We start from the raw sequence: 576,716 nt of genomic DNA, 5'->3' as shown, positions 1-576,716 counted from the left end.
TGAAAAAGTTTACCAAGTGGCATTCATTCCTTTAAGAAGTATTGTAAATTAAGATTTTTTTTTTTGGAATTAAAAGATCAGTTTATTTTGATGCTTTTTGAAGTCCAATCATTTATAGCCCTTACTGTATAGACTTTTTTTCTTCTTTCTTTTTTTTTTATTTAGTAAATATAAATTTCCAAAGTACAGTTTATGGATTACAATGGCTCCCCCCCCCATAACTTCCCTCCCACTCGCACCCCTCCCATCTCCCGTAAATTAAGATTTTTATACTAAATTCTCTAAGCCTGGTGTCCACATGTTTTTAATGATACCAGTACGACCACATGGTACACTCAATGCCTTTGTCTACCATTTTGACTTGTGGACAGAGACTGCATCAGGCAGGGGTCCACAGACTTTGTATAAAGGCCCAGATAGTAAACATGTCCATACAGTGTCTAATATGACTATTCAACAACTCTAGTCTAGTGTGAAAACAGCCCTAGGCAACGGAAATGAGCAGGATGGGGTTCCAACTGGACCTTATCCACAAAAATAGGAGGGAGTCCAAATTTAGTCTTTGAGTGTGTAGTCTTCCAAGCTCCGGCATAAAATCATATAAGAAAGGCTCTAATCTTGGCTAATTCCATTTTTTATTTGTGTGTGCTTCAAAGCTGTCAGATAACAATCTCTATGAAGAAAGGTTAGATTGTATAAACAAACACAGCTGGGCAAATCCTATTAGTGTTATCCCAAATGACTTCAACCACCTTGCCAGTCCTCATTGACTTGCATTCAGCTTAATATCAGCATCCGGGAAATGCTGAGTTAGAAACTTGATCTAAGTGCAGTTTGGGTGTGCCTTGATGCCAGCAGCAACATGCTATTTAAAGCAAGAAAGAGATGGCTTACTAAATCCTTTTACTTCCAACTTGCCAGGCTATGTCTAGGGCCATTTTCTTGTCTGCACAGATAAGGACCAACAGCCACAAAAGGGGCCTTTTCAGTGACCACACAGAACACTGTTAAGCTCTGCTGGTCACTGATTTAATGCCACTAAAAATAATGTTACCATACATTGAACAATTGTAGTCTGTCATTTTCTGTGAAGTAAGATACTCATGTCCCCCTACATTTAAGAGCACTGAAGTTTAGTTTCCTCCGGATCACTCAACTAGCAAGGGGTGGCATTAGTATTCAGCCCCATGTGTCATTGTCATGACCACAAAGCCTGTCTTCTTTCCACTTGGAAACTCCCTCCCCACATCATGCTCTCATAACAATAATAGCATCACCATCGTGAACAACAACAGTGAATATTCAGCATGATGAGGTGGCTGGCACTGTTCTAATTTCTTTTCTTTTCCTTTCTTTTCTTCCTTTCGACAGGCAGAGTGGACAGTGAGAGAGAGAGACAGAGAGAAAGGTCTTCCTTTGCCATTGGTTCACCCTCCAATGGCCGCCGCGGCCGGCGCACTGCGGTCAGTGCACCGCGCTGATCCGATGGCAAGAGCCAGGTACTTCTCCTGGTCTCCCATGGGGTGCAGGGCCCAAGCACCTGGGCCATCCTCCACTGCACTCCCTGGCCACAGCAGAGAGCTGGCCTGGAAGAGGGGCAACCGGGACAGAATCTGGCACCCCGACCGGGACTAGAACCCGGTGTGCCAGCACCGCAAGGCGGAGGATTAGCCTAGTGAGCTGGGGCGCCGGCCCCTAATTTCTTTATAGGTGGAACTCATTTACTCCTCCCAACAGGCCTACACGGTATGTTCTCTTGCCATAGCCATTTTCTGGACTAGGAAACTGAGGCACCGGTGATGATCCAAATAACCAGTGGAAGCAGCCTAGGCAGCGAATGCTTCCTTTTTCCAGTGTCACCAGAAGAGTAAAAACAGCTGAGGGCTAGAGAAGCCGTTAAGTCCCAGCCTGGCTTTGTATTCTAACTGCATCCTTCCTTTGTCCACTCACCCTTTCGTGTCAGTTCGTTTTGTGCTAGTAAATTCTGACCACCCTGCAGTCCTTACTATGCTGTCACAAAAATCTCACATCAAAGGTGTGCATTTGGGAGATTCCTCACATGGACAGCAGCATAGACTAGATGTGTCTCTCTGTCAAAACAAGAGATAAATCATTGACTTCTTTCCGCCTCTCCTTTTCCATTGCTCTGCTGCAAGCTACACAGTGAGGCCATGTGGCATTCCTGAACCAGGTATTTGGGACTTGCAGGGCCAGATGGCACACAGGAGACAGGAAAAAGAGCCAGGCTAAGGGGCTTTAACTACGAATGTGGAGGTACCTTTTCAAAATGTCTTGCTGGTGGATATAGATGTGTTCTTGTTTATGCTATTGTGGAGGTTGATAATGTTAATGGGGATGACATAAAGTTCAGATCTAATCCCTCTCATGAAAGAAACTAAGTGTCCTCTGAGCCCTCTCAATGGGGGATTGAGAGGAGACAGGAGGTACCCACAATTTCTTTCTTCTCGAATTTTCTACTGCTCACTCTTCTCCTTTCACACACTGTGATGGTCTCTCCATGTCTGAGTAAAAGAGCTGCAAAGGTTGGAAATGCCAGATTAACTAAGCCCACTTGTTGTGAACTAACCAAGACTCAGAACAAAGCGATAGCTATAGGTTAAGTATCATCTCCAAGGTCACAATGCCAATGTTAGATAAAATGCTGCTACACAAACAGGTCTTTCAAAATTTTTAAACTTTTTACTTTGAAATCATTTTAGACTTAGAGACATGTTCCCAGATGTAGCCTTCACTCAGTTTCTCCTCATGATGACCTTGTGCAGAGCCACGGTATTCTTACCGAAACCAGTTTCCCACTAATGTCTATGCAGTTAGTAAGTAGTAGAACTGAGGTTTTGGAACACAGAAGTTTCCCCATGAAAACCACATTCATAATCACTATATTATTTTCCTAGGTTTTCTTTGGGCCATGGACTGGACCATAGGTAAGCAAAATATAAATACCTAATTTCTATGCTTTTGAGAATTGAAACCTTTCTTTGTTTTGGTAGCTAGCATTATATTAACTAGCATATGGGCCCTCACTGGATCCATATAGTACAGCACATTAATATAGGGTCATTATACTAGGTTAATCCTATAGGGTAGAGTTACCCCCGTACTCTACTATACTTGACAGAAGAAAGCAACATAATTTAATTTAGGCCTTTTTTTAATGTACTTTCATTTATTTTTGATTATCTTAAGGACTAAGAAACTGCTACAAATATAACTTTATACTTTCTAAAGAACTAGATGTCACAAAGTAAATGGTGGAGAGAGTGGAATAAAGGTTGCGTCTTAGGAAATCATACAATTACAATATTAGACTATCTTAGCATTTCATAGAAATTGGGAATCACTGCTTTAGATTATGACTGATGCCAAGAATTTTTAAAGGCTTTCTACTGTGTATGCCTTTCAAGTCCCATATCAGCACATTGGATGATTAAATTGCAAGTTGAAGTCATTCATCAACAAAATGAAGTTAGAGCTAGGAAATCTGCATGGGAGTCAGTTAGAGCATAGCCTGTGGGATACAATCTAATAAAATGTCAGTGTGGGAGAAGCACCCAGCAGAAGGTCTGCCCAACAGAAAGATCTTGCACAGGTGACTTCTTCATTTCTAGTAGCAAGTTCAGTCAAGGATTTGGAAAACAGCCCAAGGGGCTAAAAAAGAACAGTTATTTAAAAAAAAAAAAAACCAAAAAATCTCTCTGTCTCTATAGGAACACATGAACCTTCACTTTCCAAATAGTTTAGAATATTTCAAGACTCATGTACCTATTCATGTTTTATAAATGACAGTTATGCCATTTTGTTAGCAAAACTACATAATGGTGAAATTTTTCTAAGTACTTATTTGAAAATGCTGGTTCTTTGGTAAATGAGTTTCTTTTGCATGTTTTGATAAAACGTTAACACATATGCAAAAGACACACATTTGTACGTTCATTTTAAGTCTGCTAAGTAGCCAACTACTGATGGCCACTTGTCATCATTGAAAACTTCAATTCTTCGCCAAAAAACAAGGACATTAGCCTTCTAATGAAAGAAAAATAAAATATCTGACTTTTTATAAACTCCTTTGTGTACGTAAAAGTTTAGAAATGTTGATTGAACGTAGCTCATTGCATTTCTATTTTTAACTTTTTCAACACTAAAGAGCCTGCCCTATGCACACGTTGACAGTTTGAAATGCATTGAAGGTTGTGCTGTATCCCAGAAAGGAACACTAGCAGATGTTTCTGGGAACCTGTTTAAATTCAAAAATTCATATGAACAAAGCCTTCGACCACCGGGTGAGAAAGAGTCTTGGACAACCCATTTCATTATACAGTGCAAGACATATGCTGTAGGGGGATAAAAGAATTCACTTTTGCAAATGATAGGAGAAAAAAATTTACAACCACACAGTGAGTATAAAACTGCAGCCCATAGATTCTGGCAAGAAATAGGGGAGAAACATGTTGAAGTAAGCAGTGCCTACGTATGTGCTGTGCCCTCAGATACTTTTGAAATCTGACTGGTGAAAGAGGACATAGGTATGTGAAGAACACACAGAAAACTGTGATAACTCTTTTCAAGGTCACAAGTCTTACTCTCTAACTTGCCAGTAAACTCGTTCAGAACAGGAAATATTCCCAGAGCACCTATTTTTTTTTTAGATTTATAAAGCAATATTTATTAGCGTCAAAGACCTCCAGCCAGAGCAGCGTGGAGAGGGGCTTCCAAGAGAGGAAAAAACCCCCGAAGTGGTCCATGGCAATAAGTTTTTAAGCACAATTTTGATTGACATTCACTTACAAGGTGGGGACAAAAGACCTCATTTACAATCCTTTATCCTATCTGGTTTGCTCATGATAAAACAAAATCCATGCAGAAAGGTGGGATAGGTAATTTTTTAACAATAAACTGTGAGCTCAGGAGGATGGAATGACCACTTCCTTGCTATTCCACAGAGCACCTATGACATGCCAAGCATTGGGAGAAGCACAGGAGACATAAAATCAAAGCAGACAAATTCCTGGCCTTGGTCTATAGATGAGGACAGAACCCCCAAATGAATTATTCTAGTGTAAAGTGAAATGTGCTGTGACAGGAGGCCATCAGAGCACAGGAGAGGGCTTCAGGCCGGATGGAGTCCTGACGCATGTGCTTGTCAGCCAGGCAGAGAGGGGGCTGGTGGAAGACTTGTTTCTGCGCACAAACACGAAGCACGAGCTAGAGCTATTGAGAAGAAGAACATAGAGGAGTTTGAACAAGAATGAAGTCTTTTTTCTTTCACCTGAGTGGCTCTGAAAATGTGGGACCTTCTGTAAAATATTTGTGTTTTCACGCAGAGTTTATCTGGTCCTCTTTCTCAGAACCACAGGCAAAGGGACAATATATATAAAACTGTAAGAGCTCTTACTCTTACAGGGTAAAGAAATTATCTCATTTTCCACATTTTTTCTTCTTCATCAATGATGTAAAGTGTTCTGTCCTGAATTTTCATTTCCTCCTCTCCTCAAATAACATTCTCTGGTGGAGAAAACTTAATTACTTTAGTTAAAGTGATCTTTTAATTTCAGACTCTGAAAACTTTGATATTTATTAGCAGCCCATCTGGTTTTGCTTTCCAATCACTGTTGAAAGAGGCGCTTAATACAATACAAGGGTACTTAAAAGTTTGTGGAAAATTGTATTACAATATGTTTCTTTTGTTGCAAAAATTTTTGAAATCTATACAAAGATTTTTCATAAAACACATTTTCAATAATGTTTTAATAACCCTCATATCATTTGACTTTCAAATCTCTAGAAGGCAGGAAAGTCTTAAAAGTATTGGGAAGAACTTGGTATAAATGAAAATAATTTTTTAAAAGGAGATAGCTAGATAGAAACACATGTATCTTCATCATGGGTAACTTGTGGTCTCAGCTATAGTTTTTTCTCTCTCAAAAAGTGAAAGGGTCTTGAAAAGGCAGGGCAATGTCAGGGCAAGCATTGGAGGTAACGTGAACTCACAGAACTGGTAAGGGTATCTTTTTCTGTAGGTACACATTAGGGCCCAGCAAAGACACAGAAACCACACTGGTAGTTTTAACAGAATTTAATTTACAGAATGCTTACTTAGGTATAAATATTGACTATATCACTGAAAAGTCTAAAAGAGAAAACCCTAATGGATTGTAGAGCTAGCAACCAAGGGAAGGAGCTACCACCCCTAGGAGAACACAGGGAAAAGGTTGAGATTATAAAATTATAGAAGTTTGGGTTAGGAAGGGCCCATGGAGTTAAAACTTTGAGCCTTGAGAAAAGCACACTGCTCAGCAGGTGCCGGTGTCTCAGGGTGGTCATGGAGTGCAATGATGCTCGCTCCGCATCTGTTCAAAAAAGTGCAAAGTGAACTCAGCAACTGCAGGAAGGCCTGGTCACTGCCAGAGTAGGGATGTGAGGCTGCGGTGGTGACAACAGAAACAGGAATGTGATGGGAAGCCCATAGGAAGTAAACAGGAAACACTAAGTCCTTCTCCCATTTGTGGCCTTATGGTCTGCCACTAGTGCACTGTTGGAACAGAACTTAATGGGAATCAGCTGGCAAAGTAGAAATGTGTTTTGCAGAGTTCCAGCCCCAGAGTCACAGAGCAGAGTATAGAAGGGCGGGTTTGTAACTGGGTGAAATTAGTTTAATAACTTGCACTTAAGTGTGCAGAAGTAACTCCATCCACGTTTTGATTTGGTTATGAAATCAAAGTGCTGCCTGAGTAAGAATCCAGAAGCCAACCACTCTGATGGCCATGCTAATTGACTCCACATCATCCAACAGGCCCTAATGATTTGTTGGAGTAAAAACCAATAGCTCTCGCTAGTGATTGGTGTAGAAATGAGTTCCTCATCTTTGATGTGCAACCTAAGAATTTTATACGCCCTTCAGCACATTAATTAAATTGGCCCAGTGACACTATTTTTAATAAGCTACAGCCACTGGCATTAGAACTTTGTGCCAAAGTCCTGACATGCAACAAATTTGGACCCCTGGTATCTGATTCATATCAAAAGCAAAAGCACAAGAATTTTTGAAAACTTTAATGGAGTGAATTGTGATAAAAAAAAAAAAAGCCTGACTAAAATGCTTTGAAAAGGAGCAAGACAAATTCGGCTGTGTTCAGTATTCAATTAACATTATTCTGGGGTTCCTAGTCAGTACATTTAGACAAGAAAAAAACAGTAAGATGGGTGAATATCAGAAATTGTCATGTTTCCAGTTCATATCATTATTCACCTAGAAAAGCCAATTCAATTGATTCAAACCCTAATGGAACATTGGAGTTTCATAAGTTTCATATAATCAACATATACAAATCAATAACTTTCCTTCAAACCAGCCACAAGTGTTAGAAAATATTTCAATTAACAAAAAAATTGAAGAGCTTATTCCCAGCACTATTGGAAATTTTGAAATATTCTACAGAATTAATAAATTCTCCAGGGAAAATATATTATCTGGGGTCCCTAAGAATCTTTTAATTTTATGTTTTTAATTATATTATTATTTGTAAAAATAATGTAACTGCATTCTAGATCATCTGTATCAGAGATTGGTAAATTACAGGCCATGGAACAAATTCTATATGCTGTTACATTTGTAAATAAAGTTTTATTAGAATAGAGTCACACTCATTCACTATACATGTATCATACATGGCTATGTTTGCACTGTCAGAGTTGAGTAGTTGCAGCAGAGACTTTATGGCCCACAAACTGGAAATTAATATATTTTTAATCACTTGTTCTCCATTTTTTTTAAAGATTTATTTATTTGAAAGGTAGAGTGATATATATATATATCTTCCATCTGCTGGTTCACTCCCCAGCTAGCCACAATGGCCAGACCAGTGTTGTTTCAGGCCAAAGCCAGGAGTCCAGAGAGTCATCCGGATTTCCTACATGGGTGGCAAGGGCTTTAGTATGTAGGTCATTTTCTGCTGATTTCCCAGATGCATTAGCAGGGAGCTAGACCAGCTGGGAATAGAACTGATACTCTGATATGGGATGCTGGCCTTGCAGGCAGCAACTTAGCTCACTGTGCCACAACGCTGACTCCTGGAAAGTGTTTATTATCTGGGCCCTTTATAGAAAGTATTTGCTGTCCCTGATCTGTACATCTGATCACATTATAGATGAGTCCAATCTATATATTTTTTAAATTAATTTTTTTTTTTGACAGGCAGAGTGGACAGTGAGAGAGAGAGACAGAGAGAAAGGTCTTCCTTTGCCATTGGTTCACCCTCCAATGGCCGCCATGGCTGGCATGCTGCAGCCGGCGCACCGCGCTGATCTGATGGCAGGAGCCAGGTGCTTCTCCTGGTCTCCCATGGGGTGCAGGGCCCAAGCACTTGGGCCATCCTCCACTGCACTCCCTGGCCACAGCAGAGAGCTGGCCTGGAAGAGGGGCAAACGGGACAGAATCCAGCGCCCCGACTGGGACTAGAACCTGGTGTGCCGGCGCCGCAGGCGGAGGATTAGCCTAGTGAGCCGCGGCGCTGGCCAGAATCCAATCTATATTGATATTTGTGTCTCTAATCACAATGCCTGAAAAGACTATTTAACTCTTAGTATGCTGGCTGATAAGTTGATACGACTACCTCCAGTTTGGAATATTCTTACTTAAAATGAGAACTGTATTCTGATCACACTGTACTCCAATTTAATAGTGAAAGGGTCATAGTTATGTCTTACAGTTATAATTTACATGTATAGCTTTTGTAGAATAAGTTATAATTTACATTTATAAATTTTTGTAGAATAAGACTTGTATAAGTTATTTGGCAAGTTGAATGTGGTTTGACATAATCAAATCAATACCGTAGAAATGAGTAATATGCAACTTCAATTGCCACGTATAAAGATAAATGTACAGAAGAGGACATATGTTAAAAATGATATGTTTTTGTTCAATAATGTCACAGCATGTGTCCATGAAAATGTTTTGCAGTAGAGCTATTAGAGGATCCTGGGGGTGGAAACTTGGATCGTTGCATGGCTCTCTCTAGCACAGGCAGAGCAAACTCAAGGCAAATCATGTCCTAATGATGAACCCCATCATTGCCCTATTAGAAGGCTTGTGAATATCTCAGTGTTTATACTGACCAGCAGCCTTGTTTTCAGTATCTATGACAGTGCATATGCAATGAAGAATTGTTAAGTAAACTTTTTAAAGAACTGTATTTTGATTTTCACTGTTTCTTAATTTGCCTAAAATGGAACATAACTGATGATTACAAACACATTTATTGTGAAATTAATGATGACAAGAACTCAAGTCACAGAGCACCATCCTGAAAATAAAATACTGTTGGTCCTCAGCATGCCACCAAACATCAGAATATGTACTTAAACACTAAAATGTTTCAGCAAATTTATATCATGTATTCACTGAATGTTGTTCATTAAAATTTTTCCAGCAGTTTGAATTTAATTTGTAAGTCTATTTTGAGGGGCCGGCACCGTGGCGTAGCAAGTAAAGCCACCGCCTGCAGTGCTGGCATCCCATATGGGCACTGGTTCAAGTCCCGGATGCTCCACTTCCCATCCAGCTCTCTGCTATAGCCTGGGAAAGCAGAAGATGGCCCAAGTCCTTGGGGCTCTGCACCCATGTGGGAGACCCAGAAGAAGCTTTTGGCTCCTGGCTTTGGATTGGCACAGCTCTGGCCATTGCGGCCAATTGGGGAATTAACCAGCAAATGGAAGATCTCTCTCTCTCTCTCTCTCTCTCTCTGCCTCTCCTTCTCTCTCTGTGTAACTCTGACTTTCAAATAAATAAATATTTTTAAAAAGTGTATTTTGATTTTTATGATTATATAAATACTATATGCATAAGAAGTAAACTTCTATTACAATATAACTGAGCTATAAAACTAGATATAATTTTTATACCGAGGGTACTAATATCATGCCATTATTTGGCAAAAATTAAAGGAATAATAAAACACAGAGGTGGGACTAGTGCTGTGGCATAGTGGGTAAAGCTGCCACCTTCAGCGCCGGCATCCCATATGGGCGGCAGTTCAAGTCCTGGCTGCTCCACTTCCGATCCAGCTCTTTGCTATGACCTGGGAAAGCAGTAGAAGATGGCTCAAGTCCTTGGGCCCCTGCACCTGAGTGGGAGACCCAGAAGAAGCTCCTGGCACTTGGCTTTGGATCAGCTCAGATCTGGCCATTGCAGTCATTTGGGGAGTGAACCAGTGGACAGAGGACCTCTCTCTCCCTCCTTCTCTACCTCTCCTTCTCTCTGTGTGTAACTCTGACTTTCAAATAAATAAATAAATCTTTATATGAAAATCACAGAGGTGACAAAAGTGTAGAAAATCAGGTACCCTCATACTTTGTTGTGAAAGTATAACTGTTTTACTTATGAAAACATAGCAAAAGGAATAAAGAAAATAGAGTAATTATAACAATACCTTATATTTAATTTTTAAACCTAATTATCACTTTGTTTCTGCTTACAAACATAAGAAATGCTGAGGGCTAGGATTTCCAGATTTTGCAAGTAAAATTACAGAATTCCCAGTGAAATTAGAATTTCAGATGAACAGGGAATATTTTTTAAAATATAGATATGCCATGTGAACCATTTGGAACCCACTTGTAATGAACATTTATTCATTGTTTATCTAAAATTCAAATTTAACTGGCCATCCTATATTTATTTGACAACCTTGAAAATACTGAATTATAAGGGCAACTGTATAAAGGAAAGTGAAATGCACCTGCATCCTATCCCTTAAAAACAACTACTTTCAACTATTTGGATGCCCAACTTTGCAAGAAAGTTGGCCCTCCACACTTCAGGTTTTACATCCACAGACTCAATGAATTTCAGCAGAAAAATACTAAAAACAAACAAACCACAAAGCTTTACTTGCTAAACAGTGCATCGTAACAATTATTTATATAGCATCTCCACGGTATTAGGTTTTATAAAGCATCTAGAGATGAAGTATGTGGAAGGACTGTATAGGCTACCTACGAGTACTACATCATTTTGTTTAAGAGACTACAGCTATACATTGTGCTATCCTTGTTGAGGGTTGGTGGTCCTGGAGCCAGTCCCTCATGGACACCAAGGTACTTTATAACAGCCATTCACACAGGGCACTCACTTCACTGCCAGGTAACACTGGCAAGAAGCTATATAATCATTTTTTAAAAGTATGTGTGTTGTGTTGGGGGGGGGTTGCATTTAGCCCTGCAGTTGAGATACTGGTTAACATGTCAGCATCCCATAACAGAATATCTGGATTCAATTTCTGGCTCCAGCTCCTGAACCCAACTTCCCGCCAATGGAGACCCTAGGAGGCATCTGGTGATGGCTCAAATAGTTGGATCCCTGCTACCCATATGGAGACCCAGATGGAGTTCCAGGCTCCTGGTTTCAGCCCATCCCAGCCCAGCCATGAATGTTGCAAGCATTTGAGAAGTGTACCAACAGACGGAAAAACATTCATTCATCCATATTCTCTCTTCTCTCTCTCTCCCCCCACACCTTAAATAAATAAATACATAGATTTGTTTTAATGTGAGGAGTCAGGAAAGCCTGTTTAATGGGCATTGGATAAATTTTAACTGAGGCTAATGCCAAGGAACAATTGAATTAATGTCATAATTTTCAGGTGGGACTGTACTGTTACAACCCATGAATTCTAGAAAAGGGGTTTGAGGAAGGAGTCAGTCACTCCAACTCATGGACCAAATGTGACACACCACTCATTCTTGTAAATAAATTCCTATTGGAGTACAGTCACATCCATTTGTGTATATAGTTGTATACATAGCTGTTTTTGCTCTACAAGGGCAGTGCTGAGTAGTTACAACACAGACCACATAGCCTGCAAAACTTAATATTTATTATCTGACCTGTAATAGATTGATTGTTCCTGCCACCCCCCACCAGAAAAAAGAAAAACACATCTATATTTCCTCTTGCTAACACCTAGAATCTATTAATGTAGACCTTTGGAAAACAGGGGCTTTGCAGATGTAATTAAGAATCTCAAGATAAAATCATACTTAGCTTAGCTGGACAAGCTTTAAGTCCAATGACAAGTGTCCTTATAAGAGACACAAGAGGAGAAGACACAGAAGAAAGCCTAGTAAAGATGGGAAGATGGGAGCATGATTGCGGTGAGCTGACCACAAGCCAAGGAGCTCCTAGAACCACCAGAAGCTAGAAAAGGGAGGATTCTTCCTGAGACCTTCTGAGGGCGTGTGGCTCTACCAACACTGCAATTTCGGACTTATGGTCTCCAGGTCTATTTCTGCCATTTTAAGTCACCAAATGTGTGGTAATTTGTTAATGGCATTCCTGGGAAACTTAATACATTATCCTTTACAGAAAATGTTTGCAGCTTTCTGGTTCAGATAGTTTTTGGTAGAACAGTTTTTAATATATTAATCATAATTTGTAAATAATTCTTTTAAAAAATTTATTTTTTGATAGGCAGAGAGAGAGAGAGAAAACGCAACAGAGACCAAGAGAGATTTCCCATCTGCTGGTTCACTCCCCTAAATGGTTGCAACAGCCAGGTCTGGGTCAGGCTGAAGCCAGGAGCCAGGAGCCAGGAGCCATGAACTTCATCCTGGTGTCCCACATGTGTGGCAGGGGCCAAGGACCTGAACCATCATCTGCTGACTTTCCAGGCACATTATCAGGAAACTGGATAGGAAACGGAATATCAGGTGCTCAAACTGGCAATCCAATAGTGGGATGCCAGTATTCCAAGTGGCATTGTGGTACCACATGCTGGCCCTATTTTCAAACTGTTGTTAAAATCTTTTCCAGTTGACCGTTATCACTGTTTCATTCTCACCAACACACGAACATGCATTCCATGCATGTGCATACTTGTGCACGCATACACACACAGACACCACAGATATCCCCTGTGGGAGGGTAGGACAGAGAGTAGCCCCCATTCATTCCTTTTCCTTGCCTCCAGCCTAGAAAGCAGGTACTATCAAGTTTGACCCCCACATTCAGTAGCCCAATGGGCAACCCAAAGGTACAGAAGGAAAAAGAAAATCCAATGGCTGATTTATTTTTAAAAAAGCTATAGCATATAATATAGTATAACTATCACAACATTATATAATTTGTGTGTGTGTGTGCAGTCTTGGGAAGGTCTGTTTTGCAAAAAAGGGATGCACATTAAAAACAAATCACCCTCTAGCAGCTAAAGCAATGGCTCAAAAAAAAAAAAAAAACCCAAAACTAACTAGGTTATTGTGCCTATGTAATTTTCTTTTAACGACTACTTTGCAGGTAGGGAAAGAATAGAGAGACTGGGGCTTCTAAAAAAGTATTTTCAAGGATTCCATTTAATAGCTGACCATTACAAATAAAGCTGTAGGCAGCTTTAGCCAACATAAAATTATAATGTTAGTAGATAAAAATAGTTACCATACCTACCTTTCTCTCACTGAAAAAATTCAAGTGCCTACAGCTATCCCTTTTAGGGGTTTTGTCACAAAGCACCTAGGCATGGTTTTATCTAGATAACTTCAGGATGCTTGTGGCATCAGTAAAAATTAGGTTGGAGTTGTTAAAGCACACTGGCAGTGAAGTTGATGTTGCTACAGCTGATTTCCCAATTCCTATTTTTTTTCCTAAAAAGAACAAAAGTATCTCCCTTTAAATCTTCCAGCATTCACTGCTGAATGGAATGCACTGACAATGCAGACTCCAAACTCCAGATACCACTGAGCCTCTGTTTTATGGAACTTCAGAGCAGTAAAATTTCCCTTTTGTTTAATTCACAACTTCTTTGAGGTAAAAGAGACAAAGGGAAAAAATCTTGGCTTTAAACCAGGTTGCGGCCATTTGTTAATCTCCAGTTCAGTAAGTGATGGCAACTGGAGGATCATGGATATTTTTCAAATAGTGTTTGGTTCAGCTCAAAGTTCCTATAATGGGGAATTACTGACACCAGACTACATGTTTATTATTATTCAAAACTGGTGAAGACATTCTGCTGTGAGGTCACTCAGAGTATAATCACTGGCTTCAGAGTGCTTTCATTTCCTTGTTTGAAATTTGGCTGATGGATTTACATTTTGTCAAAAATAATGATAGGACTCATGTTTGTCTAACAACCTCATTTGCATGTTCATATTGCTAGAAACCTAGACATTATTTAATAGGCACAAGGCATACAGACTTTATCCTTTAATGTTTTTCTGATGACATGAGTAAGAAATATTCATTGTTGAAAATATGGGAAAAATTTTAAAAAGCCCACAGGCAAAAATAAGCCATCACACAACCCTGAATTTAACATTTAGGTAAATCTACTTCTACTATTTTATGTATAATATAAATATATATTCATGATATGCATGTATTTTATTTTGTACAATGTATTATATATACAAACTTTTCACATTGTATCAGAGATGATGGCACCACCCTGTTTACAGCAACATTGTTCACAATAGCCAAAAATATGAAATCAACAAATATCCATCACCAGATGTATGTTTAAAGAAAATGTGGTGTGTGGCATATTATTCATTTATAAAAATAATTAAATATTATCATTTGTATCAAAATGGTTGGAACTAGAGAGACAAATGTTCTCCCTTATGTGCAGGAGCTAAAATTTTAAAAAATAATGACAAAAGAAATAAAAAAGAAATGTCTGTATGTATCAGTTTTGCCAAGCTGTTTTAAATCTCTGTCAAATAAATTAAGAATTATACTATAATTTTAATGATATGTGACTATTTTAAAATTCGCTTTGTATGAGTGAAGTTGGATATCTTTTTATTTGATTATTGCTTACAGTCCTTGTCTAAATTCCTGCTGAACTAGGGTCTTTTTACTGTTTATTTGTTGAACTCTTTATTTAGTGGAGCATTAACCCTTTTGACTATCATGTAAATTAAAAATATGCATATCAAAAATTTTAAAAATATAAAAAATAAAGTCATATTTTAATGCTGCTGTGTAACCTACCACTTTTCATTTAACACAAAACTGTTTATGTTTTTCATGACAGTGAATATTTTCATCTTTAATTTCTGTGTAATTGTTCATTACAGGACTTTGCTATAATTTCCTTAACCAAGTCCCTATTGTAGAAAATTCAGGTTGCTTCCAATTATAAACAGGATATTCATGGTATTTCTTTAGGAGAAATTTCTAGAAATGGCATTTCTGGGTCAATGGATGTGTACACTTTGAGTTTAACTGAATCCAGGAATCCTTTAAATATTTCTTCTTTTTGCGGCACATTTTTTAAAAAATGGTTTCTTTTTATTGAAGTTTCCAGGACAAGATACAGAACATTGCCAGCTTTCGAAAAGACTCCTTTCTGCCTCCTACAGATCTGTACCTCCTCCCACAAAGGTAACCACTATTCGGGCTTCTATCCCACTTCTATCAATTTGTCTGCTCTTTCACTTCATATAAACAGAATCACACAATGTGGACTCTGCATGGCTATTTGTAATCATCATTATGTCTATGAGACCTATCCATGTTGTGTATGAATTGGTACTTTGTTGTTGATAATTACTGGATGTTAGTAAACTGCAATGTACATCCATTCTCCTGTTGATAGACATTTGAGTTGCTTCCAGTTTGGGATTATTACGAATAAAGTTGCTACTAACATTATTAGGCATTTTCCTGGGCATTTATGCTTATTTCCCTTGGAATTTCTGGGTCATGGCGTAGGCACATATTTAGAAATATGTCTTCTTAAATGAGTGTAGAAAATCGTATGAGGAAAGGAAACAATTGGTTAAGCCCCTGAGCATAGGAATGGATGCTGGCAGGCACCAACGAAAGAGACAGCTGGTCCCAAACACCTCTGTTGTCACAGGGACAAAACACTCATCAAGTTCTAAGGAGCTTGGCCAATAATAGCATCATAAAATACTTCCCAGGCCAATTCTAAGGCTTGCAGTTCCCACTAAAATGTATTTTGGGGGGTAGGGCCAGGAAGAAGAATGTTCAACATGACCAGTAGGCTTGGTAATTTTGGAATGGACTCCCTAGCATAGAAGCTGGGGACTTCTGAATAACTTCGATCCCAAGACAAACTAAGTACACTTTAATATGGCCACAAATTGATATGAAAAAAAAAAGGGCTTGGGGCCGGCGCAGTGGCATAGCAGGTAAAGCCGCCACCTGCAGTGCCAGCAACCCATATGGGCACCAGTTTGAGACCTGGCTGCTCCACTTCCGATCTAGCTCTCTGCTATGGCCTGGGAAAGCAGTAGAAGATGGCCCAAGTCCTTGGGCTCCTGCACCTGCGTGGGAGACCTGGAAGAAGCTCCTGGTTCCTGGCTTCGGATGGGCACAGCTCCGGCCATTGCAGCCATCTGGGGAGTGAACCAGTGAATAAAAGACCTCACTCTCTGCCTCTCCTTCTCTCTATATATAACTCTTTCAAACAAATAAATATATCTTTAAAAAAAAAAAAAGGAGGAAAAAGAAGGGCTCTACAGTAATCTAAGAAACCATCGTTCTTGGAGTCTATAAAGTTTTGGCATAGTGCTATACAAAGTGCTGATTCATGACAAGCTAGGAAGCTTGCATCAGAATGTAAATCAATGCACTGCTCACTTTATAGAGAAAATCTTGATAGTAAAAAAAAAGTTGAATGAATTAAACAATGTGCTTACTGTTGTAGTTGATTTACATTCTGGTGTGAGCTCACTATCTCATCACAGACCAATAACGATTTACTACTAATAGGCAGGCAATCTGCAGACTGGGGATTTTCAATTAACACAATCTAGATTCATATGCTCACTGTGCCATTTACTGGGAGACCTTCCATACCTTTCTTAACCACCTTAAGCCTTGTTGTCTCACTTGTAAAATAGGAATGATAATGGTACCTACACATGGGAACCTGTGAGAACGTTTAATGCATACATGCAAGTACTTGTTATTGATACAGAGTGCATTTCAGGATATGAGCTGCACAAGTTCAAGCACTATTGGCAGTGAAGGAGATCATTTCTCTCAAATCACTATGCATTCACAATACTTTCCTACAGAATATAAACTCTGTGTTCCATGTAAGGCAGTAAGTAGTGCTTTGCCATCTCACTTGAGAAAATATGCCATCGAGTTAGCCTTCTTATCTCTCTACAATGCCTATTTATTTTCATGCTCACCACCACTACCACCACCACCATTGGACTAAGACTTCTCCAAGGGTAAAGACTTGGAATTCTCTTAGTATTTCTTGCATGCCTGGCACACAGTAGAGTTAGCACATTTTTATTGAACATGTGGAATGGCAGATACCTGACATTAACTAGGGACATAAAACTGAACAAGCCTTTATCTACTATAATTGGGCTGACCTTTCCAGATGAATAGGTAATTTCTCTGCATTGTTTGGCCTTCCATGAATTTCAATTGTTGGTATTTGACGATTAATTAGGATATGCTAATGTTAAAATGTAAGCACCACCAAGTGTATGTCAGAGAAAAGACAGATGCACTGTCAGAAGTGGTACATGACATATCCAATTTTCACAAGGTTGCTCAACATTTAGAATCCCCTCCTGCTTCTTTTTCTCTGACCAAGCAGAATTTGACCATCGATTCTGCATTATTTAAAGACAGTATGAAGTTTGTTTGGTAAAGGTTCTTTTCTAAAATATATTCCTCAGTGAAAGTTGATTTAGCCTACCCAACTTATTCACCTCCTCACATTCTCTTGGCCCCTTCTGCCTCGCTGGTCCTTGGTTGAGTGCTTCCAGAAAGACCCACTGCCATCATACTTGTCTCACCTCCTAGCACCTTTCTGTCTCAGGCACAATAGCAGGACTCTGAAAGAGGCTGGTCACACACATGTTGAGCAACTGCATTACTCAAAAGGGTGAGATTCACAGAAGCTCTGACTTTTCTCACAACTTCAGAACTCTATAGGGCCGTATCTTATGGCATGGGGCCGGGTAGTTCTTGCCTTGTGGAACAAGTGTTATGGAAAACCCAACTAATAAATTTCTTTTCCTTTCTCCCCTATCAAGTCTATCCAGTGAACAGTTCAGCTGCAATTTCTTGTGAAGCTGTGTTCAGCTTGATAACACTCAGCACAAAGTCAATAAATGTTTAAAACCTACTCTTTAGACAAAAAACTCTGCTTTGTAGCATTTGCCAATTTTCATGGCATAAATACTTCCATCATGGCCAATTTTAAGCAATCAAGGTGATGTCACTAGATGTGAAATTGGAAGGCTGCACACAATTGGCTCTTGTGTCAACCTTAGCACATCTCTGGTTAACACCTCTCCCTTTTTGCCTTTTCTCATTTCCTACTTCACTTATTTTTTCCCTTCGCTCTTGCTGTCCTGTGATTGTATCCCAAACAGATTATATACGGTCCACAGCATAAAACTCAGACTGTTTTGGGAGAACTTGAGTTAAAATAAGAAGCTTGTGGTTACTATTTCTGTGTATTATATTGTGTAAACCTCAATTCTTTTCTCTTCATTGCAAAACTTTTCAAGTTGAAATAATATGATTTTTTACATTGTTGAAACTTTTTTTGACAATGAGAAACTGTGAACTGAAAGGGATACAATGCATTGCTGAGAAGAATTCACATCAAATGCTAATTTTTAACCCAAAGTCTGTCTTCCTGTTGTTTATAATATTGCTTTATTAAGTAGTTTGTTAATAGAAATATTCCCTTTTTACTTCATGGAATACAAAATTAAATGATTTGGGTTTTTTTTTTAAGTACCAGAGGAAAGTTCCAAAGTATTGAGTGGACTCCAAAGACCCATAAAATTGAAGAAAATTAGAACATGAAATGATTTCTTGAGGAATAAATCCTGTTGATGACCCACCCAGATCTCCTTTACTACAGCGTGCATCCAACTTCCAGCTGCAGTGAATGTTGGCCTCCTATCTTTCAAGTTGCTTTGCTTTCCTGATCATTGTCCTCCAAAGAATGAGTACCTGTCAGGGAGGTTATGCTCAACTCCTAGGGGGAGGCAGATGCCAATGACTGAATCACATGGAAGTACAAATGATCAGCCCTCTTACCCTAACATAAAAACCACTGTGCATTACAAATCATGCTTCAGTGGTCCTCATGGGGTTGGGCTGAAGTTTATTTCCAGCCAAGATCACATCCTTGCTTAGCTTCCTCCTCGAACCCATTCCTTCACTTCCTTTCTCCTGGAAGCACTCAGTCATTAAATGACATTCACAAGAATCCCTGTCTTAATTCTACTCCTAGAAAACCCAACTTAACATCTTCTGTATTTCAAGTTTCTTTTCCTTACAATCTCAGTGCCTATCACAATACAGTCTCTATTAGAGCATACCTATGAGAGTGAAAGATAATTTGATAAGATGTTTGAGCTAAGTTTGATCATTGAAAGCATTCTTATCAGTCTTTAGGCTGGAAACAACAGTGATGTCATTCATCTGTAGAATCTATCAGTGTTTCAAGGACATACAAAAAGATGAATTTATCTTATCTTCACAATAAGTTATATAATCAATTCAGAAGGTGACATCAGGGGCCGGTGCTATGGCACAGCAGGTTAAGCTGTGGCCTACAGTGACTGCATCCCATACGGGTGCCAGTTCATGTCTGGCTGCTTCACTTCTGATCCAACTCCCTGCTAATTTAGCTGGGAAAGCAGCGGAAGATACCCAAGTGCTTGGCTCCCTACCGCCCATGTGGGAGACCCAGAAGAAGCTCATGGCTGCTGGCTTTTGGTCTAGCCCTGGCCTTTGAAGACATCTGGGGAGTGAACCAGTGGATAGAAGACCTCTCTCTCTCTCTCTCTCTCTTTATCTCTCCCTCTCTCTCTCTCTCTCTGCAAGTCTGCCTTTCAAATAAATGTTTTTTAAAAACGAAGAAGAAGGTGACATCAGAATTTGGTATACAGAGAGGTTGAGTGATTTACTCAAAGTCTCTGCTTTAACTGGGTAGTACAAAATTCCTTTGCTATGAGAAATGTGGCTTAAAACTGGCCAAATATGGCCTGTTGGGTTGGTTCTCTGACTTGCTGCTTATCTTTGCCAACTCCTTGCCCTAGTCTTTAATATGGCTACTAGAAAACTTTGAAGTACATATGTTGCTTGCATTAGTGGTACAAATTATATTTCTATTGGACCGGCATCTGTAGAAACACATATAATGTGTAGCCTGTGCATGTAACCTTGAGTTTGGGTGTTTTAGCCTTACGGATTCAGCAAAAGAATCCAAATTGAAGGGTATGACATAATGGCTAACACTAAGAAAGTATTGTCTGCTCAGAGGCTGGAAGGGGAACTGGAATAGTGAAGAGAATGTGTGAATTCAAAGGAAAAGGGCAAATGCTGTCCTTGTCAGTAGCACTTTGGTGGCAAAGTGGGGCTCAGGATCAGAACTATCAGCAGGCAAAGCTGATGCAAAGACAGTGGCAAGGCCAGCAGCCTGAGGTTACAAATTAATAGTGTCAAATAAAAACACATCCAGACACAGTAAGGAGAGACTATTTAAAAGGATTACCACAGTGGGAGCAGGGGAAGGAAGAACTATTTAACAGGAAGAGCAGGGAGGACCTTGTGATCAGGAGGTCTGCTTAGTGTTTCAAGGGTTAGGCAAAAAGGGTTTTTTTTCTTTTATAGGAGGAAATAAAGAAGGCCAGAGAGACTCGGGCATGAGGAAGTGGGATAAACAAGCATGGCATGATGAGACAGTGAATCAGAGGAGGTCACACCCTGAGGCCAGTCGGGGCTGTTGGCTCAGGCTGCGCTGGCCAAAAGTTCTGGGACTTGGAGCAAGGAGAGAAGCCAAGGCAAAGCTTGCTCAACAAGCACTTGTTCCCACTGATCAATGCAGCAAGCAGTAAAGATTTACGCAGTAAAGAAAGGGAATTTGGAAGTTCTACGTCTAGACTTGCCATAGGTAAACAAAAAGACATCCATGGATGTTATCGAAGACATATGGAAAAGGCTACAGGGTTTTTCAAATTCATCCAGTTCCCAGAACCCAAAATGGTGCGGGACTTTCTTGATCTGGTGCTATTTTCCAAGATCACAAGTCAGAGGTTAAGATCAACATTGTCAAGACTTGCACAGAACTGGACTCAGCTGCTTTGTTTTCATGCCCACAATACTGCTTCATCCCCCTCTAACGACTGGTTTCTCTGCCTCCTAGACAGCCAGCTAGGTACAAAACCTCTACTGAGCACATGCCATTTCTCTTCCTTGCCCCTTGTTTGTCTGCTCAGCCTGCAGGTCAAGAGTGGTGTCTTCATCCTCTAGGTTGCTTCTGTCAGTCACTGCTATGGTTGGAATATCTGGCCCCTAAACTCAGGAGTTTAGTACCCAAAGTTCCATGTGAGTGGTAGAAATTTAATTTAATTTAAGAAGGTAGAAATTTAATCCAATCATAGTGTTTACAGGCAGGGTATTGTGGAGATGATTAGATTCAATTATGGTGGAACCCTATGAGTGAATCTTGGTGACTGAACAAGACCATGTAGATATGGACAGACACACACACTCGCTGTCTTTTGCCATGTCATGTCCTGTGCTCCTCGGGATTCTTCCAGCAAGAAGGCAGTCACCAGACACAGAGACAAGGAAGCCCACCCAATTCTGCACTATGAATCTCAGAACCATGAGCCAAAATGAACCTCTTTCCTCTAACAAGTTGACTTGTCCCAGGTATCTTGTTATACTCACAAAAAGTTAACATAGCCATTCTCTTGATCTCTACTAATATGCCCAGGTCCAAGACTTCAGCATCTCACATTCACCTGCTGTAGCAGCTTCCTATTGGGTCTCACTGCCTCCTGCTCTGCTCACTCTCCCCAGCCTACAACAGTTGTCAGAGCACACTTCTCGCAGCTGAATTTCGATCATGCTCTCCTTACATTCAGAAGCCCACAGTAGCTCTCTACTACGCACAGATGAACAAGTGAAACTTCCTACCTCACTACTGAAGACTGTCCACAAGCTGGCCCAATCCTTTCATGTCTCTGGACACCAGCTGCATGTGACTACACATGTATGACTGAAAATGACTTAAACTTTTCCACGAATAAATCATTGCTTCCCTTGTTCAGTTGGCCTGGGATTGCTTCCTATCCTTTCTTTCTCTTTTTTGACCACATAAATCCAATCTTTCCCTTAGGTGTGGTGCCAGAGCTGCCAGCCATTTTTATTGTGCATTACTCTGTACTTCTGTTTGGATTACAATATTTATACATTTTTTCTGTTTGCATAGCATTTTGCTGGTATACGGTGGCCTGCTTGAGTTTCCAATGTAATGATTGCTTTGCTGATGATGCATAAACACATGCATCTCCCTTGTGATCCTCAAGTTCCATGAAAGCAGAAAAGTCCTCAAGTCTTGGTGAGCTGTGCATCCTCTCTGCCACCATCCCTGTCATATGCTAAGGAGTTGAATTAAGTCCTAACAAACACTTTAGAAATACCCTAATTTTATGTCAGTGTTTCTGTGTTACATAATAAGAACCAAACCAACAACAAAAATCACTTTGCTGCAAGCATCCCAACATTTACCGCTGAGCCCTGGGGTAAGGGAAAGCAAATGTAATTCTAATTAAATGTGACTTCCATATGAAATGGAAGGTATGCCCTGGCCATGACTAATTCTTTTTTATCAAAGAGCATATTTTCTAATTCAACATATAAGAAAAACTATTTTTATGGTGATCACGTATTTTTAATTTTTATTGATTTATTTTCATTTTATTTTAAAGGCAGAGAAACAGAGAGAGTGAGAGATAGAGACAAAGAGAGAGCTTCCATCTGCTGGTTTACTCCCCAAATGTCCACAACAGCTAGGGCTAGGCCACGGTAAAGCCAGGACCCAGGAACTCCATCTGGATTTCCCGCACAAGTGTCAGAAATCCAAGTACTTATGCCATCACCTGCTGCATCCCAGGGTTTGTATTAGCAGGAAGGTATTCTAGAAATGGAGTCAGAACTTGAATCTAGACACTCCCGTGTGGGATGTGAGCATCCCAAGGCATCCTAACTGTTGCACCAAATGTTTGCTCCAGGAACATTTTATAGTGTTAATTGAATAGATCTCTCACTTATATAGAACCATCAACCATCTAAAACATTGTATAGTCTTAAGTTACTTACATGTATGTAGTTTTTGAGTTCCATTGAGTAGTTTTTGTAGCCATGTGGGAGAAAATGCTACAATTTCAATCTATACTGTCAAAATGTTTTAGCATTAAAGTAAAGAAAAAAACCCATGTTGAAGTCAGTCTCAGAGCACTGCCCACTTCAGTTTGGAACTTAGATTATGGTTCAGAAAAGGAAGCTGGAGGTTGTGTTGACATAAAGAAAATGTCACTTATGCAATACCTGCATTAGCTGGGTTCTTCTGGGAAGTGACTTGTGCTTGGATTTCAGAAGCGAGTGTCTATCTTTGACGGGAAGTGCACATTTATGTCATGTCACAAAGTCCCTTAACAGTAAGTGACTGAGGATGCCTTCAAGTAATATTTCTAAAAGAAATGCTGCAGAAGAAGGACACAAGCAACATAATAATATCTTAGGGTCAAATACAGACCAAGATAGCAAATGAAGCCAGCCTCACGTACCAAAAAATAGGGGTCCATTTACAGGGTTTAATTTGAAATGTTGATGCTTAGAGATTCATTACTTTGGATCTTACTTATGAGAAATCTAAAAAAAAAAATTGTTATAAAAACAGTAGGAAAGGTGGTTACCAAGGTCAGGGATGAGGTGTGGAACAAAGGGTTCAAAGTCTCAGACAGGAGGAATAAGGGTTTTTTTTTTTTTTTAAGATTTATTTTATTTATTTGAAAGAGTTACAGAGAGAGGTAGAGAGAGAGAGAGAGAGAGAGATCTTCCATCCACTAGTCTTCCATCTGCTAGTTCACTCCCCATATGGCCACAATGGCTGGAGCTGCGCTGATCCAAAGCCAGGAGCCAGGAGCTTCTTCTGGGTCTCCTACGTGGGTGCAGGGGCCCAAGCACTTGGGCCATCCTCTACTGCTTTCCCAGGCCATATCAGAGAGCTGGATCAGAAGAGGAGCAGCTGGGACTAGAACTGGCGCCCATATGGGATGCCGGCACTTCAGGCCGGGGCTTTAACCTGTTGCGCCACAGCACCAGCCCCAGGAGGAATAAGTTTTAGTGTTCTACTGCACAGCATGATGCCCACATATAGTAATAGTGTAGTTACATTTCAAAATTGCTAAAATAGGATTTTTCAAAAAGATTTATTTTATTTATTTGAAAGGCAGAGTTAGAAAGAGAGAGAGAGAGAGAGAGAGAGAAAGAGAGAATGGTCTTCCACCTGCTGGTTCACTCCCCAGCTGGCTGCAATGACCAAGGCTGGGAGAGGCCCAAGCCAGGAGCCAGGAGCTTCTTCTGGGTCTCCCACCTGGGTGCAGGTTGGGCCATGTTTGGCGGCTTTCCCAGGTGCATTAGCAAGGAGCTGGATCGGAAGTGGAACAGCCAGGACTCGAATCAGTGCCCATATAGGATGCTGGCACTGCAAACAGTGGCTTTACCCACTACACCACAACACTGGCCCCTAAAACAGATTTTTAACATTCTCACCACTAAAAAAACTAATAAAATGGTGATGAGCTTGATATATTAATTAGCAAGATTGAATTTTTCTACAACGTATACCTACATCAAAACATCACATTATATCCTATAAATACACATAATTATTACTTGTCAATTAAACTAAATAAAAAGTTTAAAATAATAAAATTTTGAAAAGAATTCTTTCATGACTTTGGAGCATACCTTCAGTCTTTTTCTTCATATGCAACTATTATATTTAGTAATAACAATTTGGTAGCTGCCATTTTATTATTTTTTGTTTGTTTCTCAAAGCAATGGTTCTTAGCCCTCGCCTGTACAGTAGAATCCCTGAAGACTTTGAAAAACATGGAGGATGCATCATGAGGAGTCATGGTTTGGACCAGCGTTTCTCATCTTGTTTGAACGTTGGAACCCCTTAAGGAGGTTTTATAAATTGTCATGTGTAGGCCACACTCAGACCAATGAATGCTATCAGAATCCCTAGGGCAGGAGCTCCAGTATTTTTTAAAGATTCCCTTATTTATATATTTGAAAGGCATAGCAAGAGAGAGGGAGAGGGAGTGAAGGGAAGTGAGGAAGAGGGAGTGGTGGGGGGAGAAGAGAGGGAGAGGGAGTGGGGAAGAAGGAGAGGTGAGGGGGAGAGGGAGAGAGGGAGAGAGAGAGGAAGGGAGGTAGGGAGAGAGGGTGGAAGAAGAGAGAGAGAGACTCTTCCATTCACTGGTTCACTCCCCAAATGATGGCAAAAGTTGTTGCTGGGCCAAGCTGAAGTCAGGTGGAGTGAGGAACTCCATCCTTGTCTGCCTTGTGGGTGACAGGGTCCCAAGTATTTGGACCATCACTTTTGCCTCCCAGGATGTGCATTAATAGGAAGCTGGATCAGAAGTGGGACAGACAGGACTTGAACTTACACTCCAATATGGGATGGGGCATCACAAGCAGTGGCTTAATCCACTATGACACCAATTGCAGTTCTGATATTTTAAAGAGTTCCCAGGTGATTTCAGTTGGTGTCTGAAATTGAGAACTTTGCCCCTGACTTATGCAATACACATCAGTCTTCCTTAAGTCTCCCAGGTGATTGTAAACATATACCTATTATTGAAAATTATATATCCAGAACACAAACTTCACTTGGTGCCATTTTTGGCTGTGATTGTGCCTAGCGGGTGTCATACTTGGATCCATTTGCTTCTTTTCCTTTTGAGCTAGGGTAGTCCATCATTAGTTCTACTGCCTTAGGGTCCAGGAAGACTTTAAGGAGAGGGGGTAGGGAATGTGCAGGAAAGGCAGGTATGACTCAGGAGGGGTATGGTAGCAACTAGTTAGTTGATGCTGCTTCTTGGTGGGGAGCAGGGATTCTCATCTGTATCTTGCCTAAAATAACCCTGATGCCCAGGCTGCAGCCAGATCACTTAAGCTAGACACTCTGAGAAGGAGAACTTGGGAATCCTAAAGGATCTCAGGACTCGTATAGTCACAATGGAAAAGCACAATTCAGAGCAGAGCTTCTCAAATGGTGGCTCCTTGATGGGAGCAGCAGCTCCTGGAACCTAGAGAAATGCTGGTTCCTGGTCTTGCTCTCTCAAAACTGTGGAACCAGAAACCGAGGTGTGACTCTCACGATCTGTTTTAACAAGTCCTCTGAGTGATGCCAGTGGGTAATTCTGAGAACCACTGGTTTCAGGATTTCTAGTCACACTTTCTCTGCATTCTTCTTTTCTGTACTCTGGTGTGGAAGTTTGAGTTCGCTCCATGCCTCAGTTTGAGTCACGTGATCATCTGTGGCAAGCTTTCTTATTGCTTTACCTGTGTTATCAACTTCAACCCTACTTACTTCTCTCAACAAGCCTGTGATAGAGGCACACTCACATTCTCTTCTTTAGGAGCAAAAAACCCAAGACTCAGGAAAGATTCTTGAGTGAAGTCTTCTTAATCCTGAGCTTGGGTTTGTCAGTCCCTGTGAGTGTAGGAGGCTGGGAGGCCCAGCGATTGGAGACATCGGACAGGAGCCAAGGCTGCTCATTCAGGGCTGGCTGAGGTGAAGGGCTTCCCTAATGCAGAGGTGAAGAACTATGCAGGCAGCAGGCTTGATGCAGGTGCCAAAGGAACAGGAAGTGGAGGCAGAGTGGGATCAGACCCAACTGTAGCTCACCTGGGGGCAACCACTGTTCCTGGCAGTCTCAGGCTCTGGGGCTTTGAGACCAAGCAAAACAGCACCCTGTGTTCTCTGAGGCAAGCCTGATCTGTCTGGGGAAAAGTGTTTTGAAAACACACCTGCTAGACTGTGGCATGTTCTGGATCAGTGGGCACTGCTGGGTGGTGGTGCTATGCTAGGACCATTTAAAACGGATGTAGAAATGTCTGAGCAGTACTGTTTTTATTTCAGGGCAGGGATTCCCCTGGTTAAAGGAGCCTTAGAAATGCGCTATTAAATTCCTAGTTCCACCTCTGCATTAAAAAAACATCGATGGCACAGTATTTCATGGAGTGGGCCTTCAGCCTAGTGCTTAAGATACCAATTAAGATATCCATATCCTGGGATCAGTGATGTGGCACAGCATCCCATACTGCAGTGCAGGCTGGAGTCCTAGCTCTTCCACTTTTGATCCAGCTTCTTACTAATGCACCTGGAAGGCAGTTAAAGATGGCCAAGTACTTGGACCCCTACTGACCATGTTGGAGACCTGCAAGGAGTTATTGGCTCCTGGCTTCAGCCTAGCCCAGACCTGGCTGGTATGACCATTTCGGGGAGTGAGATCTCTTTCTTTCTCTCTTTCTCTCTCTCTCTCTCTCTCTCTCTCTCTCTCTCTCTCTCTCATAGATAGATAGACAGACAGACAGACAGACAGATCTTTAAAAAATATACCTATATCCCACTTCAGAGTACCTGGGCTCGAAACCCAGCTCCTACTGCAGCTGCTTGCTAACACAAGGGAGGCAGCAGGAATGCTTCACGTGATCGGGTTCCTGCCACTCACATGGGAGATGTGGACCGAGTCCCCAGATCCCAGCTTCAGCATGGCTTAGCCCCAGTGACTACTGCAGCTATTTGAAAAGTGAACTGGCAGATGGATCTCTCTCCATTTTTATCTTTCTCTCACAAATCAAAAAACAAAAAAAAAATTTTTCAAAACCCAGTATTTCTCAGGTTAGGGTTTTTAGGTGTCTGGAGTTCCAACATTGGACTTTTGAGGGATTTAAGTCCTTGATAATAATCTATTAAATATACCTTACTTTTGATGATAATCTTAACGTTAGTTCACACACAGTCTGGTTGGTCAGGTTGATCACTTTTTTTAAAAATAAACCTATCATTTGTTTTGTTTTGTTTTTTTAAATATTTATTTGAGAGGTGGGGGGGGTCTTCCATCTGCTGGTTCACTCCCCAGATGGCCTCAACAGCTGGAGCTGCACCAATCCAAAGCCAGGAGCCAGGAGCTTCTTCCGGGTCTCCCACGCAGGTGCAGGGGCCCAGGGACTTGGGCCATCTTCTACTGCTTTCCCAGGCCATAGCAGAGAGCTGGATCGAAAGTGGAGCAGCTGGGACTTGAACCGGCGCCCATATGGGATGCCGGCACTGCAGGCGGCAGCCTTACCCTCTATGCCACAGCATCAACTCCCCAGTTGATCCCTTTTAAGAAACATGCTGAGCTCTTACTGTTTAGAGTTAATTTTAGTTTTCATTGCAATCCAGTGAGGCAAGTTCTAGTGTTGTCCCCATTTTAAAGATAAGTAAAGTTTGCCCACAAAGCTGAACTACCTGCTTTGATTCATAAAAGGAAGAGGCTATTAGTGACCTAATCTTGCCACTGATTTGGTGTTGACTTCAATGGTTCCAGCCTAGTGAGCCCAAACAGAGACAGACTTAATAATGTACATCATCAATTACACCTGAATAAAGACCGATTGCATCCTAGTGTACAGTATGAACAGATGTCACCAGAGTTCAGAGAGAGATGTGTGGGTTGGAAATTTTAATGAATCCTTAAAAAAAAGTTTTTTCTCCAAGCAGATTTAAGTAAACTGCTGTTCAATGTATTGGATTGCTGGACCTATGGTTACATTGACTGACTTTTGCTTGGCACAGTTGAGTGTCATTGTGCTAACTGCTTCTTTGTCAGAGGATAAAATCTTGTGACTTCATACATTTAAGTGATAGCCACAGAGCATTGGCTTATTGTTTACATCTCAATATACAGATTATGCATATGACTTGTTATTTCTGATTAATGGCTTGTGTCTGGAAATTATGGAAAAGAGCTTATGCCACATGGTAAAGAAATGGCCAGTTTAGTGTTGTAAGCTCCCTTTGAAAGAAATCAGTGTTGTCACTTGGCAACCAAGCTGTGTGCTTAATCAGCTCCTCAGAGCATACCTCTGTGCCCCCAAACATTTTTTTTTCAAAGTGGCGCACTCCATATGCTACTTTCCTCATTAATGAGGAAAGAACTTTGACTTGTGCTCAGCATGATTTGTTTAAGGAATTTTGTTTCAACAATCTTCAGAAGTTACATGGAAAGAAAGGAAAGCCCAACTCAAAATAACTGGACTGTGGAAGTTTACTCCTTATTCATGCTTCAAGTGGCTATTTATTTCAGCAGAAAGAGAAAAAGTAATCTGTTTGTCAATTACATTTATGTTTTTATTTCATCTATTTTTTATATTTGTATACATTTGTTCTTGGTTCTATCAACAGTTCATGCACTGATTAATTAATGAATTCAACAAGTTTCTGTCTTCAGAGAACTTATGTTTATAGAGATGGGAAGCCAGGCAATAAGCAAGAAAATTTGACAAATAAATCTGTCAGGTAAGACTAAAGCAGAGGATGATTAGGTGAGCAACGCTATTCCAAGATCAGGTGATGAAGAAGGTCTCAGGGAAGAGAAAAAAATTTCATAAAGACTTCAATAAACTGAGTCACGGAGCCAAAAAAGACAATATGGGAGAGGAGCATTCCAGAAAGAATAAGAAAAAAATATACTTCAGTGGAAAATTATACATTGTTTGGCACTGTGATTCTCAACTGGGGATGATTTATCTTCCTAGGTGACATTTGCTAATATCTGGAAACATTTCTGGTTGTCACAACTTCAGGGGATAGGGTGCTGTTGGCATCTCATGGGTGGAGGCCAAAGATGCTGCTCAACATTCTACAATGTACAGAACAATCTTAACCCCCATACAGCCAAGAAACATACAGCTCACAATGCCAATAGTGCTGAGGCTGTGGAATCTTGGTTTAAAGCACATTCTGCTGGACTATTCTACGCTAATTCTATGGGGGCTCTGCACATTTCCCGACCTTTGAGTTATTGTACAATTCTGTAAGTTGTAGATAAGTGATAGGAGTGCAAAACAATACTGGTCTGTAGACTTGTAGTAAAGTCTTTCCCTTTGGGGCTCAATTGATTTCCCTCCACCAGTGTAGAGGAGACCAATTTTGCCTCCGTTTGCACATTCATTTTGATATCCTTGTTGTACAAATGTGTTTGCTCTTTGGATTCACCTTTACATTGGCTGTAACATCTTATTGGTCCCTTCATTAATATTAGTGAGTTAAAATGTTTAGCACATGGCCATTTTATATTTGTAAGAGAGTCATGATTTTTACCTGTTTTTGAAAACTGTCCTTTAATGTGTAAGTACAAAAACCCTGAAGTGTAACCTTAGCTTTTTTTTTTTTTTTTGAGAAACAGAGGAAGGAGAGTGTGGAGGAGAGCAAATGAGGGAGAGACTGGTAGGAAATTTAGAGCAATGGCCAGGGCTCAGATAATGAGGGCCTTAAAACCCATTGTGAGGACTCCATTGTTTATGTTATATGTGATGATTCTCAGCTAACAGGCATTTAAAAATGAGGGAAGACCCTTGAAATTTCTATTTTGTAAAGATCTCTTTAGGTCTTTAACAGAGAAAAATACTAGATTAAATTATTATGGTAAATTAGAATATCTTGGGGTAAGAGTTTAATCAGAATCCAATTATGAGGCTACCAAAATGGTCTAGAGAACAGAGAAGAGTGGTTTGGACATAAAAAATACTAATAATCAAGGTGATGAGAATTGTTCATATTTGGGAAGGCAGATTTTGACATTTGCCCTCAGAGGACTTGTTGAAGCTATCCTGACCAATTTGGTCACCCTTGGTCACATGTGAGTATCAAGCACTTGCAATACAACTTATTCAATGTGAGATGCATTACAAATGTAAAATCCACATCAAATTTCAAAGACATGGTAAAGAAAAATAATATAAAAATCTCATTAATGTTATATGGATTATATGTTGAAATAATGATATTTTGGATATTATTAAAATTGAATTCACCTTCTTTTACTTTTTAAACTGTGGCTACTAGACATTTAAAATTATGTATGTATTCACATTATATTTATATTAGACAACACTGTGCTGAAGAATGGCAAGTGGGTGTCTGACCCAAGAAAATGAAATCAGTTATCTCCAAGGTTCTTTAACCTGAGCAAAAAACGTTAAAGATATGCATTTTGTCTTAGCTTTGAATTATGTAACAGTCACTCTTCCACAGTGAAAGAGGGAAGTTAATTGATCTTAGTTTTTATTTAAGGACATAATATAAATAAATCTATATGTAATAAATAGTAGATACTTCAGGACTCTTAAGGGAAGAAATCAGAGGCCAGTACCTGTCTTAGTCTGTTTTCTTTTGCTGTAACAAAATACCTGACGCTGAACATTTTAAAAAGAAAAGAGGTTTCTGAGTATTTAGCTTAGAGTTTTGGAGGTTCTAAGTTCAAGATCAGACAACTCCATTTGTTTGGCATATGGTGAGTGCCCTCTGGCTATCACAACATTGCAATGGCAATGCCATCATCCTTAGAGTGTGTGTGTGAGAGGGAGACCAATCATATGGTGAGACAGAAGCCAGAGAATTTAAGGATTAAGTTTGCTGTTTCTGTAACAATTGCTTTTATAAGCACTAACTGGTGTTCTGCAAAAAAGACATTAAGCACCCTCAGTGACCAAATTACCTCCCAGTAGGCCCCACTTCTTAAAGGTTCCACTACCTTAACATCGCCACATTGAACAGCAAGCATCCGGTACTTGACACTTTAGGGGACAAAACTTAAAACATATCAAAACATGCCTCACATATGTTTTGTGAAGCAGAGGAAAGTTAATTGTACTAGTGCTAGAAATCCTGTGTTCTCGTCCTTCTTAACCATAATACCCTGGTAAACTATTTCACCACTCAGCTCATGCCATCTCTCATACCAGTCTCACAGTATCACTGAAGACTCTCAAAGAAAGGCACTGCATCTAATTCAGCCTTGTCTTTTCCATAGTAGTGCCTTATATAATTAAGTATACATGGCAGTCCTTGTTGAACTGAAGGTTCAAATTGTAGTCCTGTTCTTGGGATAGTAAATTAGTTATCATAAGCCTCAGTTTTCTTCATCTTTCAAATATGGGTAATAGTTGGACATGGCTCACAGGGCAGTTATAAGCCTGAAATTAAATAACTAAGCACTGCATCAATTTCCTGGGGCTACTGTAACAAAGAACTACAAACTAGGATGCTTTCATGAATGGAAATTTATTTTCTCAGTTATGGAGACCAGAAGTCCAAATCAAAGTGTCAGTTGGTCCATGACCCCTTCTGAACCCCACAGGGGAGGAGCCTTCTTTGATTCTTTAGCTTTGAGTTGCCTTATGCATCCCTTGCAATTGTGCCTCTGTCTTCACATGGCTATCTTTCCTCTGTGTTTGTCTGTGTTCAAGTTCTCTTATTTTCATAAGGATACCAGACATATTGGACAAGGACCTACATGTCATATCAGCCTAATTACATCTGCAAAGATCCTATATCGAAATAAGGGCACATTCACAGGTATGGGAGTTAAGACTTCAAGGTATCTTTTTTGGAGTAGGGGACACAATGCAACACATAACAAACACTGTAGAAAACCTGGCATATAATAAATATTCACAGGGAATTGCAAGATGGAAGAATAAGGAGGGAACTTACTGCTCTAGTCTAGAGGAGGATGGTTTAAAAAAAGTAGAGAAAGTGCATTCTTGGGATAGTTAGTTAGGGAGAAAACTGCAGAGGAAACTCTACGCAAATTAGAGGGACACTGTGGATCCAAATGGAGGGTGTGGACACACACAACTCAGGACCCCAGCAGCCAAGAGCCTCAGAACCAGCTTAGGAGAGTGAGGTGAGACCAGACTGCAGCAGCCCAAGGCACTGGTGATAAAGCTGCAGGAAGAGTCCAGTGTGAGTCTGACTTGGAACTCTGTGGGAGACAGTGTACCTGTGAGCCTAGAGGAAAATGGGGAGGGGGCACATTTCTCTTTCCCATACCACCTGGCACTGCATCCTATAACTAGCTGAGAGACGGTGGGCACCATTTTGGACATATGCAATAGCTGTGCCAGCTTGTGACTGCATGCCCAGCACCCAGCTGAGAGCAGACGCCTGAGCCTGGCTGGGAGAACTGACAGGGGCTGGGTGCTCATGACTGCGGGAGCCTTGTGTGCTGGGACTGTGAAAACACTGTGGATGTGTGGGAGGATGCATGGTGTGGCTGGGTCTCTGAGCAGTCACTGTGGGTAGCTCCGCATGCCTGGGGCTCCCCGAGTCCCTGGTGATGGTCATTGCTGCATGATCCATGATCACACTGAGGACTGCACAGATCCTTTGTGTGGTACTTGTGGCAGTGCAGATGAATACTGCTCCTGCTGGGACTAGACCCCAGGCATTGGTCTCCTTGGAGGAGAGGTGACCATGAGCCTACACTAACAGAGCTGATCAAACTTTCCCCTCAGATAAAAAAATAGAGATATACCATACCCAAATTGGGTGATACCTTGGATACGCCCCTAACCCTGGAGCACTGAATAGAGCTCCCTGACCACACCTAGTACATGCCTCTGGGTATCCACTAAAAGAGCAGACACTCTACTAAGCCACAGAGGAATAGTACAAAGATAAAAGCCATAATAGGAAAAAAAAACCCAATAAGTATCTCTACAAATGCCAAATAGTAAGCACAGCAATTCAAATAACAAGAATAAGGAAGACAAGATGACACCCCCAAAGGAACTCAACAATCCTTCAATACTGGAATGTGAAGGTGAAGAAACTAAATAAATGCTGGAAACAGAATTCAATAAATTGATCATAAGATTACTTAGAAGTAATCAGAAGCAAATTCATGAATTAAAGAAATCCATACATGACATGAATGAAAATTTTTCCAATGAAATTGAGATTTTAAAGAGAAAGAGAAATCAAAATGAAATACTGGAAATGAAGAATCCAATACATCAAATAAAAAATGTGGTGGAAATTCTTAACAACAGACTTAGGCAGAAGAAAGAATATCCAAATTAGAAATCAAATCTCTGAAAATTTTACAGTCAGACCCAAAAAAGAAGAAAAAATTAAGAAAACTAAAAAAGAGTATTAGAGATTTATGGTATACTATCAAACAATCCAATACATGGGTCTTATGAGTTCCTAAAGGTATGAAAAGAGAGGATGGATTAGAGGCCTTTTTAGCAAAATAATTACAGAAAGCTTCCCTAATTTAGAGAAAGAAAGAGAGGTACAAGTACAGGAAGCACATAGAACTCCTAATAGACATGGCCAGAGAAGATCTTCACCATGATACATTGTAGTCAGACTCTCCACAGCAAAACATAAAAACATTAAAGTTACAAAACATTAAAGAAAGAAATAGAAGAAAAAAAATAAAAAAAATAAAAAATCTTCCATGTTCCTGGATTGGAAGAATCAATATCATCAAAATGTCCATTCTTCCAAAAGCAATTTATAGATTCAATGTGATCCCAATCAAAATACCAAGGACATTCTTCTCAAATATAGAAAGAATGGTGCTGAAATTCCTATAGAATCATAGGAGACTCCAAATAGCTAAAGCAATCTTACTGGATAAACACAAAGCAGGAGGCTTTACAATACCAGATTTCAAGACATACTACAGGACAGTTATAATCAAAACAGTCTGGTACTGGTACAAAAACAGATGAACAGACCAATGGAATAGAATAGAATAGAAACTCCAGAAATCAAACACACATCTATAACCAACTTATCTTTGGTAAAGAAGATAAAATCAATCCATAGAGCAAGGAAAGTCTCTTTAACAAATGGTGCTGGGAAAACTGGATCTTCACATACAGAAGTACGAAGCAAGACCCCTACCTTACACCTTACACACACACACACAAAAAAAACACTAAAAATGGATTAAAGACAAAAATCTATGACCCGACACCATCAAATTATTAGAGAACATTGGGGAAACCCTGCAACACATTGGCTTAGGCAAAGAATTCTTATAAAAGATCCCAGAGGCACAGGCAATCAAAGCCAAAATTGATAAATGGGATTATATCACATTGAGAAGCTTCTGCAATGCAAAAGAAACACTCAGCAAAGTGAAGAGGCAACTGACAGAATGAGAGAAATTATTTGCAAGTTATGCAACTGATAAAGGATTAATAACAAGAATATATAAAGAGATCAAGAAATTCAACAACAACAAAACAAACAACCCAGTTAAGAGACGGGCAAATGACTTAAACAGACATTTTTCAAAAGAGGAAATCCAAATGGCCAACAGACACATGAAAAAATGCCCAGGATCACCAGCCATCAGGGAAATGCGAATCAAAACCACAATGAGGTTTCACCTCACCCCAGTTAGAATGGCTTTCATACAGAAATTAACAAACAACAAATGCTGGTGAGGATGTGGGGAAAAAGGTACCCTAACCCACTGTTGGTGGGAATGTAAACTCGTATAGCCACTGTGAAAGACAGTATGGAGATACCTCAGAAATCTGAATATAGATCTACAATATGACCCATCCATCCCACTCACTCTTGGGAATTTGCCCAAAGGAAATGAAATCAGCATATGAAAGAGTTATCTGTATCCCCCATGTTTATTGCAGCTCAATTCACAATAGCTGAGGTATAGAATCAACTGAAATGTTCATCAATTGAAGACCGGATGAAGAAATTATGGGATATGTACACCATGGAATACCACACAGTGGGAAAAATGAAATCCTGTCGTTTGCAACAAAATGGATGAAAGTAGAAGACATAATACTTAGTGAAATAAGCCAATCTCAAAAGGACAAATACCATATGTTGTCCCTGATCTGCAGTAACTAATAGAACACCTAAAAGACAATCTATAGAAGTGAAACTGACACTATGAGATGCAATGACTTTTAACAGCCCTTGTGTTGAATATTGAGGAAGTTTTTTTCATACTATTTGTTGAACTCTTTACTTAGTTTAGAGTTAACCTTATGTGTATAAATTAATTGAAAATAGATCTTGGAGCCAGTGCTGTGGTACAGTGGGTTAAAGCCCTGGCCTGAAGCACCAGCATCCCATATGGGCGCTGGGTCTAGTCTGGCTGCTCCTTGTCTGATCAAGCTCTCTGCAGTGGCCTGGGAAGACAGTGGAAGATGGCCCAAATCCTTGGACCCCTGCACCCACATGGGAGACCTGGAAGAAACTCTGGCTCCTGGCTTTGGATCAGCACAGATCCAGCAGTTGCGGTCATCTGAGGAATGAACCAGCCGATGGAAGACCTCTCTCTCTCTGCCTCTGCCTCTCTGTAACTCTGCATTTCAGATAAATAAATGAAACTTAAATAAATAAGACTACCTGGAAGCTTTTCAGAACTGCAACATTGGGGTAGGTGTATATCCTGGAAGTAAAATGCCCATTTTCCACATGGGAGTACCTGGGTTCAATTTCTAACTATATCTCCTGACTCCAACTTCCTTCCAATGCAGAACCTGGGGAACAGCAGTGATGGTTCAAGTACTTGGGTTCCTCCTACCCTTGTGAGAGACCTGGATTGGGTTCCTACTTCCTGGCTCTAGCCTATCCTTGGCCATTGTGGGCATCTGTGGAATGAACCAAAGGAAAGGAGCATTCTTCCCCAGTCTCCCTCTCTCTCTACCTTTCTATCTCCTTCTCAAACTAACCAATAAATAAAATTTTAAGAAGAGAAAGAAATATAACATCTCAGGCCCTACCTCAGATCTACTGAATCAGAAACTGCATTTAAGCAAGAGCTGCAGGTAATTTGTATGCATATTTATATTAGAGAAGCACTGATTTAGAAATTACATTTACATGACTTACAATTGGTTCTGTCAGTCTTCAGCTTTTAAAAATTTATTCATCATTATTTTAGTTTTGGAAAATAATAATATTTGGATATAATGGAAACTTCAAATAAAATAAAAGAAAATAGAAGAACAATTTATACAGTTCTTTTAAAATTTTTTCATTGGCAACGATTGTACATATTCGTGGACGACATTGTGAAATTTCAATACATTCAGAAAACATGGCCTGAAAAACTGGAAAGAGACTTGCCATGTGAGCCAGCATTCCCACTAACTGGATACAGACCCAAAAGATGTGAACACATTGCATCAAAGTAATAGCTGCACCACCATGTTTAGAGCAGCATTGTCCACAACAGCCAAAATATGGAATCAATCAAGGTGTCTAGCATCAGATGAATGGATAAACAAAATGTGCATATATATAAATGAAATATTCAGTTTTAGAGAATAATGAAATCCTATCATTTGCCTCAAAAATGTTAGGAATTTTGTGAAACAAGCCAGACAGAGAAAGACAAATACTACATGCTCTTCCTTACACGGGGGAGCTTAAATTTAAAAATAAATGAATAATTCTGAAAAAAAATGAAATGCTTGTGTGTATTAGTTTTGGTGCAAATGCAGTGTTTGGTCAAACTTTGTTTTAAAGCTTTTCCAAACAAATTGTTAAGAATTACATACCACTATCATTTTAATGATCTGTGACTATATTAAAATTTAGTTTATATGGATGAACTTGAACATCTCTTAATTTGATTATTGCTTACAGCCCTTGCCTATTTTCCTGCTCAACTGTTTGTTGAACTCTTTATTTAGTGGAGCATTAAGCTTTTGACTTTAACATAAATTTAAAATGTTCTCTCAAAAATTTAAAAAAGTAATTTTAACAATTAGGGTAATCAACATTTCCCCTTTTGACATTATTTTATGATTGGAGGCTTGTAGATTTTTTCATATATTTGTTCACACAATATATCCAAAGTTACTGTGAAATATAGTTGCACCACAATGCTAGGTAACACTAAGAACTTATTCCTTTGATTTGACTCTGATTTGGATATTATCAAAATTATCCAAGCTGCCTTTATATTCCCTAACCCCTTCCAGTCTCTAGTAACCACCATTATGTGTTCAGATTGAGTTTTTAAGCTCCCATATATGAGGGACAATTTGTCTTTCTGTGTCTGCCTTATTTCACTTAATGTTATGTCTTCCAGTTCCATCGATTTTGCTGCACATGACAGGATTTAGTTCTTTCTAATGTGGAATAGTATTCCATTGTGTACATATACCACATTTGATTTGGTCATGTGATGATGGATTCCTTGGTTGATTCCATATCTTGGTTATTGTGAATAGTATTATAATAAACATAGGAGATAAAATGATTTCATGTGTTTTGGATATATATCCAGTAGTGGGATTGCTGGATCATTTGACAGCTCTATTTCTAGTTTCTTAAGAAATCTACACACTCTTTTCCATACTGGTTGAATTAATTTACATTCCCAACAAGAGTATATGAGAGTTCCCCTTTTCTCCACATACTCACCAGAATTTGTTACTTTCTATCATTTTGATAATGGCCTTTTGACAAGGATAGAATTTTTAAAAAGCAATCCTAAAATTCATGTGGAACCACAGAAGACCTAGAGCAGTCAAACCATAATGAGCAAAAACAGAAAGAAAGCTGGAGGCATTGCATAAAGGATATTACCACACTATAATATTTAAAAGCATGGTGGCATAGGGTACAAAATAAAGGACCCAGAAATTAATTCAACTGATTTTTGACAAATGTGCCAAACACATAAACTGGAGAAAGTATAGCCTTCTCAGTAAGTGGTGCTTGGCAAAACTTGATAGATATTGAGCAGAAAAATGAAATGAGATACCTATTTCTCATTGTAAACAAAAATCAATTCAAGATGGATCAAAGACCTAAGTATAAGACCAGAAACTGTGAAATTGCTGAAAGAAAATATAGGGGAAACACTCTGAGACACTGGCGTAGGCAATGATTTTTAAGATAGGACCCCCAAAACACAGGCAACATAACACAGGCAGGTAGACAAATGGGATCATATCAAACTCAGAAACTTCTGCACATCAAAGTCCATAATCAATAAAGAGACACCCAAGATTGGAGAAAATATTTACAAGCTACTTATCTAACCAAGGATTAATATCCAGAATATATCAGGAATTAAAAAAAAACCTAGCAACAAAATAACAACCAAACCAGTTAAGAAATAGGCAAAGGACCTGAATACAGTTTTCAAAAGACAACATACAAATGCCCAACAGGGGCTGGTGCTGTGGCGTGCAGGTAAAGCCACAGTCTGCAATGCCCGCATCCCATATGGGTGCTGGTTTGAGACCCAGCTGCTCCACTTCCAATCCAGCTCTCTGCTATGGCCTGGGAAAGCAGTAGAAGATGGCCCAACCCCTTGGGCCCCTGCACCCACATGGGAGACCTGGAAGAAACTCCTGGCTCCTGGCTTCGGATTGGTGCAGCTCCAGCTGTTATGGCCATCTGGGGAGTGAATCATCGGATGGAAGACCTCTCTCTCTCTCTCTCTCTCTCTCTCTCTCTCTGCCTCTGCCTCTCAAATAAATAAAATAAATCTTTAAAAATTGTACTTTAGAGATAGTCCCATCAATACATAAATGCATTCTAATCCTTTGCATGGCTGCCTGATGTTCAGGTATATGTACCATATTTTAATCACTCCCCTTATAATGCATTTGCAGTGACAAAATTTTCTGAAGTTAGCTTTATGGTCACTGGTTTTCTGCATACGGAATAAAGTTCAACACTGTTTTCTAGAGCCTAATTAGTCTAAAACATGCTACCCCAGACATTCTGTAGGATTGAGTTCATCAGGAAATTTTATCATAGAGTCAAATATGGCAGAACTTAACACTTTGGGAACTATAGAAAGATTCTCAATGAGCACAGCTCCACCAGGGTCCTTGGGCTGGGATCTTCCTGTTGCCTCTCCAGGTCCATGCTTCATCTTTCTCTCCTGTACTCTCTGCCATCTGCCTCCCAAGACCATGAGGAGCCATAATAAGAGGATAGAAGTGGGAAGAGGCTGAAATGAGGGTGTTTTTCTTTCCCTGCCTGCCTCACTAACTTTCCAGAAACTCAACGGAAGGTCAGAGGTCCTTCCTAGATGGCTTTTTCTGCCTGAGTCTCTCCTAGATGTCTGTATTCTTAATTTTACCTCATCACTGTAAGTCCAAGAGTGGCAACAGCTGCCCTGCACCAAATGCTGAGCTCTGCTTATTCCTTGTGCTCTGCAGCTTGGTAAATAATCTCTTTGTAAACAGACTTTTCTTAAGTTGTCTTAAATACAGAATTGGTTTTCCTATTGGGTCTTTGATACAATTCCCTTCTCTCTTGCACACCCCAGCTATGGGGGGTGGTGAGTGGACCAGGATTTACCTGCAAGCCATCATTTTGGGACTGCAGTTTGAGGGACACTGGAAAATACTTTACTATCTAGTCCCAAAGACAGTTCCTCTTTTATTTCTGAATCAGTTAGGCTCTTCTGATTGCAAGTGACAGAAAATTCCAACTGGCTTAGAACCAAAAAGGAATTAAGCTGCCACAAGTAAATGAAAAATGCGAGGATCAATTTGGCTTCAGGCTCAGTTAATTGGTAAGGCCAGAGGCACCAGGAGCTGTTACCTCTATATCTCTTTGATCTGTTCTCTAGGTTTGCTTTATGTTCAGTCTTCCATAGAGGGTCAAAATGTAGGCTTTTGATCTATAGCTTCCTGAGTTAAAATCAGCAGGAAATACGAGTCTTCAGAATTCTTGATCTTCATTCTCATTGGCTTAACTTCGTCATTGGCTCAACCCTAAAGTAAGCACAAGAGGACTAGTACATGTAGTGAAAGCTAATACTTACTGAGTACTCAATGTATGTCAGGCATGGTTCTAAGCACTTTTCCAATGTTATGGACATTATTATTTTATCTATTTTACTGAAGAATAAAGAAATATAAAGACTCCCTCAGAGTTATTAAAAGAGACAAACCTGAATTAATTTTGTTCTCAAAATTAAAACTGGTTCATACAGTTCTCCCTTATGACTCAAGTGTTTGGGAGACCCAGAAGAAACTCCTGGCTTTGGATCAGCTCAACTGTGGCCGTTGTGGCCATTTGGAGAATGAACTAGCAGAAGGAAGACTTTTCTGTCCATCTCTCCCTCTCTCTGTCTACAATTCTACCTCTCAACTAAATAATATCTTTAAAAATTTTTTTTGTTCCCCCAAGATAAAAACCATGATACTCTTTGTGTTGTATTCTGCTTAGTTCTCAGTCCCATGTCTACCTCTGGAGCTGGGGTTGAGTTAGCTTTACAGAAACCTCGGTGGAGTAGCAGAGTGGTATGCTATCACTGGCTGAATTCTTGCTCCCAGGTCCAATCCTTGATGCACAGGCTATCTAGAACTGAGGCCAAGAGACAGGGTTCACATTGGGTTCTGGAAAACCACAGAAGGAGCAGTTTTCTGCCAGAGACAGTCCTGCATACTGAGATCCACAAGATTATAGAGGGAAAAGCCCACTGGGAAAGCCAAAGATCAATGGAAACTCCAAATGCAATAGTCAGAAGCAGCAAACAAAATAGGAACTACAGAGTCTCCATCATTCAGTGACTGAGTGGGGACAGCCCACAAATGCCAAGTCTCAAGAGCTGGATTCTCAAACTTTAAAATTCCTCAGGGTTTGGCAATGGGGTAATGTTGCAAGTGTAACCCAGCTACAACTACTTAATTCAAAGAAGAATGGATTTTGTTTAAATGGATACAGGAAAGGCTGAAGACAAATATTGAACTTCAAAGTAGGAGGAATGAGTAATATAGGTGCACAGTTGCTAAGGTAACATTCTCTTAATTGGAAAAAGATGAGCTTTTTTATATGCACACAAGAATCAGCCTCTGACAACACTCCCTCCTACTCCCCAAAAATCTTCTTAATGCAGGGTGCAAGAAAGCTCCATCTTTTGGAGATGAAGACATTCAGCATTAATGTTCCAGGCTTGTGACGGGGGAAGGCTTTCAATTGTAATATCCATGAAAAGTAATGGTGCAGATTAATGTGAATCCATTTTCTCTTCAGACTCCTGGGAGAAGATGTCCCTCCCTCCAAAGAAGCTCTAAACTCTTTCCACTTGTAGTGTGCATATGGACTCTCAACAACACAAGTGTTCAGAGAATTCAGACACAAGTGCACAGCTTAGAAATGCAGAGATATATTGGGCAATTATTTCAAAGATCAATAAGGAGAGACTTAGAACTTTTCAAGGACTAATGCACAGAAAAGAATTCATATTTGCATTTGCCTGGTCTTTATGATATGAGCCCCAACACAGTTCTTACTTGAGAAGGAGAAAGTGACTGACTTTCAACCCACACTGTACGTGCTCTGCAGCAGAGCTTCCTACCTCTACTGTGCTTAGAGTTAGCACGGAAGCTTGAAGAAATGCAAAAGGCTGGGCCCCAATCCAGATCAACTGAAACAGAATCTCTGTGTTTTTACAAACTCTCCAGATGACTCTAATATGATTCTGTTTTAGTTTGTGATGCATATGTGTACTTAGTAAGGTACACAGAATTTGCAATATAGAATTTTGTCCACTAATACACCATGGCTATCAAATTCAGTTAGCACTTTCATTAAGTCCAGGAATCCCTACAGGTATTGGTACTTATGGATATGTGGACTCAGTGTACCCCACAGACTCCTAGTATCTTGGTTTCTATGCCAACATGGTATGCAAAGTGGTGTATGTAGCACCCTCTTTCCCCGAAGAATTTTGCCTTAATGAGGTTCAGTTTGGAACAGGGTGCTACTTGTTTCTGACAGGGATCAAGGTCTTAAAATATTGAAATCCAAGCATGGCCTTTCCTTGGAGGATTAGGGAAAAAATTCTATGTGAAGAAAAAAACGTTTCTGTAGTTAATGTGCTTAGAGTTAGCTTTATACTATTTGAGAATTTAAAAATTAACACCTTATTTCAGAAAAGGGCTCTTGGGATCAAGACTTCTGGTGGGAAGTTTTCTCAGGCAGATGAGATACGAGCACAGTGCACACATTGAGCCTTCCAGAAACTCGGGTGGTCAAAGCCCAGAACGTTGATATTGTAAAATGGGAGAGAAAAGCCGGCGCCGCAGCTCACTAGGCTAATCCTCCACCTGTGGTGCAGGCACCCCGGGTTCCAGTCCCGGTCAGGGCACCGGATTCTGTCCCGGTTGCTCCTCTTCCAGGCCAGCTCTCTGCTGTGGCCTGGGAGTGCAGTGGAGGATGGCCCAGGTCCTTGGGCCCTGCACCCCATGGGAGACCGGGAGGAGCACCTGGCTCCTGGCTTCAGATCAGCGCGGTGCGCCGGCAGCAGTGCGATGGCCGCAGCAGCCATTGAAGGGTGAACCAATGGAAAAAAGGAAGACCTTTCTCTCTGTCTCTCTCTCTCTCTCACTGTCCACTCTGCCTGTCAAAAAAAAAAAATGGGAGAGAAAGAAAAAGGCTTTTCAGATAAGGAAGCTGAATGGAGTAAATAATGAGCAGAATAGTAAACAAGAAACTTCTTGACTTGTATTCATGCATTTGTACTTATATCTCTCTCACTTTTTCTTTTTTACTTGCTCTTCAAATAGAAGTTACTATGGTTCTGTATCAATATATATTATTTTTTTCTAAGGAGTTATATGTTTCTAGAAAAGGAAACTTAAAAGGCTGTCTCATGTGCTGACTGATTCTGTTGCTGTCATGGGAAAAAAGTGGCTTAGTCATAGCTAAAGGAGATTGACATGTATGCGAAAGGCAGAATGCATGATGTAGTGCTATGGATATCACCAGTCCTCCAGTCCAGCATCACTGTTGTACCCACAAGGAAACCAAGTCAGAGAGACTTTAAGCACACAGTTTCTAAGTACACAGCAAGAGTGTTGGGAGTTTTAACCAAGTATGAAGTCAGAGGGATCACAGTCCGCACAAGACTGTCCTCATTTCTGCCACCGATTACAAATTCAGGGGGTTCCCAAACCCACTATCAGGTTCAATAATTTGCCTAGAAGTGTTCACTGAACTCATCAAAAGCTGCTATACACATATGGTTTATTGCAGAGAAAGGCTATAAATTGCAATCAGCCAAGGGAGAAAGTGCACAGAGCAGAGATCAGAAAATGAATCAAGTACAGAGCTGCTCTGTCCTCTCACATGTAAGCATGGACAGCATTACTTCCCCAGTAGTCAGACAGTGTGATAATATGCATACAGTGTTACCAGCCAAGATTTGGGGTCCAGAGTTTTTACTATGGCTCGATCACATGACTGACCTTATTTTTTTTTTTAAGATGTATTTATTTATTTGAAAGGCAGAGTTACAGAGAGGCAGAGGCAGATGGTTGCAACAGCCGGAGCTGTGCCAATCTGAAGCCAGGAGCCAGGAGCTTCTTCCAGATCTCCCACACGGGTGCAGGGGCCCAAAGACTTGGGCCATCTTCCACTGCTTTCCCAGGCCATTGCAGAGAGCTGGCTTGGAAGTGGAGCAGCCAGGACTCAAACTGCTGTCCATATGGGATGCCAGCACCACAAGCAGCGGCTTTACCTGCTACACCACAGCACCGGCCCCTGACGTTATTTTTTAACCCCAACGAGAGGTATGTCTGATACCATGTGTCCCAAAGCTCCCATCATAAATCATATTATTAGACTGCCTAAGGACCAAGATTCTGAAGTAAACAAAGATATTCCTATTAGGTATGACATTCCAGTGGCCTACAGAACACCTCCCTTTACCTGAGGGCAAAGGCCAGATCTTTCTGAGGTTAATTTTTCACCACATACGGGGTCATAACCAAGTGTTTTGAACTACTTTAATTCACAGGTATGCAAATCACAAATATTAACACTCTGACATATTGTTTAGGAAGTGTGATGCCTGCAGTTAAAACTCTTGGAGCCATCTGGTACCATTTGGTGCACTGGTTAAGACGTTCACATCGTATATTGGAGTACCTGTGTATGGGTCCTGGCTCCATTCCTGATTCCAACTTTCTGCAATGTGCAACTTGGGAGGCAGCAGGTGATGGCTCAAGTAGTTGAGTTCCTGCCACCCACATAAGAGACCCAGATTGAGTTCTGGGCTGCTGGCTTTGGCCTGGCCCAGCCCTCTCTGTTGCAAGCATTCATGGAGTGAATCAGCAGATGGAAGATCTCTCCATCTATCTGTCTCTGTTTCTCTCAGGCTTGCAAATAAAATGAACACAAATAAGTAAAAAAATTAATCTTGTTTATGCTTTATTACTCAATCTTGAGTTACATCATTCAGTTCTGTGAGCTGTACTCTGTTACCTCTGATTCATACAATGAAGCAATGATGGAGAGTTTCGGTAACTCGGCAGAGATTCATAAGTATTGACAAAGCTAAATTCTAACCTTTATTGGACAGACTCCAAGTCTTTTCTTTTAAATACAGGACTTCATGCCTTCTATGCTTGCTTTGAATGAAATAATTCAAGCCAATATGATGGCATAGAAGTAGATTTTAAAAACTAAATAACTCATCTGCACCTAAATAATTATAGTTATATAATTAAAATGGCTTATCAGCTCTTAGATGGGAAGAGGATGGCTGGCCACCAACTACTTTTACCTGGGATAACATAGAAAACCATTAGGCTTTGAAATATCTGCCTTGCAGAGATAGGTGAGGAAAGTATAAAGGTGAAGAAATTCCTCCTCTTTCCTAAGCTGTTAGCATTGAGTCTTAATCATTACAAAGAAGTTGGAATTTAATCTGTCTTGGGTGGTAGACATAGTAGGCATTTGTCTCCATTTGGAAAATTTCAATATTGTAATTTTCACCCACCAAACCTCTACAAGAAGATTATGGGAATTAATAATGTGATTTGAAAGAGCTTCCAGCTATTGCTCAGAAAGGTGAGGACTAAGAATAAAATGTTCACAGAGAAACTGGTAAATATGTATGTTGCTCAAAGGTGAATTTGTTCCACTAATTCGTCGGCTGGTAGAATTATTTTGTTAGAGTGTCCCTTTGAATGTCATCTGAATAATACATGATTTTGGTACTTTTTTGTCTGCACAGTGTCTTCCATTGCTTGAATCTAAGAGTTCTAAAGGAATCAGATGTTTTCCATTTCTAGAAAAGAAATTGTGTGAAAAGGCAGGCTAGCAAGTTAAGGGTCCATAAGAATAGATCAGAAATGAAGAAAGCTCATATTTTATTTAAGTGCTACTTATGGGGATGTTAGAAATGCTATTTGAACTTAACACTGACTCCTCATACCAGGACATTCTCTTTTCCAGAAAGAACAATTCACACTAAATCTACACTGTCTTTTAATACCCATAACCTAAGTTAACAGGCTATTCCTGAATAATGAATATGATTCTGCTTTTTTTAAAAAAAAAAAAAAAAAAGATTTTTATTTGGGGCCAGTGCTTTGGCTCAGAGGGTTAAAGCCCCAGCCTGCAGTGCCGGCATCCCATATGAGCACTGGTTTGAGTCCCGGCTACTCCATTACCGATCCAGCTCTCTGCTATGGCCTGGGAAAGCAGTTAGAAGAAGGTCCAAGTCCTTGGGCCCTGCACCCTTGTGTGAAGACCAAGAGGAAGCTCCTGGCTCCTGGCTTCGGATCAGTTCAACTATGACCATTGCAGTCAACTGGGGAGTGAATCAGCGGATGGATGCACGCTCTCTCTCTCTCTCTCTCTCTCTACCTCTCTCCGTAACTCTGTCTCTAAAGATTTTTATTTATTTATTTGAGAGGCAGAGTTACAGACAGTGAGAGGGAGAGATAGAAAGGTCTTCCATCTGCTGGTTCACTCCCCAAATGGCTGCAATGGTTGGAGCTGGGCCAATCTGAAGCCAGGAGCCAGGAGCTTCTTCTGGGTCTCCCACGTGGGTGCAGGGGCCCAAGCACTTGGGCCATTTTACACTGCTTTCCCAGGCCATAAGCAGAGAGTTGGATCAGAGGAGGAGCAGCCAGGATTAGAACCGGCACCCATATGGGATGCCGGCACTGCAGGCAGAGGGTTAATCTAGTCCACCACAGCATCAGCCCCATGACCCTGTTTTAACATAAAAGAATGCAAGCCTAGATTTTGCTGTGATTTGAAACTGGTAGAAATGTGCTATCTACTGGGATGGGTGTTTGGCACAGTGGTTGAGTCACCACTTTTGATGCCAGCATCCCATATCAGAGTGCCTGATTCAAGTCTCAGTTCCGCCACTTCTGAGTTAGCTTCCTGCTCATCTGCTCCTTGGCTCAAGTGCATGGGTCCTTGCCATCCAAGTGGGAGAGCCTGATTGAGTTCCTGGCTCCTAGCTTCAACTTGGACAGCTCTAGTTGTGGGCATTTGGGGAGTGAAACAGCAGATGGAATCTGTCTCTCAAATAACTAACTAAATACATTTGCTTTGTTAAAATGATATATATTCAGATAGTGATGATTTGTCCATAAGTAGCATCATTTTAGAAAGATCTCAAAAGGAAATTGAGTATATATGTGAAAAAAATAAACTAGCTTAGATAGGAGTATTAGTTTATGTCCTTTTCTGTTTTCTTCAGCCATCCTAATTCTGTGAGTCTATCTCATGTATATGCCAGCAAAAATATGAAAAGGCATATGTAAAAGATTATTCATTACAGCTCTATTTATAATAGCAAAAGATTAGAAACACCTAAATGTCTATCATTAGGAGAATGGTTGAATAAACTAGGGTACACCCACACAACAGAGAACAGTGCAGCTGTGAAAAGCAATGTAAAATTCTCTAAATACTGCTTTGGGATGATTGCCAGGATTTATTAACAAGTGGGGGAAAAAGCAAGGTGTAAATAGTATATATTATTCAACTAAGCAACTCAGAAAATATGAATGCAATATCCACACACGTTTATAATGTGAAAAACTAAAAGTGGTTAAACAAAAATGTGTAAAAGGAGGAAAAGAAGGGACAAGAGAAGGAAAAGAATGGAAGGGGCAGACATAGGAGCTAGACTTCTATAATTAAGCTTTGCTTTGTCTATTTGATAGAAGTGCTGACTTAAAATGATGGTTGTGAGATTTACTTTGGGGGTGAGAATGATGTTCTAAAATTAGCTAATGAGAAATTAGTGTCACTAAGCTGAAACCAAGGTATTGGCGGAGCCACACTCCCTGTGGAGGCTCTAGGGCAGAATCTGCCTAATCGCTTCTTTCAGCTTCTAGGACTGTCTACCTTGACTCATGGCCTCCTTCCTCCATCTTCAAATTTCTCTCCATGGTTCCCTTGTCACATGGCTCTCTGTGTCAACTCTCTCTCTGCCTCCCTTTGATAAAAACACTTGTTCTTGCATGTAGGGCCCATCGGGAGAGCCCAGGATAGTCTCCCCATCTCAATATTTAACTTAATCACATCTGTAAAGACTTTGTAATGTTTACAAATTTCAGGAATTCGGACCTAGTATCCTTGGGGGGTCATTGTTCAGCATACTACACACACCCTTATTAGGATCTTCCCCATCAAGACCAAGGATCCTGAGTTCTTCTGACAGCTTCCGTTGGAGCTGGGCAATTCAGAGTTGACTAAGTCCTCTCCATCTGTCCTCATTTCCAGCATATACATCACAAGCATATAGAGCATCGGAAGAAAAGAAAGGAAGGAAAAGGTCACTGTTACTTTCCATTCAGGAGAATGGAGTCCTCATCCCTCTCCAAACAGCTCTTCCTGTACAGAGGTTGCCTTACAAAGTTGAGAGAATAAGCAAACCCAACAGGAATCCAAAAGCAGGAAAAATGGGACTTGAGAACTCCCTTCTTCCCTTCTGGTAACACTTCCCCTATGCTGATGCTGACTCATCGCCCCCTCCTTGGCACTTAGTGCTTGATTGAAATGCCATTCAGATGGGCAAAGGAGGTTTCCTAAGGCTTGTCCTAGGCATGATTTTCAGGAGTTTCAGGATATGGGAAGGAGGGTGCTGTGCTGGGAAATGTGCATTTCAGTTCCAAATGCACCGGCCAAAATAAATCTAGCTGTCTGAAGCCTCCTTATATTTAGTAAAAATCAATAGACTGACGTGTCCATACCGTATTTCCTCATGAGCAAGCTTTCAAGTTTCCTGTGGGCCTTTCCCCAGGCTCTCTATCAGAACTTGCATTTTCCTTTTGAATGCACCACTCCACTGGAAGTCCAGTCATGCAGGAGAGTGTTACATCACTCAGTTAACCTCAATGCTATAGACACAGACCATACCTCTAATTCTAAGGCCTCCTCTTTCACCTTTTCTAGTCAATCCTCTCCTCTTCAAGTTTAAAATAAAAATGCCAACATGGATTTTTTTTCCTTTTCGATGATTAAGAAATGCTATCATACTATTTGGGAGATATGTGCAAAGATGGTATGAGGATATCACAGAACTGTATTAAAGGAGTGTTAGGTATTTGTATATCCTACCCTAGGATTTTCCAAAAACAAAGCCTGATAAAAAGGCTTATGTGCAGAGTGTACTTGAAACCCATCTTCATCCAATTTGGCTGCTGTGACAAATTGCCCTAGCCTAGGCAGTTTATAAACAGTGCAGATTTACTACTCATGGTTCTGGTGGTTGGACATCTGCAGTTAGGGTGCCAGCATGGCTGGGTTCTGATGACAGTCCTCTCCTGGGTTATCAATGGTAGACTTCTCTGTGTCCTCACACGGCAGAAGTGCAGTGCTTCCTCTTGGGACTCAGGCCCTAACACCATTCATGAATGCTCTGCTCTCATGACTCAACCACCTCCCAAAGGCTCCACTAGGAAGTACCATCGCACTGGCAGTTAGGAGTTCAACACATGAATTTGAGAGACACACAAACATTCAGAACATAGCAAGACCCGATCTAAGGACATAGAAGGGAAAGAGTGACTGCTCTAAGTCAGAAGGGGGTAAATCAGGGGGAAAATGTCACTGTGAATTAGGTGTTATTGAGTCAGCTCCTATAACAGGCTACTTGTACTTGATTACCCAGGACCCTGCCAGGAGCCTCAACAGAGGCATCTTGGAACTGTATTCCCAGGACACAAAACAGGAGCCTTTATTCTTCTACTGGCAACCCCACTGGCCAAAGGGGTTCTTCCTGCACATACTTCCTCACTGTATTTGTGTGGGGGCCAAGTAAGTCTGAATAGTTCCTGCTGTGCTGTCACAGAAGCCTAACTCAGTAACAGGTATGGCATGTGGCAAAGCCTTGCAGACATGGACCAAATAGTGTGCTAACCTTCCCTGGGATACTTCCTCACAGAAAGCAAGCTGCTCTCCAAACCTAGATCTATCCCTTCTTTGCAAAACCATTTTTGTTAACTCGTGAGGATTCCCTTAGAAATTTACATCTTAGAAACTTTCCATAGTTATCAAAGAATAACCCATAATATAAAAATATACCATTTGTCCCTATGCCAATATTCTATATAACCTTTATAAAGAAATATTTTATATGAATTAATAAATTCATTATTAGTTTACATTAGTCAGCATCTTTGGACATACCAGTGAAGGGAACATAATTCAAATGATCTAAGGGAAGGAATATAAAAGGAAAACTTTGGTGGTTTGCAAACAACTGAGAAGCCTTTGGGTGAAACTGACTTCAGGCTCAGCTACATCTAGGGTCTCAAATGATGTCACCAGGTCTCCCTCCTTTTCTCTCCCTTCTGTCTATCAATTTTTCCCCATATCTTGACTATCTTTATGCCTGCTGATGTCACTTTCTGTTTCAACAAATAGATGGGAAAGATGGCTAATGGTAGCCCAAGTCTTTGAACATGATAGTTTGTGATTCAATGTCTCCTATAAGTATCGATTTGAACCTTAGCCTAATCATTCTAACAGCAAGTTTGGCATCTGGTGAGAGCCCATTCCTCATAAACAATGCCTTTTCACTGTGTCCTCTTCATATGATGAAAGCAATAAGGCAGCTCTCTGAGGTCTCTTATAAAAGATTTTATGATCCCGGCCGGCGTCACGGCTCACTAGGCTAATCCTCCACCTGCGGCGCCGGCACCCGGGGTTCTAGTCCCGGTTGGGGCACCGGATTCTGTCCCGGTTGCTCCTCTTCCAGTGCAGCTCTTTGCTGTGGCTCCAGAAGGCAGTGGAGGATGGCCCAAATGTTTGGGCCCTGCACCTGCATGGGAGACCAGGAGGAAGCACCTTGCTCCTGGCTTCGGATCAGCGTGGCGCACCAGCCATAGCAGCCATTTTGGGGGTGAACCAATGGAAGGAAGACCTTTCTCTATGTCTCTCTCTCTCTCACTGTCTAACTGCCTGTCAAAAAAAAAAAAAAAGATTTTATGATCCCTGTCATGAGGGCAGAGGCCTCATGTACAAATCACCTCCCAAAGGCCCTGCCTCTTAAAACCACCATATTGGTGATTAGGATTCAGCAGCTGAATTTTGGGGAGACACAAACATTCAGGCCATAGCACAAGGCCTAAGCCAAATGCTAACTATTGTGGCCCAAATGATATTCTGGGTTGTCAGTGCCATCAGAATCATATGGGCTAAGAGAGAGGCAGATCCCAATAAAAAGAGATGTTTCAGGCATATAAAAGCAATGATATGCAATGCTTCCTCTTAAGTAAAGATTCCAGTAATGTCTTCCCTTTCAAGCAACAAAACTTCATATTTTTACTTTTTATAAAATCCTTTATAAATATATAAAATATTTTATCAGTTTTGAATGTCTGTTTTTTAATTTTATTTTTATTCCTTCTTCACTCTTCCTGACCTGCAACATTCATTTCTTTTGTCCCTAAGATAACTCATATTAACTTAATATATATATAATTGCCCCTATTTTCTTCATATTTATATAATGTATATCTGTATGTGCACACACAGATGTATGTGTGATTTATAAATGAGAATAAACTTTGCCCCCTAGGGAACATCTGGCAATGTCCGTAGATATCTTTGGTTTTCACAACTTGGGAGTTGTCACCAGCATTCGGAGGTTAGAGATGCTGCTAAATATCCTACTCTGAACAAGGACAGACTCCCACAACAAAGAATGATCTGGTTCCAAATGTCAACACATCAATAATAGTACAAAGGTTAAGAAACCCTGGATGTTGTGTGTGTGTTGTGTAAGTTTGTGTGTTTTGTCATTGTTTATAAAAATGAGATCCTTTTAAACCTACGTTTCCACATTTTGTCCCTCTCACTCAATAATGTTATTAAAATAACTCAAAATCAACTGGTATACCAAGAATTAACCTCGCAGGATGGTCACTTAATAATGTGGATATACAGAGTGCCTGATTTAAGACACAGCTACTCCACTTCTGCTCCAGCTTCCTATTAATGAGTACCCTAGGGGCAGCAGTTGATCCCTGCCACCCACAGGGAGATCTGGACTGACTTCTGGGCTACTGACTTAAGCCTGGCCAGCTGTCACTGTTGTAGGCATTTGGGGAGTGAATCAGTAGATGGAAGATCTGTCTGTGTGTCTCTGAAAATAAATAAATAAATAAATATGTTTTAAAAAGAAAAAAATAATGTGGATATAACCTAATGCATTTACCTATTCACCTGATGATGGATATTTACTTTGTTTTCTGTTTTTGGAGGTTTTTTTTTTTTTCCACCACTATTGCCTTGTCTTAATTTGGGGATCCCTGAAGCAAACCCTGAAAAAGGGTTTAATATCTTACTTTGAAAGTGAAGGGAGCACCAGTAGGGAAGTGGAAAATTGAGACAGGGAAGGAAAGACAGTCCAGGAAGGGTGCATTATCCAGACTGCCAGCACTGTGGACAATGGTAACTTATTCCTGTTGGGAAGCCCTGACAGAAAATGGTGAGAGAGCTGGGGTATTTATACCAATTCTCAACAGTGATTGGTTTGGACAGAGTTTTTATCCACTCTTTTTTAGATTGCTTTTCCTTTTCTGACAACTTTTAAGAGTGCTTTGTGTATTATTTATATTCATCTACTGCCTGTTCTGCCTGTTTGTTATGCTACAGATATTTTCCCAAGTTTATTGTTTATCTATCAAAACTTTGTTAAAATATTTTGTTTGTAATGCAGAAGAGGTTTTTATACAACATTCTTGGGATGACTATATTTGGATGAAGCAAAAGTGTCAAGGCCTACTTTTATGTACCACTAAGAATGAAAAACCACTGCCAATTAAATAAATGCAATGCTTTCTCATGAATTCAAATTTTAGTTTATACTTGTAGAAGGAACTTTTTCTGATCTTTAATATTGACAGTATAACTTTGTGACACATTGAAGAACATGGTTTTGTTAGCATTCCTCTCTTGACTCATTCTCCTAGTTTTCCTTTATTAAGTTATATATAGCTGGAAGTTTACTGTCAGTTTCTGTTCAGAGTCAGCAGGAAGTTTCTGTCACATTGATATTAGGTTCCTTAACGATAGTGCTGCATGAATTGGTCACAGTGACCTCGTGTACCTTTGAAATGTCTTTCATCTTTTCTAAGAAACCTGGCACTTTCTCCAGTCTCTGTTACAGGGCTTGCTATTGCTAGTCAATATTTTCCCACATAACTGAGCTGAAAATGTGATACAGTTTCATTCACTTGTATTTTCCTTTCTCATCCCATGTAGCCTTTGGTTGTTGCTCTGCATAAAGGTGGGGAATTGGTGGTTATTCCTCTCGTGATGATGACCATTTGTTTCTATTAACAAAGTCATATCCTTATACTGTTCCTGCGCCTTAGTAAGTGTTTGCTAAATGAACTAAAGGAATGACCTCTGTGCTTTATTTCATTTGTTTAAAGTTCTCTCCTTCAAAGATACTTTCAAAGTGTTTATTTTTAACTTTTCTCCTTCTATCCTCACAAATTTTTTTTTATTATAAAGGCTTTATCAAAATACAATTAAGGGGTGGGAGGGCAGGAGTGGGGGAAAGAACCACTATATTCCTAAAGCTATACCTATGAAATTTGTATTCATTAAATAAAAGCTTTCTTTAAAAAATACAATTCAGATGACTTACAATTCACCCAGATAATATGTACAATCCAGGAGTTTTTAGTGTATTCACTGAGTTGTTCATCCTTCATTATAATCAATTTTAGAACATTTTCATCACCCTCAAAAGAAACCCCCTGCCAATTCACAGTCACTTCCTAGTTTCTCTAATTCCCAGCCCCACACAACAACTAATTTACTTTCCATCACCCTATATTTGCTTTTCTGGACATTTCACACAAATGGACTCACACAGAATGTGCCTTTTGGTAATTGATTTCTTTCACTTAGCATGTTTTTAGGATTCATTAATATTATAGCAAGTGCTAGTATTCCATTATTTTTTATCATCAAATAGTATTTCCTTGTACAGACATACCACATTTTATTCTTGAATTCATCAAGTAATTGTCACTTGGGTTGGTCCCAATCTTGGGCTATTATGCATAATGTAATGTACTAGTTTCTGTATGGGTGTGCATTTTCATTTCTCTTGAGTAAATACCTAGCAGTAGAACTGTTGAATCATATGGTAAATCTATATTTAACTATTTAAAGAACTGGAATCCCACAAAACATTTAAGGCAATAATTTTACAGAAGGAAGCAGAATGAGGAGTGAGACAAAGCGAAGATGTTCAGGAGCTATTAGTATTAATATTTAAAAAGATATCTGATGAACTCTGAAGAACTCATCCCTTAAATAAGGACTGAGCAACTGCCACAGACTGAGTGCTGATCTAGATGCCAGGGCTACTGCAATAGAGGATGAGCAACAGCTAAGTTAGGAAATAAATAAACATTGATTTCAACTAGTGGAGAATGCCAAGAAGTAAATAAAATAAGATGGCACAACAAGGGGAGGGCAGCAGAGGGTAACATAAGGTAAAACAGTCAGGGAAGCATTTTCAAAGAAAGTCTCTTGAGGCTCAGACATGAATGCTAACAAGGTGCCCCCATTGTACTTTTGCAAAACATTTGTACTAACTCTTTGGAATAATCCATGTTCATTTGAGAGATTTGGGGGAAGAATAAAAGATGACCAGTGGTATATCATTTCCTGCTGCTCTCTGAATGGAAAACATTGAATTATAGTGGCTCACTAGGCTAATCCTCTGCCTGCGGTGCCGGTACCCCAGGTTCCAGTGCCGGTTGGGGCACCGGATTCTGTCCTGGTTGCTCCTCTTCCAGTCCAGCTCTCTGTTGTGGCCCGGGAGTGCAGTGGAGGATGGCCCAGGTCTTTGGGCCCTGCACCTACATGGGAGACCAGGAGGAAGCACCTGGCTCCTGGCTTCGGATTGGCGTAACACGTGGGCTGTAACAGCCATTTGGAGGGTGAACCAATGGAAGGAAGACCTTTCTCTCTCTCTCTCTCTCTCTCTCTCTCTCTAACTCTGCCTGCCAAAAAAAAATTTTTTGGAAAGTAGAATTGCCCTTTTATGCATTTTTCCTCTTTTTTTTCTAGGAGCACCAGTCATTACAGTTGTGCATGTGAGCTATCATGTCTCTCTCTTTATAATAAAGTAAATTTCATGATTAAGGAATCTTCTATGTTCTTCTTACTGTTTATATATCCATGATCTATGATTGACATTCTTGGGTATGTTTTTGGGAAAATTTCCAGCAACATATAGCATATACTATAGTAGTCATAAATCTAAGAAACTAAAATATGATGTATTATCAGCATTCAATTTAGTCTAAGAATATGGACCAAAGGGCCAAAGCAATTTGAGTGTTTATTAGCAAAGAAAAGATAATCTTTGTTCTGGGTAGCTGTGGAAAAATTAGTCAGGCTTTTCCATTGCACAAAACACACCATGGTTTGGTTCAAGCTGCAGCTTCCCTGAAGTGTGAAGTTGAATTTAGACGTGGAATTGCCTGAAGGTAAGACAATAAACTGAAAAGCAGCTGTGATTCTATTTTGGTCTGTCTCATTACTAGCCTATTTCCATCTTTTTCTCATTGTCACTACTCTCTTTTTTCTGGAATTCACCCCTACAAAGACTATTTGGGGAAGCTTTTGTTGGACAACACAATTCATTCATTCTTTCAGCAAATATTCATTGAGCATCCTAAAACTGCCTTACTTCCTACATGGAGCTTACATTATAGGGGTGGAGGAAGAAAATATATAAGTAAATATTATAGTTTTTAAAAGGTATAAAGCATATAAAGAAAAACAAAAAAGAGTTGGGTAGTAATAAAGAAACTGAGGAGGTAGGGCAAAATTTACATTGGCTGTAAAAGGTGTACACAGCACTGTTGGTTGCCCTACAAAGGCCATCCTACTCGCTTCTTTGTTTAAAGAACCCTGGCCTTCCTCCAATTCAAGTGTCCATATGTTTTAGTGAAAAACTTTGCCCATCTCTACCCTTGGGTGTAGATCTTGATTAATTTGAGCCAGTTGTGGTGGTTTGATCCCTCTTGACAGTGACTGGTTTAGGGCTGGGACAGGGAGGCAATCCTGACAAATGAGATTCAATGAAAAGTTTGCTGGATTTCAGGCATAGAAAGCCAAGACAATGTGTCAAAAAAAAAAATGTCCTACATGAAGGATCTCTGTGAGACCCCAGTGGAAAGAAGGGGCCATCAAAGGAGGACATACTTTTCTCTTAAGGTAGGAGAGAACTTCCACTTTGCTTTTGGCTTTGTCTAAACACTGACAGAGAATGTGGTCTCAAAAGGCTTCCAGATTCCAGCTTCTGGAGATTTCTAGCAGTGTGAAGGGGAGAAGTCTGAAGGTGGCATACTAAAAAGAGGCAAGAAGCTGGGTCATAGAAGTCCCTCAACTACTTAACTGGCTCATTCTGGAGCCATGCTATCTCTAGACTTCTTATTATGTGAGATAATATATCTTCTCATGTAAATCATCCCCTTATTATTTAAGTTAGCCTACTGCCTGCAGCCCAAGACACTTCACTGAAAGATGATATGTGAATGACAGGAGAGCAATCCAAGTGGAAATGACTTGGTCTTGCTCTCCCAGTTCATTACTATGTCATCTACTTGCAGGAGAATCATAGGATCAAAATGTGGGCATATTTTCTATTTGTAGGACTATAGACTTCCAAGAAAGGGCTTGTTCCTATTTGCCACATGGTAGAATCCTAGGGTCTGGAAGGCTTCCAGACTGGAGTGTTAAATACACTTTCAAGTCTAAGGGTTCTCCTGCTAGTTGTTAACTTTTCAGTGCTTTTGGGATCTAGCTGCTTATAGATGACTAGAAGGATCCTCTCTGTGGTATCAAGCAAGGTCCATGAGTTGAGACCAACTTCATACAATCATGTCTCCATACAGTCATGACAGACTTTGAGAAATCAGCCATCATCCATTAGCTATGGGATGGGCTCCTCTATTTTGTTGCTTTTGTTGTTTGGAATATTAATGGTATCTTTTACATGCAAAAGACCTGAAACCAAATTACTCAGTTGATGCTGACCTTGCACTGACATGAAAACTGGTCTCTTCCATCATTTATCCCAACAAATGTCTCTTTCAAATTCTTGTGTTCACCAAAAAATGACCTAAATGAAAGATCTCCATGAGTGAGATCCCAGTGGAAAGAACGGGCCATCAAAGAAGGAGGTACCTTTCTCTGAAGGGACGAGAGAACTTCCACTTTGATTATGGCCTTGTCTAAATAAGGTCGGAGTTTGTGAATTCAAGAGGCTTCCATAGCCTTGGCAGCTCATGACAAGAGCCTCGGGTGATTACTGACATTATAAATAAGAGTGTCATTTGTTAAATCAAAAACAGGAGTCACTGCGCACTTACTTCCTATGTAGGATCCCTGTCCTTAATGTGTTGTACTATGAGAATTAACAGTAAAAATTGTCTTCAAACAGTACTTTATACCTTGTGTGTCTGTGTGGGTGCAAACTGTTGAAATCTTTACTTAGTACATACTAAGTTGATCTTCCGTATATAAAAATAATTAAAAATGAATTTTAATGAAGAATGGGATGGGAGAAGGAGTAGGAGATAGGATGGTTTGTGGGTAGGAGGGTGGTTATGGGGGGAAAAACCGCTATAATCCAAAAGTTATACTTTCAAAATTTATATTTATTAAATAAAAGTTTTCTAAAAAAATTCTTGTGTCAAAAAAAAGTCAGATACTAGTGTGACTACTTTGAATTAACTTGATTCTGGTTCTAATGTTATACCTTGGAGTAAACTGACAGAATAGTATTTAAAGGATTATGACAACAGTATCAGAAGCAAGTGTCATCCCAAATGCTTGTCAGTAACCCATTTTCCATCTCAGTGACTAGAAGTGTTCTTGTATTCCACAGAGATCACACTATTCTACAGTTCATTCTCTGGGAAGCAGTTACTCTGCAGTCCAGAAAAGGGCCTATAGTGAGAGGGGAGGGCTCAAGTGGAATCACCTGTGATTACAGGAAGGTCATTGCTCATCAGAGTGGATGATTGACAGATAAATAGATAGGTGATATATTCATTCTTTTAGATAAATTTTAGGTGAAATATAATGCATAATATCCCAATGATCTCCTAATTGCAACACTTTCATTATGTTAAGCTACTTTATTAGTTTGAGTTCTCTCCAATAGCATCAAAGACCAGATTTTCATGCAAGAAATTTATCTGAGAGATGAGCCTGGGAAGCATTGTGAGTGAGTAGAAAAGTAGATAAAAGATTTATGAAAAACTTTGAAAGGTTTATTTTATTTCTTTGGTTAATTAGAATGTAAATCGTTTTAGTTTTGACAGATTAAAATATCATCTGCTAATACAGCCTGAATTAACTGCCTAATAAAGAATGGATACAAATAAAAACCAGCAAGCTAAAAAAAAAATAAAAGGAAATGGATAGTGAAAGCCAGTGATGGATGAGTTGATGAATGGAAGATGCCAGTGGCGACTGGGGTTCAGACACACTGGCAATCTTTGTGAGACTTCATGGAACACATCTCAGAATTTTCTGATAGAATGGTGAATCCCTTCCTCCATCAATTAAGAGTTACCCTCAGGGGCACTTTCTTCCTGGCCCATTATGACTACATGCTCCCATGGACAGAGACTAATGTCAGGCAGAAAGAAATTAAAAGTTTCAAGTATAAGGGAATTGTCTGCAGGTGACTCCCAGGGTAGGCCAATGGGATAAGGCCTAGACATTAACAGCACTGGCTATAACCACCAACCTTTCATCAACTCTAATTTCCAGTAGAAGCACTTTTAGGCATTTGGGTACCATTAACCTAGGCACCTAGGCCTTTCTTCCTTTTTCATAGCTATCAAAACCCTAATTTTACCTGGGAAAAGATGGGTCAAGTACAAGGGTGTGGCCTATTCTCTTCCTCAGTGACTTGTGAAAGGTTGAGTATATGACTCAGTTCTGGCCAAAGAATTGGAATGGGAGGCCTGCCAGGGAACTTCTGGGGAGCAGAAGTTAAAATCTGCATGAAGACAAAGACCTTTTGGCTCCTCCCTCCATTTCCTTCTGTGGAAATTGTTTTGGGAGGATGTTATATTTAGAGCCGAGCCAGTATGAACAAAAAAGGTAAGAGACATAGTCCTTGATGACTTCATTACACTGTTGAGCTAATTGTGGACCATCTACTAGTAGACTTTACGTAACAAACAATAAATACCTCTATGTTACCTGGCTTCCCTGTAACTTGCATCTCCCAAAGAAGACATAACAAAGGGAGAAGTGAGTGAATGAATGCTGTTCTACATTGCATATACTGAAACACATGCATTTTTGTTGTATTTTTGTTATTCATTATTATAACCTAAGTATACATCCTATGGGCTGTCCATCAGTATTTATTAAAATGATTGAATAAATGATGAATGTAGATGAACATTCAAAAATCAAATCTAAAATAAACCTTACAGAACATACTTCAGTGATTATTCCATAAAACAATGTATTGTAATGCCTAAGATCAGCAGGTATTCAAAGATGTTGCAAATGCCAAATGCATATTTGATTTGGCTGGCTATATGCTAAATTTAAGAAATGGAATGCAAATAAGCAGAGACTAAAAGCTTTTGCTGGCTCTGACGTAAGGTATTTTGGCAGGGGACAAACTCAGTAGTGAGACTAGAATAAGGAATTCAGTGTAAATTGAAGAGACTGCTCTAAAAATTCAGCTTATACCATCTTTTAATATATCTCAATCACCCTGAAGAATCGATGTGGCATTGTGAAGGAATATGTTGATCTATTACTCCCATTTGAAAATGAAATTCTCCCACATCAGTGCCATGTAAGTACCTCCTAAAGTGGCCAAGCATGCCTCATCATTAGTCCTGCCTTTTTAGTTTCTCAACAAATTGTTTTAGACTAAGATTATTTATTTTTTAAAAAGATTTACTTATCTGTCTGAAAGTCAGAGTTACAGAGAGAGCGGGAGAGCGGGAGAGCGGGAGTGAGGGAGTGAGGGAGCGAGGGGAAGAGAGAGAGATCAATCTTCTATCCACTGCTCACTCCCCAGATGAGAACTACTTTTGCAGGCATCAGAACTAGATGGCCACAATAGCCTGGGCTGGATCAGGCTGAAGCCAGGAGCCCGGAGCTTCATACGGGTCTCCTACATGGGTGGCAGGGGCCAAACACTTTGACCATCTTCCACTACTTTCCCCAGGTCAGCAGCAGGGAGATGGATTGGAAGTAGAACAACCAAGACTTGAATTGGTGCTTATTTGGGATGCTGGTGTCACAGGTGGTGGCTTTGCCTGCTATGCCACAATGCTGGCCCCTAGACTAAAATTTAATGTACGTCATACTTTTATCATGTTTAGTGAAATTTCTGCAAGCTAATATGTATAGATAATAACCATGATTACAGATGGTGTGGGAATAAAGAAAACATGTCAACAGTGATGAAAAAGATTAGTACTCAGCTTGTCGAACTGATTACACCTTTTCTCTTATATGATCACTCTCTCACTCCCATTAACTTACTTCCCATAGATGTTCTTTCTACTTAAAACAAAATAGGGGCCGGCACTGTGGTGTAGTGAGTAAAGCCGCCACCCGCAGTGCCAGCATCCCATATGGGCTCTGGTTTGAGACCCGACTGCTCCACTTCCTATCCAGCTCTCTGTTGTGGCCTGGGAAAGCAGTAAAAGATGGCCCAAGTCCTTGGGCCCCTGCACCCACGTGGGAAACCCAGAAGAAGCTCCGGGCTCCTGGCTTCGGATCGGTGCAGTTCTGGCTATTGTGGTCAATTGTGGAGTGAACCAGTGGATAGAAGACCTTTTCTCTCTCTCTCTCTCTCTCTCTCTCTCTCTCTCTCTCTCTCTGCCTCTCCTTCTCTCTCTGTGTAACTCTGACTTCAAATAAATAAATCTTAAAAAAAATCACTTTTAACCCTATGTATCCAGCCAACAAACTCCAAATCTGAAGCATCTGGGACACCTCAACTGAGGGCTGCTCTTCAGTCTACTGCAGGATATTCAAGAAGTGCTGGGGCATTCTTGTCCTGGGAACATCCCTGAGTGAACTGTGGGCAGGAGTTGTAAGGTAACTATGTACTTCCTAGTGCCTGAGTACAAGAATAACTGAAGTGCATTTTACAGCTTCTCTCAGAAGTCCCCAGCAGCGCTGGACTCCCGCTGATCACACTAACAAGGTACTCAGTACCTGATGAATTACTCCCCACCTTTGCCCTCCCCTTCCTTCCTCTCCTTTTTCTCCTTCACCTTCCCTTCTTTTTCCCTTCCTTGATTACTTTCCTTCTTTCTTACTGTTGCTTTCTGGAATTTCTTCCCAAATAAGCCACTTGGACTCAACCCCTTTCTTGGGATCTGCTATGGAAGGAGACCCCTTAAGACATATCTACTTCTGTTTTGTGACCTTTTATTAGTCTTCAGCTCCACTATGCTATAGTTTGATTAGGATATAACTTCTTTTAAAAAAGACATTTATTTGAAAGGCAGAGTTAGAGAGAATCTTCCATCCACTGGTTCACTCTCCAAATGGCTGAGATGGCTGGAACTGGGCTGATCCAAAGCCAGGAGCCAGGAGCATCTTCTGTGTCTCCCATGTGGGTGGCAGGGGTCCAAGTACTTGGACCATTTTCTGCTGCTTTCCCAGATACATTAGGGAACTAGATTGGAAGTGAAGCATCCGGGACTTGAACTGGTGCCCATATGGGATGTCAACACCACAGACAGCAGCTTTACCTGCTATGCCACAGTGTCAGTCCCTAGGATATAGCTTTCAAACTCCTGTAGACCTCTAAATTCCAAGGTCATAAACAGGTGATAGTAAGAGAGTGGATACTTAATCCAATTATAGTTTAGAAGGTGGGACTAGTGGGAGCTCCTTAGGTCAAGGGGGCATGCTCTCCAAAGGTAGTTCTCATGAGAAGGTTGGTCCCATTTTATCTACTTCCTAGCTCACTATGTGATCCTTCCTCTGTCCCTGCTCCCCCTTGCCATGTGATACTCTGTGCTACTTCAAGACTCTGCTGGCAGGAAAGCCTTCACCAGAGGCTAAACCAATGACGCCTACCTGATTGTGGACTGCGAACTTCCAAAAAAGTAAGTTGGAATAAACCTCCTTCCTTCAAAAGTAGCTTGTCTTAGCTATTTACAATAGTAACAAAACACTGAATAATTCTCATGTGGGTTCTGTTCCATCACATCACAAAAGACCTCCATGCCGAATGCCAAGTGCATTTTCAACCCTTACATGCTTAGTCTCTCCAGTAACATTACATAAATTAATTGATTCCACCTTTGAAGCATGGTTTTGATACCTTGGTACTGTGGGCTTTTTATTTTTATTTTTATTTTTGAGGCAAGAAAGGGTATATTTCTGATCGCCCTCCATGTTGTCCCTTCTTAGGGGTAAGTCATTTACAAAGAAGTCTCATTTGAAAGCTTCTCTCTGGACCCAGACACTAGAGTGTGCTACTTGTTTTCCTATTACCTCTCTGCCTATTCCTTCCTGGTTGGTTTTGTAGGCTCATCTGTTCCTAGCCAAATTAAGTATTAAAGTTCTTCAAGGCTTGATTCTACAACTACTCCTCTTTTCACTTGATTCCCCCACTCCCTCCTCCTCTTTCTGGCTGATTTCATCCACATTTTTTCATTCCCAAAAGGAAATGATTCACACATTTGTATTTTCAGCCCGAACTTTTATTCTGCATTCCAGACATGCATATCTAATTATCTACTTTATGTCTATCCAATATCTTAAAGACATTTCAAACACAACATAAGTCAAAGAAAAGCACAACTTTTCTTCTAAAACCCATAGGGAATATTAATCATATCCATTCATTATTGAAAAACTGAAACCTAGTAGTAATTCCCAATTCATCCCTTTTCTTCATCACCATCTACCAAAATATGTGTCTAACCTATCATTAATGAAATCCTTTTGATTTTACTCATTTCTGAAGCTGTTCATTTCTCTTTCTTGACCATCTCCTAAACCTCTGCAAATATCTCCTAACTGGCTTGCTCAAGTCCTCTCCAGCACTATGTATGTATGGTTCATTCTCAACATTATAGTCATGAAAATATAATTACTTCCAAACATCATGAATGCATGCTTATGTCCACCTTCGTCCCTCTCCCCAGATTTAAAATACTTTAATAGCTCCTTACCACTCATTGAATAAATATAAAATCCTTGCTCTACCCCATAATATCCTGCCCATTTGGCCTCCACCTGTTTCTTCAGCCTTATCTGGTCCTTGACTTCCCCTACATCTCCCTGACCTGGCCACATTTCTTCTGTTCCTTCACTTAAACCCCTTGACGTGGGGCCCTTTTCATTTACTGTTTTCTCAGCCTACAGCACTTCCTTTCCTCTTTCTTTTGTTCCATACCGACTAATTTTTCAGACTGTGATTGAACTCTCGCTTTTTACGTGGCATTTTCATTAGCTTCTCTGCCCAGGCCAAATTCTAAGATAACTCTCATCACTTTACATCTTTCTCTTGAATTACAACTATTACAGTGGAGACCCACAGTTGTTGTTCAATAGTAAATAACTGTATTAAACAAGTGAATGAAGAAAAGCTGGAAGAATCTTATCTCTTGTCATGAGCTAATCAAGATCTCCTGCCCCAAATTCATGTGTTGAAGTTCTAACTCCCAGTGCCTCAGAATATGACTGTGTATTGACATAGGACATTTAAAGACATATTTAAGCTAAAATTGGGTCAATATGATATAGTTAAATATGATTTATAAGAAGAGTAGATTCGGGGAGCTGGCATTGTAGTACAGCAGGTTAAGCTGCCACCTGCAGTACCGACACCCTACGTGAGCACTAGTTCGAGCCCCAGCTGCTCCACTTCTGATCCAGCTCCCTGTTAATGTGCCTGGGGAAGCAGCAGAAGATGGCCCAAGCCCTTGGGCCCCTGCACCCATTGGGAGACCTGGATGAAGCTCCTGACTCCTTGGCTTCAATCTGGCAAGCCCTGGTTGTTGCAGCCATTTAGCGGGGAACCAGTGGATGGAAGTTCTCTGTTTCTCCCTCTCTCTCTCTGTAACTCTGTCTTTCAAAGTAATCAGTTAAATCTTTTTTTAAAGAGTAGGTTCAGACACAGACAATACAAAAGGACGACACAGAGATGAAGACACAAGAGGCAGCCATCTGCAAGCCAAGGAAAGTGGCCTCAGAAGAAACAAAATCTGCCAACACATTGATCTTGGACTTCCGGCCTCCCAAACCATGATAAACTAAATTTCTGTTAAGTCTATGCAACTTTGTCATGGAAGCCCTAGGAAAGGCATTACCTCATTGGGCTGATGCGTATTTTCTTGGAATGCACCCAACACCATCTCATTCCTCAAAACTGTTCTCACAAACTTTGCCAAATACAATTTCTGCCTCTGCCAGGATGTTCCCATCTGCTCTAAATGAAGCAGCATTCATCACTGTCCTGTGTGTTCAGGGTGAAAACAAAGCTTATAAATTGAGGGATAAAATGACCTTGGTGTTCACTATGTGGGTAGGGAATCAATGGTCCTATGAAAGAAGTCTTTTTGGAAGCCTAAGCCAATACTTTTAAGGATTTTGCCTTTGAGCCATTCATGACTCTTTTTTGTTGGAGATATTTACAGTTTCCTTCTCTTTTAAAGTCTAAACAACAGCATTTCCTATAAATCTTGTGACCAAGGATTCTAATATTGCTATCCTATTTATTTTATAATGAATAACAGATGTGATGCTTATAACAGATGTGATGACTGTTAGAGTCTCATGTTTGAAATGGTAAAATGTGTTAAGTAGCACTAGTCAGTAGCAAGAGATTTTGGTGTTTTTTATTTATTTATTTTTAGAAAACATTTTCAAGGATTTTAGAGCATATTTTGGTTTGTTAACTTTTAATGTAATAATATTAATAGAACAAGAATTCTCATTAAATAAGTTATGTCATTTCAGTAAGTAATACTATAAGTGGTTAATAACCTAACTCCAAAGCTAGCCACATTCTCAAATATGATTAATATTCCTCTGTCTACTTCTTAATGCTCCATTAACTAGTGCAAAGTAGGTGGTCCTACTGCCAAAAGCTTTTACCATTAAATGGAAAATACATTTACTCACTTTGTGACTTAATTAAAGCCGTATGGAAGTTAGAGTAGAAGATTCTGACCTAAACATTCTGCTTGAGAGACTCAGAAAACACAGAAACATTACGTGCCCAACAGGGCTCCCATATGCTTTCAGAATATAGAAACAAGCATTTCAGCTTTTCCTCAACTTTCACAATTCACATGTTTGATTGCAGTGAGAATCTAAGGTGTATTTGATTAATAGCAATGGGCGCCAGCGCCGTGGCTCACTAGGCTAATCCTCCGCCTTGCAGCGCCAGCACACCCGGTTCTAGTCCCGGTCGAGGCACCGGATTCTGTCCTGGTGGCCCCTCTTCCAGGCCAGCTCTCTGCTGTGGCCCGGGAGTGCAGTGGAGGATGGCCCAAGTGCTTGGGCCCTGCACCCCATGGGAGACCAGGAGAAGCACCTGGCTCCTGCCTTCGGATCAGCACGATGCGCCGGCCGCGGCAGCCATTGGAGGGTGAACCAACGGCAAAGGAAGACCTTTCTCTCTGTCTCTCTCTCTCTCACTGTCCACTCTGCCTGTCCAAAAAAAAAAAAAAAAAAAAAAAAAAAAAAAAAAAAAAAGCAATGGGCAACACTGAATGCTGAAATTGTTGGAAGAAGGATTCTTCAGTGGGTTTTCTCCTGATTCATAAACCTCTAATATTTTAGAAGTTTGAACGTGTGTTTGGGAGCTGCATATCTGGATAGTTTAGGTGATAGATGGCTATATCCTTAGCCTGAAAGAAATTGCATGCCTGTTCAATTCAACAGCTATGCCAGGCCAGGTACTATGCCCACTCAGGAAATCCAAGGAAACTGAAATTTCATCTAAGTGTCTACCCATAGAAAGGCACACAGGTAGACAACAGGGAGGCCCACACATGAAAGATTGCTTATTTCAGGATTTGCACGAAGAGACATGGCTTAAGCAATGGAATCACTGAGGACCTTTGTTCTCAGCATGTGATTCCTTGCTCTTAACTATTGAACACCTGCTATGGCACAAGTACACACAGACCACTTGAGCTACACCCACACATTGTGATGTAACAGGTCTCTCTGACTATTCCCAAGAAAGCTAAACCCAAGGATTGATGTCCATTCATGGATATCTTTGAAGGCATTTGTTTCTTTTTGTTACTTATTTCCAGAGGCACTACTCCCTCTCTAACATAAAAAATGTAAAACCCACTTCATCTCTTTTCCAAAGCTGAGGAGATCACTTTTCAAACTTGATATATATCAGGTCACCTGTTATCATTTATGCCTTAACCAAACACAGATCACTGGGCTTCAGCCCAGAATTTCTTGATTCAGTATTTTTTGGGTACAACTGAAGAATTTATATTTCTAACAAGTTCCCAGGTAAAGACAGCATTGACCTGGGAAACACAGCTTTAGAAATCCTGGGCTGGACACAGCCAGCCCCAGGTGGACAGAACGCCCATTGTTCTTACATAGATACTACTCCAAGCCCTCTCTGCTCTTCTGCCCTGAAGGTACCTTCCAAGTCTCACAACCCAAAATGCCCTACTCCAGAAACAAAAAGAGAAGTATCATCAAAAGGAGGAGGCCCTCTATTGCTGTTTCATTACAAGCTGAAAAAATTCTCCTTCTATCTTAGTAATAGACAATTTATCAAACACTTAGCATATGCCAAACACAATGCTAGGACCATAAATAATAACAGTTGGGGCCAGTGCCATGGCTCACTTGGTTAATCCTCCGCCTGTGGCACAGGCATCTCATATGGGTGCCGGATTCTAGTCCTGGCTGCCCCTCTTCCAGTCCAGCTCTCTGCTGTGGCCCGGGAGTGCAGTGGAGGATGGCCCAAGTGCTTGGGTGCATGCACCCACATGGGAGACCAGGAGGAAGCACCTGACTCCTGGCTTTGGATCAGCGTAGCTCCGGCCGTAGTAGCCATTTGGGGAGTGAACCAATGGAAGGAAGACATTTCTCTCTCTCTCTCTCTCTCTCTCTCTCTCTCTCTCTAATTCTACCTGTCAAATAAATAATAAATAAATAAATAAATAATAACAGTTAACATATACTGAGTACTTAACCTGTGTGTTAAGCACTGGTCACAGTAATTTAAAGAGATTATTTCATTGGATCCTCACTCTTGCTTTATAGGGGAGGAAACTGAGGTATATAGAGACTCAAAAATGGCCCTGAGCCATGTGACATATAGCTAGTGAACAGCAGTACCAAAACTACAAATTCAAGAAAATTTGAGTTCTTAACCATTAGGATACAGTACCTTTCAACAGACGTCTCTTTATTTTCCTATTTATTTAATATACACAAGAATCCTAAAAAGTAGGCCTTATCAACCCCATCTGTGGATGAGGCAACTAAATATTAGAAGCACTAACAAGTTACCTACAAAGTCAGAGGTAGGGGCTGGCATTGTGATATAGCCATATATACATATATGTAGCCATATATACCTATATACCATTGTGATGTAGCTGGTTAAGTTGCCTCTTAGGATGCCCGCATTCCATATCAGAGTGTCAGTTTGTGTGTCTTGCCTACTGTGCTTCAGATCCAGCTTCCTGTTAATGCACCTGAGAAACAGAAGATGATGGTCCAAGTACTTGGGCCCTTGCCATCCATGTGGGAGACCCAGATGGGGTTCCTGGATTCTGGTTTTGGACTGACTCAGCCCTGGCTGCCATGAGCATTTGGGAACTGAACCAAGAGATAAAAGACCAATCTCCCCCTCTCTCTCTCCCTCTCTCCCTCTCCCACCCTCTCTCTCTCCCCCTTCCCTCTGACAATCAAATAAATAAATTTTTTAAAAATTTAAGATGTAAGGAGTTACTGAGAGCCCAGAGTATAATTTAGAACAAAATCAGGCATATCTCAATCCCCTTCCTTCAGATGGAAGCATTCATTCCTTTAGTTGCTAAAAAAGTTGGTGACTGACAGATTACAGCTGAGTTTCCTCTAGAAGTTGCTATTGGCTAAGGAGAATCATACCATTCAAGGTTTTGCTTCCTTGGGTGGTAGCAGAATATCACCTGGACAATGAATGGTTGACATAAAGGCATGAAAATATAGTCTGGCCACAATTCAGGATATTGCCGAAAGACCACTCAACTTCCAGGGGCCTAGGGTGATGGACCATCCTGATTTTCCAGGGGCTGAGAGGGTTTCCAAGACATGGAACTTTAAAGCATAAAGTTGAGCCAGTCTCATGCCAACAGGAACAAGTGGATCATGCCAAGAGATCCCATTGTCTGTGGCCTAACTTCTGTCCAGCCTGTTTCCTTTCCTTCCCTGACAGGAGTTGGTTCCAAGAGCATGCCATAATAAATTTCTGGTATGCTAACCCCCAACTAGGTGTCTGCTTTTCAGACTTTTTCTAAAACCTGACAGATTTCCTCAAACACTTGTGACATCAGATCTTAAGGGAAATGCTAGAGTACAGTCACCTCGCATCATTATTCCTTTCTCCATACCTGCTTAATGACCCATAGGAAGGATCTGGAAAGATGTTACCAAAGATGATGGACAAAATTAAGCTGACTGGGATCACAGCCAGTGCAATGGTTTTGCTCAGCAGCTCCAGTAGTTCAAATCCATTTGTCAGGGATGCAGCCACAATATTGGAAACAGAGTGGAGTAAGCTGACATTTGCTTTAATGAACACTTCTAATTTTAATTTATGGGAAAATCTGTTCATATTGAAAAGAAATCTTAAAAACTTTCTACCCTAAAGCCTAGTTGTCCTCCTCCTTCCCTCCCTTCCTCCCTCACTTGCTGTCTTGCTTTTGTCAGGGATTTTTGTCAGGGTTTCTGCCTTCACCAGAACTTTTAGCTAATAAAAATGTGTTTGCAGAGCCTGATTCCCTAAAGTCAGATGCAATGTTATTGAATTCTAAATCTTGTATAACATGGGCTATAATCAAGGTGGAGATCCTTACTGAAAAATAATTAGCTGTGGGGATAGAAAGCTCAACAGAAGCATAATAATTAAATTGGCTCCCTGTTTTTATTTTATTGAGAACACTAAGCTATATTGATCTTCTTTCAAACCAGATGCTGATTCGTACATCCCCTTGCAGATCCCCTTGCAGATCTTTTCTGAAGAGCTAATAGTAAAAGGAATAAACTTGAGAATTCTACTCCAGTCCAACAACAGATTTTGGAAAATCCCAACACTTGGAAATTCAAAGTGGTTGGCTTTGAGGTTCTGAACTCCTCCAAGTAGGAGGACTCAAGTAGGAGATTCTGGCTCTGTAACTATCTGGAGGGAAACCCTAAGAATAGAGTTTCAATTTTACTACATGAAAAAGTTCTAGAGACCTGTTACACAACAATGTAAACCTGTACGCTTAAAAAGCATTAAAAGGGTAACTCTAAAATTAAGGGTTTTTTTAAAAAAGATTTATTTAGTTAAAAAGGAGAGCAAGGGAGGGGGAGGGAGAGGGGGAGAGTGAGTGGGGAAGAGAGAGAGAGAGAGAATCTTCCATGCAGTCCTCAAAGTTCAGTTACTACCCAAATTGCCACAATGCCCAGGGCTTGACCAGACCAAAGCCAGGAACACCATTCAGGTCTCCCAAAAGGGGTACCAGCGGCCCGAAGTACTTGGTCCATCCTCCGCTGCTTTCCCAGGTGCATTAGCAGAGAGCTGGATTGAAGTAGAGCAGCCAGGACTTGAACTGGTGCCTATGTGGGATGCTGGCGTCACAGGTGGTGGCTTAACCTGCTGCGTCATGATGCTAGCCCCCAATATGTTTTTTTACCACAAAGAAAAAAATTTTTGTGAAAAGTTTATAAATTAAAAAAAAAAATGATTTCTTCCCAGTTCTAGAGGCTGTGAAGGATCTGATCAAGGTGCTAGAAGAGTCAGTGTGTGGTGAGGGTTTATTGTTTGTTTCTTCTGTGCCCTCACATGGTGGAAGGCGGAAAACAAAATTGAACAAAAAGCTGTAGGTCACCGAGGAATTGTAGGCCAGGCTTGAAGTAGCAAACGACCAACTTACTGATTTTTCTTGCAGCTCAGACCGGATCCTAGCAGGAGTAGAAACCTCTAATTCCTGAATGGCTCCCCACTCCCTCTACATGTTTCTCCTAGATCCACTCTTTTTCTCAACCTCCTGACCTTTGCACCTTCATTCTCAAGCCTGGATCTCAATGGTTCTTGTTCAATTTTCACCCCCAGGACCTCCGTGCCCCTCTGAACCACACTGAAATCTAACTTCCACTCTAGGAAATGACTCTGTTTGGCTATTGTTTACTCTGCACTGGATCTCCTCATCCATGTGGATACTGAACCACAGAGTTACCTTCTAATCTCTTGGCCTTTCAGAAGAGGACTTTCTGCTGGAAATTTCCCCTCCTCACGCTCACGGGTTACACCCACGATTTTTCTCCCACAGCTCCATTTGGACCCTGGTCATGTTGTCATATTTTTACCTTTTCACATTTCTGGTTCCCCAGCCACTACCTGATGGTGCACAATTTGAGGATTCTGGCTTGCATATGTCTGATAGGATAGCTATTTTATTTTTGCTGCTAGGATGGGACTTTTGAAAAATTTATTTGTTTGAGAAACAGAAAGAGGGAGCTCTCATCCATGGGTTCACTACCCAAATGTCTGCAGAAGTTGAGGTTGAGCCAGGCCAAATCTGGGAGCTGGAAATTGAACCCCGTTCTCCTGTCAGTCCTAGGAATCCAATTACTTGAACCATCACTACTGCCTCCCAGGTTCTGCATTAGCAGGAAGCTGGAATCAGAGGCAGAGCCAGGAATTTAATCCAAGTAATCCAATGTGGGATGCGGAGGTCTTAACTGCTAGGTCAGGGGCTGGCTCTGTGGCATGGTGGGTTGTATCACTGCTAGTGACACTGGCATCCCATATGGGTACTGGTTCATGTCCCAGATGCTCCACTTCCCATTCAGCTCCCAGCTAATAACCTGGAAAAAGCAGAAGATGGCCCAATGCTTGGGCCCCTACCACCCACGTAGGAGACCTGAATGAAGTTCCTGTTTCCAGGCTCTGGCCTGGCTCAGCCCTGGGCCACTGTAGCCATTTGGGGAGTGAGCCAGCAAATGGAAGACCCCCCTCTCTCTCTAATTCTGACTTTCAAAACAAATAATTATGGGCCTGTGCTGTGGCATAGTGGGTAAAGCCACCGCCTGCAGTGTTGGCATCCCATATGGGTGCTGGTTCAAGTCCCGGCTGCTCCTCTTCTAATCCAGCCCTCTGCTACGGCCTGGGAAAGCAGAAGGAGATGGCCCAAGTCCTCAGACCCCTGCACCCACGTGGGAGACCCAGAAGAGCTCCTGGCTTTGGATCGATACAGCTCCGGCTGTTGTGGCCAACTGAGGAGTGAACCAGCATATGGAAGACCTCTCTCTCTCTTTCTTCCTCTCCTTCTCTGTGTAACTCTGCCTTTCAAATAAATAAATAATTTTTTTTAAAGATCATAAAAAATAACTTCTAGGTCAAGATTGCTTATTTTTAATCTTGTAGTTTTTGGTAATCTTGGAAAAGGTGACTTGATTCTGAAAAATAATTTGGTTTGAAAAAGAAGATTTTGTTATTGAGCACATATAAATTTTAGAAGCTATTGTTCCAATTTTATATGTCATAAAAATAAAAAGCTGTTAAATGATTTCTATAATGTAATTTTATTGATTTCCTCCAAGATAAAAAGCATAATAGTCTTCCAATATTTGTCTACTATGGAAAATTGGTCCTTTACAAAAATAAAAGCTTTAGTGTAAATAAATGGGCATGAAGTGATTTCTTTTACTGTCAACATGCTTTAGTCAGTCTTTTTATTTATGTCACTCTTACTAAATTTACATCTCAAAAGAAAATAAAACAAATCTATTTTCTGTCACCTTCTTTTAGCTAATTGTTGCAGTGAATGATATCAATTTCAAAGAGCTTTAGAGCTTAGAGTTTCTAAGAATAGAGAATGAACTAGGTAGAGCACAAGATTTGCTGTGTTTTTTCATCAAAGTTATATTTTTATGTGTGAAGTTATAATGTACATATAATGTTCTTACAGATTTATTTAAAACCAGAAGGCTGCCCTGCCATTCCCACCACTTCCAGACAAACCAATTTTTCCTTGTACAGCTGATTTATTTTTATTTAACTATTCTGCCTCTTCAAATAACATGTTTCTCTCAATAATTACTACTTCTTGATATTTTAGCTCATGCATTATTAATTGATTTCTCATTGTGGAAAATGAGCATTTCACATTATCCCTTTTCCTCAATGAGTTTTTTTAAAAAAAGATCTGAAAATCAGTTTTATAGGGAGGAAAGGTGAGGGGAGAGGGAAAGGGAGGGAGAAGGGGAGGGAGGGGGGAGGGGGAGGGAGAACGATCTTCTGTCCACTGGTTCACTCCCCAGATGACCACAACAGCCAAGGCTGGGCCAGGTTGGAGCCAGGAGCCAAGAAGTTTTTCCAGGTCTCCTATGTGGGCAGCAAGGGCCCAAGAACTTGGGCCATCTTCCACTGCTTTTCTCAGGCCTTCAGCAGGAAGCTGGATGGGAAGTGAAGCAACCAGGACTTGAACCAGCACCTATATGAGATGCCAGCACCAGAGGCATTACCCACTATGCCACAACACTGGCCCTCCTCAATATTCTATCTTAATTTAGACCTACATTTATTGTTTACCTTATTATGGCTATGTAAACACTATTCATGTGGAAGCTTGGCGTAAAATATGATCACTTTTCCCTTCACACACTTTTGATTCTCCTGTGATTGATAACTAGCTCATTTTTGCATAGGAATGCTAGTTTTCCGTGGACTTTGCGTGAGACATTGAGCAAGCAGTACACTTTCTGGATCAGTGCTGAGCCGTCTCTCTGCTGCATGGCTGTCATATGAGAGGATGTCTTTACCTTACTGCTGGTTGACTCTCCTGAGGCTCCTGCAGGGATTTCTTCATTGATAAAGCATACCTTGCAGTAGCTTCCTAATAAATCATATGAAATGGTAGATAAGTTTGGAAGACATTATGCCTTCCCAATTTTTTAAGACTTTTTTAAAAAAGATTTACTTATTTATTTGAAAGTCAGAGTTAGAGAGAGAGGAGAGAGAATCAGAGAGAGATCTTAGATCCACTGGTTCGCTCCCCAAATGGCCGGGGCTGAGTCAGGCTGAAGAGGAGCTTCTTCTGTGTCTCCCACGTGGTGCAGGGGCCCAAGCACTTGAACCATCTTCTGCTACTTTCCCAGGCCATTAACAGGGAGTTGGATTGCAAGTAAAGCAGCCAGGACTCGAATCAATGCCCATACGGGACACGGGCACTGCAGACAGTAGGTTAAACCGCTATGCCACAGCACCAGCCCATATGCCTTTCCAATGGACTGGTAATTTTGTTGCATATAGAATTCTTGATTGGGAACACTTTTTTAAAAATTATTCCTTTATTTCAATGGCAGAGAGAGAAAAAGTCATAGGGAGATCTTGCATCCATTGGTTCAGTCCCCAAATGCCTGTAACAGCCAGCTCCAGGCCAGGCCAAAGCCAGGAGCCTAGAACTCAATGTGGGTCTCCCATGTGGGAGACAGGGACACAAGTACTTGGCCCATATCTCCTGCTTCCAAGGATGCATGTGAGAAAGGAGCTGGAATCAGAAGTGGAGTTAGGACTCAAACGCAAGTGCTTTGGTAAGGGATGAGAGCATCTCAAGCAGTGTCTTACCGTACTCCCTGGAAGTAATTTTTAAAGTGTTGTCTGTAATCTTCTGGCTTCCAGTAATGCTGTTGAGAAGCCTGAAATTATTCTAATTTCTAATTAGTCTGCGAGGTGCTCATTCATTCTCTCTCCTGCTCTCCCTCTGTGTCTCTGTTTTTATCATCTGTATTTCTCATTTTTGTATTTAGAATATTTTTTAGACCTTGGATCATAAATTTCTTGGTAATGCATCCCCATGTGAGCTTAACCATTGTCCTATTTGTTCTATGACATGTTTTTTTCCAACCTGGAAATATGTATCTTTTGATTCTGAACATTTTCTTGAATTATGTCACTGATAATTTTGTCTGTTATCACCTCTCCTTTGGAGTTCTTATTAATTGGATTTTGGGCCTATGGAACTGGTCTTTTAATTTTCTTTCCCCTCTTATTTTTCCACCTATTTCTCTATCTTAAAAATTACTTTCTGTTAGAGTTCGTGAAATCCAGCCCCCAATTCAACTCCTGAGGCTTCCATTTACGCTTTTTTAATTTTCAAGACACATGTTTATCTTTAGAACGTTCCTTTCAAAATACTATCTTGCTCTTTTTTCATGCTTGTGATATCTTTTCTAATGATATTAATGACAGACTTTTAAGATGGATTAAAAAAAAAAGATGGATTTTAAATTCTCTTCCTGCACAGTCATTGTAAATTGAAACTTGCTTTTTTTCCTGGTAGATTGCCTTTTTTTTTTTTTTTTGACAGGCAGAGTGGACAGTGAGAGAGAGAGAGACAGAGAGAAAGGTCTTCCTTTGCCATTGGTTCACCCTCCAATGGCCGCTGCGCTGCGGCCGGCGCACCACGCTGATCCGATGGCAGGAGCCAGGAGCTTCTCCTGGTCTCCCATGGGGTGCAGGGCCCAAGCACTTGGGCCATCCTCCACTTCACTCCCTGGCCACAGCAGAGATCTGGCCTGGAAGAGGGGCCACCGGGACAGAATCCGGCGCCCCGACCGGGACTAGAACCCGGTGTGCCGGCGCCGCAAGGCGGAGGATTAGCCTAGTGAGCCACGGTGCCGGCCGGTAGATTGCTTTTGAACTCATCAATATACATTAGAGGCTTTCTTCAGATGACTGCTAATTCCAGTGTCTGGGATTAAAATCTAGTTGGAAATTCTGTCCAATCAGAGTCTCTCATCCCCCAGACCAGATGATTAAATTAGGGATGAGCATATTGTCCCAGGCCCAGTTAATTAGCATACTGCTTGGAGATTGGGAAAACTCCTTCCCAGTCCTTGGATTACTAAACTAGCAGTACACGAGTGTTGACTTTCTGGTGTCACCTTGGCCTACACACGGAGGAAGCTTTCAGGAGATATACTCAGAAATAGTGTAGCAACAATTCAAGCCCTGGATGTGCTTAACTACATCCCTTACCTCTCAACTTCAGCTACTGTACTTCATGTTTATTTGGGGACTCTTTTCTCCTTAAATTATTTTGAGTTGGGTTTCTGTGACTTTTAACTGAAAGGGTTTTTTTTTTGACAGATACAACATATTTCACAAGACTTCTCTGCCTGCCTGAAAATAATGTAATTTATGCCACCTACAAATGCAAAGGTCATCAACTATTCATCACCTCACTTCAGCTTTCCCCTAATGGCTCATATACCCTGTGAGTACCAGTGTGTCATCCAGTGTCCAATATAGCAACAGTGAGAACATTTGATATGGGAACAGACACAAAAATATCTGTAAGTAGCAGTGATAATAAATTCACATTTTCTCTGAGGGGCATTTCCTTTTCCTCCAAGATCATATTCGGTTCCAGGCTAGTTTGTTGGGGAGAAATTGCACCAAAGAGTATTCTCCAATTTCTTATTTTTCCCTCTGATTTCCTCTTGATGGCATATGTATTAATATCCCTTTCTTAGGGTGTTCCTGCATTTGACTTGTTTGTGATAACAGTGTGAACATTTCTTATTCATGATGTTCTTATTTCCCTGATGTAACTGTTCTTGAACATTTTTACATAAGCACTTTAAAACTAATATTTATTACACAATCTCCAGTTACTCTTTAGCAGGTGGGAAATAACTTTGCAATTTGAGAGGCATGTCTATTATAAGCAAAGTATTGTTTAGATTTCTGTAAGATAAATGAAGATTTAGTATGACATAGCAATGCTACTTTTTTTTCTTGAGCCATGTCTGAATGAAAAATATTCCTTAGCTTTTCAGTGCTTCTAAAGATAGCTCTCTCATAAACTTCACTTTCTTATAAAATCAGGTGGCTTTGGAAAGCAGTGGAAAGTCTGTATTACACTGCTATTTCCCTCAGGGGCTAATGCTTTTACTACGTCCACAAAAAGGGCTGTGGGGGTGGGCGTTTGGCTTGGCAATTTTAAGAAACCCATACTCCACACCAGAGTATCTGGGTTTGACTCCCAGTCCTAGAGCAATTCCAGCTTACAGCTAATGCAGACCTGGGGAAGAACAGTGACAGCTCAAGTAGGTGGATTCCTGCCACCAACATGGGAGGCATGGTGAGTTCCCAGCTCCTGGCTCTGTTGTGGACATTTGGAGTGAACCAACAGATGGGAACTCACTCTGTGTCTCTTTCTCTCTGCCTTTCAAATTAGAAAAAAAAAAGGTGGGGGGAGGTGGCTGCAGAATTGGAAATGTTTTGCCTGTCAAAAATACTTTGAGATTTGTGTAATCATTGTATGAGTTTTCTTTTTTTAAACTTTGGGGAATTTGGGTTTATCATATTTAGTAGCGAGTTCCATCATACGTGAGCCTCTAGGCATGCTTATAGATTCTAGAGATTGGAGGAAAAACAAATTTTCATTCTTTGAGGTTCACAAACTACAGTAAGTGTCATAAAAGCAAGAAACAAGCTGTTATCTCATAGCCAAGAATTGCTTATAGTGCCAGAATTTTAAAATAAAGACTGGTGCATCAGCAGAAAGAGGAAGTTTGGAGGCCCCAGAGCGAAGGACCAGGCATCTCTCAAAATCAACTCCTGACTCTTCAACCCTTGGCTTGCCTCCCCGCTTATCTATTTTTTCTATGGGATCCACGACTATATCCCACCTCCTCTTTCAGAGATTCTGGTAAGTACCTCCTTCTACCTGAAAATATCCAGAAGGCGGAACAATAATGCATTTCTTTAAAGCCACACTTTCTTCTTCCTTCAGCTAGTAGAAAGACTGTAATAGAGTAGGACCCATAAACAAGAGTGAAATTCCAGGAACTGAAGAGTCCATGAAGTTTGTTTGTGCAAAAGCAGCATATTCATCTGCATGAATGTCACTGTCCATTTTCCAAAGGCAGAGTGCCTCTGGTTACATGCTCTTAAGGCTGTGACTCTAAGAACACGTTTGCTCTGAAGTGCCAGTGTGGTGGGTAACAAAAGCGACAGCCATGGCGGCAAGAGGCTGCACTTGTAGACTTGTAAAATAGACGGTTAGGTGAGATCATTCTAAGGTCTCTGCACGCTGTAACATTTTACATTGTGCATCAATATGGTTGCGTCAAAGCCAAAATTAACTATTGGGATTGCATCAAATTGAGAAGTTTCTGTACTGCAAAAGAAACAGTCAGGAGAGTGAAGAGACAACCGACAGAATGGGAAAAAATATTTGCAAACTATGCTACAGATAAAGGGTTGATAACAAGAATCTACAAAGAAATCAAGAAACTCCACAAAAACAAAACAAACAACCCACTTAAGAGATGGGCCAAGGACCTCAATAGACATTTTTCAAAAGAGGAAATCCAAATGGCCAACAGACACATGAAAAAATGTTCAGGATCACTAGCAATCAGGGAAATGCAAATCAAAACCACAATGAGGTTTCACCTCACCCAGGTTAGAATGGCTCACATACAGAAATTTACCAACAACAGATGCTGGTGAGGATGTGGGGAAAAGGGGACACTAACCCACTGTTGGTGGGAATACAAACTGGTAAAGCCACTATGGAAGTCAGTCTGGAGATTCCTCAGAAACCTGAATATAATCCTACCATTCAACCCAGCCATCCCACTCCTTGGAATTTACCCAGAGGAATTTAAATTGGCAAACAAAAAAGCGGTCTGCACCTTGATGTTTATTGCAGCTCAATTCACAATAGCTAAGACCTGGAATCAACCTAAATATCCATCAACAGATGACTGGATAAAGAAATTATGGGACATGTACTCCATAGAATACTACACAGCAGTAAAAAAAAAAAAAAAAAAGAAAGAAATTCGTTCATTTGCAACAAAATGGAGGAATCTGGAAAACACCATGCTGAGTGAAATAGACCAGTCCCAAAGGGACAAATATCATATGTTCTCCCTGATCGGTGACAACTAACCGAGCAGCAAAAAGGAAACTTGGTGAAGTGAAATGGACACTGAGAAACGGTGACTTGATCAGCCCTTGCCCTGACTGTTGATGAACAACTTAATACTTTATCCCTTTTAGTACTTTTTTGTTCTACTTAATACTATAGGTTGCACTCTGTAATTAATATACAATTATTCTTAAGTGTTGAAACTTAACTGAAAAGTGATCCCTGTTAAATATAAGAGTGGGAATAAGAGAGGGAGGAGATGTACAGTTTGGCACATGCTCAATTGGACTTGCCCCAAACGGTAGAGCTAGAAACGTGCCAGGGGAACCCAATTCAATCCCATCAAGGTGGCATGTACCAATGCCATCTTACTAGTCAAAGTGATCAATTTCTGTTCACAATTGATCATAATGATAGGACTAAGAGTCAAAGGGATCACATAAACAAGACTAGTGTCTGCTAATATTAACTGATAGAATAAAAAAAGGGAGAGAACGATCCAACATGGGAAGCAGGATACACAGCAGACTCATAGAATGGCAGATGTCCTAAACAGCACTCTGGCCTCAGAATCAGCCCTTAAGGCATTCGGATCTGGCTGAAGAGCCCATGAGAGTATTTCAGGCATGGAAAGCCAAGACATTGTGCAAAAAAAAAAAAAGACCTAAATGAAAGATCTCTGTGAGCGAGATCCCAGTGGAAAGAACAGGTCAAAGAAGGAGGTACCTTTCTCTGAAGGGAGGAGAGAACTTCCACTTTGACTATGACCTTGTCTAAATATGATCTGAGTTGGCAAACTCAAAAGGCCTCCATAGCCTTAGGAACTCATGACAAGAGCCTAGGGTGATTACTGATGCCATAAACAAGAGTGTCAATTGTTAAGTCAACAATAGGAGTCACTGTGCACTTACTCCTCATGTAGGATCTCTGTCCTTAATGTGCTATACATTGAGATTTAATGCTATAACTAGTACTCAAACAGCATTTTACACTTTATGTTTCTGTGTGGGTGCAAACTGTTGAAATCTTTACTTAATATATGCTAAATTGATCTTCTGTATATGAAGATAATTGAAAATGAATCTTGATGTGAATGGAATGGGAGAGGTAGCGGGAGAGGGGAGGGTTGTGGGTGAGAGGGAAGTTATGGGAGGGAAAAAGCCATTGTAATCCGTAAGCTGTACTTTGGAAATTTTTATTCATTAAATAAAAGTTTAAAAAATGGAATAAAAAAATATGGTTGCATCCCCTTGAAAACACTTTCTCTTCTTGTTCATTTCCAAAGTAAAAAAAAAAAAAAAAACCTTATTTTGTGAAAAGACCTTTGTGAAACTCTCACTTTATAGAGTACAATAAATCTATCCCCTTCAATCTCTCCATTATACGTCTTTTTTTCCAGGGATTGTTGGAAGGCTAAATTGACTAAACCCTATAATTCTAAGCTTTCTTTACTTAATATTCTTACATGGGGTTAAGAACTCTGAACAGCTATACAGACATTCTCTCATCTTGTTTTTCCAGGACGACTTTATTCTTGACCTTCAAGAGTTGAAATAACTCAACAATAAAATGCCAAGGATTTTGTAGTAACTCTTTTTCTATTGCACAAATAGTTTTCCTCAGCACAGAGCTTCCATCAGAGGAACTTCCAATGTGACATTGAGCATCCTTACAGATAAGCATTTTTAATTTCTATTGACATATAATTGTCCATACTTATGAGTTGCAGTTTGAAAATCTGATGCATGTATACAACGTATAATGCTCAAAGCAATGCAATTAGCACTTTCAGTTCCTTAAACAGTTCTTTGTGTTTATAGCATTCAAACTCCTCTCTGATTGTCCTTTGTAAAATATATAGTATGTTGCTGTAAACTACAGTCATCCTGCTGTGCTATAGAACACTAGAACTCATTCCTGCTACTTAATTGACTTTCACTTTGGGATGGTGTATGGGGAGATACAAGTTGGACTTACACTTCAATATTATTAGATAAGCTTCTGCCAGACATTTTTTTTTCCTGGAGGTTAAAACTGTTTCAGAACAGGTACTTGGGTGTTATCAATCTCTGAAGTTACTCTTACAACCAGTTTATGGAAAAGAGGAATATAAATATGACTAAATTTATTTTTCCTCCAATCACTAGTTTCAGCCATGTGTTGTCATGTGTTGCTTCCCTGGCAAAGAGTGACCCACTTAACAGATAGCTTGGAAGATTCTATTACCTTCTGGTGGGCTTCAGTTACTTTATAAGCAGCCCAGGTTACATCTCAGGCTTGATTTATAGCTAGCTCATTGCTTCACTACCTTTAAAACCAGGGTCAATGCTTACCACTCAATAGGAGAGAGGTTAGTCAGCTCTGAGACATGTTTTTCCCCCATTCCACTTCCAGAATACACCAAGAGATAGAGGTAGGCCAAGAGTAGGGAAATGGAAAGAGACAATGTAATCATACATAACCTTTATAAGACAGAAGCAGGAGGATCAAGAGAGAGGTGAAGACTATGTGGACAAGAATGCAGAAATGAGATTGATGTGGACAGGAACCAAGGAATGTGGGCAGCCTCTAGAAGCCAGAAGAAGGAATTAATAGATTCTTTCCTGAAACCTCCAGCAGGGTCCATCCCTGCTGTTAACTTGATTTTGTCCCTTAAGACAGTTTCAGACTTCTGACCTCCTAAAACATAATAAATTTTTGCTGGTTGAAACCACTCACTTCATGGTGATTTATTACAGCAGCAATGTGAAATTCATACACTGAGTTCCATTTATTGGGTGTTTCCTGTGTGCCAGGCACTGTGCTAAGTATTGTGAGGTGTTCTGTTTTCTTATGTCTATATTACAATGAGGAAACTTGTGCCTGGTTACACACCTGCTATGTGCAGGGGGTCAGGAATCAAACTCGGGCATCAGGCCCCAGGTTGTTCTCACCATGTTAAGAGTAAGAAATCTGGGGCTGCTGCCTGCGATTCCAACATCCCGTATGGGCTCTGGTTCATATCCCAGCTGTTCCACTCATGATCCAGCTCCCTGCTAACAGCTGGGGAAAGCAGCAGAGGATAGCCCAAGTGCCTGGGCCCCTATCATCCACATGAGAGACCCGGAAGAAACGCATGACTTTGGCCTGGCCCAGTGTTGGCTATTGCAGACATCCGGGGAATGAACCAGCAGATGGTGCATCTCTGTCTCTCTGTAACTTTGACTTTCAAAATAAATAGATTTTTGAAGAAAAAGAGTCAGAAATCTACCATTCTCTGCTAAAAGACATGAGGGTTTCTTGGAGAAAGGACTTAACCTAGGGCTAAAGTAGGGAAAACAAGTTGAGCCTAGAATATCTTGTAGTGCCAGAAAGCAAGGAAGTACTCAAGGGGGAAAGAAAAAAAAAAAGAAAGAATGAGGGCTATGTCAAGGGGATCTAAGATCCAACCAGAATAGTCTCACAATGTCAAAGCTAGAAAAAATTTGAGCAACAAAAGTAAGTATTATTGGATTATAACCCAAAGTAGAAAATATCCATGTATTCATAATTAATATATTTAGAGTCCCCCTCCAGGAGACAGTTTAATCCTCTTCTCACCTCAGTGTACACTAGGTTTAGTGACTCATTTTAACAAATAGAATATGGAAAAACAAAAGTAGTAACTTTATAGTGGAGAAAATCTGGCAAATAACACCTCATCCAAGGTTTCAAAGTTAGTATCACTGGTGACAAGGCACATGGGTATCATGTACCCCCTGATGTAATGAGAATTGTACTTCACCTCTGATTTTTCTTCCTCTAAAATCCATACCTCCAGTATGAACTACGAGAAATATCAGAAAAATCCAAAATGAGGAACATTCTAGATAATACCTGACCAGTAATCTTCAAAGCTATCAAGATCAAGAAAAATCTGCAAAACTGTTACAGATCACAGACTGTAAGATACATGATGACTAAATGCAATGTGATATCCTGGATGGAATCTTAAAACACAGAAAAGGGCACTGGAGGAAAAACTAGTAGAACGCAAAGTCTGGGATTTAGCTGATGGTAAAAAAGTAAAGAGACATAGGCAATCTGAAATAAAATGAAATGTTGGTATAGAAAACTGTATTATTATTTATCTTCCTTCATTACAAGAGCAACAATACATTGATGGAGTAGCACAGCCTTCACTGTCCTCATTGTCTTGCTTGGGCACAGTCCTAAGTAGATTAGATACCACACAATTCAAATGATCTTTATAATTACTCTTAAGAGGTTGCCAGTTTTATCCCCAATTTCTAGAGGGTACTGAGGTACACAGAGGTTAACTGACCTGTGCAAGTTAACATAGTAAGTGGGAGAACCTGACTCTGAGCAGAGGTGATTAGCTCTAAGCCTTACCCTTAACCACTAAGCTAACAGTACCTTAGGTTTTCGGTTTCAGAGAGGCTAAGTGACCGGCTCAAAGTCATAATGTTGCTTGGCTCAGAACTGAGAGTATAACTGAGGCCTCCTGATTCTCAGTCCACTGCTTTTCCCCTATCTCCAGGTACCACAACCTACTCCCTCATTTTTTTTTCCTTTTCTAAAGCACAGTGAAATTCTTGGAATTTCAGAAGCCAATTTGTATTTTTCCCAATGGCCAAAGCAGGAACAATATCAGCAACAAGACATATAAAGTAGTAGAGTTTTAAACCTAAGTATAAAATAGTCATGTGACCATATTAACATAAATGATTGACTGAATAAGTAAATAAAGGAGCAAGGAATTATTTGAATTTCCCTCTACCTGAACTCAAACAGCTATGAAGTCTCAATGCCCTATGTTTGTGGTCCCAGGTTGAAAGCTGAATAAGAAAACCTTTGTCACCAGTTTAGTTTCTCAACAGGATTCTAATCTTGGATTGTTTCAGAGGCTGCTGACAATTCAAACTATCTTTGTTTCGTGGATACCTTCTTGACAGTTCAATTTTTTTTTTTAATTCTTGAAGTTTAACTTTGTTTATACTTACTTTTTACTTACTATCTTTTGGCATTCTGGAGTTTTACTTTAGTATATGTTCTCTGTAGTTGTATAATAGTGGTGACAGCTATTAGTTGCTATTGTCTTCAAATACTTCATTTATAAAAAGGGAATGACACTCAATATTTTTAGCTATGGGGATGCTTTTAAGACTTCATTCAAACCTTGAAACTCTTTCCTAATATGGTATTCAGGTTGAATCAGAAGAAAGGGAGTACTGTGACCATATTTTCTTTAAAAACATGTCACTATCTCAGGGTTTTGTGGGTTTTCCTGGAAACTTTCAGGTTAAAAATGTTTGAGAGGATTCATGCCTGTATTCATTATTCAGTTGCATGATTCAAAAACAATAAAACTGAGGGAAAGCATTTCCAAATTCAGCACCGATTGTAACACACAACATTTGTAAAGGGCGTTTCCACTTCCAAAGTGCTCTGAAGCCCAAGTTTTCTTCCTAGAGTATCACTAAACCCACGGAGGCTGGTAGTACTTATCTGTTTACGGTGAAGAAGATGAGGTTAGAACGAAGTTCACTCGGCTAGTAGTGGGATGAGCTGGGACACCATCCTTTCACGGTACTTTGAATCCTTAAAAAGATTATAATAGGGCAAAATCTTGCCAATATATCACTGATAAGTAGTACAAATTAACTTTTTTCTCCTTAGCTATGACACATCCATCTAAATGGGAATAAAATACATTCAGTAGTTTATTATAATAGAAAATGAGACAAAATTGAGATCAATACTGGCCATTTCTCATGATTTATACCCATGTTTCAGGTAAAAGAAGAAAACAGTCATCATAGCGCAAAAAGCATTCTATAGGATAGTGAGATATGTGATGAAATCTCTCAAGGATATGTTTTAAAGAAAAAAAATGCCAGTACCCTAAAAAATACCTTCTACAAAGTTGGTATTGATAATTATTTTTCAAGAATGATCCAATGTAGTGTGGGTGGAAGGTGTGGATTTTTGGACTCAGACTTCCAACCCCTCCAACTTATTAGTTAGAATGTTTAATTGGGATAAGATCTTTACAAATCTACTGTATTAGAAATGAGAAAAAATATGTCCTTTCTATAATATATTGTCTGGTATTTAATATTATATTTTTGCTTATGTTATTATTAAATGAATGCCTAGCTCCCTACTTTAGAGAATCTACAGATAAATAGCCTTCTTTTCCCTAGAGTTGAAAATGTCAACCTTGAGATTTGTTCTTTCTCCACACTCCCTGTCATCCAACACTTTCAAAATTAATGTACCAAAGAATCACTTGTTTAATGCTCATGAAACCACTTCTTAGGCTATTTACTTGGAAATTAATTCCATGGAGGGGAAAATATCAGGCAACAGGGCAGGAGTAAAATTTCCTCTAAATATGATATCAAGGAGGTGTTACAAGTGTTGAGCCAGAGGTATTTCAGATGAAGAACTACATGCCCCTCAAATAATGACAAAAGCCATTTGAAGCAGAACAGTGGAGACAAGTCCAATTTGTTACACAATCTCAAGATGTACAGGTATGAGTAACACTTCAAACATATTCAGCATCTGCCTTCAGACATGAAAGGAGTTTTAGTCCAGTAACCATGGTTACCTACTCAAATACTCATAAAGTCAGAGATGAGTGAAGAGTCAAGTTAAACCATATATATTCGTAATACAGAGACTGGTAAACTCATGAAATTTCCATTTGCTTTGAAGACTTAGATTTCATTATTATTATTATTTCCAATTATTTCTGTATATCTATTTCACCTCTAGTAGGACTATGCCTTGACCAGGTGAATAATAACATCTTGTCATCTATGATAGCAATGGTTATCACACATAAAGTATACTGACTGGTAGGACAATTGGAGTAATTGGGGTGCAGGGATATAAAAATAAGAAGAGGAAATCAATTAAGCAAAGCACATAAATCTTAAATACAAATTACAGTGTTTATGAGGAGGGTACACAATTATAATTAAGGACAAAAGACCAACTACAGGAATTCCTCAGCATAAATAAGGGAATCCAAAAAGTGGAATTGTGTTACTGCATGGTTAATGAATCATTTGGTGCAAGTTTGTGCAGCTAACTGAATGACCAAGAATTCTAGAATCTGGCTGCGGGATCTAAACCCATTCTTGTCCTTGTCATAGTTTAATATCACCTGGTGAGAGTTGTCTTCTCCAGTCTGAAAAATGCAAACATATAGGGCCCACTCAAGAAGAATTAGATAACCTTAATAGCCATAGATTAAAATTGTAAAATCTTATGTCAGCCTTATTTTTCATTTCTTTATAGTTAGCCCATTGTTGTGGCTTTATTTTTCATCTCCCTCTCTCTAGACAGGCATCCAGGATCATTCTTTAATCTTTTTAGTGGGTGTATTTTTCCCCCTTCTCACAAGCTATTTTTGCATTGTCCACCTCTCAAACAATGCTGTTCCACCAGCAATCTAAGTTTTCAGACCCTTGCTTTTCTACAGATCTATTGCAGCCAGTCAGAACACTCCATCTCTGTAGCCATGGTACTCTTCCTGGGTGAGCACATGACCTATGTCTGACCAACTTCAATGAATCTCAGGACCTTCCTGGGAACTCTGAAACATACTCTCGCTCCTTATGGACTCTGTGGTGTGTAAATGTGAAGCCTGGAACATTTGCCACCATTTTATTTTCCACAAAGGAGAAAGCCTGTCTGGGAAGAATGCTAACTCCAGAAGAAAAGGTTGAGAATAACAAAAAAAAAAAAAATGGAGAGGGAGCCCTGCTCAGTTCACACCTATAGCATGGGAGTTAGGTAAGTCCTCTGTCTCCTCCACAAACTCAGAGATGTTTTTCCTTCAATTTCCAAGAAGAAACAGAAATTATTTATGGAGAACTTAGTTGATGCCCTATCCAGAAATGTACAAGCCAGATTTACAATGGTAACTGTTGAGTGTTAAACTGCACATCTTTTTTCCCCAATTAAGAGAAAGCAATTTTTTTTCCTCCTAACCTTGCCCTTTGCAGGTAGAAGTAATTTAAAGTTCTGGTCTCTTAGCAACCATAGCTGATTCGCATACTTTGTGTGGATAGTAGATGTGCTTTTCTAAAAAGATTTGCAGTTACTATCTAAGCTTCCCAGAGCATGCTTTTAAATGTACTTAAACAGCATACAGTAAGCCATTTTAATAGAGATAAGAGTACTTTCATCTCAGTCGTCATATCCTAGTCTTCACAACCATTAAATCTATTCCAAGTGTCTTGACTGCCCACACTTACCTGGCTGCAACGGTAAAGCACATATTTGCTTGCTTTAATTCAGGGATTTGCATTCTATTCTGGTCTTCTCTGGCACTCACGATGAGACTTTAGTAAACTGTAATTCATTACAAGCCTGTGTTCTTCTAGTCACTATACTTGTAGACACACAAGTACATTCTGCCGAAAGACCTGCTCACTTGCCCAAGATTCAACTTCTAAACTCCCTAACTTAAGAATCACGACCTTTACTGAAAAACCTCTTGTCACAGTCAAGGTTATAAATTACTGTAGTAGCAGAAGCTGTCAAAAGTGGCACAGTAAGGTGTTTGCAGGAAATTTAGTTTTGGCCACGTGTTTGGTTTGGTTTTGCCCCCTTTTCCAGGCCAGAAATACAAATTCATGTAATTACTTTCAGCATACATCAGTGAGAAGAAGGGTCAAAAGTTCTCAAGTTTGATTTTCATGTTTACCCCGTAGGCTCCAACACTTAAGGCCTTTCAAAGTGATTGAATTTGATTTCTTTTATTTTCCTTCAAATAACAAACGTTAGAAGTGCTTGCCCAGTAGTTTAACAAAATTAATAGAACCATCTTAGAGGCAATGCAGAAAAAGCACAAAGAAGTAGAGAGAAAAGTCAAGCAATTTTCAAACAAACTTGAGGATACAACTGAAAGTTGAGAAAATTCCTTAGCGAATCAAGTTCCTCCCAGATGTTAGACTTCTGTGACCAGGCTTTGGGCCTCGCTCAGTCACCTACTTCTCTATTCCTTTTGTCTTTAACTAGAGCATTTTCCACTCCTCCTCCTTGCTGATAATACTAACCAAATAAAAGAAGTGAAACTCTGAGTCCACCTTTGTTCTCTTTTGGACCACCCAGTTTAAATTATGAGCTATCTCCAGCACAGGTCCAGGTATGTTATAGGCATCCATTAAATCTTTATGTCATAGACAAACTCACCTTTCTGAAACTTTAACGTATCATCTGACACAACATACCAATTGATTATAAACATAAACATGTAGTTGGACAAAACAGAATGACAGCTGTCTCCCACCTGTCTCGTCATAATCATAATGCCAACTGACTGTCTACTGGTGACCACTATCCTGGCTTTCATACTACAAAATAAGTATTGAATGTGGTTTGTTGTTGAAATATGCATCAGTGGAATCATACAGGATGCAGCTTAGCTTCTTTAGCTTGGTTGTGTAAGATTTATCTATGCGATTGTACGAAGGGATAGTTCACTCGTCTTGCTGTATAGTATGCTGTGTATAGACCTCCCTCCACTTGTTTATTAGTTCTACAATTGATTTGATCACGTTTGGAGCTTCTACTAATAAAACTATTCACACACTGTTCTAGGGAATGTTTCCTGGTGGATTTAAGCATGCATTTCTGTGAGATACAAGACACCAGAAATGGAATTGCTAGGGAACACACTGAACACATCTTCAGTGTTACTGTCAGATGTTATTCAAAAGTGATTTTACAATGTGTGCTTTCCATCAATAGTGCATGAAAGTTCCTTGTTAATACCTAGCAATTACATATATTTTAAATATTTTTGCCTTTCTGATACACATGTATCAAGTATTTTCATTTTGTCACTCATGGGTATGTAGTCGCATCCTATTTTGTTTCAAATTTCCATCTGCTGATTACCAATGGGATTGAGCAGTTTTCCTTATAATATTTTAATTTCCTCTGTTGGGACGTACATGTTCAGGTGGATTTCCCATTTTTCCCTTACACTGTCTGCCTTTCTCCTATAAATTTGCAAAAAAGTCTTTATATATTCAATAGAAGGTTGATTTTAATCATCTAGTTCACACTCACCAGCAGCTGGGAACAATCATTTCTTCACTTTATGGCCTCAATTCCCTTGGTAATTCATTATGATTGGCTGCCTGTAAAATTGAAAAGGATTAAAGTAATTTGCTAAAATTGATTTAATTTTTAGCATACCTGTTATTTTAATTACTGTGCAGTTCTATTGTCAACGTTTTCTCTCCCTTTTTCATTACTGGTAATAAGTTTACTTAGCAACTATTTTATCGCTTGGAAACCTCTGCCAGTCAGTCCATTTTTACCTTTCCCAAATACAAGTTAAATTATATTTTTTTGTGGAACCCAGTTTATCATATGCATAGTATTAGAAGAGACGGTACTCCAAGTTGATTACCACATAGGAATTCAATAACATTAGTTGTTAGACTCTTTTTAAAAAGATTTATTTATTTATTTGAAAGTCGGAGTTACACAGAGAGAGGAGAGGCAGAGAGAGGGGTCTTCCATCTGATGGTTCACACCCCAACTGACTGCAACAGCTGGAGCTGTGTCGATTCGAAGCCAGGAGCTTCTTCTGGATCTCCCACGTGAGTGCAGGGGCCCAAGGCCTTGGCCATCTTCTACTGCTTTCCCAGGCCATAGTAGAGAGCTGGATCAGAAGTGAAACAGCCGGTCTTGAACCAGCACCCATATGAGAAGTCAGCGCTTCAGGCAAGGGCATTAACCCGCTGCACCACAGCACCAGCCCCATAGACTCTTTCTAAATAGCAACATGACCTCCCCAAGTCCTGATTTCTTAAGTGTAGATAATCAATGTCTTATTAAACTTCCAGAAATCAGAACTTTGATTAACCAGATTTTATTTCATCTAAAATATTACATAACAGTACTTTTGTTAAAAACCTAGGAGAGAGAAATCTTTAGTCTTATAAATTATCTATAAAAATATATTTTAATACTTCAACTATCTTTTATCTTTGCAAGCACACTTCCTACTTTTCCTCCTTTGGAGCCCTATCGAAACCAGAAGCAATTACTTGACAACAGTATTGGTTCTCTAGAGAGCTGAATTTAATAAGGGACCCTGCCTCTTGCAGTTACACAATAAATTACAAGAGGACAGTCATAAATGACAACAACTCATATCTCAGTAAGTTATAAACTTCTTATCATTTTGTATCTCATAAGGCAAAAAATTTGCAGAACTAAATTTTTAAAAAATAGTATTTAGCTGTGGCAGGCAATTATCTCTAAGGATAAAGAAGTCTTAGAAAGGAGGATATTTCTTCTCCTCCCCAGGCCATTTCTGTTTGCTTTAGAACACACCAGGAATCAACAGGAGCCCCACAGACCTGTGTCTTGCTTCAACAGTGTTTTTCTTTTTTTGAAGATTTATTTTATTTATTTAAAGAGTTACAGAGAGAGGTAGAGACAGAGAGAGAGGTCTTCCATCTGCTGGTTCACTCCCCAGATGGCCTCAACGGCCGGAGCTGCGCCAATCCGAAGCCAGGAGCCAGGAGCTTCTTCTGGGTCTCCCAGACGGGCGCAGGGACCCAAGCATTTGGACCATCTTCTACTGCTTTCCCAGGCCACAGCAGGGAGCTGGACAGGAAGAGGAGCAGCCGGGACTCAAACTGATGCCCATGTGGGATGCCGGCACTGCAGGCGGCAGCTTTACTCTCTGCACCACAGAGCCGGCCCCTTCAACAGTGTTCCAACGAAACAGGTCAGGGGGCTCTGCCAGGCTCCCGAGCTCCTCTCCACTTTGAGCCTCCGGGACCACTCGTCAGCCACCTCCTGCTTCCGGGCCCAGGCACAGCAGTTCTGTGGTCATCTCCTCACTGCCGACCAACCGTGACCTCCCAGATTCGTCAGTTATTCCACTGAGGTGGAGGCTGCCGTCAACCAACTGGTCAATTTGCATCTGCGGGCTTCCTACACCTACCTCTGGGCTTCTATTTCAGTAGCAGTGATGCAGCTCTGGAGGGCATGGGCCACGGCCGAGGAGACGCGCTAGGCAGCCAAGCGTCTCTTGAAGACACAAAACAAGCATGGAGGCCACACCGTCTTCCAGGACGTGCAGAAGCCATCTCAAGATGAGCGGCGCAGAACCGTAGATGCCGTGGAAGCCGCTTTGGCCCTGGAGAAGAACCTGAACCAGGCCCTCTTGGATCTTCATGCCTCGGGCTCTGCCCACACAGACCCTCTTCCGTGACTTCCTGGAGAACCACCTCCTGGACGAGGAGGCGAAACTCCTGAAGATGGGCGACCACCTGACCGCACCCGCCGCCTGAGCGGCCCCCAGGCTGCGCTGGGGGAGGATCTCTTCGAAAGGCTCACCCTCGAGCACAACTAGGAGCCTCCAGAGCCCAGCAGTAGTCGTGGGGGCGCCCCGCGTCTCCTGGTGTCGCGGTTTCTGGCCGAGCTCTCCTTCCAGCCACAGGCAGCTTGTTCACAGCCCCGGAACCCTCTCCCAAACCTGGGACCCGAATAGAAATAAAAGGTTTTGCTGCAAAAACAAAAACAAAAAAACACACACGAAAAAGAAACAAAACAAAAAATACAAAACCAAACCAAACCACACCTGGAGCAGAGCATCAAGAACGCCGATTATTGATGCCTCAGTGGCACCATCTGGAACTGTGCTGGAGGAAACACACAAGCTCCAGAACCTCCTTCTTTAACCCTTAGTCCCTAAGTTGCCGTTAGGATAACTTGCAAAACAAAAGTGCTTCAAGCTGTGATAGACGTTGTCAGTCAAGAATCCTTTCATCACAAACGGCCTATGAAAAATCAAAGGTTCAGCATCTTCAACGTAAAGAGCTGTAAGTACTTTAGTAGCTTTTTCTAACTTAATACTTTAGCTCTAAGGCATCAGAATTCTCTTTTTCAGAGAACACATCTTATAATGTATTAAACCATTATGTCCTCAAACAAATTCAGCATGATAAAAAAAAAGGCCTCTTCTAAAAGTATAGAACGTAATGGAATCCAATCATCAACATTTGGAACTGGATGCTAGCAGTACAATCTGTATTTCCACTTGGGGATGGAGTACATGCACTAGAACTCTATTAGGTCCAACTCTAGTGGGACATGGACCATCTCTCACTGAATTAAGACTAAGAAAATATCAATGCTGAATTTAGATTACTATTATTTCTAAGGTTAGATTATTTTTAATCATGAAAAAATATGACTAAATACATTCTGTCAATAACATCCATGAAATACCCAATGAACATGGTAATGGAATATTAAGATTATTTAAGGAGTTTTTGAACAAAAAATAATAAAAATGAAATATTTTGTGGTAAATAAACTCACCTATTCCACTGACTCAAAGTCAGCTTTATTAAAGAGTGGAGAAAGGTTGCCTATAAAGCCTGCCTAGAAATGTGCACATCTTGAAAATTATAAAGGTTGAGCTATTAAAATGTAAACTGAGGCACAATAAAATTGTTTCAAGGAGTGTTTTTGAACAGTGATTCATGCATCAGGCAGCTCCAAACTGGCAGTCTTTTGAGGGTTCCACCAAGGGAATCCAAGAGAAGAGCTTTACCAGGCAAACAAATAGATAAAACAAAGAAAATATTCGATTGTTTATAATGATACAGTTGCTTTATTTGTCTAGCTGGCTAGAAAGTCCCTAGTCATAAAAGCAAGTTTCCTTTTTGTTTAATATAAACATTCAGAAGCAATAAATTTCACTAATATTTGCAAATCACGCAAGGGTAAATTCACTTATGAGGCCTGCTTGGCTTTGTCTGTTCAGTGATTCTTCAAACCTGGTCCCGATTTTAATAGAACACACTCCTAAGAGTCAAATTGCTTGGTTCAAATCCCATTTTCTCTCTCAAAATTGGCCCTCACTGTCTCAACAGAATGAAGAGGAAATATGTGACCTGTATAAATTCAGCCTCAGAGTTCAACCTATGATTGAAATGTGTCACCCCAAAATTTGTGTGTTGAAGTCTAATTGCTGATGTGATAGTATTAAGAGGTAGAGCTGTCAGGAGGTAAGTCTCAAGGACAAGCCCTCTTGAATAGTATCAGTGACCTTATATAAATGAGGTACACAGAAGCTGGCTACACCCTTCCACCATGTGAGGACACAGCAAGAACATGCTGTATATGAGAGAGGCCCTTACCAGACATCAGATCTACTGGCAGCTTCATCTTGGACTCCCCAACCTCTAGAACTGTGAGCCATACATTTCTGTTGTTGTGCCATTACCCAGTCTAAAGTCCGGTATTATATAGCAACAGCTGCAGACTTAGACAGTAGCGAACAGGGAATGCTAGATGATCAACCTTCCACAGCCTGACCAAGATCTTTTTCTTTTTGTTGTGAAAGATGCTGGCTAGCAGTGTGTGTGTGTGTGTGTGTGTGTGTGGTGTGCATTTCAGTATTCAACTCGAAGGCTTCTTAAGATTTACCAGCCTATTCAGTTCATTTCCAATAATTGCTTCTCTTCTTTTCTGGAAAAAGTACACTCCTTTAGCTCTAATAGTCCTGATAATGCAGATGCTCCTTGACTTACAATAAGGTTACATCCTGACAAACTCATTTAAGTTGAAAATGCCATAAGTTAAAAATGCATTGGCTACATCTAACCCACTGAATATCCTTGCTTAGCAATACAGCACACTGGAGAGTGTCAGTTGTTCACTCCCACGATCTCATGGTTGACTAGGAGCTAAAACTTACTGCCATGTCCACTGCCCAGCATCATGATAGAGGATTGGACTGCATATTGCTAGCCTTGGAAAAGGTCAACACTCAAAGTACAGTTTCATATATTCAATGCATATTGCTTCTGCCATCATAAAGTAAAAAAATCTTAAGTTGACCTATTCTAAATTCAGGACTATCTGTAGTCCAGGAAAATTTTGTTTTAAAATACATTGCTAGGCTGGCAAAAAAAAAAAATATTGTCTAAAATATGGTGCTAGGCAGGCACTGTGGTGTAGTGGGTAAGGCTGCCAACTGCAGTGCTGGCATTCCATATGGGCGCTGGTTTGAGTCCCAGCTGCCCCATTTCTGATCCAGCTCTCTGCTATGGCCTGGGAGTGCAGTGGACATAGCCCAACCTCATGGGCCCCTGTACCCACATGAGAGAACCAGAAGAAGCTCCTGGCTTTGGATGGGTGCAGCTCCAGCTGTTGTAGCCATTTGGGGAGTGAAACAGCGGGTGGAAGATTCTCTCTCTCTGCCTCTGCCTCTCTGTAACGATGCCTTTCAAATAAATAAATCTTAAAAAAAAAATCTACAAAGGACAAGGGAAAGTAGGAATTCCAGGAATTATGGAGGCTCCATCTGGCTTTCCACTTGAGAGTAGCTGATGTTCAAGTTGTGTTTTAGAGGTTGTATGGGATCAGGGAAACCAAAAATAAAGCCTAGGGAAGTCCTTAATAAGAGAACCCACCAAAAAACAAGGGCCCTGAAGAGCTTCATTCTCAGGGCAAAGGCGAACAAGAAATAAATCAATAATGCATAGAAAACAGCTTGGAAACATGTCTCCCTCAACATTTTCTCTTGATAGAAGGAGAGGCAACAATTAGGCACCTTGACACCATGGAATAATCACAGCAGAAGATAATGAAGACACTGTAACTACATGTACCATGCTATGTAAATCTCGAACACATAATGCTGATGGAAAATAGAAAGTTACATGAGAACAAATGTGCTATAATTCCATTCATGTAGTGTTCAAAGACACAAGCAGTACTGGATTAACAGCCCATGCTATACCAATATAACCCCATCATGACAGTTAAATCTACAACAACTTGTTCTAAGTTGGGTTGCATTCTGAGGTATTCAGAGTTATGACTTCAATGTGTTTTTGGAGGATATAATTCAATCTATAGTGGCATAGAACTGTCCCTCACAATAAGGGATTATCCCATCTAAAACGTCAGTGGTGCTACTGTTGAAAAACTCAGGAGAGAGGCAGTAAAGAAATTGAGAGATATTTATAAATGACAGTGAATAGAGAAAGCTGAGAGTGGGGAGGGGCAACACAGGACATTTCAAATACCCTGAAATGTTCTACATCTTTAGCTTAATGGCACGTACACAGCTATGCCTTTTGTTATAATATATTGCATGCAATGTTGCCTATACAATTAAATTATGCAAAAGAGTAAAATTCAAAAAGTATAAGGATACGTTTATAAAAACAAAGGAATTGACACGGAAGAAGTTGAGCCTGATGAATTCATTCATACATTTTGGAGTCACATCAGGTTATATTTAAATGTTATTTTATGTCTCAGCTGGTAGTAATGGAGAAAAATAGACAGGTAGTTTGCCGGGTGTGAGCTACCTGCAGGCGTCTTCTTGTAACCATGTGATGAGTTTTCAGGACTACCCAGTTATTGAGATCCCCCGACTGCCAGATTCCTGTGCTATTCAGCCGAGGTTTCATTTCTGACAAAAAAAGGACAAATCACAGACACATACCTAACTGTCACTTGTGATCTCTTGTCCCAGACCCTGAAACGGCACAATACAGTAAATAGGGACAATAGATCTGGAGGCAGACTACTTGAGTTCCATCTTGGCTTTGTACTGGCAGAGTGATCAAGTTAATCTGCTTTTGTTTTTGCCATTGCCAATTGAGGATATTAATATTATTTATGGGGCCAGCGCTGTGGCTCACTAAGCTAATCCTCCGCCTTGCGGCACCGGCACACCGGGTTCTAGTCCCGGTCGGGGCACCGGATTCTGTCCCGGTTGCCCCTCTTCCAGGCCAGCTCTCTGCTGTGGCCTGGGAGGGCAGTGGAGGATGGCCCAAGTCCTTGGGCCCTGCACCCCATGGGAGACCAGGAGAAGCACCTGGCTCCTGGCTTCAGATCAGTGCGGTGCGCTGGCCACAGCAGTCATTGGAGGGTGAACCAACAGAAAAGGAAGACCTTTGTCTCTCTCTCACTATCCACTCTGCCTGTCAAAAAAAATAGTATTTATGAATGGAACTCTTTGAAAATAATTGAGGTAATGTGTGTAAAATTTTGTTAAAATGGTGACATATGTGAAATACTTTATAGATTTAGTCAGCAGCATCACCACCATCATCATCATCCCTTCCTTGTCCCCTTCTTGAATGAGGTTGCTTAGACAGCAGGTGAACTTGTCTTTTCAACCTTTTCATTCTTAAAACCAAGAAAAGAAGCAGACCCAAGGAAACTGCTCCTCTTTTCTCCTTGTTTGGCTCCCAATCTCTCTCCTCTTAAAAGAGAAATTCTCTCAAGCCCCTTAGCAACAGTCTAGCAGCAGAGAGGCATAGAGAAAGGGAAAGGTGAAGTGGAAGAAAATCTCTTCAACTCCTCCAATAAATACCTTGCTCTTCTGGATAGGATGCTGGCACACTGTGTGTCCTTAATGACTCACGATTCCTGTCACATAACCCTGAGGTCTGCTTCTCCATGGAAGGTGCAGTTGCAATAGTTGGGAGGTATATTAATCAGAATACGCCTCATTGTTCTGAAAAAGATCACAAAAGGTAGAATGGCTCACACATATAATAGAAGTGAATTTCTCTACCAAATCAAGTCAAAGAGAGATGTTCCTAATTCACAGGCAGTTCTGCCTCCATCTTGTGGTTCTTCCACCTTCAACAAATGACTTCCAAATTACTGAGATCATTTGCATCAAGGTGACAGAGGAGACAGTGTTTGTAATATCACCTGGGGAGAGTTTATGGACCAGGTCTGTATGTGACACGCATTTCTTCCCAGAGTCCATGGGCTAAAATTCCAGTCACATGACTACAGCTAACAACAAACAAGGCTGGGATAGGTAGGTTAATTAGGAAGATGCTGATAGGATCTGGAGAACAGCTCATATGATAATAAAGAGGGGAGAGGTCACTAAATCATGTGTGTTCTGTGCAAATCACACATTTATCAGAATTACAATGGTAGAAGTAGAACAGAGTTCCTGATTACTTAGAAAATCATTTGCACAGCTTAGCCCAATGCATTTCATATGGAAGAATATCCTGTCCTCCAAAAACTTATTTCACTGCACAATAAAATTGCTGAAGGTTCCTCAAATATAATAATTTATCCAGATGAGCATAATGTGCCATTCTAGGAAAACCCTGGAGCATTTCATGTAGTGACACTACATAAGAAAAATTAGGACTTCAGCTCTGTTTCTAGAGTTTAACTCCTCACCAGAGAGGGGATGTTAATGCTATCAGTGGGGACTGAATAATAGACGTTCGACATTCTTTGGTGCTTGCTACCTCAGCACAGACATCCCATAAAAACATGAGACTCGAAGAAGGGCCAGATGATTGAATCTTATATTGCATCCTGAGCCACAAAAAGATACAGGGGCTTGGGACTTCAAGGGACAGTGGAGAGAAGTTCTGAGAAGTTGAAACAGCAGGAAGTGTATGATGAGTGAAGGTTGTCCACTTCTGCAGGTCAGTCTCAGGTGGCACATCCTCTCCAAGCAGCTGAGCCCCTGAGAAAGATGTCTGTACTAATGGAAGTGTCCTTTATGGATGTAACATCTTTTACACAAGGGAAACTCTTCAGAGCAACTCCTCTGTTTGTGGTTTCTCAAAATAACCAACAGTAATTAATAGGCCAAAGAGAGATTTCAGGGTGGTGTTTCCCAAGTCTCAACATACCTAAATGTTAATACATGCAAAACCAGGAACCAAGTGGGTATTATAACCAGTTAAGGGAGAAATCCAAACAACAGATATATTTACAGGTCAAGAATATTGGCATCAACGTGCAAATAGAGGTTACTGTATAATAACGAATTTGGCTGGCCTTTGTCTGAGCCAGGTCCTGAAGGAGATTCTAAACTCATGGAATTCCCCAGGTGAGAAAAGTGTCTGTTATTTATGGTGGGTGCTTGGGCCACACCTGGGTTTTTGCTAAGGCAGTATCTCAGGATGGCAGCTGATCATGCTGGGAAGACCAACCATGGGATTAGAATTTTGGCCTTTTGAGCCAGTCTGACCTCAAAGAAGGAAAGGGGAGCTGGATGTCAAGTTCAGTCACACAGACGAGGATTCAAGCAATCACACCTATGTTATGACACCTCAGGATAAGTCTGGAGCCCGGGATCCCTGGGCATCCTTGCTGGGGCACACATGGATACACTGGAAAGTTGAAATGCCCCGATTCCAAGGGAAGTCTCTTCAACTTAGCTGGCCCAGATTTACATCCTTTGTCGTAAACCTATGATCATAAGTCTATCACTTTCCCCATTCCAGCAAATTAGCAAACCTGAAGGGGCAATGTGAATCCCTGAATTTGTAGCCAGTTAGTCACAAGTTCAGGAGGCCTGGCCCTTAACCTGTGGGTCTGCACTAACCCCAGGTGCTTTAGCTCAGAGCTGGATTACAATATTATAGTGACAAAACCAACTAACTTTTTCCTCAATGTGGAAAGCAAGTGAATTAAACCTCCACGGGGCACAAGGAATTATTTTGCTCTGTTATCTGCAGCTTACAGAGCTGGAAAATAGCTTTCATAGAATCAGAAGGATAAAAATGGAGAAGGCGATCTACAGAGAGAACAGCTTCCCATTGAGGCAGTGATTTTTCCTCACCTACTTCATATGAAGAAGAAATGGAAACCGAGAAGTCATTAAATCAGTCCCCACCCTGCATCTAGGAGCATCTACCTTAAAACCAGCCCTGGCTGCCCAATAAATGCTGTTCAAGTTCCAAACTGAAATCTTCCGAGAAGACAAACTTCACCTCCACTGGCACCACATCCCAACATCACAAACCTCCCAACTAGGAAATTCTTTTAGATGTATATCTCAGCACAACCCTGTGCACCCTGTGGGCATTAATAATCATGAAATTAGCAAATAAGGAACCAAAGCCCTCCTGCTCAGTCCCTCCGGCTGCTCTGTCCTCTAGATAAAAGATGAGCATCTCATCTGCAAAACAATATTCCTTCATCTCTCTGCCTTTGGGCTTTGATATTTCCCTTTAGGCCTCCCACAGTTTTTCTGCATTGTTTTTCTCATTTTGCTTTGTATGTGAAACCAGAAGTTCCTGCACACAAGACACATCATGGCATCCAAAGTCAGCACCTGCCATGTGACCAAATCTTGTGCTAACTTCACTTACAGGGGATCCAAATACACACACACACACACACACACACACGACACTGGGGCGAAAGTCTCCAGAGTCATGTAAATTAAAAAAAGCAAACAAAAGCTGGCACACGCTCCTCAGAGCAGTGGCTCTCACAGTGTGGCCACTGAGCCTCCAGCTTCAGCTTCTCCTGGGAAAGTAGTACAGCTGCCAATCCTAAGGTCCCACCCCAGACCTACAGAACCAGAAACAGCATGGGTGGAGGTTGGTAGTGGGGTTAATGTTTTTATTTGAGAGGCAAAAAGACAGATCTCCTGTCAGCTCACTTCCCCAAATGCCTGCAACAGCTGGGGCTGGGTTAGGGGGAAGCCAGGAGCCCAGAACTTAATCTGCATGTCCCATGTGGGCGGCAGGGACACAAGCACTGGAGCCATCAGCTGCTGCCTCCCAGGGTGCACGTTAGCAGGAAGCTGGGTTGAAGTGGAGTGTCAGGAACTGAAACCAGGCAGGCATCCCAAGTGGTGCCTTGCTGCTGTGCCACTTGCCATCCCCTGGTGGCAGGCATTTTCACAGGCCTGGTGGGTTCTGATGCATGCCGCAATGTGAGAATTGCTTGTACAGATTTTTAACTTGACTGGAATTTGCAACACAAGTGGTCAAAGCCAGTGTGTGTAATGAAATGCAATTGCTTCTCATCTCTGTCTGCGGCCATGACCCGGATACACAGCACTGCAGCAGAATTTCCTGAACTTCAGGTTGAACTTAACAGAGCCGCTCTGTACCATGATTCAGTCATCTCTTTACCCCAGACAGACTTCTGCTTAGTAGGAAAAGAACCATGTAAAAAAAATGGGAAGTTTAGAAATAACAATGTTCATTCTAATACATTTATATTCCACATTTATATTCCAGCTCCACAAGTGCATATGCACAGAGCTTCCAGTGGGCTCAACTGGACAAAACCACTACAACACCCCCACATGTTGAAATATTTGCTTCCACAACGCTTGGCCCAGGAAAATCCAGGACAACAAGCTTTCAACCCACGTGTTTGCCTGCATCCAGCCATGGTGCAGAAGGCCTCTGCTACACACTGGCCCTTGCTATTAACATCGCACTCCCTTTACTGCTGTGACTCATCTTCTGGCATGTGTCCCTTTCGGCAAGAGGTTGGACTTTTGGTCACAGTGCAAAACATACCATTCTGTTGTGACATTTAAACTTTTTCCCTCTTCCAAATCTCCCTGAGGATTGCTGCTGTGGTGCTGCCCCGTCTCGGACGCTCATCTGGTAACTGCAAGGGCCCGCAGAAAGGGCGTGGGGGCTAGTGTAGCTTGGGAACCACTATTACACTATTACAGAATCTGGAAATGAATGCAGGCAGATTTCCTCAAAAGGAGGCCGTGTAATTATGCACATCTGAGGCAGATGACAGTTGGCAGTTGGCACACTACTTTGGAAGTGTGATCACAAGCACCAGCCCCTCAGGAGAAGAGGTAGAGGCAGTTAGTACTTGAATTAGCTTATCTTTCATTTGCATTTGATGTTGGCCCACCAGGAGATAGCTACTGTCTTGAAGGAGAGTCATTTTCCCTTCAGCACATCTGTAGACTTGGCACGTCCATGAACTCTGCAAGGTTCACACAGGAGACGCTCTGATGCACTCCAGGGGTCTGAGCTGTGATCTGGATTTGGAGCATGGTATTCTCAGTAATGATGCACCTACATTCACCACTGTGCTTGAAATATGACACCATGTTGCAGCAAGTCCTCAGTTTAAACATAAAGACACACTCAACCAGCCTACTTTTTACCTTGTTCACTACTTTTGTTAAGATAGTTTGGCACAAAAGTCAATTTCACATCACTGCATAAAATATCACTTGGGCCAGTGGTTCAAGCTTACCTGAACATTAGAAACACTGGAGATTCTTAAAAACCCCAAAGCCCATGTTGGGACTCAGAAAAATGACACCCCAAGATGTGCCACTTAGGACTTCAAACAGCACCTGAGGAGCAGCAATGCAGAGGACTTTTTCTGAAGTTCCCCTATTTACCTTAAAGAGCAGATCCTCCAAAAGATATTCAATAGTTGTGTATCCCCAGATGTTTCAACAACCAAGGGAGACTGATGTACATAAGACGATGACTATGGGCCAGCACTGTGGCATAGCAGATAAAGCTGCCGCCTCCAGCGCCAGCATCCCTTATGGGCACCAGTTCGAGTCCTGGCTGCTCCACTTCCAATCCAGCTCTCTGCTATGGCCCAGGAAAGCAGCAGCAGATGGCCCAAGTCCTTGGGCCCCTGCTTCCACATGGGAGACCCGGAAGAAACTCCTGGCTCCGGATTGGCGCAAATCTGGCCATTACAACCAACTGGGGAGTGAACCAGCGGATGGAAGACCTCTCTCTGCCTCTCCTTCTCTGTGTAACTCTGATTTTCAAACAAATGAATAAAAAAAAAAAGACTAGTGTTGATACCATGCCCAAAGCCCAAATGAATTTTGTCCCAGGCTATTGTCTGGTTTTTGTACCTATTTCCTGTTTTGTTTTGTTTTTTTAATCACTCTTCTACATAGTTTACATCTCTCACTGCCCTCTCCACTGTGAAAAGGGACGTATAAACTTCTAAGTCTCACTGGATTATAGGGTATTCACTTTCCTATGATTCCTCCATATACTTAATAAACATGTATGCCCTGTTTGTGGATCTGTCTATTGTCATTTTTCAAATTCAAATGTCATACCTCAACAGGGATACAGGGAGGGTTCTCTCACCGCCTACACTCAAGTTGCACTCCAGATCGATTATATCAGAGTGCTTGGGGGCAGGGCAGCAGACTCTAGTATTTTTAAAAGATCTCCAGGAGATTCTCATGTATAACAAAACTTGAGACTCACTGGCTTGGGCAATTACATGGCAACTGGATTGGAGGTTGGGGAGGGTTTGTGGGCTCAGGGTAGGCAAATCCATTTGTAAAGGAAAGGAGACATTGTGGTGTGCAGTGGTAATAAAGCTAAGTAAGAAAGGTTGCATAGCTTTGCAACTACAGTCATACACTGCAAAATGACTTGGTCTATGAAGGGCAGCACATACAACAGTGATCCAGTTCTATGTAGGTACACTTTAAAATCATAAAAACAAAACCACTCATGGACACATTTTTCAGAACATATCCCCATCACTAAGCATCACATGACTGTCAATGAAATAGTTTTTTTTTTAAAGATATTTGAAAGGCAGAGTTACAGAGAGAGGAGAGGCAGAGAGAGAGAGGCAGAGAGAGAGAGAGAGAGAGGTCTTCCATCCGCTGGTTCACTCCCCAGATGGCCGCAACACCTGGAGCTGCGCCGATCTAGAGCCAGGAGCTTCTTCCAGGTCTCCCACGTGGGTGCAGGGGCCCAAGGATTAGGGCCATCTTCTACTGCTTTCCCAGGCCATAGCAGAGAGCTGGATCAGAAGTGGAGCAGCTGGGACTAGAACTGGTGCCCGTATGGGATGCCGGCACTTCAGGCCGGGGGTTAACCCGCTGCGCCACAGTGCCGGCCCCCTGTCAATGAAATAGTTAGGGAAACTAAAGAGATCCAACAGGAAGCTCCCTACTCTCCAATCCAGAAAGTATTCCATTAAAGCTTCAGTCTGGGAGCCCGCTAAACATCAATGAGCAAGAACAGTGCTGATATGTGGAAGTAAATGTGGGATGAATGCCTAAACTCCTGTGGCTTTCCATCTTGACTGCATGTTAGACACACCCAAAACCTGGCCACACCTCAGAACAATTCAATCGGAATCCTTGCCCGTCATGCAGAAGATACTGAAAAACTCTTCCAGCTAAGTCCAGCTTGCAGGTGTTAGGACTCTGTATTAGCTTTTCATTACTTTAACTAGAATACCTGAGAGGAGCAACTTAGGAAGGTGGTTTTTTTTGGCTAACAATTGGAGGTTCATGATCCAAGATTGGGGGACTCCATTAGCCTAGCAAATGTGGAGCAGGTGCAGAGGAAGGGTCCCATGGCAAGTGAGGAAGCAGAGACGCACAGAGAGTACACTGTTTCTACCCTCTGTGTGGTCTCTCCTTACAATGCTACTGTGATTTGATCACGGGGTCCCTCCCTGGCAACACTTTCCCTTCAGACACTGTAACAGGATGAAGCCTCCACCCTTATGAGTTAAGGCTAATCCATTAACTATTACCATAAGACTGTCAAAGACTTACAAATAGTCATATACTGCATGACATTTTGGCCCATGGCAGCACATACAACAGTGATCCTAGTCTGGGTAAGTGTACTTGATGATGTTCATACCATGACAAAATCACCTAAGGACACATTTCTCAGGGCATATTCTCATCAGATGTCTACATGAGTTTGGGAAAACACTATTCAAAACAGGCTCAAACAACACTCCAAAATAAAGGCCACAAAAGCAGTTTCTCTCTGACCTCCTGGTTCCTGTTCCCCCGTTTCTCCCCAAGGCAAGCCATAGAAACTAGACTCTCACTTCCCCAAGGTGGGCCATGTGAAGTCCAGCCTTTCCCTGCATTTCTGTCTTGGGGCTGGCCGTGAAGGAATGCGCTTACCTTCCCTGTCTGAGAGCTCCTAAGAAGCCCAAGACCAGCTCAGAGACAGGAAGGAAGGCTGCCAAGAAGAAAATGGCCAGGCCTTGTCGCATTTCCCTGAGCAGCTTAATTAGCATTAGACCGTACCCTTTTCGTCCAATCTTCACTGAACCTAAGCACAAAAACAGATCATTTGGGGCCAGCGCTGTGGCACAGAGGGTTAAGCCCTGGCCTGCAGTGCCAGCATCCCCTATGGGCACTGCTTCAGGTCCTGGCTGCTACACTTGTGATCCAGCTCCCTGCTAAAGGCCTAGGAAATCAGTGGAAGATGGCCCAAGTCCTTGGGCCTCTGAACCACATGGGAAACCCAGCCATTGTGGCCATCTGGGGAGTGAACCAGCTACTGGAAGATCTCTGTCTTTCCTTCTCTCTGTGTAACTCTGCCTTTCAAATAAGTAAATCTTGGGGCCGGTGCCATGGCTCACTTGGTTAATCCTCCATCTGCGGTGCCGTCATCCCATATGGGCGCCGGGTTCTAGTCCTGGTCACTCCTCTTCCAGTCCAGCTCTTTGCTGTGTGTCTCAGGAAGGCAGTGGAGGATGGCCCAAGTGCTTGGGCCCCTGCACCCACGTGGGAGACCAGGAGGAAGCTCCTGGCTTCAGATCAGCCCAGCACCTGCCGTAGCAGCCATTTGGGGGGTGAACTAACGGAAGGAAGACCTTTCTGTCTCTCTAACTCTGTCAAACAATAAAAGTAAATCTTTAAAATAAACTTGCTGTACCTTTCTCTTGTTAACCTCCCTTTTAGCATAGAGGTGTGTCACCTACAGGAGCCCAAAGAGGGCTTACACATAGCTTTCATTAATTCCGAAGGAATGACCCCAAAGTCTCACCGGAAGGCATTTACTTACGGCAGCGACTGAGGGGGAGGGTGGCCAGTTGGTCAGTAACCCACATCATCAGCTGAGCGGGCACAACGTTAAATAGCCTGGCAGTAAATAGGCACAATCTATTGCTGCTCAAAACAGCTGGCCGGTGTGTTCCCCAGTGCTCAAGCCACAGCTGTGTTGGGCTTACACCGCTTTCCCCACCAGATCCTACTCTAGATGTTTACCCTGGGTGTGATATAGGAATGGGGTGCCATACGATGTCACCGTGTGCTTACTAATAAATTCCCAATATTAATAAGCTTGTGTGGGTTCTTGCCTAATACTCAGAGAAGAATTCTGAATACTGGCATAAATGAACGAGGCAGCATGATATGTTTTAAGCTTTTTATTCAGTGAGAGAAGTGCATAGGAGAGTGAGGGCCCTGTCTTAAAGAGAAATCTGGATTCATACTGAGTACCAGGAGCCATATCGTGGAGGAGCATGCAGGCCAGGAGGCATGGGGCACATGGCCTGAACGCCATACGCCCTGGAGGTGCAGGGCAGCAAGGACCATCCAGCAAAAGGCCAAGGAAGAGAGAATGGGCACACTGTGTCCCAGGCTTTTAATCCACTTCCAAAGGGGTGTGGTTAATTAACCTGATTGGCTGGTGGGCACACAGGTGTGGCCAGCTAGGGGCATGAGGTCACACAGGGGCGTGGTGAAGGCATGGTCTTCAGCTCACAAACCTGATCAATTTTTTTTTTTTTTGACAGGCAGAGTGGACAGTGAGAGAGAGAGAGAGAAAGGTCTTCCTTTGCCGTTGGTCCACCCTCCAATGGCCGCCACGGCTGGCGCGCTGCGGCCGGCGCACTGCGCTGATCCAATGGCAGGAGCCAGGTACTTCTCCTGGTCTCCCATGGGGTGCAGGGCCCAAGGACTTGGGCCATCCTCCACTGCACTCCCTGGCCACAGCAGAGAGCTGGCCTGGAAGAGGGGCAACCAGGACAGAATCTGGTGCCCCGACCGGGACTAGAACCCAGTGTGCCAGTGCCGCAAGGCGGAGGATTAGCCTAGTGAGCCGCGGCGCCGGCAAACCTGATCAATTTTTTCCTGTATGCCTGCCTATAGCAGGTGGACGGGGTGGGAGTGGGGGTGGGAGAGAGGTGTTCCTGAGGCCACCCTCAGGGCATGGGGGAAGGGCAGTGTCGGAGGCAGCCCTACAAGGTCCTTCATGACCCTTTATAATAGAAAGAATTCCCTCCCTTTTTCACCCCTACATGGGCAAGGTTGAGAGCCAGTGGCCTGAAACTATGATCCCCAAATTTGGCTGCATTTGAACTCCATGGGGAGATTTTTTTTTGACAAGTAGAGTTGTAGACAGTGAGAGAGAGAGAGAGAGAGATCCTCCTTCCATTGGTTCACTCCCCAAATGGTCAGCACGGCCGGCACTGTGCCAACCCGAAGCCAGGATCCAGGTGCCCCTTCCCAGTCTCCCATGCGGGTGCAGGGGCCCAAGCACCTGGGCCATCCTCCACTGCCCTCCCCTGGGGAGATTTAAAAATGAAATTCCTGATGCCCATGCCACACCTGCACTGATGAAAGAATCCCCAGGGCGGGACCCAGGTATCAGTGCGCTACCAGCTCATTAGGTTATCCAGTGTGCAGACAAATCCAAATACTGATAGTCTTGACAGGTGGAAAGGGAAGTTAATGGGGAAAAGAAAGCAAGCACAGTAAAGCATCACTGATAATCTCATCCACCTGGTCAATTTGCTGAACTTTGTTCTTTCCAGTGAAGAGAAATAGCTAGTTCTCTGGCTCCACGTTATGCTGGGACATAGAGCATCCTGAGAACAAGCTACATTCATTCTCTGATTTGGAGATTGAGTGTGAAGACAACCCTCACTGAAAAAGCCCCACATCAGCATTTTCCTCACTTGCCTTCAGGCTCTATTTTGTAAATTTCTATTAAGCTGGTGGGTTTTTTTTTCCCCTGAAAGAATTGCTCTTAACCTTGGCTGCATGTTAAAATCACAAGAAGAGATTTCAAGTTCTCACTGTCCAGTCCACATTCCAGAACATTTAAGTCAGAATACGGATTGGGGGTGGGGGGAGTGGGGGAGCGGTTTGAATGGTGTGGGACCCGATGATGTTAGTGTTACGGGTGGAACAACGGTGGGGAAAATATTATTACCTCGGCTCTTTGTCTCATATGGAATAATTTCCAAGCAGACAACCAGAGAGATTTAAAATCAAGATTTATTAGAGTCAGAGATGTCCAGCCAGTGTGGCATGGAAGGGGGCTTCCAAGAGAGGAAAAAAGCCGAAGGGGCTGCTGGTACGGAGTTGTTGTTTTTTAAGAATTTGCAATTTATTTTTTTCTTCTTTTTCTATTTTAACTTTAATAAATTTCCAAAGTACAGCTTATGGATTACAATGGCTTCGCCCCCCCCCATAACTTCCCTCCCACCCGCAACCCTCCCATCTCCCACTCCCTCTCCCCTTCCATTCACATCAAGATTCATTTTCAATTCTCTTTATATACAGAAGATCAATTCAGTATATTAAGTAAAGATTTCTTCAGTTTGCCCCCACACAGAACACAAAGTGTAAAGTACTGTTTGAGTATGAGTTATAGCATTAATTCACATTGAACAACACATTAAGGACAGAGATCCTACATGGGGAGTTAGTGCACAGTGAATCCAGTTGTTGACTTAACAATTGACACTCTAGTTTATGGCGTCAGTAATCACCCTAGGCTCTTGTCATGAGTTGCCAAGGCAATGGAAGCCTTTTGAGTTTGCCAACTCCGATCTTATTTAGACAGGGTCATAGTCAAAGTGGAAGTTCTCTCCTCCCTTCAGAGAAATGTACCTCCTTCTTTGCTGGCCAGTTCTTTCCACTGGGATTTCACTAGCAGAGATCTTTCATTTAGGGTGGTGGTTTTGTTTTGTTTTGTTTTGTTTTGTTTTTTGCCAGAGTGTCTTGGCTTTCCATGCCTAAAATACTCTCATGGGCTCTTCAGCCAGATCCGAATGCCTTAAGGGCTGATTCTGAGGCCAGAGTGCTGTTTAAGACATCTGCCATTCTATGAGTCTGCTGTGTATCCCGCTTCCCATGTTGAATTGTTCTCTCCCTTTTTTTATTCTATCAGTTAGTATTAGCAGACACTAGTCTTGTTTATGTGATCCCTTTGACTCTTAGTCCTATCATTATGATCAATTGTGAACTGAAACTGATCACTTAGAGTAGTGAGATGGCATTGGTACATGCCACCTTGATGGGATTGAATTGAAATGCTCAATCGGACTTGCCCCAAACGGAAGAGTTAGAAACAGGCCAGGGGATTCCAATTCAATCCCATCAAGGTATGGAGTTTTTAAGCACAATTTTGGGGAAGAAAAATTTACCAGTTTGACATTCAGTTACAAGGCAGGAACAAACCCATCAAAAGACCTGATTTGCAGTCCTTTATGTGGGCTGGCTTGCTCCTAATAAAACAAAGAGCCATTAGAAGGATGGGATACCTAATTTACTTTACAATAAACTGGGAGCTCAGAAGGAATTGCCACTCCCTTGTTATTCTCCTAATAAGATTGGAAGCTTTCAAGGTGAGGGCAGGAGGTTTTGATCTTGCTAAAGCAAGAAAGCAAGCACTCTGCACCCCAAATTTCCATGGGGACGACCCTGACTGCCTATTAACCCATCTGACTCCTCACATTAGTACTTCCTTAACATGAAGTTTGTAGTAATTGTAGGTTCACTGCAGTAGTTTTAGTTTGCATTTCCCCAGTGGCTAATGGCATTGAACATCTTTTCATGTGCTTATTTACCATTTCTTTTTTTTTATTTTTAACTTTATTTAATGAATATAAATTTCCAAAGTACAGCTTATGGATTACAATTCTATATAACTGTTCCTGTCTTTTGCCCATGGTTTGCAGTTGAGTTGGAGAGTTCTCCAGTGAACAGCCACTCCCCTCCGTCCCAGATGAAGTAACCTTTGTCCTACTTAGTGAGTTAATTCTTAGAAGTAACCTTTGCCCCACTTAGAGTGCTAGTTCCTAGAAAGAGCCCTAGGCACCAGCTGTCACTTGAGATGTGGTTCGCAGCAGGAACCCCGCCTCGAGGCTTTGCGATAACTCCTAGTTGCAGAGCACCTTCTGGCGAGCAGCAGATATCCCACCCTAAAGTCTTAAAGTGACTCCTGCGATAGCCAGAAAAATTTTCCCGCCACTAACCCCCTCATTTAAATCCTCCAATCCGTGTGTGAATCGTGTGTGTATCATTTAAACCCTCCAATTAGCGTGTAAATTGTGTATTAAGTAAATTGTGTGGTTTTTCCCTTTAAAAATGCTCGTTAACAACTGTTCGGGGCTTCTTCTATGGATGGCTTTGTGCTGTCGAGAGGCCCGTCTGCGCAGACGTTGAATAAATCCTCTTGCGTGTTGCATCTACTGGTTTGGAATCTGAGTCTTTGGGGTGCGCATCTCGACATGTTGGGGTCCTGGGTCAGGAACCCAACACCAGATCTTCACAATACTTTATCAGATACAGGGTTTTCAAATATGTTCTCCCAGGCTATAGTTTGCCCTTTCTTCTCCAGATGGGCTTCCACAGAGCAAAAGTTTTTTTTTTTTTTTAATTGTGAAGATGTCCCACTTTTCAATTCTTCCTTTTATAGATTATACTTTGGTATAAAGTCTAAGACATTGCTGCCTAGCCTAGATCCTGGAGATCTTCTATGTTTTCCTCTGAAAGTTTTGTGGTTTTCACACTTTCCATTTGAATCCATCCATTTCAAGTTGACTTTTGTACAGATGAGAAGTTAGGGCTAATGCCTGTTTTTTCTGCCCATGTATGTGCATGCATCAGTATTATTTAGAAGCTCCCCAAGCAGCCTGTGTCCTGGTGACCGTAGGGCACATCTGTCAGAAATCCAAACTCTAAGGTCTAAGGTGAGCACAAGATAAGATTAACAATACAATTAAAAGAAAGTGACAAAAATGTGTGCTTTCACACCAGCACTGACCAATAGATATTTAAAGCAATTTTTCTACTAGCTTAATTTAAAAACCAAAAATAGGTGAAATTAATGGAAATAATATAATCATTCAACCCAGTGTCGCTCCCCCTCTTCGTGGAGGAACGACACAGGACCCTGCACTGTTCTTTTGTCTGCTCGGCCCTTCCCGGGTTGGCTGCCGATCCTTCCACCTCTGTGGAAGGGCGGTTCCCCCTGGCCACTTTCCCCACTTCCGCGGGGGAGCGGCACACCGCCGGCCGGCTCTCTCGGGGGCTGCTCAGGTGTTCCTCCAGGTGTTCCTCTTAGATGTTCCTGGTGCATGTTGTCTCTCTCCTCCTTTATAGTCCTCTTCCACCAATCCCAACTCTGCTACCCACATGCTGAGTACGCTGCTCTCCTCCAATCAGGATCAGCTCCTGCTGTTTATTGGTCGAACTGGAGGCAGCTGTGTAAAAGTTGTTTACTCCTCTCCCAGCGCCATATTGTGGGAGAGCAGATGCATAGAATAAGTCTTAATTCCAGTAACTTAGTCTAGTCCGAGTTGCTCCCCACACCCAGTACCTCCAAAGTATTGTTACAAGTTGTAAACGCTGTAAAAATTGAGATATTTTGTGTCATTTCTGGACTGCCTACTAAATCCAGCACCACATACTTTAAAACATAATAGCACATCTCAGTTTGGACTCAGCATTTCTGAGTCTTCAATAGCCACATATGAATAGTGCCTACTGAATCAGACACTGCAGTTTTAGACAAAGACAACAGTGTTTTTCATACCCATTTTTGCATGTTTGCTGACTGAATATTAGTTTTCTACACAATTTCTACCTAGCACAAATGTATGGCTACTCACTTCAAATAGCACAAGGTTGTATTCAGAAAAGCTTGCTTTGCTTACAGCAGGATGAAACAATTCTTTTATAGACAAATGCATGCATGGTGGAATGTACTGCTATAAATATTAATGTTGGGCTGACAGTGATGGGCCCGCAGCCTTGGAGCCATGATGTCCTCCCCCCATGCTTTGATTTTTATCTTATTTTCCCTCAACTAAAGTTATTAAATTCACATGAGTTTGCACAGTGTTCTAAATTCATGACAGCCTTGTTTATAGATGGAACTGGGCTGTAGTGAGCCTGGGACACGGTAAATCCTACATGTCATCATTTAAACTGTCTCAGGAACAAACAGCTGAGCAGGACTGGTTTCCATTTCACAAATGAAAGCGTGCTTCTTTAAATAAATGTACCCTTAGCCATACGGCATGAACTAGAACAGAGTTTCTCAGTCTTGGCATTACTGACACTTGGGATGTCTTTTATATTTTTATTCTTGGTTATAGGGCCTGTGCTGTGCATTTGTAGGATGGTAGCAGCAACTCTGGTCCCCAGTGTCCATCATCCAGCCCTAGGTACGACACCAAAAATGTCTTCAGTAACAGCTGTTAGGCCTAGAAGTTAAGACACCTGTATCCTGCATAGAATTGCCTGGGTTCCATCCCCAGCACCAGCTCCTGATCCCAGCTGATTCCTGCTAATGTGCACCCTGGGAGGCAGCAGTGAGAGCTCAAGCACTTGGATCCCTACCACTCATGTGGGAGACCTGGGTTGAGTTTCCAGCTCCAGCTTTGGCCCAGCTCACCCTTGGCTTGGGAAGCATTTGGGGGCTGAAGCAACACATGAAAGATTTCTGTCTCTGTGTCTTCTTTCAAATAAATTAATTTTAAAAATGTCTCCAGGGTTGGGAATTTGGCGCAGCAGCATAAGTCACAGCTTGGGATGCCCATGTCCCTTATCAGAGTGCCTGGGTTCAGTCCTGGCTACTCCACCTCTGATCCAGCTTGCTGCTAATACGCACCCTAGTGGGTAGCAGATTATGACCCAAGTACTTGCCTGTGTTCCACTCATAGGAGACCTGGATAGAATTCCTGGTTCCTGGCTTTGAGCTGGCCCAGCCTTGACTGTTATGAGTATTTGGGGAGCAAATTAACAAATGGAAGATGTCTGTCTCTGTCTGTCTGTCTGTCTTTCTCTCTCTGGTGTACTGCCTTTCAAGTAGATGAAAATAAAAAATATTAAGAAAATAAAAAAATCATATACTTCTTTTAAAAAATTTCTCCACACATTGTCAAGTGTCCCCATAGCATTAAAATCGTCAACAGTTGAGAATCACTGGAGTACAATGAAATGAGTTTTTGATGTATGATTTTTTTCCTCTTTTTTTGACTAATCTTGAAATTTTACATGATTAACAGCAACCCTTTGGTGTTATGAAATGTATTATCCAAATTGTTTTCCATTTGGGGGTAAAATTACATTTTCAAAAAGTCCAATAGGAGCCTTTAATCAGTGAGAAAATGACAACCCTAGCTTCAAACCATGGTGCTATGTACTCCTTGATACAGATTCTTATCTAATCTTTGATGTAAGATTTATTTTCTGGAACCAAAATTTATTTTGTGCTTGATGAGTTCCTGCTCATCCTGAAAGGTCAGCTCTAATTTCCATTCATTTGTGAAGGCTCTGCTAATTTCCCAAATGACACCTTTGTCAAAAGTCTCTTTGCTTTTTGCCAAAGCCCTTCTAAAAGCATCTATTCATTATTATCATTGTGGGGAGCAATTCGGACTATACTGTTACTGGAATTAAGATTTATTCTATGCATCTGCTCTCCCACAATATGGCGCTGGGAGAGAAGTAAACAGCTTCTACCCAGCTGCCTCTCACCAACTTGACAAGCTGCAGGAGCTGCTCCTGATTGGAGGAGAGCGGCGTGCTCGGCGTGTGGGCAGCCGAGTTGGGATTGGTGGAGAGGACTATATAGGAGGAGAGAGACGGCATGGTGGTGTGGGTTGGTTGGAGAGTGCGTTGGAGAGTTCGCGGGGAAGTTCGTTACTTCGTTCTTTCTCATTTCTCTCTACTCATTCTTGCTTTGGGAGTTTGCTGTTTACTTATTCTTACTTTACTATAGAAAGGACTTGTAAAAAAAGGGGAACAACAAGCGCCCGGTCCGGTGCGGCTCCTCCGCGTGCGGAGGAGCAGCAAGTGGTGCCGTGACTCGGATAGGAAACCTAGGAGGGAAAGACCGGGAAGAAGTGGGAAATTACTGGAGAGAGAGACTAGCAAAGAGCCTAGGGGAAGGCCGGACGGAAAGAGTGCCGGTGAAAAGCTAGTCAGAACCTAGGAAAAAAGCCGCGGGGGAAGAAAATTAGAAGCTAGGAAGGAGGTATTAACTGGGAACGTCTGGGAGACTCAGTCTTCCATTACGCTCACTGCTCCAACATGTCACAGACGGTACAGACAATGGAGTTCTTTGGCTACTCTTTGCCCACTGGCTACCTCTTCCTCCTCCTGGGCACCATCCTCTCTTTCTCCCTAAAGATCATCTATGGGCTAAATATGGTTTCTCTCTCTCTCTCTTCCTACTCCCCACCTCATCGCAGCTTTTCCTCTAAGCAAGGGAAACGAGGGGGGAGGAAAATTCATGCATTCGTAAGAGCAATCGTAGAGACGTCCCCCTGGTTTCCACAGCAGTGGAGGCAGGTGGGACGGAAAATGCGCGAGGCTGGGGAACCGATAGAAGTGCTGAAGCTGTGGCAACTCGTTGATCAGGTGCTTCAGAACCCCACGGAAGGGATCGAGTTGTTGCTTAATGAGGGGAGTGAAATGCAGGAAGAATTATGGCAGGGCAGCCAGGCGAGCAACTATTGTAACGAACAAGTGAGAAGAAAATCAAAGAAGGATTTAGAGAGCCAGGAAGCTTATGGGGGGAAGAAGGAAGCTGAGGAGGGAACCTCGCCCCCGAGAGAGATGCCTGGCCATACAAGGCTGGCAAATTCAACCATAAAGGATGAATCACCACCCCGGTATCGCCCATTGGTACTACCAAAGTTTCCTCCTGTAAAGAAAAGCCCCTTTTTTCCCCATGAGATTGAAGAAGAGTGGGAGGAAGAAGGAGTGATGGAGGGAGTAGGTATGCAGGAGGAGCTAGAAAGGCCAAGAACCGAAAACAAGCAAAGGGGAGCTGTTTATAGAAAACCTGCTTGGGAGCAGTACCAGGAACCAGGCCAGGTGTTTCCTGTAATTCAGGATCCACAGGGAAACAGGGGATGGACGCCTCTTGACCATAAATTACTTAAAGAGTTGCAGCAATCAGTACAATTGTATGGGCCCCATGCAAGTTACACTCAGGCAATCCTTGATAACATCGGGCAGCAAGGCCTAATACCTGAGGATTGGAGAAACTTAGTAAAGGCGGTATTAGGCGGGGGTGACTTCCTCTTGTGGCTAGCTGCCTATAAAGAATTTGCGCGAGAATATTCAAAGCAGAACTATCAAACAGGGAATCAAGCATGGGATGAGGAAATGTTAAATGGAGAAGGGCGATTTGCCTGTCCCGATGAGCAGGCCCGATTACCAACAGCTGTCCTCTTACAGGTGAGAGAGATAGCAAGAAGAGCCTGGAAGGTGATACCCAGAAAAGGAGAAGTAAGACACAGCCTAACTAAGATAGTACAGGGCCCTACCGAACCTTACGCTGATTTCGTGAACCGATTAATGGAAGCAGCAGGAAACATTTTCGAAACCGTGGAAGAAGCAATGCCCTTAGTCAAAAGATTGGCGTATGAGCAGGCCAATAAAACATGTCGGGAAGCTCTTAGACCATGGCAGCATAAGGACATCCCTACCTTTTTGAAAATCTGTAGGGATGTCATGGATGATGTAGTTTCTGGATCACATGCTGCAGTAGCAGTAACCCGACAATTTAGACAGAACATGAGGGGACGTATATGCTTTAGATGTGGTCGAGAAGGGCATCTAATGAGGGAATGTAGGGCCAGATTTCCAGCCCGAGATCGGCAGGGCATAGAGAACTCGAGAAGACCAGGCCTTTGCCCACGCTGTAGAAGAGGAAATCATTGGGTCAGTGAATGTTACTTTAAAATAAACAGCGCAGGCAATCCCCAGAGGATGCCAAATGAGCCGGGCCCCATAAGAAGATCAGGTGTATATGGTCAACAGCAAAAAAACGGAATGTGGGCCCCTGCACCCCGGGGCCAAAACAATCGGTGGGTGCCACGGTCCCAAAACCAAATATTTACCGCGCAGAGTTACGAGCCACCGAATATTCGGTACTGACACCTCAAATGGGGCCACAAGCCATAGAGGTGAGGGCAGAAGCAATTTCAGCGGAGCATAACGGACTTGGAATAATCGTAGGAAAAGAAACAAATGCTTTGAGAGGCCTAATGGTCATCACCGGAGTCATTCAGTTACCTTTTGATAAGCTAAAAGTGCTAATACAATCTACAAAGGGTATTATTCAAATCAAACCAGAAGAACCTGTGGCTCAAATACTGATCATGATTGGAGCGCAGGACGTTCATGGACCCCAAGGGGAGAAATTTGCAGCCTTGTCCCTATCTCTAGCAGATCGACCTCTGTGGACCTTAACCATTAGAGGAAAGTCGATTCAGGGCCTGCTAGACACAGGTGCGGATGTAAGTATAATTTCGGAAAATGATTGGCCGAAGTCATGGCCCCTTCAGCCAGGAGATAATACTTTAGTAGGCCTAGGTGCGGCCATGACACCATCAAGGAGTGCTCAGGTGCTTCATTGGCAGGATCAAGAAGGGAACAAGGGAAATGTGCAACCTTATGTTAGTGCACTCCCCATCACATTATGGGGAAGAGACATTTTAGAACAATTGGGACTGACGTTAACAAATGAGGATCAATTGGAGAGTTCTACAGGACGGCGTATTATGTATAAAAAGGGATATCAGGAGAGAGGATTAGGCTCCAGAGAAGGCAGAAGGGACCTAGCCCAGCCCATAGGCGATTTTAAAAGACAGGACACGGGTTTTTCGTGGGGGCCACTGAGATGCAGCCGCTGCCATTGTCATGGCTGGACAACAAGCCAAAGTGGATACCACAGTGGCCCCTTACCCAGGAAAAGTTGGCTGCGGTAAATGATATAGTATCACAACAATTAGAGGCAGGCCATTTGCAACCATCAACCTCCCCATGGAATACGCCAATATTCGTGATAAAGAAAAAATCAGGGAAATACCGGTTGTTGCATGATTTACGGGCTGTTAATCAGCAGATGCAACCCATGGGGGCATTGCAACCCGGACTCCCGGTTCCTACTATGATCCCAAAGCATTGGCCACTAATAGTACTCGATCTGAAGGACTGCTTTTTTAGCATACCTCTACATGAACAAGACACTCAGAGGTTTGCTTTCACCGTACCTTCCATTAATCATCAAGGTCCCGACAAAAGATATGAATGGAAGGTGCTTCCCCAAGGAATGACTAACAGTCCTGCCATATGCCAGCTATATGTTGACCAGGCAGTAGAGCCGGTTCGACAACAGTGCCCAAAAGTACAAATTTTACACTACATGGATGACCTGTTAATAACGGCTGAAAGTGAAAGTCACCTAATGGAAGCATATAAGCTGCTGCTATTATATTTGGAAAAAGTTGGGTTACAAGTAGCGCCAGAGAAAATACAAAAAGGGGAAGTAGTACAGTACTTAGGACTTAAAGTAACTTCTGAAAAGGTAACCCCATTAGAATTTGAAATTGCAATAGATGGGTTACAGACCCTTAATGACTTCCAAAAATTATGTGGCAATTTAAATTGGTTGAGGCCCTATTGTAAATTAACTACCGAAGATATGATGCCATTATTCAATATTTTAGAAGGAGATGCCCAGCTTGATTCCCCTCGTAGATTGACAATAGAAGCCCGCTTGGCGTTACAGAAAATTGAAAAACAAATTAAAGCAATGCAGATGGAAAGATGTGATCCACAACAAGCCCTAGAAATATTAATTTTTATGGAACAGCTGTATCCCTTCGCAGTCATTTGGCAAGGAGGACCCTTGTTGTTTGTATACCCACATTCACATGCACCGCGTGTACTATACACCCAAGGCATTGCGGTGGCCGATTTAATATTAACAGCAATAAAAAAGGCGACAGAAATGGCGGGGAAGACTCCAAAGCGATGTGTAGTTCCCTTTGCTCAAGAGGCAGTAGAAGCCTTTACAAGGGAATGCTGGCAATGGGCATACATAGTTCTCATTCTACAAATAGAGATTGACAATCACTACCCTCGCCATCCATTTGTTAACTTCTGCACACAGGTTTCAATAAAACGGGTGCAGAAGGTGCGAAGGGATCCAATTCAAGGGGCAGTTACCGTATTTACGGATGGAGCTAAAGGCGGAACAGGAGCAGCTATATTTAACAATCAACGATATTTTGTTTTAACAGCATCCCCTTCTCCACAACATGCAGAATTAGCTATTATCGCAACAGTATTACGCAGAGAGAGCGCACCCATGAATATTTTGTCTGATAGTGCATATGTGGTGAATGCAGTTCAGATGCTCGCTACACAGTGCCTTATTCTTAAATCCTCCTCAGTCTATTCTTATCTAAGTGAAATTCAGGGGTTATTAAATCAAAGAGAGCATGCTATTTACATAGGCCACATAAGAGCTCATTCTAATTTACCTGGCCCACTTACTCGAGGAAACATGATGGCAGATCACTATTCAAGATTCTTGCTTGCATGCACCGCTTTGGAACAAGCTAAAGAATATCACTCTAAATGGCATGTTAACACCCACACTTTAAGTTTTAAATTTAATATTCCCCGCAAGCAAGCAGAAGATATCATTAGATCCTGTGAAAAGTGCGTTGTTACCATAGTTCCAAAGATTCCTGCGGGAGCCAATCCCCGTGGCCTTAAACCAGGACATATCTGGCAGATGGACGTTACACATATCCCCTCTTTTGGGCGACAAAGCTGTGTTCACGTCACTGTAGATACATACTCAGGTGTAATTATGGCCACAGCCATGAATAAAGAAGGAGTACAACAAGTAATCCAACACTGCTTGCAGGCTTTTGCAGCCTGGGGAGTTCCTCATGTGATCAAAACGGATAACGGCCCAGCGTATACATCAAAGCGTTTTGCTGCATTTTTGAAAGAATTCGGAATCTCCCATATTACCGGTATTCCATACAATCCACAGGGGCAAGCTGTGGTAGAACGCGCTCACTTATATTTAAAAAATTTAATAATTAAACAAAAAGGGGGAATAGGGGAAATGGCCACATCCAACAAGGACGTCTTGGCCCTAGCTCTTTATACAATTAATTTTTTGAACAAGAAAAAGAACGGTAAAACACCTGCAGAAATGCATACTCAATCAGCTGATAAGGAATCAATACAGTGGGTAATGTGGAAGGATTTACAGGACAACCAATGGAAAGGCCCGTTCCCCTTACTCAGAAGAGTACGAGGCGCCGTTTGTTTTTTTCCACAGGGTGCGGCACAACCAATATGGACCCCTGAGAGAAGAATTCGGTTGATAAACCTGCCAGCAGAAGATCTAGAAGAAGAAAACTCCATTTGAGGAAGAAAACAATGAATAACCAATCCCTGGGATCTTTGGAATACGGGACATTTTTCAACAAACTCTGAAGTAGCACGACAAACAAGAGTCAATAGCGTGAAGATCACACTGAACTTTACACAGGCGCGTATCAACGCCAAAAAATAAAAAGAAAGGGGGATCTGTGGGGAGCAATTCGGACTATACTGTTACTGGAATTAAGATTTATTCTATGCATCTGCTCTCCCACAATATGGCGCTGGGAGAGAAGTAAACAGCTTCTACCCAGCTGCCTCTCACCAACTTGACAAGCTGCAGGAGCTGCTCCTGATTGGAGGAGAGCGGCGTGCTCGGCGTGTGGGCAGCCGAGTTGGGATTGGTGGAGAGGACTATATAGGAGGAGAGAGACGGCATGGTGGTGTGGGTTGGTTGGAGAGTGCGTTGGAGAGTTCGCGGGGAAGTTCGTTACTTCGTTCTTTCTCATTTCTCTCTACTCATTCTTGCTTTGGGAGTTTGCTGTTTACTTATTCTTACTTTACTATAGAAAGGACTTGTAAAAAAAGGGGAACAACAAGCGCCCGGTCCGGTGCGGCTCCTCCGCGTGCGGAGGAGCAGCAATCATCATCCCTGCGTAGTGAATGAATGAATGATCACAAGTGACATTACAGATAGAAGCTGGGGGTTGAGGCATAGTGAGCTTTGATTAAACCAAGAAGGATGTTTCTTACATGCAGGACAATGGGCAGAGCAAAAGTACCCTGTTAAGTGAAGGCATGCTTGGAACATGGCCAGTGAAGCTCTCCAAAAGGTTTAAAAATTAACAGAGACTTGACAATGTCCATAATGAGAGCCAAAATACCAAAGTAGTTACAAAAAAATGGTCATTGGTGTGGCTCATACCCTTAAGTAAAGTGGAATCAGTGTGACAAAGTCATCTGATTCTGTGAAGAATGACTTTTAAGATGGATGAAATGACACAGTGAATATCCTTCTCAGTCAATAAGTTGTGCATAGAAAGTTACCATGTTGATGCTGAAATATTCATTTATAGGAAACATGACACAACTGTCACTGGATTGAAATTTAATACTTTTGTTTTATTTCACTGCACATCAGGGAGGTGTATACACTTGGGGGTCTGGCTAAGCTAAAATCTTTGGAAGAACCATAAATCAATTAGTTTCTAACTTGCAATAAAGACTAAAATCCCAAACAAGCCAAACTGTGCTTTCCTGGATACCAAGATCAAACTCAGTCTGACTTTAAGAAGGAATATTCAAGTCAGTAATTCTCCAACATCAAGGCACTTAAGAATTTTAAACTCTAAGGAGCTTCCTGATTCAGGAGGCTTGGGTGGGGCTTAAGAACCAGTACTGCCACTAAGCCCAAGATGATTCTGCTATGGGTAGGCCAGTGACCACTCTTGGAGAGGTAACCCAAAGGTTCTCAACTAGGGGTAGGTAGAGATGGGGTGGAGGGCAACATTTGGTGGGTCCAGAGATTTTGGTTGTGACAAATGGAGAAGGGAGTGCTATTGGCTTCTAGGAGGCAGAGGCCAGGAATGTGGCTAGATACTCTGCAATGCTCAGAACAGTCTCCTGCAGTTGAGGAACCCTGAACTAACCGATGAGTTCTGAACTTTAGTTACATACTGGAATTACCCAGAAGGCTTAAAAAGTTCTAAATCTAAGATGTAAGCCTTGCCGAAGAGCAAAACAGATCCAAGTTTTATAATTTAATGCACCTTGAACTTGTTTACCAAGAATGCTCAGGTGGCTGGAGATCATGATAGCGACCCCAACACAACTTTGTGACTAGGGCTCATAGCTCGTTGTCAGGGGCTGCTCATGGAACGAATACATGGTTTTGCAGTTACTAGTTCCACATCAGATTTACAAATCCCTGAGAGGCAAATATGGGGAGAAAGAAGAAGAGCAAATATGTTGGTGACCAGCTTTTAGTGTGGGGCAAATCTGTAAACAACAACCAACTGCCCGTTCTATGAGGGACACTGTAGTGAGGTACTGCAGGAAGATGTTGGGAGAAACAAGGGTGGGTAAGACCCGGGTTTCAAAGATACAGAACTGACTTCAGTTTCCACGTGGGGCTTCTTGTGAGCAATCTAAGCACACCAACCCTAGCTTTTACTTTCCTATTCCATTTTCAATCTCAACTTGCAAGAGAGGAAGCATGGGAAAGAGCATAGCTTTAGCCGTTCTGCTCACTACTTTTATGACCTTGGTTCTGTGTACCTCAGTTTCCTCATCTGTACAGGGGGAACAATAATAGTACCTGTTGTGTAGGTTTGTGATGGTTAAGTGAGATAATACAATTACATGCCACTTACCAACAAGGATAGTTGAGAAGTTATAGTTGAGGGATTTTGTCATTGTGTGCACATTATAGTATACTGGCACAGATTAAGAAGGCTACCATGTCACTAGGGGATATAATCTTATGGGACCACCACTGTATATGTGTCTCATCATTGAACAAACAGTCGTTATGTAGTTCATCACTGTATATAAAGTGCTTAGAATGGTGTGTGGCACATAGTGAGCATTAAAAAGTACTGGTTTTTGCTATCATATCACACCAATTGGAATGCTTGTTGTGGAATGTAAGCTATATAACCAGCATTTTAGCAAATCAGCAATATAAATGCATCGCATTCCTTACAAAGAAGCAGTAGCAGTAGCAGGCGAGGGAAGATTGCAAGGACTTCATCTACAAGAATGTTAGGGGTGTATGTTGGGTTCAAGTCAACTGTTCACATTCAGAAAATAGCCTAGTTGCCCATGAGGCTGTTTACTAACAAATAGCCAGCCAAGCCAGCCGAAATGAAGAAAAAGGAGCAGATCATTGGATGAAACCCAGATGAGATTAAATGACTTCTAGCAGCTATGCAAATACAAATAAGCAACAACGGATAAATCACCTCCTGTTCTCATTCAGCAAAACTTGTTAGAGCCTGTTTACATGTGTTTGAAGAATTATCTTCCAAGAGGCTTGAACAGCAACTTCAAGTCCAACAAGAGAAGACTTTTAATTTAGTCCTGTTAGAGATGGTTGCCAGAAGGGTCAGTGGAGAAGTTTCTGTTAGGGGAACATCTCAGCATTGCTTTCAAATTAGTGCTAACACATGTTCTAAATATGAGCCTGGAAAACCGAGACACAAGCTGTCAGAAAAGAGGACGAGATGGGGAAAGAGTCATGAGACTCTCCTGCAGAAAAATAATCACATTGTGCTTCTTCTTTCGCTCTGCCACAAAGAAACCAAGGGTGTCCGGAGGAAGAGGGAAGAATCTTTGACCTAAAGAAAAAGACCAGAAGGTACTTATCAAATCTACTTGTGTAAGCATGTGAGCTTGGGACTTTTCTGTTTGTGGCTAAGATGGAAAGAAGCAACTCATCAGCTGAGAAGACCCAAAGATGACAGAGGGATGCAGGGGAGAGGGATGTGGGGGAGAAGGATGCGGGGGAGGAGAGGGAGAGGGGAGATGTTTTGGTCTTAAACTGGATTAAAGTCCTGAGTTTCCCTAAATCTTTAGATCAGGGCTTCTCAACGTCAGCACTGCCAACATCTGAGGCTGGGGAAGTCGGTGTTGTTGCGGGGCTGTCCTGGGCTTTGTAGGGTCCTTAGCAGTTTCCTGATCTTTACCCACTAGGTAGCACCTTCCTCCCCAATTGTGACAATCGAAACTGTCCCCAGACACTGCCCCTTGATTGAGAACCACTACCCTGTTTCCCACATTATCAGTAGAGAAAAGCAATTTTTAAAGAATTTCCAATCTACTGTGAACTGTCAAAACACACAAAAAATATTCAAAAAAAATACAGTAACAAATTAAAGGACATAAAAGAAACCCATTTTTAAATGATCAGATTCAATTGAAATGAAATTATAAAGTTGACAAAAACTTTCCAAACATTCTCAATTTCTATACTTTGTGGACAAGTTAATGAACAGCAGATTGGCCCAGTGCTCAGTAGCATTAATATTCCTTAAGGAGAGAAAAAATGCATTAAATTAAGTTATAGCATAGTAAGATATTGTTTTTAAGTCTTTATATTTTTTACATCTTGCTCGGCTTGAAATAAAGTTTGTATTTATCAGAAAGGGATAACTCTTTTCTGCTGGTTCCCTCCCCAAATGCCCACAACAGCCAGTCCTGCGCCAAGTTGAAGCCCAGAGCCAGGAACTCAATACAAGTTGACTATGTGGGTGACAAGAACCCAACTAGTTGAGCCATCCCCACTACCTCCCAGGGTCTGCGTTAGCGAGGAACTGAAGTCAAGGGTGCAGCTAGGAATCAAACCCAGGTACTCTGATATAAATATAGGCACTTTAACCTGTTGTTTTAACCAGTAGGCCAAACACCTGATCCATATAACTTTTTGCCACCTTTAAATTATATTACTTAAGTTAGCTTTAGTGTTTTTGTTGGCAACCTCATTAAGCTTTAAAAGGAGTAAATGGATTTGAAAAAATAATAATTGATAGCTGTTTTCTCCTGAGAAGCTGGCTATAAAGACTCCAGGTGAGACTATATTTGGTTTGCAGACAGTACATCATTTTCTTGATTTATTGACTGATTAACTCAACACATATTTGTTCAGCAATCCATTGTGTAAAAGGCATTGGGCTGGCCTCTAGGCATCCAAAGTTCAGTGAAGGAAAAATTCTACCTACAAGGAAGGATAGTGCCATCCAGAAAATTTCCCTGGGGGAAGTAGTGCCGCAGCTGAGATCCAACAAATGAGTAACAGTCTAGGCCATGAGGTTGAGGAGGTTGAGGGCATTTCAGGCAGGACATGTCGTGTAGGAGATGATCAACAAATTAACCCGCTCTTTTCCCTGGGGAACTGAAAGTAAATATATAATTAGGTAAAGCTGAGCGCAAGGGGAGGCGGCAGGAGAGGAGGCTGTAGAAGTACTGCGGGGCCAAATCAGGTCTTACCAACCCCTGCTGTGCCAGCTGCTGTGGTTTGAATGTGCTTTGTTCCATCTGCAACTTGCATTGAAACTTGATTGACACTGTGGCAGTGTTGCAAGGTCTCTAACAGCTGATTAGGTCATTGAAAGAGCGGTACCACGTCGCAGCTCACTAGGCTAATCCTCCGCCTTGCGGCGCTGGTACACTGGGTTCTAGTCCTGGTTGGGGCGCCGGATTCTGTCCTGGTTGCCCCTCTTCCAGGCCAGCTCTCTGCTGTGGCCAGGGAGTGCAGTGGAGGATGGCCCAAGTGCTTGGGCCCTGCACCCCATGGGAGACCAGGAGAAGTACCTGGCTCCTGCCATCGGATCAGCGCGGTGCGCCGGCCGCGGCGGCCATTGGAGGGTGAACCAATGGCAAAGGAAGACCTTTCTCTCTGTCTCCCTCTCTTACTGTCCACTCTGCCTGTCAAAAAATTAAAAAATAAAAAGAAAAGAAAGAGCGGTATACTTTTCTCAGGGGACTGGAGTAGTTAGCATGAGAGCAGCTTGTTGAAAAGCAAGGCTGCTTCTCACGTTTCCACTCTTCAGCACACTCCTGCTTTCCCTTCTGCTTTCCACCATGTTTTTTTAAAAGATATTTTATTTATATATTTGACAGGTAGAGTTACAGACAGTGAGAGAAACAGAGAGAAAGGTCTTCCATCCGATGGCTCACTCCCCAAATGGCTGCATCAGCCTGAGCTACGCCAATCCAAAGCCAGGAGCCAGGTGTCTCCTCCTGGTCTCCCATGCGGGTGCGGGGGCCCAAGCACTTGGGCCATCCTCCACTGCCTTCCCGGGCCACAGCAGAGAGCTGGACTGGAAAAGGAGCAACTGGGACTAGAACCCGGTGCCTATATGGGATGCCAGCGCAGCAGGTGGAGGATTAACCTAGTGGCCATGGCGCCGGCCCCCCTCCACCATGTTTTAACACAGCACAAAGTCCATGCTAGACGTAGTGGGCCAATCTTGGATTTCTAGCCTCCCAGACCATAAACTCAATATACTTCTTTCCTTAATAAATGACCCAGTCTCAGCTGGTCTAAGAGTGGACTACAACACCAGACAGGTATGGTGCCTAAGAATCAGCTGCATTGGCATCGCCTGGGAAGCTCCTGGAAGTGCAGACTCTCAGGTCCCAAGAGATCCATACGCTCAGTAGAGACTGAGAAGCACTGCTCTAAGACATACGAAGGCTAAATTCTTTTTAATCAATTTTTAATGCTTAAGAGTTTTTTAATTTGAAAGGCAGAGAGAGAGAGAGAAAGAGCGAGCGAGTGCTCCCTTCTGTTGGTGCATTCCTCAAATGTCTGCAATGGCTGAGGCTGGGCCAGGGCCAAAACCAGGAGCTACCAACTCTACCATGTGGGTGGGAGGAACCCAGTTACTTGAGCCATCACCTGCTGCATCCCACAGTGTGCAGTGTGCATTAGCAGGAAGTTGAAGCCAGGAGCCAGGACAGGAAACCAGGTACTCCAATACAAGATGCAGGCACTTTTTTTTTAAACCTGACCTTTCTGATTGATTAGGTATCTATTGCTATTTCTTATTCAGTCTTTGATGTTGGAACTGTAATTTTTTTAGGTTTAAAGTTTTTGTTTTTGTTTTTTTTTTTTTTTTTTTTTTTTTTGACAGGCAGAGTGCACAGTGAGAGAGAGAGAGAGAGAAAGGTCTTCCTTTTCCGTTGGTTCACCCCACAATGGCCGCTGCGGCCGGCGCACCGCGCTCATCTGAAGCCAGGAGCCAGGTGCTTCTCCTGGTCTCCCATGGGGTGCAGGGCCCAAGCACTTGGGCCATCCTCCACTGCACTCCCGGGACACAGCAGAGAGCTGGACTAGAAGAGAAGCAACCGGGACAGAATCCGGCATCCCGACTGGAACTAGAACCCGGGGTGCCGGTGCCGCAGGCGGAGGATTAGCCTAGTGAGCCATGGCGCCGGCCTTAATGGGAATTTTATTCCTAGGTTGTGGTAGCCATCCTGGTTATGTTGGCCTGGACTTGTTTTACTATGGACTTAAGCCGCAGGACAGCTTCCTTTACCCCTTCTTTGCTTTCGTTTTGTTGTTGTTTTAAATGATTTTTTTTAAAGATTTATTTTATTTATTTGAAAGACAGAGTTACAGAGAGAGGTAGAGCCAGAGAGAGAGAGAGAGAGAGAGAGAGAGGTCTTGCATTCCACTGGTTCACTCCCCAAATGACCACAATGGCTAGAACTGAGCTGATCCAAAGCCAGGAGCCAGGAGTGTCTTGTGGGTCTCCCACGTGGGTGCAGGAGCCCAAGGACTTGGGCCATCTTATACTGCTTTCCTAGGCCATAGCAGAGAGCTGGATTAGAAGTGGAGCAGCCAGGATGTGAACCGGCACCCATATGGGATGCCAGCACTGCAGGCTGGGACTTTAACCCACTGCACCACAGCGCCGGCCCCTTGTTGTTGTTGTTAATTGCAGCTGAAAGCATTCCTGTGACTAGAACAGAATGACAAATTATTAATATATCAGAATTATATTTGTACATACACAAAATCCAAAACAATGCATGCTTAAATAAAATTTATTGTACCCTCACATACAGAAAAATCCGTGATACGCAGTCTAGGCTAGAGTGGCAGTTCACACAAAACCCAGGAACTCAGTTTTGTGTCTTTCCATTCTCAGTGCGTGACTTCTGTTCTCACTGGCTGGGATCATTGCTGCAACTCGGGTCAATATTCCACTTCCTATTTTTAAGGGAGATTTTCTTGAAACATCATCCCATACTTACATGTTACTGATTGAGACTTATTAAATATTTATACCTTGTTGTGAAAGAAGTTAGGTACACTGCATGTATTTTTCTGGGCTGCCATGTACCAAGCTAAAAATCAGAAGTGTGTGGAAGCAAGAGGGAGCAAATGGATACTTGGTATTCATATCACTCTGGAAGACTCTGGTACAATGAGGTTTGCATTTCAGGACTATTATTCTCACTACAATGTGGAGAACATGTTGCAGAGAGACAGAGAGAGTAATGCAAGTAGATTGACCAACAGGAAGCAGTGGGATAATCTAAGGCCAGCATTGGCAAACTATAGGTAGTAAAATAAATCTGGTCCACCACTTGTTTTTGTAAATAAAATTTTATTGCAACATCATCAGGTCTATATACTTGCATATTATCTGTGGCTGCTTTCACTAGACAATAGCAGATTTAATAGCTGCAACAGAGACCATGTGGCCTGCAAAGTCTACCACATTTACTCTCTGGTCCTTTACAGAAAACCTTTGGCAGCCCTTGCTCTAAACGAACAGCAAGCAATATTAGAGAAAATGGACACTTTCAAGTGACACTGAAGAGGTAAGAAGGATAAGTGCTGCTGGGAATTAGAAACGGAGGGAGCTCTGGGTGGAGTTGCCAGAAAACTCCTGAGATCCTAAGCAGTGCCCAGATCACTGTCCAGCAAATCAAGATTCCATGGAAATGTTCTTAACGAGACTTCAGATTCACCATTATTTATAGTTCATTAACTAAACAAGAAAATATAACTCAGGTTTTGGTATCTTGGATTTGACGAATGATAAATGAAAGATGGGGTGGGTATTTGGCCTAGCAGTTAAGACACTGGTTAAGGTGCACATGCCCCACATCAGAGTGCCTGGGTTCAATTCCTGGCTCTGGATACTAATGCCAGCTTCTTGCTAATGCACACTCTGGGAGGCAGTGGTGATGGCTTAAGTATTTGGGTCCCTGACACCCACATAGGAGACCTGGGTTGAGTTCCTGGCTCCTCATTTCTGCCTGACCATCCCCTGGTCTTTTTTTTTTTTTTTTTTACAGGCAGAGTGGACAGGGAGAGAGAGAGACAGAGAGAAAGGTCTTCCTTTTGCCATTGGTTCACCCTCCAATGGCCGCCACGGCTGGTGCGCTGCGGCCGGTGCACCGCGCTGATCCGAAGCCAGGAGCCAGGTACTTCTCCTGGTCTCCCATGGGGTGCAGGGCCCAAGCACTTGGGCCATCCTCCACTGCACTCCCTGGCCACAGCAGAGAGCTGGCCTGGAAGAGGGGCAACCAGGACAGAATCCGGTGCCTCGACCGGGACTAGAACCCGGTGTGCTGGCGCCGCAAGGCGGAGGATTAGCCTATTGAGCCACAGCGCCAGCCCATCCCCTGGTCTTTATAAGTATTTGGGGAGTGAACCAGAGATGAGAGTTCTCTTTCTACCTCTTGAAGAAATTAAAAAACAATGTAAGAGTACCAGTGTCCATTGGAGAAAGGAAGAGGAGAAATATGGAAAAATGAAGCATCTTCAACATGTGAGATACTATGCTAGAAATGCATTTACCTTGATTGTACTCAGTGACAATTCTTTTTAATCTTGTTTTGTGATGTTGGTTAAAAGTATTTTTAGGGGCTGGTGCCATGGCACAGTGGGTTTATCCTCTACCTGCGGCACCAGCATCCCATATGGGCACCGGTTCCAGTCCCGGCTGCTCTCTTCCAATCCAACTCTCTGCTATGGCCTGGGAAGGCAGTAGAAGATGGCCTGAACCCTTGGGCCCCTGCACCTACGTGGGAGACCTGGAAGAAGCTCCTGGCTCCTGGTTTTGGGTCAGCGCAGTTCTAGCTGTTGCAGCCATTTCAGAGTGACCAGCAGAAGGAAGACCTTTCTGTCACTCCCTCTCACTGTCTGTAACTCTACCTCTCAAATAAATAAATAAAATCTTTAAAAAAAGTATGTTTAAATATTAAAGAAAAAAATACATAAAACATGTCACAACTTGCTTTTATTTTATGTTTTTACGAAAATTTCTAATTATAAAAAAGCATAAGTGTATTATAAACTCACTAAAAATGAGAAAAGAGGGTCAGGTTTCTGGTATAGCAATTTAGACCACATTTGGGATGCCTGTATCCCGTATTGGCGTGTCTGGGCTCAAGTCCCGGTTCCACTCCCAATTCTAGCTTCCTGCTAATACACACCCTGAGAGATGGCAGGTGATTGCTTAAATAATTGGGTCTTCCACCCACGTGGGAGTCCTGGATTGAGTCTCCAGTTTCTGGATTTGGGGAATGAACCAGTGGATGTAAGATCCCTCTCTCTCTCTCTCTCTGCCTCAATAATAAATAAAAATAGAAAAAATTTAAATGATAAAAGAAAAATGGACAAATGTTCTCTACCGTCAGATGCAATTTCTGTTATTTCAAAGTATTTTCTTTCTCTTTCCTCTGGAAAGATTACACATTTTCTTTTAAACTATACTTTCCAAATTGTTTATACTGTTTTCTTCACTTATCACAATATTGTTTGGCCATCATGTGATTTTTGCATCATTTTCAGGGCAGAACTATTCTGGGAATTCATATAGGAGGTGCTTGGATTTGCAGAGGCGCGTATGAATTCACAGGCCCTATATTTCCTAATGGGAGATATACATTTACTATTCTGAGGGCCCCACCAGCTGCACAAAAGACTTTTTGAGCCAAGAAACTCTTTCCCAGTGCAGCCTAGAACATATCTCCTTTGGGGACAGAGAATCTAATCTTTTCATTGGCAGTGAAACCGGAGAAGGTTACTGCTTTCATTCAGTGGCTATTTGTAAAACCTATTTGTGGATGCAAAGTTGCCCTTTTATACTCACCTTCTGAGAGTGGCAGGCAGGGCTCCTGCGCCCCAGAAAACAGCTCTTCTTTCCCCATCGGCCCTGTAGCACCATTTCTTTGGAACTAATCATCATCTGGAAGCCTTGCCCTTCTCTCAGATCTTGTGGGTGCTTGGAAGCTAGCGCTGTATTAAGGAGTCCTTTCTTGGTAGAAATCAAGCAATCGGTCATAGGAGAAAAGTTGGAAGAAATGGTTTATCTAAAGGTGCTAAACATGAAATGGAGTAGTATTATAGATGCTGCAAAGCAAAATCCAAGTGAAACACAAATGCACTCAAATGAAACACAGCCATTTCATAAGGGTGCCTGCTAGATGAGAGTGTGGGCAGTAGTCTGTTTCCAAGGATTGTCTTGTGGGCAGCATGTAAACATTACCTATTCAGGTGCAAAAAAAGTTTTAAAAGCCATCTGTTTGATATGTACTCTGGAGAGCCTCTGAATGTGGAATAATCCCTTCCTAGAGTAAGCTTGTTTTTGCTTATGGGTTTTGAAAATTAAACCAATCCACTAATTTGCAATGGAGCACTAAAATATCCGAATTCATTTTGCAAAGCTGAATGTCAAGGTGGTTTTGGAAATAAGAATAAACATGGGGCCATTTATTACTAGTTCTCGCGCCAAGTAGAGGTCAGGGCACACCCTGCATTTCTTTACTGTGCTTAGATGAATCTGCACAGTGGTGTACTCCCACCAGTGTGCAAGGGGGTTAATTGTTTGTTTTCAAGACAGGGCAAGGTGTGTTATGAATCCATTGTGTTCCAAGCCACTTGCTATAGGACAGATTTGCAGCTTCATTCATTCATTCACCAAACACATATTGATGTTCTGCCCTGTTTCAGATACTACCTTTACAGGATGAGTTTTGTAAGAGCTAGCTGAGCGATTTCTACTCAGTCTTTCCAGATATTTGTCTCTCCTGACCTTCGCTGTCTGAAGAACCATCCTCTAAACAGCGCACCTCATCAATTAGCTCCTGGCAGGATACATATTGAAGAGGAAAGAAAGGGTTAACAGCTGATCAGTATCCCCACCTTTCCCACACACCAGGGCAAAATGACCTGGTCCCCTCTCTTTGTGGATTTGCTTATGAACTTCCTGATGAGCAGTCCTAATCTGTGGAATGCTTTGGCTAGGGTATATCAGATCTGACTTACAGTAAATACACCAGGAATCTCTGGCTTTGGGGGGTGAGGGCATGTTCAGTTGAAAAAATATCATACTTTTAATTATGAGAGTACAAAATGAAGATGTTTCATGACAAAACATACACCGTAAGTGATGCATCTCTCTTCCTTGCCCCTTGCAACACTTAGGCTAAATCTGGGCAGCAATTCTCTGAGGACAGAATCTGCACATTAGTCCTTTTTTAAAAAAAATTTATTCATTTATTTGAAAGTTAGAATTACAGAGAGAGAGAAGGAGAGGCAGAGAAAAGTTGAGAGGTCGAGAGGTTGAGAGGTCGAGGTGTCTTCCATCTCCCGGTTCACACCCCAATTGGCCGCAACTGCCAGAGCTGCGCTGATCCAAAGACAGGAGCCAGGAGCTTCCTCCAGGTCTCCCACATGGGTGCAGGGGCCCAAGCACTTGGGCCATCTTCTACTGCTTTCCCAGGCCACAACAGAGAGCTAGATGGGAAGTGGAACAGCAGGGACTTGAACCGGCACCCATATGGGATGCCGGCACTGCAGGCGGTGGCTTTACCCACTATGCCACAGCACCGGCCCTGCATTAGTCTTCTTTTTGACATTCAATAAATATTAATTCGTTTTAAAGAATATACATGCATAACACAGCCGAATGACTATCCAGGATTTGGCTAGCAAAATCCACAACAGTTCATAACAAATGGCTTCTAACCACAGCTGTTGGAGTGAAGCACATGCTTAATAGTTGAATAAAATGAGAAGGCCCTTACAAAAAGAGACTTTGAAGAAAAGGTGGGAGTTGTTTCCACGGAGGTTTTTCAAACTTGAGCACGTGTATGAACCACTTGGGGATCTGGGGCTCCTGGCAACTCGAGATTCTCATTCAACAGCTCTGAGTGAGTGCTCAGATTGGCCTTTTCTCACATTTCAAAGCCTTGTTACTGGCAGTGTGATACAGTGGCAACAACATGACTTAGGTGCTTGAGAAACGCAGATTCCAGAGGCCAGCACTGTGGCGTAGCGGGCGCCTGCAGTGCCAGTATCCCATATGGGCACCAGTCCTAGTCCCGGCTGCTCCACTTCCAATCCAGCTCTCTGCTGTGACCTGGGAAAGCAGTAGAAGATGACCCAAGTCCTTGGGCCCCTGCACCCACATGGGAGACCAGGAAGAAGCGCCTGGCTTCGGTTTGGTCCAGCTCTGCTCCTGGCTTTGGACTGGATTAGCTTCCGATGTTGCAGCCATTTGGGGAGTGAACCAGTGGATGGCTCTCTCTCTCTCTCTCTCTCTCTCTCTCTCTCTCCTCTCTGCTTCTGCTTCTCTGTAAACTTGCCTTTCAAATAAATAAATAAATCTTTAAAAAAAAAAGAAGTCCCAGCCCCTCTTAATCAGACTCTGGCTCCTCTTTCAATGATTCCTTGGGCATTTGGCCTAGTGATTAAGACACAGGCTGGAGCACCTGTATCCCTTATTCCAACTACCTGGGTTTGAAACTTGTCTCTGGCTCCTACTTCAGTTTCCTGCTAACATAGATTCTTGGAGGCAGTGGTAATGGCTCAAGTAATTAAGGTCCTGCCACCCACATGGGTGACCTGGACTGAGTTACCAGCTCTCAGCTTCTGCCTTAACCCAGCCCTGGCCACTGTGGGCATTTGAGGAGTGAACCAACAGATGGGAGCTCTCTTTGTTTCTCTCTCTCTCTTTCTCCCTACACACACACACACACACAGATAAATCCATTTTTAAAAAAATAAGATTCCTTCTAACACCCTCTTTGAAAAGGTCCAAGGACTCTTTATTGATTTCTCTCGAAGGTTACCTGGCCTTGCTTAAAAAGTGATATTTTCTTTGATGCTTCTATATCTCCATCGTAATTGATTGGCTTTTGCAAGCTTATTGCTAAGGGGCAACAAAGCAGATTTTCAGCCCTCATACTTTACTGAAACCATAAAATTTTGAACTTTCAGTCCATTTGATTCAAGCCATGTTTGTTTAGGGACTGCCTGGCAAACAGTCTAATGCTATTATGCATGCCGTTTACTGGAGGGCTGGAAAATACAATATTGAATAATGAGTCCCGTGGGCAAGAAAAGGAAGGAGGAAATTTCACCTATAATTGAGTCAAAGAACATTAGATTCAATAGGTAGCAGAAAGAAGCGCCTGGGGTAACTAAAGTGTATTTATTTAGAGCAAGCTCACAGAGTGACCTTTCCCCCCTCCCTGCACCTTTAATAAAAATGTATATTGATTTTAAGCCATGAAACAGAGGGTTAATAGATACAATTAGCTAAAGATCAGTGCCAGAACCACTGAAATTCAAAGATGTTAGTGAAGAAGAAGACAGACAGGAATGAGGTACTCAGCAAAGTTTCTGTCTTCAGAGAAAGATCAGGATGGACAAGAAGACTCAGAAAGGAAAAGCCATTACCAAACAAGGGCAGGCTGCGTTGAAAGGATTATATACAGGTAATCCAAGTCTACTGATAATCGAGAAATACCATTAACTTTCAACCTGTACTATCTGCACACTTACAGTTAGCATCTATAATGAAGTCCCCCAAACTAGCATTCTCATAATGCCCCTGACGTCTACTTGGATTTGCCTGGAGTGAATGAAAGCTTGGGTGTGTTTCCTGCAGGTAATGACAGCCAGGAGCTAGGGCCCCAAGCTGCGTGTGTGTTGGCTGAAGTCCTGTTGAGCAGTGAGCAGAGAGCAATAATGGCTGGCTTTCCTGATGAACGTCCATTTTGGTGAGCTTCAAACATGTTTCACATATTTAGGAAATTCACAGAATGACAACAGACAAAAATTGGTGCACATATGGATGAGAAGGAAGAGAGCCAGGCATGTGCAATCGAGCTTTGCGCTATCCAGGGCTGCAGGGGGAGTGGGCTGGGGGGATAGAATTCAGAAATGCAAATCCACAGAAAGGTCTTCAAGATTACATGTGATTTTTAGTTAAAATAGATACACTGTCACATCCAACTAGGATTTTTTTTTAAGTTCAGGATTTACTTGGAAAGCGAGAGAAATACACAGGTACATGAGGGCTTTATTAAGGGAAAGTGGGTTAGAAAGAGTAAACCAGGAGTTCCATACTGGCCTGTTCCAGGGAGCAGCCTAGAGGCTTCAAGTGAGAGAGGGCATGCGGGCGGGAGGGCGGCAAGAGGGCAGGCAAGCAAAGTATGGCGGAAGAGCGGGCACAAGGAGCGGGAAAAAGGCCATCTGACTAGTTTTACAAATGGAATTGAGAAAACAATATAAAGACCTATCCTGCTTTTCAGCGGTGAATCTCCTCTCCTGTAATTAAAAGTGCGGACAGGGGCCAAGAACTTGGGCCATCTTCTGTTGCCTTCCATGTGTATTAGTAGGGAGCTGGAAAGGAAGTGGAGCAGCTGGGACCCAAACCAGCGCTCCTATGTAGGATCACAGCATCGTGAGCCATGACTTAATCCACCGTCCCACAACGCCAGCCCCTAGAGTTTTATCTTTGAGCACTACCTTCAGCTGTGATATCCATTGCTGGTATTGCCTGGGTTTACAGGCATACAGGGATCTTTGAACCCTGTTAAAACCCACCAACACAGTGTTTTCCCAAGCGTGTTCTCAGTTCCAGAATACACTGTTTGAAAACAGAATTCCTTGTGTCAAAGGACAAGATTATAATAATTTATTTCAGTGGTCTTAATTGGCTTTGTTTTCAATTCTAGAACCGAACAACACTCATTCCATGAAAGAGAGCCCAACACAGGAGCTTGCTTCAAAAAATGTCCTCCTATAATTTTAATTTAGCACATGGTTTTATAAACTTGGGAAATACTTAACAATAATCTTAGAGATTTGTCATACACATTAGTACACTAAAGATCCTGAGAAACTCTATGGGGGTGGAATTTAATTTTGTTTACTGCAGTGTTTCTGAGAATTATGTGACAATGGAAACCTTTTGGCTCAGTGTAAACTTTGGAATGGGTGTTCTAAGGGATCTACTTGAGGAAATGCGGGCCTAGAGAGTTAGAAAATAGCACCTGAGAAACTGCTCTAGTATGCTATCAATGGGGCCATAGTTGTTGGTCCCTGCCGTGTTGTGAGTAGGGTAAGAAGAGCCCGGGAAAGAGCTATTCTCATTCAAGGTTTGGGTAAACCCCGTGCTGTCCTCTGTAGCGAGTGCCTGATGAAAGACAGGTCTATTGTGAGTGTTAGAGAGACAGTGGCCCTACTGACCTGTAATTCCCATTTGGGCTGCAGACCACTTAGTCCAGGTTCTCTGAGAACAGCAAACCATCTTTTGTACTTGCTTTTTTATCCTACTAGCCCCGAATTGCATGCATGGTAGTGGATTGGTGAACATGGAGGCTAAGCTAAGAATGATAACGAAGAAAGCCAGCAGATGTCCTAAACAACACTCTGGCCTCAGAATCAGCCCTTAAGGCATTCAGATCTGGCTAAAAAGCCCATGAGAGTATTTCAGGCATGGAAAGCCAAGTCACTCTGGAAAAAAAAATTACCTAAATGAAAGATCTCTGTGAGTGAGATCCCAGTGGAAAGAACTGGCCAGCAAAGAAGGAGGTACCTTTCTGTGAAAGGAGGAGAGAACTTCCACTTTGACTATGACCTTGTCTAAATAAGATCTGAGTTGGTGAACTCAAGAGGCTTCCGTAGCCTTGGCAGCTCATGACAAGAGCCTCGGGTGATTACTGACACCATAAATAAGAGTGTCAATTGTTAAGTCAACAACAGGAGTCATTGTACACTTACTCCCCATGTAGGATCTCTGTCCTTAATGTGTTGTACAATGTGAATTAATGCTATAACTAGTACTCAAACAGTACTTTATACTTTGTGTGTCTGTGTGGGTGCAAACTGTTGAAATATTTACTTAATATATACTAAATTTATCTTCTGCATATAAAGATAATTGAAAATGAATCTTGATGAAGAATGGGATGGGAGAAGGAGTGAGAGATGGGATGGTTGCAGGTGGGAGGGAAGTTATGGGGAGAAAAAGCTGCTATAATCCAAATGTTGTACTTTGGAAATTTATATTTATTAAATAAAAGTTAAAAAAAGAAAGCAAGCATACAACTTGATAGTTTACCTTTTAAATTCCAGGGATTTTTTTCCTTCGTCAGTTAGGCTCTAGCCATATGGCAAGTATTAAGCTATGTGCTGGGGACTCAATGGTGTGCTCCATCCCTCTCCTTATATAGTTCTTAGAGTTCAATGCGAAAAGAGGTGTTAACAAAAATGGTACAAATATTTAGATTCAGACTGTAATGAATATTATGAAGAAACATGGTAGTATTATTTGTGCATCTAATATAAGGACATCACCCCACACATCCTCTGGACGAGGGCTACCTTCTCTGAGCTGATGATGAGTTGAAAGCTTCCATGAAGGTTGAGGATGGGAGGCTGGATGGAGCAGAATTTAGACAGAGAACAAGACTGAGCCATAAAAATAGGGAGGGTGGGGGTTACAATCCTGGATGGTAGGAACGCACCTGATTACTCAGGGTCCTGAAGGGCAAGTTAGGAGACATAATCGTGGGCTAAAAACCATGAAAAGCTCTTGAGGGTTTTAATCAGAGGAATACTATGATCAGATGTGCAGTTGCAATGAGTCCTGAGTGTTTCTGAATCATTTTGGAGGAAGATGCTCAAAGACCACCGGAGACTGTTAAAGGAGTCCATGTGAGAGGGGCTTTGGTTTGAAGTAGGAGGTGGCAGTGGAGAGAGGGAGAAAGAGAGCATCGGTGAAGAGATGGCTTCTATGGTGTGCAGGAAGAAGGCAGATTTCTAGCAGGGTAAATGGATGCAGGGTGGTGTCATCCATTGAGAGGGAGACTGGAAGAAATGGTTAAGGGGAAGAGTGTGAGCTGGTTTTGACATTCTGTGATGGCCACCTGGAACTGTTGATAGTGGATCCAGAGTAGGAGTTCTGGGTTAGGCAAGGACAAGAGTTAGTAGTTTATTGATGATAACTGCAGCCATGGGTATGCAGGAATTCACCTAACATTGATCATCTTGGTGGAAGATGATCAGCCAGACGAGGAAACAAGGGTGCCGGTGAGAAAAGCAGAAGTTTGTGGTTTCAGAAACCTAGTGGTTGATATAACCAAATGCTGCTGCAAGAGTTCCCTTGAATTGGGCTGAAGTGGGTCCACTGGATGAAGCAACAAGGGTGTCATTCCTGGACCTTAACGTGTGCACTTTGCTAGAGTGAAGGGAATAGATACTTGAATGAGGTGAGAGACAAGGAGAGGGGTGTAAGCAGAGATGTGTTGTGGATACTTTCTAGGGGTTTGTCTAAGAGGAAGGTCAGATTTCAGTCTGATTTTGACTCTGTGTGAGCAACTACACTTATACTTGGCCCTCAATAGGGTCTGTTCAACTTGATGCACATAGCATAGGAAATAAGAATGCCTTTGATTCGTTCTCAATTCCCTTGTGCGTTGTAAACCAAAAGAACCTTGCTGATAGTAATTTTAAAGATACACTACATATATTTTTTGTACTGCATGACCCCTCTCTCCTGTAAAAATAATAAAAAGTAAAGCCAAACACTTCATCTGGTAATAAAATGAAGGTTTAGACTCATCAAGATTGGGTTTCTGTGTCCATCTCTCTTTTGGCCCTTCCTTTGTGAATTTCAGACTCAATTCTGCTCAAAGCACTGACTTTAGAATATAACTCCTTGGTAAGACACCTCCACCAGTTCCAGAGCAGTAAGGAAGGTTTGCTTTGCTTTTCGCTCAATCTCCTCTTTTTTTTTTTTTTTTTTTGACAGGCAGAGTGGACAGTGAGAGAGAGAGACAGAGAGAAAGATTTTCCTTTGCCGTTGGTTCACCCTCCAATGGCCGCCGTGCTGCGGCCGCCGCACCGCGCTGATCCAATGGCAGGAGCCAGGTGCTTCTCCTGGTCTCCCATGGGGTGCAGGGCCCAAGTACTTGGGCCATCCTCCACTGCCTTCCCGGGCCACAGCAGAGAGCTGGCCTGGAAAAGGGGCAACCAGGACAGAATCCGGTGCCCCGACCGGGACTAGAACCCGGGGTGCTGGCACTGCAAGGCAGAGGATTAGCCTAGTGAGCCGCGGCGCCAGCCTCAATCTCCTCTTAACTTTCCTTTTTAGCAACTTATCAATTCAGCCACATTAAAAAATTAAATTTGGCTAGGCTGAATCATACTATTGTTATTTCCCTTATAATAATAACCCTTTTACTCTCCACCTCCACTAAAAGGAAGTAGCTGAAGTCACAGACTTAGAACATTGGAGAAGTACCAAAACCACATTTCTGACATTTAGTTTATGACTGAGAAGAGTTATTTGGTATTTGACATCCGTTACTCAACCACATTTGCATGGTAGTGGGTGAAAGCAGTTCAGAGCAGATTTAGCTGCAAATATTAAGTTCCACTGAACAAATCTGTATAGTGGAATTAGGGGAAGGGCTTGATGTAAAAAATGTAGATGCATATTGGATTGAGAAGGACAAATGACTCACTTCTTAGTTTACTATAGTTCCAGATTCAGCAAGGAAAATGGACAGGTGTAAGATTAGAAATTTTGAGAGTTTTTTGCAGTCAGAAACTTATTACAAACTGTGGGGAGCAGCCGGACTAGACTGAGTTACTGGAATTAAGACTTATTCTATGCATCTGCTCTCCCACAATATGGCGCTGGGAGAGAAGTAAACAGCTTCCGCACAGCTGCCTCCAGTTCAACTAATAAACTGTAGGACTTGCTCCTGATTGGAGGAGAGCAGCGTACTCGGCGTGTGGGCAGCCGAGTTAGGATTGGCGGAGGAGGACTATAAAGGAGGAGAGAGACGGCATGCACCAGGAACATCTATGGGGAACATCTAAGGGAACCCGTGCAGCCCCCGAGAAAGCCGGCCGGCGGTGTGCCGCTCCCCTGCGGAAGTGGGGAATGCGGCCGGGGGAACTGCCCTTCCACGGAGGTGGAAGGGATAGTAGCCAACCCGGGAAGAACCAGCAGCAAACCCGGGGAGGGCCGAGCAGACGAAAGAACAGCGCAGGGTCCTGTGTCGTTCCTCCACGAAGAGGGGGAGCGACATAATGGTGCCGTGACTCGGATAGGAAACCTAGGACGGATATGAAACTTAGGAGGGAAGAAATGACTCGGATAGGAAACCTAGCTTGGATAGGAAACCTAGGACGGAGATGAAACTTAGGAGGGAAGAAACGGGAAGAATTGGGAAAATACCGGAGAGAGAGACTAGCAAACAGCCTAGGGAAAAGCCGGACGAAAAGGGTGCCGGAAGAAGCTATTGAAAGCCTAGGCATAGACTCAGATACGGACTACGGGGGGAAGCTGGGAGGAATCTCTAAGGTTGAAAGCGAAAGTGAAAGCTAGAACAAACAGACTCGGACGCGGACTGTGGGGAGAGGCCAGGAGAAATGAGGGAGGAGTATTGTTGGAGGAAAGCTTGGGGAAACATACCGGGTAGAGAAAAATGTTAGGGAAATTGAAGCCGCGGGGGGCAGGCCGAGGCGGATACGAAAGCCACTTTGGGATTCTCAAGTTAGCCCGGGAATAGGGGGCGAAAAGTTGAAACTAGAAGCTGAAACGTGAGCCTGGTTGGGATCCGTCTGATTAGCCCGGGGAGCAAAGGACGGGAAGCCAAACCGTGGGGCGGAGACGTACGCTGGGTTGAATTCGCCAGGCTAGCCCGGGGAACTTAGATTGAATGCTAGTGGCGGACACGTAAGCTACGCTGTGTTACTCGCGGAAGCCGCCGCGTGCAGAGAGCACGGGGCGTGAATAGATAGGGAACGCTGGCGTAGGCCGTGGTTCAGACGCGAAAGGGTTAAGCGTGGAGACCGCGGAGCGCGCGAAGCCAAGCCGCGCAAAGCCGGGAAGCTGCGCAGATGAGAGAGGCGCGCGGGCTGAAGCGGCGCAGAGCCGGGAACCCGCCGGCGGGGCGAGGTGCCGGAAAGCCGCAGGGATAAGAGAAACAGAAGTTTAGAAGTAAAGTGAGAAAAATAGGAATGCTGGAAGATAGAAGTAAAATGGGAGAAATAGGAATGCCCGGAGATAGAGAAATAGAGAAATAAAAAGGCCTCCCTACAACACTGCAATGTGAGAGCTTGGATTCGGTCTGCCTAATCAAGTGAGGCGATGAGCACCTGCGGACAGCTAGCAGCTTATGCGCCGCAGGTCACCGAAGACAGGCACGAATTAACATCAGTAAGGCTTCCCCACAATACAATGAGAAAGCTTGGATTCGGTCTGCCTAATTAAGGCAGTAAGCGCCAGCAAGCAGCTCGACCAGAGTATGAGCTGCAGGTCACCGAAGATAGGCACGAACCAACACTAATAAGTCTCCCCCACAATACGGCAATGAGAAGGCTTGGATTCGGTTTGCCTGATAGGTTTTGTAAGCACCTGCAGGCAGTTCTAGCAGAGCAGAGCATGCGCTGCAGGGCACCGAACACAGGCACGCATCAGCGCCTAAAAACCTCCTCACAATGGCGAAGAGAGGACCCGGATTCGGTTTTCCTGATTGATAGGACTTGTAAGAGCCTGTGGCAACTCTAGCAAGTAGAGCAGAGTGTGTGCCGCGGGACACCGAAGACAGGCGCGTATCAACGCCAAAAATAAAAAGAAAGGGGGATCTGTGGGGAGCAGCCGGACTAGACTGAGTTACTGGAATTAAGACTTATTCTATGCATCTGCTCTCCCACAATATGGCGCTGGGAGAGAAGTAAACAGCTTCCGCACAGCTGCCTCCAGTTCAACTAATAAACTGTAGGACTTGCTCCTGATTGGAGGAGAGCAGCGTACTCGGCGTGTGGGCAGCCGAGTTAGGATTGGCGGAGGAGGACTATAAAGGAGGAGAGAGACGGCATGCACCAGGAACATCTATGGGGAACATCTAAGGGAACCCGTGCAGCCCCCGAGAAAGCCGGCCGGCGGTGTGCCGCTCCCCTGCGGAAGTGGGGAATGCGGCCAGGGGGAACTGCCCTTCCACGGAGGTGGAAGGGATAGTAGCCAACCCGGGAAGAACCAGCAGCAAACCCGGGGAGGGCCGAGCAGACGAAAGAACAGCGCAGGGTCCTGTGTCGTTCCTCCACGAAGAGGGGGAGCGACAACAAACATACATATATATATACACACACATCCATATTTGACTTCCAAAAAGTATTCAAGGTTTTAAAAATGAATCCATGAGATTTTTACAGGTACACACAGCTTCAGAATTACCTGAAAATGTGCAGGGAACTTTCTGAAGCAGAATTCAAGGGACTGGAATTTGATTCAAAGTAAATTGGACAGTATAAAGGCTGCAAATCATGATGTAAGTCTCTATAAGAATAGGATGCTTTCCTTTTTTTTTTTTTAAAGTTTTAATCATTTCATTGCTACCTTCAAAGAGCATAGTTAGTCTAAGACCATTCACTTACATTAAATAAAGTGAATGAATTATTCTGAAAGAAGAGGGAAAGTTAAAAAAAGCCAGCTTTTTCACTAGAGCTTCATTTATAAAAGCACACAATTACTGGAAGTGCTCTTTGTCCTAGTGAATTCATTGCAAGACTCTTATGTCTATTTTATGACTGAGTAAAAGTGAAAAGTAGTGAGTACATACTTTTCTTTAACAATTTCTTTTTTTGGTAAAAGTTGAATACTTTTATGAATGGAAGTTGTGAGACTAGAGAGAGCCAAGTAGGATAGAGATCTGTTGTCCCCATGCCTGTCACTTGGTGCCTAATGTGAAAGCTCTAGCCTATTGCCTTTGAGGTGTGGAACATCTGTGAGCTCAAAGCTGTCAATCAGACTGGGTAAGCTGAGTTCACTGTTCTTGGTCTCCATTTCCTAGGGACTGACCTGGACGAGTTGGTAGGTCCCATCCCTTGTATAACCTTTCTCCTTGAGTGTGGGCACGCAGTTTATATATATGATGGGGACCACAGAACAAAGACCTGGGAGAAGTGGCTAGGGTCTGAGAGCAGTCCCTCTTGCCAGTAAGAAATCAACATGATGAGTCCTACAGCCATGAGGAAATGAATTCTGCCAAGAAGTTGAAGGTAGGTCTTTCTCCAGGGAGGGTGCAGTCAGACTTGTGAGACCCTGAGCAGAGAAGCCGGGCATACTGCACCAGACTTAACCCACAGAAACTCTGAGATAATACATTGGTGTTGTTTTAAGTTGCTAAGTTGGCAGAAGTTTGTTATACGGCAATAGAAAATGAGTAGACTCACATATGCACCTGACTTGTAAGGGTCATGGTATAATGATTTTGAGACTACTAGTGGCAAAATACCCTACTATATGCCCTTCTACAGAGTAGTCTTGAAGGTTGATGGTGCACATCAAAATACGCCATCCTGTAGCAGGTCAAGCCACTGACTGCAGCACCAGCTTCCCATATGGGTGCCGGTTTGAGTCCCGGCTGCTCCACTTCTGATCCAGCTCTCTGCTATGGCCTGGGAAAGCAGTAGAAGATGGCCCAAGTCCTTGGGCCCCTGAACCCATGTGGAAGACCTGGAAGAAGCTCCTGGCTCCTAGTTTCGGATCGGCTCAGATTTGGCTGTTGCAGCCATTTGGAGAGTGAACCAGTGGATGAAAGACCTCTCTCTCTCTCTCTCTCTCTCTCTGCCTCTGCTTCTCTGTAACTCTTTAAATAAATAAGTAAATAAATAAATCTTTAAAGTGGCTGTTCTGTCACTTCTCCTCCTGTAGTATTATCTTCATTCTCTTTTCTTCCTATCCTGTCAAACTTACCCATTCAACAGTTGAATGTATAACTCAGACAGACAGCTCTGTGTAGTTATAACCAACAAGCACTTGTATGTGGGAGACTAGTTCAACTTGGCTCTGAAACTGATTAGTCATGTGCCCTTGGGAAAGAGAATTAATTCTTGAACCTTTGGCTTCCTCATCTGAAATAAACAAGATCTTATGTATTCCCAGAATTCTCGGGACAAAGGAGCATGGAAAAACTGCTCAAGTTTCAAGGACCACTCAAACTCTCCCTCTACAGACTTGAAAATGTGCATATTCCTTGTCCCTGTGGGTCAGGGAGATATTCCTCTGTATTGTTGTCTGCTAAACCTGTTGTCGTCAAATATATTAAGTTGTGCAAGAAATTAGTTTTACTCTTCATGGCAGGGGACATGAATGGGGCAGGGAAGGTATGAGAGACTTTTTGGACATCACAGGGAGGTAATTTTTAAAATGTTTATTCATTTTCTATTTGAAAGGCAGAGTGAGCAGAAGCGGGAGAAGGACAGGGAGAGGGAGAAGGAGAGATTGAGAGATTGCTTGATTCTCCATCCACTGGTTCACAGCCCCAATGCCTACAATAGCCCCAGCTGGGCCAGACCAAAGCCAGGAACCAGAAACTCCTCCATCTGGGTCTCCCATGTGGGTGACAGGGACCCAAGTACTTAAGCCATTATCTGCGACCTCCCAGGGTGTATTAACAGGAAGCTGGGTTGGAAGTGGAGGAACCACTTGAACTAGCACTCCGATATGGGATGTGGGAATCCACTGAACCACAACGCCTGCCCCAGGGAGGTAATTTTTATTCAATATAAGGACAACTCCAAGATGCAGATGTGACAGATCCAGTGTGATAATTTTATTAAAGTGCTAAGAAGGCAAGGATAGGAATACAAAGTAAGGCAAAGTTTGGAGAGTGCCTGCCACTTGGTTTGGAATGAGGTGGGCTATTCTGGGAAATAAGTCAAGTGTGACAGTTCTAGGAGGCTCGGCTGGAAGGCTGTGGAGGTGGCAGCAGCAAAACCAGGCTGCACTCCATGGACGCCATCCCTGTGCGGTCTCCTGCCATTCACACTAATCAGCCCGTGGCAGGTTAACTTTCCCAAGTGGCAGACAGGGGCCCTGCCCTCAGCACCCTCATTCCTAACTGCCATCGACTTGGCTGGCATGGGTGGAAAGATTTCCAATCTGTCCCTTAGAGCCAGGAAGAGAACGGGAGCCCTAAGCTTCTGGCGGCTCCCATTTGGGTTTTGAAACCTGGAGCTGGTGGTGAACATTTAGGGAAGAGAGAGCTGAAGTCTCCTGGTAAAACCATCAACCCATTCCTAGCTGGAGATTTACCCAGTGTCCTTTTAAGGTTTGATTTCCTCGGTTACTTTTGAAGCTCCTACTATGTCATTCTCCGTAACTCAGGGGCACACTTGCTAGGAAATCATGTCCTTTGGGAGAGGAGACCAGGCCCCCCCAGGCCCAGGCTGCTATGGCATTCCCTGATAGGCTAACTTGCAGCTCCATGTTGATTTATCCATGCTTTGGACTCTTCACCCACCTGATTTCCCATCTCTGCCTCTTAAGTATCGAAGAGGAAGCAGTCCTATTCATGGAATTTTTAGGGAGGTTGCTGCCTTTTTGGAGGCTGTGTCTTCCAGTGGGGAGAGGACCAGATATCAGCAACCAGAGGGCCTCTTCTGTCACCATCCTGGGCTGATTTGTGGCTCCTCCCATTGTCCCCCATGCCTTGGGCCAGGCCTACATGCCAGATTTCAGGAATGGTCAGTGTCACACTGTCATCTTTAGTGTGCCCAGTAGCCAGGCAGAACTTCTCGATAGCTGCTTCCTGAGTGCTCCCCGGAGGCAGGAAGGTGTGTGGATGCTAGGACTGGGACAATTCAGTAATGAGCCCCAAGCCCTGACAGTGACTCTGCTGCTAAGTTAGGGGAAACAGAGAACCGCACTGAAGAGCAGCCAGACCCAGCATGGGGACGACGACACACTACAGGACACTCGCCTGACATCTGACTGCATGGTTAGAAACCTGCAGAGCTGTCCTTATGAAAATGCAAAGCAGATCCAGAAGGAACTACTATGGTCTGATTGTCTTTAAGAAGTTTTATCAATTAGAGACCAGAAGTTTTTTCCTGATGATGTTTATTTCATAAATGTAATTATTTTTCTAAAACATATTAAAATAGAAAACATGTTCTTTTGATCAATTTATACAAAGAAAATACCAATATAGTAATAAAAATACTGAAAATATATGAAAAGCACCAGAACATTAGAGAAATTACACTGGCAACAATTCTAGGAATATATTTTTTTTGTAATTGTACAATAAAGTGCTAATAAATCCAGTCAAAATTAGTGGCAAGATATAAAAACAGTTATGGTGTTATGAAATTTGAGGCCAGGTTTACCAGCATCGCATTTTTAGACTACTTGCAGATCAAGCTAATGATATTTCATTAATGTTTTCATGGAAAAATCTATCAATATCCATTCCCAAGTGAAAACTAAAAACTAAATTCAAAAGCCAGTCCTTGGTAATATGGTCATGAACAGGTAATGGCATGATTAAAAATAAAACTGATTCAAGTAGCAAAAATAATCATGCATGTGTGATTAAATCAAATCAAATGAAGACAGTATAAAATCAAACGTAAATGTGTATGATTAATCAAGACAAGTACAAAAGTTTAGATGCTTTTGATTTGGTAGTTAATTTTCAGTAATTCTGCTTAGTCACATTTAACAGATGCACAAATGTCAACAGGATATGTTATTAAATAAATTCAACTGACCCGACTCAAGCAAAGGATAGTTCAGCAAGCCAACATAATTTTCATAGAAACATTAAAGGGACACCGTTAAGACAATACATTTCCAATCTTGGCTAATTCTGTCCTCATTTACTTATTTGCTGAGGAACAAAAACACACACAAATACTTTAGGATTAGATTATATTAAGGCCAAAAATCTACCATGTAAGGGAAGCCACTGTGTGTACACACAGGGCTATACTGTGCACGGCACTTAGGGTGGACTGTAGTCCGTTTCACATCTGGGGGTGGCAAACTGAAACAGAAAAGCCCAAATTAAGACCGGGTATCACACCAGTGTCCTTTTAAGGGTTTATTTCCTCGGTTACTTTCGAAGCTCCTACTGTATCATTCTCCAAAACTCAGTTTGGGAATCCACTTCTTCAGGATCCAAACCAACAACACTGCACCTCAGAACAAAGAACAACAAATCTCCAAGACGTGGCTCCATCGAGACTCAAAATTTATTTTACAGGCATACTATTTTTCTTTCATATAAAGTAGATGTACATGTGACTGAAGTAGGTCGTATTAATGAGAAAAGAAGCGAACTTCCTTAGCCTCTGCTCCTGCAAGGTGTGTCTTTTTAGGAATTTACGAACCGTACTGGACGGGTATTACTGTGCCAAAGGCAGAGTAGCCGGCAACTTCATTTGCCCTGGTCTGACGGTTTTTCAGTCGATCACGAGTTTTACTTTTCATCCTCTAAATGGAGAGCTGACACTTGAGCGTCTGTGTTTTTTTGTTTTTTTCCTTTTGTGGGGTTCCTTCTCATGGCTGATATTAACAAGGAACATTTTGAAAGGCAAATTAATCATACTTACTTAGCATCTCAAAATCCATTTTTTTCACAAAGTTTTATCTAATGCCTTTCCTTTAGAAATGACAGTGAAAATGCAGTTCGTGTTCCCAGAGAGGCTCCTGTGCTCTGGAATGAGGGTGAAGATCAGGCCTTTAGAATTAATTAGGCAAAAGGTTCAGTGTCCAGCCACAGTGGACAACAGGCAGCTGCATAGAAATGACTGGAAAGGGAGGCAGCTCGAGGAGACTTTCCTTCTGGGTATTACTAACAGAATCGGAAGAAAAAACCAACCACACTTAGTTTTCCAAATTCTAACAGAATGCGAGTGTTCCTAAAAAAGCCTGAGATGAATAAAAGGCAGGCCGTCATGGAACACTGAGAAATAAAGGCTAAGGTGGTTTGGCATTAAATAGGTTTACATTCCAAAAGAATATTGACTATCGTTGGGAAGTAATTCTCAAAATTACAAAGTCATGATTACATAAATTACTCTGTATGTCTTCTTCTTCAATATACACGTTCTTCTATATACATAGTATAGAAAAGCTAGTAAGTCGGCTCAGCTAGAATAATTCTGTCATAAAAATGCGGACTACATATTTTGGCTGCAACAAAGCATGTTACTTCCACTTTCCCATTTTGCTAATGTATTTACAGGAGAAGACTTAAGCTTCAAAAGTGTTCAAATCAAAAGGAAAAAATAAGTTATATTTAAACTACTAATTTACACAATGCATACGCCTTTACTTACTTTCCCAACTATCACAGTCTCTAATCATTTCTTCAGCATCTCTTTATTCGAGCAGTTTATTTTCAAGAGATGTAAGTGTTACACCCCTCTACGTGCTGCGTATTTCCTTTGAGGAAGCACAGATGTGCAAGATTTTTTAGTAGCTTGGTGGAGAAGTTTTGGGTCTGTTACTTTTTCCAACTAATGGTTGAAGGAGCCATGTTGCCGACCAGGCACCACTTCTTTAACTCAACAGTGAATAGAAGAAAGAGACGACAACAGCAAGCAAGAGCAGGGTTAAAGAAAGCAGTAGCTGCTGGAACCAGATACATCGCTGAACTTGGTCTTCAAGCTTCCTATTGCTTTCTAGTAAACGATTGAGCTGAAGAGGCAAAAAGGGATGAAAGATCTGCATCAATAAAATGGTCATTAATCATGGGAATGACAAACAGGAATATTCGAAATCCACACATACAAGGGATGGGGCTCGCCTACTCTGAAAGGCTGCGAGCTAGATGTGCAATGAGGTGTGAGATTTGCTCAGTGGATGGATTGGCCTCTGCTTATTCTCATTGTGAAAGGTCTCATTTTCAAGTTGAGACAGGAGCAGAGCAATCACTTCCTGGAGATGCACAAGCCCCGAGCTAGCAGCAGCTATTCAGAAAGCGAGCCTTCCTGCCCTTCAAATTGTAATGTACTACTTGGTACTTTTGGTCTCAAAAGCCAATTCTTGGCTACTCCCCCAAACACCTGTATTTTGCTATTGGTCCCTACCCAAATTAAAATGGCCAGAGCATTTAAAAGGTTAGTAGGTCTCCAAAAGTAACTCACCACATATCACTTCTGATTTGGTGTCTTTTTACAAAGAAGAGAGCATCTCCGGTGTGTCTCTACTGATGGTTTCTCCTTAGGTCAGCGGGTGAGAATGGGTTTCTAAGGTTGCTTACCTTTTTACAACTAACATGTTATAGTTAGGAAGAAAGTACACTTACTTGCAGATATATATCTTCACCGGTTTTATCTGACATGTTAAAAGCGTTGTCTTTTAACGTAAGAGTGTTTGGTTTACTGCTCTCAACAGTATGGCATCTTAACCTACAAAAATCCAAAGACATTAACTCTTTAAAAGTTTCAATGAATTTTCTTTTTTAAAACACTTTATTTTATTTATTTGAAAGAGAGAGAGAGAGAGAGATTGAGAGAGATCTTCTATCTACTGGTTCACTCCTCAAATGGCTGCAAAGCCAGGGATAGGTCAAGCCAAAGCCAGGAGCCAGGAGCCAGGAGCTTCATCCTGGTCTCCCACATGGGTGCAGAGGCCCAAGGACTTGCGCCATTTTCTATTGCTTTCCCAGGTGCATTGGCAGGGAGCTGGATTGGAAGTGGAGCAGCACGGACTCGAACTGGTGCCTGTAAGGGATGCCGGCACTGCACGTGGCAGCTTAACCCTCTATACCACAAAGTGGGCCCCTCCATAAATTTTATTTCTTTTTTTAATATTTATTTATTTATTTGAAAGAGTTACACAGAGAGAGGAGAGGCAGAGAGAGAGAGGTCTTCCATCTGCTAGTTCACTCCCCAATTGGCCGCAACAGCCGGAGCTGTGCCGATCCGAAGCCAGGAGCCAGGACCTTCCTCCAAGTCTCCCTCACAGGTACAGGGGCCCAAGGACTCGGGTCATCTTGTACTGCTTTCCCAGGCCATAGCAGAAAGCTGGATTGGAAATGGAGCAGCAGGGTCTCGAACCGGCGCCCATATGGGATGCTGGCGCTTCAGGCCTGGGCGTTAAACTGCTGCGCCACAGCGCCAGCCCCCATTAATTTTCTTATAAGAGTAAAATAGAAACTGAAAAGAGTTAAATGCAGAAGTCTGTGTCACAGAGGTGAAAGCCCTCATCCCTCTATCCTGCTTTGCCTTCGGCAGCAGCTTAGTGGATATTTATCATGCAGCTGCTTTTTCCGTGTAAAAAGGACAGAAGAGGTCACCGAGGCTAATCAATAACCCACAGGATTCCCCAGGAAGATTTTCTTACAAGGAATTCCGCAGAATTCATGCAAATATCTCATGACTGGAAGGCAACCACACTTTCTAGATGGGAGACAGCAGAACTCCCTAGGCCTCCCTGCCGCTTTCCTAACTGTTAGGAACTGGGAAGACGGACAACAGTGTAACACTTACTCAAAAGCCCCCAGAACCCTCATTTGGAGGAACCATTTCATAAGAGTTTCAAATTAATCTCCAACACCTTTTATATCGGTGTCTTAGCCTTTCAAAGTATTCCCGTCACCATGCCTTTGATCAGAGAAGCACAAGGAAGAACAATAGGCCCTCCTGTAGAATGAACTGGAAAATGGGAACATGTAGACACCGATGTAAATCAAGTGGAACACTCTGAGCCTGACCTCTGTCTGCTTTACCTCCTCCTTCCCACTAAGGCTGACACCCCCACCCCTCCTTTTGGTTCCAACCCTTCCAGCCTTCTCAGGAATGGAACTGCCAGTGGCCTCTCTCTCTTATGTTTGGCCTCTCCTCCGATGGACCTAGCTCTGGGCTTTTAAACAGTGCTCACTTCTTGCCCATTACAGACCCCCAAACAATACCTTCATTAATGCCACATTCCTTCTTCCAAATGTTACCTCAGCCCCTGTTTGACCAGCCACGCCTCCAGCATGGTCTCCCCGCTTCCAGTTCCTTACTATCTGACCCCTCTCTCCAACGTGGCTCCTGGTTGCCTGAAAGTGCTCTCTGTTCGCACATCAATAATGTCACCACCAAGGGCACTGCCCACATATCATGCTCCTGGACCAGCATTGGCAGCACTTGGTACCACTGGTTACTTCTTCCCTCGTAAAGTATTCTTCTAGGGGTAGGTGCTGTGGTGTAGCAGTTAAAGCCACTGACTATGGTGCTGGCATCCCATATGTGTGCCAGTTCGAGGCCAGACTGCTCCACTTCTGATCCAGCTCCCTGCTAATGCTCCTGGGAAAGCAGTGGAAGATGGCCCAAGTGCTTGGGCCCCTGCACCCACGTGGGAGACCCAGAGGAAGCTCCTGGTCCAGCTCCAGCAATTGCAGCCATTTGGAGAGTGAACCAGTGGATGAAAGCTAGCATTCTCTCTCTCTCTCACTCTCTCTCTCTCTCTCTCTCTCTCTCTCTAATTCTGGGCTCTGTTATGACTGCCACAAAATTCTCCCAGCTAGGTCTAACTTTTCCCCTCTGGCTGTGACAACTGAAATAACACCTGTCTCCCTGGGCCCTTGCTTGCTCACTTCCACTTTATTAAGCACATAGCTGACTGGGTGACCTTGAAAAAGGCACATCAGATCGGGTGTCAGTTTATGATGGAGGTGAACTCCTCCTCTGACCTCGCCTGCCTCTCCAGCTTGCTTTCTTATTATGGATCTTCTCATTTTTTGTTCCAGCCACACTTATTTTCTTTTAACCCCTTTTTTCATTCCATTCAGCCATGACAACTAGGTTTTCCAGTTTGTCATGTCTTAAGAGGGTTTTTAAAATCCCTCTCCCTCTCCCTCCCTCTAAAGGTGGGCTTCATGACTGCATGAGTGGATGAAACTAAAACATCTGGCACCATGGAGCCCACACCCACCACTACTCCAGTGTGACATCCTCAGCAGCGCTCGTGCCTGCACCTGCCAACTATTCCCTACACGGCCCCAGAAGGGTCCTTTGCAAAATAAGCTGTGTCATCGTGTGGCTGTGCTCTGCCCAGACACATGGTTTCTGCCCTTGAACTCGGCAGTCCTCACTGTGGCAATGCTCTGGGGGCCTGCTATCTTTGTCCCCATCTCCTGCCGCCCTCTTCCTTTACTGAAGTCAAGCAACACTAACTTCCTTGCTGTGCCTCATACAGTTTCAGAACACTCCTTTGTTGCTTGCTCTTCCTTCTGGTGGAAGGTTCTTTGTCCAATTATCTATGGGGCCCCTTTCTCAGTTCCTTGAGGTCCTGCTGAAGTGTTGTCAGAGGGGCCATCCTTAACTGGTGTGTGAGCCAGGGCTTCTCACCTCAACACTCCTGACATTCGCGCCTGGAATGCGCCGTCCCGTGCACTGCAGCTTCAGTGGCATCCTTGGGCTCCCGTGCCCTGCCACACTACCCCACCCCCTCGTTGTGACAACCAAAAATGTCTCTAGACGTTGACAAATGTCCAATGGGGAACAAAACTGGGAATGCTTTAATTCTTTCTTTTCTCTATGCCTTTTCAAAACCTCTGTCACAACTGACACGCTCACATGCACACACACATATATACGTACACACTCACAGCTTTTCCCCCTCTTATGTCAGGCATATTTTTGTGTGACTGCAGCTTTTCTCTAAGAAGACATCACAGATGTCTTTCCAAGTCAGAACAAACAGACTTACCGTGCCTTTCTGAGCGGCTATGGGGTCCTCTGTAGCATGGACACTGCGTAATGTATCTCACTGTTGCTTCACCAGTGGCCATTTCGGTTGTTACTTTCCAACCTTTCACACTTACAAACAATGCTGGCACTAATGTGACAGCACAGAGGGTGACTGTTCCTACCAGGGGAGTTGCTTAGATGGAGATCTGTGTGTGCGCTCTGGACAGATCCAGACTCGTGCGCAGGCCTGCCAGCGAGCCTCTCTATTAGCGCTCTCCATTAGCAGCTCTGGGCCATTCCTCTGGGTGTCCCTAGAGCCTTGCAGAGTTCCCGGCCCACACGGAATGCTTTGGTGCCTGCCAGACGCGGGAGGGGAGCGATGCCGCCTAGCTCACGGAGGCACGTTTTCGTTCTGTGCGTAAACGCTTACCTGTGCTCCATCACTTTGTTTCTGGGAACTTGTTTCCAGAACTGCGTCAATTCTGCTGGCCCTGTGCCAGATGACTGTTCCATTTCTGCGGCCATGATCAGAAAACGGTCTTGGGCAGAGACTATGAAACCTGCATTTCAAAAAGATAACTCAGCGCCCAAACAGGAAGCTTTACAAGGAGCTGAATATGTGGCCTGAGGCGTTATAGAATACAACATAAAGAAAAAAGAAGAAAATGGAACTACCTTAAAAAAGAAAAAAGAAATTCTAATAAGGAGAATTCTTGCTTTTCTGAAATTCAATTTTAATTCTTGTCCATTTAAACAATGTTATTCTATAAAAATAATTATATTTTAATGCTGGAAAAGGGCTTCGGGGTAGGGCCGGCGCCGCGGCTCACCAGGTTCTAGTCCGGATCAGGACGCTGGATTCTGTCCCGGTTGCCCCTCTTCCAGGCCAGCTCTCTGCTGTGGCCAGGGAGTGCAGTGGAGGATGGCCCAAGTACTTGGGCCCTGCACCCATGGGAGACCAGGAGAAGCACCTGGCTCCTGGCTCCTGCCATCGGATCAGCGCGGTGCGCCGGCCGTGGCGGCCATTGGAGGGTGAACCAATGGCAAAGGAAGACCTTTCTCTCTGTCTCTCTCTCTCACTGTCCACTCTGCCTGTCAAAAAAAAAAAAAAAAAAAAAAGGGCTTCGGGGACCCTTTTGATCTTCTCATTTTACATGTGAGACAAGGATGCCTAGAGTGAGGTGAGGAGACTTGCTGATATCTTTTGTTCTCTAGTTTCTAGCTGGTAGCTCCGCATGCTGGCACCCAACTCCAAGCTCCGCCCCTACCACACCTGCTGTGGCCCCCAGCTGACAACTCACCCCCATGGGGAGATACAATTATATCCACCGATGCACCAGGGTCACAGCTGCTGTTGCTTGGCTTGACTCTGTATTTTTCCGGAGCAGTTGTTCTCACCTGTTTATAAATACAGTTAGTCACATCACAACCTTCATTTTTTCAGGGGCGAAGTGGTTTAAGAACGACTTGGAAAAAAACCCCGGAAGTTAATAATGAATGATCAGAGTCTGCAGAGCAGCTTTGGTGGTTATGCACACAATGCATATTTTTCCTCCCAAGGGGATAAAAGCATCTTGACCTATATCTAAGTCACTTAGCCTTCCTCTTCAATAAAAATATTAATCCATGCGTTAAATATTTGTTTAATGGCCTGAATTTAGTGATGCAAATTCACAAAACAATGCCCATTAGAGCACATTACACAAGTGCTCAGAAAATCAAAGCAGTAGATAATCGGAGCCTATCCAGCACCTCCTAGCAGCTGCATCGAAGTCAAACGGAGGATTTACGCTGTACAGTTCAGGGCAGTGCTGGACGCAGTCCTGCTCAGGATCAGGTTAGCATTCCATATTAATTACCCTCCAGAATACTCTGCTTTGGATTTTATAGTTTTACCTTCCACTGTTATTACAAATTAAATTATTCATATAACAAAGAGTGGTTATTCTAGGGTTTTTATTTCTAGAAAATTCTAAATCCTAGCACTGGTTTGGATATTAGCCCATTACTGCACTTTTAAGGTTGTGACACATGGGGCAGGCATGGGTACGGCGGTGAACATGCTGCTTGAGATGCCTGCATCCTACAGCGGAGCACTCTGCTTCTGACTCTAGCTTCATGCTGCTGTGCAGCCGGTGATGGCTCAAGTACCTGAGGCCCTGCCACACTTGTGGGAGACCCAATTGAGTTTGTGGCTCCCAGCTTTGGCCTGACCCTGCTCTGGCTGTTGTGGGCATTTGGGGAGTGAACAAGCATTTGGAGGATCTGTGTCTGTCTCTCTGCCTTTCAAATAAAAATAAATAAATAAATAAAAATTTAAAAGAAAAGGTTGAGATATAGATCCCAGGGAAAATTTTAGATAAGTTATACTGCTCGGTTACAAGTATAAGGTAGGGGGCCAGCGTCGTGGCATCGTAGGTAAAGCTGCTGCCTATGACGCTGGCATCCCATACGGGTGCTGGTTCCTGTTCTTGCTGCGCCACTTCTAATCCAGCTCGCTGCTAATGGCCAGGGAAAGCAGCTAAAAATGGCCTAAGTACTTGGCCTCCTGCTACTCATGTGGGAGACCTTGAAGATGCTCCTGGTTCCTAGCTTCAGCCTAGCGCAGCCCCAGCCATTGCGGCCATCTGAAGAGTGAACCAGTGGATAGAAGATCTCTCTCTCTCTTTCTCTCTCTCTCGGTCTCTGCCTCTCTCTCTGTAAGTCTTTCAAATAAATAAATAAATCTTTAAAAAAGTAGAAGGTAGTACAACATGCCAAAAAATATAAATGACAACACCGTGCAAGTTCAAAGTTATCTGTCTTTCAATTAGAATATGCCTAGAATCACTTCCTATGTTATATTTCCACAATTTGTTTATTACATCTTTCAGATATTTACCTTAAAGGCCACTATATTTTTAGTTACATTTGTCAACACTATTAAAGTTTTCTTCTCTCCAGATTCTGTACTTCCAAAATACAGTTCTTCAGCTGGGCTACATGGTGACAAAAACACAAAGAATTTATATTACTCAGAATAAATGACAATCTAATTGCTAACTTTAAGAAAAATATTTGGTTAATATTTTATGCTCATTTGGATAAAGAGATTTTACTAAAAGGACTACAAACAATTATCGAATATGATTTTATATTTTAATCTTACTGATTCAATATCTGTTATTTAAGAAGTCCTCTGGTTTTCCCTAATATCAGAAGCATAATAAAGAAGAATAGAAATCAGAATTAGGAAGATTCTGTATCAACCCTATAATCAATGCAATTTTAAGATGCATTTATTTCAACTCTTGGGAAGGTTATGGATTATAATCAATGCAAAGAAGGTATCACTACTTCAAGTTTACCTAATTGCAGAAAGACTAGAATGGGGCATATCTAACAGAGAAGACTATAACTTATAAAGAAAGATCATTAGGGATACATGTAAGTAACAGGACAATTTCTTATTACACAATGGCTTTCCTTAGTAATAGAGGAGAAAAGTAAACACGGAAATCAATTTGGGGTGGGAACTTATCAAACAGTAAAAACAGTAAGCCTCAGACTTCAAAGTTTACTGTCATGCGCCAATGTAATGCTCAAGACCTAAAATAGAAATGAAGAGACTCAAGCCAAGTTTATAATTATGTTAGCCAAACTGTATCATGTGCCTCAAAAATGAGCATTTCTGTTGCGCATAAAAAGGTGAATGACTGAGCTAAGGTGAGTCTTCAGATAGCCCTTGCTGCTTAGATGCACCTTTAAATGGATCCGTTGTTACCAGGAATATCTGCCCATCAGGGACATTCCTTCGTGTAGAGAACACCTATTTTGAGGAAGCGTTCTCCCAGAAAGGCTGTGGCCAGCTCTGGACAAGATGGAAAATGAGCACAGTTGCTGGCTTCCTGTTAGAGTTCCCTCTTAAGGCCAGGGAAGTGATGGATCTCTGAATTGCTCTCAGTAAGCAGCACGGAATCACAGCTGTGACCATGCCAAGGGGACAGGCGCTGGCGGGCAGAGCCAAAGCGCAGCCTTGGACGCTGTCCTGCCGCAGCCCGGCTTCTCCCACGCCTTTCTTCCTGTCCCACCTGGACACTTCGAGGCTAGGGCCTACACTTCTCACAGGCGTCCTGGGAACACAAAATGTGGAATTTTCCCAGTATAAGGGAAAATGGAAACAAACTCTAAAGGGGAAAAATGGCAAAATAAAACCATGAGAAACAAAATACATGTGCCTCTCATACATGTGCCCCCCCGTCACACACACACGCACACACACACGCACACACGCACACACTGAAGTTGTGGAGATAAATCTAAATATAACAGTAATAAAATTATATATAACCAAACTGATCTTGTTAACCAGAGTACCCGAGATTAGAGTTTTTGAATGTCTGGTTGTATGAGGGATCTTCAGAAAGTCCACAAAATATGCACATTATGAGAAAACTATGCATGGATTTCAACAAATTTTTTGCATTCAAACCACTTTATCTTTTAATTCGATTTTCTATAGACTTTCTGAAGTACTCCTGTATTGTTCAAAAAAGACATGTCTAAAGCACAGTTACACAGGAAAGTTGCAAGTAAAGGGGCACAAAATTGCTACATTAGATCAGCATTGAAGTGGGCTGGTGCAGTAGTATCAACTTAAGGCTAAACAGATTTCCCAAGCAAAAGCATCAGTGGTGGGAAAGATGTCTTTAAATAATGATAAAAAAGTCATATTTGGGGTTAAATAACCTGGCAAAATAGACATGCGCTGAAGTTGGGCTTTAGTCAAAAACCTATTTTCCCAAGTTCACCTTTGGCTTTTAGAAGGTCAAATCAACAAAGACCAATTTCAGTGGCATTTCTGACACACCTAAACTTGTGCAAGTATCAGTAATATGAGAAAAGAATGTAATGGTGATTCAGATGACTAGAAATTTATGAATATTCATTTTTATTAACTGACACACAAAGAAGGTCCTTAAAGGCTCAGTGGAATAACTAAGAAAAAGGTGGCTAAGAATATCACTATGGGAACCATGGCAACACTTCAGATCACCTTAAATTTTGTTATCTCCATAGTTTCAAGAATAGTATAGAAGTTTTCTAAATTTTGCAGCTCCCTTAAGATGATCAAGATCTGTCCTAAATCTGTAGCTAACAAAATTAAAGAGTACCTGATATGTAGTAAGGGCCCTTTAAACACACTCAAGGGTTTCTTGAAAGATTTTATCTTTGAATCGCCTTTTTCATTTTCTTCTACTTTGGAAGTAGGTTCGGATGGGTTAAGCTAAAGACACAGGAAAGAAAATGAAGAGGGAAAAGACACTGAAAATTTATTATTACCCTGACATTTGGGCATGTTATTAGGCAAAAAAGTAAACATTATTTTGAGTCAATCCAAATTATACTTTTTAATTAGGTTTACTAGGTCTAAGAGACACATGTAAGCTATATTAACAGGACCCTTAACATATAGTTGAGTGCCTGCTACAAACAGATCACTGCAGAAAATGTAACATGATTCTTTCCTTAAGTGTTTAAATTTGTTCTAAATTATAACATCATATCTGTCTTCTATCATTCATCCCTGATTACTTGTGAAAAGAGTGCCAACTAAGTGCTCTTTAAACAAAATGAGATAGAGAAACTATATCAAGGTAGGTTCACATTCATCACATTCATAAAATATTTTTCTCTTAGGCAATTAAAATATTTTATAAATTGGGGCTAGAGCATAGCCTTTGCCTCCAGTTACCTTCTTTAGCAGAGCTGTTTGTTCTTCATTAGGAACGGTTTCCAGGGTTTCTTTGCCGTCACTTTCTATATCCTCTTTACTTGAAGTTTCGTCCTCACTGGTAATGGGCCCATTCTCACACAGTGGCGTCTGGAAGTCATCATCTACTAACGGTGGGTAGCTGTACTTGAAAGGATCCTAAAAGAAAAGAATGGATCAGGCTCTCGAGAAACGGCTAGTGGATTTGAAATTCATTACTTTGAAAACTGATTGAATTAGGTAGTGCAATTTCAAATATAGGAAGCATTATGTCAAGCTAGAAAGGGAAAGAAAGGAAGAGGTGTGGGACATTTGGCTATCTAGCTATGAAGACTCCATTAGCTCTTTAGCTCTCTCCTCACACCAAAACAAATGGTGGATAGATAAAAGCTTTAAATGTATGCATGCATGAGTAGGTGTGTGATTAGAAAATATTCAAGCTCCAGAACAAAACTAAATAGGATTGAAAACAAAACAAAATAAAAAGACACACTAAAACCCAAGAAAGGAAGGCCCTTTTACACAAGGCAGAAACTCCAGAAGGAGATAAATGTCGATAAGAACTGAGCACGCGACAACAAAGCAATTCCCAATGGCCCCAAGCAAGCGAAACCCAATCAACCAATCAATGAAGCAGGAACCGAAAAGCCCTCTGAAAACAAAACACATTAAGTAAGCTTTTTGTTTACAAAAGGTCACAACTGGAAAAATATGTATCACACAGGTAAGAAATGAAAGACAGCCTTTGTTAACATATACAAAGCAGCAAGCAACAGTGTGCCGACCCACCAGAACAAGGGGGAGGGAAGGATACAGAGCTCACAGAAACCCAACCAAGGCTGCCTCTGGAAGCTGCTCCAGATCTCTTACAACAAAACACACGCCAAGTGCAAACCACAGTACAATCTTCTTCACCTGAGAATGGCAAAGACAGCCAACGTGAGAGTAGGTGGTGTTGGCAAGCCATGGTTCCAGTGTTCTCACACTGGAGGGAAGTGGGCCCAATCTCTTTAGAGGCACGTGGCAACAGACATCTAAATGAGAAACCGTATATACCCACTGGTCCAGTTATTTTACTTCTCGAAGCTTATCCTTTGGGGGATATTTGCTGTGGCCCTGGACCAAGAGTTATTTGCAAGGATCTTCCCTGCAGCGATCTTTCTAAGGGCAACAGAGTACAAAACCAGCACAGCCCAGAGGGTCCTTTGTGAAGTAAATCACCCTCTCCACATGCAAAAGAAAACAGCAGTTTTACTGAATGCATTTTAAGACACAACAATTTTTATGGGCAAATTATTATAAATGACAAGTCAAATAAATTGTTATTTTAACTAACTGTCATAGCTGACCTGGGCCACACACTTGGTCTCTCTGGTTAATATGTGAAATACAAAGCCTCAGAAGAGGACAGCAGTAAACTTCAAATTAAAAATACTGCTTCAAGGCTTTTCTAATCAAAGAAAACAGAGGACATTCCAAAGCTGTCATCTTGCTTCTCTCAGAATAGAATTTTGCCAGGAAGTATAAAAGCAGACCGTACAAATTAAGTATATTAAGAAATATTGTCGACTCAAAGCATACCAAATCCATATGTTTCACAGTTTCTATACTTAACATGTTTTAAGTGAAAAAGACTTGAACAGCGAACAACTGGAAACAGATTAAAGATATATCAAAAGGAAAGTCAACAGCTTATGGTTCATTTCTAGACAATGGAATACTATGCAGCCACAAACAATCAAGTTTGCCATATACTGACTTGGAATGATCTCAAAGAAAAAAGGTCCCAGAATGACACCAGAGTGTATAAATATACTAGCTGTTTAGAAGACACGAGTGTGAGGAAGAATTATACATGCTTTTTTGCTTATCTATGCAATACATATCTCCTGGAATTAATACAAAGAAATCCAAGTGGGAAGGGGACCAGGAGTAGGGGACAGGACTGGGAGACATTTGACTGAAGACTTGTTTCTGCATACTCTCCTGAGTACTCCTTAGTTGATAACCACACGAACATACCACTTAGGAAAAGAAACATTTAGCAACTTCAACATGTAAATAAAAAACCCCTGCACATTGCTTGTAGCTACTCTTGGGTATCGAGCATCTTCCTTTTGCCATGGGAAAAGAACACAGCCTAACTGGCCATTGTCCAGATTTCAGGTAGTATACTTACAGTTCCACCCATGTGGGGAGGCAGGTATTCTACACTGACATAATCCTGGACTTCATTTTTACTTGTGAACTTCAACAAACTCACAGCTTCTGGACCAAGCCAAGTTTTCACAATTTTGAAAGCAGCTGAAGAAAAAAACAGTCACTTCATTATAATTCTTTTCATATTTTCTTAATTTATTGTATGTGCTAGCCCAGGTCTTCTGGAATCAGTCTGGCCTATATCTACTAACACTTATCTTTGCGTGGCCAAATAGTTAATTAAGATTCTCTAATTCTTGCAAGCATTTACAGTAACTGTAAATGACTGACCCTTATGGGTTTCCAGTGTTCCACAAAGATTTAGGAAGATTAAATTATTCTGATGTTCATTAATGAACTTGTAAGGGTTTTGGCCTCTGAACACATCTATCAATGACCTCAACCACTTTTAGGCTCTGAATCAAAGTGCAGTGTGATTCAGGGAATAAATAACTGCATAGTAGGATGAAGAGTTATTTCCTTTATGGCTCTGATAAATCCACAATCCTAAAGGCCTTTTCAACGGGGTCCGGAAGAGAAGGAAGCAGCCCTCCTTGTTATGGGTGTGAGCTGGACCCAGACTTCCTTCCTAATCCGAATCTTCTCTGGCTCTCTCTCAGGCGCTGCGGTTTACACACTGGGGGGAACTTAGGGAGTCAACAAGAAAGAACTATCAAACCCAGCTGCTTGGGACTCTCAATCTTCTGTCATGTCATTTCTCATTCACACTTAATTTTTGAAACTTGACTTATATTGTGACATCCTGATCACATATTAAAGAAATTAAAAGAGGAAAATGGAATTATATTTGCAAGTGCCATTGGCAAAAAACACAGGAAATAAGAATAGCATGCTAAATAGTAGTTCAGAAAATCACATTTTCACTTTGGCTAACTATGATTTCAGTTTTTTCACATAACATCTGAATTTTCATAACCGCTAAGTAACTTGACATGTTTGGAGCTATACTCCTTGAGTTAAATTAAGTGCTAAAGCTAATTTTTTGTAACAACTTTATTGAAATATAATTTACATACCATAAAAATATACCCTTTTAAGATTACCATTTGTTTTTAGTATATTCACAGGGTTGTACAATCATTACCACTACGTAATCTTTCAACATCTTCATCACACCAAAGAGTCCTCACAGTTCTTGGCAACTACTCATCTATTTTTTTGAAAGATTTATTTATTTATTTGAAAGTTAGAGTTACATGGAAAAGGAGAGGCAGTCCACCCACTGATTCATTCCCCAATCGGCAGCAAAGGCCGGAGCTGCGCTGATCCAAAGCCAGGAGCCAGGAGCTTCCTCCAGGTCTCCCGGGTGGGTGCAGGGGCCCAAGGACTTGGGCCATCCTCCACTGCTTTCCCAGGCCATAGCAAAGAGGGGGATCAGAAGTGCAGCAGCCGGGACTCAAACTGGCACCCATTTGGGATGCCAGCACTGCAGGCGGCAGCTTTACTTGCTATACCACAGTGCCGGCCCCTCATATATTTTCTATCTTCATGGATTTGCTGCTTTTGGAGATTGTGTATATATATATATATATATATATAATCACAGAATCACAGAATATGTGGCTTTTTATACTGGCTTTGTTTACTTAGCATGTTTTCAAGTCTCATCCAAGATGGAACAGGTATTGGCACTTAGTTCTTGTTTATAGATACACAGTATTTATTTATCCATTTATCAACTGATGAACCTTTGAAGTGTTTCCACCTTTTCGATGATGAGTAATGCTGGTATAAACATCTGTGTGCAAGTTTTTGTGAAGACATGTTTTCACTTTGCAGGTATCTGAAGAAGTGGGGTTTATGGATCATTCCTGGTTTGACTTTTTGCAGAACTGCCCAGTTGTTTTGCATGGTGGCCACACCACTTTACAGTCTCACCAGCAGTGTACTGAGGATTCCAATTTCTCTATATCCTCACCAATATTTGTTATTGTCTCACTTTGACTTTCATTTCTCTAATGCCTGATGATGTTGAGTATCTTTTTATTTGCTTAGTGCCCATTTGTATATCTTCTTTAGAAAAATGTCTACAAATCTTTAATCCACTTTTTAATCAGGCCATATGTCTTTAGTGAATTGTAAATTATATATTCTAGCTATGTCTCTTATCAGATGTATGATTTGTAAGTCATTTCTTCTGCTTCGATGACTATCTTTTCACCTCTTGGTGGTGCACTCGGAAGCATAAAAGTTCTTAACTTTAAGGGTCCAACGTCATTCCTTTCGATGCAGATTCTCAGTTTGCCAGCATAACTTATGAAAAAGATTTCTTTTTTTTCTACTGGATTATTTTGGAATTGTCAAAAAAAGAAAATTAACTGATCACAAATGTTGAGCTCATCTCTGGACTCTGGTCTGTCTCATGGAGCTACATTATACCCACACTACAAGGTCTTGACTACAGTAGCTTGGTCATAAACTGAAATCAGGAAGTAAAAGTCTTCCAATTTTTTAAGACCATTTTGACTACTCTGGGCCTCTTGAATTTTCATATAAATTTAGGACCAGATTGTTGATTTTTGCCCCCCACCCCAAAAAAGTGGCTGAGCTTTTGATAGCAACTGCATTAGGATATCAATTTGGGAAGTGCTGCCATCTTTGTAAAACATTTAAAAGATTTTTTTTTTTTTGGAAAGAGAGGGAGAGGAAGAGAGAGAGAGAGAGAGAGGTTGATTGATTTCATCTTTGGTTCACTCCCCAAATGCCCGCAACAGCCATGGCTGGGCCTGTGCAAAGCCAGGAGCCAGAAACTCAATCTGGGCCTTAAGTCTTTTAATCTGTTACTGCAGATGGCTGGAACAGAGGTTCTCGTGCCCCATAAGAAAGGAATTTCAGACTGAGACCAAAATAGGCAGTAAGCAAACTAGTAGTGTTTAATGTAAAGTATGCACCTGGCAGGCCAGGTGGGCAACTCAGTAAAGACCCGAGGGCACAGTCTGCATTCAGACTGGAGTGTTTATGGGTATGGGCCCATCATTCCTCCTCTCCTGTACCTCTTCTTCTGGGATACTGCTGAGTGAAGGGCTTTCTGGGTGTGGACTTTGAGAAATTCCTCCCAGGGCTTTATCAGCACAGTGTTACAGAACTGAACGCTCACCCCTGGCAGCAGGCTGCAGAGACTCACCCACAAAATTATAGGACAGGGCATGCTTTCATGTTCCTTGCCTCATTCAACCATGTGAACTTCTCATTATTTTCCTTCCCCTCCCCCCAGCTCTCCCCAGACTGATGTCTACCTTTTTACTTTGCAAATCCATGAACGTGAGGTATTTGTTACATAGTGCTGCGGGGATGTGTTCCCTAGTTTTTATTCCAAGTCTTTGCTCCCAGCATGAGATAAGAATTCAAAGCAGAGGTATAAGTAAGGTGCACAAATGTGAACAGGATTTATTTCAAGTGAGGGTGTGCATACACATTTGGGTGAGGAGAGATACTCATCATGAGAGGGCCAGCATAAAAGAGAGCTGCCCACAAGGAGAGAGAGCCAGAGAAGGCAAGAGAAAGAAGGCCAAAATGGGCCATTCCCTTGTCCAATGGTCCCCTTTAGGGGGTGGGGTGGTGCCCTAATTGAATATACAAATGGGGTGGAGTTTGGGAGTTCAGTGTGTGAAGTCTTCTGGGAGCTTCATGGTGTCTCTATGTGGAGCTCAGCTTACATGTGTTCGTCATGCTGTGTGCTCTTTCATGGTGTAGGGGATACTCAGGTGCGTTGTGGGAAAATGGGTGTACTGGATTGGCACGTAAGGGAGTGGAGTTAAAGTGCAGGGCTGTGAGACAGAAACTGTGGGAAAATATTCCAGTTTATTTCTTCCCCTAATTTCCTGCCTATTCTGCATTAGCATTAGGTCTTTGAATGTTCTGGACTGGGGTTTTGTAGTTTGCATTACACATGTCTTGAACTCTTATTAATTTTATTTTGAAATTATTTTATGCTTTTGATGCTGATATAAATGAAGTTCTTTAAAAGTACATTTTTGGATTATTCATTGCTAGTGTATTGGAATAGAACTGATTTTGTGTTTTGACTTTGTATCCTACAATCTTGCTGAACTTGGTTCTAATACATAACTTGGTGAATTTCTTAAAATTTTCTATAGGATTATGTCATCTGCAAATAGAGACAGTGTTATCTCTTCCTTTCCAGTCTGAGTCTGTTTTGTTTCTTTCTTGCCTAACTGTCCTGGATAGACCATCTAGTATAATGTTGCATAGAAATGGGGAGAGCAGACAGTCGTGTCTTGTTCCTGATCTTAGTGGGGGAAGCATCCATTTTCTCACTGCTAAGTATGATGCTGGCTGTGGGTTTTCAGAGATGTCCATCATCAGGCTGAGCAAGTCCTCTTTTGTGTACCGAAGAATTCCCCTTATCCAAAGAAGTAAGGTCTTCTGCTTCTGGGAGGTGATCTTTATGCCTGATAGGATTGTTTTTGTTTGCCTGGGGACCTTGGGTCACATAGGAAGAATATGATTGAGGGTGGGAGCATGCCATGGCTGAAAAGTCTACCTGGGATTTAGGGTGGGGCTTTGAATCAGAGATCTCACTCAGCCTCTGGAGGGACCACAGACAGATCCACCATGTGGGCAATCAATCATGCCTATGTAATTAAATACATTAAAAGAAACCTGGACACTGAGGCTTGAGTGAAGTTCCCTGGTTGAGAATACTTGATGTGTACTGCCACATATGGATGCTGGTGAAGTAAAATGCTCTGCATCGGGCCCCTCCCTGGACTCGGAGCCACGTTTCATATTCCACGGCTGATTCTAATCTGAATCGTAATCATGGGTATAAAAGCTTTCAGAAAGTTCAAGGAGTACCTTCAGTTCATGTCAGAGTTGACTGTGGTCTTGTGTTGCTTCAACTCTTTGCTGCTGACTTTGTAGACTGCTTTTATATCATGAAAGGGCACCGGATTTTGTCAAGTGTTTTTTCTCTGTCTATTCAGAGGATCATGTAGTTTCCCCCCACTTTAGTTCTATTAATATGGTGGATTATATTGCTTGATTTTCACAGGTTGAACCAGCTTTGCATTCCTGAGATAAATCTCACTTGGTCATAGTGTATAATGCTTGTTAAATGCTATTGGATCCAGTCTGCTAGTATTTTATTGAGGACTGGTGTGTTTATGTTCCTAAGGGATATGGTCTGTAATTTTCTTTCTCTATGATGCCTGATATTAGGGTTATACTTGCCTCATAAAGAGAGGTGGAAAGTATTTCTTCTTTTTCACTTTTTAGAAGTTTGCAAAGGATTGGTGTTGATTCTTCTTAAATGTTTCACAGAATTTACCAGTGAGGCCTCATGGGCATGGGCTTTTTTTGTGGGAAGTTCTTTCATTACTAGTTCAAGTTCCTTTGTTATCCTTCTACTCTGATTTTTCTTGGGTCAGCTTTGGCAATATGTGTGCTTCTGAGAATTTGTTCATTTCACCTAGGTTATCTAATTTCTTGACATACAGGTAGTCTTAGTATTGGCTTATAATCCTTTCTTATTTCTGCAAGGTCAGTGGTGATGTCCCCTCTTTCAGCCCACATTTTAATAATTTAGTTGTACTTTTGGCATTATTCATCATTTAATCTGTATTTTTCTCTGAATTCCACACAGGGCATGCACCATACAAGCATTGTTATCATAAGATACCTTTTCAATGGCTTTGAAAAATATATATCATGACTGTCAAAAAGGTCATGGGACTGCAGTGACCTAGTGTTAATTTCAGATTTGTCCCACTTTCTTCCTCAATGCCCAAAGCCCATGAGGAAACCCAGCCAAGGCCTGCCTTCTCTGACATACTCTATCTATTGGATAACAGACTGAAGCAGGTGGCTATGGTTTTATCTGAATAGCTGAGTACCTTGAGGCTGTTTTTGAAGAAGCCTGGCGGCTCTCGCTGAGCCTGGGAATGGACTGTTAGCCCAGTATGCTTAGGAACAGCTTTGAAGTGTTCCAGCTCCAGCCTCTTAGGAGTGTACACCAAGTACAATCAAAACATTTTTAAAATCAATTGCAGAAATATGGTTAAGCTGGCAAAGAAAGAAAGGAAGTCAGACATTTTGTTTCAGGAAGACATAAATAAAATACTCACCATTCATTATCCAAGGCATATCAAAGATGACTATTTTTGCTGAAAGAAGAAAAAAAATTCATTGAATGTGACTTAGTACCTCGACAGTACCATCACTTATCCCTGGCCTAGAAAAACTGGTCACCTGAATGTCAGTAGTAAGTGAGGCTGCTGAGTTTTAGTTCAGTGACGTGTGAGTGGTGCAGGAACTGGAGCAACATCTCACCCGAGGGAGAGGCCCACCCAAGAGCATGGCTTGTGGAAAATCAGTAATGCACTCGCGCTGTCCTTTGGCAAACAGCCTGTTCTGTTCACCTACTACTTTTGTTATTTGTAGAAAGGTACAAAAGAAAATAGTGCAGTGGCTAAGTGGAGACTTTGGCTGCAGCATGTCACATCAGTGCTGAAGGCCACTGAACCATAAAAACACTTCTACGTCTAATCTCTCGTTTCAACTGTAATTTTCCAGATTATATTGTCAAAACGAGTCTCACAGTTACCCATATCCCTTTTAATAAATCCTATGTTTTAAGAAACAAAAATAGTTCTACTTTTCTCAATATTATGAGCTCCAGGAAGCCAATAATTCCAAAGCATACAGAAGTTGTATTTGCACACTGAGTTGGATATATTAAAAAGCTCTATTAACAACTGTGAGAAAGAACCACGAAACCACAAAGGGGATTGTTGCTATCAATTCACTCTTCTATTCAAGCTGAATCAAAATGTAACTTTGTAGGACAAGTAAAGTACAAATGAGGAATAAGGATCTGCTAAGGGGTTCCGTGACGCTTGTGATGCTTAATACGCTAGTCTTCTTCTGGGGAGTGTGAAAAGGTCTGGACTCAAGATTTTAAGATACAATAGCTATATTTCATGACCGATTTGGAAGCACAATCAATTAAAGGTGCCACAAAAGTCAGTGTCTGCAAAAACTACATTATGCAGGCAGACATATATATTATCTCTAGTTTATTGAAATGAATAGCATTCATCTTTATATAATCCATGAATTTATTAATAATTCTCCCCAAAGAATCTTAGATACATTTAATAAAGTAATGATATTCATACTATTCCTGAGTGGCTCTTCACAAATTCCTTTAGATAGTTCAATAAAAAGTAGATATTTTCTTTTGATTTTGTTCCTAAGAGAAACGAGCTAATAAAATGGGGTGGTGATTCCCTAGTGACGGCTAAGTGGCACTACTCTGCAAGATTTAATGATTCATGGCACATGGCAGATACAGCAAGAATTCCTAAGGAACAGAGATCCTAGAGGTTCCAACCTGGACACTGCTGGGCATTCTTTACCGAAAGATATTCATAAATGCTCCTTCGGCACAGATGGAAGTATGGGCTTAGGTGGCACTGCCATCATGCGAAATTTCTATCTGCTCCTTACTCCACTTTAACAGTAACAGGAAAGCAGGCCAAAAGATGATGTGAGGATTTGGTGCTTTCGTGTCCCCTGCATCGTGAGTTCCAGAAGACTCTAATGGTGATTTTCGCCAGGAGTATGCCCAGGAAGATCCATGACTTTCTACTTTCTGATGTCCCTGCTGCTTTTCTTCTGTCTTCACTTCTGTCCTACTGGGCTGAAGTATATTCGACTATTTACGTGGGTTGGCCTCTTGTTTTCCCTAGGGGGAACCTATCATATGAATCCAACAAATAAAAACTGAGTACACTGGAAAAGATTTAGGAGTTTGTCATTCAGGTAATGAATGGAAGAGTCAGAAGTAAAAACAAACTCAGGCGCGCTAGTCAAGGATTCTGTTAATGGCAACTTTTAATAGCAATTCGTGTACTTTGTGTATCAATAGTGCTTATATGGTTACATGCAAAAAGTTCAATATGATAAATATTGTTTTCAATGAATTTATAAAGTGAAAGATTAGTAAAAATAAGATCATCTTGGAAATAAATGTGTATTTTAAGTATGTGTGTGCATTCACGTTTCATAGGAGGTCATATATATAGTTGAGAGTTTAAACTCTTAAAACTCACTGTAAAGGACAACAACTACTTATGAGAATTTTTCCTCCTTACCTATCAGGATATGCACCCATTCATCTAAGAACACATTTAAAAACTCTTCATCAGAAAACAAAGTTTCAGGTATGAAAGTCTATAATAAAATGCTTCACAATTCTCAGATATTGTCTACAATTTCAATATATTATATTTTTTATAAAGGAGTGAGTTACTTACAGAGGTATTTAGGGTAATAAACCTTAAAGCAGTTGATGATAAAGCGTACAAAGTCCATGTCCTAAAATAAAGATTAAATCTTTAAGACTGTCCACATTAGAGAACTTTAAATTGTACATTTCTAAAGGTGACATATTAAATACAAATAATATAATAAGTAAATTCTTTTAAAAATAAGCTGAATATAAATGCCTATATTCCCAAGGATTAAGGCTTTTAGGTCATTAAGCTTTTTATAATCACTGGCCTTATAACTGAGTTAAAGGAATCAGATGCTTCGTGATGCTTTAAAATTATACACATCACCTCAAACTAGTTACATCCTTAAGCTGCTAGGCCAACAGGGCATACAGTGAATCTAAAAGCAATCCTCACAGAGAAATTCTAGAAATCTTTTCAACAGCTACAGAATTATTGAAACAAACATGGAGCATATAACCTATTTGTATATAAATTCTGGCATTGTATTTGCTTTTAAAGTTAATTTTTATACCTTATAACAACTTCAAAAATATATTTTCTGAATTAACAACAGCTACTATGATCACATGGGCCTGCTGTATCTACTTTACTTTCAGTTTCTTTCCTTTTATTTAGGGACCTAGAATCAGTGTTTTAGTTTCTACTCAAGTATTGTTCATTGTCTCCAATTTCTTGGAGACTTTATTAATATAGCTGACTGGCTGGTTCTATGGCTTTGAGCACAACAACAGGAAATTAGGTCACTAGGGGTATTATTCATATTTCATTCCATGTTATTTCATGGCACTGGCTGATTCACTAATTCTAAACAGCCATCTTATAAAGTCTGTTTAAAGCTATATGGAAGGTACAACCAAGTAAACTTAAATGCAGCACAATTACTGAAAGGCCAGTTGTCCTAGAGAGCAGAGTCTAAAGTCATCCCTGATGTGAGTTGCAGCATCTTTAATTGCAGTAAACAGAAAGTAGGTGTCCTTAATTATCTTAAGTATTGATTATGGGATAAATCCTAGTATATAATAAAATCTTTATAGCTAATCATTATATTCACTGTACCTAGAGCTTCATAATTTGTAGGTAAGCAAAGGTCAAAGCAAATGGCTACAAAGAACCAGTTATTCAAGCTGATTCGATAGGACATCACTGCTCTATGTTTATTAATGGGTACTACTCAAAATAGCTCCATGAAACCCTGTGCCCTGCATACTATGAGGATGTTTTTGAGGATATTATTTGTCTTGTAAAATGTCTTTCATAAGAGGACCTCTGAAAAACTTTTATTTCTAGCATAAGTCTTTAGGAACAGATACACTTCTCCTAAGGCACAAGTTTTTCAAGTAAAGATCCTGAATAATTTTAAGTGAGTCCATTTTTTTCACATAGTCAGCAAAAAGCTTTGTCAAATTGGTGGTCCACTTCTATTGATTTCCTTATGTAGTGCTTTGTAATTCTGTATACATCTTTATAAACTGACTTAATCCTTTGTGAATCATGAGAGGGTCATGTATAAAAATAAATTATCCAATGAGATTTGAGTATTGTAAAACATTAATCATGACTGAAATACTTAGTAATGCAAAGAGATCTCATTTACAAATTAAAGATGATGAGATGTAATATGGGGAGCCTGAAACAAATCAGGCAGCTCAAGTCAATTCCCTGCCCTTGTATTTGACAACAGAAAACATCAACCTCTATTTTCATGATTCTGAGTTAATAATTAGGAAACAATCTTACACAAAGAATAACAGAATCATGATTTTTTTTTACAGAATGTTTATTTAGGCAATTTGATTTTGATTATAACATTTTACTCTACTTTAAAACCCACTGACATGGAAACTAGGTTGGAAAAATTCAGGGCAATGTATTGAAAAAAATCTGTTGTTTTTCACTGCAAAAAACTTGTTAACAGTCCTTTCTAGCCTGTTACTTTGCTTAAGTATAAATTTTCTTTTTCTGGAGTATGTATCACCATATTATAATCATATCTTTTTTTTTCGTTTAAAAATTATCCTCCAATATCATTACAAATACTTTAAAAACACCATTTACACAGGCACGCACACACCATCAGTTAGTGATGGTACATTTACACAGGCACGCACACACCATCAGTTAGTGCATCATAATTCACCATCTCACGGTGCTGAGCATTTACATTTTTTCCCTAATTCCCACTACTTTAAACAACACTCTGAAAAAACATTTTGGAGCACAATGCCTTTTCTGTACTTGGGATTATTACTTGAGAATAGACTTCCAGAAGTAGCTGCTAGGCAAAGAGCATTACTACAAATATTTTAAGGTTTTAACACGCTTTGCCCAACAGATTTAAAAAAAAAAAAATTTCGTTCAATAGTGCCCTGGGTGGGTCTGTGAAGGCCACTTCATGGCTACCAGAATGAGCCACAGTTTAAACCTTGAGAAGCAACAATAAATGTGGCGACTGATCCTCACTGCTGCTGAAGGGTTGCTTGTTACCATGAAGGTCACAAAGGCCCAAAGGCCCAAATGAAAGGCAGGTAGGTTTTATCTATTTTTTCAGCTTGATATAATCAGAAGAAAACTGGTTTTCAAAGATAACCAAAACAAGCAAATAGAAAACCAATCCAAAGAAGGAAGCAAAAATCTCCACCGAAATCACAAAGTGTCGTATATGGAAAACTCACATGAACATCTTGTCACTGGAAACCACAGCAAGAACATGACATCAGAGATATCATACATGCCTGAGCTTCATATGCACTGTTTGCATTCTGTGTGCCAGGCACAGCGGCAGGGACATGGGACATTAGTGATGACTGCCAAGTTCATTGTTTCCATACTCCACAGCGCTCTGCCTAACTCCATGACCTCTCTCTTTTTCCTGAGTTAGCAGACAAGGAATATTTCTAGGAAATACACTGTATCAATGCCAAACACTGAAGCAAATTTAATTCTCTGAAAGCCCTAGTCCACGTCTGGCTTCACTCATAATACAAGAGGGAAAACAATAAATCCCAAATGTCAGTTCATTAGCTCAATTTTATAGCAATATTTGGTTGGCAAGGAAGACAGGAGGAGAGGGAAGAAGCCATTATAAGCAATGATTTTTGAATGAACAAAAATGCTTACTATGCTATTTAGTCCAGTATCTGAGAGGTCAAACATCACGGTTATAGGTTTCCCATTTTCTCTTTTAGCGTAACGTTCCAACCAGAATGCTATGAGCTTCTTTTTGTCCAAAATGGTTTTCTGGTCTTTTATATGATACTTCACTCTGATCCAGACTTAAAGCAGAAAGATAAAAATAAGATCCATGGAATTATAATATTACTCATAATCATATATGAAAGTGTGTGTGTATACACATGTATACCTCTTTTCCCTTGACATGTTTATTCATTTATAATTTATTCTGTTTTTTAGATTAAAGACATCTCTTCCTTCTTTGAAATGAGCAATAGTTATAGTTGGGAAGCCCAAATTACACAGTAGCAGATAAACTATGCTTCTTTCCCTTAGGAAGTAAACAAAGTTCACTTGCAAGTAAGGGGAAAAAGAAAATGCAAGAGAACAAACAAACCTAAAAGTGCTCCTCATTGTGCTTAACTAAAAATCAAGCCACTGGTTCTGTACAGCACCTCGGAGTACAGCACCGGAGTAGACACCCAGGGGCAGGGCAGGCATAGGCAGGTGCCATGACTGTGGGGAGGCAGGGGGAGGGCATGGCAAATTGCTCAGGTGATGGAGTGAAGACATGAAGTGAAGAGTGGTGAGAGAAGCTAAATGCAGACACAGGGGCTGGGGCTGAAGGACGCTGAAGAAAATGCTAGGGTGTTCTGCTTGTCTGTCCTGGGCAACAGCACAGAGTGAAGAGTGGGAGGGCACAGGAGGAAAGCCAGCTGTCTATGACCTGGGAAGAGACTGTGGTGAGGGTGCAGACGTTGAATGTCCCTCATCAGAAATGCCTGGGACCAGAAATGCTTTAGATTTTGGACTTTTTTTAGATTTGGGAATATCTGCATACACATAATGAATTTCATAGACAGCTTATACACATGGCCTGAAGGTAATTTATATAGTATTTTTAGCATACCTGCATTCTGACCATGATGTGTGAACATGAAGTCAGGTGTACAGATTTGGGATTTTAGATTTTTCTGATTAGGATGCTTACCCTGTAGTGGTTAGTGGCTGAACTGAGGAAGCAGCTGGCAACACTGGAATGGGGTCTGATTAAAGCCATATAAGGGGGCTGGCACTGTGGCACAGTAGGTTAAAGCCCTGCTCTGCAGTGCCAGCATCCCATATGGGCACCGGTTCAAGTCCTGGCTGCTTCACTTCCGATCTAGCTCCCTGTTAATGAGCCTGGGAAAGCAGTGGAGGATGGCTAAAGCCCTTGGGTCCCTGCACCCATGTAGGAGACCCAGAGGAAGCTCCTAGCTTCTAGCTTTGGGTCAGCTCAGCTCTGGCTGTTGTGGCCATTTGGGGCGTGAACCAGCCGATGGAAGATCTCTCTCCCTACCTCTCTTTTTAACTCGTTCAAATAACTAAAATAAATCTTCAAAAAAAAAAAAGCTATATCAGAGGAAGAGCCAGTGAGTGGGCCTGAGTTGGGACTACAGAAAGAGAGCAAATGGTGGGATGCGGACATTAGTTGGGTGTTGTACTGAAGGTGGCTGACAAATGGTGAGGTGGTACCAGTCGGTAGGTAGCTGGGTAAGTGCACGAGGCCTGGGGATGGTGTGGGGTCATCACTCTGTTGGAAGAGGTAGCTAGAGCTATCAGGGGCTTGGAATCATTCAAGGAGATTGTATCAGTTGGAAAACAAAAGAGGCCAACAAAGGAATGAAGCCTGGGAAACACACATTCTTTAAATGGGCAAAGAACAAAAATGAGAAAAAAAGATTAAGACGAGGAGGCAGCAATATGAGGACAATGCCAAGAGAATATTATTAAAATGCAATACAGGCCACATGCCACGCAGAAGGCAAGCAAGGCGAGTGCAGGACGTCTGTTCAGCAGGAGTGTGGATATGCTTGCCAAGGCCCACCCTCGGTACAAACCAAGCTGAGTTTGCAGCACATGGGAGACAAACACGAGGGAGTCAGCTGAACAGAGATGTCTGTTACTGCTCCCCCCGTTACTGTGCACAGTTCAGAAACAGCTAAGGGGAGCAGATTACAGGAGGCTTGAAAGGAAAAAGCCCACGGAGCAACCTTTAGTGACTGTCCAAGAGATTCTCTATAGAAATACTGAGTTGAATTATAATATTACAATCAGATTAGAAAGATAATGACTGAATTCAATTATCTTGGCCGTGTTACAGGATGCAGCATTCGCTTTTTCTGCCTACTTTATTATAAATACTTGACAACACACCATGAAGATGGCTCTAACCCCAATTGCAAGAGACTCAAATGTTTGCCCATATAGAAAAGTTCCGCGGACTATTCAGTTGAAATAGACACCTTCCTCTCAAAGTCTTGAAAAGCAGGCACATAAATTCGATATACTTACACAATTTGTTACCTTCTTTGTCATAGCCATGGAGATAAATACCACCAATTTCCAGTAACCATCTGGGAATGGAGGATTCAGTAAGATCTATAAGGTGATAAAACTTTGATCACAGACTATAATTTAGGGACCCCAAATTAAAACTCACAATGTAAAGGTAGTACTATGTAGTAGTTCTGGTATTTAAAAAGATATACCCTGTTTACATTTCTGGAAAGAATCTCTGGCAATAAAAAATGCGGTTTCCTACTAAGGAAGCAAACTACATAATGACACCAAGGTGAGAGAGAGAGAGAAACTCCATTTCCCTTGACATGTCAGCCATTAATCATATGGACACAGTTCTACACTCTGTTATTCATGTAATGGATCTGAACAAATATTACCACTATGAGACAACTTCAAGAGAACATGCCAGTCAATATCCAAACTATAACCTCAGATTTAGTGAAAACAAATCACTTTAGTTTCTGAAACCAAATGGTATTTTTCTATATAGTTTGCTATCCAGTAGACTCTCATACAGTTTTTAACCTGGGGACAGGTGGAAAAAATACTTGACAAAAAAATGCAAGAAGAACAAAGGGCCTGTCCAGGCTCTGGTGGGGCCTAGGACCAATACAGCAAAGCAGTGAATTCCAAGGCTTTTGTTTCATTTACCAGGGATTCTCTAAGAACTTTCAAAGATGTTATCTTTCTCCACTATTTATTACATCTCTGCTGTCTGCCACCAGAAACTTGCAATTCTATGTAGGAAAACAAGTATTATTGGGTTTAAAAGTTTTCTCTGTACTTAAGTGATTTAAAAATACCAGATTGACATGCCTTTGTCTCGTAAGTTCATCACTGTCAGTGGAAATTACCTATGGTGTTGTTTGCAATCCCATGTTTCCTTAGGTACTGCCCTACTCGTGGATTTCTTCTAGAAGTATCAAGAATGAGGAGACTATCTGCTCTAGAATTGTTTGTTGACTGTTTTGTATTAAGTCTTAAGACTCAGTTACTCCAACAGTTTGTCATCTCCAAGGCCAGGGAACCTTCCTTTATACCTAACGGAAGTCAGTAGTTAAACCAGTTTCTTGTTACATTCTTAGCTGGAGATAGACACCAGGTAACAAACTCCTCCGTGAAGAGTTCTTCAGACACTTGAAGACCATTGTAAAACTCCAAGATTAAAAACTCCCATTTGGGGGGAAAATTTCAAACTAGTAGTAGACCTAGAAATTAAGGGAGAAGTCTGTCACAGGCACCTTTGGGGACAGGCTGGCTTTTCTGGGACCCTCGATTCATTCAGCAAATCACTATGGAACATCTATCGGGACAAGGGACAAAAGACAGACAAAGACACCGGCACATAAGAAAACAGCATCTCCTTATTTCTGGTGTAGTAGTGAAGATGTTGTCTTGTTATGGTGTAATGGCACTGAACGAAACACAGAGCAGGACGCTCTGCTGAGAGGGAAGGATCTGAGTGTGATTCTACTCCCTGCTGATCTCGTTCCCTTAAGAATGTTCCCACTTATAAGACTTATCCATAAGCTATTCCTTTGAAGTATTATTGGTCTCTATGAATCTATGCAAACACACAAGCGGGTAAGCAGAAAACAATGCCCTTTAGGGCATTTAATGTAACCTGTCAAGGTTACATTAAACCACTTACCGTTGACACAGATTTCCTTCCTCCATTGAAAACTCTCATCAAGCATCTTCAGTGTTTCCTCTACAACATTATGTCTCCAAGACAAGTAGCTTTCAACCCAGTTATCATCTTGCTGTAGCCTTTCAACATCACGTGGGTCATATTTATCTGACTTTTCTAGGGAAAAAGCAGTTATAAATATCCAAGTCAGATAGATTGTGCAGTGAAAAATAACAAAAACTAATGCTAACAAAGAAAAGACCAGGAAGAGAGCTTAGCTATTGGAGGACAGACACAGGGATGTCACTCAGAAGAAAATGCAATGTAAAGGATTGATGTAATTTATTTTTTTTAAGATTTTATTTATTTATTTGAGAGGTAGAGTTACAGAGAGAGGGAAAAACAGAGAGAAAGGTCTTCCATCTGCTGGTTCTCTCTTCAAATGGCTGCAACAGCTGGAACTGGGCTGATCCGAAGCCAGGAGCCAGGAGCTTCTTCTGGGTCTCCCACGCGGGTGCAGGGGCCCAAGCACTTGGGCCATCTCCCACTGCTTTCCCAGGCCACAGCAGAGAGCTGGATTGGAAGTGGAGCAGCTGGGACATGAACTGGTACCCATAAGGGATGCCTGCACTGCAGGCAGAGGCTTAACCTTCTATGCCACAGCACCAACCCAGTATATTGGTAGAATTTCTAAATGTGAGAATAAAGTTATCTAAAGGTTGTAGGTTTATTTTAAGTAAGATACTGTAGATGTAAAAATATTAGACCACAGTAACATTATTTGGCACAATCCACTCTAAAACTATAAACCAACATCTGGGAAGATCAATGATGCTATGTAAACTTGAATTCTTAATCTAGTCAATGGAAAATGAAGGAATTTTATATATATAGAAGTAACTAAAATTATACCTAATAAACATGTTTGACAAGTGTCATTAAAATATAAACTAAATATAAAATGGAAAGCCAACCACCTTTGTAACTTATGTCAGACTCTGCAGCCAACATTTCCAGTAATTTATTGGAACAAACAATAACAATGATTTTTCAGCATCCAATCAAGCACATGCTATATTGCTACTAACCTCTACACCACACAGCCTTCTTTCTGTAGTGTTCTCACTACTCTTCTGTAGCTGAACTCTGCACATCCAAATCCAAATTCTATGGTTTTGCAAGACTCCTTCCAAATCCTTCCGCTTCCATAAAATTTTCCATGTCCAGATACAGTGACTTCCTTTCTGTGGACAGCTATGGGACTTACACTAAGCTTTGCTCCAGGCTCTTACCACTCTTTTATCTTGAAGTAGAGTTACTGGCATGCATGCCACGGTTCCCAAGAGACAACAAATAGAGTCTATATATCCTAAGAATACCCCAAATCAAAGGACAGCAGTGGCAACAAAGAGGACTTCAGTAAACATTTGCAACGGAATTCATCCTTTCTCATTTTTTTTCCCTCAGTTAGCCATACCCTCTCAAGGATCCAAGCAAAACACTTGGGAAAATTCCCTGGCGCCTTCATTTCCTTTTCTTTTGTGTGTCATTAGTTGCCAAGTTTTATAGATTCTATCTCCTCTCCTTCTGCACTGCCTTGTTTCAGGTCCTCAGAGATAATAGCTGAAAGGGCAGGGAAGTATCAAGTGCACTCAGGGAACTATCTTCCTTAAGTCTCAATTTCGTTATCTTTAAGCTGTTTTATACACTTACAGTGCTGTGTGAAGATCAGATGAAAAAGTATATATGAAAGCACTTAGAAATTTAAAGCACAATAAAATATAAGACGAGACCATAAATCATGCCTTTGTAGTGTTACCCTGGATATGGCTTTTAATATGTAGGCTTTATTTTTCTAAACTATATCATGAATGGTTCTGTAGAAGGTAAAGCTTAGAAGAATGTGTGTTTTTTTTTGCTCTGCTATTTGAAAATTCATCAGTATTCAAAGCATAATTTTTAAATTGTAAATGGCACCTACAAGCATGAATTAGACACATAAAAGCTCTCATTGTTTGCTATTGAGATGGCCCCCTGGAGAATCACTATCCAGGTGGGGCACTGGACCAACAAGGTGTTTGCCCTGAAACTACAGACTGACTTCATCCATTTTCAAGAACATTTCTGCGAAGCACCAGCGTTTGCAAAAAGCAGTTTATTTACCATTCTTTCACATAAAAATGGTGGTCTATGAAAAGGGACTAATTCAGTTAGCAACTCAAACATTCTTAGCATGCTGAAGTGTGTCATGTGTACTTCCTCACTTTGTCACACATGACATTACAAGGACATGTACTCGGCTGGCGCCGTGGCTCACTTGGTTAATCCTCCGCCTGTGGCGCTGGCATCCCATATGGGCACTGGGTTCTAGTCTCGGTTGTTCCTCTTCCAGTCCTGCTCTCTGCTGTGGCCCGGGAGGGCAGTGGAGGATGGCCTAAGTGCTTGGGCCCCTGAACCCATGTGGGAGACCAGGAGGAAGCACCTGGCTCCTGGCTTCGGATCAGCACAGCACCGGCCGTGGCAGCCATTTGGGGGGTGAACCAACGGAAGGAAGACCTTTCTCTCTGTCTCTCTCTCTCATTGTCTATAACTCTACCTGTCAAATAATTTTTTTAAAAAAGGACATGTACTCAAAGGTCAAGGGTTAATACAACTGTCTACTTCACTAGAGATTTATTAAAATAAAATTGGCTTTTTTGTTGTTTACTGAGAATGCTAACAGTGAAGACCTTGAACTGGGCCATGGAGCCAGCAGCTTTACCCACAGTGCTTCCAGGGAGTCAGTGCAAATGTCAACATAGTGAAAAAGGTAAATGGTATTTAGAATTATTTGACCTTACAGGCTTCTGAAAGTGTCCTGAGCACTCCCTAGGGTCCCTAGACTACACTCTGAATACCATTTACTTGAAACAATATTTGGCAAGTAGTTAAAAACTCAGTAAATATGAGCCATGAGAAGAATAAAACATTATTGTTGTTATCATTACTACTACCATTGCTAGTACTACCACTAGGGATAGTATAAATAAGACAGTGTTCTATTAATAAGAGATTTAAAGCCCACTTGTCTTTGATAGTTTTCAGGGATGCAGATCTTTGAAATCACAAATTTCCATTTATATTAAAGTGATAAATTATTATAAATAGATGCATATTTGCATATGAAGTGCTGGTTGTTAAACATTTAATCCTAGAAAAACAAATGGAATCAGAGGGGGAAAAAGAAAAGAGAAGGGGAAGATTGGAAAGGTGTTAGGTGAGAGAGGCAGGAGAAAAGTGGAGGCAAGATGGACAGAGGACCAGGAGGCTGAGGCAACAGGGGAAGGAGGATAGACAGAATGAGACAGAGAGATGAGGAAAGGCAGGCAGAGAAGAGAGAAAATAAAATGAGCATTCAAGGTAAGAAAAACAGGACCTGGGACCACAAGGCCAAGGATGATAATTAACTGTGCTTATGACAACATAATTTGCTACTTCCAAACACAGCTCTCGGAAAACAGTTCTCAGATGATTTTGAGTTTCCCGAAAACCAGTCCTTTGGTAAATCCAGACGTGCTGTGGTTTGAATGTGTGCCTCTAAAATTCCGGGGATGTCAGTGTGATAGTATTAAGAGGTGGGGCCTCTTATAGCTGACTACACTATAAGAGCTGCTCCTTTAGTAATAATATGAAAACCCTTATAAAAGAGCTTCGCATGCTAGCTAACTTGTCCTTCCACCTCTGCCACGTAAGGACACAGCAAGAAGATAATCACCACATACCATTTTTTTGGTGGGGAGGGGGGAAGGGGACACCAAAATAAACTTATTTTTGAGTTTCATTTTCCCATGAACTTTCTGAAGTACCCTTGTATAATGAGACTGCGCATGTCACTCTGGGTCTTGTTTTCTTCTCTGTCCAATGGAAATAAGGACTACCTGTGCAGAGTCTTGAGATCAAGAACACTGCAAATTACAATCACTACACAAATGACTTTCTATAAATATTAGAATGTTAACCATGAGGGGCCAGCATTGTGGTGCGGCAGCTTAATTTTCTGTCTTGACCCCAGCAACCCAGACATTCCGTATGAGTCCTGGCTGCTCCACCTCCGATCCAGCTCCCTGCTAATGTGCTTGGGAAATCAATGGGAAGTGGTCCAAGTGCTTGGGGCCTTGCCACCCACGTGGAAGACCCAGATAAAGTTCTTAGCTTTGTTCAGCATGCCCCAGCCCTGGCTATTGTGGCCATTTGTGGAGTGAATCAGTGGATGGGACATCTCTCTCTGTAACTCTGTGTTTCAAACATGAATGGAAGACTATATTCTAACTTACCTATTAAGTAAATTAAGTAGTTAAGAGAATCTTGAAAGTACGCTACGGTTGAAAACACAAAAGTATTCTGATAACGAGAACCAGAGAACATTTATTAACTGGGGAATCATAATGTCTCAAAGCTGCAAACACCGCTCCAGATCATTATCGTGGTGTAAAACAACTTAGGATTTCTCATTTCTCCACGACTCTGAACATGAACCCACTGCAAAGTCCTGGTATGGCCTTGGAAGAGCATTTGTATTGGACAAACTACTTCATTACTTGGCCTGTGCAAATGTTAATAAGGGAAGGGATGAGGCCAAAGTAACAAAATATTCCCTCAAGAGCATGCTCTGCTCGTTGGTCACAACCTCCCCTGAATCTCTGCTTGCCTGTGAAGCTACCTGTGAGACTGACACGTGAGGAATCTTCTATGAGGGGATGAAGCCAGGGGCCCACAGCAGCAATTTCAGAGTCACCACAAGGCATCGCGGAGACCCCAGTCCTGGAGTGTCTCGTTCTGGATGGGATCCAAGACTCGGCATTTGTAACCAGTTTCTATGTGATGCTGGTACTGCTACTCTAGGGACTATCACTTGAGAATCAGTGGAATACTTCAGGGGTTAGAAAACTTTTTCTGTAGAGGGCCACATGGTAGACATCTGAGTATCTTAGCCCTTGAGGGCCTGGTGCGTCCTCTGTTGCTGATTCTTTGTGTGTGCATGCATGTGCGCCTGAAACAACCCTTTACAAGTATCAAACACGTTTTCAGCTCTAGGGCCACACACAAATAACACTGTTGATCTCTGCTCTGTGGGATAGAGGGGAGTGTTTCGTGCTTCAGCAGCTATCCTTCAAGAGCTGGATTGCTTAGCAGACTTGAGCAAGAACAGCTAAGCTTTCAATACCATTCTGCAGGCCTGCATTGGTCACTGGCCAGTTATGCAGAGTAAGTCAAGAACCTCAGTCGTCCATTCTGGACTCTGCCACCTGACTGGGTCATGGGCACACTACCCACAATCTTTTGCTTGGCTCTTCTTGGTCAAACGGAAGATTTTGAGGCCAGTTTCATCAAAAGACATATGCTAATAGTGTTCTTGAGAAAGTAGTAATCATTTTGAGCAAACAGCTCAATGGCAAGGCCCTATAAGACGTGGAGGGGGGTGCATAAGGAGAAGTGGGACCACTGTCTCCTCCACTAAGCTCCATGAGGTCAGGGACTTTGAAATTTCACCTTCCTCTAACCCCACACACCCACACACACATACACACACACTCTACCTAGACACAGTACATGCACACTAAATCTCTGTTACTGAATGATTAACCCCGTATGAGTCTGTCTCTCAGTAGACCTGGAGTTTCCTGAGGGCCCAGAACTTCCATCATGGATTGTTTGTATTTTTCCTCTCATTATGAAAAGTTAAAAATATACAGAGCAGAGGGCCGGCGCTGCGGCTCACTAGGCTAATCCTCTGCCTTGCGGTGCCGGCACACCGGGTTCTAGTCCCGGTCGGAGCGCCGGATTCTGTCCCGGTTGCCCCTCTTCCAGGCCAGCTCTCTGCTGTGGCCAGGGAGTGCAGTGGAGGATGGCCCAAGTGCTTGGGCCCTGCACCCCATGGGAGACCAGGAGAAGCACCTGGCTCCTGCCATCGGATCAGTGTGGTGCGCCGGCCGCGGCAGCCATTGGAGGGTGAACCAACGGCAAAGGAAGACCTTTCTCTCTGTCTCTCTCTCTCACTGCCCACTCTGCCTGTCAAATATATATATATATATATAAAGACAAGAGTTTTTATAGATCAAGCTGAAGTTTCTCTTCATCCTCCCATAACAGTCTTGGATCATAAGATTATTAGGCACTTTAGGGATTTCTGTGTTGCCCGTATTAGCCTATGACAAGACATGTTTTCCTGTCACATTGGTAACTAAGTTATCTGATACAGATTTATAGGAACAGCAGTAAAGATCATTGTCTTTTTCCTGACTTTGAGAATTACTCTAAAATTTCACAATGAGGATATTTACTTTAGGCTTTTCGGAAGATAGCTTTAAAGATTTTGAAATTTCCATTGTATTATCCTCTTTAACCTATGGGTTATTTAGCAGAAGAATTACAAATATTGCCAGAAAGTTGTTAATCCATGGGTTATTTAGAGGTGTGTTATTTTAGTTCCCAAACATTTGATTTTTTACATTAGTTTTATATCTATTTATTGTGACTTGTAATATAGTTGTTAAATGGTGTGAGAAGATGGTCCGTACGATCTAGTTTCTTTGAAATTTTCTTAGACTTCCTTTATGAGTTATTATGTGGTCAGTGCTTGCAAAAGCTCTAAAAGTACAAATACATATTGTCTACATGTTGGGTAGGAAAGTCTCCCCCCGCATCATGTTTGCTCATTGTGGTTTTAACATCCTCCCAAATCTTAAGGATTTCTTGCATGCTTGTTCTGTGTATTTTTGAAAGAGGCCTGCTGTTAAAATTATTTAACATGTTTGTGGATTTCTTGAGCTTCCTTTCTAACTCTGGGAGCTACTGCTTTAGGTATTTAAGTCTATATTGTTAGGTAGTTTTTTTTATGTTATTAGTTCTTAATTACTATACCTATTAAGGGTTCCTTTTTTGGCCTAAATAATATTTTGTCTAATGAAAGTACTGCCAACACAGGATTACTTTTGGTTAATATTGTTTTGTATACCTATTTCCAACCTTTCTATCTTAATTTATTTCAGAGTAGTCTCCTGTAGGCTACATGCCATTATGATTTCTAAAATCTATTCTGACAGTTAATAATGTATAAATCTTTGTATATTTGTAGTCACTACTGGTAAAGCTGGGATTATTTTTGTTGTCTTCCTCTGTGTTTTCTAATTCTTTCTTTTTTCTTTCTTTCTTGCTTCTTGGTATTAGAGATTGCTTTTTCATCATTTCTCATTTCTCTACTAGTTGGGAAATTAAACATTTTATTTCTATCAATTGGTTATCTTTATTTTAAATTTTCACATTTCAAACAACAAAATCGTGGGGGCCAGTGTCATGGTGCTGTGGGTTAGACTGCTACTTGCAAGGCCGGCATCCTATATGTGATGTCCTGTCCAGTTTGAGTTCTGCTTCTCTGTTTTTTTGATCCAGCTGCCTGCTAATGTGCCTGAGAGGCATCAGATGATGGCCCAAATACCTCGGTCCGTGCCACCCACATGGGAGACCTAGATGAAGCTCAGAACTCTTGGCTTTGGCCTGGACCAGCCCTGGCCCTTGCAGCCCTTTGGGAAGTGGGTCAGCAGATGGAAGATCTGTTTCTATCTGCCTGTCCAGCCCCCAGCTCCCCCACACCCACTGCCCTACATTTCAAATAAATTAACAAAGAAATTTTATTTTTTATTTTTTTATTTGACAGGTAGAATTAGACAGTGAGAGAGAGACAGAGAAAGGTCTTCCTTCCATTGGTTCACCCCTCAAATGACTGCTACAGCCGGCACTGCACTGATCCAAAGCCAGGAGCCAGGTGCTTCCTCCTGGTCTCCCAATGCGGGTGCAGGGCCCAAGCACTTGGGCCATCCTCCACTGCCTTCCCAGGCCACAGCAGAGAGCTGGACTGGAAGAGGAGCAACCGGGTCTAGAACCCAGTGCCCATGTGGGATACTGGCTCCATAGGCAGAGGATTAACCAAGTGAGCCACGGTGCCGGCCCCAACAAATAAATTAAAAAAAAAAAACAATAAAATCTAAAAAGTAATGTCTATTTTCACTCTGGACAAGTACATGTAATATTTTCCTTTCACTTCCTCCATTCTTATTTACTACTATCAACATTTATTTTTCTCTTTATTAATTTGCTCACCTGTTTCTTTGCTCTTCATTGCTTCCTGTGTCCCTCTTCTTCCTTCTGCATTCTATTTGGTATAGGCTTTTCCCTAAATCAGCAAGGGACTGCCAACTGAAACACTTTAACCTTTACTTTAATATATATTGTAAGTGGGCTGTTACTTCCCTGAGCGCTTTCAGAATACCACTTCATTGTTGCTTGGCATCACTATTACACGAGAAACCAAGTATTAGTATCATTTTTGGTCCTTTGTGGACACTCTGCAATTTCTCTCTGTTTGCAAGGCTTTCTCTTTGTCCTTCATGTTTTCATGATATATTTATGAGATTCATTTCTTTTTCCTTATCATGCTCAGATTGCTATGCTTCTTTAATTTTATGATTTGACGCGTTTTCTCAGTTTTGCCACGTTTTAATAGTAGGATTTTTAAGGGATGATTATTTTAGGTCTCATCAGCAACATCAAACAGGTACTGAGTACTCCGCAGGCTACAGAGCGCTGCCAAGCACCTAGGGAAGTGTGTGTGACATGCAGGAAACATGGTTCTTGCTCCTTGAAGAGCTTACAGTTTGGGGATTTGACAAAAGGAATTCCTTAAGGCAAATTCTTCATCCTCTAGCCCTACTTTGGACTGAATTACTTGAGAATCTGGAAATTAATCCAATCAAGATGAGAGACAAGACTAAATTTGGTTGAGAATTCTTTCTGGCTCATATAGTTTTTATTAATATCCAATTAATAAACAGAACTGACCTAACGGACAACTGAAAGTAAAGACTAGCTCTTGAAGTGCAAAGGCTAAAACACCTTAATTGTGATTACTTATTTCAAAAAGCAAACATATCGGCATGACTAGGGTTATTACACTAGTTTAAAAATAGGCCAAGTACTGAAATTGCATTCCCTTATGCATTGTTCATTAAAATAGTGAATATTAAAAAACACGGGTTCTACATCTAACCCACCGAGAGCCCATCACAAATTTTAATGTTCTGTGTATCAAATATCTACCTCATGTGTACTATGAAAATTTTATTTGTGCCCCATTAAGTCAAAAGTAATGTAAATAGTCAAATTATAATAAGCTAATGACCTGCATATTCCCATATGGATGAATTCCAATATATCTAAGTAGGAAATAAATGGCAATCCTATCTACCTATGTTAAAAAAATAGAATATCTTTCCAGATTTTGCATACTCATCACTATAAGAAGAGCTGTGCAGGTTTTAAGGTTTCACAATCAGTTGTCAGAAAAATAGTAGCTGTTCCCGCAATATCTTGTTAGCATCTGACTCAACTATTTTTAGATTACATGATTTGGAAGACATTGTGAACCATCTAAAAATCTGTAATTCTGAGATGGTTCCAATGTTAACCCTAGAATCATTATCAGAAAGAATAACAACATGATACAGAAGAACAGCTAATCAACATGATTAAAAGTATGCTCACTTTCAGAAAAATAATCTGGTCATCTGGAAAAACGCACATCTACAGCCTGGGGAACACTCCCACACGGGATACTGATCTGGCCAAGGCACACTATTTCTAAGCAAGAAAATGATCAGATCAGGGTGAATGTAGGCAACCCCAAAGGAGCAGCCTATCTTTTCCAGACACACCTTCTTAGGCAGCATAACTGGTCCATTTTCTCTTAAAGTATCTGATACTATTCTACCCACCTCAACCCAAAGTTTGAAGTTAACTCAAACCAAAAGAGCATACTGGAGCAAAAGTGAACAGATATGTATGTAAACTCTAGCACATTCTTATTGCTGTATTAAGTTTGAAGATGAGCAAATCTACCCACAGCAGTATTTTTCCAGGAAGCAGGGTAGGAGTAGTGCTAACTTAGAAAACAACTATGAATTGCACAATAGAAAAGTAAAAATATGTTTTAAAATCTACAATAAACCTGTATCCAAAGGAGTCTTTTACATCAATGATGTGCTAGACTCTGAATTCTGTGGTACAGCTTGCAATGGACTCCCTCTGGCCTGCTGGCACAAGTACAGCTTGCTTTCTGCCTTCTGATGGGTGAATATGCTACACAGAGCTGTGATGGTTTCTAACAAGTGGCAAAATTCACAGAAGTTCCAGGTTATTCATGTCAGGATTGTTCCTTGTGCAAAGTTTGATATGGACGAAGATAAAGTGGTTTCTTGGTTAATAATTGCAATTTCTTTCTTTTAAAGTCAGTGGGTTTCTTGTATAGCTCTATTACAATTGGCCCAGGCTTAATTTCATCCATATCCATGAAAGCAAAACACTTGGTGCTGGTAAACCATTTTTTAGGCTTGCATTGTTTGAATTCAAAGAAGACAGCTGCACCTTTGGTTAATTTTTCAACATGCTTCTGGAGCTCAACGTCCACATTAAAGTGAACATATGTATCTTCTGTTTGTGAAGCCACGGGAGTATGCTGCACAGGAGTTAACTCCATGCCATTCGGATCTTTCACACTAACTGTAACACAGGGATCGATGCACTGCCCAGCATCTTTCAGACCTCTCTTCTCAATCCTGAGTGTGGGTAATGTCATCCCTGGGTCTGAGGGCAACCTCGGGAATACGGTACCAGGAACTCTGGCAGGAGAAGAATCAGGAGACCCTGTTCCAGCACCACCCTCTTCTTCAAATTCCAAACTCTCGTCTTTACCAAGTGCTGAAATTCTTCTTAATGCGACAGGCTGAACATCAAACGGGAACTCTTTACTATATGTAAGAATATTCTTTAGGATCGGTTCTAGCTTCTTCAGGGCCTCCAGTTTAAATTCTTCTTGGGACTGTGTGGACTGTAAAGCTGCACTTCGCAATTCCAAGCATGTTGCAATTTTGCCTATGGTTTTATTTGGTTCTTTAGTAAATTTGAAATTATTGTGTGGAGCTTGGGCTTCTTTGTGTAGATGTCTTGCTAACATCTGATACTCATCTATCACCTCCAGCAGCTGGCCCCAAGAGTCGAAGTCACCGCCTCTCCTAAAACCAGTGCCCCAGTGCTGCAGCAGACTCGGGGTCACCTCTGACATGGCTGGGACCCAGCCCTAGAAAGGCCTGGCTTTAGGTGCCATCCTCCCCTCGGCCTGGCCCTGAAATTAACAGGGCCAGGAGGAACCATTACCACCACCACCGCCACCCAAGCCCATTTGCGCAATTTGATGCTTTTTTATAAACTCTGGGTAACTGTCAACTATTATCTCCTTTAGTAATATGGTCTCTGTTTTTCCCTCCTGGAAGTTGTATTAAATGTATATGGGGTTTCTCATGTCTTTTACTTTCTATTATATATATTTACCCAGTTTTTTCTCCAGTGACGTGAGTATAGAGTTAAGTACCTGTACAAAACTTTTTTTTAAATTTTACTTTATTATTTTTTTTGACAGGCAGAGTGGACAATGAGAGAGACAGGTCTTCCTTTTCTGTTGGTTCACCCTGCAATGGCCACTGTGGCTGGCGCACCGCGCTGATCTGAAGCCAGAAGCCAGGTGCTTCTCCTGGTCTCCCACGGGGTGCAGGGCCCAAGCACTTGGGCCATCCTTCACTGCACTCCCGGGCCACAGCAGAGAGCTGGCCTGGAAGAGGGGCAACCGGGACAGAATCTGGCGCCCCGACCGGGACTAGAACAGGGGTGCAGGCGCCGCAGGTGGAGGATTAGCCTATTGAGCCGCGGCACCGGCCCTGTACAAAATTTAAAAGTTGTCTATGAATATCTTATGTCAGTTGTGAGTATATAGCAGTTTCAGGGGGAAAGTGCCTACAAATAATAGGCCAACCGTGAAGTACAATGTAATAAACATTAAAAAAAAAAGTGCTGTGGTATTGCCAGTTAAGCGGCTGCCTGCAGTGCCAGCATCCCATGTGGGTGCTGGTTCAAGTCCCAGCTGCTCCACTTCCAATACAGCTCTCTGCTATGGTCTGGGAAAGTAGTAGTAGATGGCCCAAGTCCCTGGGTCCCTGCACCCACATGGGATACCTGGAAGAAGCTCCTGGCTTCTGGCTTTGAATTGGCACAGCCCCGGCCATTGCAGCCAATTGGGGAGTGAACCAGTGGCTGGAAGACCCCTCTCTCTCTCTCTCTCTCTCTCTGCCTCTCCTTCTCTCTCTGTGTAACTCTTTCAAATAAATAAATAAATTTTTAAAAAACTTCAAAAAGTTGGTGGAAAACACATCATTTTTTAATCCCATTCTCCATGAACTTTGTTGAAGCTTCCTTACATAAACCCAATCTCTACAGTCAACATAAATTCAGCTGAAAATAGCTTTGACAAAATGTAGCAAATTTTTGGTCCTCTTTGCAAAAGCAGTTATAGAGCTATGATCTATTCAATCTCTCAGAGATATTGGTATCCTAGAAATGATAACAGTATTCTTGTAACAGACTTGCAACAGTGAGTTGCCTCTCACTAAACATTCAGAATGAGGATACAGGAAGAATAAGTATCAGTAGCTTAAAGTGATAAGTTATAATAAACAGCAAACAAAGACTATTTGCCACGCACTGAAAAACAGTTATTGCTAAGAATAAAGATTCAAAAATAAACAAGTCTAGTGGAGGTGTTTGGCCTAGCTGTGAAGACACCTGTGTCCCACACTGGTGTGCCTGCTTTATTTCCAGGCCCTGGCTCCTGACCCCAGCTTCTTGTTGGTGCACACTCTGGGAGGCAGAGGGGATGGCTCATGTGATTGGGTTCTTGCCCCCAATCCAGGGAGACCTGGACTGAGTTCCTGGCTTCTGGACATCTGGGGAGTACAGCAGTGGATGGAAGCCCTTGCCCAAGCTCTCTCTCTCTCTCCCTCCCCTCTCTATCTCTCTATGTATGTGATCTCACCACAAAATGTTAAGTAATATCAGATAAAAGCAAAAACTTCTACACTCTTATTAAGTTTTAATTGACAAATAAAACCTGTACACCTCCATGGAGTGAATGATATTTTTGCATTGTGGAATGGCTAAATCAAGCCAATTAACATTTACATTGGGTGATATTAGTTAACATTTTGTGGTGAGATCACTTAACTCTCTTAGCTATTTTCAAGTAATATAAAATATTACTAACTACAGTTACCATGTTGTACAATAGATCTCTTGAATTTATTATTCTTAGCTAGATGAAATTTTGGACCCTTTGACCAATATCTCCCCAGTCTCCCCTCTCCCTTCAGCCCCAGGCAAACACCATTCTACCCTGCTTCCATGAGTTTGACTAGTTTAGATTCCTCACATAAGTGGTATCACACAATGTTTGTCCTTCTGTGTCTGGTTTATTTCAGTTAGCACAACGTCCTCCAGGTTCATCTGTGTTGTTGCAAATGACAGGATTTCCTTCTTGTTAAAAGGCTGAATAGTATTCTATTGTGTATTTATGGCACATTATCTTTATCCATTCATCTAATAACTCTTTTAAGATCTTTCTATTTTATTCCCATCATGACCTCTTTAAAAAGGTTAACCTTGAGAATGTTAAAGATGGAGCAGAATTTTAAAAAAATCCAAGTGTCTGCCAATCTTTTAAAGGCTTTCTCCTTTGGGGACAATAACAATTCATTAGTTATGAAGACTAATTTGTGATCACCCACCACATGCTACCCAAAAGAGAGCTAGGTATTACAGATGCAGATAAGTGAAACAGGAGCTGTTCCCTTGTGGGGGGTTTCATAATCTAGACATTCATGCAAATTACCAAACTGTACAGTTACAATTTACATGTCATTTTCCTTCTACTCTTTTTTCCGGAGAGCACAGCTGATAAGGAGAATACCTGTTCTCTGTGCCGGTACTACAGGGTCCCTTTTATTCACTGCTCATCTAGTCCTTGAGCGTTTCCTTTCCTATCATCTACACTACTACACCTCTCTGGTTCTCCTACTTCTATAGCCATATTGTCTCCTTCGGCCTAACAAAATGAAACATTCCTCAAAGTTAACTGCCTAACAAACGAAACACCAAGGACAAAATAAAGACATTTTCACAACTAAGAAAGTTTGTCACCAATAGAGCTCGCCACGGGAAATCTAAACGTTATATTTGAGATGAAGCGATAATGATTCTAGATACAAGATCTGAAACTCCAGAGGGAATGGCAAAGAAAAATATTACTAAATATATGCTAAGTAAACAGACAATGATATAGAAAATAACAGTAATAAATTGGTAGTGTGGTGAGGATGAATTTGTGGAATCAAGTTAAACAATGAATGTATCTTCTAGGGAATAGGAAAGAGGAAACAAGTCTACGTTTATCAAGTTTATGTAATCTTGATGTTAATATTGCACAAGAAAAATACAAAAAAGGAAAATTATAGGCTCATTCAAGAATACAGATGCAAACTTCTTAAACAAATGGAGTCTGGCAATTTACTTTTAAAAACCTGATCAGTATATTCTACTTTATAAACAGGTTAAAGGAGAAAAACCAAATGAAACTTTTATCAGATATAATAAATGTACATACAGATGAAGAAACTGCATATAGTAAAATTCAACTACTAATCATGATGGAAACAAAATCATAAGGGAAAAACTCCACAAATCAGCAAACTAGGAATAGAAGGAAACTTTTTCAATTTGAAAAAAGACATCTAGAAAGTTCATACTTAATGATGACATGTTCAGAACTCTCTTTCTATGATCTATTCAACAATATTCAAAAGGTTCCAATTGGTGTATATGGTAAAAATACCAAAAATATACAAATTAAAAAGTTTGAAAGAAAACAGTGTTTCACAGTGATTTTATAATTTACATAGAAATGCCAAACTAATATAGTGATAAATTATTAGAATTAATGAGTAATAAGATATCTGAATTCAATATTATTATACAAATATTGCATATTTTCCATAAATCAATAAACACATTTTAGACAATAAATTTTAAGATATAATCTTTACATAACAATGTAAAACTAAAACATGACCAACACTTGGGAATAAATACAACAAAAGAAGGGTTAATTATTGTAGACAAAGTATAAATCTTTCAACAAGAAAGACTGTAGCAGATACACACATACACAAACACATAAATATACCAGGTTCTTGGATAGGAAGACTGACTCTGATATCAACTTTCTTATTTTTAGATTTAAAAAAAATTATTTGAAAGGCAGAGTTACAGAGAGAGAAGTCAGAGAGACAGACATACAGACATACAGACAGATATATCAATCTTCCATCTGCTGGTTCACTCCCCAGATGGCTACAATGGCTGGGGCTGGGCCAGGCAGAAGCTAGGTCCCATGGGTGCAGTGGCCCATATACTTGGGCTATCCTCTGCTGCTTTCTCAGGCCATTAGCAGGGAGTTAGATTGGAAGTGGAGCAGCTGGAACTCCAACAAGCGCCTACATGGGATGCTGACATCATAGGCAGAGGGTTAACCTGCTACACCACAACACCGGCCCCTGATGTCAACTTTCCTAAAACTGATTTCATGATTTTAACACAATTCCACTCAAAATCCTAACCAAAAAGATTCTTTGTAGAAATATGTTATATTGTTTCTAAAATTTAAATGAAGAACAGGGAGGCCAACAAGAGTGTGAAGAGTGATTTTCATAGAAGCAGAAACCAAATGGCCTATAAAAATACGAAACAAGGTACTCAAACTCACTGTTACTCAAAGAAATGTAAATTCAATCCAAAATGAGATATCCCAGAACCCCAATAAGATGAACAAAAAATATTCCTTCCCAAAATCCTGTAGTGCCAAATTTTAGGATGTGCGAAAACAAGGATACACAAATACTGCTGGTTAAAATGAAAACTGGTACAATCACTTTAGGAAACAGTTCAGAATTAACTAGTCCAGGGAACATATGTCTGTTCTACAACGTCCCCGTTTCACTGTTGGGTACAAACACTAGAGCAGAAGTTCTCAAAATTTTTGGTCTCAGGACCCCTGAAAAGCTTTTCCATTACATGGATTATACTTATTGATAGTTAATGTATTAGGTATTAAAATTGAGAAAGAATTTAAGCATAACACACAAGTACACATTCTATCAGCTGTCAAAGCAATGACATCACCACCTGCCATGTAGCCCCTGGAAAACCTTGCTGGATGCTTGTGAGAGAAATGAGAGAAAAAGGATAATGATGCTTAGTATTCTTATGAAAATACTTTGACCTCTCAAACTCCTTGAAATGATTCTTAAAAATACTGCCCTAGAGAAATTCTTGCATGTGGGTACCAGACATTGTAAGAGTTCACAATAGCACTGTATGTGATACAGAAACCTAGATACAACCTCAGTTGGTACATTCATTCTATGAACTACAATACAGCCATATAAAGAATGGATTACACTTATTATACAAGTACTTGATAATATGAATGAATTTTGAGCAATATCATTAAATCATAGACAAATATATTCAGCTTTTATATGAAGCTCAGACAGAAGCAAAACCCAGGAAAGCACTGGTGGAGAGTCCATCATATGTGGAAAAACTAATGAAAACCAAGAGGATGAGTAACGCCAAATGCAGAAGCTACTGGCCCCCGAATGACAAGGATGGGGGAACGCAGGAGGCTTTTAGGGGACTGACAGGTTCTTGTGTCTTGGTTGAGTCAACAGTACATGAGTGTTTACTTTATTCGTGTTTTATATAGTCTGCACATAAAAAATTAGAAAACAATACGCCAAACCAAACGAAAATTAAAAGACTAGAGAAAGTCTTTGGGTGAGAAAAAATTACTTAATGGTAAGTTAGAAACCACGAAGGAATGAGTAAAAGTGATATAAACAAGAAAAGCCCATAGCAGTATCTAAAAAGCCAAACTAATGAAAAAAAAAAAGCTTCAATTACAAATGGACGTGGAGCTATGAGAAGTTTATCCTTATTAGCACTCAAATGTAAACTAAAACAAAGGACTGCCAATTAAGGAATGATGAAAGTAAATATGGATAAGGGGAGACTAACTCTCTTATAGGCTGGTTGGAAGGAATGTTACTGCAACATCTATGGAAGAACTTTAGCACATATTATTACACATCTTAAAATCAGTCACACTATTGAAACCAATAATTCAATTTCTACACATGAATCTTGAGGAAATAATCTTAAGTGCTGCACAAAAAATTGTAGTAACAAAAAACTAGAATAAATCTAGATATCTAAAAAGGGACTATCCTAAGAAAAAGGATAAGAAAGTTTTTATTTAGTAATCAATTATTAAATGGTAATATACAATCTTGCTTACTTCATAAACACGGGAAATAAGTCATGGCAATAAAAAGTGCAACACAGTTACATACAGAGGTGCTTTATCTTTGCTTTCTTAAACGTACAGAAAAAAACTGAAAAAAATGTATTCCCTCTCAGAGCTATCTCTGAATGGCCACGTAATGGGGGTTGGGGGAAGAGGGTTTCTTCAGACCTTTTTGGCAACCAACCACATTCATTTAAAGGAATGCATATGCTTGTAAAGTCAGACAATCTAAAACAACAGAAGTCACAGGCCTCACTGGCTCCCTGTATTCACTTAAGTACAAATACATCCCTCTGGTGTGCAAGGCTCTCTATGCTATATCGCCATTGACTTCAGGCAAATATCCTTCCCGCCTTACTGCGTACTAATGTGGACTTCCTACCGCGTCCCAACATGCTCCGTGGCCTCTCACCGCAGTGCCTTAGCTGAGAGTGCTTTTGATTAGCCTGGATCAACTCCTCTGACTGGCCAAGGTCTACCACCTCCTCAGGTGCATGGAAAAAGCTATGAAGCGCTTTCTAACTTTGTGCTAACCCAGTCACCCCTAACCACTTGAGAAATGGCATTTCTCACTGTCTTTAATTCTTGCGGAAAATATTTAAACATTCTTAATATTCCTTAACATAATTCGCCTTCATTTTAAGAATTCTCTCAGTTTTAATGCCTCTACTAGATTGTAGCAGTTTGGGGAAGGGCTCTATTTTTTTCTTTTTTCAATTCTTTTTCTTCCTCCTGACACACTGCTTCCCAGAATTAATTGTGTGAGTGCTTGAGGAACTGAACAAATTATTGCCCTAAGAGATTAGTCTTAGACACAAGGAGGAGGAAGGAAAAATGGGAAATGGTTCTCATTTGAGACTCAGCATGGTACTTCTCACAGAAGCGAGAAAAGAAATTACACCACGATGGACTTATTGTGTATTTTACTTTTATTCTCGCTAAAAATCTATCATTGATAACTTAATTTTTATGGAGGCAGAAATGCGCCTAGAATTCCCAAGAATCTCCTTCCAAGACAGTTTCTGGAAGTAGTTACTGCTTGAAGTGATAATCTTGCAGATAATATTCTCCTTTGGGAAAAACATCATGTTTGCTTAAGTCTGCCATAAGCCTCTTATGAAACTACACATTGTTAATGACAAGAGAAGAAGCGAAAGACAGAGGAAGATGGGAAGTAGATGTTTTAAAAACATGAGCTAATTTCTAAAGAGCAAACTTAAATATAGGAAAAAAAAATCTTTTTACCTCTCCAACTGTACCTTTATCTGATGCAACAGTTCAACTGGACAAGTGTGATAAAATCTTTAAAGGTTTCTATATGCCTTTCCCATGCAAGTCTTTCCATTACTATTTATTCTGCTGTGCACATAAGCTACACACATGTGTTCACACCTACCTATGTGCACATTTCAGGACAAATATACTTACTGCCACATAGCACTTGAATTAGAAATAATGCTTGTCTTTTGGCCGGTGCCGCGGCTCACTAGGCTAATCCTCCACCTGCAGCGCCAGCACCCCAGGTTCTAGTCCCGGTTGGGGTGCCAGATTCTGTCCCGGTTGCTCCTCTTGCAGTCCAGCTCTCTGCTGTGGCACAGGAGGGCAGTGGAGGATGGCCTAAGGGCTTGGGCCCTGCACCAGCATGAAGACCAGGAGGAAGCGCCAGGCTCCTGGCTTTGGATCGGCACAGCGCCAGCCGTGGCAGCCATTTGGGGGGTGAACCAACGGAAGAAAGACCTTTCTCTCTGTCTCTCTCTCTAACTCTGCCTGTCAAAAAAAAGAAAAATAATGCTTGTTTTTTGGAACATACTGTGTGGGCTGTTCTTTGCCAGATTTTGGTTGAGGGGGATAGCCACTTAGGACTGTTCTTTATACAACATTGGTCTAAGCTTCTTGCATATCTGTTGAAGTACTGCTATATTCATTGACTACATACTGGGAACTGTGCTAGGTTTACAGAGGTGACTAAGATGCACAAGGCCTCTGCCCTCAATTTCTACAGGTTGCCACAGAACCTATATACATGTACTGGAGGAAACAAAAAATAAACAAGTCAACAAGATAATTACAGGTTATGGTTAAGAATTATAAAGCAAAGGCAATAAACAGGGAAGGTATCTAATAATCAGGGAAGGCCTTTCAGATATACTTAAACGTTGAAAAGAAAAAAAAAGATCTAGCCATGCACACTAACTGGGAAAAAGCCTTCTAGGCAGAGAGAAGTGGAAAGTTCCCAAGATGGAAACAGACTCATTCTGTTTGTAGAACACAAATGAGGCAGTGTGGCTAGTCATGGTTTTCAAATTATGGGTCATGTTTTCAATTGTGATGTCAATTTTGTGGGTCATTGCATTTTCTAAAAGGAAGTTAAACAGAAAAAAAACATCAGAGTCACGAGGTTTCAGAATAAGTATTCTTTAATGAGTTTGGGCCTCACTTAGGTGAGTGTGTGCACGTGTGTACTGGGTAGCAATGTAAAATATGTTTCTTATTGTGGGTGGTAGTCTAATCTGTACTAAGGATAATAGAAACTGACAAGAATGGAGGGGTGAGCAAGAGCCAGACCATGTTTGGCCTTCACATCATAGATGACCACGGAGAACTGGGATTTTTTTTTTCCTAAATGTAGTCAGAAGGGACTGAAGGGGGTCAAGATGGGGAGCAATGTGATCTAATGTGACAACTGGTGTTGCCAAAAGATTAATCCAGTGAAATTCAGAAGGCCTGAGCACTAGCTCTGGCCTAGCTACTAATACCAGGGCTTTTGAGCCAATCACTTAATCTCTGTAGACTTCACTGTCTTCATTTTAAAAATGAGAAAGTGATACAAGATGACCTTGAAGATCTTGTCTATCGCTACGTTTCTGACTATATTTTGTGTCCTCTCTTGGGCACAAGTAAACGACTTTTGGTGTCACTAGTTCATTAGGTCTAGTTCTGGGTTGCCTCTCAAAATGCTTATAAATCAGGTAGCTCAAGAGTTACATTTCTATAGAAACAGTGTTAGATTTCTGTCTTTACTTGAACCAGTGATGTTATTAGAAATGAGATCTCTAGGCTAAAAGTGAAGCAAGTGCTTTTGCAACTCTCTGGTGCAAAGTTTGGGGTGTGAAGAACATTGGCAAGGAGGTATGAAAAGATTTACTGACCAGTATATTTGGAACAGATTTCCTTATTTGTTCTAGGTCATCAACTGATGTATAATCTAGGACAGTTTAAAATTACAAGGATCCTCTGCCAAGCACTAAAGTCAAGATGTGGAAGTTTAAGCTCCTTTTACAATAACCAAAATGACTATGGAGACAAAAATACTCATTGAAAGCCAGTTACATGAAGCTGCTACTAAACAGTTTCTTTAATGCACATGATTTTGTTATTTGCATTTCACATATATGGAAATGGGTTCAGACCAGACAAGCAAGCTATTTAGTGCCAGGGTCAGGATTAGAATGGATCTTAAGATAGGCAACATATAGATCTCTTTTTAATTCCATATTTATGTATATAACTCCATGTTATATTTAATTCCGTATTTATATATAATTCCATATTATATTTACTCTGCACGTTTTAAACAATGACTGTACGAGTATTAAATCATCAGCTAAGTACTCGACAACTCAGTGTCTGTGTCATGCAGACACAGAATGTTCAAGTAGTATATCAATTCTGAATTCACAGGTACTTCACGAGGTAGATTGTGAGATAAAAAGAACTTGTTCCAGGCCCTATTCCTTGGGTAGCAGGTCGGGTTGTCCAAAGTGGAATCAGTCAAGAAAACGCAAAAAATCTGCACACCCAATTTAAGTACTCATCAAGTATTAAGTATTCATCAGTAGTTTTATGGCAGCTTCCACATTCATTTTGCCCAGTGTTGCTGGTGAAAGGGCAGCAGAAGAACCTTTTGTTGTGGCCCTAAGAAGTATCCTACAAGTTCCGTAAACAGGAGGAGATGCGAAAAAGTCACCGATTTCCAACCTACATGAACTCCATAAAGGAAGCATCGCATCAGAAGAACCACCTGTCCACTTGGGGTGATGGAAAGGGCAGGCTACGGAGAGGAAAGCCTTTGAAATACGTAGAGCATCATTGCCCTGAGGAACGAAAGGGACCCTAACAGCTCCCACAGAGATGCCCACAGCTATCCTAGCAAAGTTGGGGATGCTCACCGCACACCTTCCTCGACCGGAGAGTGCAATACCCACCTGTCACATACTCAGCTTCGAACCTCCGTCGGGTCTCGGAGATGAGCTTGGCTTTAATCTGCGCGTGATTCTGCATGGGAGACACGACGGGACCTTAGATAAGACTCGTCCCTCCCCCCAGCCCCCGCCCCAGCTTACCCTCAACCCAGCCCACCTGCACCTGGCGCACGGGCCCCCGGGCCTCAGAAGTGGCTTCTGGGCCCAGGTTGGCCAGCGGCTGTGCACTCGGCTCCTCACCTCGGCCATGGTCGCAGTCATGGATGTGATTGCAGTTGCTGTCGCCGTCGTCACTCCCACCGCCGCCGCCCCAGTATCTCATCACCCGCCAGTCTGTCCCGGAGGTAGAGAGAGAAGGGCGGGAGGGGGAGGCGGTCGCGTGACACCTGAAAGCGGACGGAAGTGCCGCCGCGCCACCCAATCCGATGCGGCCGCTTGGGTCTGGTGGCGGGACCTGGCCCTCAGCGTGTGTCCCATTCGTTTCTCGTTGGGGACCCGCCCCACAACGTACCCCGCACTGCGGTCCCGCCCCCGCCAGCCGCGAGGTCGCCAGCGCTTCCCGAGGAGCTCCGCCCTGTGGCTTTCACAACACTCTCCCGAGGCCCCGCCTCCCGAGCCTCCCTTGGCAACCATCGCCTGACAATCTCGGTATGCTCCACCCCCTCGACTTTCCACGCAGTCTCAGAGCTGGCGTCCCAGTACGTGGCGAGCTGGCGGGAGCTTTGGAGCGGCGGGTCGCTGCATCCGCGTTGGGTGTCGGGAACGTGGCGGCTGGGCGGAGGTAAGGCCAGGCCGGCGCGTCTTTTCCCCCTGGTAGTTGGTGCAGGGGGCTGCGGTGCTGGGTTTGGTCCCCTGTCCCCTCTTTGCGAGAGAGCAGGAAGGAAGATGCATCCTGGGGCCTGGGTCTTTCAGTGCAATAAGTGGATTTTTTAAGTCCTTGGGATAGTCAAGAAATCGTTTCGCTTGACACTTTCTTCATCCTTGCAAATATCTTTGAAAGCTTAAAGTATAACTATATAAACTATATAGCTATATATAAACTATATAAAGTTTAAAAATGGGAAGTGTCTTTTCAGTTTATTGCTCGAATCCTGGTGGGGGGGCACTTCTGTGCCCCCCAGAGGACCTTGGCAAAGTTATACAAAAATATCCACAGAGCACCAAGGCTGAGAAACATTTAGCTTAATACACTATCGTAATAAATCTTATGCTCTTCCGTTAGAAAATAAGAATGGAAGGGAAAACGTTGTACTTACAATGTTGCCCCTTTTAAAAGGAAGGATGATGAAAACTGACATGGTAAGAACAGGCTCCCCGGGAGAATTAAGCCACCACCTGCCACGCCTGCATCCCGTATGGGTGCGGGTCAGAGTCCTGGCCTCTCCACTTCTAATCCAGCTCCCTGCTAATTCACCTGGAAAAGTAGTGGAGGATGGCTCAAGTATCTGGGCCCCTGCCACCCACGTGCGAGACCTGGATGGAGCTCCAGGCCCTGTTTCTCCAACACTCTCGTTATCTCTGCCTTTCAAATTAGAGAATAAAAAAAAAACTCCCATATTTCCCTTAGCTGTAGTCAGCCATGATAGCATGACAATTTAGTGACTTGTGCCCCATACATTTTATGTTTACATTTTTATGGGAAAAATTGTTTATTGAATACAGTCATAAGAACATTTCAGATATAACTTAAATCTGTCTCTGACTCCATCCCCCTACCTTGATGTTCATCCTCTTGTCCAGAATCAATACTTGTACATAATTTGGCATGAACTCTTTACAGTTTTGCTTTTGTTATCTTTCAGCAGATTGCCAGAGTCTGAATCCTGGTGTAACACTTCTCATCTGTAGACCTATGAGAAGATCTTGAAACTGTCTACCTCAGTTTCCCTGTCTGTAAAATGGGCTAATAATAGTGCCTAGGGCATAAGGATGTCAAGAGGAATAAATGAATTTAACTCATTGGCTTAGAGCAATACCTGATACTATTCCCAGAGACGGCACCCAGGGATTGTAGCTATTGGAGGTAAATAGAAAACATATAATGCTCTTTTGTACTTTTTAGTTTATATAAGCTACTGCATTATACATTTCTCTTCAATTTAATTTTTCATCTATTTTATTTTTGAAATCTAGTCATCACGATATACATAGATTTGATTCATGTCTTTTAACTATTCTGTGGTATTCCTTCCATGTTTATTTATTCCCCTATTGGTGGTCATTTAAGTTTCAACTTTTTCTTTTCTATTGCACATAATAGCATAGTGAATATTCTAGAACAATGCCCTTGAGTATATGTAGGAGTCTCTGGTTTCATGTCTAGAAATGAAACTATTGGATATATGCATTTTGGTTTACTATCAAATATCCTACAAAATCATGTCTCTTTTTAATTAAGTGATCATAATTGTCTCCTAATTGTTTGCTATTTCCAGTCTCACCTCACTCACACATTAAAGCACTGTTTGAGATTCTGTATAATTCAAAAGAACAATTTTGTAATTTCTTTTTTTGAAAGCTTTCAGTGGTTTATACTTGCTAATAGGAGAAAGTTAGAAGTCTTTCAGTATGGCAAAGCCTTCTTGAACATAATGTTTCCCAGTTCTCCAATTTAGCAGGTTACCATGCCCCCACGCCCACTGACAGTTTAGTCTGCTATATAGTGTTGGTTAAGTGAGATCAGTTCTGGGTAGTTCCCAACAAATAACTTTTACTTATGTAAGAAGTGTTTTAACTGTAGACTTTTTTTGTAGCCCAGTTTATTTCCTTAGATTGGCAGTGTCATATATGTTAGAAAAAGAGCATCTATCGGTACTTTGTTCACAAGGTTATTTTCAGTATTAAGTGCGATTTTAGGTCAGGTGGCTTACTTCTTTTTTTTTCCCCCAGAGATACTTTCTCTTGGTCACAATTGATATGATTTCTTCCAGATAATTTTGTATTTCATCTGCAAATTTTATAGTACTCTTCTAGAGTCTTCCTGAACCACACTGAGAGTTTATTTAAAGAGTTTTGGAATTTGTAGTGCCCAAATGAATTCATTAGCATTTAAAGGGAATACCATGTTTACTGGGGAAGAGGGTCAGTAGAGAAGAATGGATAAGGGTGATAGTATATTGTCAACCTACTGTTTTTACATTAGAATATATTTTTTCTAGTATACATCTATATATGTTGCAGTTTGACATCAAAGAACTGGAAAAACTAAAATAACATCGTATTTTATACATAAGGTGCTTCCAAATCTCCCCTTCCCTGCCATAGTTGAACCAGGAGATAAAAACTCATTTGAGTTAGCTGTTTGCTTCTGCAGCCACTGGTGTAATGGTACTAAGTAAAACATCAGATAGCTCAGAGGCTGGCTTAAGAAACCTGGTGCCCTGATAATTAGGGTTGCTTATATTGGATCATGAATCATAAATTGAACCTTAGTTTGGCTTGTTTCCAGATAGTCTTTTTTTTTTTTTTGACAGGCAGAGTTAGAGAGAAAGAAAGGTCTTCTTCCATTGGTTCACCCCCCAAATGGCCATTACGGCTGGTGCTGCGCCTATCCGAAGCCAGGAGCCAGGAGCTTCCTCCTGATCTCCCACGCGGGTGCAGGTGCCCAAGCACTTGGGCCATCCTCCACTGCCTTCCCAGGCCACAGCAGAGAGCTGGGCTGGAAGAGGAGCACCCAGAACTAGAACCCAGTGCCCATATGGGATGCCGTGCTGCAGGCAGAGGATTAACCAAGTGAGCCATGGTGCTGGCCCCTAGTCTTTCTATCTTAAAAATGAGTGCTACTTAGAGCAGGCATTTGGCTCATTTGTTAAGTTGCCAATTGGGACACCTACATCCCGTGTCTGGATTCCTGGTTCCAGTTTGGTCTGTTCTGCTCTGGTCCAGCTTCCTGTGTAGGTGCATCCTGGGAGGCTACAGATGATGGTTCAAATACTCAGGTTGCTGCTACCCACAAGGGATACCAGGATTGAATTCTGGGCTCTTGGCTTCCATTTGGCCCAGACCTGGCTGTTGTGGATGTTTGGGGAGTGAACCAGAGGATGGGAGATCTCTCTGTCTTTCTGTCTCTCTGTATTTCATTTAAAATGAAAATATATAAATAAAAATTTTAAAAGACTAAATAAATGCCACTTATTTCATAGGCATGCAGGTTTTATGAACATGTACCCAGGACTTTTAAAGTAGATGTTTCAGTGAGAGCACTTATGATCTACTCTCTTAGCAATTAAACCACAATAAAGCTAGAAAATTTTTAAATTTAATTCATTTTAACAATAGAGACCAAACACATTAAAGTCAAAGAGAAAACTAGATTATTGCATCAGTAGAAAATATATCAAGTATACACATATATGTAAATTGAATAAGCCTGGAGATTAAAAAAAGTCTGGGAAAACATCTTCATAACTAAATAATATATTAAGTGCATCTAATTTTAAACTCTAAATGTAGTGTGTTCAAAATAACTTGTGTTGAAATGTGCATGTTTTGCAATGATATTTAAAAACCCAAAATAATAATTTTTCACTTAATAGTCCTTTATGTTTTTAGACCTGTTTGAGTCTAAGTCCATGAGAATAACTTTCCTTTCTGCCTAGGGAGCACTATAAAAGTAGGCTGAGCGAGAATTATGTAATGAGGTTTTGAGTGCCACGCTAAACTATGTAGCAGTGGTTCATAACCATTTTTTCTCTGCCCCTTTTGTGTGTTCACAACAGTGCTTAGCTTCTTTCTATACAGGATCACCGGTCTCTTGAGAAAGGCAGGGAGCATGCCAGGCTTTGAGTTAAGGGACAGTGACAGGTCTACATGTGTGTTTTTTAGAACAGTAAGTAAGGTAGCATAAATACATTCATAAATTGGAGAGAGGGACCAGAATGAGGAGATTAATTATGAGGTTTTTACCTCAGCTTCAGTGAGATAGTAAGGCCTGAACTATAGTAGTGGCAGCCAGCCAGAGTTGGAATATAGAGGTTCTGGACTTGGGGAACTTGGTGATGCTGTGAAAAGATCTGATGACCACTGCACATTATATGCATGTATTGAAATATCACACTATACCTCCTAAATGTGTATAATTATTATATATCAGTTAACAACTATCAAACAAGAACAGTGGAAGTGTCTAATCTTCCTAAGGCCTGACTGTTTGATAGATTCTCCTTAATCGTTTCACATGCAAGGGATTGGGTGGTGAACCAGAACATTGTGCCAATTAAACATTAGTTGTGACATTTCATATTAAAATAATAGAATCCTTGCTCAGTTATTTTTGGTTGTTTTCAATACTAAGAAATCTAAGAACCTGTCATACATTTTAAGGTAACATAATTAATATGTTTGTTTTCTTTAAATGATAGTTTCACAAGTGAAAGCCACACCTTTGAGTTACCTACTTATCTTTACAGATGAACTGAAACTACTTTGTGATTTTATTGTCCCGGATCTTAGCATTTATTCATTGCCCAACTGCAAGCTAGTAAGAGAGTGCCTTGTCCTAATTTTGCACTATGGTATTATATCTTCAGTTACTTCAGGTATTGGTCATGGAATTTCTCAGTAATATCACTTCAGTTCTCCAAACAAATGCCATAGGATCTAGTTTCAGTTATCTCTTGCTGGGTAACAAGTTACAGGCAGCCCTTGGGGCAGGTTCTACAGCTTTGAGTTCTGCATGCTGGGACGCTTATCAACTGTTGATGGGAAGTCTTTAAGAAACATTGCACCTGTACTTAGCATGTACACTCTGTGTGGGGAGGGGTCATTGTTCCTTGAAAAATACAATATAACAACCGTTTCCATAGCATTTAATTCTGTCAGGTCTTGTACTAATCCAGAGAGATGATTCCAAGTGTATGGGAGGATGTGCGTAGGTGACAGTTGTCCATCAGCATGTGTGGGAGATTGGTCCAAGACTCTTCTTAGATACCAACATCTGTACATGCTCAAGTCCATCATATAAAATAGTGTCCACATATATCTTCCTCTGTCCTTTGAATCACCTCTAGCCTACTTGTAATGCTTGATGCAATGTAAATGCTATGTAGATAGTTGTACTGTATCATTTATAGTGAGAAGTCTGTACATGTTGAGCACAGATGCATTCCTTTCCCTGAATATTTTCAGTGATTGGTTGAATCTATGGATATGAAATCCACAGATGAGGAGGACCAACCGTATATGGGAATGCTATGCCATTTTATGTAAGAGACTTGATTGTGAATTTTCTGGTTTTGGTATTTGTATGGGGTCCTGGAACCAATCCTCCACAAATACTGCGGGACAGCTGCACTCCAGAATTTAGTAGCTCATAACAAGACAAATTTATTATCTCACAATATCTGAGGGTCAGGTGTTTGGTAACAGCTTGGCTTGTGCTTCTGGCTCAGGGTCTCCCTGGAGGTGTCCTTACCTGATGGCTTGACTGGAGCTGGAGGATCTGATCCAAGAAGAAGGCTCACTCGTAACACCATTGGCACAAGGCCTCGATCCTTTGCTGGTTGTTCCTAGGAAGCCATAATTCCTTGTTGTGTGTGCCTCTCCACGAGGCTGCCTCAGTGTCTTAATGGTATGGCACATGGCTTCCACCACTGCAACTGGTCCAAGAAAGCGGTGAAAGGGGAAGTCACAAAACTCTTTATGATCCAGTCTGGGAAGTTGCACAGTGTCATTTCTGTCACCTTCTTTTGGCTGGAAGTGAGTCACAATGGCCAGGTCTCATACAAAGGGAGAGGAATTATGTACTACTTCTTGTTGGAAAGAGTATTGAAGAATTTATGAACATACTTTAAAACCATAACAAGTGATGCATTTGGGGGCCGGCGCCGCGGCTCACTAGGCTAATCCTCCACCTGTGGCGCCGGCACCCCGGGTTCTAGTCCCAGTCGGGGCACCAGATTCTGTCCCGGTTGCTCCTCTTCCAGGCCAGCTCTCTGCTGTGGCCCGGGAGTGCAGCGGAGGATGGCCCAAGTGCTTGGGCCCTGCACCCCATGGGAGACCAGGAGAAGCACCTGGCTCCTGCCTTTGGATCAGCGCGGTGCGCCAGCCACAGCGGCCATTGGAGGGTGAACCAATGGCAAAGGAAGACCTTTCTCTCTCTCGCTCTCTCACTGTCCACTCTGCCTGTCAAAAAAACAAACAAACAAACAAAAAAAACCACAAGTGATGTATTTGGAAATTAAGCAATAAGATATGACTTTTCCAACTGGAAAGTAGATGTTGACCAATCTAATGTGCTTTTAAGTAGAATTGCCTCTGTAAATCAAAATCATTGCTATAAAATACAGGCTACATTAAGCTGCATTTGTAGATTATGTTTCACGATGATACTTTTTTCTAATTGGACCATATTGTTCTATTTCTATAATGAATGAAAACAACTTGAGCTTTGGGAATTTGCTTTTCATTCAGAGGAAAACAAGCCCGCTTACTTGTAAATATCCTCATTTTTAATTATTTCTGAAACAGTTGGATTTCCTGGTTTACAAAATGCTCCTCTAGTAGACGAAAAGAGTATGCATTAGGGCAATTTATATTGGAGGGGGACATCTCAGCATTCACAGATCACTAGGTCACAAGTATTCTGTTTCTAAGGTTAGATACTCTATGAACCAGAATTGGCTGTGATGATCAGTACATTGATTGCAGCTGGCATTTATTGAGTAAAGTCTCCCCTTATCTGTGGATGATACATTCCCATATCCCCAGTGGTTGCCTAAAACCTTTGATAGTTCCAATCCTATATATCCTGTAGTTTTTCCTATGTGCCCTAAGGCAGGGCAACACTATACTAGGGTTAATCTGTCCTTCCATGCTTTATGCCCTGGTGCCTCCTTTGTATCACTATTCTTGTGCTTTGGGGCCATTAAGTAAAGTAAGGATTACTTGAACACAAGCATTACAGTACCCTCATGATAAGACTATTGGGCTATAGCATACAGTGTGGATATGCTGGACAAAGGGGACGTTCATGTCCTGGGTGGGACAAAGCAGGACAGTAGGAGGTTTCTTCACAAATGGCATGCAACTGAAATCTTGTGAATTATTTCTGGAATTTTTCATTAAATAGTTTTGGATTGTGATTGACCATGTAACTGAAACTGTAGAAAGCAAAACTGCAGGGTGTGTGGGTGGGGGGGAGCAGAGGGATAGGGATGGCTATTGTACTTCCTGTGTGACAGGCTTTATTTCAAATGCTTGGTGTGATTTAATCTCAGTAGCTTGTGAGATAAGTGCTGTTACACCTCATTATATAAATGTGGATGTGAGGCACAAAGGAATGATGGAATGTGCCCGAATCAAACATCGAGTAAAAGGCAGACTCAGTTCTGCTTGGCATATGGTAGTTCTTCAAACACCACTGAAGGAGTGACTCAGTATTTTTTTTTTTAATTTAGAACATGTTCTTTTGTTCTTTATTCTGTTATATGAATTCTCTCAAGTTGCCTTTCTTACGTGATTGATAATGAAACTGTAGGTTAGTGTTGTAACCTTGAAAAAATTGCTTACCTTTGTTAAAATAATATTTTCTTGTTGAAAAATGGGATCATATGGTATTCATTTTAAGAGAATAATCATTAGCATTAGATGAGATAATATTGTACCTGGTATATAATAAGCACGAATGATTGATAGCTTTGGTTTAATTATGTTTATTATAAGAAGTTGTATTAATCTTCATTCCACCCTACCCCATGCTTTGAGTAAGAATAGTGACTCGCCCCTTCGAAAATGAATAAAAGGCCTGGAACACGGTGGACCTGGTCTTTTTGCTCCTTTGCCTTGATTGCCTTCTGTTGCCCTTGTTGCCCTTGGCCTTTGGGCTGCCCGCTCTCTCCACCTTCACTTCGCTACCTCTGCTAAGCTTATTGTAGCTGCTCATAACCAAACGCTTGCTGCACGTGGCTCCTGGCCTACTCTCTGCTTGGTGTGGCCTCAACTTAATTTCTGGACATCCCTTTCTCCCTTAGATAGAGCCCTCACTCTCCTATGCATTTCTCTTACTGAATAAAATCCTTAAAACTTAAAAAAAAAGATAGTGACTTCCTTAGTCATAAAATGCATTTTTTTCTAAAGTAAGATTTATTTCTATTATTCCTAAGGATTTTTTTTCCTTTTTTAAAATTTGTATGTATCTCATAAAGGAACATAGTAATTGTAGGTATCTCATTAGGAACATAGTAATTCTTCCCACCATACCTGCCCTCTCATCCCCCCTTCCTCCTCCCTCTCCTGTTTACTCTGAGAAAGAAAAAGAAACAGAAATAAAGAAAAAAAGAAAGAATAGAATAAAAACAACTAAGAGAGCTGTTCCTCAACAGTCTAGACAAGGGCTGTTCTATGTTATTGCTTCCTCAAGGTGATTTCATTCCCCCCTCCTTTTGCCTTCCTTCCTCCCCTTCTTTCCTTTTAGAAACTTAATTGTCTTTAAAGAAGAACCCAAGGATGGTACATCTTTTGTGAGCTCCTAGACATAACTCTGACTTATGAGCCATAATAATATCCTCCATTTAATATACTAAAAGGAACTGATTCTTGAGAACAAGTTTTACTATTAAGTTTCATGGTACAACTCCTTGGAGACAGAGGTCCTGCATGGGAAGTTAGTGCACGGTGACTCTTGTTTATTTAACAAATAACACTCTTATGTATGATGTCAGTGATCACCCAAGGCTCTTGGCATGAGCTGCCTTGTCTGTGGAAGCCTTTTGAATCCACCAGCTTGACAAGGCCATAAGCAAGGTGGAAGTTCTTTCCTCCCTTAGAGAAAAGTACATCCTTCTTTGGTGGCCACTTCTTTCCACCGGGGTCCTTTATGTAGGACATTTTTTTTTCAGAGTGTCTTGGCTTTCCATGCCTGAAATGCTCCCCCTTGGCTTTCCAGCCAGACCAGAATGCCTTAAGGACTGATTCTGAGGTTGGAATATTACTTAAAGTGATTGTCATTCTATGAGTCTCTAGTATGAACTGCTTCCTGAGGAATTTTTTAAGCCTTGTTATAGCATCTCCTGTTTTGGTTTCTGGGTTTTATTTTTGTCATAAGGTTGGAACAAGCTCCTGTCTCTGGAAGTGCCTGGGCTTTGGGAGCAGCCTAATTCAACAGTCACCATATTTGGGGAGAGACTGAGCTCCTAGACAAGTAAACCAGTGACTAACTGAATTGCCATTCTAAAGGGATGAAAGCAGAGGGTGCAGAACCAGATTAGAGTTGGTAGATTTGAAGCAGAGAAAAGTAGAACACTTAAGAAATTCCCTGAGCCAGAAAGAATCCTCAAAGTCATTTTAAAGAGCTGCTGAAGCTTTAAATGAATACATGCTCATGAGACGTTAGCTTTTTTGATATTGGCTATTTGCATTTTTAGCAAACTTTTAGAATAAGGAGATGTATAGAAAAAATATTTGGGTTATCTTTTTTTCTGAAGAGTGATGGCACAGTAGTTAAAAAAGCTTACAATTTTTTAAAATAAAATTGTAGTTACTTATGTGATATTTCTGTAACAGAAACATGTGTTTTCTTTTGAACTCTGCTTACCTCATGGCAGTTCTTCTCATTTGTTTTTTAGGTTTCATAGCATCAACTGGAATCAATTTGCATTTCAAAATTGGATCAGCACAAAGAGTAGATATTGTGGAATGACTAGCAAACAAGCAATGTCATCTGATGACCAAGAAAGGCTCTTGTGTTACAACGGGGAAGTCCTTGTTTTTCAGTTGTGTAAGGGAAATTTTGCAGATAAAGGACCTGTAAAAACACCCATATTACAAGTCCGAAGAATGGTTTTTGACACAGGAACAAGAACATTTGTTCAGAAGTCCATTGGAATATTCAGATTAAAGAAAGAAAAAAACTCTCATTTTAAAATCACATGTTGCAACTGTGTATCTGATTTCAGAACTGGAATCAACCTCCCTTACATTGTGTTACAAAGCAATAAAAATAGTAATATTATCCAATACTTGCTACTATTTCTTCACAGTACTAATAAATTTGAAAAGCGTTTGAGTTTTAAAGTAGACCATGAGTTGAAGGACAGCATAAGGGTCCTTAATGGCCCTTTAGTTTTATGGCAGTGTGTCAGCACATTATTCATTATTTCTTCCAAAACTGGCAATATTGTTAGTGTGTCAGACACCTTCTCCTCTGTTATATGGGCAGGGGAGATTGGAAATCTAGGTACTGTTTTATTAGGAGTAAAGAAACGCTGTTTTTCTGAGGAAGGATCCCAGAAGCCTTCAGAACCAGATTATGCAATTTGGAATACCAAGTTTTGTTTATATGCACTTGAAAGTAAGGAAATACTAAGTGAAGCATATATTATCCCTGCTGCATATAGCGGTGTGACTTGTGTGCATGTCTGCGCGACCGAAATCGTCAACAACCAGATAAGAATATCTCTGCTTGCCCTTACTCAAAAAAATCAGCTGATTTCATTCCAAAACGGGACTCCTAAAAGGGTATGCCAGCTTCCATTTGGCGATCCCTGTGCAGTTCAACTTATGGATTCAGGTGAAGAAAACCTCTTTTTCATTGTATCATTTAGGTCCAATGATGCTTGTGCTGTTTGGAAAAAGAACTTTCAGGTACAGTACTTACTCTCGTAATTAGACCATTCCTGGGCATCGTGGAATTCATCCTAGAGTCTTACCTAAGTCAACTTTTAGTGCTGTCTTTAAAATCATGTTGTATATTATTATACTGTTCTTTTTTCTTAATATTATCTGAATGCTACTTGATATTGAGGTTTTGTTTTTTGCCTTGCCATTTTGAGTCATAACCCTTTCAGTTGTTTAGAAATGTATAAATATATAACTGATTTTATCTTTTAATATGACTTTCTGGTTTGTATTAATGTGATAATAATTAAATGCATATTTTCACTTACATTAGTATTACTAGTATTTTGACATCTTACTCCTTTCTAGAAAACTCAAATCAGTTTTTCAACTTTTGGAAAGTTGATAATTGTCTACTTTAAATTTAACTTTCTCTAATTAATTTCTGAAAATTAAACATGCAGATTTCTTTGAAATGTCACTCTCCCTTTAGAGACAAATAACTATTTTCTAGTACAAGTAGCATTACTTTTTATAAAAACTTGCTGAGAGACTTTTGTTATAATTTAAAGCTCAGAGCTGAGCTTTGACAAAGCCATTCACATAATCTTTTCTTCGACTTTAAGGCTTAGAAATTGCTTTAAAGTACTCACTGGTATTCAGTGTTCAGTAACAGGTAAAAAAAAAGGCATAGGAAATGAACAGGAAATTAGAGGTTTATAACTATGGGTGTCTCCACCCATAGTATTTCTCTAACTCTTGTTTTGTTTTGTTTTAGTAATATTGCATCCTCCTGGTTTAAGATGTACATCAGCTCATTGAGTTAAGTGATGGGCAGTGTTTCTACATCAAGACAAATTCTTACTAGTCAGGAGTGTCTTTTCTAAAATTAGTACAGTATACAACTTGTTAAGATTTTGTGATATTTAAGAAAAAATAGACGCTGCCTTATCTTGTGTGCCCTAACTAGAAGCTCAACTACAGTTTTTTATCATTTTATCACCTTGCTCTGGAGTATTGATAGATGTTTTAGAAAGTTCAAACTGCCTTTTAAAATGTGAATCATTATTCTGTGTATGGGGAAATGCCACACTTGAATTAGGCTTTATCTGGCTTTGCTTTATAAACTCCATTTCTGTTAATAGGGATTATATTCAATCTCTGTAATCCATATTCAACTTCTATAATACATAGAGAACTTAAATTCTCCAAAGCAAACTAACTTGAAAGCTTTCCTATCTTCTTTTTGAAAGCAATCTTTTAAGAGCACATTGTGCTTTATTTGGAGCTTATATGGAAAATAACATTTTCTGTCTTTTTCTACTTTCTTTTCCTTTCAGGAAATGGTAGGAGGGAAACATCTGATATACGCTATAATCCTTATCAGGGTTAGAGTAATGGAAAGAACACAACCTGGGTTTGAATCCCAGCTGAGCCACTTACTGGTGTTACCTTAAGGAATGTGTTTAATTTTTGTGAACTTATTTTTTTCTGTGAATTTGGGATCATCCTGCCTCTAAGAGGGGAGAAAATAAATCCAATGACATTGTAAAGTGTCTTGCACAGTGCTTAATACACAGAAGGAGTTCAGTAAGTCTAGCGGTTTTTATGTTAGACAAGGGCTAGGGCTGTCACCAATTACTTGCACTTACCCAAGGATGTCACTTGAATAAGGAAAAACAGTCCCTTGAATAAGGAAAAACATTCCCTTGAATAAGGAAAAACATTCCGTTGCACCCCATTCATTGAATGGACTAGAGTCCTCACTCACTGCTTTGAAGTGGGTCCCCTGCTTGGACATTGTAAAGCTCTGTCACGCTGAAGTCACCCGAAGCATAGACTGCATCCGTCCCCATGGATGGGTCTGTAACTGCTGCCTCTCTGACTTGAATTTGTGTTTTAGGGTTCTCTGTCTACAGTGGAGCACAAATGCGTGCAGTCCCTACTAAATCACTCCCTGAGCCACCCCTTCGGGGATTCCGCACCGTCCTGCTGTTCTCACATACCGTGTTTTGAAAACTGGTCACACGCTGACATCTGCAAGCGCTTGAAAATGGCCTCTACCCTGGCAACCCTGGGCATTTGGCAACTCCTGCCTCTATGTTGGTGTTACATTTATGCCCACTTACTTAAAAAGGATGTGACTTAGAGGAAAATAGCCAAGTACTTGGAAAACAGGGATGCAGGCTAAGAGCTGGAAATCAAGGGAAGAGGCAATAATCATGTCAGACATCCTTGGGTAAAGGAACTAACTGCATCTGAGCAATGACACTTTGTTGAGCAATTAAAGCAAAAAAAGGAAATACGGTAGGTTCCAAATGAATGGAATGTAGTACAAGAGAGTATTTTTTTCTAGCATTGAGTTCTGAAAGGAATTTATTGTTTGTAGTATTATTAAGAGGTTTTAGTAAACAAAATAAATACTGTGTTAATAAATAAAATGCTGGGGCTGATGTTTTGGTGTAGAGGGTAAAGCCACCAGCTGTGATGCCAGTATCCCACATGGGCATCAGTTTGACTCCCAGCTGCTCCACTTCTGATCCAGCTCCTGGCTAATGCCCTGGGAAGAGAAAGCAGTGGAAGAGGGCCCAAGTGTTTGGGTCCTTGCCACCCACATGGGAGGACCTGGAAGAAGCTCCTGGCACCTGGCTTCTGCCTGGCCCAGCCCTGGCCATTGTGGCCACCTGGGGAGTGAACCAATGGATGGGAGATCTCTCTCTCTCTCTCTCTCTGTGTGTGTGTAACTCTGACTTTCAAATAAATAAATAAGTCTTAATAATAATAATAATAAGTTGCTGTCTTTGGTAGCAGTTTTGCCCCAAAACAGAAAGCAGCAGAAGCAGTCTTCCTTCGGGGTGGCTCTCATTCATCCATCTGCCCTTTGACCACCTCCTTCCAAGAAGGAATTAGCTTACAAAGATAGGAGAAATACAGACAAGCATAAATTAGAGTAAGTAATGAAAATCAGGGTTGGTGTGTTTCCAGATCAGCCCTTCATAAAAGCCTCAGGTATAATGTTTAATCCATCCTTAGGACTTGAAATAAAACTGGCCTAGAGGAATGCATGACTAGCTTTTAGGCCTGCTCTCTTGCATAGAAGTTGTCTCTGCAAGTTCTGACAGTGTGTGTAGCAGGCATTTCAAAAGTAAGATCATTGCCAGGTATACCTGAAGCATAGATGTTGGTGTGTTGTTGATAGAGGTTGATCTGCTCTAGAACTGTTATCTAATGCAGTAGCCACTAGTCACATGTGGTTATTCAGCATCTGAAATGTGGGTAATCTGAATTAAAATGTGCTATAAATGTCAAAAGTACACACCAAACTTCAAAGTCTCAGTAAAGATTAAAGGTCAAATATCTCAATATGTATTGATTACATTGAAATGAAATAATGTTGGCCAGCACCGCGGCTCAATAGGCTAATCCTCCGCCTGCGGCGCCGGCACCCCGGGTTCTAGTCCTGGTCGGGGCGCCGGATTCTGTGCCGGTTGCCCCTCTTCCAGGCCAGCTCTGCTGTGGCCCAGGGAGTGCAGTGGAGGATGGCCCAAGTGCTTGGGCCCTGCACCTGCATGGGAGACCAGGAGAAGCACCTGGCTCCTGCCTTTGGATCAGCATGGTGCGCCGGCCGCAGCGGCCATTGGAGGGTGAACCAACGGCAAAGGAAGACCTTTCTCTCTGTCTCTCTCTCTCACTGTCCACTCTGCCTGTCAAAAAAAAAAATGAAGTAATGTCTTAGATATATTGGGTTAAATATATTAAAAATCACCATTTCAACTAGAGAATTTAAAATTATAAATATGCCTGGCATTTATGGCTTGACTGTTTCTATTGGGTAGCACAGTTCGAGAGCTATAGATTGAGACTGCGTCTGCACAGCTGTGGTGTTTGCATGCCTATCGCATTCTTATTGCTAATATCTCTTCCCATAGTTCATTAGACGGCATGATACTTGTGTGTGGGGTGGGGGAGGGGAGCTAGGGAGCTGATGGGTCTACTAACAAGCCGCCTCCCTGTACAAGAGAAGAATCACAGCTTGAGAAATTAGCTTTATAGGGGCACAAGTGATCATTGGTTACGTACATCACATTACAGCCTCACTTCAGTTGTAAAACCAATCATATTTTGTTAATATTAACTGCTGAACTAAGTGTAATTGCTCAACTTCTGGCCACCCTCATGAATCATCTACATGATGTGTCTGTGCTATTGGGGTTCTGAGCAGAGATTTAGCTTTTTTGGCCTTAGGAAGGAGGGGATCAGATCTCCACGGTGGTATTTTTCCAGGACATCAGTCTGGAGGCTTTGCACTTTATGTACCTTTAAGACGTTGTCTTTTAAACTTTGGGTCTCAAGCATCTTATATAGACCAGATTATTCCATTAAGCTAGGATACTTCTAGGTGTTCCACCTTGTGAGCCCCTGATAGTAGCTGTATCCCCTCTGCCCCCATGAGGGTTTATGGTATTAAGTTCATTTTGGTTTTGAAAAGCCCTCAAAGTGCCTACCTGTACCTTCCGTTTGCCTAGTGCTACTGAATTCCTCAGGTAATTGGTCTGATCATAAATGCATATTCATTAAGGTTCATGGGAATGAGGGTCATCCTTAAATTATCTGTGCTAGAGGAAGACTCTTCACTAGAGTTTTACTCATGATAAATGTTAGAATTTCCAAAAGATTTAGTCATGAGAAGTGTTAGAATTTATAAATAAATTATAGTCAAATTTTAATGTAGAAATCAGGAATGTGAGCATCCCTGGGCAAACCTTAATAAAATATTAAATCTAAGTACATTGCTATTTGTAAAGCTATTATAACTCCTTATGTTTTCTGATCTCCCAGTTCCTTAGTTTAGTATATACAATATCATTTTCATTACTCATTTGTAAGACTGAGGATTCAGTATAACTACAAGAAACAGACTTGTTAGTTTGTCTCATATCTGATTCTCTTTAATTTGCTATTCCTCCTTTAATGTACTCTTTTCAGGTTGCTGCTAAGTGGGAAAAAGTTAATTCAGTACTGATAGATGATTTTGTTGGAACTGGAACTGATCAAGTGTTGGTACTTTTTAAGAACTCCTTGAACTCAGATTGCCTGACTTCATTTAAACTAACAGATCTTGGCAGCATAAACTATTCAGTAAGTTCTGTTTACTTACTGTATGTTACTTGAAGAAGCACTTTAGAAAATGCAAGTGCTTGCACTTTTGATACAATATTTAAATGCTTGTGATTTCTTATGTAAACTTTGGGGTTTTAAAAAACATAGATTGGATCTTTATATATGTATATATATATCTAATTTCAACAAATGTTAATACAATTTGACCATGCTTTTGATATAAATTCGAAATATAGTATCCTGTGGTTGTTAAAGAATATTATAACTGTATTGTTGCTTCTGAAAATTGCATTTTATACAAATAAACATGATAATATTGGATTAATTAAAGAATAAAATGAAGGGAAACTGCTTTATTCAAAGAAGTAACAGTTCAAAATATCTTGAGATCTTGGGCATAAGGAAAAATACACTCCTGAAGTTTCTGATCTATATAAAAATCTCAGTGAGCTTGACACTTTATAAAGCAGCATACAAATGTTAGGTCGTAATAGTAGTAATCATGATGATTTTTTTCTAGTTACAAGGTGATGATGGGAAAATATATGTTACCTTTTATTTTGTTGCTACTGTTTTTATAATTTGTTTTTAAAATAATGCTGTGTAACGTGGGAAAGGGCTCCTTGACTGGATAGACTTTAATTGCATTTTGCTAATCTTAGGAATTTTCAATTTATTTCCGTTATTGTGTTTTTTTTTTAAATTTATTAGAGTGAACCATTGGATTTCAATGAAGATGATTTATTTGAAGACATACAAGATAATCGTCACTTGGTGATTCCTCCTCTTCAAGGAAGAGTGAAAGTTAGTATCTATGTTTACTTTTCGCATTTGCTTTTTGATTACTGCTTTTCTAAATGAAGTAAAGCACATTGAAAGAAAGGTTCTTAAAGTATAAGCAACTCAGTGCTTAGGGGGAAAATGGCATTTCAAAGGATCTTTACCTTTTGGCACCTTTGTAAAAACTCTTATGGCGTTACTTACAAACGTGTTAGCTAAAACTGATAACCCTTTGCTAGTAAGCCTGTGCAGATTAAGTGAGCTTCTTGAGAGAACATATAAGAAGCTCACTTTTGGAAGTGCGTTTTTCTGGTCTATAGGATCATTGTACCATAATGTTTCTTTTAGCGGGGCAGTGAGTATGATAACTCATGACACATTCCAAACCTGAACAGTTTACCTTTAAGTCTTCCATAAAAAGCTTCCTGAAGTTTTTTTTTCCCTCAAATATATCAAGGTAATGCATATTTCCTGTAAAATACTAAAACTATACAAAGAAATATTAAGAACAAAGTAGCGTTATTACCTGTAGTTGAACTGCCAAAAAATTGCCAATTTTTTTTTGACAGGCAGAGTTAGTGAGAGAGAGAGAGAGAGAGAGAGAGAGAAAGAAAGGTCTTCCTTCCATTGGTTCACCCCCCAAATGGCCGCCATGGCCAGCGCTCAGGGCTGATCTGAAGCCAGGAGCCAGGAGCTTCCTCCTGATCTCCCATGCGGGTGCAGGGCCCAAGCACTTGGGCCATCCTCCATTGCCTCACCAGGCCACAGCAGAGAGCTGGATTGGAAGAGGAGCAACCGGGACAGAATCCGGTGCCCCAACCAGGACTAGAACCCTGTGTGCCGGTGCCGCAGGCGGAGGATTAGCCAAGTGAGCCATGGCGCCAGCCCAAAAATTACTAATTTTAATACTTTGTAATGATATTCTTATAGGTATTTATAAATATATGCAAATTTACATAGAAATGTGATTATAGGATACATACTGTATTGTAACATGCCTTTTTAGTTTATAAAGATTTTCAAATATATAGAAATGTGCCAGAAATACAGTGCTTATATCTGTATTCCTGACATAGCTGCAACTATTGTTACTTTTAAAAATCATATTTTTAAAATTTTTTCAAAAATGTTTATTTATTTATTTGAAAGAGTTACAGAAAGAGAAGGAAAGACAGAGAGAGAGAGAGATCTTCCATCCACTGGTTCAGTCCTCAAATGGCCACAATGGTCTGGACTGAGCCAGGCTGGAGCCAGGAGCCAGGAGCTTTTTCTGGGTCTCCCAGGTTGATGAGAGGGCCCAAGTGTTTGGGCCATCTTCTGCTGCTTTCCCAGGTGCATTAACAGGGAGTGGGATGGTAAGTGGAGGAGCTGGGACTTGAACCGATGCCTGTATAGGATGCCAGCACTGCAGACAGTGGCTTAACAATGCCAGCCCCTTAAAAATCATATTTACCTTATCTATTTGTGTTTGTATGTGTGTACATTTCTGTAGAAGCATTTGAAAATTGCAAGTGTTATTATGCTTTACTCCTAGTGCATCGCAGCAGAAATCTCCTGAAACGGAGATTACATAATAGGAGACTACTTCATCTCCTGTGTAACCACAATGCCATTGTTGTAGTTAGAAAATTAATAATGATTCATTAATCTTAGTATCTAGTCCATATTCAAATGTATTTGTCACAAATGGTTTTTGCAGTTCCTTTTTTTTTTCCAGGATCCAACCAAAGATTTCACTTCCTTTGGATTATCACTCATTGGTCTTTTAATGTAGTATAATGCCCCTTCCTTTTTTTTTTTTTTTTTTTTTAGATAACACTAATGAGGAGGCCAGGCAAGTTGTCCCTCTTGGATTTGTCTGTTCACTTGTGGGGTCATTTAATCTCTTGCTCTATCCCTGGGGTTTACCAACTTTTTCTGGAAAGGGCCAGGTATTAAGTATTTGTACTTTGTAGGACCTTTAAAAGTTAATTTGCAACTGTTTCAGTTATTAAAGTGAATTCATTAATGCTTGTGTAACACATACCAGATACGAATATGAACAATAGATAAATAAAACATAATGGACAGAGAACAATAGAGAAAAAGATGGATAGCAGGATTCTTCATAAAGTTTATGGAAAAATAGAGTCAAAAGATAAGTTTATTTTGTTGCAAAAAAGTTTTTGAGGTTTATTTATTTGAAAGACCAAGTGATGAGAGAGAGAGAGAAAGAGAGATGGCGAAAGAGATTGTCGATCTACTGGTTTACTCCTCAAATGAACACAATGGATGGGGCTGGGCCAGGCTGAAAGCAGGAGACTAGAACTCCACCCAGGGCTCCCATGTGGGTGGCAGGGACCCAAGTACTTTGGCCATCATTTGCTGCCTTCTCAGCTAGATGGGAAGTAGAGCAACCAGGACTCAAACTGGCACTCTAATACGGGATGCAGGCATCACAAATGGTGGCTTAACCTGCTATGCCACAATGCTAGCCCTGTTGAAAAAGTTTTTTAGTTCGTATATATAAGGAGTCTTTAAGAGGTTCATGGAAATGCACATTATAAAAAAGGTATACATGGGTTTCAAATGTGTTTGACCAAAGTAGATTTCTCTTAATTCCATTTTCAGTGAGCTTTTTGAAAATGACATTATATTAAAAACTTCTGGGGCCGGCGCCGTGGCACACTTGGTTAATCCTCCGCCTATGGTGCCGGCATCCCATATGGGTGCCGGGTTCTAGTCCCAGTTGCTCCTCTTCCAGTCCAGCTCTCTGCTGTGGCCGGGAGGGCAGTGGAGGATGGCCCAAGTGCTTGGGCCCCTGCACCCGCTTGGGAGACCTGGAGGAAGCACCTAGCTCCTGGCTTCGGATCGGGACAGCGCCGGCCGTTGCAGCCATTTAGGGAGTGAACCATTGGATGGAAGACCTTTCTCTCTGTTTCTCTCTCTCACTGTCTGTAACTCTACCTGTCAAATAAATAAATAAATAAATAAATCTTTAAAAACAAAACAAAACAAAACTTCTATACCCTGAATAAAAAGACAAATTGTGGAAAAAGATACTATAACACATGACAGAGGATTAATGCCGTTTATATAAATGTGCATTCTTTTATAATATAGTTGAATACATATAATAGTCCAGACTTCTCAAAGGAAAACTTATTATAATTATTAAAATGTGAATTGTATATGTCTTTTTGCTCTTGTACATCCAGTTCTAGAAATCTGTTTTAAGGATGCACATGTTTTTACCAGAATATTTATGTAGCGCTTATAAACAACAGTGTTGGTCAGACTCCAAATACTCATCGTTAGGAGTATGGTAAATAAATTATGATATACCTAAATCATGGAGTACTATCCAGGTGTCAAAAAGAATAAGGTTTATCTTTATAGTGATTTAGAAATGCCAAAATAGTTTAATTTATGAAAACATGACTTTGTGAAAGGTTTAATTTATGAAGCAGGACCAACCCTCTTGATTAAAAATGCAATGATAGGTTAAATATTTTCTGAAAATCTTCTTAGAAGCTTCAGAAACCAGACAATATAAGAGTAACTTATCAAGCCAAATTTTCAAGGCAGGAACCCAGAGAAATAAGCACAAGACCAATGCCCTAGGAGTGTGGACAAGAACCTACAGCCATGTGCCCCAGGCACTTGGCAGAAATGACATAAAGTCCTCCCTGGAAACACACATTTATCTTGGGTCACATATAAATCTCAAAGTTTCATTCTGTCGCCCACAGAATGACTAAGCACAGAAAGAAGGCATCGTGAGTAATTCTTCACAGAAAATAATCACACTGCACTTTTGTCAACTAAAAACATGCAATTTAAAAAACTTAACAGATGACTTCAGTGGTTATCTCAGAGATGAAAGAGATGCAGAATAAATTAGTGAGCTGGAATATGTTAAAAATTATCAAAAAGGTAACACAAAGAAGGAAAATCTGAAAGGTTTTAAAGAACATAAAGGGAAGGCAGGAAGAATGGAGATGGAAACTGAGAGGTGAGCGTCTGCGTTGTTTTATGCGTTACCTGTTGGCGGTAACTCTCAATGTGGAGAATCAAGTGCTCCAGGGCCTTTTGGAGGCTAACAAGTCTACCTTCATCCATTGTATTTGTTTTGTTATTATTATTTATTTTTTTTAAAAAAAGATTTCTTTCTTTATTTGAAAGAGTCACAAAGAGAGAGAAGGTGAGGCAAAGAAAGAGAGAAAGGTCTTCCATCCGCTGGTTCACTCCCCAAATAGCCCCAACGGCCAGAGCTGTGCTGATCCAAAGCCGGGAGCCAGGAGCTTCTTCCAGGTCTCCCACGCGGGTGCAGGGGCCCAAGGACTTGGGCCATCTTCACTGCTTTCCCAGGCCATAGCAGAGAGCTGGATTGGAAGTGGAGCAGCTGGGACTTGAACTGGTGCCCATATGAGATGCTGGCACTGCAGGCAGCAGCTTTACCTACTACACCACAACTCTGGCCCCTATTTTTATTTTTTTAAAGGTTTATTTATTTGTTTGAAAGGCGGAGACAGAGAGGCACAGAGAGAGAGAGAGAGGGGTCTTTAATCCGATGATTCACTCTCCAGGTGGCCGCAATGGCCAGAGCTACACTGATCTGTGGCCAGGAGCCAGGAATTTCTTCCAGGTCTCCCACAGGGGTGCAGGGGCTGGAGGACTTGGGCCATCTTCTACTGCTTTCCCAGACCATAGCAAGAGAGCTGGATCGGAAGTGGAGCAGCCTGGACTCAAACCAGCGCCCATATGGGATGGCAGCACTGCAGGCAGCCCTGTTTATCATTTTTTAAAGACTTATCTGTTTATGTTAAAGGCAGAGTTAATAGAGAGAGGGAGAGATGGAGAGATCTTTTCTCTGCTGGTTCACTCACCATGTGGTCCCAACGGCCACACAGGAATGAAATTGACATTTTGAGATTCAATGATTATTTACAGTCTTTCTCTTGACTTGAGGAACAGTGTTTTTTTTTTTTTTTTTTCTTCTTACTGTTTGTTGAGCTCTTAGTACAGGGTTAATCTTAGGAGTATAAAAAACTGAAAATCTTTGTAAAAATTAAGAGTGGGAATAGGAGAGGTAGGAGGAGGAAGGGAGGGAAGGGAGAGTAGAAAGTATCACTGTGTTCCTAAATCTGTATATATGAAGTACATGAAGATTGTTTACCTTAAATTACATTTTTTTAAATTTATTTTTAAGGAATGCAAATTTCATAAGTACAACTTTAGGAATGTAGTTACTCTTCCCACCATACCCACCCTCCCACCCCTACTCCCACCCCTACTCCCACCCTCCTCCTCCTTCCTCTCTCCTTGCCAGCCTCATTCTCCATTAGGATTCATTTTCAATTCACTTTGTACACAGAAGACCAACTCTTTACTAAGTAAAGATTTCAACAATTTGCACACACACGCACAAAACTGAGAACTAGTTTTATGGTTAACTTTCATAATACAGCTCATTGAGGGCAGAGGTCCTGCATGGTGAGTTAGTGCACAGTGACTCGTGTTGTTAATTTAACAATTAACACTCTTATGTACGATGTCAGTGACCACCTGAGGCTCTTGACATGCGCTGTCTAGGCTGTGGAAGCCTTTTGAAATTTTTAGAAACAAAGGGCAGGTAGCTTTGCCTCCAGGGCCACAGGGCAGCTCCTGCTGTGCTACATTTTCACCTGGATGTGGATAGGAGGCTCTTGGCTTCGTCATTCATCTGGAAGCTGTTTTTTTGGGTCATACACTCTTCTCTGTGTATGACAGAGATCACAATAAAGAAGCACAATGCAAGCGTGGATGTCAGGCCATGTTCCCGTATTTGATTTCGGGTGGGTGGGCTTTTTGTTGGTGGGGAGGAGAGACAAACCATTCCTTAACTGGTACCTGGAACAGTTCTGAAAAGGTAACCAGTCACAATCTATTGGGTATGTAAATAGGATTGGGTACCTAAAAAGTGAAGGTGAGATACATTTTTGTATTTCACTCTTTTGTCTTGGAGTGGGAGGTGTGCTGAGGAGAGGAGGGAGAGAGAACACTGATCATTTCTGAGGGGACATTTTCAATCTGCCCATGTAGTCCTTTTTTTCACGCCTTTCCCCTCCTGCAGCTCAGATGTGGCTGTTTGTCTCTGATTGGGTGTCTCTCCTCCTCCTTGAGTCACAAATTACTGAGCAAATGAGAGGTGGCATGTGAATGATGGGGAGTCCACAGAACTAAGTCAGCGTAAGTTTTAAAATATTAGCTAGACATTTTCCATACTTTGTATGATGAAGATAAAGAATTCCATCTTTACCCTTCAACTTCAGTTCATGAAACAAAGAAAAAGAATTCACTTGCCTTAAAATTTAGTTTCAATAAAAGGAATTCAAAAAAGAGGTACATTTTGTTTTTTAAACACAGAAAAACATGTTTTATTAAAAGATAGATTAATACTTCAATAGCCTCAGATATCCATCTGAAATGAAAAAAATTATCAGTTCAATGAAGCAACTCTTTAAATTTTCAGTAGCAAAAAACATTCCATGAATGTTTCATCCTTAGTGCTGAGGTCTGTTTACATGATATAATAAAGGGAATGTATTGCTCTATGCCCAGTTCAGAGCCAAAATACCATTTTTTTTTTCAGTTTTCAGTAGTGTGTATCCTACTGCTGAGTTTATCAGCACAAAAAAATGTATGATAGTTTTTGGGGGGTCATTGTTTGTTACCTTTAAATTTTTTATAAAAGGTAACACAAACAGGATTTCAAGCTATCAAAAGTATTCATTTTTATTCATGATAATGTCTTATGTTAGTGTTTCATTAAGAAAGAGGTTTTTTTTGTATTGGGGGGAGGTATGAGAGTGTTTGCAGCCCTTGATTTTTATCCACAGTTTTATTCATCCATAATTTTTATTCAGTTACTTAATGACTTAGTAGTGGAAGGGATCCTAATTTGCAGGTAGGCAAACCTACCTGCCCTTTGTTTCTAAAAATTTCTAAATATTCTCTGTTTCATATATAATCTCTGTATTGCTGTTATTTGTATTTTCTTTTGGAAAAATTACATTTTTCTAATTAGAGATTTAAAATCTATGAAATAAAACAGTTTTACCTTAATAAGTATTTTCTACTTTTCTATAAGAAAATGAATTGATAAGCACATTTGGAGAAAGTTCTTCCTAAATTAATGGTACGTCTGGTTTCTTTTGAAATTGTATCTCTGGCAACTAAAATTTTTCTTTCTTCTTTATAGGTTGGATTAGCTTATATTCAGGAATTACAGAAGCAGCTCTTGCTGAAGGAAAAAATTATTTCACAATCGTTCAAAGCGTTAATGAATGTGTTTCAAGACAGAGATGATAATACACCAGTTACAGAGGAGGTAAAGTTATCACGTGACCATGTCGTCATGTTATGGATTGAAAATCTGCAAGGGCCAACGCGGTGTAGTGGGTTGAGCTGCTGCCTGTGATACTGGCGCCCTATAGGGGCACTGATTCGAGTCCCGGCTGCTCCACTTCCAATCCAGCTCCCTGCTAATGTGCCTGGGAAAGCAGCAAAAGATGGCCCAAGTACTTGGGCCCCTGCACCCACATGGGTGACCTGAAAGAAGGTTGGAGCTCCTGGCTTCATTGTGGCATGGCCCTGGCTGTTGTGGCCATCTGGGGAGTGAAACAGCAGATGAAAGATCTCTCTTGAATTCTTTGTCTCTCTGTAACTCTGCCTTTCAAATAAATAAAAACAAATCTTTTTTTTTTAAAGAAAATTCGAAAGGTATTGAGTTACTTAAATTGTAATGTATCAGAAAGTGCTGCTCAGTGGATCCAGAAGAAAAGTGGCAGGGATTGTATTGGTGGACCTTTATAGCATGGAAAAATATTTGACAAGTCAATATTTTATAAGTTTGCATATAATTTGATAAGGTATTAAGCCTCAGTTAATTAAATTAAATCTCAGTTATCAGGAACATAACTTTTTTATTTGTATGGTTTGTATATTTTCTGACTTTTTAAATAGAATATGTTGAACATTATTTAAACTTGTATTGGTGATGACACAGTTTTATCATTAGTATAGTAATTGTTCTTTTAGTCTGTTGCATTATTCATTTCTAAGAATATTTATCCCTCTAGTAGATGTTTCTAAAGTGCTATTACTTTCATCTATCTGCTTCTTAGAATTTGGCTCTCTTTTTCTTTGTGGCCGATTATCATAAGAACCTCTTCAGGTACCTTCCAGTTACTTATGCCAGTACAGTAATGCGGAGAGGTGGCAAAAATTGTTCACACTTTACAAAAAAAGTAGTATATATGCACATTAATTCCATGTAGGAAAAGACGCAGCATAGAAAAATTATAAATAAGTGAAGGAAAGCTGGGCATAGAGAAAATTAGTGTTAGATTTTATTCCCTCAAGTCATGTTAGTGCCTAGCTCTGACTTCCTTCTGGATTGACCATTGTTGTCTATGCCTTGTATCTGTATTTCAGTCTGAGCAGTGTGAGAGTTTTGGCCCAAGTTATCATCCTGTTTCTGTAAAAAAAAAAAAAAATATTGTATTTCTGTATTACTATTTGAATTTCCTGGGAAACCTCATTAAGATGATTAAAATTAAGTGTCCTCTGGCGTGCATTTTGCCCAACTGTTAAGATGCCTGCTGGGACACCTGTGCTTGAGTGCCTGCGTTTGGTACATAGCTCTGGTTCTCAACTCTAGCTTCTCACTAATGTGCACCCTGAGAGGCAGCAGGAATGGCTCAGTTAGTTGGGTTCCTCCCACCTGTATGGAAGGCCTGGATTGCGTTCCCAGTTCCTGGCTTCAGCCTGGCTTAATCCCAACATTTTCAGGCATTTAAGGAGAGAGCCACCTCTGTCTCTCCCTGTCAAAAAAAATTAAGTCTCTCCATTTCCCTTCCCCAGTTCATCTCAATAATTTTGCCAGTATTAGAAACAAGAAGGAATGTTTAGAAATTAATCCATTGAAACCACTATTTTGCAAGATCCCAGTTTTCTCTCATTTATATTGTTAACTTTAAAGGCAAACCTAGCAGACCATAAACATTTCCTGAAGTTTGAGATGAATAGCCACCTCAGATGTCACAGCCACTGGCAAAAGTGGCAGATTCCTAGGAACATGTTAGTCTGGTATTGTGTAAATTGTTCACGTATATCTTTTCAGTAATTAGTATATAGAGAGTGGAGTATAAAGACTGAGATAGATAGAGCATGGGCTTTGGACTGAGTTGCTTCAGTTCAGGTGCCAGCTTTATGACCTTGGGCAAGTTTAACTCAACCTCCCTGTGTTTCATTTTTCTCATTTCTAAGATCTGTATAATAATATTACTGACCTACAGTCCTAGGATTAGTGTGAGAGTTACTACTGCATCTCCTGCTGCTATTTCTGTTGTTCTTATAAATGCATATGGTGTAGAAATGAGTGAGTATGGCCTGAATTTTAAGTTTTAGGCATGGACATCTAGCCTAGTGATTAAGACACTGGTTAAGGCCGGCGCCGCGGCTCACTAGGCTAATCCTCCGCCTTGTGGCGCCGGCACACCGGGTTCTAGTCCTGGTCAGGGTGCCGGATTCTGTCCCCATTGCCCCTCTTCCAGGCCAGCTCTGTGCTGTGGCCAGGGAGTGCAGTGGAGGATGGCCCAAGTCCTTGGGCCCTGCACCCCATGGGAGACCAGGAGAAGTACCTGGCTCCTGCCATTGGATCAGCGCGGTGCGCGGGCCGCAGCTCACCAGCCATGGCGGCCATTGGAAGGTGAACCAACGGAAAGGAAGACCTTTCTCTCTGTCTCTCTCTCACTGTCCACTCTGCCTGTCAAAAAAAAAAAAAAAAGACACTGGTTAAGGTGCCGTTGTGCCATATCAGAGTGCCTCTACTTGGTGCCTGGCTCCATCTCCTTTCTCCAGCTTCCTGCTAATGTGGACCTTGAGAATCAGCAGGTGGTGGCTCAACTAATTGCATTCCTACCACTCACATGGGAGACATGGATGGCGTTCCAGGCTCCTAACTCTGGCCCTGGTCCAGCCTCATCTGTTGATGGGCATGTTGGGAGTGAAACAATGAATGGGAGCTTATTTTCCTTTCCTGTCAAATACATAAAAATAAATATTGCAAAAAAGCAGGATTAAAATTTTTGCAATGGCCTATAAGCAGCCTAGGGATAATTTAATTAGTTTCAGTTGCACAAAAGTTTACAGTATAGTCTTGATACAAGTCATTGATAAATAAACAGATTGGTCACTGTGGTTAGATTATTTTTCAAAATGGATGCCGAGTTTATATCACTGCTGGCTCTGTGTTAGACACTCCACCATTTGAAAATGTTTATGAAGTTTGGCCAAAAGCTGAGTTACATGATTTTTTTGGTTTTGCTGTTTTCTACATTTTTTATACTCAGTTTAAACATTCTTTTCTGTAAGGCTAATCTTGTCCCTCTTTGGGGTGAAGAAGAAAACTGTGTCCCTACCTTGGATATGAAGTTATCAGACAGTTTTCAAGGTTCAGAACAGCTAGTCGAGGAAATATGGTACCGTGTAATGGATGATAACTTGGTTGTTGGAGTGAAGGTCACACCTTCCTTGAAGGCGTAAGTAAATCTAACATCACAACACTATTTTAATTTTCTAGGACAGTGCTGGCCCATAGACCTCACCACAAGCCATGTGTTTAGACGTTAGGTAATAATATGAAGAGGATGAGGTTTACAAAGTCAAGATGCTCTAGTCTCAGGGTAGAGATAAGCAGAACACAGAACTTTCCAATCTGAACATTTGGAAGTATAAGGAACATTTAGTGACTTGGCTAAAGGGGAGAGGTGGAAATTCAGTTAAATGATAAAGTGTCTCTCTCTGATAATGGAAGATTCTCTTTGGGGCTATAGAAATCATGGATAGGAAAGTAATGTCGGTGTTATCTGTAGCCAGTCAAAGAGCTTTTCAGCCAAACAGGAAAAATACTCTCATCAGTATTACAGCAACTACATCTGAACCACAAATGTGCAGAGAGAAACCAGGTAGTGCCTAGTACTAGAGAGACAGACAATGTAACACAGTAAGGAATCCATGCTATCTAGTGCTTTTGAGACATTAATTTATTCTTTAATTTCACTGCATTTCTAAGCTGTTTTGTGCTGGTCAATCATGGGTTTTTCTTCTTTAGTGGGGTGAGTTACATTAATGGGTTTTCTATTATAAAAGCAGTTGCATTCCCAGGGTAAATCCAAATTCATTACATCATGTTGGTACACTGCTGGGCTGGGTTTGCTTAAGTTTGATCAGGCATATTTACATATCTTCTTTTACTTTTTACTCTCTGATATATTTTACATTTGAATGATATTTCCTAGGAAGGGAGAGAATAAGAATTATTTGTTGTTTATTATTATAAACAAATTATTGTTTGTTTATTTGTATGCCATTTAGTCATCCAAATGGTTTTGGAAAAACCTAGCTTTTAGACTAAACCAAACTCTGGATTTTTTTACAGGTCCTTGAATGATGTGACTGTATCTCTGCTAATGGATCAAGCCTATAGTTCCAGCTTTCGGCCTATTAAGTGTCAGAATAAGGTGATTAAGTTGAGTACAGAGTCTTGCGCAGCACCACACTTGATACCATACCAAATAGGATCAGATGCAAAAAGGGTCAAGTTGACTCTTTATAGTCAGCAAGAAGAAAAATCTGTTTCTGAAAAACCACCTAAGAAAGACAGTATACAGCTGGTTACTGCTGTCACATCTCTTTCACCACTTTTAGCATTCCATAAATTTTGTTGTATTGTGGTGCTACAAATTAGGGGAAGAAAAAATGGTAACTACCCTGAAGATCGTTATATTCCATGCGGCAGAGTTTTCTTGAGTCTAGAAGATCTTTTGAGTGGAAAATACTTGATTACACTTCCAAAGAAGAAACCTATAGGTAATTCTTGTTTGTCCTTTTTCATATTCTTAATTAAATCACAAAATGTTCAGGACTCTGTATATTTGAAAATGGACAGGGTTTCATGGTACAGCTTTTGACATGCTTTTCTTGTAGAACACATGGAAGATCTTTTTGCACTTCTTACAACATTGCACAAGTCTTGTTTTCAAATCACATCACCCAACTATGTCCTGAATGCTGTGAAGGTGTGGCTCTTAGAACACATGCATTGTGAAGTAATCAAAGAATTTCCAGAAATGTGCTTTTGTAAAAGGCCAGGAAGTTTCTATGGGACACTCTTCAGCTGGAAACAAAAGTCACCATTTGAAGGGATTTTAATTGTCTACTCCAGGTAATGCCCATCAAATCCAGTGAAGTTAGTGCGTATGAGTGTGGTGAGTGCATGGTCCAACAGTGATCCCCACTGTGCTATCTGCGACATGTCAGAGTCAGAGCAGGGAACAGACAGGTATGGCTTCATTTAGAAACTGAAGGTCTCTATTTTAATCTTAGGGTTGTTTTTGGCTTCTTTTTTTTTTAAAGGACCTACTTAGGATTTCTCTTTACCTTTCCTCGACGGTGATGTTCTAAAAACTGTTATACTCATCTTACTACTTAGCCAAAAGATTAAATGCTCCCAAATTTGTATATATTAAATGCCTGAAGTTTGTATTCCTTAAATAAAAAAATTAAATCGGAAACCTGATTAATATTCTCTAACTTGGTATAGGATATGCATATTTGATTACTATAGTCTGAAATCTGTCAGTGATCAATGCATTATTGGTTCTATTCATTAATACTATTTATAAGTGAATATTACTGCAGTATGTTGAATGTGACTGCTTTGTGCTGTTCTGCTCTTTATAATATTATGTTTGGTTTTTTTTTTTTTTTATTCCAGGAATCAAACAGTTTTGTTCCAGTGCCTTCATGATCTCATCCAAGTTCTCCCTGTAAACAGTTTCTTCAGAAATTTAAAATCAGAACATGAGGATTTCCTAATTAGTCATTTGGCATTAAGTTTGGAGGAGGAACTGGTTACCCTTGATTCTCTTTCTTCTATCTTAACTAAGGTCGAAAGCAACTTTTTGCAGAGGTGTGAAGAGAGCAAAAGAGGAAAGAGTAGTACTGTAGCTGATTCATCAGACAGAGAGGAAGATATCCATTTGTATAGCAAAGAACTTCAGAGAGAAAAGAAAATATTGAGAAAACATAGAAAAGTGAGCGGTGCCTTTTACAGAGAAATTATTTTCAAAGTAGTTGAGAGGCAGTTGAAATCAGACGTCATAGCACAGAAACTGACCCATTTATAAGTTTTAAATTGGTCATATTCTAAAATAGGTTTTTCACTGCCTTAAAGTTTTGGTTCCAGTTGTTATATAAGTCCTTTGCAAAAATAAAGATTCAGTCTTATTGTAGTATAATCTTAGTTTTGATGATGTATAAAGTCGTATGTATTAGCAGCAGTTCTCAACTGGGGCTATTTGGCTATGTTGAAGACATTTTGTGGTTTGTCAGAGGTTGTGGGGTCAGGGAGAGATGAGATGAGGGTTGCTAGAGGCAGCTAGTGGGTAAAGAAAGCCAGGAACGCTGCTAATATCCTGTGATTTCTAGGATACTCCCCCACCCCCAACAAAATGATCTGGCCCAAAATGTCAGTAATGCAAAGGCTGAGAAATGCTGTCTCACACTTACTACTTAAGGAGGACAGAAATGATAGAACAGAATCTGGTGTAAAGTCTTTAAAGCGCTTCATCCTCTTCTTGTCCTCTGCTGAATAAAATCTAACATACAGAAGTCAATTTCAAATGGATAAATTCTGCCAGGTTGTCAGGATTTATAAGTTTCTGTAAATATTAAACTCCCCTGTGTCGCTCCCCCTCTTCGTGGAGGAGCGACACTAAACCCTGCGCTGTTCTTTCGTCTGCTCGGCCCTCCCCGGGTTTGCTGCTGGTTCTTCCCGGGTTGGCTACTATCCCTTCCACCTCCGTGGAAGGGCAGTTCCCCCTGGCCACATTCCCCACTTCCGCAGGGGAGCGGCACACTGCCGGCCGGCTCTTCTCGGGGGCTGCACAGGTGTTCCTTCAGCTCGATGTTCCCCTTAGATGTTCCTCGTGCATGCCGTCTCTCTCCTCCTTTATAGTCCTCTTCCACCAATCCCAACTCTGCTACCCACACGCCGAGTACACTGCTCTCCTCCAATCAGGAGCAGGTCCCACAGTTTATTGGTTGAACTGGAGGCAGCTGTGTAGAAGCTGTTTCCCTTCTCAGCGCCATATTGTGGGAAAGCAGATGCATAGAATAAGTCTTAATTCCAGTAACTTAGTCTAGTCCGAGTTGCTCCCAGTTGCTCCCCACAGATCCCCCTTTCTTTTTATTTTTGGCGTTGATACGTGCCTGTCTTCGGTGCCCCGCAGCACACACTCTGCTCTGCTTGCTAGAGTTGCCCACAGGTTCTTACAAGTCCTATCAATCAGGCAAACCAAATCCGGGTCCTCTCTTCGCCATGTTGTGAGGAGGTTTTTAGGTGCTGATGCGTGCCTGTGTTCGGTGCCCTGCAGCGCATGCTCTGCTCTGCTAGAACTGCCTGCAGGTGCTTACAAAACCTAGCAATCAGGCAAACCGAACCCAAGCCTTCTCATTGCCGTATTGTGGGGAGACTTATTGGTGTTAATTCGTGCCTGTCTTCGGTGACCTGCAGCGCATAAGCTGCTAGCCGCCCGCAGGTGCTTATCGTCCTAATCAGGCAGACCGAATCCAAGCTCTCTCATTGCCATGTTGTGGGGAGGCCTTTCTCTATTTCTCTATCTCCGGGCATTCCTATCTCTCCTATTTTACTTCTATCTACCAGCATTCCTATTTCTCTCATTTTACTTCTAAAACTTCTGTTTCTCTTATCCCTGCGGCTTCCCGGCGCCCGCCCCGAGGCTGCTTCTCGGCGGCTTCCCAGCTCTGAGCCACTTCAGCCCGCGCCGGTGCCCGCCCTGCAGTGGGCTCCCGGCTCTGCGCGGCTTGGCTTCGTGGGCTCCGCGGTCTCCACGCCCTTCGCGTCCACACCACGGCCTCGCGCCAGCCCCGCGTTCCCTATCTATTCACGCCCCGTGCTCTCTCTGCACGCGGCGGCTTCCGCGAGTCACACAGCGTAGCTTACGTCTCAGCCACTAGTATTCAATCCAAGTTCCCCGGACTAACCTGGCGAATTCCAACCTGGCGGCCCACGTCTCTGGTTCCAGATCTTCGCCTCTTGCTCCCTGGGGTGACTTGAAGAATTCCAAGGTGGCTTATGTCTCCGCCTCGGCCTGCACTCGCGGCTTCATCCTCCCTAACATTTTTCTCTACCCGGTATGTTTCCCTAAGTTTTCTTCCAACAATATTCCTCCCTCATTTCTCCTGGCTTCTCCCCACAGTCCGTATCCGAGTCTAAGTTTCTTCTAGGTTTCACTTTCACTTTCAACCTGCAGTCCGTATCTAAGTCTAAGTTTCTTCTTGCTTTCACTTTAAATCCTAACTTCTTTCCCACAGTCCATATCCGAGTCCAAGCCTCCTCCAGGTTTCACTTTCGCTTTCAATCTCCTAGCTTCCCCGCCATAGTCCGCATCCAAGTCTATGAAAGCTTTCACTTTCGCTTTCAATCCTAACTTCTTTCCCACAGTCCATATCCGAGTCTATGCCTAGGCTTTCAATAGCTTCTTCCGGCACCTAGGCTCTTTGCTAGTCTCTCTCTCCGATATTTTCCACTTCTTCCCGTTTCTTCCCTCCTAAGTTTCCTATCTGTCCTAGGTTTCCTAATCCGAGTCAGGTTTCCTATCCGAGTCAGGTTTCCTATCCGAGCTAGGTTTCCTAATCCGAGTCACGGCACCATTATGTCGCTCCCCCTCTTCGTGGAGGAGCAACACAGGACCCTGCCTAGGCTTCATATCCGAGTCACGGCACCATTATGTCGCTCCCCCTCTTCGTGGAGGAGCGACACTAAACCCTGCGCTGTTCTTTCGTCTGCTCGGCCCTCCCCGGGTTTGCTGCTGGTTCTTCCCGGGTTGGCTACTATCCCTTCCACCTCCGTGGAAGGGCAGTTCCCCCTGGCCACATTCCCCACTTCCGCAGGGGAGCGGCACACTGCCGGCCGGCTCTTCTCGGGGGCTGCACAGGTGTTCCTTCAGCTCGATGTTCCCCTTAGATGTTCCTCGTGCATGCCGTCTCTCTCCTCCTTTATAGTCCTCTTCCACCAATCCCAACTCTGCTACCCACACGCCGAGTACACTGCTCTCCTCCAATCAGGAGCAGGTCCCACAGTTTATTGGTTGAACTGGAGGCAGCTGTGTAGAAGCTGTTTCCCTTCTCAGCGCCATATTGTGGGAAAGCAGATGCATAGAATAAGTCTTAATTCCAGTAACTTAGTCTAGTCCGAGTTGCTCCCAGTTGCTCCCCACACCCTGAAAACTTCAATGGCAGCATATCTGGGTGAGACTCTGAAAATGAAAGTTTTCAAAGCCGTTGTTAATTTAACATTTATTAGAAAGATGCTCTGAAATTGTGTAAGTGTATATAGGAATGTAGGATGTTAAGGCGTATTTCTGAAAAGCGTATCTCTTTCAGAAGGTTGAGTATACCTCACAGGCCACTATTTTTAAAACATTGAAAAATGCTTTTAAGCCATCTGAAATTCTAACTCTAGGCAAAGCTGAAATATAAAATTCTAACTAAAATAACTTAAAGAATATAGTGCTCCTTAGGGACTGAGACATTTAAAAATAAGTGAAAATGTACTTCAGTTATGAAGGGATTTATAAGGCAGCCTGTGAGAGACATTTCAAAGGGGTAAAATTTCAACCTAGTCTATTTTTTTTAGAAAAATATGAATTCTGGACTGACAGTGTCAAGAGAGAGAAAAAGACACAAAAGGATATGGGCCCAAAGATGCTCTTGATCCTTTGTGCTCTAGAATCCTTAAGTGAGGTGGATGCTTCTATCCCGGTTAAAAGAAAGAAAGATGATCCCAGAACGTGGCATTTATGCTGGCGGCTATGAAGTACTGATTTCTCTCTTGCCTTAGACGTGTTTTTACTTAATGAACTGATCATGCAAATGATTGCTAGAGATTATTGCTTATTAGTTTCGTGTCTTGATTTTTATGATTGTCCATATAATGCACTGCCCTTTTTCTGCTAAGCCATTGCACAGTGAGGTAGAACTCTACAGCTTGCTTTCTGTGTAATGTTGATGGAAACTATTTCAGACTTTTTGCAAATGGGAATGGAATAAATTCACGATTAATTTTAAAAATCTGTACTATGTATTATGTGCTCTCTTTTGAAATTGTCTCTGACGTGTTCTGAAAGAGCAAGCTAGTATAAAATACATAGGAGATAAACTGTAAAATGAAAGTTGTCAGAAAACAAAACAGGATGAGATTGTAATTGTTTAGGGAACTTAGGATACTAAAATTAACATTTTTATTTATGAATATAAAGTTATTTATCTATATATGCCAGATAACTTCTTTATGGTGAATTTTGTATACTAGTATATTTTCCTACTTATTATACTAGAAAAACCACAGTTTGGGACGATGATACTCTTGCCACTTTGATAATTCACTTTTCTGTCTGCACCTTCCAGCATTTTCTTTCGACCATCTCTCTGCTCACGAATCTAAGGCTCCCATCAAAAACCCAGATCCACACTGCTGAGTGAAAAATGAGTTTTGTTTTGGAAAAGAGACTCCACAGTTTTTAGACAATTAATTAGGTTAGCCCCTGCCCCCTTAACTAAAGAATATGTTAGGGACTGGTGTGTGGCACAGTGGGTAAAAGCCAGTGCCTGGGGTGCTGGCGTCCCATATGGGCACTAGTATGTATTCAAGCTGCTCTGCTTCCGATCCAACTCCCTGCTAATGGCCAGGGAAAGCTGCAGAAGATGCCTAAGTGCTTGGGGCCCTCCCTGCACCCACGTGGGAGACCCAGAAGAAGCACCTGGCTCCTGGCTTCAGCCTGGCTCAGCTCCGGCTGTTGCAGCCATTTAGGGAGTGAACCAGCGGATGGAAGCTCGCTCACTCTGTCTCACCACCTCTCTCTGTAACTCTTTCAAGTAAACAAATAAATCTTCAAAAAAATAAAAAATAAAAAAAGAAGACGACGAAAGAAAGAAAACTGCCTTAAAAAAAAAAGTACGTTAGCCAGCTTAGCTGTGACAGTATTCAGTTCAGTGGTCAGATTAAGTAAGGAGCAAGAATTGTTAACATTGATTGTCAATTATATGCTAAACAGTAAGCTTAAAACATATACATACATTCTTATGCATAGTCATCGGATATATGGTTCGGATGTAATTATTAGTGTTGTCCTCAGCATGGGAAACAAAACCAAGAGGATACGTGAAAACACCTGGATCCTGTACCCTGTTGCAAATTATTTCAAAAGTAGCAGACCTTTTAAGAATTCTAATAGTGCACAAGTGAATCTTCTATTTTTCTCATAACATCTCTTTTTATGATACATGTGCAGAAATCGCTATTTGGTTGTTTTCCTCATCTCAGGAAGGGAAAAATGTAATTAACTTACATCTCCACCTGCTCTCCCTAATAAGAACACAACATTTCAACTGTCTGGGCTGGAAACCTGCAGAAAGCTTTCTTTTTCATCTTAGGTTCTTTTGGTTTTGCCTAAAACTTGGACAATAACAGGTAGTAAAGGAATCCTTTTCTTCTTTCTTCTAAACTGTGCAAACATTGCTTCCATTCTATGAATTTGAGAGTCAAAGCTCTTTCTTGGCTGACCCTGGCTGACAAACTAGGCTTTTACTGCTGAAGACAGTGTGGTACAATGGGAAGAATGCTGAATGTAAATAGGATGCTTATTTGCGCTCTTCCGGGTTCTGTTTTCTCTTTGGGGGTTGTCTGTGTCTGTTACTTGCATTGCTTGCTGCCTTTATACAATAACCAGACCTACACAATCCTACTGTGATGAGTATCCTTAGAATGTGAATGGTCCAGTCACTTTCTGTGACTTTTAGTAATCTTGGCTTGCCTTTCTGCACAGGAGAGGACTTTGAGCTAGGCACAGGAGACTGGGTACCTACCAAGTGTCCACTGCTCAGAGTTTGCTGTGCTGTGCTTGTGAGCAGCCCTGCTGGACAAAATACCTGTGTGTTTAACCATGGCTCAACATCACAGCCTTGGGTTCAGTTAGGAAGTTTCTGTAGCATCCTTCACTTCATTTACAATTTTCCATTTCTCTACAGCTACTGCCACTTATTCCAAAGTATAAGGACTGTCCTGGGCAGTAAAGCATGCTCTTAGTAATTGTTCAAAACCTGGGGCGCTAGATACCACATCTGTCAGGAGTGAGAGCAAAGTGTGTTGCACTCTGTCGGTTGCCCCTTCCACATGTCTTCACTCCCTTTTTCATACCAGAACTCTCATTTTGTTCAGGAAACTTCTTTTCTCACAGTTCATGTGACTGAGATAGACCTCCATCCCCGCTTCCAGAGGTTAGTCTTGGATAATGGAACGCAGTCAGGGCAAGACATTTTTCTGGCAGCTATTACTGGTCTGGGACGGGTGCTAGATCTAAATGGGGCCTAATCAGGCTGATGAGAGGCTTGGTGCTTTCTTGAGAAAGAGATGTTCTACATGTCCTTCTCTAAGTAGGTGGTTCTAATTTAAAATTTTGAGAGTGTCTTATAATCACAAGGAAATTGAGCCTTACAATGAATTTGATGCTGTGGATGGCAAAAATTTTTGTTGCGTTCCTGAATCAAACCTAAATCCTAGCTTTTTCTTGGACTGCCGATTACTTCAGGAAAAAAAAATCCTTGTAACACAAATCAAGATTTCTATTACTTGCAGCTGAAATTGTCTGCAGCTACCAGAAATGGGGAAAGGCATTCCAGAGAACAGAGCACATGCAGCACCTGAACAGAAACAGTCCAGTGCAGCAACAGGGACTCTGTACCTCTGGAAGAGTAATGAAGAACCATCCACGTCCCCCTACATGCAGCTTTGTTTCTTTATGGGAGGTGGCTTGGAAAGATTTTAGTTTTATTTTTTTAAGTTACAGTTCAAATTAGTACATACTTGATAGCAGTATGAATGTGGAATAAAAGCTTTAATTTTTAAAAATGCTTTGTCTTCTGGGACTGGCTTTGTGGCAGAGTGGGTAAAGCCACTTCCCATGATGCCAGCATCCCATATGGCACCAGCTCATGTCTTGGCTGTTCCGCTTCTGATCCAACTGCCTGCTAATGGCCTGGGAAACCAGTGGAAGATAGTTCAAGTGCTTGTGCCCCTGTACCTACGTGGGAGACCTAGAAGAAGCTGCTGTCTCCTGGCTTTGGCCCGGCCCAGCCCTGGCCCATGTGGCTATCTGGGGAGTGAAGCAGTACATGGATGATCTCTCTGTCTCTCTCTCCTTCTCTATCTATGTAACTCTTTCAAATTAAATAAAAAACCTTAATGACAACAACAAAAAGACTTTGTTTTCTTTTTTTCTCTTCCCCAACCCAGCTTTCCTCTGGCATTGTACTAGGCCAGTTGTTTTATTATACTTTCTCCATTGGGATAGAAGTATATATCAGTATTTACCTTGCTTCTTGATATTTCCTATTTTAGAATAAGAATTATAAATGAATATAAATTATAAAATTAAAAATTATAAAATTTGACAGGACTATATCTAATGTCTACTGCATTCTTAGATATCATATTGTCAGCTATATCTTCTCCAGTTGGAAGAAAAAAGCTTTATCAATTTTTATTGTTCTAGTAGTTTCTGGGCTAGAAAAAACTATGGGAATACTTTGGAAATAGAGTAGTTTTGCTATATCAAAACAAATGCATACTGTTATTAATTTAAAGCATGTAGCCTTTTCAAAGATAACAGCTTTGTGCTGGAACATAAGTGATTGCCTTTATAAAAAATGCCTTATTTATTTATGTATTTGAAAGTCAGAGTTAACACAGAGAGAGAAGAGGAGGAGGCAGAGAGAGAGAGAGGTCTTCCATCTGGTGGTTAACTCTCCAATTGGCTGCAACGGCTGGAGCTGAGTAGATCCGAAGCCAGGAGCCTGGAGCTTCCTCCAGGTCTCCCACACAGGTGCAGGAGCCCAAGGACTTGGGCCATCTTCTACTGCTTTCAGGCCATAGCAGAGAGCTGAATCAGAAGTGGAGCAGCTGGGACTTGAACCAGCGCCCATATGGGATGCTGGCACTGCAGGCAGTGGCTTTACCCACTATGCTACAGTGCCGGCCCCAGTGATTGTCTTTTTAAAAAACTTTTTTTATTAATATAAAGAGAACAGATTTCATGCATTCCTCAGGTACAGGTCCAAGAAGACAACCACACTTTCCTCACTCCCATTCTCTCTCTCTCAACCCCCTCCCTCCCTCCCTCCCTTATCTTCATCAGTTTTGCAAAGACATCATTTTAATCTACTCTACATTCACAGGCTTAATTCACCATTAATCATAATATTCAACAGGTAAAAAGGAGACCACAGTTTCACAGAAGTATAAACAAGGATTAAAAATGGCAATCATGGGGCCAGCGCTGTGGCGCAGTTGGTTAACCCTCTGCCTGCAGTGCCGGCATCCCATGTGGGCCCTGGTTCTGGTCCTGGCAGTTCCTCCTCCAAGCTGGCTCTCTGCTGTGGGAAAGCGCTGGAGGGTGGCCCAACTGTTTGGGCCCCTGCACCTGAATGGGAGACCTGGAAGGAGCTCCTAGCTCCTGGCTTTGGATTGGCCCAGCCCGGCTGTTGCGGCCAATCAGGGAATCCACCAGCGGATGGAAGACTTCTCTGTCCCTATCACTGTAACTCTACCTCTCAAATAAATACATAAAATCTTTAAAAAAAAAGTCATATCCCAAAATATCCATTTAATTCCTATACATATTAACTGCCACATAGCAGAGAAAAGATACAATATTTGTCTTTTAGAAACTGGCTTATTTCACTAAGCATACTGATTAAGAATTTCTTTTTTTTTTCCCCGGAAACCTTTTATTTAAGGTATACAAACTTCATGCATTTCATATATACAACTTTAGGAACATAGTGATTCTTCCCACCTACACTTCCACCCTTCTTCCTCCTCCTCTCCTATTCCCATTCTTCTTTTTCACTAAGATCTATTTTCAATTAACTTTATACACATAAGATTATACTAAGTAAAGGGTTCAACAAGCAGTATGAAAAAAAAAAAAAACTATTCCTCAACAGTTGAGACAAGGGCTATTCAAAGTCATTGCTTCTCAAAGTGACAATTTCACTTCTATAGTTCATCTTTTAGGTGCTTTATTGGTCATCACAGATCAGGGAGAACATATGGTATTTGTCCTTTTGGGACTGGCTTATTTCACTAAGTATGATGTTTTCCAGTTGCATCTATTTTGTTGTAAATAATAGGATTTCATTTTTTATTGCTGTGTAGTATTCCATAGTGTACATATCCCATAATTTCCTTATCCAGTCTTTGGTTGACGGGCATTTAGGTTGATTCTGTGACTTAGCTATTGTGAATTGAGCTGCAATAAACATGTGGATGCAGATAACTTTTTTATTTACTGATTTCATTTCCCTTGGGTAAATTCCCAGGAGTGGGAAGGCTGGCTCATATGGTTGGTCTATATTCAGATTTCTGAGGTATCTCCATATTATCTTCTACAGTGGCTGGACCACTTCACATTTCCACCAAGAGTGGATTAGGATACTTTTTTCCCCACAGCCTCACCAGCATTTGTTGTTTGTTGATTTCTGAATGAAAGCCATCATAGCTGGGGTGAGAAGAAACCTCATTGTGGTTTTGATTTTCATTTCCCTGATGGCTAGTGATCCTGAACATTTTTTTATGTATCTGTTGGCCATTTGGATTTCCTCTTTTGAAAAATGTCTGTTTAAGTCCTTTGCCCATCTCCTAACTGGGTTGTTTGTTTTGTTGTTGTAGAGTTTCTTGATCTCTTTATATATTCTGGTTATGAATCCTTTATCAGTTGCATAGTTTGCAAATAATTTTTTTCATTCTGTGGGTTGCCTCTTCACTTTCCTCACTGTTTCCTTTGCAGCACAGAAACTTCTAAATTTGATGTAATCCCATTTGTTAATTTTGGCTTTGACTGCCTGTGCCTCTTGGGTCTTTTCCAAGAACTCTTTGCCTATGCCAAAGTCTTACAGGGTTTCCCCAATGTTTTCTAATAATTTGATGGTGTTGGGATGTAGCTTTAGGTCTTTAATTCATTTTTAGTGGATTTTTCTGTAAGGTGTAAGGTAGAGGTCTTGCTTCATACTTCTGCACGTGGAAGTCCAGTTTTCCCAGCACCATTTGTTGAAGAGATGATCCTTGCTCCAGGGATTGGTTTTAGCTGCTTGGTCAAATGCAAGTTGGTAGCAGATGCTTGGATTGACTTCTGGCATTTCTACTCCATTGGCCTATCCATCTGTTTTTGTACCAGTACAAGGTTGCTTTGATTATAACTGCCCTGTAGTAAGTCTTGAGGTCTGGTATTGTGATGCCTCCAGCTTTTTTTATTGTTTAAGATTGCATTAGCTATTCAGTGTTTCTTGTGTTTCCATTATGAATTTCAGCATCATTTTTTCTATATCTGAGAAGAATTTTGTTAGTATTTTGATTGGGATTGCATTGAATCTATAAATTGCTTTCGGTAGTATGGACATTTTGAAGATGTTGATTCTTCCAATCCACAGACATGGAAGATTTTTCCACTTTTTAATCTGTTCTTATTTCTTTCTTTAATGTTTTATAATTTTCATCATAGAGATCTTTGACATCCTTGTTAAATTTATTCCAAGATATTTAAAAGTTTTGGAGCTCTTGTGAATGGGATTAATCTTAGAAGGTCTTTCTAAGCTATGGCATTATCTGTTGATTTTATACCCTGCTACTTTACTAAACTCTTCTACGAGTTCCAATATAGTCTCTTGATGGATTCTTTTGGGTTCTCTATTTATATCCTTATTTGTATCCCTTTGATTTCTTTTTCTTGCCAGATGGCTCTGGCTAAAACTTCCATAACTATATTAAATAGCAATGGTGAGCATGGGCATCCTTCTCTGGTTCCATCTCCTTCCTCCCCTCCCTGCTATAGCAGCCAGTGGTGGGAGGGCTAATGCCATTTTTGGACACAGGCAGGTAGCAGCTGCCCCAGCTCATGCTCATGCTGTTCTCACTGTTTGTACTTCTCTCCAAGCTTACTTTTTAATTTACGGTGTTACAGAAGCCTCTGACCCTTCAAAATCAGGTCAGATGCCCACTGGTATGTTTTGTATGCACTATACTACTTATTTCCAGTAATCATAATTAATAGCTAACAATAGGCCGGTGCCACGGCTCACTAAGCTAATTCTCTGCCTGCGGTGCCGGCACCCTGGGTTCTAGTCCTGGTCGGGGCGCCAGATTCTGTCCCCATTGCTCCTCTTCCAGTCCAGCTCTCTGCTGTGGCCCGGGAAGGCAGTGGAGGATGGCCCAAGTACTTGGGCCCTGCACCGCATGGGAGACTAGGAGGAGGCACCTGGCTCCTGGCTTTGGATCATCACAGTGCACCGGCCATAGTGGCCATTTTGGGGGTGAACCAATGGAAGGAAGACCTTTCTCTCTGTCTCTCACTGTCTAACTCTGCCTGTCAAAAAAAAATAGCTAACAATAATTAATAACTAATTATAGGCAGGTACATATGGAAATCATTGACTCCAAAATGTAAAACTCATTAATCTAATTTCCTTATGCCTTGATCATTGTATTCCATCTAATACGGTACTTGGCACATAGTAGGTGCTCAACTAATGTCAGTATCTTTTTAAGACAAAATATCAATGAAATGTAGTTTTTGAGACAGTAAAGAGCCAATATGGATGTGTGTGGGAGGAGTGTAGAGCAGACAGGGCAGGGTGGTTTCCAAATGACATGAAGGAGTCTCTTCATTCTGCAGTCAGTGCTTCCAGACATTGTGATCACATGAGTGAGTATAATTTTAAATATTTGGGGAAACCAACAGGATTGTAAGGGGTAAAGTACATTTTTGGAATGAGGACATTGTGGGGTGGACTAGGTGAAAGATGCTAAAATAAAGATGAAGGTGTTTACTGCACAGATATTTGAGATGTGTAGTCAGCTGGACTCAATTTACTTATGATAACACAATACTAATGATTACACAGTTACAGATGGGGTTATCACAATCCGTGGAGTTGAACACGTGTATATGTGTGTGCCTAGGCTTGTCCTAGATCTGAACTGGAATTGAGAGTAGGCCTGGCTATCTGTATTTTTAAAAGCTACAAGTATGATTCTGATGCTCACCACTATTTAAAAACCATGGATAGATGGTCAGCAGAAAGAGAGGGAGAAGTCAAGGAGGACTCCCAGGTTTCTAATTCGGATTAATGATATAGAGGATTTCAGAAAAAGAATGGTTTGAACTCCTTCAATCAATCTATCCCATTTTGTAAAAAGTTTTCATTAAATGGGCTGAACTCAAGGAGCGCAATCTTTCTTTACCCTCAAATAGTAATTCTGGCTCATCCTGTAAGTTCTTTGGCACTTGTAGGTACTGAAGAGCACCCTTATCTTCAGGTATTAAAAAGGTCAATACAATCTACCATCTTCAAAATGATATTAAAGGGGCTGCTGTGGTAGCCTAGCAGGTTAGGCCACCAGTTGCAATGCTGTCATCCCATATGGATATGGGTTCGGATCCCGATTGCTCCACTTCCAATCCAACTCCCTGCTAATGTGCCTGGGAAACCAGTGGAAGATGGCCCTAGTGCTTGGGTCCCTGAACCCATGTGGGAGACCTGGAAGAAGCTCCTGGCCCCTGGCTTTGGCTGGTCCAGCCCTGGCCATTGTGGCCATTTGGGGAGTGAACCAGTGGATGGAAGAACTCTCTCTGTGTCTCTCCCTCTGTCTCCCTATAACCCTACCTCTCAAATAAATAAATCTTTAAAAAAATTATATACTAGTAAAGGATTCCTTCCCTTAAAAGATTCTTAAAAAAGTAGTAATACATACTGTATTCTTGGAAAGGAAGTGTAAATGTCACGAACATGTTATCAGTGTTCTCTGTTACTTTGTAAATTTAACCCAACCCCAATAAAAATACCCATATGGTTTCTAACGAAGAAGTCATGCCTATTCTTTTTTAAAATATGTATTTTATATTTATTTGAAAGGCAGAGTTACAGAGACAGAATCTTCCATCTGCTGTTTACTCCCCAAATGGCTGCAATGGCCAGGGCTGGGCCAGGCTGAAGCCAGGAGCCTGGGTCTTCTTTCAGGTCTCCCACGTGAGTGTAGGGGCCCAAGCACTTGGACCATCTTATGCTGCTTTCCGAGGTGCATTGGCAGGGAGCTGGATCAGAAGTACAGCAGCCAAGACTTGAACTAGTGCCCATATGGGATGCCAGCATCACAGGCAGAGGCTTAACCTGGTATGCTACAACGCTGGCCCCCTATTCTAAAATTCCTTTAGAAAATCCTGCAAACCAGAAAACTATGGAAACTGAACAAGAAAGGCATGGGGGAAATGGAGATCCACCCTACTAGATATTAAGATGCATAGTAAAATACAGATAAGTAAGAGTTTGTTTCTAGTGCACAGACACACCACAGTAGAAAAGTTCAGAAATAGGACCAAGTGCACATGAGAATGTAGTACGTGATAACGATGCCATTCCACTTCAGTGAGGAAGAGATGCTCTTGGGAAAGCCAAGTGGCCATCTGTGGGAGGAAAGAAGGAACATGCCTGCCGATAGGGTCTAATTCGAAATAGATCAAAGATTCAACTATAGAAAATGAAAAGGTAGTAGGTGAAAACAAAGGATAGTTTCCTCACTAACTTAGAGTGAGGAATGTTGGTTAATCCATGTCACAGAATCCAAGCCCATTAAGTTCAGTCTCATTAAAATTAAGCTAAAACAGTTTCACTTTTAGTAAAACCCGATCTTTTAGGGATGAAAGTAACATAAGGAAGAAGATCTATACTGAAAAGGCATTTGTGACTCATTTCTCAGATTAAGGGCTAATCTCTATAATACCAAGAAAATGTCTTGAAAATGATGATAGAATCAATACAAATAGGTAACAAAAGGACATGCAAATGAGTATTTACATGTGCAATTTAATATAAGTGAAATGCAAATTAAAAATGCATTGAAGAAATAATTTCAGTTTAAAGTGAAATAAAATAGATTACAACAGGCCTACTCTCCCACTAGACAAAAATGGATACATTACTAAAATAATTTTAAAGGCATCCAAGTGCTGTGGAAAGAAGGACTATGTGACCTAAAATTACAGAAAAAAGGGAAATGTTCTGAAACAACTAGATAATTGCCAGCTTTTGGTTTCTCTGGGGAAAGGCTGTGGATCAGTCTTGGTCTGAGAAAAGTACTTTTACTGGGGATAGAAATCAGTGCCCTCTGAAATACTGAGGGGCCCAAATACACAATTGCACCTTGGAACATTTTCAGAGTTCTGTGGCTTCCCAAGAAACGTCAGAGCTAGCCCCCATACTTCTAAAGGGCAGGTTGAAATCTCTCTAAGTAGTACAGTGCTGCCAGCGAGGAGGTATACTGGAAACACAGGGCTGATTTCCCCTTTAAGACATTTGCCAAGATTTTGCAGCTGAATGAAGTAGAGGGCTCAGAGCTAAGCTGAAAACTTCTGGATCTAGGAGCAGGAACATACTAGAAGTACATCAAGTCTTATTAAACTTTCGGCCGGCGCCGCGGCTCACTAGGCTAATCCTCCGCCTTGCGGCGCCGGCACACCGGGTTCTAGTCCCGGTCGGGGCGCCGGATTCTGTCCCGGTTGCCCCTCTTCCAGGCCAGCTCTCTGCTGTGGCCAGGGAGTGCAGTGGAGGATGGCCCAAGTGCTTGGGCCCTGCACCCCTTGGGAGACCAGGAGAAGCACCTGGCTCCTGCCATCAGATCAGCGCGCTGCGCCGGCCACGACAGCCATTGGAGGGTGGACCAACGGCAAAGGAAGACCTTTCTCTCTGTCTCTCTCTCTCTCTCACTGTCCACTCTGCCTGTCAAAAAATAAATAAATAAACTTGCAATGTTTACCCAATCAAGCACAGTTTCTGATTTGATTGAGTTCTTCTCACCCTTATTGCCCAATGAAGTTAAAGGGCAGTGCTCTCTGTGGAAGATAAAATCACCTGGAACATCCATGGTTCTTCTATACATGCTGACTGTCTCACTATGATGTAATTCCTAGGCAAGACACGCAAAGAGGAAAGATTGAATGATAACAAATGAATAATATAGCTGGAGAGCCACAGATGTCACAGATATTGAACTTAGCAGATAATTCTAACATATTTTAAATGTATTGTTTCAGATGTTATTTCAATAATATATCCAAAAGAGAAGACAATGACAGAAGTGAAAGGACGGAAATTTTAGAACAACTGGAGTCTTTAAACAATAACCAAGTAGAAAATTTATACTGAAAACTGCAATATCTGAAATTAAAACTCAGAGAATGAATTTATCGACTGATGGGACACAGCAGAATGTAGAATTAGTGAACTGGGACATAGGTCAGTATACTCAAACCCAGGCGAATGTTTCACGTGGTAGTTAAGACACCACTTTGGATGTCTGCTTCCCATGTTGGAGTGTCTGGGTCTGACTCCAGATCTGCTTCCAATTCCAGATTTCTGCTTATGTACACTCTGTGAGGCAACAGAGGATGGCTTGAGGAGTTGGGTCCTGGCCACCCATATGGGAGATGCAGATGGAATACCTGGCTTGTGACTTCACCCTGGCCCAGCCCTAGCTGTTGCAGTCATTTGGGGAAAGAACCATTGGATGGAAGATCTCTGTCTCCTTATCTTTATCTCTTTGCCTTTCAAATAAATTAAAAATTATTAGGGCTGGCACTGTGGCGCAGTAGGTTAATTCTCCACCTGCAGTGTCGGCATCCCATATGGGCACCAGTTCTAGTCCCGGCTGCTCCTCTTCCAATCCAGCTCTCTGCTGTGGCATGGGAAGGCAGTGGAAGATGGCCTAAGTGCTTGGGCTCCTGCACCTGTTTGGAAGGCCAGAGGAAGCTCCTGGCTCCTGGCTTTGGATGGGTGAAGCTCTGGCCATTGTGGCCATTTGGGGAGTGAACCAGCGGATGTAAGATCTTTCTCTCTGTCTCTCCTTCTCACTGTCTGTAACTCTGACTCTCAAATAAATTTTAAAAAATCTTTAAAAAATTAATTTAAAAAATTTAAATACTCAAAGCTGAGAAAAGGAAAAAAGTTGAACAACAGTTAGCACAGACACATGCAACATACTCAAATTATTTAACATTCATGTATTTGAAATCCCAGAGGAAGGGGAAGAAGACAATGAAGCAAAAGCATTATTTAAAGAGGTAGTAGCTGAAATTTTATTTAAAAATGATGAAAGGCATCAGCCTAAAGATTCAAGTTAAAAAAAAAATCCCAATCAGGAAAAAAAGAAAAAAGTACAAGGTGGGCATTTGGCCTAGTTGTCTAGTGGTTAAGATGTGGCTTAAGACACCTGTGTTCCAAGTTAGAGCCCTTGATTCAGGTCCTGACTCTGGCTTCTGATAGCAGCTTCCTGCTGGCACAGGCCCTCGAAAGCAGGAGGTGAAGGTTAAAGTAGTTGGGTTCCTGCTACCCTTATGGAGACCTGGATTGAGTTCCTAGCTCCTGGCTTCAACCTGACCTGGTCCTAGCTAATGCAGGCTTTGGGAGAGTGAACCAACAGATGGGAGTCCCCCCTCTGCATCTCTCCCCCTCTTAAATAAAAAATGTAAAAAGTAGGAAACTATATTTGTGCACATCATGGAAAAATGATAAAGTCCTTGAGAATATTCTAAAAGTGTGTGGAGAAAAAATGCATTACCTTCAAAGGAGCAGCAATGAGTGTCATGGACTGGTGATGTCTTCTTGTTTTCACAGCTGATTTTGTTAGGAACAATTGAAACCAGAACACAATGGCATTACATCATTAAGTTGCTTAATAAAGATGAAAGCCTAAACTTATATCTAGCAAAATCTGCTTCAAAAATGAAGGTGAGATAAAGACATTTTCAGGCAAAGACAGAATTTCTTTCCAGCTTATGAAAAGGATTTCATCAGACAGGAGAAAATGATGCTGGATGAAACACAGAAATGCAGGAAGGCAGGAAGGATGTATGCTATAAAGGGCATAAGTATAAAATAATAATTCCTATACAAAATAATTGCAATGTCTTGATGTTATTTATGCAGTAAAATGCCTAACAGCACTCAAAGAATTCAGGAGGATAAATGGATTTGAAGTCATTAGGTTCTAGAAATTTCACAAAAATGATGAAATAATAATTTAGGGTGTAATAGGCCAAAAATGCATGTTGTAATTCACAAATTTAAAAGTTAATGGAGGCCGGCGCTGCGGCTCACTAGGCTAATCCTCCGCCTTGCGGTGCCGGCACACCGGGTTCTAGTCCCGGTCGGGGCACCGGATTCTGTCCCGGTTGCCCCTCTTCCAGGCCAGCTCTCTGCTGTGGCCAGGGAGTGCAGTGGAGGATGGCCCAAGTGCTTGGGCCCTGCACCCCATGGGAGACCAGGAGAAGCACCTGGCTCCTGCCATCAGATCAGCGTGGTGCGCCGGCTGCGGCGGCCATTGGAGGGTGAACCAACGGCAAAGGAAGACCTTACTCTCTGTCTCTCTCTCTCACTGTCCACTCTGCCTGTCAATAAAATAAAATAAAATAAAAAAGTTAATGGAAGCCTCTTGCCTAGCACTCGTAGGCACTTACTCAAAATAAATGAAACTATATATATCCACAGAAAGACTCATTCATGGTAGCTTTCTTTATAATACTCTGTGAAGGAAACAATCCAGAAGTCCTTCAATATAGTCACCAAATTTGACATTACATCCCTAGATTACTATGGATTACTACTCAGAAATAAAAAGGACTGATGATAGAGGTTAATCTCATAAACATAATGTGTGATAAAAATCATAAAAGTAAATAATTATGATTGTATTATATAAGGTTCTAGAACAAGGTATTTCATTAGGGGAGGTATTAACTGGAAAGGGATATGGAAATGCTAGGATGATAGACTGTTCTATATCTTGATTGGGGCAGTAGCTTATAAGTGTATAATTTGTCAAAAGTCACCAAACTATCTTTAAAATCTGTGCATTTTATGTAAATATGCCTTGAAATTTTGACAAACTACCAATAAAAGGGAAAAAGGAGCAAAAGGAAAGAGGGAGTACAAACGAGGTGGGCCAAACAGCAAGCACCTAGGGAGATGGTAGGTGTGAGTATGACTGTGTCAGGATTACATTAAATGTAAAGGGACTGAATATTGCACATGAAAGAACTAAGTTGGTTAGCGTTGCTGAGACAGTTCTTATTTTAGATATGTCTGTGCTGCATACATGAGACACACTTCAAATAGTAAGATGCGGATAGAAGAGTAGTAGGGTAGACAAAAGCATGGCAACATTCACCCGGAGGAAGTTAGCACAGTGATATTAATCTGAGGACAGTCATTTTTCAGGGCACGTGCTGTCTAGAAGCTACGGAACTTACTCAGATACAAACCCAACACCAAATATAACATAATCCCCCATTTTCACAATCAAAGTGGTTCAGATTAATGAGCAAGAATTCTTTTTGGGTAAAAAGAGCAGTGGTTTTTTTTTTTTTTTCAGCATCACTGGAAAGAAGTAGTCTGGAAACATAGCTGATGGGAATTTTCGAGCACTTTTGGAAGCAGAAAAAAATTATTGACTTGAACCACACAGCTGGTTTCAGTAGGGCTCATGTGTATCACCAGCAATAAGTAGCAAGTATTATGCTAAAGTTTGCCATTTTGCAAACTCTGCATGGAATGATTCACCTTGTGAGTTTAATTCTTTCAATGAACCACGTATGCTATCCTTATGCAGTAAAGAAAGCAAACAGCCTGTGCTCAAATCCGGGACCGCCACTTACCTAGTTGGGAACATCAGGTGCTAGTTGCTGAATTTACCTCTGTTGTTCTCAGTTTCTGCCAGGGGCTCAGCTGAGCCGGAGGGAGCTGAGCGGTCAGGTGTCAGAGCAGCTGATTAAGACAAGCCAAAATGAAAGCCCTCAACAGAGGCTCAGGCAGACTACCACAGCAGGCGTGGGGGCGATCTCACTGCTGCCTAGGGAGCCCCAAACAAAAGGCTCCTGCAGTTTTCCGGACCCAGTGGGCACCGGGAGGTAGGTGGAGAGATAGTGGAAAAACACCAAGTCAGAGGGCACGAGAAGGTCTCCAGGGCTCCCCCCTCCTCCCGAGAGAAAGAGGCCTCCGAAAGAGAGTGCTTGGGCTGGAAATAAGTGCCGGTGGGTGTAAGAGCAGGGCTGCTGGGGAGGCCTTCAATCCCTGCCTGCCTCTGCCTTCAGAGACTGCAGTGTGTTGGCCACGTGCTGTCTGGGTATGGGGCGGGGGAGGCAGCTTTACGTCCCCCTCTGTGGCCCACTCTGGGTAAGTTTTTCTAATTGCCTGTGGTTGGGCCTGAAAAGCCCCACATAGGTGGGATTTGGGCTAGGGCCAGCGGCTCCTCAGTTTCTTCAACTGTAAATGAGGAACATGGATGCGGTAACACATAAAATATTTAGGAAAATTCCTGGCACATAATAACCCCCCATTTGTTGCATTCACGTGATGGAATATTCTGCAATTCTTAACATAATGTTCACACACATGTAATTCACAGATATAATATTTTCCTCATCGATTGGCACAAATGCAAACATTCTTTGCCAATCCCTCTGCCTCCCAAGACCTAGGAAGGGGGGCACTCATGCTTCACAGGTGGGAGTGCATGTGGCTGTGTCCCTTAAAGCAAGTCATTGGCAAATCTTCCCAGGATTGCAAACATATAAACGCTTTCACAAAGAAATCCTGCTTCTGGGACATTCTCTTAAAATATATTTGCAAATAAGTATGTGTGTGTACGTACATATATACAAAGTTGGTTACCCTGCCACTGTTTGTAATGGCAAAAAATGAAAAGAGCTGCATGAAACTGGTTAAACAAATTGCAAATATTCATTGATTAGCATTGTAAAAACGGGTGCTCTGTACCCACTGATGGGGAGAGATCGCAGCACACTTAGACCAGTGAAGCAGGCCACAGAACACTGTATGGTCAATTACCTTTTTCATGAGAAAGTGAAAAAAAATTATGAGTATACTTCTTATGCACTTACATTTGCTTATATTTGGAGGTATACCTAAGAAACTTGCAGGCTACATAATGACCCCCAAGGATTTATCCACTTTCTAATTTCCAGAACCTGTGAGTTTTATGTTCGATGGCAAAATATGTGATTAAATTGAGGAGAGTCTCCTGACCGAAGGGCGTGGCCTCTAAGTGCTACCACAGGTATCCTCATAAGGGAGGCAGAGAGAGATCACAGACACAGAGAAGGGAAGCCTTGTGACCACGAGGCAGAGAATGGACAGAGGCCTCTGCTGCAGCCTTTGGAGCCCACGTGGCCTTGCTGGCCTCTTCATCTCAGTGCCAGGATACTGAGTTCTGACTTCTGGTCTCCAGAAATCTGAGAGAATGAATTTCTGCTGTCGGAAGCTACCCATTTGTGGTAATTGTTATAGCAGCCATGGGAAACTAACCAGAAGAGTTAGGGGCGATTGAAACCCAGAGATGGGAGCAGGACTTCTCACTGATGATCTTTTTATAGTGTTTACACTTTTGGACGAGATGAATACTTTACATCTAAAAAGGTTAAGCTGTTTTTAAAAAGTAATCATTCAATTTCAGAATTCCCCCTTCTTCCCAGCCCAGGCTTGGTCCCAATTCTCACTCTGTTGCACCTGGCTGACTCTTAAAGCAGACTGGAGGCAAAGGGCAATCCCTCTTGATTGGCCCTGGCGCAACCCAGCTCCAGGTGCTCTCTCCGGGAGGCTTTGTCTGAACTTCCCGGACATGGACATCCTTGTGGAGGCCTTGGCGTTGTTGCGGTCCGTGAGCCGGGTCAGTGATGCCCTCATGACTCCCCTTTAACGACTCCCGTCAGGCATCACAGCCTTGCGCAAGGCCTTTGAAAGACTGCCTTTCCCAGCATCCACCGGGCCACAGAGAAAGCTGCCACCCCCGCCCCCGCCCCGCCGTGCCTGCGGGTCTTCAAAGTTGGCGCCCACTGTTTCCTCCTCTCCCAGCTGTCCCATCCGTCCACAGGCAATCTAGCACTAGTTCTGGTGCTCCTTGAAGGTCTGGGCTAGCCTCAGAACCCTCTTTGCGCTACTCCGGGGCACTGGGCAAGCCTGCGCTTCCGTACAGCTCGCCAAGCGCCAGCTGCAGGGTGAGCTGTCCTTCTGCGCTCCGGGTCGGCCTCAGCTCCGGGGCTGGACAGGACTTCTGCAGCAGTGAGAAAAGCCCATTGGAAACTGCAGCAAACTAGAAGGAAGCAGAGTCACGATCAGTTTAAATAAGCGGCTTACATGTCATAAATTCTACAAAATGTTTTGGGCTGTGTCATGGCATGTGTCGTATTTGCCAGCTGTATGACTGAGAGTTAATGTGTTAGTTGGAGGGCAGCATTTGCTGAACAGATATCTGAAAATATAATTAAAACATGAAATTAGACTCTTCTTTTCCTGGCTTAACTGGCTTTTAGCAAGCTTACACTCTCAGCAGGGGTCTTCACTTTTCATATAATTTTTCTCTCTCTTTTTGTAATTGAAGCACATAACCTATTACTGAACTGTGATACAATCATAGTGTATTTCAACTAAATTTATATGGCAGTTTCTTAACTAAAAATAATGTTAGCCAGTATAGGCATTATGGAATTTTGAGAATCAAAACTGTTTATGATAAAATTATCTTAATTTTCTCTATCTGCTTTTATCTCTGTAATGAGAAAATTGTAATGCATCAAACTCATTATAACACATCTAGTAATGTAATGAAGAGAATATTTTTAATGATTTAAAATTTTTTTAAATTAATTTTTAACAGATTCAATATGGTTTATAGATACAATTCTAAGAATATAATGGTATTTCCTCCCTTTCTCCCTCCCTCCCCCTCCCTCTCACTCTGCTTCTTTCTCCCTTTCTTTTTTTTTTATCTTTTTAGATTACATATTTAAGTTTACATTTTAGCAAAAATGCTTACTACTTCACCAAATAAGCTTAACAAGTAAAAAGCAAGAAACCCTAGTTCAGTGTGAATATAGGCAATGACTAAAAACAATAATTGAATGGAAAAATTACCATTTCACCCATATACAGTAAATTTTAAAGATCATTAGTACTATAGTAGTATAGCATTCTTAACCATTCATTTGACAAAGGTATTAAGCAAAGTTTCACAAAACTATATTTGCAGCAGTCCTGATACACACAGGCATTTCTTTTCTCTCTCTCTCTCTCTCTCTCTTAATTTGAACTCCCACCTATAAGGGAGAACATGTGGTATTTGTGTTGATTTGTCTGACTTTTTTCACTCAATGTGATGTCCTCTGATCGCATCCATTTTGTGGCAAATGTTTTTTTTTTTTTTTGAGGAATAATACTGCATTGTGTATATACACCACATTTTCTTCATCCATTCATCTACTCATCTGACAATGGACACCTTGGCTGATTCCAAATTTTGGAGATTGTGAACAGTGCTGCTATAAACATGGTGATGCAGGTATCTCTTTGGTACGATGTGTTCATGTCTTTTGGGTATATACCCAGCAGTGGGATTGCTGGATCGTGGGGAAACTCTATTTCTAGTTTTTTGAGAAGTCTCCGTGGTGTTTTCCACAGCAGCTGCACTAACCTACATTCCTACCAACAGTGTATAAGTGTTCCCCTTTGCCGTCTCCTCGGCAGCATTTATTACTCTCTGTTTTAGATTTTAGCTGTTCTGACAGGGGTCAGATGATATCTCATTGTGGTTTTTGATTTACATTTCCCTGGTAGGTTAGTGATGTTGAGCTGTTTTTCATATATTTGTTGGCCATTTGTAGTTCTTTTAAGAACTGTCTAGTGAGGCCCTTTGCCCATTTCTTAACTGGATTGTTTTTTTTTCTTGTTGAGTTTTTTAAGTTGCTGATATATTCGGGATATTAATCCTTTGTCAGATGGTAGCTTGCATATATTTTTCCCATTCTGTTGGATGTCTCTTCACTCTATTGATCATTTCCTTTGCTGTGCAAAGGCTTCTATGATACAGTCTAATTTGTTTGGTTTTGCTTTTGTTGTCTGTGCTTTGAGGGTCTTGTCCAAGAAGTTGTCCCCTATGCCAGTGTCTTAAAGTGTTTCTCCTACGTTTTATTCCAGCAACTTCGGAGATCCAGGTGTTAAATTTAGGTCTTTGATCCATCTTGAGTTGCTTTTTGTGTATGGTGAGAGTTATCTAATTTCATTCATTTAGAAATACATATATCCAGTTTTGCCAGCACCATTTGTTGAAGATATTATCCTTACTCCACTATATAGTCTGAGCACTTTGGACAAAAATCAGTTGGCTTTATGTATGTGGATTAATTTCTGGGTTCTGTATTCTGTTCCACTGATCTATGTCTCAGTTTTTAAGCCAGTACCATGCTGTTTTAATTACTATAGTTTTGCTGTATGCTTTGAAGTCAGGTATTGTGATGCCTCCAGCTTGATTTTTGTTTGTTTCTTTTTTATAAATATTTAAAAAAATTATTTGAAAGGCAGAGTTACAGAGAGGGAGGGAGAGACAGGGGCAGGGAAGGGGGTGGTGGGAATCTTCCATCTGCTGGTTTACTCCTCAAAAAGAAGCCAGGAGCTTCTTCCAGTTCTCCCACGTGGGTACAGGGGCCTAAGCATTTAGGCTGTGTTCTGATTTTGCAAGCACAAATTATCATGGAATGGGATCAGAAGTGGAGCAGTTGGTCTCGAACTGGTTCCCATATGAGATGCCAGCGTCTCAGGTGGCGGCTAAACCCACTGTGCCACAATGCTGGCTCCTCCAGGTTGATTTTTCTTGCTCAGGATTGCTTTGGCTATTGTGAGTGAAGAGAATATTTTAGGCCCTCTGAATATAAACCTAAAGTCTTTGGTCAATATTGGTTTTGGAAAATGTTCATATTCTCATCTTTTTGGACTCAATGTCTTTGTGTTAAAGTTTTTCAAAGGGAATTATATAGCTAAGAAGGAAAGAATGTATACAAAAAAGCATTTAAAAATACTTTAAAATTTGAAACCATGTTGGATTCGCTTCCAAAGAATTACAAACATATAATACAGAGAATTTCTGTATATAATCCTCTGACTTGTTTTACACAAGGAAGTGACATGATCTGATGTGTGTTTGGAAAGAGTACCCTGGCTGCTCTTTGAAGAGTGTGTTGGAGTGAAGCAATGCCAAGCAGGTAGCCTTTGGAAGCTGCCGCAGTAATCCAGGTGAAAGATGTGTCCCGAACAAGATAGTGGCAAGGCTAATGAATGGAGTTGAGAAACGTTTTGACATCCCAAGTGGCAGAATGCTGTGGTTGCTTGTGTAATAAGTAGATTGCCTGGGAAGGCAAATACTGAATAGAGCGCCCTAGGCTTGATGTGGCCTTGAAACACATCTGCATAGCACTGAGCTCCTGTGGTTATATGATTTTCCCTATAAAATGCATGTCGATGAGAGAATATAGGAAAAACTCAAATATAAAACCGAAACAATCAAACAAGACCCGGATCCCTCAGAAATCCTCAGCTGGGGACATGTCCACATCCCATCTGTGGATATCCTGCAGTCCCGTCGGATTTTCCATCCTGCTGCCTCGCCAGCCCTAAGCTCCCCTCCCTTTCTCCAACCCACCTCCATGTTGAGTCTTCATTCCTCACCTTTTATTTACTGCAGTAAGCTGCTCATTGGCTTCTCTGACGGGTTTTTGTTTTATAAAGATGTATTTATTTGAAAGGCAAAGTTTTATATATATATATAGAGAGAGAGAGAGAGAGGGCGAGACCAAGACAAAGAGAGGTCTTCCATCTGCTGGTTCACTCTCCAAATGGCCCCAATGGCCAGAGCTGAGCTTATCCAAAGCCAGGAGCCAGGAGCTTCTTCTGGGTCTCCCACATGGGTGCAGGGGCCCAAGGACTCGGGCCATCTTCTACTGCTTTCCCAGGCCGTAGCAGGGAGCTGGATCAGAAGAGGAGCAGCTGAGACTCAAACTGGCACCTATATGGGATATCAGCCCTGCAGGTGGCAACCTTACCTGCTACACCACAGCACTGACCCCCGACTGATGTTTTGTTTTCTCTATTCTGCTGAAATTAATCTCCCTAGAAACCTCTTTTCATCTTGATACCTTCCATTGACTATTCAGTAGTATAGAGCAGCTCCATTTTATGGACTATCCCATATGCAGCCTTCCTGCAGTTAGTCTAGCTGCACCCTTCCAAGCCCCTTATGCCACTTGGAAACCCTATTTCCTACCCTTGAAACCCACCTTCTACACCTGAGCTGCCTAACACATAGCCACTAGCCACATCTGTACTGAAGTCATAAAATTTATCCAGTGGGCCTGGGGAACTGAATTTATAATTAATTTTAATTAATTAGTATTTAAGGCTGGCATTGTGACATAGTGGGTAAAGCTGCTGCCTGTGACAATGGCATCCCATATGGACGACAGCTTGTGTTCTGGCTGCTTCACTTCTGATCTACCTCCCTACTAATGCAGCTGGGAAAAGCAGCAGCAGATGGCCCAAGTGCTTGGCTCCTGCCTCCCACATGGGAGACCTGAAAGAAGCTCCTGGCTCCTAGCTTTGGCCTGGCCCAACCCTGGCAGCTGCAGCCACCTGGGGAGTGGGGAGTAAACCAGTGGATGGAAGACCTCTCTTTTGTCTTCACCCGCTCTGTAACTCGGGCTTTCAAATAAATAAATAAATCTTAAAAAGCAGGAGTCGGTATTTGAATTTTAAAACTGAAGAAATTCGTCAATGTGAATATAAATATTAATGGAATATAATTGTTTGGTACTAGTGTCACTTTCCAGAAAATTTTTAAATTGTTTGAACAACTTGGGTATGTGAATACACTCTTTGAGTTATAAATTTTATGATATCTAAGTGCAGATCAAGTGTTCCAGATGAAAATCTAGCATCCAAATTGAGATATGCTTAAGTGTGAAATATACATTAGATTTAAAAGACTTCAGTAAATGTAAAATAATGTAAAAATCTGAACAATTTTTCTATGTTGATTATATGTTAAAATAATATTTGGAGGCACCGGCGCATGGCATAGTGGGTAAAGCTGCTGCCTGCAGTGCCAGCATCCTATATGGGCACCAGTTCTAGTCCCAGCTGCTCCACTTCCGATCCAGCTCTCTGCTGTGGCCTGGGAAAGCAGTAGAAGATGGCCCAAGTCCTTGTGGGAGACCTGGAAGAGGCTCCTGGCTGCTGGCTTTGGATCAGCTCAGCTCTTGCTGTTGTGGTCATTTGGGGAGTGAACCAGTGGATGGAAGACCTTTCTCTCTCTCTCTCTGGCTCTTTCTCTCTCCGTAACTCTTTCATATAAATAAAAACAAATCTTTAAAAAAATAATATTTAGGGGGCTGGCACTGTGGCGTAGTATGTTAAGCCTTCACCTCCAGCACCAGCATCCCATATGAGTACCGTTCAAGTCCCGGCTGCTCCACTTCCAATCCAGCTCTCTGCTAAAGACCTGGGAAAGCAGTGGAAGATGGCCCAAGTGCTTGGGCCCCTGCACCCATAAGGGAGACCCAGAAGAACCTCATTGTGACCATTTTACGGAGTGAACCAGTGGATGGAAGACCTCTCTCTCTGTAATTCTGCCTTTCCAATAAACAAGTAAATCTTTAAAAAAAATTTAGATATATTGGATCATTTAATATATCTTATTAAAATGAATTTCATCTGTTGCTTTTTGCTTTTTTACTGGGGCTACTAGAAAATTTTAGATTATGGCTGGCGCCATGGCTCACTTGGCTAATCTTCCACCTGCGGCGCCAGCACCCCAGGTTCTAGTCCTGGTCGGGGCGCTGGATTCTGTCCCGGTTGCTCCTCTTCCAGTCCAGCTCTCTGCTGTGGCCAGGGAGTGCAGTGGAGGATGGCCCAAGTGCTTGGGCCCTGCACCCCATGGGAGACCAGGAGGAAGCACCTGGCTCCTGGCTTTGGATCTGCATAGCACTGGTCATGGCGGCCATTAGGGGAGTGAATCAACGGAAGGAAGACCTTTCTCTCCGTCTCTCTCTCACTGTTTATAACTTTGTCTCTCTGTCTCTCTCTGTCACTGTCTAACTCTGCCTGGAAAAAAAATTTCAGATTATGCATATGGCATGTGATGGAACAAGAACACTAGCCTCAGCCATCTTAGTTACTTGCCTGAAAGTAAATCAGGTTCCCTGATGGACTCCATTATCTGCATTCTTTCGGGAGACCAGTTCAGGCCCACACCTTGTCCTCTTCCCCACCCCACCCTCTGCATTCTTTTCTAGGTTTGAAAGCCCTCGAGAAACCTGTATAAACTAACTTAGCTCCCCTCACTGTCCCCCTCCACTAGCCCACCCTAAAGTGTATAAGACCCAGCCTGCTGGAAGGCTGTGCCTTCTGCCACGTGTTCGGTCTGTGAGCACACCAGCAGTTGGCCACTTCTGTGAATTTATTTTCTCTTGAGTAGATTTGTTTTGGCTGCGAGTTTTTATCCTGTCTCCCTCTTCAGCTCCCCTTTCCTTACAGTGTGCATTTCATTTCTTTCAGGCAATACTATCGTAGCTGGGCCCTTTTCCTTATTCCCTCATCCCTCCAACTTAGTATCTGCAGGCAAAGGGTCAATTTTTTAATACTTCCTGCAAACCCTCTCCATCTTGATCACAAATAATTCATACTTGTTAAGTCACCACTTTGGATGAATTATTTGGAAAATATGACTCAGGCTTTTACCATTTCTTAGTGCTTTTTAATATTCTTTACATCTGGAGACTTCTTGCTTTCCTTTCTGAATCTGTCGCTCCCCGTCTTCGTGGAGGAGCAACACAGGAACCTGCGCTGTTCTTTCGTCTGCTCGGCCCTCCCCGGGTTTGCTGCTGGTTCTTCCCGGGTTGGCTACTATCCCTTCCACCTCCGTGGAAGGGCAGTTCCCCCTGGCCGCATTCCCCACTTCCGCAGGGGAGCGGCACACCGCCGGCCGGGTCTCTCGGGGGCTGCACGGGTGTTCCTTCAGCTAGATGTTCCCCATAGATGTTCCTGGTGCATGCCGTCTCTCTCCTCCTTTATAGTCCTCCTCCGCCAATCCCAACTCGGCTGCCCACACGCCGAGTACGCTGCTCTCCAATCAGGAGCAAGTCCTACAGTTAATTGGTTGAACTGGAGGCAGCTGTGCGGAAGCTGTTTACTTCTCTCCCAGCGCCATATTGTGGGAGAGCAGATGCATAGAATAAGTCTTAATTCCAGTAACTTAGTCTAGTCCGGTTGCTCCCCACAGAATCGTATATATGCTTCTGAGTTCAGTCAGGTGACCTGCCTCTTCCTGCCCCTCTGCCTTCCTTGATCACCTGTCTTGAATTGCTGTTTCCTGTATCTCAACTCCTATCTGTCACCTACAGGGCAAGATCCACTATCACATTTTGCTTCTCATTGCTCTGACTTCTTTTTTAAGTTTTTATTTATTTACTTGAAAGTCAGAGTTACAGAAAAAGAGAGGGCCAGAGAGATCTTCCATCTACTGGTTCACTCTTCAAATGGCCACAATGGCCAGAATGAGGCCAGGCCAAAGCCAGGAGCTTCCTCCAGGACTTCCAAGTGTGTGCAGGGGTCCAAGCACTTCGGCCTTCCTACTCTGCTGTCCCAGGTGCATTGGGAGGGAGCTGGATTGGAAGTAGAGCAGCCAGGATCTGAACTGGTGCCCATATGGGATGGCAGTGTCGCAAACTGAGGCCTAATCTGCTACGCCATAATGCTGGCACCCCTGCTCTGACTTCTTATGTGTAAGTCTTACTCTCTTTTATAAAAACTTAAGTCATTTGAATCAAATATCATGCTTTCTACTGCCTTTGACACACTTATTGGTTTATTAGCCTTCTGTTATTACAGTGAAATACTGAGACACGCAACTAATGAAGGAAAGAATGGTTTATTCTAGCTCGTGGTTTTGGAGCTTTATAGTCCAAGGTCAGGCAGTTGCATTGCCTTGGCCTCTGTGAATGAGGATTTTTCTGGTCAGAATCCTGGAGCCACGCAGAACATCACATGGCAAGAAGGAGCAAGTATGACTGTGTGTCATACTTACAAGCCACCAGGATTCAATCATGGGGCCCCAATCCTAATGACCAAATAACCCCCCAAACACGCCACCTTCTGACAACATAATTGGATTAAGTATCTAGCCTCTTTGAACCATTACCTTGTGACTTTTGGGTTTAAAGTCCACTATGAGTTCAGGAACCAAGTCAGGTTCAAACTTGTGCACATTCACAAATCACAAATATATATATATATATATTTATAACATACACACATATATTTATGTATAATATATATTTATACACATTATATATATATAAATATATGTATATACTTATATTTGGTGGGGGGCAACACAAAGACTCAAAAAGGACCAGTTGGTTAATAACTCAATCTAAGAAATTTCCAAATAGTTGATTTTCAGAATATTTTTTAGAATATTTATGTATTTATTTGAAATGCAGAGTGACACAGAGAAAGGAAGATCTTCTATCTGCTGGTTCACTCCCCAAATGGCTGCAATGGCCAAGGCTGGGCCAGGCCAGAGCCAGGAGCCAGGAGCTTCCTCTGGGTCCACCACATTGAGCACAGGAGCCCAATGCACTTGGGCCATCTTCCACCGCTTTCCCAGGCACTTCAGCAGGGAGCTGGATTGGAAGCAGAGCAGCTGAGACTAGAACTGGCTCACACATGGGATGCCAGCACCACAGGCAGTGGCTTTATCTGCTAAGCCACAATACCAGCCCCTGATTTGCCAAATATTTAATTTGGCAATCTTAATGAATTTAAAATATGTATTTATATTTGTGAAGAAGTGTAGTAGTAGAAAAAGCAATTGCCATGGGTTCAGCAGACTTAGGCTTTTCTACCAATTCTGCCTGTCACACCTTTCTGTGGCTGACTTTCTTCATCCCTAAGGTACATTCCAAATCACATATTTAAAGGTCTTCAATTGAAATATTTCTCAAATGCCTTACACACTACCCTGAATGATTTAAAAATAGAGCATGATGAGCAGAAATTAGCATTTTTTAAAATGTCAGAGTCATTATTAGGAATGTCAATTGTTGTGCACTGACAGTGTAATGTAGCTATGGGGTTATTGTCATGTGTATACCTGCTTACTCTCCCAAGCACTTAGTTTTTAGTTTTGATTAATGTCTGCCCTTTAATTTCCAATTTCAATGTCAGAATGTCACTTGTCACTTCTCAATGCTGACACTGGTCCTACCCGTATGAACGCCTTCCTTGTCCCTCTCCCACCTCGTTTAGGACTTCTTAACCACTGGTGCTGGGGGGGGGGGCTGCTAATGATACGCTTGGTGCAGGACTGAGGAAGACCTCATTCAGAAACCATGTTTATCACTTTTGGGCGGTTTATAGTGAGAAACACATTCCTGTTTTCATGCAGGGCTTCTGCAAGCCTTTTTTTCACTTATCAGTTTCCAGCCTCTTTCCAGATGGCTGACATTCCCAGATCAGTCATGCATGGGTAACAGCGAGCATAATATTAAAAATTGTCAACTGATAAAGTGAGAAACACTCCCAGGGATATACAAAGAGAGAACAGAAAGTTCACAACTGCCCCCTGAGTATGTAGAAACTAGGTGTATATAATAGGAGCAATTTCCCCAAGTAGAGAAAAGAATGACTTCTTTAATGTCTCATTTAATTATTTTAAAAAAATTTTTAGGCGCCAGCACTGTGGTGTAGCCGGTTAAGCCACGGCCTGCAGTGCTGGCAACCCATATGGGCACTGGTTTGAGTCCTGGCTGCTCCACTTCCAATCCAGCTCTCTGCTATGGCCTGGGAAAGCAGTGGAAAATGGCCCAAGTCTTTGGGCCCCTGTACCCACTTGGGAGACCCAGATGGAATTCCAGGCTCTTGACTTTAGCCCAGCCCAGCCTAGGCCATTGCAGCCATTTGGGGAGTGAACCATTGGATGGAAGACCTCTCTCTTTCTGTCTCTGTCTCTCTCTCTGCTTCTCTGTAACTCTGCCTTTCAAATAAAAAATAAATATTTCAAATTTTTTTTATTTATTCAAAAGTCTGCCACCTGTAATATCAGCGTCCCATACCTTAGTGCCAGTTCGAGTTCCAGTGCTCTGTTTGTGATCCAGTTCCCTGGGAGCTCACCTGGGAAAGCAACAGAAGATGGCCCAAGCGCTTGGGCCCCTGCCACCCACGTGGGTATCCTGGATCACAGTTATAGGCACCTAGCTGAAGCCTGGCCCAGCCCTGGCTATAGTGGCCCTTTGGGGAGTGAACTAACAGATCAAAGATCTGTTTCTCTCTCTATTTTCTTCTATCTAAGTCATTCTGTCTTTCAAATAAAAATAAAATAAATCTGCTTTAAAAAAGAAATAATTTTGTGCTACACCGCTGAGAACTTTGGAGCTATTGCTCTAACATATCCTAATTTATCCTGACTAATCTGTGGAAGTTAATCAGCAACTACTCTGGAATTCCTGAACCCCATAGCTGTTGGCATGTTGCTTCTGCTTTGGGAATCAGAATGTATTATTTCACATACATATTCATCCACACCACTTCCTTAAATTCTGGTTAGCATAGAGGTCCTAGAGAGATGTTAGCCTCCATAAAACTCCAGTGACTCTGCCCAAGTACCAAATGTTCTCACATAAAGTTGTTGGGCTATGTGTAAAGGAATTTTTTTTTAGGCTTTGGAAGTACACTTTATGTCTGAAATGATTTCTGTCGGCATTAAAATATGTCCTGAATTGTGACATCCCAAGCTTGATGACTTTTACCTTCCTATTATATAAGTTCTATTATGTAAGATATAGTGGAAATTTGATTTAGCTTCCTGAATTTCTAGATTAGAAATTGTGAAAATTCTAGGGCAATGAGAATCAACATCCCTCCTTCTCCACAAACATCTCTCTCTTTCTGCCTAATTTAAATCAAAACCATTTTGTTATCTCCATGACCTTTGGAAACAGTATATACTTTGTTTTGTAAATTAAGGAACTGGAGAATAAAGACCAGTCTTTTCTCTTTAAGTTGTCATTAGTGATCTGACCTAGTTACCTTCTGGCTCGGATATGATCTGATTTTACCAACGTCCTTCAGTGGGACTTGGCAGCTGCATGAGCTCATGAGTCAATGAGAGGATGAAGCTGGCTTGAGTGGTTGAGGTGGACCGTGGTGCATTCTCTGACATAAGGGAATAAGGAAGTGGGAGCAGTTTTGAATGGAGTGGAGATTACAGATTCAATTATGCCCATTGTTGCTTTGAGGTGCCAATGTGGCACCCTTTGGGAAGATGTCAAGTAGGCTGTTGTAGACTCTCATACCCTGGCACCCATGGATTTAACACACTTGGTTTTGAATGTTCACAGACGTGGATCAAGAGTTTAGAAACTGGTGTTTTTAAGAGTAAATCATGCCTTATGATCATTAGGTAAATTGAAAGTATATCTCTGTAAAAATTAAGAGGGAATGGGAGAGGGAGGAGGGAGAAGGGTTGGAGCTAGGTGGGAGGGAGGGAAGTATCACTATGTTCTTAAATCTGTACATATGAAATACACGAAACTAGTATATCTTAAATACAATGTTAAAGTATTAAAAAAGAGAAAGTCATTAACCTGAGTGAGACTCACACATCTACTTTTTTGGGGATTAGAAGAATTCAGGAATAATGGGCACAGGGACAGCCGGAAACAGTCACAGTGGTGACTAGCAGAGTGACAAGGGGGAGAAAATGAATATAATTGAAGTATATAGAGTTTGAGGGACAGAGGTGACATACAGGGGACAGATCCAAAACCATCAGAAGCTCGGGACTGGAGCTTGGGTGTTGTCAGGACTGGAGGTATACATTAGGGAAACTTCAGTCTAATTCCTTTTGCCATACTGCAGCCTTTAATATCTCAATTCTATTAAGTGGCATGGAGTAAAGAATTAGGACCAGCATGTGGAGTTTGCCACGTTTTGTACAAGGCACTCCATCAAAACTGGCAGGAGCAGGTTACTCTTTAACGATCTGTGAAGGAATGGATGGAGGTGAGTGATGAATTTAGAAGACAGCATGAAATCCGTAGTAGCAGCAGTAGAAGATGCCCTAAGTCCTTGGTGGAGACCAGGCATTGCATTTGAGGCCAGAAGATGTGCTACATTTTTACCCTGATATTTTAATTTCTCTGATTTTTAATTTTACTGATATCTATGTGATACCCCCCACCAAAAAAATGTTCCAGGAATTTCTTCTCCTCCCAAACACTCCTGCACTGCCCCACCTCCAAGACACATATATTCAGAATTATTATTAGGTACTTCCCCTTAGAAAATCCTTTGAAATGTAATTTATTCATTGGTGAAGAAACACATGGTGATCATGAAAAATATCAAGCAGCAAAAGGAATACCTGGGGGCATTTTTTTCTGTGACACTAGATTAAACTGGAGACTTGTGCCGCCATAACATTTTCTGTGATCAAGTTTGTGGTTGAAACCCAAGTAGCATCTCTGCTTCACCCCAGCACTACCAAACGTGCCTATGGGTAATTTGCAGAAAGATAATAAAACCCCGGAGTGCTTTGTACACCTTGCCCCTGGGCATAAGATTTGCTCCCTTTCGGAAAGCTTGAGCCTGAACTGTTCATAACCCAGTCTGTTTTGTGTATACATATCAGTCAGGTTCTTGGAGTTAGAGACAAATCCACGAGATCAAGACCATAGCATTGTGGGGCTGGCTCTTCTCCACCCATGCAAACATCCTGGCTCTCAAAATGAAGCTTGCTTGTCATGGGCTGGAGTGAGAAGAACTTATCAAAGTCTTTACAATATGTAACATCTGAAGATAACAAACATGTGCCCTAATTCTTCCAGGAATTCTTATATCTAGTGCATTTGGACGCTTTCCTCTTTCTGAAACCATTGCCTGATGACTTTAAAGGAGAGGATTGATGGGCTGAAAGCAGGCTTGGGTTCTTTGTACTTTGTACTTCGGCTTAGAAAACAAAAATTGGATGCCAGATCCAATTGTCTAACATCCTAAATTCACCATTTCTTCCAGGTACACTACTCCAACTTGGCCCAGATTATAGTCGTCTCTCCTCATGTTGCTTCTCCTCCCACATTCCTGATCACCAGCCACCCGCTCACCTACTTATTTAAGAAGCATGGGAGTTATTTGAGATTTTTGTTTCTTCACAACTTTGTCCATCCTCTTGATTTTATCTCATCAGAATCTCTTATTTCCACTCCTTCCTTTGCTTTCCACCCACTTTAATTAGGTCCTTAGCATGCCTCACTGATCTGTGATAACAGCATCCAACTGAACTTTCCTGCCTCCAAACAGCATATCGTTTCTGCTCCCAGCAATTCACTCAGCTATCTTTACAAAATAACCCTTCTGTATTGCAAAGCCAATTAGTTTGCTGCAGTTTTAGAGCCCTCAGTGGTTTCCTGTGACTTACAGGATAATGTCTGAACTCTTTCATATGACCCCCAAGGCTTTCCCTCTATGGCCTGCTCTCTGCCTTCCCTCCTTACCCATGGTCCATCACTCTGCTGTGTGACCCAATGTGTCAGCTGCACCATTTGAGGCCATGCCACCCTATAATCACCCAAGTTCTGTGGACTTGCTTTTCATTTCATGTACCCTGCATATTTGTACTTTTCCTGCCTGGGAGTGCCCATCCTCCCCCTTGTCTGGCAAACTTCTGGTTATCTTTTAAGAACATCTTATCTCTGGTAGCAGCCTGCCCTGTTTTCCTTAACTCCACCCTCACCGAAGCAATTACAACATTGCCTTAAATGATGTTATCTTAAATGTCTTTGCAGTCAGACTTGGAGTACCTTAAGGAGAAACCAAGATCCATTTATCTTTGATTTCTGCCACCTAAACTTGCCATAACAAAGGAAAACAGATAATTTATGTGGCCACAGTCCCAAGGCTTCAAGGAAATCGGCGTGTTCTTAAAGGCCACTAGGCCACAGAGCTCTTCTTATTGTCTGTTTGCTCTTTGTGTGTGTGTGTGTGTGTGTGTGTGTGTGTGTTTAGGGACTGGAGTCATTGAAATGCATTTGTTTCTAGTAGATGTCCATGCTGTTGGCCTGAGGACAAACAAGAATTAGAAAGATGGTTGTTAACTGTGCAAGGGGTTAGTGCTCATTTTTAAACTGAAGGGAATTTGGAGATCATGATTATGCTTCAGAATTATGTTTTCCAAACTTTTAAAAGCATGACCCCCAGAAGGATATACAGTTTTGCCATGACCCAGTATACACACACACACACACACACACACACGTGGAGAACAAGGTTCATATAATACTTTACTATATGGCTGGCATTCTGGTATTTTCTGTTCACTTTATCCTGTTCTTTTTTTTTAATTTTTGATTGATTCTGATTACAACCAATTAAATGATTTCACAACTCATCAATGAATAATGATATATAATTTGAGGAATCTTGCTACCTAAGCTGCCTCTCTTTCACTCAGGTCCATGGTTATGTTTGTGGGAAGGAGTTGGGTATTGTTGGTGGAATCAGTATCAGACTGAAATGAAATTCCTTGCATTTTAAAGAGCCAAAATAAATGTGCAATGTAGCCCAAACCTGACTCTTTCAAGAGTTGGAAAAAGTTGTCTGATTAACGGAGTATCAACTCAGAGACTAGAACTGCTGATGACTGTTCTGTCCCAAGTACTTAGATACCAGAATTTTGAGATCCTCCTGTCCATTGCCTTCACAATTTGCTAACACTTCCAGTAGCCACACCCAGGGTCAGTCTAATCAACTTGGTACTTTGGCTTTGGTAGTTTCCATGGCTGTGCTTGTTCACTGACAATTAGCAGCTCAGCATGTAAACAAAGCCCATGCAGAATTTAAATCCCTTACTAATGAGCAGTGATGTTTGTCAAAAGAATATTGTTTATTCCCTTGGATTTCATAGGCAGAAATATTGTCTGGTATTTTTGCAGTCATGCAAGAGAGGCAGTAAAGAAATTTAGAGATCAAGGAAAATGAATACAGGCCAAAATGGTAAATACTTCAATATATGTAAATATATGTAAATGATAAATACTTCAATACTTCAATATATGTCTAAGCGAAGTTTTAAAACAATTTAATTAATTTATTCTGGTTTTTTTAAAAAGCTTTCTTTCTTTCTTTCTTTCTTTTTCTTTCTTTCTTTGAAAGTTAGAGTTACAGAGAGAGAGAGGAAGAGAAAGAAGTCTTCCATCTGCTGGTTCATTCCGCAAGTAGCCACAAAGGCCAAGGCCAAAGCCAGGAGCTTCATCTGGGTCTCTCAAGTGGGTGGCAGGGGCCCAAACATTTGGGCCATCATCCACTGCTTTTTCCAGGCCATTAGCAAGGAGATTAGAAGTGGGGCAGCCGGGACTCGAACCAGTGCCTATATGGGATGCTGGCGTTCCAGGTAGCAGCTCTACCCACTATGCCATAGTGCCAGCTCCTATCTGATGTTTATTAAATTAAAATTTTTATCTGCTTTCCCCCGGCAGCTGTAAAATATATGCATAGTTTCAACACAAGGAAATTTCGACTAGTCAATATCTATTTTTTGTACCTCCTATATTAGTTTCCTACTACTGCTGTGAAATAGTGCCGTAAATTGTGTGGCTTAAATTGATATAAATTTATTCTGTTGTATTTTTGGAACCTAGAGGTCTGAAATTAAAGTATCAGCAAAGCCTTGTGCTCTCCGAGAGCTCTAAGGAAGGCTTTTTCCTTTCTCTTCCTAACTTGTGTTGGTTGTTGGCAATCTTGCCTTCCCTTGGCTTGTAAATGAGTAAGTCTAATCTCTACCTCTGTGTTCCATGACATTCACTTATCTGTCTATCTCAGTCCAGGTTCACAGTGTTTCTGCAGATATAAATTCACAGGAGTTTGTTAGATTTCCACGGGCTTTCTCGTGTTACAGCTGCGTCACTGCAGGCGTCTCCACCGATCCTTCCTGGAGAGCCTCTTGGGTATTACTAGCTGCTGCCAAGATGCTTGATTGCATCCAGGAGTCATGTGCCTGATTTCTTTAACGAATGGTTGTCCCTTCAGTCTTGGTCTTTTCCTCAGAATGTATTTTCTCATATTTTGTCTGAATGACAAAGTTATCAAGTGCTAGTTCATTCTTATGCAACAATTCTTTCCTCCATTTATCTCTTTCCTCTAGCATTTCATCATAACCAGCAAGGAGAAACAAAGCCACACCTTCCACATTTAGCTTGGAAATTTCTCCAGCTAGATATGTAAGTTCATCACTTAGAAGTTCTACTTTCCACAAAGCGCTAGAACACAATTCAGCTAAGTTCTACCACTTTAAACAATGATTGCCTTTCCTTCAGTGTCCAACAGCATTTTCCTTATTTCTGTGGCCTCAGCACTTTTAATTTTTCATATTTTTACTAGTATCCTGTTCATGATTATATATAGAAAGTTACTTTAAAAAGTTCATGGAAATTGCATAATATGAAAAACCTATGGGGCTGGCTCTGTGGCATAGAGGGTTAAGCCCCTTCTGGTTCAGTCTTGGCTGCTCCCCTTCTGATCCAGCTCCCTGCTAATGTGCCTGGGAAGGCAGTAGAGGATGGTCCAAGTGCTTGGGCCTCTGTACCACGTGGGAGACCCAGAAGAAGCCTCTGGCTCCTAGCTTCTGCCTGGCTCAGCCCTGGTTGTTGTGGCCATTTAGGGAGTGAATCAGTGGATAGAAGATCTCTCTCTCATTCTCTCTCTTCCTCCCTCCCTCCCCTTCTCTCTCTCTATCTCTGCCTTTCAAATATATATATATATATACACACACACACATGTATCTTTTTTATTTTATTTTTTTAAAAATTTTTGACAGGCAGAGTGGACAGTGAGAGAGCGAGAGACAGAGAGAAAGGTCTTCCTTTGCCGTTGGTTCACCCTCTAATGGCCGCCGCGGCCGGCGCGCTGCAGCCGGTGTATCGCGCTGATCCGAAGGCAGGAGCCAGGTGCTTTTCCTGGTCTCCCATGCGGGTGCAGGGCCCAAGCACCTGGGCCATCCTCCACTGCACTCCCGGGCCATAGCAGAGAGCTGGCCTGGAAGAGGGGCAACCGGGACAGAATCCGGTGCCCTGACCGGGACTAGAACCCGGGGTGCTGGTGCCGCAAGGCGGAGGATTAGCCTCGTGAGCCACGGTGCCGGCCCACACATATATCTTTAAAAGAAGTTTTTTTTTTTTAAAGAAAAACCTAACCATGGCTTTCAATTTTTTTGCACCTAAATAAACTTTTTAATTTAACCGTTTATTTTATATATTTCATTTATTTGAGAAACAAAGAAGAGAGAGAGAGAGAGAGAGGGAGAAAGAGAGAAACAGAGGGGAAAAAAAATCTCTTGTCAGCTGGCTCCTTCCCCAAATACCTGCAACAGCTGGAACTGGGCCAGGCCAAAACCAGGAGCCATGAACTCAATCTGGCTCTCCCACATGGGTGGCAGGGACCCAGTTACTAGAGCCATCACCTACTGCCTCTCAGGATACATATTAGGAAGCTAGAATGAGGAGCAGATCTGAGAGTCAGCCCAGGCACTTTGAAATGGGACGCCCAAGCAGAGTCATAACTGCTAGGCCAAATATATGCCCTAAACTTATCTTTTAATTCCATTTTTTGGGGCAGACTTTCTGACATACACTTCTATATTCTGAGTTGATAGAAGATTTCTCTACTATACTCCTTATTCCCATCTGAGCCCTCACCAGAGTCACCTGGAGAATTTATATTTGTACCAACCATCTCATCAAGAAAATTTAAGCTTTTCTTATCGAACTCCTTAAAATTCTTCCAGCCACTACTCATTACTGACTCCAAAGACACTCCCGTATTTTTAGATATTTGTTGTAATAACACTTCATTTCTCAGCATCAAAATCTGTATCAGGGTTCTCTAGAGAAATAGAACAAATTGGATACGTACAAACCTGTATGTATATCCATATCCATATATATGTATATATATATATGTCCATATATATACATTTTTTATTTTTTATTTTTTTAAACTTTTATTTAACAAATATAAATTTCCAAAGTACAGCTTATGGATTACATTGGCTTTTCACCCCCATATACATTTATTTTTAAGAATTGACTCATGTGTTTGTGGGATCTGACAAGTCCAAAATTTGTAGGGCAGACTGTCGGACTAGACACTCAGACAGGAGTTGTTACACTCTTGAAGCAGAATACCTTCTTCTTTAGGAAACCCCAGTTTTTGCTCTTAAGATCTTTGACTGAGGCCCAAACATTATTGAGCGTAATCTTCTTTCCTTGAAGTCAAATGATTGTAGATGTAAATCACATGTATAGAATATGTTCATAGCAACATGTAAATTGGTTTTTGATTAAATAACTGATTACTGAAGCCTAGCCAAGTTGAAAATTAAATTAACCATCACATCCCCAAAGTCAAACTTGGGCACATTCTATCATGAATTTTCAATAAATATCTGATCCTTTATATAAGGTCAAAATATTTCTCACTTGCAGTCTTGTTTATAAGTTTTAGGCTTTAAGCTTAGCTAGAAGACTTTTGTATTTGTTTTATATCCTTGTTTTGCACCACATATGATTTTTTAAAAGATATTTATTTATATGAGAGGTAGAGTTACAGAGAGTAAGAGAGAGAGAGAGAGAGAGAGAGAGAGAGAGAGAAAGGTCTTCCTTCCATTGATTCACTCCCCAGATGGCTGCAACGGCTGGAGCTGCACTGATCCAAAGCCAGGAGCCAGGTGCTTCTTCCTGTTTCCCATGCTGGTGCAGGGTTCCCAAGCACTTCAGCCATCCTCTACTGCTTTCCCAGGCCATAGCAGAGAGCTGGATTGGAAAAGAGGCAGCCGGACTAGAACCGGTGCCCATATGGGATGCTGGCTAACCTGCGCCATGGCATCGGCCCCACATAGGATTTTAAAAATGCAAGGTGTGTACTGCCCTGCTGCGCTACAATGGCTGGGGATACTGGCAGTGTCTGAGGGCAAGCCATGGGCAACTTGAGCAACTTGCATCTTAAGAGAAAATCAAAGCAGGTGCCAATGGTGCTGTTGTCTAGACCAATGCTATTGAAGAGAAGACAGATGAAGAAGAGAAAGAGGACAGAGCTGCCCAGTCCTTGCTCAACGAGTTTTTTTTCCCAACTTTTATTTAATAAATATAAATTTCCAAAGTACAACTTTTGGATTATAGTGGCTTCCTCCCCCCCCATAACCTCCTTCCTACCTGTAACCATCCCATCTCCCACTCCCTCTCCCATCCCATTCTTCATCATGATTCATTTTCAATTATCTTTATATACAGAAGATCAACTTAGTATATACTAAGTAAAGATTTCAACAGACTGCACCCACACAGACACACAAAGTGTGAAGTACTGTTTGAGTAGTAGTTTTACTGTTAATTCGCATAGTGCAATGCATTAAGGACAGAGATCCTACATGGGGAGCAGGTGCACATTGACTCCCGTTGTTGAGCTCAACGAGTTTATCAGAAGCAGCCTTGTTGATAACACAAACTGAGTGGAAGTCCTGCAGCAGGATCCCAACTCTGCCTTCTACTCACTGAAGTCTTCTGAAGAGCTCTCTGGCTGAAATGCCAACTTTTCCATGGAGTCTTTCCATGGGTTTCAACCATCCATCCAAGATACAAGAGAACGCTTTGCTTATGATGTTCGCTGAATCCCCCACAGAACTTAATGGCTCAGTTTCATTCTGGTGCTAATAAAACAGCTGCCTTTGTGTTGGCCATGCTTAGCCTGCAAACAGATAACCCTGATGTCTGTGCCTCTCCCCAACATATGAATTTGCTCTTCAAACAGGAAAAATGATTGAGCAGATGGGCAGATTTTACTCTGAAGTAAAGCTAGCTTATGCTGTTCGAGACAATAAATTGGAAAGAAGTCAGAAAAATCAGTGAGCTAATTGTCATTGGCAGTATGGAGAGTGTCCTGGACTGGTGCTCCAAGCTCAAGTTCATTGACTATAAGAAGATCAAGGTGTTTGTACTGGATGAGGCTGATTTGATGATAACCACTCAGGGCCACGAGGATCAGAGCATCCAAATGCAGAGGATGTTGCCCAGAAAATACCAGATGATGCTTTTCTCTGGCAATTACAAAGACTCTTTGTGGAAGTTGGACCAGAAAGTGGCCCCAGACCCAAATATTATCAAGGTGAAGCTCAAGGAGGATACTTTGGACACCATCAGGCGGTATTACATCCTGTGCAACAACAGAGGTGAGAAATCCAGGCCTTGTGCAACTTGTGTGGGGCCAGCACCATCACTCAGGCCGTGAACTTCTGACATACCTGAAAAACAGCCAACTGATTGACTGCAGAGATCTTGAAAGAAGGCCACCAGGAGGCTCTGCTGAGTGGCAAAATGATGGTGCATCAGAGGGTGGCAGTGACTGCGCGCTTCTGAGAGGGCATAGACAAGGATTTGGTGACCACCAATGCTTGTGCTCACGGGATTGATGTTGAACAAATATCTGTCATCAAAAGGCTTCCATAGCCTAGGCAACTCACATCAAGAGCCTCGGGTGGTCACTAATGTCATACAAAAGAGTGTCAATTGTTAAATTAACAACAGGACTCACTGTGCACTAACTTCCCATGCAGGACCTCTGTCCTCAGTGAGTTGTATTATGAGAGTTAACTGTGATACTTGTTCTCAAACAGCTTGTGTGTGTGTGTAAATTGTTGAAATCTTTACTTAGTATAGAGTTGGTCTTCTGTATACAAAGTTAATTGAAAACAAATCCTAATGGAGAATGAGGCTGGCAAGGAGAGAGGGAGGAGGAGGAGGAGTGGGGGTAGGAGGGTGGGTGTGGTGGGAAGAATAACTATATTCCTAAAGTTGTACATATGAAATTTGTATTCCTTAAAAATAAATTAAAAAAAAATGTGTGTTATTATGAACTTTGATCTTGTGGGTAAGGATGGGAATGCAGACAACTAGACCTACCTGCACCAGCTCGGGCGCACCGGCTCTATGGCAAGAGGGGCCTGGCTGTGAACATGGTTGACAGCGAGCGCAGCATGAACATCCTGAACAGAATTCAGGAGCATTTTCATAAGAAGATAGATAGACTGGGCACAAAGGATTTGGACATGATTGAGAAAACTGTCAACTGAGACTACCCCACCTGTCACTGGTGCCCGCCCTTGGCACTGGAACTGCCTGGGATGGAAGATCTTTCACAGCCCAGACTCGACAGTCACCAGGAATACAAAAGCATGCATAAAGAGATACTGTCTAACTCATTTAAACATACGTCTGGACTCGAGAAAAATTAGTGCAAATGATGGCGGTGGTAGAAAAAGATGTTTATACAACTTTGGAAGATTAGATGTGAATACACAGAAATTTACCATTTGAAAAACACAAAGTATACAATATTCTTTTGGGTATGGTGCCTCTATGTAAAACATACTACTTTTTTGCATGAAGCAATGGATTTTGAATTTTTAAAATTTCAATAGTGAAATTGAGTTTTTCATCAGAGGAACTTTTCACAGCCACTTGTATGATATGGTACAAAATTAGGGCTGGGAAAGTGCCAATCATGGGGCTTTATGCTTCCTCATGAAGGGCTTAGCGTAGTCAGAGACAAGAGTGGCTGCGTAGTTGCATGAGATCATGAAGCCTTGGCTAGCCGGCAGAATCATCCAAGGAGCTTTGAAAAATCCCATACCAAGTAAATCAGAAGATCCAGGGCTGGTAGCCAGGTATCAGTATCTTTTAAAGCTCCCTAGATGTAGTGGTTTTAAAATATCCACAAATTCACTGATATTCCTTTAAGACGTAGAACTTAATCTCCACCTACACCCTCCTTGAGAATGAGCCGGACTTTGTGACTTATTTCTAACTGGAGGAAATGATGGCAGTGACTTCCAAAATGAGGCCAAAAAATACATTGGGGCTTTCTCCTGGCTTTTCCTTTTAAATCGCATGCTTTCCAGGAAACCAGGCACATTGCCATTGCAGGCAATCAGGTAGCCACAGGGACAGGCCTGCTTTGTGACGACCTGAGGCCTCCTGCCAATAGCCAGCAAGGAACTGGGGCCTTTGTGATAGTTAATGTTTGAAAGATTTATTTTATTTATTTGAAAGTCAGAGTTAAAGAGGAGGAGAGACAGAAAGAGCACGCGTATGCACGAGAGCAAGAGATGCTCCATCCACAGGCTCACTCTAACGGCCACGACATCCAGGGCTGGGCCAGGCTGAAGTCAGCAGCTAAGAGCTTTATCTGGGTCTCCCACGTGAGTTCAGGGGGGCAAGCATTTGGACCATCTTCTGCTGCCTTCTTAGGCGCATCAGCAGGGGCTGGATTAGAAGTGGAGCAGCTGGGACCCAAACCAGCGCCAATATAGGGTGCCAGTTTTGCAGGCGGTGCCTTTTCCCAGGATGCCATAATGCAGATCCCATGATAGTTAGGTTTATGTTAACTTGATTGGCCAGACATTTGGTCAAACAATATCCTAGGTATGTCTCTCAGGGTGTTTCCAGATGAGATGACTATTTGACCCAGTAGACTGAATAAAGAATATTGTCCTCCCTAATGGGGCTGGGCCTCATCCAGTCAACTGAGGACCTGAATAGAGCAGCAAGGCTGAGCAAGAGGAAACTCCTTCCTGACCACTTGAGCTGAGCTGTTCATCTTTTTCTCCCTTAGGACTTGAAGTGAAACGGGCCCCTCTGGGATCATGAGCCTGCCAGCTTTTGGACTGGAACTCATACCACCAGTTCTCTCAATTCTCAGATCTTTGGACTGGGACTGGAACTATACCATTAGCTTTCCGAGGTCTCTATCTTGCTGACCGCAGATCTTGGAACATTTTAGCCTCTGTAAACTGTATGAATCACTTTAAAATTTGAAAGGGCAGGCAGAGTTAGAAAGAGAGAGAGAAAGAGATTACTGCCATACTAGGTAGTTCCAGTGTGTAGCCAAGCTTAAGGAGCACTGCCTTAGTCTTCTGTCAATAAAAATTAGGAAATTTTTCCATATTAGGGGCTGAGAAGGACGTTGAGCTCTTGTATGCTAAGGCACCTGTTGAATATCTAGCTGAAGCAATGGTTCTGTAGTACTAACTCTTCGTTCCTCCTCAGTGCTTTTCCGTTTCATGTCCATGTCCGTCAAACCCTCCTTTGGTGAACTACGTACCTGGCCCATGTTGCATTGATCTCCTTTTCAGGTCCAGTAATTCTGTTCTCTCACATTTAGGGTATAGACATCTTTATGTTAAAGCTTTACTTAATATATGCTAAATCCATCTTCTGTATATAAAGAGAATTGAAAATGAATCTTGATGTGAATGGAAGGGGAGAGGAAGTGGGAGAAGGGAGGGTTGCAGGTGGGAGGGAAGTTATGGGGGGAAAAGCCATTGTAATCCATAAGCTGTACTTTGGAAATTTATATTCATTAAATAAAAGTTAAAAAAAAAAACTAAAAAGAAAAAAGATGGCATGTAAAAAAAAACAATATTGTTCTAAACTTTTCTGCTTGTTTGAACATTTCTCCTTGATTTTCAGAAGACAATTCCACGAGAAAAATAATACAAGCCACTAGACACAAATCCCCTCAGTTTTCTTGTCATCAAACCGCATTTGTGTGTAGTCTTCCAGTTCCTCTGGCTGTTATTCTCGAAGCCTCATGTCCCCTTTTCCCAAACTGCTCTTTCTACCTTTGCTCTGCATCACATTTTCTCCCCTCTTCCCAAGGGCTAGTCTACATCTTCACTCTTTTGATTTCTTCTCATTGAAACTCCTCAGAGTTTAAGAGTTACTTCCCTCTCTCCCTGAACTGTAGTTCTCTAGCAAGCAAGCAAAGTGTTTTGCTGGTGAAAGTGCATTGAATATGTGAGATAATGCATTAATTTTGGAAGTACTGCCACATTTAATGGAGTATAAGTTATACTTCTTAGGGGTGTTAGTGTGTGTGTGTATCCCCAAATTTGTATTTCATGTTGTTGAAAGTGAAAACTAAGATGAATATTAGTCTCTTCTCCAGAAATTTAGTAGAAAAAAATAAACAAATGTGTTAGATTTAACACAGAGCTATATCTGCCTGGTACTCAACTACCACTTTGGCTACCTAATGGCCACTTGACAGCATTTAAAGCGTTAGATTGAAATTGAGAAACTGGAGATCCAAGATGCACTTTCCCTTAGTGCTACCTAGGTGTTCTTGACTTCTACTTGTTTGGTAAAATCAGAAAGACACTCTCTTAGTCCATTTTCTTTGGCTATAGCAAAATACCTGAGGCTGGGTGATGTATAAAGAAAAGACGTTTAGTTCACAGTTTGGGGGGCTGAAAGTCTGTGAGTTCAGCTTCAGGTGAGGGCCTCGTGGCAGATGACATTTCAGTGGTGGGAGATCATGGGAGATCAAGTGGTGAGGTAGGAAGTGAGAGGGATTCGGTGACCCAACTCTTTTATGACAACTCATTCTCTCCAGAACTAATCAGGGTCCCATGTGAACTGTTACTCTTCTGAAGGTGGCACCCCCCACCCCAATAATCCCACAACCTTCCACTAGATCCTGGCTCTTTAAAGTTCCAACACCACATTGAGGAACAAGCTTCTAGCACATGAATCTTTAGGGAACACACTCAAACCCTATTCAAACCATAGCAGGCACATTCACTCAAGCAACCTAATGAAGATTTCCCCAGGGAGCCAAGTAACAAATATTATCAGATGGGCGAATCACTGTAGCAGTGTGGCTACCATCTCTCTCAGTCACACCCTTTATTACCTTGCTGTTTTGGAATGTAAGCTATAAACAAACTACCTGATTTTTTTCCATGGCACCTGTATTGTGCATGTTTTTTTGGATGAGCTCACCCACTGCAGAGACTGTATGAATTAGAATAGGTCAGCAAGACACAATGGAAAAAGCGTGGTTTTCCGCTTTTAGGGAGAGTTAGTGGAATCCTGGCTCTGCTGCTTACTCGCAGTGTGGCTTTGGGAAAGTACTTGGTCTCCCAGAATCTCAGTGTCCTCATCAATAAAAATGATGTACAGCTCAGAGTTGCCAAGGATACTAAATGAGATAATTTTGCAAAACATTTTTTATGGTGGCAGTTTCATCACCTTCCATATTGACAGCTTACTTCCAAATATGTGTAGCCCCACTTTTCTCTGAGATCCAAACTTGTGATTCCGACTGCCTGTCTTCAACACAGTGACTCAACTCATTATCGTCTCTTTCATCCTTCCTTCTCTGGTGTTCTGTAGTTTAATTAACAGCAACATCACACAGTCACCTAACCTACAGATTTGTGTGTCATTTTTCATCTTTCATCTTTCTACCTAGGATCTGTCAGCAAACTCTGTTGGTTCTGCATCTAAAATACTTTAAAAATCTAGTCCCACTTCTGCCTTGGCTGTGGCTGTCCTTGACTCTGAAACATGGACCATCGCTTAGCTCTATGTAGCATGTCACTTATCTGCTTACATACAAGAGCCTGCAAGGAAAACTCACACTTAGTGGGGCATGGCAAAGCCTCTGTGCTCTGGCCTCCAGTGCTAGTTTTGCAACCTCATTCCCCATAACTAACTGCTCTCTTGTCTCCTGCCTTTCCATATTCCCCAGTCCATTTCCTTCTTCAACTCAAATATGGGTTCTTCCAGAAAGCCCTTTCTGACTCCGGCCTCACTCAAACACACGATACTGTTCCTTCCTCTATAGTTACAAAGCACGTCTTTATATAGGTCTCCTTAGAAAAAGGAGAAGCGCATTTCACCTCACGTGGCTCCAGTGTTCAACACAAGGTAGGAATTTTCACTGTCATCCTTGCTCCCCTTTCCCTCTTAACTCAGAATCTGATTTCTGCTTGGTGAATGAATAGCTTCATACAGTACAGAATTAGAGATTAATTGAAAGTCTTTATGAAGCAAAAAATAAATTTATAAGTTTGTAAAATTTTTATCTATGTTGGTAGCAGCCTTATTGAGGTATAATTTATATGCCATTCATTTCTCCCAGCAAAAGATGCACAATTCACTGGTTTTAAATATACAAGCGTCCTTCAAAAAGTTCATGGAAAATGTAAGTTTATTTTGGTGCCAAAAATTTTTTTTAAAGATTTCATTTATTTGAGAGGTAGAGTTACAGACAGAGGGAGAAACAGAGTGAGGTCTTCTGTCCATTGGCTCACTCCCCAATGGCTGCAACGGTCCGAGCTGCACCAATCCGAAGCCAGGAGCCAGGTGCTTCCTCCTGGTCTCCCATGTGGGTGCAGGGGCCCAAGGACTTAGGCCATCTTCTACTGCTTTCCCAGGCCACAGCAGAGAGCTGGATCGGAAGAGGAGCAGCGGGGACTAGAACTGGCGCCCATATGGGCTGTCGGCGCCGCAGGTGGAGGATTGACCCACTGTGCCATAGCGCCAGCCCCGGTGCAAAAATTTTCGAAATCCACACAGTTTTTCATAAATCTCATTTTCTGTGAACTTCTGGAAGACCTCTCATAGTCACAAACGTGCAGCTTTTGCTATGATAATTTTTTAGGACATTTTCATTGCCTGTACCTTTTAGCTATCACCCCTAAACAACCACTAATCTAATTTCTGTCTCTCTATATGTCTATTCTGGACATTTCATATGAATGGAACCATATAAGCACACCTGTTCTGTCATGAGTGGCTTCTTTCACTTAGGATGATATTTTCATGATTCATCCATATTATAGCATGTATCAGTATTTCATTCTTTTTATTTTAACTCTGAAAATTTATTTGAGAGGCAAATACACCCACCCTTTCAATCTGCAAATGCCTAAAACAAGGAGCCAAGAACTCAATCCGGGTTTCCCACATGGGTGACAGGGACCCAACTACTTGAGCCATCACTTGCTGCCTCCAAGGGAACATACTAGCAGGAAGCTGGTATGGAAAACAAAACCAGGACTCAAACCTCAGCACTCTGGATGGGATGCAGGTATCCCAAGCAGTGGCTTAACCTTAACAGCCAGGCCAAATGCCTGTCCCTAAGTTTATTTTTAATTGACACATAAGAGTTGTATATATTTATAGGATACCATATGATGCTTCAGTGCATCTTCATTCATTTCTATTGCTCAATATATTCTATATATTTAATCCAGTTTTTAAACACTTCTAAAATTTTTATGAATCAATGAGAAATGTCATATGTTAGGAAGCATATATTGATTTCTCTCTCTTTAAAAATTCAGTTGCTTAGCTTATTGAGATACAGATGGATTCCAATAGGTAAACAGAAAAAGATGAATTGATTAAATTGTGTCCCACTAAAACACCAGTGCTATTTATAATTCATCTGGAGTGTGCAATTAGTCTCAAATTCCTAGATTCTTTTGTTTGGTATTGTATTTTGTATGAGAATTATAGAAACTATAAATTCAGAACATAAGGAGAATATACTAAAGTAATAAATATACGATCTCCTCCAAAGAATGATAATAATCTCTCTAGTGTGAAATGAAACTAATACTTCAATTGGCTTTTACTTGGGAAATTTTGTGAAAAGGGATAAAAATTGTCTTATAATGTATTTTAGAATGTATTTAGTAATGAGAATATGTGTTAGAGAAAGGACATCATTTTACATTCTTATCCAAAAACATAGATTAAAAACTATGTTTCTAAGTGGCACATTTCCTTTTCTAATTTATAGTTTTATAAGTAGAAATATTGTTATTTCAAAATGTCCAGGTAACTTTCAACCTATTTTTGTGTTTTTAAGTCTTGACGAATTATAACTGCTTTTTAAATGAGACATCATATTGCATTATTGAATTCAGTATATTGAATTTTTAAAAATGGTGCATTGATTTTGAAACCCAGCCCCTGATTTCAGTTGGACAACAGAGTTGAATGTCTATATTCATTCCAGAAAATTGCTTCACTCCGGGGAGGGACAGGTCAGCCAGGCAGGGTTGGAGAGGCAGGTTCTAATCAAAGGAGGGCATGAGAAGGGCTCCCGTAGAGAGACTTGCTCTTTCCTCAGATCAGACTTACTCAGTGTCTTGAAAAGAATCCTCTCACTAATTTGTACACATATTTCTTTTGAGATTGATGCTTTTGGAAGGAAAGTACAGAATGACAATGTCTGTGAACAGTGCTTTTAGCAAGATCTTCCTGACCCAGTTAAAGAACCACATTTCAGGCAAGAATCCATGCTCCCAATTTCCTTGGCAGTTCTATGATAAATTTCTAGTGAATTCATTATAACTTTTAAAGCCTTTTGTAATATAAAAAATTATGGTTATAAATGTGAGATTTTAAAGTGTAACACAGTTGTCATCCATCTTTTTGTTTTGTCACGGTCACTCTAAAAGGAATGGAGGTGGTTCTGGAAATTGGGCTGCTAAAATGTGTCTTTCAAAGGTGTGAGAATTGTAATTGATTAAAAAAAAAGGGACATGGAATCTCAATGGCTGCCTTAGAAAGGAAGGATATATTAACAGCTGAGAGGAGAGTTTAACGTTGCTTCAAATACAATGGGCATATAAAAGAAAGCTTGTGATATTTTAGGTTATAGTTCTAGTCATTGCATGTCACTTGCCCTTTCTTGAGGGGTTGCTGAGAAACAGCAGGCTCATCTCTCAGCCCAGCATGTCGACTGTCTAGGGACTCTGGAGTAGATGTCTCTTGTGCCCATGTCACCTCCCTTGCCTACTTCCAATTTCAGCCACGGCTCTGTTGCGCAGTTCCTCGAGTGTTCAGATTCTCCAAAAACAGTGCTTGTGTCAGGTTGCTGGGTTTGTTCCAACAAAGTCCCACACACTGAGTGACTTCCTCAGCAGACATTTATCGTCTCACAGTTCTGGAAGCCAGAGACTCGAGCTCAAGTGTCAGCAGGCTCCATTCCCTCTGAAGGTGGGGCAGGAGGGTCTGTTCTGTCCTCTCCTCTGACTTCTGCCTTTCCATGGATTGTGGTGGTGTAAGTGCAGTCTTCACATGGTGTTCTTGCCTGCATGTAACTGTGTCCACATTGTCCTCTTTTTATAAGGATACCTGTCAGGTTTGGAGCCACTTAATGACCTCATTTTAACTTGATTACCTCCATAAAGACACTATCTTCAAATAAAGGTCGCATTCTGGGGTACTAGAGATTAGGATTTCAGCCCAGGAAGTTTGAGGGGAACATAATTCAGCCTATAACAGAGTAACACCTGAACTCACACCTTGCTTTTTGTTTCATGGTGTTCTCAAAGCTGGTGCTGTGAAGCCAGTTGGGCTCAGAAGATGAGGTTGGTGACACCTTTGGTGACTACTCTCAATCAACCAACCCTCCATCAGTTGGGGACACATGGGGAAATGTACTAGCCTCTTCTTTGGTTGGGCAATTCTGGGATGTGTTCTGCTGTTCTCGTAAGTCCTGGTGGAAATGGGTCCTAATTGCTCTTATAGCAACCCCACTAACCAGCCTGACATTGGCTCCCTCCTGTCCTTTTCCCCTTAGTACATCTTGGGGTTCCCCAGTCAAAGTACCAGCATTCTGCTGGGATTATCTCTTTGTCTCAGACTCTGATTTGAGACACTCCAAACAATCTACTTTTGTTATCTTTAGTAGAAAAACTAAGTGATTCCCCCATAAGGTTGTGTCTCAGTTCAAGTTATACATGATAGTTCCTGTGGTTATGATAACAAATGTGAAAACATATATTTCTCTAGTCTCCATAAGCTTAGCCTGCCTTGTCAATATGATTAGAGTAGACATAAAATATACTGTATCGCTGAAAATACCTTTGTAAGCCTACTCCCATTTTGACAGGTGAGTAGACTGAAGCTCAGAGAATATAATTGATAGTTTAAGAAGTTAGAAACAGAGACAGAACTAGAACTTTGATTTTATGATATCTATATTAGCATGTTCCCCATTCCACCTTTAATTCTAGTTGCCAGAAATGCTTCATTTGTTAATAGGTTGAGTTCCTTTCAGAGGATGTTTTAAAAGCTTTTAAGGTAATGGAATATAAATGTCTTAAGGACAGGGACACCTCCTATTTGTCACATTTTTCATATAATGGATGCTAAATAGATATAGTGTTAACTCTATAATGGCAGAGATTTTTATCTCGTTTATTCTCTGGTGTATCCCAGAAACCCAGAATAGTGCCTGGCACATAGTAGGCATCAAATAAACAATTGTTGAATGAAAAATGAATGCTTACCTTTGTATAAGACAGGAAATAATTGTTTCTGTCTCTTATGAGTCCTATTAGAGGGCCACCTAAAATCTACTCATAGCACAATTCTATACATCAAAGGATGTTGTAGATTGTTTACATACATGTGTGATCTAATATAGTCCTCATGGTATTCCTACAAGCAAAGGAAACTGAAGGTTAGAAGGATTTAGCAACTATTCCAGTATCATACATCTAATGATTGACCCAGTTCTCCCCAGTATGTTGCCTCTGATTAGCATAGCATATGTAACTGCATGTAAATGCTATAGACAGTGAGGGCACAAGGAGCTCTAATCACCACCTATATGGTGAGCAACCATCTTGGAAACATTAACTAAAAAGTGAAGATCTCAATCTAAGCTATTTTCAAACACCATGTGATGGAGCGTGATGATTCATATAAAACCAGAAAGGTAACTCTTATTCTCCTCTATTGGATTATTGTAAATCTGTTGGGAGTGAATCTTATTTAAATGAGTTGCTTTCATTGTCATAATTCCTTATGTTATTAAATGAGTATTAATTGTTGGCTTTCTTCATCCAACTTATTATTTCTGAGAAAATAGCTGAACAATGGCAAGCAAATGAAATGTTGTCTTTGTGAAAATGTTGGCTCCCTTTGACAGCCTGAGACAATGTATCCCAGAGGTAACTCAAGGACTCCAGAGTCCACTCTGTGGCTTTGACAAGTTTCGTACTCATTCTACATTCCAGATTTGACATCTAAAAGATGGAATCAAAAAAGTGCTTAGCTCAGAGTGTTGTAGTAGTAAATGAACTAATTAAAATAGTGCTTTGCACAGGACCTTTCTCTAAATGTAGATACTCAATAAAGTATCACCACCACCTCTACATCCACAATTGTATTGAAGGTAAGTCTTTTATTATGACACAGAACTGTTACTTGCTGTAAGAAAGATCGGCTCTGCTGGGAGAGGGGTGGTTTTCTGGGTCTGCAGATGCAACATAGCAGGTGAGCCCTTCTTATGTGATTGGGGCCACACCATCCCCTATAGCTGTGCTGACCAGTAGGGTAGCCACCGGTCACAGGTAGCTTGAAATCCCAATGTGGCTGATGCAACTGAGGAACTGGATTTTTAATTTTATTTACTTTTCATGTATTTCAGTTGAAACGTAAATGGCCATGTGTGGCTAGTGGCAACCAAGTTGACAGCACTCCGTGCTTTGTCAATGCTGAGGCTGGGATTTTGCACACATTTGCCAGCTGATGCCCTGTTAGACTCTGCCTGTGGGGGCACTTGAGGCAGATATCAAGATTGACAGGAGGAAAAGGGACTTGCGCCTTTCTGTGCATCTCTCTTCCTGTCAATCAGTGTCACTACAGCAATGGTTCTATACCGTGACATTGGCAGTTGGTTCCAGAAATTGCCAAATGCCCAGAAAGAGTTTCGTTGTACCCTTTACAACAGGAGTGGGGAATGTCTGACCTGCTGGCCATATAAGGCCCATAAAATCATTCACTCTGGCCCTGCCAAGGCAACTACAAGGCGGCACTCAAAATTTAGTAAATCTGTAGCAGGCTAATTTTTAAGCTGATTATGTTGTATGGTCCACGAATGATGTTATAAATATTCAAATGGCCCTTGGCGGAGATATTTTTCCCCACCCCTGCTTTCGAGATACCAGAACCAACTGGGCAATACCCCTTCCTTGGAGGTCTGAGCCCTAATTCCACAGGGTTTTTCTTTCCACATCTTCAGGTTCCTACAACCCTAACCCCTTCTGCAGCCGTGGGATGCTGCTTCCATTTCCTCTGTCTTCAGCTTTCTGGCAACAAACAGCTCAGTCAATTCTGTGTATCAGTTCTCCATATCTGTTAAAATATTTCACTGGTTGCTGTCCTTGTTGGACTACAATATAGGCTTCCTGGAATGTCAGTCTATGTGGGGCACATTCCTGCTGCCAGAATGAAATGTGGCTCTTGCCACTGTGGCCACCCAGGACTTCTATGTGATACAGACTGGGCAGAGATCTCCATTCCTCTCTACCAATTCTTTTCTTTTTAATTAAAAAATGTCAAAATATTTTATTTATTTGAGAGAGATAGAGAAAGAGAAAGAAAGAGAGAAAGAGAGAGAAAGAGAGAGAGAAAGAGAGAGAGAGAGAAGAGTTTCCATTCAGTGGTTCACTCCCTAAATGGCCACAACAATCAGGTCTGGGCCAGGGCAAAGCCAGGAGTCAGGAACTCAATCCAGGGACCCTACTTGAACTCAACTACTTGAGCCATTCCAGCTATCCCCCAGGGTCAACATTAGCAAGAAGCTGGGATTGGGAATGGAGTCAGGACTCAGAGCCAGGCACTCAGATATAGGTTAGGGACATCCTCATTGCTGGGTCCAACGCCTGCTTCTCTACCACTTTACTGCCAACTCTTAGCTGTATTTTTACAAGTTTACTTTTATTTACTAGAGAAAGAGAGATCCATCTTCCATCTGCTTGTTTACTCCCCAATTCCCCCAAAAACCGGGGCTGGGCCAGGCCAAATTCAGAAGCCAAAAATTCCATGTTTGTCCCATGTTGGCAGAAGGGATACAACTATTTGAGCCACTGTCTGCTGCCTTCCAGGGTGCACCTCAGCAGGAAACTACATTGGAGGTCAAGGTGGGACTTTAACCGGGCACTATGATATGGGATGCAGGCATCCTAAGTGAAGGCTTAACCTGCTATAAGACAATGCCTGCCCATTAACTGTACCTTTTAACTAAAACATTTTAAGTTTTATTTTAATCTTACATCTCTCAACTTCTGTTTCTATTGTCTTTTTCATTGGAGCTCAGTTAAAAATCTTAATTTTTCATTTCTTTAAATTGTTTTTTTTTTTTTTTTGACAGGCAGAATGGACAGTGAGAGAGAGACAGAGAGAAAGGTCTTCCTTTGCCGTTGGTTCACCCTCCAATGGCCACCGTGGCCAGCGCACCGCGCTGATCCGATGGCAGGAGCCAGGAGCCAGGTGCTTCTCCTGGTCTCCCATGAGGTGCAGGGCCCAAGCACTTGGGCCATCCTCCACTGCATTCCCTGGCCACAGCAGAGAGCTGGCCTGGAAGAGGGGCAACCGGGACAGAATCTGGCACCCTGACCGGGACTAGAACCCGGTGTGCCGGCACCGCAAGGCGGAGGATTAGCCTAGTGAGCCGCAGCGCCAGCTAAATTGGGTTTTTAATTATTGTTATTTTTGTCTTTTGGTTCTCTCCTATTTTATTCTGTTTCCTCATTTAAAGTCTATCTGTTAATTTTTCCTTTCTGTTATTTGCCTCGGGTTCATTAAAAGAACTTTAAAAGTAACTTTCTTTTAATTTATAGATTTATCTTCTATATTTCAATTGCCAAATAATAATTATGTTTATATGGGGTTCAATATGATGTTTTGATCCATGTCCACATAATGAAAAGATTAAATGAAGCTAATTAATTAATTAAATGAAGCTAAGCATGTCTATCACCTTACCTACTTGTTCTTTTTGTGTGGTAACATTTAAAATCTGTTTTAGCAATTGGGAAGTACATAATACAGTGGCTATGATCATGATGCTGGGCAATAGGTCACTGAATCTTAATTCTTTCTGTGTAACTGATGTTTTGTGCCCTTTGACCAACATCTTTCCCTTCCCCACCTCCCAGCTCCCAGCCCCTGATAACCATCTCTCTACTTTCTGTTGTTACGAGGTCAACTTTTTAAGATACTACATGAAAGTAAGATGATGCAGTACTTTCTGGGACAGGCTTCTTACACTTACATTTGCTTCTTTCTCTGTGTTGCATAGATGTTTAAATGACACATTTTCATAAAGATGGCCAGAAATGAGTCAGTCTCAAAGGGCACTGCTGAGAGGAGACTACAAACGCTAAGGAGAATGGAGGTTTTCTTCCCTCTTACATTCTCACATTTGCTTCCTTTGCTTCCCACAATGTGCCCCCAGCCTAAGTGAAGCTTGTTCTTCAAAAAAAATCACCACATAGTGACTGAGACCCTACAAAAGTTCAAAGTCCTAATCTTAGTGTTTCCTTTGGCCCATTTTCTTCACTGGGACCCTTTTGTGTGTGATATTTCATATAATTTGAATTACTGAGCTCTAAATCCATGATTTATGAAATATATTGGATTCTAGACAAATGCTTCTAGCCTCATGTCACTGATCTGGAGTACTTGCACTAGGAGGTAGCAGTCAGGATGAGGCTGACCCCTTGGTGTTCTCAGGTGGAGTGAGCTTTCAAAACCAGTGGAGACCTGCTATAAACTGCGTGGCTGCCTCCTGGATAGTTTTACCCCACTACGCTTCCTGTCTGCTAATTATGTGGCTCTTCTTCTTCATTTTCGTATCAGTACCATGGGAAGTTTTCTTTTAGGTACATTTTCCTCAGCTTCCTCCCTTGTCACAAAGGCAAAAGAGAGACTGAGCAGAAGAGTCATTAATACAAATGGTTTATTGTCTTTTGGGGAAGCTCTTTAATATGCCAGCTTCCATTCTTGGCAATGGAAGAGACAAGAAGGCCTCGACCCCAGTCCTTTTTATTTTATCAATTTTATCAATTAAATCAATTTCATAAGTACAACTTTAGGAATATAGTTATTCTTCCCACCATTCCCACCCTCCCACCCACACTCACATCCCTCCTCCTCCTCCCTTTACCCTTCATGGTCCCATTCTCCATTAAGATACATTTTCAATTAATTTTGTACACAGACCAACTCTATACTAAGTAAAGATTTCAACAATTTGCACATACACATATACACAAAACTATTTGAGAACTAGTTTTTTGAGTATTTTATTTAATGAACATAAGTTTCCAAAGTACAGCTTATGGATTACAATAGCTTCCCCCCATAACTTCCCTCCCACCCACAACACTCCCCTCTCCCACTCCCTCTCCCCTTCCATTCACATCAAGATTAATTTTCAATTATCTTTATATACAGAAGATCAATTTAGCATATATTAAGTAAAGATTTCCACAGTTTACATCCACATAGAAACACAAAGTGAAAAATACTATTTGAGTACTAGTTATAGCATTAATTAAACACCTAAGAGTAACTGTGTATTTTTTTTTGACAGGCAGAGTGGACAGAGAGAGAGAGACAGAGAGAAAGGTCTTCCTTTGCCGTTGGTTCACCCTCCAATGGCTGCCGCGGCCAGCGCACTGCGCTGATCCGATGGCAGGAGCCAGGTGCTTTTCCTGATCTCCCATGGGGTGCAGGGCCCAAGTACTTGGGCCATTCTCCACTGCATTCCCTGGCCACAGCGGAGAGCTGGCCTGGAAGAGGGGCAACCGGGACAGAATCTGGCGCCCCAACCAGGACTAGAACCCGGTGTGCCGGTGCTGCAAGGCATAATTGTGTATTAATTACAGATTTCAACCAATCGTTTTGAGTAGAACATAAAAAATACTAAAATAGTAAAGTATTAAGTTGAGAACTAGTTTTACAGTTAACTCTCATAACACAACTCATTGAGGTCAGAGGTCCTGCATAGGGAGTTAGTGCACAGTGACTCCTGTTGTTAATTTAACAATTAACACTCTTATGTACTTACTCAGTGACCACCCAAGGTTCTTGACATGAGCTGCCTAGGCTATGGATGCCTTTTGTATCCACAAACTCTGTCAGTATTTAGACAAGATCATAAGCAAAGTGGAGGTTCTCTCTTCCCTTTAGAGAAAAGTACATCTTTTTTTTCATGGCCACTTCTTTCTGCTGGGGTCTCACTCACAGAGATCCTTCATGTAGAAGATTTTTTGCCAAAGTATCTTGGTTTTCCATGCCTGAAATGCTCTCACTGGCTTTTCAGCCAGATCAGGAACCTTAAGGGCTATTTCTGAGGTCAGAGTGCTACTCAAAGTGATTGTAATTCTATGAGTTTGCTGTGTAGACTGCTTCACATATTGGAACATTCTCTCCTTTTTAATTCTATCTATTATTATCAGATACCTGATCCTATTTATTTGATCACTAAATACTTAATCCTATATATATGTTCACTTTAACACTTAATATGATCACTTTAACACTTAACTTGACAATTTTACTACCCAGGTTAATGGGATTTGGGGTCCCATGACAAAGTTTTTAAACTTTAGCTCTAGATGTTAGTCCATACGAATGTATGCAGTACTATACAGCTTTACAGTTATAAATTTCCTCCTCTCTCTTTTATTACCACTATATTTTTTACTAAGATCCATTCTCAATTGACTTTATACATATATTATTAACTATGTTAAATAAAGAGTTCAAAAAATAGCATAAAAAAACAAAAAAACTGTTCTTCAACAGTCAAGATAATAGCAGCTCAAGTCATACCTTCTCAAAGTGTCAATTTCACTTCTACAAATTTTGTTTTAGGTGCTCTATTAGTTCTCACAGATCAAGAAGAACATATGGTATTTGTCCTTTTAAGACTGACTTATTTCACTAAGTATGATGTTTTCCAGATTCATCCATTTTTTGCAAATGACTGGATATGATTTTTTAACAGTGGTTAAAAAATTAATTTTTTTTAATTTCATAGTATACATATACCACAATTTCTTTATCCAGTCTTTCACTGACAGGAATTTATGTTGATTCCATGTCTTAGCTATTGTGAATTGAGCTGCAATAAACATGGGGGAGCAGATAATTCTTTTATTTACTGATTTCATTTCCCTTGGGTAAATTCCCAGGAGTGGGAAGGCTGGCTCATATGGTAGGTCTATATTCAGATTTTTGAGGTATCTCCATGCTGTCTTCCATAGTGGCTTTACCAGTTTATGTTCCCACCAACAGTGGATTAGGATACTTTTTTCCCCACAGCCTCACCAGCATTTGTTGTTTGTTGATTTCTGTATGAAAGCCATCATAACTGGGGTGAGAAGAAACCTCATTGTGGTTTTGATTTGCATTTCCCTGATGGCTAGTGATCCTGAACATTTTTTCATGTGTCTTTTGGCCATTTAGGTTTCCTCTTTTGAAAAATATCTATTTAAGTTCTTTGCCCATCTCTTAACTGGGTTGTTTGTTTTGTTGTTGTAGAGTTTCTTGATCTCTTTATATATTCTGGTCATTCATCCTTTATCAGTTGCATAGTTTGCAGATAATTTCTCCCATTCTGTTGGTTGCCTCTTCACTTTCCTGAGTGTTTATTTTGCAGCACAGAAACTTCTAAATTTGATGTAATCCCATTTGTTAATTTTGGCTTTGACTGCCTGTGCCTCTGGGGTCTTTTCCAAGCACTCTTTGCTTGTGCCAATGTCTTGCAGGGTTTCCCCAACATCCTCTAATAATTTGATGGTGTCAGGTCATAGATTTAGATCTTTAATCCATTTTTAGTAGATTTTTATGTGAAGTTTAAGATAGGGGTCTTGTTTCATACTTCTGCATGTGGAGATCCAGTTTTCCCAGCACCATTTGTTGAAGAGACTGTCCTTGCTCCAGGGATTAGTTTTAGCTCCTTGGTCAACTATAAGTTGGTTGTAGATGGTGTGGTTTATTTCTGGCATTTCTATTCTGTTCCATTGGTCTATCCATCTGTTTTTGTACCAGTACCAGGCTGTTTTGATTATAATTGCCTTGTAGTATGTCTTTTTTTTTATCTTTTATTTAATGAATATAAATTTCCAAAGTACGACTCATGGGTTACAATGGCTTCCCCCCCCCATACCGTCCCTCCCACCCACAACCCTCCCCTTTCCCACTCCCTCTCCCCTTCCATTCACATCAAGATTCATTTTCGATTATCTTAATATACAGAAGATCAGCTTAGTATACCTTAAGTAAGGATTTCAACAGTTTGCTCCTACACAGAAACATAAAGTGAAAAATAATAGATGATTTTTTTAAAATGATGATGAAATCAGATCAGACCTATTGTCATGTTTAATCCCAGTGAGAGTCAAGTTGGGAATTGATAATTTCTTTTTTTTTTTTTTTTACAGAAGATCAGTTTAGTGTACATTAAGTAAAGATTTCAATCGTTTGCACCCCCATAGAAACACAAAGTGAAATATACTGTTTGAGTACTCGTTATAGCATTAAGCCTCAGTGTACAGCACATTAAGGACAGAGATCCTACATGAGGAGTAAGTGCACAGTGACTCCTGTTGTTGACTTTACCAATTGACACTCCTGTCTATGGCATCAGTAATCTCCCTATGCACCAGTCATGAGTTTCCAAGGCTATGGAAGCCCCTTGAGTTCTCCGACTCTTATCTTGTTTGGACACGGTCATAGTCAAAGTGGAGGTTCTCTCCTCCCTTCAGAGAAAGGCACCTCCCTCTTTGAAGACCTATTCTTTCCACTGGGATCTCACTCACAGAGATCTTTTTGCCAGAGTGTCTTGGCTTTCCATGCCTGAAATACTCTCATGGGCTTTTCAGCCAGATCCGAGTGCCTTTAGGGCTGATTCTGAGGCCAGAGTGCTATTTAGGACATCCGCCATTCTATGAGTCTGCTGAGTATCTCACTTCCCATGTTGGATCACTCTCCCCTTTATTTATTCTATCGGTTAGTGTTAGCAGATACTAGACTTGTTTATGTGCTTCCTTTGACTCTTAGTCCTTTCATTATGATCAATTGTGAACTGAAATTGATCACTTGGAATAGTGAGATGGCATTGGCACATGCCACCTTGATGGGATTGAATTGGAATCCCCTGGTATGTTTCCAACTCTACCAATTGGGGCAAGTCAGCCCGAGCATGCCCCAAATTATACATCTCTTCCCTCTCTTATTCCCACTCTTATGTTTAACAGGGATCACATTTCAGTTAATTTTCAACACTTAAGAATAACTGTGTGATAATTACAGAATTAAACCAGTCATATTAAGTAGAACAGACAAAAAAAAATACTATGAGGGATAATGTATTAAGTTGTCCATTAGCAGTCAGGGCTATGCTGATCAAGTCACCATTTCTCATAGTGTCCATTTCACTTCAGGAGGTTTCCTTTTTGGTGTTCAGTCAGTTGTCACCGATCAGGGAGAACATATGGTATTTGTCCCTTTGGGACTGGCTTACTTCACTCAGCATGATGTGTTCCAGATTCCTCCATTTTGTTGCAAATGACTGGATTTCGTTGTTTCTTACTGCGGTATAGTATTCTAAAGAGTACATATCCCATAATTTCTTTATCCAGTCTACTGTTGATGGGCATTTAGGTTGGTTCCAGGTCTTGGCTATTGTGAATTGAGCTGCAATAAACATTAGGGTGCAGACCGCTTTTTTGTTTGTCAATTTAAACTCCTTTGGGTAAATTCCAAGGAGTGGGATGGCTGGATCGAACGGTAGGGTTATATTCAGGTTTCTGAGGAATCTCCAGACTGATTTCCATAGTGGCTTGACCAGTTTGCATTCCCACCAACAGTGGGTTAGTGTCCCTTTTTCCCCACATCCTCGCCAGCATCTGTTGTTGGTAGATTTCTGCATGTGAGCCATTCTAACCGGGGTGAGGTGAAACCTCATTGTGGTTTTGATTTGCATTTCCCTGATTGCTAGTGACCTTGAACATTTTTTCATGTGCCTGTTGGCCATTTGGATTTCCTCTTTTGAAAAATGTCTATTGAAGTCCTTGGCCCATCTCTTAAGTGGGTTGTTGGTTTTGTTTTTGTGGAGTTTCTTGATCTCTTTGTAGATTCTGGTTATTAACCCTTTATCTGTTGCATAGTTTGCAAATATTTTTTCCCATTCTGTCGGTTGTCTCTTCACTCTCCTGACTGTTTCTTTTGCAGTACAGAAACTTCTCAATTTGATGCAATCCCAATAGTTGATTTTGGCTTTGACTGTCTGTGCCTTCCGGGTCTTTTCCAAGAAGTCCTTGCCTGTGCCAATATCTTGAAGGGTTTCTCCAATGTTCTCTAATAACTTAATGGTGTCAGGACGTAGATTTAGGTCTTTAATCCACGTTGAGTGGATTTTTGTGTAAGGTGTAAGGTAGGGGGTCTTGCTTCATGCTTCTGCACGTGGAAATCCAGTTTTCCCAGCACCATTTATTGAATAGACTGTCCTTGCTCCAGGAATTAGTTTTAGATCCTTGATCAAATATAAGTTGGCTGTAGATGTTTGGATTGATTTCTGGTGTTTCAATTCTGTTCCATTGGTCTATCCATCTGTTTCTGTACCAGTACCATGCTGTTTTGATTACAACTGCCCTGTAGTATGTCCTGAAATCTGGTATTGTGATGCCTCCAGCTTTGTTTTTGTTGTACAAGATTGCTTTAGCTATTCGAGGTCTCTTGTGCCTCCATATGAATTTCAGCATCATTTTTTCTAGATCTGCGAAGAATGTCTTTGGTATCTTGATTGGTATTGCATTGAATCTATAAATTGCTTTTGGGAGAATGGACATTTTGATGATGTTGATTCTTCCAATCCATGAGCATGGAAGATTTTTCCATTTTTTGGTATCCTCTTCTATTTCTTTCTTTAAGGTTTTGTAATTTTCATCGTAGAGATCTTTAACGTCCTTGGTTAAGTTTATTCCAAGGTATTTGATTGTTTTTGTAGCTATTGTGAATGGGATTGATCTTAGCAGTTCTTTCTCAGTCATGGCATTGCTTGTGTATACAAAGGCTGTTGATTTTTGTGCATTGATTTTATATCCTGCCATTTTGCCAAACTCTTCTATGAGTTCCAATAGTCTCTTAGTAGAGTTCTTTGGATCCTCTAAGTACAGAATCATATCGTCTGCAAAGAGGGATAGTTTGACTTCTTCCTTCTTGATTTGTATTCTTTTGATTTCTTTTTCTTGTCTGATGGCTCTGGCTAAAACTTCCAGAACTATGTTAAATAGCAGTGGTGAGAGTGGGCATCCCTGCCTGGTGCCAGATTTCAGTGGAAATGCTTCCAACTTTTCCCCATTCAATAGGATGCTGGCTGTGGGTTTTTTATAAATTGCTTTGATTATATTGAGGAATGTTCCTTCTATACCCAATTTGCTTAGAGTTTTCATCATGAAAGGGTGTTGAATTTTATCAAATGCTTTCTCTGCATCAATTGAGATAACCATATGGTTTTTCTTCTGCAGTCTGTTAATGTGGTGAATCACATTGATTGATTTGCGAATGTTGAACCATCCCTGCATACCAGGGATGAATCCCACTTGGTCTGGGTGGATGATTTTCCTGATGTGTTGTTGCATTCTATTGGCGAGAATTTTATTGAGGATTTTTGCATCTATGTTCATCAGGGATATTGGTCTGTAATTTTCTTTCAGTGCTGCATCTTTCTCTGGCTTAGGGATTAAGGTGATGCTGGCTTCATAGAAAGAATTTGGGAGGATTCCCTCTTTTTCGATTGTTATGAATAGTTTGAGAAGAAATGGGATTAGTTCTTCTTTAAATGTCTGGTAGAATTCAGCAGTGAATCCATCTGGTCCTGGGCTTTTCTTTGTTGGGAGGGCCTTTATCACTGTTTCAATTTCTGTTTCAGTTATGGGTCTATTTAGGTTTTCGATGTCTTCATGGTTCAATTTTGGTAGATTGCATGTGTCCAGGAATCTATCCATTTCTGATAGGTTTTCCTGTTTGCTGGCATACAGGTCCTTGTAGTAATTTCTGATGATTCTTTTTATTTCTGTGGTGTCTGTTGTTACGTTTCCTTTTTCATCTCTGATTTTATTGATTTGGGTCTTTTCTTTTTTTTAGTTAGTTGGGCCAATGGGGTGTCAATTTTGTTTATTTTTTCAAAAAAACAGCTTCTCGCTTGGCTGATTTTTTGTAATTTTTTTTGGATTCAATCCTGTTAATTTCTTCTCTGGTTTTAATTATTTCTCTTCTCCTACTAGATTTGGGTCTGGTTTGCTGCAGTTTTTCTAGGTCCTTGAGGTGCGCTGAAAGCTCATTTATTTGGTACCTTTCCAATTTCTTGATATAGGCACCTATTGCTATAAATTTGCCTCTCAATACTGCTTTTGCTGTATCCCATAAGTTTTGATATGTTGTGTTGTTGTCTTCATTTACTTCCAGAAAGTTTTTGATTTCTCTTTTGATTTCTTGAATGACCCAGTGTTCATTCAGGAGCATGTTGTTCAGTCTCCATGTGTTTGCATACTTTCTGGGGTTTCCTGAGTTGCTAATTTCCAGCTTCATCCCGCTGTGGTCTGAGAAGCTGCATGGTATGATTCTAATTCTTTTAAATTTGCTGAGACTTGCTTTATGGCCTAGTATGTGATCAATCCTAGAGAAGGTTCCATGCGCTGCTGAGAAGAATGTGAAGTCTGTAGATGTAGGGTTGAAAGTTCTGTAGATATCTGTTAGATCCATTTGGGCAATAGTGTCAATTAAATCTGCTGTTTCCTTGTTGATCTTCTGTCCGGATGATCTGTCTATTTCTGAGAGTGGAGTATTGAAGTCCCCCAGTACTATTGTATTGGAATCTAAATCTCCCTTTAAGTCCCTTAACATATCTTTTAAATAGACCGGTGCCCTGTAATTAGGTGCATATACATTTATAATAGTTACATCTTCCTGTTGAATTGAACCCTTAATCATTATATAGTGTCCCTCTTTGTCTCTCTTAACAGTTTTTGTATTAAAGTTTATTTTGTCTGATATTAATATGGCTACACCTGCTTTTTTTTGGTTTCTGTTGGCATGGAATATCTTTTTCCAACCTTTCATTTTCAGTCTGCATGCCTCTTTGTTAGAGAGATGTGTTTCTTGTAGGCAACAAATAGTTGGGTTGTGTTCTGTGAGCCAGTCAGCCAAACGGTGTCTTTTAAGTGAAGAATTCAGACCATTAATGTTCAATGTGACTATTGATACGTAGTGACTTTGCCCTGCCATTTTCCCGGAAATATTTTCTAGTATATGCTTTGAGCTTCCCATGCTCTTTTACTGGTAGGTGTTCTTCCTTTCCCTTCTTTCATATTGATGGCCGTGTTTCTGTGTTTCTGAGTGTAGCACATCTTTAAGTATCTTTTGCAGGGCCGGACGAGTGGCCACAAAGTCTTTCAATTTCTGTTTGCTATGAAAGGTCTTTATTTCACCTTCATTCACAAATGAGAGCTTGGCAGGATATAATATTCTGGGCTGGCAATTTTTCTCTCTTAGCACCTGTGCTATGTCTCGCCATTCCCTCCTAGCTTGTAGGGTTTCTGATGAGAAGTCAGCTGTGAGTCTGACTGGAGATCCTCTGAGAGTAATCTGACGTTTCTCTCTTGCACATTTTAGGATCTTTTCTTTATGTTTCACTGTGGTAAGTTTAATTACCACGTGTCGTGGTGAGGATCTCTTTTGGTCATGTTTATTGGGGGTTCTATGAGCTTCCTGTACTAGGATATCTCTGTCCTCCAAACCTGGAAAGTTCTCTGCTAGTATCTCACTAAAAAGGCCTTCCAATCCTTTCTCTCTCTCCATGCCTTCAGGAACTCCTAGAACTCGAATGTTGGTTTTTTTAATAGTATCCTGTAGATTCCCAACAATATTTTTTAGGTTTCTAATTTCCTCTTCTTTTCTTTGGTTTGACTGTATGTTTTCCTGTGCTCTATCTTCTAAGTCCGATATTCTCTCTTCTGCTTCACCCATTCTGTTTTTAAGGCTTTCTAATGTGTTTGTCATTTGATCTATTGAGCTCTTCATTTCATTTTGATTTCTCTTCACTATTACACTTTCCTGTTCTTCTAGTTTCTGAGTTTCATTTTGACTCTTCCTTAAAATTTCATTTTCACGAGAGAGATTTTCAATCTTGTCCATTAAGGATTTCTGTAGTTCAAGGATTTGCTTTTGAAAACTTCTAAATGTTCTTAACATAAATTTTTTGAAATCCGTATCTTGCATTTCTTCTATCTCATCATCTTCATACTCTTGGCTTGGGGTGTTTTGCTTATTTGGAGGCATCATAGTGTCATCGTTGATCTTGCTCCCTCTATTTCTGTGTTTGTTACTCGGCATAGTTAATTCTTCTTGCGTCACTGTGCGTTTTTTTTTTTTTTTTCTGTGTCCGTGTTAAGTGGACTGCCTGCTGTTGGAGGAGCCTTGGAGGCTTGAGATGGGTGCGGCCTGAGAGCTCTGCCTGGTTCTTCCTGGTTAAGGGTGTGCAAAGGTGACACCCTCAGGTTATGCGTGGTAAATCTCTCTCTTTTTATTTATTTATTTATTTTATTTATTCAGGGGGTAAGTAACACCGCAGGGCAGGGCTGTGCAGCATTGATGGTATTTAGCTTCCAGTCTTTGGCTCCTCTGGACTCCCACTGGGTTGCCTAGGCTACTGAATTGTAGTGACTCAGTTCCTTAACTCTCCCCCATTGATATGTAAATCCAAAGAGGAGGCCTGCTCTTTGTCTCTTGGGAATTCTTCAAGTCTTGCAGCCTTGTAACCTTTGCAAGGTTAGGGGGAAGAGAAACCCCAAAGCTTTTTTTTTTCCTTCTTTCCGGTAGTGAGTTTGCTGCACTTTCTGGCCCCCCTCTAGATTCTGACCCCCATTTCCCCACCAATGTCTCGGGTTATTGAGCTCACCTCCCCTTCCAGCGCCGATGTGTGGACTCGGAGCCCTGAGCGTCCCAAGTCTCCCTGCTGTTGTCTGTGTGGCATGCACTCCCCTTGGAGCACTGGCGCGCAGACCCTGGGGCTTCTGCGGCTCGGTCCCGCGACTTGGCTTCCGCGCGGTGGGCGACCTTGTTCTCCCAGTAGGTCCTCCAATTCACGGCTGCTCCATCCAGAAGGGTTTCCCCTGCAATTTTTTTTTTTTTTTTGGTTCTATTTTCTGCGGCTACCGTAACTCCCCTTTTATTAAACTAAATTTTCCCGGACTATCGGTGCGCGCCCTCACTATTCCGCCATCTTGGCTCCCTCTCGTAGTATGTCTTAAAATCTGGTATTGTGATGCCTCTGCCTTTGATCTTGTTGTATATGATTACTTTAGCTATTTGAGGTCTCCTGTGTTTTCATATGAATTTCAGTATCATTTTTTTTCTATATCTGAGAAGAATGTCTTTGGTATTTTGATTGGTGTTGTACTGAATCTACAAATTGCTTTCAGAAGAATGGACATTTTGATGATATTGATTCTTCCAGTATATGAACATAGAAGATTTTTCCATTTTTTGTATCTTCTTCTATTTCTTTCTTTACTGTTTTGTAATTTTTATTGTAGAGTCCTTTGAAATCCTTGGATAAATTTATTCCAAGGTTTTTGAATTTTTTTGTAGCTATTGTGAATGGGATTGATATTAGAAGCTCAATCTCAGCCTTAGCATTGTTATTATATACAAAGGCTGCTGATTTTTGTATGATTATTTTATATTCTGCTACTTTACTAAACTCTTCTATGAGTTCCAAAAATCTCTTGGTGGAGTCTTTTGGATTCCTTATATATAGAATCGTGTCATCTGCAAATAGGGATAGTTTGACTTCCTCCTTCCCAATTTGTATGCCTTTGATTCTTTTTAGACCTAATGGCTCTGGCTAAAACTTCCAGGACTATTTTGAATAGCAATATTGAGAGTAGGCATTGCTGTCTGGTATTGGATCTCAGTGGGAATGCTTCCAACTTTTCTCCATTCAATAGGATGCTGGATGTGGGTTTGTCATAAATTGCCTTGATTGTGTTGAGGGATGTTCCTTCTATACCCAGTTTGCTTAGAGTTTTCATCATGAAAGGGTGTTGTATTTTGTCAAATGTTTTCTCTGCATCTATTGAGATAATCATGGTTTTTGTTTTTTAGTTTGTTAATGTGATGTATCACATTGATTGATTTGCAAATGTTGAACCATCCCTGTATACCAGGGATAAATCCTACTTTGTCTGGGTGGATGATCTTTCTGATGTGTGGTTGGATTTGATTGGCCTGAATTTTGTTGAGGGTTTTTGCATCTGTGTTCATCAGGGAAATTGGTTTGAATAAATTCAGAAGAATTGGAGTTAGTTCTTTAAATGTCTGGTAGAATTCAGCAGTGAAGCCATCTAGTCCTGGGCTTTTCTTTGTTGGGAGGGTCTTTATTACTGATTCAATTTCTGTCTTGAACATGAGTCTGTTTAGGTTTTCTATGTCTTCATGGCTCAATTTAGGTAGATTGCATGTTTCTAGGAATCTATCCATTTCTTCTAGGTTTCCCAGTTTGTTGGCACACAACTCTTTGTAGTAATTTCTAATGATTCTTTTTATTTCTGTGGTGTCTGTTATTACGCTTCCTTTTTCATCTCAAATTTTAATAATTTGAATCTTTTCCTTTTTATGGTTAGTCGGGCCAATGCTATATCAATTTTGTTTATTTTTTTCAAAAAACAGCTCTTCATTATGCTGATCTTTTGGATTTTTGTTTCAATTTTTTTGATTTCTTTTCTAATTTTAATTATTTTTTTCTCCTAATTGTTTTGGGCTTGGTTTGTTGTTGTTTTTCTAGAACCTTGAGATTCATTGATAGCTCATTTATTTGGTGCCTTTCCAATTTCTAGATGTAGGTACCAATTGCTATAAACTTTCCTGTTAACACTGCTTTTGCTGTATCCCATAAGTTTTGATATGTTGTGTTGTCATCTTCATTTGTTTCCAGAAATTTTTTGATTTCTCTTTTGATTTCTTCTGTGACCCACTGTTCATTCAAGAGCATGTTGTTCAATCTCCATGTGTTTGCATATGCTCTAGAGATTCCCGAGTTGCTGATTTCTAGCTTCATTCCATTGTGGTCTGAGAAGATGCATAGTATGATTTCGATTTTTTTTTCAGACCTATTGTCATGTTTAATCCCAGTGAGAGTCAAGTTGGGAATTGATAATTTCTTCTCTTTTTTTTTTTTACAGAAGATCAGTTTAGTATACATTAAGTAAAGATTGCAACAGTTTGCACCCCCATAGAAACACAAAGTGAAATATACTGTTTGAGTACTCATTATAGCATTAAGTCTCAATGTACAGCACATTAAGGACAGAGATCCTACATGAGGAGTAAGTGCACAGTGACTTCTGTTGTTGACTTTACAAATTGACACTCCTGTTTATGCCATCAGTAATCACCCTATGCACCAGTCATGAGTTTCCAAGGCTATGGAAGCCTTTTGAGTTCACCGTCTCTTACCTTGTTTAGACAAGGTCATAGTCAAAGTGGAGGTTCTCTCCTCCCTTCAGAGAAAGGTACCTCCTTCTTTGAAGACCTGTTCTTTCCACTGGGATCTCACTCACAGAGATCTTTCATTTAGGATTTTTTTTTTTTGCCAGAGGGTCTTGGCTTTCCATGCCTGAAATACTCTCATGGGCTTTTCAGCCAGATCAGAATGCCTTTAGGGATGATTCTGAGGCCAGAGTGCTATTTAGGACATCTGCCATTCTATGAGTCTGCTGAGTATCTCGCTTCCCATGTTGGATCACTCTCCCCTTTATTTATTCTATCAGTTAGTATTAGCAGCTACTAGACTTGTTTATGTGCTTCCTTTGACTCTTAGTCCTTTCATTATGATCAATTGTGAACTGAAATTGATCACTTGGACTAGTGAGATGGCATTGGTACATGCCACCTTGATGGGATTAAATTGGAGTCCCCTGGTATGTTTCTAACTCTACCATTTGGGGCAAGTCAGCTTGAGCATGTCCCAAATTGTACATCTCTTCCCTCTCTTATTCCTACTCTTATGTTTAACAGGGATCACATTTCAGTTAAATTTCAACACTTAAGAATAACTGTGTATTAATTACAGAATTAAACCAGTCATATTAAGTAGAACAGATAAAAAAAACTACTAAGAGGGATAATGTATTAAGTTGTTCATTAACAGTCAGGGCTATGCTGATCAAGTCACCATTTCTCATAGTGTCCATTTCACTTCAACAGGTTTCCTTTTTGGTGTTCAGTCAGTTGTCACCGATCAAGGAGAACATATGGTATTTGTCACTTTGGGACTGGCTTACTTCACTCAGCATGATGTGTTCCAGATTCCTCCATGTTGTTGCAAATGACTGGATTTCATGGTTTCTTACTGCGGTATAGTATTCTAAACAGTACATATCCCATAATTTCTTTATCCAGTCTACCGTTGATGGGCACTTAGGTTGGTTCCAGGTCTTGGCTATTGTGAATTGAGCTGCAATAAACATTAGGGTGCAGACCGCTTTTTTGTTTGCCAATTTAAATTCCTTTGGGTAAATTCCAAGGAGTGGGATGGCTGGGTCGAATGGTAGGGTTATCTTCATATTTCTGAGGAATCTCCAGACTGACTTCCACAGTGGCTTGACCAGCTTGCATTCCCACCAACAGTGGGTTAGTATCCCTTTTTCCCCACATCCTCGCCAGCATCTGTTGTTGGTAGATTTCTGCATGTGAGCCATTCTAACCGGGGTGAGGTGAAACCTCATTGTGGTTTTGATTTGCATTTCCCTGATTGCTAATGACCTTGAACATTTTTTCATGTGCCTGTTGGCCATTTGGATTTCCTCTTTTGAAAAATGTCTATTGAGGTCCTTGGCCCATCTCTTAAATAGGCTGTTGGTTTTGTTTTTGTGGAGTTTCTTGATCTCTTTGTAGATTCTGGTTATTAACCCTTTATCTGTTGCGTAGTTTGCAAATATTTTTTCCCATTCTGTCGGTTGTCTCTTCACTCTCCTGACTGTTTCTTTTGCAGTACAGAAACTTCTCAATTTGATGCAATCCCAATAGTTGATTTTGGTTTTGACTGCCTGTGCCTCCCGGGTCTTTTCCAGAAATTCTTTGCCTGTGCCAATATCTTGAAGGGTTTCTCCAATGTTCTCTAGTAACTTGATGGTGTCAGGTCGTAGATTTAGGTCTTTAATCCATGTTGAGTGGATTTTTGTGTAAGGTGTAAGGTAGGGGTCTTGCTTCATGCTTCTGCACGTGGAAATCCAATTTTCCCAGCACCTTTTATTGAATAGACTGTCCTTGCTCCATGAATTAGTTTTAGATCCTTGATCAAATATAAGTTGGCTGTAGATGTTTGGGTTGATTTCTGGTGTTTCAATTCTGTTCCATTGGTCTTTCCATCTGTTTCTGTACCAGTACCATGCTGTTTTGATTACAACTGCCCTGTAGTATGTCCTGAAATCTGGTATTGTGATGCCTCCAGCTTTGTTTTTGTTGTGCAAGATTGCTTTAACTATTCGAGGTCTCTTGTGCCTCCATATAAATTTCAGCACCATTTTTTCCAGATCTGAGAAGAAGGTCTTCGGTATCTTGATTGGTATTGCATTCAATTTATAAATTGCTTTTGGGAGAATGGACATTTTGATGACATTGATTCTTCCAATCCATGAGCATGGAAGATTTTTCCATTTTTGGTATCCTCTTCTATTTCTTTCTTTAAGGTTTTGTAATTTTCATCGTAGAGATCTTTAACATTCTTGGTTAAGTTTATTCCAAGGTATTTGATTGTTTTTGTAGCTATTGTGAATGGGATTGGTCTTAGAAGTTCTTCCTCAGCCATGGCATTGTCTGTGTATACAAAGGCTGTTGATTTTTGTGCATTGATTTTATACCCTGCTACTTTGCCAAAATCTTCTATGAGTTCCAACAGTATGTTAGTAGAGTTCTTTGCATGGTATGATTTCGATTTTTTTGAATTTGCTGAGACTTGCTTTCTGACCCAGAATGTGGTCAATCCTAGAGAAAATTCCATGTACTGGTGAGAAGAATGTGTATTCTGCAACTGTAGGGTGAAAAGTTCTGTAGATATCTGTTAAGTCCCTTTGGTGTATAGTGTCGATTAAATCTGTTTTCTTGCTGATTTTCTGTCTGGATGATCTGTCCATTGCTGAAAGTGGGGTATTGTTGTCCCCCATTATTATTTTATTGGAGTCTATGTCTTCCTTTAGATCCCTTAACATTTCTTTTAAATATCCACATACCCTGTAATTAGGTGCATATATACTTATAATATTAAAATAATAAATATATAAATAATAATATAAAAATTATAAAATAATATAATTGATTCCTTAATCATTACATAGTGCCCTTCTTTGTCTCTTTTAACAGTTTTTGTGTTAACGTCTATTTTGTCTGACATTAGGATGGATAGCTACACCAGCTCTTGTTTGGTTTCTGTTCGCATAGACTTTGTTCATCCTTTCACTTACCATCTGCATGCATCTTTGTTGGTGAGATGTGTTTCTTTTAGGCAGCAAGTGATGGGCTTTATTTTTTAATCCATTCAGCCAGTCTGTATCTTCTAACTTGAGAGTTGAGGCAGTTTACATTCAAGGTGACTATTGATAAGATTCAAGGTGACTATTGATAAGTAATGACTCTGCCCTGACATTTTTTCATGAATATTCCTATTTTTAACTTTGATTTCCTTTTAACTTTTACTGGGAGATTTTCTTCCTTTACCTTCTTTTGTAGTGATGTCATGTTTCTGTGTTTCTGTGTGCAACACATCTTTAAGCATCTTTTGTAGGGCTGGATGGGTGGTGACAAATTCTTTCAATTTCTATTTGTCATGGAAGGCCTTTATTTTACATTCATTCACAAATGTGAGCTTTTCAGGGTATTGTATTCTGGGTTGACAGTTTTTTTCTCTTAAGACTTGCAGTATATCTCACCATTCTCAGCTAGCCTGTAGGATTTCTTATGAGAAGTCCACTGTGAATCCAATTGGAGATCTCTGAGAGTAATTTGGCATTTCTCTCTTGTGCATTGTAGCATCTTTTCTTTATGTTTTACCGTGGTGAGTTTGATTACAGTGTGTCGTGGTGAAGATCTTTTCTGGTCATGTCTATTAGGAGCTCTATGTGCTTCCTATAGTTGGATGTCACTTTCTTTCTCCAAATTAGGGAAGTTTTCTGTTATTATTTCACTGTACTTTTTCCACTTTTTAAAAGCTATCTTCTCCTATCTATAGCAGTAAGCTCCCCACCTACTCCATCAGTTTGGAAGCTCTTCCCCAGTTCTTTTATAAGGTGCCAACAATGTCAAAATTCCCACTTGGGGATTAAGAAAACCCCTCTCAGCATATGCAAGGGGTTGGGGCAAGGCTCTTTTCAACTTTTTGCTTTCATCTTTGTGATAAATGCTGCTGTGCATAATCCAGCTTTTCCTTCAGTACCACAGCTCCCATGCCCCCATCTCCTCCTGAATCCTTCTTTGATAACTGCCCTTGGCTGAAGAGGGCTAACTCACTCTGCACACCATAGCCTTTTCCCAGAACTTCTTGACTAGCTGATGCCGGGGAATAGGCCACTTCTTTTGACTAATTGATTTATTGATATAAAGGGCTATCCATTTGCCTCAAGACAGGACAATTTAAGAGGCCATCTGAGTTTCAGAAAGTTCCACTGTGGATTCAGTTGATGCTATTGTTATGAGTACAGTACAATGAACTTCCTCAGAGCTTTCAGGTATTCCCAAGAGCACTCTTACAGCTACGAGGACTGATGCCTAAAGCATGCATGCTCTAAAATGGGATCACCCAGCAGCTTGCTGGCAATCAGGATCCTTTTGCTGAGAGGAGGTGAAGGTCAGACAGCCTCTGGCACACTGTAACACTGTAATTGTTAAGCAACTGCAATGGGATGCTTTTATTTCCTGTAGCCAACCAGGAAACAAAGAAGGGTCACATTGCAGCATAAGTGCCAGGGAAATGTTGGTGTTCCAAGGGAGAAATGGAACTATACCCTAAATTTGCTTCAGAATTTAGCCAACATATACTGCTAGGATCTAAAGGTGGACTATGCCATTGAAGTTTAAGGGTGCTAGATCAAGGGTGCTAGATCAAGGGGAAGGGAACAAAAAGCTGGATTAAAGAGAGTGCATTGATGTAGGAGCACTCTGCTGTGATGTAGGATCTAACACCCTTGGCAGGGATCAAGGTAACCATGCTGGCACACAATTAGATTGGCTCTTGGACACCTGGAGGAAACAATGACTTGTACCAAGTCAAATAAAACTTGCAGAACTGCCATAGCAGATAGTTTAAGAAGGGGTCAAAAATTTCAGAATGGACACTCTAGTCTGGATATGCTGTGTATGGCTAGAAAACCCACCAGATAATTATAGTCTTAATTCCCAGAACCTACAGATAGATTATCTGCCATGGCAAAATGGGCTTCATATATGTGATTTCATTAAGGGTTTTGAGATGGAGAGATTATTCTGGATTATCGGGGTGGATATATCATCACAAGAGACTTAATAAGAGGGAGGCAAGAAGGGGAAGATGTGAGGATGGAAGCAGAAGTCCAAGTGCTATAACTGCTGGATTTGAAGGTGGGAAGGGGCATGATCTGAGGATGGCAGGTGGCCTCTCAGAAGCTGGAACAGGCAAGGGGATGAATTCACTCCTCAAGCCTCTATCAAGAAAGGCAGCCCTACTGGCTTCTTAATTTTAGCCCAGGGACACCTACTTCAGACATCTGACCTCCAGAAATGTGAGAGAATATAAGAGAATATGTTTGCTTTGTTTTTAAAGGCCACTAAGTTTGTGGTAATTTATTACAGCAACAACAGGAAGCTAGTAGCAATATGAGTACAGATATGCATTGCTAACATGTCACATCTGCATCCCTCAGCATTTGTAGCCACTGAATTCATGGTGACAAGGACAAGAATATAACCGATTCAGAATATCTTTTCCTGTAGTCATGTGCAAGCATTTCCATATTGAGATATGTGTTGTTGTTATTCTTCCTTTATATATATTCTTCCTTATCAGCTCAACATCCATTCCCACAAATACTCCTCTGAGTTTTGTTTTCATAATTTAACAAATCCTGACAGATTTGCTGTTGTCTAAGCCTTTTCTTCTCCAGTTTGATTCCACCCTGGAGCTCCTTCCAGGACTTGCTACAACCTAATTACAGTTATTGACCGAGTGACAATAACTGGTGGGGTATGAATGAGTCACTTTGTTCTGCAAGACTGAACACTGAGGCCAGGAAGTAACATTGCTAAGCAAGGAGAGGGAACAGCTCTGCGGGCCCAGGGAGTTCACTGGGAAGTACTTCACAGGAGATTGGGGATTTAGAGAACTCCTCTGAGCGTTCCGGAGATTTGCATGCAAGCTTCTGGGATTGTGCTCTTGCCAGGTGACTGTCTTAGCTCACATCAGTGTCCTAGCAGGACTGTGAATTCAACTGATACTGTAATTTAGCAAGAAAACTTGAATTTGATCAGACTCAAAGGCTAAATTAGATTTTTGGCTATTTCATTCCTGCTGCTATAAGAGATAAAATAGTTTTTAAAGCATGATTATAGAAAAATCTTTGATTTTAATCTGTGCCTTGAGCTGAAAGTTTGGGCATATGAGCTTTTTGTTCTCCATGCTTGAAGTTTTGCTCTGTCATCAAGAGCAGCTATCCAACATAATTAGCTGTTTCAACCCTGCCTGGCTGGAACTGCTGGGTTTCTTTATCAGATAAGGTTTGGTGTATTTTCCTTTCTTTCTTCTCAGAGTAGGTTTACAAACTAGCAGCATGGGCATCCCCTAGGAGCCTGTTAGAGATACAGCAACTTAGGCTCCATTCTAGACCTGTTGAATCAGAATCTGCATTTTAACAAGATCCCCAGGTGGTCTGTATGCACATTAATATCTGAGAAGCATATGCCATACTATCCCAGCCAGGTAACGTGGTTGCATTCTGAGTTTGCTTCTCAGCATCTCCTGGCTCTATCTTACGCATTGTGGCCTTCAATTTGAGGCTTCAAGTGTAGGCCCTAGCCTCAGCATACTCTGCATTTTCTCAGATGTAGGCCTAGGATGCAAGAACACAGTCTTCTCTCCAGGATGTCCTCAGAAGGGGCTAATTGCCTCTCAATAATTCCCTTCTGGGTCACAGATGATTTCTGAACCAAACACTATGGCCAGAGTAATGAGACATGCTGACTGTGGTCAGAGGCTCCCAAGAAGGGGTGAGATCCACTTAGAGACACTCAAAACCCATACAGGATTAGCTGATGGCATGTCTCAGAGCTTGATGGGTATCACTTTATCAGAATGTTAAGAAATCTGGGATGGGGCTGGCGCTGTAGCGCAGCGGGTTAACGCCCTGGCCTGAAGCACTGGCATCCCATATGGGCGCCGGTTCTAGTCCTGGCTGCTCCTCTTCCGATCCAGCTCTCTGCTATGGCCTGGGAAAGCAGTAGAAGATGGCCCAAGTCCTTGGGCCCCTGCACCCATGTGGGAGACCCGGAGGAAGCTCCTGGCTCCTGGCTTCAGATGGGCACAGCTCCGGCCGTTGCGGCCAACTGGGGAGTGAACCATCAGGTGGAAGACCTCTCTCTCTCTTTCTCTCTCTCTGCCTCTCCTCTCTCTGTGTAACTCTGACTTTCAAATAAATCAATAAATCTTTAAAAAAATTAAATTTGGGATGACAAAACAGCAGTTGTGTACTCTGTATCTCCCCTCTGAGTTTATATGATGGTTCCCTGTGAGTGTGAGTTCTCTTTCCTGGTGGATTCTGCCCCACCTTTGAATATCCCACTGTCCAACTCAATTTCAGACAGGGAAATGTCAATCTCTTTTGAGTGAAGGATTGGGGCTGCAGCTGGTATTATCTTATTGCCTTTTCTCCCAGAAAGTATTGTCAGGATTCATCCTGTGTCACATGAACAGTGTGCTCCTTGCTGTTGGTGATTTCATCACACTGCTACTGATTCACCTGCACTTAAGAACTGCTCAGGAACATTCTACATTGTTCTACTTAGACCTGTGGTTTTAAGTTGATTTTAGGGGTTTGTTTTCAACACACAACCAACATTCCTTTCCTGGTATGTGACCAGTTGGATAAGGCTCCTAGGGTGTTGTGTTCCTTCTGGGGTTTTAACTTTCTAGCCAGAGAGTGACACCTTCTTTTTAGAATATTGGCCACTTCACAGTTGTGATTTTAGGTTCCCAGAGAAATGGAGTCTCACAGAAAATAATGAGGATTACCATTGGTGGCATGCATTTATTATTCCCTATGCCACCTCCCTTTGGCCCACCTGTGATGGCTGATACTGCGCTGGTGGAAAGTTCCCAGGCTGACCAGTAGTATCCTCTTCCCTGTCCTGTCTCAGGGAATTTGCCAAAGCTTAGGGAGCTTTCATGGCCCACAGGCAGGATAACCTGAAGTGAAGGGACTGTAACCATGTAACCAGTAGATAATACAACCCTGGCCTCTCACCTTCAGAGGGACATTTCTGGGGCATGTTTTACCAGATTCCCAGGGAACCCCCAGTGAGATACTGCCCAACTGCCCTCAGCAACCAACTCAGTAACACAGTACAGTCTTTGTTATTTCTGTCTCTCTCTCTCTGTCTCTCCTTCACTCCTACTCCAAGATGCTAATTCCCAAGTAAATTACATGCACTCAACCTCTTGCCTTGCTTCTGCCTTGGGAAAGGCCAAAATTTGAACATTAGGTTCTTGGGTCAAATCCAGCTCACTATCTTTTTTTTTATATGGTATAGTTGTGAACCAAGATTGGTATTTACAATTTTTAATGATTAAAAAAAAAGGAATATTCTAACACATGAGAATTATATGAAAATCATGAATTTTTGCTGAGACACAGCCATATCCATTAATTTCTGTTTTATCTATGGCCACTTGTATACTGTCATTCAGGGTTGAGTAATTGCAACAGAAACCTGCAAAGTCTGAAACAATTACTATCTGGCACTTTATTTAGTTCATGGTTTTGGAGGGCCAAACCCCAAGGTCCAGCAGCCCCACTGGTTTGGCTTCCAATGAGGGCAATGGATGGTGAGAGAGGCTGAGCCCAACTCAGGCTTTTATAACAATCTTCTCTTATGTGAATTATCTTTCAAGGGCATGCCCCCAGTGATCAATGCACCTCTCCACTAGTTCCTGCCTCCTAAACACTACAACTGGATTAATTTTCCATCCTCTTAGTATCATCAACTTAGGAATTTGGGGTTTAAAGTCCTGCTTAACTTCAGGAGCCAAATCACATTAAACGCATAGCAGTTCTTTATAGTGAAAGTTTACTGATGTGTGTTTAAGCCATAAATGTTAAATTTGTAATATTATGAAGTATACGTTTCAGTGTTACATCAAAATGATTTCTTCCAGACATTTAAAAAGTTTGAAAGAATCTTCATTTGACTAAGCTGCTTTTTAGACCTCAAATTAAGATTGTCTGTTGTGGAAACCCTCTTTTGTTATGAGTACAGAAAGTAGAGTTCAAAAACTAGTAAACTATTTTTATATTTAACTTTATATTTACTTTTAAATAACCTATTTAGCATGTGACAACTTGTAAGACATTTAACAATAAACAAACACAAATGACTTTACTTTTCTGAGATACCAAGTAGTTCTCATGTTTCATGTTAGCAAATTAGTTTGTTAAGGAGACAAATGTTTCATTGTGTAAAATAAGTGGTCCCAGGCCTCAGGAAAACAAGCCTCCTTTTTATGGTTGGCCATAAACGTGGGTCAAAATCATTTAATCTAGTCATGTATTTCTGGAGCAGGGAGCCACTTTGTACACAGAAAGTAATCAACACCTAAGAATTTTTCATTTTCTTTTATTACATTTTTCTGTACTTGCAAGTTCCCCATTACTTAGTAATGCACTTGGAAAATGTCCAATACATTACATTTAGTATCAACAGGGTTTATTAGTGTATCTGATTGTATTTCACGTAGAATGTTCTCTATTACTGAAAAACCATCAGTGATTTTCCATTGCTCATAAGATAAATCCAGATACCTTAGTTAGGCTCATCCTGGGTGTAGCCCATCTCTCTGACCTTATGGCCCATTGTCAACTGGTCCCCACTTCCCTCTCCATTTTCTTGAGCCATCTACACCCATTATCTTACCCTTTTGTGCTGCTAAAATAAAATGCTTGAGACTGGGCAACTTATAAAGCACAGAGATTTATTTTCTTCAAGTTCTGGAGGCTCAGAAGTCAAGGAGTGGCACTACCGTTTGCTGTATGGTGAGAGCCCTCTTGCTGTGTTCTTACATGGTGGAAGGCAGAAGGGCAAAAGACAGAATGCTGCCTGCAGCATCTTTTGTAAGGGGCGTGTAATAGCTTTTCTTGACAATAACAAGTTTCCGACAGAAGCTACTTATGAAGGAAGAGGGTTTCTTTTGGCTTGTGGTTTTGGAGGTTCACCACCTACTAGTGGTCTGGTTTGGTCTGAGGAGGGCAATGGATGGTGGAATGTGTGCAGAGGGAGTATCACGTGGTGGGCCAGGAAGCAAAGATATGGAGCATACTATTCCATGTGGTCTCTCCTTATAAACCCACTATAATCCGGTCATGGGCTCCACCCTAATACAATCAAAGCGTTCCCTACGGCCCCAGCTTCAGAGTTCATAATTGAATTAAGTTTCTACTGTCTCAGCATTATTAACATAAAAGCTTGAGTTTTAAACTTCTATGTGAACTGGAGAGCCAAATCATGTTCAAACTGTAGGAGGCCTTAATCCCATTAATGAGAGGAGACCTCTTGACCTAATGACTTCTTAAAGAGCCCACCTCTTAATACTATACCACTGACAACACCTGAATTTTGTACAGTACATATTCAACCATAGCACCCATCAAAGTACAGTTAAATATTCTCTTACCCTGAGAAATGGCCCCCAGCCTACGTGCCCTCCAGATCATCTCCTTGTATACATTTGTTGGGTTCCCCAGGAGCACCGTCAGAGACAAGGATTTGCGTGCGCGTGATGTCTTTCTGAGAGCAAATGCTCTCAGGAGCAAGTAGTGCGGGAATAATAGAAGGACAGAAGGATGTGATTGCAGGGGATGTCCCACAGGATCACTTCAACCCGCTCCTGCAGGGGAATTCTGGACTACAAATTACTCCTCAGTGTTTGTTTTGCCTGGAGGTACAGGAGCTGAACTTATGCTTTCAAAGGCCTGAATTATTGGCTATAGGCTATGCAGGTTCTGGTAGATTTCCAGGCACCATGTGTTTTAAATGCATGAGGCAAGGTGACTTTAGGCCCCTAAGGGCATCTCTAAAGAAAGATACATAATACAGGCCTCACAAACAGAGGCACACTGAAGCCAGGGAAGGGCACACAGAAAGAGGTAAGAAGAATCTCCATTTCTTTTCTTTTCTTTTCTTTTCTTTTCTTTTCTTTTTTTTCTTTCTTTTTTTTTTTTTTTTTTGGACAGGCAGAGTGGACAGTGAGAGAGAGAGACAGAGAGAAAGGTCTTCCTTTGCCGTTGGTTCACCACCCACCCCAATGGCCTCTGCGGCCGGCGCACCGCGCTGATCTGAAGGCAGGAGCCAGGTACTTATCCTGGTCTCCCATGGGGTGCAGGGCCCAAGGACCTGAGCCATCCTCCATTGCACTCCCGGGCCACAGCAGAGAGCTGGCCTGGAAGAGAAGCGACCGGGACAGAATCCGGCGCCCCGACCGGGACTAGAACCCGGGGTGCTGTTGCCGCAGGTGGAGGATTAGCCTAGTGAGCCACGGCGCTGGCCAAGAATCTCCATTTCTATGAAATCATGCCTTCTAGTATGTTTGCTGTGTGTCCTGCGCCACTTATCACCTTTAAATATCGTTGGGAGGGAAGAACTCTGGGAGTGAATCCTGGCTCACTGTGCACTTGAGGAATCCTGATCGTGTGATTCAAGTTCTCTTAGTCTCAGATTGTGCTTCTTTGAATGAATGAATCAGGGGATTACTTGGCAAATTAAAGCAGTTGCCTAGGAAGCAAGCACACAATAGGTCTTCCACATACGTTGCATCTGAAATTGCCCCATTTTGCCTGTCTCTGGCAATCTCTTGCTCTTCTGCCTATAATCTATGATTAGCTTCTATTATATGAGACAGTTTTAGCTTCTCTAGTTTGTACAGTTCAACACCATTGAGAAATCATGTATCATGCTATAGTTGGGATAAGCCAGACTTCTCAATCTTAGCACTAGTAGCATTTTGGATTGGAGCATCCTTTGCCATAGGTAGTTGTCTTATGTACTGTAGGATATTTGGTAGCATCCCTGGCCTCTGCCTACTACATCCTCCCTCAAGTTGTGGCAACCAAAAATGCTTCCAGAAATTAGAAAAAAAAATGTATCCTAAGAAGCAAAATCAACCCTGGTTGAGAACCATTGCATTAAAGAAATCCCTAAGAGTTGTGTAGACTTGATTTCAATCTTGGAAATCATGTAGGTGGGTCAATAGCAGCATCTTTTAAATGCTGAAAATATTTTCTCCTTTCTCTCTTTAAATAATAAAATTGTTCTTGTATGGCAGGTTTTTTTCTTCATTTTTCTTTTGTTTTGCTTTGTTTTTGACATTAGAGAGGGTGGACAGGAGAAACTTTATGTATTCTAAATGCCAGAATTTGAGGAGACATGTTGTGAGCAGCATGGGGCTCTTGGAGATCCAGGCAACTCTCCTGTCTCTTAGCCCAAGTCTCCAAAGGAGCCAGGATTCAAATTCAGACTGCCTTGTTTAATGCAGTGTTTGGGATACAGCCATTGAAAGATGATGGTGTTGGGTAATAATCATTTCCTACCTAACATTTTGTTGGAGATGGGAGGAATGCAATGCATGTTACTGGGTAGGGCAGGATGTGCCAATCTGTTTTTTATAAGGAAAGATCGGCAGTGTTTTGTGACTACGATTCTGATGAGGGACAGTTAAGAGTGCACATTTCCATGCAAAATGTTGTCTGGTAATCTTACCTTTACATGACCTACTGATTCCGATTCCAATTAGTCTCAGCCATTCTTGTCAAAAGGAAAGCCAGAGTAATTGAAGTCATCAAATTACTCTAATTGAGACTTTATACTAATACAGTAATTATTTCAGCTGAGTTTTCAATACTGAATATTTATATTTCTATTAGGAGCAGAAAGAATAGAAAAAATATTGAGTAATGCAAATCGTAGTCTCAGGAATCTGAGCTGATAGAGAGACATTACTTACTCACTGTAGAAAAAATGATTTCTTTCTTCAAGCTCTCCTGAAGTGATGATAGGTCACTGCCAACTGAGAGACAGCTCTCAGCAGGTGCCCTAATGGGCAGGCCCCTGGGAAAAACCGGCTTATTTACAGGACCAGACCTTCATTTAAGAGAGGCTTTTGAATCTTTAGGAGTTGGATTTGTTAACCTTTAAGTATGTCAGCACTGTAATGATTGGTTTTATTTTTGTAAGCCTGCTTTTAGGCCCAGCAATGCCCGGCAAGGCTCTGGAAACAACTGATTCTTATGTATGGTAAACCAGGGATGCCTGTGGTGGTCAGAAGATGGGGCTGGTGGTCAGAAGATGGGGCCGATGGGGCCCCATTGTTCCCCTGTAGGCACCTTCCAGTGACTCTGAACCCCCTCACTCCAGTCCCCAGTACTTCTCCCTCTACTTTCTCTTTCTACGCCTTCCCCCAGCTTCCTCCCCATGACTGTCCACAAGCCCAGAATCCTTCCATGGTCAGAGAGGTGCATCAATGAGCTACGTAGCCCTCCCTGTTACTAATATTTGTCAGCACACAGCTTTAATATGATGTTTTCATGTGAACCAATATTTTAGTTTGGTTAAGTGTTTCTCCAACTTTGTTTGAGCAGCCACACTTTTCCCTCAAACAAAAACAGCTAAGTAGCCCCAGGATGTGAAGCAGACATGTGTCCTTTTGCTACAGAAGAAGTGGGGCTAGGGGCCTCAGGTCTATCATAGCCAGTCTCCATAGCCCCTTTCTCATCTCAGGCCCCCATAGCCTTGGACACTCCAGTAAACCTTCATATGCACGATTTTATGTTCTCCAGTTTCAGTTACTTGCAGCCAACCATGGGAAATTGCAGAAGTAAGCATGTCCCAAGTTTGGAATTGTGCACTGTTCTGAGTTGTATGATGAAATCTTAGGCTACCATTCTCCATCTTACTCGGGGTGTGCATCAGCCCTTTGCCCAGTTTGTCCATGCTACGTGTACTACTTGCTCATTAGTTGCTCCAGTAGCCATCTTGGTTATCAGGTCAATTGTCACAGTATCACAGTGCTTGTGTTCCAGTCACCCTTTTCTTACTCATAATAGCCCCAAAGCACAAAAGTAGTGATGCTTCTCGTTCAGATATGCCAAAGAGAGGCCATGAAGAGAGTTTCCTTTATGTGAAGAGGTGGAAGTTCTCAATCAGGAAAGAAAGATCATATGCCAAGTTTGCAAAGATCTACAGTACAAGATATATATATATATATAGATATAGTCACGTTCACCTGGTTTTATTGTTATAACTTTTCTATTTTGTTATTACTATGTTTAATCTCTTATTATGTCTAATCTACATATTAAACTTTATCATAGATATGTATGCATAGGAAAAAACGTGGTAAGGATAGGGTTTGTTACCATGCATAGTTTCAGGCATCCACTGGAGGTCTTGGAATGCATCTCTGGTAGGTAAGGAGGATTCATTGTATTTGCAGATTGCTGATTTAGTACAACTTCATGATTCGCACACAGGTTCTAAGTCTCATTGCGCATTTCGGTCAGAGGCTGCATTTGAACTGGCCAAATGCTCTTTCCACCAAGCCGTCCCAGCCACCCTGGCTGCATGTCCAGCAGGCGTTTATGGCAACCTGAAGCAGGTAGGCGTTTTGCCTAGGATCAGTGACCCAAACCAGTCTAAACTGCTTGCTCGAACATTGCTGATGGCCTGAAAAGTGCTCTGAAAATATGACATCCGAGCTAACGATGTGTAGCTTCTCCGCGGAAACCTCTTCATTTCTACTTTTCCTGCACCTGGAAGGCCCTTCCCACCTCGGCACACCCCCCCCCCCCAGTGGGTTCAGGAGCTATGTGGGCACATAAAACATGCCCACCACAAATCACGCATTTGATTCCTGTGCCGATGACCCTTGTCAGGCCTGCTGGGCAGGGCCTCGGACTCTTCCTAGGGAATTTGAGAGCATTCGCAACCTGCCCGCCGGGCACTGCTGTTCTTGCTTCAGGATCTGGTGTCTGAGATGCCCTGCAAGGCAGCTGCTTGGGTCTGAGTGCCTGACAGAGTTTTCACGAATGCGGCCAGAAATCCTCCGTAAGCTCCAGACATTCCCAAAGAGGATGCTGGCTGAGGAGACAACTTTTAACAACTAACTCCACCCAGTACTCCAGCCCCAGTTCTCTGCTCATTACAACCAGGTGACTGGATCAAGCTTACTGTTTAGGATTTTTTAAAATTCTGTTTTGTTTTGTCTTGGGATGTGCCTTAATTATTGGGACAAACAAACAAACAAGCAAAAGATGTTTCAGGCAGGGCCAACCTGCTGGAACTACAGATGTGCCCGGACCGTCTCACTTCTCCTTGGTGATCCAGTGCGAGTGCAGCTGCAGGCTCCATAACTCCTGTGGACAGGGATTCCCAGAGCCTTGTATTGGGCTACAGCTTGGGCTCTTTTCCAGCCCACTGTGCTGGTCTGGAATAGCTAGCCTCCTTTCCTCGCCACTTCCCCGCAGCACCAGGAGTGCTGGCTGTCCTTTCAACACTGTGGCCGACTCGTCTAGTTCTTCTGAATGGTCCTGTCCCACACTGCCTGGCCAAACATGGATTGTGTTGAAAGATGAGAAGAGATGGGCAGGGGAAGGAGTGGTAAATAAGAGAATCTCCAAGGGCTCATCCTGTGTTCCCCGTCCCCTCCCTGCTTCAGTGGAAGCCTGAAACTGTGGATAGTACCAAACTCTATACATACTCTGTTTTTCCTATATGCACATGCGCAAATGCCATGCCTTTCATATCTTGACTAAGTACTTGTCATACATTGTGGTCCAGATTTTGTAGTTTGAGATGTGACAGCAAAGCCTTCTTCACAATTTCACAGATAGAAAATTTGTTCTTACCATAGACCTTAGCTACCTCAGCATATGATAGTTCTTTCCTTACTAAATCTAGAACTTTCACTGTTTCACTTAGAGGAAGCATTTTTTTTAGGCTTTTCTTTGGTGTATCTGAATTGCTGATATCACCACTCTTGTGCTTTGGGACCATTATGAAGTAAAATAAGGAACACATGAACACAAGCACCACAGTACTGCAACCGGCAATCTGGTTATTAACATGGCTACTGAGTGACTAATTGGCGGGATGCATACACAGCATGGATATGCTGGACAAAGGCACAATTCATATCCTGAGCAAGACAGAGCATGGCAGCTCGAGATTTCAGCAATGCTGCTCAGCACAGCGTGCGATTTAGAACTTGTGTGTTATTTCTGGAATTTTTCATTTTACTATTTGGGGACCGAAAGTTGACTGCAGGTGACTGCAACTGCAGAAAACGAAACTGCAGAGGAGAGGCTACTAAAATAGAGGACGGAAGTTGGCAAGTACAGAGAAGGATCTCCCCAAATGAAAAAGAAATAAAAAGTCAGAATTATGGTCCCAAAATAAAATTACTGGGTTAGAGAAAGGGAAATAACAGAGTGGAAATAGAAGCAGGCACCAAAAGGAAGTATTCTTATTTGCAAGCAATAAAGACATATAGCCAGGGTTTTCAGAATCTTACCATTAGCTATCTGAGAAGGGATAGGAAAGAAAATATGCATTAGAACACTTGTACTTTTCCTTCCATAAATCATAGGAAAATATTTCCTACTCCCTGGTAATAAAGAAATTGACCCATTTCTCTCCCTTTAGTACTTTTAAAATTTCAAAGTTTTACCTTGAAATTATTCATCTATTTGGAGTTGATTTTAGTGCACACTGTTTAGTATGTAGCCAACTTCCTCTTTTTCCAGAGGGCCGAGTTGCTCATGTCATTTTTCAGAAAGCCCACCTTTATCCACCAGAACTGAAGGCCTCTTTTATCGTATGCTATATCCCCATATGTATTTCTACCCTACATTTCTGGACTGTTAAGTTACATTGGCATTTCTATCTCTGTACCAGATCCATATTTTTAAAATTATTGTGCCATTATAAATATGTTTTAATATATAGTAACACTTATCATTCTTCATTGCTTTTATTATTTTTCAGGCTTTTTGCCTAGCTATTCTTCTCTATTTTTCTCATTTAACTTTGAAATTATCTTGCTTAGATCCAGAAACAAAGTATTGGCAATATTGGTCTCTCATTAAATTTATAAAGCATAATCTAAATTTTAATGGCTTCTTAATATTTTTTTCATAGTGATAAACTCTTATATCTGATCATTATGCTATTTTTGGACATTTAATTTGTGGGCATTTATTGTTTTGCCAGATTTTTTTTGCCTTACTTCTTTTGGGTAATGGCTCCTTTCTCAATCTAATTATATGACTTGAGTAGAGGATGTGACATACAGAACCTTACCGTGTTCTGGTGGTTGGTTCAATAGAGTGATATGTTGGTTCAACAGAAAGACTCTTTTCTTGGGACCACTATGAACTGGAAACCTCTTTGAGTACAGAGATGGGAATTTGTGAGCTGAGTTGTAAGCAAGGATGGTTCCATTTCATGGAGAACACAGCAGAAAAGAAAAAGCTGCCACCTAAAGGGTGCCCTGGTGACCTACTTTGGCCATGTCTAACTAGAATTCCACTCTTACTCATTATGAGAGCTGAATAAGTTCATTTTTGCTTTAATTGGAAGAGTGCTGAGCGATGTAAATGATCTTTTTGGCTCTTTCTCTCCCTCGCTCTATGCCTTTGCTTAGATGTAAGAATCTTATGGAGCACTGAGTGTCCCCTACAATATGATCACAGCCTTCTGACCTGTCTCTCTCCCTCCCTTTCCTCCCTGCACCCTGCACATCAGCCATACTGCTTTATAAGTACTACTTTTCCTTCCTTGCCTCTAAAAGCTTTCCTAAAACTCCCAGGCCCTCCCACTTCTGACTTTTATAGCATTGTTATGATACCTCACAATTCACTGGAGCCCTCACAGACCCTTGCCATCGCAAACTCGAGAGATTTGTTCAGATTTTCTTCTAAGCCACATTTTTTTAGGCAATGCATGTATGCATACTAGTGCAACTCTTCATTCATCATTAAAGATTTAGATTTCACTCAATCACTATTTTTCACAAACACGCTTTTTGAACCTCTTTGCAAATTAAGGTATGCAGTACTAGATTAAAGAAAAATGAAGGTGCATCAACAAAAACACATATGGCCAGCTAGTTTCATGCATTAGCTTAATGATGTGTACTTTAGCTAGCTCCCTGTCTTGTGGCAACTGTTTTTCCAATGTTTGTCTTAAGAAGTTGCCCATTATTAGAATCATACAAAGCTTAGTTAATTCACTTTTATTTTTTTGAAGATTTATTTATTTGAAAGGCAGAGTTACAGAGAGAGGAAGAGACAGAGAGATTGAGAGAGAAGAAAGAAAAAGATCTTTCATCTACTGATCTACTCCCCAAATGGCTGAAATGGCTGGGACTGGCCCAGACTAAGCAGTAGCCTAGAACTCCATCTGGGCCTCCCATGTGGGTGGTGGAGACCCAATCATGTGGGCCATCTTCTGCTTTCCCAGGAGCATCAGCAGGGAGCTGGATTAGAAGTGGAGCAGCCGGGACTCAAACTGGATGCTCATGTGGGATGGTGGCATTGCAGGCGGTGGCTTAGCCCATGACACCACAATTCCAGCCCCTTCTTTGTTTTTTTTTTTTTTTTTCAAGTTTCATTTAATATTAACTCAAAATGTTATATTTTTTGAGGGAAGAACACACATTTCATTCATCCTCCCTGTCACTTTCAAGCGCTTAGTAATTTATTTAAAAACTGAATGAATTTCTTTTTTAAAAAAAGATTTATTTTATGTATTTGAAAAACAGAGTTACAGAGAGAGGTAGAGACAGAGAGAGAGGTCTTCCATCTGCTGGTTCACTCCCCAGATGGCCGCAATGGCCAGAGCTGAACCGATCCAAAGCCACGAGCCAGGAGCTTCTTCCAGGTCTCCCACATGGGTAGAGGGGCCCAAGGACTTGGGCCATCTTCTACTGCTTTCCCAGGCCACACCAGAGAGCTGGATCAGAAGAGGAGCAGCCGGGACTAGAACCGGCGCCCATATAGGATGCCGGCACTTCAGGCCAGGGCTTTAATCCGTCGCACCAGAGTGCCAGCCTCTGGATGAATTTCTTATACACCTTAGTTTTTCTCAAAACACCTGGCACAGTGAAACACTTCAATAAAAAGTTGTTGAATGAATACATAAATCGACAACTCTATGAATGAACGTAGAAGGAACATATTAAAGAGTGTAGAATGGATCAATGAGCTAAATGCTTTCCAAGCAGAAATTTCCAGAGCACTAGAGAATCACAAGTCTGAGTTGTCTGTAGAACAAACAGTTCACTTCTATTTCTCTTGAGTGGGGTTTTCAACATTGGCACGCATGACATTTTGGGCCGGATAAATCTTTGATGCAGGGCTGTCTTGTTTGTCATAGAAAGCTCGGCGATATCCCTGGTGTAGTCCCACTAGAGGCAGTAGCACCTGCCTCCAGTTGCGACCAAAAACAGTGGTTCAAGATGCTGTCAGTGGTCCCCTGGGAGGCCAAAAGAGCCCCCGAGTTCAGAGTCCCTGCTCTTGAGAGCCTTTGAGTCCCCATTTCCTGTCTTCTCTCCAGCTATGTGTTTAATGGCGTGTAAATCATTTTTAAACGTCTTTCTGTTCCTCCAGAGGCAGAGCGGACGCTGCCCGGTGTCTCGGTTGTGTAATGTGCGATTGCCGCTTCCGTCTTTGCTTGAGGAACTGCAGGACTTTCTTTTACAACAGACGTCACTCGCCTGTCAGCAGCATTTGCAGGCTGAATCAAGCTGTCAGGCCTTGTTATTTTGAAGCTGCTGTTGCCAGCTTCAGTAAGCAAGAACAATCAAAAATGCCTTTTGACTTCCCTACCAAGAAGTCCTGTTTGACAGATCGAATTCAATCAAATTGATATGGAGGCATTTCATTAATAAATGATGCGATATCTGCTTACTCTTCAGCTAGACAAGGGAGTTTGTTTCTTAAATGATGGAGGCCACTCTTGATTGCATCTCAAAGAGACAGGCTGGCTGGTCCAGATAGCGGCTAGACCCTTACTTACGCTGCTAGTTCTCTCTCACTGCGTCTTAGGGTTTGGATGTGGTTCGTCTCTCGGGATTCCTGTGTTGGAAGCTTGGGCCCCAGTGAGGGAAGTTAAGAAGAGGTGGAATCTTTCCAAGATGGGGTCCAGTTCAACACGGTCAAGTCACTGGAGGTGCTGCCCTCAACAGGGTTGAGCTGGTTATGTTGGGCCCTGGATAGTTCTCCACAGAAACTTGCTAATAAAAGATCAAGACTGGCCCCTGCGCAGTCTCTCTGGCTTCCTGGGTTCAAGGCCTTGCAGCATCATGATGTCATCTGCACTGCGCCCTCATTGTCACTGATCACACACTGGTGCCGTCCTCTTGCACTTCACACAACTGTGAGCTCAGCAAGGCTATTTTCCTTATGTGTTACCCAGCCTCAGATCTTTTGCTGTGCAAGTCACTCCTAGAAACGCATGGCTTTAAATAACGGGTAGATTTTATCTCAGTTTCTAGGGGACAGGAATTCTGTAGTACCTTCTTTTTTTAAGATTTATTTATTTGAATTTACAGTGCATCAGATCTGTTGCTAATTTTGTCTGTAGATAGTCTAGCTTCAGCTGTTTATCGTGATGCTGCATTTTCGTTTATAAATATGTTTGTGGGAAAAAAAGAGTATAACCATAGGTTTTGAACAAATTTCCTTATGTTTTTCATACAAAAATCATAAATATCTGTATGCTATTGAAATTTAACTTTGTATGATGCTTAAACCACTATTTGGGGAAATAATAAAATAAGACATTACCATGTATGAAAGAAATTTTAAAAAATACAAAATATTTTCTGATTAGCATCTAGCTTATAATAAATTTTCAAAAAAGCTGAAGGCAAAAATTGCTTCATCAGGATGCACTGAGAACCACATAGTTACGTCCTGCTTTTTGTATACACTGAGACGCTCACATGCTTCCCCTTAGAACAGGCAATGTGCTATGCATAACATAGTTGTACATTATCTTTGCGGTTGCTTTGAGTTTTATTTTTTATTATTTAAAATTGTAGCTATAAAATTTTTCAGTATAGTACAGTACAGATACTGTGAGGCACGTGCTAAAGTGAATAAGCGAGTTTTCATGCTGACCCACTCAATGCTATTCAGAAATCAATTGGCTTAGCACTTTCTCATATCCTTAGGTGCATTTAGATTGTCAGAGTTAACCTTCTGCGTTTAAAAAAAAAAAAACTAAAAAGTAAAATACATGTATATACTTTAAAAAAATAATAAGGTTTCCCTCAGGGGAAAACAGCAGCTACATGCTTCTTTCCTATACTACTGTAGCAAAGCAAGGCATTGATGAGAGGGCATGCAAATTGTGCTTCACTTTACAGTGTTTATCAGAGCACTTAATACAATGTAAGGCTGGTATTTATTTGAAGCTGTACAGTATGACTTAATTCACATCCGTTGGAATAGAAAATATATTCTGTTGAGTATTTAAGAGGCTGTACATGTTTTCTTTTGTGTTTGGATTCTTTGTACTTTTTCATGTTCAGTACATCAATAAACAAAGTTGAAGGGAAAAAAAGATTTATTTATTTGTTTGAAAGTCAGAATTGCTGAGAGAGAGGAAACTAGCGAGTGAGATTTTCTATCAGCTGGTTCACTGCCCACGTAGCTCCAAAGGCCAGGCCTGACCAGTCAGAAGCCAGGAGTTAGGAGCTCCTTCTGGATCTCCCACATAGGTGGCAGGAGCCCAGGCTCCTGGGCCATCTTTTGCTTTTCCCGGGCCACAAACCCATATGGGATGCCTGGATCACAGGTGGTGGCTTTAACTGCTGTGCCACAATGCCGGCCCACACCTTCTGTTTTTTCTTTTTAAAGATTTAATTATTTGAAAGGCAAAGTGAGAGAAATGGAGGGGGGTGGAGAGAGAGAGAGAGGGAGAGGGAGAGGGAGAGGGAGAGGGAGAGGGAGAGGGAGACGGAGAGGGAGAGGGAGACGGAGAGGGAGAGGGAGAGGGAGAGAGAGAGGGTTCACTTTGCGAATGTCTGCAATTGCCAGGTTTGGGCCAGGTGAAAGGAGGAGACAGGAACTCCATCTGGGTCTCCCATGTCGATGGAGGAGCCCAAGGACTTGGACCATCTGCTGCTGCTTTCCCAGGCACATTAGCAGGAAGCTGGGTCAGAAGTGGAGCAGGATGAGGGCAGGGATCTCATTGGCGCAGTGGCAAGGAACTGAATCTGACGAAAAGGTACAACCTGTGAGATGTGAAGAGCGGACCCTGAGGCTCTCAGTACTGGGGACACCTTATCATCGCCTCGGGAGAGACCCTGAAATGGAGGGCTTAGCTAATCTGTGCCTGGACTGGGACGCATAGAAACTGTGAGAGAACTAGTATGTGTTACTTCAAGCTGCTAGATCTGTGGTAATTTGTTACACGACTATAGTAGCTCATCCACCCTACCATCTTTTGTACTACATTGGGCTGCTAGGCCACCCTGGGGGAGTATTGTTAAATCTTACCCTTTCACATGCCCTCCATTAAAACTTGTGTGCTTTCATAATGTGCCTGAAAGGATATATAAAGCCAATTTGCAAAGCTTGATCCAACAAGTAGTTGTAATTAAATGTGGAGAAGTGTTAGGAGAACAACAGGGGGCTTTGAGCACACAGCGTGCTGAGCTGAAAATCTGAGGACTCGGGAAGGGGCTCTGGAGGAAGCAGTATTCAAAGCGGGGAGGACAGGAGTTAACGAGGCAAAGTGAGATGCAGAGAGTACAAGGCACAGTATTTTCCTCCTTTTTTGAAAGCTTTTATTTAATGAATATAAAGTTCATAGGTACAGCTTTTGGAATATAGCAGTTCTTCTCCCCATACCTGCCCTCCCACCCCAACTCCCGCCCCACCTCCTACTCCCTCTCCTATCCCATTCTTCATTAAGATTCATTTTTTTGACAGGCAGAGTTAGACAGTGAGAGAGAGAGAGAGAGAGAGAAAGACAGAGAGAAAGGTCTTCCTTCCGTTGCTTCACCCCCCAAATGGCTGCTATGGTGCGCTGTGCTGATCCGAAGCCAGGAGCCAGGTGCTTCCTCCTGCTCTCCCACAAGGGTGCAGGGCCCAAGCACTTAGGCCATCCTCCACTGCCCTCCCGGGCCACAGCAGAGAGCTGGCCTGGAAGAGGAGCAACCGGGACAGACCCCAGCACCCCAACTGGGACTAGACCCCGGGGGATTAGCCTAGTGAGCTGCAACGCCAGCCAAGATTCGTTTTTAATTATCTTTATATACAGAAGACCAACTCTATACTAAGTAATGATTTCCACAATTAGCACCCACACAAACACTCAAAGTATAGAGTACTGTTTGAAGACAAGTGTTACTGTTAATTCTCATAGTACAACACATTAAGGACAGAGGTCCTACATAGGGAGCAAGTGCACAGTGACTCCTGTTGTTGATTTTACAATTGACACTCTTACTTATGATGTCAGTAATCACCTGAGGTTCTTGTCATGAGCTGCCAAGGCTATGGAAGCCTCTTGAGTTTGCCAGCTCCGATCTTATTTAGACAAGGCCATAATCAAAGTGGAAGTTCTCTCCTCCCTTAAGAGAAAGGTACCTCCTTCTTTGATGGCCCCTTCTTTCCACTGGGATCTCACTCACAGAGATCCTTCATGGAGGTCATTTTTTGCCACAGTGTCTTGGCTTTCCATGCCTGAAATGCTCTCATGGGCTTTTTAGCCAGATCCAAATGCCTTAAGGGATGATTTTGAGGCCACAGTGGTGTTTAGGGTGTTTGTCATTCTATGAGTCTGCTGTGTGGCCTGCTTCCCATGTTCAATCATTCTCTCCTTTTTAATTCTATCTAATCCTATGTTCTCTTTGTGAGATTCATTCATATTTTTACATATAGTTCCAATTACTCTTGTCTCATGGCTGTATTGTATTCCCTTTAAAGAATATACAACATTTCTTTTTTTTACATATATACAATTTTTATTAATTTGGTAAGTTGGTAAGTTTTTTTGTTTTTAACTTTTATTTAATGAATATAAATTTCCAAAGTACAGCTATGGATTACAATGGCTTCCCCCCCATAACTTCCCTCCCACCCACAACCCTCCCCTTTCCCTCTCCCTCCCCCCTTCCATTCACATCAAGATTCATTTTCAATTCTCTTTATATACAGAAGATCAGTTTAGCATATATTAAGTAAAGATTTCAACAGTTTGCACCCACATAGAAACACAAAGTGAAAAATACTGTTTGAGTACTAGTTATAGCATTAAATCACAATGTACAGCACATTAAGGACAGAGATCCTACAAGAGGAGTAAGTGCACAGTGACTCCTGTTGTTGACTTCACAAACTGACACCCTTGTTTATGGCATCAGTAATCACCCTAGGCTCTTGTCATGAGTCGCCAAGGCTATGGAAGCCCCCTGAGTTCACCAACTCTGATCATATTTAGACAAGGCCATGGTCAAAGTGGAAGTTCTCTCCTCCCTTCAGAGAAAGGTACCTCCTTCTTTGATGACCTGTTCTTTTCACTGGGATCTCACTTGCGGAGATCTTTCATACAACATTTCTTTGTGGTGTTGTGGCTGATCTGGGTTGTTTCCATTTGGGACTATTCTACATAATGCTTCTATGAACATCTTGTGCATGACATTATTGAACAACAAACTACATTGAGTAGATACCTAGGAGTTAGATCAGAGGATAACGGCACTGGATTTTTGAAATTGCGGAGAGGGCTAGCTAACATAGCTTATGGAGATCTAAGCAGTCTAGTACCAGCCTGCGTTTTCAAGCCAAGTTCAAATCACACTTGGAAGTACAAATGTTCAGAGGAAAGGGTGACCTAAACAGAGATCAGAAAGGTAGATCAGTAATAGATTGCTCATTGCTCATCAAGACACATTAGAACTTCGACTATATCCTGAAGAGCCATTAAGGGGTTAAAGTAAGTGAAATGAAAGACCAAAATTCATTTAAAATATATCATCTGGTTACATTTTGGAGAACAAACTGAAAAGAGGCAAGCCAGGTACAGGGAGACAAATTGAGACTGAACCACAAAATGCTTTGTTTTTTTAAGGATTTATTGAGTCTGATGTTGATGCTCTTTTCTGAAGTAAGAGATCTTACTTTGCATCATTGTATTTTGCTGAATCAGCCAGAGGATCTAGCCACCTTTTTTCATGGATGAAACCTGAAGGTTGTTGGAGGTGTTGGTTTTCTTTCGTTGGCTACCACGAACGCTGCTGACAGTTGGACACTCAGCAAAAGCCACTGTAAACAGAAGTGGAAAGGCATGAGGGCCACTGTCCAAACGGGGGTCCTAGGCCGCAGTTATGTTGTTAGCTATGCAGAGAAGCCTGATTCTGCCACTTTAGACTCTTGCTTGGGGAAGTAGGGCCTTGTCTGTTCTCTCTTACTAGACACATCCTGCCCCATATGAAACTATGAAACTCATGGGCTGAATGAAGCCACTTCCCTTGGGTCAAAAGAGGAAATTGTTGTTTAGTACTCTAGACAGTTCACGCTTTCCTCAGATGTCACAATCATACTGCTAATGCATTTGCTATATATCCTCCTCCAGTTTTCGTATGTTCAAGGATTAGGACTCCTCTCAGACCTGTTCTAGATGTGTTAATCAATTTGGGCTATACTACCATCAATTTCTACCAGCACTGTGTCCCCAGTTCCTTGTAATCTCTCACCCCACACCCAATTATGAGCTGCTGTCCATTCTCTAAAGACATAGCCCATGTCCTGTTTTATCTAAAGCTAGGTAAAATGTCAGTAATAGAACTCATGAACTCTTTGAGAACTGTGTAAAAAGTGGATGTTATCGAGCTGCTTAAATTAAAGGAAACTTTTATTTTATGTATTTGAGAGAGTGAAGGAGTGAGAGAGTGGGAAAGACAGACACAGAGAAATCTCCTGTCTGCTGGTTCACTCCTCAGATGGCTGCAACAGCTAGTGCTGGGCCAGGCTGAAACTAGGAGCCAGAACTTAAACTAGGTCTCCCATGTGGGTGGCAGGGATCAAACCATTTGAGCCATCACCTGTTGCCTCTCAGGGCATACGTTAGTAGGAAGCTGGATTGGGAGGAGAGCCAGAACTTCAAACCCACACACTGTGATATGGGCTGTGGGCGTCCCAAGTGGTGTCTTCACTGCTGGGTCAAACGCCTACCCTGGGGGCTGGCATTGTGTTGCAGCAGGTTAAGCTGCTGCCTGTGCCGCATATATCCCATAACGCACTGGCTCGTATCTGAGCTGCTCCACTTCCAATCCACCTGCCTACTAATATACCGTGGAAAGCGGTAGAAGATGGCCCAAGTGCTCGGACTCCTGTACCCCTGTGGGAGACCTAGATAGATTCCAGGCTCCTGCTTTCTGCCTGTGGAGAATGATCTCTCTCTGTACCTCGCCCACCCTCCCCACAACTCTGTATTTCAAATAAATAAATAAATCTTTTACAAAAAGCCTGCCCCTTGCTGCTTGGATTTTTATTTACTCTCTGATTCTAAACATAGTTTGAGACACTAAGAAGACAAAAGGTTTTCCTTACCTCGATTTTTGTTTTTCCTTCCCCTTCTGTCTTTTTTCAGTATCCCACGCCTTTTCTTATTTTCCCCTTTTCCTTTAGTTCGTGGAGAGCCATGGATACTGTTCTTTCGATGAAATGCCATGTTTTTGACTTATAGCTGTTATAAGTCAAATGGGATCTACCAGTTAACAGTGACTGAGCTTTACTGAAGTTGCGATGAGACACGGCCTTGACTTTATACTTGAGTGGCGGTGATGTCACAGAGGAGCCACACCTCAGATGTAAACTCATAGCCCACTGTGAGCTAGTGTATACCCATATAAGGCCATGGCAATGTCACCTTTGCTGTGTCCCCGATTAGCCCTATACAGTTAGTTCTGAGAATTCATAAAAATCCTTTACATTCCTAAGGAAAGACATTCTGTCGCCATAGTAACATCATAGTAACTCACACCTCTGAACAGGATGTAAAGCTTCCTGATCTTCCACTGATCACTCTCTGAAAGAGAGTGGCTAACTTTTCTTGTCTGTCACAAATGTAACCCTGGAAACCCCATTTCCCAAATCAGCTGTTTCCTTTGCTCAGAGAGACTAACTGAGCAGTGAAATTCTTCCTTCCTTAAGTCAGGCTTCTGATTTCAGAATGTTGGTAAGAGTCTTATACTTGGTTAGTTTTCCTTTAGCTCTTGAATATCTGCTTATGCCAGTATTACAGAGTTCAATCAGCTATGATATGTGAAGCTAAATTTGATACTTAAGCATAAATGGAGGTATGTTGATCCTATACACATGATGCTAAATCTTATAGTTATTGAGCATAAAGGAAGGTATGTTTTTAGATAGTCACAGGTTAAGAGAGGTATTTAATTTTTCACTCTTTCTGTTCCAGTAGTTTTTATTTTAGGCTAGAAAAGTTGTTTTTGAATTCATGGTCCTTGGGCTTAGTTCAGCCTTATAAATGTGCTCTTTACAATATTTAAGCCAGGGTGGGCATTTAGCATAGTGGTTAAAACACTGCTTAGGGGGCCAGCGCTGTGGCATAGCAGGTAAAGCTGCTGCCTGCAGTGCCGGCATCCCATATGGGCGCCGCTTCGAGTCCCGGCTGCTCCACTTCCCATCCAGCTCACTGCTATGGCCTGGGAAAGCAGAAGATGGCTCAAGTCCTTGGGCCCCTGCACCCATGTAGGAGACCCAGAGGAAGCTCCTGGATCCTGGCTTCAGATCGGCACAGCTCCAGCCATTGCGGCCAATTGGGGAGTGAACCAGCGGATGGAAGACCTCTCTCTCTCTCTCTCTCTCTCTGTCTCTCTGCCTCTCTCTCTGCCTCTCCTCTCTGTGTGTAACTCTGATTTTCAAATAAATAAATTTAAAAAAAAAAAACACTGCTCAGGATGCCTGCAGCCCAAACTGGAGTGTCTAGGTGCAAATCCTGGCCTGGTTCCCCGTCCCGGCTTAATGTGGATGTACACCTGTGGCATCTGCCGCAGGGGATGGCTCAGGTACTTAGGTCTCCATCACCCACGTCAGGGATCTGGATTGAGTGCCCAGGTCTTAGCTGTTGTGGACATTTGAGGAGTGAATCAACAGATGACATTCATTCTCTCTCTCTGTCTCTCTCTCCCTCTTATCTTTCAAATAAAATAAAAATAAATAAGTAAATAAAAACACTTAAGCCAATATTTAGAATCCTGGAAGTTTTACATTTAATACTTTTTTGTTAAAGATTTATTTACTTATTTGAAAATCAGAATTATGCAGAGAGAAGGAGAGGCAGAGAGAGAGAGAGAGGTCTTCCATTCTCTGGTTCACTCTCCAGTTGGCTGCAACAGCCAGAGCTGTGCCGATCCAAAGCCAGGAGCCAGCAGCTTCCTCTGGGTCTCCCACATGGCTGCAGGGGCACAAGGACTTGTGCCATCTTCCACTGCTTTCCCAGGCCATAGCAGAGAGCTGGATGGGAAGTGGCACAGCTGGGACTCGAGCCAGCGCCCATATGGGATGCCGGCACTGCAGGCAGCAGCTTCACCTACTACGCCACAGTGCCGGCCACCACATTTAATTCTAGATTTCTTTGTTTTCTCAATGAAATGGTGAATCTGGTATCTCAGTGTCTCCACTGCCACCTTTAAGGAGGGCTTAGGCTCTCTGTTACCTCAATCTCAGAATTTCTTAGCATTGCTTCAACAGGGAGACAGGTCGTCAGTATCTCTTTATCATCATTCTTTGCTCTCCTTGATGTTTTTCTTATAAAAGGGACCTCTTAGTCTGCACACAATTCTCGGTCATTGAGTTGTTTGCGTTAATTGGATTATAGTGTTAGAGAGTGTGCATTAGAGTGCATTTACAAGCTCTTAAAATTGACCCCTTTTGACCGATAAAAAATAGCAGGGTGACAAATTTTTTCCCTATTAGCTTGCTTTATAAGCCCTTTTTCCTCACTGGTATGACATCTTAACTTCAGATTCTTTCATGGATGTAATTCTAAGTGTCCATGCCTCCATTTTTGGAGTCTTTGTCTTTTTTCCTCATTTCTTTTATTAATAGTATATTCTTTCTTTAAAAATTCCACGGCTTTTAGCTGTTGTGCAGATTGCGAAACTGGTGAGAGAGAGAGAAGAGAGAGGAGAAGCATGGGAAAAAAGAATTGTGAATCAACTGTGACAAAATGTTAAAAATTGGGAAGTCTAGGTTAAGCTCTTCGGCAGTTCTTTTAATATTATAACTTTTTATCTTTAAAAATTAGTAAAAAGGAAAAAATATGACAACAGGAAATAAAAAATTAACTGATATAGTTTTTCTGTAGATTGTTGAACAATATTATCTTAATATATTTGTTTTAGATAAAAGCCAAGATATTCATTTATGTACACATCAGGATGGGAGTTTAGGATTGAAATGAGAAATGGAAATGCTGGAATCATGCTCATTTCATGGCAACTACATGTGAAGAGAAACAGAAGCCCTTTAAGTTATGGATGGGAAGCAGAAAATCTGGATTTTTGTCTTATTTCTCACACAACTATCTTTATGTCTTAGCAAGTTGTTCAGTTCTTGTGGCCTCGGAAGGCAATCTCTTAAGGTTCCTACTGTTGCTAACATTTATAAAAATCACTTATAAAATGAAAGCAAATGTGTTGATCGGTGGTTTCTGGGGTTGTAATCTTACGGACCCTTTGCTGTTAGACGCCCACATGGTGTGTATTTCTAGCATTTGGAAGCACAGTGGGGATAGGTTTGATTTACTGTGTAGCTGCCCCATGGAAGTCAGGCTATGATGGTGATTGTCGCTCCCCCTCTTCGTGGAGGAACGACACAGGACCCTGCGCTGTTCTTTTGTCTGCTCGGCCCTCCCCGGGTTTGCTGCTGGTTCTTCCCGGGTTGGCTACCGACCCTTCCACCTCCGTGGAAGGGCGGCTCCCCCTGCCACTTTCCCCACTTCCGCGGGGGAGCGGCACACCACCGGCCGGCTCTCTCGGGGGCTGCTCAGGTGTTCCTTCAGATAGATGTTCCTGGTGCATGTTGTCTCTCTCCTCCTTTATAGTCCTCTTCCACCAATCCCAACTCTGCTACCCACACGCCGAGTATGCTGCTCTCCTCCAATCAGGAGCAGCTCCTGCAGCTTGTCAAGTTGGTGAGAGGCAGCTGCGTAGAAGCTCCTCTCCCAGCGCCATATTGTGGGAGAGCAGATGCATAGAATAAGTCTTAATTCCAGTAACAGTCTAGTCCGAGTTTCTCCCCACAGTGATAGTGGCAGAGAATGAGTTTTCATGATCACGAGGTTGGAAACCTTACTGGTGATAAAGATGGGATTTAAGGGTTGAGATTTTTTTTAAACTTTTATTTAATAAATATAAACTTCCAAAGCATAGCTTTTGGATTACAGTGGCTTCCCCCCCATCACTTCCCTCCCACCCGCAACCCTCCCCTCTCCCACTCCCTCCCCCCTTCTATTCACATTCATTTTCAATTCTCTTTATGTACAGAAGATCAATTTAGTATATATTAAGTAAAGATTTCAACAATTTACACCCACACAGAAACACAAAGTGTAAAGTACTGTTTCAGCACTAGTCGTAGCATTAATTCACGTTGAATAACACATTAAGGACAGATCCTACATGAGGGGTAAGTGCACAGTGACTCCTGTTGTTGACTTAACAATTTGACACTCTTGTTTATGGCATCAGTAATCACCCTAGGCTCTTGTCATGAGTTTCCAAGGCTATGGAAGCCTTTTGAGTTCGCCAACTCCAATCTTATTTAGACAAGGTCATAGTCAAAGTGGAAGTTCTCTCTTCCCTTCAGAGAAACGTATCTCTTTCTTTGTTGGCCCATTCTTTCCACTTTGATCTCACACGCAGAGATCTTTCATTTACGTCTTTTTTTTTTTTTTTTCCGCCAGAATGTCTTGGATTTCCATGCCTAAAATACTCTCATGGACTCTTCAGCCAGATCCGAATGCCTTAAGGGCTGATTCTGAGGCCAGAGTGCTGTTTAGGATATCTGCCATTCTATGAGTCTGCTCTGGATCCCGCTTCCCATGTTGGATTGTTCTCTCCTTTTTAATTCTATCAGTTAGTATTAGCAGACACTAGTCTTGATTATGTGATCTCTCTGATTCTTAGTCCTATCATTATGATCAATTGTGAACTGAAATTGATCACTTGGACTAGTAAGATGGCATTGGTACATGGCACCTTGATGGGATTGAATTGGAATCCCCTGGCACGTTGTTAACTCTACCGTTTGGGGCAAGTCTGATTGAGCATGTCCCAAATTGTACATCTCCTCCTTCTCTTATTCCCACTCTTACATTTAACAGGGATCACTTTTCCTCCCTCCAACACACACACACACACACACACACACACACCACCGTAGTTCCTCCAGCCTACCAAAATGACAAAAAGAATCACAATGACAGAAATGACAGGTTGGCATATGGAAAAGAACGATACATTATAATCTGGAAGACATGTAGTAGATTGCCCATAGGGAAGATGTGTATTTTTAGCAGCACTAAAACAACCCAAATAAGAATAACAGGGTCACTATGAAAAATTGTACTGGACCCTTTAGTAACTGCCAGGGATTTGGGGCACGCAGCAGAAATGGCACAACTTTGAAAAGTGGTAGATATCTCAGACTCTTGGTACCCTTCTTCTGCATTCTCACCACCTCCTTTCTCTGTGACTTACATTCATGTTCCTTCTGCTCCTTTCACCCTTTTACCCCTTCCAAGGCCGGTGGAACTTGGTGGCAGGATTTAAGCACTTTGGGGCTCTCTCAGGGGGAAGGACACTATTTTAAAAGCTTTTTTGTTGATGTCAGTGTGTAGCTTAATGAATTTTCACAAACCGAATTCACTCTGTAGTCAGCACCCCATCCACAAAGAGAATGTTATCGGCATCCAACACCATTTTCATGTTTCTTTCCATTCAATAGTTCTCATCATGGTGCTTGCTAACAGTACAGATTGATTTTGTCTGTTAGGAGCTTTAAGTAAGTGGATTCATGAAGTAGGTATTCTATTGTGTCTTCTCTGAGTATGCGCTTGTGGGGTTCTTCCACTTTGATGTGCAGAGCTGCAGTTTTGTTCATTGCCATTGCTGTGGAGTATCGTGTAAGATGGACCACAATGTATGTATCCATTCTACTCTTGGAGGGCATATTTATAGTTTCTGCATTTTAGCTAATTTTTTTTGACAGGCAGAGTATACAGTGAGAGAGACAGAGAAAAAGGTCTTCCTTTGCCGTTGGTTCACCCTCCAATGGCCGCCACAGCCGGCGCACCGCGCTGATCTGAAGGCAGGAGCCAGGAGCCAGGTGCTTCTCCTGGTCTCCCATGGGGTGCAGGGCCCAAGCACTTGGGCTATCCTCCACTGCACTCCCTGGCCACAGCAGAGAGCTGGCCTGGAAGAGGGGCAACTGGGGCAGAATCCGGCACCCTGACCGGGACCAGAACCCGGTGTGCTGGCACCGCAGGTGAAAGATTAGCCTAGTGAGCCGCGGCACCGGCCCTGCTTTTTAGCTATTATGAACAGTGTGGTTCTAAACATCCTGGCATTTAACTTTTAAACATACGTGTGCATTAGGTGTCTACCTGAGTGGAGTTTCTAGGCCACAGAAGATACACGTGTTCAACCTGAGTAGATGCTGTGAAGGCAGTTTTAGAAGTGCCTTTTAGGGGGCAAATAGCTGCCGTGTCGTCACAGTGACCTTATCACTGGGCGTGTGCTCTGCTGAATACTCTGAGCTCTGGAAGGATTCCATAGATGATGCAAGGCCCCTCCTTGTTTGCGCTGGGGCAGAGATCAGAACAGAGCCTGGTTTGACTCCAAAGCTGCTGCTGCTGCTTTTTTTTTTTTTTTTTTTTTTTTTTTTTTTTTTTTTTTTTTTTTTTTTAATAACACTGTCCCATTTAGCTTCTGAGCTCTGATTTAGAACCATGTAGGGCTACTTCCATATGATCTAAGGGTAAATGTCAGTGACTTTCCAACAAAGCTGTCTGCTTTATTTGTAATGTTTCCGGCTATAAAAACTTTTCAGGTGTGTACTGCCTCAAGATGCTAGCAAAAGGAAACTGTACAAAATGGTAGAGAACTGTGCCGTTTCCAGCTGAGGCAGAGATGGCTACCTGCCCCCTAAGATTGTAGGCTCCTGTTTCACGGTGCTGAGTTGTTCCTGCTAACCCAGGAACTGCATTTCTTATCCCCTAGATACCTAGTAAGACACATAACAAGTTTCCACCACAGGGATGTGAGTGAAATGATGTGCATCATCTTCAGTCATAAGTAGCTGAAAGCAGGTGCTGTTTTCTTCTGCCTGCATTTTCCTACACAGCAGACAGGTGCGCAGGGTTTGGCAGTAGCCTATGAGCCCATGGTGATGATGGAGCCATCGAGGGAGCCTGGGTTCCCAGTCACTGCTTGGGCGGGAGGAGAGCTCCTGGCAGTCAGGTACTTTGAGTGACTGCCAAGCTTCGATTGTGTGAAGCCTCTCGTCTGGGGACTTCGCTGTGAAAGCAGCTAGCATGGCCATGATCATCTCATTGCTGATTTCCCTCGGCTTCCTCCCTGGCTGCACCCTTCAAGACTTGCTTCCTAGCCTCTCTCGCTTGGTCAGGATCTCTGGAATTAAATGCCCCACCTCACAGGCCCTTGATTTGATATCTCTGTGAGTCATCTCCAGCCTCATTAGTTATTGCATGTGCTGCGACAATTGTGATGCAATTTTATGTAATTTAGCCTTTGAACCTCTTTGTTCTTTGTGAAGAGAGCCATTACAGAGTGAAAAGTGGCCTTTTCCTGGCTACAGTGGAAAGCTTAGGAAACCTCTCTTTAAACTTAGCCCATCCTTTGGATAGCCCTTTCACACTTTTTAAACTTCAACCCTCAGAGAAGCTTTGTGACCCAAGGGAGGCAGGGTTATTATCTCCATTGAACAGCTGAAGAAGCTGGAGTACAGAAGAGGTTCCGTCATGCTGGACTGGAATCCAGACTTGTGGATGCAATCTACTGTCCTTTTAACTCCTCTCTGATGCACCGATGTCTGTGTCAGGAGTCAGCGAATTATCCCAGACACCACCCAGCCAGTTATGAGAGATGGTTAACGTTTGCGATTCTTTTTTTTAAAAGATTTGTTTGAAAGGCAGAGTTACAGAGAGGCAGAGGCAGAGAGAGATAGAGGGAGAGCTGTCTTCCATCCGCTGGTTCACTCCCCAGTTGGCCACAACAGCCGGAGCTGTGCTGATCCGCAGCCAGGAGCCAGGAGCTTCTTCTGGGTCTCCCATGTGGGTGCAGGTGCCCAAGCACTTGGGCCATCTTCCACTGCTTTCCCAGGCCATAGCAGAGAGCTGGAATGGATGTGGAGCAGCCGGGACTTGCACTGGTGCCCATAGGGGATGCCGGCACTGCAGGTGGCGGCTTTACCTGCTAAGTCACAGCGCCGGCCCCTACATTTGGGATTCTTTAGTCTAGATCTAAAGAATCAGTAATTTATAGAAATCAATAACTTTTCAGTAGTTTCTTTGACATTGGCTTTTTGTGGGCAAAATGTTATATACCAGTTCCCAAAGCTTTTTTTAAAATTTTTTAAATTAAAAAAAAAATTTTTTTTTTGATGGGCAGAGTGGACAGTTAGAGAGAGAGAGAGAGAGAGACAGAGAGACAGAGAAAGGTCTTCCTTTGCTGTTGGTTCACCCTCCAACGGCCGCCGCGGCCAGCGCTCTGCAGCCAGGAGCCAGGTGCTTCTCCTGGTCTCCCATGCGGGTGCAGGGCCCAAGCACTTGAGCCATCCTCCACTGCACCCCCTGGCCACAGCAGAGAGCTGGCCTGGAAGAGGGGCAACCGGGACAGAATCCGGCACCCCAACTGGGACTAGAACCCGGTGTGCCGGCGCCACAAGGCGGAGGATTAGCCTAGTGAGCCGCGGCGCTGGCCCAGTTCCCAAAGCTTTATTCCCTGTTGCGGGGCTGTGATGCACAGCTGTGGAGATTAAATACTACATAACCATATCTGACAGCCCATATGGACATATAATGGAAGATCCAAATCCCACAAGGTCAAGGTGAAAGTTCCTGTACATTCTAAGCAGAAGTCTGAGTCCTACATCTACAGTTTAAGCCTTTCTTCTTTCTGCTCTAAGAATGTGAAACTCACAAGTCTCTGAAATTTTGGTGCCTGTCATCTCTTCCTCCCCATCCATTTACCTTTTTTTTTTTTTAAAAAAAAGATTCATTTATTTATTGGAAAGTCAGAGTTACACAGAGAGAGGAGAGGCAGAGAGAGAGAAAGATCTTCCATCCACTGGTTTACTCCTCAAATGGCTGCAATAGCGAGGGCTGGTCCACGCCAAAACCAGGAGCCAGGAGCTTCATCTGGATCTCTGATATGGGTGGCAGGGGCACCTCAAATTGGATCGTCTTCTGCTGCTTTCCCCAGGCCATTAGCAGGGAGCTGGATCAGAAATGGAGCAGCCAGGACTCAAACCACTGCCATATGGGATGCTGGCGTTGCAGGCCACTACTTTACATGCTATACCACAATGCCAACTCCTCCAATTACTTTTTTTTAATTTATATGACAGATAGAGTTAGATAGTGAGGGAGAGAGACAGAGAGAAAGGTCTTCCTTCCATTGGTTCACCCCCAAAATGGCCGCCATGGCCGGAGCTGCTCCGATATGCAGCCAGGAGCCAGGAGCTTCTTCCTGGTCTTCCACACGGGTGCAGGGCCCAAGCACTTGGGCCATCCTCCACTGCCTTTCCGGGCCACAGCAGAGAGCTGGACTGGAAGAGGAGCCATTGGGACTAGAACCCAGCGCGCCCATACGGGATGCTGTTGCTGCAGATGGAGGATTAACCAAGTGAGCCATGGCGCCGGCCCCTTCTAATTACTTTAAATGCAAAAAAGTACTATGTATTAAAAATCAACCAGAAACCCAAAACCAAATAAAACTCAATGTCCATTTGTAAAAAAACTGTCATAGCACCAAGTAAACGCTTAAAACATTAGTTTGTTGACACCAATTAATATGGTTGTTAACAAGCAATAGCTTTGTCTGCAGTCCTTTTGTGGTGCAAGCAACATGCTGGCCACAAATCCCCTCTGTTGACACTTAAAAATACCTATATGTGGGACAGGCATGTGGTGCAGTGGTTACGTTTGTGGCTTTCGGCACCGGTGTTCCATGTTACAGCGCTTGGCTGGAGTCCAGGCTGTCCGCTTCCAGTCCAGGTTCCTGCTATTGTGCACCCTGGGAGGCAGCAGGTGATGGCTCAAGTACTTAGACCTCTGCCGTCCTTGTGAGAGACCTACATTATAAGTCCCGGTTTCCTCATTTCTGCCTGGCCTGGCCCTGGCTGTTACGGGCCGTTGAGAATGGAAGATCTCTATCCATCTGCCTCTCTGTCTCTGTGCCTTTCAAACAAAATGGAAAATAAATAAATAAAAGTTAAAAAAAAATCTATGTGTACTTCTGATTCATCTAAACCTGATTAGTCCTAAATGCCAATTATATTTGGAGTGAAACTGAAATGTTTCCTGTTTTTTTTTTTGTTTAAAAGTTTGTATTGATTTTTTTAAAGCATAAATGTAATTTTAAAAATATAACCCTCATTCTACTGAGAAAAAAAAACCACTTAAGTGAAGTTTGAATATTAAAAACCAGGAGGCAGTCTCCTGGGGAAACATTAACCAAGGCTGCCACATTCTATGTGGTACACCCATGTTACTTTTAGTGTTAATCGTGTTGGTATTGCAAAATGTGATTTATATCTGCGGGCAAGCCCTCTCCAAAGCTCTGCACGCTGGATGTACTCAGACTTCAAGAACATTGCAGAGCCACAGGCTTGCCCTGGAGGGCAGTGTTCAAAAACATCCCCTGATGCTGGAAAGTAAGGGAGAACCAAGCACAGCACCACATCCAATTCTGGACAGTAGGCATCTCCCACAAAGGAGGGAGAGAAGGAGGAGGCAGCAAAACACCTGCAAAGCCCGAGTCAGATGCACCTGCTATTTCCGGGGAAAGGCTGAGAGAGGCCAGGACGAGTGCCTAGTGACCCCTTCCACGTGTAAAGAAATACTTCAGTTGGGGAGTCTTGGCTCCCTCCCCCCGCCCCAAACACCCACAAACTCTGTAATGTAAGTTCCAACACTTCACCGCATGAATTTCACAAACCTTGAAAATCAGGTGCTGCTATCTTTACTGCCGTTACAAATGGGGAAATGGAGAATTTCAGAGATTAAGCAACACATCAAAGGAATAGGAACAGACAGGAAGACAAAGTGATACTTTGAGACTCAAACATAGATATGCCTGATGCTAAAGCCTGAGGTGTTTTTTTTTTTAAGGATTTCTTTATTTATTTGAAAGGCAGAATTACAGAGAGAGACAGACAGACAGACAGACAGAGAGAATATCAATCTTCCATCTGTTGGTGTACTCCTCAAATGGCCAGAATGGCAGGGGCTTGGGCCAGGTTGAAGTCAGGAGCCAGGAACTCCATCAGGGTCTCCCCCATGGGTGACAAGGACAGAAGCATCTGAGCCATCTGCTGCTGCTTTCTCAGGTGCATTAGCAAGGAGTTGGATCAGAAGTGGAGCAGCCAGGCCTTAGGTATGGGATGCCGATGTCATAGGCGGTGGCTTGACCTGCTGTGCCACAATGCCGGCACTAAAGTCTGTGTTTTTAATGACAGAGCAATACTACCTTACCATTTTGGGTTCTCTTCTTAACTCTCAGCTGTAACTGGAAGTGGAATGCTGCTGAAGTTTTAGCTAGTACGATGATGAATTTCAATGGATTTTAACGAGAAATAATTTTTAGCCAAGCTTCTAGGATCTATTTTGCTTCTGTCTTTGTCCAGGATGGACATTCTTCTCCTTTGTTCAAATGATGTTCAGTATTAGATGGAGCTCGGCAGGTTTCAACAAGAATGTTTAATTTCAAAACATTCACGATTACCCAGCAGCATCTCCCTCTGATCTCTGTAGCCAGAATTACGTGCTGAACTCCAAAGCCAACCTTGCCCCCACCCTCACCCCACATGAAAGTTCTTAATGACAACCCACAACTTGGAAGAATCTGAGCCAGGCACGCGACTTCACCCTTTCTTCCCTGCTTTAGTCTCTAGCCTCATTTCTCTCTCCCTTTCCCGAATGACCAGATCCAGCCATTTGAAACCATCCACAGCTCGCATAGTTTCCCTGAGGGAGGATATGGAATGCTGGATTGAATGAATAATTTAGTGGAAACATAACCCTAGACTCAGGGGTCCGCAAAGACCTCAAACACAGTGACACCTTGCCCCTGCCCCCGATAGCACCGAGGGCTCCCTATGCCTTCCTGCTGAGTTGTTTTTAGGGCTGTTTCTTAAAAATCCAGAGTGTCTAGTCGTTAGCATCAAGGCTTCCATTGGGTTTGGAGACAGCCAGAGCCTCCAGGCAAATTTTGGGTGAACTGACTGAAAGGAAAAGTGGCTGGGGAGGGTTTAAGTGAGAGGCCAGTAGATTGAGGCGGCTCCAGCGCTCTGGGTTCCTACACAAGCCACTGAAACAGCCCAGAGCAAATGGCCACCTCCTAGGAAAGGAAGCTTCAGTGTAGCCAATCGGAATCTGCTAACTGATCTCTGTCCAGGGCCTCTTAGGCTGCTATTCCACTTTGACCGATCAAACATTTTCCTTGTCTTGCTTCCGCCAACACCTTATAAAAGTTTTTGCCTTGTTCTCCTTGGGTGGAGCTCAAACTGCTTATGGTTTGGTGCTGCCTGATTCCTGAATGTGTACTCGCAGAAACTCTTTAAAATTGCAATGTGCCTAAGTTTATCTTTGACCAGGAAGGATAGCTAGAACGTTTAAGAGCCTTGTCCTCAATGGGACTAGAGAGGAAAGAATTCCAGTCAGCTTGACTTTGCTGTTAGTCCCGAGGGTTGGGGTCTTCCTGCCCCTGCAGCACCCCCTTCCCTCGGCAGGCAGGATGGTTGGAGTGAGGCCACAGTAGGGGATTTGCAGCCTGGTGGTGCCTTGCCACATCATTAGCAGTTTGTTAAATTGGTTCCCAAAGCCACTGAGAACATTATCTGGTAAGAGAGCACCAGGTGGACACACCTTGGGTGTTACCTAAAGAGATAGCTCCTGGACCCCTCTAACAGGGCATTTTTGCCTGCCTCCTTGTGTGCTGTTCCGATACTTTGCAGTCTGCAGATCCTGACGTGTGAGCCCATTTCAATGACACCAGAGAGCAAAAATGAAAAACGTTTTTTAAAAAGCTCGATTCATCCAAGGCTTCCCTGAGATCAATACAATAATTACATTTTAGACCCTCCAGGTATTAATTTTCTGCTTTCAGAAAAGCAATTCCATCTTCTGAGCATGATCTCTTAGAAATCCTCCTGCCTCTCCTTGGCTGTTTAATTTTTGCCCCGGGGGAGGGAGGGCAAGCCTTTTCTTTTTCACCTTCTTTGCTCCTATAGCCTTTCTCTCTTTTAAATGGGATGTTCACTGATGCTCTAAAAAGATTATGCATGGAGAAAGGGCTGATGGGAAAATATTTTCTATTGACAGCTTGAATAAAGGCTGTATTTCATGCTTTTTGGTCCTATTTGGTTTCATTATTTGATTTAATAAATACTGTGTTTGTTGCCTAAAAATAATATGAATGATCTTTGTTGAGTGTTGCTATGGGCTAGTTGCTCGACCTCAGTTACCTAATTTAGCTAGCACTTGACCTTGGTTACCTAATTTGAATTTCGTTAGAACCCTGTGAGGGGATAGAGATCTGGAGAGAGACAGACCTGCAGAGAAAATGAGCCTATGTGAGGACAGAGGCAGAAGTTGGAGGAATGCAACTGCAAGCCAACAAGCTGAGAAGAGGCAAAGCAGGATTCTTTCTAGAACTTTCAGTGGTAGCCTGGCACTGCCAGCACCTTGATTTCATGCTCCTGGCCCCAGAACTGTAAGAGAATAAATTCCCATTGTTTTAAACCACTCCGTTTGTGGTAATTTGTTACATTAGCCCCCGGAAAAATAATACAAAGCCCTTGAGATTTCATAAGATAGTAGGAGAAGTGGACGAGGAAATGAATAATTAACAAGGATAGGCTCTACAAAGAATACATGTACAAAATGTTATCTAGAAATCTTAGGAGTATAACTGGTGCAGAGGGGAGAGTACTAGCATCTATTCCATCATGATAATTTCTTTTATTGAAGAAGCGATAGACCGTGGTGACTAAGAGCATGGGTCTTGCAGAGAGATGGCCTGCGTTTCAATCTTGGCTGTGACATGAGCCATGTGCCCTTGGCAAATTACTTAACCTCCCTCTGCCCAGTGTCCTCATCCCTGGCATAGTTTTCAGATACCTTTGGTATTCGTGCTTTCATTTAATTCTTAAGACAGCCTCGAAAGGTGGGCAGGTGGGATAAATATCATCATCCTTATTTTGCGAACATTCCCTAGAATCACACAGTTGGTACCTGCAGCAGGACCCGCCCACCTCCGTGACAGTGGACAAGTCCTTTCCCTGTGCTGTGTTTCAGTTTCCTTGTCCACAAAATGATGTTGACGGTGATGGTGTTTATTAGGTACTGGAGTCCTACTCCATGCTAGGCCTGATGGGAAGCCATCATTCTTCCCCATTTTACAGGAGAATAAACTGAAGCTTGAAGAGAACTGGCCCAAGGCTGCCATCCCCATGCTCCCAGTTGATTTGCTGGAACATCCTTGCAAGCAAGTTGGAAACTGTACTGGTGCTGCATGGATGTTAATTCCATATGGCAAAAGTCCTCCTAAGAACTTCCCCCCCCGGTCCTGGTTATGCCAACTTAAACCTTTTCAGCATTTAAACCAGAAAATTGTTCCTTTCTATATTAGGACAAGCTGTGAAAGTAAAAAGCCAAAGAAGTTTGTTCAGACCGTCTCTAGACAAAGTTTTCTCATTTTCAACCAGCCTCTGTGATATTTAGGTGATGGTTTGAAATTGCTGTGGTTACACTAGATCACATAGGAATAGACTCAGTTTATAGGTGAGAGGTCCTGAATGGCTTCATTAGGGAAATAAAATATTAGTAATTAAAGGCAAGTGGAAAGGGAAATGCAAACTAATATGTATTCAGTTACCCATTAAATGGCAGGTACTAATCAATTTAATCCTCAACTACAATTGAATGAGGTGGATATCATCATGTTTTACATTACCTTTAGTTTTGGGGCATTAAAGCATCAACCAAGTACATTTTACAAAAATGAGACAGAGGGAGAATTTGAACTTAGATGTCACTTCACAAACTCTACCTTTACAACCATGCCACCTGCCTTCCAGCATAATGAGTAAATAATCACAGGAAGGAATCCTAACTTAGAGTGGAGAAACTGCCCTTTCCAACTTCTTTCCAATGGATAGAAGTTCATGGAAGATGTTGGAAAGGAATCAGGATGGAATTTAAGGATTTTGGTTCTGAGCCCAAGGTGTGATAACTCTCTGGGCCTCGGCCTCTTTAGGGTATGATATTCATAGTCAGTTGGTAGTATTACACTTGAATTGCATTTGTCTGTCAGAAAAATTACCTGAGACTTGGAATTATGCAAAAAGGATTTATAGGTGCTTTTCAGTCAGTGCTGGTCTTGACATTGTATTATCTGAGCTATTTAACTGTTCTGCAGAGGTAGACATGGACTTGTAGAATTTTGTCCTGTAGAAATGTAAAGAATTTCAGTGCAAAGAATAGTTCACCCCCAAGTTTTCTGTTTCTGACCCTGTTGGACACCAGCTAGTTGTGTATCTAACCTGGGAAACTTATAACAAACACCCTTTTATTCTCAAATGTTCTTTGGACTGATTTAACACTGTATAGTTTTTTCATCAATTGATAAGCAAAACACAATTTTTGACTTGCCTTAAATTTATATATGATGAGGGTCATGCTCTTATCCTTTTGAAAACTATGCTTTAAGAGAATTTAGATAGAAAGTTTCAAGTCTCTAACCTTCTCTGGGATCTCCGCCTCTGCTTCCTCCAGGTGATGCTTGTTGCAGATCATTGAACAGCAAGTTGAGCCTGCTGCCTGGATCTGTGGGCCTCTCAGCAGGGAAAGAAGAGGGGCATTGTACCAGAGGGGTGATCGATCCTGACTGTTAAGGGGCAGTGGAGCTGCCACTACAGAGTGGGGCATAGAGAAATGTGTTTAGAATGCAGGAATGCAGGAGATCTCCTGCAGTGCCTCTTAGAACTTCCACACTGTAGGGGCCCGTGTCTTGTGATAAAAGTCAGTGGGAAATTATAGCGCCTCAGTTCAGGCAGGACTGCTAACGTCCCACACCCTGAAAGATCTGGAGCATTAGGGATTTGTAGAATAAACATTGTAAAATACTAATCTAGTACAAGTCCTCCATTGTTGCATACTTAAGTTTCCACAGCAATTTTTATCTAACTGGGTAGCATTAAGTTCCTTAGTTCCACATCTAAGCCTGCCTTGTATATATTCAATTAACTCTATACCGTATTAACTATTCAAATATCTGTTGAACAATTACTGTATTGATTAAACACCTACTAAGTGCCAGGCACAGATGTAGATCCCAATGAACTAGTTTCTACTTTCTCTCCTGAAGCTGTCGTGTGTGTACGTGTGTGTGACAGAGAGAGCAAGCGAGAGAGGGAGAGAGAGAAATATATAAGAACATCAATTGTCAGAAAGTGAAAAATACTATAAAAATATGACAGAAATGGGAAATAGTATAATGGTTGGAGAGTGCAAACTATATACAAGGTGGTCAGTGATGGCTTCCCTGATACGAAGGTCTGATGTAAATGAGTAAGCCCTTTGTGTATCTAGACAATGTGTTGTCTACAGGCCACATCTGGTCTGCTGCCTGTTTTTGGAAATAAACTTTTACTGGAGCACATCAGCAGCCATTTGCTTATTTGCTGTCTTTGTCTGTTTTTGCATCACGCTAGCAGAGTTGAGTAGTCGCAATAGAGACTGTATGGCCTGCAAAGCCTAAACTATTTCCTATCTGGCCCTTTTCAGAAAAAAGTTAAACAGCTCCTGCTCTAGGGGAAGAGGACAGCGCAACAAGCACAAATACCCAGTGGTAGGAGTGGCCGGGAAGGTGGTCACCTACGAGCCTGGAGGTGGAGGGAACAGGAGGGCATGGTAGGACAGCAGGCAGATCATGTGACCACAGCAAGGCGTCTGGAGAGCCACTGAGAGGTCAAAGCAGAGTGACAGGGTCTGGTTTATGCCTTTAATGGGATTTTGGGCCACGATCCTCCCTTTATCTCTTTTCCCTTCTTCATTATTCTGCCTCTAAATCTTTCTGCTCAAGAATCAGGGGTAGTTTAAGACATGGCTGTGTACTGAATTGGATGAACTCTTGGTTAGTTCTGGTCCTTGTACATGAAGAGTCTCCTTGCCATTGCCTCCATCTTTGTAAGGACCTGCATCAGGACTAAGCAGGCTGTCCATTCCATCAGCAGCCCTGGGCCCTACCATCAGAAAGCCAGTGCCGTGCACATTGCACAAACAGCACTTGAGAGCTTTGCTCTCCTCTTTAAAGAGACATTCACATATTTGTGAATCATTTCTGTCAAAATGAGAAAGTATTCTCCAAAGGCTAGGTCGTATTCTAAAAATAGTAGATGCCCACTGTCATCAGCTTAGGGGAATTAAATTGCTCATTATTTTATTTTATTTTATTTTATTTTATTTTACTTTATTTTATTTTATTTATTTTCCTTTTCCCAGAAACCTTTTATTTAAGGAATATAAACTTCATACGCTTCATAATTATAACTTTAGGAACATGGTGATTCTTCCCATCATACCCACCCTCCCACCCACTTTCCCACCCCTCTTCCTCCTCCCTCTCCTATTCCTAACTCGTACTTTTTAAGATCTATTTTCAATTAACTTTATATACATATGATTAACTCTATGATAAGTAAGGAGCTCAACAAATAGTATGGAAAAAAAAAAAACCTGTTCCTCAACAGTCGAGACAAGGGGTATTCATAGTCGATGCTTCTCAAAGTGTCAATTTCACTTCTGTATATATAATAGAGCACCTTTTATGTGCTCTATTAGTTATAGAGGTCAGGGAGAATATACAGTATTTGTCCTTTTTGGGACTGGCTTATTTCACTAAGTATGATGTTTTCCAGTTTCCTCCATTTTATTGCAAATGACCAGATTTCGTGTGTGTGTGTGTGTGTGTGTGTGTTTACTGTTGTGAATTAATCATTATTTTATTTTTTTTAAAGATCTATATATTATTTACCTGAAAGTCAGAGTTACACACACACACACAGAGAGAGAGAGAAAGAGAGAGAGAGAGAGAAAATGAATTGTCCACGTGCTGGTTCACTCCCCAGATGGCCGCAACGGCCAGAGCTGCGCCAATCCGAAGCCAGGAGCCAGGAGCTTCTTCTTGGTCTCCCATGTGGGTGTCCTTGGGCCTGGGCCATACTCCACTGCCCTCCCAGGCCACAGCAGAGAACCAGATAGGAACTGGAGCAGCCAGGACTTGAACAGGCGCCCACATGGGATGCTGGCACTGCAGGCGGCGGCTTTACCCGCTATGCCACAGTGCTGGCCCCCAAGAATTAATCATTATTTTAAAAATGTATTTGCACCGGAGTAGAATATGCATCTTTTCTTGTATGGAAATGTGTGACAAAACGAATTTGTTTTCCCGTCTTAAAAAAATGGAAATAAACACTTTTTAAATTGAAATTTTTTGGTCTTTTTTTTAACCCTGGTATCTTTTCAGCCATTTGGCCAAATAAGATATTGAGGCTCTTTGAAGATACTCTTCATGCTGTATGTAAAATTTTGAGCTATTTCTCCCACACATTTTCAACAGAAATATTTTGTATACCTCCTGTCCAATTTATTTTTTCTTCCTGAGGATATATCAGCGCTACAATGACTTACTTTCCAAGCTTTTCTGTCCTCAGCTAATAAGGATGTAGGAAAGTGTATGGTCTGAGCAGTTAAGGAACAAATTATGCTGGATGTTCAGTCTCCAATGTGATAGTTGATTTGGGGCATTTAATTCACGGGGCTTTTGTTTATTGACTGATCAAGGGGTGGATACTGACCTTTTGTGGCCTGGTCATCTTGGACAACTGTCAGAATCAAATGCTGTTGTGGACATTAAAACGTGCTGATATTTTGATGTGCTTTATGAGTCTGAAATTTTGGTGTTATCTTTAGTTCTACTTTGTGATCTATGAAAAATGTGTGTGTATTTCTTGAATCATTCAGATTATATTTAAAGGATGAAAAAAAGCCCACCCACACTGGTGAAAAAAGAAAAAAACTAAAGTAGAGGTTGAAAGATGAAAAAAGAATATCTGGCAGACTTAGGATTTGGATTCATCCCACAAATGTGACTTTAGACTTAAACTAGGAAACGCATAAAATCCTAAAAAAGTTCTGAAGAGATTTTTTTTTTTCTTTTTCAGAGCTGTGAATCCTATGACATGGAATTTTGTGCTGTGTTTTGATTGGCACCTTCACATTTGATATTAATGGGGTAAGTGAAATGTAAAATGATATTCATTTAATCTTTATTGGAAATGTTGCTTTCAGGATTTGGCAGTTCTGTGCAGTGGCATAGATGAGGAGCTTAATGCTAATACTGTCTGGAAGGGTTTTTAAAAATCGACAGCCAGTCTGGTTCGTAACATCTGTTCAGGGCCAAGATATTTGAGAATGTCATCAAATATCTTGAGTTATTCTAATATTTTCTTAAAACCAAGTGGTAGGAATTGAAAAATGTTTAAAAGTCCCCCAGTAATCCATCATCTGAAAACTGGTGACAGTAGGTGTTGACCTCGTGTGTTTTCTGGGTTGGGGAGAACTCAGGTAACTTTGTCAACAGACACAGCATATCCTTCACTGAGATAGTAACAATATCCATTAGGCACTCAAGGTTTGGTAGGCCTTGTGTAGAACCCAAGGAAACATAACCACCTTCTTCCAGAAGCTTCCAATCTAATGAAAATGGGTAATAAGTTCTTTTCATTTAGAGCCATGATTTCACTCTTGAGCTATTTTTTCTTCAAATATTATCGAGAAGGTGTCGCTCCCCCTCTTCGTGGAGGAACGACACAGGACCCTGCGCTGTTCTTTTGTCTGCTCGGCCCTCCCCGGGTTTGCTGCTGGTTCTTCCCGGGTTGGCTACCAATCCTTCCACCTCCGTGGAAGGGCGGTTCCCCCTGCCACTTTCCCCACTTCCGCGGGGGAGTGGCACATCGCCGGCCGGCTCTCTCGGGGGCTGCACAGGTGTTCCTTCAGATAGATGTTCCTGGTGCATGTTGTCTCTCTCCTCCTTTATAGTCCTCTTCCACCAATCCCAACTCTGCTACCCACACGCCGAGTACGCTGCTCTCCTCCAATCAGGAGCAGGTCCTACAGTTTATTGGTTGAACTGGAGGCAGCTGTGTAGAAGCTGTTTCCTCCTCTCCCAGCGCCATATTGTGGGAGAGCAGATGCATAAAATAAGTCTTAATTCGAGTAACAGTCTAGTCCCAGTTGCTCCCCACAGAAGGAAATATGTTCCAAAGAAAATTCGTAATAACATTATAGGTTTTCATTGAAGTATATTGTATTCAAAATATTTTCCCTGAGATTTTTGTCTTATTTATGTAACTCAAATGGGTGCACTTATGAGTTATTTCCACTGAATGTGGCCTAGAACTAGAGAAAAGTCAAGAAGCTCTCTTGCCATCAAAGGTGACTTTGTCTATGTCTTGAAGTGAATCTGTTTTCAATTTTCTAATTGAACTAATGGGAACTGTACTTTCCAAGATAAAACATGACCATCTAGCTAAGGATTTTCAACTCAAACTGCCATTTGACCCTCGTGCTATATGCAGCATTAGGGTTTTTCCAAGGATACCTATGCGGTCACATCCATCTTTGAGGGCATCTTATCCTTAATTTTGCTTTTTTGCAGTGAAAGGACAAATATTTCACCTTATTTGTTTGAAAAGGAATGAGCAATGAAATAGAAATATTATTTTAGTAATGATGCAAAAAGCATAACATTAAATTTGCCAAGGCTATACATTATGAAACTTCTTGCCCAGAGGATAACCAATACTACTTGTAATACTAATTTTATTATATCTGGCAATTATTGAGAATTTACTACATGTCACATCATGCTAATGGCTTTACTTGCAGTTTTTCCAGGGAATCTTCTGGGAAAAAAAAATCTATGAAACAAGAGCTATTGAGACATCATGTAACTTACCTAAGATTACATTGTGTTTTTTTTTTGAGTTTATTGATATCACTTTATTAATCAAGGAAAATATTGCATATAAAGGAAATCCTAGAAAATACATAACTGACATATTTGGGGATATAAATTTATAGTAGTTTTCTATTGTTTGCTGAATTTTCAGGGAAAACTGGAGTATTCTAATTGAAGTATATAACCACAGAGCCAGCCTCATAGAAGTTGTGAACCAAATAAGGTTTTTCTTGGGCTTTCCTCCACACTAAGATTACATTGTTGACAGGTGACTGAGCTACTGTCTCCAAAATTCATACCTGTAGCCACTCTCCAATATTCATCTCTATGGAAATTATTCAATATTAAAATAGGTTTAGAAGGCCATAAATATAAACTTGAGTGCACGTCATCCTAAGAATGAAGGATGACTTTGCTCAAGGAAAATCTACAAGAGTTAAGATGAGTTATTTGTACTTCAGTGAGGTTCTCAGAATTTTTCTTTCATCACGGAAATTCTATTCTTAACGCAATCAGGATGGGGAGCTAGAAATTTTGTTTCACCTTAAGATTTTACAGTTCTTCAGTGCTCTTGGAACTTGTCCATGTCTCATTTGAGTACCCATTGTTAGACTTGGCTCACAATGGCTAATAATGCTCCTGTTTCCCTACTTCTACAACTCAAATAAGACATTTTTTTCCTTTTTTGCATGAGTATGCTGTAAATATTAATGACATAATAGCTATAGCAATGCTTTAAGCTTATGAGGAAGAGTAGATACAAAAATTCAAATTATTGTTGTCATACAAAGGATTTATACTTTAGTGGGAAATGGAGACTCTAGAGAAGACGTTGTGGCACACTTAGCTTTATTGAAATTGAACAAATGCTTTTTTTAAAATAACCCCTTTTACAGCACATGTAAAATTTAATTATATCCTTATATTTTTACAGGTTGTCTTTTATCTGAGTAAGCAAAAATACGTATTTTTTTTCTTACTTAAAACATGTAGCCAGGATTCAAACCACGTAGCTCTGGTACCAAAAAGGCAACGGGTTATGAAAATCACAGTACAATTTTAAAATTCTTTAAGTTAGTCAAGGATATTTAAAACGATATTCACTTTGACTGACAGTAGAAATCATGAGTCAGTTGACATTAGGACTAGTAGTTACATCTACAGTGAAAGCAGAAATGGTAAGTTCAAGCTAATTGGAGCTACATCGTTCAGGACACACCATCTCCATAAATACTGTGGCTGAGTGGCTGCAATGGCTGAGTCACGCTTGGGCACTTAAAGTCACACATAAATATAGCCAAAGCGGGAAAGAAAAAGTGCACTAAGTTGAATCTAAAATAAAATGGGCATTTATCTTTAAGAGAGTACACTATCAAATCAATTACACAATACACAATTTAAACCCCAAAATTACATCTAGGAAAGAAAAATAATATTAAAATGCACACCTACATTGACAGTAAAGTAGAAATCTGTTCTTTGACATTGGTGTTCATTTGTTGTTGTTGTTGTTTTCTGGATAGGTAGAAAGAATTTACAACCCACAAAAGGATTTCTTAGGTGAAACGCTAATTACAGACATTGTAAAGAACGTAGCTCAGGAGGCTTGTTTTAAAAACGAGGCAGCATTTTCCTGAAAAAGTTTGGTCCTCGACTCACTATAGACTAGTTGCTATGGTCTGATGGTAGCCATTTTACTGTGTGTGTGTGTGTGTGTGTGTGTGTGTGAAGCTAACTTCTCAGTACCAGAAGTAGTCAAAACCAAACCAAACCAAAAGGCAGACAGCCCTTGAGAACTTGAGCCTGCATGTCATGTCGGATTGATGTGTCATCTGAAGGAAGAATGCTAAAGACTATGGAAGGGAATTAGGTTGAAGTGATTCTGCAATGCCTTGATTCTGTGCACTTTTCTTCATTGCCTGCATAACTTGTCTTTTGTCATGTAGGTGCCAGGGACTCCCTCCCCCATACTCCCCCCTCCCCCCTCCCTTAATCTTCTCCTCTGTCAAGGTGATAGAATGACAATTTCACTGTGTATTTACAAGCACAACACTTAAGCGAGAAGGTCCCAGGGTCTGTAGGGCACATCTATTTCTTGTGGACATCTTCATGCCGAATGATCTTGTATGTGATCCAGTAAAAGATGTTGAAAATGAGGAAGGCCAGTGGGAAGGCAGCTCGGGATATCGTGTCAATCCTTTTTGCCCGGTCTACAAACTTCTTCTTGATGGCATCTGCATCTTTGGGGGGCTGTGGTAGCGGGTTGGCAGGTGTGGCCTTGACGGCTGTTCCATCTTTCACTTGGAGGCAGTGGCCCATCCCATAACCGCTGAAATTGAAACGGCTTTCACGAGTAACATCCTCTTCCTGTGAGAGTCAAGAGAGAGGAAGCACAGATTGGTTGTCAGTCAACTTAGATTGAAGATGCTTAAAATTCTTCAGAAGTAGAAGAATAAATCACAGTTAGCTGGTGGTGTGGGAGGCTTTTGGAGTGGGGAGCTCGCTTTCAAGTTCAACTCAATTATTCATAGAACAGATATAGTTCATTGACTTTTCAGATGGAGAAATTAAGGTTAAGAATAATTACTTTGTGATCATTTTTCATTAATTAACCAACAGAAACACCTACATTATATTCAGTGCAGACTTTCCCCAAATCTAATTTATTAATCCACAGATTAGAATAGATGGTTTTAAAGCCAGTTCTCCAAGTCCCAATATTACATTATGTATCTATGAGGAAGACCATTTGATCATGCATTCATTCAAGAAATATTTACTGAGCCTTTGCCATGTGCCTGGCCCTGAGTTAGAAACTTTGAGTACCATGGGCCAATCGCAGCCCAATTCCTCCATACTCAACACTGGCTTTCATGCAAACTCTGAGATGAATCTTTTAAATGTATACCTGTTTCACCTTCAAAACTCTCATTCACCCCAGTTGTCTAGCAAAGATTCAATATACATTATTTAGTTTGAATATTTACACTATGGCTAATTGTTCCAGTGTCGATTTCTAACATAGATTCCCTTTGTTTAGTTAATCATTTCTATTCTGTATTTAAGCACGTGACATTTTAGCCAATGTCAGTGATATTTTGTTGACTATTTTGACATGAATTAGATACAAAAATTTTAATATTATATTTTTTCCTCACTGTAAAGAACAAATAGCCTTAGAGACAGATGTATGGGATCTGGGTGTATGACTGGGTCAAGGGAAGGGTCAAATGGTGGGGTTGCAAAAGTGGGGTTGAGGGGCCAGCGCTGTGGTGTAGTGAGTAAACCACTGCCTGTACTGTTGGCATCCCATACGGGCGCCGGTCTGAGCCCTGGATGCTCCACTTCCTATCCAGCTCGCTGCTAAAGTGCCTAGGAAAGCACTGGAAGATGGTCCAAGTCCTTGGGCCCCTGCACCCGTGTGGGAGACCTGGAATCGGCTCCTGGCTCCTGGCTTCGGATTGTTGCAGCTCTTGCTGTTGCAGCCTTCTGGGGAGTGAACCAGTGGATGGAAGACCTCTCTTTCTCTTTGCCTCTGCCTCTCTGTATCTCTGCTTTTCAAACAAATAAATGAATCTTTTTTAACAAAAAGAAAAAGAGAGGCTGTTGCTGTGGTACAGCGGGTTAAAGCCCTGGCCTGGGGTGCCGGTATCCTGTATGGGCACCGGTTCTAGTCCCAGCTGCTCCTCTTCCCATCTGGCTCTTTGCTGTGGCCTGGGAAAGCGGTGGAGGATGGCCTGGGGTCCTTGGGCCCCTGCACCCATGTGGGAGACCTGGAGGGGGCTCCTGGCTCCTGGCTTCAGATAGGCACCGCTCCAGCTGTTGCGGCCAATTGGGGAGTGAACCATCGGATGGAAGACCCTCTCTCTCCCTCTCTCTGCCTCTACTCTCTCTGTGTAACTCTGACTTTCAAATAAATAAATAAATCTTTTTAAAAAAAGGAAAAACAATAATAAATTTTAGGCCTTCAGCTTATTAAATAAACACTAAAAAATGTGAGATTGAAATGACCTGCTTAAATAAAAATCTCACTCCAGATAGCCATCAGTTGAATCATGCTACTAGATTACTGCCACCCACAATACTATGCAGCCCCTTTGAGTCACCAGAGATTGTGTTGTATCTTACCGGATAATCACAGTGGTTATGCTTCCCAAAAGATGAGGAAACTTGGTGTTGTCTGTCAGCAGTGTTCACTGCATGTCACTATGCTTTCAACCACATAGAAAAGGCATATTGAAGGACCTTTGGTATAATGTGAATGAGAGCCCAACCATAACCCAAATGGCATGGTGAAGAGGTTACAGATTCTGTGTTGAAATGAGTCTTCTGAGGTTTGTAGGAGATTCTGATAGGTAAGGAAGGCAACAACTATTTCAGTTGATTATGCTTCATTAAGGGTACGATGGGAATGGCAGGGTCTGTGGTTCAAAGAGAAGTACGTGGGCTTCAGAATGCTTAGTTTAGACTGGAGCATATGTGCTCAGCTGCAGCACCTGGAAGGGAGGACACACTGGCTTCCATGTGGCTCTCTCAGCCAGATGGGTACACAGGTGCCACTCTGCTCTAGAGGAGGAACAAGCACCTTGAAAATGAGCTGGAGTTCAATAGAGTCCTTGAGGCCCTTGGTTTATCATTGCCTGCTGTAATACAATACCTTGGGTGAGGCCAACCAGAAACATGACTGAATATGGTATTGTAACCTGACAATGAGTTGGAATTTGAACTGAAGACATAGTAAACATGAATAATTGTCGAACATTCTAGGTTAGCCTTTGTCATGGATATCTCATCTCTAGGATAACCAGGCTGTAAAACAGAAGACTTGTTTACTTGATGTATTACGTTATTTTTTAAAGATTTATTTATTTTAATTTTAAAGGCAGAGAGACAGAGAGGGACACACACACACACACACACACACACATATCTTCCATTCTCTAGTTCACTCCCTAAATGGCCCCCAACAACCAGGTCTGGGTCAGGCTGAATCCAGGAGCCAGAAACTCTATCCTGATCTCCCACATGGGTGGCAGGGGCCCAAGAGCTTGGGACTTCTTTCTCTGCCTTCCTAGGCACATCTTCAGGAAGCTGGTTTGGAAGCACAGCAACTGGGACTCAAACTGGCACTCTGATATGGGATTGCAGCATTGCAGTTGGTGGCTTAATCCACTGGGACACAATGCCAGCCTTGTATTAACAGTTTTTTTTAAAAAAGATTTATTTATTTGAAAGGTAGAGTTACAGAGAGGCAGAGGCAGAGAGTGACAGAGGGAGGTCTTCCATCTGCTGGTTCACTCTCCAGATGGCCACAACGGCCAGAGTTGTGCCAATCTGAAGCCAGGAGCCAGGAGCTTCCTCCAGGTCTCCCCCATGGGTCCAGGGGCCCTAGCACTTGGGCCATCCTCCACTGCTTTCCCAGGCCATAGCAGAGAGCTAGATCAGAAATGGAGCAGCTAGGACTCGAACTGGCGCCAATATAGGATGCTGCCACTGCAGGCGCCAGCCTCACTTGCTATGCCACAGCACTGGCACTGAATAATTTTTACTGGGGCCAGTGCTATGGCATAGTGGGCTAAACCTCTGCCTGCTTCTCTAGCATCCCATATCGGCACTGGCTCTAGTCCTGGCTGCTCCTCTTCTGATCCAGCTCTCTCCTATGGCCTGGGCAAGCAGTGGAGGATGGCCCAAGTGCTTGGGCCCCTGCACCTGCCTGGGAGATCCAGAGGCTGCTCCTGGCTCCTGGCTTTGAATTGGCCCAGCTCCGTCCATTGCAGCCATCTTGGGAGTGAACCAGTGGATGGAAGACCCTTCTCTCTGCCTCCCCCCACTCTGTCTGTAACTCTACCTCTCAAATAAAGTTTTGCACATTTTCTTTTTTATTACATTTTTACATTTACTTTTTAAGATTGAACATTTTTTTACATTTTGCCATATTCTCTTCATATGTAGTTATATCCATACACATACATAGTTATATCTTGAAAACAGGGATATAAGAAGCCATAAAGTGTGGAATTCTTTACAATGATCATAGAGTGAGTAAATAAGGATATATTGTCATGTGGATGGTATAATTCAATGAAAGCAATATTTTAACCAACTACATACCAAATAATATAATATCCACACAATTTTTTATACTGTATAGATTAACCTCTGTGTAGGGAAAACGTGATCTTTGTAAGTCTGGCTTATTTCACTTAGTGTAAAGATATTCAGATATGTCAGTTTTATTGCGAAGGTATTTCATTGTTTATGGCCAAATAATATTCTGCCATTTATATATAACACATTTTCTTTATCCAGTCATCAGCTGATGGGCATTGAGGTTGACTCTTTTTGCTATTTTTTATTGAGCTGCTATAAAAATGGTAATGCAGATATCTTTTTCATATGTTGATTTCACCTCTATTGCATATATTCCCAGAAGAGGGAAAGTTAGGTCATATGGTGGCTCCTTTTTTAGTTTTTTGAGCAATCTGTTTTACATAATGTTTGTATTTAATTCCTAAAAATGGTATATTAAGGCCCCATTTTCACACTATGATGCTGTCATTTATTATTATTGTTGTTATTATTATTATAGTGATTCAAACTGGAGTGAGATAATACCTCACTCTGGTTTTTATTTTCATGTCCCTGATGGTTAGTAATCTGAGCACTTTTCTTCATGTGTTTGTTGGCCGTTTTTTTTTTTTTTTTTTTTTGCAAAATGTCTATTCATATCCTTTGCTCACTTTTTTCCCTCCCCAGAAACTTTTTAATTAAGGAATACAAACTTCATACACTTCATAATTACAACTTTAGGAACATGGTGATTCTTCCCACCATACCCACCCTCCCACTCACTCTCCTACACCTTTTCCTTCTCCCTCTCCTAGTCCTATTCTTATTTTTTACTAAGATCTATTTTCACTTAACTTTATACACACATGATTAACTCTATGTTAAGTAAAAAGTTCAACAAATAGTATGAAAAAAAAATTGTTCCTCAACAGTCGAGACAAGGGCTGTTCAAAGGCATTGCTTCTCAAAGTGTCAATTTCACTTCTATAGATTATCTTTTAAGTGCTCTATTAGTTATCACAGGTTATACACACATTAATAAAAATAGCTTAATGTATCTAGTGCTACCAATACAAGGCATTCATTGTAACCTTTATTTAGCCAATTTATATTATGAAAATGAGGACAAAGCTTTTATAAAAACTATAAAACTACTACTTTATAAAGTCACCCAATATTTTTATATAGGATTATCTCCTGCAAGTTAGCTCAAAGCACTTTGTCTCATTTCTGAACAAAATGTAGTAAGAGATTTTTCATTCCAAAGTTTATTGTCGAGTGTTGAGTCACTGACAAGCAGTGGGCTAGGTGCTGAGACCTAGTTAATGCTGTTGGGCAAGGGCTCTACCTGCATGGAATGTTCTGGATCTGGTGAAAGAGGCTGACCTAAAGGATGCTGGCAAAGAAAAGTCAGCTGGATGTCTGAGTGCGTCCGCAGCTCAACTATATAAACTCAACAGTGGAAACTTAAGTTGGACTAAGATTCAAAAATTAATTCTATTTGCTTTAAAATGTGAATGAGAGATGAATGTTTGGTATCATGTTTGGTTAAGACACCATTTGGGACACTCACATTCTATATGGAAGTTCCTGGCTTCCAATCCTCACTCTCCTGGCTCTGCTTTTGATTCTAGTTCCCTTCCTGCTAATGCAGACCAAGGGAGGCAGCAGGTGGTGGCTCAAGTTGTGTGATCCCCACCACCCATGGGAAAACCTGGACCGAATTGCAGCCTTTTTACTTTGTTCAGTCCAGCCCCAGTGTAGTGGGCATTTGCAGAGTAAATCAGCAGATTGGAGCTCTCTGTGTGTTTTTTTTCTTTCTCTGTTTCTCAAATATATTTTTTAAAAATAAGTAAAATAAAAATTTTTAAAATGTGAAGGATAAACTTTATATATGTAAAAGTTTCAAATAAGTGAAGTTTTTCAAAATGTAGTATAAACAGATATATCCATCATTATAAAATCATGATAACCATCTGAAGACTTATTCAGTACTTGCCAAGAAAAGAAACACACAGGTGACAGGAGGAGGGGAATTGCTTGTCACATGGGGTGTAGGTAGTCTTGGACTTGTCATTCTTGCTAATTGATTCTTAGATCTCAACCAGCATGTGAGTGAAATGGAAATGGCGCCTTTTGGTTTAGTAATGAGAAATCCAGACTGGAATTTGATACTTGGGTCCCAGGCCTAGCTCCAAAGATTATAAGCTGTGTTGACTTTAGGTAAGCTACTTACTATATTTTTCTAACATCTCAGGGACCTCATGTCAAAAATGTCAAGTCTATACTAGAGCTATGGATCTCGGCTTTGGCTTCTGGGGAAGTTTACAAATACAGTTATATATGTCTGCTACCCCTCTCAGCCCTGTCCACAGCAATTCAATTAGAATCTCTAGGGATAAGAATTTAGGATCTGTGTTTTAAAAAATCCAGCATTCTATTGTGAACGGTTGGAAATCAGTGGCTTAAGTGAGTTCTAGAGTCCATCTCTAAAATGCACAACCTGTGCCACACTATCAAGTCTAAAAGTACTTTTCAAATGGAAATAACCCCTTAAAAAACATTTCCCTTATCTTCCTAAACTTACTGTGCAGTTTTCCTTTCCTTATCAATAGAATCTTGCAAATTACTCTTCACCTCTATAAACATTTAGAAACTCGTGATCGAGCATATAGTTCACTGCCTGAGTGAGATAAGATTCTTTTGAATTCTCAAGCCCCTAGAAAAATAGAAAGGGTAGTTAGCTAGGAGCCTGTTGTTAGCATGTTAAGGCCGAGGGAAACCGAAATATACACATCCTTGGTTCTTTTCAGACTGACTCATTCATTTAATTTCTGCACTCTTTCCCCACATACTGTGAATGGACGGCTAAAGAGATTAACTCATTCAATTAACAGAGCTAGACTAGAAAGATGCCCGGATAGAATATCATTATGTTTTGCATTGTCATGCAAACGTGGGTTCTTAATAAACATTTGCTGAATAATGAACACAGTAGAATTTTAAGAGGTTTTTTCCTTATGCTTGAAAATATGCATTCATTCAACAGGATTTGAGTTAGGCTTCTGAGTATAGTTACAGCTAATTAAATCCATTCTTTAAACTTCACCACCACAAAAATAAATCTGTTGTAGATAAAAATTATTCATTTAATTTTAATACGCAAGAGATATGAGTTCTAGTTTAAGGGTCTTCTTATTTACCATTATGACTCATCCAATGCCTTTTAAATATAGAACTTTAAATTATCCACATCAAAGGATATGGTTTTGATTCAGAAAACATAACTGCAACCAATTTGAGGTTTTTTGTGTGCTATAATGAATGACTAATTGCCTTGCCTCTCTAGCAGGTTCAGAATAAAATGTCATGGTAATATGGCTACATTCCTATATGAGAGCAAAATGGAGATGAGCTTGAGTCATGGATAAGCTGAAGCTAAAAGAAAGAACAATCTGTGGGCACAGCTTAGTTGATTGAGCATATTCACAAGGAGAGTCAGCTTCTCCCATAAGGAAAGAATTTTACACATATATTCTCTATTTATTTTAGCAAGTTAATTATATCTGCAGGTCCACTATCTCAAGTAACTGAATAGTAAACACCTCTAGCTGACTCTGTTTTGCTTATTCACTGGTTAGTTAAATTCCCACAGAAAAGAAGTCACCCGGTCCCAAGTTTCAATACATGTGATTTCTATACCCCATTTTGATAACATATCCTTAAATCCTGTCTGCTGTCTGAAGCTCTGCCATGCCACTACGTAATTATTTATATTAGGCATCACTTTTACTTATAAACTTGATACCCTTATCTTATATCTGGAATAACTCTTGTTATTGATGTGAAATTGGATCTAAAGTTCACCAGAATTGCACTGTAGTGAATTATAAGCAAATGCTTTTGATATGATTATAAGAACAGTGCTTATAAAATAAAAGATTTTAGTGCACTCTGTATTTCTGATTTTTCTCCTTCTGCCTCAGGGAGGAGGACTCCTAAACACTGGGGGTAGGGGAAAATTCTTTCCATTGCATCTCTCACCTAGATTCTTTGATTGGACTGTGTCCCTTCTTTTGGAACAAGAAACTGCTCAGTTGGAACTTAAGGTTGTAGTGAACTTCAATCAATGCAAGGGCATAATGGAGTCTCTAGCACTCCTTAGGAAACAGAGAGAGTGCAAACCCAGTGGGTTTTGAATGAAAAAGTCCCCCAGGCAAATGATGGTTAGATGATGCTGAATTGTAGATGTGGAGATTTCTACTACCTGGATGTGGGGAAGAGGAATGGCTTTGAGAAACTCTCCTTAATTCTTTGGGCTTCAATTTCCTCCTCCCTGTCATAGGGACTCAGGAATAGATGGGAATAATAAGTAGATATCATTTATTGATTATGAATGATGGACCATGCACTGAAACTACAGTCAGTCCTGTCAGCAAACCAATCCTGCAAGTCATGTATTTCTTGGGGCAACAAAGGCCAAGAGAAGTCTTGTGGCTTCCCAAAATTATATTGCCAATAAATGTTGAAGCTGAGACTCAAATCCAGGTCTGTCTAATTCCAAAAACTCTAAAAAACTCTGATTTGTGTGAATTTTTCCCCCAAACTCTAAATCGTTTCCATTCAAGATTATGGATGAAGAGTCTGCCTGAGATTTGAAGAATGAAGTTGAAACAGAGTAAAACAAATATAGCCCTTGTTGCTTAATGACATGTGGTGAATGAATTAAAACTGTCATAGTGTAATTTTTGGCAGATTGTGAAAGGCAATTTTTCCACCAGAAAATCATATCAACAGATTATCTCTTTTTAATGCAGGGTATTGTTGTCATAGTTTGGAAGAAAATTCTGGGATTCATTTCTTGAGTATTTGCATTTATCCCTGTTTTAAACAAATGAGCCTATTGTGTGTCAGGGATGTGGTGAAGCTACAGCAGAGACTAGGAAAACAAAAGTGTGCTTTTTTGTTTCTATTCTAACGGGGAAAACAGTAACTAGTACAAAAATTATAGGCCAGCGCTGCGGCTCACTAGGCTAATCCTCCGCCTTGCGGCGCCGGCACACTGGGTTCTAGTCCCGGTTGGGATGCCGGATTCTGTCCCGGTTGCCCCTCTTCCAGGCCAGCTCTCTGCTGTGGCCTGGGAGTGCAGTGGAGGATGTCCCAAGTGCTTGGGCCCTGCACCCCATGGGAGACCAGGAGAAGCACCTGGCTCCTGCCATCAGATTAGCGTGGTGTGCCAGCCGTGGCGGCCATCCGAGAGTGAACCAACGGCAAAGGAAGACCTTTCTCTCTGTCTCTCTCTCTCACTGTCCACTCTGCCTGTCAAAAAATAAAAAAAATAAAAATAAATTATATATACACATTACCCTTAACACACACACACACACACACACAGGAACAGAGTTCGAAGAAAAGCAGTGCAAGTAAGGGACTTAGGAAGAGTAACAAGTTTGAGTGTTCCACAGCACAGTTGAGTGACTATAGTTTACAATAATGGATTATATACAATGTATAAAACTGAAAGAGAGGTTGATAGGCTTCAAACTTAAAAAAAATGAAAAGGCTAGTTGATTTGATCAGTTTACCTTGTGTATATGTGTTGAAATATTGCACTGTGCCCCACAACAATGGACAATTAGTACATGCTAATACAAAATTAAAAACAAAAATGATTAATGGGTGTTTTAGATTGAGTGGTCTGAAAAGGCCCAATTCAATGCCAGGCACTCATTACACCATGCAGTGGACCTCTGGTGGATAGCAAAATAGACCAAATTCTTGCCCTCAAGCATTTGTAAACTTGAAGACAAACATTAATAAAATATTACATGTATCAATAATTACCAACTATAATAAGAGCTCTGGTGGAAAATTTTAGTGTGGTCTAATGTGGCAGATATGCATTTACCCTGAAGGAAGTGATATTTAATTAGAGATCTGGAAAATGAGAAGCATTAAATAGGTGAAGGCAGGATTGGGAGATGTCTAAGATTGGAAGGTTTGCTGGACTTGAGGTGCAATAGAATGGTACCTGGAATGCTGTGGCAAAGTGGGGTGAGGAGAGGTTTCAGAAATCACCCAGGGCTGAAATCATAAACCTTGGTGCCCATTTCGAGCTCTATTTTAATAACTATGAAAAGTCACTGTAAGCTGTTAATGGAGATTGCATGACTTAGGTTAGTATGTCAAAATAAATCACTTTTTTACAATGTGGATAAAAGCAGATATGGATCCAGGAAGATTAGCTACAAAGCTACAGGAGTGGTCAAGATGAATTATGAGAATGATCTGGATGGCGGGGGTGGGGTGGTGTAGATAGAGAGCAACTGCCAACTTCAGACACAGAAAGACAATCACGGCTGGCGCCGTGGCTCAATAGACTAATCCTCCACCTGCGGCGCCGGCACACTGGGTTCTAGTCCCGGTCGGGGCGCTGGATTCTGTCCCGGTTGCCCCTCTTCCAGGCCAGCTCTCTGCTGTGGCCCGGGAGTGCAGTGGAGGATGGCCCAGGTCCTTGGGCCCTGCACCCCATGGGAGACCAGGAGAAGCACCTGGCTCCTGGCTTTGGATCAGTGCGATGCGCTGGCTGCAGCGCGCCAGTGGCGGCGGCCATTGGAGGCTGAACCAATGGAAAAAGGAAGACCTTTCTCTCTGTCTCTCTCTCTCACTGTCCACTCTGCCTGTCAAAAAATAAAAAATAAAAATAAAATAAAAAAAAAGGACAATCACTAGGTCTCAGAGGCAGATTGGAAGTTGTCAAGGTTAACACAGCTTAAACAGCTCGAGGTATTGTAGTGCCATTCAGTGAGAGAGAAGACATCAAAAGAGGATCATATTAGGTTGGGAGAAGATAAAGTTGTGATGAAAGTTGCCTTGAGATATTCAAATGGAGACATGGGGTAGATGATTGCATGGGCAGTCTTAAACTCAGAGGTGAGAGCTCTGCTGGAGGTAATAGACTTCATTATAGGTTTAACTTATAACTGACACTCAACTGTTTGCAAGACATGAAAATACTGAGGGTGACTTATGCTAAAAATCACTGGTTAGCTAAGTTAATTAAAATTCTTCCTTTAACTACTTCTCAAGTTCTTCCCAGACATAGTAATGCAAGTTTTGGATTTAGGCTAAATCCTTGTTTTGCTACTGAAGATAAAATGAAATAGTATCATTCTGTAGTCCAGTGGGATATAGTCAAACAAGCTTCCTGGGATAGCTATAGTTAGGGTCTTCTGGTGAGATCCACACTTACCTTGACACCTTCTGCACGGCTCAGCTTCAGGGATGGGCATACTATGGAACTGCACGGGACCCAGTGCCTAGAAGGATCCTGTGCTTGGTTTAATGCTAACCTGTAGCTACATTTAAATTCACATCGAAAGAGGACCCTCGTTTTAATTTTACTCTGGGTCCCACAAATTATAACACCATTCCTGCCTTCTGCTACGGTGGAATTGATCTCATTGGCCCACTGTTTCCATTACCAGGCTTCGTTTCTCATTTCTCTGCTGGCTCCTCCCAAGCTCCTGGGTATGACATTTAAGAACCCCCATGTCCTATGCTGTACCTCCTTCTATCATGATTCATGACCCTCGACTTTGTTCAACTGTTTTCCTCTGCATAGTTCTCTTTTCACCTGGTGCGCTCCTTCATGACCTCCAGACACAACTCTTGATATCTACCCATTCAGATTGCCTTCTCCTAAGCCCTGATCCTGGGTCCTGACTTTCTGTTTAGCTCTTGTAGCAACTAGTCTGTGTCTCCACAAAAGAACCTATACATGATAGTAAAATAATATCTTTACATGTCAGCCTCTTTCAGTAGCCTTCAAATGAAGAGGTCCAGTCTCACATATCTTGATATCCTCAGTACCTAGAACAACACTCAGTAGAACCATTCTACCTTGAATACATATAAAGTAAATGCTTATTAAATAAATTATGGAAAAGTCCTTTGTAATCTGAAAAATCATCTCCTTGCTTATTTATTCTGTAGCTTATTTTGACATACTGGATTTATATAACACTAGGGCATACCTAAACTCAACGATGTCACTCAAAAACTGAGGTATTCGTGATCTATATTTGAAACAGTGCTCATTATTAGTTTTTGGCTCCAGTGTTGAGCTGGTGAAAATCCAGCTACTGTGAAAATTAGATCTACCCTATCAACGATCTGAGAAGAAAATGCATATTTCTTTACAAAGAAAGTTAATGGAATAGAGAAACACTCCAGAACATGAAGAAATGTTTTTTCTGCTTTTGCATCTATTTACAAATCAAAATAATAGACATATGGGTAATTGAAAAATCACTGTGCATGAGGAACCTTCAAAACGTTTGTGGAAAATGTAATTAAAAGGTAAATGGACTTTGGTGCAGAAACACTAATTTAATGATAAGGATTGAATGTGCCCCTTTGAGAATTATTGAGCACCTGTTGCTAGCATCACATGAGCAGATGCCATGTGAATCATGTGTATTAGAATACAATTTTTTATGGACGTTTTGAAGTACCATGATATTGGATATATGCAAATATTTTACCAAATAAATTAGACCTTATCAGTTATTACCGATAGTAAAAGACTAGAGAGTATTTGCCTAGCATTATACTATTTGAGCTCATATGTCATTCATTTGGGTTTGGCAAAGAAAGTAAAATCCCTGTAAATCTGTGGCTATTAGCAAATGTCAGTTTTAAGCTTAGAAATTCTGATTAATGGACTTTCAAATAAATAAACCTTTTAAAAATTCTAATTAATGGACCATTCTCTCCACAGATTTCTTAAGCAAATGAATACCTGCATTGTGATGCTGTGTACCATTTAGCTATCATTACATAAAATCTCCTTCATTGCCTCCATTACATCTATTGTCTCTACAGGCCTCTGCATCAAAAAAATGTCAGCAGGACCCCTTATTCATGACAATCTCACCCCTAATAACAGGGGGTGTGGGGACCCATGAGCCAGCCATGGGCCCACATGCTAAGGCTTAGCTTGCTGACCGTTTGCAATAGCTGCTGCTGTGTGGATGTTTATGGTTTCTGTTGAGCTGTGATACCGGGACCGTTTCATAACCCCAGGCTAGAGTCAAAACAACTATGGCCTTGGGGCTTCCTGTACTTCTTTTCCCACTGACCAAGGCTGAGAAAACACCAGGTGGAAGCTTGTTGTTAGCACCCGAGTCGCCTGCTACGTGACCAGGAGCTTGACTGGATGAAGGCGCGTGATCACCTTTATGGTTGGACAAGGAGCGCGTGGACTGTGCGTGATCAGGCACCCGATTGGAGCACCGCCGCATGGACTGTAGCATGGACTGAGCTTGCTTACATGCTTCAGCAATGTATACTATATAAGCCGTTCTTGTTGTAGTAACGGGAGCTTCCCCTTTCTTTCGGAGCTCCCCTTGCTCAAGGGTTTCTCTTTCTATCCTGTTCAAATAAAAGTCTACTGAAGACTGATCAGCTGGGAGCAGTGTCGTTCCTTTGTGGGCAAGGGAGCGACAAGGGGGGTGAAATGTATGGACAGAGGAGGACAAACAAAATTCAGCAGAAGTTTAGAACTGATGTTGCTACAGCCTACCAAAGGCAGGTGTGGGGACACAGGGGCTGGGTTAGACAAAGATTCCTATATACGCACCAAAACCCATTGTTTGTCTCTTCTTCCATTGGAGGATCTCCCTTTAGCTTAACTGCCGCACTGTTGACATTTGGGGCCCAATAATGATTTGTTGTCAGGAACTGTGCCCTGCATTTCAGGATGTTTAGCAGCATCCTGACCTCTGCCCATTAGATGCAGTAACACTGCTCTCCCCTGAGTTGGAACAGCCCAGTGTGTCTCCAGACAATGCTAACTGCCTCCTGGAGGAGCAATGTCGGCCTTACTTGAGAACCCCTGTTTCAGCTGGTCACAAATATGCACCTGGAGAGATTGCATTTTCTGGCCTTCTCTCTACCTAGGCAGGACTAGAATTTTTTAGACTTCATTGGCCGTAGAATCTCTGCTGTCTATGTCTGTTCAGCATATATTTTTAATCTAATTTCCTATGGTGAAATATATACGTCCCTCTAATTTGGACCACACCTTACCAACAACACTATATTTTTAATGGACTGGAAGTAATTGGTTACAATAATCATTTGGCTTTCTGCTCAAAATCTATAAAGCAGAAATGTTTTCACTTAACATTAGCTGTAGTCTTAGTGAGTGGTTTAGAAATCGATAACATGGTTGTGATGTTTTGATTTCTCAAGAGGGAAGCTATGCCTGGCATATGGAAATTCTTTCCTAGTAGTTTCTGTCAATTCAGAGCTAGAGTGCTCAAAAGACACACTCAATTCTAAGAAGCATGAAGGTGAACATGTTCCATCTGGAATATGAACTGTTCAATTATTTAACATCATTTGCCATCTGTTCAAGGTGAAAACAGTGAAGAATATTGAGAGTAGAGGGGACAGGTGATTAGGGGATGAGCCCACTGCTAGACCAAAACAGTAATAAGCAACAGCATCAATGACAAATCATACCCAGCATTTGCTTGCTCTTTAACTTGGAAGATCCTGGCTGCCTGGAACTTGTGAGATTTGGAAGGTGGAAGGAAAGCCGAGGCCATTATTTTGGGGAATTTGTGGGGGGTGTCAAATGAAGCTGCTTTGTGAGACATTGTGGCATTTCAGACCTTTCAGGGAGCACCTACTGTACCATCCACTTCGGTGGCTTCTCAGATTTCCCTGTGACATCTGCTTTTCCACAAAGAGCTCATGTTAAAGTCCCACATTCATATAAACCCAAATTTCTCTATTGCATCCCTTTCTTTGGTAGTATTGTAGTGGTTCTGTTTTCCTGACTAAACCCAATTCAGGTTTACTGGTACTCCAGACTTTTAATTACAAAATGCAATTTGAATGCAAGTTACAGTAGTTTAATTAAGATTCATTAGCATCAAGCACTGAAAAGAAATGAGGATAAAGAAGAGAGTTCTGTCTTCAAGTCAGTGTGGGATTTGGGTGGGGGGTTAGAAGTAGACCACTGGTTCTCAGCTGGGACATTTCTTAATGTCTCTAGATGTTTATGGCTGTTGCAAGTTGGGAGAAAGCTTTCTAACTGGCATTTAGTGGGTGGAGGCTAGGATAGTGCTAAATCGCATGCAATGCATGGGACAATGCCTACCACAAAGCATGAATTATGTAGCCTCAAATGTCAATAGTACTGGGTTAGGAAGCCCAGATATAGATAAGTGATTATAATATAATGTGATAACTATTATGGTAAAGGAATGCACAGATTACCAGATAAAGGAAAGTTAGATGGCATTCTTTCTATAATAATACCATGGAATGCACTGCCCATGGAAGGATATACACAAACATTATGGGTATGTTGCAGAAAAGTGGCCCATATAAAGGCATTTTGTTAACAGAGCCTGCTATTTAGTACCAACTGCAGATCAGCGCAAATGCACTGTCTGTGTCATTTGGCCAGATGTTAATGTCTTTTAATCATCTTGCATCTTGATCAGGGAGGATTTGTTACCCAGACAGAAAACCATCCAAAGTAGCTTAAATAAATGGGGAATGTCTTTAAGAAATTAAGATAATTGTAAGAAAATTTCCTGAGCCTCCAAGCATAGGGAAGCAATCTCTGTACAGGTGGGAAGCCTGGGTTCTACAGGTAGAATTCCTGGGTTTTCAAATCTTGGCCCTGCCACTAACCAGTGTGAGAGCTGGATAAGGCCCTCAAACCTCTCTGTGCTTCAGTCTCCTCTGCAGTCAAAGTGAGACAATGACATCTTTCTTACAGGATTTTTGAGAGCATTTGGTGATGAAACAGAGATGAAGGACTTATAATGGTGCCAGGCATACGGTGTGTGCTCAGTAAATTTTAGGATGATGGTGTTAGTGATAATGGGATAAGCAGGGCTAACCAGCTAGAAACTCCAATGAGCAAGTCAGGGAATGAGATTATGCTTAATCTCTCAGAGCTGTCATTCCTTCCTATTTCTGCTTTTTTCCGACCAAATTCCTTTACTTATACATGATCCAACCAGGCCACACCAACTTTGACCTATAGGAACTGTTCAAATCAAGTCATTACCATCCTCTAATTAGAGTATCAGAACCTCTTCACTTAAATTATTGAAAGAGGGACTCATATATCCTGCTGTCTACTGACTGTTGTCTCCGGGTCACTGGATAGGAAAGGGGGTAGGGTCATGAAGTATAAACAGGACAGATCAAGAATAGGGTAAAGGGCAATGGAATTCTTCCAGGGTAGTGAATGTTCCTGAAAACACACCACATAGAAATCATTGTAAGAACAAGAAAGGCTGACCTGTAGAAGAGATGAGTTGGGCCCTTAAGACAGGTGTTTTTCATAAAAGTAAAGGGTTCTTAGGTATTCAGACTGGTATTTGTGCTAACAGATCCAAGGGAGTTAATACGAATAATTGGTTGACATTAGAGGAAGACAGAATTCAACTCCATATGAGGATGAACTCTTAACCACTCCATGACTGATCCTGCAATATTCCACCTTGGAAGGGAGTGAAACCCTGATTTCTGGAAATTGACAAGCATTCAACCATTTGTTGGCAATGTTGGATGGGTTAGGAGACTAGGTGACCACTTGTGGGTATTTCTGCTGTATTTTTATAATTTTGAAGACTAATACAGAATATATAAAATTAACAAAAAACCAAAATAGTATCATGTGACTTCACATTGTGTAAAGAATTAGGCAGCAAATGGATATGTTTTAAAGGCCAACAAATTATATTTGTGGAGGCCTAGCTTTTTGGTATCCTGTTTTGATTGCCTAGAGGCTCCAAACAATAATATCAACATTCCACAGAGCCACTTCTTTCCTTCTATCTTCCTTCCAGTTGCTGGAAGAACCCCAGAGGGAGGGTAGTCAATGTTGCTGGCAGTCAGTTTGGTGAGTTGCTTGTTTCTGCAGGGGCTCAAAAACTCAAGAACTCAAGAACTCAGAACTCAATCAATAGGATGAGATCTATAGTTGGGTTTGCTCTTGGTGCCTTCCTATCAAGCTGGAAAAGACAGGTTAAATCCATGGGGAAATCATCCAAGTGCGGCTTGGAGAAGTGTGAGGATGTTTCAAGCAGGGGGCAGTGAGGCAAAGTCTTGAGGCAAGACACGTCTCGGGCCATCACTTCATTTCTTTGCACACCTGCAGAGCAAACATGCTTCTCCAGGTGAAAAACTGCAAACCTCTGTTCTCTGGCCCATCTTATTTTCTTCTGAATTTGCGTGGTCCTGGTAAGCTAGCCAATCTCTAATGGTTCTGTTTTTAAATCAGCAGTTACTGAAGCAGGTAAATGCTGTAAACCATCAGGAGGCACTTTCCTATTGCTTCTCCCAAGGATACTCGAAGGAGTGGAGTGAACCAGAAACGAAATGTATGCTGCATTATTCTGGCTTATTTAGTTTTGCAGGTCCTCTGTGCCCTAGCTCTGTTCTACCTTCCCCGTCACCATTTGTTTGTTCATTAGCACTTCAGCTATAGCTCCTCGTCTGCAACTCTTGAAAAAAAAAAAAGGAAAGGAAAATGGAATATAAAGGGGGAAATAAAGGGTTTGTTTGTGTTTTTGGTGGAGTATCTGCAGTGCATTTCTAAGCAGAGAGGGACTTCTAGCTGCTTCATTACTATGGTTACCAAATTTAAGATTTCAGACAGAAAACCTGCCTGCAGGCCCAGAGGAGAGATTGATTGCAGTAAACACAGAAGACAGAGATTGATCATCATGGCGAAAGTAACAGCAGTGAGTGTTGATCTAATTGTTGGCCAACTGAGTCTCTAGTTAAGAAGGCGCACAGGAAGGTGTGTTACTCAGTACTTGGGTATTTGCCTCCCTTTTCTTTTCAAAGATGTCAGCGCAATAATTATAGTCAGAGGCAAAGAGGAAACCTGATGTGGATCTAAGAAGACAGGCTTTCAAAGAAAACTGACTTAACTCCTGGGTTGGTGTCTCTTCCATTTTCCCCTAGCTGTGTGCCTTGTAATGTGGCAAATGTTGCATCCAGTTGAGCAAGACACAGCTTTGACACTGAAGATGCAGGTCATTGAGTGACACTGGGTCACAGGCATCTGAGTCCTCAGGGATGTGTGATTGGGGTCTGGTAAGACAAGAGCGAGGGGCTTAGAGAGTTGTAGTGAGGTGCAATATTCAGAACAAGCTGCACCTGCTGGCACTGCCCTTGTAGCAAGCAAAGACCTCTACTACTGCATCTGTGACTGCGTTTGAGAAGGCGTGAGTGTGAGAAACTCAGGTGAACTTGCTTACCTGATCTACCCTGAAAGCACTGGCATTCAGACTTTCTTGCTGTGAAAAACTATGTGATCTCACTTATATGTGCAACTAAAATAATCAAACTCACAGAAGCAGAAAGTATAATGGTGGCTTCCAGGGGCTAGCAGGAAGGAGGAAAAGGAAGCTCTTGGTCAAAGGGTACAAAGTTTCAGTTATGCAGAATGAATGAGCTGGGCAGTTGCAGTGCACAGCATGGTGGGGACTCTGGTCAATGCTGGATTAGGCACCTGACATTTGAGTGAGGGGAGATCTGAAGTGTTACCACAAAAAAGAGAAAATGGCAGCTATGTGAGGGGATGGATTTGTTCATTAGTTTTGGTGCTTTTTTTTTTTTTTTTGACAGGCAGAGCGGACAGTGAGAGAGAGAGAGAGAAAGGTCTTCCTTTTGCTGTTGGTTCACCCTCCAATGGCTGCCGCACCGCGCGGATCCGATGGCAGGAGCCAGGTGCTTCTCCTGGTCTCCCAGGGGTGCAGGGCCCAAAGACTTGGGCCATCCTCCACTGTACTCCCTGGCCACAGCAGAAAGCTGGCCTGGAAGAGGGGCAACCAGGACAGAATCTGGCACCCCGACCGGGACTAGAACCCGGTGTGCTGGCACCACAAGGCGGAGGATTAGCCTAGTGAGCCACAGCGCTGGCGCTGGTGCTTATTTCTTAATACATAAAGCCAATTATACACCTTCAATGTATACAATTTTAATTGCAGGGTATATCAACAAAGCTAGAAAGAACACACGTAAAATACACACATACAACCAAAAAAAATCTTCTTTGCTGTGACTCAAAGTAGGGAACATATTTTCCATTATGAGCCAGGACACACACATACAACATACTCCCACACACATTAATATAGCTAATAGAAACAAAAGCTTCAGAGTAAGATTTGTCTCCAAAGCAGGATACACTCTGATAAAAATTTTTCTATTCTTTGTTCTAAGTTGTATTTTTTCCTAAAACGCTAGTGGTGAGCCACTGAGCTGACTTCATGACCGTGAAGTCAATGACACGCCAGTTTGAAAAGTACTGTATTAAATGGTCTTGATTGTTTTGCTTCGCCGTCACTATTCATTCGTCAAATACAAGCCTGTGCATCAGCCACATGTGATATGAATGCTGTGGTCATGGGGAGGTTTAAAAGGGAAGCTTCCAAATGCATGGCGGAGTGCAGCTGAAGGGTGAAGAGTCAAATGTTCTCTTAAACTCATCGCAACCGTGACCTCTCCTGCTGGAGACGGCAGTGGGATTTCACGAGGAGGGCACAGGCCTGCCCACTACAGGCGAGGCGTTGTGCTGGGCCTGAGACTTTCTATGGTTCCTGGACTCTGTGTACACAGCTTTGGATTGCTTTTGGTGGTAAGGTCACAGTAAGTGCTTGCACCTCTAAAAGGACTTCTCGGGAAAGGGAAACCTCTGTTAGAAGATCTGTGTTCCAGGTTTCTGCATTCCCTTTTCTGCTTACGCATTAACTCAGTGCTAGGCCTCAGGGTGAAAACAGCTCTGCTGGCAGAGCTGCGAAGGCCTTTAGATTCAGGCCCTCATGGACTGTCTCACTGAGGGACAGGGCGGCTAAAGCATAGGCATGGCATGATACCCTTTTCTCACGGACAAGTTGCCTTTCACAATCTGCCACAAAAGGCATTTGGGAGTCAATCAGCTGATGCAAGGTTCCCGTGCTCTCGCTGTCTCTCTCTGCCTTCCAAATAAATACTTTAAAGTTGTAGAGGCTCAGAGTAGAGATTAGAGAATGTTCTATGGCTCCCCAACTCATGCAGACGTTTAAGCCCCAAAGTTGCAAGCTAATGGGGCTACAGAGAGTGGAGGCCTGATCCAATGACAGTGATTGGGCAGGGGTCCTAGGTCACTGGGGGCTTGCCCTCGGCAGGCGGCTCACATGAGAGGTTCATTATATAAGCTGAGTTCAGCCCCCCTGTCTCTCCCTGCTTCCTGGCTCACCACGACCTACTTCCCCTGCATGCAGCCCACCTTCCCCTGTCCTCATCAGACGTCAGACTCATGGGGCCACCCAGCCTTGCACTGTGAACCTCCAAAAACCGTGAGCTGCTTCTTTCTTCATGAGTAGCTTCTCTCAGGTATTTTATCAGTGCGGAAAAGCTGACTAATACACCCTGGCTCCAAACCACCCAGCAAATACAGCACCTGTCAGGCTTTGGCTTCAGCCAGCTGGACTCCTGGCCTTAAGCTCATCTTGCTTTGCCAGACTTCTGTCCCATATTCTTATTTGTGCGTTTTGAGAAGAAAAGGTACATATTTGTAAGAGGACAAGAATTCAATAGCAGAATTGTTCTAGAAAAGGGTGCTTATAATGATACATGTTGACAGTTTATTTGGCTGGGTGAAGAGGTCTGGCTTTATGACAGGGTTTTTTACAAGCTGCTGGGTTTTTTTCTCATTAATCTACCCTAAAAGAAAGTGTGAGAGAGCATTTGGTGATTCTGTGATGAATTAAGACATCTGAGCTCTGGCAGCCAGGAACTGGCTGCGCAACATGCAGCAAGTCTTAGAGCCTCCATATGGAGATATCATTACCAAACCACCAGAATTTGAAGCATTCTGTGCTTTCGGAATAAAGCGGTGTGAGTTCGGTCTCATAAATGAGGATGAAGTTGCTGATGTGAGCACAGATTCTGTCGCAGGGCGTTTCAGATGGTCTCCTCCTGGTGCAGGTGGACAATGAGCCAAGAGCACCCTGTTAGTTGCAGGCAAAGGTTTTCATGGGGTGCATTGTGGCTCCCAAAACCAGAATGATAATCCTAGGCTACTAGTAGTTGTTAAGAGTACTCCTCTTAAGAAAAACAAAACAAGCAGCATAGGATTCAATCCTGTATGATTGAAATCTTTCACAATCAAGCAAGAAGCCATAGTAATATATTTAACATCTCTTATCAAACAAAAATGATTTTATTGAGAGCTTGGGGGTGTTTTTCCACATCTTGACAATGTGTGTATTGTGATGTGCATGCATTGTGCAAATGGACTGTTCGCACAGTGTTCTTGAGCAGAACTTCTCGGGCTCTACTGTGCTTGCAACTCCCGGGGCTGCTGTAGTCCTGCACATTCTGACTGGGCAGGACTGGGTAGGGCCCAGGAGGCTGCATTCCTTACAGGCTCCAGCTGATGGCGATGCTGCCCGTCAGCAGCTAACATCTGCAGAAACAAGGCTGTGGAGTGCTAATTCCCAAACTTGGCTGCATGTTGCCATCACCTGCGGAGCCTTCCAAAACCAAGTTGCCTGGTTTCTCCTCTCCAAGACTTGATTGAATGGTCCAGGGTAGGGTCTGGCATTAGGATTTAAAAAAATAAAAACAAAAAACAAAAACCTCCCAGGTTTCTCTAATGTATATCTAGGACTGAGACCCCCTGCTCTAGTGGGTTACTTTGTTTCTAGGAAATATCAGAGCTCATTTCTGGCATGACTTCTGTTACTCTTGACTAAATCCAGCAGCAGAAGGTAGAATAAAATTAAGTGGAAACATTCAATCACTTAACCTCAATGTTTACATCCATCTCAACATCGTGACAGGCAATTAAGTCATATACCCAACAAAATGTATGCCCCTGTTACCAGTGCAAAGAATCATATTTTGGATCTCTCATTTGCTATCTGGTGTGAATAACAGAACTTTCTATAGAGTAACAAACCTCAGTTACAAAAAAGGAAATTCCTAATTAAATGGCTTTTCTGGTTACGCTGTCTTTTGGGTTATCCTAGCTCTAATTAATTATCTCAGCCAGGAGTAACTTCATTCAGGTTGCATTCATGGAACTAAATTCCCCCTGTCTGCCCAACCTCCGTCCTATGTCTGCACAGAATGTCTCTGTCTCTTTGATTGGAATTTCAACCGGGGCGTATTCGGGGCAGATTCTCTGCTGCCCGTGCCTTCCTTTGCACTGCAGGAGTTTAACAGTGTCCCTGGCCTCTCTCTACTCACTGGATAGATGTCAGTAGCACACACAGAGACCCCGGCCCCTGCCCCAAGGTGTGAGAACTAAAAATGCCTCCAGGTATTGCCAAATGCCCCCCAGTGCTGGGGAAAAATAGCCCCAGGTTGAGAACCATTGCTTGGATCAGAGACCTCCCGTGTCATTGACTGCCTCTTTCATCTGTCCAGAGCCTGCTGCTCTAAGTGAGAGGTACATCAGTCAGATAGGATGAGGCCATTTTCTGATGAGCACTGAAAATGGCCTTAGGAACTAGGTTTTCATTGCCTACTTAAGTATGTAGTCTCTATGTATCCACAAGAACAAGATGAGTTAACATTCCAAAACTAAATGACCTTCACAAAAGTTGCTTCCTTCCTGAGAATATCCCCTCCTCGTGAGCTGAAAGTACTTTCTCTCTCTAGGAATCGTCACAGCTCCAACAATAATTCTACTACCGTTCTTCACGCTATCTATCCACTTTAGAAATTTTCCTATTGAATTTGTCTCTTATTGACCTCCCAGATGAGTTTTCTGATCCTCACTCCCCCGGATCTAATACAGAACTCCGTACAAAGCAAGCATTCAAAAAACATTTGTTGAACAAATGTATGCTAGGGTGATCCAGCGGGTCAGAGCAAAGGCTAAGAAGACGGGGCTGTTTCCTTACATGCGCTCTCGCACAGAGCCGGGATCACTTATTTTCTAAGCGGTTATCCTTGCGTCTGGTGCTACTTTATCAGTCTGGTGGGAAATAACTCCAGTTTCATTTGAGCATTTCATCCCCAGATGAGCTTGTTACAAAGAAGGATAGTACTGATAGAAGACAAGTCAGTGTTGTGGTTAGGGAAAGCCACATCTCTCTAATGCAATGTCAGGGAATCACCAGAATTTGCTCTCATTCAGTTTGACTTTTTTTTTTTTTTTGTAAAAATCCAGTTATGTTGAAATAACTACAGTTCAAGACATCATGAAGACTCTCACACCAATGAACAAGCAGGAAGTAATAGAGGGTTCAAGACAATAAAAGGCTACCGTGATCGCCTCTATAAGAGCAGTAGAACTGAAGGTACAGGCTGCATTTCAGGGATATAAAACAAAGCAAATATATTAGGACATCTGTTCAGCTGTTTGGGCAATCCAGTAGCATGGAAATATTTTAGCAACGACAACTGTAGGATATAGATAGAATGTAATTAATTGTCTGCAGTTTAGAGAAGCCATTGTTCTGCCTTAAGGGATGCCACTCGTTGCTCTCAGAGTCGTATCCTTCTGTTTCCACACGTTGGGCACGAAAGGTACTCCAGGATGTGTCCGATATTTGATGAGGAAGCAGAGGATGGGGTACAATGGACTGTGATTCTCATCAGACCCCTGACCCACAAGGTGCTGCCCATTAGCTTGCTTTTGTTTCCTCCAAAGGAACCTTGAGACAAATAATTGCAAGACTTTTATTTGGGAGGCAATATCAGATGTGCGGTGAGGGGGCAGAGATGTAGGACAGGGAAAGTAGAAAAATCAAAAGCTGTGTGAAACATCTGTGGGTTGCCACCTGTGACAAATGAAGCTCAGGCCTCAGAGAGACTCAGAGTTGACCTACAAAGGGATGAGGAAGCTGAGTGTGTGTTTGGCCACTGCTACCTAGCTCTCATTGGTTGAGGGCCACTCCTGAAGCATTCACCTCGTGCTACTTCTGGTGTACCTTGCATATGTATTTGAGCATGCCACAGTGGCCAATGCACAGTCTGAGCTGCGAGAAACTTTTGCTGGTTGTGGCAGGCAGGAAATTGGTGGTCAAAGATGGCCCTGTCCGAATCCCTGGAGCTTGTGAATGTGTTATCTTGCAGGGCAAAGAGGGTTTGCAGATGTGATTGAGGAACTGGAGATGAGGAGAGAGCCCTGGGTTTGCTGATGTAATCGTATGTGTCTTAAAAATGGGGCGCTTCTCTCACCTGTGCTCAAGAGTAGACGTGACTATGGAAGAAGGGTCAGAGAGATGGAGAACTGAGATCCTGAGCCAAGGACTGTGAGTGGCCTTTAGAAGTTGAAAAAGGCCAGAAGTCAGATTCTGACCTAGATCACTGTTATATAAATGAGCCAAAGATGGCCCTAGGTTATTTATTTCTTCACTACAGGTTGAGACCTATTAGTTCAAAAGCCTGCCAGGTGCCAAAAGCAAATTTGACTTGCCCGATTATTTAAAAAAAGAGATTTGTAGAAATGCAGAGCCTGAGTGCTTTGCATATCCAAGCACTGCTCAATAAAACTGCCTCTGTGGTCATAGCTTTCTCTTGAAGAGCACCCACATCCCTGGAAGCCCCTGACAAGCCAAGCCCTTGTTTTTCGCCCAGGGACACTTGGACTGCTGACCTCCAGAACTGGAGATAATGAAGCTTGTTGTCGCGGGACCACTAAGTTGGTGGTGATTTGTTACAGTCATGACAAGCATTTGTTCCTGTAAATAATGCAAACCACAAAGTCATTTTCATATTTATAGCTTGTTTAAGACAAGCTTTGTGGCCCAGACTTGGAGAGAGAGCCAGTTCCAGCAAAATTATGAAAATTATGAAAAAGCAAACTAAACAGTTCATGATCATCCATGCCTCCAGGGAGGGGCTTTCAGGTCAAGAGTCTGTTTACCCAGAAATGCTGAGGCAGCAGCAGCATTTAAATACACTCGCTCTTTCATTAAAAAAACCTGGCAAACAAGCCAAAAATGTAAATCAAACAATGAAACTGAAAACAACTCCCATTGCCTATGTAGCTTTCTTTTTTCTTGGAAAAATGGGCTATCCTCAAGGTCCTCACTTCTCTACTACCCGCTTCTTCACTGCACCCCCCTGACGTCTTGTCCGTCTGTCTGTCTCTCTATTGAGCCTGCTGCTATTGAGTATGCCAACATCCTCAGAGTCTCTCTAATCCACAGCTACTTCTTAGCTTCTGTATTATTTGAACTCTGCCTCCTTAGACACGGGGGACATTCTTCCTGGATATCTTGCTTTTGCCTTCGGAGTGATCACACATTGCCTGACTTCTCTTTCCCTTTCTAGGAGCTCCTTCATTAGTTCCCTTGTGGACTCCTGCTCGCCTGCCTGCCTCTGCTGTGTTGGTACTCACAGGGCTTTGTCCTCTGCGCCTTCCTGCCCCTGGCAACCCCTTGCCCTTGCCCTCGCATCATTCTGTGTGCTGCTCCTGGGTAATCTCCACCACATTCATAGTTTGAACCTCCACCTGTACCCTGCTGATTCTTCAACATGCCCAGCTAACCCCATTCTCTTTCCTGAGCACTGGCCTGCCTTGTGGAAATCTGTACTCCATACACGTAATTTCAGCTTACCCCACACTGAACTAAATCTGCCTTCCCTGCCCCACCCCACCCCACCCCACCCTAGCCCTTCATCTTCGTCATAGTGCCCCTCTAGACAAAGCCCTGCTCCTTAAAATCATCTTAGACTTCTTCCTCTTGGCATTCCATTTATTCAGTTAACATACGTCCTAATGATGTTGCGTTCTTAGTCTTCTGAAACTCACTCAATTTCTTGCCACTTTCCAAGCCTTCATTGTCCCTGGTCTGGATCACAGCAGGAACCTCCTATTGCTCTCTGCTGTCTCCCTGTGCTGCTCAGTCCTGCTGTGCTGGAAGCCTGCTCCAGAGTATGCAGCTGGATTGATGTCTTTCCACGACACCTCTCCACGCCCTTCGGGGCCCAAGTCCAGCCTTCTCCGCCTGCTGCACAGCCTTTCCTTGCCCAGCGCCTGCTCAGCTCAGCAGCCTCCTGTTCTGCTGTGTCTCAGAGACGTCGGGATTGGCCTGCTGCTTGTCTTCGTTGTTTTTTTTTTTTTTTTCTGGGAGATCTTAAGACAGAGACAGGAGTACAGGTAGTTGATCTGGGAGGTGATCTCAGGAAGTGCCAGTGGAGAATGGAGAAGCGAGGCAGGGAACGGAACGATGTCGCAGGCAGGTTTCACTGCAGGTGACTCAGCTCAATTCCGCTCGGAAGCACTGGGAGCCACAAGCTGCAGAGAATACTTCTCCCCAGTTTTCAACTGTTACTGATGGAGGGCTGTTACTGGGGGCTTGAGTCCTCAGCCTTTCCATCTTGCAAAAACTAATGCTGCTGGGCCTGAGTAAGGCATCCCCCTTCCCCCTAACCAAGGCAGATTGGAATGTGCAGTAGGAAGCCATCAGAGTCTACGGAAATGATGAACGCCACAGAGAGACACGGCCGTTCCAGTGCATTTCCATAGCACTGCAACAGCCTCTCCTAATATGTGTCCTGTACGTTGAAAACACGTCTGCTCATTAGTGCGTCTTTCCTGCACTGAACATCTAAAGGACAGCATCTCCTGGACTTGTGGCTACCTCATAGTAGGTGTTCAGTGCATTTGTACTTGGTATTTGAATGAATGAATAAAATGAGACTGTCTGAAGAGATGAGATTCAGGGCAAGGGGAAGAGAAACTTGTGAAGAGTTCAAAGTTGGAGATAGAAAAATATGACCCAGTAGGGAGGAAGGTAGTACACAATAGAGGGATGATGGGAAATAGCTTGAGATGAAAGGAAGAATTGGAGGGAGGCACCAAAAAGATAGAAGTTTCATCTGCCAGACTGCATCTGCAAAGTGCTCTGCATCTTACAAAAGAGAATCCCATACTGAAATCCCTAATTAATGGTCTGTCACAATACCTAGCAAAATGTAACATGCTTGGAAGAAAACACCTTAAAAACACTTCAGGTCTCTGTCCCTGGCTAACACCACCAGCTTGTCCTTAGTGATATGGGGAATTACAAAATACTGAAATATTTATTCTTGACATATTTCACAATTAAATTTCTAATTTAATTTCTAAATTTCTAATCCATGAAGGTCTATTAAAGCCTCATCTAAAATCCTCGGCTTTTAACATAGAAAAAAACATGCCTTCTGCTCTTCAACACCACACTTGCTAAGGAGGCCATTGTTACCTTAATTAATGATATTAAAAATCCTCTTGAGTACCTTGTACGAACATGTGGTAGAGTGTAGAAAAAATGGTAAATGCCAAGGGAATACACATAGGTTCACTATATTCTTGAAAGGAAAAAAAGCTGTGACTCCATAGGAGTTTCCCTTCTAAGAACAAGGGAAAAGACCTATAGGAATTTCAAGTCTAAAAATGTCTTTTACAAAGTCCCTGGTTTTCTGTTTGTTAATCTTTCAATGGCTAGTTTCCCAATATGGATGGGGTTAATGTCTTTGGCATGACTATGGACACATTAGTAGCAAAGACATGAATAATCATAGCATCACTGTTATTGAAAGACTTCTTGTAGGTTCTCTGGACCATCATTGGGCACGTGGCACTTGTTAAAAAAGCAATGTCATGGGTTCTGTCTTGACCTACTAAATCAAAATCTCCTGGGCTGGGTCTAGGTCTAGGAATCTGTATTGGATCTAGGCACACATGTGCGTTCAAGGTGGAGAAGCACTAGCCCTGAGCAGTAAAGTCAAGGTGTAGTCTGTATGCCAGCACGAGTGTGTGAACTCGCTGTTGTCGTCTCCAAGAGGACAAGTGTGCTCGTAATGGGTTTGTTTCTACTTTGCCTTAAACATCATTGTGTGTGCCTATTGAACCATGCTCATTCATGCATTAATCCTAAAATATATGTGATTAAAAACTTAATTTTTTCCTACCCACATGTGGGTGTCTCCATCTCATAGAATCTGATACTAGTCCAGAACCTGAAATCATCATTTTCCAGATGTGAGCCCCTCCTTACTTCATGTATGAAGCTGTGCATAGCATCATATGGATCTGTTTTCATAGGCTATGAGGTATGTGGGGCCACATAATTTATGCGGACCAGATGAAGCCAGTGGGATGGTACTTTGTCTCATATTCAATTGAGTGTATGTTTGGATAATAAAATTCAAAGACAGGCTGCTGGGCAGGATTTTCTGTTTCTAACCTAAGGGAAAGACAAGTGGCCAACACCCAGTGGGTCTCAGCTATGGATAAATCTTGCAGCAGTTCACACTGATGTTCACAGAACTGAGAAAGCTCTCCTGACTTAGTGGGCAGAAATGTTTGCTGCAAGGGGAGACAGTGATTTGCATGCAAGAAACAGAAAACAAATTAGACTGTTGCATATTGGCGAGTGTATGCTGACAGTTCTAAACTGGTTTTCTCAGTGTGGCACCATCACCAGTTAGTCCACTGAGCTCTGCCCACCAGATGCCAATACCCCATTCCCCTAGGTGAGACAAAGAAACTTGTCTCCAGACAATGCCAGTTGTTCCTTGGTGGGCAATATTGCCCCAGGTTGAGAACCTCTGCTCTAAGTCTTTGGAGAGAAACAAGAAAAGGTGAGAAACTCTAAGTAGTTTTCTGAAAGTTTGATCCTGCTCCAATCATTGTCTAATGGGTTCATCATTTGCTTAGGGTTGCTGGTTGATTAGACTTAATGGTTGTGACAGCTGCATTCCAATGGCCTTTTTTTATTTTAAAAAAGATTTATTTATTTATATGAAAGGCAGAGATACAGAGAGAGAAGGTGGGAGAGAGAGAAAGAGATATCTTCCATCTGCTGGTTCACTCCCCAAATAGCAGCAACAGCCAGGACTGGGCCAGGCCAAAGCCAGGAGTACTTGGGTCATCTTCCACTGCTTTTTCCATGCATATTAGCAGGGAGCAGGATTGGAACTGGAGCAGCCAGGGCGCAAACTGGTGCCCATATGGGATGCCACCACTTCAGGCAGAGTCTTAACCTTCTACACCACAGCACGGGCCCCACAGAGCCTTCTATCAAAGTCAGTTTATACTCTAATTTGGTTTCAAGCATGTTGATTTTTAAGCATTTTGGGGAAATGCCCAGGTACTTAAAACCTCCTAGGTCAGGGGTCAGTGCTGTGGTGTAGCGAGTAAAGCTGCCACCTGTGGTGACAGCATCCCATATTGGTGCTGGTTCGAGTCCCAGCTATTCCTCTTCTGATCCAGCTTTCTGCTGTGGCCTGGGAAAGCAGTGGAGGATGGCCCAAGTCCTTGGGCCCCTGCACCCATGTGGGAGACCCAGAAGAAGCTCTTGGCTCCTGGCTTTGGACCAGCCCAGCTCTGGCTGTTGCAGCCATTTGAGGAGTAAACCAGCAGATGGAAGACCTTTTCCTCTGTCTTGCTGTCTCTCCCTGTCTCTGTAACTCTTCCACTCAAATGAATAAATAAATAAATCTTAAAAAAAAACCCTTCTGGGTCAGTAACCAAAAGCATCAACAGAAGATTGGAAGATAAAATTGAAAGATAAAAAGCTTGCTCTTAATTCTTTCCAATTCTCTTTGTTTAGACACTGCAAGAGTAAAAGCAAGAACTCATGTTTTCATTCCTATAATTATAAAAATAGCTATGCAGGCCACATCTTGCTATACATTCTAATTTCAAGGAGTAAAATTGGAGAGAGTATGTAGGCAGGTTATTGCAATTATTCTAAGGTTTTTAAATTTTGATCTGTACAACATGTACCCCAACAAGTTGAGGAAAAACATAACGATCCAGGTTCTGCTAATACCAATGTGTTGGGAAAAGTTGATAATAAGATGAGCCACGACTAAACATAGAAGTTATTGCATGCCAAGGGCTGTTTTATGAGCTTTACCCTGGGAACTCATTTTAGTTTTACAATCCTGTGAAGTGGATATTGTTGATTCCATTTTAAAGGTGAGGAAAGCATGGCACAGAAAGAGTGATTTATTCCGTTCCCACTAATCTGCCAACCAAGGTTACAGAACTGGTAAGGTACAGAACCCTTATCTGATTGTTAGCAGTACAGCTCCTTCATTTTAGGGAGAGAAAACCACAATTCCAAACGTTCAAGCCATCTCATAGACCAGTCTCTGACAACAGCCTGAGACCATGCATGATAACATGAGACAAAGTAGGCCACGTCGGAATTTGTCTCAGCACAAAAATAGTCACTATGCTGCTTACAAAATACTACACATCCTTCCCCCTTGGTTAAAGTGAATGACTGCTACTTCTTTACCAATTAGTTTTCTCCTCATTCTAGTCTGCTGTCCCATAAGTGAGATTTATTGAGATAACCAATCCTAGAATTCTCCCCACTTTCTGACAGCATATAATCCAGAGTAAGCCTCTGCTTCCTTAGACTTTTTCCTAAAATAAAATCACCCAATTTATAGAGACCATCCTAACCCCCACTCCAGCTCCTCCTCATGTGTATTTCTCCCCATCACAAAGAGTGCTAACCTCAACTTTAAACCGTAGGCTTGTTCCTAGTAGTTTTTGGCTATAGGGTGTTGACACCTGTTTGCCTATAGTACAAAGCTACAAGCAGTAGCTAATTTTCCAGATGATTGAGTCTATTTCAAAAAGATTAATACAATTTAGAACAATGGACTAATTCCAATGAGGTGAAAATTTACAGTAATAAATATAAAATCCCTTAAATTGATGTCTATTCATGTTAATAATAAAAAAGCAAAACCTGAGAAATTAACAAGCTAGCAAGGTCGAAATGAGCAAACGGTGGAAAATGACTACTTAAAGGCCCCCCAGTTAGTACTTTCAAAGGAATCGGAGTCCAGGGAGAGGGGATGCTAGCACTGTTGTGTGCTACATGTTGTTCATGCCTATTGTATCTTTGGGATTTTGTGAGTCATACTTCAAGATGCTCGGTAGCAAACTAGAGAAAGGCTGGCCAACATGGTGAGGGGTGGTCAGCCATATATTAAGGAGTAGGAATAGGTCAGTTTAGCAAAGAAGCTTTGAGAAGACCTGAAATCTCACCATTCTTATGTGTTTAAAGAGGTGTCTGTCTCCTGGAAGAGAGCACAAAGAGTTTTTTTTTTAACCCCATGTAGGAGGAGTGCCGGTCTGACTGGGAGGTTCTGGAACATTGATTGAGTTGTATTTTCTGGAGGTGGAGCCTCAGGGATTTAAATAAGCACTCTGGGGTGACCATTGGCACTGGGGCCTTTGCCAGTGGGGCCTGGGGCCTCCTTGGAATAGGACCACCTAAGGCCCTTGGAATACCAGAGAGGAAATGATGTAGGGTTTCCGGGCCTGCCAAGTAGGGGGCCATGGCTGCTTCTAACTTGTTTTCCTTCTTGGGGCTGTGCACTGGGGGTGGAGGTTAAGGCCTGGAGAGAAATAGCAGTAGTTATCTGTCCTTGTATGTTAATTTCCCTCTGGTGCCTTAATGAGAAGATGACTGGCTTAAGAGACAGATTCAGGTATTTGTAGCTAAAATGTCCTAAATTCTATCTCCTAATACCATTTCAGTTTTATATTTGTCCATAAAACATGCACAACAAATGGTCATAAAGTAAGCTATTATGAAAGGGAACAAATTGGGTACCAGACGTGCTTGTAAGAGTGAGGTTATATCCTTATAGGATCAGGAAATGATCTTTTGAGGAGTTAGCAGTTTAGCTAAGATTTAAAGGACAGGTCAAAGGGCAGGGGAGAGAAAAATCACACACAAAAAAGTGCTGAATTCTCACTTTCCCAAAGTATTGTCATCTGAGACATCGTGATCAAGGCTTAGATTCTCACTTTGTTGTCTCATCAGGTCAAGAGACTCCATATTTTCTTTCTGGGGCAGGGGTGAGCGGTTTAAAAGTCTCAATACTCTTATTATTCACATCATTCCTTTTAAAAGACAGCTTGTGGGTAGGGGCCAGAAAACCATAACCACATTCTCAAGGAGCCACAATTGCTTTAGTCACTGAAAACGAAGAAATCGGGGCTATCCATATAGCTGCAAACATCTGAAATCAGGCACCATGGCAGAAGGTAGGGGTGGTAGAGCCACCTCCAGAAAGAAAGGGAGAGACCAATGCAAGTGAGCCTTTCCAGTTCGTACAGGGAAGTTGTTCCAGCCTCACACGGCGTGAATGTTTCTTACTAGAGCTGAGGGGATGAGGTCAGCTCTAACCAGACAGGCAGGGAGTTTCGGCCTCCGACAGACTGGGGTCAGTCGGCTCCGTCAGCAATCTGGGTGTGATTGTTTCTGAGAAACTCTGCTTAGATAAAATTGAAGGTGGCTGTTTTGTGAAATGTAGAGAAGATAAAGCAAATACACCCTGTTGCAAATTGCCTGGCCCCTCCTTGAAAGTGACCCCATTTCATAACTTGATTGTGCAGCAAACACCAGGTGCTCTTTCCATGCATGTGAATGTAATCTGGGGCTCTCTCAGTAGATACCTCCCTTGAATAAATCTTAATAGCATTGGCTCCTTGGGAAATGATCTGTTTTTGGTTTTTCTTATACCTGCCAGGGAATCAACCTGTATTGTGTTTCGGAGGTCAGTTTCTCAGTGGGAAATTAAAGACACGTTTGTTTTTGTTTTGTTTTGTTTTTGGCCTCCATCAGGAGTATTGAATGTTTTTAAATGACGATTTGTTTTTTAACTCGGGCCATAATCAATGAGGGTCTGTGAAAACTTAATGATCTGTGGCTGGCTGGGCCAGACTAAGAGAAGGTAAAAGGGGCCTCAGGTGCAAAATTGGAGGGGTTGCCGAAAACTCTAGTATTCTTGATAAATAATATTTTATGCAACATTTAAAACATTATTACAAAATATCCATGATGAACAAAATGTCAACATGTTGAATGAAAACAAGATCTGACTCTGTGCTTGTGACTCACCTTGCTTTGCCTCACCCTAATCCCGGCACTGACCCACTGCCATTTGGAAAAATAGATTAGAGAATATTAGAGTGCCTTAGAAATGTTTGTCTCAAGTTTGTGTGTGTGTGTGTATGTGTGTTTTATACTGATACACAGTGTAAGATGTAAAATGTAAACTTTGAGCCATAGGGTACAGTGGTTAAGGTCAAGGACCTCCATGGCCACACTTAACCTGTCTTTGCTTTAGTTTCTTCATCTGTAAATGAGATTTAAGAATGTTACTGTGAGGGCTGGCATTGTGGTATAGCTGGTAAAGCCACTGCCTGTGATGCTGGCATCCCATATGGGTGCCCATTTGTGTCCCAGGTGCTCCACTTCTGAGCCAGCTCCATGCTAATGGCCTGAGAAAAAGCAGTGCAAGATGGCCTGAGTGGATACCTGCCACCCATATGGGCGACCTGGGTGAAGCTCTTGGCTTTGGCTTGACCCAGCACTGGCCATTGTGGACATCTGGGACTGAACAAGCAGATGGAAGATTTCTATCTCACTTGCTCTCCTGCTCTGACTTTCAAATAAGTAAAAAAAAAATTTTTCAATAAAAAAAATGTTACTATCATCACTGGTAGGAAGACCACTTAGTCTAGCCAAACAAGGAAGATCTCAGTAGTATAAATGGCAAATGGACATCACAGTTCGATAATGTTGATGATTGCAAAGTAAAAAAGTACTATCAAACAATAAAGCAGTTATAGATTTATATAACGCAGAACATGGCAAAACCAATCATGAGCCTTCAGGTTCTCAACAGCAAGACTGCTCAGCCTCTACTTTGTGTTTGGTTCATTTCACAGAGCCAATGGCTTTCCACTATCAAGTGGTGGCCTGGTGGCTTCACGCATTTTGAACGCTGTGGCATGGATCAAGGCTGGTACCGCAAGTGGCCAGTGGGGACAGCAGGGTCCCATTACTGCCAGAGACAAAAAGAAGAATCACGAGACCCCAACTTCTTGTGTTCAAGTACATTTCATTTTGTCTAAGCTCCTTATGAGCTGTCCTGGAAAGGGAGGGTTAGTTAGGACATTGCGTCTAGAAAACACTAACCAAAGCAGCCTAGGATAGCTGTTAAAGTGAGAACCCCTTAACTGTATATGCATCCTCCCACATTAGGAAATACACCTTGACGGAAGTCAGATGGTCAATGCAGAGGTCAACCAAGCCCATTTCAGTTTATTTGAATGCCACTAATAATGACTTCGTGAGAAGGACTAATCTGGTACAACTGCTAAATCACATAAGGTATTGGAAAGTGGCTGTAGGATTGCATTACTCACACAGTTGTAGTGAGGATTAAATGAGTTACTCTATGTAAAATGTGTAGACTAGCATGTGACATGTATGAGGGTACTTAAAAAGTTCTTGAAAAATGTAATTAAAAGTTAAATTTATTTTGGTGCCAAAACATTGAAATGCATGTGTAGATTTTTCCCCCACAATACACATTTTTCATGGACTTTTTGAAGCTTTTAATAAATTTTAGTTAGCTCTTGTTACTATTTTTGTTTTTTAACATGGTTTAAGCTGAAAAAATTGAAAGAAAAAGCCACCATTTCTAAGAACAAACAACTGAAAATGTCTCTTGCTCTTTTTTTTTCCCCCAAAATTCAGTTGTCACTGATAATTAAGAAACTTGATTGTAAAAGTCAACCATGATTCATCTTGCTAACCTCAATTTTCACTCTGGTAATTAAACTGTGTTTTGAATAGTCATTTTGAGATGCATAAACTCAAGAACATCTGCATACAAAACATGTAAATTTAAACACATGTATACACACACACATACACATACATTGTGTATATGTTTAGAAAGCAAGATGGTGATTGTAACTGCCAACTGGCATCCCTAAGAAGTTTCCATTGACTCTCAGGTATCCTTGTTCCCCACTGCAATGTCAAACCATCTCTCATTTTTGCATCCTGAAATTCAAAACCTTTGGCACAGCTGAAGTTTACATCATTAGACTTCACCACTGATTTGCCTTATTACTGCTGTTTCTTTCCAGCCCCAAGCCACAGCCTTTACCAGTTGATGCTTTTAGCAGCCATTACCTGCTAGCCCAACACTCTTATGAATGTCACTTTTTTTCAGGGGAAGGGAATGTCTTCAATATCCAAACAGAGGGGCTGGCGCTGTGGCTCAGTTGGTTAATCCTCCGCCTGCGGCGCCGGCTTCCCATATGGGCGCCGGACTCTGTCCCGGTTGCTCCTTTTCCAGTCCAGCTTTCTGCTGTGGTCCGGGAAGGCAGTGGAGGATGGCCCAGGTCCTTGGGCCCTGTACCCACACGGGAGACCAGGAGGAAGCACCTGGCTCCTGGCTTCAGATCAGCGCAGTTGCAGCCGTTGTGGCCATTTGGGGAGTGAACCAACGGAAGGAAGACCTTTCTCTCTGTCTCTCTCTCTCACTGTCTATAACTCTACCTGTCAAAAAAATATCCAAACAAATAATTGATCCCATTCTAGGTCCTCCAGTTTCAGACCTGCCTTTCTGTTAATATTTTCCCCCACCTAAACTAGTCATATTCATAAGATTATAACCTTGTCCTTGTCTCTACTTCCTCTGAAATCTTGATTTTGATTCTCTTGTGTCCTTCTAACCTGCTTATTTCACTATACACTCTTCAGCATTTCATGTTCCCCAGTGAAATGACCAATATCTTCATGAGTTGCTGGTTCATCACTACAACCACCCACTTGCAAGCATCCTTAACTCCACCCTCCTCCAACTCCTCTACTGGCCTTCCACTCACTTTCCTACTCACCTACAAAAATTTCAATTGTATTTAACTCAAGTAGCAGTCATTTCAGTACCTAGACCTGAGTCTGGAAGGTTTATGGGGGAAAACACACATCTGGTGATTGTTCGCACTTGGAATTCAGAGGCGTAGCTCTCCTGTGAATCCCCCCTGCATAGCATTCTGCCTCACCTCTCTCCATGGAGCAGTGCCTTTGTCACTCTCCACAGCTAGTGTTTAATGCTTGTCTCTCCTTCCCCTCACGTGTCACCTGATATCAAGCCTCAGGATTCGTGGCAATGACAGGAGCTACCAGTTAGGGGTGCCCGCATTCACGCTCGTCCAGCCGACTGAAGGACTAGCAGCAACAGTTGTCCTCCCATTCCGTCTGGACAGCGGTGACACATGTGCTTTTGCATCTTCATTGATGAATCGGCAGTCCACTAAGCCATTGGTAAAATGGATGGTGCATCTGTCCCCATGTAAAGCTGACCTTGCCTCTTTGAATGTTATCCTTCCTTGCCTTCTCACCTTTGTTCTTTTTTTTACTTTTTATTTTTATTTGACAGGTAGAGTTATAGACAGCGAGAGAAAGAGACAGAGACAAAGGTCTTCCTTCCATTGGTTCACCCCCCAAATGGCCACCATGGCTGGCGCTGTGCCAATCCAAAGCCAGGAGCCAGGAGCTTCCTCCTGGTCTCCCATGGGGTGCAGGGCCCAAGCACTTGGGCCATCCTCCGCTGCCTTCCCGGGCCACAGCAGAGAGCTGGACTGGATGAGGAGCAACCGGGACAGAACCCAGCGCCTGTATGGGAAGCCGGCGCCACAGGCGAGGATTAACCAAGTGTGCCACGGTGCCGGCCCCTCACCTTGGTTCTTGAAAGTGCCCTCCTTTCACTGTGGCATTAATATCTTCCTTTTTGCTAAAGCATTCCTTTTGTCAAACATTTTATATTTTGGGAAAAAAAATATGCCCACAAATGCACATTTTCATTCACACCATCTTCTATGCTTCTCTGCACAGCAGAGGCAATGCAAATGGCATGAAAAGCCTGCTACCATTTCTTTTCTGCTTCACCCCTCCACACAGGCTTTCTAGACGATGCACTGCCCCGTTCCCAGGGCTTTTTTATTCACATTCTCTCAGTGTGTGCGCTCACCCAGTTTTACAGACCTTATCTGCTTGCTGGCCACTCCCAAATATACATTCCCAGATTTTATCTTTCCCTGTATGATTACCTGCCAACTGTACTATAATGTCTCATCGCATCTAACTTTACAGCATTGAAATAAAACTTGAGTTTCTCCCCAAATCTTCTGTCACAGTAGCCCCCATTTTAATAAAGGCAACGCTACCTATCCAACTGCTTCAGCCAAATATCTGTGGGTCATAATTCTTTTCTTCACCTTCTCACATCAAAGGCATCGGCATGACCTTTTGGTTTTTACCACTGAAGCATAATCACTAGAATGTGAGTTTATTTTGGGATTGCATTCTGTCCATCCTGCTCAGCAATGTGTATTCTGAGGACCTAGGTAGTGCCTGACACATAAAATAGGAAACCAATAAGTGTGGAATGACTGGATCCTGAATCTGGCCATTTCCCTCCATTCTCACGATCAATACCAATGTCTCACACCTACTAGAGGGCACTTCAAAAAGTTCATAGAAAATTTGAATTAAGCATTTTATTTTGCTGCAAAAAATTGAAGTATGTATAGAGTTCTTTCATAAAATGCATTTTCTATGAGCTTTTGGAAGACCCCTTGTATTTCTGCAATATCCTCCTGCTATTGCTACTCTTGATCCCATGGCTATGCACTTAATAGCCTATTTGCTATTTTGAAACTCACCAGCGGATTCCAATCAGTTAAAATAAAATATATTCCCTTATACTGTTCTATACAGTACTATGTGAACCTGAAATTACCCGTTTCTCTAACCTTATTTCCTACTTCTTTCTTATTCTGTACTGGTTTTTCATAGTATGCATTTTTCATGAAATTTCTGAAGACTCCTTGTGTTTCTCTTTCTGTGCAGATTATGTACAGGGAAACATTTTGCAGATGCAGGGCAGGACTCAGTGAGCTCATACACATATAAGCCCCTCAATGAAAGCAATGTTTAACTCACAAGAAATGTTCAATATACATCTGGATATTTGGCAATATTAAGCCAACAGTTTAACATTAAACCAACAAGTTTCATTTATGAAGTTTTTAGGGAACAGCTTTTTAAAAATGTCTCTGATCTGCACATAAAATTTTAACTGCAGTTCTCTAGCGATATGACTGGCAGCAATATTCTTCATATCAAAGGTTATGTTTGTCTCCCAGCGTCTTAAACCGAAAACAGGTGCCAGCCTTCTGGTGTCCTCTATGAGACTGGATTATATGGCAGAACAGTGTTTTCCAAATGGATGCATACCCTGGAATTGCTTGCAGAGCTGCAGAAATACTGATGCCTGCGCCGTATCCTGAGTTTGAGATTTAATTAGTGGGGTGTGGTCAAGGCTTAGTAGTCTTGAGAATCCCCTGGTGCTTCTAATGTGTAGGTAAGTTTGGAAAACATTGAACTGGAGAGCTTGAGTTAGGTATTTCACATCTCAAATCTCTGAATAGTGTAAAGCCTAGATTTTTGCAATAAAGTTTAGGTTGCAACAATAAAATCAACCTCACTGCATTTATCAAGCTGCAGTCTACATGAGTAGAACATTATTTACATAAGGCAGAGCAACTGATGAAAAGTCACATTGGTTATGGGCATACCCCCCCCCCCCAACACACACATTGTCAGTATTCAAAACAACCATGAATTTAACATAACTTTGTCAAATTGAGTATATTTCCCCAATTAAGGTTGCCAGATAAAAAAGGGACAGCTCAGTTAGATTGGAATTTCACATAAATGACCATTTTACAGTATACACATATCCCATACAACATTTGGGTCATACTTATACTAAAAATTGTTATTTATCTGAAATTTTAATTTAACTGCATACCCTGCATTTTATTTGCTAAATCTTACAATTCTGCCTTAAATAAAATTTTTAATGGGCAATAGCACATATTTATGGGCTGCAATGTGACATTTCCATGCGTGTATAAAATGTGTACTGATCAAATCAGGATAATCAACATTTCGCCTTCTTTCACATTACTTTGATTGGAGCCTTGAAACTCCTTTCTCTGCTCATAAAATACATACCTGAGTTTTAAAGGACTAACTTGAACAGTAGTAATTCAATGTAGTCAGACAATGAGGACAAAAATTAACCTTAACTTTTTGCTTGTTGTATGTTCGTTTGTTTTCTGAGTTCCATTGCATGGTTAACCACCTCAAACTCTACATGACTTGTTCTGCACTGAGGGCCAACTGTACCTTATTCTGCCTCTTCTGTCGTCTTCGAAGACGCAGGAACTCCTTATGTTGCCTGGAGACAAAGTTCACTGCTGCATATTCCAGTAAGGCAGCAAACACAAACAGAAGGCACACCGCCATCCAGATGTCAATCGCTTTTACATAGGACACCTGGGCGGGGGGAGAGAGAGAGAGAGAGAGAGAGAGAGAGAGAGAGAGAGAGAGAGGTGATGAAAACGTGCTAGGAACCCAGAGTGCAATGTTGTGAACAGCAGAGTAACCTGATTTCCTTGGTGAAGGATTTTCTGGCCTTTCCTTACGAAAGTGCTTAAGGAAGGCATCAATTCCATTTTGAAGGTTCAGGGCAAGTCAGTGGAAGTCACACACCTCCCTGGCCTGGCCCTTGTCGCATCTCCCTCAGTATAGCCACCTGCTCAAAGACAGTTCTTCCCTGAGGCCAGCTCTGGAGCTAACAAGGCTTCCCTTAGAGCAGATTTTAAGCATCATTACCACAAAAGAGTATGCAAGGTGATACATGTGAAAAACCTTGATGTAACCATTCTGTAAGGTATACACTTATCAGAACATCATTTTATTCACCACAAGTATGTGTAGGGTTTACTTGCCAATTAAAAATTCCCTTAGTGAAATAAGAAAAACAGAACTTTGAGATAAAAAATAGAATGCATACTATTATTAAAACTGATAACTTCTATTTTTTCTTAATATTTACAGCCTAATATAATTAAGGTAATCTTGAAAACTTGGCTGAGAAATAAACTATGTACAGTCACAGGTCCTTCCAAAGCCAATTTGTAATTTCCATCAATTTATTGATCCTAACTGACATGGAAAACTGTTCTAAATATTTTTAAACTCACAATTAAAGAGTATCAAGCCAAACCAAAGTGAGACATCAGGGATTTATCCTTAAGAAGGTATCTGGTTTAAAAGAAAACTTGTATAACTCTTCAGTGTTTATTAAATTTTGTAATTTGACAGGACAAATTCTGAAGACAAATACAAGAATACTTAAAAAGGTTTATGGAAAATGGAATTAAAAGATTATTTAGGTGCATAAAAATCTAAAACCCATGCATATGAGGGGCCTTCAAATTTCATGGCAAATGGTATTACAGAAAATTACGCATGGACTTCAAAAGATATTTTGTACCAGAATAAATTTATCTTGAATTACATTTTCTATGAACTTTTTGAAGTACCCTCATACTTTTCACGTGCAATGGAAAATGCCCTCCCTCTTACTCGATTTACAAAGGTTTTTAAAGTATAACGGGGGAAATAGCTGCACCAAGTTGTGATGTATTAGATTTGACTACAAGAACACTTACCAAGTTAGCAGCTGAAGGTGTCTTAGCCACTTCTAATTTTTAAATACATTGCCCTAGTCTTTAACGTTTAGCGGTAAGTGCTCACTTTAAGCATTTCACATGTATTAATTTTGTAACCCTTGTAAAAGTAGTATTATGCACATTTGCTTTTTTAAAAAATGTATTTTATGTATTTGAAAGGCAGAGTTACAGAGAGAGAGAGAGAGAGGGAGAGAGGGAGGGAGGGAGGAACAGAGAGAGAGAGATGTGGGGGCCCAGGAATGGGAGCCATCCTCTGTTCCCTCCCCAGGTGCAGGATAGGAAGCAGATCAGGCAGGAATTGAACTCGCATCCATATGGGATGCTGGTGCTGCAGACTTCAGCTTAAGCCACTGTGTCACAGTGCCGGCCCCTACTCATTTTCTGAGAGGAACCTGAGGTATACAGGGGTTAAGTTATTACCCAGTGTCACAGAACTAATAAATTACGGACCTGAGACTGGAATTGGAATTGAAACTTGGTCTGATGAGTAGATTTCCTTTCTGAACATACACAAACACACTATTAGGATCATATAATTTGGATTTTGCATTTCCCTTCCATTTTCATAGTGAACACTTCCCATGTCATTTAACTTTCATTTAAATCATAATTTCCAATGCTTGCATAATGGTCCATATCATGATTCATCATTCTACTTTCTAGGACATTTATTTTCTATTTTATTTTTATGACTATTAATTTTGTTGCTACGAATATTCATCTCCCAAAATATTTGACTGTTTCTATTAGGTCAATTTTTCGATTAGTTACAAGGTAAACAATATGAAAAGAGGCTCTTGACTTTGAAAGTTAGCAGCACCAAGGATGTTAAAAGCAGAGACTCTGGAGAGAGATGCCCTGAGTTAGATACAGTGCTCTGCTACTATTTCTAGAATGTTTCTGGGTTTCTTAGCCTCCTTCTGCCTCCATTCCTTACTTGTAAAATAGGAACAATCATAGTACCTATCTCCTAGAGGTTTTCAGTTGATGAAGCTACTTCATACATACATATATATATATATATATATATATATATAAACTTAGAATAGTGTCAAGCACAGAATAAGTGCTATATAAATGTTTGCAATTATTTCGCTACTTAAGGGCATGAAATGGAGAACTTTTGGAAAAGACAAACCAGGAAGATACAAATCATCCACAATCCTAACATATTCTAATTATTAAGATTATCGCCTGTATTAAACTATTGGTCTCACACAATCTGAACTGTTAGTCCCATATATGTTGTGACAAAGTAGTCTGTTACTTCATCATCCCCAGTCCTTTGATTATAAGGGGTCTTTAAAAAGCTCATGAGAAATGCATATTATGATTAAAATATGCATATATTTCAAAATTTTATACCAAAATCTACAATTTAGTTTTATGTTCCACAAAATTTTTGAGGTATCCTCCTCGTATGTCACTACTCCTATGTGGAATGCTTGTTCCCATTCTTTCTGCTTAAAGGATTTTTCAGAATTCTTCAAGACCTGGCCCAGACACCAGCTTTCCTGCGAAGCCTCCTTCGTCTTTCCCTGTTCTCCCATCTGGATTAGGGGCCACTTTCCTTTGTTCTCTCACCAACTGCTGTTGGACTTGTCCATCAGCTGCTCAGATTTTATCCTCAGTCTATAAGCTTGTTATGGTTTTAAAACTCTGTTTACTTGATCTTGAGGGCAGGCCCTGTGCAGTATTAGATTTGGTATCAGCAGCATAGCACCTAGCAAGTAGCGGGTAGGCATTAATTGTGTGGGGTCAACAGAGGAATGGTTGAATGACTGAATGAAAGGAAAAGGGAAGCAAGGAAGGACATATCTAGCTATCTTTACATCTTTCTGTTTTAATTTCAACAATTTTAAGCTATATACTTACTATTAGCCACCCTTGTATATATTTGATACTTGTGAGATTGGGCTATTAGTAAATTTTTATTCTCTCAGTACACTCAGGACTCCTGGAAATTTTTTCTGTCCTTAATAAGTAATAATTTGTCTTATATTTGGTCTTCTGAAGTAATCTTATTCCCCTGTAATAAAAGAACATTACCAGTTACAGAACTCTAACTTACAGATTATTCCGATGGTCTGTAAATGTTTTAAGGCCCAATAATGAGAGGAATTTGTCAATGCCTGAGATATGTCCATACCAGGAGCCAAGTGCAATACAGATGACCATCGTTCCTCCTCTTTCCTGGCATTTACAGCTTTCAGTAATTTGTAAACCTCTTCCCATTCTCCTCCTGGTTGTCAGTAGGCCAAGCATGTATTCTTTTTTAGTTGCTCATAAATGAATTCATTCTGTCTCTTAATCATTTTGCTTAGTCTCCAAGTTTCCTCCAAATCACAGTTGCCTTTTAAGCACTGAAGTACCGACATTAAATGCATTATTCACATAGATTTAAAGGGTGTTATGAGACCCCCGTTACACATGATCTGATGTCCCCCAGTGCTGGTCTCCCAGGATTGACATTCCTTTTCCTTGCTCTTATCCAGCTCTGATGTCCGATTCTTTCCCTTTGGCTGCTAAATCATAGATGTTTTCAGCTCACATCTTCCCTTGTCACATTCTTTTTATCATTCTGGGGCTTACATGACTCCTTCCTGAACTACTTTCCTTCAAACTTGCAGGATAGTTTTCAAAGGTAATTAAGCACTCAAAATGCTGTTATGACTTACTGAATTGATAGTTTTCAGGCATACTTAATTCAGAAAATCTCATGGAGGGTTGACAACATGGAGGAAATTGTGTTAGGTGCCGGTAGGCAGCAGGACAGCAGATACAAAGATGACTACCATGCACATTGATTACTCCCAGGACACTGCAGATTACACTTGAGGGGAGCCTGTTCATAGTGTGGTCCCCAAGGGGTCACTCATTTAGATCAAGGAGCAAGAATTATGGCCCATGGATCCAATCTGGCTCATCTGTTTTATAGGTAAACTTTTATGGAACATGACCATACTTATTTATTTACATATTGTCTATGGCTACTTTTGCGCTACAATGCCAGAGTTGGCTTGTTGTGACTGAAACCAGATGCCCCAGAAAACCTAAATGGCCCTTTGCAGAGAGAAATTCCTAGCCTTTGACCTAAACTGTGATGTTGGCTGATTTTGTCCTGGAGTTGTACATCCTAGTGGTCCTGCTTCAATGCTTAATAAACCACAGTATGGGGTGAGCAATTGGAATACTGCTCTGGATGCCTGTATCCATGTTAAAGTGCCTAAGTTGGTGTCCTGACTCGACTCTTGATTCAGACTTCCATCTAATGCACACTCTCAGAGGCAGCAGGTGGTGGCTCAAGTACCTCTATCCCTGCCATCCATGTGGGATATCTGGCTTGAGTTCTGGGGTCCTGGCTTTGTCATGCCCAGCACAGGTAGTTGTGGGCATTTGAGGAGTAAATCAGCAGGTGGAAAGTCTCAGTCTGTCGCTGTCTCTCAACTAAATACAAACAAATTAGCAAAACTTTAAAAGGAGAAATCATGGTATGGAGAGAGAGAGAGATTCATGTGAACATGTAACTGATACAAGGTCAATGGTTTCATATGCCAAAATAGAGAAACCCCAAATCTGGTGATTAGTATGGAGTTAGTGTTGACAACAGAAATCAAAAAAGGTTTTTCTTTATTCCTAAATGGTGGGGCACTTGATTCAGTGCCTGAGGAAAGCCAGGACTTGGAGTAGAGAAGAAGGTGTAAAAAGCAAAGTCGTGAAATGAGAGAGAACAGTGGGCTCTGAGGATGGTGAGCAAGCCAGTGACTTTGATATGCTGGGTGTCTGGGAGGTGCAGGGGGAAGGGTAGACAGGTCATCTGCACCAATGAAGAAGGCACTGAAGCCCAGACAGACGGGTTTGGAGTTTCAAACTGCTCATAAAGGTACTTATAGCTTTGAAGTGGGGTATAGATGTACAGGTATAAGTCATTTTAAAATTATTGTGATGTTCTTTGTCAAAGCAAGAATCTTCACAAAAGCAGACACTTTCTTTTCTTATAAAGTTTAACTCTTTGCTTTTGAGACTTTTTAAAAGATTTATTTATTTATTTGAAAAGCAGAGCTATAGAGAGAGTCAGAGAGAGAGCGAGAGAGAGAGAGAGTGCTCAATTGATTGATCTTCCATCCCCAGATGGCCCAATGGCCGGAGCTGAGCTGATCTGAAGCCAGGAGCCAGGAGCTTCTTCCAGGTCTCCCACTTGGGTGCAGGGTCCCAAGGACTTGGGCCATCTTCCACTGCTTTCCCAGGCCATAGCAGAGAGCTGGATGGGAAGTGGAGCAGCTGGGAGTCGAACCAGTGCCCATATGGGATGCCGGCACTGCACGCAACCGCTTTACCTGCTACACCACAGTGCTGGTCCCAGCTTTTGAGACTTTTAAAAGGAATTTTGTTTTATTTACTTGAAAGGCAAAGTTGGGGAGAGGGGGAGACTGTGTGATATCTTCCATCTGCTGATTTGCTCTTCTAAAAGACTGCAATGGCTAGGGCTGGGCCAAGCTGAAGCCAGCAGCTCCTTCTGGGTCTCTGAAGCGGATGGCTTGGGCCATCCTTTTCTACTTTTTCCATGCTGTTAGTAGGGAACTGGATTCGAATTGGGGCAGTCAGGACATCAACAGGCACCCATATAGGATGCCTGAGTTGCAGGCAATGACTTAACCCGCTACAACACAGCTCTGCTGCCTGCACACACCTTTTGACACTTTGAATCCTTTTTGGGACATTTACTTTCATTTATTATTTGTGTTTCTTGAACTCTTTCCTCTCCAGTTTTCTATCTTCATATCCTGAAAGAATTAATCTACTCCTATGTCTGTCTCTCTGTGTGGGTGTGTGGGTGGGTGTCCTATAGCAGAGATTGGCCAAGTGCATAATAATTCCATTTCCTGTACCAGTAAACTAGACTTTCTAGTTCAGTTGGGTCCCCAGTGGAATGTGGGCAGAAGGTATACATGCTACATCGGGACCTCTGAAATCTCCCATATGATTTTAGACCTTAACCCTTCTGTAGCCACCTTGATTGTCGCTGCTAAAGATGGCAGTGCCATAAGATCCTTAGAAGACCTACTGGCACCCATACTAGAGTGGAGCTGAATTAAAATGAGAAAGAAACATACTGTATTTAGTGACAGAGATGTCAGAGTTTTGTGCTTCTGCAACTCCCAAGTCCACTCCTCAGCCCTGGCCTCTCAAGTGCATTCCTGGGCCAATTCAAAAATGCCTACAGGTAGTATTTGCAAAATTAAAACTCACTAAATGCTCCCTCCTTCCCATTCTTCCTCTGTGAGTCATTCTTTTCTCTAGCAACCCTGGCTTCACCGATAGTTCTTTCCTTGCTTTCATTTCTAATACTGCATCTGTTGCACAGAGTCAACCTTTATTTCTGCAAAGCACCCTTAATTTTTGTCTTTTCTCTCCATGTCAAAGGTGTCACTACAATGCAGGCCGTTAATACTTACACCTGGTTATTGTAACAATGCCGTAACTGGTCCCCCTGCATTTAGCTTCTCCCTGTGGCACTTAGTCATTTTGCTCATTCAGAACACCAACTTCATTTTGAAACACTTCTGCTTAAGAACTACTGTGGCTGCCTCTTCAGGTTCTGATAGTCAAGATCCCACACACTATGTGTGTGCCCTGGTTATTCAATCTTATTTGACTCTTTCCTAACACAAACTTTGTTCTGTGTTTAAGCAATTCTTCTTACCCCTGAGGAAGTCTAGTTCCACTGATGACTCATTGTCTACACCAGTGGTTCCCAAACGGGGGTGATTTGGCACCACAGGGGACAACTGGCAATGCCTGGAGATATTTTTTGGTAGCCATGACCAGGGGAGGTGCTACTGGCAAATAGCAGTTTGAGATCAGGAATGCTGCTATATATCCTGTTATGCACAGGACAGTACACATAATAAAGAGTTTACCCAGCCAAAATTTCAATAGTTCTGACGTTGAAAAACCCTGAGACAGAGAAAGTAAAACATCCCCCAATCCAGGTATCTGTGTCTAGTCCTGTGTTGCTCCCCAGGATGGACATTCAGCAACATCGGAAGATGGTTTTCAATGTTCCAACTGGAAGCTAGAAAGTTGGTACTGGTTTGTATTGGATATAGGACAGGGACGCTGGTAAATACCCAATGGTAATGTTGTTATAAGGTTGAGAAAGCCTGGCCTATATTCTTCTCTCAGCACAAAACCTTCTCGCAAACTTTCTTCCGCCTGTTTATTTCCAGGTAATTCCTCAGGGAATAGCCAACAGTTCAGCTCCACAGGGATGCTCTCTGTGCTGATCTAGTCCGCAGTCGGGTCACCAGTCTTTAGAATTTGTAAGGCATTTACAGTTAGAATCAGCCACCTCAGTGTTCACTTTGTGCATATGAACTTTGTCGCTCCCCCTCTTCGTGGAGGAACGACACAGGACCCTGCGCTGTTCTTTTGTCTGCTCGGCCCTCCCCGGGTTTGCTGCTGGTTCTTCCCGGGTTGGCTACTGTCCCTTCCACCTCCGTGGAAGGGCGGTTCCCCCTGGCCACTTTCCCCACTTCCGCGGGGGAGCGGCACACCACCGGCCGGCTCTCTCGGGGGCTGCACAGGTGTTCCCTCAGATGTTCCCCTTAGATGTTCCTGGTGCATGTTGTCTCTCTCCTCCTTTATAGTCCTCTTCCACCAATCCCAACTCTGCTACCCACACGCCGAGTACGCTGCTCTCCTCCAATCAGGAGCAGGTCCTACAGTTTATTGGTTGAACTGGAGGCAGCTGTGTAGAAGCTGTTTCTCCCTTCTCAGCGCCATATTGTGGGAGAGCAGATGCATAGAATAAGTCTTAATTCCAGTAACTTAGTCTAGTCCGAGTTGCTCCCAGTTGCTCCCCACAGATCCCCCTTTCTTTTTATTTTTGGCGTTGATATGCACCTGTCTTCGGTGCCCCGCGGCACACACTCTGCTCTGCTTGCTAGAGTTGCCCACAGGTGCTTACAAGTCCTACCAATCAGGCAAACCGAATCCGGGTCCTCTCTTCGCCATGTTGTGAGGAGGTTTTTAGGCGCTGATGCGTGCCTGTGTTCGGTGCCCTGCAGCACATGATCTGCTCTGCTAGAACTGCCTGCAGGTGCTTATCGCCTACTCAGGCAGACCGAATCCAAGCCCTCTCATTGCGGTATTGTGGGGAGACTTATTGATGTTAATTCATGCCTGTCTTCGGTGACCTGCGGCGCATAAGCTGCTAGCTGCCCGCAGGTGCTCACCACCTCCCTAATCAGGCAGACCGAATCCAAGTTCTCTCATTGCCATGTTGAGGGGAGGCCTTATTTTTCTCTATTTCTCTATCTCCGGGCATTCCTATCTCTCCCATTTTACTTCTATCTGCCAGCATTCCTATTTCTCTCATTTTACTTCTAAACTTCCCGTGGCTTCTCTTATCCCCGCGGTTTCCCGGCGCCCGCCCCGAGGCTGCTTCTCGGCACCTTGCCCCGCGGCAGCTTCACGGCTCTGCGCGGCTTCTCGGCTGCGCGCGCGCCCCTTCGCGCCCACACCACGGCCTCGCGCTAGCCCCACATTCCCTATCTATTCACGCCCCGCGCGCTCTCTCTGCATGCGGCGGCTTCCGCGAGTCACACAGCGTAGCTTACGTTTCCGCCACCACCGGTATTCAATCTAAGTTCCCCGGGCTAACCTGGCGAATTCAACCTAGTTTACGCGTCTCCGCCTTATGGTTTGGCTTCCTGTCCTTTGCTCCCCGCGCTAATCTGACGGATTCCAACCTGGCGGCCCACGTCTCTGCCTCTGGTTCCAGATTTTCGCCTTTTGCCCCCCGGGCTGACTTAAAGAATTCCAAACTGGCTTACGTTTCCGCCTCGGCCTGCCCCCCGCGGCTTCAATTTCCCTAACATTTTTCTCTACCCGGTATATTTCCCTAAGTTTTCTTCCAACAATATTCCTCCCTCATTTCTCCTGGCTTCTCCCCACAGTCCGTATCCGAGTCTGTTTGTTCTAGCTTTCACTTTCGCTTTCGACCTTAGAGATTTCTCCCAGCTTCCCCCCGTAGTCCGTATCCGAGTCTATGCCTAGGCTTTCAATAGCTTCTTCCAGCACCTTTTTCGTCCGGCTTTCCCCTAGGCTCTTTGCTAGTCTCTCTCTCCAGTATTTTCCCACTTCTTCCCGTTTCTTCCCTCCTAGGTTTCCTATCCGAGTCACGGCACCATTATGTCGCTCCCCGTCTTCGTGGAGGAACGACACAGGACCCTGCGCTGTTCTTTTGTCTGCTCGGCCCTCCCCGGGTTTGCTGCTGGTTCTTCCCGGGTTGGCTGCCATCCCTTCCACCTCCATGGAAGGGCGGTTCCCCCTGCCACATTCCCCACTTCTGCGGGGGAGCGGCACACCACCGGCCGGCTCTCTCGGGGGCTGCACAGGTGTTCCCTCAGATGTTCCCCTTAGATGTTCCTGGTGCATGCCGTCTCTCTCCTCCTTTATAGTCCTCTTCCACCAATCCCAACTCTGCTACCCACACGCCGAGTACGCTGCTCTCCTCCAATCAGGAGCAGGTCCTACAGTTTATTGGCTGAACTGGAGGCAGCTGCGTAGAAGCTGTTTCCTCCTCTCCCAGTGCCATATTGTGGGAGAGCAGATGCATAGAATAAGTCTTAATTCCAGTAACTTAGTCTAGTCCGAGTTGCTCCCAGTTGCTCCCCACAAACTTTTATTCACCTGACCAAAGTATATGATATTTGGAAGATAAAGACTCAGTAATGTCTTTGTTCCATACCATTGCGAATAAGTCTTTGTGCCTTTATTAAGTACCCAGTAAGTTTGTTGATTAACAAATTTTCCAAGCAGTATATAAATTCAATTTTTTTTTCACAATCACTGTTTTATATTATGAAAGGTTAGCTAGGAAAAAACGGCAACTATAAGGAAGAAAAAGTTAGTTTAGATATTTTAGAGCTGATAGCTGATGATAGCTAGATTTTTTTTTTTTTGCGATTGAAAAAGATTAGTCAAAAACCTCCAGCCAGAGCAGCATGGGGCTTCCAAGAGAGGAAAAAACCCAAAGGGTCTGGGGGTAGTGGGGTTTTCAAGTACAATTTCAAAGGAAAAAAAAAAAAACTTGACAATCAGATTGGCATTCAATTGCCAGGCAGGAACAAAACCCATCAAAAGACCTGACTTACAATTCTCCATCCTGTCTGGCCTGCTCTTGATAAAACAAAAGACCACCCCAAAGTGTGGCATAGATAACTTGTTTTCACCATAAGCTGTGAGCTCAGGAAGAGCGCCCTTGCTATCCTCATGGTAAGTTTGGAGACTCCGAAGGAAGGAGGGCAGCCTATTTGTTCTTGCTAGAGATAACATTTTAGGGGAGGGAGCAAATATTTTATACCCCAAATTCTATTGGGACCACCCTGACTACCTATTAACCCATCTGACTCCTCATATTCCCTCCTTAACAAGAATGTAGCCTAATATCTGTTAGGGGAGACAGGAAAATGATTGCTCTGGGTGCTTCATGCTGAAAAGGGGCATCTTTGGGAAGGGGAGTCAGGACAGATTCCAGCATGAAGTGGCTTCTCCACGGGGATGCAGTGCCAGCTTGCAGAGCCAGATTACTTTTGATTTGTTTTCACTAAGGGAAAGAACACTTATTATTATCATGACTTTACACCTCATGTAGTTTGCAAACGTATCTCAGAAAAGAAGAGCCAATCAAGTGGTTTAAGTTTCCATGTCACTAGATAAATGTTTATCTGTTGTTTGAACGCATGTTAGATAGTGAAATTCAGTTAATTCCTCTGTTATTTTGACATCACGTCTACAGTCCTTAGAGCTTTTCCCGCATTTTTCAAACCAATCTTGACATTTTTTGAAAACTTTGACAAGTTTTCTTGAGTCATTTTTTTTACCATTAATTACATTCTCAGTACAGATTCAAAATGGAAAGTCAAGTAATAAACTTATTTCTTTTAGCATCACAATGTTTTATCTGTGTTCAGATATTATGGTGATTGTGTTGCAAAGCCAGTTACACATGAGTTGGGCTATTTTTTACTTGTATTTATCTGCGGGACAGAAGAATGGGCCATCATTGTTCAAGGGTTACCTGAATATCCTCATAGCTTGGATGCCCTCTCCATTCCCCACGGCAAGCTATTCTCATGTGCCAATTAAATTATAACCACAACCCTACCACTAGGCTAACCTTTGAGAGCTGTGACATTCCTCTAGCAGTCAAGCTAGGAGGATTGCTCATGAACCTGTCCAGAGAGAAGTTTTCTATGGTGGAGAGAAATCACAAATAAGTATGGTCAACCAAGTATTATTTTTTAATGACAAAGAGACGATGGAACCTATAGGACAACCTCAGAATTCTCAGACATTTGTCTTTAAGTGCAATGATCTCTCATAACCTCCTGCTTGAGTCGATGGTTATTCTCAAACCATTGCTGAAGCAGAATAGAAGCTTTTCTTCTTTATAGAACCATTTTATTTTATCTGATTTAGAGGTGGAAAATTTTTAATTAATTAACCTTGATTAGTGCCACTGTTGAAATATCTGTTGGCCGTAGTAGCCTGAGATGTGTTTCCATTACATGGAACAGAAGCCTTTGGTAGCTCTAATCAACTTGTCTCTTATTGACTGCTAGGAGGTGTACCACCACTCTCTTCATCTTCATTTTATAGTGAAGAAAAAAATAAGTGTTTTAAATGCATTGTTGAACTCATGCACAGCTAGTAGTCAATAGCAGCAAGAAAAAAGAATTCTGGTTTCATTTTTCTGTTTTGCCTCTTTTTAAAAAGAGCTTTATTTATATATTTGAAAGTCAGGATTAGAGAGAGGGAGGGAGGGAGGGAGGGAGGTCTTCTGTCCTGTGGTTCACTCCCCAAATGGCTGCCATGGCCAGCGCTGGGCCAGGTGGAAGCCAGGAGCCAGGAGCTACATCCAAGTCTCCCATGTGAGTTGCAGAGAACCAATCACTTGAGCCATCTTCTACTGCTTTTACCAGGCCATCAGCAGGCAGCTGGATTGGTAGTAGAGCAGCCTGTGACACAAACTGGTGCCCATATGGGATGCCGGCATCAGAAGTGGTGGCTTCAACTGCTACAGCAGAACACCAACCCCATTTTTATTTTAAAGATTTATTTATTTATTTGGAAGGCAGAGTTACAGAGAGGCAGAGGCAGAGAGAGAGAGTTCTTCCATCCACTGGTTCACTCCACAGATTGTCGCAATGGCCAGAGCTGTGCCGATCTGAAGCCAGGAGCCAGGAGCTTCTTCCAGGTCTCCCAGGTGGGTGCAGGGGCCTAAGGACTTGGGCCATCTTCTACTGCTTTCCCAGGCCCTAGCAGAGAGCTGGATTGGATATGGGAATACCAGCACTGCAGGTGGTAGCTTTACACGCTATGCCACAGTGCCGGCTCCACCAGCCCGATTTTGTCTTTTATTTACTTTCGTCAGAAAAAAATATAGATAGTCGAATAATCCTGTTATCTAAGATTCATGGTATTGTACAATTTAATCTTCATAGTTTCACTGCCAAGTTGCTATTTTTATTGCCTAATTAAAGAGCTAACACCTGCTGTTTAATGCTGGGAAAATAAGATTTCCTTGGCAGAGAGAGGGAGGATGGCAGCACTGACTACCTTGCCCATTCCAGTGTCAGTATCCCCACTCTGTTTTCTGATATTCATGTTGGATTGGATTCTAGACAGAAGAGTTGAATAAATAGAACTCTCGTGGTGGTGCTGTTTGTAGAAATAGCCATTGGGTGGCAGTGCCTCCCGACTTGGGATCTACAAAAACCAACCCCTTACAAATGGACCTGAAAAACCTTTGGATACCAATTAGTTTGTTGGGCATTGGATGATGCACAGACTTAGTTAGCTGATATAATTTCTAAAGACAAATAAGTTTGTCTCCATTATGGGGGTCGGGAAGCTGTTAAAGATTGTTACCAAAGTTCCCTGTCCATGTGAGTTTTGTGGGTGCAGTGATAACAGAAGCGGAATAACTCCAGAATATGTGAGGAACACCAAGCAACAGCCATTGTTCCCATAGCAACACTCTACAGTAATGCTCCCCGAAATCTTAGCCTTCTGCAAAAGTAGGCATCTAGGGGAGCCAAAATGAGGAAGGGCTTGCCTCTGGAGGAAAGGGAGGAAGCAGGACAAACGGGCAGCTTCTTCCCTGTGCTTAACATCTGCCATATTTCACTACATTTTCAGTGGATGGACAGGAACACTGATTCCTGTTATAATCTACTACCTGTTGACTGCACCTTCATCAGCAAAACAAGTGATGTATATTTTTTCTCTAATGAGGTCAGGAATGAGGAGGGAGTTGGGGTCGCTAGCAAATTACGCTATTGGAAAACCACCTGCAAGTGAAGAAAAATGTCAGTTGGGTTATTTCAGTACTGGAAAGAACCATGGGTTTTTGTGGGATGATGAGACGCCACTTAATAGATAATTTGTATAAACAGTTTGTGTGTGTTGGGGGGTTGAAAATGGAGAAACAATGAAGATGTACAAGAAGGGAAAACAAAGTGAACATCTTTGGAGCCAGGCCAACTTGGATTTGACTCCTACCTGGATAACCAGTTAACTTGGGAAAATGCCTTGACATTTTGGAATGTCAGTTTCTTCATATTGAGATAAGGGCCCAAAGATGATAGTCTCATGGAGTCACTGAAGGATTGAATAAAAAACTTGATGTAAATGTTAACACTCATTTGGCAGGTCGTAGGTGCTCAGTCACACTGGCTTGCGAGGGATGAGTTCCTGAAGATCTTGTGTAATTCAAAACTTGTGTAATTCAAGGCAGGTATCCCCAGAGGAATAACTGTAAACTAGAATCTGTTGTATTTCATGCCCTGTGCATGTATTAACACTTGATTAGCCTTTTTATATTGCCCCATTTTAAAATTCACGTAATGTAAGATCACAAATGGAAACTCATAGTGAGCACCCCTGTTATTGCAGGATCTGAGATGGCCAGTTACAGAAAGCAAACCAAACTAACATTACCACCACCAGCACCAACAGAAGCCTGCAATGGCACAACTCTCTGAGTTGTCTCCATTATCAGGATACAAACACTGAATATGCTCATTAACTTCACCAAGATCATACAGCGCAAGAATGGTGGAGTTGGCATTCACAGGTAATCTGGCGTGACTCCAAATTCTGCTTTTCTGGGTCATTGACCCCTGTGGGAACCTCCCTCTCCCAGAGCGAGTCAGGGGAATTCCTCCCAGGGTGTGCTCTCACCCGATGAGGGCATGTGCTGTGAAGGGGAAGAGAGGAAAAACACCACTGTCAGACCCACAGCCATGGAGACACTGTGAACAGAAATGTTCCAAGAGGCCAGACAGCCACTGTCTTTCACCTCTGCTTTTCTGGACAGCAATTAGTGCTTCACCTTCGTGTGTGCTTTTCCATGTCTTTATCTGAAGCCTACTCCAGGTTCACATTTCATACTGCTGAGGGAAGGGGAGAAGGGAAGTTTAGTTCGGACCTGTTCTTTGGACTAAGCTGAGTGAGACGCTTTGGAGTAGTGAATAGTATTTGGAGCATTGACCAGGGTTTTCTCCTGCTCTCCATCTTGTGTTGCCTAAAGAGGGGACTTGGGGAAAGGAGGAGCATGGAAGAGCTCAGGGGTCTCCACTCTGTGGCCCAGGCTTGGTAGTTTATGATTGCCAAGTCAGTTGTGCCCTCTAGAACGATTTGAGGAGGCTGGATCAGGAAGGCAGCACAGGCCAAACCTCTTGCTTTCTACCATTTCTGAAACTCAGAACCTGATCAGAGTGGGTGGGTGGGCCTGTGTGGACTGAGTACGTGTGAGCTACCCATCAGCGCATGGTAGTCACCGATGGTGTATTCCTGATGTAAGTCAACTTTGAGATGACCAGTGGGGGAGATGTACAGGAAATGAGTGATTTGGGGCTATCAAATAGGGGCAGTCTGAAGAGCCTCATTCAGCCTGCAGTGATAAAACTTTTTTTCTAGAAACACCTAGAATCTTGTGATAACTCTGGGATACAAAGAGCCTCCTCCTGGGGCCAAGCATCCCCACAGTGCACTTGAACCCCCAAGCTGGGAATGAGGACAGGGATTCCTCTGGTAGAGAGCCAAAGAATATTTCACAGATGAGAATATGGCATGAAATATTAATTTCAGTTGCATGGCAGTCAGTGGTAGTCGCGAAGCTTTTGTGCTGAGCCTCTGACCTGTGGCCTGGTTCAGCGTCAACTCTGTAGTTTAATGTAAGATCACGGTGGTGCCGCAGGTTGGCGAGCATGTCTCCATGGGAGTCAAGTTGACAGAAACCTTCCCTTCTTGGCATGGACTCTGGGCTCTCAAGCCTAATGTATTCTAACCTAAAGCTCTTGAAGCTAATCAGCTACCTACTGTTTCATACCATGCAAAGTGAAAGTAAAATGGAAAAATTCCAGGTCCCCACCATGTCCTAGGTTCCATGTGGAGAGGAAAAACAAGAAAAGGAGTTACAGGTCAATCAGAGGCTGGAAATTAATGTAGTACAAAAGCTTCTGGCTGAGCTGGTGATACCGGTTTTTGTTAGCGTAAATTACCAAAGATAATTTCCCAACTGTGCCTGTTTCCTGCAGCTGAGCCACATTTTGATGCAAGTCAGCTCCATGCCTTTTTCCTTACCATAAAACCCACAAATCACCCACTAACAATTAGTTATTTGCAATAGATACTAGCCTGCAGGAGTCTGTTAGTAATTAAAAAGATCCTACAGCCTCTTGAATTAAATGACATAAATAAATGTGTATTCTCTTTGAAGAAATAAAGGCTATGCCATCAGGAGACATTATTATTTTTCAATATGGAAGTGTACAGAATGCTTAAACGATGAATTGTGGGTGTGAGAAGAATTTGGTTGGGCTCATTGAGCACATCCGTTTCTAATACATCAGTTGCACATGTCTGCTTCAGAGAGTTTAGATCAATTGCATTCTCTTGGTAGAAATCAATGCTGAAGGATTGTATAAGCTAAGAGGAGGCGGGGAGGCTGTGATGGAGAGGGCAGTGAGAAGGTGCCACAGATGTAAGTTTTGGCTGTGTCGTTGGTGTACTTTACAACTTGACCATACTCTTTTATGTCAGAGCATCAGGTTCCTCCTTGGGGCTATAAAAGGGTTGGGTTGATCATCTCTAAAGGTTTTGCTATTTTAAGATTCTGTGAAGCCGGCGCCGTGGCTCAATAGGCTAATCCTCCACCTTGCGGCGCCGGCACACCGGGTTCTAGTCCCGGTCGGGGCGCCGGATTCTGTCCCGGTTGCCCCTCTTCCAGGCCAGCTCTCTGCTATGGCCAGGGAGTGCAGTGGAGGATGGCCCAGGTGCTTGGGCCCTGCACCCCATGGGAGACCAGGAAAAGCACCTGGATCCTGGCTCCTGCCATCGGATCAGCGCGGTGCGCCGGCTGCAGCGGCGGCCATTGGAGGGTGAACCAACGGCAAAAGGAAGACCTTTCTCTCTCTGTCTCTCTCTCACTGTCCACTCTGCCTATCAAAAATAAAAAAATAAAAAAAAAAAGATTCTGTGACTCAAGGGAAAGAGAAAGTGGCAAGAGAGGACCAAGTGAACACAAGCATGGTGTGCCACTTGCAAGGTGGTTAGTGTTCTGATTTGCAGCAGTAGCAGCCTTTTGGCTTCCCTATTGTTACTGTTTTCAGTGTCCTCCCACAATGTGTGTTCATTGAGAACCTCTGTGAACTAGGCAGCTCACAGTGGATTCCTGGCTTCGAAACAAATGGTACTGATGAGAGAACATTCACGTGTGTGATACCATTGTGTGCAGCAGATATGCTGATTTGAAGAGTCAAGGAGCATACATACAAACCATCAGCAACTCACCTGAACTCCACAATCTGTTTTTCTGTCTGAGAGATTTCTCTGACAACTTAGTGACTTTCTCAATATGCATGCAAGGAAGCCTGCTCCTGGGGCAGCCCTCAGCCAGGGAGGGATGGGAATCAGTGGATAAACACCTTCCGTTGCTTGTTACTTGCTGGGGAAGGTATGGTGCGAATTCCCCACAGGAACTAGAGGATCTCCAGCATAATGGAACTCTAGTTTTCTTTTGTGGTAACCAACTGAAGAATCCACTTTTGGCATTTCTCTTTTCGCTGTTTATGTGCCACTCGTTTTTCCTTCCTGAAAGCACTTCCTGAACAAACTATCAGATCCAAATACTTGTTGTAGGGTTTGCAGTTGACTAAAAGAAATAACCCAAACCTCACATTAGATTAGGGAAGCTTGACACAAAAATGGTGCCTTCTACATCAGGTGCCATTTAGAATGAGAAAGGCAAAGCCAGCACGTGTCCTCCTGAACATTTCTTTATTGATAAAAGCCCTATATCTGACTAATTTGCACAAGACAATTAAAAACTGAACCTTGGCCCAATTTGAAAAGCAATCTGAAGAAGTAAGTACCAAATCAATTTAATATCTACCATTTCCTTTTTGCTCTGTACATATCTAGGTTTTAAATTTATGAAATGAGAATTACATAACTGTAACAGGAACTAGTATTTTCTGCCTAATGCTATGTGAGAATTATTCAGCATACACCAACCCTTGTGGGGTCAGGAAAACAAGAGCACTTTATCTGCAGAAATAGCACATGAAGTGTCTGTACCACACTAAGTATGAAGCTCCTTAGGAAGAATGAGTCATGTTTATATTTTGAGCCGATAAGAAGGTAGATATTGTGAAGGTACAAATTATCCCTGCTGATAGGGCATGAGTTAAAAATGTTGATGTTAATTTAGCATCACACTGAAAGATCAATGCAGAGTTCGTGTGTGGTAGCCAGTCTCCCAAAATGGGCTGCAGTGATTGCTGACTCCTGGTATTTATGTGTGTCCTTCGATAGTCTGCTTCCCTTGGATGTGAGCTGGGCCTACTGACTTGGCTCTAGCAAATACAATATTGCAAAATCAATGGGATGTTACTTCCACGATTATGTTCCAGGGCAGCTTCCATCTTGCTTGCACTCTTTCTCGATGGCATTCTCTCACTGGCTCTTTTCACGTGCTTGTCTTCGTGGAGAGGGCTACCTGGAAGGAACCTGAGTATGGCATTCAGCCCAAAGCAACGTGAAACTTAATCCTGCCAATAAGCCCAGGAGTGAGCTTGGAAATGCATTTGTTTCTAGTTGACTCTTCACGTGAGACTGCAGCCCCAGTTGACACTTTGATGTCAATCTTTTGAGATACCCTGAGACATAGGTACTAACTAAATTGTGCCCAAGTTTCTGACTGTGAGATAAAAATGTTGTTTAAGCCATTATTTTTTAAAGATTTTATTTATTTATTTGAAAGGCAGAGCAGTAGAGAGGCAGGGTCGGGGGGTCTTCCATCCACTGGTTCATTCCCCAGATGGCCGCAATGGCCAGAGCTGTGCTGATCTGAAGCCAGGAGCCAGGAGCCTGCTCTGGGTCTCCCACATGGGTGCAGGGGCCCAAGGACTTGGGCCATCTTCTGCTTTCCCAGGCCATAGCAGAGAGTTGGATCAGAAGTGGAGCAGCCCAGACTCGAACTGGCACCCTTATGGGATGCTGCCACTGCAGGTGGTGGCTTTACCCACTATACCACAGTGCCAGCCCCAGAGCCGTTATGTCTCGGGGGTAATCTGTTATACAGCAGTAGGTATCTAATATATTATATCTTTGGCAGACCAGAGGAGAGGGAGAAAGATAAGTTACTTACTTTGGGCTTTGTGAATTCAGAATTTGGCAAGATTTGAGGATTTATGTGTATATTTTTTAAGAGGAAAGTTCAGTTTAAAAATAATAAGCAGAGTACCAGAGAGGATAGATAATCAGGGTAGAAAAACATACTCATTTTTAATCTGTCCAAGAAGGTCTATGCTTGAACGTGTATAAAGTAGCTACTCAAAATCAGTTCACCTATACTGGAGTTGAGGGATTAGCGAACTACTACTGCCTATGAGTTAAATTTCCCCTGTTGCCTTGTTTTGTAAATAAAGTTTATTTAGAACAAAGCCACACCCAACCCCTTATATATTCTCTATGGCTCTCTAGTGTACTTACAATGGTAGAGTTGAATAGTTGCAACAGATATATTACAGCCCAGAAAACCTACAATGCTTACCATCTAGCTCGTTACAGGAAAAAAAATTATGAACTCCTGTTCTAATAATACATAATTCAAGCTAACCACTGTACCCAACATAGTCTGAATCAATGTATTTCCTCTATGTTTTGGTCAATGTAGTGAATAAAACTGGGTACTTTATACTTCAAAACATTCTATTGTAAACATGTATTGTGGAATCACTTAAAAACCAGGGTATTTCACAAGATTAATGGGAAAACAGATTTAGAAATTTTGGTATAGAAAAGTTTTGAAATTCTACATATTGAGGGGGTCTTCAAAAAGATCATAGAAATACATACTGGGAAAAAATACATGAATTTCAAAATTTTGTAAAAATTTATTAGAGGGGCCAGCAATATGGGATACTGGGTAAAGCTACCACCTGCAGTGCTGGTATCCCATATGGGTGCTGGTTTGAGTCCGGCTGCTCCTCTTCTGATCCAGCTCTCTGCTGTGGCCTGGGAAAGCAGCAGCAGATGGCCCAAGTCCTTGGGCCCCTGCACCCCTGTGGGAGACCCAAAGAAGCTCCTGGCTTCGGATTGCGCAGCTCTGGCCGTTGCGGCCAATTGGGGAGTGAACCAGTAAATGGAAGATCTCTCTCTCTCTCTCTCTCTCTCTCTGCTTCTCCTTCTCTCTCTCTGTAATTCTGACTTTCAAATAAATAAAATAAAAATCTTTTTTAAAAACTGTATTTGAAAGAGAGCTTGCATCTGCTGGTTCATTCTCCAAATATTTTCAATAGCTAAGGCTGGTCCCAGTCCAGAGGCAGGAGCTGGGAACTCAATCTGGGTCTCCAAGGTGAGCGGCAGGGACCCAAGTACGTGAACCATCATTGCAGTTCCCAAGATGCGTATTAGCAGGAAGCTGGAATTGTGAGCAGAGCCAGCACTTGAACCCAGGCACACTAATATGGGATGTAGGTGTTCCAAGCAGCATTGTAAATGCTGGAGCAAATGCCTACCCCACAACAGTTTTTTTACACCCAAAGTTTTCTTTTAATTCCATTTTTATATGAATCTTTTGAAGTACCCCCATAAATACATTCTCATCGTGACTTCTTGTTGCTGTTGCAGACACAGGTTTAGGATCTCAAAGTGAACTGCACCTATTCAGCAGTCGGTCAAGAAATCATTGCAGACAGTTTCCCTGTGGGAGATGATGAGAGGCACACAGACAGTTAATGATTGTTCTTGCCCTTGGCTCACCTGTTTTCTAGAGGTAAAGAAAGACAAGAAAATAGATGGCAGCCGTGCAATCTGTCATTGCTGGGCTGGGGTGAGAAAACTCGTAAGCACTGGGCATTGGCCTTTGAGGGTTCAAATCCAGCCTTGCCTCATTTTTTTTTTTAAAGATTTATTTTATTTATTTGAAAGACAGAGTTACAGAGAGAGGTAGAAACAGAGAGAGAGGTCTTCCATCTCCTGGGTCACTCCTCAGATGGCCGCAACGGCTGGAGCTGCGCCGATCCGAAGCCAACAGCCAGGAGCTTCCTCTGGGTCTCCCACATGGGTACAGGGGCCCAAGGGGTTGGGCCATCTTCTACTGCTTTCCCAGGCCATAGCAGAGAGCTGGATTGGAAGAGGAACAGCTGGGACTAGAACTGGCGCCCATATGGGATGCCGGCGCTTCAGGCCAGGGCTTTCACCCGCTGTGCCACAGTGCCGGCTCCCAGCCTTGACGCTTTCTAGCTGTACAGTTTGGACAAGATACATAATGATTCTGTACTCCAGATTCCTCAACTGAACGATGGGATTGATAATGCTGTCTACCTCGTAGGCTTGCCCCAAGGATTGAGACATATGTGAAACAACAGGCAGGCTTTCTTATGAACTGGGCCTGGTATGTCAGTGCTCAAATGTTAGCTCTCGTTATCATGGTAGAATTGACCTCTTTTACCTCTGTCCTGCCCTTAGAGCTGACGTCTTGAGTACTAAAAATTAGATTAATAGTGTCATCCTACTTAGGATTTCATTAAAGTTAAGTATTGGAGCAAATCTCATGTGACTTCTTCCTGGGCTGAAGTACTTAAGAACTTTGGGAGTAACTGCTGTATCTTAAAGTGGATGCCATCAGTGAAGGGCTAATTTTTTCCTATTCTTGTTTTTAAATTACCTGTTGACCCCAAACAACTGAGGTTTTTCTTTAAACCCCAAACTATTAATTTTTACAAAACTGGGCAAAATTATTCCTTTGGAAAGTTAGATAAACTATATGAACTCTATATTCTCTCAAATGATATTTAGGGATTCATTTATGCCCTTTCAATTCATAATTGAATTTGATATTTGCAATAAAATCTCATTTGGGTTATGACTCAGGGTGGTAATATTGAAGGCATTCTGTTAATAAGTAACATTATGAAAATACTTGGTATAATTTTGCCCAATTTTCCCTACTGTTATGAAGCACATTGTCATCATGAATAATCAATGTTCTGTATGTTGCATAGGGTACCTTAATCTTTAAATATCTTAATAGTCAACTCATTCTATGTGTGCATATTCTATTGCTATATTGTGCAAACACTCATGTCAGAGAGCTTGAGAGATTTTCCCAGTATGAAACAACCAGTTAAAAGCATATCCAGACCTGGGACTTGATTTTTAGTTCAGTCTTATTTCCACTGTGATACTAATATAATCATTCCCAATTTACCACCCAGAATATTTTTTATTTAATAAAAATGAATATTAAGATAAAAAGGTTTTCAGAATGGGTCATACAACCCTGTTGTATGCTATATGTAAGAAATATATACAAAAAATATTTGGAAAATTTGTGAATGAAAAACATACCAGGGAAATATAAACACAAAAAAGCACGAATGGATACATTAGCATCACATAATTTAGAATTTATGATAAAGATCATAACATGGAAACAAGAGTATATTATGTAAGGAGTCTAATTCTTTGAAGATAATATTTATAAATATCTATTACCAAATAATATACCATACACTTTAATATGTGTGTGTGTCTGTGTATTGCTCATATGAGTTAAAACATGAGGTATATGTTTTTTTCTGTGCCTGGCTTATTTCACTTAGCATAATGGTCTCCAGTTCCATCCATTTTTTTTTTTCAAATGTTAGGATTTCATTCTCTTTATGGATGACTGATATACCACATTTTCTTTATCCATCCATTCATTATTAGACTTCTAGAAAACCAAAAGTTTCCATCAAGAGACTATTAGAACTATGGGGCTGAATTTGTGGTGTAGCGGGTAAAGCTGCTGCCTGTGATGCCAGCATCCCATATGGATGCCGATTCATGTCCTGGCTACTCTACTTCCAATCAGCTCCCTGCTAATGGCCTGGGAAAAGTATAGAAAGATGGCCCAAATGTTTGGGCCCCTGCCACCCACATGGGAGACCCAGATGTAGCTCCTGGCTTTGGTCTGGCCATTGCAGCCACCTGTGGAGTGAACCAGTAGATGGAAGATCTCTCTATATCTATATATCTATAGATATAGATATAGAGTCACTAAATCTCTCTCTCTATATATATAGAATCACTAACTCTGACTTTCAAAACAAGTAATTTTTTTAAAAAGGAGTCTATTAGAACCAGTAAGTGAAGCCAGCAAAATTGCAAGATACAAAATCAGTATTTTTACATACAATGATCTATCTCACTGGGAAAGAAATTTTACACAATAGCTATGAAAAAAAGGCCAACTAAATATTGGAGCATAGCAGGTTAAGCCCCTGCCTATGACACCAGTGTCCTATATGGGCACCAGTTCCAGTCGCGACTGCTCCAATTCTGATCCAGCTCTCTGCTAATGTTTCTGGGAAAGCAGCAGAAGATGGCTCAAGTTCTTGGGCCCCACACCCATAGGCTTAGGTCCCCTGAACCATGTGGGAGACCCAGATGAAGCTCCTGGTTCTTGGCTTAGGCCTGACCCAGCTGGCCACTGTGGCCATTTGGGTAGTAAACCAGTGGATGGAATATTGTTCTCTCTCCTTCTCTCTCTCTAACTCTGCCTTTCAAATAAATAAATTGAAAAAAAAACCTAAATATCTTAGGATAAATTTTACAAAGTATGTGAAAGATTTCTACAATGAAAATTATAAACCAGTAATGAAAGAAATTGAAGAAACAGTAAAGAAATGGAATGATCTCCCATGTTCATGGATTGGAAGAATTAATGTTATCAATTTTTCCATAGTACTCAATGTGAACCCCATCAATCAAAATACCAACAACTTTTTTCATACAATTAGGAAAAACAATCCTAAAATTCATATGGAAACACAAAAGACCCCTAATAGGCAAAGCAATCTTGCACAGTAAAACAAAGCCAGAGGCAACACAATATTAGATTTCAAGACGCACTACAGGGTAGTTGTTTCCAAACAGCATGGTCCTGGCATAAAAATAGACATGTAGACAAATGGAATAGAATAGAAGCCCTAGAAATCATGCATCTACAACCAACTTATTTTTGATAAAGTGTTTGCTAAAAACACTGAAGTAAGGACAATCTCTTCAATAGGTGGTGCTGGAAAATTGGATTTCCACATGTAGAATTTAGAAACAATATCCTTACCTTTCGTCATATACAACAATCAAGTCAAAATGGATTAAAGATATAAATGTAAGGCCTGAAACTGTGAAACTGTATGGGAAAACATAGGGGAAACATTCCAAGACTCTGGGATAGGCAATGTTTTCTGGACAAGACCCAAAAGAAACAGGCAATAAAAGCAAAAATAGAGAAATGGAATTTTTATCAAATTTGAAACTTCTGCACAGCAGAGGAAATGCTCAACACAGTGCAGAGACAGCCAATAAAATGGGAGAAAATGTTTGCAAATGATGTACCTGATAAAGGATTAATATCTGGAATATATAAGGAACTAAAAACATTTCAGCAAAAACAATAGTAAAACTAAGAGTGCTTTATTTAATGGAGCGTTAAGCCTTTGACTATAATGTAAATTAAAAATATATTATCTCGGGGCGGTGCTGTGGCACAGTGGGTTAATGTCCTGGCCTGAAGTGCCAGCATCCCATATGGGCACCGGTTGGAGACCAGGCTGCTCCACATCCGATCCAGCTCTCTGCTATGGCCTGGGAAAGCTGTAGAAGATGGCCCAAATCCTTGGGCCCCTGCACCCACATGGGAGACCCGGAAGAGGCTCCTGGCTCCTGGCTTCGGATCAGCTCAGCTTTGGCTGTTGCAGTCATTTGGGGAGTGAACCAGTGGATGGAAGAACCACCCCCCCCCCACCGCCACACATACCTCTCCTCTCTCTGTGTAACTCTGACTTTCAAATAAATAAATAAATCTTTAAAAAAAAATCATCCACTCTGAAAGTGAGATAATGAACATCAGGGTATCAGTGTGAGATGAATAGCCACATAAAAAGGAAATATGTACTGTAGAATTACTTTAAAAATATTATCTCAAAAATAATAAAATGACAAATATATTAAAAGAGAAATGGGCATAGGATATGAATAGATATTTTTCAAAAGAAGAAATTCAAATGGTCAAGCAACAGTGAAAAATAGTATTTCTAACCATCAGGGAAATACAAATAAAAAAAACACAATGTAGTATCATCTCACTCCAGTTTAGAATTGCTATTATCAGAAAGACAAAAATAGCAAATGCTAATGAGATTGTGGAGAAAAGGGAAGCCTAATACAAATGCTGATGAGGTTGTGGAGTAAAGGGAAGTACAGCCATTATGGAAATTCCTCAAAGAACTAACAATAGATGGATGACATGGCCAAGATATTCTATTTCTGAGGTATATCCTAATGAAATTAAGTCAGAATATGAAAGAGATACCTGCGCTCAGATGTCTGGTTTAGTAGTAATCACAGTGGTAAAGTACAGAATCAATCCAGATATAGTCTAATTCTTTCAGTAATAATTTTCCTAGTGTTTTAGATCTAATAACTATTGGAATATTTGCTTAATCAGATTGCTTCAAATGATAGCTCATTCCCAGGGGTTTATGCCTATGGAAAGAGTTTGGATCAGATGGCCTCCTGGACTCTTCTTCGTTCCTTGATTTGTTTTTACTTACTGATAACAGATTTTTGTGCCACTCACTGTTAAGATGATTTGTGCCATGCCTGAATGCTGCAGATGATCAAAGACTGACTATATTCCCTCCCTGACAGTCATCTGAGGATTTATTATGAATTCAATATTTGCTTTGCATGTTCTCACTAATTCTCCAATGATGATTGGGATTATTTAGAGTAATTTGTGAAGGCTACGTGATAGAATAGCAATTATAGAAATTCAGAGCTGAGACATTTTCCAGATCAACTATAATGGAATTTCCTCCTTTTTCCAAGAAGGAAAGGAAAAGGAGAAGATTGTGTATGGCTGCCTGCTATAAACTGTGCTGATTCCAGGCATTCCCAAAACATAATTAGACATGGAGGTAGAGGGGCTACTGAGGAGATTTATTTTGATTAGCAGGCTCCAACAGCTAAGCCCTAAAAAGATAAGTTGAGTCAGTCACCACTCATTACAAATTAATAAAACCAATATTCAAGATAGATTGGTTAAATCGACTGGAATTTCCATTGCAGAAGGGAAAAAAAAACATGGAAGAAGTTTCTGAACATTGGCACAAGAGCAGTAATATGTGATTAGTGGTGTCTTCAGAGGCAGGATACAGATTAGGAAGTAGAAAATGCTGGTGATGGGTACTGGTCATTTTTCCTGTTGCACTTGGGCTGCTGGTATGCTACTGACACACATCTGAGTACCAACAGAGTTGGCTGCCAGTGTGTGTGGGAACTATATGATTTATTTGGAAGACTGCTCACTTGCTGCCCACCCATAATCCTTAATATTTTTTGTCTGGTGTCTCTCCCTCTTTAAGGCCTTATTCTCTAAGAGAAATGCTGAAGGAGGGAAGAGTTATTCAGCAAATGATTCTGAGGTCTGAGAATCACTATGAAATCTCAGTGAATCTCATAGAATCAAAGAGGTCCATGTGTAAAAGCTATGAGGTCTTCAGGATACAACAGCATAAAAGTATGATCTCTGTTCTAGAGGACATTGAATAGATGGTAACCAAGCAATTATTATACAATGCAAGAATTGGAAAAGCAGCAGAAAGTACAGGTGGTAGAGAAGCAGAGAGGAAAGGAACCCATCTGACTTTAGCATGTAGAAAGTTTGAGGTGTCATAGAGAATCTGTTCAGTAAGCTGAGACTTGTAGTAAGAGCAAATGAAAGATCTAAATAGCATAATTAATGGGGAAGAACTAATTGATATTTTCTCAACTCTAAATAAAGATATCTTCTTTGCAAATACAACAAATTTATTTTTGAGAATAAATGAATTTCTCTACATCCTTGAATCAGAGAAAATATGAACTGAAATTGCAGTGTCTAAAAATAGTAATAAAACAATTTCTATCATAATTTACTAGGCCTACCTAGAGCAGTACGCAGAATAGTATTTACATTTAACACTTGTATCAGTAATCAATAAAATGGAATACAGGTGAAGGAGTTAATAAAGATATAGAATTCGGTAGAAAAAGGGAAATTATTTGTAACACAAAGTGAAAATTAGCTTTTAAAATAAACTGTCTATACAAATGAAGAAAAATACAACTAAGCCAAATGAGAAAGTACATAAAGAAAATTAAAAGACTCATATGTTACTTTGTGTAACTTACACATAGATGTTTGAAAACCTAGATGAAATGGACAGTTTTGTTTAAAGAAAATGTGATTTACTAAAACTGATGCCAGGGGAAAGTGTGACCAGAGGGTTAAGCCTTGCCTGTGACATTAGCATCCCATATGGGCACCAGTTTGGGTCCTGGCTGCTCCACTTCCAGTCCAGCTCCCTGCTAATGCACCCGGGAGAGCAGAGAAGATGGCCCAAGTACTTGGACCCCTGCGCCTATGTGGGAGACACAGATGGAATTCCAGGCTCCTGGCTTCTGCATGATACAACCCCGTATGTACATTATGACCATTTTGGGAGTGAACCAGAAGATGGAGGCTCTGTTTCTGTCTCTTCCTCACTGTCTCTAACCCTGCCTTTCAAATAAATAAATCTAAAAAAAAAAAAAATCCCCAACGCCAGAAAAGATTTTTTTTTTAAGTTAAGTGGACCATTTCCCTAAAAGTAACAAACATTTCTTCAAGGGCTATGTTTTCTAGCATATAACCATGTGATTTTCTTTCTTAGATAAATTAATATGAAGTATTTTACTAATAGATATTCCTATAGTAAATTATTGCACTCTTGAATAGATTCCACTTGGTCATAACTTACTGTTTGTCAGTGTCTTGCTAAATTTCTTGCTACACTGCCTTTTTGCATCCATTTTCCTAAGTGAGACAGCAGATGAGGGTTCAAGTACTTGGCTCCCTGCCACAAATGTGAGAGACCTCGATTGAGTTCTGGGTTCCTGGCCTTGACCTGGCCAAGCTCTGTTGTGGGCATTTGGGGGAGTAAACCAGCGGATGACAAATCTCTCTTCTCTCCCTCTTCCTCTCCATCTCCCTCCCCTTTATAAATAAATTAAAATAAAAATTTTAAAAATAAAGGTGCCTTATATGGGCATTCATGTAAATGTATTAGCCATTTAGAAAATCAACCTTTTCTTTCTTTTTTGTAAATCATGTGCACCTAAACTTCTATAGTTTGAAAGTTTGAAAGTTCATATAAGTTTTGTTTGCTATATCCCATAAGTTTTGATATGTTATATTGTTATCCTCATTTCCAGAAATCTTTTGATTTCCCTTTTGATTTCTTCTATGACCTTGTGGATGATATTGACAAATCTTTTCTGCATTTAAATTGTTATAATAAAGTTATCTACTTCCTGGAATTACTTTTCTCTTGGCTTAGTTTGTTAACTGTAGATTTTTTTTCTCTAATGGATGAATATTTCTGCCTTTAGTATTATTATAATGAAATTCAGTTTGATAATCTGAGTTGTCCAGAAGTTGACAACTTTTTTTTGACTAATATTCTTAAAGCAAGCATAGCAAGAAATCAGTCAATGCATTTATTATCTACTCATGCAACTAAAATGATGGCAAAGACAGCATACTGCCAACTATGAAGATCATATTTGATCCTTTATCATACAGCCTGCTTGAATATGTAAGCTTCCTAAATATCATTAAAATAAATAGAACAATTTGAGATCTCTTTCATACAAAAGGAAAATTTTCTGTTCTCAAAGTGCATAAATTGGTTTCACAAAAGTATGTGCCCATTTGTTCACTCATTCCTGTAGCATCTTTGAACGTCAGTAAAATACAGAGTTAATGTGGTGCCAGGAGCACAATGGATAAGGGCTAGCGATAAAATGATGAATGAGACTGAATCATATCATCAAAGAATTTACAGTTTAAAGACAAAGCTAGAGGCATAAATACTACAGGGCAGTTATAATCAAACAACCTGGTACTGGAACAAAAATAGATATGTAGACCAAGGAAACAGAATAGAAACCCCAGAAATTAATCCACACATCTACAAGCAGCTAATCTTTGACGAATGAGCTAAAATCAATCCTTGGAGAAAGAATACTCTCTTCAATAAATGATGCAGGGAAAATTGGATCTACACATGCAGAAGTATGAAGCAACACCCCTACCTTATAACTTATACAAAAATCAACTCAAAATGGATCAAGGATCTAAATCTGTGACTTGATACCATCAAATTCCTGGAGGAGAACATTGGGGAAACTCTGCAAGTCATTGACATACACAAGGACTACTTGAAAAAGACCCCAGAAGCACAAGTGATAAAAGCTAAAATAGACAAATGGTATTACATCAAGCTTAGAGGCTTTTGCATTGCAAAGGAAAAACTTAACAAAGTCAAGAGGCAACTGACAGAATGGAAGAAAAATACTTGCAAACTATGCAATTGATAAAGGATTAATATCTAGGATCTATGAAGAGCTCAAGAAATTCAACAACAACAAAACAAACAATCCAGTCAAGAAATGGGCAAAGAACTTGAACACACATTTTTCAAAAGAGGAAATTCAAATTGCCAATAGACACATGAAAAAATGCTCAGAGTCATTAGCTGTCAGGGAAATGCAAATCAAAACCACAATGAGGTTCCACCTCACCCCAGTTAGAATGACTCTCCTACAGAAATCAACAAACAACAAATGCTGGAGAAGATGTGGGGAAAAGGTACCCTAATCCACTGTTGGTGGGAGTGTAAACTGGTACAGCCATTGTGGAAGACAGTGTGGAGATACCTCAGAAATCTGAAAATAGACCTACCATATGACTGAGTCATCCTACTCCTGGGAATTTACACAAACAAAATGAACAAAATTGACTTTTGAAATCTGATTATTGTTTACAGCCCTTGTGTATACTCTTGAGGAACAGTGGCTTTTCTGCTTACTACTTGTTGAATTCTTTATGCAGTGGAGAGTTAAGCTTGAGATTATAAACTGAAAGTATGTCATTGTAAAAATTAAAAAATAAGAAAAGGTGAAGGAGGGTGGAGGCATTGGTGGGAGGGGAAGGGTAAGTTGAGAAGTATCATTATACTCTTAAATGTGTATATATGAAATACATGAAATCTGTTCACTTATAGATCTAAAAATTGTTTTAAAGAATTTGCAGTTTATTAAAGAATTTCCAGGAGCTGTATTTCAATCAATACAGTGAAATTTTTATTTCCAGCCAAAACTTTGCATTAACTCTACACTCATATATCCAGTGTTTATTCAATAACTCTATCTTGATGTCTCATAGATGTCTATATTAAACTATTCTACATATAATATTTCTCATGGTCATGTTGGCTGATAATTCCATCATTCTGGTTGCTATGCAAAAAAAATTTTAACCACCTTCATTGAAGTATCATTTATCAAACCACTAAGTCTCCATCTTGAATAAAAATCCCCCATTAAATCCATCTGGAAATCCTATTGGCTCTACTTCAATGTACAGAAATGGACTGTTTCTCATCTCTCAACTCTCAGGTATGGTATTAGTCTCCATCATCTTTTATTTTGATAACTTCAATAGCCTCTTAACTGGCATCTCTGTTCCCTCCCATACTCTCCTAGAGTCTATCATCAACAAGGCAACTGCAATAAGCTTTTTTTTTTTTTTTTTTTTTTTTTTTTTTTTTTTTTTACAGGCAGAGTGGACAGTGAGAGAGAGACAGAGAGAGAAAGGTCTTCCTTTGCCGTTGGTTCACCCTCCAATGGCCGCCGCTGCAGCCGGCGCACCGCGCTGATCCGATGGCAGGAGCCAGGATCCAGGTGCTTTTCCTGGTCTCCCATGGGGTGCAGGGCCCAAGCACCTGGGCCATCCTCCACTGCACTCCCTGGCCATAGCAGAGAGCTGGCCTGGAAGAGGGGCAACCGGGACAGAATCCGGCGCCCCGACCGGGACTAGAACCCGGTGTGCCAGCGCCGCAAGGTGGAGGATTAGCCTATTGAGCCACGGCGCCGGCTCAGCTTTTAAAAACATAGATGATATCAGGTGGCTTTTCTGTTCAAGACCTTTCATGGCCCACGTTTCACTGCACATAAGCTGGAATCTTTCCAATGATCAACAATGGCTTACATTTCCCATCCATCACAGTTACTGTGACCTCATGTACTAATTTTCCTTTCATTTATTATATAAGACACACCATTCTCATTGTTGATTTCCCATTAAAGTTTTTGCACTGACAGCTCATTTTTCCTGGAATGTACTTTCCTAGGTATCTATGTACCTTTCGCCTCACTCCATCAAGTCTTTGTGAAATATTGTCATCTCGGTGACTCCTACCATGACCACACTGTTTAAAATTGTATCCCTCTATTTGTATCCTCAATTTCCTTTACACTCTCAACTCTTTTTCTTCCTCCTCCCCTTATCTCATTCTAAGGCACTATACAATTTCATTATTATATAGATACTGTTTATTTTATGTCTCCCCTTGCTGGGATATAACTTAAGATAAGTATAAGGATCTTTATTTTGTTTTCACTATTAAATCCCAAGAGTACCTGGCAATAGTAGATGCTTCATAAACATTTATTGATGAATTTGTTGACCAAGAAAAGATTTTCCTGAACCCAATTTCAGTCAATAAATATGATACATTGAACATTCAATGGATTTCACAAAATGATCAACTTAACAAATTACTTTAAAACAAATTATAGGTTGACAGCAATTAGTATTAGATGGAATGGCAGGGCTCTTAAGGCTGTGAGGAGCTAGGAATCCAGAAATTATTGATGTCACACTCTCCCACAGGCTCAGAGTCTCTTCTCATCTTGCTCTTGTTCTTTCTCTCTCAGGTTCCCTTCTCTGGAAAGCAGCCCAGCTTGTGCTCTAAGCTGACTCTTTTGTCTGCCTTTCCCCAGGCTCAGGGTCCCCATTTTCTGCCCCAGAACTCTCCAGCTAATTCAGCAGGAAGAAAGTGCAATGAAAAACTGAAAATAATTAACATGTTAATTAGGAATACAAAATTGAAGCCAAGCAATTAAACCTTTGCAGAAAGATTCAATATCTGTTAAATTATTTTATCCAATGTAAGTCATTTTAAATCATATAAACAGATGAGACAAATTCATTCTTGGAAAATTTGTAAATATAGTATTGTAAATGTAAATAATTGAAAAATTATTCTTGGTGAATTGACATTTCTGATGAACTGTTAGAGGTGATTTGAGGGTCTTCTGGTGCAGATGTCAGCAAGTTTTTTTCTGTGAAGCACCATATAGTAGCTTTATTAGGTTTTGTGGGTCATATAGTCTGTCATGACTCTTCAACTCTGCTTTTGTAATACAAAAACAGCCGTAGATGCATGTAAATTAATAAGTGTGATTATATTCCAATAAAACATTATTTACAAAAATAGATTGTAGGCTGGATTTGGTTCATGGGCTATTGTTTGCTAAACCTTCCGTTGAAGACACTGGTACCCTTAAGGGAGGTTGAAGGAATTAGGCAACCTGTTCAACAGTTGGTTTGGCTAAACTCAAGGGCTTTATTTACTCAGAGTGGCTTAAAATTCTAGATCTGTATTCAATTATCCTATCCTATTATGTAGGGGAGTTAACCTTTTCTGTTCCTCAAATTTTCATCTTAAAATAGCAACAGTTTAAACTTATCTCAGAGTGATGATGATAAATTGAGAAAATGTACATCATATGAGCAAAGTATAAGAATATGGATGGCCATTGCTATTGCCTTTTCTCCTAAGAAAGTAATGCCTTTTTGATAGGATTACTGCCTCTGTGATATCAGTTGATTCAGCTTTCCTTCTGTTGGCTATGTAGAACCACCAAGGTGAAAGATACTGAAAACTGAGTGGACTGATTGACACTGCAAAGAACACAAAGCTCCTCTAGGGAAGAAACAACTGGATTTGGAAAGAAAGATGGATGGAGGGAAAGAGGAGGAAACAGCCTGGAGTGAGTACTGGGGAGTGGTTTTTAGAAGTCTGAAAGAACTGGGACTGGATGCAGCTCTAATGCATTGTTTCGTAGGCTCAGGAGGTATGGGCAGTTCATGGAGTGATGGGGAAGGAGGGAGAGAAGGATTCTAAGAACTGCTGGTCTGTGTTTTGGATGCAGTTCTCCTTCCGGAGTTTGAGGGGTAATATAACAAAGACTAAAACTAAGATTTAATTTTCTAGTATAGGATTAGAATAAAACCATTTTATTGCCTGGCCAGGAGGCAGCCTCATTTTATAAGGGTTACATACATACAGCACTAAGCACAGAGCTTGACGCAAAATAAGAACTCAGAATGGTAAGTATGTAGTCTGTATTAAAGTGTTTATACCTGAAGAGAGAAAGCTCAGTAGACAGTAGACTTTTGAACTGAATTTGTAAGACAGGTAATGTTTGCGAGGCAAGTAAGCAATATGACTAGGAGTTCAGACTTTGGAACTAGAAAGGCTGTGGTTTGATGCCTGGTTGAAGTACTTTTTGTATGATCATGGACAAGTTGTAGGGTTTTTGTGACCCAGTTTCCTATGGTAAGTATTATATTAAGGAGGATCAAATTCAGTAACATATATAAGGCACTGGGAAGAGAGATGAAATGGAATCAAGCTTATTTTGTTAATAAATGTTGATATGTATATAATGACCTTCACTGCTGAAGCCAGATGACATGTGAAAAAGAGCAGACCCATTATGAAGACATTAATCACCATCAACCACTATTTATTTGGGGGCTGATTTTTTAACTTTAAGATCTTGCAGTTAAGACCTCTATAACTGGGACACAAATCTGTGAACCACATACGCACCTTGGCAGTGGAACCAAAGAAATGAAACCATGAAATCTGGACAAAAATGGCTCAAGAAACAGGACAGCAACAGAACTCATGCTGTTCAGCTCCTTGGCCAAAACCAGAGAATCAAGTTTGGAATCAGAGCCTTAGCCCAGCAACCAGGATGCCAGGCCCCGAGGGCTGGCTCTTTCCCCCCATCCTAGTTTTCTAAGCAGTAACCAGAACTTTCTTGAGAAAGAGATAAATCAGAGGGAAAGACACACAAGTAGGAGAGTGTGAGAATTGATCTCTTCATCACACAAAAGAGCAGGGGTAAATCTGCCAAACTCAAAGTACTCCCTAGAGCAGTAAATATTATTTCTGTATTCGGGTGCAAAGTCTTGTCCATTCCAAAGTATTGAAAGGTAGATCCAATGATGACACTCTGGTTTTCTGTTACTATTTTGCTGCCCCAAATATTGGATGTTTTAGCCTGCAGGTAATTTATGTTTCCTATAAATGCTCTAAAGCTTTGACAGTTTCTAATCTTAAATAAATCTGTGTGGTCTCTTAAGTCACAGATGAGAGAAATCTCCAGGGAATGCTGCTATGATCGTCCTTGTCCTTTGCTGCTCCTTCACTATCCCTAGCGTGTATCCACTGTAGGCCTTTTATTCTTGCAGTGTGTTTACTTAGAAAGCACTGCCTCTATCCACATGCAGATCTTTGATTTCTCACATCATTCAAGTCTTTGCTCAAATGTCCCCTCCTCAGAGCGGTCTTCTGTGATCACCTAGCTAAATGAGGTCTGCTCACTTGTACCTAACAATCTACCACTCACTCTCTACTGCTGTGCTGTACTATTTTCCCCCTTTGTACTTACTAGTATTTTCTATTCTGCTTTATCTTTTTTTGTTTTCTTGCTATTCATATCTCTTATTATAAGTTCTATGGGGACATGGGTTTTGTCTGTGTATTTACCACTATACCCTTAGTGCCTGAAACAGTACCTGAAACAGAGTAGATGACCATACATATTCATGTGTGTTGTATGAATGAATGAATGACTACTAAAGTTGGAAGTCATTCACATTTGACTGAAAAGGAAATTTACTTAGAGAGGTTCAGTACTATGCCCAAAGTCAGGGAGTCATGGCTTACAGAGCTAGGACATGAATGCTTGTCATCTCTCTTCTACTTTAGTACCAACTGACTGAAAATACTGGGAGGATGTGGAAGGCAGTAATCAAGAAAATGTTTTAGGAGCTGAAAATATAACAAGCTATTGACACATCTTTTGGGACAAAGTCTGGGAGTGGAAGAAATCCAAAAGTGAGGCTGAAGAAGCTGGCTTCAAATCCCTCTACGGACCAGTGGCCACCAAGAGTGAGAGAGTTTGTGCAAGAACCTGAAGTTTGGATTATTCTCCTAAGAATAGCAGACTTCACATGAGAATCTGATCAGTCATTGCCTTTCCAGTTGTATGGCAGGAAGTAAATCAGGATGGCTGAAACAAAATGAAGTAAGGCCTGTTTCAGGTGTCATTGCCCGGAGAACAGGAGGGAGAGAAGGAACTCAATGCTGCGAGGGTAATGGAGAACCCGGGCAGGTAGCCAGCTCTGTGCTTCACAGATGTTCCACACAACCCAGCTGGCTCCTACCTCACCTGGTTAGTTTTTATCTGGCTTCTTTTTATTTACAGAATGAAATGTCAAGATCTGAGATTTGCCCAAGTGAGGTATGACTTCCATCTTTAGAGAATTCCCCATATGTAGGTAGTCTCTGCTCAGCGTAGACATCACACCTGGCTTACTTGTTTCTATCCATACAGCTCTCGCTCTCCTCCATCTTGGAACACCATGAAAATTCAAGGTACTATGTTCTTCAAGCCCAGATATTTCAGGATCCATCCTGCTTAGGGCACTGAGTCTAAATGTAAGTTTTCCAGATGTGGATGCCACTTTCCCGGGATAAAAGTGCATTAGTGATAGAAAACACACCCACATGCTAACCATGTGTGGAAGGAAACAGAGTGAAATCACTGGACACAGAAAGACAAATACTAGGTGCTGTTCCTTACATGTGGGAGCTAAAATTTAAAAAATTAAAGAAATGCTTGTTTGTATCAGTGTTGCTGAAAATATAGTTTTGTGAAATTTTGTTTGATCTTTGTCAAAAAAATGGTTAAGAATGATATGCTACTATAGTTTTAAGTATCGGATTATTTTTAAAATTTATTGTGTATGAGTGAAATTAGTATCTTTTCATTTGATTATTGTTTGCAGTCCTTGCCTATATGCCTGCTGAACTAGGGTCTTTTTCCTTTTACTTGTTGAAGTCTTTATTTAGTGGAGCACTAAGCCATTGACAATAATGTAAATTAAAAATATGTTATCTCAAAAATTAAAGAAAGAGGGGGAGACAGATGGAGAAAGGGAAATATATTTTTAGAATTGTATCTATGAAGTACATTAAATCTGTTCTCTTTATCTTTGTGGGGAGCAGCCCGGACTGGACTGAGTTACTGGAATTAAGACTTATTCTGTGCATCTGCTCTCCCACAATATGGCGCTGGGAGAGAAGTAAACAGCTTCCGCACAGCTGCCTCCAGTTCAACCAATAAACTGTAGGACTTGCTCCTGATTGGAGAGCAGCGTACTCGGCGTGTGGGCAGCCGAGTTAGGATTGGCGGAGGAGGACTATAAAGGAGGAGAGAGACGGCATGCACGGGGAACATCTAAGAGGAACATCTAAGGGGAACACCTGTGCAGCCCCCGAGAGAGCTGGCCGGCGGTGTGCCACTCCCCCGCGGAAGTGGGGAATGTGGCCAGGGGGAACTGCCCTTCCACGGAGGTGGAAGGGACAGCAGCCAACCCGGGAAGAACCAGCAGCAAACCCGGGGAGGGCCGAGCAGACGAAAGAACAGCGCAGGGTCCTGTGTCGTTCCTCCACGAAGACGGGGAGCGACATAATGGTGCCGTGACTCGGATATGAAGCCTAGGCAGGGTTTAGTGTCGTTCCTCCACGAAGAGGGGGAACGACAATCTTAAGTAAATAACTGAAAAAATTAATTTTAAAAAGAAATACGGGGGAAAATAAAAGCAGTGTTCTTCCTCTGCACCAAGGACCCCACATCAGGATGACTCCTCCCTTACTTACATCAAGAAATTCCCAATTCAGTTTCTGCTCAGGCAATCAAAGTTGTGGCTAGATGAGCGCCTTAGGAAGCGTGCTAAGTCAAGTTAGCTAAATAGGTGTTCTAAGTGTCTTCGATTGTGCTGCCATAACAAAATGCTATTGGGTGGCTTCAGCAACAGAAACTTCTTTTCCCCAGTTCTAGAAGCTGGAAGAGTGAGGTTAGGGTACCAGCATTGTCATGTTCTGGCTTGCGCTGGCTACCCTGAATGCAGGTTCACGTGGCAGAGGCAAAGAGCAACCAGGCTTTCTGGTGCCTTTTTTTTCTTTACTTTTTTTAATGTAAAGAGGACAGATTCTATGCATTCCATAGGTACAGTTCCAAAAAGACAAGCACACTTCCCTCAACCCCTACTTCCCTACAATCCTCCCTCTCCCTCTCCACTCTTCATCAGTTTTTGCAAAACCATAATTCTTTTTTCTGGTGTCTTTTCTAATAAGGGCACCAATCCTATCATGAGGGCCCCATCCTCATGGCCTTGTCTCAACATAGTTGCCTCCAGAAGGCCCCGTCTCTAAGTACTATGACATGGGGGGCTAGGGCTTCAGCATAAGCATTTAGTAGGGGGGCATAAACCTTCAGTCACACCAAATTGGTTCTTTGGAGATTTACACTCCCACATCTGATTTTACTGTGGGATTTCTGAATACAATAACATGGAGCTAGGCTATATAGTACCATGTGTGATAATGCAAATATGATATCAAGTATAGTTTTACCTTGAAATCACTCACAACTCATCCTTACCTCTAAAAAGCACTCTATTCATAGGTCTGGCATTAGAAACTATGGAGAAAACTCTTTATGGAACCATTTGAAAGCTTCTGTATGAACGTCATTTATTAGCAAATTCTTCCCAAATGAAACAGTGATACTGCTTGAACAAATGATAAAGGTTTTGGAGTTATTCAAATTTAACTGAAGGGTAAAAACATATTCATATCTATACAAAATCATCTGAGACATAAATGAATACTGTATACTGTGATAGCTGAATTGTTGACACATACCCTCTGGAATATGGAGAGATTCACTAACGTTATTATGGAGACAATAGGCAAAAGATTACAGGGAAAAAATCCCTTTTCCACATTTACCTTTACTTTTCAGCATTGAAATTTACAGGTCATCAAAGAAGGAGGTACCTTTCTCTGAAGGGAGGAGAGAACCTCCACTTTGACTACGACCTTGTCTAAATATGATCAGAGTCGGAGAACTCAAAAGGCTTCCATAGCCTTGGAAACTCATGACTGGAGCATAGGGTGATTACTGATGCCATAAACAAGAGTGTCAATTTGTTAAGTCAACAACAGGAGTCACTGTGCACTTACTCCTCATGTAGGATCTCTGTCCTTAATGTGCTGTACATTGTGATTTAATGCTATAACTAGTACTCAAACAGTATTTTTCACTTTGTGTTTCTATGTGGGTGCAAACTGTTGAAGTCTTTACTTAATATATGCTAAACTGATCTTCTGTATATAAAGAGAATTGAAAATGAATCTTGATGTAAATGGGAGGGGAGAGGGAGAGGGAAAAGGGAGGGTTGTGGGTGGGAGGGACGTTATGGGAGGGAAATCATTGTAATCCATAAGTTGTACTTTGGAAATTTATATTCATTAAATAAAAGTTAAAAAAAGAAATTTATGGAATGATACGTTTCTGATTTTTAGTTAAGCATTATAGCAGAGCCATCCGTTCACTTAGTCAATGATTATATGTGGACATTTATGTAGTCCTTAGAGTTCAACCTTGGGATGCCGCAGTTAAGTGTTCTGTGGCCTTACACATACCAGCAGATGTGAGTCCTTCTGATTTCGTTTTGGAGATGCAAATGAAAGTGAGCATCATGGACCCTTGGGGGCAATGGAGTGACATTGGGGGTAGTGTGATGACAGAGAAGGCAAAGGCAAAGGAATGGGCTATCTTCATCATATTTATAAAAAAAAGCCAATACATTTTCTGTTATAGGTCTTCGCTAAATAGATCACTATTAGAATTCTTCTGAGTACAAACGAGCTGGGATCTGCTCATTAGTTTGAATGCCCAAACTCTGTTAGGGAAGAGAAGTGGTTGGAGGCTTTCTCTAATGAGACAGAAGACTTCCCACAGGTGAAAGGTACAAAGAACATTCTGATGTATTTTCCTTTCCTGCCATATTTACTTGATTAACATGTTACAGAAGAAGAGAAGGGAACAAGGGAACAGGGATTTCGTTTTTTTTTTTTTCTGAATACAGCTTAATTTGCACACCACAAAGAATAATTGATCCTTTTCTTATGTTTGCTATTCTGTTGAGAGTATTGTATGTAGGAAATCAATTTTCTTGTCTCTAGTCGGTTTGCCTACTTAATTAACTCAGTGACTTAATGGAGATAGACATGATTAAAACACAGTTTGAGAAAGCTTTTAAAATTGTCATTTATTATATATAATAATATTTCATCAGGTATTTCCCTGTAGTAATTTAGATTTTGTTTTCCTTACACCGATGTTTTATTAGATTTTGAAGGTGATTAGTGCAGTAGTCCTATGATAATTAGAAACTAAAATATTCTTCTTGTGCTAGAGTGCATGCAACATAATATTATCTGGCCTGAAATATGGCATTTCATATGAAACTGGAACTTGGTGCTTTTGGTTCACCTACGTTTCATGTATTGAGTAATCACTTCATAGTCATCAACTGACTCAAAATAATATTTTTAAGATAAGCTTTTAGGAAATACCCTTTTGTGTCTGTTTAATATTTTTTAGCTCTCTCTTTTTTTAACTTTTATTTAATGAATATAAATTTCCAAAGTACAGCTTATGGATTACAATGGCTTCCCCCCCCATAACTTCCCTCCCACCCACAACCCTCCCCTTTCCCGCTCCCTCTCCCCTTCCATTCACATCAAGATTCATTTTCAATTCTCTTTATATACAGAAGATCAGTTTAGCATATATTAAGTAAAGATTTCAACAGTTTGCTCCCACACAGAAACATAAAGTGTAAAGTACTGTTTGAGTACTAGTTATAGCATTAAATCTCAATGTACAGCACATTAAGGATAGAGATCCTACATGAGGAGTAAGTGCACAGTGACTCCTGTTGTTGACTTAACAAATTGACACTCTTGTTTATGGCATCAGTAATCACCCTATGCTCCAGTCATGAGTTTCCAAGGCTATGGAAGCCTTTTGAGTTCTCCGACTCTGATCATATTTAGACAAGGTCATAGTCAAAGTGGAGGTTCTCTCCTCCCTTCAGAGAAAGGTACCTCCTTCTTTGATGACCTGTTCTTTCCACTGGGATCTCACTCGCGGAGATCTTTCATTTAGGTCATTTTTTTTTCCCCCAGAGTGTCTTGGCTTTCCATGCCTGAAATACTCTCATGGGCTCTTCAGCCAGATCCGCATGCCTTAAGGGCTGATTCTGAGGCTGGAGTGCTGTTTAGGACATCTGCCATTCTATGGGTCTGCTGTGTATCTCGCTTCCCATGTTGGATCGTTCTCTCCCTTTTTTATTCTATCGGTTAGTATTTGCAGACACTAGTCCTGTTTATCTGATCCCTTTGACTCTTTTAGCTCTCTCTTTCTTTAGAGTAAGCAATCAAAATTCATATATTCCCGATGAGAGAAAGGAAAGAAGACTTTGACAGGAATATATATTTGGAATTAGATTAGGCAGACCAGGGAAAACTTAAATATTAGGAGGAAAGATGATATATTGCATCTTGCACTTTATTTTAGGTGCTAGTGTGGGGAGCAGCCCGGACTGGACTGAGTTACTGGAATTAAGACTTATTCTATGCATCTGCTCTCCCACAATATGGCGCTGGGAGAGAAGTAAACAGCTTCTGCACAGCTGCCTCCAGTTCAACCAATAAACTGTAGGACTTGCTCCTGATTGGAGGAGAGCAGCGTACTCGGCGTGTGGGCAGCCGAGTTGGGATTGGCAGAGGAGGACTATAAAGGAGGAGAGAGATGGCATGCACCAGGAACATCTAAGGGGAACATCTAAGGGAACACCTGTGCAGCCCCCAGAGAGCCGGCCGGTGGTGTGCCGCTCCCCTGCGGAAGTGGGGAATGTGGCCAGGGGGAACTGCCCTTCCACGGAGGTGGAAGGGATAGTAGCCAACCCGGGAAGAACCAGCAGCAAACCCGGGGAGGGCCGAGCAGACGAAAGAACAGCGCAGGGTCCTGTGTCGTTCCTCTACGAAGAGGGGGAGCGACAGCTAGCATTGTGGTACCGCAGGTTAAGCCACTGCTTGTAATGTCTTCATCCCGTATCAGAGTGCCAGTTCGAGTTTCAGCTGCTCTGCTTCCAATCCAGTGTCTTGCTACTGTGCTTGGGAAGGCAACAGACAATGGCCCAAGTATTTGGGCCCCTGTTACCCATGTGGGAGAGCTGTATGAAATTCCCGGCTTTGGCTTGGCCCAGTCCTACTTCTTGTGGCCCTTGGGGAGTGAACCAGTGGATGGAGGATCTCCTCCCGTCTATCTCCCTCTGACTCTTTCAAATAAATAAATAAAAATTTTAAAGTATTTTAATCTCTCAGCATTAAAATTATTTAATGTTGCTTAAAAGTTTAAAAAACATTACGAGGTCCTAAACTTATGCTGCTTTTTGTTAGGTGTATTGTATTTGCATTTTCAGAGTATAAAGCAATTATGTACTATGTTTTCTCCTTTATGATCATAATCTGGTTTTAGCTCAACGTGTAAATGTGTATTAAGTGACCAGTCCTTATAAAGTTCATGGTATAGGTGTGGTATTCATTTAACTATTGGGGAATATTTGGGATGTCCTCAAATTTTGAATATTGTGAATACTAATATAAAACTTATGTATGTGTGGACATTATGTTTTAACTTCTCATAGATAAACATCTCAGAATAGGATCATTGTACTGCATGGTATATCTTTAATTTTATAATGTACTGCCGTATTATTTTCGAATGGGCCTTAACATTCTGCATTCCCACCAGAAGTACATGAGAATCCCAGTTGCTTCACATTCTCACCAACATTAGGTATACTTTTTAACTAACCATCGTAGCAACTGTATAGCGGCATCTCTTTGTGATTTTATTTCATATTACTCTAGTAACTAATGCTGTAGAACATCTTATGCCTATTGGTCATTTATATATCATGTTCTGTAAACACTGTTGAAATATTTTGGCCCATCGTTTTACTGAGACGTTTCTCTTGTTATTATGTGTGTCTTGTAAACATTTTCTACCTGTCTATAGCTTGGCTTTTCACTTCTTAAGTGTTGATTTAATTTTAATAAGGTCTATTTTATTAATTTTTTAGTTTGTGTACTTTTTATGATCTGAGAAAACTTTGTCTAACCCAGTGTCTCAAATATTTCCTCTGATATTTTACTCTTGAAGTTTAACAATTTGAGCTGCTCTGTTTAGATCGATGGTTATTCAAGCTTTATTTCAAATATCATTTCCCCTGTGATCGTTCCAGGAAGAGTTCGTTAAACTCTAACACCATCTGAACACTTATCTCAGAATACTTAATTATAATTATTTATTTAAGTAAGCTCATTTTCTCCACTAGACCATGAGCTTTTATGCATAGTGACAAGTCTCATTCACTTATGAGTGCCAAATGCCTGGACCATGCGTAATATATGAGAGACTCTCAATATTTCTTGAATGAATACATAGATAAACAGCTATGCTCCTCTTTAATTTTTATGAAGCACTTTTACACAGCATTTTATTATTAAACTCTCACAAGAAACTCATGAGAAGACATTGTTTTACTTCCATGTGTATTATTTTTAACTTGAATCTATGCATCTCACAATCCCGCAGTTGAAGATAAATGTATCTTGGAAGACTGTTTTGGAGCTAGTATGCTTTTTGACATCTCTTCAAGATGACCCTTAACTCCTGAGTCTCCCTATGACCAAGGTGATCCTTGAATTTGTTCTCCTTCTTCCACCTACATTTTGCTTTGCATTTAATTAGATGCTTTGGACCCTTTTGTGTACTGGCCAACATCTGTTTATGCTTCACCATGTTGGACTCTGTACAGCTAACATGAAGGGGAATGTTGACCTATTTTGCCTGACTTACTCAGGTTTTTGTGGTTTTGAAAACCTGGCCTGAAGGTGGCTGTCAGTGTCTTTTATAACATCCTGGGATACAGATGCCAGGAAGGAAAAGTACAAGCCCAGAGCAAACAGTCACTTCCTGTTTTCAACACAATTAAAGCTCTGAGGTTATCAAAACTGGGTTGCTCCCTCGCCTTCACTAATGAGCCCTCCCCATCTTTGTTAATCCCTCCATTTGGGACTATGTCACCCTCAGTCTTCTCTGTCACATTTCTACGAGCACATGCCGGTTATCCTCTCAAGCTTTCTGGACTGCTCTGAGCCTGAATTTGACTTTCCAAATTAAGTTTACTTTCCCAACTTCTCACAGGGAAGATTCAAATTAATTATTTAGTGATACATGGAAAGGTTGTGTTGAAAAGTACAGCTGGGGGAGCAAGATTTTATGAATTCAAATTCCAGTTCTACCATACCCCATTTCGGAATATGGCAAGTTATTGAGCCTCTCTTTCCTCAGTTTATAAAACTCCAAAATGGGCTCATGAGAGTCCCCACACCACTTCTTGTTTGCTTAAATGAGTTGATCAAATTAAATCACATACGGAAGTCACAACAGTGCCCAGTGTCAAGTAAACAGTCAATACAAATAGTGTTTTATGTGAATTAAGGGAAACCAGAACAGAGCTGTAAAGCACATGACTTCTGACTCTTAAATGTGTAAGTTTTCATCTTATTTCTCTGACTTACCAGCCATGTAATCTAAGTCTGAATAATATGTTGTAGCATTTACAGTCCCTTTACCACACAGGATTGGGTTAAACATTAATGTAATATGTCTAAATCACTTTCAGCATAGGACTTGGTACATAATCAGCATGCAATTGAATTGGGCTGTTTTTATTTCTTAGGTTACTGCATTTCCCTCCCTAACTAGTTCATCATTGTCTTTTGAAGCACTGTCCAACTGTCTACACTTACTCTTGAGGGATGGTTTAATGGTGCATTTTTGAAGTTGACTTGGAAGGCAGAGGAACTGTTTTTGCAAAGACTAAACTTGTGATACTTCTCAACTCACAGAGGATCAATGGAAGTTTTATACAAGGAAGACAGCAAAGCCTAGAAAAAGGCAAACACATGGGCAGTTTTAATTAACCCAACAGATGAGAGTCCTCTAATTATTTTTCAAAGCACATCTATCTCACTCTGTGGGAAAAGCAGTCATCTAATAATGCCCAAAGTCCAGCAAGCCCCAGATGGACTGTTTTACAGGAATGGTGTGTTCTTGTTCTAGTTTTTCCTTTAGGTTAATTACAAAGAGGCAAGAGAATGAATTGCAAGTTGTGTTTTGTCTATGTATCTGTTCAAAGTATTTTGCATTAAAAATGACTGCCATTTGCATACATTTGTGCACAGCATCTAGTTAGGAGCTCAAAGAGGAAAAGAAAAGAAATGGAATTTGCTGTCATTTTTCCATGTTTTCCTCAAGTTTTCTATTGATAAACAATGCCCATCCCCAAGGGAGAGAGGGAAATATAACCCAATATAAATATGAAGAATGTCCAACTGTTGGGAATGGAAATGGGAATAATGAAGGCATCAAGTCACTGTTAATCTTTACTAATACAAGACTAGGAAGAATATATATTAGACACATTGATCTCTAGGTAAAGAAGGTCTATAGATCTAATGAAGGAAATGTATACCCTCCACTCTGCAGTCATTTGCTGTTTATCCAAGTCTATTAATTGAACCATGGGCAGGGCAAACATGCAGCCTCCTGTTCACCTTCACCTGCCTATGCTATTAATATGGATCACAGGAGTCACATCAGTTGCATGAAATCACTATTTCTCATCAATGCCCATATAATGTTGTGCAGGTCACAAATTTATTCATGCCAGCATAAAAATTCTTCTTCACACGAAAATGAAGGCCTAAGTATTATATTTTCAGAGATCAAACCATGAACATTATTTACCATACTCATTAAAGCACCACGATTAGTATTGTAGTTTAGCACTAGAAAGATAGAAGATAAGCAAGTAAGAAATTGCTTTTTGCTGAACTATAAAGTGAAATGCCAATACTAAACTGAATTATGTCCTCTCATTCATTCCTTTCCCTCAAATCAGCATTTAATTTGACTAGCAAGGGTGTTTAAGGATAAGCAAGACTCCAGACCATTAGAACTACTCACTTAGGTAGGAGATAAAATTTATTGCTTTGTAGGACAAGAAGCTGTCTAGATTTTTTAAGGTATACTAATTAAAAACATAAATAAAACCCATCCTCCAAGATCTTACTATCAGCAAGATAAACACTGTACATTAGGTTAATAAAATAAATCGCCCTCATTTGATGCCCTGGGTTTTCCTTTTGAGATTTTAGTTGGAGGGAATGCCATTTCTTTACCTTACTTAAGCTAGCAGGTTATGAAAACTATATTTCCCCCCTAAAGAATTCTCTATTATTTAGAAAGCTTAGTATTGCCTTTGAAAGAGGGGCTCTCCAAATATCTAGATTGTCCCTTCAGTTTATGAAAATCCATGACCCTTAACTGGTACAGTCCTGAAAAAAAAATACTTTATTTCATTATGTCATGCTCACATGACTCTATCTCAACTCTACCTTTCCATCAAGCACAACAAGAGATGTGAGCTTTGCTGCGGAGAGGCTCTGGAAAATACAAGTGCGTCATTTTGAGTGCTGTCATGGGGAAATAACTCTGAAGGAGATATTTCAAAGAATTGGAAGGGCTCTGCTGCTGTCCTCAGAGGAAGGAGATCAGGATTGGTGGCACATCTAGGGAAGCGGAGCTGAATGGTAGTGGCCCACATCAGAGTAGAGGACCTGCTGAGCTGTTCCAAGGAGCTGCAAGAAGTGGAGAGGGGTCTTCCTCTTTCTCAACACATTTGATTTGTTTGCTTATTTATTATGCATCAACAAATCACAGTTGCTATAAACTGAGTTTGATTTGTTAATACAATGTGGAGTGACCAAATCCAAACAACTACCCCATCCTTATTTCAGCCTTGTGTTAAACACACGGAAGACCCATCTTCCCATCCCTTTTGTCTCCCAAGATTTTTGGACCTCATATAATAGTATCCTGTAATCCTGGAAATTATTGGACATATGTTTTTTAAGGATTATTTATTTGAAAGGCAGAGTTACAGAGAGGTAGAAGCAGAAAGAAAGAGATCTTCCTTCTGCTGGTTCACTCCCCAAATGGCCACAATGGCCAGAGCTGGGCAGATCAGAAGCCAGGAACCAGGAGCTTCTTCCAGGTCTCCCAGATGGGTTAAGGGTCCAAGCACTTGGGCCATCTTCTCCTGCTTTCCCAGGCCATAGCAGAGAGCTGGATCAGAAGTGGAGCAGCTGGGACTTGAACTGGCCCCCATATGGGATGCCAGCACTGCAGGCAGCAGCTTTACCTGTTATGCCACGGTGCCAGCCCCTATTGAACATTTTTTTACCAGCATTTCCCACCTAGTACTTTTCCAACACCTCGTGATGCCTGTGCTGCATAGGCTTTAACAATGGATTGTGTGACAAACATAAGATATCAACATGCTCCCATTTTGCTCATGGAGTTGTCAAGGGATTCCTGGACTTTGAGTTTGTCATTACAGTAATAGGGAAGAACTCCATCAGGCAGAGAGGAAAGGAAACCACCCGAAACAAAACAATATTCCAGATATGAATCAAAGTTTAGGAAAAATGATTGTAAACGCAGCACTTCATGAACTTTTTTCCTTACCCCAACAATGTCACAATTACTAGCAAGGTATTCTGTTTCTGATGAGATAACTCCATGATCACCAACAACTAGAGTTAACCCTTGGGTGTTTCTCAGGGCATTTAATATTCCCTATCTAATCACCATTACTCAGCCATTTAAAATAATGGAATGAAAAGAGAACAGGTATATTATCTTTCTATTGCTGTACAACATATTATACAAATTGTGGCTTAAACTGTGTCCATTTTTAGCTCCTTTTTACAGGCTGGAAGTCTGGCACAACATGGCTGAGTGTTCTGTTTAGGGTCCCACAATGCTGAAGTCAAGGTGTCAACAAATTGTGTTCTCATCTGCAGCTTAGAGTCCTCTTTCAAGCTCATTCCTATTATTTGTAGAATTCAGTTAGTTGCAATTATGGGACTGAAGTTTGCTTTTTATCAGGATCTTCTCTCAGTTATTTAATATTCCCTACACTCCTCTTGTGGTCCCCTCCATTAGAATTGCCTTTGTGTTTCAAATTTGTGGTTTCTCTGTAGAAGTGATATCTCATCAGCTCATAGGTTTTAGGGGAAAGGGGCATGGGATCTTGATGGGAAAGGACTTTCTAGAACTTTGCCTGCCATACCAGATCAGTAAGAATCTAAAAAGGGACCTCAGGCCTGTTTTTCCGTTGAGACGAATAATTCTCAAGCATCATTTTCTTAAAATTTGTGTAGTAGGGCCGGCGCCATTGCTCACTAGGCTAATCCTCCGCCTGCGACGCTGGCACACCGGGTTCTAGTCCTGATTGGGCACCGGTTCTGTTCTGGTTGCTCCTCTTCCAGTCCAGCTCTCTGCTGTGGCCCAGGAGGGCAGTGGAGAATGGTCCAAGTGCTTGGGCCCTGCACCCACATGGGAGACCAGGAGGAAGCACCTGGCTCCTGGCTTCAGATTGGCGCAGTGCGCCAGCCGTGGTAGCCATTTGGGGGGTGAACCAACCAAAAGGAAGACCTTTCTCTCTGTCTCTCTCTCTCACTAACTCTGCCTGTCAAAAAAAAATTGTGCAGTAGAAGGTTTAAAAACAAACCTAAGCATAATGAAAATAATTATCTGCTTCATAGACATATAATAGCAAAAAGTCCATGTAGTCATAACTTCATGGATTGTGAAAAAATTGTGACAAATGCAAATCATTGCACATTCTTACAGGAGCATTTATGGGAAACTAATCTTCTGATGTCACTGAGCAATAAGGATGTGATTCCCTCTGTATCTAGTAAGTCAGCAGAGGAAGGACAGGCAGTGAGCATTGTTCTCTGTCCTCATTGCATCTAACGGTCAAGGTACTGGGTGACTGAACGAGCACACCTGGTTGTGTCTTGAAATGCCTCTTTCTTCAAAAAAATTGTTTCTGACATGACACTGGCACATGGAAAGGAGTGGATAGGAAGACTTATTTCTTCCAATATCAGGAAGAGCAGACTCTCATTAGCAGAAGAGCCGCCAGGCACCCAGCCCAGGCAGATGGACTTAATGGGAGAACAGGCCCAGGGCCCCCTGTAAGTTACTGGCAGAGAGGAGATTCTTTTACTTAGGTAATTTCCTCCTCTGTCACGTTAACTTGCTTTCTCTGGATGCCCTTGAATATATATCCTTTATAGGAGTGTACTATAGATTTTACTAAATGATTCTTGTGGAACTCAAGTTCCTGCTATAATATAAAGTACTCCTGTGTTTTGGGCTGCCTGGAAGGGGAGCTATACTTTCTCTCCTAAATCTTTTACTTCCTACTTAGAGCCAGACTGAACAATTTACCAGTCATGAATATGTATAATTTGGCTTGGGTCCTCCTAACTCATACACTAATGGAGCCATTAGGCATATGCTGGGTCCTCAAAGCCAAATGGACCAGAAAGAACATTTACAACAGGCTTTGGTGATCATTTCAGTGGGCATTTTACACAGCCAGTCCTGGCGACTCAGATCCAATCACCCAGTTTTTGTCCGAGTGGTCCAGATCAAAGTGTGAGTGCTCCCCCAGATTGTTGGACAATGCCTTTACTTTCCACTGATGGAAGAGACACACTGAGGGTCAAATCTGGCACTCCAGGGGTGTTATCGATAGCCAATACTTGTGACATAGGTATCACTCTAACAGTTTCATAAGTGGGTACTTCAAAAAGTTCATGGAAGTGCCTGTTACACAAAAACTATGGATTTCAGAATCTTTTTGAACAAAAGTAAGCTTATCTTTTAATTCCGTTTTTCATGATTTTTTGAAGTACTTTAGTTTGGGTTAACTCTGGTGGTCTCCACAACACAACGAAGCTAGTCTTGTCAAGATCCCTTTTCGCAGATGAGATATGGCAGTCATGTAAACAAAACTAACATCATATGGCTTGAACCTAGATGTCTTATCTGAACAACTAAACTATGGGATTTTATGTCATTTCTGATAATATGTACAGGACAGAAATCCTGCCGCATTGAATTCTCTTGAAAAATAGTCCTTTTCAAGTCATTACTTTCAAAAACACCACCAAGATACTGGCATTGTGGTGCAGCAGGTTAAGCTGCTGCCCATGATGCTGGCATCGCATGTGAGCACAGGTTCGAGTCCCAGCCGCTCCACTTTGGCAAAGCACTGGGAAATTTAAGACCCACATTTTTAAAACCACAAACACAAAAATTTAAGGAGAGCAAACACTAAAATTTATATTCATTTACAATGTAAATCTGCATGCTGTGGTTTGTGGTGGATGTTTCTATATTATGAAGATGCAAAGAGAGAGAAACTATGTAATAGTACAGAAGCTGAGTTGAAAAATAGTCTTCCAATTAGAAATACTGATTGTATTACCACATATGTGTAAACTCACGTATGAAATATACTTGTTGTGTGCATCATTGAAAAACTTTTTGCTATAAACATTTTGACATCTGTTGTAACAGTTCTTTTTATCATTACAAGCAGTCTCCACAGAAGTACAAGTTTAAAAAACAAAAGATGTATGAAGGCACTCACATCAAAGGTAAAAAGAGCAAATAAAATAAGCAAGCAAGTGGGGATTTATTTAAATAGGATCCTACTTTGCTTAGGTTTAGACAAATTTTAGTCCTTTTCGTAGGATCTTCAGGCATTAATAAGAATTTTCTTCTGAATGTTTTTACCATGAAGAAATGTTGAACATTTGAGGGAGGAGATATACTTGCCTGATTAGACAGTGCATAGTTCATGCGTTTATAGAAACATCACATGGTACCCCATAAAAAACAGGATTTGGAATTTTGCACAGGCACCATCAATCTCAGAATTGTTAATGATGGACAACATTTTAAAGTAGAAAACATAGGGACACATGGTGCCAGAACTGAAGAGCTGCCTTTGATAACTGTTCCTGGGATACCCTCACTTATACTGAGATAGGGAAGCATTGTCACTAAATAGAGAAAAAACATCAATAATTGCAGTACAGTAGGGAATTTTTTTTTCCTCAGAGTGTTAACCCACTTGATTTAATTAAATATATGATGAGGAATTCCTTGCCCCTAATGGTGATTTCCTCCAATGGGAAATTCTCCATTTTCCTTTAGTTATTCACTTGACACATTAGATAATGAGCATCTACCTGCTTCATACCAAGCTCTATGTTGTGCTAGGTACACGTGGGTTTTTTTTTTTTTAAAGATTTATTTATTTGAAAGCCAGAGTTACACAGAGAAAGAAGGAGAGGCAGAAAGAGAGAGAGAGAGAGAGAGGTAGGTAGGTAGGTAGGTAGGTCTGTCTTCCATCTGCTGGTTCACTCCCCAGTTGGCCACAATGGCCAGAGCTGTGCTGTTCCAAAGCCAGGAGCCAGGAGCTCCTTCTGGGTCTCCCACATGGGTGCAGGGGCCCAAGGGCTTGGGCTATCTTCTACTACTGTCCTAGGCTATGGCAGAGAGCTTGATGGGAAGCGGAGCAGCCGGGGCTGGAACTGGCACCTATATGGGATGCCAGCACTGTAGGAGGTGACTTTACCTGCTACGCCTCAGCGCCCTCCCCTACATGTGGGTTTCTACCCTTCTGGGGTATATGTTTGACAGTGTCATATTTCTCAGTATCAGAGACATAGTTCCCATTAGGTATCTCTTGGGAATAAAAATTTTGGTGAGTCCCTGAGTAATTTTGACAGGAAGTTGAAGGAGAGGGGCAAGGAACTACCTTTTATGGGATCCACCAAGAAAGACTGTACTTTAAAGGTAGCTATTACAACAACTGACTTGGTCAAAGGCATGTACGGCTGACAAGGGATTCAGATCCTAGGAAGTCTGAATGCTGATATTTTATCTACTGCAATAGGCTGTCGCACCTGAAGTTTTAGCATCTATCTATTCACTCTACAAATGTCTATTGAATGCCTACTTTGTGAGAGGCATTATTCTGAGAATGTGATGGTATTCTAATTATTTGAGTACAAGGAATATACATTTCAAATTCCATTAATTTTGTTAGATATTTGATTATTAATATTAGTTAATTTTATTAAAACAGAAATGGACTATAACAGAGGGACTTAGACCATTCTGGAAATTCAGTGTTAGCAAACCTTGTAAGTAGAATGAATAAATGTTATATCTGTTACCTGTATGCTGCTAATTATCAAACAAATACAGGTATTGATGTGAATTACTTGAATTCATACTAGTTTTTTGTGTTTGTGATTATATTTTCAGTAAGTAGATACTAAACATCAAAGTATTTTCATCTGGGAGACATGCCATATTTTGTTACTAAAAGGAAGGCTCTCAAACTCAAAAGGAATGGAAATCATTATATAAAATACCATTTCAGATATTTTATTATTATCATTGGAGGTAAAAAAGAAAGAAGGAACTATTTAAAAGTAAGTGGCTACATGTATATTTGAGTGAGATAGAACATTTGTAAACAATGAAGGGAGATCCAGATCTGTTCACAGAAGATAATATGTGCAGAGTCAAGGAAAAATAGCATGGGAGTGTAAAGTTTCTGTGAAGATATGGCTAAAATAAGGATTACAGATTTTAAAGCTATTTTGTGCCATTTCCTCTCTAACCTAATCTACTTGATCTTCCCAGCGTCCCACTCTCCAAGGACCTTTCAAATACTCCCTTTCATAGTTCTTTAGCCATCAAAGAAACCACATATTAAGCAGCTTTGTTGTACTTTTGCCTACATGCTAAAAATACTAATTCATGAACTCCCTTCCATCTGAGGTGCAGGGTAGCAGAGTTTCAGAGTGGTGAACTAATGGTTAGGAGACCTGGTACTGAGACAACTCTTTTTCTAGCAAACCTAACCTAGGTACCTCTCTGTTACTCATAAAAACTGACAAATAGTATTTTCCAGGCTTATATCCAAAACTTATTTTCATGGATAACGAAATAAAGAGCACAAAAGAGATTTGAGGATTGTAAATATGTAAAACAAGGTATTATTAATAGCCCATTACCCTCAAAGTAGCTCAAACATCATGTGTTTTTCTTGAATATTTTTTTCTTTTTGTGGTTCTTGTTCAGAGTTACATAGAAACGGACATTTATGTACTTCAATATGTGTACTATTATAGATGTATCCCTTATATGAAACCTGTGGGAGCAACTATGCACTGTAATTCAGTTTTTCAAATTTTATTAAGGTGATACTGTAACATATACAATTTATTACATATTACTCCAGGTGGGACTTGGGCATAAACCCATAATCACACATATTAATATTTCTTTGGAAAGTGATATGAATATTTGCAATAAATGGGATGTGTAGAGCCTAAATTAGCCTCTCTTCAGTTCAGAACAGGTTTTCCTGCCAAGTGAGCTATGGAAAACTGGTTTGCAGAGCTTTCGGAATTTCAGAAGCGTGATAAGGGTACAATTTCAAAAGTGCTAAATATTTATGTTTCATATTAGGTCTGCGACTTTCCCCTCAATCCTAGTCACTGTGTGGTCAGTCCAGTACCTTAATGGTGGGTGATGTCCTCCTCCACCACTTCCCAGCCTGGAAGCAGCTCCTTCACTCCCTTCCCCCAGAGTTCCCCACTATCCACAACAGAGGGACTCTGGGCAGCCTGAAGGCAACTGATTTGTCCAGGGCGAACAGGGGACGTAACTGGACTACTTAGGGTCCCGTCATTGGTCCTGCCTCCATCACAGATGATGGAAAACATAGGGAATTCCTGTCCTCAAGTGGACAATGCTTTCCTCTGAGCATTTGGAATTGGGCCAAAATGCAAGATAGCGCAGGTCCTCTCCAGGTGTTTGGAATTACACAACGTGACCATCCCAGCACTGCTACAGCCAAGTTGTCTATCTCATGAGAACGAGACAAGAGTCAGAGAGAGAGAATGAATGAATGAATGAATGAATGTGATTTAAGTTTACTATTCAGAGAAAGAGGACAGAGGATTCCCTTAGTCCTTTTTGGCTTTCTAGTCCATTTTAAATGCCCAAGTACACATCCATTCTTAGTTTCTATGAGACATTCCAGTTGCTATGAAATAGTTATCACTTTCTACAATAAATTTAAATTTTCAAGAATAGTTTCTGATTTATAGAAAGTTCCAAAGATAGTACAGAATTTCCATAGTACCCTCTACCTAGTTTGCCTTTTGTGTTAGCATGTTACCATGATGTGGTACATTTGTCACTTCTATTGAGCTAATATTGATTTCCTACTTTTCCCCCAACTTTTACTGCTGTTCAGGGATCCCATCCAGGATATCACATTATGTTTCTGTAGGGTCCCTTTGACTGAAAATTTCTCAGATTTTCCCTGTTTTAATAACTTGACTATTTTGAGGTATATTGCTCAATTATATCGTAGAATGTTCCTCAGTTGGGAACTGACATTTTTCTTGTGATTAGACTGGGGTTATGGATTTTGGGAAGGAAAACCAGAGTGGAAAATGTTGTACTCATCACATCATACCAAGAGTGTCTACTATCAGCAGGACTCATCCTTGTGGATGTTGGCCCTGATCACCTGGATAAGGTAGTGTTTGTCAGATTTCTCCACTAGGAAGTCACTCTTTTTCTCCCTTTCATATACTGTTAGGAATGGAGTCATCATTATGACTAGCCCACAGCCCACACTTAAGGGATGGAGAGTTATGCATCAATTCATTGAGGGCAGAATATCTATATGAATTATTTGCAATTCTTCTGCATGGGAGATTGGTTTTTCTCCCCAAAGTATTCTTATGTGATCATTGATTTATATCTGTATGGGCGCATGGGTATTTGTTTTATAATATGGATTATAATCCAATACTGCTTCAGGTAGTTTTTTGCTTAAACACTTTCAGATTTTTGTCACTGGGAACTCATTCAGTTAGCTTCTTTGACTTACAAACCCTTATCATGAAGTGTGTGTGTGTGTGTGTGTGTGTTTGACCCAATCAATCTCAGCTGGATCAGGAAAGAGCAGGGCAGTGATTCAATCTGGGCACAAGGCAGAGCATCTCCTTGCTCGCAACTGAAACTGCAGTGCTTGGTTCTCATGACCTATATAAACTCACATAAGAACAAATGAACACTTCTCTGGAGGCCCTTAAAGACCTTGAAATTGCCTTGCTTTCTCATAATTTGAAGTATACATTATATCCATATTATATAATTCATTTTCTTTAGAATGACACAATCTTTGGTCCTAATGTTTCTTTTACCTTATTTGCTTATTTAGTGACATTTACTAACAAAAATATTCCTCTCATAAGTCCCCACCTACATAGTCTCATAGACACACAGGTGTTATATAAACAGGTTCTGCTTATGGATGGTGTCACTATTTGCTCCTAGAAAAATCTTCATTAAATGATTCTGAGTCTTCTATCCACCATATGTGTGTAGTCTGATTCCATTTTTGCCGTCTGTCTTCATTTTCTCTGTGGATATGACAGAGCTGATTTATAATTCTGCAGTTATTTATTTTCATTGCAATTCAGAAGATTCATTTAAATGGTAACCACTTGGTTATTTTTAAACAGCTCAGAAACCATGTATTTCTGAAACACTATACATTTTACTAAATGATTTCTATGGCACTTCTAGTGATTCCAGGAGGATTTCAGAATCTTTATCAACTTTTCTGTCTTCTCAGGTTAAATTTGCCATAGGCAATTTTGTCTGCTGCTACATAATTAATTATAAGGTTTTAACTCATTTCCTATGCTTTAGTATTTATTTTAATATTACACTGATTTTATTTTAACCCATTTAAATTATTTATTCAAACTTTCATGTAAAAATGTATTGAAACATAAAGATTAATTCAGTTAATTAACCTTTGATTAAAAAGTAAGATCCCAGTACTTATCTTTATGGATTTTTTGTCCTTGAAATAGACTGTTGAGAATTACAACTTAAAAGCTATATTTCAAGTGGCTACTAATTATGGCCAAATCTACATTATTGGGGAATTAAAGGAATTAACCCATGCCCAATTGCAAGGTCTCTTACCAAAACCCTTGTTGAAAAACAGAGGCACTGCAAGGAGAGAACGTCCTGCACTCTGTCAGTGTGCTAGGATTTACACCATTTCTGCAAAGCCTCAATATCTATTTGTTAATCCCAAATGGTTTGGGCTAAAGTAGATGGTTCTGTTTATTAACTCTGCAAATACTTTGCTCTGCCACTGGGTTCGGTCTCTATGCTAAGAAACAGTGAGTGTTCAAAGACGAACAGTGTGCACTCACTGCCTGAAAGGCGAAGACTGTCTAGTAGAGGAACAAAAAGAAATGCAGAAACACGCAGAAAATAAGGCAGAATGGGATAAAGAACCAAAGTGGGGAAGCTTAACAGGTCTACAAGAAGAACACATTACTTCTGGCGGGCTTAATCCAAAGGCTTTATATTTCCTTCTTTTTCTGTTTCACTCCTAAGCATAATCAATATTCTAGCCAAACAGAAATACTTATATCTTCCCCCAAAAGTCTTCAGTGCTTACTCATTTCTGTTATTTATTTCAGGTTTTCCCTTGTCATTCCTGCTTATTGCAATTCTATTGAATCTCAATAGATCAGCTCAAATATTGCAGCCTCCATTAAAGCATTCATTGCTTTTTTTTCTAACACAGCAAGTATTAAGACATAAATCTCCCTTCTTTGACATCCAGGTACACTTGTGTTTTTTGGCCATTTTTGTATTTCTATGTTTTTACTTTGGATTCTGTCTATTAGATAAGGGGTTTATTGGAACACAGCCAGGATCATTTGTTTACATGTTGTCTGTGGTTGTCTTTGTGTAACAACTGCAGAGTTGAGTAATTGTGACAGAGACCTTATGGCTTGCAGGTCCAAAATATTTACTATCCAGCCCTTTGCAGAGGATATTTGCTGACCCTTGAACTAGATAATAAATTCCTTACAGTGAAGGAACTCTTTTTTTGACCTACTTAATATCTAATATAGTAGATGCACCTTGAATATTTATTGACTTAATTTGAATCTAAACTGATTAACTGTAATTTAGTCACAGAATCTGTGGGAGAAAAAGGTGAACCTTTAAGAAAAACTGACATGTAAAGAGGAGTGGCTGGATGGGTGATTAGGTCCCCTGCTTCCAATTCAGTACCTACAGTGTTATTTAAAAAAAAAGTTAAGGGACAACTATTTGGCATAGCAGTTAAGACACTGCTTGGGATGCCTACATCCTGTGTCAGAGTGCCTGAGTTTGAGTCCTACCTAACTCTACTCTTGATTCCAACTTCCTGCTGATGTGTACCCTGGGAGACAGTAGGTGATGTGTCAAGTACTTGGGTCCCTGCTGCCCATGTGGTAGACCTGGATTGAGTTCCTGGCTCCTGGCTTCAGCCTGGCCCAGCTCTGGATGTTATGGGCATTTGGGGAGTGAAAACAGCACATGGGGAGCTCTTTCTCTGTATCTCTGCTGGCCTCCCAAATGAAAGAGTAAAAATTTTGAAAAAGAGTTAAGAATAATCATAATTATAAGCCCAAATATACTGAAATATATCACTTTGATACAAATCTCTTGGTGAAACATTTTTAGAGAAACACCAATATTTATACCCATACATACCAATTCTTAATTACTTTAAAACAAGTTGTTCTCAGTCTTAGAGTCCACAGACTATGTATATACCAAATGCAGTCATCTTTTATTAGAACAACTGTATTCTTAGCACTTACAAGCTAATGTGAGTTATGACAATTGTTTCAATTATCTGAGTTGTCATTCAATTTATTTCCATTCCACGTCAAATTTTAAAAATAAATCATGGGGTTCCAAGATGGAGGAATAGCGACAGGGTAGTCTGATTTAGGCAGGGCGAAATTAATATAAAAAAAGTGGAAAGACTGCATTCTTAGGGTAAAGTTGCAGGGAAACTGCAGTGGGAGGTCCTGTGAAAGCAGTAGAAATGGCCCAGACTTGTGTGGGAGGTGCAGATACACAGCAAGGAGCAACAAAACAACAAAGGACCCAGCAGCTTGAATCTGGGGTAAAAAGCACCTGCCCTGGCAAACCAGCTGAGATGAGACGGCACAGGCCCATGCTGCTGTTGATACAGCTGGAGGCAGAGCCTAGTGAGCTGCACCATTTTTGAGTCCGGCTCAGATCCCTCAGGACAATGGGGCTACAGCTCACCTGGAGTGGGGAAAGTGGCGCCTCTCTCTCTCCCCTTCTCCCCCTTCAACAGTGACCTGCAGCCAGCGGTGGGAGGGCTAGCATCATTTTTGGACATAAGGAGTTAGCAGTTTTTGTGCACACACCCAGCAACTATTGGGGTCACCCTTCATCCAGTCAGCAGGGGCAACCACAGTAGTTCAAGAGCAACTTTTAGGGCTGGTCTCCACTGTGCCAGCAGCACCCACCCAGCAACAGGTGGGGAGGGGGGAACCATCCATATGGAAGGGAAGTTACAGCTGTGGGACTCTTCTATGTGCCCAGTACAATTGTGAAGTGAGCTGGGCTGCTGCTAGTGAGTATAGAGCATGCCTATGACCCAGAAATCTTACCAGAGAGAAAAACCCACATTCCTAACTGTCTCTGAATCTGGTTGGGAGGACCAGACTTGATTCAGCAGGCGGGAACACACATGGACAGCGGCTCTAGGAACACCCCAGTCTCCCTGCATACAGGATGGGCTAGCAGGCTAACAGTGGTGAGTCAGAAGAAAGATTATCCAAACTAGAAGACAAATCTCTGGAAATTTTAGTCATATCAAAAAAAAAAAAGAAAAGAAAAATTAGAAAACTTAAAAACAGTGTTGGAGATCTATGGGATACTATCAAATGACCCAAAATATGAGTTTTAGGATTGCCTTAAGGTGTGGAAAGAGAGAAAGGACTAGACGGCCAGCTTAGTAAAATAATTACAGAAAACTTCCCTAATATGGAGAAAGAAAGAAATGTCCAAGTGTAGGAAGCACAGAGAACACCTAACAGACATGACCAGAAAAGATCTTCATCATGACACATTGTAGTCAAACTCTCCACAGTAAAGCATAAAGAAAAACTTCTAAAATACGCACGAAACACCACATTACTTTCAGAGGAACTCCAATTAGACTCACAGCTGACTTCTCATCAGAAACCCTACAGGCTAGATGACAATGGCAAGATATAGTCCAAGTCTTAAGAGAAAAACTGCCGACCCAGAATACTATACCCTGCAAAACTCTCATTTGTGAATGAAAGTTAAATAAAGACCTTCCATAAGAAACAGAATTTGTCACAACTCATCCAGTCTTAGAAAAGATGCTTAAGGAGATGCCACACACAGAAACCCAGAAAGATAGCCATCATAATGAAAGAATGGGAAGATAGAAAATCACCCAGTAAAAATACAAAAGAAATCTAAAGTAAATGACAAGAATATTCATGGAAAAATGGCAGGGCCAAGTAGTTACTTATAAATAGTTACCTTGTATGTAAATGGCCCCAACTCTCCAGTTAAAAGGTACAGACTGGCCAAATGGATTAAAAAAGAAGACCCATCTATTTGCTGCCTACAAGAAACACACCTCATCAACATACACATGGACTGATAGTGAAAGGATGGAAAAATATATCCCATACTAATGGAAAGAAAAAAAAGAGCAGATTTAGCCATCCTAATATCAGACAAAATAGATTCCAACACAAAAACTGTTAAGAGACAGAGAAGGACACTATGTAATGATTAAGGGATCAATACAGCAGGAAGACATGACTATAATAAATGTATATGCACCCAATTACAGGGTGCCTGCATATTTAAAAGAACTGTTAATGGATCTAAAGGGAGACATAGACTCCAATACAATAGTATGGGGAACTTCACCCCACTTTCATCAATGGATAGATCAACCAGACAGAAAATCAACAAAGAAACAACAGAACTAATCAACAACTATGGACCAAATGGGCCTAACTGATATCTACAGAACTTTTCACTCTACAGTAGCAGAATACACATTCTTCTCAGCAGTGCATGTAACCTTCTCTAGGATAGGTCATATACTAGGTCATAAAGCAAGTCTCAGCAACTTCAAAAAAATCAAAATCATAGTATGCACCTTCTCTGATCATAACGGATTGAAGCTTGAAACCAACAACTAAGAAACTCAAAAATATATGCAAACACATGGAGACTGAACAACATGCTCCTAAATGAACAGTGAATCATAGGAGAAATAAAAAAAATTTCTGGAAATGAGTGAAGATGACAATACATCACATCAAAACTTAGGGGACACAGCCAAAGCAGTGTTAAGCAGGAAGTTTGTAGCAATTAGTGCCTACATCAAGAAACTGGAAAGTCATCAAATAAATGAGCTATCAGTGCATCTCAAAGACCTAGAAAAAAAACCCTAAACAAAACCCAAATTAGTAGGAGGAAAGAAAGAATTAAGGAAGTAATAAACAAAATTGACACTCCATTGGCCCAACTAACCAAAAAAAAAAAAAAAGAGGAAGAAGATCCAAATCAATAAAATCAGAGTTGAAAAAGGAAATGCAGTAATTACTGATAACCAAGACAGAGATTGAATCAGTAATAAAGACCCTTCCAAAAAAGAAAAGCTCAGATCCCAATGGCTTCACTGATGAATTCTACAAGGCATTTAAAGAACTAATCTCAATTTTTCTCAAGCTATTCAAAGCAATTGAAAGTGAGGGAATCCTATGGAACTCCTTCTATGAAGCCTGCATTACCTTAATTCCTAAGCCAGAAAAAGATAGAACAGAGAAAGAGAACTATAGACCAATATCCCTGATGAACATAGATGCAAAAATTCTCAACAAAACTTATCAATTCAATCCAACAATATATCAGAAAGATCATTCACCTGGACCATGTAGGATTTATCCCTGATATGCAGGGATGGTTCAACATCTGAAAATCAATAAATGTGATAAATCACATTAACAAACTGATAACCAAAAACCACATCATTATCTCAATAGATGCAGAGACAAAATTTGACAAAATTCAATACCCTTTGTGAGAGAAAACTTAAGCAAACTTGGTATGGAAAGAACATTCTCAACATAAAGCAATTTATAACACACCCACAGCCAGCATCCTACTGAAGGGGGATAAATTGGAGGCATTCCCATTAAGCTGGAACCAGACAAGGATGTCCACTCTCACCATTGTTATTTAATATAATCCTGGAAGTTTTAACCAGAGCCATCAGGCAAGAAAAAGAAATCAAAGGGGTACAAGGAAGAAGTCAAACTATCCCTATTTGCTGATGACATGAGTCTATATATAGGGAACCCAAAAGACTCCATGAAGATATTATTGGACCTAATAAAAGAGTTTGGTAAAGTAGCAGGATATAAAATCAACACACAAAAATCAATAGTCTTTGTATCCACAGAGAATGCCATAGATCAGAAAGAACTTCTAAGATCAATGCCATTTACAAGAGCTACAAAAAATTTTAAATACATTGGAATAAATTTAACCAAGGATGTCAAAGAGTTATATGATGAAAATTACAAAACATTAAAGAAAGAAGTAGAAAAAGACATAAAAAAGGGGGAAAATCTTTCATGTTCATGGATTGGAAGAATCAACATCTGCAAAATGTCAATACTACTGAATGTAGTTTATAGGTTCAGTATGATACCAATCAAAACACCAACAACATTCTTCTCAGATCTAGAAAAAATGATGCTAAAATTCATATGGAAACACAAGAAACCCCGAATAGCTAAAGCATTCTTAAACAACAAAAACAAAGCTGGAGGCATCACAATACCATACACCAAGACATACTACAGGGCATTTGTAATCAAAATAGCCTGGTACTGGCACAAAAACAGATATGTATATTAATGGAGCAAAATAGAAACTCCAGAAATTAATCCACGCATGTATAACCAACTTATCTTTGACAATGGAGCAAAAATCAACCCCTGGAGCCAAGACAGTCTCTTCAACAAATGGTGCTGGGAAAACTGGGTTTCCGCATACAGAAGTATGAAACAAGACCCCTACATTACACAGCTTACAGAAAAATCCACTTAGGGCCGGCGCCGTGGCTCAATAGGCTAATCCTCCGCCTTGCGGCGCCGGCACCCCGGGTTCTAGTCCCGGTTGGGGCGCCGGATTCTGTCCCGGTTGCCCCTCTTCCAGGCCAGCTCTCTGCTATGGCCAGGGAGTGCAGTGGAGGATGGCCCAGGTGCTTGGGCCCTGCACCCCATGGGAGACCAGGAAAAGCACCTGGATCCTGGCTCCTGCCATCGGATCAGCGCGGTGCGCCGGCTGCAGCGGCGGCCATTGGAGGGTGAACCAACGGCAAAGGAAGACCTTTCTCTCTCTGTCTCTCTCTCTCACTGTCCACTCTGCCTGTCAAAAATTAAAAAAAAAAAAAAAAAGAAAAATCCACTTAAAATGGATCAGAAACCTAAATCTATGACCTGATACCATTACATTACTAGAGGATACTAGGGAAACACTACAAGAGATTGGCACAGGAAAAGAATTTTTGGAAAAGACCCCAGAAACACGGGCACTCAAAGCCAAAAATAACAAGTGGGATTACATCAAACTGAGAAGCTTCTGCACTCCAAAAGTAACACTCAGCAAACTCAGCAAAGGTAAGGGGCAACTGATAGAATGGGGGAAAATATTTGCAAACTATGCAACTGATAAAGGATTAACTTCCAGAATCTATAAAGAGCTCGAGAAGCTCAACAACTACAAAATAAACAACCTAGTCAAGAAATGGACAAAGGAACTGAACAGACATTTTTCAAGAGAGGAAATTCAAATGGCTAATAGACAGATGAGAAAACGCTAAGGATCACTAGCTCTCAGGGAAATGCAAATCAAAACCACAATGAGGTTTCACCTCACCCCCATTTCAATGGCTGTCATACAGAAGCTGAGATGTGGAGAGAATGGTTTCCTAATCCACTGTTGGTGGGAATGTAAACTGGTACATCCACTATGAAAGACAGTGTGGAGATATCTCAGAAAGCTGAATATAGACCTATCATATAACCTAGCCATCGCACTCCTGGGAATTTATCCAAAAGAAATGAAATCAGCTTATGAACGAGTGATCTGTACCCCCCATGTTCATTTCAGCTCACTTAATAATAACTAAGATATGGAATCAACCCAGATGCCTGTCAACTGAAGGCTGGATAAAGAAATTATGGTGTATATATACACTATGGAATACTACACAGTGGTAAAAAATGAAATCCCGTCATTTGCAACAAAATGGATGCAACTGGACACCATTATACTTAGTGAAATAAGCCAGTCAGAAAAAGACAAATACCATATGGTCTCTCTGATCTGTGGTAACTAATGGTATACTTAAAAGGTAATCTACAGGAGCAAAACTGACACCTTGAAATACTATGATTTTGAACATCCCTTGTCTTGACTGTCGAGGAACAATGTTTTCTTGTTTGTGTTTTGGTTATGTTTTCTTTTTTTCTTCATACTATTCAGTGAACACTCTACATAGCATAGGGTTAATCTTATGAGTATAAAATTAACTGAAAACTGATCTCTCTAAAAAAATCAGAATGGGAAAGGAAGAGGGAGGAGGAAGAAAGGTGGGAACGTGGGTGGGAGGGAGAGATGGAGGGGTGAAGAATCACCATGTTCCCAGATTTGTATATATTAAATGCATGAAGTTGTATTCCTTAAACAAAATTTAAAAATTGAAAAAAATAAGGATTTAAAACCATAACAGTGACTTCCACATAACGGCAAGATGAAGTAGAAGAGACCATATTTATCCTCTATCCTGAATCAACTAATAAATGTGGATGAAATATGTGACAAAGTTTTCAAGGCATTACACATCAGATAAAAGGGAACACTGATCACTGAAAGATGGGCAACAAATGAGGTTAGTCCTATTGCTCCAATTTACTGTCTTGAAAGAGTTTCTATGTCATGATGCAGGGAGGAGGAACCTAAGCAGAACCCAATCCAATCTTAGAATTGATGAGACATATTTGGGGGTCTGAAAAGTCCACAGATGCTAGAGTTCACAGGGCAGAGTAAGACAGAATTCTGAAAGTCTACAGAGGTTTCCTCTAGAGTAGGAGTGGGTAATCTTTTTTTCTGCCAAGGGCTATTTGGATACTTAGAACATCATTCACGGGCCATACAAAATTATCAACTTAAAAATTAGTCTGCTACAGAATTACTGAATTTTAAATCCCTCTTGCAGTTGCCTTGGCAGGGTCAGATCAAAAGATTTTGTAGGGCAGACATTCCCCACCCCTGCTCTAAAGCATTCAGCAAAGTACCAATGGACGCATGCATGTGAGAAAAGTATCTGAGGCCAGGGGGTGAGCCATCAGAATTAATTAATGGAAACATAGCTTGGAATTCTCATAAAGATTAAAACAATGCATTTTCCCATAAACCAGATTAGAAAGCCTGATTACTCACTGGGCGTTAATAGAGTACTCAGAAGAGTCTTGCATACCTAACAAATCTTAATAGCGAGAAAAAAGGATCAAAATGTTTCCGAGCAACTTAGCTATGTCCCAGAATATCTCAATAATTTTGAAGAAAAAAAATCCAGTCCCAATTAGACAAAATCACAAGGCCTGGAATGTAATAAATCACCAGGCATACAAAGAAGCAGGAACTTAAGACACATAATTAGGCGCCATCTTGGAAGCAGAAACTGTACACTTACTAGGCAACCAACCTGCCAGTCTTGGGCTTCCTAAATTCTAGACCTGTGAGCAATAAATGTCTGGTGTTGAAAAATTAATCAGTCTGTGATATTTTGTTACAGCAATGTAAATGAACCAAGAGAAAATGAAAAAGCAACAACAAAAAAGAACAGAGGCTTAGGGAGCTGTAGAACAATGTCAAGTGGCCTAATATATGAGTATATGTAATTAAATCTCTGAAGAAGATACAGAAATGTATAGAGAAACATTACCTGAAAAACTAATGAATACAATTTTTCCAAATTTGATAAAACCTATAAATTCACAAATTAAGCAGATTGATGAACTACAAGCACAGAAACATTAAGAAAACTACATTGGGGCACATCATAATCAAGTTGGTCAAAACCAGGGATAAAAATAAAATAGTTGAAACAACCAGAAAAAAGACACATTATGTACCAAGTGAAGCTTGCTCTGTAGGGCTTTTATGCTATACTAGGAAGATAAGAGGCTAGCAGATTTTTAAATTGGAGGCAGTGCAAGTGAGAAGACAATGGAGCAACATCTTATTGATAGGAAAAACATGCAAACCCATGATTTTATAGCCAATAAAAATATCTTTCGAAAGCAAATGTGAAATAAAAGGCTTTTCAGCCATATAGAAGCAGAAATATTTCAATTCTGGGAGACTTGAACTGTAAGAAATATCAAAATAATTTCCACTGGTAAAGGAAAAATGATACTAGATGGAATCTATCTACCCAAGGAAAGAAGTGCATTGGAAATGGTAACTACACAAGTGATATACAAGATATTCTTCACATTATTCGAGTCATCTAAAATATAGCTGCTTAGGAAAGAGTAATAAATTGTTAGGTTTATGATATATACTCATAGAAATGTAAAAGATATGAGAACAACTGCAGAAAAGTTGGGTGAGGAAAAGTGGACTTTGCTTTGTAGGGCTCATATATGATGTGGGATATAATATTTGCAAGTAGATGGTTATAAGTTATAGATATGTTTTATAAACCCTAAAGCAAGCACAAAAACAATACCCAAAGAACTGTGGACAACAAGCAAGCAAATGGTACACATGATAGTAAAAACCGAGATATCCCATAAGAGTGTAGGAAAAGATGTAAAAGCTTACACAGAACAGATGGGAGAAATAAAAGTCATATAGAAAAACCTAACCATATGAATAATCATATTGCATATAAACCCCTGGATGGGGTTTTCTGCCAAAGGCTGATGGCCAGAAGCCTATAGATTTATAGTGTCATGAAGGTGGAGAAGCAGTTACAGGTTCCTATTGATATAAACCATGGGCTATGAACTCGCCCATTACTTCTCTAGTTCATATAGGCACTACTCAATTCACTGTGCTCCAACATTAGCGCTGAATGGGGAAGTATTCTCCAGCATATTTTGATACTTTTTGGTATGTGAGCTACAAATCAGTTCTCCTTGTGCTCCCAGTATTTTCCATTTTTCCTCTCCATCTTCCTTCTCTAGTAGTTATAGACACAAGGATGTACTCTAAACACCAATTTCTTTCAACTCTGAGGTGTTGTCCTTGGGTCAAGCCTGTGGGTTCTTATTTTTTCCCTTGAGTTCTCCTCAATAGTTGATGTTCCGTCTCCACCAATACCTTACATACAATCAACTACTGTGTCCTCTTAATTCTACCGGCAAAATTGATCTCAAATCCACCCATTACTCTTCATTCCCATAGCCAATATCAGCCAATATCTTATCTAAAATAAATAAATTTTACTCCACACAGTGGTCAGTGTGGCCCTTTTAAAATGATACATTTGATTATGTTATGTTCTCATGCTGAGAAAAGTCAAACTTCCAAGCAGGGCCTCAGATGCTCTCTGTGACCCGAGTACCTTTGTGTTGTCACTTCCCTTTCTGCCTGGACATTCTAGCTATGCTGTCTTTCTGAAGTTTACTGCCTCCTTCCCATATTGCCTCGTACTCCACACACTAGCTGTTTCTTCCTCTGGGGTCATATCTGCCACATTTTTCTAGGAGCCTCTTATTCAGCCTGCAAGACCCACTCACACTTCACTTTCTCTGAAAACGTCATCTCTGACCCCCGAACAACACCAGTTTCCTTGTTAGTTGAGTGCTCCTGTGGCACTCAGCATCTGTCTCTCAAGTGGGACGTGACCTCTCTCAGGGTTGCAAACATGTCCATTTTATTGACTTCTGGATGCCCAGTGTAAAGCATTGGAGGTGGCTTGAGAATTTCCTTGTAGAATTTCATTATATTCACATCAAAATGGATGCAACCAGAAACCATTATTCTTAGTGACATAAACCACTCTCAAAAACCAAATACCGTATGTTTTCCCTGATCTGTAGTAACTAATAGAATATCAAAAAATTTAATGTATAGGGCTGAAATTGACACTTTGAGATTTGGTGATTGTATACAGCTCTTGTCTCTACTGTTGAGGAACTGTGTTTTTCTTCTTCCTTTACTTAGGATGGGGTTAATCTTATGAGTAGAAAGTAAACTGAAAATAAATCTTTGTAAAAATTAAGAGAGGAAATAAGAGAGGAAGGAGGAGGAAGGTAGGAGCATGGGCAGGAGGGAGGGTAAGGTGGGAAGTTTCACTATGTTCCTAAATCTGTATAAATGAAATACAAGAAATTCATTTGCCTTAGATAAAAAGATAAAAAATTCTAATGATTGTAAGATGCTCCATTATTTTGTACACCACTAAGAAAAGCATTTCTAATTAAATGAATTTGCCCTTAATTTTAAGATGTAACCCAAACTCAGAGGTGTGAAAATATGAACAAATACATCTTAGAATCCAGGATATAATGTAAATATTGAACTAACTGAATAAATGAGCAGTAATCCTTGTCTTCACGTAGTCATGCCAGCAAACCCATCAAGCAATGCTTCAACATGTCCTGATGCTGGAATATCCAGCCATGAATTGATGGCCTGGGCTGTCAAACAAGGAGCTCCCCATGACACTGGAAAGTTTGGAGCGTTGTGCATGTGACCATTACCTAATTTTTGTCTGTGGAGATTATTTTAGTCCAGTCCTATAACTCATGTCCACATTTGCAGATCTTGCTTTCCATGGAGTCCATTAAAAAGCATGCATATAGCCGGCGCCGCGGCTCACTAGGCTAATCCTCCGCCTAGCGGCGCCGGCACACCGGGTTCTAGTCCCGGTCAGGGCGCCGGATTCTGTCCCGGTTGCCCCTCTTCCAGGCCAGCTCTCTGCTGTGGCCCGGGAGTGCAGTGGAGGATGGCCCAAGTGCTTGGGCCCTGCACCCCATGGGAGACCAGGAGAAGCACCTGGCTCCTGGCTCCTGCCACCGGATCAGCGCGGTGCGCCGGCCGCAGCAGCCATTGGAGGGTGAACCAACGGCAAAAGGAAGACCTTTCTCTCTGTCTCTCTCTCTCTGTCCACTCTGCCTGTCAAAAAAAAAAAAATAAATAAATAAAAATTAAAAAAAAGCATGCGTATGGTTGGAGATCAACAAAATATATTGGTAAGAGGAGTGGTTTTCCTTATGAGCCAATTTAAAAATGTTAATTATCTTTTAAGGGCTCTTTTTGTTAAGGTTGCATGGGGCAAGAAACATTATCAGGTGCCAATTTCTACTAAATATCTTGTACCCAGCTTCAGATTCTTTCCAGTGACAGAAGATTGTTAATCACCCTTTCCAGAAGAAAGGGTTGTTCAGGCAATGAGCAGGACACAGCAGTGGAAAGCTAAAGGATGGAACTGTTAGAATTCAGAACTGAATGGAGGATTCACTGTGATTACTCAAACTCGTGAGCCTTCATTTCGTATAGAAGTGATCTCTAGGTTCCTGAATCTTTTCAATCCCAGTAATCAGTCCTTAAAACAAACTGCAGCAGGCATGAAGGACATTTGTTTCAAAGAACAAAGAAATATAAAAGGGAAGATGAGTATAGTAGGAAAAGAAGACTAGGGTTTAGGGTCCAATAGAGTATGAATTCTGACTTAGGCACTCATTAATTGTAAAACCTTTAGACTCAATTTACTTTTCTAGAAAATGAAACTGACAATATCTATCTCATAGGGTCAAGTGGATTGAATGATATATAAAAAACCACAGAAACAAGCCTTGCACCTAGTCAATAAATATGAGCTTTTATTATTTTGTTCTGCAAAAAGAGGAAGCAGAATCTACCTAACATGTGTAAATGTTCTCTATTTCTATTCATTATTGATGTAATCTGTTTTCATTAACCTCTTTATTATTGATATATTGAAAAAGTAAATATTAAGAAGTACTCAGACCACAACTGTATAGTTCAAGGAACCACTGCAAAATGAATACACTTATACAACTACCACACAGGTCAAGAAATAGAACAGGACTTGCCTTCCAAAGCCCAACCTGTTATGATCCCACCCAATCACTACCTTCCTTATTTCCTAAATTTGGTTCTGGTTTGAGAACTCAAGATTAATTTTGCCTACTTTCTTAAACTTTATGAGCATAAAATCATGCAGTGCATATTCTTTACACTTGGTAACTTTTCCTCAACATTAGATTTGAAGATTCAACTTGTGACTGCCATTCCTCCATTTGTATTTCCATCTAATATTTCAATGTATGAATAGGTCTTATTCTATTTAACCATGTTATTGTTGATCATCATTTAATCTGCTTTCCTTCAACCTTATAGTTGCCACTCAATAATAGTGTCTTTTACCTAGTTGGACTAAAAAATGTAAATTACATGTGCTATAAATTTATGAAAATGACGGTTAAAGTATCTGCAACTGATAGAGATGATAAACAGCAACCTGGTTAAGTTAAACTCCTTCAGGGAGGAATGCGTTTGTCAACAAATTGAGAGTGTGTCCTACATGCCTGAGGAGCCATTACAAAGTATTCTCAGTACGAAAGAGCAAGGGCAATCAGGCAAGCACTGCCTCTTCATTAAAATGGCAAACATAGACATCAACAGCATCTAATATGCAGTGAATGCAATATTAATAGCCAAAACAGGAATTTCAGAACCCAGAAAATATTTTCTAGTCGAGCTTTTATCTATACCTAACCTAGTGCAGACAATGTAGGGAAACATAACATTCTTTCTTTGAGAGAATTTGAATTGATTAGTGGTTTGAATCTTGGTTCTTTACTTACAGAAACACAACTGGGCAAATTGCTTAACCTCTTTACGTTTTGGTTTCCCTACCTAAGAATTAATAATATAAAATAGTGCATTCTGTATTTTTGATGACAATCTACACAAAAAGTTTAGCACAGAGAGCTGATAATTGCTAACTGGGAAAGAAGGTGTGACATAATGATTAATCCTACCAACCCAGAGACAGACTGCTTGAGTTCAAATTCCCTCTCTAGTTCGAGGTCTAGCCCTGTAAGATCTTGAGCAAGTTATTTAACTCATTTGTGCCTTGGTATCCTCATCTACAAACTGCCGATAATGATAGTAGCTACTTCTTAGTGTTCAATGAAATTTCAATAAATATATATCCTGGCATGTGGTAAACACAGTGAAAACATTTTCCCTAGACAATGACAACATTTAGAGCCACAGCTCTTAGCCCTGGCTATATGTTAGAATCATCTGGTAAGCTTTACAGGATGCTGAAGCCTGGACCCAATTACCAGATGTTTGATTTAACTTGCTTGGGGTGGTGTCTAGGAAAGCTTTAAAACCTCTTCTGCTAATTCTAATGTGCACTAAAGTTAGAGACCCTTCCTTATCAAGCTAGTTAAGTTCCCACATAATTCTGACTCTGATCACAGAGCATCAGAACCCTGTCCCCTTATAGTACTTTAACAATCACTACTAAGGGCCTCCTCTATGTAAGTTACATGGGTCATGTATAGTGGAACCAAATATGGCCTCTGTGCAAGGAATTTACATTTTGTTAGAGCATGTCCACAGGGGCCTTGATCACAAAGATACAAGTCAAGATGCAATGATATAGATCAGACACAAAGTGCAAGGGAGACAAGGAAGAGAGAGAAGCCATCTTCATTTGGTAGCAATCCATAAGGACTCCATGTAAGAAGTGATATCCACTTCAAGTGGATCTTGATAAGTGGAAAGTACATTGCTATCATCATTCTCAGCTCTCCCATCTCCAACAGGGTTATTGAGTTTAAAGCTTTGTGAGACTATATGAGGTGTGGAAATACTTTGATATTCCAGTTTCCTTAAGGCATAGTCAGTTTTGGAAAGCAACCTGGAGTTCCCCCACCATTTTTGGTGGTGGATGGGAAGTGGTTTGCTTTAGACATATGGTGTGCTTCATTGGCATTTATGGTCTCTCAAATTCTAGAAAAAGTCCACGGAAATTCTTAGGTTCAAATGCATAGCCAGTCTTTAATAGCATTTTAAAATCAGAGGAAAATAAAAACCCACTTTTTTTTTTTTTTTTTTTTTTTTTTTCTAAAGAAAAGGGTGCTAATTGTTGAGCATTTGGGCTCTCATGGACATATATGGGGCTGCACTTTTGGCCTTGAGTTGCTGAAGAGAGCCTGGATGAGGAAACCTCTGAATACCTTTATCAGAATTCAAAGAATAATCCTGCATTCAAACATTGGGAAAGTGAGCAGGGACATCAGACGCTGTGTCAGCACACTGAGAAACCTCCAAATGAGTTGTGACAGTGCTGAGGAAGCAAAGCTGAGATAAAAATAACCTACTTGTATTCTTACCTAAACTAGTATTTTATTATTGCTTCTTTGGTTAGATTACTCTATAAGAAATATCTATCAAAGAAAATTGAATATAGCACTACTTGATACTATCAGACAGAAAAGTGAAACTTTATAAGGATGTTATTATATTAGAATAATATACTGTATGCAGCCAGGAATCGCTGACGTAAAAGAATAGCCAGTTAAGAAACCCTGGCCGCTGGCTAGGTGGATTCCCTTTTATTTGTCCCATATACCGAAGAAAGCTTAGACTGATGATGCTCAAACACTAGACTCCAGAAATGTATATGTTCATTTATTCAATCAACAAGCATATTGAACATATAGTATGGTCTAGGTGCTATTGTAGGGAGCAAGATAAAGATCCTTGCCTTTCTGGAGTTCAGAGTCAAACTCAGGGAAATGGAAAATATACAATAAACATAATACATAATAGAATTTGATATATACTGCAGTGCTACTATACGAGGATTAAGTGGGGAAACTAAAAAAAAAAAAAATTGAATTGCATGAGGGTGTTGATGAAGGTCATGGTACTAGTGGTAATGGCCAGAACAGGTTTCATTGACTAAGCAGGATTTGAATAAAGGTTTGGAGAAGGTGGAGGAGTTAGTGAAGTAATTATCTGGCGGGCAGAAACTTGTGGGTACAGAGAACAGCCATTACAGTGGTCCATAGATAGCATCATGTGCCTAGCCTGTTTGGGTAATTGCAAGGAGCCCAGTGTGCTGAGGTAGTGAGCAAGAGGTTGGGTTAGCGGGAGAGGAGGTGAAGAGGAAATGGGGGACAAATTATGGGTGGTATTACTCATTATGGCAAGGATGATGGCTTCCACTCTGAGATGGTTCGTGAGCTAAGGGATGACTTTTAACAGAGGTGCTAAGCAGGTTTTGTTCTGCCTATTGTTTTGAGAATGCAATGTGGGCAGCAAAGTATACTCAGGGAGATTAGCCAAGGGGTATAACAGTAACCAGATGTGGTAGAAAGAGTTCTAACTCTCCACTCCCAAGGAGCCCACACAAGATTCCCAGTCTCTGGTGGGCACACTCTTGCTAGTTCTTCAGTCAAAATTGATTTAGGAGATGCAATAAAGGGGTTTTACAGATATAATTAAATCCCAAATCGGTTGACCTAAAATACAGTCATTAGGTGGGTCTGATCTGATTAAAGAACTCTTCAAATCTGGATCTAGAGGAGGTCAGAAACTCAAAATAGAAGAATTCCATGAACTATTGCTGACTGGAAGGTGGAGGAGACTGCATATAGAGAAAGTAAGGGCATATGGAAACCTCAGTTTTACAGCTGAGGGAGCAAAATTCTGCTGACAACAAGAATGATCTTGGAAGCAGATTCTGCTCTCCTGAACCCCAGAACTTCCAAAGGACAACAAAGTCCAGCTGATATCTAGATTTCAGTCTTATAGGAGCCTGGGCAAAGAACCCAATTGTACTATGTCAGATTTCTGATTTACAGATCTGTGAGCTAGTAAGTGGGTGTTGTTTCAGGCTGCAAAGTTTGTTCCACAGCAATAGAAAGTTAATACATCTGCTAAGAGCTTCATAATAATTCCCACTGTGCCATAGATGTCTGTATTTATCGTAATTCATATATATAATTCCCTCTAGATAAGTGAGTGCATTACAATGCACATACACAAACATGATTCTGTGAAGAAAGCTCATTAATGAGTTCTCGAATTTGTTCATCATCAGCATCCTGCTGCTTTCTGGGCTATAACAGATGTATCACAAAGAAGTCAGCACTCAACAGTGGCCTAACTGGGGCTTCTGCCTGTGGAAGGCTATAAAGCAACTTCTCTAAAGTATTTGAGTAAGCTGCCTGGAAGAGGTGGGGTTTTAAGGACAGTTTGAAAATTAGGGAGAAAAAGTACCGCTAGACTAAATGTAAAGAGTATTGTTGACTTGATCCATAGAAATCAAAGTTAATATTGGTCATTTCTTCAAACACACAGTGGTTTGATTTTGATTTCTATGGATCAAGTCAACAATACTCTTTACTCTTTACTCTTTATCTGTTTTCATTTAGTTCAAGTGCCCATAATGTCCCTTCTTCCAGGAAGTTCCAGACTGTGCCAAGAATCCTTTTTTGGGCAGCTGTAGCCCCCTGTACCCAATTCCATCACTACCTGTATCGGTTAAATTTTGCTGTGCAACACACCACCCAAAGATTTAATGACTTAAAAGACTATCCCTTTATTTGTTCGTAGTTCAATGGGCCAACTGCTTGAGCTAGGCTCAGCTGGGTTAGATCATCTCTGTTCTGTGTCTTGTGGGCTAGGCTCACTCATGTTTTTGCAGTCCATTGGCAGTTATTATACTCACCTGTCTGGTGGTTAGGTGGCTGTTACCTTGGTGATTGAAATAACTAGGTCATGTGTCTCTCATCAAAAAGCTAGGCTGGCCTTATTCACATAAGGTGGTCACAGGAACCCAAGATATATAAGAGAGAACTAGCTCCAATATGCAAGCACTTTTCAAGTCTCTTCTTAGGTCACATTTGCCATCATCTCATTGCTGAAGGCAGGTTACATTGTCAAAATAAGAGTCAGTGTATGAGGAGGTTTTTAAAACAAGGGTTTGTATACATGGACAGGAATTATTACAGCTATTTTTTAGCAGAGAGGAAAGCAAGATTTATTTAAGTCAGAGACATCCTGGCAGAGTGGCCAGGAGGGAGACTCCAAGAGAGGCAAAGCCTGAAGAGGCTGGTGGTAGTGGGGTTTTTAAGTACAGTTTTGGGGAAAAAACTTGTTACAGCTATTTTTGAAAAAGAAAAATCTACTTGTTGCCCTTATTGAGTTATAATCTATTTTATGTGTTTATCAGTCTTATTAAGGATAGAAGTTCTGTTTCTTCTTGTCTGGATCTTGAGCATAGGATCCAGGGCCACATGCTATATTGCATGCTTGACAGGTGTTCATTTTCCCCAAAATTTCTGGTGTTTATGAGAATTAAAGAGAAATCCTGATCCTCAAAATGCTATGCCCCAGAGACTTATGAGCCTCACCAGGACCTGAGCAGAAGCACAGTCTGGGTAGCTTCTCCAACTGTCAAACCTCATTGCAAAGGTTGCCAACAACATTCTTAAAATGCCAGTTGTGCTCCAACTCTGTCCCAAGAGAATCACACAGGTCATTTCTTTGCATATTTTTATCACACGCTCAATATATATCAATGACTCTTGAATTTGCTATAGCTCGGGAAATGTCATAAGGGAAAGTTTATGGAGTCTCCCATTTATGCAGACATCTGGCCAATGTAAGCAGACCCACAGATCAATTTGCCAAGGCTTGGCTCTTTTAGTTTTCAATCTTTATCCAAGAACTTCATAAAATCCTGATTATGTACCAAACACAATTGTCCCTATCCTTTCTCGTAAATACCAGTCTGACCTAGGAAAGTCATTCCAATTAGCAGAAGATATATCTGAGTCAAGGAGCAATCATCTTTATGTTTTAGAGCTAAAACAGAGAATCCAAACAAATCCTTATTTCAAACCTCTTACAGATTTCAGCCTTCTTGCTCTCATAGTTTCTCTTACTGCAGTCTCATGTTGGAAGCATTCTGTCAGGGAACAAAGCAAGACCAAATGTGGCAGGACTGTAGCCTCTTTTAAATTCCATGCCTGTGGGTTTGGCAGCTGCTTGAAATGGTCCAGTTGGTCTTAGTTGACCAGATGGTTCAAAAGTAAGGGGCAATTTCCTTCTGTAGGAAATAGGGCATCTCAGTTAACAATGGCTAGAGAGAATGCCTCTGGATTCTCTCTCTGAGGAGGAGACAGTTACTGACCTGTCAGAGTCAAATGCATACCTGGGTTATCCCAGCTGTCTCCCACAAATGCTTACTCTCACCTCTAAAGTTTCTGGGCTACAGCCACAAAAGAGGACTCAAGACAAATCATTCAAATACCACAAAACACATGGAATACAGGGAAAGAATCTCTTTTGACCATTCAAGTTTCCTGATGGCTCACAGCCTTCCATTCAATTTATCCAGGTATGTCAGAAAGACAACAATGCACCCTGCCTTTGGCAGAGCTTGGTAGAGATGTTTATTTAAAAAAAAAAAAAAAACAAACATTCCCATAAGCTTCAAATGGGAAGATACCTATGGAACAGATATCATGCTGGTATTTGATTTTTCTGTATTTGGGGAAGGGATTGAATGTTTGGAAACCAAACAAAAAACTAAAAAGCTTTGGTTGTCAGGAAAGCTAAATTAACTTGGAATCAATAAACACTAGTTTCTCACTTGAAATGTGCTTAAACTTCAAGAAGCGTGTTGGAAACCTGCCCAGATGGTCTCCCAGAAAACCTTATTTTATAAGTGTAGCCCAGGTATTACGAATAGGAGGTCCTTATTGCCCGAACTGACCTTTAGCTCCTCCCACTTCACCTACTTAATGTGTCTTGGATTCCGCTCATGCTCTTTCCTTCAGGCTATTGTCCTAACACTGCACTTTCTCTCCCTCCTTCACTTGCTCCTTCCTTCTCCCCTCTCACCTTCCCTCCCTCCTCCTCCCTTCCATTCCTCCCTCCCCTGCTTAATAGGTCTCCTCCTTGCTATGTCCTTAAATTCCACATTGTTGGGGCCAGCATTGTGGCATAGTGGGTTGCCTAGAACACTGGCATTCCATACGGGAGCCAGTTTGAATCCCAGCTGTGGGATACCTGGATGAATCTCCTGGCTCCTGGCTTTGCCCTGGTTGGGCCCTGCCTGTTGCAACCACTTGGGGAGTGAACAAGGGAATAGAAGATTCGCTCTCGCTCTCGCTCTCGCCCTCTCCCCTTCTTCCCTCCCTCTCTCTGTATCTCTGACTTTCAAATAACTAAATCTTTTAAAAATGAACATTGCTTAATAATCACTGTTCTAAATGTCTCTCTTTGACTAACAGATTAAGTCCCTGAGTGTAGGGTCTATTATTTATCTTTGATCCCTAGCACAATGTATGGCACAGAGAAAAGAAATTTCAGTGTTAGTTTAATAAGTGGATGCATGAATGAATTGCCAATTATACTAGGAATTCCACTTGAATATACATATTTTAATGCCACTCATTCATTAACCAACTCTTTACTGAGTACCTACTATGAACCAGGTGTTGTGCTAAGTAATTGGCATGCAAACAGACAACATTGATAAAGTCCTGTCTTTCATAGAGATAAAGTCTAAAATTAAGAATGATTCTAAGAGTATGGAAATGGAATATTCTTGTTGACTCAATTTCCACTACAGCCTACACTAAAGGGATATTCTGCATATATGCATGCATTTTGCAGGACTTTGTAGGAATCAAGATTGTCTAGAAACCATTACACCCAATATTCTACATTATTACAGACAAATAGACATTTGAAAATAATTAGTTTAACAATGGAATTTATGGCTGTTGACATTGCTGGGCCATTTTCCCCAGTCTTATAAAGATATAGAGAAGGTGGTTTATCCCCACTCCTGTAAGAGAAGAGACTGGCCACATGCCATATATTTGCTGAGCTGCTGAAATTTTGACAAATATCTCCCAGATTAGAAAGTAAATAATTTGTTAGGAGATACACCTGTGTGTCCTCAGTAGTTGGGGTTTAGTATGAAAACAAGGGCACCAATTCCTGTTTCTTACCTGGATAAATTCTAAAGGTAGTAAGTTAGCTGGAGTGTCCAAAATGGTAGGTTGAAAGCAGAAGAGTTAGCAGTTGATTAAGTTTCATATCTACCATTTAGCAAGTCAATAAGGCATGTGTTATTAGTGGCCCAAATAAATGGTGTAGAAGATGGTCACATGTAAGTACCTTAAAAAGCGTGTTAACCAAGAGGCCATGCATTTTTTACTGCTTCTTCTTGAGTAAGGGAACTTGTATGGGATATGCCACTAGGAAGGAACAATCAAGAGGAGCTTAAACGACATCCATCAGAATGTACATCATTCATTCATCCAGAAATGACATAGTATGTGAGATGCTCCAAAACTCCAAAGAACTCAGGTTAAACTTCCAAGAAAGCCAGTATTTAGAGGCTTGCCATTAGAGAAGGCACCAGGAGTTAGAACATAATAGTAAGTCACATGTAACTTTCTTCCTCACTCCCCTTCACACTCAGCCTTCAGAAATGCTAAAGTCAACAATGAGAGGGGCAAAAGAAATGGAAATTGAACTGTGAAGGAACAGACAATGTGACATGTGCTGTCCATCTTCAAACAATGATCAGGCCTGAGCTGGGGGCAAGGGCAGAAGAGCAATGGGATTGAGTGTGAGACTGAAGTTTTGTTATATACTAAACAACTTTAAAAATCTGAAAATGGACTGTCAGAAAGTATTTGTCATCAATACTTTAGCTCTCTATTAAATCATAAAATATGTGTTTGCAAATTCTAGGTCTGACTTTATGGCATGTAGTGACTCGAGTGTCTAAAAATCCTTCTAAAAATCCTCCTGAAGTATCCTCCAGGAGCAGGGAAGGTGGAGCCAACTGAAGATGTTTGCAGAAAACAGCAATTGTTTATTCAGATCCTCTGGAGCTCAACCCATTTAATAAACTGCCTACTTATTAAACATGTGTAAATATGTATGCATATATAGTAAACACACATGTATATGACAGTTTGGTTCATTTTATTAGCAGAACTATAACCCAATAATGGGCCATCCAAAGAATATGGTATCTTCTATTCATAAAGTTCTTTATAAGTCTTCTAATATAACTTCATATGCCATGGAGCAGTCTTTTTAACTACATTATGGACAGAAAACAATAACAGAAAAATAACCAGGATGAGTTAGTAGCCTACCATGTACAAAAACTGAGATATAGCCTTGGAATCTCATGACAAGAGCCTAGGGTGATTACTGATGCCATAAACAAGAGTGTCAATTTGTTAAGTCAACAACAGGAGTCCCTGTGCACTTACTCCTCATGTAGGATCTTTGTCCTTAGTGTAGTGTACATTGAGATTTAATGCTATAACTAGTACTCAAACAGTATTTTTCACTTTATGTTTCTGTGTGGGAGCAAACTGTTGAAATCTTTACTTAATGTATGCTAAACTGATCTTCTGTAGATAAAGAGAATCGAAAATGAATCTTGATGTGAATGGAAGGGGAGAGGGAGCGGGAAAGGGGAGGGTTGTGGGTGGGAGGGAAGTTATGGGGGGGGGGAAGCCATTGTAATCCATAAGCTGTACTTTGGAAATTTGTATTCATTAAAAAAAAATAAAAAAAATAAATAAATGAATCTGTATAAGTAGTGATCCATCTCATCTTTTTTTTTAATTTTTGAAAGGGGTAGATAATGTTCTCAGGCTTTGCAATTGATTGAAGTGAAGGCTCCAAGATTTAGATCAAACCCTGACTACACTTCAAAATATCTTCATTCATACATTCTTTAAAATCTATCTGAAAAGCAGAGAGGTGGAGAGAGAGCTTCCCCCATCCCCATTTGTCAATTCACTCCCCAAATACCTGCGATATTTGGCACTGGGCCAGGAAGCCAGGAGCTAGGAACTCAATCCAAGTCTCCCATCTGTGTGACAGGAACTCAGCTACTTGAGATATCAACAATGCCTCCTAGGGTCTGTATTAATAGGAAGCTGGGAATGGCAGCAGAGCCAGGACTCAAATCCAGGTACTCTAATATGGGATATAGACATCTTAGCCTGTAGTCTAAATGCTTGCCCTATATACTCTTATTTTTAATTTCCCTGAGTCTACTTGAGAACTTCAGGAAAGGACATACTGCTTTGGAAAAATTCCATGCCTTTATAGTACATGTCATATTATTTTGTGATTCTTCTGTTTATTAAAATTTATTATTTATCTGTAAAACTTTTACCCAGAGATTCTGCTTGAAGTCTATCTTCTACATGGAGGAACAAAGCTGCTAATTAACTAATTTATTCATTCAATGAGGATTTACTGATAACATAGTTTAAGCCACAAACTGTTTTAGGTGCTAAAGTTAACACAATGAATGAAACAAAGTTCTTGCTTCCATGGAACATAAATTCAATTGAGCATCTTCCTATAGATCTTGCTCATTCAGTCTAATCAGCCTCAGTTCCTTTTTTTCCAGTGCGCATATAAAACATTTTTTAAAACTACATAAATTGATAAATTTTTTTAAAAACTATGATACTAGGTGTGGCATTATGGCACATTTGGGTTAAGACAGCTACAATGATGGATCAATGGAACTCCAGTTTAAGTCCTAGCTCTCCACTTCAAGATCCACTCTCCCTCTCTCCCTCTCCCTCTCTCCTCCCTCTCCCTCTCTCCCTCTCCCTCCCTCTCCCTCTCCCCTCCCCTCTCCCTCTCCCTCTCCCTCTCTCCCTCTCTCTCTCCCTCTCTCCTCTCCCTCTCTCTCTCTCCCTCTCCCTCTTCCCCTCTCCCTCTCCCCTCTCCCTCTCCCTCTCTCCCTCTCTCCCTCTCCCTCTCCCTCTCTCCCTCTCTCCCTCTCTCCCTCTGTCCCTCTCCCTCCCTCTCCCTCTCTCCCTCTCCCCTCTCCCTCTCTCCCTCTCCCTCTCCCTCTCTCCCTCTCCCTCTCCCTCTCTCCCTCTCCCTCTCTCCCTCTCTCCCTCTCTCCCTCTCCCTCTCTCCCTCTCTCCCTCTCTCCCTCTGTCCCTCTCCCTCCCTCTCCCTCTCTCCCTCTCCCCTCTCCCTCCCCTCTCCCTCACCCTCCCCTCTCCCTCTCCCCTCTCCCTCTCCCCTCTCCCTCTCCCTCTCCCTCTCTCCCTCTCCCCCTCTCCCTCCCCCCTCTCCCTCCCCCCTCTCCCTCTCCCCTCTCCCTCTCCCTCTCCCTCTCTCCCTCTCCCCTCTCCCTCTCCCTCTCTCCCTCTCCCTCTCTCCCTCTCTCCCTCTCCCTCTCTCCCTCTCTCCCTCTCTCCCTCTGTCCCTCTCCCTCCCTTTCCCTCTCTCCCTCTCCCCTCTCCCTCCCCTCTCCCTCTCCCTCCCCTCTCCCTCACCCTCCCCTCTCCCTCTCCCCTCTCCCTCTCCCCTCTCCCTCTCCCTCTCTCTCTCTCCCTCTCTCTCTCCCCTCTCTCTCTCCCTCTCTCCCTCTCCCTCTCTCCCTCTCCCTCTCTCCCTCTCTCCCTATCTCCCTCTCCCTCTCTCCCTCTCCCCGTCTCCCCTCTCCCCTCTCCCTCTCTCCCTCTCCCTCTCTCCCTCTCCCTCTCCCTCTCTCCCTCTCTCTCTCCCTCCCCTCTCCCTCTCCCTCTCACTCTCAATAATTCTACAGTTCAAGTAAATAAAATATAAATCTTAAAAATCTGTGATACTGGTATAAGGATATACTAGTGGAATAGAATATAGTTTATAAGTAGATTCATGTAATTAAAAACTATACATATATCTTCTAGAACACATTGAAGCCCACTGTTTACAAATATATTTCTAGTGATCATGCCTATCAAAGTGAAGAAGAAACTCTCAATATTCAAGATGATAAAATGAGTGATTAATACATCATAGACTATTAAGTCATTAAAATTATGTTCATAATAGGTTTTTAATGTCATGGGAAATGGATGATACAAACGGCATAAAAATGTGATCTAAATTTTGTATGTGTGTATTTAAGTGGTTTGCCCACAAATGCACATAGAAAAACACTGGACAGAAATACACCAAATTATTAACACAGTTGTTTACTGGATGGTTAACATTAATAAAGTTTCTGTGTTTTCCATAACAAATATGCCTTACTTTTAAGGACCAGTGAGCATGCATACTTGCTGTGGACCAACTATTCAATCAGCACAATGGAGTTTGTGGTCAAAGATTGCAGTTTATAAATTAAAAGAAGTATTTATATGTACATGTGTGTCCACATATGTGTATGGCCAATTCTTTAGTTTCCACAACTCACTTTTTAGAGCATTTTGGTTTTTCACTGTCATATGAGTCACATCTCCTCACGGTCAGTTGAGAGCCAACCATGTTTACTAATAGCCTAAGAACAGTACATGTAGCAAGATAATCCTGCCAGAGGCAAAAGAACAGCCAATATGAGTACAGAGCTAAGTATAAAATGATTTTTCATTATAACTTCTTTTGGTTTATCTGGGTTCCTGATGGCTACTGACGAGTGATCTTTCTATGTAGAGGCAATTTATTTAGCAATTTTATTTAGTTTTCACCATTGATGCAGAATCATAGTAGCTTCATAGAATGCATAACAAATTTACAAAATTCAAACTCCCTTTTTTGAAAACAAATGGCTACTCCTTTCATAGCAATGTGTGGTTAGAGGCTAAATGTCTTATGTTTTGACATTATCTGCTAACAATTTTTCACCAGTAGTTTAGCTGTCTATGAGATTGTAAAGTATATGTTTGTGCATCCTGAGGTTTATGGCATGGCATGTAATGATGGCAATAACTGATCACTGATGAAAAATAAGTAAATTAACTCATTTTGGAGAGGTACAGAGTAGATTAGAATTTCTATTAAGTAAATTGATCAGTGATTACATTGTTGAAAAAAGCTGTTAATGTTTTTGACATCTGTATTCCAATAGCAGTAAGACACATGCTTATTATACTGCTTATTATTCCAGAAGATTAAACAAGTATCAGAAGCTCTATTCCTCTGTCTCTGAGTGGACAGAACCTAATATTTATCTTTAGGAGCATAAGACTTAATAAGTTGTATTAACTAATTCTGCAGTATCAAGTCCACCTCTGTCACGGCCACAGACCTCTTCCATATGCTATCTTCCAAATATGGGAGATAATGCGGAGCATGATCCAACATTTCTCATCATGTCAAAAACAGCTCAACTGAACATAAACTCAAAGCCAGCAAGGATATGGGATTACATCTCAATTATTTTCTGGAACTGGATTTTGGAGAGACCGCTCAATCAGTTTGAGACTGTGTACACTGAATGCTAAATTGAACTCATGCACTTGGAAAATTGAAGGGAATCCTTCATAAAAATAGCTTATGCAGCTATTATTTTAGATGCTAAAAAATGTGTGTTCCTGAAATCCATTCCACTTTTTTCTGTTAACCTGCTACAATTTCTGGAATTTTTACCAACTTGGATAATTCCATCATTAATTTTCTAGGTAGCAATGTTACTTAAAATGAGAGCATATCAACCTTTAATTAATGCATAGCAAAAATTCATGTATCTGCTTTGCTGCATCTTGATATTATACATTCTTGTATACACCCATTGATATAGCTTTTCTGTACAAATTTTCAGGAACAATTCAAACTTTTATTATCGCAAATGGCTTTATGGAGCACATGAATCACAACAGCCTCTCCAATAAATACTTGACATTATAGCATAAGTTGCACCAGTCTCACTCCAATTCTTGCAAGTTTCTTGGCTCATACTGTGGTCAAAGGCACTTCAGGGCTTCTTAGAATTCACATGCCATGTTTCTGCCTCCATTTATTCCTCCTGTCTCAATCCTGATTTCACTTTCCCCTAACATATTTTGAGTGTTCCCCATTTGCTTGGAGGCCTGATTCTCTCCAACTCAGGTCTTTGTTCTCTTACTACTGTCACATCTCCAACATACCAAAGGACGGCCAACATTTGTGTCCTCACAGAATTATGCAGTACACAATACCTTTGGTGAATTGGTCAGGTCATTTGTTGGTAAGCAAGAAGGTTTCTTACCTTTGGCAGAGATGCCCTGGAACCTGAACTTTGGGTGGTCATTGTTAAGACTGTGGTGATGCCCAGTGCAACCCTGGCAGGGGCTGCATCCATGTTTATCCAAAATGAGACCCAGGATAAAATGACTATCAACAGGCTGGGGATATACATCTGAATCAGATAATATCCCATCTGGCGTTCCAGGTGAAACTTGACCTCAATGCAAGTAAACTTTCCTGAAAGGACAAAAAGATCATTTCAGGTTCAATTTGAATTGGCCTTTCCCATTTCAGCATTCTACTTTATTATCTTTTTTAAAGAGTGTTTTCTATGGGTTGGAAAGATTGCTCACAGTGCTCATCCAATACAACCAATTCAATTATTCTGCAACTCACCCAGTAATAGAAATAATAGCATGAGAATATGTGATCTAAAGAATCAGTGGATCAAAACCATATGACATGGCCAGCTCTGTGGTATAGTGGGTAAAGCTGCCACCTGCAGTGTCGGCATCCCACATGGGCACCGGTTCAAGTCGTGGCTGCCGCACTTCCAATCCATCTCTCTTCTGAGGCCTGGGAAAGCAGAAGATGGCCCAAGCCCTTGGGCCCCTGCACTCATGTGGGAGACTGGGGAGAAGCTCCTGGCTTCAGATCGGTGCAGCTCAGGGTGTTGTGGCCAATTGGGGAGTGAACCAGTGGATGGAAGACCTTTCTCTCTCTTTCTCTGCCCTCATTCTCTCTGTGTAACTCTGACATTCAAATAAATAGATAAATCTTAAAAAATACCATATGACATATTTAAATTTGTAAAATAGGTGCTTGTTTATTTTAGATTGAACTTCAAAATTTATAAGACTGACCTAAACTGACCAGAGGAAAGAAACTTTAAATTTTGTGTGGTCATAATATGTAATATATAGGACACAATTTATAACCCATGGCATACAATATGTAATACATATGTACAACATATACAATGTATTATTTTAGCGAAACCATTCCTTCCTGAGTAGTATAAGGATCTCCTAAATTATATGAATGCCTGTGTACCTATTTTTGTATTATCAATTGCAAGAAAAAGAAACCTTACAGTAGCTATATATTTAGCCATAATAAATTCCTAGCCTTTTGAATAATTGCTTGAGCAATTATAACTTATCTTGTAGTTTCATTTGCCCGTGAACCCATTGAAGTACCCTTGTACTATTAAGAGATAAATGTCCCTGATTCTTCCCATTTCTTTTTTCTTCAGTTGGCTTGGGGTTAGGAACCCCAGAAGGTAATTTGGCTCAGTTCACAGAAATTATAAGAGAGAGTATTGAATTCTGCTTGGTCAGGAAGAACACCTTGGAATCAGGTTTTAGTTACTTCATAGGAAGTCACTGTTGGCTGCCGGAGCAAGTGTTCATGGACCATTGTACTCAGCAGGGGACACAGACTAGTCATTGCACAAACCATCATGTCTTGATTGCCTCTCCATGGTCAGCTTGCATGATATCAAAGCCCAGGACATTTACAGGAAAAGTCGTCAAATTTACTGGGCAGGCATAATCTTCCAGGCAACAACAGATGCCCGTGTGTTGCTGCCACCTCAAATTCTCCCTAGCTCATGTGTCTGTCAGCACTACTGATAATATTTGACTTTAGAGCCAGCTGAATTCCTGCCAGCTGATTTTCATCCAAACTCCTATTACTGTCCAGGACCAGAGAGCACAACAGCTCTATTTCTGAATTCTCAAAGACCCGTGTTATCCCTCTCTTCCACTAAAACAGAGGATGAACATTGACTTGAGGATGCAATGTCAAGAGTGGTTGCCAGGAACAGGCCAGAATTCATATATTTCTTGTACACCTAGGAGATGTACACATTCCTTTGACCATTTGACAACAAATGGTCAGCAACAGAATAGCAAAAGATTCCCAATTCTTTCTCCTTCTATGTTTTGGAGAAATTATCTATTGTGTTCACTGACCTATTCAAGAAGGAGCAGGAATGTTATCAGTTAAGGGGGTTTTGAGCTCCTTTGCTTGGTAAATATGTAGTTGTAAAGATGATTTGGATAAGTATCCTCTGAGCCCCTGTGGGTTTAGCAGCTGGAAGAAAACTTACCGGTGTTGTAGTGCTTTGTGCAGTAGCCAAGTTCCTTCTCTTCTTTCAAAATAAACTGAGGCAGGGTCAACCCTTCAGCAACTTGCACTGGACCATCACTTAACCACTCAAATATCAGGTCATTCATCGTGTACCCAACTGTAATAAAAAAAAAAAAACATAGTGAAAAACTGAGTATATCTTTTCAAGGAAGATTGAAAGTCTAGAATGTAAAGAAACAAACTAGGAACTTGTCTAAACAAACACATGCTCAGTTAATTCAACAGCGTTCTTACTAAGAGTGCTATAATCATCACAGTGACTACATGTCGTGGTAACTAAAGACACTGAAGACATCAGGCTGTTTCTGAGTGATTTTTTTTTCTGTGTAGTGAGAAAATGGAATCCATAAACTATTTTCTTCTGCTTCTTTATTCACTAACTCTACAAGTAAACAAACAAAAAATTCTTTGAAGATTGGCTTTACTTGAAAGAGCTGTGCATGTGGCTATTAAATAAAACAGTCCAACTCATGGTGCAATTGTTAGTATTTCAAATGAAAACCATTCTTTTTTAAAAAGTGAGATTGAATTCCCATTGCAAATTTGGCTCCACTCCTAGGGCCTATAAGTTTTGCGTTCAGTAATCTTATATTAAAATTCTTATGATCAACTTTCAGTGTAGCAAGTAGGTAAGACCATAGGCAGGTAACCTAAAGGGAAGTTGTAGAATATGCAAATCAAGAATATTCATTTTTGCCAGTGTCTTGTTAAATGAGCCCACTTGTCACAACTTTTAATATGAAGTAAAATAGATTCCTTATTATGTCAGGTCATATTATTATATAACTTGAACCATCCAAAGTAAGATAATTATTCGTTTAGTAAACTAAAGTTAGCTGCTAAATCTCCAAACTTCTGCTAACTAGGTCGTTATCTGTTCAGTGATTTTGGCTTCTTTGTCTACTCCAGAAATGGAGGCTACTCTTCTTTTGTGCACCATTTTTCTGTTTTCCCCTTTTGTTTGTGATATTGTTACTCTTAAAATGAGATTGATGAGGACAAAGGATATTATATGAGGTCTTGGAAGGCCAATAACCTCAGAGCATTTCTATTAAGTTTATAGGTTCTTATTCTTGTTTACTGCAAGATGTGACTCACCGGAGCTACTCAGAAATCAATAACAAATCTAATTGGAATCTACTTTTCTCTTTTTTTGACCACATTTTCAATCTCAGGACAAAAAAAGGAAAATACAGAAAACAAGGAATCAGAGGACCCTGAACAAGTGATGATGGTCCAAAAAAGAATGGCTAACCCTATACATTTTGCCACAATTCTGTGTGATTACATCCCTGGCATCTCCAACAAATACTGGAATCTCACCTAACACTCCCTGTTTTGTCTAGTGAGCATGCCCACAGCCACCACAATGATACTCCTCTTCACACTCACTGCAATCCTAGCATAGGGCGGATAGAGACGTAAAGTCAAGAGATGAGGAGAGTAGGTAATATTGGGGTAGAAAAATAAGGTAGTCCCCACCCTTCAAATCCAGTGTTAGTAGTAAGCATATGACCAGTTTGTTAAATTCATTATTTTTAGGTCCTTCAAGGATCAATCATATTGTCTAATTGAAAATTTTTAAGCTTTGGGTGATCCTTAGTTGACAATCATGGCTGCTATTTTACAAAGAATATAAGTTATTGCATCGAAGCAGGTGAGAGAAGACAAAAAAAAGGAGTCATTATGTAAGAAAATGTTTTTCTCAACTTGATTCTCAAAAGAAGGGGCAATAGGAAAAAATGAATACATAAAGCTGATTATAAATCAGAAATTCTCATTTTATCTCTGAAAACTTCTTGAAACAAAGATGTTTCATTATTTTGTTTATTCCTGTAGGAAGTTTCAAGGGCAATCTACAGTGATTTTAAATGATCAGAAAGAAGCCCTGTCACTGCCTCTTTTAAAATAATACTTGATGTTGTCTTTTTACACTTACTGTTTTTCTAAACCAAGAAGTTAAAAGTATTTCCTTGCCCCTGCCTCATTAAATCTCCGAACATCCCTGTGGGTCAGTAGTACTTATTATTCTCTGCATTTTACAAGCACAGTAACTGACAGAGCAAAAAATAAATAAATAAAAATAAAAAGCAATCCTGTCTCTTAACTGAAAAATCACACTTCCTTGGAGGCATCAAAGACTTGTGGCATGTGTCGAAGGTTTCAGCGTCATCAGGGCTAGTGCATAAAAGGGACAAAGTAGATGGCATCTCTCTGCCTTTGTGTATCCGCTGCCTATCTAAGGGATATGCGTCTTATTCTATCTTATTCCATCCCATCTCATGTCCCTTTTCTGGCAGCCTCCTCTAAGTTCCCTGTGTCTTGTTCTCAAAGCAACTATCCTTTCCTGCCAGAATTCCTTGGGGGGGATAGTCTGTTTATATGGGCTTTAGATAGGAAAAAAAGCAGTTTTATGATTAGAGAGTGATTCATTATAAGTGTTAAATGACTAACAATCTTAGTTTTCTCAGGAGTCATTTTCATTTCAAAGAAAAGCATACTAAATCTGGCTTGTTTTTGAGGAAGGGCAAGTAATTTGGCATTTTCCTTTGAAAGGTTTTCTGTGCTTTGTTAATAATGAGCTTCTCATATGAGACACTCACACTTTTGCTTGTCCTTCTATCAGGACACTGGGGGGTTGGTAAATAGGTAGAGAATGAGTCTGACAGGTCTTTTATCTTTAATGACACTAAAAGAAAGAGGTCATTGGTGAAAGCAAACAGGCAATCATTTAAACAGTGGTGACTTACAACTCTCCAGCTGCATTGTACACGTCTGAACATCCATTGGAAAGTTCTTCAAGTCCATGGGACAGGATAAAGTCAAGGTGAGTCTTAACAAAGGAAAAAAATTAAAATCCAGTGTTAAATATATGAAGTCTAATTCTTGAGAAATATTAAGTAAAGTGACATTAATTGAAATAATGCCATCTATGCTCTCAGGACAGTGCTTTCTGTTTTTCAAATGAAAACTGGTCATTAGTAATTGTTAAAATATTGTAGTATTTCACCATAATCCCTTTCTCTCTACTTTCAATTGCCCAGACTTTGACTCTCCCTTTTTCCCTTGTCTACCCACCAAAGGCACTGGTTTCAAGCTTATTCTGGAATGAACAAGACCACTGGAAATGGTGTAAGAAAAATAATGGCATCTTAACTACACTTGATGTCCAAAACACATATGGTTTATACTGTGTCAGAGTTATACTTTGGATAAGTGGGCTTTGCTTCAAGAACCACAAATGACGGGGCTGGCGCTGTGACGTAGTGGATACACTCGCCATCTTCAGTGCGGGTTTCTCATATGGGTGCCGGTTCATGTTCCGGCTGCTCCACTTCTGATCCAGCTCCTTGCTAATGGCCTGAGATAAGCAGCGGAAGATGGCCCAAGTGTTTGCGCCTCTGCTACCCATGTAAGAGACCTGGATGAAGCTCCTGGCCCCTGGCTTCAGCCTGGCCCAACAGTGGCCCTTGCAGCCATCTGAGGAGTGAACCAGCAGATGGAAGGTCTCTTTTGCCTTTTCCCCTCTCTCTGTAACTCTGATTTTCAAATAAATAAATAAATTCTTTTTTAAAAAAAAGAGTAAGTGACATGATGAGCATAAAATTGAGATAATGCTGGGTCTCCTTCCATTGAATGGAAAATGCTTAACTCCACAATCTTTAGTCACTAATCCACGAGGATGAGTTAACAATATATTGTAGCATTCATTCTAGGATTTTAACAATTGCAGATCAAATAGTCCTCGAGCTAGTAAAACCCACAAGAGAGGCTACTCTGTCACCTTTGCCTCTTTCCTGAACGTGTCTGAGCTCCAGCCAACTGTGGCAGGGCCTTAGATAAGGATAGTCATTGAGGCACCCTCTCTTCTTCCTTTTTTACTCTCAAAGGGATGCCGTGCACTTCTTACTCGTCAGTTTTCCTATGCCTCTGAGATTCAAGGAAGGAAGTTAGGATTGAAGATCAGCAGATCTAGCTTCCTCTCCCAGTATTGCCTTAAATTGTCCTTAGTCTTAAATTTGCTAAATATTTGTTTTCTCGTCAATCCTATGAAGAGATAGAATAAGGTTCTTTTTATTTCTATTTGACTGTAATACTAGAATCCCTATTATTCTAATGGTCACTGCTCCAAATTTTATTTATTGTATCTAAATATATATTTTAGATCTGAAGGATGCTCCTATTCCCCTCCCCCCAAACTCTCGCATTGTTAACTAAACTCTGTTTTGCTGTCAGGCTCATTCTTGTTCTCCTGTCCTGTTTCCCTTCTCCTTCCTTCCTCTGCTTCATTTTACATTCTATCCAAGGAAAAACAAAACAAAAAGTTGATGGTGCATTTATTTTAAATAAGGGAAAGGATTGGGATTTGAAGTGAGATTATACAAAGAATTCAGGCTGATAATCTTGAAAAATGCTAAGATACAACAATCATTTTGAAAAACAAGATGTAAAACAGTACAGTGTGATCTCAATTATGTAAAAACATTTTCAATCATGGAAATAAATACACCACTATATTAAGAGTAGATATTTATGGTTGATGGGGTGATGATTCATATTTTGTTTTTCTTCTTCATTCTGTATTATCTGTGTTGATGAGTATAGATTATTTGAAAATGTCCATGGAAACTATTCATCAGCTTTCCCATCTTCATGTAATTAAATGTACTTTTCTTTAGACAATGGCTCAAAGTAAAATTGTAGTTTATTCAGTAATTTTTTGTCATTATAATTGTGTTACTATTAAAATTTTATCATAAATGGGCTGAATGTTACCTTTATTGCTGAATAAATTAGCCAGCTTTGGTGGGCTAATCTGAAAACCCAAAAATACCATGTTTCAAAAGGAAAAAAATGGTTTTGAGTTCCAAGCCTCTAGGTTAACAATAACATTTTATACAGGAAAACGAGTCTTGTAAATTTTATGATCCTTTGATAGATAGAGATATAAACATACAAATAATTTTCTCAGCATGAAGACTTTACTAAGATGTCTTGGAAAATTCTGTTTTATTTTGATCAATAACATGGGCTCTTTAAATAAGAGTGAAAGAACCAAAGTGAAAACCTCTGGCAAAAAAAATGCATCTGACACTATAGTAAGTGGCGAGAAAACCTCAAAAGGACCCATGTGCTTAAAATGGTTATTACCATAATGATAATCTGTTTATTTCTTTCTGTTTTTTAAAGAGGAATATTTTTGTTATACCAAAATGTTTATCTACACCTTGAGTAGTGTATATAATTTTGCAAAGGACCACAAAGTCTGAATTACAAAGAAGCAGCAGTTTTTCTTTGAGATATATCGCACAGCGTGGGAAATACAGTAAATAATAACGGATTGTACATTTCAAACTCGCTGAGAGTAAATTTCAGGTGTTCTCACCACCAAAACCAAGCTAAGAAGCATTTGAGGTGATGGATATGTTAATTAGCTTGATTTAATTATTCCACATTGTATTCATAAATCATAACATCAATTTGTACCCAACAAATATATGTAATTTATCAATTTACAGTTCAAAAAAGTTAAAAGAAATGTTCATCATATGAAAATAATTAGACTGTGTGTGGATGAATTAAGTGAATACCAGTCAAAATCGAGAGCTTTGTAACTTTGAAAGTTTATAGAAATTTTAAAGAAATTATAAAGTAATAGTAGTCTTAACAAATACAGCTTAAAAACATGCAACGTGTTATGTAACTGTGTGTTATTTGCTATAGGAAATTACCCAATGTTAATATTCCTAATCATACCCTTGCTGAATTTGGTTCTTCTGCAAAGTGAACCTTTCACATTTATTCAGTTATTCCTGCTTTTGTGGCAGATCTTAGGATCCTACAAGGATCCAGAATTTTGGGGGTCAGAAGTATTAACAGCATTGAAAATCCAACTGAGAGAAATTCTCCCAAAGCATAAAACTATCCCTGAACCCCGTCTCAGCCAGAAACTCAGTGAATGTTTTCTTTCATCCTTATTTCCTTCATTTTCTTTCTAGCTAGGATTTGTGTTAGAACCCAATGGGTTCCAATAATAAGGAGAGTTAACAGTTGTAATTTGCTAACTCATGTCCTCCACTGAGCAAATGGGAAGGGATGGTAATGATCTACTCCATTTCTGCCTGAGCCATAGAGTGCACCATGTATCTGAAGGCCAAAAATCTAGATTTCGCCTTTATTTTTTCTTTTCCTTTTTCAAAATTGGCAGTATACATTAAATATAATAAATCTACACAAAAATTAAGTTAGAGCACAATGCAATGACTTTTTACATCTCCATCCACTTGTTCAGATTCAAATTTACATTCTTTTCATTATCCTAGAAATAGCCTTGTGCTCTCTTCCCTGTCAAGAAGCCTCAAAAATAACTACCACTCCAATTGTTTTTCAAAGAGCCTCTTTTGGGATTTAACAAACATGAGTTTGGGGGCAAAATGAGCTTGTAGAGATGCAGACATTGCACCAAAAAAGGCTGCTATGTCCAATAGCATATTGAAATGTGACCAATTTTTATCTCCTTTGATCTGGCTTTCCACCTATTTGTGGTGGTACCTCTAGAATTGTGTATTTTAATTGGAAATGGAGTATTCCTCTAAATATGCCTGGAAGCTCAGGCTTCTCACTGACACACTGCCTACAGCATGCCAGATTCGCTCTCCTCTTCCCCACACTATCTGAAATGTTAAGGCCATTGCAGCTGAAGGCGGTGAGCTGAGACTGTTTCTTTTCCTTTTGATTTTTGTTAACTCATTTCCTGAAGCATTATCACTTACTCCCTCCCTGTCAGCTTGGCTGCTGGAGGTGCGTCCAGGGCAGCACTGCTCCTATTTGCACGTGGGAAGGAATCAAGTTCCTGAAAGGCCCCTGTCTCTTTAATGCGAGTAAGAAGGCTGAGCAACCCTTTTGATTTTAGACAAGGACTGAAACAAAGCACAGGCAACATCTCATTTTTCTTGCCCTTTCCTTTAAATACCTGAGAGGTCTAGACATTGTCAGCTGGTTCAGTCTCCTTTACAGTTTTTATACAAAATATTGTAATTTTAATATATTTTTCTGTATATTATTTCCCTCCTTACTACAATGCCATATCCAAGAAAGCTGAGACTCTCTTTTTTTAATCATATAAAACAATGCTTGGCACGGAGTAGGTATTCGGAATTTGTTGAACAAATGAGTAATTCAGCAATGCTAAACTCTGTGGGAGAATATTGGGCTTTTATTCTGTGGTCACAAGATTTAGAGGGTGTAGGATGCCGGTCATCACAGCCCACAGACAGTTGCCAAGTTATAAGACTGCCAAAGAAAGCCAACAAACTTGGCGGATACCCTCAGTAAGCCGAAGGAATGCCAGGAAGCTCAATCTCCCTGTCTTGGAGCCTTAGTCCGATAACTGGGTCCGCAGTGGTAGAAGAATGGGGCTGTCCTCACACTGCTAGAAAAATATAAAGTAGCCATCTAACACTGCAGCATTATTGACAGCAGGCTCCTTGACTCGTGGTTCCTAAAGAACTCAATATTGGAAGTCTATTTCCAGTGAGTTTTTTTTGAGAGAAAAATACCATGTGAAGAGAAAATGAATTTTCAGGTAGCAATGCAAATTCTAATGAGTGATGTGCTTGCCTAAAGCAAAGATTGCCAGCATGCTATTTTTGGGAGATTTGATTCTAATGGTGACAATCCTTTGCCTTGTTTGGAGATGTAGGGCAAGAGGATGTTTCTGTGTTTTTTTCTGGAGAAGTGAGAGAGTCTTAGGGATACCAGTGCTGTGTCTCTGTCAGGGGCCACATTTAGCGCTCTTTCCAGGATACTACAAATGCTTGGTGGCACATGAATCCATCAGAGGGGATAGAACCTATGGGGTTCTTGGAGGATTAATAGTAAGGAAAAATACACTAAAAATAATAAGGAAAAATAGTAAGAAAAATAAAAATTCAAGTGATGATTATGATACTATTAATAACCATAATTCTCTGAATACTTGCTGTGGGTCAAACACTCTCATTATTTTTTCATCATTGCGCACTATCCCATAAAGCAGTTTTGAGACAAATCAAAGCTCACACAGATTAAGCCATGTTCCCAAAGTCACAAAATGACATATGACCCAAACTAGATTTTTCAAAAATTCTTCAAAGTTAGATTTGAACCCAATTTTAACCGACATCAACTCCATTTATTTTTTCCCACTCTATCATGTTTCCTCCATAGGAAAAGAATCTTACCAATTTATCATCCTCTTGTCTGTGAACCCAGCAGAATTGTTCATAGACACCTTAGTGCCTTGTACCTGGTCAGGGATATCCTTTTCATTTGTTTTTCAGACATCCAGAACTCTCATGAAATGTCCCTTTACAAACAATGCCCAGTGTCCCTTAGCAGTCTGGGGACCTGGGTGGTAGACTGAGCTTACACGTAAAGGGTTATTTGATCTTAACTAAATCTCTGGGCCTCCTTCCCCACTCACACCCCATCCTGCTCCACATCGCTATGATTATAAACTGTAAGGAAGATCAGCTTGAAGAATTTCCACTTCAAGGTGGATTTACCCGCTTGAAATATGAAAACTTTAAGGGCAAGAAGTTCCTCTTTAAAGAGGAACAATTCAGACAGATAGGTGAGATATTTATTGCCCCCGTAGTACTTTGTCACCCAGCATCCTAGAACACAATCCATTTTTCCCTGAGAACATGAAGAAGACCTTACAGAACAATGCAGATCTGTTGAATCCTTCCCCCTCAGTCGTACCTTGAAATTTCTGAGCCAGGTGACATTCTAGTGTCAAGAAGATTTGACAGGATGTACCAAGTATGCAACAAGAGTGTCATCTTAACCCACCTAGACCTTAAGTGAAATTAGCCTGGGGGTAAGTTAAAGGCAAGTTAAAAGTGCATCATTAACACAACCCACACAAGGAGAGGGTGAGGGAAGTGTTAGGGAATTAATAGACTAAAATACACTGCTAGGCTAGCTGTCTGATCAAAACATCCTTCAGTGGTGGGTTGCAATCTCTGTGGAGTATAAGCATCTTGGGAAGTTTGGTAGGTGTGCAGATTCTCAAGCCCTCTTGATAAGCAGCCCAGGTGACATTCATGCTATCCTGGAGCACACTTTAAGCAGCAGTGCTTCAGCCTATCCCAAGGGACAGTTTGAGTTACTGTCAATGTGATCAACTAAAAGGAGATGTTTTGAAAGGAAAGCAGATGTGAATATTGAGAAAATGGTCTGCAATTTTTCAGTAGCAATAGCACTGTCTTTGGGAGACACTTTTTTTTTAAAAAAATCTTTTTTTGACAGGCAGAGTGGACAGAGAGAGAGAGAGAGACAGAGAGAAAGGTCTTCCTTTTCCATTGGTTCACTCCCCAACACTTTTTTTTTTTAGTTATTAATTTTTTTTAAACTTTTATTTAATGCATATAATTTTCCAAAGTACGACTTATGGATTACAATGGCTTCCCCCCCATACCGTCCCTCCCACCCACAACCCTCCCCTTTCCCACTCCCTCTCCCCTTCCATTCACATCAAGATTCATTTTCGATTATCTTATTATACAGAAGATCAGCTTAGTATACATTAAGTATGGATTTCAACAGTTTGCTCCCACACAGAAACATAAAGTGAAAAATAATAGATGATTTTTTAAATGATGATGAAATCAGAGCAGACCTATTGTCATGTTTAATCCCAGTGAGAGTCAAGTTGGGAATTGATAATTTTTTTTTTTTTACAGAGGATCAGTTTAGTATGCATTAAGTAAGGATTTCAACAGTTTGCACCCCCATAGAAACACAAGGTGAAATATATTGTTTGAGTACTCGTTATAGCATTAAATCTCAATGCACAGCACATTAAGGACAGAGATCCTACATGAGGAGTAAGTGCACAGTGACTCCTGTTGTTGACTTTACCAATTGACACTCCTGTCTATGGCATCAGTAATCTCCCTATGCTCCAGTCATGAGTTTCCAAGGCTATGGAAGCCCTCTGAGTTCTCCGACTCTTATCTTGTTTAGACAAGGTCATAGTCAAAGTGGAGGTTCTCTCCTCCCTTCAGAGAAAGGTACCTCCTTCTTTGATGACCTGTTCTTTCCACTGGGATCTCACTCGCAGAGATCTTTTGCCAGAGTGTCTTGGCTCCCCAACACTTTTTTTTTAACAGGCAGAGTGGACAGTGAGAGAGAGAGAGAGAGAGAGAAAGGTCTTCCTTTGTCGTTGGTTCACCCTCCAATGGCTGCCGCGGCCGGCGCACTGGCTGCCGCGGCCGGCACACTGTGGCCAGCGCACCGCGCTGCTCCGAAGGCAGGAGCCAGGTGCTTTTCCTGGAATCCCATGGGGTGCAGGACGCAAGTACTTGGGCCATCCTCCACTGCACTCCCTGGCCACAGCAGAGGGCTGGCCTGGAAGAGGGGCAACCGGGACAGAATCCGGCACCCCAACCGGGACTAGAACCCGGTGTGCCGGCCCCGCAAGGCGGAGGATTAGCCTAGTGAGCCGCGGCGCCGGCCTCCCCAACACTTTTTATTCCACCACAGGGCAGGGCAATTAGCTCCAAGCAGGCTGTTAGGTGATCTGACTAGGGGTATTGAGACAAGAAGAGTTACTCACAGGCCTCGATGACAGTAGAGAGGCACACTGATAAAGTCAGGGGAGTAGAGCCAAGAATGTGGCAGGTGTGGCTAGAAGACTGGGAGAGCTGCTAAGACCGATTGGAGGACAGTTTCCAGTTGAGGTGGGGAAGAAGCCAACATCATTGTGTCCATTAACACACACGAATATGCAATGGTCAAAAGTAGGCAGCGTATCAGGTTACTGTCTCTATTCTCTGGAAAATCAGCCTTAAGAAATTTTGAAAGAAATTTGGGGGGCCAGCGCTATGGCGCAACAGGTTAATGCCCTGACCTGAGGTGCCGGCATCCCATATGGGTGCTGGTTCAAGACCCAGCTGCTCCACTTCTGATCCAGCTCTCTGCTATGGCCTGGGAGAGTAGTAGAAGATGGCCCAAGTCCTTGGGCCCCTGCGCCCACATGGGAGACCTGGAAGAAGCTCCTGGCTCCTGGCTTCAGATCAGCACAGATTGGGCTGTTGCAGCCAATTGGGGAGTAAACCATTGAATGGAAGACCTCTCTGCCTCTCCTCTCTCTGTGTAACTCTGACTTTCAAATAAATAAATAAATCTTAAAAAAAAGAAACTAGGAAGGTGGCTGCAGGAAGCAATGGATGAACCTTCAGAAAATATTTGCAAATCTCATGGCACTGGTCATGAAGGAGGACAGAGTGCAGGTGAAGACTAGCTCTAGATCCTTCATAGGATAGTTTGGTGCTAAGCAGGAGTCTACCTAGACTGTAACTTAGTATATCCATTCAGCAATATTTTGGTAAATATTTATTGGGCACCATCCAACAGATGCTTGAAATGGGAGTTTCTTTTTTAAAGATGATCATAGGTTAATTTAAGAATGACATGTATCTCAAATAGTTGTGAGTTGATTCTTCAAATTTTGAAGTTGTTTCCAACTCCACTTAAAGAATCTTTGGATAATGTAAATTACATTAAACCAAGTACAGGGCCTTTAATTATTCCCTTGGGGCCTAGATAGGTATTCTGATTGAGTACCTATCAGGTAACCTGTCATTATAGACTCCGGTCCAAAGAAGATCCTTTGGGTCTGTCGGAGAAGCATGGCTTTCACTATTTATTTAAATCAAAACCCGAGGTACCCACAGAAGGATCTTGATCCATAGAGAACTAAAATAATTGGTCCAAGTTTGGCTAGTCAGGCAAGGAATTAAATTATTTATTTATTTATTTATTTATTTATTTATTTATTTTGATAGGCAGAGTGGACAGTGAGAGAGAGAGACAGGGAGAAAGGTCTTCCTTTGCCGTTGGTTCACCCTCCAATGGCCGCCGCGGCCGGCGTGATGCGGCCGGCACACTGCGCTGATCCGATGGCAGGAGCCAGGTGCTTCTCCTCGTCTCCCATGGGGTGCAGGGCCCAAGTACTTGGGCCATCCTCCACTGCACTCCCTGGCCACAGCAGAGAGCTGGCCTGGAAGAGGGGCAACCGGGACAGAATCTGGCGCCCCGACCGGGACTAGAACCCGGTGTGCCGGCCCCGCAAGGCGGAGGATTAGCCTAGTGAGCCGTGGCGCCGGCCTAAATTTTTAAACTCGTAATTTCTGAATGCTTTGAAATAAAAGGGCCACTTTGAACTCACACACAATATAAAGCATGGGGAGACTCCTGGCCACCAGGTCCATGGGCAGGTGCAATTATGGCTGGCCCGGGAAAGTTTTTCATATAAGCAAAGTTTGTAAGTTGTTAGGAGTTCCAGTCAGATTCCAATATGACCTTGCTTAAACACCTTCCAACTCTTAGCTGCTATATACAACTGACTAATAGACATTTAGCTAAAGTCTCTCATGACTATCAAGATGCAAAACTGGGAAGAGATTATTTTAAGTACTGTCAGTCACTTCTTCCTTTGTGTAAGTGAATTGATAGATTCCCAGAATCTCTACAGATATCCTCAAGAGCACACTTTGATACTAAGATTATCAAAGTTAATGATTAAACTACATAGCAAGAGAATAAGGCTCAGAACAGGGTCAGGGAGCACCAGAAATGCACATTATTTTTTAATATTTTCTGAGGTTGGACCTAAGCCCTTGGTTGATCCTAACCTGTATAGTTAGAATCTTCCTTCTCAGTTAATTTCAAACAAGCCATTATGCTGTGTTTTTTCCTGTTGACCTTGGAATGTGGATAAGATGAGGCAACACTGCATGGTTCATCAGCTGTTCTACTCTCTCCCCTGACTAAAATCCCAGTGACTGACTAGAAAGGTCCATGTTTACCAAACATTATAAAGGCATCATAGAAAATACCCATATGCATTGAGCAATACTAGCCGGGAGGGAAAAAATACAATATCTACTCCCATCTGTGTGTGGTCCCTTCAGAAAATGTGAACACATATGGTTAGCCTGTGTTAATTAAGCCCAAAGATGGATTGGATTCAACTTGGAGAGCAACTGATAAATCTGCAGTGAAAACTTTTCCAAATGCTTTCATATTTCCCGAGTGAAAATGCTTTGAAGATGTTGCATTGGTGAGGGCTAAATTGAATGTCACCAGAAAAAAGAGCTCAAATTATCAAAGATTTAAATAATAAATACTGTTAATGTTTTTGCTTCATTTTAAATTACATAGTCACATCACATCAGTATTATATACACAAACATTTGTGAAGATTAAATGCGTTCAGCCTGCACATTAAAATAATGAGAAGTGAGTTGTCCATTGTCATGTGTTTATTTTATAGTGACATTGAGGTGAAGAAAGAGAGAAAGCAGGATATAGCAATTTCCTTAACATTTTGTCTGAGAGTATCTTACTTTGGCAAAACAAGTGTGAATATCCCTTGTGAACTGCAAATGTGGTTTTGAGAAAACTAAAGTAACTTTGTCCCTATTGATAGCTGAGAGCAAAATCGTGTTACTTGACTGGTATTTTGCTGCATTGTGACTGGTGGAGAGTTGCTGGCCACTGTTTCTGTTGGCAAACCCTGGAGAGAGAACCAAGTGCTGGTCAGCTGAGTGGCACTTGGATAGAACGGGTACTGAATTAGGAAATGTCTGTAGTTGGGGTTAGGGTGGATGGAGAAATCCATCACTCTCCTTTCTCCCCTTATCCCACAGTAGCACAGAGTGATGAAGGTGCTCATTGAACAACTGGTATGATTCTGGAACAGAAAAAGCCTGCAGCTCAAGGAAAGGTTAAACAACTTCTTTATGGTCACTTAGTAAGACTGGATTTGAATCCAACTCTTTTCTTCAGAATGGATATCTGCCCCACTGCTAGAGCATGCTGTCTTTTGTCCCCTGGATCTCTGTTTGCTTTCTATCCGTCATCTGACTGTGCAGCTTTAACAAAATATCCCTACTAAAAGGAAACATGGAATAAAATCTTTGTTTTGTTTTTCTTTGAAAGAACTGATCAATCAGCTGTGATATGGCTTTGCTCTGAGAATGTGTCACACATGGAACTTTACATAATCTATCTATCTATCTATCTATCTATCTATCTACCTACCTACCTATATGTACTTAATTATTTTCATTGACTACCCTGTGATAAATATTGACTATTCTTAAGTACAGATTTTGGTTTGTAGTTTGAAATGCCACAAGCAAAGAGAAGGTTGTTGGAGAGACTCTGATCTTTGCAGAGGAACAAAATTTTCCTATTTGAAAATGGAGTGCATTTCCTTTGAATTATATACCATGAGAATGTACCAAAGTAATTTATGTGCTTCTTAAGAACACAGTGATATTATGCATGTTTACTTTGGGGTTAAGGTCATCCAGGGAACCTTTCAAAAGTGACATGGGGACCAAGCAGAAGAGCAGGCAGATATAAGTTGAACAGGCTCACCAAGACCTGTGATTTTTCTTTGGCTTCCTGATAAGAACATTCAGGTAATGAGAGATAGTATACTAGCCCTTCCACTCTACTGGCTCAAATCTGTCATGTGGTTTCTTTCACCTATGTGTCCAGTCAGTTATTGTCACAGACAATTATCTTTGCATACTTGTCTAAAAAGAATATAAACTTGTAATTTAGGGACATATTATAAAATAATATTTCATGGATGCCGCTGACTGAATCAGAGGGCACTTATGATCTAGTGTGCAGCTAGACAGTTTCTCAGCAGGGAGCTCAGTAGTGAGTCTTTGTCACTGTGTAAACGACATGCAAGTTTTAAGGCCTCTTAAACCACCAGGAGTCCAGTCTTCCTTCCTCCACCCTTGAGTCAAATCCCTCTCCTCAGGAATTGGATATTTAGTTTGGGTGAGAAAGGTACAAATATCCAAAAGTAGTTTGAAACAGGTACCTTTAAATTCACAATCTCCTCTTGCTGACCCCAAGCTCCAAGGGGCGTGATGAACCCATTCTTCTTTCCTCATTCTGGAAAAGTTTGCAGTTTGGGAAGGAGACGAAGGTCGTTTTGAGTTACAGACTTATGGCAGAGCTAGAAGGCACGCATACTTTGTCTAACTAATCTCCTGATTCAAACCCATCTGATAGAGGAAACTGAGACTCAGAATGATGAATTGATGGGACTGTGAGAGGCTGTTCTATGATCCTGGAGGATACACTCAATGATGGAAGGAAGTGTGGGGCTCACATTGCTCTGAGCTGAGCTACCTTCTCGATATTCTTTTCTCTGCACCATCGCCTGAAGAGCAAACCCTGATGGATGTTAACGCAATGGAAAGTTACCTCCAAAGGAGGAAAACCTACTGGTTGCTATTGCTAGTCCAGTCAGGTAAACAGTCAAGGGTAAATGGTTGTGCCTGATGCCATGTATTTCATTGCACAATTCCTTTTGTGTTCTTCAAGCAAGGCTAAGAACCTTAGTCTGGTGTGTTTGAACTAATGTAACAACAGAGCTGTCTAACATTTTATGTGAGTCTGTCATGTATACAACATACTTGCCACACTTTGTTTCTCCTCGTCTCAGCCACACCTTGTTTGAGGGCCCCTCTCTAAAAATACCCTGCTGTACCACTTAGCTCAGCTTCTGCTGAATCCACTAGCATTTATGTATGCCAGCTCCTCCTACCTTTGCTTGCCTCTGAGAAGAATGGAATCATTGTGGTTTCCATGGCATTACCCAGACTTCCCTGAAGACTTGCTGCTTCATTCTGACGTGGGCACGTATGTTACACTCATTAATTACTGTATTAAGTCAAGTCACAAAACTAATGAGGATTTGGACACAGAGTTGGGAAATGAGAATGTAATTTTGCCTGGATTATAGGATAATGATAAACATGGCCCAAATATGTACATAGAGAAGAAATTACAGCCTTTCATAGCTGCTTTCTGATAGAAAATACAGGTTTATATGTTCAATCAAAAGTTAGAGTAAGATAACCAAAGCATCACCAATGATAATATTTAGGCAGGTCTTAGTTCACTGTGCATTTCATTTTCAGCTCTGACATCTAAATAGGATGCTTTCTTTTCCTATGCCATAAAATGATCCTATAACTAAAGTTAGAATCTTTTGAAGTTCCTACATCAGTTCCTACATCCTACATCATAGGCTGAGTCAATAATGGGAGGCCATGTGAGAAAAGCTGGCCTTTTATCTGTGTAGGTAGAGTTGGTCTTTACACAGGATTGTTTGGGGGGCACTGTTGGAAGTATTAGAAATCAGCACTCATCTATCTTAGTGGTGCCTGTAATCTACCATCAGAAGGAAAAGTGCTGTCACTCCCCCAAGAGTTCTCTGTTAAAACTCGTGTACTACTGAGAAGGTGGCACGCTGAATCATCAACACCTGGGGTTGCGAATTGACTCAAAATGTATTAACAAGAAAATCACTTTCAATGCCATAAAGGAATACATTTTAGATCAGATGGATGTTGATGTCGAGGTGAGCAGATGCCTTGGAGAAATGGGATGCCACTATGGAGCAACAATGCCACAGTTATTGGTGATTTGGGGTGTTCTCTGTAGTTGGAGGACGTTGAGTCCCCCAGGCACATGGTCAGTCAAATAAGACACTGGAGGCGAACAATAGTTCCTTAATAACTTCACATGGGAGTATGCACTAAATCTAGGAGTAAGTTGCTAACATTTGGAGGGTCATAGCCACTTTAGTAAAGATAAGGACCTTTTTTTTTTCTAAACAAGCAAAGCATAAAAGAGCTTAAATATCCTGGCATACAAGATACCCAGGCACTTTTTGAGAGGTTCAAAGAACCCTTGGATTTTCACCTAGTCTTCAGGTTAAGAACTGCTACTAAATATAGGATCATACCCAAAGAGTGCGTGTATCAGTTGTGTCCTTTAGGTTTTGAGTTTGTAGGGATCTATTTTTGTCAGTTTACTTAATTTTAGAGGCTAGAACATAATGCACGATGCTTAGATTTCAAGACAATATTAAGAGCCCTAGAACGTATGGCAATGACATCTTGAGTGTCTAGGCATATAACACACTGTTTTCTACTAATGCTCATAACTAAATTATCTATTTTTCAAAGTTGAGCATAGAGGTCCCAAAAAATAGCAAATTCCTGTAAATCATACAGCTAGCATTGGAGCCAGAGACTCATTCCCAAGGGTGTTTAACTCTAAAGCCTGTATCTCCTATAGTATCAGAAGTAACAAGGATAGTGTTCAACACACAGGGTTCAGAGTAGGTGCCCCAAACTGTAAACAAACACTAATTCTGGTGGGGCAGAAGTGTTTAAAGCAAGAAGTAGTAAGGTAAGCCTTCTGTCTTTCAGAAAATTGTGGGAATTTTTTTTTATCATATTAACAGATGGAAGCAAAAGCCACTGATTCAAGCTTCGGCACATGTAATTTAAGTCATATAAAAATCATTTCTTTGCAATGTCACTGGAACTTGTTATCCTTATAAAATCTAAAGACAGAATTCAAAATCTCTTCTGAAGGTCTTTTCAATTATTATATATCAATTGAAAATAAAAATAAAAAATAGAATGAGTTCTCAGCAGGCTGCCTAAAGGCAGGAGGTTAACCTAATGATTTTAGAATCTCTTCAGCCCTTTGATCCCTGGGATAGCAAAAATTTACAAGAAGTAGATATGCTCTGTAAGGTACACAGGCTATATGAAATTATAAATGAGATCTCCCTATTGGATAGAAAATTATTTCATTTTGAATTTAAACAGCTTTGTCAGATATTTATAAAATTTAAGACACTCCACCTTTTCATCTTTATATCTTATGCTCCTAAACACCCTCCTAAAAAGGTTGCTTCCAAAATGATACATCTTTGGAATTGTATTTATTTATGTATTTGACCTAAGTTGGGATAAATGAAGAGGTTATATGGGGTACAAGACAATAGCATTGAAACAGAAGTCCAAAATTTTGATCCTTGTCCTACCTTTCCTAATTATTTGACTCACCTAACTTCTAAAGGAAGCCATTTCATCAGTAGGACAAGGGTGTTGGACTAGATATTTTCAAAGAGACTTCAAATTTTAAAGAAAAATCTTATATTTTTATAAAGTCAGAATTCCCACAAAATTTTCAGAAGCAATAGGATTTAAATGAAGCAAACAAATATCAGCAAGAAGTAACATGGACAAGATGCTTTTCTCCAGTAATGCTCACCTTCTCCTTTTTTTTTTTTTGACAGGCAGAGTGGACAGTGAGAGAGACAGAGAGAAAGGTCTTCCTTTGCCGTTGGTTCACCCTCCAATGGCCGCCGCGGCCGGCACACCGCGCTGATCCGATGGCAGGAGCCAGGTGCTTCTCCTGGTCTCCCAGGGGGTGCAGGGCCCACGGACTTGGGCCATCCTCCACTGCACTCCCTGGCCACAGCAGAGAGCTGGCCTGGAAGGGGGGCAACCGGGACAGAATCCGGTGCCCTGACCGGGACTAGAACCTGGTGTGCTGGCGCCGCAAGGTGGAGGATTAACCTATTGAGCCGGGGTGCCGGCTTCTCCTTTTTTCTTTAATCTTGTCCACCACGAGCCCATTATGTCCTCACATTTACATTAATTTATTATATTGCATATATTGAATCCAGCAAATATTAGCTCTAGTTATTCCTTGGCCTCTAGTTAAACAGTCCTGTAACTCAAACAGGAGTATGGGAGTGAATCCTAAATTCTAACAATACTTGTGTCACACAATTCATTTGCAGAATTAGAGCCACTTCCATTTCCTTGTTTCCTACTTAGTCCAGTTATTTAATTTATCATGCATCCACTTGCCTAATTAGACTGGAACCCTTCCAGGGCAGGGGCCACATGTTATTCAGCTCTGGATCTTTAGGCTCAGCACAGTGACTGGCTCATTGAAAACCCTTCCAGGCCAATAATTAGATTCCTGCAGTTGAAATCTGCCAAGAATGTGTGTTTTCTTAAAGTGACATCTCCACTTCTTCTTCCCCAAGGATTTTTCCTCTGATTTCAGCAAATGCCCACAATGAAGGAATAGTCTAAATCAGCCTGCTGTAGGACAAACCCTGTCCAATCAAAAACAATTGTTAAGACATTCCAGAGCCTGTAATATGCTATCCCCAGGAGCCAGAGTTATAAGAAATGCCTCTGGATCTAGGTCAGAGGAGTGTTCTATCCTTCACAGTTGGGGAATGAGAAGCCCATCGTAGAATAGAAGGAAAACCATAACAACAACCTGCTTTTCTTTCACCAGTGCTTGATGGCTGGGTATTTACCAGAGCAAACGCCACCCAAGGCCCAGAGGATTCGCTGAAGCAGCTGATACCCTGTGCTGCTTTTTATAACTCCTTCCCAGCACCATGCTCTACATATGTCCCATTTCATCAGGTCACATCAACTTAGGTCATGCTCAATTCTGCATCTTGTACCAAACAAATGCTGCACCATGCGGAATGTTCCATGTTTCCTTAAAAATGAAGTAGCATTAGGAAAAGTCCCCTGGTTCTTTTTGTAGACAATGACTTTGCCACCTTTTACAAACGAGCAACCTCTTGCATTTCACAAGACATTGGAGCTGTTGGCCATTAGCACATTGAGAAATTATTCAGATATAAGAGTGATGTAAACAAATGCATATATAGATATACTCAGTGTGGGGAGCAACTCGGACTAGACTGTTACTGGAATTAAGACTTATTCTATGCATCTGCTCTCCCACAATATGGCGCTGGGGGAGAAGAAAACAGCTTCTACACAGCTGCCTCCAGTTCAGTCAATAAACTGTAGGACTTGCTCCTGATTGGAGAGCAGTGTACTCAGCATGTGGGCAGCCGAGTTAGGATTGGCGGAGGAGGAATATAAAGGAGGAGAGAGACGGCATGCACCAGGAACATCTAAGGGGAACATCTAAGAGGAACATCTAGCTGAAGGAACACCTGTGCAGCCCCCGAGAGAGCCGGCCGGCGGTGTGCCGCTCCCCCGCAGAAGTGGGGAATGTGGCCAGGGGGAACCGCCCTTCCACGGAGGTGGAAGGGACAGTAGCCAACCCGGGAAGAACCAGCAGCAAACCCGGGGAGGGCCGAGCAGACGAAAGAACAACGCAGGGTTCAGTGTCGTTCCTCCATGAAGAGGGGGAGCGACAACTCAGAGATGCATACACACAAATTTTAGAGTTGTTAAATGAGGTTGTGATGTTGACGAGTCTACAAATGTGTGAAAATTATTTGCAAGGATTTTCTTTGTAATAAAATTGAGAAAAGGGGAGATAATGCAAAAGACCTTTAAAATGTTAATAGTCACTCAATAAATTAAGTGCCTCTCATATACGGTATACTGTTAGCCCTTTAGAAAATGTTACAAAAGAGGCAAAACCAAGTATCTTGGCCTCGAAGAGTTTACTATTTTAAAAGTGCTGATTTTTTGAAAGCTTTTTAATGCTAGTTTCTTTTTATTTTTATCAACAATTATTGTATTTATTTATGGTGGACAATTACAGCTACTAGACTATATTTTTCTGCTACCTGTTTTTGTAAATAAAATTTTACTGAAATATAGCCACACTCAATTGTTTGCTTATTATCTATAGTTGATTTTGAGCTAAAAGGACAGAGTGGAGTAGATGCCGTAGAGGCAGTTCGGCCAGCAAAATTTCCAATACCCATTGTTGATTATTTCCAGAAAATACTTTCTGACATCTCCATCACTCATTCTCACAAGAATACTCGGAGATAAATCTGGTGTTTCTCATTTTCAGCGAAGGTAACTCAGCATTACAGGTTATGTAACTTAGTGACCAAATTTAGGTTTGATTTTATATTATTCCAAAAATCCATGTTCTTATGCTATACTCACATACAGACATAGCCAAAAATATAAGGCAGGAAAAAGTAAGAGCCTTACAGAGTCACAGAGAAACTGACATTAGAGTTCAGAAAAGGGAGACTATTTTGAGCCTGTTGTGGTAAAGATTTTGGAGAAGACCATGTAAATATAAAAGCAAAAATGGACTTCAGGAATTATTTTTCCCAAGCCCAAGCCAAATTAAAAGGTCAAAGTTGTATGTTTAGTTAGAAGCACAGCTGAGATTAGATTAGAACCAGGTCTCTACTCACCTAGCCCACGGTGTGTATGCTGTCAGTGACCATGCTGAACAATTGATTTTTTTTTTTATGTGTAGTTAGTTACAGAATGGCAGAAGTGTGGGAATGAGAAAAAATGGAAATTTTTACATTATATTCAGTGATGATGGAACTAAAAAGCCTTACTTTCTCTATTGAAGCCACCAAAAACACATTTGTGGAGGCATTTATGCACTATCATCACCTGCCTACTATTCTATCAGACATTTTTATTGTGGAGACTCAGGCTTATGAAATCGTGGGAATTTCTGGCACTGTCCACCAACAGATTCAAATGATAAATAAAAAACCACAAAAGTCAAGTGTTCATATGATTCTGCCCTACAGAATCAGGCAGCTTTTGGCCAACAGAGATATGGTGAAGTGAACAGACACAGCCAATGGAGACTTACCTGATACTGTACAGCACTTTGCCATTTTTTGAAATCCGTAGCAATTTGTTGTCAGTGGTGACATCATGGAAGTTGGCACCCTTCTCATTGGCAAAGAACAAATCTGGTTTCCAAATGGAGTCTAGCATAGATGGGTCCAAGTCCAGGGAGTCATCTGGGTACTCACTGTATGCCAGCCGTGAATCATTCCATTGTTGTCTCAGAAAAATGTTCACTCGATAGTCCTACGGAAAAGTCACCCACAAGAGTCACTTACTGCCCACCTTGGCCTAAGCAGTCCATCTGCATTTCCCTCTCGCCCTTTTCTCTTATTGAATACAGATAGCACTGGGGTCTGGGTAAACCAGGCTGTATAAATATCCGTCAAAATAAACCACTCCTGTTAGGAGTGCAGACAGAGGGAGGAAAGAAACAAAAAAACGTAAGCAAACCAGAGCACCAGTTGGAACCTTTTGTTTAAACTACTCATCTGGGAGGAAGTCATACCAACCCCACCTTCTTTTGCTATGGAAAAGGTAACAATGAGTACACAAGTCAGCTGTGATGGCCTTAGTGTTAAATAAAACGGATTCATTTTCCAAATCGGGTTTGAAATGATCTTTAGTGTCTTTCTGCTTAGATGCTGGGGGCAGAAGGAAACCCACTCTGCAATTTTGGTAGTGAAAATCTTATGAAATGGTGAAATGATAGGGCAATATTTTTTGTATCCATCAGCAAAAACCTTAACATTTTTCACATTGACAAAATAATTCCCTCATAGCTACTTACTTTTGAAATTCTTAAATATTTCATCATTCCTCTGAATGCGTTGTATCTATACTAGCCATATTCATGCTTCCGCCAAACATTTTTTTTCATGTATTCTCAAGCTGAACACTTTCTGACAAAGGTGTTCTCCCTTGTAGAAGCCTCAGGTACAACTCAGGCATTCCCACTTGTTCTGGGAGTTTCCTTCTGGGCTAGTTAATCAGTCTGGGTTAATGACTACTCTCCTAGATACCTCTATTCAAAGGTCTTTAGGTTCACAGAGTGTGTTGCTTCATTTGATAATCTGGACTCTGAGGTTTCAGCCATGTTCTTTAGTCAGGTGAGACTATGGCTTCCGAGTCAATAGTTCTTGATAATTGTTGTTACTTGCAATGATATCTACTCATTTACTCTTATTCTCTTTTTAACTTTTTATCCTCATTTTCTTCATGTCCGCATATTTGGCACCTGGATTTTGGTATTGTTTATCTCACTATAATGATTTGTCCTGGCTTGCCTGAGATTCTCCTCAACCCCAGACAAACAAGGATGGTTGGCCACTCTACCAGGTGCTGTGAAGATGATCTCAGGATGGCCAGCTAGAGTTAATTCTCTCAGGACCAAAAGGAAAAGAATAGCTAAGTTGTAAAGATTCGGATGTATGGAAAAGAGCTTCAATGAATCCCTTTTACCAATTTACTAAACTATTCAAATTCCTGTGACTGTACGAGCAGTCAGAATGATGATCAGGCTCATAGAATATTTTGGAGCTAGAAGTTCTGGTAAAAGTATTCAGTGTTGGAAAAAACAAGGCTAATAATCAAATAGTTACGAACTACTAATTAATCATGGAAACCCAGGTCATCAGGAAAGGCTAGGCTATTAAAAGAATATAATGAGCTTTTCCATTGCATAAACTTCTCCGTGGAAAAACTTGTTTGGGATTATACCAGATCTGCATAGCAAATTCTCAGACTCAAGAGGGTGCCATTTGGGGTCTAGTCTTACTTTCATCCCATCCTCTGTGCTCACTGGACCCCCCCAGGGAATGGGCCCAGGGAACGGTAAAACCTCAAAATTTCCAATCACACAGGTTAGGAATTGTCCAAAGTGACCAGAGGGTTGTAACTAGAAAGAGATTATTATCATTACAGTGTCTCATTGGGAACTGGAGTTACTGGAAACTTTGAAGTGTTGTGTGAATAAAGAATGAGAATTGGCCAGTGCTGCGGCTCACTAGGCTAATCCTCTGCCTGCCCTGGGTTCTAGTCCAGGTCGGGGCGCCAGATTCTGTCCTGGTTGCTCCTCTTCCAGGCCAGCTCTCTGCTGTGCCCAGGAGTGCAGTGGAGGATGGCCCAAGTGCGTGGGCCCTGCACCCTTGTGGCAGACCAGGAGAAGCACCTGGCTCCTGGCTTCCGATCAGCGCAGTGCACCGGCAGCAACACGTTGGCTATAGTGGCCACTTGGGGGTTGAACCAATGGAAAAAAGAAGACCTTTCTCTCTGTCTCTCTCACTGTCTAACTCTGCCTGTCCAAAAAATAAAAAAAAAAGAAAAGAAAAGAAAAAAGAAAATTGTGAGAATCAAAGAAGGGGCTATTAAGCATAGAACAATCCAATTTACATATAAGTATACATTAGGTACATCAAGTGTGAGATTTTCTTAAGGTTTCCTGAGGAGGAATGCAGCTTCTCCAGTGTTTGACACTTATTGTCTTTTCTTTCCCTGGAGTATCCCAGTTATCTTTAACAAAAGTATTTGTGAGGAGCCTGTACGCTTGTTTGAACAGGGCATAGAATAGAACAGAAGAAGATCCTACCCCTCAGCCCATTATGGAGATAGAGAAACTCTAAGTATGGGAGATAATGATGAGTGGAAATGACAGATGAAAAGTCTCTTGGGCCATTGGGAGGCCAGTGAACCTCCCCTTCCTCAAGAATTAATCTTAGAGCAGAAGAGACCATGAGAAACCAGAGAGCATCAGGCAGCAAAATTGCCATTAGGACATCCTTGCAAACCTCCCTTGAGTTAAAGATGCATATTGAAAGACTCTAGAGACTATTACATTAGTATCATACAATAGGAAAACAATGACCTTTAAGAAAAGTATCTCAATATATTCATAGTGTTTTCTCGATTTCTATTTTGAGTATTATATGTAGAAATGATGAAATAGATATTAGAACTTTAAAAAGAGCTTGGAGTCTATCTTATTTCAGTAGAATCATTAAATGTCTAAAAGGTGACCTTAAAGTAAAGTAATTCTGTTGTTTTTAAGCAAAAGTAAGTGTAAAACTTAGAGGAAAATATTTTATACCACAGTTATAGCAAATATATGAAATAAGACCTTTATAGAGATTTTGGTGTTAAGTATTTATACTTTTTAATATATAGTAATTGAAATATATCCACATTTTATTTACAATAATATACACAATTCTAAAATAAAAAGCCACTCTGAGAAATCATTAAGAATAGAAAAGGATATGTAAGGATGAAGAGAAGCAGATAACCAAAAAATAGATATCTGGAGCTGTGGCTGCCTCATGCTTCCAATTCACTATCGTTTTCAATATAGGGTAAAAAATTTGACACATGTGAGTTATCTATTCCTATGCATCATTTCTGTTTATTTACAGGTATATTTATTGTCTCACAATATCCCAAGCCACAAGAGGCTAGTTATATTGTTCTTTAGTCTTTCTTTGCCTTTATTTTTGCTTTTAGATTTAATGAATTATTAAAAGGGAAGTAAATATTGACAAAAATGCTTAAGTACATATTCAGTTTTCTTTTCCACTGCCTTCTTTCTACAGGGATATTTCCTGCTTTCAATAAATGACATATTTCCTTGAACCAAAATTTGTTTCCCTGTTATTGACTATCTGGGTATCAGATTAGGAATTGGAAATATTCAAATTCTATACATACATATATCTTTAATTTTTAAAAGCTACGTTTAAATCATTTAATCTTTATTATATTCTTAGCACAAGTGATTTGATTACCTACATTCTATATTATTATTTCATGGCAAATTGAAAATTTTTCAAGTTTCACTTTTCCTGGTGCTTTCTAATGCTTTGCTTACCCTACAGACTGTTTCCTTAAGTTGAATTATCTTTTTAAAAATTGAATTATCTTGACACTATTCTATTTGCATTAGCATTTGTACACAGAGATTGTCACTCTATCTCCTAATACTCTTATTAAACTATATAATTACTCTTTTATTTTTGTATACATACACTGTTCAATCCAATTATATCACAAAGGTATCAGATACAAGTGTATGCTTCGTTCCCAATACTGTCCATGTGACACTTTTGTTTTACCTCTGGCTATACTGCAGTAAAGTTTTTATAATCTCGAGTCTGTGCTAGCTTTAATGTGGAAAGCTGGCCCTGAGCTTGAAATCATGGGACGGTTTTTTTTTTTTTTAATGCAAAGCTCAGGATTTAACATTACATTGCGAATTTAGAGACCAAGGTTACCTTATATATCAGTTTTTTTAAATGCCAGGCTTATGGTAGATTCCAGATTCTTACATACGTAGTCAGAAGTAAGATCTGGGCTACCTGCTATCCCTGATAAGTGAGCTTCTTCTTACGACTTGCTTATGTAGCCATAGAATGAAAAGCAGAATGAAAAGCCATAGAATGAAAAGATGATCTAACTTCTTAACCAAGTTCCTCAGGAACATGATTTCAGATAGAAGGTAAAGCAGTTCTGCACCCTGTTGCAGTCACCAGTAGAGCATGTGGAAGTTACCTTTTGAGGCAGAGTTTGGGAGAAGCAGAATTATGTTCTCAGAGTGGACACATTTTATATGCTCTCAGCTCCCGTTGCAGCTCAGGAGAGGCTAAGGGTTTACTGCTGTGGCATAGGTAGAATTTCAGCATCCACAGGTCCACATCACACACTATGTCCTCATTTCCTCCCAGGTATCATTTGGAAGCTGGGAAGAGACCATCTCTTCTGCATTTGTGTTGGCCTAGCTTTGGAGAGAGCTGTATGCTCATGGTGTGCACGCCACCCTTGATCTTTACTGACATTGCTAATATTCTCAAACTAGGCCTTTACAACTAGAAAAAGAGGATTGCAAATATACTCCCCTTCCTGTAAATTCTCTTGGCATCAGCAACTAAGGAAAGGGGGAAAGAAAAAGAAAAGGAAATGGTAAACTGACCTTCCAAAAACAGAATATTAGCTATTTCATCATGTATTCCTTACTTGTCTTGTAACCCTTCTGTGACCATACAAAATTTGTTCTACTGAATACTCTTAACATAGGGTCAACTAGGAATGACTACTGAGTTATCCCCTGTCTCTTAATGAAAAACGTATATTTTTGAATGATGCGTATCATCATAATGATCCATAAAAATATTCCTTAGTCTAGCAGAAATATACTCTGCCCTGTGTGTACACATCTTATCCTCACATATCAAAGGAGTAAGATTGCTATTAGCTCTCTGTGAGCTTGAAGCCTGTGGACTGATAGTACCAATGGTAAACCACTGGGATTTCATTAACCATAAGGGGAGCAGATCAGATAGCACCAAAACAGAGTCACACTGAGTTCCTGAAACAGATCACCATTGCCCCTCATCTAGAAACAATTTCCCAAAACTGAAGCTTTCAATAATGCTATCCATATAATGGGATGAGAGTGAGGTATGAGGCGAGAGAGAAAAATAAACATGTTTAGAAAAAACTCAAAATTCGTAGGCATTATTGGGAAAATTCATTCCAGAAAATGTAGAGAAACAAAACTAGTATCCCCAGAAAACAATGTGAGTCAAGGTCCTCAGTGACCTCATCCTTATGTGCAAAAGCTAGGGGTTCTGACTCCAGCTGAAGACAATTGTGGAAAGAATTTGGTTCTATTTATTTTGTTTGACCATTTCATCTAAGTCACTTTTCCTAAAAATATTAGTAAACTTATGGGTGGTAAAATGCTATAGTTTTGGTAAAGGAAGCTTGGGCTATGATGACATGCTGAGTGTGCAATGGACTGAATGGTTTTGTGCTACCTCCACCCTGAATTTCTATGTTGAAACTCCAACCTCCATTGTAGTGAGATTACTGGCATTATAAAAGGGGCCCCTGTGAACTTTCCAACATATGAGATACAAGGAGAAGTCAGCAGTCTTTAACTCAAATAGAATCCTCACCAGAACCAGACCTAGCTGGCATAGGGCACATTTCCAGACATGGGCCTCAAGTGTCTTGAAAGATCAGACCCTTTCTTGGTGGAGCAAGTCTCATGTCCTTACGAGCATTTGAACACTGTCCATTTGAAAATTTTGTGCCTTTGATCTTGGATTGGTAAACTTTAGTCTGTGGGGCAAATTTGGCCGTAGCCTGTTTTTGTAAATAAAGATCTAGTGGAATACAACAGCCACACCCTTTTGTTTCTTATGGTTGCTTTTATGCCAACAAAATCAGAGTAATTGTAATAGAGGCTGTCTGGCTCTCAAAGTCTTAAGTATTTACTTTCTGATTTTTTACAGAAGAAGTTTGCTAATCCCCATCCTTGATTGTCATGGGGATTTCTTCTTTGATGTAAGCATGGTTGAGTTTAAAACTATTTTTGTAGTTTCACATAAAATCCATAGTTGAAGAAAATAAAAAAAATATTTTTCAAAGCCAAAGGAAGTTCATCATTACACCAAAAGCTAAAAAGTCAAAAGAAGCACAAATACACGTCACTTTTCTAACCATGCAGTTCAACCACTCTATGTCACACAGCAGGATAGGCAGGCTGTTGATGTTACCCTTGAGCAACGCTTTCCAAATTTTCTGATAGGAAATGTGACAAAGGATATTTAATAAGCAGCCCATTTATTAAATACCTTCAGTAGCTTTTAAGGACAGAGGAAAACAAGAATATCCATAGCTTCCATTTCATCTTCCTAAACGTTTGGCTTTTTCTTGCATTAATGAACATTGAAAAGGTGTGCATTTACATATTTGATTGAGAGTAAGATGCAATGAGGAGATTTAATCAAAGCAACTCAGGAGTTTAATTAATGCAATCAGCATTAGGTCGTGCAAATATTGTCATTGAATGCCATCGTGTAAAGCTGGTGACAGTGATTTGGGCTATGGGAGGCTTTCCCCTCTCTTATTAAGATAAAATCAAGAGGAAAGAGACAGAAGCTGAATGCCAAGTCAGAGTTGTATTACTCTTTGCATGTTTAGCTTTTCTTGTGAATCTTTCAATAATCCTATCAAAACTATCTTGTTTAGGTAAAATACTTAATGCATTATTTCTGGTCAAATCCCTAAAACCTCATTTCTTGACAATGCTATTTCAGAATAATATTAAAATGAGAAGTGGAGTTGGATTTTGTCTAATTTCTCCAGTGTAAAGGAGTGACAAATTGTAAATGACTTCTAGCATCGAGGAGGCCACAAAATATAGTCATTTATTAAGCATGGTCCTAGTGTCCTAAAGAGGAAATTCATGAAAGCAGGAAACTCTGTCTTTTACTTCTCCATGGCCTCAATGGCATTATGCTCAATTCACTACTTGAGAGTTTTGAGCACATCAGCCACTGTAATACTTAGTTATACAATAATATGGATGTGTACTTTACAGAGACATGCAAATTGGAACCAACCAATTGATTCAGGACTTAAATTGTATTGGGGCTAAGAAAATATTTTACTCAAAAAGCAATCTCCATACTATAGACTACTACTCTGTAGGGTAAAACTAATGATCTCAGTAAGTTGTTTTGCAGTCAACATGACCATGACATTTATAAAGAATATTGGGTGGTTTTATAGTATCTGACATCTTTTTCACATATATGAAAGATGTTTAAACGTAATCTATGATGGGCTTTTAGTTTTATCTATTTCTTTTAAAAAATGCATATGATATAATTGCTATGGACTTGGGACTACTGTCTATTACCAACAAGATTGTGCACACATAGATATGTGTGTGTGTATATACGTGTGGGTGCTATTATAAGTTCAGCTACTTGGTATATATCTTGGTATATATCTTGGTATATATCTTACAAGTATTTAATAGGGAGGTTTAACTATGTTACAACTTCCATTATATGTATAAGATCAGCCATTATAAATATGTCTTCAAGTTTAACATTTATACTTATGAAACATTAGAGATGCATATTATTAAATATCCTTGACTATACATCCTGCTTATTACTGATAATTCTACCAAAAACTAGCCAAACATCAAATGTTTCCAAAATTTCTCTGGCATCATCAATAAAAGACTATTGAATTTTAAGAACTTATCACTTGCTAGTGATTGTCCAAAATTAAAGCATATCAATCATTGCTTTTAGAGGTGAACAGTGTTGGAAATTGGCACTCAGCGAATGTCTCGCAGATACGCTCTGTGATCCCACATCCCATTCCTTCACATGATGGCTTCAATGCTCAGTCCCACTCACCATTGTAGTTTCTGCTATTGACCCAAAGCTGTTGATAAATATGTTGCAGGTAACATTTACAGGAGGCCCTGCAAGTTGAACAATAGAAAGTTTGACAGGTTGTGTTCATGGCATAATTGAGTCACGTTTTTCTCTTGCCAGTGGCATTGTAGCACTTACCATGGTGGTTTCTGTGACTGATCCAAAACTGTTGATAAAAATATTGCAAGTAACGTTTACTGGAGGACCTGCAGAACGCAATAAGAATATTGCAATGGACATTGAAGCAAAAATATATAGCTCCATCAACATCTGTGCAAATGGCTAAAAATGTAAATAAAACTGAAATGATGATGTGATTGCAAAGAAAATTGTACCTAGTGTTATATAATGATAACACTCCCACTAGAATTTTGGACAATGACAGTTAAGCAACGGCAACTTACCCTGAAGTTTTAGATTTGGAAAATATAAGCAGAAGACTGTTTAATGGAATTCATTGCCATATGTTGCTATAAAAATAGCCGTTAGAGTGGGTGGCTTTCTTTGACCTTAGGATAATCAACTTTGTAGGCATCAACTGTTGGGTGTTCTATGGTGATGACATAGGGGCCATAAGGTCAAAATAGAGCTGCATTTTGTTTTATGGGTCAGGAACATCTACTTCCTTTTGTATAACAACTTTTAAAACGGTGGGTTACTTGCTTTCTTTTGACACCTCTGAATTTACTCCATTCCTTCTTCGCATATTCTGAGTCCCAATTCAAAATGATATGCAGAAATACAAACACAAGGAACATTAACTCATTGTAAGTTGTAAACACCAGCAGAAATGCCACTTAATGCCTGTATTGTTGCCTCAGTAACTGTAGTGTAGCGCCAGGGTAATTACACCGAAACGTGCTTTGACCTAAGAGTCCACTCTTCTGGCCAGAAACCAGACACTAGCCTGACTTCTCGTCTTCTCCTGCTCGTCTTCTCCTGTGTTTCATCAAGAGCTAAGTCACTGACAGTTCCCTGCTTCAGGTTTGAATGTGTTGATTACCTTTGCGGTACTTTCCCCTAAGGCTTTCTGAGAGAAGAAAATGCTGAGCCACCTAGTCCTTCCTCCTGTGGAAATTTGTCTCTTGCTGGAGAAAGGCTCAGCAACACCTTAGGGTACTCAGACCCAGTAAGCTAGGCTTGCAGCCTCTCAAACCTGGTAGTAAAAACCTCAGTTGTGGCCGGACTCGAGCACCAGGTTTTATCTCTAAAGGTCCACGTCCGGGTTAGGTTCCTGAAATGAGGACAGAAAGCTTGGAGTAAAATAGCCATGTAAGTCCCCAATTCAGGTCTTTTGGCAAAAGGAGCAAGCAGTTTTGATAAAAAAAAAAGAAAAAAGAAGATGTGGTAACATTTTCTTTTTGAAATGTAATTAGTTTTTCTGTTTTTGATGAAAAATTATTGCATTTATTTTCTCATAAAATTTTTATAGACTTGAAAGGACAGGAAGTGCCATATTACCAAGTGTTTTCCCACTGAATTTTTTGAAACACCCCACCTCTCTTAATTGATCTCTACCCTCTTATATCAGCATCTCCCAAGATGAGTTCTCCGGAGTCACTTCCTACTTGACTTCATTTTGTCTTTACTTTCTGGTTACTCAAAACACAATAAAAACCATTCTTCTCTTTTCTAGCTATATAATTGTATTTTCATTGTGAATCTATTTTTCTGCCAGGGCTGACGTTGTGGCACAGTGGGGTAAGACACTGGTTACTATGCTGGTGCCCCATATCAGAGCAGTGCTTGAGTCTCAGCTGCTTCATTTGTTATCCAGCTTCCTGCTAAAGTACCTTGCAAATCAGCGGAGAATGGCCCAAGTACTTGGGACCCTGATACCCAAATGGGAGACCTGAATGGAGTTCTAGGCTCCTGGCTTCAGTCTGGCCCAGCTCCGGCCGCTGCAGCAATTCAGAAAGTGAACCAGCAGATGGGAGATTCTCTCTCTCTCTCTCTCTTTCTTTCCCCGCCCAAGTCTGTCTGTATTTCAAATAAATAATAAATAAATCTTTAAAAATATGTTTCCTGTTAAGAAATAAATTAGGCAAGGGAGAGGCAAGTCATAACATATTATGTGTATTTGCCTTTTTTTTTCTCTGTTCACCAAGAAACATTTCCTTGTAAATCATCCAATTCAGGGTGGAAAGTTTTCATGAATTCGTATATGCAAGAGAGAGAGAAAATGAATGATGGGGAGGAAGAAACATGAAAAAGAGAAATTTCTTTTTAACAAGAGGGATTTGAGATTTGAAACATTGTATATTATCTGTCTGGCCTACCCAACTAACTTGGAAGCATTAGAGTCTGGGTCCTACCATCATACATATGTTTGTATCCTTTCTGGTAAATGGCAGTGTAAATATATTCTGGGAACTTGAAATATTTTTCAGCTACCATAGATGATAACATTATGCTAAGCACATTAATAGCCATCTAGTTCCATAACCATAAAAGAGATTTTTTTCTTACTTTTCTAGTACATAATTGTGGATGAGAAAAGTAGGGGTTCTGAGAGGTTAAGGAACTTGCTTCATGTCAGGCTACTGGAATTAGAAAAGCTGAGACTCAATGTCTCATTGATGTTTCAAAACCCTAAACTTTCAACCACTTTGCTACCATGCTACTTTACACCTGTTTGTGTGTTTCTTGCTCCTTTACATCTGACCCCATCAATTCTGGGCATTTTGTTTCAAAGTTCTTGCACTTCTATATAAAACCTTGGACAGAAAAACAGTTTTTGAAAGTTCCTTTAATATTTATTTTTGTTTGAGAGGCAGAGATGGGGAGACATGGACTAAAGGAGAGAGGGGAGCACAAGAGAGAGAGAAAAAGAGAGAGAGTGAACATACATCTGCCGGCTCACTCCTCAGATGTGTGAAGTAATCAGGGCTGATCCAGGCTTGAGATGGGAGCTGTGAACCCAAGCCATGTCTACTGCCTGGGCAGCAAGGACTCAGCTACTTGAGCCATCACCTGCTGCCTGGCAGGGTGTGCATTAGCAGGAAGCTGCATCAGAAGCAGAGCTGGGACTCAAACTCAGGCACTCTGATAGGGGATGCTGGTCTCTCAAGCACATCTTGACTACTAGGCCAAATGCCTGCCTGCTCCAGTAAGCTTTTCTTTTTTCTTTTTCTTTTTCTTTTTTTATGAGGAATTAGCACGTACTTGTACTAAGAACTGACACATAATATTAAAACCTCGCTCCTGGCCAATGAGTGTCTTATTTCATTCTTCAATATTTAGGTGCCATCATGGTCCCCATTCTATAGATGAGAAAAAACAAGGCACAAAGGTGGTTGATTAATTTTCCCACAGTCACCGAGTTTGTAAGAGGCAGAAATTGCCATACTTTAAGGACATTTTTCCTAACAGGAATAAAATGCCTGAGGCCAATATCTCACCCTTTCTTGGTTACTGTTTCTATAGAATATTTTTTTCTATCCTTTTGTTGTCAAGCTATTACGTCTTTGGATCTTAAGTGAGTCTCTTGTAGATTGCATATAGTTGGATCAAGGTGTGCTTTATACATTCTTCTTATTTACGTTTTTTGACTGGGAAGTTTAACCCACTTAGAAATAAAGTGATTACTTATAAAGACTTCTGTCATTTTAGTATTTGCTTTATGAATATCTTATAGCATTTTTATAGCTGTTTTGGGACCTAATTTCTTCTATTACTACTCTTTGTGTTTAGTGTGATATTTTTGTGGTGAGTCACTGGAATTCTCATTTCATTTTTTGTATACTTTTCAGATATTTTCCTTATGTTACCACAGGGATTACATTTAATATCCTAAATTTATTACAACCTAGTAAAAAATGATACCAACTTAACTTCAATAAAATATAAAAACCCCATCCAGCTCCATCCTGTCCCCTTTGTATTACTGTTGACACAGATTACATATTTTTGAATGCCCAATAAAACAGGCTAACAATTCTCTTATGCATTTGTATTTTAAAGCATGTAGGAGATACAAAGTGAGTTATAAAACAAAGCTACAGGACATTGCTTTTATATGTTATATTTTCACTGTTAAATATATTTTAGATTTATATTTTATTGGAGCCCTTGATTACTTCATAAGACTTTAATCACTATCTAGCATTTTAAAAAATTTCCACTGGAAGGACTCCCTTTATCATTTCTTGTAGGGTAAGTCTAGGGGTAATGGACTCCTTCAGCTTTTGTTGATCTGCAAATGTCATCATTTCCCATTCATTTGTGAAGGGCAGTTGTGCTGGCTATAAATTAGAGGGTTGGTTTTTCAGCACTTTGCATCATCGTACTGTCTTCACCCCTCAAAATTTCTGCTGAGAAATCAGCTGATAATATTATTGGAGATCCCAGGAATGTAATCAGTTGTCTTTTTCTAGCTGCTTTTAAAGTGTCTACTTTTTGGCTTTCAACAGTTTAATTATAATGTATGTTGGTGTCAATCTTTTTGAGTTTATTCTGCTTAGAATTCATTAGACTTCTTGGATTTGTAGATTCATGCTTGTACCAAATATGGGAAACTCTTTAAATTATTCTATTTAAAAATTATTTCAGGCCTGCGTCACAGCGCACTAGGCTAATCCTCTGCCTGCAGCGCTGGCACTCCGGGTTCTAATCCCGGCTGGGGCACCGGGTTCTAGTTCCAGTTGCTCCTCTTCCAGGCCAGCTCTCTGCTGTGGCCTGGGAAGGCAGTGGAGGATGGCCCAAGTGCTTGGGCCCTGCACCTGCATGGGAGACCAGGAGGAAGTACCTGGCTCCTGGCTTCAGATCGGTGCCATAGTAGCGGCCATTGGAGGGTGAACCAACGGAAAAAAGGAAGACCTTTCTCTCTGTCTCTCTCTCTCACTGTCTCACTTTGACTGTAAAAAAAAAATCATTTCCACCTTTTCTTTATTTTTTCTGGAACTCTCAGAATGTGTATGTTGGTTTGTTGATGTCTCCTTGACATCTTATACTCTGTTCACTTTGCTTCATTCTCTTTCCTTTCTGCTCCTCAGAATTGATACTTTCATTTGTCCTATCTTTTTGTCTTCTGCCTGCTCAAATTTACTACTGAATTCTTCTAGTGGATTTTTTTTTTTGACAGGCAGAGTGGACAGTGAGAGAGAGAGACAGAGAGAAAGGTCTTCCTTTGCCGTTGGTTCACCCTCCAATGGCCGCCGCGGCCGGCGCACTGCAGCAGGCGCACCGCGCTGATCTGATGGCAGGAGCCAGGTGCTTCTCCTGGTCTCCCATGGGGTGCAGGGGCCATCCTCCACTGCACTCCCGGGCCACAGCAGAGAGCTGGCCTGGAAGAGGGGCAACCGGGACAGAATCCGGCGCCCCGACCGGGACTAGAACCCGGTGTGCCAGCGCCGCTAGGCGGAGGATTAGCCTAGTGAGCCGCGGTGCCGGCCGTCTTCTAGTGGATTTTGCATTTCTCCTTCGCATTTCATCTGCAGAATTCCTGTTTGACTTCTTTTTATAATTTTTATCTCTTTATGGGTACTCTCATTTAATTCATATATCATTTTCTTGATTTCTTTCCATTGTTTTTCCTTGGCCTTTAGGTCTTTGAGCATATTTAAGACAGTTTTTTTAAAGTTTTTGTTTAAGTACAATATTTTGTTAAGCACAATATTTCATTTTCCTAGGGGATGATTTTTGTCTATTTATTCTTTTGAATGAGTAATACTTTCCTATTACTTTGTGATTTTTGTTGAAAAATGGACATTTGAAAATTATAATGTGGTAACTTTGAAAGCCATATTATCTCTCTTCCCAAAGTTTGTTGGGTACGCAGATTGTTTAAATCTATAGTAGACCATTTATTTAGTGACTTGCCAAAACTATTTTTGCCAAGACTATAATGTTTCACGTCTCATATGTTTACTAAAGTCTCTCTCCCTCAGTTTGTGCTCAGGTACACAATAACAGAGATTTTCTTGAACACTAGAAAATTGAAAATAAAAACCAGTTGACCAAACAAATAAAACTAAACCACACTTTTCTCGTTTTTTTGCAGAATGGTTCTGTCCTGGAGCATTTCTTCAGCACTTAGCCAGACTTGAAATGAGTCTAGGAATCAGCCCAAGGAGGAAGCTTCCGGTCTGATCATATCTTTTCTGTATACACATCTTGCCTGAGAATGCAGTGGCCTTCTAAGTTTGCCATGTACTTGGCTGATTTTGAATGTCCTCATTTCCTTAGGAAACTCCCTCCAGCTTTTACTTCCAGGCTTTTACGTTGTCTAAAAGACAACATATTGTATGTTAATCTTTTCCCCTGTGGTGTGTAAAGGTTTTTGATTTGGCTTGCAATGTTTTTCATCAGTACCACTTTTTTTTTTTTCATCTGAGGTTTGAAGTTAGGAGAAAACAGTGATAAACACTGTTATGGCATGGATTGTGTCCCCTCTGTCTCCCCCAAATTCATACATCCTAACCTCTAGAACTTAAGAATGTAAACAGCTTTGGATATAAGATCTAGAAAGTAATAAATAAGGTTAAATGATGTCATGAGAGTGAGCCCTAATATTATGTGACTAACATACTTAGAGGAGGAGAAAAGATAGGCCAGTATGTGTGTGCATGGAGAAAGGAACATATGAGGATACAGTCAGAAGGCAGACATCTACAAGCCAAAGGAGACCACAGATGCCGACATCTGGGTTTGGGATTTCTAGCATCCAGAATGGGGAGAAAATGTCTGTTGTTTAGCCTACCCTGTCTGTGATCCATTGTTATGGTAACCCTAGAAAGCAAATACAAGGCTTACATCTGTCCTTCTGGAAGCCTATGGATAGGTTAGTGCTGATACACAAAATAATCTTTCATTAAAGTTTTCTCTTCTCCTAGAACCAGGACCCAGGGCCCCACACTGGGAATGCAGCCTGTTATCTACTCAAAACCAAAATCACTTCCATAACAGGGAGGGCATATAGAAACAGCAGGTAAAAATACCACAAAACCTTCCTGCTATTTTGAAGTTTCCTTTTTCTTGATGCAGTGGTCAAATGGTTACTGTACACTTTTACAGTTTTCCAAGATTCTGGCAAAGTTGATCCTGGCCATTTCTACTTTGCTTTTTGTGTTTCTGTAGGGGGATAAGAACCTGGAGCTTTCTACTTTGCCATTTTGTTGATATCACCTCCTATTAGCTGAAAGTTTTATTTAACCATGTGAATTTTTTTTTTTTTTTGACAGGCAGAGTGGACAGTGAGAGAGAGAGACAGAGAAAAAGGTCTTCCTTTTGCCATTGGTTCACCCTCCAATGGCCGCCGCGGCCGGCGCACTGCAGCCGGCGCACCGCGCTGATCCGATGGCAGGAGCCAGGTGCTTCTTCTGGTCTCCCATGGGGTGCAGGACCCAAGCACCTGGGCCATCCTCCACTGCACTCCCTGGCCACAGCAGAGAGCTGGCCTGGAAGAGGGGCAACCGGGACAGAATCCGGCGCCCCGACCGGGACTAGAACCCAGTGTGCCGGCGCCGCAAGGTGGAGGATTAGCCTAGTGAGCCGCAGCGCTGGCCCTGAAGATATATTTTTAAAGGATGTTCAGTTAGTATAGCAGGAAAACACCAACAGCCAGAATTCTAGTGATTAGCCTAGTGAGCCGCGGCGCCGGCCCTAACCATGTGAATTATGATACTCCTGAAGAAAGTAATTTATGTCATTATTTCTCAAACTTATTTTGACTATTGGTTTTTTGTTTTTTTTTAGATGGACTTTACTTTTTATGGACTAAATTTCAAAGTTAGCAAGCAGTTTTCAAAGCATGGTTTAGAAAATGCTGATCCACATTATTAGTTTATAAACTCAATTAATACATTCTTCCAAGTTCAGTATATGCTGAAGTGAGCACAAAGAATTCATTCTTCTTGTAGCAAATACGTTAGATGATAATAGAACTATGATGAGCACCAATGGCGATCATCACAGGGCTATTGTAAAGTCCTGTGCTCCTGCCAAGGAAGGAATGTCTCATTGGGGGCTGCATAATAGGTACTGAGGATGGAGAGGCAAGAGAAGAGGAGTAAATACTAAGTAAAGATCAGTTTAATGTTTCCCAACTATTTGTCAAAGAACAAATCTGTATAATGATCATCTAGTATAGATTTACAGTTCAGTGATGCAAATGAAAAAAATATACTTGTGTTCAGATTTGACAAATGTGTGAATTCATCCATGAGCTATCTTGGACACTCAGTACCCTAGATGACAAGTTGACAACATTTTTAAGGACCAGATAGTAAATAGTTTAGGCTTTGCTAGACATAGAATCTCTGCCATGACAACTCAGTTTTGCCTCTGCAGTAAAAATGCACTGTAGGCAATATATAAACCTTGAATGTTGCTGTGTTCCAGTAAAACTTTATTTACAAAACAGGTTGTAGGCCAGCTTTAGTCTATGGGTCAAGTTTACTTGGCCTTGCTTTGGAATCAGATTGGGAGGTTGGAGTACAGCAGAAATTTCTGTGGAACTCCATGGGTGTTCCATTACTGAAACTGAGGATTAGCCATGGGCATGGAAGAGCATAGGGACTGTATGTATGACTATATATAATAAATTTGATGCTATGCTCTGTGGCATCAACAAAGTCTGCTTTAGCAGAACAATTGGATAGAAAATGATGTCCCTGGGGCCAGTTGCACCAAATGAGACTACTATGTTTTCACAAGTGTGATGAGGTAGCATAGAAGTGAAACGTGGACAAGGCAGACAATATTGATGACAAATACTTACTGTGTTTGACTCATTCATTTTATTCAATATATTTAATATAATGACTCAGGCTTTACTCATAAAAATGCAGTAAGATCCTTTATTTTACATATTCAGATTGTAGAATTAATATGCATAATTTCTATCATGATAATGAAATTTTATTCATTGTAGGTATATTAAAATAAGCTTATTAAAAGTATATATGTGTATATTTACAGTTATAATGATATATACATATACATGTATTATGTATTGACCAAAGCTTTCTAAGTTAATGACAAATACTATTTTATTAAATTTTTTGATAGATTCTATTTAAAAACAAGCATCAGGAAAGCATAGGGGATCCTATGTAATAAGACAATTAGTCACTGTCGGTTAGTTTTGCCCTCGTTGTTTTCCAACATGTTTAAGATGAAAGACTACTTGAGAGCAGAGGGCATTCTTTGCTTCTAAGATGAAACTGTTATTTTTTTTTCACTTCTGTCAGAAATACACAAGAATGGCATTTTCATCTTGCATGTTAGTTCTTGTAAATAATTGAATGTTTCTTCAAGTACAACAGTTGCTTTAGTGCGGGGCTCCTGGATGGGAATGGGATATTGATATATGTGTTTGCTTTATATTGAAATTAAATTTTCTTTGGTATAAAATTTTTTCTAACAAAAATTTCCTCGCCATTAAGTCAAAAAGAGATAAATGGAGAAAACAAAGCATACAGAATCACAAGCATGTAGCGTTAAGCACCAGAGCCTTGATATCTGAAGACATGTAAGCCCCATTTTTTATAATTGCTTCCTGTGTTGTATGGTGCTTTCATGCCCATGTAGGAGAGAGCTTTGGAGGGTGGGAAGATTGCAAGTGGAGGGAATGGACTGTCATGGTAGTGCTGTTTTCCTGAGGAGGGATTAGAAGCTTCTAATCTGAAAGGATGGTGATTTCTTTTTTTAAATGTTGTGATCTTTATTAGGAATGGCCACATTAGGGTGGGGATTGGGCAAGCATTTAGCTGAGCAGTTAAGATGCCAGATAAGACCTTCTGTTCTCACATCTGAATGTCTGGTTTTGATATCTGGTTCTGGCTCTCCTCTCTAATGCAAGCTTTGGGAGGCAGCAGTGGTGGCTCAAGTAGTTAGGTAAACAGTTTACCTTTGCTTTCTATGTTTCTGTATGGGAACAAGAACCTGGAGCCTTCTACTTTGCCATGTTGTTGATACCACCTCTGATTCTCAAAAAGTTTTATGTAACCTTGTGAATTATGATATTCCTGAAGAAAAAAATCATTTGTATTATTATTTCTCAAACTTCTTTGACCGTAGGTGTTTTGTTTGTTTGGCAGGACTCAACCACATTTTACAGCTTTCTTGCTTCTAGGAGTTACACATAAATATTCTTTATGTCTAAGAAACCCTTGTAACCAGAATGGATTTGCGATTATTGCTACCAGCTTCTTTATTAAAATAGGCTTTCTGAATCTTTATGGTTTTGGCATTTTGGTCCAGATCATCCCTTGTTGTAGGGGTCTTTCTTGAGCACTGGAGGATCTTCAGGGGCACCCCTGTTTTCTACTTATCAGATGCCAGTGGCACCTGACCCCTTACAGCCCCTGTTGTGATAACCAAAAACATTTCTAGCATTACCAAGTGCACCCTTGTTGGGAACCACTAAATTATAAAGATAAGGTAAAAAAGGTAAAAATGATAGGGTAACTGAGATTATTTAACAAGATCATGTTTTATGTTAAAATGAAATGAGCTTCAGATTCTTTTTCTGATTTATCAAACAAATGCTTGTGTTACAGTAGACCATGTATCAGATGCATGGCTTTCTGATGAAAGGCCCTCATGTATTTCAACAGAATGTGTGTGGGGAGCAACTCGGACTAGACTGTTACTGGAATTAAGACTTATTCTATGCATCTGCTCTCCCACAATATGGCCCTGAGAAGGGAGTAACAACTTCTACACAGCTGCCTCTCGCCAACTTGAGTGATGACCTGCAGGAGCTGATCCTGCTCCTGATTGGAGGAGAGCAGCATACTCGGCGTATGGGTAGCAGAGTTGGGATTGGCGGAAGAGGACTATAAAGGAGGAGAGAGACACCATGCACCAGGAACATCTATCTGAAGGAACACCTGAGCAGCCCCCGAGAGAGCCGGCCGGCGGTGTGCCGCTCCCCCGCGGAAGTGGGGAAAGTGGCAGGGGGAACTGCCCTTCCACAGAGGTGGAAGGGTCGGTAGCCAACCCGGGAAGAACCAGCAGCAAACCCGGGGAGGGCTGAGCAGACGAAAGAACAGCGCAGGGTCCTGTGTCGTTCCTCCACGAAGAGGGGGAGCGACAATGTGGATTTTAAAAAATATATAAGCCTCCTTTTTTGTTAAAACAGAGCACTGTTATGGGTCTTATACTCATTTGTTAGGAAATTAAATTTGCATTTATTTGCTGAATTCTTTATATTTCCATGTCATTACTCATTAGAGTTACAAATATTTATTATCAATTATGTGCCTGGTTTATACTTAGTGTTCTACTTGTTATCATTTACACTTAGATGGTGTATTGTGGGGCAAATATAAAAAAAATCAGGCATTAAGGACAAGTCAGAAATGTCTTGCTGAAAAGCCCTTGAGTCATTCTGCAACAAGTATGTGCCCAACCAAGCCTCACTGAGAGGGCATTTTTGCTGAGACTCTTTCTAATACAAGTAAACTACTGGTGGTGGTGGTGGTGTTGCTATTCATTATAGGATCACCTTAAAGTGAGTGTTTATGTTTTGGAAGATTCAGGACACTTTGCTTGTGGTAACCAGGTTCATTTCCTATTTTAAAGATTGCAGAGACTAAATGAAACATTCAGGATAAGAATAATTTTCTAATGTAATCTACATATACTTTTATTTATGCTGTAATAAAATGTCATCATATGGAGAATTGCTGGAAAACATGGGATTCTTGTTGTCTTGGGATTGGAGTAGATAATAAACACCCGTTTAGCTTTAGAAGGCTACTTTAAATGCTAATTTTGGAATTCGTTTTGAAATAAAGAGACCTGAGAATTTCTCCTGAACCCAAATGACATTTCCTTTCATTTTAGGAAGTAACAAAAATAGAATTGAAGATTTTCTCTTGTGTTAGTTGAATCTTCTACTACTGTGCAAAATGAATAGCAAGTTGATCAATTTGTTAGATCCTGAAATATTGAAAGTAGATTTTTTAACATTAAAAATTTTAAGAAGGAATTTTGCTGTGTTTGGATTTATAATAATGAAATTGGTAGCTAGGCTCTACGCATACATACATATAACTTGTTTTCATGCTCAAATATTCCAATCCTTCAAAGTCAAATGATACTCACTCAATGAATTTGATTCTCCCCATCTGAATATTATCTGAGAATTTCCATAGCCCCATATCCCTTATCATGTTGTATTCAAGTCCATTTTTTTTGTTTCTCATCTTTCCTAGTATGCTCCAAACAGGATCTGATTTGCATTTGATTCACTGTTATGAACCCTGGGGCACTCAGTCTAGTACTAAGCACATAGTAGGTATTTAGTAAATACACAATGAGCATTATTGATCAGAATGTAAGCTTTTCGTGTGTAAAGAAGTTTGATTCAGAACCATCCTTAATGCAAGGCATTTTGTCTCCATCAATCTGCTTCCATCCCTTTAGCTTCAACTGATAGTTCATTCAAAACATTTCATTTAAATAAATGGTCTCATCTAAGCCTATGAGATCAGAAGCAATTTTTGTTTGTTATCACCCCAATGCACTCAACAAAGTGAGAAAAGTGTGACAAATATCTGACACTCACCAATGAGAAGTATTGCAATGTGCCTCCTTTGAAACCACTGCTGAGCTTCCCTGTTTGAGGTGAGTCACAGAACTTCTTAACCATTGCTCTCCCTCCTAATAGCATCCCTTCCAGTGCACTGTGTCATAATGGAAAAAAATCATAACCTTCAGGACCAGAAGGACTGGGTTTACGTCTGGGATCTGCTATGTATTATTTGTGTGATTCTATGTAAGCTACTTAATTACTCTGGGATCCAGTCTCCTCATCTATGAAAGAAGAAACCACTTCACCTAACTCTCAAGTTCATTGGGAGCACCAAATGAGATAGTGTGTATGAAATACCAGCTATTTCTTTTCTCTTACCATCTCCTTCCCTATGCATATTAAGTAAAGATCATACTCCTAAACATAGAGATTTCCTCTTTTTTTTTAACAATCATATGTACTTTTGTAAACACATTATTTCTGCCCTCCTTTCATCTTTAGTCATAATGTTAAGAAAAAAAGTTGAGCTTTAAAAGTATAAATAAGCTCTCAAAAAATCTCTCCTTAGTGGAGAAGGATTACATTGTTAAATCTAATAATCAGGAATATGAAGAAAAAATTGTGCCCCAAAGGAAAACTATGCATTGTTTTTTATGGTATACCCTTTAGTGTTATCTGACTGATTTTATGTGAGCTATTTTACAAGTGCAAATTATATACCTTGTGGTAATGCAATGTATCTCTTGCTTATAGACAGGTGAACTCTGTCCTGTTATCCCCTGTAGAGATCCAGGTAGTTTCCTTCCCCAACTGTGGAACAGGCTAGTTTTGCCTCCATCTGCATATTCATTTCAAATTCTTGACCTGTAAAATGTGTCTGTTTGAATTTCCTTTTCAACTGGTTATACCAACTGCCTGATTCCTTCACTATTAATGTGGTAAATAAAATCTTTAACATGTATTAACATTATATCTGTGTGAGAATCATGATTTTAATTTGTTTTTGAAAGTTATATTTTAATGTGAATTTACAAAAAATAAAAGATTATTACCCTTTGGAAATCTTAGGCTCAGAGCCAGGCTTTTGAAACTTGAAGATGTAAATCCGGTTAAAGCCACTGCAGTGCTGGGCTACTCCACACTCTCTATTTAGCTGTCAAAAGGGATCTTAAAGCACCATGTCTGTCAATGAATAGTACCTAAGCTCTCATTTTCCTGCTCTGTTCCTCTGTGGCTCCCACAAATGTGGACTTATTTCCTCCTTAGGCATTCTGCACCATTTCTCTGGGGGTGGGAAGGTCACCACTGTACTGTTAGGAAACAGGTTTTCTATGTCAGCAACAGTTCTAAAAATAAAAGGCAGCATTCCTGATATGTATTCTTCGCTCTAACAACTAGGACAGCCACTTCCCTACTGCGAAGGGAAACCCTGAAATCATGGTGCTTGTTGTCTTAGCAAGTACTCAAATTTGACTGCCAGATTCCGAACATTTAAGTAGCATAGTACTTCCGTGTCTTATGTCATACTGTGCCATATATCTTGGTAATTCAGCTTACTTAAAAAGCATTTGTTCGACTCTTTCTATATATTAGGTGCTCAGTTTCCTTGGGTTCCCCTTGAGTCAAGGATTCAGGTGAAAGCAGCTTCCATAAATGATATGCAAGATAAAATCATGGAAATGAGTCAAGATAAGGGAAGCAGAAAAGAAAAGGTGAGTTCATAGTAAGTTCATTATCCTGGGTTGGCAAATGAAGCTTTAGCCCATGAGTAACTCTGGAAGCCAGTACAGACACTCTTCTGAGCTTTCTGCCCAATGGGAGACGGAGCTGGGATATTTTACATGAATTCCCATTAAGCATTTGATGAGAGAACTCCCGGGGGGCATAATCCATCTTCATTTCTGATCTGCCACAGAGGTGGGCAAAATGAATTGGATCAGAGAAAGCCCTCAAGCACAAAAATGCAGCTGCTGACATCTGGAAGTCAAGTTATGTGTTGATGTGGCAAGGGATTGGGGATATGGCATAAGCACTGATAATGATACTATGTGAGGTCCTTGGAATATAAAAATGCGCCCAATCTTGGCTTTCAATAAACCTGTAATCTGTCATGGCAGAAAAATCTGGATTGGACTAACTACCCTGTACTGTGATAAAAAAAAAAAAAAACAGCATTTTAAGGAAATCTAGCAGAGGAAGAAATAAATTGTGCATGGGGAAAAGGGAAGAGGAGAGGTTCTGCAGATAGTTGATGTATTTGTTAAATGCAGAGGAGAGAGGAGATATGGCTCCATTTTACAGAGACTATATGTCACTAGACAAAGTGTAATTGGTAACTGAAGGCCACATCTGCGTCATTGCTCTTTATTGCATTTCCCCCCACTAATTTGAAGCCCCCCACATTTTGCATTGTTTGTTAGAGGTTTTTGAAGTGATAGAGAAACTGGTCGATGTCTGGATTTTGATTTATATTTCTACCTTCATCTCAGTGCGACAGGGTCTTTGGCACTCAGCTAAATTTAGTTGTCCCTCCAAGAGGAAAGCAGATCTGTGGCCTCCTCTCATTTACCATTAAGTTCACATTGGAAGTGGAGGAAGTCATTCTCCCATCAGACACCATCACTTCCTGGGGGCTCAGGATAATGGGCAGCAACATCGCATTGGGGCCTTGAGAGGGTTATAATTTGAAAATATGAGATTTTGGATGGTTTGCTAAAGAAATAAAATGGGGTGTTTACCCATGAGAACTTCACACTGGAGGCAAGATTCGTTGAAGCTTTGAAAAGGCTCTAGTTTTGTGAATTGTACCATACATAATAAGAAAATCCTTTGTTGAAAAAAGGGCTTATTCCCCAAACCTCAGGTAACAGAGGGGAAAATCTGGCAAAGTCAAAAAGCAAGAATCTTCCTAAGAAAGTCTTTTTTTTTGGAAGTCAGCCTGGTTGATGCACATCTTTCCAAACATGCACCTCCACTTGTGTGTGCTGTACATTTTCAAAGCAGACACTGCTAGCCTGGGTAGGCCACATTAGGAGCAGCAGAGTGGTTGAGTATTTTGCAAACTCTAAAGATTGTGATAATTAGTTTCTAGATCTGGAGAAAGGGAGTTGGTAATGGTAGTACTTACCAGTTTTGTAGTGAATGAATAAGAGCACGTGTGTAACACACTTACCATGTTGCCTCCTACATTGTGAAGCATGATCATCTTTGTAAACCCACCTATAACCCGAGTCCTCCCTCCTCTTCCACATCTTCCTTGTACTTCAGCTATTAGCAACTGCCCTTATTCAGAACTTCTAGTCTCTCTGACATAAGTCTGTACACAATGGCATGATTGTATGATGAGTTGGCTTGTGTTGCTCGGACCTGTTTTATGTGTAATTTATTGTTCAGGAGGATGATACACTGCTAGAGTACAGAGGTTAGCTGTCAGTGCTTCTAGAAGTCCCCAAAGTCCCTGTAAATTATGTGCACCGTAAGTATTTCTCCCAAATATTTCGTGATCCATTTGCACATTGTTATAAAGTCAACTTGACTTGGTGTGTTGGCAGAAAATGCTTCCTCTGCTTAAGAAAAGTCCAAGTGAATTATTTCAGAGAGCAGTCTCATTAGTTCTGAAGAGGGTTAGCCCAGCAAGTGGACTTTAAAACCTTCCTCCTCCTGTTCCATGAGCAAGCTCTGAGCCTTCATATGTGTTGGGAAGTAATAATGAGAATAAAATTGAATAGCTCAGGTCTTGGAGTCTTAGAGTTTTCTTTCACTTTGTCCAAATGATTGAGATTGTTAAAACATTCCCTTGTGATTTTATTGTTGTTAGCTCTTGTTTATACGCCTGTGGAACAGTGGTCTTTCTACTTTTCATTTGTTGAGTATTATGGTTAGTGGTGCATTAAGCCTGTGATTATAGAGTGGATTGAAACTATGCTTTGGCAAAAATTAAAAGAAACAAAAGAGAGAGGAAGGGGATTGAGGGAGGGAGTGGGGGAGGGAGCGTGCAATGATTATTTTCTTAGAATTGTACCTATGAAATACATGAAATCTGTTCTCTTTATATTAACATAATTTTTAAAAAATGAAAACATTCCCAAAGCTCAGACAGTAAAGTCTTCTGGGATGCAAACTACAGGACTAGATAAAATGCCAGATGGAAGAACATGCTTTTGGTATGTCATCATTAGCAATTTCCTGGAGTATGTTTAAATACATCACAAATTAGTGTTGAAAGAAGACGTAAAAAATGATTACAAAATGTCACTAGAGACCGAATCATAAAATGTGTAACTCATGGAGGCAGCAGTCCCTGTATCCCTTCTCCTTTCCTCAGTCACTAACTGACCCCTGAAACTCCACACCTCCCTCACCTGCTAGTTAGTTCAATACATCCCAAGCTGAAAGCTTTTGGGTGATTAGAGAAATCAACTTTGCTCATTAATTTCATTACCAAGTTTTTATGTTGAGTTAATAATGTGCTCAAATCTGAGAATATAAAGTTGAAAAATAAACATCATTAGGCAAAACATTGTAAAGGCCTCCTTATAAGCTCCTAACATGGTTGTGGAATTAAGAAATGGAACCAAGTCTAAATCATGGGCTTGATGTATAGCAACACAAATATTTAAGGCCTTTACTATCCCATTCATGGTAATGAGGGCAGACTCATGCAAGATTTCCTGGGATTAAAAACTGTCGCTCCCCCTCTTCGTGGAGGAACGACACAGGACCCTGCGTTGTTCTTTCGTCTGCTCGGCCCTCCCCGGGTTTGCTGCTGGTTCTTCCTGGGTTGGCTGCCGTCCCTTCCACCTCCGTGGAAGGGCGGTTCCCCCTGCCACATTCCCCACTTCCGCAGGGGAGCGACACACCGCCGGCCGGCTCTCTCGGGGGCTGCACAGGTGTTCCCTCAGATGTTCCCCTTAGATGTTCCTGGTGCATGCCGTCTCTCTCCTCCTTTATAGTCCTCTTCCACCAATCCCAACTCTGCTACCCACACGCCGAGTATGCTGCTCTCCTCCAATCAGGAGCAGGTCCTCCTGTTTATTGGTTGAACTGGAGGCAGCTGTGTAGAAGCTGCTTCTCCCTTCTCAGCGCCATATTGTGGGAGAGCAGATGCATAGAATAAGTCTTAATTCCAGTAACTTAGTCTAGTCCGAGTTGCTCCCCACAGATCCCCCTTTCTTTTTATTTTTTGGCGTTGATACGCGCCTGTCTTTGGTGTCCCGCGGCACACACTCTACTCTGCTTGCTAGAGTTGCCCACAGGTGCTTACAAGCCTACCAATCAGGCAAACTGAATCCAAGCCCTCTCATTGCCGTCTTGTGGGGAGACTTATTGGTGTTGGTTCATGCCTATCTTCGGTGACCTGCAGCTCATACTCTGGTCAAGCTGCCTGCTGGTGCTTATCGCCTTACTAATCAGGCAGACCGAATCCAAGCCTTCTCATTGCGGTATTGTGGGGAGACTTATTGATGTTAATTCGTGCCTGTCTTCGGTGACCTGCGGCGCATAAGCTGCTAGCCGCCCACAGGTGCTCACCACCTCCTTAATCAGGCAGACCGAATCCAAGCTCTCTCATTGCTGTGGTGTGGGGAGGCCTTATTTTTCTCTATTTCTCTATCTCCGGGCATTCCTATTTCTCCTATTTCTTCTTTCTGCCAGCATTCCTATTTCTCTCATTTTACTTCTAAACTTCTGTTTCTCTTATCCCTGCGGCTTCCCGGCGCCCGCCCCGAGGCTGCTTCTCGGCGCCTCACCGCCCCGCGGCGGCTTCCTGGCTTTGCGCCGCTTCAGCCCGTGCTTCTCTCATCTGCACAGCTTCCCAGCGCCCGCCCTGCGGCGGGCTCCCGGCTCTGCACGGCTCGGCTTCGCGCGCACACTCCGCGGTCTCCACGCACTTCGCGCCTGCACCACGGCCTCGTGCCAGCCCCGCGTTCCCTATCTATTCACGCCCCGTGCTCTCTCTGCACGCGGCAGCTTCCGCGAATCACACAGCGTAGCTCACGTTTCTGCCACTGGTATTCAATCCAAGTTCCCCGGACTAACCTGGCGAATTCCAACCTGGCGGCCCACGTCTCTGCCTCTGGTTCCAGATTTTCGCCTTTTGCTCCCCGGGCTGACTTGAAGAATTCCAAGCTGGCTTACGTCTCCGCCTCGGCCTGCACTCGCGGCTTCATCCTCCCTAACATTTTTCTCTACCCGGTATGTTTCCCTAAGTTTTCTTCCAACAATATTCCTCCCTCATTTCTCCTGGCCTCTCCCCACAGTCCGTATCCAAGTCTAAGTTTCTTATAGGTTTCACTTTCACTTTCAACCTGCAGTCCATATCTGAGTCTAAGTTTCTTCTTGCTTTCACTTTAAATCCTAACTTCTTTCCCACAGTCCGTATCCGAGTCTATGCCTAGGCTTTCGATAGCTTCTTACGGCACCTTTTCTGTCCGGCTTTTCCCTAGGCTCTTTGCTAGTCTCTCTCTCCGGTATTTTCCACTTCTTCCCGTTTCTTCCCTCCTAGGTTTCCTATCCGAGTCACGGCACCATTATGTCGCTCCCCCTCTTCGTGGAGGAACGACACAAAACCCTGCCTAGGCTTCATATCCGAGTCACGGCACCATTTGCTGCTCCTCCGCACGCGGAGGAGCCGCACCAGACCGGACGCTTATTGTTCCCTTTTTTTACAAGTCCTTTCTATAGTAAAGTAAGAATAAATAAACAGCAAACTCCCAAAGCAAGAATGAGAGAAATGAGAAAGAACGAAGTAACAAACTTCCCCGCGAACTCTCCAACGCACTCTCCAACCAACCCACACCACCATGCCGTCTCTCTCCTCCTATATAGTCCTCTCCACCAATCCGTGCTCTGCTACCCACACGCCGAGCGCGCCGCTCTCCTCCAATCAGGAGCGGCTCTTGCAGCTTGTCAAGTTGGTGAGAGGCAGCTGGGTAGAAGCTGTTTGCTCCTCTCCCAGAGCCATATTGTGGGAGAGCAGATGTATAGAATAAGTCTTAATTCCAGTAACAGTATAGTCCGAGTTGCTCCCCACAAAAAACTAGTTTTGGCTGGTGCCGCGGTTCACTAGGCTAATCCTCTGCCTTGCAGCACCAGCACACCGGGTTCTAGTCCCAGTCGGGGTGCCGGATTCTGTCCCGGTTGCCCCTCTTCCAGGCCAGCTCTCTGCTGTGGTCAGGGAGTGCAGTAGAGGATGGCCCAAGTACTTGGGCCCTGCACCCCATGGGAGACCAGGAGAAGCACCTGGCTCCTGCCATCGGATCAGCGCGGTGCACCGGCCGCAGCGCGCCGGCCGCGGTGGCCATTGGAGGGTGAACCAACGGCAAAAAGGAAGACCTTTCTCTCTGTCTGTCTCTCTCTCACTGTCCACTATGCCTGTTAAAGTGAAATGAATACTATGAGAAACGGTGACTTGATCAGCCCTCGCCCTGACTATTGATGAACAACTTAATGTTATCCCTCTTAGTATTTTTTTTTGTTTGTTCTACTTAATACTTTTGGTTGAATACTGTAATCAATACACAATTCTTAAGTGCTGAAACTTAACTGAAAAGTGATTGCTGTTAAATATAAAAGTGGGAATAAGAGAGGGAAGAGATGTGCAATTCGGGACATGCTCAAGCTGACTTACCTCAAACGGTAGAGTTAGAAACATACCAGGGGATTCCAATTCAATCCCATCAAAGTGGCATGTACCAATGCCATCTCACTAGTCCCAGTGATCAATTTCTGTTCACAATTGATCGTAATGATAGGACTAAGAACCAAAGGGATCATATAAACAAGAATAGTGTCTGCAAATACTAACTGATAGAATAAAAAAGGGAGAGAACGATCCAACATGGGAAGTGAGATACACAGCAGACCCATAGAATGGCAGATGTCCTAAACAGCACTCTGGCCTCAGAATCAGCCCTCAAGGCATGTGGATCCGGCTGAAAAGCCCATGAGAGTATTTCAGGCATGGAAAGCCAAGACACTCTGGGGGAAAAAAAAACCTAAATGAAAGATCTCCGCGAGTGAGATCCCAGTGGAAAGAACGGGCCATCAAAGAAGGAGATACCTTTCTCTGAAGGGAGGAGAGAACCTCCACTTTGACCATGGCCTTGTCTAAATATGATCAGAGTCCATGAACCCAGGGGGCTTCCAGAGCCTTGGAAGCTCATGACAAGAGCCTAGTTTGATTACTGAGGCCATAAACAAGAGTGTCAATTTGTTAAGTCAACAACAGGAGTCACTGTGCACTTACTCCTCATGTAGGATCTCTGTCCTTAGTGTGCTGTACATTGAGATTTAATGCTATAACTAGTACTCAAACAGTATTTTTCACTTTATGTTTCTGTGTGGGAGCAAACTGTTGAAATCTTTACTTAATGTATGCTAAACTGATCTTCTGTATATAAAGAGAAACGAAAATGAATCTTGATGTGAATGGAAGGGGAGAGGGAGTGGGAAAGGGGAGGGTTGCGGGTGGGAGGGACGTTATGGGGGGGAAGCCATTGTAATCCATAAGCTGTACTTTGGAAATTTATATTCATTAAATAAAAGTTAAAAAAAAAAACTAGTTTTGCATCTGGAACAGTGGGGCCGTGAGCAAGTTCATAAGCTCTGTGCTCTATTTCCTTGTCTATAAGATAGGGATAATAATACCATGCATACTTCTTTATGAGGATATTAGGAGGATTAAATGAGTTAATATGTAAAGTTCTTAATGCTTGACACATAGTGAGGACTCAATATAATCTAACAGAACTACTAATAATTATTCCTAGGGCCCCACAATGCAAATGGTGTGAAATATGTGAATAGGTACAAGGCAGAATGAAAGGCTAACCATGAAGGCAACTTGTAGATAACTGGGAAACTGGACTTTTTAAACTTTCCCTTCTTGTTTTGATCTTCTGGGTCTTATGTGTACATGTTTATGGGATATTATGTGATGCTTCATTATATGCATACATTATGTAATACTGTACAGTTAGGGTAAATATATTTCTCTCTTCAAGAATTTAACATTTCTGTATAGTAAAAAAAAAAAAAACAAACCCTGAATCCTATTTTCTAGGTTTCTTTAAATGAATTAGCATTATCTACAGTCACCCTACTGTGCAATAGAACCCCAGAACCTCTTACTCCTGTCTACCTAGAACCTGGTACCCATCAATCAACCTTTCCCAGACCTTCACTTCTCACCTCCCTCCCTGGCCTCTGGTAACCACCACTGTATTTTTAACTTCAATGAAATTTCCTATTTTTAAAATCTCACATATGGGTGAGATCATGTGATATTTGGCTTTAAAAAATTTATTTATTTACTTGAAAGTCAGATTTACACACAGAGAGAAGGAGAGGCAGACAGAGAGAGAAAGAGAAATAGAGAGAGTCTTCTATCCGCCGATTCACTCCCCAATTAGCTGTTGTGACTGGAGCTGTGCTGATCCAAAGCCAGGAGCCAGGAATGTCTTCCTGGTCTCCCACATGGGTGCAAAGGCCCAAGGACTTGGGCCATCCTCTACTGCTTTCCCAGGCCTCAGCAGAGAGCTGGATGGAAAGTGGAGCAGCTGGGACTTGAACCAGCACCCATATGGGATGCCGGCACTGCAGGCAGTAGCTTTACCCACTACACCACAGTGCCGGCCCTGATGTCTGGCTTTCCATACCTAGCTTATTTCAGTTAACATAATGACATCCAGTTTCATCCATGCTGCAAATGACAGATTTTATACTTTTGGGGCTGAGTAGTACTCCAATTTGCATATGTACCACATTTTCTTTATCTCTTCATTCATGGATTGACACTTATGTTATTTCCATTTCTTTTTAAAATATTTATTTTTTATTTATTTGAAAGACAGAGTTACAGAGAGAGAGGAGGAGAGATAGAGACAGATACAGAGACAGAGACAGAGAGAGAGAGAGAGAGAGAGAGAGATCTTCTATCTGCTGGTTCACTCCCCAAATGGCTGCAATGGCTGGGGCTGGGCCAGGCCAAATCCAGGAGCCCAGAGCTTCTTCCAGGTTCCCCACATGGGTGCAGGGCCCCAAGGACTTGGGCTATTTTCTGATTCTTTCCAGGCTCATTAGTAGGGAGTGGTTTGGGAAGTGGAGCATCCAGGTCTCAAACCGGTATCCATATGGGAAGTTGGTGTCACAGGCTGAGGCTTAACCTGCTTTTCCGTAATGCTGGTTCCCTGTTTCCATTTCTTGGATATGTATAAGATCATGGCATCTGAAAAATTGACAATTTGACTTCTTCCTTTCTGATTTGGATGGTCTTTATTTCTTTGTCTTGCCTAATTTCTCTGTCTAGGACTTCTAATGTTATGTTCAATAAAAATGTGAATGTGGGAATGTTTGTCTTGTTCCAAATCTTAAAAAGAAAGCCTTTAGCTTTTCCCCATTCAATGTGATGTTATCTGTTGGTTTGTTATATATGACCTTTATTCTGTTGAAGTCAGTTCCTTCTGTACTTAATCTGCTCAGAGTATTTATCATGAAGGGATGTTGAATTCTATCAGAAGACTTTTTCTGCATCTCTTGAGATGTTCATAGGATTTTTGTCCTTTGTTCTTTTGGTGTGGTGCATCACATTTATTGTTTTGCCTGTGTTGAACCATCCTCCATCCCTGGGATGAATCCTACTTCATCATGGTAAGTAAGCTTTTTAATGTACTGTTGGATTTAATTTTGCTTGTATATTGTTCAGGATTTTTGCACCTATTTTCAGCAAGGATATTAGCTGGTAGTTTTCTTTTTCACTGTGTCCTTGTCTGGTTTTGTTATCAAGGTAATGCTGGCCTCACAGAAGCAATTTGGAAGAATTTCCTCCTCTTACACTTTTAATATTGTTATTTATTTACTTTAGTTTTATTTAAGTTATACAAATTTCATGTATTAGATATATACAGATTTAGGAACATCTTGACTCCCCCCCACCCTCCCGTCTGCCCATACTCCAACCCTTCCTCCTCCTCCTTCTCACATTCCCACTCATAATTTTTACAAAGATCTATTTTCAGTGTACTCAATGATCATATAGTTAACCCTACACTAAGTAAAAGAGTTCAACAAATAGTATGAAGAGAAATTAAAAAAAAATAACCATTCCTCAATGGAAGAGAGAAGGACTGTAAATAATCATTGAATCTCAAAAGTCTATTTCACTCCAATACATTACATTTCAGGTACTCTATTAGTTACCTCAGATCAGGGAAAACAGATATCAGATCATGATATCTGTCTTTTTGGGACTGGCTTATTTCACGGAATATAATGGTTTCCAGTTGCAACCACCTTGTTGCAAAAGACGGGATTTCATTTTTCTCTTTACAGCTGAGTATTATTCCATAGTGTATATGTACCATAATTTCTTTATCCGGTCAACAGTTGATGGACATCTGGGTTGATTCCATATCTGGGCTATAGCGAATTGTACTGCAGTGAACATGGGGTTACAGGTAACTCTTTCATATGCTGATTTCTTTTGGATTGGTAAATTCCCAGGAGCGGGATGACTCAGTCATATGGTAGGTCTATATTCAGGTTTTTGAGTTATCTCCATAATGTCTTCCACAGTTACTGTATCAGTTTACATTCTCACCAACAGTGGACCAGGTTACCTTCTTACCCACATCCTTGCCAGCATTTGTCATTTGTTGATTTCTGTATGAGTATCATTCTAACTGGAGTGGGATAAAACCTAACTGTGGTTTTGATTTGCGTTTCTCTGATGGCTAGTGATCCTGAACATTTTATCAAGTGTCTATTGGCCATTTGAATTTCCTCTCTGGAAAAATACCTGTTCAAGTCCTTTGCCCCTTTCTTAACTGGATTGTTTGTTTTATTGTTGTTGAATTTCTTGAGCTCTTTATAGATTCTGGATATTAACCCTTTATCAGTTGCATAGTTTGCAAATAGTTTCTCCCATTCTGTTGGTTTCCTCTTCAATTTGCTGAGTGTTTCTTTTGCAGTACAGAAGCTTCTCAATTTGATGTATTCTTATTTGTCAGTTTTGGCTTTGATTGCCTGTGCTTCTGGAGTCTTTTCCAAGAAGTCTTTGTCTATGCCAGTGTCTCACAGAGTTTCCCCAATGTTCTCTAGTAATTTGATGGCATCGGGTCATAGATTTAGGTCTTTGATCCATTTTGAGTGGATTTTTGTATAAAGGTATAAGGTAGGGGTCTTGTTTCATACCTCTGTATGTGGAGATCCAATTTCCCTCACTCCCTCCAGAATCTGGCTCAACCAGTGGACAAGTCTCTTGTATTGTACCTTCAGTATTAATGTACTTTATTCCATGTTTTTCTCATCTTCATTTAAAAAAATTCCCTTCCTTCACACTCTCTAACACAATATCCATTCTCCCTCTTTTTCTTTGGGGCCAATTTTTAAAATGAACAATCTATACACTTACTTTCCCTCACTTTCTAAATCTCATTCACTCTACAACTAGCTCAAACTGAGTTTTATCTCACTACTGAATTTATCTCACTAGTCTAGATAGATTGTCCTTGCTGTAGTAAAAAAATGCCCCACTTCCCGAGTTCAGTGACCTCTTTCCTTGGTTCTTTCAACTCAGTATTCCTGCTTCACTTCGCATGGTTGATTTCCTCTTCCTACGAACTCACCCCTTATGTCAATTGCAGTATTTTTTGCTGGTTCTCCTCCAAATTTTCCAATCACTCCTTCTCTGTTTTCTTTGTTGAGTCATTCTTTCTCTTGTACTCCTTCAGTGTTCATGTTCATGGAAATTCTATCCTTATCCCTCTCTATGAATTCTAAGCATTCTCACTGGGTGATCTTATTTAATACTGTCATTATCTGATGACTCTCATTCCTACATTTCTAGCCCTAGCATCTCTTGTCCAAGATTAACTTTTTAAATTAGTAATTAGGCATATGTATCTGGATTTATGGAAATCACCTCAAATGTAAGATATCCAAAGCTGAACTCATCATCTTATTCTTCCATCATCTTTTTCATTTTATATCCTCTCCCTGAGTTAAAAAAAAATCAATCTCCATTCAGTACTTCAAGTGGAACCATGAATCAAACACTTCTCTTTTTACCTTACCCTTCATAATTTGATGAAATTTAGCTTTAAATTTATCTTCTTAATCTGGCTCCTGCTTTCTAACCCCATTTTCACTTCCAAAGCCCAAAAGTTCACCATCTGTTACTTATGGGTGATTGTAATGGTAACTTATTCCCTTGGCATTCTAGTGTATCCTTTGAACAGCATTTTGAGTTATCTTCTTAGAAACCAATTTTTAAATCATTTTCTACTTGGTGCCTTGCACAGTGCCATATGTTTAATGACTGTTTGTTATGTTTATATGTGAATGAATCCACTGAACATTAAACATTTAAAAATTAAGCTCCTATATAAATAGGAAGTTCACAAAAATCTAGAGCTTCAAAGATAAATGAGATAGGACTTGTATTAGAAAGGGGAACAACTCTGTTAAAAATACATTCAATGAAGTGTTGGAGACCAAGAATGAGTATCCCTGTCATCATTCTCTAATGAGCTCCATTCCCTTCCACCCTATGCTTTATGAATTTGGAAAGGTAGTGTTGGTTTAATTTCTGTCTAACAGCAAAACAACTTTTTCTTCCTGCTAAGTAACAAGAATGGTAAGCAAAATTCTGTCTATTTTCTATTCAAGTATATATGGTAAGAAGGCAAATGAAGGTAACACAGAAGAAGGGAATACATACATTTTAAATGAACCACAAAACATTATCAGGCAAATTGACTGCTCATATCTCAGTTTGCATTAGTACAGAATATGGGGTTATAGATTGGTATTATCAAATTTTTATTCATTTAATAAATGCTGACTGGCTGCCTACCTAGTTTCAAATGTTGAAGGCGTTATGGAGAATGAAATAAACCCAATCCTGGTCTCCTTGAGTCAGTCTACGATGGAAAAAGGCAGCTAATGACAAGATCGACTGCACACTGAGCATGTGGGAGATGATGGGTTGCTGGTGTAAGGGGCTTTCTAGAGGAAATGACATCAAAGCTGAGATCTGAAGGATGAGTAGTGTGTAGGCTGGTAGAAGGAAATGCAGGCGCAAAGTATTACTGGTCATGGAGAGGAGGGTGGTTACTGGAGTGGGTTTGGTGGGTTCTTTTCCTCAGCTTAATATAGAAATAAGAATATGGAAACAATTTTCAAAGAAGTGGAAATTTTATTTTTTGTCTGTTTTGCAAAGCAAAAGTAAAAGCGTGTTATCTGAGAGGAGCCCAGAGGGAGTGCCCAAATGGGACACTGGTTTTCAGCAAGTTGACCAGGCTTTTAAGGTCTTGCTGTTTTCTTATGGGATCCTCCTGTGGGGTTGCCTACTGGAGGGGGGATTCACATAATGTATGCTCATGGCTTGGGGCCCGTGAAGATAGTAGGGGTACCTTGGTAACAGCCCAAATGGGAGTTGCTAAGAGCTAGCTTCCTCTTTGATGGACCCAGCCCTGCTTTCACTAGTTCTGGGTGGAATATTGCAGCTCTCTTGAAGATGTGGTCAAAATCACAGGCTCATACACAGAACAGGATGTTAACAGTGGGGAGAGGTGTGAAGAGGTCTCAGAGCAAACCTCCTTGTCACAGCTTACAGCCTGCATGCTCAAGACATCTTGCTAAAGCCTGAGGGGCCCACAGACACCCAGCCCAACCAGATAGCCTCAAGAAGCACCAGAAGTGAACATTTGAGGAACCGGTGATGAGGTATTGAGGTTGGGATATAGAGCAGGAGGTTGCGGCTAGATATGTGGAATGAAGATGTTGAAGCTGACGATATTGTTCCATCCACATTCCTTGAGTCTCATTTATCATTCTGTGCCTCTTGCCTTGGACTACTTTTGTTAGCATTTGCCAGAAACTGTGCTGTTTCATGGAGGACTATCCGGGGCCCATGGAACTCACATGATCCACATAAGAATAGATAAAAGTGTCTAGGATACTCACCCCTGCCCCTACAGTCACACCCTGAAGGTGATCCTGATCCAATAAATGACACAGTGAGGAGGATGAAAGCCCAGCTCTTGCTTCCTCTCAGGACAACGCTGGTGTGCAGCTGATACTTCGGAGCTCCCCTGAGGGAATATGCAGAACCCACCTCCTGTTGAACTTTATGGAGATGATACCATCGCTTGCTTTCCCCCTTTCCTTATCTGATTTCCTCACTTTCTTATACGTCTCCTCTGATTAGCCATCTTTAATAAATCACTTGTGCTCAGGATCTGCTTCTTGAAACTTCAACCTCAAACAAATGTAATCAAGAACCTACCCAGCCGGCGCCGCGGCTCACTAGGCTAATCCTCCGCCTAGCGGCGCCGGCACACCGGGTTCTAGTCCCGGTCGGGGCGCCGGATTCTGTCCCGGTTGCCCCTCTTCCAGGCCAGCCCTCTGCTGTGGCCAGGGAGTGCAGTGGAGGATGGCCCAGGTGCTTGGGCCCTGCACCCCATGGGAGACCAGGAAAAGCACCTGGCTCCTGGCTCCTGCCATCGGATCAGCGCGGTGCGCCGGCCGCAGCGCGCCGGCCGCGGCGGCCATTGGAGGGTGAACCAACGGCAAAGGAAGACCTTTCTCTCTGTCTCTCTCTCTCACTGTCCACTCTGCCTGTCAAAAATAAATAAAAAAAAAAAAAAAAAAAGAACCTACCCATAAAGACCCTTGTAAGCCAAGTGCAGGTGTCTGCATTTTATCAGAAGGTCCCAGGAGAGTTTCAAAAGTCATGTGAATCCTGGAACATCAAGGATACTAGTATTTTAAGCTATGCACTCCCTTGGGTGACAGCTCAGCCTGCTTTTTCTGTGCATTCAGATGAAGATGTAGCCAATCAGGCACCCAGAGCAGCTGCACTATGGATTTTCTAAAAATAGTGCAGAAGTTTATTTCTGATCTTAGCTTTCCTTTAGTGGATTTATTATCCACTCTATTTCTTTGCCTTCTTTGCACCTGCCACATCACTCCTCGCAAGTCAATAACTTTTTTCAAAGGTGTCATTCTGCAGTGTATATGGCACACTGCATGATGTCGCTGACGGACACTTTTACTTACTACCCTCAAATGCTTCTCTATATCACTGAAGCAGATAATTTATTCTGGCGTTGATTAGAAAAGGTGGACTTTAAGGGGTACTTGCTCACTTGCGATTTCATGTATGCACAGTTTATTGTGGCACATATTGTTAGCACACAGCTCCAAGTTCTTGTGTAATAATTGTGTCTTTCAATTTATGGGGGGGATTAGAGGGGCTTCACACTGAAGGAATAACCCAATCAGGGAAGGGGGTGGCGCTATGAAAGATCTTTCACCCGGGGCCTTTTGTAAACCCAGTTTCAAAAAAAGGAAAGAAATAAAATGTGTGTGTAATTATCCTATTTGTGGAGACTAGTTGACAGGAGAAATGTGAAATTTTCTCCTTGGGATATGTGTATTCTCTTGCTGAGGAAAAAGTAATTTAATAGGCTTCAAGATATCTGCCCCAAGTCACAAATTCATGTACTTTGTGGAAAGTCTGCACGTTTTAGACGTGGTTGGCATTCAGGAAATCTATGGAACAGGAAGCCTCCTGCTGGCCTTTAAGTGGGAATATTTGCTCAGAATATTTGAATAAAGGATACATTTAAATGAGTCGCATGTGCATGATAAACAACTGTGACTGTTGGAAATGTAGGTACTTGGAGGAGGGGAATTAGAGAAATGCATATCCGAGATTGTGGGTAATTGCTTCTATTTTTGGAGAGTTACAGAAAACATACATTAACAATACAGGGCTAATTTGATAAGGATCAGGTCATGTATTACAGTAGTCACTGATGCCAGGGAATGAAATCAGATATTCCAGATACAATCACATTCTCAAATTTTAGAGAAAACCTGTAGGGTGGCATTTGTCTATTAAGACTCCCCTGAAGAACGTGAAAATTCCGCACTCAGAGCTGCGTGGTGGCAAATGGCATCTGTAACATTTTCTTTCAAATAGGGAGGATTTTTAAAATTTTGTGTTTTGAGAGGACATAGCCTAATTCATTTGAAAAGCAAGTTTCAGAGTACTGGAGAAAATGCTATTGTCTTGTTTGTATTCTGTGACTTCTATGACTAAGGATTCAGCAAAGCCATCTCTCCATCCTCAAATATCTAATACCACCCTCTGCCCCTTGGAAATGAGAAGCAGCTGTGATACTAGAAGCAAATGATAAGAAACCTGAGTCAGGCACCCAGGCTATGCAAAACACAATTTGAAGGCAGAGTAAGCAAACTGTGCATGTCAAGTCATCTCTTTTTAGCTAATCTTCATTTAATTCCTCTTCAAGATCCATGTGCTCAATGCTGCCAACCCTCAATCACCAGAAAAACTTAATCAGTATTCTATTATCTGTGGGTTCCACAGTGGAATACTAGTAAATCTAACACTATCACTGTGGATACCTTGAAGCCATGTTTCAAATAAAGGACTAGTCTGACACAGAATGTGCAGGGGCTCCATCACCAATGGCTGTTTACCTATGGCATGAAAATGAATCAGGAGCCAGTCAGTCTAAGTAGTGTCACTATTTTCCCACCTGCCTCTTCATTTTCTCTGTCTTCCTAAGAACCTGGAGCTAGAAACAAGATGAAAAAATTCCTGCTTGCTCAGAGAAAGTATGGAGGAGAAACTAGTGATAAATAAGTTAAATATAATATTTAAGAACATATATTATTAATGTATATTATATTTAAGAAGGATGATATAAATATATGTATATATCAACCTTTCCCCGAGGTATTTAGTAATATTTCAAAGACATTTTTACTTTCTGCACCCATATCCATTGAAAAGCTTCCAATAGTTTTTCCTGGGAATTTATGTCTAAAAGTATGAAATGTCATTTTTAAAGCAGACCTACTTGGAATATATTTTAACACTAATAAAATAGGAAGTTAATTGTTAAGATAAATATTGCATAATTTCAATTTTTATGACTTTTTAGTATAGATTAAAAGTTTTAATATTTAATTTCAAAGAAGCAATGGGAAAAAAATTCTCAGCAAACAGATTTATGTCTTTGAAAACTGCATAAAAGAAGATGACAATCGAGAAGGAAATGCTTCTGTTCACATAGGTATGAAACTGTGTCATATCCCACTGAAGAAATGTTTCTAGTTCAAGGTTAAAGGTCACTGATTTAAATGTGTATTTGTCACTCAGGTTTTGTGACTCAGAGACTAAAACAGAAGGTGATTATTAGATCACAGTGTTTTGCTGTATTGACTGATATCTTTTCCTTTTTCTCCAATGCTTATTTTTGTAAAACCCAATTTTATTTATTCATGTAAATGAACTAGGAGATAAATAGCCAGCAATAATATTCTAACCTGTAGAAAAATTCTCTTGTGGCATCAGAATGCTAACATTGAACATATATCAAAATGAAAGCCTCATTTGCTGAATGTAGGGGCCTTCTCTTATGAATATTATCTTTCTAGAAGATTATCATACTTCATATGTATTTAGGTTTCCCATCATCATCATCATCCTCTGTTTTCAAGATAAGATCTGTTTTCTCAAGTTATTTAGATTTAGATGTCTAGATTTTATCAGGACTACATTTTCCAAAGTATTCCATAAGACACCAATTCCAGGGTGCATATGATAGCGCATCAGGTTAAGCCACTACTTGGGATGCCTGCACCCCCTATCAGAGTGCCATTTCAAATCCATCTACTCCATTTCTGATCCAGCTTTCTGCTAATGCAACATGGGAGGCAGCAGATACTGCCTCAAGTGATTGGGTGCCTACCACCTACATGGGCGACTCAGATGGAATTCTGGGTTCCTGGTTTCAGCCTGGCCCAGCCCTTGCTATCGCAAGGGTTTGAGGAGAGTCCTAAGGGGTGGAAGATCTGTTCCCCACCCCCACCCCCACCCCCCTCACACACACACACACACTCACTCACTCTGTTGTTCTGCCTTTTAAGTAGATGAAAATAAACAAGTATTCAAAAAGAAACCAGCTCCCTCAAGATATTACTCATTATAAGGAATCTATGATAAATGAGTATGGGACAAACCTTTGTGTAGAAAAGTTTTAAGAGGCCGGCGCCGCGGCTCACTAGGCTAATCCTCTGCCTAGCGGCGCCGGCACACCGGGTTCTAGTCCCGGTCGGGGCGCCGGATTCTGTCCCGGTTGCCCCTCTTCCAGGCCAGCCCTCTGCTGTGGCCAGGGAGTGCAGTGGAGGATGGCCCAGGTGCTTGGGCCCTGCACCCCATGGGAGACCAGGAAAAAGCACCTGGCTCCTGGCTCCTGCCATCGGATCAGCGCGGTGCGCCGGCCGCAGCACGCCGGCCGCGGCGGCCATTGGAGGGTGAACCAACGGCAAAGGAAGACCTTTCTCTCTGTCTCTCTCTCTCACTGTCCACTCTGCCTGTCAAAAAAAAAAAAAAAAAAAAAAAAAAAAAAAAAAAGTTTTAAGAATATTTATTGACTTGTATAAATGTTTTTACTACGAATTTTCTCAAAACTTTTAAATATAATAATGGACATTGAGGCCCTCTTAGAGCACATTTTGATGAATGTCCCATACTTATTTTATATTTAGAAATTTATATCAGACAACACTTCATGGGACTTGTGAAATATTTTTAGAAATGTCTTTTTAAAAAAATTATTTATATAAAGGGAATTTCATGTATTTCATATATACAGATTGAAGATTGTAATGATACTTCTCACCCTACCCTCCCTCCTTCCCTTGCTCCCACCATCCCTCCTTTTTTCTTTTAATTTTTACAAGCTTAACCCTCCACTAAATAAAATATCTTTACTGAGATGCTAAACTAAAGAAACATGGAGCTACTATTCCTAGAAACAACCTCTATCCATGAATTTGCTCCCTCCAAAGCAAAGGCAAGGAAAACTAAATGTATGAGTTCTTCAGTAACTCCTTCATGAGTTTCCAAGTTTTTCTCAGGGGAGACTGACCATCCTTGAAACACTGGGAGTTGAAATAAGAAATGGGCAAATGCAAAAAGTTCTGGATCATTTCTCAGAGGAGAAGCCAGTTCTCAGGGAAGGTCAGGTACACCTAAACTCTTCTGCGGATTAATCAATCATTTAAGAAAGGATATACTCAGAGACATTAATATGGACATTCGGGACCAAGGGCTGCCACCATTGGAAGGGACATAAAGAGACATCTGGGTCTAAGGCCTTTATTTTGAAGGTGAAAAAGTGAATCCCAGAGAGGTTAGGTGGCACAAGCTAGGCTACAGCTATCAAAACTGAAGTTAAAACCAGGCCTCACGAATCTCAGTTTAGATTTTTTTCTCTTGTAAGATTTCCCCCACCACTTCATTTGATAAGGCCTAAAGGCGCAAAGTACCTTGAGAAAGCTTTGGATACAGTGGCAAAAAATTCTCATTCTAGTCTTGTAGTTCTTAAACTGCAGAAAGTAATGAATTTGTTAAAATGCATATTCTAAGATACCATTATCCAGAGATTCTTCAGACCTAGAGCTGGAGAAGAATAGGACCCTCAGATGACTCTGAAAAATGTGCTTTGAGAAACACATGTGAATGGTTGCTAATTTGCTTTGGTATTAAACCTAAATCCTTTAATTTGGTATATTGCATACAAAGTTCGTGTAGTGGAACCAGAGGTAATTCAACTGAAAAAGTCAAATACAAGAATCCATTGTGAACATGTATAGTATATATATGAATTACCGAAATCATGTCATCTAACTTAAGTTGTTATAGTGTGGTTTGCTAAATGTGTGTAGGACTCACTTTTTGAAGATATTGAGATTCAATGCTAAGTAAACATACTTACTGTTTCTGAATATTCTGGGTGGGGATAAAATACTGTTTAAAAGAGAAATCCCAATAAAAGAAGTCTCAACTGCTTTGAGATTTGGATATGAAATGGTTCTTCGAAACCAACATCTTGAAGTACTTGAATGCAAATAAATCAAAGAGGATAGGTTATATTATCTTCCTATGTACACTTGGGTTTTTTAAATGAAAGAGAAACTGTGTGATAAAGTGGTTCTGAGGTTTTCCTAAAGAAACAAAATCTCTGCAGTGAGTTGCTGTTTCAGGTTGGTAATCAAACCTGATAAGCAGAAACAACCTGAAAGAAGCCACTGTTCCCAGCATTCACCATTTCCTCAAAACCTGCACGCTACTCGGCTCCTCGTCTTCATGCTTTTATGAACTGTCATCTAATCTTTCCTTCCTTTAAAGCTTCTCTCCATTTCTACTTAAAATGGAAGAACATGGACAGAAAGAATGTGTCTCAGAAGTGCTACCCTAAAGAGACTTGATATTAAGTCTTGTGTTCAAATATAAGCTGGCAATACATTCCAAGATGGGGAATTTGAAGAGGATTATTGCTGGGACAAACACACCAATATTAGCAAACATTAAATCAGATGTGAAGGAAACTATATTGATTATTTTCGTATACTCCACAGGAAGATAGTTTTCCCCTCCCCTGTGCCAATCTCCCTTTCTGCCTCCTTTCTTTTTCTAGGATATTTGAAGGTTTATTTTCATTTTTATTTGAAAGGTATAGCAACAGAGAGAGGGAGAGAGAGTTTTATGTCCTGGCCCACTCTCTAAAAGCCCACAACAGCTAGGGTTGGACCAGGCTGAAGCCAGGAACCAAGAATCCCATCAGGGCCACCCAATGTGGTAGTAGGGATCCTTGGAATGAAGTCATTATCTGTTGCCTCTCAGGGTATGCGCTAGCAGGAAGCTGAATCAGAAGTTAAGGAGCCAGTATTTGAACCAGGCATTCCAATATGAGATGCAGACATCCCATGTGAAGACTTAACTGCTTCTGCCAAATGCCCATCTCTCTCCCTCCTCTTCTGCTCCCTCCCGGCCTCTTCTTCTTCCCTTGCTCACCTTCTCGTTCTCTTGCCCTCCCCTTCACTTGTCCTCCATTTCTTTCTCTCATTCTTGCTCTCTCTGCTACACATATATACACCAAGTCATTGGTTGAGCCTTTTCCAATTTACTGTTTAAGAGACTGAACTATCGTATTACATTATGTTCCCCACTCCTCTGCTCTTGGAAGGAGCATTTGTCTATTGGACTAATATATACAAATAGTATCCCTTTTTTATTTCCATATTTCTCAGACTGATAAAGGAAGGCCTATTAAACTTGTCATGAGTTTTGGAGATGTCCACTTGACCATCTGAAGGTTGAAGTATAACTTTGCTCCTAAGAGGACATTTGTTCTGGTTCCATTTCTCCCCACCAGAGGTACCCTCTTAAGGCTTTGCATCAAAGACTACCTTCCTCTATGAATACTAGTTTATTTTGTCAATGAAAGTCTTCCACAGGAGAATGCAAAGGAAGAGGACAATGAGGTCAGGATATTTATTCCCTAACATGCTCTCTGCATAGACAACACAGATCGTCTACATTGTTCCACATTTTCCACTGGGTGGGTTCTCAATATAGCTACGTTCACTAGGTTCTGATAACCACTCCCTCCTTTGCTTCTTCAGATCACGTGCTGATAGTCCCAGAGTACTACATTTTCCTATTAGAGCTTAGTCTTCCAAAACCTTTCCACAGCCAGTTGGAGTATACCATCTCTTTTTGGCAAGGATCTTGGATAATACAGCATTCAGCTTACAAATTATATTCTAGTTTTTATTGAAATATGACAAAATAGCAGTGAAAAACTGTAATTTAAAAGCTTAAAATTTTGTTTACCACTATAAACTTAGCACCTACTATGATGCCTGGTATATAGTTTTTCAATATTTATTGAAAGAATAAATTGTGTGTTTATACTTAAATATAAAGATGTAAAACCTTTACATGTAATATTTTGGTGCCACAAATTTATTCTATTACTTTGACAATGCAGAGTCAAGTGTGGTTTTTTTTTTTCCCTCAAGAAAATATATAGCTCTCACCACCTCCATCAGAAAAAGGAAGAAGTAGTAAACAGTACTATCTAAGATTCTTTTTTTCCTTTGGATAAGTGTGTTTATAAAATAGAGCAATCATTTGGTATGTACATGTTCCTAATGGAATGGTGGATACACAAGCCAGGACATGAGTTAGAGAGATGGTCCGGCTTTTGTCTTGTATTTGCCTCACACACATCTTGGTTGGCCAGATAGACGTGACTCCAAGAGAGTCCCCTAGTGACTCTGTTCTTTAAATGTCCTGAACATCTGAGAATGTCACTTACAGACCTCTGTCTTTTGCCCTTTTTCTTCTTTTGGTGGCTTTCAGATGGCTAAATGCATCTGAAATCAGTCACAAAGGTTCAGAGTGGCCCTCTGAGGAGCAGTCAGCGAGTGAATGCCGCGTTCCACAACTGAGGCAGCCTCAAGTGTTATCTCTAAAGGGAGCACAGAACATGGCCAGAGATCTCACTATGGGGGCCAGAATCGTGGCATAGTGGATAAAGCTGTTACCTGTGATGCTGGCATCCCATATAGGCACTGGTTCGCGTTCTGGCTGCTCGACTTCTGATCCAGTTCTCTGCTAATGTGCCTGAGAAAGCAGCAGCAGATGGCCCAAGTTCTTGGGCCCAGGCACCCATGCAGGAGACCTGGAGAAAGCTCTGGGCTCCTGGCTTTGATCTGGCATAGCACCAGCAATTTCAACCATTTGAGAAGTAAACAGTAGATAAAAGATCTCTCTCTGACTTTGTGCCCCCACCCCCGTAACTCCACCTTTCAAATAAATAAAAAAAATCTTCAAAACAAATACCTCATTATGTGGTTGACCAGATGTATTTCCAAAATTAAGACCCTATTCTGGGGCCAGAATTGTGGTACAACCAGTAAAGCCACCGTCTGCAGTGTTGGCATCCCATATGGGCACTGGTTTCAGATTTGGCTGCTCCACTACCAGTCCAACTTTCTGCTATGACCTGGGAAAGCAGTAGAAAATGGCCCAAGTCCTTGGGCCCCTGCACCTGTGTGGTAGACCTGGAAGAAGCTCCTGGCTTCAGATTGGCACAGCTCCAGCTGTTGCAGCCATTTGGGGACCGAACCAGCAGATAGAAGACCTTCTCTCTCTCTCTCTCTCTCTCTCTCTCTCTGCCTCTGCCTCTGCCTCTCTGTAACTCTGCCTTTCAAATTAATAAATAAATCTTTTTTAAAAAGACCCTATTACAAGAATTTCTGATAGAGAACAACAAGAAAATGTCCAATAGCATCAAGAAGAAAACTAATGACCATATTTTTTCACTATAAATCTAACTGCTCCAAATGGACACATTGAACTGTTTAGTCATCAGGTGCCAATATACCCTGATATTGATGCCATTATCTTTTTTTTTAATGAAGTCTCAGATTAACAGAAAAAATTTACTAAAATATCTTTTAGCATAGGGAATAGCAGCAAGCTCTCTAGAATTCAGGTTAAAATATTCAGGCTCTTTCAATAATGAAAATTAAGGATATGGGATCATTGAGAATCAACCAAGGGGCAACGCAATACTTTCTCAAGGACTAAATTATGGGCTTCCATTTCTGGTACTCTTAACCTGCCATGTTGTAGAGACCAAATGCTCTCTTTAAAGTGCTTATGCTGGGGGCAGTGCTGTGGTGTGGCAGGTAAAGCCACCACCTGCAGTGCCGGCATCCTATATGGGCACAGGTTTGAGTTCCGCCTGCTGCACTTCTGGTTCGCTCTCTGCTATGTCCTGGGAAAGCAGCAGATGATGACTCAAGTCCTTGGGCCCTTGCACCCACATGGGAGACCCGGAAGATGCTCCTGGTTCCTGGCTTTGGATCAGTGCTGCTCGGGCCACTGAAGCCAATTGGGGAGTGAACCAGCAGATGGAAGACTTTCTCTCTCTCTCTCTCTGTGCATGTGTGTGTGTAACTCTTTCAAATAAATAAATCTTGAAAAAATACTTATTCTAAAATAGGAAATCAATTCAGTACTTTTTGTTCAATGAACCTTGCAACTATAGTAACTGGACAAGAAAATACAGCAGAAATGACAGTCATGTTATCTTCAGTTTAAACAATTTGAGGTCCTCGTTTCTAGGACCAAGGGAAATGTGTTACATGTCTTTTACTTGGTTTATTTTCTAAAATTAGGCCAAGAAAAATAATCAGTTGTAGGACTTGAATGTATAAAGATCATTACTTCCCACAAATCACTCAGTCTTTATTTTATATTTGGAAATACTAAATATCCCTTTCAGGTTGAAAATCTTCTCCCTGAACTAATGAAAGGAAAGCTAACATCTATATTGTAATTACTCCAGTACAAATCTAAAATGCTAGATTTTTTTTCTGATTAGTTTCTTTCAGCATTAAAAAAATCAAACAACTATGAGAACACATCACAAAAACAAAGGGTAAGATTTGACAATATATATTAAATACATAAAAGATAAATGTATACTATAAGCTAGTAAATATATAAAATAAAAAAAGAATGATAATTCAGATTATTTAGAATGAGCTTAATAGTTGAAAATGAGTCATCCAAATACAGGGTATCATTTGGTATTCAGAAAAACCCAAATGAGATAGAGAAAGGTAGAAGAAAATCTGAGGTATGGATAGGCAAGACACCTTTTCTGAAATATGGTTGAACCAGGACATAAGTGTATGTCTTCTGAATCCAGTTCCCAGGCTCTATCCACTGTACTTCCCTATCACCACAGAATGGAAGATATACTGATATTCATTCCAGAGGGCATTCAAATGTTATATAGGGGGCCAGCTTCATGGCGCAATGGGTTAAGCCTCTCCTGTGACATTAGCATTCCATATCAAAGTGCTGGATTGGGTCCTGGCCGCTCCACTTCCTATCCATCTCCCTGTTAGTGCAGCAGAGGGAAAGCAGGAGAAGATAACCCAGATACTTGGGTTCCTGCACCCGCAGGAATGCTGAACATTCATTGTGTTACAACAGGTTATGCTGTCACCTGAGATGCTGACATCCCAAATGGGTGCCAGTTTGGGCCCCTGCTGCTCTACTTCTGATCTAGCTCCCTTCTATTACACCTGGAAAAGCAGTGGAAGATGGCTCAAGTGCTTGGGTTCCTGCCATCCATGTGGGAGACCTGGGTGGAATTCCAGGCTTCTGGCTTTGGCTTGGCCCAGCCCTGGCTGTTGCAACCATTTCAGGAGTGAACCAAAGGATGGAAGATCTCTCTCTCTCTCTCTCTCTCTCTCTCCCTCCCTGTCTCCAACTCTGCCTTTCGAGTAAATAAAATAAATATTTTAAAAAAGAATGCTATATATGCAGGACACACAGCAGACTCACAGAATGGCAGATGTCCTAAACAGCACTCTGGCCTCAGAATCAGACCTTAAGGCATTTAGATCTGGCTAAAAAGCCCATGAGAGTTTCACAGGCATGGAAAGCCAAGACACGGTGGCAAAAAAAAAATGACCTCCATGAAGGATCTCTGTGAGTGAGATCCCAGTGGAAAGAAGGGGCCATCAAAGAAGGAGGTACCTTTCTCTGAAGGGAGGAGAAACTTCCACTTTGACTATGGCCTTGTCTAAATAAGGTTGGAGTTTGTGAACTCAAGAGGCTTCCATAGCCTTGGCAGCTCATGACAAGAGCCTCGGGTGATTACTGACATCATAAGTAAGAGTGTCAATTGTTAAATCAACAACGGAAGTCACTGTGCACTTACTCCCCATGTAGGATCTCTGTCCTTAATGTGTTGTACTGTACGAATTAATGGTAAAACTGCTCAAACAGTACTCTATACTTTGTTTGTGTGGGTGCAGTCTGTTGAAATCTTTACTTAGTATATACTAAATTGATCTTCTGTATATAAAGATAATTGAAAATGAATCTTGATGAAGAATGGGATGGGAGAGGGAGTGGGAGATGGGATGGTTGCAAGTGGGAGGGAGGTTATAGGGGGGAAAACCACTATAATCCAAAAGTTGTACTTTGGAAATTTACATTTATTTAATAAAAGTTGAAAACAAAGAATGCTATAAATGCATTTATGTCTTCTGGACATCACCTGAAATCCATGACAAGTACCCTGTCAGCTCATGGTATGAGCTAAGTATGTAAAAATGAATTTAGACTAGTGTTCATGAAGCACACAAAAGCTAAAATAAGTCATGACATAGCCAGTAGATTTCAGGTGTTCAAAAATCTTTATGAAAATCATCTCTGAACATAACATTCATATATAAATTTCCCCCTTTTTTACTCCTAGCCTTTCCTTTCAATAAAATTTTTCTCCTACTTTGATTTCATGTTGTCTTGTTCTAAAATTCCTAGGGTCCTCATGTTCTACCCTAAGTCCAGACTAAAACCAAATACTATCATTTAAATTATGGAGTAAGTGCCTGATTAGACTTACTGTCATTTTCATCAAGTGGTTTTAGCATGAGATAAAGATCTTTTTTAAAGGTTCATTTATTTATCAGAAAGGCTGAATTAGAGGAGGTTGGGGGTGGGAAATAAGAGACCTTTCATCTGCTAGTTTACTCCCCAAATCGCCCCAACAGCTGGGCCTGTGCCAGGCTGAAACTAGGATCCTGGAGCTTCTTCTGGGTCTCTGAGGTTGATGCAGGGGTCCAAGGACTTGGACCATCTTTTGCTGCTTTCCCAGGTGCATTAGCAGGGAGCAGTATCAGAAGAGGAGAACTCGGGTCTCAAACCAGTGCCCATATGGAATGCCAGTGTCACAGACAGCAGCTTAACCCACTATGCCACAGTGCTGTCCCCTGAGGTAAAATCTATAACCCAAAGACAGAAGCAACAGTTCTGTAATTAGAGTCATTATAGTAGCAAGTTAATTTAGGAAGTATATTGGACAGCGGATTTCAAGCAGTCTTTTTGGGTGCTATTGCAATCAGGCTCCAGGCATGTTACTTCACTGACGCCAATTGCGATGCTGACTCTAATCTGCAACTATAGACTGTGCTGTACTAGAGGAGCTCCCTTGGACTCTGCCTTCCTCAAAGTACTTATATTATGCTTTTGAATTAGAAATTTGTATAATGATCAAATTCAAGGGCGCATGCAGAGAAAAGTAATTGTTCTTCCTGTTCCCTTGACATCCAGCTCCATTTCTCAGAGGCAACCCATGTTTATACTCTTATGTGTATCTTTCAGAGATACTGTATGGCAAATAAAAACATAGTATATGTATATACACTCATGCAGACATACTACATATACATTTTCCTCTGTATTATTTGTGTTTTGGAAGGTGTATATATAAGCATGCTATTTGTACTTTGTCAGGTATTTTTATAATAATTTATTCTAAAATAAATCATTCTTTCTTTCAACCATGTAATTCTGTTTCCTCCTTTCTATTCTCCTTTAGCTGTCCTCTAGTTTCTTCAGTGACTAGCTATAGCTTATGTACTCAGCCAAAAGCAAACATTTTTCCCCCAGTTGGAATGTCAGCAATTGTGCAATCAGGCTTAGTTGTACGACAGTTGAAATGGATGCACTTATCATAATTAAAAGGTAGTGTCCTCAAAAATCATATGCTGTATTTATGTCCATTTTACATTTCACACCTCTGATTCACGTTTGAAGTTTATAGACACCTGCAAATCTATTTTTCTGTATGCTTAACAATGATTCTCAGATGTTTCCATGCGGGCTTCATTCCAACAGCATTTTCGTTTTTCGTCTTAGCAGTTAAGAATCAGTTTACCTCAAGCCTGTTGAATATTAATAGATAACTAGAATTAAGGGAGAATAGGAAGCTTTTGTGAAGCAGGTAACTAGCAAATGAATAATCCAGAAAGTTCTATAATCTCTATCAAAGTGATTTATAATTGAGCCAATTATTTTCTGCCTTTCCTCATAAAACCACAATCTCAGCAATGACTATAGTTCTACCCCCTTCAGGCCTGAAGACTTCAGCTACATTCTACCTTCAAGTCTAAAGCTTCTGACACTTGGAAGCTGCTTCTCTTCTTTCTTAGGACCCATAGTAATGTCTCATTCCAGGACTCACCAGACTGATTAATGAAATGCTCATATTGGGGCTTCATTCTCACTAACTGAGAGTAGCATCCCAGCTGGGGTTGATATTCACATTTGAACTTGATCTCTACTTGACTACAGACAGGAGACTTACCAAGGGGTGAAACCTGAAGACCTCTGGTTTCATGGAAGCAAATTTGGTTCTACTTATATCTTAAATACCTTTCAAGATGCTAACTGCTTGGAAATTGCAAGAAAACATATTGCATCCAAATTCAGGTTTTAATGTCACATGTCACACTTTCAAACTTATGTAGAATTATCATGTGCATGCCATGCACAAGGAAGTGGAGTAAATAATTATCTCCTGGCATTATCTATTTTAGATCCTACCCTAAAAAGAATGTTATGATGCAATGTATTTATTCACATCAGAATGAAGCTCAGGATATAGCTCTAAGTTAATTTTATTTTGAGAGAAAATTTCATTAAAATAGATAAAGGCCTTGTTTCAAAAAGGGAGTAACAGAACTAATGCATTTTGCTCAGGTTTGAGCATTTCAGTAAAAGCTTAATGCTTAAAGTGACATTTTCAAGATACAATAGTACTGACAAAGGAATATCTGATAGGATGATGGAATATCACCATGATAAATCAACTGAAAATGAGACAAATCACCCAAGTGGGAAAGAAGCTCTTGTGCTGATTTTCTATCAACATGGTTTTAGGACCAGGAGATTGTGAGTGGACATAGCTGGTATTTTATCTGAACTTAGGGTTTTGGAAATTTATGTTTTGACAGGATCTGATCCAGGTCTCTAAGGATCTTATAGAATTCAATTGGCAATTGGCAGCTCTGACTCATAGCTTTGTTTATACTCCTATGTTTCAACACATCAGAAAAGCTATTTTTTCCCTATAGTTTCTAAGAATGTCTCTCAATTACAGAGCCTGAGTCTGAATCATTTCTGGTTCCCTTTTCTAGCTTATATCCATCTTATTTCTTGTATATATGTCCATTATGATGTCTTTCAGAATCCATCAGGGATATGGCATAGATATGCAATATTTTACTGACTTAAAGGTATGCAGAAAACATTCTTTGCAATAAGCAACATTTAATATATTTATTTCTTTTTCTTTTGCCCGTGCATGACTGCAATGAAAACAAATATTCTCGTATTTAATATGACTTCTAAAATAACCACTTCCTTTACCTGAATGGCCCATATTTGGTTCTTGCTTTTACACTTGTGGTCAAATTTTGCCATTCTCTCTGTTGATTAATAGCCATTATTGTTCTTGTCATTATCATCATGATCATGTGTACTGTTATCATAGCCAATTTGCTTTTTGGCATTTACAGAAACCTGTCACTATTCTAGATACAATTACATTTCCTAATCACGCTTCATTTCTACCTACTATATGAAATACCTCATTGATGCATTGCTAAATAACAATGGTTAAGTATTATATAGTTCTTCCTAGCCTCTTTGAATTCTTCGTTATCTCTGTGTTTTTTGTCTTTCTCTTCAGATCATCTAAGATCATATTTGCCTGCCACTCTGCCTTCTCAGATGCAATGTGGGGGTGGGTCAATGAAACACAAATATGCAAAAAGAATCATATTACACAGATATATAAACTTCCATGAGCACACCAAGGAAGAGATATTAGTATAGTCTAAAATAATGGGAATTATTTTACATCTAGGAAAAGCAAAGTTTTCTAGAATGAAGAGAACTTTGAGATATAATATAAATGTTCTATATAAATACAGTTTATGAAGGAATAGCAGTGCTCATTGACATGGAGAGTTAAAGAGATAGACAAAACTCTGTGAAGTTCACTAATGTTAGAGTCTTAAATGATATCGACTCCATTTCTCTTTTGTAAATCATTACAATATCCCATACTGAAGCCTTTAAATAGTGGATAGATTAGAAAAAAGCAGACATGTTTTGCTAAACTTGATGGTCTCATCATTTGTTTATCTTTAGAAACATAATAAACGTCATTTTCAAAGGAAAAACCAGAAATAAAACTGTGTGTGGAAATTACAGCTCATTCTATGTAGCCATTTAAGGTAGTAGGAATAACATGGGGGTTTACTATTCTTTGTACTTTTCTGCTCTTCTGAAAACTATTATCTAGAAAGGAATGAATAATAACTGCTATCAAACAAGATTATCATTCATTTGAAGCAACTTTCCATCTTTGCATCTTCTTATGAAGCTTTCCATAAGTGGCATAATAAGAAACCGTCTCTCCATTCTTAGGGATCTGGTGGCATTTTATCTATATTTCCTGGTGATACTTCATTATTTCTAATACAATAAGGTAACATCTTCTCTCCCCACTGAAATTTTTGATGTGAACACAAACTTGTTTCATTATTCAACTTTCCAAAGCACCCAGCAGTTAGTATTTTATTTATAGTCCAAGCCCAAAAGTTGTTGAATAAATGTATGAATGAGCCATTCCACTGAAAGCTGATTCTTGGCTTGTTACTCATGGGATATTATTTCAAATATTGACTTCCAAAGCAGTAACCACAAAATTAATAGGAAATAGAATGAACATGAGGATTTTTTTTCAGGAAAATTGAGCTCTGAACTTAGTCATCTGTTTGGAAATAATTTATAAATTAAAAATGCTTGTTTTGACAAAATTCTGACATATTGCTTTATGAAATGTGCCCACAGCTGAGTATATTCAGAGGTGTACCAGTTAAAGAACAAATGAATTTAGGATTTAGTTTTCAGGCTTATATTTGCCAACAATAAAAATTAATCAAAATTGAAAGAAAGCAATGCAATTAAATTGCTAATAAGCAAAACCAAAGCAATGTATGAATTATTACACAATATATAATATATATAATATAGAATATTACAGATTTCTTTTTATAAAATATATGAACACTTCACAATGCATTATGTAAAATTCATTTACAAGATAAAATATAATTATTTAAAATATGAGCCTATAAACTAAAGTACTGAAAGAATTCAATTATTAATTCTTTCCTTTTACAGCTTTTTATTCAGAATAACAATAGAAGAAATGACAATTTATGTAGACTATTAACTACATTTCTGTAATATTAGACAAACAAAGCCACAATACTCTTTGGTTGATATCTAATTGAACAAAGTATCCACCAGCCTTGCCATGTGCACCTTATAATTCTATGATATTATTTGTTATTTCAGATAAATAATTTCAAATAAACAATTAGAATATTTAAACAAGAAAGAACCTAAAATTCTTCATGTTTTAGAGCCTCTTCTCACAAAGTAAAAAGTTAAAGAGGCCTGAAGTTTGAAAAATGACGTGGTTTTATGAGATTTAGTGCACTTTAATGTAGATATTTAAAAGCAAAACCAAAGATGTTTGGTGTAACCACTGAATCTTTCATATGTCACGGTAGACTTCATGAAATCAAGTCTATTACTTGCTTTTGAATTGCCTTCCAGCCACATTCTCCCTTAAGACAAAACAGGAACTGTGGCAATAATCTCTGATATTAGTTTTACTTGTGGAAGAAGACACAAAGTTGTCGAACTTGGCCAATAATAAGTAAAATATAAAATTTTTAAATATAGGGCTATTTCAAATAATGTGAAAATGAAATAAGTACTCTACTTGCTATCATCTGCATTTTATAATTAAAAAAACCTGTAAAACATTTTCAGAATAAACTATTCAAACATTTAGAAAGTTTCTCAAAGGATTCCTATAAATTTAAGTGGAACCTACCTTTAAAATTTGGCCGGATTCTTGCATCATATCCTGATGTCCTTCCCATTAATTTGTCCAAGAAATCCGAGGGAGACAGAGTCTGTGAAGGTTGTTTTCCAGACCTGGAGTCATGGTCTTTGCAGAAACCCGTCCTAAACACATCATTAACTATTTTAGCAACAATTCCATTCTCGTATTCTGAGAATGAATGCTCATAGAATGTTTAACATTATATTTTGGTAAAGATTATTTGATGTGTTATTCAAAAGAAAAATAGAGAAAACAAACTCTTTGGTCAACTTCTGAACTTGTGCATGGTCTGAAGTTAACTTTAAATGATAAGTGTAAATCCTGAGTCATATGTCATAAGTTTCTGAACTTAAAAACTGTAAGAGATTTAAGATGAGACAATTTACATAGCTTTATGATGTAGATTTTGTGCCCATATATTTTTCTTTCTAGAGTTATCAGAGAAGTGAGGATGATAATTTCTGAAATTAATGTGATTGGTTTAAAATCATTTCCCCTTGGCTTAAAAATGTTCCAGTATTTCAGCCCTAAATATAAATTCTCTATCTTTTATAAGAGATATGTAATGTGGGAAGCCAAACAAAGTAAATGGTGCAACTAATTATCCCATTGTTTTTTTTTTTTTTTTTATCACCTGATAGATTCTATTCCAGGTATCACATTAGTATTTTTCAATGTGATGACTAAAAAGAACCTTCAGTTAGAAATTTAGCTTCATTTTAAAATAGGTCAACAATGAGCAAGTCTTTACCTATGTTATTTTATCAGTAGTTATTTATATATGCGCCTTCAAATTGTTGACTGTCCAATAAGAATTCATAAGAAAGACTTACAAATAATTTTGTCTTTTGAATTATCAAAATGCTAAAAGTAGATTGGGAAATTTCTCAAATTTTCATATTGCTGATAAAAATGAATAGAAATCTAATAAAAGATAATATTTGGATTTTAACAAAATCAATTATTTGACAATACATAGCAGTTGCCTGAATGTTAATTTCCCCCCAAAGCATATATTTTACAAGCTTTGTTTTCAATAGTTTGACAAAAAGTCTTATTAAGGCTGTCACTAAGAAAATACTACACTTTTGCTAGTTTTTCGATGAAGAGACACAAATGTAAGTGTAAAGGTAACATAAATATTTGGTAGGACTTAAAATTGATACAGTCATCCAGAAATACTCACATTCCCATATGCAGATTCATCTGATTAATCAAGTATTATTTGATTATGATGATGGTGGTAGTGGTGAGGATGATGATGGTGATGAGGATGATGACTCTAACAAAACCCAGTCTATATTTTTTTCTTAATCATAGTAGGAGGTGTGAACCTGAAAGGAACATAGTGAGTTTTCCCAGTATTCATAGCATTATTGCTATGTGTTCCATTTCACTTGGTTCTGTGAAAAAAATATAAAATGTGGTATAAATTAAATGAAGAGTCCTACACTTTGTTGTAAGAATATCTCCTATCTCTATCCTGTCTTAGACCATCTACTATTAGATGATTATTTTACTTACAGGTAATAATTTGATATTTTGAAGTATCAATTGATTTGACAATTAAGTGGAAAAATGCAAGTGTGCAAATAATTTATCACTTATTTTAATTATGCATGCTCCATTTTGCATACCTACATAAAGGCAAAGATGTCATATTAATTAAATTTTGGTAGGCAATTGATTTCCAAATAGACTATACACTAGAACGTAGCATTGAAAAGAGATTTCCAACATTTCAAGAAAATTTCTCAATTGTAGTGTGCTTCTAGTTGCTGGAATACAAGTCCCAAGTTGGCAGAGGATTAGGATTCTTTTATAGTTTATATAAAATGGGCATGCTCCTGGTAAATTAATCCAATCACTTGCACCACATGAAAAATATTGCACCCAATAATCCTTTTAAATGACTTCCAGAAGAATTCAAAAGCAAAAATATCACCCTTATACTGCAATATAAAGAACATGCAACTTATCAGACTACCTTAATATTGTATTGGCTGTGAAAACGCGTATTGAAATGCATAGAGTGGAGCTATGGAACATTAAACTTGCTTTTGTAAAAATTTACCACCTTCCCACCATAATTAAGCTTTTTAAATGAAGAAAAAGAAATTAATTATTCACTATAAAATTAAAACAATATGATCCAGGACACAGAAAAAGAGATAATAATTACATGATCCGTTCTCTTTCAAACAGTTTTCATGTGCAAAATATCAGCATGCAAAGTCGTTTCACCTACCTGAAGTGATTTGTTTCTAAGAAAAATGCAAACAAGGCTGTCAAAATGTTCACTAGCTGCCGGTTCATTCCTGTTTCTGTGATGCTTGTGGAAGATATCCCGAAATGATTCCAGAAAGAAGCTAGGAAAAAGTATTTATTTATTGTCCAGATTCAAAATCTGGCAGAAATCTAGTTTCCTTGAAAATCAAAAAGAGATTTGGATTTGAACAGTTTGCTGAGAAAAAACAAAAAGTGCCAGTCCTGGGCATCATGGTCAGGTCAAACCGAGGCTCAGGACCATCAGTTAACCAAGCAAAGACAAAGCCTCAGGACTGATGAATCCCCCAGCTGCTTTTCCTGAATAATAAAAAAATGCTGCTACCTTAATCACATCACCATGCAAAGGGGGTTGGTGACAATGCCATGCTGGAAGTCAGGTTGCTGTGGCTTTTGTTTTATATGCTTTCTGTCTAGCAAAGCTCTTTTCTCTAGAAAATGTTCTTTTTAAAAAAAAGAAGTTGTAAATGAGGGAGAAAAAAAAAAAAGACTCTCTGCGTTGGAGTGGGTGGGGAAAAGAGAGGAAAATTGCTGAGATCCTGTGCTGGAATGAGGGCTACAGAGAGAGACGGAGACGTGATCTTTCCCAGCCTATAAATTTCAGCACTCGGACAGCTCCTAGCTCTGAAGTGCGCATGTTTCCTTTTTCAGTCGCTTGGGGCGGGGGGTCGGAAAGAGGCATTCAAGAGGGGACGTGCCTACTGTTCGAAGGCAAAGAGCGACTTAGATGTCCCTCACGGTTGCAAAAGGGGGTGCCATGACGACAAGGGGAGAGCAGAGGTCAGGCGAAAAGGAGAGGATGAGGGCGACAGGGCTCTGTGCTTTTGGAACTGCTGGTCTGTCGTTGGGTGGGCAGGACGGGAGTTTGAAGCAGAAAAGAGAATGAGGTTTGGGCGTGGGAAAAGCAAATTGGGGGAAACAGAGAACAGGATTCAGAGTACTGCGATTATAACAAGGGTGTGAGCAGTCCACTCCTAGATAGTGGAAATCGTAGGCAAAAGAGAAGTCCTGTGCTGAAGAAGAGGGGACATGTCCTTGGCATAGAGAAGCTCGTGTACAGAAAAACGTTCGTGTAGATCAATAATTTAATTTAGAGGTCCTTTATACCTGCCTCACCTCTTGAGTGTTTTCATTTGATTTTAGCTGTCTGTTCTCCAAGGACCTCTCTACCTCTGAAGGGAAAGTCCCTTCCACTGAGCTTTCTTCAGTGGCTCAAAATCTTTGGGTATACTCTTCACGTTAAAAAGATTTGTAGAAAAGAAAAAAAAAGATAATAGACCAGCAGGGGGCAGTAGCAATCTTTTCCTGCCCTGGTTAAAGGTTAGGATCAGGCTCCATGTTAGAAATGGAGGAAGGAAAAGTGAGGCTGGGGTTTCAGTTTCATTTGCCCATGCCATACATTAACCACTAGGAAGGGTCATGTAATAAAGTGTAAGATGTTCTTCTCCCAGATTGGTTAAAGTGACTGATAATAATGAAAGTTAAAAAATGCAGTGCAAACTCTTGACAGGTAACCCTGTTATCTGAAGTTATCTTTACAAATATTACTAATAATAAAAGCAATAATAAATAATAATAAAATGCAAGTAACTAGCAATTTCTACATTTTGTCTGTGAAATAAAACCTTGTTAGTCACCTTGTCATTCCATAACAGCTTTAATTTTAAAACAAGGTAATATAATTAATTTTTAGTCCATAAGCGAGTGCCCTGCCCTTGAATAAGTTTAAATATTACAGCAGAGTAACAAAGAATTCTGTGTTTTAGAAAAGTGAATTCTGAGAGAAAAATTGCAAGTTTTATTTAATCTTTTAATGTTCATGTAAATTACCTGAGAATCCTGTTCAAATGCAAGTTTCTGATTCAGTAGGTCCAGCATGGGGCCTAAGAGTCTGCATTTCTAACAAGTTCCTAGTTGAAGCTGGTCCTGCTGGTTCACAGATCACAATTTGAACAGCAAAGCTCTTTATGCCATTTCATTACATTTCTATACCACCATGACAATGAAAATATAGGAACTGCCTCTGAGATGAATGTAGCAGCACCCAAGCATTCTGCTTACATACAAAATCAGGTCTTTGGATGCATGTTATTAACCCTTGATCTAGTGAATGTGATTCAATGTAAAAGGAAAACAGTATGGAATATTGTAAGACATCCTTGGACTGCAGCATCAAATCTATTGTCTTCCAAATTCATCCACATAGAAACTCTAGGTCTGATTTTATCCCTGCAGCCTTGACCCAAAAATAAAATCAATTTCTGTAAATACATTCTTCAATTGGTACTATATGGGATGATAATACAATATTTTTGTGCTTGGGATTCTTTTCAAAAGAAAATACAAATGTAAAAATAGGACAAAATGATTTGTCCCAAATTTAAAGTTCTAATGATGCTTAAAGCAGTGCAAGTCTTTTCTAGTAATTCTTTTAACAACAGTCATGTTATTAACCAGGAGTGGGGTGAGTATGGAAACCTGTGACAAAAGGAGACTCTGGCCAGTAGAATGAAATCATGGCACATATTATTTTAGAGTTGGAAGGAACTTTAGACATGATCTTGTCTAACCTCCTCATTTTATTTCTCAGCATCCTCAATCTGGATTTTAGCCCTATTAATTCAAAGAAAGAGATCTTCCTAAATCTACCCATGGATTCCTTGTAACTGAAGCCAAAGAACATTTGTTTTACTTATATTACTTGGCATTTCCATGATAACTTTCTTCATTGGCTTCTTTCTTCTTGAAGCACTTTCCTCTCTGGACCTTGTGAAACAGTCTACTCCTAGTTTGCCTCCTACTTGGTCTCCTTGCCAGGTACTCTTCCTCTACCTGGTGTGTAACCACTGGATTTATTAGCAGCTATATTCTAAGCTCTCTCTTCTCACATTATAGTTTTGTAGATAATATTGTGATAATATTCTATTATCATTTCATGCAGATGACAATGAATGTATATTTCTATCAAGACCCATAAATCCAACTGCTTCCTAAATAATTCCTTTTGGCTGTCTTAAAATCTCCTCAAACTCTTCATGTGAAAATAAAACTTTTGGTAAATTTCTCCATCCTTCTGGTATTCATTTTACTTCACTTGTTTCCCTGTCACCAATCAATGTCCAAGATATGATCTCTAAAACTCCCTCTCAACCACCTACCATATCCAGTTCTTACCAAGTCCTGTTGATTTTATCCCCCAAATATCTACCAAAGCTGTCCATTTCTTTCCCTCTCAACCTCTATGATCCCAGTACGCATATCTTTATTTCTTACCTGGACTGCTGTTAAGCACCGCCTTACTAGAGTATCTGATCCAACAGCTGGCCCTCTTCCACCTCATTCCATGCTTCAGCCAGAATGGTTGTTCAGATATCAAGATCTGGTTATGTCACAGTCCCTGGTTAACACTATAGCTCTCCACTGAAGTTTGGGTAGAACAAAGAAACTACTTGATCTGAAAGTCCAGCATGATCTGTCCCATGCCTATGTCGTCCCTTTTTTATCCCCTATTCTTCTTATCCTTCCCCTCTAAATATATTGATTGTTTTTTAGTCCCTCATTCTTGCTGTATTTCTTAATCTTATGAAGTGCTCATGCCTCTCATCTTTGTCTAGTTAATACCAGCTTATTTTTCAAATTCCTGCTCATGTATTATTTCCTTAAGACCTTCTCTAACCTGCATAATTCTATCAACTCAGATTCAGCGAACTCATCACCACTGCATGCACACATGTGTAGGACTATTTAATTATGAGCTTTGCAATGGAGAAGGAGAGCAGATATTTTGGTCCATCATTGTATCCTCATATTTTAAGTGATAATGACAATAATCATGATGGCACTACTGATGGTAACCAGAAGTGCTGCTTAGTCAAAGTAATATGTGTAAATATTTGTAGTTTGTAGTTAACAAATATTTCTGTGAAAAATTATTGTTAGGAAATTAACAAATTAAGAGCTGTGATTATTTGAAAGGAAACCAGGTTCAGTGGCTCAGCATTCTAAGGCATGAAATGAAACTCAAAGTAGAACAATATGAATCTGATTGATTTTGTGACCTTGGACAGTCATTTAAACTCTCTAAGCTGCATTTTAACAATATGTAAAATATATATAATGTTGGTACAAGATATATCTCTATGTAGGATAGTCTTGAAAGCCACATGAATTCATACATGATACTGGATTTTAGGCTATTGATCTCAGTTATAATATCTACTGGCTGTTAAAATTCATGTTTTTACTTTGTTTTTTGAACAATTCCATTTTCAAAGAAGTCAGTCTCAGGAGCTTTGTAAAGACCTATTTACAATGCAATGCAGTCCTGAAGTCTAATCTTCCTATGCCTGTAACTCACCAGATTACAACTGGTTTAGGCATGTGGCACCTTCATTTTGTATTCTTCCTGTCAAGGAAATGAAAAAAATATTACCCGTCCAATGATGTCACAAAGATTAACACACAATATTTGGTCTATGTGATGATACATATTAAAATGTCTCAATGGATAGCTGGCGCCGCGGCTCACTTGGCTAATCTTCTGCCTGTGGCGCCGGCACCCCAGGTTCTAGTCCCGGTTGGGGCACTGGATTCTGTCCTGGTTGCTCCTCTTCCAGTCCAGTTCTCTGCTGTGGCCCGGGAGGGCAGTGGAGGATGGCCCAAGTGCTTGGGCCCTGCACCCACATGGGAGACCAGGAGGAAGCACCTGGCTCCTGGCTTCAGATTGGCGCAGCGCGCTGGCCATAGTGGCCATTTGGGGGGTGAACCAACGGAAGGAAGACCTTTCTCTCTGTCTCTGTCTCTGTCTCTCTCTCTCTCTCACTAACTCTGCCTGTCAAAAAATGTTTCAATGGATATAAACAATAGAAGCATTTCTTCTAAACATCAGTATCATTTATTGATAGTGGTAAGTCTCAAGAACCTCTAACAGATTTACAATTCCTTACAGTTTCCAAATTACCTATACTATGTGGCAGAATAATAATTGAGATTCATATTTTTCCCAATGGAGAATCTAAAGTTCGTGGGAATTGGTCAGAATTTACAAGTTTACATGGTTAAGTGATAAAATCATATTTCCAATATCTACTACTCAAGTGAACAGAATTATTTCTCATCATGTGTGATTGATGTTATTTTGCAAGTCAATGGAAGCCTACAATATACCCACAACAATTTTTTTTAACAACCATGCTTTTATTTCATTGCAGTAAATGCCATTTTGATAGCATTTGTGCCAACAACATACACACACACACACACACACACGATGAATGGCAAGACCATATTTACAGTCTCAAAGTCAATTTCCTCTAGGGGAAAGTTGAAAAATGTCTAATATAGCAATATCCTGCATCAGGACTCCTAGTGAACTCTTACGGGTCGTCCAATAGAGTGATGTTCCTCCTCAAATATTAGCACTATTCCTGCCACTTGAAAAGATGAAGTAAAGATTAAGAAAGGACATATTCATTTACAAATGAAATTCAAGTAGGGGCTTTAGATAAATAAGAGAGGGCAAGATGTTGGTTTACCAATTCTTTAGTTGATAGAGAATGCTTCTTGGGCCGGCGCCGCGGCTCACTAGGCTAATCCTCCGCCTTGCGGCGCCAGCACACCAGGTTCTAGTCCCGGTCGGGGCGCCGGATTCTGTCCCTGTTGCCCCTCTTCCAGGCCAGCTCTCTGCTGTGGCCAGGGAGGGCAGTGGAGGATGGCCCAAGTGCTTGGGCCCTGCACCCCATGGGAGACCAGGAGAAGCACCTGGCTCCTGCCATCGGATCAGCGCGGTGCGCCGGCCGCAGCGCGCCAGCCGCGGCAGCCATTGGAGGGTGAACCAATGGAAAAGGAAGACCTTTCTCTCTGTCTCTCTCTCTCACTGTCCACTCTGCCTGTCAAAAAAAAAAATGCTTCTTCACAGAGGAAAACAATAAAGCCAATTTCACCCGGATAAAATGTACCTCCTGACCTTTCGGGAAGCATCATCTGCCTCAGGCAGACACTCTTCTCACCTTAAGTCCCTAGGTTAGAGTGCATCTTTAGGTGAGAAAACCCTCTGACATAAGGATGCATGATCATTATATTTACTAAACATGTGGCTTATGAGGTTAACATTAGTGATTGCCATTCCTTAACTATATATATATAATATATATATAGTTATATATAGTTTTATATATGTATTTATAACTATATATAATATATATAGTTATATATAGTTTTATATATATTTATAACTATATATAGTTATATATATATAATATTACATTATTCAGGGTTCTTCAGATACAATAGGATATTTAAATATAGATATAGACACACTCTTTCACACACATACACCACATATATATATATACATACACATACACATACATACACACACACATATTGTGGGGAGCAACTGGGAGCAACTCGGACTAGACTAAGTTACTGGAATTAAGACTTATTCTGTGCATCTTCTCTCCCACAATATGGCGCTGAGAAGGGAAACAGCTTCTACACAGCTGCCTCCAGTTCAACCAATAAACTGTAGGACCTGCTCCTGATTGGAGGAGAGCAGCGTACTCGGCGTGTGGGTAGCAGAGTTGGGATTGGTGGAAGAGGACTATAAAGGAGGAGAGAGACGGCATGCACCAGGAACATCTAAGGGGAACATCCGAAGGAACACCTGTGCAGCCCCCGAGAGAGCCGGCCGGCGGTGTGCCGCTCCCCCGCGGAAGTGGGGAATGTGGCAGGGGGAACCGCCCTTCCACGGAGGTGGAAGGGTCGGTAGCCAACCCGGGAAGAACCAGCAGCAAACCCGGGGAGGGCCGAGCAGACGAAAGAACAGCGTAGGGTCCTGTGTCGTTCCTCCACAAAGACGGGGAGCGACACATATAAAGAGATTAAATGGAGGGTGGCAAATGTGATTATGAGGTGAGGTCTCATGACAAGTTGCCTGCAAGCTGGAGAACCTGGGATTATAGTAGCATGATTCATTTCAAGTCTAGACCCTCAGAATCCAGGAATCTGATGGTGTAACTCTAAGTCTAAAACTGAAGGTCAGAGAACCCATGGCATTGCCAAAGCAAGTCCTAGAGTTGAAGGCCAGAGAATCCAATGTTTTGATTTCAAAGAGCAAGAAAAGAAATGTGTACCAACTCCAGGAGAGAAGAGAAATGAATTGTATTTCCTCTACTTTATTGTTCTCTTCCTTTTTCTCCTGTCCTCCTCCTCCTTCATGGAAAATGGCATTAAGAGGTAATTTTATTTCCATGAAAAAGTTTTAAATCCACGTATAGCTTTTTCATTTTATATATATATATATATACACATGAACTTCTTAAAGACTCTCTTTAATCTTGTACAATACCCAAATATATCTATCATTTTTTCTTGTGATTTGCTTGAAGATATTTCTGGACATATTAGGAACTTTTATACTGAGATTAACTTATACTTTTATACAAATGCTGGGCTATAATAAACCTTGGTAGGAGAATTATAAGTTGAAATGTTAATTGTACAGCACTTTCGTCTCCTTGGTTAACATTATTCCAAGGTAGATTGTATGTGTGCAGGAATCTATCCATTTTTTCTAGACCTTCCAATTTGTTGGCATATAACTGTTTGTAGTAATTTCTGGCAATTCTTTTTATTTTTGTGGTATCTGTTTTTACATTTCCTTTTTAATCTCTGATTTTATTTATTTGGGTCTTTTTCCTCTTTTTTTGGATAGTTTGGTCAGTGGTGTGTCAATTTTCTTTATTTTTTTAGAAAAACAACTCTTTTTACTGATCTTTTTTTGTTTCAATGTTGTATATTCTCTAATTTTAATTATTTCTTTCCTCATACTAATTAAGAATTTGGATTGTTGTTTTTCTAGATCCTTGAGATGCACTGATAGCTCATTTGTTTGATGACATTCCAATTTCTTGATGTAGGCACTAATTGCTATAAACTTCCCTCTTTAACACTGCTTTTGCTGTATCCCATAAGTTTTGATATCCTGATTTGTCATCTTCATTTGTTTCCAGGGATTTTTTTTTTTTATTTCTCTTTTGATTTCTTCTATGACTCACTGTTTGTTCAGGAGTGTGTTATTCAGTCTCCATGTGTTTGTATATTTTCTAGAGATGCTTAAGTTTTTAATTTCCAGCTTCATTCCATTTTGGTCAGAGAAGATACATGGTATGATTTCAATTTTTTGAATTTGATGAGACTTGTTTTATGGCCTAGAATATGGTCTCTCCTAGAGAAAGTTTCCTCCATTGATGAAAAGAATGTGTATTCAACTGTGGGAGGAAATGTTCTGTAGATATCAGTTAGGTCCAGTTGGTCCATAGTATAGATTAGCTCTGTAGTTTCTTTGTTGATTTTCTGTCTTTTGATCTGTCCATTGATGAAAGTGGGGTGTTGAAGTCCCCCATTACTATTGTATTGAAGTCTATATCACTCTTTATATCCAATAACATTTACTTTAAATAGCCAGGCACCCAGTCATTGGGTGCCATATACATTTATTAAAGTCACACCTTCTTGTTGAATAGACCACTTAATCATTACGTAGTGCCCTTCTTCGTCTCTTTTAATAGTTTTTGTGTTGAAGTCTAGCTTGTGTGATATTAGGATCTGCCCATTATTCCTTTCCATTAGCATGGAATACCTTTTCCCAGTCTTTTGCTTTCAGTCTGTGTGTATCTTTGTTGGTGAAGTGTCTTTTTTTGTAGGCAGCAAATAGATGGCTCTTGTTTTTTAATCCATTCAGCCAGTCTGTATCTTTTAATCAGAAAATGTAGGCTATTTACATTCAAAATTATTACTGATAAGCAACAATTTGGTCCTACCACCTTTCCATGCATATTCCTATTGTTTACTTTGGATTTCCTTTGTACTTTTACTAGATTTTCTGCCTTTACATTCTTTCATAATGATGACTATCATTTCCTGTTTTTGTGTGTAGTACACACGTAAGAATCATTTGTAAGGCTGGACAAGTGGTGGCAAATTATTTCAATTTCTTTTTTAGAAGGTCTTTATTTCACCTTCATTTAGAAATAAGAACTTTGCTGGGCACAGTATTCTGGATTGACAGTTTCTTTTAATACTTGGACTACGTCTGTCCATTCTCTTCTAGCCTGTAGGTTTTCTGATAAGAAATCAGCTATTAGTCTAATTAAGGATCCTCTGAAGGTAATTTGGCATTTCTCTTGTGCACACTTTAGAATCTTTTCTTTATGTTTTACTGAAATGTGAAAGTTTGACTGTAATGTATCAAGGCAAAGGTCTTTTCTGATCAAGTCTATTAGGAGTTCTATGTGCTTCCTGTACTTGGATGTCCTTTTATGCAAGTTTTCTGGTATTATTTCACTGACTAGGCCTTCTAATCCATTCTCTCTTTCCATGCCTTCAGGAACTTCTAAGACACATTTGTTGGGTCATTTGATAGTATCCCATAAATCTCCAACACTGTTTTCAGTGTTTTAGTTTTTCAGTTTTTAGCAGATTCAATAAAGTTCATAGATATGATTTTAAGAATTTAATGGTATTTCATTCCTCCTTCTCTTCCCCTCCCTCCTCCTTCTTTTTCCTTCCTTCCTTCCTTCCTTCCTCCCTTCCTCCCTTCCTCCCTCCCTCCCTCCCTCCCTCCCTTCTTTCTTTCTTTCTTTCTTTCTTTCTTTCTTTCTTTCTTTCTTTCTTTCTTTCTTTCTTTCTTTCTTTCATTTTTGAGATAACATATTTTAAATTTTCATGACAGTCAAGGGATTAATGCTCCACTTAATAAAGAGTTCAAGAAGTAAAAAGTCAAAAGGCCCTAGTTGAGTGTAAATACAGGCTAGAGCTATAAACAATAGTCAAACAGAAGAATGGCCATTTCATCCACATATAGCAAATTTCAAAGTTATCATGGGTCATTAAAAACTATAGTAGTCTAACATAGTTAATCATTGGTTTGACAAAGGTATAAAGCAAAGTTTGACAAAACCATATTTGCAGCTATACTGATACACATAGGCAAAGTATTGTGTATTTCTTCAAGTATGAAACAAATTATGACATTAGTACTGCCCTCTATGGACTTATGATCCACATGTGAAGATAAGAGGAAGAAATATTACAGAAGTAGGGTTCTAGGGTAAGGGTATCAACAGGAAAGATCAATATACTGATACTCAAAACATTTCAAAATATAGCATATACGTATGTGTTCTTCAGAGTCTATGTTATGGTTCTTATCTTGGCAGGTTTGCAAAATTAATCCTTGTTAATGCCCCAAATATGTTATTAATCAGATATATGACATACTGTATAATACCCAAGAGCCTGCTTGATATAAACAGAATGAAAATATAGCTATTGGGCTGCCAACTCACCATGTAGACCTGAGCGGTGGATAAGTTTCCTGGATGCATTTTGCTTGGGCGGGTTCCATGATAAACGTGATACTAGGATTACGGAATCAGCCAGGTGACCAAGAAGTATTCAGTACAGCAGTTAAGATGCCGCTTGAGGGGGCTGGCACTGTGACATGGCTGGTAAAGATGCTGCCTGCAGTGTTGGCATCCCATATGGGCAACTGCTCGAGTCCTGGGTGCTACACTTCTGATCCAGCTCTTTGCTAATGTGCATGCCTAGGAAAGCAGCAGGAGATGGTCCAAGTCATTGGGCTCCTGCACCCACATGGGATACCCAGAGGAAACTCCTGGCTCCTGGCTTCAGATCAGCCCAGCTCTGGACATTGCAGCTGTTTGGGAAGTAAAACAGCAGATAGAGGGTTTCTCTCTCTCTCTCTCTCTGCCTTTCAAATAAATAAATATATAAATAAATAAATCTTTTACAGTTCCAGCTATCTTCTAATATACACCCTAGGAGCCACCAGGTAATGACTCAAGTATGTGGGTTCCTGCCCCCTACATGGGAAACCCAGATTGAGCTTCTGGTTCCTTGCTTTGACTTGGCCCAGCCCCGGCTGCAGAGATGGAAGATTCTCTCTCTCTTTCTCTCTCTCAAATAAATAAAAGTAAATAAATTTAAGAATAATGAAAAATGTATGTTTAAATTTGAGTGGAACCTATATCAAATAGACAGATGGAATCATCCCTTTTTTTAAAAAAAAGATTTATTTATTTATTTGAAAGTCAGAGTTACACAGAGAGAGGAGAGGCAGAGAGAGAGAGGTCTTCCATCCGACGGTTCACTCCCCAGTTGGCTGCAACGGCCAGAGCTGTGCTGATCTGAAGACAGGAGCCAGGAACTTCTTCCAGGTCGCCCACTCAGGTGCAGGGGCCCAAGGACTTGGCCCATCTTCTACTGCTTTCCCAGGCCATAGCAGAGAGCTGGATCGGAAGAGGAGCAGCCGGGACTAGGACTGGTGCCCATATGGGATGCCGGCGCTTCAGGCCAGGGTGTTAACCCACTGTGCCACAGCGCAGGCCCCAGATGGAGTCACCTCTAACTTCATAATACCCATTTCAGAAATTGCATATTTACATCTTCTGTTTTCATTACTCATGTCTTAGATCGGGATTTGATTTATCTCAGACTTCTCTCTTTTATGTACCATTTCTGATAAACTCCACTGCTAATTGACATATTCTTTGCATCTTGAAAATAATATATTATGAAATTGCATATGATTATATAAGTATATTTGTGGAATTTATGTAATCAATATAATAGTGAAATGAATTTATATGCAACCACAAATAGCACAAGTCACAGAGAATCACCATCTCTCAAGCCTCCTGAGAGCTAATCTATTACTCCATATCTTATAACTTCTATCTTGAATAGTGTCCTGAATGCAAACACAAACACACACTTTATGTAGTTTCTCATGTTTTAAATTATATAAAATGAATGATATTATTTGTAATTTTGTGACTTTGTTTGGTAAACATGTCATTATATATAACAAGAATTCATTCATTTCATACTGTATTGCTCATTATATGAACATTCCACAATTTATTTATCTGTTCCATTGTTCATGGGCTTTTGGGTTACTTCTAGGGATTTTTTTTGTCACACCAAATAATGCTGCATAATATTCTTGTACATTTCTTTTGCTGTATATGTGCAAAGTTTCTCTAGAATGCGTATTTAAAGGAAGAATTATTGGGTCTTAAGGTATGCACAGCTTCAATTGTATTAGATTTTGCCAAGTTGTTTTTTAAAGTGTTATAACAATTTACATTCTTATCATAGAGTAGAAAAGCTCTAATTGCTTTAGCTCCTTACCAACACTCGGCATTTTCAGACTTCTTAATTTTTGCCAATCTGGAGAATGTTAAGTAGAATCTCGTTGTGACTTTAGTTTTCATTTATCTGATTACTAATTGGATTGAGTACCATTTCAATATATTCGCTAACCATTTATGCTTTATGTATAAATATCTGTTTATTCTTTTGAAAATATTTGATTAGTTTGTTTCTTTTTCCTTATCTATGTGTAAAACTATTTTATAGCAATCCTTTGGCAACTGCTTGTTTTACAAATATCTTTTCCCAGCTTGTTGCTTTTTGCTTTCTTGATATTATTAAAATTTTATTTTATAGAATCAATTTTTATAAATGGGATGTTCTAAAAGTGATTAATCTTTCTGCTTGTGATTTTTACTATTTTTATCTTGCAACAAAATAATTGAAATTGCTGTACAGTTGGGTAAATATAAATATATTAACAATATTTATTAATTTAAATATATATTAATTTTAAGACAAAAATAGGTGAAGATGAGCAGAGAAAAATAGAGGTAGGAAAAGGTAAGAGAATATCCTGATAAGGTTTTAAATGCTAAAAAAGGTTGAACAGGATTAACATTTTCAACTGGCAAATCAAGAAGTCTTTATCTCTCCTTAACTCTAAGCCTGCCTGGTATTGATCCAATTCCAATGCTCTCCACTACCTTAAAAAGATGCCATCCAATAGAGGAGAAAAAAGGTTCTCAGAGACCATGATACTGAAATTATTTCACATTATATGTGATAATTCATTGTCCTTATGAATAGAAGATATTTCTTAAAATATGCCAAGCCAGCACATCTCCATCTCCTCTCAGAGCAGACATGACATATAGGTACCATAAATATAAGATACATATATGGTAGGGATTCCTTTTACAATTTTATTATATTATTTTTTAAAGTTAAAAATATTAACAATGAATGTACATATTTATAGGGTAAAGTGCGATGTATTCAATACATGCATACAACATATACCGATCAAGTCAGCATAACAAACATTTCCTCTTTTGCCATTATTTTAGGATGAGAGCCTTATAGTTCCTCTCTTCTTTTGCTCTGAAAACATATACTAGGTTTTTGTGACCTATAGTCACCCCACTGTGCTGTGTAACACCAGGAACTTATTTATTCCTTTGATGTTACTCTGATTTGGTACCCATTATCCAACCCCACTCTATCTTCCCTACCCACCCCCCAGCCTCTAGTAATTACTATTCTGTGTTCGTATTGAGTTTTTGAAGTTTTCACATATGATATGAGAACATGTAATATTTCCCTTTCTGGGAATATTTATTTTGCTTAACATAATGCCCTTCAACTCCATCTAATCTGCCACAAATGACAGGATTTATTTTATGGCTGAATAACATTCCATTGTGCATCTACACCACCTTTCTTTATCCATTCATCTGTTGATGGACACTTTGGTTGGTTCTGTACCTTCACTCCTGTGAATAGTGCTGCAATAAATGTGGTACAGGTATCTCTTGGATGTAATGATTCATACCTTTTGAATATATACCCTGTGGTGAGATTGCTGAATCATGTAATAGTTCTAGTTCTACTTTTTATAAGGAATCTTCATACTGTTTTAAGAGTGCCCATTTCTCCCCATCCCCACCAGCATTTGTGATTTTATGTATTTTTTTTTTTTTTGACAGGCAGAGTGGACAGTGAGAGAGAGAGACAGAGAGAAAGGTCTTCCCTTTTGCCGTTGGTTCACCCTCCAATGGCCGCCGCTGCGGCTGGCGCACCGCGCTGATCCAATGGCAGGAGCCAGGATCCAGGTGCTTTTCCTGGTCTCCCATGGGGTGCAGGGCCCAAGCACCTGGGCCATCCTCCACTGCACTCCCTGGCCATAGCAGAGAGCTGGCCTGGAAGAGGGGCGACCGGGACAGAATCCGGCGCCCCAACCGGGACTAGAACCCGGTGTGCCGGCGCCGCAAGGTGGATATTTTATGTATTTTTGATAATAGCCATTATATCAGAGATGGGTGATATCTCATTGTGGCTTATTTTGAGTTTTCCTGATGCCTAGTGATAAGGAGCTTTTATTCATATACTTGATGGCCATTTGTATTTCTTTTGAGAAATGTCTATTCAGGTCATTTGCCTTCTTCTTAACTGGATTCATTGTTTATTTGTTGTTGAGTTTTTTGAATTCCTGATATATTCTGGATATTAATCATTTGTCAGATAAGTAGCTTGCAAATATCTTCTTCCATTATGCTGATTGCTTTTTCACTACGTTGATTGATTCCCTAGTTGTGCAAAATTTTAGTTTGATATAATTCCATTTGTCTAGTTTTACTGTTGTTTCTTTTGCTTTTGGGGTCTTATTAAAAAAATCATTGCCTACACCAATATCTTGAAATGTTTCTGCTGTTTTCTTCTAGAAATTTCATGGTTTCAGGTCTTACATTTAGGTTTTCTATCCATCCTGAGTTGATTTGGGTGTATGGTGAGAAGTAGGGAACTAATTTCATTTTTTCTACATATTTATATCTAGTTTTGCCACCACCATTTATTGAAGATAGTATGCTTTTTTTTTTTAAGATTTATTTATTTATTTGAAAGTCAGAGCTACACAGAGAGAGAAGGAAAGGCAGAGAGAGAGGTCTTCCGTATGCTGACTCACTCTCCAGTTGGCTGCAATGACCAGAGCTGTGCTGATCAGAAGCCAGGAGCTTCCTCCAGGTCTCCCACGCGGGTGCAGGGGCCCAAGGACTTGGGCCATCTTCTACTGCTTCCCAGGCCATAGCAGAGAGCTGGATCGGAAGTGGAACAGCAGGGTCTTGAACTGGCATCCATATGGGATGCCAGCACTGTAGGCGGTGGCTTTACCCACTACGCCACAGCGGTGCCCCTGAAGATACTATGCTGCTTACAGTGTATGTTATTGGCATCTTTGTCAATAATTAGTTGCCTGTATGTACATGAATTAATTTCTGTGTTCTATTTTTCTGTTTCATTGGCTTATGTGTTGGTCTTAATGCCAGTACAGAGTGTTTTCATGACTGTAGCTTTGTAGTATATTTTGAAGTCATGTTTTATGATGTCTCTCCCCCCCCCTGCTCTCTAATGTTTCATATATCTTGACATATAATTTATATATATTCTTTTGTTATATCTATCTATATATATATAAATCATTTTTTTTCTTGCTGAGGATCACTTTGGTTATTCTGGCTCTTTTGTGATGCCATATGAATTTTACAACTGCTTTTCATATTTCTGTAAAGAATGACATTGGCAGGGCCAGCGCTGTGGCATAGTGGGTAAAGCTGCCACTTGCAGTGCCGGCATCCCATATGGGTGCCGGTTCTTGTCCTGACTGCTCCACTTCGATCCAGCTCTCTGCTGTGGCCTGGAAAAGCAGTAGAAGATGGCCCAAGCCCTTGGGCCCCTGCACCTGTATGGGAGACCTGGAAGAAGCTCCTGGCTCCTGGCTCCTGGCTTTGGATTGGCACAGCTCCGGCCGTTGTGGCCAGTTGGGGAGTGAACCATCAGATGAAAGATCTCTCTCTCTCTCTCTCTCTCTCTGCCTCTCCTTCTCTCTCTGTGTAACTCAGACTGTCAAATAAAAAAAAGAATGTCATTGGCACTTTGATGGACAATTGTATTGAATCTGTAGATTGCTGTATGTGTTAATACGTGTCGCTCCCCCTCTTCGTGGAGGAACGACACCAAACCCTGCCTAGGCTTCATATCCGAGTCACGGCACCATTATGTCGCTCCCCGTCTTCGTGGAGGAACGACACAGGACCCTGCGCTGTTCTTTCGTCTGCTCGGCCCTCCCCGGGTTTGCTGCTGGTTCTTCCCGGGTTGGCTACTATCCCTTCCACCTCCGTGGAAGGGCAGTTCCCCCTGGCCGCATTCCCCACTTCCGCAGGGGAGCGGCACACCGCCGGCCGGTTCTCTCGGGGGCTGCACGGGTTCCCTTAGATGTTCCCCATAGATGTTCCTGGTGCATGCCGTCTCTCTCCTCCTTTATAGTCCTCCTCCGCCAATCCCAACTCGGCTGCCCACACGCCGAGTATGCTGCTCTCCTCCAATCAGGAGCAGGTCCCACAGTTTATTGGTTGAACTGGAGGCAGCTGTGTAGAAGCTGTTTCCCTTCTCAGCGCCATATTGTGGGAAAGCAGATGCATAGAATAAGTCTTAATTCCAGTAACTTAGTCTAGTCCAGGTTGCTCCCCACAGAGGGAGAGCAGATGCATAGAATAAGTCTTAATTCCAGTAACAGCATAGTCCGAATTGCTCCCCACAAATACGGACATGCTAACTAATAATTTTTCCAATCCATTAACATGGAATATCATTCTACTTTTTAATGTGTCTTTCATGATTTTTTTCATCAGTGTTTCATACTTTTCATTGTAGAGCTCTTTCACTTTTTTGGTTAAATTTATTCCTAAATATTTTTTTTTAGTTATTGTAAATGGCATTGCCTTTCTTGATTTCCCTCTCAGTGGGGTCATTATTGGTACATAAAAATTCTACCTTTTTTTTTCAATGTTGATTTTGTATCCTGTTACTTTCCTGAATTTATGTATCAGTTCTAACAGCTTTTTGGTGGAGTGTTTAGGTGTTTCCATGTATAAAATCATGTCGTCTGAAAACATGGGTATTTTTCTCCTTTCCAGTTTAGATGCCCTTTTGTGGGGAGCAATCCGGACTGGACTAAGTTACTGGAATTAAGACTTATTCTATGCATCTGCTCTCCCACAATATGGCGCTGGGAGAGAAGTAAACAGCTTCCGCACAGCTGCCTCCAGTTCAGCCAATAAACTGTGGGACTTGCTCCTGATTGGAGGAGAGCAGCGTACTCGGCGTGTGGGCAGCCGAGTTGGGATTGGCGGAGGAGGACTATAAAGGAGGAGAGAGACGGCATGCACCAGGAACATCTAAGGGGAACATCTAAGGGGAACGCCTGTGCAGCCCCCAAGAGAGCCGGCCGGCGGTGTGCCGCTCCCCCGCGGAAGTGGGGAAAGTGGCCAGGGGGAACTGCCCTTCCATGGAGGAGGAAGGGATGGTAGCCAACCCGGGAAGAACCAGCAGCAAACCTGGGGAGGGCCGAGCAGACGAAAGAACAGCGCAGGGTCCTGTGTCGTTCCTCCACGAAGAGGGGGAGCGACATAATGGTGCCGTGACTCGGATATGAAGCCTAGGCAGGGTTTGGTGTCGTTCCTCCACGAAGACGGGGAGCGACATAATGGTGCCGTGACTCGGATATGAAGCCTAGGCAGGGCTTAGTGTCGTTCCTCCACGAAGACGGGGAGCGACATAATGGTGCCGTGACTCGGATATGAAGCCTAGGCAGGGTTCTGTGTCGTTCCTCCATGAAGAGGGGGAGCGACACCCTTTATTTCTTCCTCTTCGCTATTGCTATTTCTTATACTCCCAACACTATATTGAGTAAATGTGGTACATGTGGACATCTTTGCCTTGTTCTAGATCTTAAGAGAAACACTTTTAGCTTTTACCCATTCAGTTTGATGTTGGCTGTAGGTGTGTCATATAACCTTTATTATAAATAGTGGAAAATTTAGCCATATGATTACTTGTTTGATCAGGTAAAGAAGAAGTGGGTGGAATCTCCATCAACAGAGCTTTTAAAAAGTAAATGTATCTTTCATAGAACAACTTATCACCCCACACACAGGCCTGTGCAGCTATAGCACATGCTATAAATTACTTTTTACTTGTTGAACTCTATTTAGTGGAGTATTAAACCTTTTTTTTTTTTTTGACAGGCAGAGTGGACAGTGAGAGAGAGAGACAGAGAGAAAGGTCTTCCTTTTTGCCGTTGGTTCACCCTCCAATGGCCGCCGCTGCAGCCGGCGCACCGCGCTGATCCGATGGCAGGAGCCAGGAGCCAGGTGCTTTTCCTGGTCTCCCATGGGGTGCAGGGCCCAAGCACCTGGGCCATCCTCCACTGCACTCCCTGGCCATACTAGAGAGCTGGCCTGGAAGAGGGGCAACCGGGACAGAATCCGGCGCCCCGACCGGGACTAGAACCCGGTGTGCCGGGGCCGCAAGGCGGAGGATTAGCCTGTTGAGCCACGGCGCCGGCAAGAGTATTAAACCTTTGACTAAGATATAAATTGAAAATGTTATCTCAAAAATTAAAAGGGAGAGAGAGAGAAGGGGGGAGAGAGAGAGCGAGAGAGTAAGAGAGAGAGAGGAAAGGGAAGAGGAAGGGAAGTATCGTTATATTCTTAGGATGGTACCTAGGAACTACATTGAATCTGTTCTCTTTGTATGAATTTCACACTAACATAAGAATTGATGAGAATTCTGTTGTAATTATCATGCATCTTCTGTGACCCTGAGAATCTAGTGTATTAATAAATTCCTTTAATTAAAAAATCAATCAAAATAAAATGTGCCACCACTGGCTGCACCACTTGCCACAACATTCTAGACTACTTTGAGCCACTTAAGAAGCCAGATAGATGGATTATACAGGATCTGGGGTCATCTTTACTGCTGAAATTTCATTCATATTTGACACTAACAGGATTATTTTGTGAGACTGAAAATAAAACATGCATTTGTGAACACAAAGTGAAAGAATTAAATGGCTGTATAATGCAAATAAAAAAGAGAATTTAGAAGGTGTGAATTCTAATTCTACCTCTCAAGCTTACTACATCATCTTAGACAAGTTACTCTGATTTTGCTAGCTCCAGTTTTCTCTTCAGCAGACTTCAAAGACTATTATAGTGCTGTGTAAACTTCAAGTAGTCCAATAAATATGGGTTGTTATTCTTGAATAAATGCCTTCATTTTCACAATCACATGAGACTGAAAAATAGCCTCCTTAATCATCTTCTCAATTCTAAGAAGATAATTATAATTGGTATTCAGCATTTCATATTACTTAGGAAAATGTATTTTTCAGTGATGATAAATAGTATGAAAGTAGTTCAAAAAGTTTGTGGAGAATTGAAACTAAAAGATAAGTTCATGTTGATGCAAAAGTTTTAAAATTCTGTGTATGTTTTTTCATAACATACATTTTCATGAACTTTTGGAAGACTCCTTGTATGGATTTCAAACTTTTTGGTAGCATCATAAACTTATCTTTTAATCCAATTTTCAGTGAACTTTTTGAATCCTCTTGTATATCCAAAACACACATAGGTGGAGAAAACAACATGCTGCTGTTTTACATATGGGCAATTGTTTTATGAGCTTCTGGAAAGAAAGAAAATTCATTTGACTTTTAATTTACTAACTTTAATAATTATAAGCATGTGTAATAGTCATGCCAAATAACAGATAAATTGTTAAATATGAATAGTAGGCTAATGCTGCTGACACAAATAGAAGGTGTTCTTGTCAGAAAAAATATTTTAAAGGGAGTTATAGATAATTTAATATAAACACAAGACCGAGTCTGTGGAAATAACTGAGTTGTGTTTGCTTCTTGAACAGTACATTGAAGATATAATCAACTAAAATAAAATAATTGAGTAACCATTTATCTTTTACCTTTTAAGGAAAATTATTTTTGTTACATTTTTCAATGCTTTGAAAATAAGGCCAAATATTATTTCTTTTTTTTTTTAATTTTTTTTTGACAGGCAGAGTGGACAGTGAGAGAGAGAGACAGAGAGAAAGGTCTTCCTTTGCCGTTGGTTCACCCTCCAATGGCCGCCGCGGCCGGCGTGCTGCAGCCGGCGCACCGCGCTGATCCGATGGCAGGAGCCAGGTGCTTCTCCTGGTCTCCCACGGGGTGCAGGGCCCAAGCACCTGGGCCATCCTCCACTGCACTCCCTGGCCACAGCAGAGAGCTGGCCTGGAAGAGGGGCAACCGGGACAGAATCCGGCGCCCCGACCGGGACTAGAACTCAGTGTGCCGGCGCCGCAAGGCAGAGGATTAGCCTAGTGAGCCGCGGCGCCAGCCCCAAATAATATTTAAAAACTACCTTAGTATTTAACCAAATACTAGGCAAATCGAGTTTCACAGGATTCTATCATATAATTATAAAATAAGCTTTTCTATATATTTATAGTATACCATATAGAAAAGATGAATGTACTTCTCAATATCAGAGGGTAGGCTGGGAGATATCAGTATGTTCCTAAATCTGTATATATGAATTGCATGAAATTTGTTTACTTTAAATAAATTTAAAAAACAAGTAAAAAGAAGCCGGCGCCGTGGCTCAATAGGCTAATCCTCCACCTTGCGGCGCCGGCACACCGGGTTCTAGTCCCGGGGGCGCCGGATTCTGTCCCGGTTGCCCCTCTTCCAGGCCAGCTCTCTGCTATGGCCAGGGAGTGCAGTGGAGGATGGCCCAGGTGCTTGGGCCCTGCACCCCATGGGAGACCAGGAAAAGCACCTGGCTCCTGGCTCCTGCCAGGATCAGCGCGGTGCGCCGGCTGCAGCGGCAGCCATTGGAGGGTGAACCAACGGCAAAAGGAAGACCTTTCTCTCTGTCTCTCTCTCTCACTGTCCACTCTGCCTGTCAAAAAAAAAAAAAAAAAAAAAAAAAAACAAGTAAAAAGAATTTTAAGGAAAAAATATCCTGACTACAAAGTTGCATGAATATAAATAAGAATGAAAAATGAAATCTGAATAGTGGGTGACAAATCATTTTCTTGGGTCTCCAGAAGCTACTTAAATATTAACAGTTTGCCATGATTAACCTTTTGTTACATTAGAATACCAACAATAATCTTGCTGTGCATTTTAGACCCCTTGATTCTGTTGTGTTGAGTAGATACATTATTCCTAAGAGTATGTCCTTTCACGTTGAAATTTCAGCTTTTTGGGCCAGGATTACATATTCCTACTTTGCAATTTTTTCTGGCAGTTCATTCTGTTCCCAGTGTATTCTCATCACCAAAGACCCATGGCTCTTGGGCACTCGATTTTTCATTGGTTACTCCAGATTCCCTCTCTGTCGCTCCCCGTCTTCGCGGAGGAACGACACAGGACCCTGCGCTGTTCTTTCGTCTGCTCGGCCCTTCCCGGGTTTGCTGCTGGTTCTTCCCGGGTTGGCTGCTGGTCCTTCCCGGGTTGGCTGCCGTCCCTTCCACCTCCGTGGAAGGGCGGTTCCCCCTGCCACATTCCCCACTTCCGCAGGGGAGCGGCACACCGCTGGCCAGCTCTCTCGGGGGCTGCACAGGTGTTCCCCTTAGATGTTCCTGGTGCATGCCGTCTCTCTCCTCCTTTATAGTCCTCCTCCGCCAATCCTAACTCGGCTGCCCACACGCCGAGTACGCTGCTCTCCTCCAATCAGGAGCAGGTCCTGCAGCTTGTCAAGTTGGTGAGAGGCAGCTGGGTAGAAGCTGTTGCCTCCTCTCCCAGCGCCATATTGTGGGAGAGCAGATGCATAGAATAAGTCTTAATTCCAGTAACTCAGTCCAGTCTGGGTTGCTCCCCACACCTCTCCACCCTTCATCCTGCTCTATGACTCTCAAGACTGATGTTCCTAGATTGTGCGATTTAGGCTTCATTCATATCTGCCTTTCAGTTGACTTCAGCCAATAGGCAGCACCAGTTGGGCAGTTGAGAAGGAAGGAGAAGTTGGAATATTTATTCTACTAGCTCTCTTCCAACTGAGTAGAAATTTGGTAGTGACTTTTTTCTGTTGAAGGCCTCAGTTCTCGGATGATGGGTTTATCCTATAGCTATAGCTCCTTTCAGTTTCCAGTAATGCCTTTCCGCTTCTATGCTCTCAGGCCTAGAATGTTAACAGCTCCTTGCTGTTGTTGGCCCCTGGGTATTTTATTTTCCCTAGTTGGCTTCCCTTAATTCTGACAACAAATTTAGTAAATAGTCCCTTTAGTAAACCCTTCCATTTGAATATGCCCTTTGTTTCCAGACCTGTAACGTATATGCCCACTATTCCCCATGGACTCATTTTCGAACTCCTGTCTGATCTTTAACACCCTTTGCTTCTTCACCTTTCTGTTTTGCAAGCTGTGAGCCAACATTTCTTTCTCCTCTTCTATATGACCTCTAGCACACACTTTCTCTGCTTTATTGTGACTTTGTACTTCATTTTAAACTCACATATAATTATTTACTTAGGTGTAAAGCATATTTCACCTAAAGATAACACAGAAATCCAATCTTCATACTTCTTATAGCTTCCGAGTCAGGGAGAGGCACTAGTTAGGCCCTGGTTTTGAGATTTCAATGTGTTTTCCTGATTGTTTCTCGTCCTTGGCAGCCTCTCATAATTTCTTTCAATCTTAATTCATGTATTCACCTTTATCTTTCTCCTGGCCCCAATTCTTATAACCTTTTGAGTCCCAAGCTCCCGCTTAAGCTACTAATTTAGATTGTTGATGACAAATCAAAGGACGATGAGTTTATGAGTCTGAACATCCTTTGTTTGCTCAATATAACAAAGTCTGAATCTTCTACCCTTCAGGGCACAATACAGAACTTATCTAATTTTTTTTTGACTGATCAAAAAAAGGAGGTCAATGTACTTGGAAAGCGCTATCATGTTTACTTAAACTAAACACTGATGTTAGTTCCGTCACTGTATTCAAAGTATTCAAGTGAGGGATGCTCAAGGGTGGTTCAGTACATGAGACTGTTGGAAAAGGAAAAGTAAAAAAAAAAATAAGGCTATAATGAATTTCTATAAATTGAATCTACTTTTGCTTCAATCTTCAATCTATTAAATGCTGTCTCATTTTGTATCCCCCAGGGCCAGCTTGGATTCTTCAAGACAAAGCCAGAACACATTCCAGCAATGAAGATAGAGAAGAGGATATCTTTGCTCCCATTAAAAGTATCCAATTTTATTGTGCAGGTAGTAAGTTTAATAGGCAATACATCCCTCTATAGAAGAGGAGAGAGGTCAGAGGTAGCACAGCCCTATTTAGATCTGCGGAGTGGGTGGCCAAGATCTGACCCTATTCCAAGGTCACCCTGATTATGAAGGACATGAGATTTGTTTCTGGTGCAGCAGGTTTTGTTAGAGTAAGCACGAACTCTAGATTAGGAAAGCTTTGTCTTTGAATCTTGTTTCCACCATTTACTAGGGCCAGGAGTCCTGAACTAAACCATCAATAGAACCAAGTTTCTAGGCACTGTAGATCTGCTGAACTTCATTGTAAAATATTTTTATTGAATACCTACTATGTCCCAGGCCTTACTCTAAGCATGAAGGATATTAAAAATGGAGGTAATATGAAGTCCTTACCTTCACAGGATTCATCATGACTTTGCAGTCCAACCTTCTCTCCAGCCGTCAACTCACCCTAAAAGGCGTAGATGGCACATTGCCTCGCCTGTGACTATAAGCAATCATGGAAAATGCACTAATTAAATGTCTCCATAATGACTGTGTGATTCAGGAATGGCCCAATGCCAATGCCTTAAAAAGTCTGTTCTGTGCTCCAAATGCCACTCTTTTCCTGAAGCTAATGGATAAAGTGACCAGCACATACACTTAAAATTGATTGTTTTCTTTAGATTTAATCAAGTCCTGCTCTCCTCCTCCTTTGAAAATGTTAATACTTTCTTTCTACTTCAGGCACTACACCTTAACAGAGAAGAATTAAATTTTCTCCTCTGACTTTTAATTATCCTCTGACAGCTTTGAGAAATGGCATGAGTAACATAAATCAGAAACGCCAGTTGACTTTGGAATGCATCCTGCATGCTTTTGCAACAGATTTTTTGAGTTATGTTGTGAACAAATATTAATGTTAATTTGTGTCTCCTTAGCAGACACCAGCAGGTGAGCAGAAAATGGAAAGAGGTCCTTCATGAATGCATTCCATGATGGGGGACGTTCCAGGTCTAACAACGCCATGAACATGATTGGCGAGTAGACGAAAGAAGAGGTCATTGAATATTTCTTAAGAATATCATTCTAGGTGATATATGCTAAGCGGTACCTCAGACATTTCCTCAACTGATATCCAATCCATATCAGTGCTTCTCGAAGTATCTGTAGGAAAGGAACCCATTTTTTTAAAGATAATTTCTAACCTAAATGTTTCTAAATGCTAACTCTCAGTTTCTGTGTTTTTCATAGCCCAGTAACATCCAACTAACACTCGTCCAGGAAAACACCTTTTGTCTTATTCTACTATCTTGTTTATTTATTTATTTTAAATTTTGTTTAAGGACCACAACTGCATGCATTTAATATATACGAATTTGGGAACATGGTGATTCTTACCCCGCCCCCCATGATCCCACCCTTCCTCCTCCTCCCTCTTCCTTTCCCATTCTTATTTTTCACAGAGATCAATTTTCAGTTAATTTTATACTCATAAGATTAACCCTACACTAGGTAGGAAAATACCTTTTGAGTAGCCCTGTTCAATAGAACTAATAATTACCATTTAGGAGGCAGAATATCACACATCTTATAAACATCATAATGTAATCTTCACAACAACACTATGAGGCAATTCTTTCCATTTTGCAGATGAAAAATAATTTTCTGAGAGTCATAAAATTAGTCAGATGTAGGGCATTCCATCCTGACTCAAATCATCACCTTTTAAGACTCAGCAAGTAGCAAGGATGAATAGTCCCGAATGTGCAGGGTTATGACAGAAGAATGACCTTGGGCACAATCAGATCTGAGAGTGTAAGGTAAAAAATTAATGCTGAAAGCAAAAGATCAAGAGAATGTGGTCATCCATGAGTCAGGTACTGGGTAATTGAAGCTAAGTATGATTAAAACTGATTTGGCTGCTGGATCATGGAGTAAGCCTGATGAGCCACTACCCCAATAAGGGATTTTGCTTTTGTTAAGTGTCTTTTCTTCCTAAGGGAATCAAACATATCAATAGCTTTCATCTGAATTCACCACTATCTTGCAATGTACCATCTGGGCTTCACTATACCTCGGTGGTCTTGATTATTTTAAGGTGAGAGAGTCATCAATTACTATGCATAAAGCTTTAGTGTACATGGCAAAAGGAGAGATACATCCTTTGGCAAGATTTGAGGCTCAATTACAGGACTTTCATCCTCAGGGAAAACAAATGATATGCCATTCGGAGTCATTAAAGTCAAGGATTTCACTCCTCCTCATTAGAACCTTCTGTTCATAAGGGAGCACATCATTTGAGACCAATCAAATTGGGAGGGGATTGCCCCCATAGGCTAGGAAGTGGGTGTAACATGATTACTAAACTACTTGTCGGGAGAGAAGACTTCTGCCAAGTAAGTAGATTGTGGGGAAACCCACTTGAAATAACATGGCATCTTCGGGCTGGATAAGTCCCCTGGAAGCAGGCTAATAATGGAAACTCACATTGGAAGCCAAAATCAGGGGACAGATACAGGATGGAAAATGAAATAGGAGAAACTCAAAGTATGCATGTGAAAGCAGGGATGTAAAGCAAAAAGAAGAACCAAGAAAAGAAGAGTCTCTGAACAGGGAAAACTCAATAGAGGCCAAAGTGTGTCCAAGCTCTAAGGGTTGGCACAAGATCAGGCAAATAATATACTGAAATTCTACAAAATGCATAAACACAACATACATCCACATACCCACAAGAAGTCAGTTGCCTATTTTCATGCCACCCACAGATGATCATTTCAGTGGGTTTTCTATGCATTGTTTGAGTTTGAGAATGACAAAACCGGGTTCCTAACTGTGCTCTGAATAGTGTATTGCCAGAGGGAGGGGGAAATACAAGGACTCTGAAAATAGAGACAGTTCACTATGACCCAGAGAGAACTTGTTCTTCAGAGCCATACAGGTGCAGAACAGATATCTCAGAAGTTTTCTGGGGGGCAGAATCGTATGTACAGTCAAGTGGTCAGGGTTAAAGGCCCCCCAAGCTGGCATCAGTCCAGTAGTTCACCTTTATATGGTTGATATAGTCTTTTCTGGGTTAATATTTGATTTTTAAAAAGGCTCTGCTTTTTGTAAACGGGGAAAATAAAAAGATTGAAAGTCATTGCTCTAATCCCAAGTAATCATTTTGCAGATAAGGAAACTGAGGTTCCCAATGATGAGAGGGCCAGGTATGTCAGTTGTAAGATGATTTCTTGCTTCCCTGTTTCTTTTGTGACATTTCCCTTGAATTTGCTGATCCTTTTACATTCTCTTTAGAATAGGCCTCCTCTTTTTCAGAAAATACCTGTTGTTAGCTCAGGATTATACAGCAGTGGGGTAATCAACAATCTATGTTTTCCTAGGACTAAGAGTTTGTCCTTGACTGTAGGATTTTTAGTGCTGAAATTGAGAAAGTCCTAAGCAAATCAAAATGCCTTGTCACCTTATCAAGAAGGGCCCAATTTCCATATCTTTCCTTATCAACAACTATGCGTTTGTTGTTGGAATCCTGAGTAAGTTTCACTTTAGGTTTCTGACTCAGAGTTCTTAAACCTCTAGAGCCTAATATTTGAGCATGGCTCCCAATTTCTGCTTCCTGACCCCATGGTTTCTGATTCATATCTATGTAGACCCTGTCTATCTGCTTACTTCTTTGTCATGGACAACACCCTCTAACTAGCCTTCGGTATTTTCCTCCTGGAATATGAACACATGAGGTCGTTGATGATATCACTTGCCTCCATGCAGACTGAAGTTAACTATTTGGATAGTTTATAAATCAGTCCTACCTAATTTGTAGCACATTCTGCTAACTCTTAGACCAATAATCAGACTTGTGCCAGAGTTTTTACCAATCATCATTTTTCTTCACTTCCAACAGCTTTGGAAAACAAAATATATCAGCTGCTAGATGTCAACTACACTTGTATATTTTATGCCTTATCCAGTCCATAAACTGAGTGCCCCAACCTGACAGATGAGCCAGGGGATAAATTGTTTTTGGTGAGCTCCATTTATCAAATAGTTAGAAAAGTCTTTTTGGACTGCTGCTGCTCAGTTTATCTAGATTATTATCACAATTTACTTTACCGTAAGTAAACTTACTGCATATCCCTCAAAGGTTTTATTTAGTAACCCACACATGGGATTTTAGAGTCTCATTTGACAAGATCTTGGCCAAAGTGTGGCTGTTACTTCACTCAGCATTTGGCCTGTGGGGAGAGCCTCGTGGCCTTTGCTCTATTCATCTGCCCACTCGGATCTATTCTAGGCTTACATCATAGATTCTGATCTGAACTATTTTTCAGAGTCCCAGACAGGTTCTTTTTTTTTTTTTTTTCAAAAACAAAAACAAAATAAAACAGTTTGCCTCAACTCTGTGTTTCTCTTGCTCTCTCTAGCCACGGTGACGGCACTCAGGCCTAAGTGTTCAAGGGATGTGGTTAGAGACTCAAAATGGCATTGATCTCCATGCCGTACAGCATTCCAGTTTAGCTGTCATGCGAAAGATAATGGTTATTTTGTTCCCATTCAGTAAATATCATTTTCTATAGTAGCTATATCAATGGAAGAAAGATTGGAGTGGTAAGGTTCTGGCAATTTTGAAACACAATTTAGGATTGTCGATTATAGTATTGTGTCTTGGCACTCCCCAGATACCACATAGCCTTTCCTACAGAGAAGGAAACTGAAACACAGAGAGATGGAAGTGGTGACCCTCTACTCTAGATGCGCATTCAGTTCATCTGGGAACTTTAGAAAAGGAGGAGGTCTGGCTCAGAGCTGGTCTGAGTGGTTGGGGATGGAGCCTGGCATTTATGGTGCTTAAAAGCCCTCCAAGTGGTTCTCATGTACAATTTTATTTTTTTTCTATTTTTTTTTTTATTTTTGACAGGCAGAGTGGACAGTGAGAGAGAGAGACAGAGAGAGAAAGGTCTTCCTTTGCCGTTGGTTCACCCTCCAATGGCCGCCGCTGCAGCCGGCGCACCGCGCTGATCCGATGGCAGGAGCCAGGATCCAGGTGCTTCTCCTGGTCTCCCATGGGGTGCAGGGCCCAAGCACCTGGGCCATCCTCCACTGCACTCCCTGGCCATAGCAGAGAGCTGGCCTGGAAGAGGGGCAACCGGGACAGAATCCGGCGCCCCGACCGGGACTAGAACCCGGTGTGCCGGCGCCGCTAGGCAGAGGATTAGCCTATTGAGCCACGGCGCCGACCCTCATGTACAATTTTAAAGCCATGCTCTGTTCAGTGGCCAAGTAGGGTGTAGAGCAAGGAAATGCGAGTCCAGACAGAGATCTATCTACTGCCCTATGCTGACACCTTGCAGAATGCTGGCTATTGGTAGGGAAAAGAGCACAGAATGGTAAGTTAGGACTACCCTGCAGAGGGATTGTGTTGTAACAAGCGGTGCTTGACTAAAAGAGAGAATGCTAGTCCCATCTCAGTCAAGTGTGAACGTTTCTCAGGAGGCAAAGGAGACACAAGGTCATGCTGACACACTTCATGAACTCAGCTTGGACCTCACTAGGGTCTTCTCCAATAATAGTACCCTCTGAAAAAGGGAAAGAAGCCCTTCAGCAAGCGGGTTGACAGCAGAACTTCTTCAGGAGACAGCTGCTTGAAATCCTCTTCAGAGAATTCAAATAATCAGAACATTCCTGCATACTCCTTAAGTCAACATCATTTATTCTCTTTGCCACCCTACACTCTGAGCCCAACAGACAGTTGAGTAATCACTGAAGAAACTGCCTTGTCTGCAGTGCTTGACATATAATTGATCCTCATTATTTGAGGATTCTGTATTTGGGAATCCACTAGTCACTGAAATTTATTTGTAATCTCAAGATCTATATCCAGAGCATTTTCACGCTCATTCATGGACATGAGCAGAGTGATGGAAAACTTTATTATGCTGGTGTTCTCACATGCTGTCAACTGACCTTCATGTTTCAGTTCTCAAATTGTAACAAAGTGTCATTTTTGGTGATTGTCTTGGTAATTTCACTGTTTAAAATGAGTCCCAAGTATAGTGCTGAAGTGCTATCTAGGGTCCCTGGGTACAAGAAGTTTGCCACATGCCTTATGGTGAGTATACAGACATTAGATCAACTTTGTTCAGGCATGAGTGATAGTACTGTTGGCCATGATTTCCATGCTAATGAATCAATAGGGTATAGTAAACAATATGTTTATAAATAGAAACACACATACATTAGTGTTATATATTAATTACCTGATGAAAATGTGAGCAGAGGCTCATAGGAACCTAACCCTCTGTTTCCCATAGGAGCAGTGGTCAAGTATTTGACAATTCAATGTTCACAGTGACTTACAGAATATAACCACCACAATGAGAATCGACCATATCCGGTACATGCTTAGTAAATACTTATTAACCAAGTGAGAGACTGAATACAAACCTCACATTTGTTTATTTTACATGTACAAATCATTTTTGTGTGTGTTTCTCTTGGATTCTGTGTTGATGCTTGGACTCAAACTATGCCCCAGATAGTTAGCTGTTAATTGAGTGGCAACAATAAATCAGGCATTTCACATATCAATTTTTATTTAGCCCTCGTGTTAGTCCTATGAGGCAAAGGTTTATCTTCTTTATTTCACAGAAAAGGTAACGGAGGCCCAAAGAATTGGTCAAAATCCCTCAGCTAAAGAAAACGGTGAGTATGTATTTGATTCAGGCAGCCAGGGTTCAACTGGACACAGTTTATATATTGAAATTCTAATCTCCAACTACTAAGAATGTGATGTATTTGGAGAAGGGGTTTTTAAAGGTTCGATGAGATCACTGCCATGGGGCTTAGTGCATTCCAACTAGCGGAGCTTAGAAGAAAAGGAGCTGAGGACACAGACATAGAGGGACAACTATGAGGACACAAGGAGAAGATGGCATCTATAAACCAAGGAGAGGCCTCAGGAGGCCAACTCTGCCTGTACCTTGATCTTGTGGGCTCTACAACTGTAAGCAAAGACGTTTTTGTTTAAGCTACCTCGACTGTGGATTTCTTGCTATGGCTGCCTGAGCAAACTAAGATAACTACAATCACGATGCCTGGCTGATAAATCAGTCATGGCCCTGCCTCCAAATCTCTCAGAGTCTAGCCACTTGTCATCATCCACAGGAGACAGTTTTCTCCAAGGAGGGAACAGTATAATTACAAACGAGGTTATGGCTAAATCTGGAATTCTGGAACTGACTACAAGGAAGGAGCAACTGAGAAAAGGTGCTGGATCTTGGGCCAATGCCAAGTAGAGCATGAAGGTGGCCAAGCCAGAACAAAGCACTAGGAGGGGTGCCAAATAACAGAATTACTAACACAGCAGGAGGCAGTTGTGCTGGATTCAAAAAAATGAGCCAGCCAAGAAGGAGGATCAGGTCAGAAAGGCGAACACATAAAAGCCAAAGCCAAAAGGCATTAGGCATCAGGAAAGCGATCATGAGGACTGCCTTCTGCAGCTTTAGCCCACCTGAGACCCTGGAAGACATAGCATATGGCTTTAAAAGCTTGAACTCATTTCCCTTTCACGTTCCTTTATCTAGACTAGATTTTTCAAAAAACCCACAGCAGTGAAGTTGAATTCTGATATCCCCATCAAAATCTGGTTGAGTGGCACCTTGATCATGAATGTCTGTATCATGTTGGGATTCCCAAAAACAGATTCTTAGAGGAAGATTCTGAAATGCAGTAGTCTTTAATTTTAATAACAGGATAAATCCTTATTATTTTTACCTTTTCTATACTATCCTGGGAATTTTTACATACTTTATTTTCTTTCATACATTTTGAAAATGATTTTATCAATTCAACAAGAATTTTGACTTAAATTGTATTAAATGAATTCAACAAGAATTCTGACTTAAATTGTATTAAATGTATATAATTATTTGGATAGGATTAGCATTTTTAGTAAGAATTTTGATCAAGGAGCATGGTATGTCTCTATATTTATTCAGTTCTGGTTTTGTGTCCCTCAATAAAATTTATAATTCTATCCAGTACATCATATAACTTCCTCATTAAATTGTTCCTATGTGTTTTATTGTTTTTGTCTTGTTAATAAGGAATATGTGCCTGTTTTGCATTTTCATTCATATTTAGTTTCTACTAGTAAATCAGTTGATTTAAAAATCATTTTTTTGGGAAAGGGCCATCAAAGAAGGAGGTACCTTTCTCTGAAGGGAGGAGAGAACTTCCACGTTGACTATGGCCTTGTCTAAATAAGATCAGAGTTGGTGAACTCAAGAGGCTTCCATAGCCTTGGCAGCTCATGACAAGAGCCTCGGGAGATTACTGATGTCAATTGTTAAATCAACAACAGGAGTCACTGTGCACTTACTCCTCATGTAGGATCTCTGTCCTTAATGTGTTGTACTATGCGAATTAAAGGTAAAACTACTAGTCAAACAGTGCTCTATACTTTGTGTATCTATGTGTGTGCAAACTGTTGAAATCTTTGCTTAGTATACACTAAGTTGATCTTCTGCATATAAAGATAATCGAAAATGAATCTTGATGAAGAATGGGATGGGAGAGGGAGTGGGAGATGGGATGGTTGTGGGTGGGAGGGAGGTTATGGGGGGAAAAGCTGCTATGATCCAAAAGTTGTACTTTGGAAATTTATATTTATTAAATAAAAGTTGAAAAAAATCATTTTCTTGGGAGCCAGAACTTTACTATGTTGTTATACTTTGAATTGCATGCTTTTTTTTGACAGGCAGAGTTAGACAGTGAGAGACAGACAGAGAGAAAGGTCTTCCTCCCATTGGTTCACCCCCCAAATGGGACAAAATTCGGTGCCCCAACCGGGACTAGAACCCCAGGGTGCTGGTATCAGAGGCAGAGGATTAGCCAAGTGAGCCACAGCACTGGCCTGTATGCTTTACTTTTAGTTGAGCCTGTTAAGTTTTTTAGGAAACCATGGACTCATTTACAAATCAGGATAATATTACTCTCTTCCAATATTTACTTACTTTATTTTAGGAACTATTGTGTTAGCTAGAACTCTGAAGAAATGAAAATAATAGCATCTCTTCTTTGAGAAAGCACAAATTATTGGCCAGTGTTCACTATACATTAGAGTTGTTATTGGGACTGCAGGTACTTTGCATATGATGTGTAATGCCTCTTGCTGTCTTTCCTATTTCTGAACAATATTGTTGGGTTCAGGCACCTGTGTGTGCAGAGCCATATGGAAACAGGGGCTTTTAAGGAACACATTTTGAAATGGTTTTTCTGCCTAGATGTGAGGTTGATGCTAGAGGTAAGCAAAATATACCTCTGAGGTCAATTGCCCTACATCTATTTTAGCAATAGTTGCAGTATTTTTTTGAAGCCTCAGACAATTTGGGCTTTTACTTTTTTTTTATTTAGTAAATATAAATTTCCAAAGTAGAGTTAATGGATTACAATTCCCCCCCATAATTTCCCTCCCACTCACACCCCTCCCATCTCCCGCTCCCTCTCCCATTCCATTCACATCAAGATTCATTTTCAATTATCTTTATATACAAAAGATCGATTTAGTATATATTAAGTAAAGATTTCATCAGTTTGCACCCACACAGAAACACAAAGTGTAAAATACTGTTTCAGTACTAGTTATAGCATTACTTCACATTGGACAACACACTAAGGACAGATCCCACATGAGAAGTAAGTACACAGTGACTCCTGTTGTTGACATAACAGTTGGACACTCTTGTTTATGGCATCAGTAATCTCCCTAGGCTCTAGTCATGAGTTGCCAAGGCTATGGAAGCCTTTTGAGTTCGCCGACTTCGATCTTATTCCGACAGGGTCATAGTCAAAGTGGAAGTTCTCTCCTCCCTTCAGAGAAAGGTACCTCCTTGTTTGATGGCCCCGTTCTTTCCACTGGGATCTCACTTGCAGAGATCTTTCATTTAGGTCTTCTTTTTTTTTTTTTCAGGGTGTCTTGGCTTTCTATGCCTAAAATACTCTCATGGGCTCTTCAGCCATATCCAAATGCCTTAAGGGCTGACTCTGAGGCCAAAGTGCTATTTAGGACATCTGCCATTCTATGAGTCTGCTGTGTATCCCGCTTCCCATGATGGATCATTCTCTCCCTTTTTTATTCTATCAGTTAGTATTGGCAGACACTAGTCTTGTTTATGTGATCCCTTTGACTCTTAGACCAACTACGCAACAGATAAAGGGTTGATAACCAGAATCTACAAAGAAATCAAGAAACTCCACAAGATCAAAACCAACAACCCACTTAAGAGATGGGCCAAGGACCTCAATAGACATTTTTCAAAAGAGGAAATCCAAAGGGCCAGCAGACACATGAAAAAATGTTCAGGATCACTAGCCATCAGGGAAATGCAAATCAAAACCACAATGAGGTTACACCTCACCTCAGTTAGTATGGCTCACATTCAGAAATCTACCAACAACAGATACTGGCGAGGATGTGGGGAAAAAGGGACACTAACGCACTGTTGGTGGGAATGCAAACTGGTCAAGCCACTATGGAAGTCAGTCTGGAGATTCCTCAGAAACCTGAAGATAACCCTACCATTCGACCCAGCCATCCCACTCCTTGGAATTTACCCAAAGGAAATTAAATTGGCAAACCGAAAAGCTGTCTGCACCTTAATGTTTATTGCAGCTCAATTGACAATAGCTAAGACCTGGAACCAACCCAAATGCCCATCAACAGTAGACTGGATAAAGAAATTATGGGACATGTACTCTATAGAATACTATACAGCAGTCAAAAACAACGAAATCCGGTCATTTACAACA

The 576,716-nt window shown here is 41.0% G+C and overlaps 3 protein-coding genes, 3 long non-coding RNA genes and 2 pseudogenes across 36 annotated transcripts in view; 4 read left to right on the top strand and 4 right to left on the bottom strand.

Annotated features, from left to right (window-relative positions):
• LOC149119524 (uncharacterized) overlaps positions 1 to 104,467 on the bottom strand; it is a 112,668-nt gene extending 8,201 nt beyond the window's left edge. Inside the window, exons 1-5 of one of the 8 annotated variants that reach the window (XR_016228349.1) lie at positions 103,897 to 104,467; positions 95,685 to 95,828; positions 94,672 to 94,775; positions 88,385 to 88,455; positions 85,062 to 85,490 (exon numbers count right to left, since the gene is read on the bottom strand). This is a non-coding gene — a long non-coding RNA (uncharacterized LOC149119524). Of the gene's footprint in view, positions 1 to 85,059; positions 85,491 to 88,384; positions 88,456 to 88,802; positions 88,986 to 90,681; positions 90,816 to 92,350; positions 94,776 to 95,684; positions 95,829 to 103,896 lie in introns of those variants that run through there. The other 7 variants (XR_016228350.1, XR_016228353.1, XR_016228351.1 and 4 more) reach the window with 7 other exon arrangements.
• Positions 90,809 to 103,883, top strand: LOC103351811 (uncharacterized). The gene is made up of 3 exons (XR_016228356.1): positions 90,809 to 91,161; positions 92,221 to 92,355; positions 99,337 to 103,883. It is a non-coding gene; the product is annotated as an uncharacterized LOC103351811 (long non-coding RNA).
• A 15,857-nt stretch (positions 104,468 to 120,324) lies between the features above and the next one.
• MOSPD2 (motile sperm domain containing 2) lies at positions 120,325 to 194,822 on the bottom strand. Of its 9 annotated transcripts, none has more exons than XM_008272358.5 (16): positions 194,681 to 194,822; positions 194,444 to 194,513; positions 172,925 to 173,080; positions 171,265 to 171,351; positions 168,877 to 169,031; positions 165,778 to 165,838; positions 163,585 to 163,623; positions 157,458 to 157,582; positions 155,261 to 155,437; positions 154,680 to 154,792; positions 152,408 to 152,504; positions 150,828 to 150,924; positions 149,957 to 150,086; positions 146,154 to 146,256; positions 127,895 to 128,059; positions 120,325 to 122,161 (listed from the first exon to the last, which is right to left on the bottom strand). In XM_008272358.5, exons 1-16 carry the CDS (start codon positions 194,699 to 194,701, stop codon positions 122,108 to 122,110), a joined length of 1,650 nt encoding a protein of 549 aa, XP_008270580.2. In that variant the 5' UTR covers positions 194,702 to 194,822; the 3' UTR covers positions 120,325 to 122,107. The 9 variants fall into 9 exon arrangements, 7 of the variants coding, with proteins under 7 accessions (XP_008270580.2, XP_089180915.1, XP_008270579.2 ...); XR_016228340.1 differs by having other exon boundaries at positions 121,856 to 122,161; positions 127,895 to 128,055; XM_008272357.5 differs by lacking the exon at positions 120,325 to 122,161 and adding an exon at positions 124,405 to 124,744.
• Positions 180,872 to 194,746, bottom strand: LOC149119523 (axin interactor, dorsalization-associated protein pseudogene; annotated as a pseudogene). Its single transcript, XR_016228342.1, has 3 exons — positions 194,681 to 194,746; positions 194,444 to 194,513; positions 180,872 to 192,005 (listed from the first exon to the last, which is right to left on the bottom strand). The product of XR_016228342.1 is annotated as an axin interactor, dorsalization-associated protein pseudogene (transcript).
• A 43-nt stretch (positions 194,823 to 194,865) lies between the features above and the next one.
• Positions 194,866 to 232,260, top strand: FANCB (FA complementation group B). Of its 5 annotated transcripts, none has more exons than XM_051827591.3 (10): positions 194,986 to 195,221; positions 196,243 to 196,463; positions 205,003 to 206,020; positions 210,980 to 211,132; positions 211,826 to 211,918; positions 219,117 to 219,245; positions 222,293 to 222,459; positions 223,359 to 223,789; positions 223,907 to 224,144; positions 224,697 to 232,260. In XM_051827591.3, the coding sequence occupies exons 3-10, from the start codon at positions 205,073 to 205,075 to the stop codon at positions 225,106 to 225,108; spliced, it is 2,571 nt and encodes an 856-aa protein (XP_051683551.2). In that variant the 5' UTR covers positions 194,986 to 195,221; positions 196,243 to 196,463; positions 205,003 to 205,072; the 3' UTR covers positions 225,109 to 232,260. The 5 variants fall into 5 exon arrangements, with proteins under 5 accessions (XP_002719976.4, XP_089180912.1, XP_051683551.2 ...); XM_051827590.3 differs by having other exon boundaries at positions 195,091 to 195,221; positions 196,246 to 196,463; XM_089324785.1 differs by having other exon boundaries at positions 195,106 to 195,221; positions 196,221 to 196,463.
• Positions 232,261 to 243,785: 11,525 nt separating this feature from the next.
• LOC127484913 (uncharacterized) lies at positions 243,786 to 470,525 on the top strand. Of its 6 annotated transcripts, XR_016228344.1 has the most exons (5): positions 243,786 to 244,014; positions 247,330 to 247,471; positions 338,514 to 338,584; positions 414,225 to 414,359; positions 416,372 to 417,617. It is a non-coding gene; the product is annotated as an uncharacterized LOC127484913 (long non-coding RNA). The 6 variants fall into 6 exon arrangements; XR_007912138.3 differs by lacking the exon at positions 247,330 to 247,471 and having other exon boundaries at positions 243,799 to 244,014; positions 416,372 to 417,615; XR_016228347.1 differs by lacking the exons at positions 247,330 to 247,471; positions 414,225 to 414,359; positions 416,372 to 417,617 and adding an exon at positions 468,851 to 470,525 and having other exon boundaries at positions 243,797 to 244,014.
• On the top strand, positions 265,606 to 267,122 carry LOC100349605 (ATP-dependent RNA helicase DDX19A-like; annotated as a pseudogene).
• On the bottom strand, positions 341,145 to 543,527 carry GLRA2 (glycine receptor alpha 2). 6 transcript variants are annotated; one of them, XM_089324791.1, is made up of 9 exons: positions 542,882 to 543,527; positions 540,622 to 540,755; positions 495,598 to 495,665; positions 487,251 to 487,474; positions 468,518 to 468,600; positions 465,727 to 465,864; positions 463,636 to 463,850; positions 381,454 to 381,603; positions 341,145 to 342,679 (listed from the first exon to the last, which is right to left on the bottom strand). In XM_089324791.1, the coding sequence occupies exons 1-9, from the start codon at positions 542,947 to 542,949 to the stop codon at positions 342,401 to 342,403; spliced, it is 1,359 nt and encodes a 452-aa protein (XP_089180917.1). In that variant the 5' UTR covers positions 542,950 to 543,527; the 3' UTR covers positions 341,145 to 342,400. The 6 variants fall into 6 exon arrangements, with proteins under 6 accessions (XP_089180917.1, XP_002719959.1, XP_051683559.1 ...); XM_002719913.6 differs by lacking the exon at positions 495,598 to 495,665 and adding an exon at positions 495,439 to 495,506; XM_051827599.3 differs by lacking the exon at positions 542,882 to 543,527 and adding an exon at positions 541,820 to 541,944.
• Positions 543,528 to 576,716: the final 33,189 nt, after the last annotated feature.

Source organism: Oryctolagus cuniculus, chromosome X (genome assembly GCF_051225735.1).
Source record: "Oryctolagus cuniculus isolate XC-2025 breed Fujian yellow rabbit chromosome X, ASM5122573v1, whole genome shotgun sequence".
Taxonomy (NCBI): domain Eukaryota; kingdom Metazoa; phylum Chordata; class Mammalia; order Lagomorpha; family Leporidae; genus Oryctolagus; species Oryctolagus cuniculus.
Note: the sequence above shows the minus strand (reverse complement) of the source record. Positions and strands in the feature narration are given on the sequence as shown.

What these genes read in the sequence shown, in the direction of transcription:
- MOSPD2 (XM_008272357.5), bottom strand. Translation starts at nt 194,701, where the DNA reads ATGACTGCGACCATGGCCGAG. An exon ending in ATACTGGACTAAATAGCATA is followed by an intron (nt 165,839 to 168,876) that starts GTAAGCATTTTT and finishes TCTTTATTTTAG; the next exon opens with GACATGGACTTTGTACGCTT. An exon ending in AAAATATAGTGGCCTTTAAG is followed by an intron (nt 150,925 to 152,407) that starts GTAAATATCTGA and finishes ATTTATAAACAG; the next exon opens with GTGAGAACAACTGCTCCGGA.
- FANCB (XM_002719930.6), top strand. Translation starts at nt 194,866, where the DNA reads ATGCGGCCGCTTGGGTCTGGTGGCGGGACCTGGCCCTCAGCGTGTGTC. An exon ending in CTCTTCAAGGAAGAGTGAAA is followed by an intron (nt 211,919 to 219,116) that starts GTTAGTATCTAT and finishes TCTTCTTTATAG; the next exon opens with GTTGGATTAGCTTATATTCA. An exon ending in ATACACCAGTTACAGAGGAG is followed by an intron (nt 219,246 to 222,292) that starts GTAAAGTTATCA and finishes CTTTTCTGTAAG; the next exon opens with GCTAATCTTGTCCCTCTTTG.
- GLRA2 (XM_089324791.1), bottom strand. Translation starts at nt 542,949, where the DNA reads ATGAACCGGCAGCTAGTGAACATTTTGACAGCCTTGTTTGCATTTTTC. An exon ending in AATCCGGCCAAATTTTAAAG is followed by an intron (nt 495,666 to 540,621) that starts GTAGGTTCCACT and finishes TGCGTTCTGCAG; the next exon opens with GTCCTCCAGTAAACGTTACT. An exon ending in GACAGAAGAGGCAGAATAAG is followed by an intron (nt 342,680 to 381,453) that starts GTACAGTTGGCC and finishes TGACTCTCACAG; the next exon opens with GAAGAGGATGTTACTCGTGA.